Here is a 430,654-nt window from a genome sequence, read left to right as displayed (position 1 = left end):
TAATTGAGCGTTTCCTCTTTTTTTATACCCTGCGCCACACTGTGGAACAGGGTATTATAAGTTAGTGCATATGTTTGTATCACCCAGAAGAAGACGAGATAGACACATGGTGTCTTTGGGCAATAACGCTCAGGGTGGGTCCCTGAGTCGATATAACCATGTCCGTCTGTCCGTTCGTCCGTCCGTCTGTCTGTGAACACATTTTTGTGATCAAAGTCTAGGTCGCAATTTAAGTCCAATCGCCTTCAAATTTGGCACCTGTTCCTTATTTGGGTCAGAATAGAACCCTATTGATTTTGGAAGAAATCGGTTCAGTTTTATATATAGCTCCCATATATATCTTTCGCCTGATATGCACTAATATGGGCCCAGCAGCCAGAGTTTTATACCGATTGGCTTGAAATTTTGTAAAAACATACCACTTAGTCGTATAGTCAAGTGTGCAAAATTTGATTTAAATCGGTTCAGATTTAGATATAGCTCCCATATATATCTTTCGCTCGATATGCACTTATATGGACCCAGAAGCCAGAGTTTTATCCCGATTAGCTTGAAATTTTGCACAAGGAGTACAATTGGTAGTATAGTCAAGTGTGCAAAATTTGATTGAAATCGATTCAGATTTAGATATAGCCCCCATATATATATTTCGCCCGATATGGACTAATATGGTCCTAAAACCCAGAGTTTTGGCCCAATTTGGTTGAAATTTTGCACTAGGATTACAATTAGTAATATAGTCATGTGTGCCAAATTTTATTGAAATCGGTTCAGATTTAGATATAGCTCCCATATATATGTTTTTCTGATTTCGACAAAAATGGTCAAAATACAAACATTTTCCTTGTTAAATCGCCACTGCTTAGTCGAAAAGTTGTAAAAATGACTCTAATTTTCCTAAACTTCTAATACATATATATCGAGCGACAAATCATAAATAAACTTTTACGAAGTTTCCTTAAAACTGCTTCAGATTTAAATGTTTCCCATATTTTTTACTAAAATTGTGTTCCACCCTAGTGCATTAGCCAACTTAAATTTTGAGTCAATAGATTTTGTAAAAGTCTATCAAATTCTGTCCAAATCGAGTGATATTTATATGTATGGGACAAACCTTTATATATAGCACCCAACACATTTGACGGATGTGATATGGTATCGAAAATTTAGATCTACAATGTGGTGCAGGGTATAATATAGTCGGCCCCGCCCGACTTTAGACTTTCCTTACTTGTTTTAAAATACCAAAATTTTACTCACAGAATCCTTGACCGAGCTCGTTCCAATTTTATATCTAAACACCTAATCTATTGGACTAACCTTGGTTTAGTTGTATCCCTATCAAAACAAATGTTGGATCCCTTGTTATGAAATGGCCCCTATGTCTATTTATTTTTTGCCACTTCCATTAGGTTAAGGTGAAGAAGTTTCATTTCACATTGGAATACGTAAAATCAACATCTCATAAATGTATGACAGAGAGGGGGAGAAAAGTCGATGGTAATGACAATGAAGTAGAAAATCCAAAATGAAAATGACAGAGAAATGGTTTTTGTGTGTCTTAAAACCATCGATTATAAAATCTAAAGGAAGATCAACTCATTGCCTGAGGACTAGATTTTCAATCAAAGATGACATTCACGGGCATTTAGTTTATGCTGATGTGATCTCTGAAAGCCAATGTACCATAGAAGGGTAAACTGTCAGTGAATTATTAACCTTTTCGGATAAAACCAACAGCAAAATTGCACATTTGAGCAGTAAATAATCGAGGACTGTCGTGGGAAGAAATTAAAATTAAAAATTGACTGATGCCAGAAATAGGAAATTACCATAGTCATTTCAATTTCTCCGATATGGACACAAATTGGTCCATATCAAGGTCATAATTGTATATAGCCCACATATAAGCGACCCCCATATTTCAATTCTGGCTCCCTACGTACCGTGCAAAAAGTCCATATCGATTCGTAATTATTTGTAGACTTAACTATACATAACTTTTTTGTCTAATATATACCACGTATGGACTAACTCACAATTTAGAAAACGATGTTAAGAAGTTTTAAGATACCACAACCCAAGTAATACGATTGTGGATGGCAGTCTTTCGTAGAAGTTTCTACGCAATCCATGGTGGAGGGTACATAAGATTCGGCCTGGCCGAACTTACGGCCGTATATACACTGTTAGAAAAATATGTTTTTAATATGTTCCGATATAAACAAAATGTGTTTCGGGCACAATTTTTAAACACAATATATTTAAGTGCAAACATGTAATGTTCCTAAACTAACACAAAATGTTTGGGATACATATGTTAATATGTTAGAATATATTATGTTTGGGGCATGAATGTTTCATAAAAATAATATGTGTGAATGTAAACATATATAAATTTACAAATTTCGAGTAAACATATATATGTTGTGATACTTTATTCAAAGAGCGCCAGAGAGAGAGAGAGTTAGTATAGAGAAATAAATAGAGATGGAAACCGGGATGGTTGAATAAAAAGATATCAACATAACACAGCGATAGAATGAAATGAGAGCAATTTCTGTGAAACCGCTTGTATGTTGGTTCGGAAAACTGTTTCATGATAAGGCCATAAATTTTATATGCTTAAGTCTAATTACTATTTAATTTGAATATTAGAATGAGTATTCAGAATAAAGAGAATATACATTCGGAACCAAGAGAATAGACATTTGAAAGAAAAAACAGCATATTTGTATTACAGAAAAAGATGCGAAGAACTCAAAAATTTCGTGGTAGTGAAAATTATGTGAGGGAATGAGCACAATCTTCTTTGGGGAATTCTTCCAAACATATACTATTTTTGGACTCAAAATGCTTCCAAACATATAATACGCTCAGATAAAACAAACATATTAATGTTTCTGCAGTATCCAATAATATATGTGTTTCCTGCAAAATATGTTTGGAACATATGTTAGAGAAGCGATTTTTTTTGAGGGTGTACTTGTTTTTAGGTTAGGTGGCAGCCCGATGTATCAGGCTCAGCTAGACTATTCAGTCCATTGTGATACCATGGTGGTGAACTTCTCTCTTATCATGTTAAGCTCAATGACAAGAGACCGAGTCCGAGCGGCGTTCCACATTGCAGTGAAACCACTTACACTGAGAAAAAGCATGCCCGGTTCCAAAGGTTTTGTCTTTACTTTAAAAATGTTGGTATTGATTCCGAGCCAAAGACGCGGAGAATGCAAGTAAGGATAATTTTAAGACACAATTCCCTTTTAAATTTGGGTTTTGTGTACTTGTTTCCAGGAAGCAAATTTTAATTTTTCGCTTTTTCAGCTTTTTTTCGTCGTATGCTATTAAAGTCCTTTAAAAACGAGTTAAGTTTTCCTAATTAAGTTAAGTTTTCCTAATTAAGTTAAGTTTTCCTAATTAAGACTCGACTTACAGTAGAAATTATGCTATGTTTCAAGTAAAAAACGTCTTTAAAATAAAGTGTTGAAAAACATGTCCTATATTTGAACGATTTTTTGCTTTGTAGTCAAGATGCAAAAAGACAACAAATTTAAAGACAATTTCTTTAACATAATTTTAAAGACTTTTTTCTGAATTATTAAAGTCAAGTTGACATTAGCTTAAACATTTGTATACCCTGCGCCACACTGTGGAACAGGGTATTATAAGTTAGCGCATATGTCTGCAACACCCAGAAGGAGACGAGATAGACACATGGTGTCTTTGGCAAAAATGCTCAGTGTGGGCTCCTGAGTCGATATAGCCATGTCCGTCTGTCCGTGAACACATTTTTATAATCAAAGTCTAGGTCGCAGTTTTAGTCCAATCGACTTCAAATTTGGCACAAGTATGTGTTTTGGCTCAGAATAGAACCGTATTGATTTTGGAAAAAATCGGTTCAGATTTAGATATAGCTCCCACATATATATTTCGCCCGATATGATCTTATATGACCCCAGAAGCCAGAGTTTTACCCTGATTTGCTTAAAACTTTGCACAAGAAGAACAATTACTATTATAGTCAAGTGTACCAAATTTTATTGAAATCGGTTCAGATTTAGATATAGCCCGATATGGACTAATACGGTCCCAGAAGCCAGAGTTTTACCCCAATTTGATTGAAATTTTGCACAAGGAGTAGAATTAGCATTGTAGCTATGCGTGCCAAATTTGGTTGAAATCGGTTCAGATTTAAATATAGCTCCCATATATATGTTTTTCTGATTTCGACAAAAATGGTCAAAATACCAACATTTTCCTTGTAAAATCGCCACTGCTTAGTCGAAAAGTTGTAAAAATTACTCTAATTTTCCTAAACTTCTAATACAGATATATCGAGCGATAAATCATAAATAAACTTTTGCGAAGTTTCCTTAAAATTGCTTCAGATTTAAATGTTTCCCATATTTTTTTACTAACATTGTGTTCCACCCTAGTGCATTAGCCAACTTAAATTTTGAGTCTATAGATTTTGTAGAAGTCTATCAAATTCTGTCCAGATCGAGTGATATTTAAATGTATGTATTTGTGAAAAACCTTTATTGGGAGCCACCGTGGTGCAATGGTTAGCATGCCCGCCTTGCATACACAAGGTCGTGGGTTCGATTCCTGCTTCGACCGAACACCAAAAAGTTTTTCAGCGGTGGATTATCCCACCTCAGTAATACTGGTGACATTTCTGAGGGTTTCAAAGCTTCTCTAAGTGGTTTCACTGCAATGTGGAACGCCGTTCGGACTCGGCTATAAAAAGGAGGTCCCTTGTCATTGAGCTTAACATGGAATCGGGCAGCACTCAGTGATAAGAGAGAAGTTCACCAATGTGGTATCACAATGGACTGAATAGTCTAAGTGAGCCTGATATATCGGGCTGCCACCTAACCTAACCTAACCTTTATATATAGCCCTCAACACATTTGACGGATGTGATATGGTATCGAAAATTTAGATCTACAAAGTGGTGCAGGGTATAATATAGTCGGCCCCGCCCGACTTTAGACTTTCCATACTTGTTTTCTGTCATGTTATGATACCCATTTTTAAGTGAAATCATTTAATTATAAGAACAATACGACTTCATTGAAAAGTGTATCGGCTTTTGGACAAGGAAAAAAACTTTATATTAGACAAATTCGTCTTCTATGCTAATCGAAGTACGAAACTGTTTTATAACAAGCCCATGTTAAATTCATCGCTTCTGCGTCAATTTTGCACCACTTCCGGATCCAAAAAGAACATTTTCATTACTTTTTTGGCGACGCTTTTTTGCTGGGTAAGTCAATGATTGAAAATTCTAAAAATTTTAATTAAAAAACAATTTACGGCCTGGCCGTAAATTCGGCCAGGCCGAAGCTTTTTTTTCTACAGAAATAAAATTTTAACAAAATATTCTATAGAAATAAAATTTTCACAAAATTTTCTATAGAAATAAAAATTTTGACAAAATTTTCTATAGAAAGAAAATTTTGACAAAAATTTCTGCAGAAATAAAATTTTAAAAAAAATTTTCTATAGAAATAAACTTTTGACAAAATTTTCTATAGAAATAAAATCTTGGTAGATTATTTGTGGCTCGAGAGGCAACCATGATTATGAACCGAATAAAATTTGAACAAAATTTTCTATAGAAATAAAATTTTGACAAAATTTTCTATAGAAATAAAATTTTGAAAATGATAAAAATTTTATTATGAACCGAATAAAATTTTAACAAAATTTTCTCTAGAAATAAAATTTTGACAACATTTCCTATAGAAATAAAATGTTTACAAAATTTTCTATAGAAATAAAATTTTGGTAGATTATTTTTGGTTCTAGTGGCAACCATGATTATGAACAGATATGGACCAATTTTTGTGTGATTGGACCAATTTTGGTATGTTTGTTGGCGACCATATACTAACACCACGTTCCTAATTTGAACCGGATCGGATGAATTTTGCTCCGCCAAGAGGCTCCGAAGGTCAAATCTGGAGAACGTTTTATATGGGGGCTATATATAATTATGGACCGATATGGACCAATTCTGGCACGGTTGTTAAAGATCATATACTAACACCATGTTCCAAATTACAACCGGATTGGATGAAATTTGCTTCTCTTGGAGACTTCGCAAGCCAAATCTGGGGATCGGTTTATATGGGGGCTATATATAATTATGAACCGATGTGGACCAATTTTTGCATGGTTGTTAGAAACCATATACCAATATCATGTACCAAATTTCAGGCAGATCGGATGAAATTTTCTTCTCTTTGAGGCTCCGCAAGCCAAATCTGGGGATCGGTTTATATGGGGGCTATATATAATTATGGACCGATGTGGACCAATTTTTGCACGGTTGTTAGAGACCATATACCATACACCGGATCGGATGAAATATGCTTCTCTTAGAGGCTCCACAAGCCAAATCTGGGGATTGGTTTATATGGGGGCTATATATAATTAAGGACCTATATGGACCAATTTTGGTATGGTTGTTAGCGACCATATACTAACACCACGTTCCTAATTTGAACCGGATCGGATGAATTTTGCTCCGCCAAGAGGCTCCGGAGGTCAAATTTGGAGAACGTTTTATATGGGGGCTATATATAATTATGGACCGATATGGACCAATTCTGGCACGGTTGTTAAAGATCATATACTAACACCATGCACCAAATTTCAGCCGGATCGGATGAAATTTGCTTCTCTTTTAGTCTCCGCAAGCCAAATCTGGGGATCGGTTTATATGGGGGCTATATATAATTATGAACCGATGTGGACCAATTTTTGCATGGTTGTTAGAAACCATATACCAATATCATGTACCAAATTTCAGGCAGATCGGATGAAATTTGCTTCTGTTTGAGGCTCCGCAACCCAAATCTGGGGATCGGTTTATATGGGCGCTATATTAATTATGGACCGATGTGGACCAATTTTTGCACGGTTGTTAGAGACCATATACCATATACAGGATCGGATGAAATATGCTTCTCTTAGAGGCTCCACAAGCCAAATCTGGGGATTGGTTTATATGGGGGCTATATATAATTAAGGACCTATATGGACCAATTTTTGCATGGTTATTAGAGACCATATACCAACATCATGTACCAAATTTCAGCCGCATCGGATGAAATTTTCTTCTCTTTGAGGCTCCGCAAGCCAAATCTGGGGATCGGTTTATATGGGGGCTATATATAATTATGGACCGATGTGGACCAATTTTTGCATGGTTGTTAGAGACCATATACCAACACCATGTACCAAATTTCAGCCGGATCGGATGAAATTTGCTTCTCTTTTAATCTCCGCAAGCCAAATCTGGGGATCGGTTTATATGGGGGCTATATATAATTATGGGCCGTTGTGGACCAATTTTTGCATGGTTATTAGAGACCATATACCAACACCATATACCAAATTTCAGCCGGATCGGATGAAATATGGTTCTGTTAGAGACTCCACAAGCCAAGCGTTTTACCTCAAATGAAGATGCAATTACAGTTGTAAACCACTATTTTGAAGACCTTGAGGAAAAGTATTTTAATCAAGGGAAAGAATTGCTAGAAAAGCGTTAGACTAAGTGTATTGAAGTTTCAGGAGATCATGTTGAAAAATAAAAATATTGTTGAAAAACTAACAATTCTCTTTCATTGATAGGCTAAGAAGCTTCCGAACCGCCATCGTACTTCCAAATTGGACAGTACCATCTTGTTTAAATAGGTGCGTCTTATTCTCTTTAGAAGGTGACAAATAATGACAGGATTCATATTGTTATCGATAACATGGTACTTAGTGTTATCGACAACATGGTACCTTGTGTTATCGCTAATATGTTCATATTCATAAAGGAAATGTCGCTTGTCTCGATATCATGCTAACATGCTAACATGAAAAGTGGAAATGTTGAATCTTCAAAAATCACAAGTGTTTTTATTCACGTTTCGCTTGTCGCGCTTTAAGCGATATTCGCCTCGTCTGCATTTAAAGCTCAGAAAAGAAAACGAAAATTTGTATTACAAGACCTTTTGGCAAAAACAAATCCATGGCTGGTCTAACCGCCGTAGGATAAGTGCCTCCAAGTGCCAAAAGGAATAGAAAAACAAAGGCACCATCCAGGCTTGATTAACTTTCTACGGCTATGCGCCGTAGCGAATTTTTTTCATTTTTCATTTCTTGTGCAAAGTGTTGCCTTTGTTATTGTGCCCCCGTGTAATTATCGTACAAATAAGAGTAATGATTGAGTCGCAACGTTGTTGCAGTAACATCGTTACAGTTGTAGCTGTTTTGGGATTCATCGTCATCATCATCACCATCGTCTTCTTATGGAGGTCATGATCTTCATTAGCAGCATCAAAAAGTCATTATGGTAAGATGGCATTTGCCAAAGTTAAAATCGGAAAAAGTCATGCAAAAAAGTAAAACACCAGAATGGCATCCAAGGAAACTTCAGTTAATGATTTTTTGCCAGCATTGTGGCAGAAGCAGTTACAGATTAACCATTACGGGGATGCACCACTGCAACATTGCTCAACGAACTTGAAATTTATTTTCTTCATTTTCCTATTCTTACATTTTATTTTTCGTTTTTGCTTAGTTTTTTCTCCCGTTTTTTTTTCTCATTTTGTTTTGTTTGTTGTTCTTTTTTACCTTGGTTGGGTTTTAAACCATCATAAGCGTTGGCATCCGGAACTCAGTTTTTTGAGTACTGTTGTGTTTATTAGGGTTCGTAGTCTGTAAAAATAATCCTATTATGGAATTTTGCATTTCATCGTAGTATTTTGTGCTAATAATCATAGAACAAACACACTGAAAAAAATATTTACGTGATATCAAAGATTACGCAGCCAAAATTTTAGGATGCGAAATTTGCAAAATATTAAGCACAAATTTATTAAAAATAATAAAATGGTACACCGAAAAAAAGTGAACTGTTTTATACACTGAAAAAAAAAGCATACCCGGTTCCAAAGATTTTGTCTTTATTTTAAAAAATTTGGTATTGATTCCGAGCCAAAGAAGCCGAGAATACAAGTAAGGATACTTTTAAGACACAAGTCTCTTTTAAAATCGGGTTTTGTGTACTTGCTTCTAGGAAGCAAATTTTAATCTTTCGCTTTTTCAGCTTTTTTTCTTCATATGCTATCAAAGTCCTTTAAAAACAAGTTAACGACAACTTTATTTTCCAAATTAAGACTCGACTTCTTGTAGAAATTATGCTGTGTTTCAAGTAAAACACGTTTTTAAAATGAAGTGTTGAAAAACATGTCCTATATTTGAACGATTTTTTGCTTTGTAGTCAAGATGCAAAAAGACAACAATTTTAAAGACAATTTCATTAAATTTAAAGATTTTTTCTAAATTATTAATGTCAAGTTGACCTTAGCCCAAACATTTTTTCTTTCATGTTATGATATCCATTTTTAAATCAAATCACTTAATTATAAGGACAATACGACTTCATTGAAAAGTTTATCGACTTTTGGACAAGGTAAAAAACTTTATATTAGAGAAATGCGTCTTCTATGCTACGCAAAATTTGCATTCGTATTTTAAAGACATGAAATCTTTGACTTCACGACAATATTTTTTCAGTGCAGGAAGAATGAACTACTTCGCACGAAAATTGAACTAAATTTTACACCACATTTTGAGATTTCCACAAAGCGTTGTTAAAACCAGGAGAATTTAATGACCTGTTGTATTTTTAACTGCTGTCCACGAAATTACATCATCTCATAGAAGAAACAACAAGGAAGGAAAGTCTAAAGTCGGGCGGGGCCGACTATATTATACCCTGCACCACTTTGTAGATCTAAATTTTCGATACCATATCACATCCGTCAAATGTGTTGGGGGCTATATATAAAGGTTTGTCCCAAATAAATACATACATTTAAATATCACTTGATATGGACAGAATATGATAGACTTCTACAAAATCTATAGACTCAAAATTTAAGTCGGCTAATGCACTAGGGTGGAACACAATGTTAGTAAAAAACAAGTATATACAGCAGTAAGTTCGACCGCGCCGAATCTTAAATACCCACCACCATGAACCAAATATTAGGGTTTCCTTTGAAATTTCAGGAGGGCTTGAGGACTTGAGGACACTTCCCGAAGGTAAATTTAAAGATATCAGCTATGAGGACTATATCAGATTCTGGATTTATAAGAACCATTTTTGTTTTAGTTTTAGAGGAATCATTAACATCTCTTGTAAGTGTACAAGAAAATTATAAAATAACGTCTTGATTTGAAATCTTAAATCTGTAGAAGTAAAATCGGGAAATTTTACATTGAGTTTCAAGCAATTTTCATCTCACCCTCAAGAAGTGAAGTCGGTCTATATGGAGGCATTACCAAATGGACCGATAAAAACTTAAACCGATACACGTTTTTGTGAGCCTAAGATACCAGAATATTTACAATTTCAGGCAAATCAGATAAAAACCACGGTCTAGAAACCCAAGGAGTTAAATCGGGACATCGTTCTTATGGGGGCTATACTAAAATATGGACCGATACTCACCGTTTTCGGCACACCTCTTTATGACCCGAAAATACCTCTAGATTTCCAATTTCAGGCAAATAGGATAAAAACTTCGGATTCTAAAAGCCCAAGAAGTAAAATCGGGAAATCGGTCTATATGGGGGCTATACCAAAATATGGACCGATACTCACCAGTTTCGGCACACCTCTTTATGGTCCTAAAATACCTCTAGATTTCCAATTTCAGACAAATTGTATAAAAACTACGGTTTCTATAAGCCCAAGAAGTAAAAGCGGGAGATCGGTCTATATGGGGGCTATACCAAAATATGGACCGATACTCACAATTTTTGACACACGTATTTGTGGTCCTACAATACCTCTAGATTTCCACTTTCAGGTAAATTGAATAAAAACTGCGGTTTCTATAAGCCTATAAGATCAGTCTATATGGGGGCTATACCAAAATATGGACCGATACTCACCATTTTTGGCACACCTCTTTATGGTCATAAAATACCTCTAGATTTTAAATTAAACCCCAAATCAGGAGGTCGGTTTATATGGGGACTATATCAAAACCTGGACCGATATAACCCATCTTCCAACTTGACCTGCGTGCAGACAAAAGACGAGTTTGTGCTAAATTTCAGCAGGATTGCTGCATTATTGAAGACTGTAGCGTGATTACAACAGACAGACAGACGGAAATCGTTATATCGTCTTAGAATTTCTCCCTGATCAAGAATATATATACTTTATGTAGTCGGAAATCGATATTTCGATGTGTTACAAACGGAATGACAAACTTATTATACCCCCGTCACCATTCTATGGTGGTGGGTATAATATGGGAAACATTTAAATCTGAAGCAATTTTAAGGAAACTTCGCAAAAGTTTATTTATGATTTATCGCTCGATATATATGTATTATAAGTTTAGTAAAATTAGAGTAATTTTTACAACTTTTCGGCTTTTTTTGACCATTTTTGTAGAAATCAGAAAAACATATATATGGGAGCTATATCTCAATCTGAACCGATGTCAACCAAATTTGGCACGCATAGCTACAATGCTCATTCTACTCCCTGTGCAAAATTTTAACTAAATCGGAGCAAAAAATTGGCTTCAGTGGTCATATGAGCGTAAATCGGGCGAAAGCTATATATGGGAGCTATATCTAAATCTGAACCGATTTCAACCAAATTTGGCACGCATAGCTACAATGCTAATTTTACTCCCTGTGCAAAATTTTAACTAAATCGGAGCAAAAAATTGGCTTCAGTGGTCATATGAGCGTAAATCGGGCGAAAGCTATATATGGGAGCTATATCTAAATCTGAACCAATTTTGTTTGAGTTTTGGAGGAATCTTAAGCATCTTGCCTAAGCTCAAAAGAAAATCTACGGTTTCTAGAGGCCTAGAAAGTCTAATCGGGAGATACTCACCAGAGAACGGCTGCGATCTACCGCAACCGACCAGTGTATTTAGTAAACACCAATATTTGCAATCTTAAAACACCAATTGGTAAAAAAAATTCAACCACCAATATCCAATGCAACCGACGACTTTCGGTGTTTGTTAGTATGAGTGTTGGTCTCTCGAAAACACCGTACTAAAGCAATCACACAAATTGGTTACCCATATCTCAGCATTTTGGTATTCTCTTATTTGGTACTCTCTCAATTCTCTTGAGCTAATGCCAACTGCTGGTAATTGTTGTTGTTGAGTGCAATCACACTTAAGTGCCACACTCGTTTTTTGTTTACCGAGCGTTGTTACGATGTCAATTGGTTTAAGATTGCAAGACATTGCATACGAACATTGTTATATACTAGTGGTGTTTTATTTCTCGCATTTGTATCAATGTAAAAGATCGCATGGTAATTGCCACCGACATTTTTTGGGTAAGATTGCAATACGAAACAAGTACATACGGCCGTAAGTTCGGCCAGGCCGAAGCTTATGTACCCTCCACCATGGATTGCGTAGAAACTTCTACTGAAGACTGTCATCCACAATCGAATTACTTGGGTTGCGGTAACACTTGCCGATGGCAAGGTATCTTAAAACTTCCCAACACAGTAATATATACCACATAGTCCATACGTGGTATATATTAAACTAAAAAAGGCCGATTAAATACGTATATAACTAAGTTTAAAGTTTTTATAGAAATAAAATTTTGACAACATTTCCTATAGAAGTAAAATTTGGAAAAAATTTTCCATAGAAATAAAATTTGGATAAAATTTTCTATAGAAATAAAATTCTGACAAAATTTTCTATAGAAATAACATTTTGACAAAATTTTCTATAGAAATAAAATTTTGACAAAAGGTTCTATAGAAATAAAATTTTGACAAAATTTTCTATAGAAACAACATTTTGACAATGTTTTCTATACAAATAAAATTTTGGTAGATTATTTTTGGCTCGAGTGGCAACCACGATATGAACCAATTTTGGCATGGTTATTAGCGGCCTTATACTAACACCACGTTGCAAATTTCAACCGGATCGGATGAATTTTGCTCCTCTAAGAGGGTCCGGAGGTCAAATCTGGGGAACGGTTTATATGGGGGCTATATATAATTATGGACCGATATGGACCAATTCTTGCGTGTTTGTTGGAGACCACATTCTAACACCACGTTCCAAATTTCAACCGGATCGGATGAATTTTGCTCCTCCAAGAGGCTCCGGAGGACAAATCTGGGGATCGATTTATATGGGGGCTATATACCATCAATACCATCCGACCTACATCAATAACAACTACTTGAACCAAGTTTCAAGTCGATAGCTTGTTTCGTTCGGAAGTTAGCGTGATTTCAACAGACGGACGGACGGACATGCTCAGATCGACTCAGAATTTCACCACGACCCAGAATATATATACTTTATGGGGTCTTACAGCAATATTTCGATGTGTTACAAACGGAATGACAAAGTTAATATACCCCCATCCTATGGTGGAGGGTATAAAAAAGCCACCGGTTGCAGTTCTCTGATACTCACCATTTTTGGCACATCTCTTTGTGGTCCTAAAATACCTCCAGATATCCAAGTTCAGGCAAATTGTTTAGAAACACGGTATTTATAAGCCCAAGGCCCCAAATCAGGAGGTCGGTTTATATGGGGACTATATCAAAACCTGGACCGATATAGCCTATCTTCGAACTCGACCTGCCCGCAGACAAAAGACGAGTTTGTGCGAAAATTCAGCACTATTGCTTCATTATCGAAGACTGTAGCGTGATTACAACAGACAGACAGACATCCAGACAGACGGGCATGGCTATATCGTCTTAGAATTTATCCTTGATCAAGAATATATATACACTATATAGTCGGAAATCTATATTTCGATGTGTTACAAACGGAATGACAAACTTATTATACCCCCGTCACCATTCTATGGTGGTGGGTATAAAAAATTAAGTATACCTGAATATTTCACGATTTAGAAAATGCACTTATTACTTTGTCCATTCATTTTTGACTCTTACTCTGCCTTAATTGGATTAGCTCTTCATTTCACTTGTCTTTTCCAGAAAGTTAAGTTAAATGTATGTCATTAATATGTAATATAGGCTTTATTTTGCTTTTCAATAAATATTTCTTAAATTTACCATGGAACATAAAAAAACTCTACTTATTAATTTGGCCGCATGTGTATAATTATTGACCGATATCTACCAATTTTTGCGTGGTCATTAGTTACACTCAAAACGTGAATTATTACGTTTTAAGAACACCCAGAAAAAAATGCCTTCGAAATTAAAGGAAAAAATGTTTATCAATTTAGTTTAGCTATTTTATTTCCATTAAGTTAAATTTTTGTGTGAAATAATAAAATTTACTTGTTTCAGTAAAAAAATCCTAAACTGAAAGCAGTTAGGAATAGTTCATTAACTAGAATAAGGCTAAGGACTAATACTGTTTTCTTCGCTGGGAATTTACTTAAAGAAGTGGTCACTTTTTTCTGGGTGAAAGATTCCATTAACTAAAATATAAAGATTAACCATAAAGATTAACTAAATTCTAGACTCCCACAAAATAATTCATAATTTCTTAAAATTTGTAAATTTTATCCATAATGAGTCCATCATGAACTTTGCATGGTTCTAAAGACATTTTTGTAATTTTTAACTCCATTTTTTCCCTTCAAACTTCGAAATTTTTGTCAAAAATTATTTACTTACTTATGTGACATTGTCGTAATGTCAACATTTATAATACGGTTTAGTTAAAATTTTCTAAAAACAATCTAAATTTTCTAAAATTAACCAACATTTTTATTCCTGGTGGGTTCAATGTTTTTTGGAAACGCCAAGTTTTTTTCCGAATTTTATTTGACATTTCTCTATTTCAGACTTTCTCAATTTGAACCATGGAGAGATACACAATCCAACAACGTGTTAAATGGTTCCAAGAAATGGCAACAGTGGATGATCAATTTTCGAAGAAAATCATCTTCAGTGATGAGGCACATTTTCACCTCAGTGGATTTGCCAATAAACAGAATTGCCGCATTTGGGCGAATGAGAATCCAAGAGTGATTGTCGAAAAACCAATGCACCCACAAAGAGTGACTGTTTGGTGCGGTTTATGGCCTGGCGGCATCATCGGATCGTATTTTTTCCAAAATGAGGCCGGTCAGGCAGTTACTGTGAATGGTGTTCGCTATCTTGAGATGATAACGAACTTTTTATGGCCCGAATTGGAAGATATGGATGTGGACGATATGTGGTTTCAGCAGGACGGTGTCACTTGCCACACAGCTAACGAAACAATGACTCTTTTGCGCAACAAATTCAATGGCAGTGTTATCTCACGTAATGGCGATGTCAATTGGTGTACGTCGATAAGCCAGCAACAATTCAAGAGCTAAAGGATGAGATAATTCGGCACATTAACGGCATAGAACCTCCATTATGCCTCAGCGTCATTGAAAATTTCGACCATCGGATGAAGGTGTGCCACCGAGGTCGCGGCGCCCATTTGACCGATATTTTGTTCCATACATAATTGAGTAATACCAATATATCATAATAAAAAAAATGTTTTATTCAAAATCAACATCGGCCCTTGAAATTTTAACCACCATCCTCTTAGAAGTGGGCACCAGCGTTACCGTTGTGTTTTGAACACCACTGTATAAGACAAAACTATAGTTATTCATTTTGTTGCATTACACATCGGCCATCCTGTATATCCTCTATTTCAAAAAGCAAAACATTTCTAAAATCTTGTGGGATATGCAATAAGCAAAATAAGAATCCTTCTATTAAGTGGCTGCATAACGCAAACCCTTAATTTCACCTTAACTTGAAATACCTTTATGTTCCTGTTGTGACCTCTCTCTCTCTCTCTCTACAAATGTTTGCTGTAGATAACATAGTTATTGTTGTTGCCACTACCATTACTTCACAGTTAAAAACTCTTACATGGAATAAACAGAGAGAACCGAGCCAAGCAAACAACAATGGAAAAAATATTACCCCAGCAAAGTTTACATAGCAAGCAACATTTGCATTTTTTATTCGTAGCTGATTGAAGAATGTAACAACCGTTGCATTTAGTGGAATAGATAGAGAGTACATATGAAATGTATATAGAATGACCACCACATAACCTTTTCAGCAGCAACCTACCATAAATACCACTATATTTCTAGCCTCCATATGTTTCACTCCTTCTTCCGCTTAGGTTTATGGTAGCCTTTGTTTTCATTTAACAGAATCTATCATTAACAGTCGAAAATCACAGTACAACTACAGCAGAATATCTAATTAATAAAGCACACTAAAGGAGAGCATTCCACAAAAGTAAATAATGAAAGAGAATTTGTTTTATTTGTTTCTTTTTTCACACGGACGATAAATACGGCGAATGAATATAAGCGCGAAATTACAATTAACAAGTAAATACGGCCAAAAGTTCGTCAAGGCTGAATCTTATGTACTGTCTTCCACAATCTACTTACTTGAGTTGTGGCAACAGTTACCGATAGCATGTTAGTCCATATGGAGTCTATGTTAGATAAAAACAAGTAACGTAGAAAGTCAGGCGGGGCCGTCTATATCATACCTTAAACCACCCTTACTGAATTAGTAATCATAAGCATTTGTGGGGTAACATTGTTATAGGTCTGGAAGATAAGCCGCAGTTGTATATTTAAGAAAATTAAGGGGTACATATTTATGGGTGCTTTGTCTCAATCTGACTATGGCTCATACTCAATGTTGCCAGGGAAAATATTCGGTTTACCCTACAAGTACTTTATTATCTTAAAACATGAAAATGCAACGTATATAAGCTAGAAAATAAATTTGTATTACCACCACGGTTGCCACAGTTGGTATAATTCTACCAAAAATAGTATTTTGTTTAACCGATCCCCCGATTTGGCTTGCCGAGCCTCTAAGAGAAGCAAATTTCATCCGATTCTGCTGAAATTTGGTACATGGTGTTGGTATATGGTCTCTAACAACTATGCAAAAATTGATCCACAACGGTCCATAGTTATATATAGCCCCCATATAAACCGATCCCCAGATTTGACCTCCGGAGCCTCGTGGAAGAGCAAAATTTAACCGATTCGGTTGAAATTTGGTACGTGGTGTTAATATATGGCCTCAAACACCCATGCAAAAATTGGTCGCAAATCGGTCCATAATTATATATAGCCCCCATATAAACCGATCCCCCGATTTGATTTGCGGAGCCTCTAAGAGAAGCAAATTTCATCCGATCCGGTGGAAATTTGGTACATGGTGTTAGTATATGGTCTCTAACAACCATGCAAAAATTGGTCCACAACGGTCCATAGTTATATATAGCCCCCATATAAACCGATCCCCCGATTTGACCTCCGGAGCCCCTTGGAAGAGCAAATTCATCCGATTCGGTTGAAATTTGGTACGTGATGTTAGTATATGATATTTAACAACCATGCCAAAAGTGGTCCATATCAGTCCATAATCATATATAGCCCCCATATAAACCGATCCCGAGATTTGGTTTTGGAGCCCCTTGGAGGAGCAAATTGCATCCGAGTCAGTTGAAATTTGATACATTGTGCTAGTATATGGCCGTTAACAACCATGCCTAACTAGGTCCATATTGGTCTATAGTTATATATAGCCCTCAGATAAATAGATCCCCAATCACACAAAAATTGGTCCATATCAAGTTCATAATTGTATATAGCCCACATAAAAGCGACCCCCATATTTTAATTCTGGCTCTCTACGTACCGTGCAAAAGTCCATATCGATTAGTAATTATTTGTAGACTTACCTATACATAACTTTTTTGTCTAATATATACCACGTATGGACTAACTCACAATTTAGAAAACGATTTTAAGAAGTTTAAAGATACCACAACTCAATTAATTCGAAATAAAATTTTGGAAAAATTTACTATAAATAATTTTTTTTTTGAGAAATGTTTCTATAAAAATAAAATTTTGATAATAATTTCTATAGAAATAAGTTTTTGAAAAAAAAAATCCGTATAAATACAATTTTGAGAAAATTTTTTATAGAAATAATATTTTGAAAAAAAATTCTATAGAAATACAATTTTGACAAAATTTTCTATAGAAATAAAACGTTGACAAAATTTTCTACAGGAATAAAGTTTTAACAAATATTTCTATAGAAGTATTTGTTTGGTATATTTGTGGTATTTTGTGGTAATCTTCAAATTTTGTTAGATTTTTTTGGCACGAGTGGTAACTGTTGTTACCACACATTGTTAAAGATCAAGCCTTGCCGGCTTCTACTTTCCTCCTCTAAGCCACCAAAATGTAAAAATTATTACAAATTGTGTTGAGTGAAAATATCCCGACATTGTGGCCCTAAGTCCTACAAGACGCTAAACATTAGAAAAAACCTACTTCTAGCAACACTGGCTGTAGTTGGTATTGCACCAACGGGGTTAGTATGCCACCAATATTGAGCCCATTATTAAAAAAGAGAAAATCGCTCAATTAGTGTGGGTAATAAATCCAAATTTGTAAAAATCGAGCAATATTCTTATGTAAGAGCTACAAGTACGTATAAATACGATCGGCTAGTACATCAAAATTTGAAATTTGAGTAACATTGGTCAATAAATAAAAGTATTATTGCCAAATTTGTGAAAATCGAGCGATGCATATATATGGAAGCTATATATAAATCTGAACCAATTTGCATAATATTTTGCGGGTTTGATTAATACCACAAGAGGTTACCTTGTGCACAATTTGAGTAAGGTCAGTTAAGAAATGAGGCCTCTATGGTCAAACATAAGGTTATTAGGGGCAAATTTTTCAAAATCGGGCGATACATATATGGGAGCTATATCTACATCTGAACCGATTTCGATGAAATTTTGCCCATACCGCTAGTACTATAGAGGACTGGATCTAGCCAACTCTGAGTACTATCGGTTGATAAATAAGGGTTTTATAGCCAAATTTAGAAACATCGGTCGGTACATATATATGGGAGCTATAGCTAAATCCGAACCGATTTCCATGATGTTTTGCACATACAGTTAGTGCTATAGAAGATTACATTTGGCAAACTTTGAGTACTATCGGTTGATAAATAAGGGTTTTTATAGCCAAATTTAGAAAAATCGGGCGGTACATATATATGGCAGCTATAACTAAATCGGAACCGATTTGGATGAAATTTTGCATACTTGAAGGGCGATGGAAAAGATTACCTTTTGCCAAATTTGGTGACGATCCATTTGAAAAAAAGGCACAACGTGACCCCATTTTTCGAAATCGGGCGATACATATATATGGGAGCTATATCTAAATTTGATCCGATTTCTTCCAAATTCAATAGCGTACGTCCTTGTGCCCAAAAGACTCCCTGACTCATCAAAATCGGTTAATAAATGCGACCGGAATCCTGTGAAAAACGGACAGACGGACACCAAGCGCTGAGTCAATCGGTATATATTTTATGAGGTCTAAAACCAATATTTCTGGTAGGCACATTTTTGGCAGATCAAACTTATTATACCCTGACCCCTATGTGGTTTAGGGTATAAAAAAAAGAAAATAAAACGGTCTTATAGATCTAAGTCTTTGTAGTTCATGATCGTTTTATCTATAGATGATTCTATAGATAATTATGAAACGATATGAATCAATTTTCGCATCGTAATTCGAGGGTCGAGTTTCAACATGATCAGGTGAAATTTGTTCATCCATGAAACTTCCGAAGTAAAATATTGGGGGAGGGGGGGGTCAGTTTATATGGGAGCTATATATAATTATGGACGGATATGGACAAATTTGATAACGGTAGCTATTATCATAAGTTCATTTCCCTGTACATTTCCTCTTATTCCGGATACCGGATCTTGCGTATTCCGAGTATTCGTTGAGCATGCCTTTAGGCTAAGGTTAAAGTGGCAGCCCGATTTAGTTTCAGGCTCACTTAGACTATTCAGTCCATTGTGATAATCATTCCTTTGTATTCCAATACGTATCGCGATCGAACCGTATGTTATAGCCTCCGTTGACCTCTGGCAATCTTTGAAAATGTTTATGTTTTGTTATGACACGCATTTCTACCTGTAGTGTATGTGTCATCCACGTCCAGTTCTCTCAACCATATTCCATCCATGAGTGTAACAACTATTTCCTTCTGGTATCTGTTCTGCAGTCCCATTCTCCTATGACCTTTTTACTGCACAAAAAAAAATATCACTACAATTGTTATACCCTCCACCATAGGATGGGGGTATATTAACTTTGTCATTCCGTTTGTAACACATCGAAATATTGCTCTAAGACCCCATAATGTATATATATTCTGGGTCGTGGTGAAATTCTGAGTCGATCTGAGCATGTCCGTCCGTCTGTTGAAATCACGCTTACTTCCGAACGAAACAAGCTATCGACTTGAAACTTGGCACAATTAGTTGCTAGGGATGTAGGTCGGATGGTATTGCAAATGTGCCATATCGGTCCACTTTTACGTATAGCCCCCATATAAACGGACCCCCAAAGTTGGTTGCAGACCCACTAAGAGAAGCAAATTTCATCCGATCCGGCTGAAATTGGGTACATGGTGTAAGTATATGGCCTCTAACAACCATGCAAAAATTGGTCCACATCGGTCCATAATTATACACACAAAAAAAATTTTTTCTGATTCAATCACCAAATTAATTGATCCAATTAATTTTTTAATTGAAATGTCTTTAATCACGAAAATGATAGTATCAATCACAGTTTTAATTGGGCATAGAAAAAATTCTTGATTAAAAAATTAATTGATTTTTTCAGCAAATTTCAATTAATTTTTTAATTGATTCAATTAAAAATTTAATTGATGTTGATTGCAAAACTCAATTAATTTATTAATTAAAAAAGGTAACTATTTTTAATTACTTTCTGAATTGGCTTAGAGTTTTTATTTGGATTAACAAATGATTGTTTGAAATACATTTTTAATTAGTCTTCCGAATTAGATTAAAAAGTTAATTGTATCAATTAATTTTTTAATTACAAATTTTAAAATTTTCAATCATTGCCTTAATTAACTTAATGTTTCTATCATGATTAAAAAGTTAATTGTATCAATTAATTTATTAATTGAAAAAATTTTCAACTTCAATTAAGTTTTTAATTGGAAATATTTTGGTGATATTTTTTTCTGTGTATATAGCCCCCATATAAACCGACCCCCCCTATTTGGCTTGCGGAGCCTCTAAGAGAAGCAAATTTCATCCGATCCGGCTGAAATTTGGTACATGGTGTTAGAATATGGTCTCTAATGACCATGCAAAAATTGGTCCACATCGGTGCATAACATAAATAAATAACATAAAATAACATAAGTGTTAAATATATATAGCCCCCATATAAACCGATCACCAGATTTGACCCCCGGAGCCTCTTGGAAGACCAAAATTTATCTGATTCAGTTGATATTTGCTACGTGATGGGAGCCACCGTGGTGCAATGGTTAGCATATCCGCCTTGCATATCCCAGCAAAAAAAGCGTCGCCAAAAAAGTAATGAAAATGTTCTTTTTGGATCCGGAAGTGGTGCAAAATTGACGCAGAAGCGATGAATTTGACATGGGCTTGTCATAAGACGGAAGTCCTCCATTTCAACAGCCGTTGCACTGAATTTGCATCACTTCTTTAGGAGTGATCCGAATTCAATGTTTTGGATGTAAATTAAAAAATTCTTTGATATTTTGTCAAATAAATAATTTTTATAATTTTTTATAATTTTTAATGGATTCTAACGCTTGTCGGAAACATATGACCTCAAATATTTTCAAAAATTCACAATTTTTTCAGATTGGATTTAGCACTTTTTTCGACAAAATTTAAATGATTTGTACCATTTTATGAATTCTTACTCTGTTTTTAACCCATTTGAAACAAAAAAAGTTAAAATTACCCATTAAAACTATGAAAAAACCAAGTTATAAAAAATTGAATTAAAAGAACTTCCTGGGTAGTTAAAATAAAGAACATCATTGGGAGTGCATCTTCTGGAAGTGCTTTTAAAGGTGTGCCTTTGGAAGAACTTCCAAATTTTTTTGCTGGTAAAATATAACAAAATTTGTTTATTTACATCCAAAACATTGAATTCGTATCACACCTAAAGAAGTGATGCAAATTCAAATTTCGTCCTATGACAAGCCCATGTTAAATTCATTGCTTCTGCGTCAATTTTGCACCAATTCCGGATCCAAAAAGAACATTTTCATTACTTTTTTGGCGACGCTTTTTTTGCTGGGAATCTTTAAAAGTTATGCTCCTTCGAAATTGGTCTAAGGATTTGATAAGCGCGTCGGTGCTAACGTTGCTGAAAACTCCCTCAATGTCAATACATGGTGCTAGCGTATACGTCTCAACAGAGAAAGACCTCTCTTTAGGTAGCATCTATCACCTTATGTAGAGACTTCTCATCGATCGCCATTTTACATATGGCGATTTCGACCAAAATTCCGCTCTTTACTAATGTGTCAACCATGCGCTCCATTTTCTTCCGCAGGAATGACGTTAGACTCTTCAACTAACATTTACGGAATTCGTCCTTCTTATATAAGGAAAAAATTAAAAGAAAAAATAAAAGAAATACACCGGCCATAGTATTTGTAATGGTGCTCAGTACGTGCCGGTGCTCAATATTGAATATTGTGGAGATTATGAATATGACCACATAAGGGATGCAGTGCTTGCGGTAAGAGATAGAACTGAATTAGAGGAGAACGTTGCATAGAACCGTGAGCCTTTTTTGTATTTTCAGGTTGAGGCATTTTTAAGGAAAGATTTTGAAAAATCCCCACAAAAAAAATTAAATTTCTGGAAATTCCGCACCAATTCCCCAGGTCCCCAAATCAAACATTTCAAAACATCCACGTAAATTTATTTCCCAATTTGGGGAGAAATTCCCAGAACTGGCGCCACTGCATAGAAAAATGGTGAAGTGTATATACACTGAAAAAAGATTGACCTAATATGAAAGATTATGTTTCAATGTTTCATTTCATTTTATTGAGTACCTACTCAACAAGATTAAAATCTTATAATTACAGACAGGATTATAAATGTTAAAATATCTCCGACTTAAATTAAATACATATAATAATTAAATTTTGAAAATAAGAAGAAAATAAAAAAATAAAAAGAAAAAAAATAGAAAACTAGTATTAATTTTTAAATAATGTGATGATTGAAATTGTAAATGTTATATTATTGTGAGTCAATATTATATCAATAAGCAAAGGTTTAATATTGGATTTTCTAATTGTGTACTGAAAAAAATATTGTCGTGAGGTCCAAGATGTCATGTCTTTAAAATACGAATGCAAGTTTTGCCTAGTATAAAAGACGCATTTCTCTAATATAAAGTTTTTTTCCTTGTCCAAAAGTCGATAAACTTTTCAATGAAGTCGTATTGTCCTTATAATTAAGTGATTTCACTTAAAAATGGGTATCATATAATATGTTTGGGCTAAGGTCAACTTGACTTTAATATATAAAAATTCTTTAAATTTGTAGAAATTGTCTTTAAATTTGTTGCCTTTTTGCATCTTGACTACAAAGCAAAAAATCGTTCAAATATATGACATGTTTTTCAACACATTATTTTAAAGACGTTTTTACTTGAAACATAGCATAATTTCTACTGGAAGTCGATTCTTAATTTGGAAAATATACTTGTCGTTAACTCGTTTTTAAAGGACTTTTATAGCATCCCAGCAAAAAAATTGGAAGTTGTTCCACAAACACTTCTTTTAAAGCCCATCCCAGAATCCCCCATCGACTTTTTTCAACTTCCGATGCAGTCCTTTTGGACAAGTCCACAAACATTTCTTCTAAAGCGCATCTTGGGATCCCCCAATAATTTTTTTCTACTTCCGATGCAGTCGTTGTGCACAAGTATTAGAAAGTACGCAATCAGGCTATTTTAAGTGCAAATTTTGGACACTTAAATTTTACAAAAAAAAAAAAAAATAAAATTAATAAAAAAAAAAAAATAGAAAATTAATAAAAAAGTAAAGAAATAATAATAAAACCAAGTAAGGAAAGTCTAAAGTCGGGAGGGGCCGACTATATTATACCCTGCACCACTTTGTAGATCTAAATTTTCGATACCATATCACATCCGTCAAATGTGTTGGGTGCTGAATATATAGAGGTTTGTCCCAAATACGTACATTTAGATATCACTCGATCTGGACAGACTCAAAATTTAAGTCGGCTAATGTACTAGGGTGGAACACAATGATAGTAAAGAAATATGGGAAAGATTTAAATATGAAGCAATTTTAAGGAAACTGCACAAACTTTTTTTTTATGATTTATCGCTCGATATATATGTATTAGAAGTAGAGGAAAATTAGAGTAATTTTTACAACTTTTCGACTAAGCAGAGGCGATTTTAAAAGGGAAATGTTCGTATTTCGACCATTTTTGTCGAAATCAGAAAAACGTATATATGGGAGCTATACCTAAATCTGAACCGATTTCAACCAAATTTGGCACGCATAGCAGCAATGCTTATTATACTCCCTGTGCAAAATTTCAACTAAATTGCAGTAAAAAATTGGCCTCTGTGGTCATATGAGTGTAAATCGGGTGAAAGCTATATATGGGAGCTATATCTAAATCTGAACCGATTTCAATCAAATTTGGCACAATTGATTACACTACTAGTTGTACTCCTAGTGCAAAATTTCAATCAAATTGGGCCAAACCTCTGGCTTCTAGGACCATATTAGTCCATATCGGGCGAAAGATATATATGGGAGCTATATCTAAATCTGAACCGATTCCAACCAAATTTGGCACACATGACTACACTACTAATTGTACTTCTAATGCGAAATTTCAACCAAATTGGGCCAAAACTCTGGCTTCTAGGACCATATTAGTCAATATCGGGCGAAAGATATATATGGGAGCTATATCTAAATCTGAACCGATTTCAAAATTTAGCACACTTGACTATACTAGTAATTGTACTCCTCATGCAAAATTTCAAGCAAATCGGGATAAAACTCTGGCTTCTGGATCCATATAAGTGCATATCGGGCGAAAGATATATATGGGAGCTATATCTAAATCTGAACCGATTCCAAAATCAATAGGGTTCTATTCTGACCCAAAACAGGAACATGTGCCAAATTTGAAGTCGATTGGGCTTAAATTGCGACCTAGACTTTGATCACAAAAATGTGTTCACAGACAGACGGACGGGCGGACAGACGGACATGGTTATATCGACTCAGGGAACCACCCCGAGCATTATTGCCAAAGACACCATGTGTCTATCTCGTCTCCTTCTGGGTGTTACAAACATATGCACTAACTTATAATACCCTGTTCCACAGTGTGGCGCAGGGTATAAAAATAAATTTCATTTCCGCTGGGATTTGAACCTGTTCCGTTTGACTTTTTCGCTTCCATAGAAGTTATTTTGCGAAGATTTTGCAAATTATGAGAATATTTAATTTTTTGTTGATTTTTAATGGACAAAATATATTTATACGAAAATATATGACGAAAATAAAAAATAAAAACGATGCATAACATAAAAAAAAAAATATTTTTTTAAAAAATATTTGATAAAAAAAATTGCCGCTGGTGAGATTTGAACCTGCGTTTCTTATTTTTTCGTTCATAGTAATAAAGAACATATCGAGAAGCAATTAGAATGTTATTCCTTGGTGTCGTATTACGATCATACCACAAACATTTGAATAGACCTTTCGTCGCTTTATGTTCAATGGCGTTTGTGGCTGAGTGTGCTAAGGCGTTCTGTTATGGTGCCAACAAACCCAGGTTCAACCCCTGGTCGGAGCGAAAAAGGTTTTCAAATTGTAAAAAATTAGATAATAGGAAAATAATAGTGTAATACAAAATATGGATGAAAAAAAAAGTGAACTTGGTTGAAAAAAATTTTTTTTCGCTTTTTAAATTTCTTCATTCAAATTAACTTCCAACACAACTTCTAAAGCAATGCAAAGGATCCAAAAAGGGAGTACTTCCGTCCTATGACAAGCCCATGTAAAATTCATTGGAGATGATCCAAGTTTGCCCTACTTCCGGATCACAGATTGGGGATCCAAACTACTTTTTTAAAAGCTCTTTTTTTTGCTGGGATATGAAGAAATAAAGCTGAAAAGGCGAAAAACTAAAATTTGCTTCGTAGAAGCAAGTACACAAAACCCAATTTTAAAAGAGAATTTTGTCTTAAAAGTATCCTTACTTGTATTTTCCGCTTCTTTGGCTCGCAATCAATACCAACATTTTTAAAGTAAAGATAAAATCTTTGGAACTGGGCATGTTTTTTTTTTTGTTAGTGTGAAATCAATTTTGAATATTATTTTTGAAAGATGATGCGTTGCTGATGCATTGTAAATCGGGTGGTAGTGTTCCAGAGACGTATGTTATTGTACCAATCTTTATTGGTCATTCGGATACAAGACTTGTCCTTGTGGAGCATGGCTCGGAATCAATACCAAATTGTTAAAGTAAAGACAAAATCTTTGGAACCGGGCATGCTTTTTTTTTTTAGTGTAGACAATTTAATTTTATTCGATCTTTTTTGGTATCAAATAGACAATAATTATTCAAGCTTGATATTTAAAATACAATTTACTTGAAACAAATCAACCCTATAGTTTCAGAGATACAATGAAATATAGCTTTAACAGTTTGGTGTACGGACTATTGTTTGAGATAGTGTATTTCTTCGCATTAAGGCGAAATCTTCCTAAAGTGAAGGAAAAAATATTTTTTAAAGATATAATCTTTCAATCTTTTGAATAATTCAATAATGATAAAAACCAAAGCTCCAAATATAGGCTAAGGCTAATTTAGAGGATTTTGCATCTTTGATTTACAATTTCGGAGAAAATTTCACAAAATTTCCTATTCGTTATCTTTGGTGATGTTGCAGAAGTAACTCAATGGATTTTATTGAAATTCTTGGCAATTTCCACTTGAACTCAAAAATTTCTGCGCCACTATTGATTGAAGTAACGAATCTGAAGTTTGCTTTGGTTGCAGCAATCGTAGTACAAATGTTACTGGTTTGTCTATATGCTCTTCTTTCCTCTTTGGCTTGCAGCAATAGAAACAAAAAAAAAAGGATGATGCTCTGCATCCAATTTCCCTAATGCTTTCAATGGCGAAGTAGTTTTTTTTTATCTCTCTGTAGTTTCGTGTTTCTCTTCGTTTCGTTCAGATTCCTACAACTTTTGCCAAAAAAATGTAGCTCCTCACTGGCTATTCGATTGTCTACAAAGTTTCTGGTATTTTTATTCGTGATACTTGAACTTGTACTTGTTCCTATTGCATTCTTCTTTCTCGATTGCTTGCGTTTTAGGCCAACAATCTCTTCACCATTCTGTACACATCTTGATCTCATTGTAGCCTTTGGTGGTAATTTTACCATGTTGTCGCTATTCCTTTTGCTGCTCCTGCTGATGATGATGCTGTTACGGCTCCTCCAATCACTTTTACAGCAAATGCTAAATTGTTACTAATGCTTGTTGCACATCCGCAGTGTTGCATACAATTATGCATGGTAGAGACATTCTGCTATAGCAAAATCATTGGGGTGATAGACATTTTTATACCCACCACCATAGGATGGGGGTATATTAACTTTGTCATTCCATTTGTAACACATCGAAGTATTGCTCTAAGACCCCATAAATTATATATTCTGGGTCGTGGTGAAATTCTGACTCTATCTGAGCATGTCCGTCCGTCCGTCGTCTGTTGAAATCACGCTAACCTCCGAACGAAACAAGCTATCGACGTGAAACTTGGCACAAGTAGTTGTTATTGATGGAGGTCGGATGGTATTGCAAATGGACCATATCGGTCCACTTTTACGTATAGCCCCCATATAAACGGAATCCTCTAAGAGAAGCAAATTTCATCCGATCCGGCTGAAATTTGGTACGTGGTGTTAGTATATGGTATCTAATGACCATGCAAAAATTTGTCCACATCGGTCCATAATTATATATAGCCCTCATATAAACAGATCCCCCGATTTGGTTTGTAGAGCCGCTAAGAGAAGCAAATTTCATCCGATCCGGCTGAAATTTGGTACATGGTGTTAGTATATGGTCTCCAACAACCGTGCAAAAATTGGTCAACATCGGTCCATAATTATATATAGCCCCCATATAAACCGATCCCCCGATTTGGCTTGCGGAGCCTCTAAGAGAAGCAAATTTCATCCGATCCGGCTGAAATTTGGTACATGGTGTTAGTATATGATCTCTAATGACCATGCAAAAATTTGTCCACATCGATCCATAATTATATATAGCCCCCATATAAACCGATCACCAGATTTGACCTCCGGAGCTTCTTGGAAGGCCAAAATTCATCTGATATGGCCTCACACACTCATGCAAAAATTGGTCGAAATCGGTCCATAATTATATATAAGCCCGATATAAACCGATCCCCAGATTTGACCTCCGGAGCCCCATGGAAAAGAAAAATTCATCCGATTCATTTGAAATTTGGTACGTGATGTAAGTATATGGTATCCAACAACCATGCAGGAATTGGTTCATATCAGTTCATAATTATATATAGCCCCCATATAAACCGATCCCCAGATTTGACCTCCGGTGCCTTTTGGAGAAGCAAAATTCATCCGATCTGGTTGAAATTTGGTACGTGGTAGTAGTATATAATATTTAACAACCATGCCATGTATAGCCCCCATATAAATCGATCCCGAGATTTGGATTTGGTGCCTCTTGGAGGAGCAAATTTCATCCGAGTCAGTTGAAATTTGATACATTGTGCTAGTATATATCCGTTAACAACCATGCCTAACTAGGTCCATATCGGTCTATAGTTATATATAGCCCTCAGATAAATTGATGCCCAATCACACAAAAATTGGTACATGTCAAGTTCATAATTGTATATAGCCCCCATATAAGCGACCCTCATATTTTAATTCTGGCTCTCTACGTACCATGCAAAAGTCCACATCGATTCATAATTGTTTGTAGACTTACCTATACATAACTTTTTTGTCTAATATTTACCACGTATGGACTAACTCACAATTTAGAAAACGATGTTAAGAAGTTTTAAGATACCACAACCCAAGTAATTCGATTGTGGATGACAGCCTTTCGTAGAAGTTTCTACGCAATCCATGGTGGAGGGTACATAAGATTCGGTCTGGCCGAACTTATGGCCGTATATACTTGTTGGTTTTGCTTCTGATAATACCAAAAACCGTGTATGTATTATTTCGTGAGCACGTTCGTAATGCAAGATTGACAACAGATGCCGCAGTTCGGGATATACGCATCGTACGATACTGAACCGATATTCATGTCATATCCTCATTCCATAGCTTACATTTTCAGTACGTATCCTGTGACCATATGGAGTCTATGCTAAAAGACAGATTAAATACCTAAATAAGCTACTTAAGGTGGAAATAAAATTTTGACAAAAGTTTCTACAGAAATAAAATGTTGACAAAAATTTTTATAGAAATAAAATGTTGACAAAATTTTCTATAGAAATAAAATTTTAATTATACAATTATTTTTCGAGCTTTATGGACAGATATAGATTAAGGAACATGGTTAATAGAGCCATTGAAAAGAAAACGCCAGATACCAATCTATACACGCCTGGACTGTACATGTTTCGGTTCGGGCGAATGAACCTTTCCACAGCCTTTAGTATAGATCTGGCTGGGAGAGATAACTCAATTTTGGGCCCTTTATGCTAACTCCTTATGGAGAAAACATTTGGGAAATTTCCTATTACAAATTGAATCATGATGAGCCCGTCGTAAAACTAGGAAAAACACGACTAATGTACGCGTTAGAATTGTTGTTGTATCCTGGAAACCAGTTTCTGTTAATTGGCATATGTTGTAGTTGACTGTAGAAACAATAAGCATTGTTCGACTGTTCACCACTTAGGTGAATTCTAACAAATTAGCTTTCTAAAAATAAATTTCGTGTTGTTGCATTACTATGTAACAAAACGAAATAAAAATAAGATTAAGGGACTTGTAAGTTATATGAAAAGATGATGTACAGTGGGAGAAAAGATGATTCAATTTGTAAGAGGAAATTTCCCAAATGTTTTCTCCATAAGGAGTTAGCATAAAGGGCCCAAAATTGAGTTATCTCTCCCAGCCAGATCTATACTAAAGGCTGTGGAAAGGTTCATTCGCCCGAACCGAAACATGTACAGTCCAGGCGTGTATAGATTGGTATCTGGCGTTTTCTTTTCAATGGCTCTATTAACCATGTTCCTTAATCTATATCTGTCCATAAAGCTCGAAAAATAATTGTATAATTAGATATAATGCATTTGGACGTCAATTGCCTGTTTCATTATCAGGCTAACATGAAATGAAATAAAATTTTGACAAAATTATCTTTAGAAATAAAATTTTGACAACATTTTCTATACAAATAAAATTTTGAAAAAAAAAAATCTACAGAAATAAAATTTTAACAAAATTTTCTATATCAATAAAATTGTGACAAAATTTTCTATATCAATATAATTTTACAAAATTTCTATAGAAAAAAATTTTGAAAAAATTTTCTATAGAAATAAAATTTTGACAAAATGTTCTATGGAAAGAAAATTTTGACAAAGTTTTCTATAGAAATAACATTTTGATAAAAAGCTACTTAAGTTGGAAATAAAATTGTTACAAAAATTTTTATAGAAGTAAAAATTTTTACAATAATTTCTATAGAAATAAAATTTTGACGAAATTATCTAAAGAAATAAAATTTTAACAAAATTTTCTATAGAAATAAAATTTTAACAAAATTTTCTATAGAAATAAAATTTTGACAAAATTTTCGAAAGAAATAAAATTTTGACAAAGTTTTCTATAGAAATAAAATTTTGAAAAGTTTTCTATAGAAATAAAATTTTGACAAAATTATCTATACACCCCGAGAAGGAATATGATCATCTCAAACATGTTTCAAGAGCAAAATGTTATTTTTGGATGGTGACCATGTAACATGTTTGTCGTAAAAATGTTGTTTTCTCGCCAAAGGTAACATGCTTTGCGTACATAATTTCAAAGAAAATAACATTGTTGCAGAGAACATGTTACATAGTCACCATTTAAAAATAACATTTTGCTCTTGAAACATGTTTGTGGTGATCGTATTCCTTCTCTACACGCAGAGAAGAAACATGATTGTCACAATCATATTCGAAGAGCAAAATAATATGATAGGAGCTATTTTTGCGGCGACCATGTAACATTTTCACCTGCAACCATGTTGGCGCAGTGTTATCATCTAAAATGTTATTATATTGATAAAAATAATTTTGTTTGAATCAAAAGACAATGGTCACGATCTAAAATATTATGGTATTCGTCAAAAATGTTTTTCTTCCAGTTAAAAGAACATGGTCACAACCTAAAATGTTTTGATCTTTATGAAAAAAAATTTTTCGTCGTCGAAAAAAGGACGCCAGTTGAGAAAAGAAAACACAAAATTAACTTTATTTATTTGTTTTAATTATTTATAAACTAATTCATTGTTTATTTGTATTTATAATGTCGTGCAAGCAAACATCGCATATTTTTACACACTCTATTTTGGTTCAATTTCAACAATAAGTAATCGTTCCATATTTACTTCGTGCCCATCAAATTTAAAAATACAGGCAACATGTAACTACAAATAAAAATAAATTATACCATAAGCAAAATGCAGAACAAAAACCAGGTAAATTTTTTTCAATTACACTTTCCTTTTTTGTGTTCACATAAAACCACGTGCCTCTTCTGAATAAATAAATTAACACAAAACACATTAATTCCGTATTTTCCGTCCATTACAAGCAACAATCAACACGCGACTGACGCGCAAAATGAAAATCGTGTGTACCTACTCAATGTTTTTATAAAATTATTTTCTCTGCAAAAATTAAATGGTCACGAAAAAATATACATGGTATTTGTGGCCATGTAATGGTTCTAGACATGTCTATACCTAACCTAAAAAAATACTTTTTTCTCTGCAAAAAAGTAAAAAAATTGAATGGTCAGTTACATGATTTTCCCGACCATGTAATGGTCTCAAATTCTATCATTTAAATAATATAACATGTTTGCGGCATTTAAGAACCATTTAAATGCTTATTGCCAACATATATTTGTCTCCGCTCGAAAATTATTTTTATAAAAACAAAATACATGGTTTTCGCGACAATTACATACTCTAGATAAGCATTAAATGTATGCGGCAACCATGCCCAAACATATTTTTTCTGTGCGTGTAGGTGTAGAATTAAAATTTTGACAAAATTTTCTATAGAATTAAAATTTGACAAAATTTTCTATAGAATTAAAATTTTGACAAAATTTTCTATAGAAATAAAATTTTGACAAAATTATGTATACACCCCGAGAAGGAATATGATCATCTCAAACATGTTTCAAGAGCAAAATGTTATTTTTGGACGGTGACCATGTAACATGTTTGTCGTAAAAATGTTGTTTTCTCGCCAAACGTAACTTGCTGTGCGTACATAATTTCAAAGAAAATAATATTGTTGCAGAGAACATGTTACATGGTCACCATTTAAAAATAACATTTTGCTCTTGAAACATTTTTGTGGTGATCGTATTCCTTCTCTATGTGTTGAATTAAAATTTTGACAAAATTTTCTATAGAATTTAAATTTGACAAAATTTTCTATAGAATTAAAATTTTGACAAAATTTTCTATAGAAATAAAATTTTGACGAAATTATCTATAGAAATAAAATTTTAACAAAATTTTCTATAGAAATAACATTTTGACAAAATTTTCTATAGAAATAAAATTTTGACAACAATAACGATTGAAGAGAAGCCAACAATAACAAACAAAACGAATGAAATAACATTTTGATAAAAAGCTACTTAAGTTGGAAATAAAATTGTTACAAAAATTTCTATAGAAGTAAAAATTTTCACAAAATTTTCTATAGAAATAAAATTTTGACAAAATTGTCTATAGAAATAAAATTTTGCCAAAATTTTCTATAGAAATAAAATTTTGACAAAATTTTCTATAGAAATAAAATTTTGACAAAATTTTCTATAGAAATAAAATTTTGGCAAAATTTTCTATAGAAGTCAAATTTTGGCAAAATTTTCTATAGAAATAAAATTTTGAGAAAAATTTTCTATAGAAGAAAAATCTATAGAAAGTAAACTTATTTATTTATTAATTATATTTACACTAAAATTAGAAATAAAATTGTAAGCTTTGACTGCTAGGGTCTTACAGAAATGATATTTTTATAAAATTTCCTATAGAAATCAAATTTTTATAAAATTTCCTAGAGAAATCAAATATTGACAAAATTTTCTATAGAAATAAAATTTTGACACGAGTGGCAACCGTGTTTGCATTACCATTCAATCTACATCAATAGCAACTACTTGTACCATGTTTCAAGTTGATAGCTGAGACCAATATTTTGATGCGTTATAGACGAATAGTGTGGAAATCATATGGATACCGAATATCCTGCACCCAAAAAAAAAATTTACTTTGATCCATAAATGTCGACCTTCCTTTAAGGATTTTGTTATTGATTTTTAGTGTTGGAAAAGAGGCCCAGCAGGGAAGCAGAGCCTGGAAAAAAATTAGCGAATACGTTATAGGCACAGAATTCCTAGAATATAAGAAAGATACGATTGAAAGAAAACGTAAGAGTGTACAATAAACCGAATACTGATGTAGGCGTCGGTCAACTAACATGGATCAGGGCACCCTGAATTCTCTTTTCGACCTAACCTAACCTAAGAAATAAGAGACTTCTACGCAAAAATTTGACTCAAATTTTAAGGACATGAGTATATGTGTTTACGAAAATATTTTATTCAGTGTCTAACTCAGCTGATTACTGATAAAAACAATACTATGAAATTCCGAACGCCAATTTTTCACTTTCATGGATTTGTTGTGAATATAGGTGGGTATTAAGCTCGAGTTTAGCCGCTAAAAACGTAATTTTTTCACGATTACTTTTCTTAAATAATCCATTTTAAGGAATACAAACATTGTGAAAATTTGCTTTGGGCTTTTCCCATCAAGTTATAATAAAATTTGCAATAAATACGTATAATTTCATGCATTTTTCTTACTGATTTAGTTTTCACTTTAGCGATTTTAGCGGCTAAACTCCAACTTAATACTCACCTTATTGGAAAAATAATTGTGGTGAAATTATAATCTGCCAAATTGTTGCACCCTATTACCTTATGTTCGTGTACACATGTTGGGATGTGGTAAATATTTATTGCAATCGCTAATCGCTTCAACAGACCGCCTCTTATTCACGGTTATCCTGTTGGCACTGCCATTGGACTTCACATAAGATTCTTTCCTTTGGTATTAAGAGCGGTAGCATAATTTAAATTTGAGTTCCCCTTTTTATATTTTTGTCGATTTGAAATTTACTTCGAACTGAAAAACCAATCGAAAGAATTATCTATGCTAATGAAATGAACTGACACAGCCATATTGATACAAATCTGTAGTAGAAAATGAGGCCTTAATATCAGATAGCAAGGCCTGATTGCATCATTGTACATAGGGTGTCTAAATAATCGGTGTTTTGAAAAGTCGTTTTTCGGTTTATCCGAAAATCCCAATTTTTAATAACCGGGTTTTGGTTTTTTTATTCATTCTAAATTTGTGAAAATGAGTTTTAAACATTTTCACAAATTTAGAATGAATAAAAAACCAAAACCCGGTTTTTAAAAATTGGGATTTTCGGATAAACCGAAAAACGACTTTTCAAAACACAATTACCATTTCATTTTAATAATATGAATAATATGAAAATAAAAAAAAATAATAATAAGGATAAATTCATGCTATATTTCCAGTGTGATAGAAGAATTTAATGCCATTAACTTGCTCCCTTTGCAAACAATATTTTCGTTTATTTTTTATGGAACATGAGAATGAAAATACTCGCTTACTGATGGCAGATGTCGGACTATAAATGGGACAATTGTCACAACGTTTCTAATAAATTCTGGTTTAGTTGCTCTCAACGAAAGTACTTGGCAAGCAATGCGGAATTTCGTTTGACTAAAATATGACATATGATGAAGCAGATGGAAATTTCTTTGAAATTGATGGTCAAAACACGGTTTTCGCGGTTAACCAAACATGCATATATTTTCACTATCCGCTTTCGGTTTGTGTACACCAAAAAAAATATTACCAAAATATTTCCAATAAAAAGGTTGATTGAAGTTGAAAATGTATTGCACTTAATAAATTGAAATATATAAGTAGCTTTTTAATCAAGTTAATAAAGTCAATGATTGAGAATTTTAAAATTTTTAATTACAAAACCAATTGATACAAATAACTTTTTAATCAAACTTGGAGGACTAAGTCAGTTAAACAAGTGCAAAAGCAAAGTAAAAACACTAAGAGAAAGTAATTGAAAATAGTTTGTAATAAAAACATTATTTGAGGTTTGCAATCAACTCCCATTAAATTTTTAATTGAATCAATTAAAAAATTAATTGAAATTTGCTAATGAAATCAATTGATTATTTAATCAAGTATTTTTTAATGTCCAATTAAAACTGTGATTGATACTATTATTTTCGTGGTTGAAAACATTTCAATTAAAAAAATAATTGGATCAATTAATGTCGTGACCTAACCATCAGGTTAACTACTAACGGTTTTGGACAACTTAATTTTACGTTTATTTAGTTTTCAAAATAGAGCATATTTGTATATTCAAGGCATTTTTGCATTTTAATTTGAGCACCAAAACAAATATATATTTATTACAAGATTTATTTTTTTTTTTGGCTTAAATAAACATTTTTTTTTTATTGGATAACAAAAGCTAATATAGGACTAAACAGTGACACACATCCTAAATTTACCCTTTCGAAATTGTACGAAAAGGTTTGGAATTTATTGAACAATTACATAAGTTCCATTTTTGTACGAGTACTATCCAAAAGTTAAAACAAAACGAGCATCAGATGTTTGCAACTAAATTTTTCTGTTTTGTTTTACACAGAAAAAAAGGTGTCTTGTTAATTTTAGGACCAGTTTAACTTCCACATAGTTCAAAAAATTTACTGTAATATAGTTCATTTTTCGTAACCACTGCGAAAATTAACTTAGCTAAAGGAAAACTTATAAAAATTCAGTAAATGTTTTTTAGTTCACTAACTACGAAATGGGACGGATTTTTCCTTAAATAAATTTCCAATACAATAGTTAATGCATCGTTGATTGTATTATAAAAAGACATAGGCAATATAAAAATCTTACTACGAAATGTGGACAATTTACTAAGAAAATTTTTTGTATGGAAAAAAAATTTTGTAGTAAAAATTAACTTAACCACAGTACCGATTCGTATGGCGGCTTCCTACAGCTTATTTCGGTTTTTACTATAAGTTGGAGTATATTTCCTCACATTGAAAATTTTAGATAAAGTAGAATAAAAAGTAGTTAATTTAATCCTTGACGGGTGTATATAATTTTTTATGGATTCCTCGTAAATTTTGAATATATTTTACCTTATCCTATAGATAGAATACCAACTAATCAATAAACGTGATACTGGAAATTGAAGTGAGAAGAAATTATGAAATTATTGCATCATCTTTTTTGTTTGTTTGTGTTTGTTATTGCGATGATGTTATGGAATGTGTGTTGTTGGTATCTTTTGTGGTGATAGTTGTTTTGTTGCAATAGCGAGATCAGAAAGGGATCATGTGTGTGTGGAGTTGTTTTTCTTTACATATGTGTCCTTTATGACTATTTGTGGCTTTGAGTTTTATTGGTGCATTCAGTTCTGTTGATGCATTTATGAAGCGCACACGTGGTGCGCTTGCGTGCGGTATTTGTGTTTATTAATAAAAATACATTTATTTCGTAACATTTTAGAAACTGATAAGTGAATGGTGTGATGTTAGAGAAAACAAAAACACTTTATATTGATAAAAAATAAATAACTCTAAAATAAATCACATATTAAGAAACTGTATATTTCTATTAATAATTTAAAATTAGTGCGGTTTTAAATTGGTTTACATAAAAATATTCATAATGAGTGGTAATAAAATGATCTATATTTACTCTACATCTGGATCACAGTACAATTTTTTGAGTCTATATTTTTATGTTATAGCGAGTCCTTAAGGTGTGTACTAAGTTCGAGTTTAGGTGCTAAAATCAGAAATAAATCAGTAAGAAAAGTATAAAATTATACGCCTTCGATGCAAATTTAAATATAACTTGATGGAGAATAGCTCGAAACAAGTTTTTTATAAAGTTTATATTCTTTAAATGGATTACACGATTAAGAACAGAAAATCGTTTTTAAGCTGTTTTTTAATTTAATATGATGAATTGTTTTCAAGTTATTCCAATATATATAGCGGAAGTCCCTTAATTTGGAACATAACCGTATATCTCAAAAAGTGGAGCTCTTAAAAAAACAAGTGTAAATTTGGATTCAGCAACCTCAAATTACTAAAAATTTGATATAAATTTTAAATGAACACAAAAACGGTTCAATTTTGTTCCCATGTATTTCTAAAGAAAACTAATCATGAAAAATTGGGATTTTAGCCACTAAACTCGAACTTAATATCCACCTTAAATACTAAATGCTATATTGACAAGTGGAAATTATATCTAATTTTATAATATTTTTATTTCATTTATATTCTGAGAAGGATTTCAAAAATGTCCCATTTGTGCATGGATATGATTCCACTAATGTAGTAATTGGATGATTTTTTTCAATGTGGTAAGTTTTTCGTCCATTTGTAATAAAGCCAAAATTTCTATTTATTAAAAATAATTTTCATTTGCAGGATGACAGCAAATCTAATGGTATTTTTTGGAATCTTCTTACTGTTTAATGCTATCTAAGCTGATATCCCTATTGGCTCTAAGAAAATTCTCTTGTAAGTTAAAGATCAAAATACCATAGAATTTGATAATATTTTTATATTTCATATACCTTTTTAACTTCAGAGGCTTATGACGCAAATCCACACAACAAAAACTAGCGAAATCGGTGAAATTGGACAAAAATGAAATGAAAATAGCAACTTATGGCATATATCTTTCATATGGATAGAAAATGGAAATTGATATTAATTAGTTTCATTCTACTAACATAGAATATTACTCTTTTGAAGAAGCAATTACTAACTACGGAAAAGTAACAACATACAGCGTACAAATAAAAACATTTCTTTTATTGTATATCATAAGCCATAGTTTTATGTAATATAATAATAATTTTTTGAAATAAAATACTGGTAGTTATGAAAAATTGTCTTATATTGTACGAAAAATTTCTTAGTTGTATACAGGCTTGTTGTACCTTTAATTCCTAAATTTATTTACTTCTTTGAAAATTATACTGATAAATAGTTTATTTGAAACCAATTTCTAAATATAGGATTCCCAAAAACTTGTTCATTTTTCCGGATAGCAGGAATATTTTGAATGAGTGTAAGTACATTCTTCCCTCAGCGTAGTAAGAATGAACTAAAATACGATGCAATACATAAACTTATTTATAAGAAAATCATGAACTTATCTAGATGAAAAAAATCTTTGGCGCCAAATCATGGTCATTCTTACTATGGGTTAGTTCATTTTTCGTAAACAATAGTAAACTTTTTTTTCGGTGTAGATCAAAATTTTATTCCTATAGAAAATTTTGTCAAAATTTTATTCCTGTAGAAAATTTTGCCAAAACGTTATTCCTATAGAAAATTTGGTCAAAATTTTATTCCTATAGAAAATTTTGTAAATTTTTTTTCTACACTGAAAAAACAGTGAACCCACAAGAAAGAAAACGTTTGATTAATTCTAGAAAATGTTGAATATTTTTAGAAATTTTTAACTAAACAGTATTACAAGCGCTGGCATCGCGCCGATATCACAAAAATAAGTAAATATTTTTCGACAAATTCAAGAAAATTTATTAGACATAAATAATTTTTTTTTTCACTTTTTAAAGAAAATTTTGTAGTTTGAAGGAAAAAATTGGAGTTCAAAATTGCAAGAATGTCTTTTGTGACATACGAAGTTCATAATGGACGCTTTTGTGGTAAAATTTACAAATTTGAAGAAATAATGAACTATTTTATGACAAATACGAATTTAGTAAATCTCTGTCCTTAACTTGTGTATAATTTTTTCCTGTCTTTTAGTTCATTTAACTAACGTACGCAAAAAATTATTGGAGTAAATGAAACTTTCACCAAATATAATAAGTTCATGAACTAAAATATAGTTAAATTGGCTTTAGTGAAATAGTGAGTTCACTTTTTTTGAGTGTACAGACAATTTTGTCAAAATTTTATTCCTATATAGATTTTATCAATATTTTATTCCTATCGAAAATTTTAACAAAATTTTATTCCTTAGAAAATGTTGTCAAAATTTAATTTCTATATAGAACATTTGTCAAAATTTTATTTCTAAAGGAAATTTTCTCAAAATTTTAGTCCCATAAAATTTTTTGTCAAAATTCTATTTCTATATACAATTTCGAAAAAATTTTATTTCTATAGAAAGTTTTGTCAAATTTTATTTCTTTTGAAAATTTTGTCAAAATTTTATTCCTATAGAGTATTTTGTAATTTTTTTTTTCTATAGACAAATTTCTATTTCTATATACAATTTTGCTAAAATTTTATTCCTATAGACAATTTTGTCACAATTCTATTTCTATAGAAAATTTGTCAAAATTTTATTCCTATAGAAAATTTTGTGAAAATGTTATTCCTATAGAAAATTTTGTCAAAATTTTATTCCAGTAGAAATTGTTGACAAAATGTTATTCCTATATAAAATGTTGTCAAAATTTTATTTCTATATAGAAAATTTTGTCAAAATTTTATTTCTATATAGAAAATTTTGTCAAACTTTTATTCCTATAGAAAATTTTGTATTGTTTTTTTTTCTATATACAATTTTGTCAAAATTTTATTTGTATAGCAAATTTTTTCTGAATTTTATTCCTATCGAAAATTTTGACAAAATTTTACTCCTATAGAAAATGTTGTCAAAATTTCTTTCTATATAGAAAATTTGTCAAAATTTTATTTCTGTACAAAATTTGTCAAAAAATTTTTAGTCCTATAAAATTTTTTGTCAAAATTCTATTTCTAGAAAGTTTTGTCAAATTTTATTTCTATAGATAATTTTGTCACAATTCTATTTCCATTGAAAATTTTGTCAAAATATTATTTATATAGACAATTTTGTCAAAAATTTTATTCATTATTGTTGTTTTTTTATTTCAGCTTAAAATGCATTGACTATACTACAAGTGTAGCTTAAAGTATGCTTGTCAAATTTATGTGGGCAAAGCCCTATAGACAGCAAGATGGTTGGATGACAGCTGTTTCGGAATTTCCACATTCCTCATCAGCATCCTCTACTTGCAAATTTGTTAGGCAGTAGCCGACTATCAAACCTTTTTTCGGAAGGTTCAAGTGTAGTTCACTTTGGGTTGACTGAATTACCCGAATTTATTCGGATAATTGGTTGATAGTTTTGTATGCTGCAAGTAGAGGATGCTGATGAGGAATGTGGTAATTCCGAAACAGCTGTACATCCAACCATCTTGCAGTCTATAGGGCTTTGCCCAAATAAATTTGACAGGCATACTTTTCCTCTGTTGGTTAAGCTACACTTGTAGTTTAGTCAATGCATGGTTTTAAGCTGAGATCAACAACAACAATAATGATTGAAAAGAAACCAACAATAACAAACAAAACGAAAAATTTTATCCCTATAGAAAATATTGACAAAATTTTATTCCTATCGAAAATTTGTTCAACATTTTTTTCTATAGAAAATTTTGTCAACATTTAATTTTTATATAGAAACTTTGTCAAAATTTTATTTCTATACAAAAATTTGTCAGAATTTTTTTTCTATAGAAAATTTTCTCAAAATTTTAGTCCTATAAAAATTTTTGTCAAAATTCTATTTCTATATACAATTTCGACAAAATATATATAGAAAGTTTTGTCTAATTTTATTTTTATAGAAAATTTTGTCACAATTGTATTTCTATAAAAAAATTTTGTAAAAATTTTATTCCTATAGGAAATTTTGTCAAAATTTTATTTCTATAGAAAATTTTGTAAATTTTTTTTCTATAGAAAATTTTGTAAATTTTTTTTCTATAGAAAATTTTGTCAAAATTTTATTCCTATAGAATATTTTGTAATTTTTTTTTCTATAGACAATTTTGTCAAAATTTTATTTCTATAAAAAAATTTTGTCAAAATTTTATTCCTATAGAAAATTTTGTAAAATTGTTTTCTATAGAACATTGTTATTCCTATAGACTATTTTGTAATTTTTTTTCTATAGACAATTTAGTCAACATTTTATTTCTATAAAAAATTTTGTCAAAATTTTATTCATTGTTGTTGTTTTTGATTTCAGCTTAAAACCATGCATTGACTAAACTACAAGTGTAGCTTAACCAACAGGGGAAAAGAATGTTTGTCAAATTTATTTGGGCAAAGCCCTATAGACTGCAAGATGGTTGGATTCCTACAGAAAATTTGGTCAAAATTTTATTCCTATAGAAAATTTTGTACATTTTTTCTCTACACTATTTTTGTCAAAATCTTATTTCTATAGAAAAATTTGTCAAAATTTTATTTCTATAGAAAATTTTGTCAAAATTTTATTTCTATAGAAAATTTTGTCAAAATTTTATTTCTATAGAAAATTTTGTCAAAATTTTATTTTTATAGAAAATTCTGTCAACATTTTATTTCTATAGAAAATTTTGTCAAAATTTTATTTCTATAGAAAATTTTGTCAAAATTTTATTTCTATAGAAAATTTTGTCAAAATTTTATTTTTATATAGAAAATTTTGTCAACATTTTATTTCTATATAGAAAATTTTGCTTTTTTCTATATAGAAAATGTTCTTAAATTTTTTTTTCTATATTCATTCATAATTACAAGTAACTCCAAACTTCCTTTTTCATATCTCCAGCATTTGGAAAACGAGCACCAGTCTCTTGGTGTTATGGTTCGAAATCTTGATCTTATTGCAGCTAGCTGGATTTCCAGCAGAGCATTTTGTTTTAATTATTTTTATTTCTCAAAAAAAATTTCAAAAATGTCTAATTATACAAGGAAAGAGGAAATTTCCCAAATGTTTTCTCCATAAGGAGTTAGCATAAAGGGTCCAAAATTGAGTTATCTCTTCCAGCCAGATCTATACTAAAGGCTGTGGAAAGGTTCATTCGCCCGAACCGAAACATGTACAGTCCAGGCGTGTATAGATTTGTATCTGGCGTTTTCTTTTCAATGGCTCTATTAACCATGTCCCTAATCTATATCTGTCCATAAAGCTCGAAAAATAATTGTATAATTAGATATAATGCATTTGGACGTCAATTGCCTGTTTCGGTATCAGGCTAACATGAAATATAATAAGCAACGATGAGCCCGTCGTAAAACTAGGAAAAACACGACTAATGTACGCGTTAGAATTGTTGTTGTATCCTGGAAACCAGTTTCTGTAAGTTGTCACATGTTGTAAAGGGTGATTCTTTTGAGGTTAGGATTTTCATGCATTAGTATTTGACAGATCACGAGGGATTTCAGACATGGTGTCAAAGAGAAAGATGCTCAGTATGCTTTGACATTTCATCATGAATAGCCGAACGATCTGCCACAACGTCGAATTTTCAGTGAATGGGCCCTAGAAAAGTTGGCAGAAAATCCGCTTTTTTATCGACAAATTTTGTTCAGCGATGAGGCTCATTTCTGGTTGAATGGCTACGTAAATAAGCAAAATTGCCGCATTTGGAGTGAAGAGCAACCAGAAGCCGTTCAAGAACTGCCCATGCATCCCGAAAAATGCACTGTTTGGTGTGGTTTGTACGCTGGTGGAATCATTGGACCGTATTTTTTCAAAGATGCTGTTGGACGCAACGTTACGGTGAATGGCGATCGCTATCGTTCGATGCTAACAAACTTTTTGTTGCCAAAAATGGAAGAACTGAACTTGGTTGACATGTGGTTTCAACAAGATGGCGCTACATGCCACACAGCTCGCGATTCTATGGCCATTTTGAGGGAAAACTTCGGAGAACAATTCATCTCAAGAAATGGACCGGTAAGTTGGCCACCAAGATCATGCGATTTGACGCCTTTAGACTATTTTTTGTGGGGCTACGTCAAGTCTAAAGTCTACAGAAATAAGCCAGCAACTATTCCAGCTTTGGAAGACAACATTTCCGAAGAAATTCGGGCTATTCCGGCCGAAATGCTCGAAAAAGTTGCCCAAAATTGGACTTTCCGAATGGACCACCTAAGACGCAGCCGCGGTCAACATTTAAATGAAATTATCTTCAAAAAGTAAATGTCATGGACCAATCTAACGTTTCAAATAAAGAACCGATGAGATTTTGCAAATTTTATGCGTTTTTTAAAAAAAAAAGTTATCAAGCTCTTAACAAATCGCCCTTTAGTTGACTGTAGAAACAATAAGCATTGTTCGACTGTTCACCACTTAGGTGAATTCTAACAAATTAGCTTTCTAAAAATAAATTTCGTGTTGTTGCATTACTATGTAACAAAACGAAATAGAAATGAGATTAAGGGACTTGTAAGTTATATGAAAAGATGATGTACAGTGGGAGAAAAGATGATTCAATTTGTAAGAGGAAATTTCCCAAATGTTTTCTCCATAAGGAGTTAGCATAAAGGGCCCAAAATTGATTTATCTCTCCCTGCCAGATCTATACTAAAGGCTGTGGAAAGGTTCATTCGCCCGAACCGAAACATGTACAGTCCAGGCGTGTATAGATTTGTATCTGGCGTTTTCTTTTCAAGGCTCTATTAACCATGTTCCTTAATCTATATCTGTCCATAAAGCTCGAAAAATAATTGTATAATTAGATATAATGCATTTGGACGTCAATTGCCTGTTTCGGTATCAGGCTAACATGAAATATAATTTCAAAAATGTATTGGGGACTTTTATGAGGAATTTAAAATTAAATTGGGGATTTTTGAGGACGAAAACATCATAATTTGGGGACAAGAGCCAGAAAAATACTGGCAACACTGGCTAAGTTAGCATAAAACAAACACCATTATGTCTCACCAGTATCCAAAAATATATATGTTGCCTGCATAATCTGTTTGGGACATATGTTAGAAAAGCACTTTTTGTAGCATGTGAATAAGGTATTTTATAAGGCCTGAATTCAAGTATCTTAAACCTTTTCCTCTGTTCCGATGTATTAAGAATCTTATAGACAACATCATATAGGTATAGTCTGTATTAATTTACTAATATGGGGAGTCATTCCATTCCACTATTCCAGTTCATCTTTCTTCACTCTCGATCTGCCATGCTTTTTAGGCAGGAATAATTTATTTCGGTTTTTAACACCGTTGCCCATTGCATTATTCCACAAAGGAAGTAAACGTAACCATCCATACCTACACCGTAGGTTAAAGAACGACCTAAGTTTGAACAAATCCAGGTAAATTAAAAAAGAATTTTCCCACATTATCTTAATGGAAAAAAGTTGAAAGAAACCAACATGCAACCTGCTGCATGTTTGAATTATTCACAACAGGTGGCACAAGCAAAATAAAGTCACTCAAAATAGGTTTACTTGGATCCAGAGATATTGACCTTTAATTAAGGATTTTGGTATTGATTCCCAGCGAAAAACGCGGCTGCTTTAAAGAAAGGACATCTTTTAGGGAGCTATGTAGTTTTAAATCTACACAAAAAAAAAATCTGATTCAATCACGAAATTAATTTATCCAATTAATTTTTTAATTGAAATGTCTTCAATCACAGAAATAAAAAATTGACAGTCAATTAAAAAATTAATTGTCATTCAATTAAAAAATTAATTGATCCAATTAACAAATTAACTGATACTATTAATTTGTGTGTTTGTTTTATATTTCAATTAAAAAAATTGTTGAATCAATTAAATTTTTAATTGAATATTTTTTAAAACTCAATTAAGATTTTAATTGGAAAAATTTTCGTGAAATTTTTTCTGTGTAGGGTCTATAAAATTAAAATTCAACGAAGAAAATTGTTAATTAAAATTTCTTTATTGTGTAATGTGTAAATTACGTGTCCTAAAATTTTGGGTTGCACAATCTTACATATTAATTGGGAGCCACCGTGGTGCAATGGTTAACATGCCCGCCTTGCATACCCAAGATCGTGGGTTCGATTCATGCTTCGACCGGACACCAAAAAGCTTTTCAGCGGTGGATTATCCCACCTCAGTAATGCTGGTGACATCTCTGAGTGTTTCAAGGCTTCTCTAAGTGGGTTCACTGCAATGTGTAACGTCCTTCGGACTTCGCTATAAAAAGGAGGTCCCTTGTCATTGAGCTTAACATGGAATCGGACAGCACTCAGTGATAAGAGAGATGTTCACCAATGTGGTATCACAATGGACTGAATAGTCTAAGTGAGCCTGATACATCAGGCAGCCACCTAACCTAACCTACATATTAATTCAATATTTTTGTTTTTAGCGGTCAGAGGGGTGATTTGAGAAAAATTTGTTTTTTCTTTGCATAAGATCCTGCATTCGGGATTTTTTAACATAAGATCCAAACTCAAAACTAAATATGTGGATCAAGGTTAACATTCACCAAACACAAAATCGCGAATACGCGCTGACAAAAATATTGAACTAATATGAAAGATTATGCAACCTGAATTTTAGGTCACACAATTTACATTATTATGTATACGAGGACAGTTCGGAAACTTCTTAGCCTAGCACAAAAAGCGCGGTATAAACAGAAAAAAGTTAAGTGCTTTGGAAACTTCCATCTCTGTTATGAACACATCTTAAATTTTGTTTCGATCTGGCAACTTTTTCATATAGAAACAGGTGTTAAAAAAAGACGCATCCGCAATTTTTTTCCAATGGGAAAATTAGAAATGCGTGCTGTCATTAAATATTTACATAAAAAAGGTTTATCGGGACAAGAAATTCATAATGATATGGTGAATGTGTTAGATGAAAGTGCTCCTTCATATGCAACAGTAACAAAATTGGGTTGTTGAATTTAAACGTGGTCGTACAAGCTTTGAAGATGAACTACGTAGTGGACGTCCAAAAACAGCAACAACAACAGAAATTGCAACAACAGAGTACTATTGCAACCTATTGGATCAATTAAATGTACAAATTCGAGAAAAACGTCCTGGCTTACAACACAAAAAAAAAAATAATTTTTCATCAAGACAACGCATCAGGGTACAAGAGTGTTTTAACAATGGCTAAAATCAACGAATTAAAGTACGAGTAGCTTGACCCCCCACCTTATTCTCCTGATTTAGCTCCCAGTGGCTTTTACTTGTTCCCAAATCTAAAAACAAATCCTAACTGCACAGAAAAAAAATTCACGAAAATTTTTCCAATTAAAATTTTAATTGAGTTTTAAAAAATATTCAATTAAAAATTTAATTGAATCAACAAATTTTTTAATTGAAACAAAAATCAATCACAAAAATTAATAGTATCAATTAATTTTTTAATTGGTTCAATTAATTTTTTAATTGACCTTCAATTAATTTTTTAATTGATACTATCATTTCTGTGATTGAAGACATTTCAATTAAAAAATTAATTGGATCAATTAATTTCGTGATTGAATCAGAAAAATTTTTTTTTGTGTGTGGCAAGCGTTTTACCTCAAACGAAGATGCAATTACAGTTGTAAACCACTATTTTGAAGACCTTGAGGAAAAGTATTTTAATCAAGGAATAGAATTGCTAGAAAAGCGTTGGACTAAGTGTATTGAAGTTTCGGGAGATTATCTTGAAAAATAAAAATATTTTTGAAAAACTAATTATTCTCTTTCATTGATAGGCTAAGAAGTTTCCGAACCGCCCTCGTATACGTACACCAGAGTTGGGGATTAAACGTATTCCTTGTGCAAAAATGTAAGCAAGTCAGGGCAAAACTCTGGCTTTTTAGGCCATATACGTGCAAATCGGATGAAAGATATATATGGGAGCTATATCTAAATCTGAACCGATTTCAATCAAATTTACCAAGCATTGGTAGAATGTCAATTCTACTCTCTGTGCAAAATTTCACGAAAATCGGTAGTAAACTTTGGCCTCTGTTGCCATATGAGTCTAAATCGGACGAAATATACATATGGGAGCTATATCTAAATCTGAACCGATTTGCAAGTTCTCATAAAATATTCGTATGTACGGAATTTGAAGAACATCGGTTGATAAACCCGCCACTTATGACCAGATCGGGGATAAATATATATGACAGCTATATCTAAATCTGAATCGATTTTCAAAATCAAAAATCAATAGCGATTGTCTTTGTTCCAAAAAACGACCCTATGCCAAATTTGGAACGATCGGACTTAAACTGCGACCTGTACTTTGCGCACAAAAATACATGAACAGACAGACAGACGGACATCGCTAAATCGACTCAGAATTTAATTCTAAAACGATCGGTATACCTTTCCTTCTTGGCGTTACATACAAATGCACAAACTTATTATACCCTGTACCACAGTAGTGGTGAACCACCTGCACGTTGTTGGCGGCGTACCACTCCATGCCCTTTTTACCGTAATGGCAAGATGCCAAATCCGGCCAAAACAGTACGGAACAACCGTGTTTCTTCAGGAAAGGCAGCAGACGTTTATTCAAACACTCGTTCACGTAAATTTCTTGGTTGACAGTCCCGGAAGCTATGAAAATGCTGCTTTTCAAGCCACAGGTACAGATGGCTTGCCAAACCAGATATTTCTTTGTGAACTTTGACAGTTTTATATGCTTGAAAATATCTGCTACCTTTCCCCTTCCTTTTGCCGTATAAAACTCCTGTCCCGGAAGTTGCTTGTAGTCGGCTTTGACGTAGGTTTCGTCGTCCATTACCACGCAGTCGAACTTGGTCAGCATCGTCGTGTACAGCCTCCGGGATCGCGCTTTGGCCGTCGTATTTTGTTTATCATCGCGATTTGGAGTCACTACCTTCTTGTAAGTCGATAGTCCGGCTCGTTTTTTGGCTCGATGCACGGTTGTAGACGATACACCCAGCTTATTGGCGGCATCTCGGAGAGAGAGGTTAGGGTTTCGCTTGAAACTACCGGCAAATCTCTTTGTCGTCTCAGCGGCTTCCGGTTTTCGATTTCACCCCGATCCAGACTTCCTGGCTGTCGACAAACTTTCCCCAAACACTTTCATTACACTTGTAACGGTTGATTTGGCAACTTTTAGCGATTTTGCCAGCTTTGCGTGCGAGTAGCTCGGATTTTCGCGATGCGCTAGCAAAATTTTGATACGCTGCTCTTCTTGCTTGGACGGCATTTTGACAACTGAAGAGTGAATTCCAAAATCAAAATAGGAGTAACATTCTACACACACACACCTTCAAAATGAGGGGTGTTCGGGTTTTTTAAATGCAAAATTGAAAGAAATACGTCAAGTTTATATTGACCAAATTTTGACCGTATCACCCTTTAGAAGAACTTCCAATTTTTTTTTGCTGGGTACGTTTGGCACATTTGGCATTATTTTGAGGACAAACTGTGACCGTGCGACCACAGCGATAGCTCACGCAACCTCACAGCCGTTGTTGCAACTGGCTGTATGGCAAAAATGTCTAAAGACAATAGATGCAGTATGACATTAAGGGAATTTGTTCCTGTCTTACTGCATGCGCCTGAGATACACAAGCACTCCATTCGCAGAACTTTATCTAAACTTGACGGCTGCTGAAGTGCCGGCAACCAGACCACAATACCATATAGCATTATAGATCTAACCCCTGCCGTGTATAGCCAATGTACAATTTTCGATTTTAGTCCACACTTTTTTCCTAACGCCTTGTTGCACGAGCACAAGGCTACACGCAGAGAAGGAACATGATTGCCACAATCATATTCGAAGAGCACAATAATATGATAGGAGCTATTTTTTCGGCGATCATGTAACATTTTCATCTGCAACCATGTTGGCTAAGTGAACATGGTTCTAAGAAAAATAAAATTGTCCTCATCTAAAATGTTATTATATTGATAAAAAGAATTTTGTTTGAATCAAAATACAATGGTCACGATCTAAAATGTTATGGTATTCGTCAAAAATGTTTTTCTTCCAGTTAAAAGAACATGGTCACAACCTAAAATTTGTTGATCTTTATGAAAAACTTTTTTCGTCGTCGAAAAAAGGACGCCACTTGAGAAAAGAAAACACAAACACATATTTTTACACACTCTATTTTGGTTCAATTTCAACAATAAATAATCATTCCATATTTACTTCGTGCTCATCAAATTTAAAAATGCAGGCATCATGTAACTGCAAATAAAAATAAATTATACCATATATCAAAATGCAGAACAAAAACCAGGTAAAACCACGTGCCTCTTCTGAATAAATAAATTAACACAAAACACATAAATTCCAAAAAAAAAATTAAATGGTTACGAAAACAATATACATGGTCTTTAAGGCCATGTAATGGTTCTAGACTTGTCTATACCTAACCTATAAAAATACTTTTTTCTCTGCAAAAAAGTAAAAAAATTGAATGGTCAGTTACATGATTTTCCCGACCATGTAATGGTCTCAAATTCTATCATTTAAATAATAGAACATGTTTGCAGCATTTGAGAACCATTTAAATGCTTATTGCCAACATATATTTTTCTCCGCTCGAAAATTATTTTTACAAAAACAAAATACATGGTTTTCGCGACAATTACATACTCTAGATAAGCATTAAATGTATGCGGCAACCATGTCCAAACATGTTTTTTCTGTGCGTGTACCGTGGCTTTTCTCGAACTTTCTTCAACATTCAACTTAAAATTGAGCTTCCTGTCTTACGCCATGGTATTTTGCACACTCACCAAAGGGAATTTCAATACCCCCTAAGGATATGGGCTTACCGTAGGAATTTTGTGATCTTTGCAGTACATGACTACACCCAGAGAAGGAATATGATCACCACAACCATGTTTCAAGAGCAAAATGTTATTTTTGGATGGTGACCATGTAACATGTTCGTCGCAACCATGTTATTTTCTCGGAAATTATTAATCTGTTTTCGGCGAGCATGTTATGTGTGGCGAGAAAACAACATTTTTGCGAGAAACATGTTACGTGGTCACCCTCCAAAAATAACATTTTGCTCTTGAAACATAGGTGAGGTGATCATATAACATCTCTACGTTTAGTTCTGTCTTTGCAGGATATACCCCTAGACCATTCATCTTCGCCTCTTTTCTCAGTCATCATCCCATCATTTCTGTAAAATATCTCTAATTTTGCATTGGGAATTTTCAAACTGCTGACTGCTAGAGCCACATCATCTTCATCACTTTCATCCTTTCTTATTCTAGGAAAACCAGCAGGTTGTTTATAGCAACATTCCAAAGAAGAGTTGATAGTAGTCCTTCTTAGGCGGTGACTTTGTTCACATACCTTTGTATGTTTGCTTTACCTAGTGTGGCTGAAGTATGCCTCTTCATTAGAAGTTGGTCTAACAGCCTAAGTATACATTCAGAGTTGTCAGTCCATTTAATGTCGATGTCTAGAAAAGCCACAATTGTGTATTCATTGACAGATAGTGAACGTTCAATAATGCTGACTAGTTCATGCAATGCGGTCTCAGTAGACCTGCCCTTCGAGTAAACATGTTATCGTTTGGAGAGCAACCCTAAATCGATGCTAACAGGTTGGCTGATAAGTCCCCGGTCTAAAAAAAGAAAAACCCAATTTTTGTCAAAATTCGTTCTTGTTATTCAACATAGTTCCCTTCAAGAACGATACAACGAATATAACGACCTTCCAATTTTTTGATACCATTTTGGTAGTACTCCTTCGGTTTTGCCTCAAAATAGACATCAGTTACGGCGATTACCTCTTCATTGCAGCCAAATTTTTTCCCTGCGAGCATCCTTTTGAGGTCTGAGAACAAGAAAAAGTCGCTGGGACCAGATCTGGAGAATACGGAGGATGGGGAAGCAATTCGAAGCCCAATTCATGAATTTTTGCCATCGTTCTCAATGACTTGTGGCACGGTGCGTTGTCTTGGTGGAACAACACTTTTTTCTTCTTCATATGGGGCCGATTTGCCGCGATTTTGACCTTCAATAACACCATATAATAGTCATTGTTGCTGGTTTTTCCCTTCTCAAGATAATCGATAAAAATTATTACATGCGCATCCCAAAAAACAGAGGCCATTACTTTGCCAGCGGACTTTTGAGTCTTTCCACGCTTCGGAGACGGTTCACCGGTCGCTGTCCACTCAGCCGACTGTCGATTGGACTCAGGAGTGTAGTGATGGAGCCATGTTTCGTCCATTGTCACATATCGACGGAAAAACTCGGGTGTATTACGAGTTAACAGCTGCAAACACCGCTCAGAATCATCAACACGTTGTTGTTTTTGGTCAAATGTGAGCTCGCGCGGCACCCATTTTACACAGAGCTTCCGCATATCCAAATATTGATGAATGATATGACCAACACGTTCCTTTGATATCTTTAAGGCCCCTGCTATTCCGATCAACTTCATTTTGCGGTCATTAAAATCATTTTGTGGATTTTTTTTTATGTTTTCGTCGGTAACCACCTCTTTCGGGCGTCCACTGCGTTCACCGTCCTCCGTGCTCATTTCACCACGCTTGAATTTTGCATACTAATCAATTATTTTTGATTTCCCTGGGGCAGAGTCCGGAAACTCATTATCAAGCCAAGTTTTTGCTTCCACCGTATTTTTTCCCTTCAGGAAACAGTATTTTATCAAAACACGAAATTCCTTTTTTTTCAATTTTTTTCACAATAACAAAAGTTGCTTCACAATAGACGCTATATCTCACAAAAGACGCTCTATCTCACAAACTAATTGACTTACAGACGTCAAATTTTGACACGAATCATTTGAAGGTTGGTACTAAATAAAAATAATATGCATTTAATACTAGCGACGCCGGGGACTTATCTGCCAACCTGTTATCTTCAAAGTGAGACTGACTTTCTCTAATGTAAAGAAACCCATTTTGGATTTAAAGAAATAATCTTTGAATTAATCGAGTTATTGAATGTTTGTTTTTTTTTGTTGCCTCCTCGATGTAAGTATCGCCTAGTTTTTTGTTATACAACAAACATTTTTTACTTCAAGTATTCGTTGTAATTTGTTTTAGTTTAGCTATACCAAGGTTACTGATTTAGATAAACCGCGTTCCCATAGTATCACCTGTGACATAGCAATATGATTAAACAAACAAAGAAGCACTCCGAAGGTTAACATACAGTAACAGCATCATTAAATAATAGAACATGAAGATTACTTCTTAAATACTCTTCATGAACTAAAATAAGGTAAAGGAGAAAAAAAAAACAACAAACAAACACCATAGGATGCCAGACTTCATTGAGGCAAAAGCTGTGGTGTAAGTTTAAAAACCACACTGTGTTACCAGTACCATGCTGAGTTCCAATAGCTAGATCAACTTAATTGAAAAAGCACGAAAAAACACTCTTAAAATCTGTAGTATCTACATTATAAATGCTCTATACAAAATTTCTCTGTTTTTTTATTATAAATGAATTAAAAAAGTAGCATTAACACAGCAAGTATTGAGCAAATGTAAAGGTGGTAGGAAAATGCATCATATGGACCCAACATATTTAAAGTGACCAACAGCTAATGAGAAATTGGTCTCTATGTAATAATTGTTTTTCTGTAACTGATAATTGTTTTTCTGAAGCTAATTTAAAGCAACTGTTATCACAAAAAAATGGTTGAGATTCAATTCAAATCACAATGATTCACTCCTGAATATGATCACAAAGAATATGATCACCTCAAACATAATGCTATTTTTTCATAGGGAACACGCAACATGCTTGTAACAAAAAATAATTTAAATGAATGGAATATAAATAACATTGTGAGTAGTCTAATCAAACTTCAACCCCATTTCATATATGTTATTTATACACACAAAGCAAAATTTTATTTCTATAGCAATTTTCCTCAAACTTTTATTTCGATATAAAACTTTGTCAAAATTGTATTTCTATACGAAATTTTGTCAAAATTTTATAGAGAAGGAATATGATCACCTCAAACATGTTTTAAGAGCAAAATGTTAGTTTTTGTATGTAACATGTTTGCCACTAAAATCTTATTTTCTCGTCAAATATAACCTGCTTGCCGAAATCGGATACATGATTTCCGAGAAAATAACATGGTTGCGAAAACCGTGTTACATGGTCACCACCCAAAAATAACATTTTGCTCTTAAAGCATGTTTGAGGTGATCATATTCCTTCTCTGGGTGTGGGTGTTTCAACAAGACAACGATTCTAAACACACTTCTCGCTTTATTAAAAATTGGTTCCAAAAAACAATGGCATAACCCTTCTACGAGGGCGGTTCGGAAACTTCTTAGCCTATCAATGAAAGAGAATAGTTAGTTTTTCAAAAATATTTGTATTTTGCAATATAATCTCCTGAATTTTCAATACACTTAGTCCAACGCTTTTCTAGCAATTCTATCCCTTGATTAAAATAGTTTTCCTCAAGGTCTTCAAAATAGTGGTTTACAACTGTAATTGCATCTTCATTTGAGGTAAAACGCTTGCCAGCTAGGATTTGTTTTTAGATTTGGGAACAAGTAAAAGTCACTGGGAGCTAAATCAGGAGAATAAGGTGGGTAGTCAAGCAACTCGTACTTTAATTCGTTGATTTTAGCCATTGTTAAAATACTCTTGTGCGCTGGTGCGTTGTCTTGATGAAAAATTATTTTTGTTTGTGTTGTAAGCCAGGACGCTTTTCTCGAATTTGTACATTTAATTGATCCAAAAGGTTGCACTGAATTTATTTTTTTTACCCTTTTGCAGATAGTCAATCAATAAAATACCTTTGAAGTCCCAAAAAACCGTTGACATAACCTTACCAGCCGATTGAATTGTTTTTGCCTTCTTTGGGGTACTTTCTCCAGCTTCAGTCCATTGTTTGGATTGTTCTTTTGTCTCCGGAGTATAGTGGTGGATTCATGTCTCATCAACAGTTATTTTCATAACTTAAACGATCCAAACAAGCTTGAGAAATGTTCATTCTCATGCGTTTTTGATCGACTGTTAACAAATACGGCACCCATCTTGCAGAAAGCTTTTTCATCTGTAGTTCTTCATGCAAAATTAAATGGACTCGATCATTTGAAATGCCCATGATATTAGCAATTTCACGCACTTTTATTCGTCGATCATTTAATTCCATATCATGCACTTTGGCTACAATTTCTGTTGTTGTTGCTGTTTTTGGACGTCCACTACGTGGTTCATCTTCAATGCTTGTACGACCACGTCTAAATTCAGCAACCCAATTTTTTACTGTTGCATATGAAGGAGCACTTTCACCTAACACATTCACCATATCATTATGAATTTCTTGTCCCGATAAACCTTTTTTATGTAAATAACAGGTTGGCTGATAAGTCCCCGGTCTAACAAAGAAAAACCCATTTTTTGTCAAAATTCGTTTTTGTTATTCAACATAGTTCCCTTCAAGAGCGATACAACGAATATAACGACCTTCCAATTTTTTGATACCATTTTGGTAGTACTCCTTCGGTTTTGCCTCAAAATAGGCCTCAGTTCCGGCGATCACCTCTTCATTGCAGCCAAATTTTTTCCCTGCGAGCATCCTTTTGAGGTCCGAGAACAAGAAAAAGTCGCCGGGGGACCATATCTGGAGAATACGGTGGGTGGGGAAGCAATTCGAAGCCCAATTCATGAATTTTTGCCATCGTTCTCAATAACTTGTGGCACGGTGCGTTGTCTTGGTGGAACAACACTATTTTCTTCTTGATATTGGACCGTTTTGCCGCGATTTCGACCTTCAAACGCTCCAATAACGCCATATAATAGTCACTGTTGATGGTTTTTCCCTTCTCAAGATAATCGATAAAAATTATTCCATGCGCATCCCACAAAACCGAGGCCATTACTTTTCCAGCGGACTTTTGAGTCTTTCCACGCTTCGGAGACGGTTCACCGGTCGCTGTCCACTCAGCCGACTGTCGATTGGACTCAGGAGTGTAGTGATGGAGCCATGTTTCACCCATTGTCACATATCGATGGAAAAACTCGGGTGTATTACGAGTTAACAGCTGTAAACACCGCTCAGAATCATCAACACGTTGTTGTTTTTGGTCAAATGTGAGCTCGCGCGGCACTCATTTTGCACAGAGCTTCCGCATATCCAAATATTGATGAATGGTATGACCAACACGTTCGTTTGATATCGTTAGGGCCGCTGCTATCTCGATCAACTTCATTTTACGGCCATTCAAAATCATTTTGTGGATTTTTTTTATGTTTTCGTCGGTAACCACCTCTTTCGGGTGTCCACTGCGTTCACCGTCCTCCGTGCTCATTTCACCACGCTTGCATTTTGCATACCAATCAATTATTGTTGATTTCCCTGGGGCAGAGTCCGGAAACTCATTATCAAGCCAAGTTTTTGCTTCCACCGTATTTTTTCCCTTCAGAAAACAGTATTTTATCACAACACGAAATTCCTTTTTTTCCATTTTTTCACAATAACAAAAGTTGCTTCACAAAAGAAGCTCTATCTCACAAACTAATTGATTTACAGACGTCAAACCTGAATTTAATGACAGCACGCATTTCTAATTTTTCCATTGTAAAAAAATTGTGGATGCGTCTTTTTTGAACACCTGTTTCTATATGAAGGAGTTGCCAGATCGAAACAAAATTTAACATGTGGTCATAACAGAGATGGAAGTTTCCAAAACACTTAACTTTTTTCTGTTTATATTGCGGTTTTTGTGCTAGGCTAAGAAGTTTCCGAACTGCCATCGTATATTGCCCTACTCAGTCGCCAGACCCTAAACCCATTGAAACCCTTTGGGGAGAGTTAAAACACAGAATTGGGAATGAAATATTTATTTAATAAACAACAACTTAAACAGATAACATGGTATGAAAACTCGGATGAAACCAGTCGGAAGCTTGTAAGCAGTATGTCAAAGCGAGTATAAAATGTTATCAAAATAAAGTTGGATACACTGGTTATTGATAATGTAACAGAATTATGTTCACTTTAAACAAAAAAAAAATTAAGTATACCTGAATATTTCACGATTTAGAAAATTCACTTATCCATTCATTTTTATACCCACCACCATAGAATGGTGACGGGGGTATAATAAGTTTGTCATTCCGTTTGTAACACATCGAAATATCGATTTCCGACTATATAAAGTATATATATTCTTGATCAGGGAGAAATTCTAAGACGATATAACGATGTCCGTCTGTCCGTCTGTCTGTCTGTCTGGCTGTCTGTCTGTTGTAATCACGCTATAGTCTTCAATAATGAAGCAATCGTGCTGAAATTTTGCACAAACTCGTCTTTTGTCTACAGGCAGGTCAAGTTCGAAGATGGGCTATATCGGTCCAGGTGTTGATATAGTCCCCATATAAACCGACCTCCCGATTTGGGGTCTTGGGCTTATAGAAATCGTAGTTTTTATCCAATTTGCCTGAAATTGGAAATCTAGACGTATTGTAGGACCACAAAGACGTGTGCCAAAAATTGTGAGTATCGATCCATATTTTGGTATAGCCCCCATATAGACCGATCTCCCGATTTTACTTCTTGGGCTTATAGAAACTGGAGTTTTTATCCAATTTGCCTGAAATTTGAAATCTAGAGGTATTTTATGACCATAAAGGGGTGTGCCAAAAATGGTGAGTATCGGTCCATGTTTTGGTATAGCCCCCATATAGACCGATCTCCCGATTTTACTTCTTGGGCTTATAGAAACCGCAGTTTTTATCCAATTTGCCTGAAATTTGAAATTTATAGGTATTTGAGGACCATAAAGAGGTGTGCCAAAAATGGTGAGTATCGGTCCATGTTTTGGTATAGCCCCCATATAGACCGATATCCCGATTTTACTTCTTGGGCTTATAGAAACCGCAGTTTTTATTCAATTTATCTAAAATGGAAATCTAGAGGTATTGTAGGACCACAAATACGTGTGCCAAAAATGGTGAGTATCGGTCCATATTTTGGTATAGCCCCCATATAGACCGATCTCCCGATTTTACTTCTTGGGCTTATAGAAACCGCAGTTTTTATCCAATTTATCTGAATTTGGAAATCAAAAGGTACTTTAGAACCGTAAAGAGGTGTGCCAAAAATGGTGAGCATCGGTCCATGTTTTGGTATGGTGCCCATATAAACCGACCTCCCGATTTGGGGTCTTGGGCTTATAGAAACCGTAGTTTGCCTGAAATTGGAAATCTAGATGTATTTTAGGACCATAAAGAGGTGTGCCGAAAACGGTAAGTATCGGTCCATATTTTAGTATAGCGCCCATAAGAACGATTTCCAGATTTAACTCCTTGGGTTTCTAGAAACCGTAGTTTTTATCTGATTTGCCTGAAATTCTAAATATTCTGGTATTTGAGGCTCACAAAAACGTGTATCGGATTAAGTTTTTATCGGTCCATTTGGTAATGCCTCCATATAGACCGATTTCACTTCTTGGGGGTGTAGAAGGCAAACTGATCATGAAAATTGCTTGAAACTCAATGTAAAATTTCCAGATTTTACTTCTACAGATTTAAGATTTCAAATCAAGACGTTATTTTATAATTTTCTTGCACACTTACAAGAGATGTTAATAATTCCTCTAAAACTCAAACAAAAATGGTTCTTATAAATCCAGAATCTGATATAGTCCTCATAGGTGAAATCTTTAAATTTATCTTCCGGAAGTGTCCTCAAGCCCTCCTGAAATTTCAAAGGAAACCCTAATATTTGGTTCATGGTGGTGGGTATTTAGGATTCGGCCCGGCCGAACTTACTGCTGTATATACTTGTTGACTCTTACTTTGCCTTAATTGGATAAGCTTTTCATTTCATTGTCTTTTCCAGAAAAGTATTTACCTTTAAGTTAAATGTATGTCATTAATATGTAATATAGACTTTATTTTGATTTTCAATAAATATATTTTGTAAATTTACCATACATATTAATTTGACCACATGTGTATCTAAACTCCAGACTACTATTCTCTTTGTAAAACATAGATATTTGTCGTTGTACTATACAAAAAAAAAAATAAAATAGTTTATGTATGCTACGCAAAATTTTATTTAGTATGTAGCGCACCCATATCTAGCTTCCATGGCAAAGGTCAAAAGAAGTTAGAAGCACGCTGGAGAGTCGTTACACCAAACTTACCGCTATATAAACTTGTTTTGTTTTTTAACAAATTTAAATAAATCAAAGCAAATTCTCTCCAATTCTCTATTTACGCTAAATCCAATAAATTCGATTAAACTTTTTATTTAATTCAATTAAACTGTTATTTTATGAGATTTATTTATTGATGGTCTTACTTTATTTCAAACCATGTACATGTATATGTACCTACCATCATATTACCTAGTTAACATAGTAAAGAGAGAACAACAACAAATATATGAAAAATTATTTAAAGCGTTCTCTTTTGATCATTGCAACCACAAGCAAGATGAAATAAGAGAGGGAGAGAGTGGGTAAAAGAAAGTTTCTCTTACAGACTGAGTATTACACAAAAGAAAGTAAAGCTATCCAAGTCTAGTCATTTGGTTCGAAACGAACATGCCTGATGAGAGTTAAAGTTGTCTCATAATCTAGTCTTAAACCTGCTAGCTGAATGCTGAATGCCTGTTGGATGGAGGGAGCTACACAATGTCAGCTCAATGAAAAGCCATGAACTTGGCCAAAAGTTGCAAAGGAAATATGTGTGGCGAGGTGATATAGTGGTAGCTAGATTGCTTTGGTTTCTTTGGTTTGCTGCTTGGTTGTTTGACCAAAGCCAGTGTTGTGTGTTCTGAATAAAGAGGTTGGATGAAAAATTTTTAAAAGACGCTGCAAAATCGAAACTCAAAACATTTGTACCACGGCGGTGCTACTATTTACAGGTCTACAACGTTGTACACCAACTAACCACCCTAGAACTACTTCGCATAGAGTTTTTTTTTCGGACTCTGCTCTGCTCTGATCCCCTTACATTAATTAACGAGGCCGTTTGTTCTTTCACTTGAGTGTAGATCAGCAGCAGCTTGTGATTCGTTCTGTTTCGGTTTTGTGGTTTTTTGTTCCTCTTTCTGTTCTGACTGTGACTGTGGAAAACTCTCAAGCGCGTTAACGGTTCGTGAAATTGGCTTAACAACGCAAACTTGAACTTTCTTCGGGCGCCTCAAACTCGCATTTGAAAATTCTCGTTTTGGACGTGAAGTTGTTTTCAACGGCCATACAAAAGCCCAAACAAAAAACCCGAGAAGAAGAAAAAAGAAAATACAACAAAAAAAAAACAAAGTGTGGTGACTAGTGCGAAGGCTTAAAACAAGAAAATTGGTTTATTAACTAGTGCTTCAACTCCAAATAGAAGCAACAGTGCTAACAACAACATCATCATCAGTCTAAAAAGAAAAACAGTTAGCTGACATTCATAACCTAAAGCAGCAGAATATAGAAATTTTAAATTGAAATAAAAAATCGAAAAAAATCTAACCCCCTTCAAAAAAAAAACGAATTTAAAATTCTCTAAAACCCAAAAAAAAAAATTAATATAAAAAATTAAAAAAAAAAATAAAACCATTAAAACAGTGTTGTAAAAATGGGTTATCAAAAATTATTGCAATCATTTCTCCTACTGATAGTATTCAACTCAGCCTTGACCTATGAGCAGAATTATCCTGGTGTAATTGAATTGGTAGGCTATAGTAATCGTAGAGCTCGTAATTACTATCAACCCACGGAGGAGCACTCTGTAGCCTCGGCTGCGGATCCCAAACTACAGGCTGACATTGAAACTGTGAGACAAAATATTGAAAAATACAATAAACTGCTGACCTTGGATACGAAAAATTTACCCGAATCCCAAAAGGATATGCTTGAAAGGATTGTTGAGCGTGTGGCCAGACTGAAGGAAACATTAGACATTAATGAGAAACTACTACAGGCCAATGCTAGCGTAACACAATCCACCGATAAATATTCGACCAGCGATGGGGAAGAGGAAAATTCTACTTTGATACCTAGCGATGTTACCGATGCATTTAATCCCACAAATGATGGACAGAAGACCGATGAGGGGGAGGAGGATGAAGGTAAAACGGAACCCACTTTGGTGTTAGATGAGACTACGCTTTTGCAATTACGAAATTCCATGGATAAATTGGCAGCAGCCCAAATGGCTACGATAACCACTTCGCAAACATCCAAACAATTAAATGAATTTCCTACCACCACTGAGATGAATGCGGCTGAAACCATGACATCCTTGGAGGAAAAAACAGAATCCCTGAACAGTTTACCCACGGAGAGTGAGGAATATGACATTACCACCTTGGAACCATCTACCGATACTACAGATGCTCAAGAGGAATTTGTGGCAGCACGATCGAATAATGTAGGCATTACAGCTGCTGCCGATGATACGGAAACCATGGCCACACTCACTACCACCATAGGTAGTCAAAGGACCTTGACAACTAGTGGTAAAATTAGAACTCGTGCCACAAAAAGGCCAACATCGACTAAAGGTTCCGGATCCAAGCGTAGACCTTCGACATCATCGGCTGCCAATAGCAATAACAAGGGGACCAGCAGCAAGCATAAAATTTCACATTCACCAGCGGCTGTAACAACACAACCCTCCTCCTCGTCAGCATATCCAAAAGTTGGCCACAAACCCATAGCTCAAGCTGCAGTACAACAATCCTATCAACAGCCCGCACCTGTAAAGACTCTGGCATCATTATCCTCGTCCTCATCATCCTCAGCTGCAGCATCATCATCGGATAAATACGCCTCTTCGGCTAGCACACCAGTAGCTGTCCCCTCATCCACTTCATATGCCAGCATTAATCCTGTTAATAATATGGCCTCATTGACCTCTTCAACATCATCATTGCCTGCAGCTACCTATGGATCTTTAGCCTCAAATAATCAGGATCTAGCCTATGATGCTCATGTCAATACATCAGCGATTATCGATAGTTTGAGCAATAATGGCCGTGAGGAATTCTATCAGCAACAGCAGCAAGCCAACCAGCAATTACAGAAACAAGGACTACAGAGTGGCCTAGTTACAAAAGATAAGGTAAGATAGGAGGATTCGATGGAATTTGAAATGAAACCAAAAGAGAATTAAAATAACCTGGATTTTTCACTAATTGTCTTGACTCCACAGAAAAACGCACCACAAAAAAAAAACTCAATTAAAATAATAATTAAATCTTAAAAAAAAACTATTCAAATTTAATTGATTCAGCTGATTTTTTGATTAAAACAAAAATCAATCACAATTATTTTTTATTGATATTGGTAATCATTTCTGTAATTGAAGAAATTTCAATTAAAAATTAATTGGATCAATGAATTTCGTGAGTGAAACCAAAAGGCAAATATGTCTTTTTCTGTGCATTTTTTTTTAACCTTTAATATAAATGTCGCTTAATATTGGATTTGGTCGCTAAAACTCAATTCATTTTTAAATGAGGCAATATATAGAAAAATTTGTCAAAAATTTATTTCTAAAGAAAATTTTCTCAAAATTTTATTTCTATTGAAAATTTTCTCAAACTTTTATTTCTATTGAAAATTTTCTCAAAACTTTATGTCTATAGAAAGTTTTCTCAAAATTTTATAGAAAATTTTGTCAAAATTTTATTACTGTAGAAAATTTTGTCAAAATTTTCTACAGTAATAAAATTTCTATAGAAAATTTTGTCAAAGTTTTATTTCTATAGAAAATTTTTCCAAATGTTGTCAAAATTTTATTTCTATAGAAAACTTTGTCAACATTTTATTTCTATAGAAAATTTTGCCAATTTTTTTTTCTATAGAAAATTTTGTCAAAATTTTATTTCTATAGAAAATTTTGTCAAAATTTAATTTCTATAGAAAATTTTGTCAAAATTTTATTTCTATAGAAAATGTTTTCAAAATTTTATTTCTATAGAAAATTTTGTCAAAGTTTTATTTCTATAGAAAATTTTGTTAAAATTTTATTACGATGGAAAACTTTGTCAACAATTTATTTCTATAGAAAATTTTGCCAACATTTTATTTATATAGAAAATGTTCTCAAAATTTTATTTCTATAGAAAATTTTGTCAAAATTTTATTTCTATAGAAAATTTTGTCAATATTTCATGTCTATAGAAAATTTTGTCAAAGTCTTATTTCTATAGAAAATTTTGTCAAAATTTTATTTCTATAGAAAATTTTGTTAAAATTTTATTTCCATAGAAAATTTTGTTAAAATTTTATTTCTCTAGGAAATTTTATAAAAATTTGATTTGATAAGACCCTAGCAGTCAAAGCATACAATTTTATTTCTAATTTTAGTGTAAATATAATTAATAAATAAATAAGTTTAATTTCTATTGAAAATTTATTTCTTCTTAAATTTAACTTCTATAGGAAATTTGTCCAAATTTCGTTTCTGTAGAAAATTTTGCCAAAATTTTATTTCTATAGAAACTTTTGTCAAAATTTTATTTCTATAGAAACTTTTGTCAAAATTTTATTTCTATAGAAAATTTTGTCAAAATTTTATTTCTATAGAAAATTTTGTCAAAATTTTATTTCTATAGAAAATTTTGTCAAAATTTTATTTCTATAGAAAATTTTGTCAAAATTTTATTTCTATAGAAAATTTTGTCAAAATTTTATTTCTATAGAAAATGTTGGCAAAATTTTATTTCTATAGAAGATTTTGGCAAAATTTTATTTCTATAGAAAATTTTTTCAAAATGTTATTTCTAGAGAAAATTTTCTCAAAATTTCATTTCTATCGAAAATTTTGTCAAAATTGTATTTCTATAGAAATTTTTCTGAAAATTTTATTACTATAGAAAACTTTGTCAACAATTTATTTCTATAGAAAATTTTGCCAACATTTTATTTCTATAGAAAATGTTCTCAAAATTTTATTTCTACAGCCAATTTTGTCAAAAATTTATTTCTATAAAAAATTTTGTCAAAATTCTATTTCTATGGAAAATTTTGTCAAAATTATAGAAAATGTTTTCAAAAATTTATTTCTATCGAAAATTTGTCAAAATTTTATTTCTATGGAAAATTTTGGCAAAATTTTATTTCTATAGAAAATGTTTTCAAAATTTTATTTCTATAGAAAATTTTGTCAAAATTTTATTTTTATAGAAAATTTTGTTAATTTTTTTTTCTATAGAAAATGTTGTCAAAATTTTATTTCTATAGAACATTTTGGCAAAATTTTATTTCTTAGAGAATTTTGGCAAAATTTTATTACTATAGAAAATTTTATTTCTATAGAAAATTTTGCCAAATTTTTATTTCTATAGAAAATTTTGTTAAAATTTTATTTCTATAAAAATTTTGCAAAAATTTTATTTCTATAGACAATTTTCTTAAAATTTTATTTCTATAGAAAGTTTTATTTCTATAGAAAATGTTGCCAAAATTTTATTTCTATAGAAAATTTTGTCAAAGTTTTATTTCTATAGAAAATTGTGCCAAAATTTTATTTCTATAGAAAATGTTTTCAAAATTTTATTTCTATAGAAAATTTTGTCAAAATTTTATTTCTATAGAAAATCTTGTTAAAATTTTATTTCTATAGAAAATTTTGTCAAAATTTTATTTCTATAGAAAACGTTTTCAAAATTTCATTTCTATAGAAAATTTTGTCAAAATTTTGTTTCTATAAAAATTTTGCCAAAATTTTATTTCTATAGAAAATTTTTTCAAAATTGTATTTCTATAGAAAATTTTCTCAAAATTTTATTTCTATAGAAAATTTTGTCAAAATTTTATTTCTATAGAAAATTTTATCAAAATTTTATTTTTATAGAAAATTTTGTCAAAATGTTATTTCTATAGAAAATTTTGTCAAAATGTTATTTCTATAGAAAATTTGGTCAAAATTTTATTTCTATAGAAAATTTTGTCAAAATCTTATTTCTATAGAAAATTTTGTCAAAATTTTATTTCTATAGAAAATTTTGTCAAAATGTTATTTTTATGGAAAATGTTGTCAAAATTTTATTTCTATAGAAAATTTTGTTAAAATTTTATTTCTATAGAAATTTTGTCAAAATTTTATTTCTATAAAAAATTTTGTCAAAATTTTATTTCTATAAAAAATTTTGCCAAAATTTTATTTCTATAGAATTTTTTTTTTAAATTTTAGTTTTATAGAAAATTTTGTCAAAGTTTTATTTCTATAGAAAATTTTATCAAAATTTTATTTCTATAGAAAATGTTGTCAACATTTTATTTCTATAGAAAATTTTCTCAAAGTTTCATTTCTATAGAAAATTTTGTCAAAATTTTATTTGTATAGAAAATTTTGTCAAAATTTTATTTCTATAGAAAATTTTGTCAAAATTTTATTTCTATAGAAAATTTTGTCACAATTTTATTTCTATAGAAAATTTTCTCAAAGTTTTATTTCTATAGAAAATTTTCTCAAAATTTCATTTCTATAGAAAATTTTGTCAAAATTTTATTTCTATAGAAAATTTTGTCAAAATTTTATTTCTATAGAAAATTTTGTCAAAATTTTATTTCTGTAGAAAATTTTGTCAAAATTTTATTTCTATAGAAAATTTTCTCAAAATTTCGTTTGTATAGAAAATTTGGCAAAATGTTATTTCTATAGAAAATGTTGTCAAAATTTTATTTCTATAGAAAATTTTGTCAAAATGTTATTTCTATAGAAAATGTTGTCAAAATTGTATTTCTATTTTCTCAAAATTTTATTTCTATAGAAAATTTTGTCAACATTTTATTTCTATAGAAAATTTTATTTCTATAGAAAATTTTGTCAAAATTTTATTTCTATAGAAAATGTTGCCAACATTTTATTTCTATAGAAAATTTTGTCAAAATTTTATTTCTATAGAAAATGTTGCCAACATTTTATTGTTGTAGAAAATTTTGTCAAAATTCTATTTTTATAGAAAATTTTGTCAAAATTTTATTTCTATAGAAAAATTTGCCAACATTTTATTTCTATAGAAAATTTTATAAAATTTTATTTCTATAGAAGAACAGTAATTTTTTATTTGAAAAATAAAAATTTTGTAACAAAAATTTTGTTTGGTGATAAAGGTTTGAATTTTTCGGAGAAATTAAAATAACTGTAACAAAAGAACAACGTTTACGATATCCGTTTGCCAAACGTGTTTTTTTTTCTGTGCATGCATAATGCACCATGGACCTATATAATAGATCATATGGTTGGATTCTGACTAACTGAAGAAAATTTCATATTTATTATTGAATGATGACATTTTTGATTCTAATGCAACAGCAATAAATCGACCATAAAGAGAATCTGGCAGACGCAGACAGACAGAAAATCAAATTAAACGACATGAGAAAACTCATTTGCCACAGCTAGAGGGCGACATTATGGTTCCGTTGTCATTACTACAATAGGTAAGGCCACCACCACTTTTACCTCCAATGTCATTGGCAAATGGAAGGCAAGCACCACTTATGATGGTTGAATGCTTCAGTGGATGCTACTGTTACTGCTGCTGCTGTTTGTGGGGGTTTCATGCTTGTTTGAATGTGACTTTCGTCTCCTTCATGAAGTCTACGATCCAAATCTGAAGATACAATAACAAAAAATCATAACATACAGAATATTACATGCACATCATCTGAATAAAAATTCTCGTTTGTACTTCCAAATGAACTATAGTCCCTTGAAGAAGAACAGGAACGAAAGATAAGTGGAATAGATCTATTAAAGGAACAGCAACAATTGACTTAGTAGTTATAAATTGCATCAATTGTCATTGGAATAGGATCATTGTTCGATTAATATACACGGAGAGAAACAATAATTGTGGGTGAATGAATAACGCAAAAGATGCAGCTAAACTCAAAACAAAAATTATTTGAATTCAAAGATATTGAGCCATAAGGATTTTGTTAAGCCAAAGACACTGCTTCTTTAAAATAAATAAATTTTTAGGTATATTTGCCTTTAAATCTAGGCTCTATAAATTTTAATTTAGGATACTATCTCATTTATTGACTTTTCGTTCTTTTTTTTGTGATTATCAACAGATATATTCATGTACAAATAAATGTCACTTTAACAATTCAAATTAACATATAAGAGATGCATCAAAGCAAAAAAGGTTTTCTTAATTTCAAAAAATTGTTTATCTTGATTTCAACAATTCAATATTAAAGTTAGTAAAGGGTGATTTTTAAGAGCTATAGGAAAATTAAAAAAAACACACACACATACACAACTAGAACTCAGTAAAAAGCAAGAAATCTTTATTTGCTTCGATAGAACGGTCAATTGAAGATTATTTCAAGCAAGTGATGACCGTGCCCGGCAAACTCTTTCTAAAATATCGGCCGGCATCCCACCAAAAATAATCTACTAAAACTTTAAGAAATTCAATCTACCAAATCAAAAGGAAAAACTTATTTTGAAGCTTTTGAAAAAATGTTTTTTCTTCGAATAAATGAATGATCTCTCGACAATTTGTTGGGTGTATAAATACCCATGTATTGTAAATGTGTCGAAAAGGCTACTTGTTCAAAAAGGGATAACTTACTCATAGAGGACATTGATACTATTAAATAATACGAAAATTAAAATTTTTAAAGATTTTGAATTATTAGAAAATTTTGTCAAAATTTTATTTCTGTAGAAAATTTTCTCAAAATTTTATTTCTATAGAAATTTTTCTCAAAATTTTATTTCTGTAGAAAATTTTCTCAAAATTTTGTTTCTATAGAAACATTTTTATTTCTATAGAAGTTGGAGAGAAATGTTTTGCTAAATTTACTAAAACATCAAAAATACTACCAATCTACCAAACTATAAAAAATCTTTTCTACCATTTTTGGTAGAGTTCTACCAACTGTGGTAATCGTGCTTCCAATGCGTCAATTAAAGCGGGCTTGTCTCTGTACACTGAAAAAAATATTGTCGTGAGGTCAAAGATTTCATGTCTTTAAAATACGAATGCAAATTTTGCTTAGCACGGAAGACGCAATTCTCTACCATAAAGTTTTTTTCCTTGTCCAAAAGTCGATAAACTTTTCAATGAAATCGTATTATCCTTATAATTACCGGGAGCCACCGTGGTGCAATGGTTAGCATGCCCGCCTTGCATAGACAAGGTCGTGGGTTCGATTCCTGCTACGACCGAACACCAAAAAGTTTTTCAGCGGTGGATTATCCCACCTCAGTAATGCTGGTGACATTTCTGAGGGTTTCAAAGCTTCTCTAAGTGGTTTCACTGCAATGTGGAACGCCGTTCGGACTCGGCTATAAAAAGGAGGTCCCTTGTCATTGAGCTTAACATGGAATCGGGCAGCACTCAGTGATAAGAGAGAAGTTCACCACTGTGGTATCACAATGGACTGAATAGTCTAAGTGAGCCTGATACATCGGTCTGCCACATAACCTAACCTAACCTATTATCCATTTGTCACCAAAAAAAATAATATTTTTACTCCAAAATCACAGTTAATTTCCTTTAAATTAAGAACTATTAATTTCTGGCTTCATGTCTTAAATAAAACACATTTTAAGCATTCGTAGTAAAAATTTAATAAATTACTATGCAATATCGAAATCTAATTTTGGAATATATAAAAATTTACATTATGTTAATTTCAAACGGTTGTATTTGGCTCGATGTTTGGAGGAAAGGTATCAACTAAAGTGGTTTGTTTTCTTTAAATAAAGTTTATTTACATCAGCTCATTGTGTGTGCTAAACAATGAGGTCTATAAATAGAACTGCTTGATTGTATCTGTTGCTTGTGCGATAATTGAATCATAATATCAATATGAGCTAAATGGTCCAGTGTGTTTGCTGTCAAACTGTATGAAGATTTTTGAAAAAAAAATTATAAAATTGAATATTTGCAACGCTGTTAATATTACAGAAAACTGTTGAAAAGTAAATCACGTTGAAGGGAGAATGATATGTAGAAAGATGCAATTGACCAAAAAATTTAAAAAAATATATACCTTGAGTTAAAAACTATACAGGTTCATAAGCGAAGGCGTCATCGCTGCGATGATATTGAAGATATTGGGTGAATGAACGGAAATGCGAAACATGCGGTGAAAAAATATTTAAGTGCTATTAAAGATTATGCCAGCTAAATTTTAATTTACAAAATATTAAAGACTAATTTCGTTAAAATAATGAAATTTTAATTAAAACTAATTTTATAATCTTTCCTTCAAGTCGTATGTCTTTAAGACAAATTTTCCTTAAAGTAAAGAAACACATTTTTGATTTAAAGAAATCGTCCTTAAATTCACTGAAATATTGAATTTTTAGATTTAAGATAAAAATGCTTCAAATATAGGCTATGTCTTATTTTGAGGACTTAGTATCTTTGGTTTAAGGTTTTTTTGGAATTAAGAAAATATTTTTATACCCACCACCATAGGATGGGGGGTATATTAACTTTGTCATTCCGTTTGTAACACATCGAAATATTGCTCTAAGACCCCATAAAGTATATATATTCTGGGTCGTGGTGAAATTCTGAGTCGATCTGAGCATGTCCGTCCGTCTGTTGAAATCACGCTAACTTCCGAACGAAACAAGCTATCGACTTGAAACTTAGCACAAGTAGTTGCTATTGATGTAGGTCGGATGGTATTGCAAATGGGCCATATCGGTCCACTTTTACGTATAGTCCCCATATAAACGGACCCCAAAATTTAGCTTGCGAGGCCTCAAAGAGAAGGAAATTTCATCCGATCCGGCTGAAATTTGGTACATGGTGTTAGTATATGGTCTCTAACAACCATGCAAAAATTGGTCAACATCGGTCCATAATTATATATAGCCCCCATATAAACCGATCCCCCGATTTGGCTTGCGAGGCCTCTAAGAGAAGCAAATTTCATCCGATCCGGCTGAAATTTGGTACATGGTGTTAGTATATGGTCTCTAAGAACCATGCGAAAATTGGTCCATATCGGTCCATAATTATATATAGCCCCCATATAAACCGATCACCAGATTTCACCTCCGGAACCTCTTGGAAGACCAAAATTCATCTCATTTAGTTGAAATTTGGTACGTGGTGTTAATATATGGCCTCAAACTCCCATGCAAAAATTGGTCGATATAGGTGCATAATTATATATAGGCCCCATATAAACCGATCCGCAGATTTGACCTCCAGAGCCCCTTGGAAGAGCAAAATTCTTCCCATTCGGTTGGAATTTGGTACGTGATGTTAGTATATGGTATCCAACAACCATGAAGGAATTGGTTCCTATCAGTCCATAATTATATATAGCTCCCATATAAACCGATCCCCAGATTTGACCTCCGGTGCCTTTGGAGAAGCAAAATTCATCCGATCTGCTTGAAATTTGGTACGTGGTGGTATTATATGATATTTACCAACCATGCCAAAAGTGGTCCATATCAGTCCATAATCGTACATAGCCCCATATAAACCGATCCCGAGATTTGGTTTTGGAACCTCTTGGAGGAGCAAATTTCATCCGAGTGAGTTGAAATTTGGTACATTGTGCTAGTATATGGTCGTTAACAACCATGCCTAACTAGGTCCATATCGGTCTATAGTTATATATGGCCCTCACATAAATCGATCCCCAATCACACAAAAATTGGTCCATATCAAGTTCATAATTGTATATAGTCCCCATATAAGCGACCCCCATATTTCAATTCTGGCTCTCTACTTACAAAAAGTCAATATCGATTCGTAATTATTTATAAACTTAACTATACATAACTTTTTTGTCTAATATATACTATGTATGGACTAAATCACAATTTAGAAAACGATGTTAAGAAGTTTTAAGATACCACAACCCAAGTAATTCGATTGTGGATGACAGTCTTTCGTAGAAGTTTCTACGCAATCCATGGTGGTGGGTACATAAGATTCGGCCTGGCCGAACTTGCGGCCGTATATACTTGTTTACTTTAAAGTATCCGTTATAATTTGGATTTTTAAATGGCGAAAATAGAACGAAAATTCGATAAATAAGATCTATATCCTAATTTTAATTTTATTGATCCTAGATTTAAAGCCTGATAGGTCCCTAAAAAATGTATTTATTTGTAAGGACGAATTTCTTTGAAATATAGAAATTCTAGTTTGCTTTAAATTGAAGACAAGGATCTTTGAAATTTGCGTCAGTCCGTTAAAGACGTATGTCTTCAAAGTAAAGCAAATTTCTCTTAGAGTAAAGAAAAACTTTTTAAAGAAATAATCTTTAAATAAGCTGATATATTGAATTTTTGGGTTAAAGATAAAAAAGCTACAAAAATAGGCTTATACTTATTTTGAGGGTTTTGCACCTTTTTTTTTAAATCAAGAAAATATATTTTGTGCTTCAAGTATTTGCTATAATTTGGGATTTTAAATTGAAATTTATTTGTACATTATTACCTCTGCTGATATATCGCAAAGGGACAACGAAAATTAGATAAATGAGAAATAAAAACTGAGAAGATAAAAAAGCTTCAAATTTGAGGGTTTTGCATCTTTTGTTTAAAGTTTGGTTTGGGGTTTTAAATTGAAATTAATTTGCACATTAATACCTCTGCTAAAATATAGCAAAAGGAGAACGAAAATTCAACAAATGAGAACTTTATTCTAATTTTAAGTTTCTAGAGCCATGATTTAAAGGCAAAAAGGCTTTATTTCAAAGAAACTGCATCATTGGCTCGGAATCAATACCAACATCTTTAAGGGAAGGTCAAAATATGTGAATTTAAGTAAACTTTTGTTTGTGAGTGTACCTAACACAAATATTTTACTCCATTATGTTAGCTTTAAGTAACTGTTGCAAATGTCATGCTAGTTCGGGTGGGGGGTGGTGGGTTGGAGGTTTGTGTCCCTCGTCTTGAATATTCGAGTTGTGTGTGCTTTGCTCCCATCTCACCTGTCACAGAATTCAACCGTTTGCTACCTTTTTTTCTGTGTGAATATAGAAAGCCATGCTTTATATCTTTAGCTCAATTCTATGGCATGCAGCCACCTATCCCATGAGCCAACTACTTGACATTCGAGGTGCTCTAATAACTTTGGAATATAAAATGCACACAAATTCGATTTATTGCCATACGAACGAATACTTTTGGTTTACCTGTTTGTCCGTCTCTACGTTAGTCTGTCCAGTTGAGCACACGGCATAGGTACCTCATGCTGTACAACTTGTGATTTGTACCGAAACGAAGTAGCATAAATGGGGGGATTGCTATTTTTGGTTTTTACTTCTAAATCTGTATTAAAGCAAGTTAAAAAGAAATTGTTTGTGGCCTATTCACAGTGCATTGTTACTTTATCCAAACTAAGAGCAGTTCTAAGTGATTGATGATGACATTCGTGAGTTCGATAAACGCTGTCCATTGCGTAGACTATGCCACAGGCCAATTAAAAAAAATATTTAATAAAATTTTGGGAAATTTTTCCATAGGAATAAAATTTTAAATAAATTTCTATAGAAATAAAATTTTACGAAAAAATTTCTATAGAAATAAAATTTTATAAAAAAAATTCTATAGAGATAAAATTTTACAAAAATTTTCTATAGAAATAAATTTTACAAAAATTTTCTATAGAAATAAAATTTTACTAAAAAAATTCTATAGAAATAAAATTTTATAAAAAAATTCTATAGAGATAAAATTTTACAAAAATTTTCTATAGAAATAAAATTTTACAAAAATTTTCTATAGAAATAAAATTTTACAAAATTTTTCTATAGAAATAAAATTTTACAAAAAATTTTCTATAGAAATAAAATTTTGACAAAATTTTCTATAGAAATAAAATTTTGCCAACATTTTCTATAGAAATAAAATTTTGACAAAATTTTCTATAGAAATAAAATTTTGACAAAATTTTCTATAGAAATAAAATTTTGACAAAATTTTCTATAGAAATAAAATTTTACAAAAAATGTCTACAGAAATTAAATTTTGACAAATTTTCTATAGAAATAAAATTTTCTATAGAAATAACATTTTGACAAAATTTTCTATAGAAATAAAATTTTGACAAAATTTTCTATAGAAATAAAATTTTACAAAAAATTTCTACAGAAATAAAATTTTGACAAAAGTTTCTATAGAAATAAAATTTTACAAAAAATTTCTACAGAAATAAAATTTTGACAAAAGTTTCTATAGAAATAAAATTTTAACAAAATTTTCTAAAGAAATTAGATTTTTTTTAAATATTTTTGAGTGTTGTTGACCTATTTTATGTTTATTCTGATTATTAATTTTGTTCGGCTTAGACAAAATCCCAGAATATTAAAACAAATCAATAATCGATTGTTTCTATGACCTCAAGCCGAACAAAATTAATAATCAGAAATGAAATTTTGACAAAATTTTCTATAGAAATAAATTTTTGACAAAATTTTTTATAGATATAAAATTTTGGCAAATTTTTTTTAGAAATAAAATGTTGACAAAATTTTCTATAGAAATACAATTTTGACAACATTCTTTAGAAATAAAATTTTGACAAAATTTTCTATAGAAATAAAATTTTGACTAAATTTTCTATAGAAATAAAATTTTGACTAAATTTTCTATAGAAATACAATTTAAAAAAACAGAGGATGTAAAATCTTTGAAATAAGTTGTAGCCTAAATTTGTATTTTTTTACCTTTAATTTGGAAATAAAATTTGGACAAAATTTTCTATAGAAATAAAATTTTGACAAAATTTTCTATAGAAATTAAATTTTGACAAAATTTTCTATAGAAATAAAATTTTGACAAAAGTTTCTATAGAAATAAAATATTTTCTATAGAAATATAAAAATAAAATTTGGACAAAATTTTCTATAGAAATAAAATTTTGACAAAATTTTCTATCGAAATTAAATTTTGACAAAATTTTCTATAGAAATAAAATTTTGACAAAATTTTCTATAGAAATAAGATTTTGACAAAATTTTCTATAGAACTAACATTTTGACAAAATTTTCTATAGAAATAAAATATTGACAAAATTTTCTATAGAAATAAAATTTTGAGAAAGATTTGTCTAGAAATAACATTTTGAAAAAATTTTCTATAGATAAAATTTTGGCAAAATTTTCTCTAGAAATAACATTTTGAAAAAAATTTCTATAGATAAAATTTTGGCAACTTTTTCTAGAGAAATAAAATTTTGCTAAAAGTTTCTAAAGAAATAATATTTTGACAAAATTTTCTATAGAAATAAAATTTTGACAAATTTTTCTATAGAAATAAAATTTTGACAAAATTTTCTATAGAAATAAAATTTTGACTAAATTTTCTATAGAAATAAAATTTTGACTAAATTTTCTATAGAAATAAAATTTTGACAAAATTTTCTATAGAAATAAGATTTTGACAAAATTTTCTATAGAAATAAGATTTTGACAAAATTTTGTATCGAAATAAAAATGTTGACAAAATTTTCTATAGAAATAAAATTTTGACAAAATTTTCTATAGAAATAAAATTTTGACAAAATTTTCTATGGAAATAAAATTTTGACAAAAATTTCTATAGATAAAATTTTGGCAAAATTTTCTATAGAAATAAAATTTTGGCAAAATTTTCTATAGAAATAAAATTTTGACAAAAATTTCTATAGAAATAAAATTTTGAGAAAATTTTCTATAGAAATAAAATTCGGACAAAATTTTCTATAGAAATGAAATTTTGACAAAATTTTCTGTAGAAATACAATTTTGAAAAAAATTTTTTATAGATAAAAAATTTTGGCAAAATTTTTTTTAGAATATAAATGACAAAGTTTTCTATAGAAATAAAATTTTGATAAAGATTTCTCTAGAACTAACATTTTGAAAAAATTTTCTATAGATAAAATTTTGGCAACGTTTTCTATAGAAATAAAATTTTGTTAAAACTTTCTATAGAAATAATATTTTGACAAAATTTTCTATAGAAATAAAATTTTGACAAATTATTCTATAGAAATAAAATTTTGAAAAAAATTTCTATAGAAATAAAATTTTACAAAAAATTTCTACAGAAATAAAATTTTGGCAAAAGTGTCTATAAAAATCAAATTTTAACAAAATTTTCTATAGAAATGAAATTTTGACAAAACTTTCTATAGAAATAAAACTTTGACAAATTTTCTATAGAAATAAAATTTTGACAAAAAATTTTAGAAAAATCAAATTTTGAGAAAATTTTCTATAGAAATAAAATGTTGACAAAATTTTCTATAGAAATAAATTTTTGGCAAAATTTTCTATAGAAATAAAATTTTTACAAAAATTTCTATAGATAAAATTTTGGCAAAATTTCCTATAGAAATAAAATCTTGACAAAATTTTCTATTGAAATAAAATTTTTTACTAAATTTTCTATAGCAATAAAATTTTGAGAAAATTTTCTATAGAAATAAAATTCGGACAAAATTTTCTATAGATATGAAATTTTGACAAAATTTTCTGTAGAAATACAATTTTGACAAAATTTTTAATAGATATAAAATTTTGGCAAAATTTTTTTAGAAATAAAATGTTGACAAAATTTTTTATAGAAATAAAATTTTGACAAAATTTTCTATAGAAATAAAATTTTGAAAAAATTTTCTATAGAAATAAAATTTTACAAAAAATTTCTACAGAAATAAAATTTGGCAAAATTTTCTATCGAAATAAAATTTTGGCAAAATTTTCTATAGAAATAAAATTTGGACAACATTTTCTATAGAAATAAAATTTTACCAAAATTTTATTTCTATAGAAAATTTTGTCAAAATTTGATTTCTCTAAAATTTTTTGTCAAAATTTTATTTCTATAGAAAATTTTGTCAAAATTTGATTTCTCTAAAAGTTTTGGCAACATTTTATTTCAATAGAAAATTTGTCAAAGTTTTATGTCTATAGAAAGTTTTGTCAAAATTTCATTTCTATAGAAAATTTTGTTGAAATTTTATTAGTGTAGAAATTTTGGCAAAATTTCCTATAGAAATAAAATTTTTCCAAAATTTTCTATAGAAACAAAATTTTGACAAAATTTTTACAAAATTTTCTATAGAAATAAAATTTTGACAAAATTTTCTATAGAAATAAAATTTTGACAAAATTTTCTATAGAAATAAAATTTTGACAAAATTTTCTATAGAAATCATGTTGTACTTAGAGAACTATATTAGTTAAAATTTCCTAAAATAAACCTACATCTTCTTTTATGGTGAGTTCACTTCTTCCTCATTCTGACATTGAAGTTTTACTGCCATTTAGTTCATAAAGTTTTCGAGACATACTCCGAGTAAAGAAAAAATCGTTAGGCTGGCGAAAATTTCTTAGAAAGTGTTAAAAATAAAGTAAAACAAAATAAGGTTTTGCAATAAATATAAGTTAATTTTAGCATCAGTTCTCCAACAGACTTTTTTCTGTGTATATCCAGTCATTTGGAAGCTTGGGTCTCTCTCTGGAATTCGGCACAGGAGCAAAATTTTGTCGTTTTTGTTCTGCTATTACTGTACGTGGAATCACGTTCAGGTTTATTCATTGCGACTATACTCTTTTCTGTGTCTATTATGATTTTTCTTATATTTTTAATTACTTATATACAAAATTGCGTTACACAACGTTGCCGAAATTCACAGAAATTTACTACAAGATGTGAAAATGTCATTGCAATATTTTTATAAACTCAAAAAATAGTTTATTTGGATCTTAAGATTTTGACCTTCCATTAAGGATTTTGGTATTGATTCCGAGCCAAAGGTGCGTTGTTTTAATGAAGAACTTTTTTTTTATTTCTTTAAATCTAGGATGAATACAATCAATATTACGATTCAGAATTTTTATTCTCTTTTCGCGGTTTATTAATAAAGCTATTCACGCACAAAAAAATCCTAATTGTAATGGATATTTCAAAGTGAAAAAATATTTTCTTAATTAAAAAAAAAAAAAAACTTTAAACCAAAGATGCTAAATCCTCAAAATAAGTTTTAGCCTGCATTTGAAGTGTTTTTTCTCTTAAATCTAAATATTCAATATTTTACTTAATTTAAGGACGATTTCGATAAATCAAGAATGGGTTTCTTTACTTTAACGGAAATTTGACTTAGTTCAAAGACATACGACTTTAACGGAGAGACCCAAATTTCCAAAATTTGTGTGCTAAATTTAATAAAAAAAAATTTTTGAAGCAAAGATTATAAACGTTATTTTAATTAAAATTTCATTATTTCAATGAAATTGTCCTTAATATTATGTAAATTGCACATACTCAAATTTAGGTTGCGTAACCTTTAGTATCACATAAATATTTGTTTCAGTGTAGAAAAACTCGAAAGTTCGATAAGTCAACTTTGGCAAAGTTGATAGCTTACTTTTTTAAATTATGACCTTTAATTGTTTTGAAAATTCTTTTTCGTTGCTCCGAAACGAAGTCTCAGAAAAACGAAGTTTTTTTCTTTTATTGGTAAAGCCTTTCATTAAAGGCAGATAAATATGTTTTGTTTACGATACCCGTTGCCACGTTTGTATCCAACGAATTTATGTGTTTTCTATTTTCGGATATTTTAAATTTATAAAATTAATAAAAATATTAGAATTTCTCAAAATTTTAAAGGTGATTTCTCTCATGTGACCAAATTTCAATTCCAAGTGACCCATAAATTTCAAACAAAATTGTTTCCACAACAACAAAATAAAATAGAACCGGCACATTATATCGACCATATAATTATGGGAAATATAAGGAATTTGTGAATAAAAATACTTTGTGTGCTTATTTTGATTTCTTGTCTGCCTCTTTATGGTCAAATGACCATAAATGTCATGCCTTAACCACCAAAGACCACTGGCCGAAAAATTTTCCAATGGGATAATCATCTTTAATTCATAAGAGAAAGATTGTGTTTTTTGTTTTGTTTTGTGATTTCGGAGTTTGGGCAAATCATCAATGACAAGGAGAAAAAAAAAACTTAGCTTCTTGTGAAAATACATGGCGTTGCCTACTAACTGCGAACACTATGAGAGAGAGAGAGAGCGATGGGGATTAGTGTGAAACCAACGACTTCCTAGCAACACATTTATATTTTGGAATTTTTTGTTTTACTACCCAGCAAAAAAAGCGTCGCCAAAAGAGTAATGACAATGTTCTTTTTGGATCCGGAAGTGGTGCAAAATTGACGCAGAAGCGATGAAATTAACATGGGCTTGTCATAGGACGGAAGTCCTCCATTTCAACAGCCGTTGCACTGAATTTTCATCATTTCTTTAGGTGTGATCCGAATTCAATGTTTTGGATGTAAATTAAAAAATTCTGTGATATTTTGTCAAATAAATAATTTTTATAATATTTTATAATTTTTAAGGGATTCTAACGCTTGTCGGAAACGTTTGACATCAACTATTTCCAAAAATTTTTTTCAAATTGGATTTAGCAAAATTTAAATAATCTGTACCATTTTATGAATTCTTACTCTGTTTTCAACCCATTTGAAGCAAAAAATTAAAATTACCCATTAGAAGTATGAAAAAACCAAGTTATAAAAAATTGAATGAAAAGAACTTCCTGGGTAGTTAAAATAAAGAACATCATTGGGAGTGTATCTTCTGGAAGTGTTTTTAATGTTGTGCCTTTGGAAGAACTTAGTACTTGGAAGTCTTGGAAATCATTCGTGAAGGCCTTTTAAATATGGCTTTTAAGGACATTTAAAGCTTTTTCCTTTCTTTCCTTTCTTCCTGAAAACAACAATCATCTTTGATTTAGTGAGATTCAGCTTAAGGACCCATAGAGAACAATACTCCCATAATTTATTTATCATCGCTTGTAGTTTTATTGGCGAATCTGATAAAAGAACAATGTCATCCGCGCATATAAGTAATTTTATATTCTCCTCTCCAATGAACAAACCATCTGGTAGTACAGGTCGTTCAAATAAAGTGAAAAATAGCTGGGGTTAGTAAGCATCCCTGTCTAACCCGCTGGTTGACTACAGAAGGTTCCGAAATTGAAGAATCATCCTAAACCGGACTGTAATTATTCTCGTAAATGGATTGCAATATCGTCTTAGAAGAAGAACCTAGCGTAGACAGATTATAGAAAAGCGAATTTCGCGGAATCATATTGAACGCTGGCAAGAAATCGACCGAAAATGGAGCCAACGAAAATTTTTCATTGATATAACGAAACATCTTCATTAATACAATGAAAATATTCGTTAATAGTATGAAACTATACAATGATTAACAGAAAATTCATTATAATAACCAAAAAAATTCGTTGTATTAACGAATTTGTTTCATTGGCTCACTCTTAATGACACATTTCGTTAATGTAACGAAACTTTTTATACCAATGCACAGTGGGCCAAATGACAGGTTTTTGACGCATTAAATCAACGGAAACACCCAGAGCTCTGAAATTTTGTACATATACCACTGGGGATGAGAATAAAGTACGATTAAAATTTTGGATCGATCCGCCCACTGCCACGCCCACTTTAAAATGAAGGCCTATTTCAACCCAAAGGAAGCGCCTAGAGCTCTGAAATTTTGCCACGCCCACTTTAAAATGAAGGGCGTATTTCAACCCAAAGGAAGCGCTTAGAGCTCTAAATTTTTGTACATGTACCACTGGGGATGAGAATAAAGTATAATCAACATTTCGGACCGATCCGGCCACTGCCACGCCCACTTTCTAGTGTAGGATGTATTTCAACCACATTTATCATACACCAAATCAAATATTTCAATATGTACTAACATTGGAAACTGAAAATCTAGATTAGAACTGATGCTCACTGTTACTCCATCTTGATCACTGCCTTAAAGTGTATATGATTTCAGCAATTTTAGTTTAATTCAATCGCTCATTTTAGCTAAAAGTTTCAAATACCATAATTTCTGCAACACTATGTTGAAATGGGAACATATTCGTTAAAAAATAACATTTTGTTCTTGAAACATGTTTGCAGTGATCATATTACTTCTGTACGTGTCACTACCTTGACACTCTGCTATATGTAAGTCTATATGTAAATATTAGCTTTATGATTAAGCATATTTTTTAACTGAACTTGTATCGACGAATCAGTTGCAGTAAGACACCCAGGACGACATTTTATTTTATATACCTATTATTAATGATATGGTAGATATTGCAGATTTATCTAAATTTCTCATTCGTTACCATTGTTTTGTCCAGATGTTTCTACTAAACAAAGTAACGCTACTTCATTCTATTTCCCTGCACAATTATTTTACTTTTTTCTTGATGGTAGACTTATCACTTTTTAATGTTTTTGCATTATTATTACAGCACTGGGAGTTGTTTTCTATCCAATATTTAACAATTTCTGCGTTTTGATTGTAACACCATAATTATAACAGGGTAGCTTTATTAGCACTTATAAGCAGACAAATTTATGTTTGCAAGACAGACAACATCTCAACCTTTCTAACGCAGTATAAAACTCAACCAATACGTTCCAATATAGTAAGTTCTACTCCAGAAAACATGGGACATACATTATATTTAGCAAAGAAAAAATATGCTTTTTGTCACACATTTTTCTTAAACAACCAAACAATATTTACCATCGCTGTTAATTTTTACTAAAAGTACATACTTTGACTTAAATTTTACATTTTAAATTAAGTTTATAACTTTAAAAACTTTTTTTACCAGCAAAATCTCTAAAGCACCTTGCTAAACTATGAATTCAAGAAAAAAAAAAATCAATAGCAAAGAGTTGCCACTTCGTCGGCCAAACGGGATGCCATATTGTTTTACCATGTTGGATTTGTTTTTCGTAATGTGTTGTCAACTTTTTCGTACCACCAAATATTTAATTTTCACAAGTTCAAAAATTGATTTTATGCGTGAGAGTTCGATCATTTGGCCCAATGTGCAGTGTAGGCGTTCTTCTTATTCTTGCGGTTTAGTTGAATTATGCTTGTGAGATTAAAAATTGTATCTATCGTTGAATGTTATCTATCGTCTAAATCCTGCTTGGAACTCGTTTAGAATTTTATTATGATCTATCCACGTATTTATTCGTTCGAAATATTTTGTACAGTGTATCTAGCAGTGATAAACCTCTGTAATTCAAAATCTTCTGTGAGGCCTTTAGCAATATTTCATTCCTCGTTTTTAGTTTGTGGTTTCCACGACTCAGTTGAATCACCACCACCACTACCTATTATAGATGTTGAATTCATATTTCTCTTTTTGGGATTTAATAACTCAATTTACTTCCTATCTTTTCCCCCTGTTTTAGTGACCACCTTTACCCAACAACAACTGCCTTCAAATATTGTTGGTTGGTTTTGAGGCCACCACGGCTTAGTTTGGCGATTTCTATGTTGATTGTCCAGAATCAAAGATGCAATAGCATTGACTTTGTGAACGTGTTCGCTTGGCCATTGCATTCATCGCCTACGTTTTTATGGCAAATTTGTTACTACTGACCTATAAATTGTAGTCAGTCGAACAGTCAAATAGTCAACGCTTTAAACCACAATACCAGAATGTGGTGGCACAGCACCAACCACTTGGAATTCGATTGACGTTTTGTTTGTTCTCTGGGGTTTGTTCTGTTATTGAAAACTTCTACATAACGGCTTGAGTTCGTATGAGAATTTAGCAGGTTTTAAGTTCCTAGAGTGTTTCGTCTTTTTTTTTCCCTAGTAATATTGAGGCTTCTTGATTTTTTGTGACTTTCCGTTCGCAAGTCAAGATTTTCATATATTTGTTTGTTTGTTTCTCTTCTGCTCAACTTCAATTATTTTTTACTTTTTTTATGTATATGAAAAGCCCAGGATTTTGTATTTCTATGAATTTGTATTGTTAAAAAAAAGGGTTTGCAAAGATGTTTGGTTTGATTAAAATTTTAAAATTAAAACATCACATCCTGCACAAAAATGGCTCTGAGTGCTACCCAATTCGATGTTTAGATCAATGTCACCAACATTACTGAGAGGGAATATTCCACCGTTGAAAAACTTGTTGGTGTTCGGTCGAACCCGCGACCCTATGTATGCCAGACGGGCATGCTAACCATTGCGGTGGCTCCATCTCAAGATGATCGAAACTTTGGAATTTTTTTGTGCAAAACTTTGGAATTTTTTAGTGCCAAAATGCTACGAATTGAGATCCGAAAATTTTGTTTACCATTGTGCTGTAGAAATAATGCGAGGAACCTACTTTTTAAGCCATTCTTGGTTGACGCGTGATGAGTGCAATGGTGGTGAGTCCTGATGGAATGTCAATGATATGCGGCCGATATGTTTTCTGCTTCAAAGCTTCAATACTGCCTTTAGGACATATCCCCGATAATCGGCATTTATTTGGACCCCACGACCGATAAATATAAGCGAGGAGCGATCATCGGCGGCGCTTGAGAATTTTGACGAAATTTTATACAGAAATAAAATTTTGAGAAAATTTTCTATAGAAATAAAATTTTGAGAAAATTTTCTATAGAAATAAAATTTTGAGAAAATTTTCTATAGAAATAAAATTTTGAGAAAATTTTCTATAGAAATAAAATTTTGAGAAAATTTTCTATAGAAATAAAATTTTGAGAAAATTTTCTATAGAAATAAAATTTTGAGAAAATTTTCTATAGAAATAAAATTTTGAGAAATTTTTCTATGGAAATAAAATTTTGAGAAAATTTTCTATAGAAATCAAATTTTGACAAAATTTTCTATAGAAATAAAATGTTGAAAAAATTTTCTATAGCAATAAAATTTTGACAAAATTTTCTATAGAAATAAAGTTTTGACAAAATTTTCTATAGAAATAAAATGTTGACAAAATTTTCTATAGAAATAAAATTTTGAAAAAATTTTCTATAGAAATAAAATTTTGACAAAATTTTCTCCAACCAAAAGGTACCCCGTAAATTTTCTATAGAAATAAAATTTTGCCAATTGTCTATAGAAATAAAATTTTGAAAAAAAATTCTATACAAATAAAATTTTGCCAAATTTTCTAGAGAAATAAAATGTTGACAAAATTTTCTCTAAAATTTTTACAAAATTAAATTTTGAGAAAATTTTCTATAGAAATAAAATTTTGAGAAAATTTTCTATAGAAACAAAATTTTGACAAAATTTTCTATAGAAATAAAATTTTGACAAAATTTTCTCCAACCAAAAGGTGCCTCGTAAATTTTCTATAGAAATTAAATTTATACAAAATTTTCTATAGAAATAAATTTTTGAGAAAATTTTCTATTTTTCTATTTATTTATTTATTTCTTTCGAATAAAAGAACATTTTTTGTATACTAACGACAAACATTTGAACAACAACTTCAACATAAGATTTTTTAATCTGGTAGATTTTTGTTAAACTTTTCATCAAATTTTGGTAGATTATTTTTGGCAGGAGTGGCAACCGTGTTTCTGAGCCAAGGTTTATTGTCTTCTAAATTTTCAGCGTATTGTTGTAAATTTGATCCTGTTCTATTCATCCGATTCTGTGCTATGAGATGATCTGTTAAAGGGTGATATGGTCAAAATTTGGTCAAGGGAAAACGGGTGTAAATCGGTGAAATCGTTTATTTAAAAAATCAAATTAAATTTCTTTTTCAAGTTCAATTAGTATAAAATTCCGGAAAAATATTCAGTTAGGCTTTCGCTTTTCCAAATCCGAATTGCCGGGCCTCACGCTTGACACCTGCCATCAGATTTTGTACAGCCACCTTGTCCACCTTCTTCGCCGCAGAAAGCCAATTTGCCTTGAACTGCTGCTCGTCCTTAGCAGTTTTTTGGTCTTCTTTAGGTTCCGCTTGACAATAGCCCAGTATTTCTCAATTGGGCGGAGCTCTGGCGTGTTGGGAGGGTTCTTGTCCTTGGGAACCACCTGCACTTTGTTGGCGGCGTACCACTCCATGGCCTTTTTACCGTAATGGCATGATACCAAATCCGGCCAAAACAGTACGGAACAACCGTGTTTCTTCAGGAAAGGCAGCAGACGTTTATTCAAACACTCTTTCACGTAAATTTCTTGGTTGACATTCCCGGAAGCTATGAAAATGCTGTTTTTCAAGCCACAGGTACAGATGGCTTGCCAAACCATATATTTCTTTGCGAACTTTGACAGTTTTATGTGCTTGAATATATCTGCTACCTTTCCCCTTCCTTTTGCCGTATAAAACTCCTGTCCCGGAAGCTGCTTGTAGTCGGCTTTGACGTAGGTTTCGTCGTCCATTACCACGCAGTCAAACTTCGTCAGCATCGTCGTGTACAGCCTCCGTGATCGCTCCTTGGCCGTCGTATTTTGTTTATCATCGCGATTTGGAGTCACTACCTTCTTGTAAGTCGATAATCCGGCTCGTTTTTTGGCTCGATGCACGGTTGTAGACGATACACCCAGCTTATTTGCGGCATCTCGGAGAGAGAGGTTAGGGTTTTGCTTGAAACTACCGGCAACTCTCTTTGTCGTCTCAGCGGCTTCCGGTTTTCGATTTCCCCCCGATCCAGACTTCCTGGCTGTCGACAAACGTTCCCCCCAACACTTTAATTACATTTGTAACGGTTGATTTGGCAACTTTTAGCGATTTTGCCAGCTTTGCGTGCGAGTAGCTCGGATTTTCGCGATGCGCGAGCAAAATTTTGATACGCTGCTCTTCTTGCTTGGACGGCATTTTGACAACTGAAGAGTGAATTCCAAAATCAAAATAGGAGCAACATTCCACACACACACACCTTCAAAATAGGGGTGTTCAGGTTTTTTAAATGCAAAATTGAAAGAAATACGTCAAGTTTATGTTGACCAAATTTTGACCGTATCACCCTTTATCACATCCAACTGAAATTCTACGACTAACAGTTTTGAAAAGAAACTATTGTATTTGATAAATGGTGATGTATATTGCATACTTGTTGGAACTTTGGGAATTTTTGTATAATTTTTAGAAAATTTATCATTTATTTTTGGGAATTTTATATTTTTTTGTTTGGTCAATCTTCATTTGGAACATTTTTCATGGAGCCATCAAATATTATGTTAGGTTAGGTTAGATTGTAGAGGATGACATCAATTTTGCGTTGAATTGATGTCCACTTGGACCAATATATGTAGGTCCATTGCCATTCCTCGATGTGATCGTTCCATTTTCTTGCTTGCGAATAGTCGCAGAACTTCCACCTGCTCGTTTTCTTTAAAAGAAATCTTAGAACAACCAACCAGAGGCCCTGATGAATGTAAGTATGTTCCTTAAGCAGATCAGTGAAAGCCTGAAAGAAAAAGGAACCCAGTATCTTGTTTCTTCTAAAGGATAATGCTGGACACTGGTATAGGAAGTGGTACGGTCCTCCATAACTTCCGGGTCCAGGCACCACCTACAGATTCAATTCCACAATTCCTCTCTGTTCATCACAGTTCCTACGTTTCTTGCCGTTCCATATCAACTTGGTTTGCTCGCAACCATCCAAAGAGTCCTAGCGTCTTCGCCATAGTTCATCATATTTGACCTCTATCCTGTAATGATAAGAAGATAGTGGAGGAAAAATGTCCGCCAGGACATTATTCGTTCCACGATCACTCCCTCCTTAGCCAGCACATCCGTTTCCTCATTTCCTATAATCCCACAGTGCCCAGGTACCCAGCACAGAGTTATATTATGCTGTTCAGTGAGAACCTTGAGTTCTCTACGACATCGGCTGACTATCTTAGACCTTAGGTTTACTTGGATCCAAAGATATTGATATTCCCTTAGGTTAGGTTATGTGGCAGCCCGATGTATCAGGCTCACTTAGACTATTCAGTCCATTGTGATACCACAGTGGTGAACTTCTCTCTTATCACTGAGTGCTGCCCGATTCCATGTTAAGCTCAATGACAAGGGACCTCCTTTTTATAGCCGAGTCCGAACGGCGTTCCACATTGCAGTGAAACCACTTAGAGAAGCTTTGAAACCCTCAGAAATGTCACCAGCATTACTGATGTGGGATAATCCACCGCTGAAAAACTTTTTGGTGTTCGGTCGAAGCAGGAATCGAACCCACGACCTTGTGTATGCAAGGCGGGCATGCTAACCATTGCACCACGGTGGCTCCTTATGTCAGCACTGCCTGACTGTCGATGAAGAAGCTGATATCGCTTCTGAATAACGGCCTCATCAACAGCGACTCAGCAGCCTTTGTGATCGCAGAAATCTCAGCCTGAAAAATACTGCAATCACTATCCAGCGTGTAAGATTCCCTTATTCCCAGTTCACTGCAATACATTCCGCAACCCGTTCCTTCCTCCATCTTTGATCCGTCCGTATATATGTTCAGGGTTCCGAAGGGTATCCTCATGTCTTCCCACTCCTCATTATGTTAATAAGTCAAAAAATAAGTCGATCAATTTTCCGTAGTCATTTCAGCACCAAAAGTCTCATTAATGAAGTCCTTCAATCAGATGGTCAATCATTAGTCTTTAGCATATATTCTACAAATGCTTCTTGGTTCGATTCACGTTTAAAAACATCTCACTACATTGTTTTGCGAAATTTCTATAAACACCCTTTTTTACAACCATCAGTCGCCTCACTTGGACATGTCACACGACAATTTCTTTGGAACAGTGTTAACAACAGAAAACGGACAAGAAGCAAAAACCAGCGAAATACCTTCCAATGAAGTTGACTCAAATCGTGCAGCCACAAATGACGAAGATATAAATGATGACCCAAAGCTCGAGTACTGCTTCAATGGGGAGGAGAATACTCAGAAAGTTGTACGTTTTTCAAACATCTAGGCTGACTGTAATCACAAACCATATCTTAAGGCCAATAATAATTGCAGCCTAAAACTTCCATTCAAAACATGCCTAGACACTGATGGAGGCATGCAGCAAAAAACACAAAAAAAAAGAAGTCATGTCTTAAGACTTGGAGAAGGTATTCGCCTCATCTATGAAAAAATTTAAAAAATCCAATAAAAACAAGCCAATGCTGACAGTTGGCAATGTTGAACATTAGCCAAGATGGGAACTAGAGAAAACCATAAAAATCAGGAAAAGGCACCAAAGACCACAGCCATTCAAGTTCTAAAGACCATTCTATTCGCACATCTAATGATGACGATGGCAAGAATCAGCCATCATCATCTTTAGCCATACAAGAATGGCCTATCGTGTCTCTTCAACTGTCCGTCCATCCATTTTATTCTTAGATATACTAGCCAATTTGGATTTAGCAGGTTTAGAATTGATTTTACTCACGTTCATTAGAGGAGACACATCACCTTATGATTTTCAAGTGGGCTAAAATGGAACTTAACCAGCCAGTCGACCAGTCGAGTTGACACAAATACTTAGCACTTACCTGCAAATGAGAAAATAGAAAATAATCAAAATGAATTCAAACGAATGACCAGAAGAAAAGATAATTAAAATGAAAAAGGTATTGAATTGATCGTTAATTAGTCCAAGAAATCAAAGAATAAAGCTGTTAATTTGATGGGTCTTTATTACCTTTAAATCCATGCTGTTGGCAATGACAATATTCAATATAAATCACTCAATTACTCAAGATTTTCTATAGAAATTATATGGGATAAATTTACCTCTTAACCATTAATTATAAGAAATTATATGCCAAAAAAATTTATAGATAATACGATTAAAACAGATCGGGATCTAGAGATCAGGCTGATATACCTAAATAGTGTTTATTGGAGCCAAATTATCTTTTATATTTCGGAATATCAGACATCGTGAGAATACTATCATATCTAGTGTGCGTTTTAATTGGGCCATATTTGCTTAGTGTAGTTGCAACCCTTGCAATTCTTCCATCGGACAGTTGTCATCATAACAACAGTTTTCTCACGCAGTAAGAGCTTACAGGTAGCCAGAGGCATAACAACAGATTCTAGGTCCCCTAGAATATGTTAGTTCCCTGGTATATTCCTGTGGCCAAGCACCCATATTAGGTGAATATTGTACTGTTCAGTAATCTCGTAGAGAGATTTGCGGAAGTCGATGGCCGTTTTCGAGTTAAGGAACACAGGGTCCAAGGATTTCTTTGCAGGTTGACTGTCTGAGTATATTCCCTACGGGAAATTGACCAACAACAGGACCAGTACAGGACTTAGTCCCTGGTGTGTATAGACCAGTCCCTGTTCTGGTCAAAACGTATGAAAGGGACACGTCACTTGAACATGGGTGTGTCATTGGCGGGGTAAATTTACACTTTAAGACACGACTTGGACTCATTCCAAAGGACATGTCCTGGGACAATTTATTAGGATTAGCTCTCAGACATTACAATAATAATATGTTATGTTAAATAATTGTATTTCAGCAAATGTGTAGATCCAATAGGATTTTACAGAGAGTACTCGTATATGTTATGTGTTTAGAAAGAGATACATAGAGAGTAATAATATGGAAGTAAAATAATGGAAGTAACCAATTGGCACCTTAAAAATATATCCACACAAAGAAAATTTCAACAGCCGGTGCACTGAATTTGCATCACTTCTTTAGGTGTGATCCGAATTCAATGTTTTGGATGTAAATTAAAAAATTCTGTGCTATTTTGTCAAATAAATAATTTTTATAATTTTTTATAATTTTTAATGGATTCTAACGGTTGTCTGAAACGTTTGACCTCAAATATTTTCAAAAATTCACAATTTCTTCAAATTGGATTTAGCATTTTTTTTTCCGACAAAATTTTAATAATTTGTACCATTTTGTGAATTCTTAAACTGTTTTTAACCAATTCGAAACAAAAAAAGTTAAAATTACCCATTCAAAATATGAAAAAAGCATGTTATAAAAAATTGAATGAAAAGAACTTCTTGTGTAGTTAAAATAAAGAACATCATTGGGAGTACATCTTCTGGAAGTGCTTTTAAAGTTGTGCCTTTAGGTTAGGTTAGGTTAGGTGGTAGCCCGATGTATCAGGCTCACTAAGACTATTCAAACCATTGTGATACCACATTGGTGAACTTCTCTCTTATCACTGAGTGCTGCCCGATTCCATGTTAAGCTCAATGACAAGTTGTGCCTTTGGAAGAACTTCCAAATTTTTTTGCTGGGTTCCTGTGTAGTTAAAATAAAGAACATCATTGGGAGTACATCTTCTGGAAGTGCTTTTAAAGTTGTGCCTTTGGAAGAACTTCCAAATTTTTTTGCTGGGTAATTATACCCATCACCATAGAATGGTGACGGGGGTATAGGTTAGGTTAGGTGAGGTGGCAGCCCGATGTATCAGGCTCACTTTCATTGTGCTAAAGGGTGATACGGTCAAAATTTGGTCAATATAAACTTGACGTATTTCTGAACACCCCTCATTTTGAAGGTGTGTGTGTGTAAAATGTTGCTCCTATTTTGATTTTGGAATTCACTCTTCAGTTGTCAAAATGCCGTCCAAGCAAGAAGAGCAGCGTATCAAAATTTTGCTCGCGCATCGCGAAAATCCGAGCCACTCGCACGCAAAGCTGGCAAAATCGCTAAAAGTTGCCAAATCAACCGTTACAAATGTAACTAAAGTGTTTGGGGAACGTTTGTCGACAGCGAGGAAGTCTGGATCGGGGGGGAATCGAAAACCGGAAGCCGCTGAGACGACAAAGAGAGTTGCCGGTAGTTTCAAGCGAAACCCTAACCTCTCTCTCCGAGATGCCGCAAATAAGCTGGGTGTATCGTCTACAACCGTGCACCGAGCCAAAAAACGAGCCGGACTATCGACTTACAAAAAGGTAGTGACTCCAAATCGCGATGATAAACAAAATACGACGGCCTAAGCGCGATCCCGGAGGCTGTACACGACGATGCTGACGAAGTTTGACTGCGTGGTAATGGACGACGAAACCTACCGACTACAAGCAGCTTCCGGGACAGGAGTTTTATACGGCAAAAGGAAGGGGAAAGGGGGCAGATATTTTCAAGCACATAAAACTGTCAAAGTTCGCAAAGAAATATCTGGTTTGGCAAGCCATCTGTACCTGTGGCTTGAAAAGCAGCATTTTCATAGCTTCCGGGACTATCAACCAAGAAATTTACGTGAAAGAGTGTTTGAATAAACGTCTGCTGCCTTTCCTGAAGAAACACGGTTGTTCCGTACTGTCTTGGCCGGATTTGGCATCTTGCCATTACGGTAAAAAGGCCATGGAGTGGTACGCCGCCAACAACGTGCAGGTGGTTCCCAAGGACAAGAACCCTCCCAACACGCCAGAGCTCCGTCCAATTGAGAAATACTGGGGTATTGTCAAGCGGAACCTAAAGAAGACCAAAAAACTGCTAAGGACGAGCAGCAGTTCAAGGCAAACTGGCTTTCTGCGGCGAAGAAGGTGGACAAGGTGGCTGTACAAAATCTGATGACAGGTGTCAAGCGTGAGGCCCGGCAATTCGGATTTGGAAAAGCGAAAGCCTAACTGAATATTTTTCCTGAATTTTATACTAATTGAACTTGAAAAAGAAATTTAATTTGATATTTTAAATAAACGATTTCACCGATTTACGCGCGTTTTCCCTTGACCAAATTTTGACCGTATCACCCTTTACCATATTGGTGAACTTCTCTCTTATCACTGAGTGCTGCCCGATTCCATGTTAAGCTCAATGACAAGGGACCTCCTTTTTATAGCCGATTCCGAACGGCGTTCCACATTCCAGTGAAACCACTTAGAGAAGCTTTGAAACCCTCAGAAATGTCACCAGAATTACTGAGGTGGGATAATCCACCGTTGAAAAACTTTTTGGTGTTCGGTCGAAGCAGGAATCGAACCCAAGACCTTGTGTATGCAAGGCGGGCAGTATATATTCTTGATCAGGGATAAATTCAAAGACGATATAACCATGTCCGTCTGTCTGTTGTAATCACGCTACGGTCTTCAATAATGAAGCAATCGTGCTGAAATTTTACACAAACTCGTCTTTTGTCTGCAGGCAGGTCAAGTTCGAAGATGGACTATATCGTTCCAGGTTTTTATATAGTCCCCATATAAACCGACTTCCGATTTGGAGTCTTGGGTAGAGGTGTGCCCGTGAGTAATAGTTTACTCACGCTCACGCACACTCACGACTGAAAAATCATACTCACGCACGATATTTTTTGGTAGGACTCACGCTCACGCACACTCACGAAAATAAAATTTGTACTCACGCACGAAAATGTCGTGACTCACGAAAAATATCGTGACTCACGAAAAATATCGTGACTCACGAATAATTTTATGATTCATTTACCTGACCGAAGTGTCTGAAAACATGAGCATTATTAAAATCGAGAGTGTTATTAAACTCTTAACATTTCAGGTGTCACTAAAATTGTAATTGAATTTAACTCTTAAGCGTTTTATGTTGGTGAGCAGGAATATTTTCGTGAGTGTATCTCGTTACTCACGCACACTCACGAAGATCTTATTTTTGTGACTTACGCTCACGCATGACATTTTGGTTTTTTAATTACGCTCACGCACACTCACGCTGTTGCCATTAGCGGGACTCAAGACTCACGCACGATGCACGAAAATTTTCTTGAGTCACTACAATTTCGTGTCACGTGCACACCTCTAGTCTTGGGCTTATAAAAACCGTAGTTTTTATCCAATTCGACTGAAATTGGAAATCTGGAGTTATTTTAGGACCATAAAGAGGTGTGCCGAACACGGTGAGTATCAGTCCATGTTTTAGTATAGCCCCCATAAGACCGATCTCCCGATTTAACAGGCTGGCTGATAAGTCCCCGGTCTGACACATAGATGGCGTCGCTAGTATTACATTCATATTATTTTTATATAGTACCAACCTTCAAATGATTCGTGACAAAATTTGAAGTCTGTAAGTCATTTAGATTGAGAGATAGAGCGTCTTTTGTGAAGCAACTTTTGTTATTGTGAAAAAATTTAAAAAAAAGGAATTTCGAGTTTTGATAAAATACTTTTTTCTGAAGGGAAAAAATACGGTGGAAGCAAAAACTTGGCTTGATAATGAGTTTCCGGAATCTGCCCCGGGGAAATCAACAATAATTGATTGGTAGGCAAAATTCAAGCCTGGTGAAATGAGCACGGAGGACGGTGAACGCAGTGGACGCCCGAAAGAGGTGGTTACCGACGAAAACATCAAAAAAATCCACAAAATGATTTTGAATGGCCGTAAAATGAAGTTGATCGAGATAGCAGAGGCCTTAACGATATCAAAGGAACGTGTTGGTCATATCATTCATCAATATTTGGATATGCGGAAGCTCTGTGCAAAATGGGTGCCACGCGAGCTCACATTTGACCAAACACAACAACGTGTTGATGATTCTGAGCGGTGTTTACAGCTGTTAACTCGTAATACACCCGAGTTTTTCCGTTGATATGTGACAATGGATGAAACATGGCTCCATCACTACACTTCTGAGTTCAATCGACAGCCGGCTGAGTGGACAGCGACCGGTGAACCGTCTCCGAAGCGTGGAAAGACTCAAAAGTAATGGCAAAGTAATGGCCTCTGTTTTTTGGGATACGCATGGAATAATTTTTATCGATTATCTTGAGAATGGAAAAACCATCAACAGTGACTATTATATGGCATTATTGGAGCGTTTGAAGGTCGAAATCGCGGCAAAACGGCCCCATATGAAGAAGAAAAAAGTGTTGTTCCACCAAGACAGCGCACCGAGCCACAAGTCATTGAGAACGATGGCAAAAATTCATGTATTGGGCTTCGAATTGCTTCCCCACCCACCGTATTCTCCAGATCTGGCCCCCATCGACTTTTTCTTGTTCTCAGACCTCAAAAGGATGCTCACAGGGAAAAAAAATTTGGTTGCAATGAAGAGGTGATCGCCGAAACTGAGGCCTATTTTGAGGCAAAACCGAAGGAGTACTACCAAAATGGTATCAAAAAATTGGAAGGTCGTTATAATCGTTGTATCGCTCTTGAAGGGAACTATGTTGAATAATAAAAACGAATTTTGACAAAAAAAAAATGTGTTTTTCTTTGTTAGACCGGGGACTTATCAGCCAACCTGTTAACTCCTTGGGTTTCTAGAATCCGTAATTTTTATTCGGTTTGCCAGAATTTGTAAATATTTAGTGTTTGTATTTAGTTTTTATCGCTCCATTTGATAAGGCCTCCATATATACACCAATTTCACTTCTTGAGGGTATAGAAGGCGCACTGATCATGAAAAGTGCTTGAAACTAAATGTAAAATTTCGAGAATTTACTTCTCGTAATCATTTAAATTACGCACTTAATTCTACAGATTTTAGATTTCAAATCAAGGCGTTATTTCATCATTATCTTGCGCACTTACAAGAGATGTTAATGATTTCTCTAAAACTCAATCAAAAATGGTTCTTATAAATTTAGAGTCTGATCTAGTTTTCATAGGTAAAATCTTTAAATTTATCTGTGGGAAGTGTACTGGTTTCACTGCTCTGCTTGGAAGAATATCTGTCATCAAACCACCCTGAAATTTACAAAGGAAACTATGATATTTGATTCATGGTGGTGGGTATTTAAGATTCGGCCCGGACGAACTTTCTGCTGTATATACTTGTTTTTTTGCGTTCACTAATAGAAAAAGTTTCGTTATATTAACGAAATGTGTCGTTAAAATTCAGCCATTGAAACACATTCGTTAATACAACGAAATTTTTCGTTAATATAACGAATTTTCTGTTAATCAACGTAACGTTTCGTACTATTAACGATTATGTTCATTGCATTAATGAAAATTTTCCGTTACATCAATGAAAAATTTTCGTTGGCTGACTTTTAAAGGGTGATACGGTCAAAATTTGGTCAAGGGAAAAAGCGTGTAAATCGGTGAAATCGTTTATTTAAAAAATCAAATTAAATTTCTTTTTCAAGTTCAATTAGTATAAAATTCACGAAAAATATTCAGTTAGGCTTTCGCTTTTCCAAATCCGAATTGCCGGGCCTCACGCTTGACACCTGCCATCAGATTTTGTACAGCCACCTTGTCCACCTTCTTCGCCGCAGAAAGCCAGTTTGCCTTGAACTGCTACTCGCCTTAGCAGTTTTTTTGGTCTTCTTTAGGTTCCGCTTGACAATAGCCCAGTATTTCTCAATTGGGCGGAGCTTTGGCGTGTTGGGAGGGTTCTTGTCCTTGGGAACCACCTGCACGTTGTTGGCGGCGTACTACTCCATGGCCTTTTTACCGTAATGGCAAGATGCCAAATCCGGCCAAAACAGTACGGAACAACCGTGTTTCTTCAGGAAAGGCAGCAGACGTTTATTCAAACACTCTTTCACGTAAATTTCTTGGTTGATAGTCCCGGAAGCTATGAAAATGCTGCTTTTCAAGCCACAGGTACAGATGGCTTGCCAAACCAGATATTTCTTTGCGAACTTTGACAGTTTTATGTGCTTGAAAATATCTGCTACCTTTCCCCTTCCTTTTGCCGTATAAATCTCATGTCCCGGAAGCTGCTTGTAGTCGGCTTTGACGTAGGTTTCGTCGTCCATTACCACGCAGTCAAACTTCGTCAGCATCGTCGTGTACAGCCTCCGGGATCGCGCTTTGGCCGTCGTATTTTATTTATCATCGCGATTTGGAGTCACTACCTTCTTGTAAGTCGATAGTCCGGCTCGTTTTTTGGCTCGATGCACGGTTGTAGACGATAGACCTAGCTTATTTGCGGCATCTCGGAGAGAGAGGTTAGGGTTTCGCTTGAAACTACCGGCAACTCTCTTTGTCGTCTCAGCGGCTTCCGGTTTTCGATTTCCCCCCGATCCAGACTTCCTGGCTATCGACAAGCGTTCCCCAAAAATTTTAATTACATTTGTAACGGTTGATTTGGCAACTTTTAGCGATTTTGCCAGCTTTGCGTGCGAGTGGCTCGGATTTTCGCTATGCGCGAGCAAAATTTTGATACGCTGCTCTTCTTGCTTCGACGGCATTTTGACAACTGAAGAGTGAATTCCAAAATCAAAATATGAGCAACATTCTACATGTTTAATGTCGAACGACATTAAACCATGAATTGTTCCAAAGAAAATTGCAAAGTTTCAAATTATAAAATTATTTCCTTAATTTGTTTTGAATTAGTTAAAATCGTCTTATTTTGATTATTTAACATTAATTTGTTATCTATTTCAATGTCTATTGTATTTCTTTTCAATATTTTACATATTCAATTTTTTGATAACAAAAGCACGACCCACCCTAATATACAATTCATACTTCCAATAATCCATATGACATTCAAATCAACGACCTCTTCATTTTTGGCACCTTCTTTTTGCAGTCTCAACTAATCATTTGCCTGCAATCATAGGGTAACGGTATGACCCTTTTGTTGTTGTTGTTTTTCGTTGCATGCTTTGTTTACCACTCCAACGCATAGGAGTGAGAACTAATGCATGCAACAGATCAGTAGTCGTTAAACCATTGCGTCGGTCGCGTACATCAATCGTTAATAGATCAAACAACAAGAAAACAAATAGACATTAACATATTTATATACAAAACGAAATTAACTTACATTTGCAAACCAATGAACTTTTATATTGTGAACAAACGTAAAATAAACTGAAGTGAAATTATAAATAAAACATTTTAAATACAAAACAAACAAACATAAAAGTGTTAATTATTCAAGGCAAAGTGTGGTAAAATCGAACGGACATAATTGACATTTTTAGAGGTCAAAGTCGACCTCAAAACTTTTAGTGAAAAATAGAAAGGTCTGTACCGACCAAAAAATATACCCCCATCAAAACCCCATATAAATTTAGTGGGAATTTACGCCCCCACTAAACACTACACACACACACACCTTCAAAATGAGGGGTGTTCAGGTTTTTTAAATGCAAAATTGAAAGAAATACGTCAAGTTTATATTGACCAAATTTTGACCGTATCACCCTTTAATGAAATTTTCTTTGCGTGTACGTTAGTTAAATTAAAAAAATTATACACAAATGGGAAAAAAATTATACACAAATGAAGTAAAACAGTTTTACTAAATTCGTACTTCTCACAAAATAGTTCATTATTTCTTTAAATTTGTAAATTTTACTACAAATGCGTCCGTCATGAACTTCTTTCAAACAACAAAATTTTCTTGAACACGTGAAAAAATTATTTATGTCTAATAAATTTTCTTGAAGTTGTTGAAAAATATTTACTTAATTTTGTGATATAGGCGTGCTGTTTTTAGCATGCGCTTTTAGTTAAAATTTTCTGAAAATATTCCAAATTTTCTAAAATTAATCAAAAGTTTTTTTTTTGGTTGGTTCACTGTATTTTCAGTGTACATGTATCTTATTCACACTATGTAATTTTACAATGATGTTTGTATGTTTACAAATAAAATAAGCAAATTAATAATTGGAAAAATCAAAAATACCTGTATGGAATTTCCCTTTTTCTTCTACCAACTTCATTTGAAATAAGAAAAAAAAGTTTAAAAAAACATCCCATTGCATAATCTTTACGATTATTTTATGATCGATTTACTGTTGCGTGTGATTAAATTCAAACAAAACATTTACCAAAAATAAAATCTTATTAAAAACACAATCGAATGAATGTGATTCTTCTGCGAATCGATATATTACATACATATAAGATACATTTCTTAATATATTTTCCCTTTGGTGATGCTTCACAATAAAAGATATACATCTGAATGATCATTGAATTGACAAATACGGTTACAGTTGGTGATAGGTCGTTTAATTTATGGATGGATCTACAGTTATTGAACAGTTAGCTTTTGTTGATTTCGTCAACAGAAAATTTCAATAAATTAAAAAATGTCTATTCCGAAAAAAGGGGCAACAAATCACAGATAAAGCATGGTCCAAAAATGTGCATAATTATTTACCATAGATCTCAGTAGAACCAAAATACAAACAAAAAAAAAAAAAAAAACAAAAAATGAAATAGATTTACAAAAATAACTCTGGTTAACTCTTACTTAATATAACAGGTTGGCTGATAAGTCCCCGGTCTAACAAAGAAAAACAAATTTTTTTGTAAAAATTCGTTTTTATTATTCAACATAGTTCCCTTCAAGAGCGATACAACGATTATAACGACCTTCCAATTTTTTGATACCATTTTGGTAGTACTCCTTCGGTTTTGCCTCAAAATAGGTCTCAGTTTCGGCGATCATTGCAGCCAAATTTTTTCCCTGCGAGCATCCTTGTGAAGTCTGAGAACAAGAAAAAGTCGCTGGGGACCAGATCTGGAGAATACGGTGGGTGGGGAAGCAATTCGAAGCCCAATTCATGAATTTTTCCCATCGTTCTCAATGACTTGTGGCACGGTGCGTTGTCTTGGGGGAACAACACTTTTTTCTTCTTCATATGGGGCCGTTTTGCCGCGATTTCGACCTTCAAACGCTCCAATAACGCCATATAATATTCACTGTTGATGGTTGTTCCCTTCTCAAGATAATCGATAAAAATTATTCCATGCGCATCCCAAAAAACAGAGGCCATTACTTTGCCAGCGGACTTTTGAGTCTTTCCACGCTTCGGAGACGGTTCACCGGTCGCTGTCCACTCAGCCGACTGTCGATTGGACTCAGGAGTGTAGTGATGGAGCCATGTTTCATCCATTGTCACATATCGACAGAAAAACTTGGGTGTAGTACGAGTTAACAGCTGCAAACACCGCTCAGAATCATCAACACGTTGTTGTTTTTGGTCAAATGTGAGCTCGCGCGGCACCCATTTTGCACAGAGCTTTCGCATATCCAAATATTGATGAATGATATGAAGTAAAGACAAAATCTTTAGAACCGGGCATGCTTTTTTTCGGTGTATGTAATTTAAATCAATTTTATTTAATTGATTTGAATATTGAATTGAATTGGCATAAACTGTTTTGGAGTGAATTTAAATCAATTTAAATAATTTTGTGTTTTATTTGTTTATTTTTTATTAACACAGTATTTTTTTCATACGTAAATTTGCTTAACGCTTTACCATAAACTTTTAACCAAATCTAACACAAGTTTGTTTTTTTTTTTGCAATTTCATTGCTTTCCTGTCCTTTCTTTATAAATTATTCTTGAAGGAACCATACAAATTAATGTTCTTATCTGCCCTCTAGGGCTTGATAGATAATTTACTAAAGCACCTAGATTTCCCGCCCAACATTTTCATCTACCTAAGGCAATTTTGCAATATTTTTTATTTTTGTGCTCTGTCAGAACTTAAGCTAAGAAGACAGTAAGGCAGGAAAACCTTGTCTCCGCTGTCCTTTAGTTGTGGTTAGAGATGATGAAAAATGCATTCCCATATTATTTTCCCCTACTTATTCTTGGTAAAGATTAAGGTGTGTTTGTTTTTTATCTAGAAATACAATAGCACAAAAACGAAGATGTTTCCTATTTCAAGAGACAATGAAAAATGCAATGAGGACAAACAGTGAAAAATTCCCCCCAAAGGGTATTTCTAGACAAATGACCCAAAAATCAATAGGAAGAAAAAAAATCATAGAAAGTTAAGGAAGACAGCTTCCAATTTATGTGCAATATTTAAAATATTAAATATGTTTTACTACCAGATGTAGTAAAGAAGTATATACGGCCGTACGTTCGGCCAGGCCGAATTTTATGTACCCTCCACCATGAATTGCGTAGAAACTTCAACTAAAGACGGTCATACACAATTGAATTACTTGGGTTGGGGCCGATGGCAAGGCATCTTAAAACTTCTTAACATCATCTTTTAAATTGTGAGTTAGTCCATGCGGGATATATATTAGGCAAAACAAAGGTATATATAGGGAAGACATTATTGCGAACCGATATGAACACTTGTGCGGTAATTATAAAGCCAGAATTGATATATGGGGGGCTATATACAATTATGAACACGATTCTACCAAAAATGACAGATTTTTTACTGTTTGGTAGATTGGTAGAATTATTGATGTTTTGGAAAATTTTGCAAAATAATCCTCTCTAACACAGAGGTGATTCATAAATTTTCTATAGAAATAAAATTTTGACAAAATTTTCTACAGAAATAAAATTCTGAAAAAATTTTCCATCGAAATAAAATTTTGACAAAATTTTCTATAGATATAAATTTTTAACAAAATTTTCTATAGAGATTATGTTTTGACAAAATTTTCTAAAGAAATAAAATGTTGACAAAATTTGCTATAGAAATGAAATGTTGACAAAATTTTCTATAGAAAAAAAATTTTGACAAAATTTTCTATAGAAATATAAAATTATGACAAAATTTTCTATGGCAATAAAATTTTGACAAAATTTTCTATGGCAATATAATTTTGGTAGATTATTTTTGGCTCTTACACAGAAAAAAATTTCACGAAAATTTTTCCAGTTAAAATCTTAATTGAATTTTAAAAAATATTCAATTAAAAATTTAATTGATTTAACAAATTTTTTAATTGAAATAAAAATCAATCACACAAATTAATAGTATCAATTAAATATTTAATTGGATCAATTAATTTTTTAATTGACTGTCAATTAATTTTTTAATTGATACTATCATTTCTGTGATTGAAGACATTTCAATTAAAAAATTAATTGGATCAATTAATTTCGTGATTGAATCAGAAACAACTTTTTTTATGTGTAGAGGATCCGCAAGCCAAATCTGGGGATCGGTTTATATGGGGGCTATATATAATTATGGACCGATGTGGACCAATTTGTGCATGTTTATTAGAGACCATATACCAACACCATGTATACAATTTCATCCAGATCGGATGAAATATGCTTCTCTTAACGGCACCGCAAGCCAAATCTGGGGATCGGTTTATATGGGGGCCATAAGCGTAGGAAGGCCTCTGGGGAGGGGGCTTAGACCCCCCAGAAAAAATTTAGCCCCCCCCCAGAATTTGAAAACCTATTTACGATTTTACATTTTTATAAAAATTAAACAGGTATATACAACCGCACAAAGTTCCGCTAAAGACTTTCATGAACAATCGAATTACTTGGGTTGTGGTAGCAGTTGCCGATGGCAATGTTTGAAGTCTGATATTTATGAAATAGAGCTGTGATTGAACTTATGGCTTAGTTGAATAACTAATAGCCTGTTTCTGTATGTCGAACGAGTTCAATCGATGACTGAAATGCATAGAAACAGCTGTTTGTTTCCATTTTAGTCGATCCACAGAGCTCATTCGACGTACATAAACAGGCTGTAAAGCTCCTTTATTATATTGTTTAGTCTGGTTTAGTCGTCTTAATTAAAAAATAGTAATTGGTATTTAAACTATTCTTTCATAAATTAATATGTTAATAATGCTGCAAAAAAGCGTCGCCAAAAAAGAAGTGAAAATGTTCTTTTTGGGTCCGGAAGTGGTGCAAAATTGACGGAGAAGCGATGAATGTAATAGGAACTCGTCATAGAACAAATGTCCACCGTTTCAACAGCCGTTGCAATAAATTTGCATCACTTCTTACGGTGTGATCCATATTGTTGTGTGATATTTTCCCAAATAAATAATTTTTCGTTTTTAATTTGATTTTTGGTCGAATTTTTGTTAGAATTATATAAATATTTATAAAGACCTCGAGCTTCAAGAAACATTAATTTATAATATTTTTTATATTTTTTTATGATTTTTAATGCATTCTAACGCTTGTTTGAATATTTTCAAAAATTATCGATTTTTCTATAATGGATTTAGCATTTTTGTGGCAAAATTTGAATAATTTTTACCATTTTATTTATTCTTACTCTTTTTTAAACTATTTGAAAAAAGAAAACAAAAATTACGCATTAAAATATGAAAAAACTGAAGTAAAAAACTTCCTGTGCAGTTAATATAATTAACTTCTTTGTGAGGACATTTTTGGAAGTGCTTTTAAAGTTGTGCCTTTAAAACAAATCCCAATTTTTTTGCTGGGAAAAGTGTGGAACTACTTTAAGTTGCTTTATTATATATTATTTTGATGTCTATTTTTGTATTCTTTTTTATGAAATAAAACAATAATTGATCCTATAAGTTCAGTCTATAAATTTTTAGCTAGGGGGGCTATAGCCCCCCGTAGGAAAATTGTCTAGCTACGCTAATGATGGGGGCTATATATAATTATGGGCCGATGTGGACCAATTTTTGCATGGTTGTTAGAGACCATATACCAACACCATGAACTAAATTTTAGCCGGATCGGATGAAATTTGCTTCTCTTAGAGCAATCGCAAGCCAAATTTGGGGGTCCGTTTATATGGGGGCTATACGTAAATGCGGACCGATATGGCCCATTTGCAATACCATCCGACCTACATCAATAACAACTACTTGTGCCAAGTTTCAAGTCGATAGCGTCTTTCGTTCGGAAGTTAGCGTGATTTCAACAGACGGAGGACGGACGGACAAGCTCAGATCGACTCAGAATTTCACCACGACCCATAATATATATACTTTATGGGGTCTTAGAGCAATATTTCGATGTGTTACAAACGGAATGACAAAGTTAATATACCCCCTTCCTATGGTGGAGGGTATAAAAAATTAATTGTATAAATTAATTTTTTTAGTTGGATCAATTATACTCTACTGTCATAATTTGAAATCCCCCACACACATGTGCATATTTATTATATCCACCACCATAGAATGGTGACGGGGGTATAATAAGTTTGTCATTCCGTTTGTAACACATCGAAATATCGATTTCCGACTATATAACGTATATATATTCTTGATCAGGGAGAAATTCTAAGACGATATAACGATGTCCGTCTGTCCGTCTGTCTGTCTGTTGTAACCACGCTACAGTCTTCAATAATGAAGCAATCGTGCTGAAATTTTGCACAAACTCATCTTTTGTCTGCAGGCAGGTCAAGTTCGAAGATGGGCTATATTGGTCCAGGTTTTGATATAGTCCCCACATAAACCGACCTCCCGATTTGGGATCTTGGGCTTATAGAAATCGTAGTTTTTATCCAATTTGTCTGAAATTTGAAATCTAGATGTATTTTATGACCATAAAGAGGTGTGCCAAAAACGGTGAGTATCGGACTATGTTTTGGTATAGCCCCCATATAGACCGATCTCCCGATTTTACATCTTGGGCTTATAGAAACCGCAGTTTTTATTCAATTTACCTGAAATTGGAAATCTAGAGGTATTGTAGGACCACAAATACGTGTGCCAAAAATTGTGAGTATCGGTCCATATTTTGGTATAGCCCCCATATAGACCGATCTCCCGATTTTACTTCTTGGGCTTATAGAAACCGAAATTTTTATTCAATTTACCTGAAATTGGAAATCTAGAGGTATTGTAGGACCACAAATACGTGTGCCAAAAATTGTGAGTATCGGTCCATGTTTTGATATGGTCCCCATATAAAACGACCTCCCGATTTGGGGTCTTGGGCTTATAGAAACCGTAGTTTTTATCCAATTTGTGTGAAATTGGAAATCTAGAGGTATTTTAGGACCACAAATACGTGTGCCAAAAATTGTGAGTATCGGTCCATATTTTGGTATAGCCCCCATATAGACCGATTTCCCGATTTTACTTCGTGGGCTTCTAGAATCCGAAGTTTTTATCCTATTTGCCTGAAATTGGAAATCTAGAGGTATTTTCGGGTCATAAAGAGGTGTGCCGAAAACGGTGAGTATCGGTCCATATTTTAGTATAGCCCCCATAAGTACGATCTCCCGATTTTACTTCTTGTGCTTCTAGAATCCGAAGTTTTTATCCTATTTGCCTGAAATTGGAAATCTAGAGGTATTTTCGGGTCATAAAGAGGTGTGCCGAAAACGGTGAGTATCGGTCCATATTTTAGTATAGCCCCCATAAGTACGATCTCCCGATTTAACTCCTTGGATTTCTAGAAACCGTAGTTTTTATCTGATTTGCCTGAAATTGTAAATATTCTCGTATTTTAGGCTCACAAAAACGTGTATCGGATTAAGTTTTTATCGGTCCATTTGGTAATGTCTCCATATAGACCGACTTCACTTCTTGAGGGTGTAGAAGGCGCACTGATCATGAAAGTTGCTTGAAACTCTATGTAAAATTTCCAGATTTTACTTCTACAGATTTAAGATCAAGACGTTATTTTATAATTTTCTTGCACACTTACAAGAGATGTTAATGATTCCTCTAAAACTCAAACAAAAATAGTTCTTATAAATCCAGAATCTGATATAGTCCTCATAGGTGAAATCTTTAAATTTATCTTCGGGAAGTGTCCTCAAGTCCTCAAGCCCTCCTGAAATTTCAAAGGAAACCCTAATATTTGGTTCATGGTGGTGGGTATTTAAGATTCGGCCCGGCCGAACTTACTGCTGTATATACTTGTTTTTATATTATGGTTGTGATAGATATTTTTTTTTAGAAATTTTGATTTTATTCGATCTTTCTTTTATTAAATAGAAAATAACTATTCAGGTTTGAGATCGTTTTTTAGTTTAATTAATTTAGTTATTTGAATTAATAAATTTCTTTAAGTACCGTTTGTGGTTGCTTGGTTTACGTTCCTTCATAAATCTTCATTCATTTCATATCCAGCCTTAATTGAATGATTCTTTCTTTGCCCAATATTTAGCTCTATTTGTGTACTATAATAATTCTTTTGTCCTCTATTTAAGCAGTTCACGAAAATTGACTCTTCTATATATAATTACCTTTATGTCTAACATATCCGATTTCTCTTTTTCTTTCAGGTACATTTGGATTTTTTTTTATTTATCTCTAATAATTTCAAATATGTCGTGAGTACCCTTTTAATAAACATTTTTTTTTTTTATAAAATTAGCCCAAATAAATATTCAGCATGAGAATCTAAACTTTAAAGAAATTTCTCAGTTTATTTTAAAATTATGGAAGAATTTCTCAGCAAATGAATTCATAATGTATTGTTGGTCTTAATAATTCTATTTGACGTGATTTGGAGAGAGATAACAAATATTTTTATATCTTTACAAATTCATTTAACCCATTAGTTACCCCCATAATCTAACTTCAATTTGTTTATTAAAAGTGGGTACCAAGTTCAAGTTTAGTCGCTAAAATCAAACATAAATCTGCAAACAGTATAAAATCATATCTTTTTTTTGGCAAATTTTATTACATACTTGTTGAGGAATGATCCAAGGCAACAATTGAAAATGTTTATTTCCATTAAAGTAAAGTATTAATGAAGAGTAACCGTGAAAAATTGACTGTTAATACCCACCTTAAGGGTGTGAGGATAAATTCGCGAGTTAAATTTTTTATTTTCGGCCTCAGCTAAGCAAATTATAAATTTTTAGGATGAATTAAAATTAAAAATTTTAAGCTTTCTATTTAAAAACAGTCGAAAATGGAAAAGTGCTATAGTCTACGTTTTGAATTTTTGTCCTGAATAATATCTGGTCAATTCACCTCGAATAGTTTCCCACATATGGGCTAACCAGTATCGAGGCTATATTAGGGATCTATACACTGTTAGAAAAATATGTTTTTCATATGTGCCGATATAAACAAAATGTGTTTCGGGCACAATTTTAAAACACAATATATTTAAGTGCAAACATGTAATGTTCCTAAACTAACATAAAATGTTTGGGACATCTATATTAATATGTTAGAATATATTATGTTTGGGGCATGAATGTTTCATAAAAATCATATGTGTGAATGCAAACATATATAAATTTACAAATTTCGACTAAACATACATATGTTGTGATATTTCATTCCAAGCGACAGAGAGAGAGTGAGAGAGTATAGAGAAAAAATAGAGATGGAAACCGGGAGAGTTGACGAAAGATATCAACATAACACAGCAAAAGAATCAAAATAGAACAATTTCTGTGAAACCACTTGTATGTTGTTTCGGAAAACTGTTTTATGATAAGGCCAAAAATTTGATATGCTTAAGTTTAAATATTCCCTCAAAAAAAATCGCTTCTCTAACATATGTTCCAAACATATTTTGCAGGAAGCACATATATTATTGGATACTGCCGAAACATTAATATGTTTGTTTTATGTGAACTTATTATATGTTTGGAAGCATTTTGAGTGCAAAAATATTATATGCTTGGAAGAATTTTCCCCAAAGAAAATTGTGCTCATTCCCTAACATAATTTTCACTTCCACGAAATTTTTTAGTTCTTGGCACCTTTTTTATACCCTAAACCACATAGTCATGGTCAGGGTATAATAAGTTTGATCTGCCAAAAAATGTGCCTACCAGAAATATTGATTTTAGACCCCATATAATATATACCGATCGACTCCTGAGTCGATCTAGCGCTTTGTGTCTGTCCGTCCGTCTGGCCATGTATTTGTTGTTCACAGGATTCCGGTCGCAATTATTAACCGATTTTGATGAAATTTGGTACAAGGAGTTTTTTGGGCACAAGGACGAACACTATTGAATTTGGAAGAAATCGGATCAAATTTAGATATAGCTCCCATATATATGTATCGCCCGATTTCGACAAATGGGGTCACGTTGCGCTTTTTTACAAACGGATCGTCACCAAATTTGGCAAAAGGTAATATTTTTCATCGCCCTTCAAGTCTGCAAAATTTCATCCAAATCGGTTCAGATTTAGATATAGCTCTCATATATATGTATCGCCCGATTTTCCCAAATTTGGCCACAAAACCTTTATTTATCAACCGATCTTACTCAAAGTTGGCTAAATGTAATCTTCTATAGCACTAACTAGATGTGCAAAAAATCATCGAAATCGGTTCAGATTTAGATATAGCTCCCATATATATGTATAGCCCGATTTTCCCAAATTTGGCCATAAAACCCTATTTTTATCAACCGATCTTACTCAAATTTGGCTAAATGTAGTATTTTACAGCACTAACTATATGTGCAAAAAATCATCGAAATCGGTTCAGATTTAGATATAGCTCCCATATATATGTATAGCCCGATTTTCCCAAATTTGGCCATAGAACCCTTATTTATTAACCGATCTTACTCAAAGTTGGCTAGAACCAGTCCTCTATAGTACTAACTATATGTGCAAAATTTCATCGAAATCGGTTCACATGTAGATATAGCTCCCATATATGTATCGCCCGATTTTGAAAAATTCGCCCCTAGTAACCTTATGTTTGACCATACAGGCCTCATCTCTTAACTGATCTCACTCAAATCTTGCACAAGGTAAAATATATTGCAAATTGGTTCAGAGTTAGATATAGCTTCCATATATATGTATCGCTCGATTTTCCCAAATTTGGCCATAGTAATCTTATTTATTAACCAATGTTACTCAAATTTCAAATTTTGATGTACTAGCCGATCGTACTTGTAGCTCTTACATAAGAATATTGGTCGATTTTTACAAATTTAGATTTATTACCTACACTAATTGAACGATTTTCTCTTTTTTAATAATGGGCTCAATATTAGTGGCATACTAACTCCGTAGGTGCAATATCAACTACAGCCAGTGTTGCTAGAAGTAGGGGAAATTCCCTATATAGGGTTTTACTAATATTTAGCGTCTTGTAGGCACGTTGGACCAAAATGTAGGGACATTTTCACTCAACGCAATTTGTAATAATTTTTACATTTTGAGGAGGAAATTAGAAATTAGAGGAGGAAATTAGAAGCCGGCAAGGCTTGATCTTTAACAACATTTACCACTCGTGCCAAAAAAAATCTAACAATATTTGAAGATTACCACAAATCTACCAAAAAAAATATTTCTATAGAAATTTTTGTCAAAACTTTATTCCTGTAGAAAATTTTGTCAACATTTTATTTCTATAGAAAATTTTTTTCAAAATTATTTCAATAGCAATTTTTTTCAAAATATTATTTCTATAATAATGTTATTTCTATGGAATTGTTTCTCAACATTTTATTTCTATAAAATTTATAGTCAAAATTTTATTTCTATAGAAAAATTTCTGACAACAATTTGTTTATAGAAACTTTTTCCAAAATTTTATTTTTATACAGATTTCACAAAAAAAATTCTATTTTGGGTAGAATTCTACCAACTGTGGCAACAGTGATGGTAATACAAATTTATTTTCTAGGTTATATACGTAGCACTTTCATGTTTTAAGATAATAAAGTATTAAGAACCATTTTTGTTTAGTAAAATTTGTTTAAATTTAACGAAAAATATTGTAGGGAAAATTGTTTGAGAATGTATGGGAAAGTAGGGAACTTTTTTTGTCCTTGTAGGATAAACCGAACATTTTCCCTGGCAAGACTGACTATGAGCTATTGTCAGATTGAGACAAAGCACCCATAAACAAGTACCCCTTAATTTTCTCAAATATGCAACTGCGGTTTATCTCCCAGACCTATATCAATGTTACCCCACAAATGCTTATGATTTTCAAAAAGGGTGGTTTAGGGTATGATATAGTCGGCCCCGCCCGACTTTCTACATTACTTACTTGTCTGTAATACAAATAATGTTGAAGAAATTATTCAATTTTATAAATATTACCTTTCGCCTGGACGGAGAATCGAACCGAGGACCATACAGTTTGTAAGCCAACACACTATCCACTGGGCAACGTAGCTGTTATAGTCACCAGTAGACAATTATCGTTATAAGTTACATTTATATAGCATAGTTTGCGGCGCCCACGAGCCCATGCAAACATAACATTATTTAACAGAAACATACATTTGTTGGCCACGTGGAGCAGTGGTAAGCATGTCTGCCTTGCATGCAACGGGTCGTGGGTTCAATAACTGCTCCGACCGAACAATTTTTTTTTTTAATTTGCAAATTTATATTTATACTACATTAAATTTTTATAATGAAACTTTGAAATGTGGGTTATTACAGATTTACAGTCAGAAACAGTGCTTGATATAAACGAAATGGACTGAGCTTTTGGATAAAATATAACTTTTTCATTGCAAAAATAACAATTTTGTAACAAAAAACTGTTTTTGGTATAAAAGTTTTGAAAGGAATTCAAAAACTCTAACAAAAGAAGAACGTGGAGTAGAGTATAAACATACATAAATAATGTAATGTATGTGTAATACATTTTTCTAGGCGTGAACAGTTTTTTACTACCATTTTAAATGCATTTAAAATTTATCGTCTTTTGTACTTAACTTCATTTTTATACCCTCCACCAAATGATGGCGGTATATTATCTTTGTCATTCCGTTTGTAACACATCGAAATATTGCTCTAAGACCCCATAAAGTATATATATTCTGGGTCGTGGTGAAATTCAAAGTCGATCTGAGCATGTCCGTCCGTCCGTCTGTTGAAATCACGCTAACTTGGGAACGAAACAAGCTATCGACTTGAAACTTGGCACAAGTAGTTTTTATTGATGTAGGTCGGATGGTATTGCAAATGGGCCATATCGGTCCACTTTTACGTATAGCCCCCATATAAACGGACCCCCAAATTTAGCTTGCAGACCCTCTAAGAGAAGCAAATTTCATCCGATCCGGCTGAAATTTGGTACATGGTGTTAGTATATGGTCTCTAACAACTGTGCAAAAATTGGTCCACAGCGGTCTATAATTATATATAGCCCCCATATAAACCGTTCCCCAGATTTGGCTTGCGAAGCCTCTAAGAGAAGCAAATTTCATCCGATCCGGCTGAAATTTGGTACATGGTGTTATTATATGGTCTCTAACAACTGTGCAAAAATTGGTCCACATCGGTCTATAATTATATATAGCCCCCATATAAACCGTTCCCCAGATTTGGCTTGCGAAGCCTCTAAGAGAAGCAAATTTCATCCGATCCGGCTGAAATTTGGTACATGGTGTTATTATATGGTCTCTAACAACTGTGCAAAAATTGGTCCACATCGGTCTATAATTATATATAGCCCCCATATAAACCGTTCCCCAGATTTGGCTTGCGAAGCCTCTAAGAGAAGCAAATTTCATCCGATCCGGCTGAAATTTGGTACATGGTGTTATTATATGGTCTCTAACAATCATGCAAAAATTGGTCCGCATCGGTCCATAATTATATATAGCCCCCATATAAACCGATCCCCCGATTTGCCTTTCGGAGCCTCTAAGAGAAGCAAATTCCATCCGATCTGGCTGAAATTTGGTACGTGGCGTTAGTATATGGTTAACAACTGTGCAAAAATTGGTCCACATCGGTCTATAATTATATATAGCCCCCATATAAACCGTTCCCCAGATTTGGCTTGCGAAGCCTCTAAGAGAAGCAAATTTCATCCGATCCGGCTGAAATTTGGTACATGGTGTTATTATATGGTCTCTAACCACCATGCAAAAATTGGTCCATATCGGTCCATAAATATATGTAGCCCCCATATAAACCGATTCCCAGATTTGACCTCCGTAGCCCCTTCGAAGAGCAAAATTCATCCGATTCGGTTGAAATTTGGTACATGGTGTTAGTATATGGTCTCTAACAACCATGCAAAAATTGGTCCACATCGGTCCATAATTATATATAGCCCTCATATAAACCGATCCCCAGATTTGGCTTGCGGAGCCTCAAAGAGAAGCAAATTTCATCCGATACGGCTGAAATTTGGTACGTGGTATTAGTATATGGTCTCTAAAAACCATGCAAAAATTGGTCCATATCGGTCCATAATTATATATAGCCCCCATATAAACCGATCCCCAGATTTGAACTCCGGAGCCTCTTGGAGAAGCAAAATTCATCCGATCTAGTTGAAATTTTGTACGTGGTGGTAGTATATGGCCGTTAACAACCATGCCTAACTAGGACCATATCGGTCTATAGTTATATATAGCCCTCAGATAAATCGATCCCCAATCACACAAAAATTAGTCCATATCAATAATTGTATATAGCCCCCATATAAGCGACCCCCATATTTCAATTCTGGCTCCCTACGTACCGTGCAAAAGTCCATATCGATTCGTAATTATTTGTAGACTTACCTACACATACCTTTTTTGTCTAATATATACAATGTATGGACTAACTCACGATTTAAGATACCACAACCCAAGTAATTCGATTGTGGATGACAGTCTTTCGTAGAAGTTTCTACGCAATCCTTGGCGGAGGGTACATAAGATTCGGCCTGGCCGAACTCACGGCCGTTTATACTTGTTACCTTTAAGGTCGATATTAAGTTGGCATTATCGGTTTATATGGGGACTATATAAAAACCTGGACCGTTATAGCCCATCTTCGAACTTCACCTGCTTGCAGACAAAAGACGAGTTTGTGCCAAATTTCAGCAGACAGACAGACAGATGGACATGGCTCAATCGTCTTAGAATTTCTCCCTGATCAAGAATATATATACTTTATACAGTCGGAAATCGATATTTCGATGTGTTAGTTAAATCGAAATGATTATTGAATTAAATGGTATTAACTATATTTTAAAATAAACAAGTATATACGGCCGTAAGTTCGGCCAGGCCGAATCTTATGTACCCTCCACCATGGATTGCGTAGAAATTTCTACGAAAGACTGTCATCCACAAATTTCAACTCACTCGGATGAAATTTGCTCCTCCAAGAGGTTCCAAAACCAAATCTCGGGATCGGTTTATATGGGGGCTATAAATGATTATGGAGTGATATGGACCACTTTTGGCATGGTTGTTAAATATCATATACTACCACCACGTACCAAATTTCAACCAGATCGGATGAAATTTGCTTCTCTTAGAGAAATCGCAAGCCAAATTTGGGGGTCCGTTTATATGGGGGCTATACGTAAAAGTGGACCGATATGGCCCATTTGCAATACCATCCGACCTACATCAATAATGAATTCCTATTCAACCGTCGAACGGAACGGACGTGTTTTTTCAATAGCGGATAAACTCATAGTAATAGGTACCTACTACGAATTTCAAGTGTGGTGGGATATTAAGCCACCATGCAGCGAAATTCCAAGTCATCCACTGGGTTGCTAACTTCAGGGCCCAGTGGACGGGTATCGACTGGAGTTATAAATCTGGGCAATGACCAAGAGTTAGGCCCAATTAGTCGACCTGTAGACGGGTCGACAGGTGGCGACACACTGACAAGTCGAACTTTTTCTAAGGTAACGACATCAAAAGGAGGTAATCCCTCACGAAAGAGATTCAAGGAACGCAGAAATGCTTTGTTTATCCTAAAGAAGTTAGGATCAGTCGACCCAAGCACGTTGTCGGCTAAACAAAGCGATTCCTTAAAATGGGCTCAAGGAATTCTTGAGACTGGAAAAAGGGAACGATCGCCGGATGAGCTGCCATCCTCCAAAAGGGATCAAAGATCGTTTGCCTCAGTTGCTAAAGATAGCCTTGTGATGGCTATCATTAATAAAGGAGCATTGGACGGTATGGTTCCAAAGCAAAAATGGGGGGAAATTGAGAATGCTTTGTCTGGCGTCTACTCACAGGTGCTGGAAAAGTTTCCCGGCCCAGATCCTCGACACCAAGAGGCTGGTTGGTATCAAGGACGATTTAAGCTAGTCGCATTTGAGGACCAGAGGTCTATAGAATGTTTTAAAGCTGCTCTGATACTAATTGGTGAAGTTTGGGAAGGAGCTGCTCTAGAGTTAGTCGAGAAGAAAGACATACCGGCTAGACCTAGAGCACATGCCTGGATACCTGCAAACCCTTCTGACCCTGAATCTATTTTAAATAGACTGAAACGATGCAATCCAGATCTTCCAACAGCTGATTGGAAGGTTGGCCGTTTGGATGAAGTGGATGGACCAAGACGGCATGCAGTGTTTATATTGAACACTCAGTCTTTGCCACATCTGGCAAAGTCCCAGGGCCGTGTATGTTATGGCTTTCATTATATCCAAATGAAGGTGTATAAAAACGATCAGCTAAAGGATTCAGAAATGGACAAGCCTCTGTCTGAATCAGAAGTAAGCGGATCCTCTTGCGAAGTCGAGGGAGATACCAAAGTTGAAGACATGGATAGATACCGTATGCGTGAGGAGGCTTCTATTGCCTCAGAACTCACCAAAGTCGAACCTATGGTTATTGCGAGAGTCACCGATATCTCTGAAGAGGACATTCTTGATGACTCGATCGAAGCGGCTGATGTGACGGTTGTTGAAAATCTCGATGGTCCTACGGATCCTCCAGATAAATCTTCATCATTGTAAGGCTGCATGTGCTGCCTTAAAAGTTCTCCTGATGAAAGGGGACATAGATATAGTTCTTATTCAAGAACCATATGTTTACAAAAACAAAATATGTGAATTAAGTACTCCGGGGTTCAAACTATTGCAGTATACTGGTAATGATGTAAATCGAGCCTGTATAATTGCTAAAAACGAGCTCAATTTGTTTCTGCTTCCCTCAATGTGCAATACAGACACTGTCGTTGCAAGTTTAGAAATAGCCAAATGCAAATATTGGGTATCTTCGGTCTACATGGGACATGACAGGGAGATGCCTCCATATGCCGTTAAGACCTTAGTGGAGGAGTCACTGAAAACAAAGGCGAAACTCATTATGGGATGCGATGCGAATGCACATCATAGTATATGGGGAAGTAGTGATACTAATGCAAGGGGAGAGTCGCTAATAGAGTTTATTTTGCGTACTAATCTGGTAGTTTGCAACAAGGGAGATGTCCCAACCTTTGTCACTAAAAACAGGCAAGAGGTTTTGGACATCACCTTGGCCTCGCAAGAACTAAATGAAATGATATCTGAGTGGCAGGTTTTAAGTGAACACAGCTTCTCAGATCATCGCTACATCAGTTTCAAATTTGATGTTCATATCACCAAGATCATATTTCCGCCAAATGTTAGGAAAGCTGACTGGAATAGGTATAGGGAATCGTTCAATATGATGATACCGGAAATAACAGAGACAAATATGAGAAATGTGCAAGATATCGAACACGCAGTGGAGCGGATTACTAAGGCCTTCAACATCTCACTGAAAGCTGCATGCCCTAGAGGAAAGCCAAGGGGGAAACATCGACCACTATGGTGGTCTACGGAATTAAGTAATATGAGGAAATCCTGCAGGAAGCTCTTTAACAAGGCAAAGTCCACCAGAGCCCCTGAGGACTGGGACGCTTACAAGAAGAATCTGAGAGGATACAAGCGAGAACTGAGAAAGGCTCAGCATAACTCTTGGAATGCTTACTGCAGCAGTATTGAGAATACGTCCGAGGCTTCCAGACTACGGAAGGTTCTAGCATCCACCAACTCCGCTCCAGGTTTCATTAAAACATCGGAGGGCAATTGGACAACGTCCAGTAAGGAGACGCTGGAGGTACTATTGGACACACATTTTCCTGGAAATCAGACGGTTGAACCATGTACTGGCGGTGCCACAGTTGCTCAGCGGTCGTTTCCTGTCGAGGAAATTGTATCGGAAACTAGAATAAGATGGGCGCTAAATAGCTTTGGACCATTCAAATCCCCTGGACCTGATGGAATTACTCCGGCGGAGTTACAAGCTGTAACTGACAAAATTATCCCCTGGTTGTCGGTGATATATAAAGGATGTATCAACTTATCATATATCCCAGGAAAGTGGAGGGAAACAAAAGTCGTTTTCATACCTAAAGCGGGAAAAGCCTCTCACTCGAGGGCGAAGGATTTCCGACCAATCAGCTTATCCTCATTCCTACTTAAGACTCTGGAGAGGATGATAGATATTTATCTTAGAACTAGCATCGATTCAAGTTTGTTCTCGAAACGACAGCATGCATACTCGAAGGGCAGGTCTACTGAGACCGCACTACATGAACTAGTCAGCTTTATTGAAAGCTCACTATCTGTCAAAGAATACACAATCGTGGCGTTTCTAGACATCGAAGGGGCGTTCAATAATGTCCATCCGAGCTCGATATTAAATGGACTGACAACTCTGAATGTTGATCCATGTATACTCAGGCTGTTAGACGAACTGCTAATGAAGAGACGTATTTCAGCCACACTAGGACAAGCAAACATACAAAGGTATGTGAACAGAGGCACTCCCCAAGGAGGAGTCCTATCACCTCTTCTTTGGAATGTTGCTATAAATAGCCTTCTGGTTACTCTAGAAAAAGAAAGGATAAAAGTGGTGGCATACGCAGATGATGTGGCTCTGGCAGTCAGGGGAAAATTCCCATCCACAATCAGAGATATTATTCAGAGGGCCCTCCGGATGACTGAGAAATGGGCGAAAGACAATGGTCTTGGGGTAAATCCTGCAAAGACAGAATTAGTCATGTACTGCAACGATCGCAAAACTCCCACGGTTAGGCCTATTTCCTTAGGGGGTATTGAAATTCCCTTTGGTGAATGTGCAAAATACCTTGGCGTTATTTTGGACAGGAAGCTGAACTTTAAGCTTAATATTGAAGAAAGGGCGAGAAAGGCAACTGTAGCTTTGTACTCGTGCAAAAAGGCAATAGGAAAAAAGTGGGGACTGAAACCAAAAATTGTGCATTGGCTATACACGGCAGTGGTTAGACCTATAATGCTATATGGTGTTGTAGTCTGGTGGCCGGCACTTCAGAAACCGACTTGTTTAGATAAAGTTCAGCGTATGGCGTGTTTGTGTATTTCAGGCGCATTCAGCAAGACAGGAACAAATTCCCTTAATGTCGTGCTGCATCTATTGCCTTTAGACATTTTGGCCAAACAGTCAGCTGCAACAACGGTTGTGCGGTTGCGCGAACTATCGCTGTGGTCGGAAAAAGGTTACGGTCACAGTTCTGTCCTCAAAACAATGCCAGATGTGCCTAACGTAGTGGATTACACTTTGGCGAGTCCACTTTTCGACAAAAAGTTTGAGACTCTAATCCCCAACAGTGAGGCGTGGTGCACACAGACCCCGGGGAATAAAGAATATATAGATTTCTACACTGATGGCTCCAAATTGGATGGACAAGTGGGGTTCGGAGTATATTCTAATGATCTGGAACTTCGAATAGCGAAAAGATTACCTAATCACTGTAGTGTTTTTCAGGCTGAAATATTAGCAATAAGAGAGGTGGCGAATTGGCTGAGAAGTAATGTTCCAAAAAATGTGGGCATTAATATATACTCAGACAGTCAACCTGCAATAAAATCCTTGGACTCTGTGTTCCTCAACTCGAAAACGGCCATCGACTGCCGCAAATCTCTCAATGAGATGGCTGAGCAGTACAATATTCACCTAATATGGGTGCCTGGCCATAGGAACATACCGGGGAACTGCGAAGCGGATGAGTTGGCAAGGCTAGGGACTACCTTACATATTCCAGGGGAACTAGAATTTGTTGGTATGCCCCTAGCTACCTGCAAGCTCATGCTGCGTGAGAAGGCTGTTATGATGGCAAATGTTCGATGGGAGAATTGCAAGGGTTGTAACGACACCAAGCAAATATGGCCCCATTTCAACTTAAACCGCACACTAGATATGCTAATGTTCTCGAGACGTCAGATATCACTCCTGATATCTGCTATAACGGGTCGCTGCCTGATAGGCGATTTTGCAAAAACTATTGGCGCGAAGTATAATGACTATTGTATGAGCTGTCATGATGCGGAGGAAAAAGAATCAATTAAACACCTCTTGTGTGAGTGTCCTGCATTTTGTGTAAAGCGCAAGCAACTTTTAGGAGCATATAGCTTCAGATTACTGGCGGATCTGGAAAACGTTAACTTAAGCAGTCTGCTACTGTTTTTGGAACAATCTGGTTGGTTCAACAAAGAAAAATAATCAAGAAGGTTCAGCGGTTAAAACTAGAAGTGCCCATATGTAATAGGTACTTTTAGTTAATGTGGTATCACAATGGACTGAATAGTCTAAGTGAGCCTGAATCTTAATCGGGCTGCCACTTTAACCTAACCTAACCTAACCTACATCAATAACAACTACTTGTGCCAAGTTTCAAGTCGATAGCTTGTTTCGTTCGGAAGTTAGCGTGATTTCAACAGACGGACGGACGGACATGCTCAGATCGACTCAGAATTTCACCACGACCCAGAATATATATACTTTATGGGGTCTTAGAGCAATATTTCGATGTGTTACAAACGGAATGACAAAGTTAATATACCCCCCATCCTATGGTGGCGGGTATAAAAAGTGTGTACAAATTGTTTTAAATTTGTTTTAAAATCAATTTTTGTCAGTCTCATTGTTTCGTGTCCGTTCGTTCTTATATGTAAATTTTATGTAGAGTTTTAGTTGTGTTCCCCCCTGAAGTCTCGAATGGGATTTTTTGTGGTTTATTAGTTAATATATTAAGATTCTAAATTGATCAAAAATCAGCTGCTTTCTTTTGCCCCCCTTAGCCTTTGCAATGCTTCTGACTAATTTTCACTCGAAAATCGATAATTCTGTTTATTTACTTACCCATTAAATCAAAAACGAGCTCCGCCGCTGAACGAAAAAAAAAAGCGCACGATGAACTTTCTTAACAGAGAACACATTTTGATAATAAATTTCAATAATTTGCAAGCGTTGTTCGTTTGTAAGACGATTCATGGTTAAATTATGGACCAAACTGGAGTTGTTTGACAGTGAAACAAAACACAACGAAACGTGCGTCAGCTGCTTACACAAGTGTTGCCAAAAAGATAATAGCTAAAAAACAAACACCCTTTAATTCAGAGTCAATTGGTATATTTATATTTTGCACGCAGAGACGGAATATGATCACCTCAAACATGTTTCAAGAGTAAAATGTTATATTTGGACGGTGAACAGGGAACATTTTTATCGCAATCATGTTCTTTTCTCGGAAAACATATACGTGATTGCCGAAATCAGGCATAATTTTCGAGAATATATCACGGTTGCGACAAACATGTTGCATGTTCCCCGTCCAAAAATAACATTTTGCTCTTAAAACATGTTTGAGGTGATCATGTTCCTTCTCTGGATGTGAGATCTAAAATCAAAATTTCTGGTAGTCATTTTTTTATAAAAACTACAAATTATAGCTTTACAAAGTCACCATCTGCTTTAGTGACTTATAAACAAGCCCATGGTTGAGGGTATAAACAAAAATACTTCAAGGTTTATTATTACATTTTTACTACCAAATTAGCATAAAATTTTTCAAATATGATTTTGCACTACTGACACAATTTCTTCATACATTCTAATCGTACGATAGAAAATATAATGGCTTCGTCTAATAGATAGTAGCCAGAGAATGAATATTGGATGGATAAATCCCATATGCCAATGGAGGAAAAAGTAATAATAAAAATTCTTTTGAAAACAAAAAACAAAAATGTTTCTTTTTCATTTACTATAACCTCACCATGCTGCTCCACCTCTGGTTTTCAATAAATTATTCTCTTCAACAATACCATAAAGCATAGCAGCCAGATAGACAAAGATAGTTAAAACAAACAAAAAAAAACCCTTATAATTATTAATATTTCAGTTGGAACATGTCATTATAGTCTGACTAAGGTTTTCATTTTTCTTTTCTTTCAAAAACCATTTTTTTTTATATGTTCAAGTGAAAGAAGCCGATCCCATTCTATATTGTGGGGTTTATTGTGTCCATACTATTATAACTTATAGTATGTGGTGTTATAACCTGTCCATAGTAGAATGTCTCTATTATTCTTTTGATAACAGTACTGTGTAGAGTTAAATCTAAGGCTTTTGGTGACAACTGATAATGGAAAATTTTAGCAAAATTTTGAGAACTGTAGCACAGAATTCTTCGGTACTTTCAATTAAGTTTTTAATTAGTTCAATTCAAAATGTGATTGATTTTGGTCCCAAACCATAACACCAGTTTACAAAATATTTTTTTTTCATGTACATTTGATGAGATATGACTTTTCTTCTGTATTTTGATCGGCTAAATTCGAAAAAAAAAATTATGGAACAGTTTTTGAGATATCCCGTTAGTTTTTAGTTTTTTGCTCTTTTTTTCACTAAACAAATTATATCTCGAGATAGAAATTTATTGAAGCAAACAATTAATCATTATTAAACCTATATATCATAAACTTTCTTGCAACTTTATAGGAGTTTCTACACTGAAAAAAAGCATGTCCGGTTTCAAAGATTTTGTCTTTATTTTAAAAATTTTGGAATTGATTTCGAGCCAAAGAAGCAGAGAATAACAGGTTGGCTGATAAGTCCCCGGTCTAACAAAGAAATACACATTTTTTTGTCAAAATTCGTTTTTATTATTCAACATAGTTCCCTTCAAGAGCGATACAACGATTATAACGACCTTCCAATTTTTTGATACCATTTTGGTAGTACTCCTTCGGTATTGCATCAAAATAGGCCTCAGTTTCGACGATCACCTCTTCATTGCAGCCAATTTTTTTTTCCCTGCGAGCATCCTTTTGAGGTCTGAGAACAAGAAAAAGTCGCTGGGGGCCAGATCTGGAGAATACGGTGGGTGGGGAACCAATTCATGAAGTTTTGCCATCGTTCTCAATGACTTGTGGCACGGTGCGTTGTCTTGGTGGAACAACACTTTTTTCTTCTTCATATGGGGCCGTTTTGTCGCGATTTCGACCTTCAAACGCTCCAATAACGCCATATAATAGTCACTGTTGATGGTTTTTCCCTTCTCAAGATAATCGATAAAACTTATTTCATGCGCATCCCAAAAAACAGAGGCCACTACTTTGCCAGCGGACTTTTGAGTCTTTCCACGCTTCGGAGACGGTTCACCGGTCGCTGTCCACTCAGCCGACTGTCGATTGGACTCAGGAGTGTAATGATGGAGCCATGTTTCATCCATTGTCACATATCGACGGAAAAACTCGGGTGTATTACGAGTTAACAGCTGCAAACAACACTCAGAATCATCACCACGTTGTTGTTTTTGGTCATATGTGAGCTCGCGCGGCACCCATTTTGCACAGAGCTTTCGCATATCCAAATATTGATGAATGAGATGACCAACACGTTCCTTTGATATCGTTAAGGCCTCTGCTATCTCGATCAACTTCATTTTACGGTCATTCAAAATCATTTTGTGCATTTTTTTGATATTTTCGTTGGTAACAACCTCTTTCGGGCATCGACTGCCTTCACCGTCCTCCGTGCTCATTTCACCACGCTTGAATTTTGCATACCAATCAATTTTTTTGATTTCCCTGGGGCAGAGTCCGGAAACTCATTATCAAGCCAAGTTTTTGCTTCCACCGTATTTTTCCCCTTCAGAAAACAATATTTTATCAAAACACGAAATTCATTTTTTTCCATTTTTTCACAATAACAAAAGACGCTCTATCTCACAAACTAATTGACTTACAGACGTCAAATTTTGACACGAATCATTTGAAGGTTGGTACTATATAAAAATAATATGCATTTAATACTAGCGATGCCATGTATGTGTCAGACCGGGGACTTATCAGCCAACCTGTTACAAGTAAGGATACTTTTAAGACACAATTCTCTTTTAAATTTGTCGTGAGGACCGAACTGTGACCGTACCTTTTTTTCCGACCACAGCGATAGCTCGCGTAACCACACAGCCGTTGTTGCAGCTGACTGTTGGGCCAAAATGTCTAAAGGCAATAGATGCAGCATGACTTTAAGGGAATCTGTTCCTGTCTTACTGAATGCACCTGAGATATACAAGCAAGCCATACGTTGAACTTTATCTAAACTTGTCGGCTGTTGGTGGCCGGCACTACCAGTCTACAACACCATATAGCATTATAGGTCTAACCACTGCCGTGTATAGCCAATGCACAATTTTCGGTTTTAGTCCCCACTTTTTTCTATTGCCTTTTTACACGAGTACAAAGCTACCGTCGCTTTTCTCGCCCTTTCTTTAATATTAAGCCTAAAGTTCTTCTTCTTGTCCAAAAACCGCCAAGGTATTTTTGACACTCACCAAAGGGAATTTCAATACCCCCTAAGGATATGGGCTTAACCGTGGGAGTTTTGCGATCTTTGCAGTACATGACTAGTTATGTGTTTGCAGGATTTACCCCAAGACCATTCTCTTTCGCCCATTTCTCAGTCATCCGGAGGGCTTTCTGTATAATATCTCTGATTGTGGGAATGATGGGTATTTTCCCCTGACTGCTAGAGCTACATCGTCTGCATATGCCACCACTTTTATCCTTTCTTTTTCTAGGGAAACAAGAAGGTTGTTTATAGCAATATTCCAAAGAAGAGGTGATAGAAGTCCTCCTTGGGGAGTGCCTCTATAAAGCACGTAAGTAGCAGTAGGTAAGAAATTAAAAAATCGTTGAAGTTTCAGACACAACATTGTGTGATCAACAGTATCGAAAGCTTTTGAGTGGTCTAACAGGACAAGAAATCTAACATGATTTTCATCAACATTTCTCCCAATTGATTCTGATACTTCAAACAGTGCACTCACACAGCTGTGATCCAGACTGCCTTTCAGATAACAAGTTACTATGAAGAAGATAATCTTATAGTAAAATCTCTTCGAATACTTTGGAAACATAACTCAAAATAGCGTAAAGGGTCGTGACTCTGAATTTCCTTCCGGTATCGGAATAATCTTTGCATGCTGGATAAGTGCTGCAAGTTAGAATTGTGTTGAATAAGTAGTTGAAAAGAGGTACAACTTGAGGGAGTAGTGTTCGTTTAAATCTGGGGTCCATTCCATCCAGTCCAATAGCATTTGACTTAACCATGTAAAAACTCTCATGCTGTTGTTGTTGTAACAGTTTATTGTGATTTCATCCATTTTTATGTTATACGCTCTAGTACATCAGCTTGTGGCCAGATCGAGGAACTCTGCGACTAAGGTGGGGTGCGTCCAGAGTGATCTGGTGGTAAGTCGGGTTGGTTTAGCAGGGCAAGAGAAAAGATGACAAGTGTCGTGTGGCCCTTGCTTGCAAATTGGACATACGTCAGCTACGCTGCTATCAATCACTAATAAGTAGGAATTGAGGCGGCTACACTTGCTTGATCTTAATTGGGCTAAAACTACCCTAGTCTACCGTGGGAGGTCTCTTTCCTCCGGTGCTATGGGCGGTGGACGGACTCCGAGAACAGGATTAACCTTGTAGCTTCTCACCGCTTCAGCTACAGTATCCTCATGAATCCTGTTCAAACCTGCCGGGTACGTTGCTTGATCTAGAGACTCTCTTTTGTAACGCTGGATCTCACGCGATGTATATCAACCCTTACGTTCCTGGGTGGTGGTTGTGTATCCATGAGATGGTGGTTTGAATGATTACTGCGATAACAACCCAGGAGATACTGCTTTGACAACATGTAATTGTCTCTTCGCACAGGGATGATCTTTGTCTACACATAAAGGTGATCCAGGGGTGTGCTGCGGAGACACCCAGTCGCAGTTCTAAGGGCAGCGTTCTGGCAGATCTGTATGTTATTCCACTGCGTGTCACTGGTCTGTGGTGTCCACACTGGAGCTGCATAGTTTACCACTGACCGGCCAATTGCCTTATAAGTAGTTAACAAGGTTTCTTTGTCCGCACCCCAATTACTGCCGACAAGTAACTTCAGGACCTTGTTTCTACCACGGATCTTATTACATATTGCAGTGGCATGGGCAGATGACCAGAAAAGGCTGTCGAATGTTACCCCGATTATCTTGGGGTAGTTCACTGTCGGAATTATTTCGCCATCGACTCTAACATTCAACTGCCTACGCACTTCCGCCGTCCATGTAGTAAACAGTGTGGCTGAGGATTTGGTGGCAGATATCCTCAGATTTCTGGCAGTGAAATAACTGGTAAGATCAGCAATGTAGACGTTTAAACGATCGCATATGTCATCAACAATGGGCCTGGATGCCATGATTGTACAGTCTTCCGCATATGATACAATCTCGACGCCGTCAGGAGGGGGTGGAATGGAGGACAGGTAGAACTTAATCACCCCATCCTGGGGAACTCCCTGTTTAACTCTACTTGGTTTTACCTTTTTGTCCCTGAATTCCACGTACGACTGGCGTCCACACATATGATTAAGAACCCAACGCTTCGTTCCTGCCGGTAGGGACGTATTCTCGATGTCCTCGAATAATATGGCATGGTTGACCGTATCGAATGTTTTCGATAGGTCAAGCGCCACGATGACCGTCCTATGGCACGGCTTAAGTCCCCTATTGATATATGTCGAAATGGCATGTAAGGCTGTCGTCGTACTGTGTACCTTACGGAATCCATGTTGATGGTGGGCAGCTGGAAAATTCTCCACAAGGCTAGGGAGGAGTAGTGCCTCAAGTGTCTTGGCTACTGGCGAGAGAAGGGATATGGGTCTGTACGATTCACCTTTACTCGACTCTTTGCATGGCTTCAGTAGTGGAATCACCCTTCCCAGCTTCCAGACATCGGGTATAATGAGTGATTCCAAGGACAAATTGAGGAGTCTGGTCAGATACTCAACTCCCAGTATTCCCAGGTGCTTCAGCATTAGCATTGAAATTCCGTGGGGGCCCAGCGCCTTGGATGGTTTCGCGCTGTTGATGACATTGGCTGCGGTAAATTATGGTGTGTCATCGTCTCGGAGGCCACGTATGCGTCGAGTGGCTCTCCTTTTCGCTCTATCCTTCTCGGGATGCTCGACAAACTGTCGGTTGAAGTATTTGGCGTATCTCTTCGGACCAGTCACAGTTACGTCGCCAAAGGTGACTGAAATCCCATCATCCCTTGTAGCGGGGTACGAGAGGGCTCTCACTGTTGACCACAATTTACCTGTTCCTGTGCCTAGGTTGCATTGCTTCAGGTGCTCCAACCATGTGTTCCGCTTGTGCTCGTCGACTATAGGGCTGTTTTCTTTTAGCACTGGATACCCTAAGCCGTGAAGGATTAAAGAAAACAGAGTACTCGTTTATCCAGGACATCTCCAAAAATATGCAACACTGTCATCAGCTGTTCAAAAACAATCACAGAAAAGAAGTGAAATCTTGCACTTTTAATGTATGAAATGCTCCAATTAGTAATAAATATTTACTGCTGCGATTATTTATGACACTATACCACTTTGAATTTCATGTTTTTCGCTAAATTAGTCACAATAAAGTGCTATTGTGAATCGATGAAGCGTCACTTTATCAAAACGCAATCTGGCAAGATCGGCGCGACTTGCACTGATGAGATGTTCTGGATAGAACACCAGTGCAACGATGTTCTGGATAGCCCATACAAATGTTGTATCCAGTGCAAAAAAGTTAGGCCTCACTTGGGCAATTCGACCAGCTGGAATGAAGCGAACGGCTGCTGCGTTGATGATGTCCCGGAACGCCCTCTGGGCAACATGAACATGAGAGGGGGACGGGAGCTCACTGAAGCGGCTATCTGTATATTCTCTGAAGCCTTCCCAGTTGGCTTTCTTTTGGTTTATGAACGTCCGGCGTTCAGAGGTTATGAAATCGGAGGGTCGGTTAATGGTGAGAATTATGGGGAGGTGGTCTGAACCCAATGAAATGACGGGTTGCCAGGAAACGTCATTTATCAGACCAGTTCTGGCGAACTGCTGCAATCACCCATAATTCTCTCATGACTCCATCGTGGGTTACGCAGCTGAACTCGAAATCGTTTTTTTTCAGATAAGTTTTCTCTTTCACTGTCATTCGTGTCATAGAAGGATATGTCTTACGGAGGGGCAGGAATATTGCAACACATTTCGTTCAGATCATTTGGATCACCATGATAACTGCCTGATGGCTTAGATTTCCCAACACCAATATCAGTGTATAATTCTCCATTTGCATCTGGAATCTACAGCCGAATTGAAAAACGGATTGCGTACACATTATACTCTTGGAGGTGATCATATTTCTTCTCTGCGTGTATACCTGTAACCCCTATAAAATCGAATTTTATTGACCGTGTATGTGGGTTCGGGTTCATTTGAACTGGAGTTGTTTTGTATTCATTTAAAACTGAATGAATATATCTTCGGTCAGTGATTAACAATCCAGACGATTTTATCTTAGCAGTCATTTTTTATAGCATAACATCATGTATTATGTTAATATTTAACGGTTTAAAGAACATTTCAATTAAGTTCCATTTCAGCAATAACAAAAAGATTGGTTAAAAAATCTTTTATTATAATATTTTTTTTGTACAATATCTCCAGTGATGTTCCCTTCATACTTTAGCGCTACTAAAGAATGCAAAACCGTTCTTATGGCATAGTTTAGTCTTAGTTAGTAGTGGCTACTACTAAGGTTTGAATGGTCGGAGTGAACATAATTGTTTTTTTTTTTTTTGTTCTTTTGAGGCGAAGAACTATGATAATTAATATTCGTTTTTTTTTACTCATCGCAAGCTTTCAACAATTTGTCCGAGATGTCATTTCCATTTTTTACAGAAAAAGAGATTTATTGCTGGAGCCAATTCCTCCACTTGGGTGGTGTGAACAATAAATCGTTTTTTTCCCTGGATTAGCATGCGCGAAAGTGACATTTTGAACTGAAGAGCAAAAAAAGACCAAGTCCGCAAGGAAGGCAAGTTCAACCAGGTGAACCGATGATAATTGCAAAAAACTACAGTTGGCCGAATACATAGTTAAAAAAAATAGAAAAAACAACAGAAAGGTATTAAATTCCAAATGCTTTTGTTCTACAAAGCCATAGTCACAGTACGTCTTCTGGGTCAATGGAATTCAATGGATTCAATTTCTACATTTTTTTGTTTGTCTGCAATAAAAATCTATACCATTGTGAAAATTTTAATTGATTTTCAAATTAAATACATTTCAATTACATTCCATCGTAAATGAAAATTTCCTTGAAAATCATATTTTAAGCAACTTTCCCCATATTAATAATATGTTTGTATTTCACATATATTTCAAAAATATTATGAAGTTCCCAACAAAAACCAAAATTGGAAAAACAACAAAGATGGAAAAAAAATATATTTCTCTTAGTATAAAATCTATTTTTGACACATTTTAAGGGATGGAAAAAAGTTTGAAAACTTATTCCAGATATGTTTCTAACGTTTTATAAATTTTCCAGCAAAAAAATAATGGAAAAAACAACAAAAATGGAACAAAAATATGTCTCTTAATGTAAAATCTGTTGTTGTTGTTTACTTTACTTTTAAACATGTTTAAAGCAATCTTCCCAAGCAGTGTTGCCAGTATTTTTCGGGCTCTTGTCCCCAAAATAAGACGCTTTCATCCCCAAAAATCCCCAATTTAATTTATAATTCCCCAGAAAATTTTTTTTCAAATTTTTATTTCAATTGAAAATGCTGTAAAAATTTTATTTCTATACACCGAAAAAAAAGTGAACTGTTTTATAGGAAGAATGAACTACCACGCACGAAAATTGAACTAAATTGTACTCCACATTTTGAGATTTCCACAAAGCGTTATTAAAACCAGGACATTTTAATGCCCTTGTTGTACTTTTTACCTGCAGTTCTTCATCTCATAGAAGAAAAAATTAACTAAATATAAAGAAGAAAAACATTTGCGTCAAATCATAACCATTTTAACCATATAGTAGTTCATTTTTACTATTTTTGGGAATCGTACGAAAATTTTCATTTGTTTTAGTTCATATTGAAGTTATGTGTAGGGTCATTGAACTTTATACTCACGTTTAGTTCATAAAATTTTTGAGACATACTTAAAAAAAAGTACGATTTCATTAAGCTGTGGAAAATATCGATAAAAATAATAAAATTTAACTACAAGCAAATAATTCCAATAAAAATAAGCTAAATTTAAAGGGTGATACGATCAAAATTTGGTCAAGGGAAAACGCGTGTAAATCAGTGAAATCGTTTATTTAAAAAATCAAATTACATTTCTTTTTATACCCTCCATCATAGGATGGGGGTATATTAACTTTGTCATTCCGTTTGTAACACATCGAAATATTGCTCTAAGACCCCATAAAGTATATATATTCTGGGTCGTGGTGAAATTCTGAGTCGATCTAAGCATGTCCGTCCGTCCGTCCGTCCGTCCGTCTGTTGAAATCACGCTAACTTCCGAACGAAACAAGCTATCGACTTGAAACTTGGCACAAGTAGTTGTTATCGATGTAGGTCGGATGGTATTGAAAATGGGCTATATCGGTCCACTTTTACGTATAGCCCCCATATAAAGCGACCCTCAGATTTGGCTTGTGGAGCCTCTAACAGAAGCATATTTCATCCAATCCGGCTGAAATTTGGTATATGGTGTTGGTATATGGTCTCTAACAACCATGCAAAAATTGGTCTACATCGGTTCGTAATTATATATAGCCCCCATATAAACCGATCCCCAGATTTGGCTTGCGAAGCCTAAAAGTGAAGTAAATTTCATCCGATCCGGCTGAAATTTGGTACATGGTGTTGGTATATGGTCTCTAACAACCATGGAAAAATTGGTCCACATGGGTCCATAATTATATATAGCCCCCTTATAAACCGATCCCCAGATTTGGCTTGCGAAGCCTAAAAGACAAGTAAATTTCTTCCGATCCGGCTGAAATTTGGTACAGGGTGTTGGTATATGGTCTCCAACAACCATGCAAAAATTGGTCCATATCGGTCCTTAATTATATATAGCCCCCATATAAACCGATCCCCAGATTTGGCTTGTGGAGCCTCTAAGAGAAGCATATTTCATCCAATCCGGCTGAAATTTGGTACATGGTGTTGGTATATGGTCTCTAACAATCATGCAAAAATTGGTCCACATCGGTCTATAATTATATATAGCCCCCATATAAACCGATCACCAGATTTGGCGTGCGGAGCCTCAAAGAGAAGCAAATTTCATCCGATCAGGCTGAAATTTGGTACATGGTGTTGGTATATGGTCTCTAACAATCATGGAAAAATTGGTCCACATCGGTCTATAATTATATATAGCCCCCATATAAACCGATCCCCAGATTTGGCTTGCGGAGCCTCAAAGAGAAGCAAATTTCATCCGATCAGGCTGAAATTTGGTACATGATGTTGGTATATGGTCTCTAACAACCATGCAAAATTTGTCCACATCGGTTCATAATTATATATAGCCCCCATATAAACCGATCCCCAGATTTGGCTTGCGAAGTCTCCAAGAGAAGCAAATTTCATCCAATCCGGTTGTAATTTGGAACATGGTGTTAGTATATGATATTTAACAACCGTGCCAGAATTGGTCCATATCGGTCTATAATTATATATAGCCCCCATATAAAACGTTCTCCAGATTTGACCTCCGGAGCCTCTTGGAGGAGCAAAATTCATTCGATCCGGTTCAAATTAGGAACGTGGTGTAAGTATATGGTCACTAACAACCATACCAAAATAGGTCCAATCACACGCAAAATGGTCCATATCGGTTCATAATCATGGTTGCCACTAGAGCCAAAAATAATCTACCAAAATTTTATTTCTATAGAAAATTTTGTCAAAATTTTATTTCTAGAGAAAATTTTGTTAAAATTTTATTCGGTTCATAATAAAATTTTCATCATTGTCAAAATTTTATTTCTATAGAAAATTTTGTCAAAATTTTATTTGTATAGAATTTTTTTTTTTTTCAAATTTTATTCGGTTCATAATCATGGTTGCTACTCAAGCCAAAAATAATCTACCAAGATTTTATTTCTATAGAAAATTTTGTCAAAAGTTTATTTCTATAGAAATTTTTGTCAAAATTTTATTTTTGTAGAAATTTTGTGAACATTTTCTTTCTATAGAAAATTTTGGGAAAATTTTTATTTCTATAGAAAATTTTGTGAAAATTTTATTTCTATAGACAATTTTATTAAAATTTTATTTCTGTAGAAAATTTTGTCAAAATTTTATGTCTACTTTGTCAAACTGAATTATATAGGTATTGGATCGATCTTTTTTGATTTAATATATACCACGTATGGACTTACATACAATTTAGAAGATGGTGTTAGGAGGTTTTAAGATACTTTGCCATCGGCAAGCGTTACCGCAACTTAAGTAATTCGATTGTGGATGGCAGTGTTTAGAAGAAGTTTCTACGCAATCCATGATGGAGGGTACATAAGTTTCGGCCTGGCCGAACTTACGGCCGTATATACTTGTTCAAGTTCAATTAGTATAAAATTCAGGAAAAATATTCAGTTAGGCTGTCGCTTTTCCAAATCCGAATTGCCGGGCCTCACGCTTGACACCTGCCATCAGATTTTGTACAGCCACCTTGTCCACCTTCTTCGCCGCAGAAAGCCAGTTTGTCTTGAACTGCTGCTCGTCCTTGCAGTTTTTTGGTCTTCTTAAGGTTCCGCTTGACAATAGCCCAGTATTTCTCAATTGGGCGGAGCTCTGGCGTGTTGGGAGGGTTCTTGTCCTTGGGAACCACCTGCACGTTGTTGGCGGCGTACCACTCCATGGCCTTTTTACCATAATGGCAAGATGCCAAATCCGGCCAAAACAGTACGGAACAACCGTGTTTCTTCAGAAAAGGCAGCAGACGTTTATTCAAACACTCATTCACGTAAATTTCTTGGTTGACAGTCCCGGAAGCTATGAAAATGCTGCTTTTCAAGCCACAGGTAGAGATGACTTGCCAAACCAGATATTTCTTTGCGAACTTTGACAGTTTTATGTGCTTGAAAATATCTGCTACCTTTCCCCTTCCTTTTGTCGTATAAAACTCCTGTCCCGGAAGCTGCTTGTAGTCGGCTTTGACGTAGGTTTCGTCGTCCATTACCACGCAGTCAAACTTCGTCAGCATCGTCGTGTACAGCTTCCGGGATCGCGCTTTGGCCGTCGTATTTTGTTTATCATCGCGATTTGGAGTCACTACCTTCTTGTAAGTCGATAGTCCGGCTCGTTTTTTGGCTCGATGCACGGTTGTAGCCGATACACCCAGCTTATTTGCGGCATCTCGGAGAGAGAGGTTAGGGTTTCGCTTGAAACTACCGGCAACTCTCTTTGTCGTCTCAGCGGCTTCCGGTTTTCGATTTCCCCCCCGATCCAGACTTCCTGGCTGTCGACAAACGTTCCCCAAACACTTTAATTACATTTGTAACGGTTCATGTGGCAACTTTTAGCGATTTTGCCAGCTTTGCGTGCGAGTAGCTCGGATTTTAGCGATGCGCGAGCAAAATTTTGTAACGCTGCTCTTCTTGCTTGGACGGCATTTTGACAACTGAAGAGTGAATTCCAAAATCAAAATAGGAGCAACATTCTACACACACACACCTTCAAAATGAGGTGTTCAGGTTTTTTAAATGCAAAATTGAAAGAAATACGTCAAGTTTATATTGACCAAATTTTGACCGTATCACCCTTTATATGTCAATATGTTAGAACATATTATGTTTTGGACCTTTATGTCCCAAACATGTTATACTGGTTTATGAACATTATATGTTTAAAAATAATGTGCCAAAAATTTGAGTTCCAAACATATAATTTCTACACCGAAACATATGAAAAAGAGTCTTCTTCGTCAGTGTACAATCGTTCAATATATTTTTTTTTTTTTTTAATTTTTATACCCTGCGCCACAGGAACAGGGTATTATAAGTTAGTGCATATGTTTGCAACACCCAGAATGAGACGAGACAGACACATGGTGTCTTTGGCAATAATGCTCAGGGTGGGTCCCTGAGTCGATCTAGCCATGTCCGTCTGTCCGTCCGTCCGTCTGTCTGTGAACACATTTTTGTGATCAAAGTCTAGGTCGCAGTTTAAGTCCAATCGCTTACAAATTTGTTTTGGGTCAGAATGGAACTCTATTGATTTTGGAAGAAATCGGTTCAGATTTGGATATAGCTCCCATATATATATTTTGCCCGATATGCACTTATAAGGACCCAGAAGCCAGAGTTTTACCCTGATTTGCTTGAAATTTGGCACCAGGAGAACAATAAGTACTATAGTTAGGTGTGCCAAATTTGATTGAAATCGGTTCAGATTGAGATATAGCTCTCATATACATCTTTCGCCCGATATATGGCCCCAGAAGCCAGAGTTTTAGCCCAATTTGGTTGAAATTTTGCACTAGGAGTACAATTAGTAGTGTAGTCAAGTGTGCTAAATTTTATTGAAATCGGTTCAGATTTAGATATAACTCCCATATATATTTTTCCGTCCTATTTTCCGTCATATGACCACAGAGTTCAAAGTTCTAGTCTGATTTACGTGAAATTTTGCACAGGGAGTAGAATTAAAATACTAAGTATGCATGTCAAATTTGGTTGAAATCGGTTCAGATATCTATACAGCTTCCATATATATGATTTTCCGATTTGGACAGAAATGACCAAAATACCCAAATTTTCCTTATAAAATCGCCACTGCTAAGTCGAAAACTTGTAAACGTGACTCAAAATGTCCTTTATTTCTAATACACATCTATCGACCGATAAATCATAAATACACTTTTGCGAAGTTGCCTCAAAATTGGTTGAGATTAAAATGTTTTCCATATTTTTTAACTAACATACTGTACCATCCCAGGGCATTAGCCGACTTAAATTTTAAGTCTATAGATTTAAATGTACAGATTTAAATGTATGTAGTTGGGACAAAAATCTTTATATATAGCACCCAACACATTTGACGGATTTGATATAGTATCGAAAATGTGGATTTACAAAGTGGTGCAGGGTATAATATAGTCGGCGCCGCCCGACTTTAGACTTTCCTTACTTATTTTAATTAAAGCTATGAAATGAGGTTCTGACATGAATATATTTTCTGTAGTGTCTGATGGACATATCATGAACTACGCCATTCTAAATAATAATAATAGGGAAAATTCAATTGAATATCAAAACCAGAGTAAAAATTAAAGTATCTCCCAATCACTGGGGATTTTCTTTCATATAAATTTCCATGATTCAATTCTAATGTTTTTTTGTTAGACCATGAAACAGATATCGCGTTGGATGATCAACAGTTTATTTATACCAATGGTCACAGTGATGATAGAGCACAGTACCATGTTGTTTAAATAACGAAACATAACATTTTAGCCAACCAAAATGCGAGCAAAATACAAGAACCCGGTCTATCCATCCAGCTAGTCATGTCTTCCTCTATTACGATTGTATACGAACATGAAATGGATTTGTAAACTAATTTCAAAACGTGCACTGAATCCATAAACCAAAACAAAATTTTGCCATTACTTGTTTTACATTTTGAAAAACAACAAAACAAAAATTAAACGGTTCCATGAGATTTTGTGGTAGGATGGATGGGTTCCATTCCTCTTTGACAATCATTTTCATGGTAATAACATACATAGCGTTACCACACTAACTCCCTCACGGGCCATGCAATAGAATTAATGTAGGACAGGTACTGGTGTAGTTATTACCGTTTTGCGAGTACTTGTCTGGGAACAATTGAACATTGGCATAAATGGAAATTGGGCTAGTTGACTGAGAAAATGTACAATGCTCAAATACACTGAAATAAAAATATTTCATATTTTTGGCATTTTAAGGATCCGACGAAAGTTGGGTGTTAAACTGCACACAATTTTTTTTTCTGATTCAATCACGAAATTAATTGATCCAATTAATTTTATAATTGAAATGTCTTCAATCATGATAATGATAGTATCAATCACAGCTTTAATTTGACATTAAAAACATACTTAAAAAAAAAAAAACAAGTGAGTAAAGTAGAAAGTCGGGCGGGCCGACTATATCATACCCTAAACCGGTAGGGGTACTGAATTAGTAAACATTGTTTGTGGGGTATGAGTGTTATGTAAGAATATTAAGGGGTACATAGTTATAGGAGTTTTATGACAATCTGAATAGAAATGTCTGATATTGTTGATTGATTCTGAACCTACAGAGTTTGTATGCCACTAATATTGCTTCCATTATTAAAAAAAAGAGGAAATCGCTCAATTAGTTGTGGGTAATAGATCAAAATTTGTGCAAATTGGCCAATATATTTATGTACAAGCTACATGTATGGCTAAATAGATCGTCTAATACATCAAAATTTGAAATTTAAGTAACGTTAGTTAATAAATAAGAGTATTATGGCAAACTTTGGGAAAATCGAGCTATGCATATATGAGTGAGCTATATCAAAATCTCAACCAATTTAGATAACATTTGACAAGTTTAGCACAGACGGTTAACTTGTGCTAAATTTGAGTAAGACCTGATAATAAATGAGGCCTCTATGATCAAAAATATGGTAAATTTTTCAAAATCGTGTAATACATATATGTGGGAGCTATATCTATATCTAAACCGATTTTCATAATATTTGGCAGGTTTGACTGATGCAATAGAAGGTTATCTTGTGCTTAAGATCGGGTAATAAATAAAGCTAATTTGGTAAAAAAAAAAAACAAGTATATACGGCCGTAAGTTCGGCCAGGCCGAATCTTATGTACCCTCCACCATGGATTGCATACACGCAGAGAAGAAACATGATTGTCACAATCATATTTGAAGAGCAAAATAATATGATAGGAGCTATTTTTGCGGCGACCATGTAACATTTTCACCTGCCAGCATGTTGGCTCAGTGAACATGGTTCTAAGAAAAATATAATTGTCCTCATCTAAAATGTTATTATATTGATAAAAAAATTTCGTTTGAATGAAATGACAATGGTCACGATTTAAAATATTATGGCATTCATTGAAAATGTTTTTCTTCTAGTTAAAAGAACATGGTCACAACCTAAATTGTTTTGGTTGTGACCATGAACTTGATATGGACCATTTTTTGTGTGATTGGGGATCGATTTATCTGAGGGCTATATATAACTATAGACCGATATGGACCTAGTTAGGCATGGTTGTTAACGGCCATATACTAGCACAATGTACCAAGTTTCAACTGACTCGGATGAAATTTGCTCCTCCAAGAGGCTCAAAAAACAAATCTCGGGATGGGTTTATATGGGGCTATATATAATTATGGACTGATATGAACAAATTCCTGCATGGTTATTAGAGACCATATACTAACACCATGTACCAAATTTCAACCGAATCGGATGAATTTTGCTCTTCCAAGGGGCTCCGGAGATCAAATCTGGGGATCGGTTTATATGGGGGCTATATATAATTATGGACCGATGTGGACCAATTTTTGCATGGTTATTAGAGACCATATACTAACACCATGTACCAAATTTCAGCCGGATCGTATGAAATTTGCTTCTCTTAGGGGCTCCGCAAGCCAAATCTGGGGATCGGTTTATATGGGGGCTATATATAATTATGGACCGATGTGGACCAATTTTTGCATGGTTGTTAGATATCATATGCTGACACCATGTACCAAATTTTAGCTGAACCGATATGGCCCGTTTGCAATACCATCCGACCTACATCAATAACAACTACTTGTGCTAAGTTTCAAGTCGATAGCTTGTTTCGTTCGGAAGTTAGCGTGATATCAACAGACGGACGGACGGACATGCTCAGATCGACTCAGAATTTCACCACGACCCGGAATATATATACTTTATGGGGTCTTAGAGCAATATTTCGATGTGTTACAAACGGAATGACATAGTTAATATACCCCCATCCTATGGTGGAGGGTATAACAAGTCAACTTTTTTTTTTCAAAAAACTATTTTTTTGATTTTTCTCTTTAATTTTTTACAAAAAATCGACCTTTCCCTTAAAGACAATAAGTCGACTTTGACTTTTTTGACAAAACGTCAATTAGCCAAAATTTTGTATCTCTAATGTACTTAGTTCTAATTTATTTTTAATAAAAATTTTAAGTCACCTTTTCCTGTTGAATGAAATTTTCTTTATTCCAAATATGTTTCAAATATTTTATGAACTTCCCAACAAACAAAATTGGAAAAAATTAAAAACTAACGCTCGATGTTCTATTTTTCGACTATTTTTAAAAAAGAAATATAAAAATTGGATTATTCGGTTAAAAAAAAAAATCAATAGTCGAGAAATTAAATTGATTGGTAAATTTTAACCATAATCTGACTTATGCCATGCATTGACTAAACTTACAAGAGTAGCCTAACCAATAGGGGAGAAGTGTGTTTGTAAAATTCATTTGGACTGGAAAATGGTTGGATGGACGTCCGTTTCGGAATTACCACATTCCTCATCAGCATCCTCTACAGGCAACGAAACTATAAACCAATTATCAGAGTAAATTTGGATAATTCATTAAACCCAAAGTGAATTACACTTGAATTTTTATTTTTTTATATCCTCCACCATAGGATGGGAGTATATTAAATTTGTCATTCCGTTTGTAACACATCGAAATATTGCTCTAAGACCCCATAAAGTATATATATTCTGGGTCGTGGTGAAATTTTGAGTCGATCTGAGCATGTCCGTCCGTCCGTCTGTTGAAATCACGCTAACTTCCGAACGGAACAAGCTATCGACTTGAAACGTGGCAGAAGTAGTTGTTCTTGATGTAGGTCGGATGGTGTTGCAAATGGGCCATATCGGTCCACTTTTACGTATAGCCCACACATAAACGGACCCCCACATTTGGCTTGCGAATCCTCTAAGAGAAGAAAATTTCATCCGATCCGGCTGAAATATGGTACAAGATGTTAGTATATAGTCTCTAACAACTATGAAAAAATTGGTCCACATCGGTCCATACTTATATATAGCCCCCATATAAACCGATCCCCCGATTTGGCTTGCGGAGCCTCTAAGAGAAGAAAATTTCATCCGATCCGGCTGAAAGTTGGTACATGGTGTAAGTATATAGTCTCTAACAACTATGAACAAATTGGTCCACATCGGTCCATACTTATATATAGCCCCCATATAAACCGATCTCCGATTTGGTTTGCGGAGCCTCTAAGAGAAGCAAATTTCATCCGATCCAGCTGATATTTGGTACATGGCGTAGGTATATAGTCTCTAATGACCATGCAAAAATTGGTCGAAATCGGTCCATAATTATATATAACCCCCATATAAACCGATCCGCAGATTTGACCTCCGGTGCCTTTTGGAGAAGCAAAAATCATCCGATCTGGTTGAAATTTGGTACATGGTGGTAGTAAATGCTATTTAACAACCATGCCAAAAGTGGTCCATATCAGTCCATAATCATATATAGCCCCCATATAAACCGATCCCGAGATTTGGTTTTGGAGCCTCTTGGAGGAGCAAATTTCATCCGAGACAGTTGAAATTTGGTATATTGTGCTAGTATATGGCCTTTAACAACCATGTCTAACCAGGTCCATATCGGTCTATAGTTATATATAGCCCTCAGATAAATCGATCCCCAATCACACAAAAATTGGTCCTTATCAAGTTCATCATTGTATATAGCCCCCATATAAGAGACCCACATATTTCAATTCTGGCTCTCTACGTACTGTGTAAAAGTCCATATCGATTCGTAATTATTTGTAGACTTACCTATATATAACTTTTTTGTCTAATATATACCACGTATGGGCTAACTCACAATTTAGAAAACGATTTAAGATACCACAACCCAAATAATTCGATTGTGAATGACAGTCTTTCGTAGAAGTTTCTACGCAATCCATGGTGGAGGGTACATAAGATTCGGCCTGGCCGAACTTACGGCCATATATACTTGTTTTTACAAAAAGTCCTTTAAAATGTCGAATTGGTTAAATTTCGAAAATTTTAAAAGGCAATAAGTAGACTTCGACATTTTTGACAAAACTTTAATTAGTCGAAATTGTGCATCTCTAATTTGAGAAATGTACGCCAACTCTTGGCTGTTATTCGCTTGCATTAGCCTTCGTACAGATATAAGAAAGAAGTTGTCGGACTGAGTTTTCATCTTCAAACTTGATGTATTTCTTCTCGCTGTTACATTTAAAAATTATAGAAATTCTTTTTGAAACAGCTAAACTAAATTAATGGAAATTTAAATTTATATTCCTTCAGTATTAAATTTATTATTATTATAATTTTTTATTTCGTTGTTTTGTTTTGCTGTCTATCGACTTTCTTGTATTTATGGCAATTTGTATATTTAATAGAAAAACATGCCTTGCTATAGAAAAATACATTCTATTGAATTTACTTTCAAAACACTTTCCACAACAACGGAACATGAGAATATCGCTATCTATCCAACATCGAATTTAGAGCATAATTTGTTTTCATTTCTTGACCGGAAATCGTATCAATTATGGCACCACCAACAGAAATATTAGCAAACGAACGGAAAAAATATTCAGCCATTGGAGAGCGAGAGAGAGAAAGAGATGCTGCGCTTGCAGCCAAAGTCGAATGTAATTTCTTGGGGGGTTTTTGCAGGCTTAAGTTTACGACATTTGTTTGTTTATTTAGATTTTCATTTTTATTGTTTTTGTTAAATATTTTGTCCGTTTTTCTACATTGGCATTGGTAATGCTTTCTTTTCTTCATGGCCTCGCTAATTCGACGCCAATGAATGATGACCCACAGACAAATGGTGGAGAAAAGGCTATAAAGAGGGAATATTAAGGAAATCTATAGACCAAGTACATTGGAACCTGAGACAGTGACTATTTTTATGCGATGCACCATGAGACGAGATACAGGGTGTACAGAAAAAATATTAAAAATATATATTTTTTTTTCAATCAAAATTATAGTTAAATTACAAAAAATATATACCCAATTAAAAAATAGTGGATTCAAAATATTTTTTAATATCACTAATATTTTTTTAAATTCAAATATTAATTAAAAGTAAATAATATTCAATTCAAAAAAAATGGTTGTTAAATATCATATACTAACATCACCTACCAAATTTCAACCGAATTGGATGAATTTTGCTCTTCCAAGGGGCTCCGGAGGTCAAATTTAGGGATCGGTTTATATGAGGGCTATATATAATTATGGACCTATTTCGACCACTTTTTGCATGGGTATTTGAGGCCATATATTAACACCATGTACCAAATTTCAACCGAATCGGTTAAATTATGCTCTTCCACGAGGCTCCGGAGGTCAAATCTGGGGATCGGTTTATATGAGGGCTATATATAATTATGGACCGATGTGGACCAATTTTTGCATGGTTGTTAGAGACCATATACCAACACCATGTACCAAATTTCAGCCGGATCGGATGAAATTTGCTTCTCTTAGAAGCTCCGCAAGCCAAATCTGGGGATCAGTTTATATGGGGGCTATATATGATTATGGACCGATGTGGAGCAATTTTTGCATGGTTGTTAGAGACCATATACTAACACGATGTACAAAATTTCAGCCGGATCGGATGAAATTTGCTTCTCTTAGAGGATCGGCAAGCCAAATTTGGGGGTCCGTTTATATGGGGGCTATACGTAAAAGTGGACCGATATGGCCCATTTGCAATATGTGCCAAGTTTCAAGTCGATAGCTTGTTTCGTTCGGAAGTTAGCGTTATTTCAACAGACGGGCTGACGGACGGACGGACGGACATGCTCAGATCGTGAACACATTTTTGTAATCAAAGTGTAGGTCGCAGTTTTAGTCCAATCGACTTCCACTTTGGCACAACTATATGTTTTGGCTCAGAATAGAACCCTATTGATTTTGGAAGAAATCGGTTCAGATTTAGATATAGCTCCCATATATATCTTTCGCCCAATATGGACTAAGATGGCCCCAGAAGCCAGAGTTTTACCCTAATTTGCTTAAAATTTTGCACAAGAATAACAATTAGTACTATAGTCAAGTGTGCCAAATTTTATTGAAATCGGTTCAGATTTAGATATATCTCCCATATATATCTTTCGCCCGATATGGACTAATACGGTCCCAGAAGGCAGAGTTTTACCCCAATTTGGTTGAAATTTTGCACAGGGAGTAGAATTAGCATTGCAGCTATGCGTGCCAAATTTTATTGAAATCGGTTCAGATTTAGATATAGCTCCCATATATATCGTTCGCCCGATTTACACTCATATGACCACAGTGCCCAATCTTTTACTCCGATTTAATTGACATTTTGCACAGGAAGTAGAATTAGCATTGTTGCTATGCGCGCCAAATTTGGTTGAAATCGGTTCAGATTTAGATATAGCTCCCATATATATGTTTTTCTGATTTCGACAAAAATGATCAAAATACCAACATTTTCCTTGTAAAATCGCCACTGCTTAGTCGAAAAGTTGTAAAAATGACTCTAATTTTCCTAAACTTCTAATACATGTATATCGAGCGATAAATCATAAATAAACTTTTTCGAAGTTTCCTTAAAATTGCTTCAGATTTAAATGTTTCCCATAGTATTTTACTAACGTTGTGTTCCCACCTAGTGCATTAGCCGAATTTTGAGTCTATAGATTTTGTAGAAGTCTATCAAATTCTGTCCAGATCGAGTTGTATTTAAATGTATGTATTTGGGACAGACCTTTATATATAGCCCCCAACACATTTGACGGATGTGATATGATATCGAAAATTTAGATCTACAAAGTGATGCAGGGTATAATATAGTCGGCCCCGCCCGACTTTAGACTTTCCTTACTTGTTTTTTACTAACATTGTGTTCCACCCTAGTGCATTAGCCGACTTAAATTTTGAGTCTATAGATTTTGTGGAAGTCTATCAAATTCTGTCCAGATCGAGTTATATTTAAATGTATGTATTTGGGACAGACCTTTATATATAGCCCCCAACACATTTGACGGATGTGATATGATATCGAAAACTTAGATCTACAAAGTGGTGCGGGTATAATATAGTCGGCCCCGCCCAACTTTAGACTTTCCTTACTTGTTTTTTTTTTTTGAAAACTAGCATTTGTTATCACCACTGTACATTGGTTTTGCTTCGATATTTTTAGTCGCTTCAACGAGTCCATATTAAAAGACAAAACAGTATTAAGTAAATTTAATTTTCTGTTTAATGTTAAGATAAACATCTTTTTGTTCAGTTGGTCTACGATGAGCTTTTTATTTCATTTTCTTTGTAGGGCAACACAAAGAAGGGCAGACAAAAGACTTTGCAAGAATTTCAGTTCTTTTTCCCTTAAGGTCTATTTCAGATTTTTCATTTGCCATTGCATTCTCTTCACTACAACCAAACGACCAGACTCAAATAGGTTCCAAACAAAAAATTGTGGTTTTCGATTTTTTGTTTTACATTTTTTTCTTGATGCTCCGGAACAAAAAGAAAATTTTACAGCGAGTTGAATAGGTGTAGGAAAAACTAAAGTAAAATTTGTTTATGTAGGTTTAGCCAAGACCAAAAAAAAAAAAAACAAATTACCGCTGATAGAAAGGAAAAGCGCTCATCTAGCGGTTGAAGTCTAAACAAACAAAAAACAATTTGGAAAGTAATGATAATGAAAAAGTTAACCCCAAAATAAAGCGGAAGATGTAATGGAAAATGGCAATAAATTGTAGCTGTGTAGAGAGGCTAAAAAATTGTAGCCAAAGAGATACGTGATGGGAATTTTGTATTGATCTGCTATTGACTTGTAACTGTATTAAGGGAATTAACAAAAGGCAAGTTGTTAAAACAATATATATATATATATATATATGGCGAATTTATTTGCTCCAAAAAAAAAAAAAACAAGTATAGACGGCCGTAAGTTCGGCCAGGCCGATGCTTATGTACCCTCCACCAATGATGTTCCTTATTTTAAATACACAGGAAGTTATTTTCATTCAATTTTTTATAACATGCTTTTTCATATTTTTAAATGGGTAATTTCAACTTGTTTTGTTTCACATTGGTTAAAAACAGTTTAAGAGTTCATAAAATGGTACAAATTATTTAAATTTTGTCGAAAAAAATTTAAATCCAATCTGAAAAAATTGTGAATTTTTTAAAATATTTGAGGTCGAACGTTTCAGACAACCGTTAGAATCCATTAAAAATTATAAAAAATTATAAAAATTATTTATTTAACAAAATATTACAGCATTTTTAAATTTACATCCAACACATTGAATTCGGATCATACCTAAAGAAGTGAAGCAAATTCAGTGCAACGGCTGAGAAAATGGTGGACATCCACCCTTTGACAAACCCATGTTAAATTCATCGCTTCTGCGCCAATTTTGCACCACTTCCTGATCCAAAAAGCACATTTTCACTACTGTTTTGGCGACGCTTTTGTTGCTGGGTAGTTACTAATTAAGTAACATTTTTATTTAAAAATAAAAAATTCTTAGTGAGATCTTTAGGATTTGCACTATTGAAACAGACTCGTATTTTCAAAAACGGGCTTCTAAAACAAAATTCAGCTTCTAAAACATTACAAATAATAAAGGCATCCAGTTTTAATACCATAAAGGGTGATACGGTCAACATTTGGTCAAGGGAAAACGCGTGTAAATCGATGAAATCGTTTATTTAAAAAATCAAATTAAATTTCTTTTTCAAGTTCAATTAGTATAAAATTCAGGAAAAATATTCAGTTAGGCTTTCGCTTTTCCAAATCCGAATTGCCGGGCCTCACGCTTGACACCTGCCATCAGATTTTGTACAGCCACCTTGTCCACCTTCTTCGCCGCAGAAAGCCAGTTTGCCCTGAACTGCTGCTCGTCCTTAGCAGGTTTTATGGTCTTCTTAAGGTTCCGCTTGACAATAGCCCAGTATTTCTCAATTGGGCGGAGCTCTGGCGTGTTCTTGTCCTTGGGAACCACCTGCACGTTGTTGACGGCGTACCACTCCATGGCCTTTTTACCGTAATGGCAAGATGCCAAATCCGGCCAAAACAGTACGGAACAACCGTGTTTCTTCAGGAAAGGCAGCAGACGTTTATTCAAACACTCTTTCACGTAAATTTCTTGGTTGACAGTCCCGGAAGCTATGAAAATTCTGCTTTTCAAGCCACAGGTAGAGATGACTTGCCAAACCAGATATTTCTTTGCGAACTTTGACAGTTTTATGTGCTTGAAAATATCTGCTACCTTTCCCCTTCCTTTTGTCGTATAAAACTCCTGTCCCGGAAGCTGCTTGTAGTCGGCTTTGACGTAGGTTTCGTCGTCCATTACCACGCAGTCAAACTTCGTCAGCATCGTCGTGTACAGCTTCCGGGATCGCGCTTTGGCCGTCGTATTTTGTTTATCATCGCGATTTGGAGTCACTACCTTCTTGTAAGTCGATAGTCCGGCTCGTTTTTTGGCTCGAAGCACAGTTGTAGACGATACACCCAGCTTATTTGCGGCATCTCGGAGAGAGAGGTTAGGGTTTCGCTTGAAACTACTACTCTTTGTCGTCTCAGCGGCTTCCGGTTTTCGATTTCCCCCCGATCCAGAGTTCGTGGCTGTCGACAAACGTTCCCCAAACACTTTAATTACATATGTAACGGTTGATTTGGCAACTTTTAGCGATTTTGCCAGCTTTGCGTGTGAGTAGCTCGGATTTTCGCGATGCGCGAGCAAAATTTTGATACGCTGCTCTTCTTGCTTGGACGGCATTTTGACAACTGAAGAGTGAATTCCAAAATCAAAATAGGAGCAACATTCTACACACACCTTCAAAATGAGGGGTGTTTTTTTAAATGCAAAATTGAAAGAAATACGTCAAGTTTATATTGACCAAATGTTGACCGTATCACCCTTTAACCCATATAGTGGTTATATTTTAGTAACTTTGATCTATAAAAAAAATTGCCTGCCACCAATATCGACTCAGACTGACCTCCTGATTGTATCTAGCCCTTGGTGCCCGTCCATCGGTCTGATCAAGTATTTTTTGTTCGCAGAATTAAGTATTTATCCTGCAAACCGATCGAGAAAATATTAAATGATTTTGATGAAATTTGATTCAGGGATACATATACATATATGTATCGCCCGGTTACAATATATGAGGTCGTCTTGCACTTCTTTACTAACCAATCCACAGTGGTTCCAAATGACTTTTGAATGGATGAAGATATCAAGGAAATGTGTAATTTTTGTTTTTGCTGATGAATCTATAATTTTTCCATTGGCTGAATATAACTTTATAGAACCTACAAATGCTTAAGTTTACTTATTCAGTAGAGGGGCTTAGTGTATGATATAATCAGCTCCGTCTCTATTTTTTGCTGGCTTTGTAAAGGAATGCTTATCAGTAAAAATTTATGAGCGGAGCTAATATCTTCATTTTCGGGGTAAAAATCGGAAATTTTTTTTGAGCAAAAAATCGTCAAAATACCGATAAATCGGCAAAATTGGCAGCCCTGTTACCATCGTACAATCCTATTAATCTCATTGCTTTAGCTCACAATCAACTCTCTCCTTATCACTCTCGAACTTACTCTCACATACCAGCATAACAAAAGCCAAGAACAAATCACATACACACGCACAAACGTTACATCAAACCAAAAAACAGCTACTTTAAAACAAACACAACAATGTCAATAAAATGCAATTTTCTTCACTAAAACTGTAATATCTAAAGAAAAAAACTTTAATTTGATGCCAAATTTAACCCGTAAAACCCTCGCATACGTCCGCAATATGTCGCTTATTAAGAAGAAGAAGAAGAAATTTCAAGCATGGCGATTGGATCACTTAATTCCATGATTGGTATTTGAAAAAGCATTCTGAAAAGAATTTGGTCTATGTATCAGACAAATATATCATTTTCTGAACATTCTGAATTAATTTTAAATTTTCATACTTTAATTTTCCCGGCTGATATCATCGTCAAGTTGATGTTCTTTGCACAACTCTAGCCTTAATTGCAAGCAAATCTTTTCAATAGCATGGTTTTGAAGATCCTTTCGTTTTTAATTAATGTTCTCTGTCGGATGCAAAACAAAGAAAAGAGAATCAGGTCAGGTTCAGCTGCTACATTTTCTGCAATGGTTGCAAGTGGACAATTTAAATCCCATAAACGATAACCACAAAAGGCTACACCATGCTTCTATATCATATTGCTTTGCATTTAAAATGGCGGGGGAAACGTGCTTGAGTACCTACTTCATAGCTGTTCATGACTGCAGTTGCACAAAATGCTTGTGCTGGGTAATTCTCTGAAGCATGTGCTAAACTTCAGTGTAAACACTTGAGTTGCATTTAACGAGAACATAAAGCTTAACCAAGCAACCCTAATAGAAACAGAAAAATGAGTGATGACAACATAAAAATTAACACAAAAGAGAGAGAGAGAGCAAAAGAGAGGGAGTAAAAAACGACAATTATAAATGGTGCTACAAACGGCGAATTTGGTAGGACTTCCCAAACCGTTTTGCTGCGATTGATCACACCCTCTCATTTCTGAGTGTTTCAAAACTTCACTAAAATATGAACTCGGAGGTCTCTTGCCATTGAGCTCAACATATTAGGGTTGACTTTTATTTGGAGGGATTGAGCAAGCCCTAGTGTTACAACCTGCCAACCAGCGTTACCGTTGGGAATTTTCAAACAGTGGCACAAAAAGTGACAAACGTCAAAAAAGTGGCACAATTATTTTTGAAAAGTTCCACAAAAAGTGGCATATTCTTTTTATTAACTTATACCAAAAAAAAAACTTAAAACTTAAGAATTTTGTATTATTCCATTTTTTGTTATTACGAGGGCGGTTCGGAAACTTCTTAGCCTGCCTATCAATGAAAGAGAATATTAGTTAGTTTTTCAAAAATATTTTTATTTTTCAATATAATCTCGTGAAACTTCAATACACTTAGCCCAACGCTTTTCTAGTAATTATATCCCTTGATTAAAATAATTTTCCTCTAGGTCTTCAAAATAGTGGTTTACAACTGTAATTGCATCTTCATTAGAGGTAAAACGCTTGCCAGCAAGGAATTTTTTTTAGATTTGGGAACAAGTAAAAGTCACTGGGAGCTAAATCGAGAGAATAAGGTGGGTGGTCAAGCAACTCGTACTTTAATCGTTGATTTTAGCCATTGTTGAAACACTCTTGTACGCTGGTGCGTTGTCTTGATGAAAAATTATTTTTTTTTTTGTGTTGTAAGCCAGGGCGTTTTTCTCGAATTTGTACATTTAATTGATCCAAAAGGTATGTATGTCAATTCATAATAAAATTTGACAATTTTAGGGTAAAATTTTAAAATATAAGTTTTCACTGTAGTAGTACCAGTTTCAGGGATGCTTTCTGAAATAATTTCTGATTTAGCTTCATGGCCTATATATATTTTTGTAATTTCTTTAATATAAAAAGAATTTTTATAGTCGATATCTGCTAAATCACTAACTGCAATATAAATCTTTAAAAAACAAGTAAGTAAAGTAGAAAGTCGGGCGGGACTGGCTATATCATACCCTAAACCACCATTACAGAATTAGTAATTATAAGCATTTGTGGGTAAACATATAGGTCTGGGAGATAAACCGCAGTTGCATAGTTAAGAAAATTAAGGGGTACATGTCTATGGGTGCTTTGTGTCAATCTGGCTATAGCTCATAGTCAATGTTGCCAGGGCAAATGTTCGGTTTACCCTACAAGGACAAAAAATGTTCCCTACTTTCCTATACAATCCCAAACAATTTTCCCTACTATATTTTTCGTTAAATTTAAAAAATTTTACAAAACAAAAATGGTTCTAAGTACTTTATTATCTTAAAACATGACTATGCAACGTATTTAACTTAGAATATAAATTTGTATTACCACCACGGTTGCCACAGTTGGTAGAATTCTACCCAAATTAGTAATTTTTTTGTTAAGTCTTTATAAAAATAAAATTTTGGAAAAAGTTCCTATAAACAAATTTTTGTGAGAAATTTTTCTATAGAAATAAAATTTTGAGAAAAAAAATTCCATAGAAATAAAATTTTGAGAAACTTTTTTATAGAAATAATTTTATAGAAACATGAATATGCAACGTATTTAACTTAGAATATAAATTTGTATTACCACCACGGTTGGTTGCCACAGTTGGTAGAATTCTACCCAAATTAGTAATTTTTTTGTTAAGTCTTTATAAAAATAAAATTTTGGAAAAAGTTCCTATAAACAAATTTTTGTGAGAAATTTTTCTATAGAAATAAAATTTTGAGAAAAAAAATTCCATAGAAATAAAATTTTGAGAAACTTTTTTATAGAAATAATATTTTGAAAAAAATTTCTATAGAAATACAGTTGGCAGTAATCAGTAATTTTTTGTTAAGTCTTTATAAAAATAAAATTTTGGAAAAAGTTTCTATAAACAAATTTTTGTGAGAAATTTTTCTATAGAAATAAAATTTTGAGAAAAAAATACCATAGAAATAAAATTTTGAGAAAATTTTTTATAGAAATAATATTTTGAAAAAAAAAATCTATAGAAATACAATTTTGAGAAAATTTTCTATAGAAATAAAATGTTGACAAAATTTTCTACAGGAATAAAGTTTTGACAAAAATTTCTATAGAAATATTTGTTTGGTACATCTGAACCGATTTCGATGAAATTTTGCACATATAGTTAGTACTATAGAGGACTGGATCTAGCCAACTTTTAGTAAAATCGGTTAATAAATAAGGGTTCTATGGCCAAATTTGGGAAAATCGGGCTATACATATATATGGGAGCTATATCTAAATCTGAACCGATTTCGATGATTTTTTGCGCATATAGTTAATGCTATAGAAGACTACATTTAGCCAAATTTGGCTAAGATCGGTTGATAAATAAAGGTTTTGTGGCCAAATTTGGGAAAATCGGACGATACATATATATGAGAGCTATATCTAAATCTGAACCGATTTGGATGAAATTTTGCAGACTTGAAGCGCGATGGAAAAGATTACCTTTTGCCAAATTTGGTGACGATCCGTTTGAAAAAACGCACAACGTGACCCCATTTGTCGAAATCGGGCGATACATATATATGGGAGCTATATCTAAATTTGATCCGATTTCTTCCAAATTCAATAGCTTTCGTCCTTGTGCCCAAAAAACTCCCTGTACCAAATTTCATCAAAATCGGTTAATAATTGCGACCGGAATCCTGTGAACAACAAATACATGGACAGACGGACGGACGGACACCAAGCGCTAGATCGACTCAGGAGGTGATTCTGAGTCGATCGGTATATATTTTATGGGGTCTAACATCAATATTTCTGGTAGGCACATTTTTTGGCCGATCAAACTTATTATACCCTGACCACTATGTGGTTTAGGGTATAAATATGTATGTTATATTTCTAATAGAATAATTGTTGTTAAATATATTTTAGTCTGCCGAACTAGAACAATCAGTCTCCAAGAGTGATTGCAAACTTTTTTAACTGAGGTCTCGTGGAATCCACCATCAGTTATTCTTTGTGGCCGCACTACAAACCTTAAACATTTTCATAATTATCATATCATTGTAGAAACGATATTTAACTCCACAATAAATTTGACATAACCTAAATTGAATCATAGCCGCTCACATATATTAGGAATGAAGGGACAACAGCTGTTTATGATTGGTACAGAATATCCAATTTTCACAACGCATCTATTTATGATGTTAACTTCCCATAAATTTTACACAGGCACAAAATCGTAAAACGTATCACATTTAGTGGCACCGGCCAAAAAAGTGGTAAATGTGCCACTAAAGTGGCACAACGGTAACGCTGCTGCCAACTGACAGCTCTATCGTAAACCTTGAAATTTTTGAGGTCATACACACTCAGAACGTTTTGACATATGAGCACTATATGTGTTGTTTACAGCAACTTGAATAATTAAGCTCGTTCAAAACATGGAATTAAATCGGGAACATTTTCGTGCGATTATTTTTTTTACATTTTTCGACATGGATTAACCCAACAATAGTGCATCGTTGAACTTCAAATTTTGGCTATGAAGCTACGTCAAGGACCAGTGTAAATTCAAACGAGGTCATAGTTCACTCCACGACCAAGATCACATGTCCAAACTGAGTTGTTGTCCGGAAACCATGGTGTGATATTACAAGACCGTTGTCTTGATCTTACAATAGGTCACATTGTCGTGAGATCAATACAACCTTAGGGATTAGTGGGACCATACATATATTCAATATTGCATGAACATTATACCGTTAATAAAAGTTTGTTTATTTTGGATCCCACACAATTTGCAAAATGCTCAAAAAAGGCTCGACTCTATTGATCATACGAAATACTCCAAAAATACGATCGCTGTGCTTCGAAGCAAGTCTATGACATCGCAACATGTGATGAATAGTGGATTTAACATACGGGTATGAGCCCAAAAGTAAACAGCAGTCGACTGTGTGAGTGTTTCAGGATGAATCAAATTCAACAAAAGTTGCTCTCGCACGAAGCACTTCCAAGCAAATGATCGCCAATCAACCAACCGCCTAAGACGGATCACCTTTGCATTTTTGAGAACTCAAAGCATAGAATTGCTATAGTCCTGAAATGGTTCCAATACGTAAAAAAAAATAAAATAAAAGGACGACGACAGCTGACACGCAGAGAAGGAATATGATCACCTCAACCATGTTTCAAGAGCAAAATGTTATTTTTGGATGGTGACCATGTAACATGTTTATGGCAAAAATGTTCTTTTCTCGCCAAAAATAATATGCTTGCCGAAATCAGACACATAACCTCCGAGAAAATAACATGGTTGCGACAAACATGTTACATGATCACCATTCAAAAATAACATTTTGCTCTTGAAACATGGTTGAGGTGATCATATTCCTTCTCTGGGTGGATGAAGCGGTTGATGTGTTCATAATACATGTATTGGAGATACCTCGCTCAAAGTGGTCAACGCATGCAAAAGTGTATAACATAGATCTTAATGGGAAATATGTTGAAAATCAATACAGCAATTTTCGATTATTATACCCTTCACCACTAATGTGGTACAGGGTATAATAAGTTTGTGCATTTGTATGTAACGCCAAGAAATAGTGGTCATACCGATCGGCTTAGAATTAAATTCTGAGTCGATTTAGCGATGTCCGTCTGTCTGTCTGTCCGTCCGTCCGTCTGTCACAAAGTACAGCTCGCAATTTACGTCCGATCGTCCTCAAATTTGGCATAGCGCCGTTTCTTGGGACAGAGACAATCGCTATTGGTTTTGGAAAAAATCGGTTCAGATTTAGATATAGCTGCCATATATATTTATATATATATATTTATATATTGGTCATAGTTAGCGTGTTTATCAACCGATTTTCTTGAAATACCGTACATCCAAATATTTTATGAATCCCGAAAATCTTGCAAAATATCAGCCAAATCGGTTCAGATTTAGATATAGCTCCCATATACATCTTTCGTCCGATTTAGACTCATATGACCACAGAGGCCAAAGTTTACTACCGATCTTCGTGAAATTTTGCTCAGAGGGTAGTATTGACATTCTACCAACGCTTGGTAAATTTGATTGAAATCGTTTCAAATTTAGATATAGCTCCCATATATATCTTTCGTCCGATTTGAACTTATATGGCCACAAAAGCCAGAATTTTGCCGTGATTTGCTTCAGATTTTGCACAAGGGGTACGTTTAATAGTATCGTTAAGTGTGTCAAATTTTGTTAAAATCGGTTCAGATTTAGATATAGCTCACATTTATATCTTTCGCCCGATTTGGACTTATATGGTCTTAAAAGCAAGATTTTTGCTCTGACTTAGATTTTTGCTCTGACTTCTAGAGTTTTTGTAGAAGTACAAAAAATTGTTTCCATTAAAAGTATTTGTATCTGGAAATGCAAACTTTTATATAGCTCCCAGCAAATTTTAAGTAGTTGAGATGGTAACACAAATGTTTGTCTACATATTGGTGAAGGGTATAATATAGTAGGCTCCGCCCGACTTTAGACATTACTTACTTGTTTTTACTAAAATTGTGTTCCACCCTAGTGCATTAGCCAACTTAAATTTTGAGTCTATAAATTTTGTAAAAGTCTATCAAATTCTGTCCAAATCGAGTGATATTTAAATGTATGTATTTGGGACAAACCTTTATATATAGCACCCAACACATTTGACGGATGTGATATGGTATCGAAAATTTAGATCTACAAAGTGGTGCAGGGTATAATATAATTGGCTCCGCCCGACTTTAGACTTTCCTTACTTGTTAATATTTGTTTTTGTGAGACCTCTTAAACTTGGAAACTCTGAAAACCGGACACCTCGCAAACATGAACAGTTGTCTGGCGCCGTTTGATATATTGGCCCATTAAAATTAACTTCTCATACCTGGACACCTTTCAAATGTGGACAAAATTTAGGCGACCGTGGGCGTCCACCTTTCGGAGGTTTCACTGTATAGTATAAAAGGCAACCCATGTAGAATCGGGCAGCATAGTTACACTCAACACACAGAAAAAAATATCACCAAAATATTTCCTATTAAAAAGTTGATTGTAGTTGACAAATTTTTCAAATAATAAATTAATTGATACAATTAACGTTTTTATCAATATAAAAATATTAAGAGAATTAAGTCAAAGATTGATTATTTAAATTTTTAGTCTAAAAAATTAATTGATGCAATTAACTTTTTAATCAAATTGGACACTAAAAATACTTGATCAAACAATTAATTTCAATTAAGTTTTTAATTGATTCAATTAAAAATTTAATTGATGTTGATTGCAAAACTCAATTAATTTTTTAATTAAAAACGTAACTATTTTAAATTGATTTTTAACTGACTTACGGTCATTTTCATGTAGCTCCGTTAGGCTTTAACTGGCAGTTAACAGAAATTAAATTGCAAATATCTTATCTCCGATCAACTCTAACTGAAAAATTTTCAGCAGATAAGCTCCTAACTGGCATATGAAATATATACACAAAATGACAGATATGTTCATAATGCGATTCAAAAGTTCGTTAGCTAACGTAGCACTAACGGAGCTTCATGAAAATGGGGTTTAGTGTTGTTAGTTTCATTAAAAAATTAATGTTTGGAATCAATTTTAAGTTAAACATTAAAAACTTTTCCATCACTTTTTATACCCTCCACCATAGGATGGGGGTATTTTATTATATCTTCCACTTTGTCATTCCGTTTGTAACACATCGAAATATTGCTCTTAGACTCCATAAAGTATATATATCCTGCGTCGTGGTGAAATTCTGAGTCGATCTAAGAATGTCCGTCCGTCCGTCTGTTGAAATCACGCTAACTTCCGAACGAAACAAGCTATCGACGTGATAGCTTGGGACAAGTAGTTGTTATTGATGTACGTCGGATGGTATTGAAAATGGGCCATATCGGACCATTTTTACGTATAGCCCCCATATAAACGGACACTTAGATTTGGCTTGCAGAGCCTCTTGGAGGAGCAAAATTCATCCGATCCGGTTGAAATTTGGTACATGATGTTAGTATATGGTCTCTAATAACCACGCAAAAATTGGTCCATATCGGTCCATAATTATATATAGCCCCCATATAAACCGATCTCCAGATTTGGCTTGCGGAGCCTCTAAGAGAAGCAAATTTCATCCGATCCGGCTGAAATTTAGTACATGGTGTTAGTATATGGTCTCTAATGACCATGCAAAAATTGGTCCAAATCGGTCAATAATTATATATAGACCCCATATAAACCGATCCCCAGATTTGACCTCCGGAGCCTCATGGATGAGCAAAATTCATCCGATTCGGTTGAAAATTTGTACGTGGTGTTAGTATATGATCTCTAACAACCATGCAGGAATTGGTCCACACGATTCATAATTATATGTAGCCCCCATATAAACCGATCCCCAGATTTGACCTCCGGAGCCCCTTGGAAGAGCAAAATTCACGCGATCCGGTTGAAATTTGGTATATTGGGCTAGTACATGGCCGCTAACAACTATGCCAAAATTGGTCCGTATCGGTCTATAGTTATATATAGCCGATCCCCAAAAATAATCTACCAAAATTTTATTTCTATAGAAAATTTTGTCAAAATTTTATTATTATAGAAAATTTTGTCAAAATTTTATTACTATACAAAATTTTGTCAAAATTTTATTTCTATAGAAAATTTTGTCAAAATTGTATTACTATACAAAATTTTGTCAAGATTTTATTTCTGTAGAAAAATGTGTCAAAATTTTATTGCTATAGAAAGTGTTATCAAAATTTTATTTCTATAGAAAATTTTGTCAAAATTTAATTTCTATTAAAAATGTTGTCGAACTGAATTATATACGTATTTAATCGGCCTTTTTTGTTTAATATATACCCCGTATGGACTAACTTACAATTGAGAAGACGGTATTAAGAAGTTTTAAGATACCTTGCCATAAGCAAGTGTTACCGCAACCCAATTAACAGGTTAGCTGATAAGTCCCCGGTCTAACAAAGAAAAACACATTTTATTGTCAAAACTCGTTTTTATTATTCAACATAGTTCCCTTCAAAAGCGATACAACGATTATAACGACCTTCCAATTAGTTGATACCATTTTGGTAGTACTCCTTCGGTTTTGCCTCAAAATAGGCCTCAGTTTCGGCGATCACCTCTTCATTGCAGCCAAATTTTTTCCTTGCGAGCATCCTTTTCAGGTCTGAGAACAAGAAAAAGTCGCTGGGGCCAGATCTGGAGAATACGGTGGGTGGGGAAGCAATTCGAAGCACAATTCATGAATTTTTGCCATCGTTCTCAATGACTTGTGGCACGGTGCGTTGTCTTGGTGGAACAACACTTTTTTCTTCTTCATATGGGGCCGTTAATAGTCAGTGTTGGTGGTTTTTCCCTTCTCAAGATAATCGATAAAAATTATTCCATGCGCATCCCCAAAAACAGAGGCCATTACTTTGCCAGCGGTCATTTGAGTCTTTCCACGCTTCGGAGACGGTTCACCGGTCGCTGTTCACTCAGCCGACTGTCGATTGGACTCAGAAGTGTAGTGATGGAGCCATGTTTCATCCATTGTCACATATCGACGGAAAAACTCGGGTGTATTACGAGTTAACAGCTGCAAACACCGCTCAGAATAATCAACACGTTGTTGTTTTTGGTCAAATGTGAGCTCGCGCGGCACCCATTTTGCACAGAGCTTCCGCATATCCAAATATTGATGAATGATATGACCAACACGTTCCTTTGATATCTTTAAGGCCTCTGTTATCTCGATCAACTTCATTTTACGGCCATTCAAAATCATTTTGAGGATTTTTTTTTATGTTTTCGTCGGTAACCACCTTTTTCGGGCGTCCTCCGTGCTCATTTCACCACGATTGAATTTTGCATACCAATCAATTATTGTTGATTTCCCTGGGGCAGAGTCCGGAAACTCATTATCAAGCCAAGTTTTTGCTTCCACCGTATTTTTTCCCTTCAGAAAACAGTATTTTATCAAAACACGAAATTCCTTATTTTCCATTTTTTTTTTTTCACAATAACAAAAGTTGCTTCACAAAAGACGCTCTATCTCACAAACTAATTGACTTACAGGCGTCAAATTTTGACACGAATCATTTGAAGGTTGGTACTATATAAAAATAATATGCATTTAATACTATCGACGCCACCTATGTGTCAGACCGGGGACTTATCAGCCAACCTGTTACTTCGATTGTGGATGACAGTCTTTAGTACAAGTTTCTATGCAATCCATGGTGGAGGGTACATAAGATTCGGCCTTGCCGAACTTACGGCCGTATATACTTGTTTTTAAGTGATTAAGTTTTTAGAGTTTGATTAAAAAGTTAATTGTATCAAATAATTTTTTTTAATTAAAATTTTTAGAATTTTCAATCATTGACTTAGTTAACTTAATGTTTCTATGACGATTAAAAAGTTCTATGTATCCATTAATTGAAAAAATCTTCAACTTCAATCGACTTTTTAATTGGAAATATTTTGGTGATATTTTTTTTTTTTCTGTGAACCCAAACTAACCTTGCTTAGTTCTACGGGAAAGATATGTAATCAGTTTTATGATATGCCCAGCAAAAAAACTGTCGCCAAAAAAGTAGTGAAAATGTTCTTTTTGGATCCGGAAGTGGTGCAAAATTGGCGCAGAAGCGATGAATTTAACACGGGCTTGTCATAGGACGAATGTCTACCATTTCAAATGCCGTTACACTGAATTTGCAGCACTTCTTAAGGAGTGATCCGAATTCAGTGTTTTGGATGTAAATAAAAAATTTTGCAATAATTTGCCAAATAAATAATTTTTGTAAATTTTTATGATTTTTAAAGCATCAAACGCTTGTCTCAAACGTTTGGCATCAAATATTTTCAAAAATTGGTAATTTTTTAAGAATGGATTTTTAATTTTTTTTTTTATTAATCCTTATTATTAAAACAGAAAAAGTTAAAATTTCCTTTCAAAATTATGAAAAAAGTGAGTTAACAAAATTGAATTAAAAGAGCTTCCTGAGTAGTTAAAATAAAGAACATCTTTGGTAGACCATTTTTGGAAGTGCTTTAAAAGTTGTGCCTTTAGAAGCACTTCCAATTTTTTTTTGCTGGGATGCTTAAAGAAATTGTGAAATTTGCTCAATTAGCTCAATTTATATTTTTTCAGTGTATCTTATCCACCAACCATATACGGAAGCATTCATTTTCCATGTAGCACAATGAAAAATTTCCCCCACTTATTTCGATACAAATTTGTCTTTTCTTTCAACTTTGACTCCATTTAACACCAGAACCAAACGGAACATGCACATATTCACAATTTCTTCCATTATCCATGAACTTTTACTTTATGATGTCTGAAACAAAGCAAACTAAATAAACTACCAACCTTTAGAATCTTTGGATATCTTTGGTAGTTTGTCATCTCATATGACAAAGTTCTCAGTTTATCGAAGGGAATTGGATTTGTTTCTGGATAGAGACACCAATGCGCAAACCTTAAACTACTGCTGCTGCTGCTGCTGCTGTTGTAGTGCTAGGTACCAAGGTGAAAGTTGTAATTGAATGTTAACATGAAACTCTGGTGGGCAAAAACGAAAGGAAAACAAAAACGAATGCATCCTGTTGTGAAAGACATGGATGTTGCAGATCCTCTTCCCAAAAACACCTATCATCATCACCACCGCAAATAGTAACTCGAATGTTATAAACGAGGGAAAATGAAAGAGCTAACGCCTTCTGCTCATGTTAAATGTGGGTGTGCCATTTGGAACTAAGCCAAACAATGTCAAAAAGAAGCAATAACAAAAGAAATATTTTTCGAGGACAGACAAAAATGAAAATCAATAGAAAAAAGAAAAAATAAATAAATACGAATCGAATGAAAATGATATGCGAGAACTAAAAGAAAATGTAGTATTTTTTTTGCAATTAAAACAAAAAAAAAAACTTATAAATTATCTACAAGATAAGTTTATAGCCAGAAATTATTAAAAATTCCACCCATATAATGCTGGCGATTGTACGTAGTGAATGTTTCGTTATTGACAACTGCTATGATTACTATGAAATTGAATGTAACGGAAAATTATTTATGGCAAGCAATAATATATCACTATTGCTATGGGAGCTTATCATGCATGGTAGCTGACACGAAGTGTCATCAAGTTGAACTAGAAATTATAGTTCGTTGATAGTGTTTGGTTTTTATATTGAGGCGTGTTTAAGTAGCCGATAATTAAACAAGTAAGTAAAGTCTAAAGTCGGGCGGAGCCGACTATATTATACCATTCACCACTATGTAGACAAACATTTGTGTTACTATCTCAACTACTTAAAATTTGCTGGAAGCTATATAAAAGTTTGCATTTCCAGATACAAATACTTTTAATGGAAACAATTTTTTGTATTTCTACAAAAACTCTAGAATTAAAATTTAAATCGTCTAACGCCCTGGGATGAAACACATTGTTAGTAAAAAATATGGGAAATATGAAGCGAGAGACATTTTAATGCAATTGTACAAAAGAGATTTATGATTTTCCAGGCGATACATATGTATTCGAGATATAGGACAATTAGAGTAATATTTACAATTTTTTCTACTCAGCAGTGGCGATTTTACAAGGATATTGGTTAGATTTTGCCAAGATATGTGGTCAAGTGTGGGTTGTGATATATTATTTAGTCTACACGGATGAAAAAGACTGTTTTTCATATGTTTGGCTATAAACATTATATGTTTGGAACACAAATTTTTAAACACAATATTTTTGAGTGCAAGCATATAATGTTCATAAACTAGCATAACATGTTTGAGACATATATGTTAATATGTTAGAACATATTATGTTTGGGACATAAAATGTTTGTATAAACATATATGTGTTTAGTAGCTTGGAGCGCTATTTAACAGGGAGCGATATTGAATTAAGTTGGTGGTTGTTGCTTGTTATTACAAAATTAACATTTTATTTTTCCTTGGGCAATTGATCAGCTACTTCTTTGATCCTTACAAACTGTGTGGTCCGCTGTTCGAATCCCCGTCCGGCAAAAGGTAAAATTAAAATAAAAAAAATCATACAATTGAATAATTTCTTCTACAATGTTTGTATTACAGAAAAAGGTGCTAAGAACTAAAAAATCTCGTGGAAGTGAGAAAGATGTGGGGGAATATACAATTGGGCAGAAACAAAATTTTGAGCATTCAGGTCGAAAACCTATGTTGTTAGCACCTATATTACCTGTTTATTTTCATAATTCATTATGATTGTAAATATATAAATAAATAAATAAAATTTTGAGCACAATATTGTTTGGGAGAATTTTTTTAAGCATATAATATTTTTGGGTGCAAAATGCTTCCAAACATATTATATGGTCACATAATAATATATTGTTTTTTGGAAGACAACATTATTGAATTTGGATGCAAAAATACAAAATGTTTGGAACTTAGACTACCCAAACATATATTTTTTATACCAATATGCTTTCAAACATATTATATATTGCAAGAGATCAAACATATAAATGTTTGGGCAATACCCAAAAATGTATATGCTTGAAGCAAAATATGTTTGGGAGTATATGTTACAGAAGCGATTTTTTGTGAGCGTGTAGGCGGGCCACTTGCACTCATCCGTTCTGTGGAAATTTTGGCATTGCAGTGTGTACACGCTCACAAAAAATCGCTTCTGTAACATATACTCCCAAACATATTTTGCTTCAAGCATATATATTTTTGGGTATTGCCCAAACATTTATATGTTTGATCTCTTCCAATATATAATATGTTTGAAAGCATATTGGTCTAAACAATATATGTTTGGGTAGTCTAAGTTCCAAACATTTTGTATTTTTGCATCCAAATTCAATAATGTTGTCTTCCAAAAAACAATATGTTATTATGTGAACATATAATATTTTTGGAAGCATTTTCCCCCAAAAATATTATATGCTTAAAAAAAAATTCTCCCAAACAATATTGTGCTCAAAATTTTATTTATTTATTTATATATTTACAATCATAATGAATTATGAAAATAAACAGGTAATATAGGTGCTAACAACATAGGTTTTCGACCTGAATGCTCAAAATTTTGTTTCTGCCCAATTGTATATTCCCCGAAATCTTTCTCACTTCCACGAGATTTTTTAGTTCTTAGCACCTTTTTCTCTAATACAAACATTGTAGAAGAAATTATTCAATTTTATGATTTTTTTTATTTTAATTTTACCTTTTGCCGGACGGGGATTCGAACAGCGGACCACACAGTTTGTAAGGATCAAAGAAGTAGCTGATCAATTGCCCAAGGAAAAATAAAATGGTAATTTTGTAATAACAAGCAACAACCACCAATTTAATTCAATATCGCTCCCTGTTAAATAGCGCTCCAAGCTACTAAACACATATATGTTTATAGGCTATTTCTAAATTAATATATGTTTGCATCCAAGCATATTATATTTACAAACATTTTATGTCCCAAACATAATATGTTCTAACATATTAACATATATGTCCCAAACATGTTATGCTAGTTTATGAACATTATATGCTTGCACTCAAAAATATTGTGTTTAAAAATTTGTGTTCCAAACATATAATGTTTATAGCCAAACATATGAAAAACAGTCTTTTTCATCCGTGTAGGATACGGCTAAGATATGGGGAAATAATCACAGAATTTTGTGTAAAGTGTGAGAATTTTGGCCATATTTGTATTCTCTAAGGAAACTATCCAGTCAATTGGAGGAAAATCCCATTGAAAATGGGTCTAAAATATGAAACAGTCTACCATATTTCCCCAACTCTGGTGTACGTATATATGGGAGCTATATACAATCTGAACCAATTTTGACTAAATTTGACATGCATAGTTAGAATAATAATTCTGCTATCTATGTGAAATTTCACGTAAATGGGAGTATAACTTTGGCCCACCTGGTCATATGAGTGCAAATAGGATGGGAGATATATATGGGAGCCATATCTAAATATGAACCGATTTCAACCAAATTTGCCACAATTACCTATACTACTAAACGTACTCCTATACTACTAAACGTACTCCTTATGTTTGAAACAAATCACGGCAAAACCCTGGATTTTGAGGCCATATAAGTTCAAATCGGACGAAATATATATATGGGAGCTATATCTAAATCTGAATCGATTTTGACCATATTTGGCACATACAATAGTATCGTTAAAAGTACCGCTTGTGCAAAATTTGAAGTAAGTCAGGGCAAAACTCTGGCTTTTAAGACCATATAAGTCCAAATCGGGCGAAAGATATATATGTGAGCTATATCTAAATCTGAACCGATTTTAACAAAATTTGACACACTTGACAATACTATTAAATGTACCCCTTGTGCACAATTTGAAGCAAATCACGGCAAAACTCTGGCTTTTGTGGCCATATAAGTTCAAATCGGACGAAAGATATATATGGGAGCTATATCTAAATTTGAACCGATTTCAATCAAATTTACCTAGCATTGGTAGAATGTCAATACACGAAGATTGGTAGTAAACTTTGGCCTCTGTGGTCATATGAGTCTAACTCGGACGAAAGATATATATGGGAGCTATATCTAAATCTGAACCGATTTGGCTGATATTTTGCAAGAATTTCGAGATTCATAAAATATTTGGATGTACGGTATTTCAAGAAAATCGGTTGATAAACACGCTAACTATGACCACATCGGGGATAAATATATATGGCAGCTATATCTAAATCTGAACCGATTTTTTCCAAAACCAATAGCGATTGTCTCTGTCCCAAGAAACGGCCCTATGCCAAATTTGAGGACGATCGGACTTAAATTGCGAGCTGTACTTTGTGCACAAAATTACATATACAGACTGACGGACAGACAGACGGACATCGCTAAATCAACTCAGAATTTAATTCTAAGCCGATCGGTATACTAAAAGATGGGTCTATGACCACTATTTCTTGGCGTTACATACAAATGCACAAACTTATTATACCCTTTACCACAGTAGTGGTGAGGGTATAAACACAGTTATTTTCAAAAACGATAATCTACAATTTATTTGCACTTATTTAAAGTGTGGTGGAAAACCACAAGTGGCCATCGTTACATAGACAAAAAATATCACCAAAATATTTCCAATTAAAAGTTAAGTGAAGTTGAAAATTTTTTCAATTAATAAATTGATTGATACAATTAACTTTTTAATCAAGATAGAAACATTAAGTTAATTAAGTCAATGATTGAAAATTTTAAAATTTTTAATTAAAAAATTAATTGATACAATTAACTTTTTAATCGAATTCGGAAGACCAAGTCAGTTAATAAAAGTGATGAACATTTTTTTAATTTTTAATAAAAAATTTATTTAAAACAATCAATTGTCAATCAAACTAACAACACTAACGGTCATATTCATGTAGCTTCGTTAAACTTTTCTCCGATTGACTTTAACTGAAAAAAAAATTAACAGTTAAGTTCTCAACTGGCATTTGGAATATTCTCGTATTGACAAGATGACACCTATGTCCATAGTACGGTATAAAAGTCCGTTAGCTAATGTAGCACTAACGGAGCTACATGAAAATGGGGGCAAGTCAGTTAATTGAAAATAGTTACCTTTGTTAATTAAAATTAATAGAGATTTGCAATCAACATCAAGTAAATAAAAAAAATCATAGAAATTTGCTAATGAAATCCATTAATTTTTTAATCAAGTATTGTTTTATGCCCAATTAAAACTGTGATCGATTCCTGCTTCGACCGAACACCAAAAAGTTTATCAGCGGTGTATTATCCCACCTCAGTAATGCTGGTGACATTTCTGAGTATTTCAAAGCTTCTCTAAGTGGGTTCACTGCATTGTGGAACGTCCTTCGGACTCCGCTATAAAAAGGAGGTACCTTGTCATTGAACTTAACATGGTATCGGGCAGCACTCAGTGATAAGAGAGAAGTTCACCAATGTGGTATCACAATGGACTGAATAGTCTAAGTGAGCCTGATACATCGGGCTGCCACCTAACCTAACCTAAGGGAATACCAATATCTTTGGATCCAAGTAAACATTTTTTTGAATGCATGTATATTCCAATAGGACTCATCACCATCGCACTTAGCACGCGTCAACCATGAAATGGCTTAAAAAGAAGGTTCCTCACTTCATTTCTATTGTACAGTAGTCATCCAAATATCCGGATCTCAATTCGTTGAATTTTTGCCTCTTCGGAACATTTTGGAGAGTAAAAACATACCAAAGTGTCATCATTCATCCAGAAATGGGACAAAATACCACAGAGCCACTTACATGCAGCCATCGTTTGTCTTGGTCTTGTTGAAGGCCATAATTCGTGAATAGCCTATAGCCTGCCCTATTCGAGCAAATCTGAACTAATTCTAAAATTGCATGTTATTTCCGATATTTTTTGAAAAATAAAATAACAACATAAGGAAAATGAAATCGGCCACCCTGTAGATGCTCACACAGGAAACAAAGTAGCTCGTAATTTATGATAAATTTTGAACTTCAATTTAGTTAAGCCTATTTCTACCAAAGCAGTTCAAAAAAAAATTCTTTAAAATACACTGAAAAAATTGTTGTCGCGAGGTCAAAAATACGAATGCAAATGTTGCTTAGCATAAAAGATGCATTTCTCTAATATAAAGTTTTTTTTTCCTTGTCTAAAAGTCGATAAACTTTTCAATGAAGTCGTATTATCCTTATAATTATGTGATTTCACTTAAAAATGGGTGTCATAACATGAAAGAAAAAATGTTGGGGCTAAGGTCAACTTGACTTTAATAATACAGAAAAATTCTTTAAATTTAATGAAATTGTCTTTAAATTTGTTGTATTTTTGCATCTTGACTACAAAGCAAAAAATCGTCCAAATATAGGACATGTTTTTCAACACTTTATTTTAAAGATGTTTTTTTACATGAAAGCAAAGCATAATTTTTACTGGAAGTCGAGCCTTAATTTGGAAAATTAAGCTGTCGTTAACACGTTTTTAAAGGACTTTGATAGCATATGAAGAAAAAAAGCTGAAAAAGCGAAAAATTAAAATTTGCTTCCGAGAAGCAAGTACACAAACCCCAAATTTAAAAGAGACTTGTGTCTTAAAAGTATCCTTACTTGTATTCTCCGCTTCTTTGGCTCGAAATCAATACAAAAATTGTTAAAGTAAAGACAAAATTTTTGGAACCGGGCCTGCTTTTTTTCAGTGTAAATAAAAATTTTGTGAACCATAGTAAAAAAAAACAAGTATATACGGCCGTAAGTTCGGCCAGGCCGAATGTTAAGTACCCTCCTCCATGGATTGCGTAGAAACTTCTACGAAAGGGTTGTGGTATCTTAAATCTTCTTAACATCGTTTTCTAAATTGTGAGTTATTCCATACGTGGTATATATTAGACAAAAAAGTTATGTATAAGTAAGTCTATAGATAATTACGAATCAACATGGAATTTTGCACGGTACATAGAGAGCCAGAATTGAAATATGGGGGTCGCTTATATCGGGGCTATATAGAATTATGAACTTGATATGGACCAATTTTTGTGTGATTGGGGATCGATTTATCTGAGGGCTATATATAACTATAGACCGATATGGACCTCGTTAGGCATGGTTGTTAACGGCCATATACTAGCACAATGTACCAAATTTCAACTGACACGGATGAAATTTGCTCCTCCAAGAGGCTCCAAAACCAAATCTCGGATTGGTTTATTTGGGGGCTATATATGATTATGGACTGATATGGACCACTTTTGGCATGGTTGTTAAATATCATATACTACCACCACGTACCAAAGTTCAACCAGATCGGATGAATTTTGCTTCTCCAAAAGGCACTAGAGGTCAAATCTGGGGATCGGTTTATATGGGGGCCATATATAATTATGGACTGATATGAACCAATTCCTGCATGGTTGTTGGATACCATATTCTAACATCACGTACCAAATTTCAACCGAATCGGATTAATTTTGCTCTTCCAAGGGGCTCCGGAGGTCAAATCGAGGATCGGTTTATATGGGGCCTATATATAATTATTGACCGATTTCGACAAATTTTTGCATAGGTGTTTGAGGCCATATATTAACACTACGTATCAAATTTCAACTTAATCAGATGAAATTTGGTCTTCCAAGAGGCTCCGGAGGTCAAATCTGGTGATCGGTTTATATGGGGGATATATAAAATTATGGACCGATGTGAACCAGTTTTTGCATGATCAGTGAAGACCATATACTAACACCATGCACCAAATTTCAGCCGGATCGGATGAAATTTGCTTTTCCTAGAGGCTTCGCAAGTCAAATCGGGGTTTGTCGGTTTATATGGGGGCTATATATAATTATGGACCGATTTGGACCAATTTTTCCATGATTGTTAGAGACCATATACTACCACGATGTACCAAATTTCAACCGGATCGGATGAAATTTGCTTCTCTTAGAGGCTCCGCAAGCCAAATCGAGGGATCGGTTTATATGGGGGCTATATGTAATTATGGACCGATGTGGACCAATTTTTGCATGGTTGTTAGAGACCATATACTAACACCATGTACCAAATTTCAGCTGGATCGGATGAAATTTGCTTCTCTTAGAGGAATTGAACGCCAAATTTGGGGGTCCGTTTATATGGGGGCTATACGTAAAAGTGGACCGATATGGCCCATTTGCAATACCATCCGACCTACATCAATAACAACTACTTGTGCCAAGTTTCAAGTCGATAACTTCTTTCGTTCGTACCCCCATCCTATGGTGGAGGAAACTTACTGACGGCAAAAGTTTTAAGGGCCAAAATCATGGTAATTTTTACTACACGCAAAGAAAAAAAAACGTTTGGAAAACGTGTACCGAAAACGTTTTTCTTTTGTTAGAGTTTTTTGAATTGCTTCGAAAATTTTAAACTTTTATCACCAAAGAAATTCGTTTGTTACAAAATTTTTATTTTTTCAATAAAAAAAGTTATTTTTGAAACAACAACACAGTCCATTTCGTTTATATCAAACACTGTTCTTTTCTAAATTTAGGTCTTTAATAAGACACATTTTACAGTTCAAAATTTAATATAGTACAATGTAATGTTGAACATTTTTTCAGAATCTTCCGAATATATCTGAAATATATGTAAACAAAAAAACAAAAAAAAACTTTGGTCGAGGCAGGGGTTCGACCCTTGACATGCAAGTCGGACGTAGCAAACACTGCTCCACGGTGCCAAACTAAATGTTTGTTTCTGTTAAATAAACTTTGTTTATTCGGTTCGTGGGCGCCGCAAGCTATGCTATATAAATATAACTTATATGGATAATTATCTATTGATGACCATAACAGGTACATAGCTCAGTGGTTAGTGTGTTGGCTTACAAAGTGCATGGTCCGCGGTTCGATTCTCCGTCCAGGCGAAAGGTAAAAAAAAAATTTAAAAATTTATAAAATCGTATAATTTCTTCTACATTGTTGGTATTACAGGAAAAGGTGTTAAGAACTAAAAAACCTTGTGGATGTGAGAAAGATGTGAGGGAAAATGCAATTAGCAAGAAAACAATGTTTTTTGTTGAGTTAGTCTTTATGAAATTGTTGTTGTTGTTTGAGTTAGTCTTTATGAAATTGTTTTTACATCCTGGAAAAGAATAAACGTTTATCACAAAAAGTATATACTTTTCTTCCAAATACACTTCCTTACAGCGAAAAGCAAATGAGAAACGAACTTTGTTTGTCTAAAATTTCGTTTGGGAGGAAAGAATTATTTTTTTGCGTGTACCATTTAGGAAAAATATGGTTTTGTAAAATTGAACTGACTGGTATGGAAAAATTTTGTAATACGTGTAAGTAAAAATTTTGTGTCAATAGCATGAAAACCTGACCAAATTTTTGTAATTTCAAATTATATTAGAGTACACCACTTTAAGTAAAATTTTTAACTAATTTGAAAGAGAGTCGCGTGAATTGTAAAAAGAGTTAAAAATAATACTTATTACGAGATTTTCATAAAATTTTTGCAATATGAGCTAACGGGCTAGAAGTGCGATTAACTAAATTGAAGTTCAAAATTTGTCATAAATTACAAGATACGAGGGCAGTTAGGAAACTTCTTAGCGTAGCACAAAAAGCGCAGTATAAAAAGAAAAAAGTTAAGTGTTTTGGAAACTTCCATCTCTGTTATGAACACATGTTCAATTTTGTTTTGATCTGGCAACTCCTTCATATACAAACAGGTGTTCAAAAAAGACGAATCCGCAAATTTTTTTATAATGGAAAAATTAGAAAAGCGTGCTGATTGACTATTTGCGAAACCTTTTGCAACCTTTTGGATCAATTAAATGTACAAATTCGAGAAAAACGTCCTGGCTTACAAAACAAAAAAATAATTTTTCATCAAGACAACGCACCAGCGCTTAAGAGTGTTTTAACAATGGCTAAAATCAACGAATTAAAGTACGAGTTGCTTGACCACCCACCTTATTCTCCTGGTTTAGCTCCCAGTGACTTTTACTTGTTCCCAAATCTAAAAAAATTTCTTGCTGGCAAGCGTTTTACCTCAAATGAAGATGCAATTACAGTTGTAACAGGTTGGCTGATAAGTCCCCGGTCTAACAAAGAAAAACAGATTTTTTTTTGTCAAAATTCTTTTTTATTATTTAACATAGTTCCCTTCAAGAGCGATACAACGATTATAACGACCTTCCAATTTTTTGATACCATTCATTCGGTTTTGCTTCAAAATAACCCTCTTCGGCGATCTCCTCTTCATTGCAGTCAAATTTTTTCCCTGCGAGCATCCTTTTCAGGTCTGAGAACAAGAAAAAGTCGCTGGGGGCCAGATCTGGAGAATACGGTGGGTGGGGAAGCAATTCGGAGCCCAATTCATGAATTTTTGCCATCGTTCTCAATGACTTGTGGCACGGTGCGTTGTCTTGGTGGAACAACACTCGTTTCTTCTTCATATGGGACCGTTTTGCCGCGATTTAGACCTTCAAACGCTCCAATAACGCCATATAACAGTCACTGTTGATGGTTTCTCCCTTCTCAAGATAATCGATAAAACTTATTCCATGCGCATCCCAAAAAACAGAGGCCATTACTTTGCCAGCGGACTTTTGGGTCTTTCCACGCTTCGGAGACGGTTCACCGGTCGCTGTCCACTCAGCCAAATGTCGATTGGACTCAGGAGTGTAGTGATGGAGCCATGTTTCATCCATTGTCACATATCGACGGAAAAACTCGGGTGTATTACGAGTTAACAGCTGCAAACACCGCTCAGAATCATCAACACGTTGTTGTTTTTGGTCAAATGTGAGCTCGCGCGGTACCCATTTTGCACAGAGCTTCCGCATATCCAAATATTGATGAATGATATGACCAACACGTTCCTTTGATATCTTTAAGGCCTCTGCTATCTCGATCAACTTCATTTTACGGTCATTCAAAATCATTTTGTGGATTTTTTTGATGTTTTCGTCGGTAACCACCTCTTTCGGGCGTCCACTGCGTTCACCGTCCTCCGTGCTCATCTCACCATGCTTGAATTTTGCATACCAATCAATTATTGCTGCTGGGTCAGAGTCCGTAAAGTCATTATCCAGCCAAGTGTTTGCTTCCACCATATTTTTCCCCTTCAGAAAATAGTATTTTATCAAAACACGAAATTGCTTTTTTTCCATATCAAAAGTTGCTTCACAAAAGACACTCTATCTCACAAACTAATTGACTTACAGACGTCAAATTTTGACAAGAATCATTTGAAGGTTGGTACTATATAAAAATAATATGCATTTAATACTAGCGACGCCATCTATGTGTCAGACCGGGAACTTATCAGCCAACCTGTTAAACCACTATTTTGAAGACCTTGAGGAAAACTATTTGAATAAAGCGATATAATTGCTAGAAAAGCGTTGGACTAAGTGTATTGGAGTTTCAGGAGATTATATTGAAAAATAAAAATATTTTGGAAAAACTAACTATTCTCTTTCCTTGATAGGCTAAGAAGTTTCCGAACCGCCCTCGTACTTTTTTTCAATGCATGAGTTGAAATCGGGAGATCGGAGTTTAAATCGGGACCGATACATACGATATTTGGCACACCTACACTCAACAAAAAAAAACAAGTGAACCCTATATTTCACGATTTTATTCTATTTGAGTTCATGGAATTAACTAACTAGTTACTTTAGTTAGTTAAATTAACTTAAACAGAGGAAAAAATAATACACAAATGATGCGTCAAGATTAACTAAATTCGGGTAATAAAGACATTTTTGCAAATTTTAACTCCAATTTTTTCCATCAAAAATCGAAATTTCCTTTAACAAGTGAACAAAATTATGTAGAATAAATTTTCTTGAATTTGTCGAAAAATATTTACTTAGTTTTGTGAAATCGGCGTGACATCTGCGTTTCTAGTACAGTTTAGTTGAAATTGTACCTCTATCACCATTCCTATGGTGGTGGATATAAAAATGGATTAACAGACTGATATATAGCCGGGCCTGAAATGATTCAGGACTATTTTATGTTAAAATGTAGAGTTCCATCAAACGACAAACTCTATTCTCTACATAAAATACTGGAATATTTTTACATTAATCCATACAACCAAACCAGATTCTTAGTACCCCGCATATTTTATTAATTTATTGTACATATATGTAGAGTATCTATCGTCCCGCTGGTCATTATAAATTCATTTCCTTCATATGTATGGTTTCTTTGTTTTGTTTGATTTGAATGTGACCAGAATTTCTTCCGTCTCATCGCAGTATCCAAAATGCTGATGCTTCTAGGCAGATAATTTTGTATTCACAAAAAAAAAAAAGAAAAGAAAACTTGTAAATGCTGGCTGCAATTTCAATTTTTCAATGCAAGTTTTTCTCATAAATAATATTTTCGTTTGTTTGCTGTTATAGGCCAAATCCTAAGTGGCAAAGAGACAACATTCAAGCGGCTTTAGACCAACAACTCGTCAGTTAGTAATGTTTTCACCATAGAGTTAGGGTTGCCATTGTCCAGATGCCGATGATTTTAAATAATTCCTCTTTGCTGGGAAAACTCTTTATTGTTTAATCGGTACATTTGATTATTCATTAAGGAACCGATTTCGATTACGGATCTTAATTAGATTTGAGGCCAAAATGTAAAACATAAAAGAAATTTCAAAAAAAAAAAAAACAAGTATATACGGCCGTAAGTTCGGCCAGGCCGAAGCTTATGTACCCTCCACCATGGATTGCGTAGAAACTTCTACTGAAGACTGTCATCCACAATCGAATTACTTGGGTTGCGGTAACACTTGCTGATGGCAAGTTATCTTAAAACTTCCTAACACCGTAATATATACAACATAGTCCATACGTGGGATATATTAAACTAAAAAGGCCGATTAAAATTTTGACAAAATAAAATTTTGACATTTTCTTTAGAAGTAAAATTTGGAAAAAATTTTCTATAGACATAAAATTTGGAAAAGAATTTCTATAGACATAAAATTTGGAAAAAAAATTTCTATAGAAATAAAATTTTGACAAAATTTTCTATAGAAATAAAATTTTGACAAAATTTTCTATAGAAATAAAATTTTGACAAAATTTTCTATAGAAATAAAATTTTGACAAAATTTTCTATAGAAATAAAATTTTGACAAAATTTTCTATAGAAATAAAATTTTGACAAAATTTTCTATAGAAATAAAATTTTGACAAAATTTTCTATAGAAATAAAATTTTGACAAAATTTTCTATAGAAATAAAATTTTGACAAAATTTTCTATAGAAATAAAATTTTGACAAAATTTTCTATAGAAATAAAATTTTGACAAAATTTTCTATAGAAATAAAATTTTGTTGTTGTTTTTTTATTTCAGCTTAAAACCATACATTGACTAAACTACAAGAGTAGCTTAACCAACAGAGGAAAAGAATGTTTGTCAAATTTATTTGGGCAAAGCCCTATAGACTGCAAGATGGTTGGATGGACGCACGTTTCGGAATTACCACATTCCTCATCAGCATCCTCTACTTGCAGCAAAACTATCAACCAATTATCAGAATAAATTCAGGCAGTTTATTAAACCCAACAAAAACCACACTTGAACCCTCCGAAAAAAGGTTTTACATTGATAGCCGGCTTATGCCAAATAAATTCGAAACAAACATATCTCTTTTCCTATGCCACTGTCAAATCATCGATTTGAATTCACATGGCTGGGTTTATTTTGAGCGTGCCTCCTCTTCTTTTTCCATTTGTTTTGTTTTGTTATTGTTGGTTTTGTTCTTTAAGCATTGTTGTTGTTTTTTTATTTCAGCTTAAAACCATACATTGACTAAACTACAAGAGTAGCTTAACCAACAGAGGAAAAGAATGTTTGTCAAATTTATTTGGGCAAAGCCCTATAGACTGCAAGATGGTTGGATGGACGCACGTTTCGGAATTACCACATTCCTCATCAGCATCCTCTACTTGCAGCAAAACTATCAACCAATTATCGGAATAAATTCAGGCAGTTTATTAAACCCAACAAAAACCACACTTGAACCCTCCGAAAAAAGGTTTTACATTGATAGCCGGCTTATGCCAAATAAATTCGAAACAAACATATCTTTTTTCCTATGCCACTGTCAAATCGTCGATTTGAATTCACATGGCTGGGTTTATTTTGAGCGTGCCTCCTCTTCTTTTTCCATTTGTTTTGTTTTGTTATTGTTGGTTTTGTTCTTTAAGCATTGTTGTTGTTTTTTTATTTCAGCTTAAAACCATACATTGACTAAACTACAAGAGTAGCTTAACCAACAGAGGAAAAGAATGTTTGTCAAATTTATTTGGGCAAAGCCCTATAGACTGCAAGATGGTTGGATGGACGCACGTTTCGGAATTACCACATTCCTCATCAGCATCCTCTACTTGCAGCAAAACTATCAACCAATTATCAGAATAAATTCAGGCAGTTTATTAAACCCAACAAAAACCACACTTGAACCCTCCGAAAAAAGGTTTTACATTGATAGCCGGCTTATGCCAAATAAATTCGAAACAAACATATCTCTTTTCCTATATAAAATTTTGACAAAATTTTCTATAGAAATAAAATTTTGACAAAACTTTCTATAGAAATAAAATTTTGACAAAATTTGCTATAGAAATAAAATTTTGACAAAATTTTCTATAGAAATAAAATTTTGACAAAATTTTCTACAGAAATAAAATTTTGACAAAATTGTCTATAGAAATAAAATTTTGACAAAATTTTCTATAGAAATAACATTTTGACAATGTTTTCTATAAAACTAAAATTTTAGTTGATTATTTTTGGCTCGAGTGGCAATCATGAATATGAACCGATATGGACCAATTTTTGTGTGTTGGGGATCGGCTATATATAACTATAGACCGATACGGACCAATATTGGCATGGTTATTAGCGGCCTTATACTAACACCACGTTGCAAATTTCAACCGGATCGGATGAATTTTGCTCCTCCAAGAGGCTCCGGAGATCAAATCTGGGGAACGGTTTATATGGGGGCTATATATAATTATGGACCGATATGGACCAATTCTTGCGTGTTTCTTAGAGACCACATTCTAACACAATGTTCCAAATTTCAACTGGATCGGATGAATTGTGCTCCTCCAAGAGGCTCCGGAGGACAAATCTGGGGATCGATTTATATGGGGGCTATATATAATTACGGACCGATATGGACCAATTCTTGCATGGTTGTTAGAGACCATATACTAACACCACGTACCAAATTTCAATGGGATCGGATGACTTTTGCTCCTCTAAGAGGCTCCGGAGGTCAAATCGGGGGATCGGTTTATATGGGGGCTATATATAATTATGGACCGATGTGGACCAATTTTTGCATGGTTGTTAGAGACCATATACTAACACCATGTACCAAATTTCAATGGGATCGGATGACTTTTGCTCCTCTAAGAGGCTCCGGAGGTCAAATCGGGGGATCGGTTTATATGGGTGCTATATATAATTATGGACCGATGTGGACCAATTTTTGCATGACTGTTAGAGACCATATACTAACACCATGTACCAAATTTCAGCCGGATCGGATGAAATTTGCTTCTCTTAGAGGCTCCGCAAGCCAAATCGGGGGATCGGTTTATATGGGGGGCTATATATAATTATGGACCGATGTGGACCAATTTTTTCATGGTTGTTAGAGACCATATACTAACACCATGTACCAAATTTCAGTCCGATCGGTTCTCTTAGAGCAATCGCAAGCCAAATTTGGGGGTCCGTTTATATGGGGGCTATACGTAAAAGTGGACCGATATGGACCAATTTTTGCATGGTTGTTAGAGACCATATACTAACACCATGTACCAAATTTCAGCCGGATCGGATGAAATGTGCTTCTCATAGAGCAATCGCAAGCCAAATTTGGGGGTCCGTTTATATGGGGGCTATACATAAAAGTGGACCGATATGGCCTATTTGCAATACCATCCGACCTACATCAATAACAACTACTTGTGCCAAGTTTCAAGTCAATAGCTTGTTTCGTTCGGAAGTTAGCGTGATTTCAACAGACGGACGGACGGACGGACATGTTCAGATCGACTCAGAATTTCACCACGACCCAGAATATATATACTTTATGGGGTCTTAGAGCAATATTTCGATGTGTTACAAACGGAATGACAAAGTTAATATACCCCCATCCTATGGTGGAGGGTATAAAATGTGGCACAACATGAAAAAAGATGGCATTTAGTTGCACAAAAGGTGGCAAATTTGCCACATAAATAACCCAACGGTAACACTGGGTGCCATGTTTGAGATTAATCAAAATCTCATTCCCAAATGACATCTCTTGTTGCAAATAAGCCGCGTTGGTGGAGCATTCTCATTGTCATAGACCTGGCCATGACCATGGATGGCACTTTTCCCCATTGGTCTTTAGGGGTCAGATGCAATCTCATAAATGTTAAATTTTATGCACACATTGTAAGGCAGACCAAAAACAAAAACCAAACGGGTTACAAATGTAAGCAAAAAAACCGAAGGTTGGAAGGATGGAAATATGAAAATAAAAAACCACAACAGCGCCACTAGTTTCTCAGCAGATAAATGTGCCACCAGTTTCTCGACAGATAAATATGCCATTACTGTTTATGGTCAAAACTTATTTGCCTGTTTGTTTATGCACAATTGTTGGAAAAAGCGAAGATCACTTAACCCCACCTAAAATAGTATAGTAGGCATCATAAACATAAAACAGTGGTGTGCATTTGTGAAATCACAAAATGATACATGGACGAAAAAATGCTGTTTTTCGTAGGTTTCGGTGTAAACATTATATGTTTGCAAATCAAATTTTTAGCACATTATTTTGCAAGTGCAAGCATATAATGTTCATGAACTAGTATCTAGTATATGTTTGTGACACATATGTTAGAACATATAATGTTTGAGACCAGTGTTATGACCTTGTGTCGATTAATATAAAGGGTGATTCTTTTGAGGTTAGGATTTTCATGCATTAGTATTTGACAGATCACGTGGGATTTCAGACATGGTGTCAAAGAGAAAGATGCTCAGTATGCTTTGACATTTCATCATGAATAGACTTACTAACGAGCAACGCTTGCAAATCATTGAATTTTATTACCAAAATCAGTGTTCGGTTCGAAATGTGTTTGTCGACAAATTTTGTTCAGCGATGAGGCTCATTTCTGGTTGAATGGCTACGTAAATAAGCAAAATTGCCGCATTTGGAGTGAAGAGCAACCAGAAGCCGTTCAAGAACTGCCCATGCATCCCGAAAAATGCACTGTTTGGTGTGGTTTGTACGCTGGTGGAATCATTGGACCGTATTTTTTCAAAGATGCTGTTGGACGCAACGTTACGGTGAATGGCGATCGCTATCGTTCGATGCTAACAAACACTGGAACCTCCTCTCCAATCCCATTTCAGATTTCGGTTCCACTACTATTTTCATTAGAGTCTTCCTAGCAATCTAGTCCTCCAATAAGTTGTTGTTCTTTACCCCTTAGTAAAGAACAGTTTAACTTTTAGATTTACCTGCACACAAAACGGGGTTTCTTAATGAACACAAGTGTGCAGGAATTCCAATCAAGGGAGTGAATTCCCTTTCTGCAACCCTGTGCAGATTTTGCCTCCGATCCGTTCGAAAGGTTTATTTTTACCGTTCGAGTCTATGATCATTCGTTTACGTTATTGCAACCAATTCATGCGGTATAGACTCATGGAAGGTAGTGCTGTTTTCCTTCATACCAACAATGCTATAAAATAGAAACTCCCCAGCAAAAAATACTTCAGCAGTAAGAGTTTAGTTGCGCTTTTTGGTATACAATAAAGTAGGCAGTGTCCCCACACTGCATGAATCGATAGCAATAATGTAAACTAGTAATCAAACTAGTTTATGACCATTCGTTTACGTTATTGCAACCGATTCATGCAGTATAGATGCGTGAAAGGTAGTGCTGTTTTCGTTCACGCCAACAATGCTATACTCAAGATTATATATCACTTCTGAGCAATATTTCTATTAAAATGAGCAATTATATTAGCGCTATGTACACCCAGAGAAGGAATATGATCACCTCAAACATGTTTTAAGAGCAAAATGTTATTTTTGGGTGGTGACCATGTAACATGGTTTTCGCAACCATGTTATTTTCTCGAAAATCATGTATCTTATTTCGGCAAGCAGGTTATATTTGGCGAGAAAATAACATTTTAGTGACAAACATGTTACCATACAAAAATAACATTTTGCTCTTGAAACATGTTTGAGGTGATCATATTCCTTCTCTGCGTGTAGAAGCTGCTCTAAATCGGGATATCGCCCACAAAACTCAGCGCTGATTCGATTGTTTTGTAAGCAGTTGGTACTGCCTCTCTCCCTTACAATCCTGCTGAAATAGTGCCCCATTTTTTGCTCATTTGACCGTCAAAAAAAAAATTGTTCACGTTGGATCCCACACAATTTGTCAATCGCTCAAAAAAAGGATCATGTCAAAAGAAATGCTCCAAAAATACGATAGTGGTGCTTCGAAACACGTCTATGGCATTGCGACTGGTAATGAATAGTGGTTTTACGCTTATGAGCCCGAAAGTAAACAGCAGTTACAGTAGGGGAGTTTACAGATAAACCAATCCCAACAAATGTTGCTCGCACGTGACACACTTCCAAGCAAATGATCGCCTGTTTTTTCGCAAAACCATACGTAATAGTACCACTAGAACAATGCAGAACGGTCAATTTTGAGTGGTACACAACTATTGGTTTGCCAGTTGTCTTGGCAGAAATCAAGAAAACCAATTGTCGAAGACGGATCACTCTTCACCATGGCAATGCGAGGTCAAACGTCTACATTTTTGAGCACTCAAAACATCTGCATTGATGGGTCATCCACCTTATAGTCCTGACTTGGCACCGAATGACTTCTATTTATTCCCGTACGTAAAAAATAAAATAAGAGGTCAACGTTTTACGACATATGGAAAAGCGGTTCATGTGTTCCGAATACATATTTTGGAGATACCTCAATTAGAGTGGCAAAAGTGCCCCGACAATTGGCAAAAAAATTTGGAAGTTCTTCTAAAGGCACAACTTTAAAAGCACTTCCAAAAAATGTCCTTTTTTTATAACTCGCTTTTTCATATTTTTTAATGGGTAATTTTGACTTTTTTGTTTCAAATAGATTAAAAACAGAGTAAGAATTAATAAAGTGGAGAAAAAATATATCCAAATTTTGTCGACAAAAATGCTAAATCCATTCTAGAAAAAATGCGAATTTTTGAAAATGTTTGAGGTCAAAGCTTTCAGACAAGCGTTAGAATGCATTTAAAATCATAACAAATTTTAACAAGTATATATGGCCGTAAGTTCGGCCAGGCCGAATCTTATGTACCCTCCACCATGGATTGCGTAGAAACTTCTACGAAAGACTGTCATCCACAATCGAATTACTTGGGTTTTGGTATCTTAAATCGTTTTCTAAATTGTGATTTAGTCCATACGTGGTATATATTAGACAAAAAAGGTATGTGTAGGTAAGTCTACAACAAATTACGAATCGATATGGACTTTTGCATGGTACGTAGGGAGTCAGAATTGATATATGGGGGTCGCTTATATGGGGGCTATATACAATTATGAACTTGATATGGACCAATTTTTGTGCGATCGGGGATCGATTTATTTGGGGGCTATATATAACTATATACCGATATGGACCTAGTTAGGCATGGTTGTTAACGGCCATATACTAGCACAATGTACCAAATTTCAACTGACTCGGATGAAATTTACTCCTCCAAGAGGCTCCAAAACCAAATCTCGGGATCGGTTTATATGGGGGCTATATATGATTATGGACTAATATGGACCACTTTTGGGATGGGTGTTAAATATCATATACTACCACCACGTACCAAATTTCAACCAGATCGGATGAATTTTGCTCTTCCAAGGGGCTCCGGAGGTAAAATCTGGGGATCGGTTTATATAGGGGCTATATATAATTATGGACCGATTTCGACCAATTTTTGCATGGGTGTTTGAGGCCATATATTAACACCACGTACCAAATATCAACCGAATCGGATGAATTTTGCTTTTCCAAGGGGCTATGGAGGTCAAATCTGGGGATCGGTTTATATGGGGGCTATATATAATTATGGACTGATATGAACCAATTCCTGCATGGTTGTTGGATACCATATACTAACATCACGTACCAAATTTCAGACAGATCGGATGAAAGTTGCTTCACTTAGAGCGTCTGCAAGCCAAATTTGGTGGTCCGTTTATATGGGGGCTATACGTAAAAGTGGACCGATATGGTCCATTTGCAATATCATCCGACCTACATCAATAACAACTACTTGTGCCAAGTTTCAAGTCGATAGCTTGACGGACGGACGGACATGCTCAGATCGACTCAGAGTTTCACCACGACCCAGAATATATATATACTTTATGGGGTTTTAGAGCAATATTTCGATGTGTTACAAACGGAATGACAAAGTTAACAAACCCCCCCCCCCCCCCCATCCTATGGTGGAGGTTAGGTTAGGTTAGGTATGGTGGAGGGCATAAAAATCATTTATTTGTCAAAATTCACATCCAAAACACTGAATACGGATCACACCTTAAGAAGTGATGCAAATTCTGTGCAACGGTTGTTGAAATGGTTGACATCCGTCCTATGACATCCGTCCATGTTAAATTCATCGTTTCTAAGCCAATTTTGCACCACTTCCGGATCCCACAAAAAATTATAATTTTTTATGTCTAAGTGAGCCTGAATCTTAATCGGGCTGCCACTTTAACCTAACCTCTGAAACGTTTGACCTCAAATATTTTCCAACATATGCAATTTTGCTTGAATGAATTGAGCCTTTTTTTCGACAAACTTTAAATAATTTAAGACATTTCATTAATTCTTTTTTAACCTATTTTAAATAAAAAAAATTTAAATCACCCAATAAAAATATGAATAAAGCGAGTTATAAAAAATTTAAATAAAAGAACTTTCTGTGTATTTAAAATAAAGAACATCTTTGGGAGGTAATTTTTGGAAGTGGTTTTAAAGTTGTGCCTTTAGAAGAACTTCCAAAATTTTTTTTTGCTGGATCAGTACATATTCTATCCGACCGGCAAAACTGTGAACAAGGCCTATATAGAAGTGTTTGCGCAAAGCTTTTCGTAAAAAGAGTCCGCAAATATGAGCCGACAAAACTTTAGCACCACGATAAAGCATCGACGCAAACCAGGTTGATTCTTCGTGTAGTCTTATCTATATATTTATGGGATATGGGCAACATTTCGACCCGAAAAACATGTCTTAGTCAAGCAGAGTAAAATGTAAACTAGTGCCTGCGTTCATCTTCACACTAAAGCTCCCTTTGCACCATATGTATGCCGTGAAATTAAGTGGAGATTTTTTTTTTAATTTCTGGAAAATTTCCACCAAATTCCCAAGTCTCCAACGCAACAAACGTATGCCGTGAAATTAAGAGGAGCAATTTTTTTATGTGAGGAATCCCTGTTCTTTTTTATAAGTCCGTTTTTAAGAATGTAGAATCTAAACCATTTAGCCCCAATGAAACTTCTGGCTGCTCACCAAACGGAAGTGATCGCTTCGGATAAGATGTTTTTTAAAAAAAAATTATTGTTGAAAGGGGGCCAGAATAAAAGAAGAGTTTAATTAAAATTATAAACAAAGTCTCAGTACTAAGTTTTACTACACTGCACTATCTACGAACACTTTCGCACACAAGTGTATGCAAAACTTATCCAACCATCGCACAATTCAATATATACCATTGCTGCTGCTACTCTGACATATAAATCTTTAAAAACATTTTCTACTGCAACTCCAGCAATCCACCAGAGATTTGCCTTGAAGAAATTCTGAATAGAAACAAGTGGCGGCCAGGACATTGCACAAAACGCCATCAATCAAATTGCGATTTGTATAGAAATTTATGCCAACTAAAATTATGGTTTCCTACTTTTAAAGTTGAACAAAAAAAGCCACAACCCGCAAAATAAATAGAATGAATATAAACTGCCCATTTCATTTCTTGTTTTTTTTTTTTTTTTTTTTTTTTTTTGATATAAGAGAAGCTCATGGGATAACTACTTTGTCCACACACTATATAGAACTTTGAATTAAAAAAAAGAACAAAAGGATGAAGTAAATCTGTTTATTAATCAATGCGAATGAATGAAGATGCATTGGCAATGATGAATATTTGCGAGTGTCATATTGTATTGGATTACGTTAAAATACCGAAGTTGTATATCGATCTTCAGACTAATCGACTTTTTATCGAAAAAAAAGACTAAAAGTCGCAGTTACAATTTGGCAATATTCCAATTCGAATAATCGCGAGAAATTATACACACTTTAAGAAAATGGATTCTGTAGCATACACATACTCCCAAACAGTGTAGCCAGTATTTTCCGGGTTCTTGTCCCCAAAATTTAACGCTTTCATTCCCAAAAATCCCTAATTTAATTCAAAATTCCCTACAAATTCAAAATTCCCTGAAAAAAAGTAAAGGAATAGACTCTGCTGTAGAAAATCCGTAAATAAAAAATTGAAAAATATGCAATTTTTGTTATGCCAGTTTGCGAGTTACAAAAACATGAAGATTTCAAAACACAAAATCAGGAAGCGGATGCTCAAAATATCATCTGATACAAGCCCTTTTCAGAGTTAATTATTGGTATAAGAGTCATCGAATTTTTTTCTTCTGCAAATCATCTTTTAAAAGCTTGAGAAATAACAAGGAAAAAGTGTCTCTTCAAAATTCGCATTCGTTTTTTAAGGACAAGAATTCTTTGGCCTCATGACATTAGTTTTTCAGTGTAGTTTCATTGTTTACAAGCTTACAAAAGCACTTCATCTAATGCATTCAGAAATAAAGTTATTCGATTTCATTAATTTTGAAGAACTTTTAATTAATTTTAATTTATTAAAGCCAAGTTGACCTTAGTCCTGCAAAAAAAAACATTTTTTTCTATGCTACCCGTTTTAAATCGAATCACTTAACTCTAACAACAAAATGACTTCATGGAAAAGTTTATCGACTTTTGGATAAGGATAAAGTTTTTTTATTCGTCTGCAGAAAAATTAGTCTTCTTTCTAGTTCGCATTCATAATTTAAGGATAAACAAGTATATACGGCCGTAAGTACGGCCAGGCCGAATCTTATGAACCCTCCACCATGGATTGCGTAGAAACTTCTATGAATGACTGTCATCCACAATCGAATTACTTGAGTTGTGGTATCTTAAAACTTCTTAACATCGTTTTCTAAATTGTGAGTTAGTCCATACGTGGTATATATCAAAGTTATGTATAGGTCTATAAGTCTACAAATAATTACGCATCGATATGGACCTTTGCACGATACATAGACAGGCAGAATTGAAATATGGGGGTCGCTTATATGGGGGCTATATACAATTATGAACTTGATATGGACCAATTTTTGTATGATTGGGGATCGATTTATCTGAAGGCTATATATAACTATAGACCGATATGGACCTAGTTAGGCATGGTTGTTAACGGCCATATACTAGCATAATGTACCAAATTTCAACCGAATCGGATGAATTTTGCTCTTCCAAGGGGCTCCGGAGGTCAAATCTGGGGATCGGTTTATATGGGAGCTCTATATAATTATGGACTGATATGAACCACTTCCTGCATGGTTGGTGGATACCGTATATTAACATCACGTACAAAATTTCAACCGAATCGGATGAATTTTGCTCTTCCAAGGGGCTCCGGAGGTCAAATCTGGGGATCGGTTTATATGGGAACTCTATATAATTATGGACTGATACGAACCACTTCCTGCATGGTTGGTGGATACCGTATATTAACATCACGTACCAAATTTCAACCGAATCGGATGAATTTTACTCTTCCAAGGGGCTCCGTAGGTCAAATCTGGGGATCGGTTTATATGGGGCCTATATATAATTATGGACCGATTAAGATCAATTTTTGCATGGGTGTTTGAGGTCATATATTAAACCCACGTACCAAATTTCAACTGAATCAGATGAATTTTGGTCTTCGAAGAGGCTGCGGACGTCAAATCTGGTGATCGGTTTATACGGGGGCTATATATAATTATGGACAGATGTGTGCCAATTTTTGCATGGTCATTAGAAACCATATACTAACACCATGTACCAAATTTCAGCCGGATCGGATAAAATTTGCTTCTCTTAGAGGTTCCACAAGCCAAATCGGGGGATCGGTTTATATGGGGGCTATATATAATTATGGACCGATGTGGACCAATTTTTGCATGGTCATTAGAGACCATATACTAACACCATGTACCCAATTTCACCCGGATCGGATAAAATTTGCTTCTCTTAGAGGTTCCACAAGCCAAATCGGGGGATCGGTTTATATGGGGGCTATATATAATTATGGACCGATGTGGACCAATTTTTGCATGGTCATTAGAGACCATATACTAACACCATGTACCCAATTTCACCCGGATCGGGTGAAATTTGCTTCTCTTAGAGGAGCCGCAAGCCAAATTTATTTCTATAGAAAATTTTGTCAAAATTTTATTTCTATAGAAAATTTTGTCAAAATTTTATTTCTATAGAAAATTTTGTCAAAATTTTATTTCTATAGAAAATTTTGTCAAGATTTTATTTCTATAGAAAATTTTGTCAAAATTTCATTTCTATAGAAAATTTTGTCAAAATTTTTTTCTATAGAAAATTTTGTTTTTTTATTTCTAAAGAAAATTTTATCAAAATTTTATTTCTATAGAAAATTTTGTCAAAATTTTATTTCTATAGAAAATTTTGTCAAAATTTTATTTCTATAGAAGATTTTGTCAAAATTTTATTTCTATAGAAGATTTTGTCAAAATTTTATTTCTATAGAAAATTTTGTCAAAATTTTATTTCTATAGAAAATTTTGCCAAAATTTTATTTATATAGAAAATTTTGTCAAAATTTTATTTATATAGAAAATTTTGTCAAAATTTTATTTCTATAGAAAATTTTGTGAAAATTTTATTTCTATAGAAAATTTTGTGAAAATTTTATTTCTATAGAAAATTTTTGCATGGTCATTAGAAACCATATACTAACGCCATGTACCAAATTTCAGCCGGATCGGATAAAATTTGCTTCTCTTAGAGGTTCCACAAGCCAAATCGGGGGATCGGTTTATATGGGGGCTATATATAATTATGGACCGATGTGGACCAATTTTTGCATGGTCATTAGAGACCATATACTAACACCATGTACCAAATTTCAGCAAGATCGGATGAAATTTGTTTCTCTTAGAGGCTCCGCAAGCTAAATCGGGGGATCGGTTTATATGGGGTCTATATATAATTATGGACCGATGTGAACCAATTTTTGCATGGTAGTTAGAGCCCATATACTAACACCATGTACCCAATTTCACCCGGATCGGGTGAAATTTGCTTCTCTTAGAGGAGCCGCAAGCCAAATTTATTTCTATAGAAACTTTTGTCAAAATTTTATTTCTATAGAAAATTTTGTCAAAATTTTATTTCTATAGAAAATTTTGTCAAAATTTAATTTCTATAGAAAATTTTGTCAAAATTTTTTTCTATAGAAAATTTTGTTTCTATAGAAAATTTTCTCAAAATTTTATTTCTAAAGAAAATTTTATCAAAACTTTATTTCTATAGAAAATTTTGTCAATATTTTATTTCTATAGAAATTTTGTCAAAATTTTATTTATATAGAAAATTTTGTCAAAATTTTATTTCTATAGAAAATTTTGTGAAAATTTTATTTCTATAGAAAATTTTGTGAAAATTTTATTTCTATAATAAATTTTGCCAAAATTTTATTTCTATAGAAAATTTTGTCAAAATTTTATTTATATAGAAAATTTTGTCAAAATTTAATTTCTATAGAAAATTTTGTGAAAATTTTATTTCTATAGAAAATTTTGTGAAAATTTTATTTCTATAGAAAATTTTTGCATGGTCATTAGAAACCATATACTAACACCATGTACCAAATTTCAGCCGGATCGGATAAAATTTGCTTCTCTTAGAGGTTCCACAAGCCAAATCGGGGGATCGGTTTATATGGGGGCTATATATAATTATGGACCGATGTGGACCAATTTTTTTATGGTCATTAGAGACCATATACTAACACCATGTACCAAATTTCAGCAAAATCGGATGAAATTTGTTTCTCTTAGAGGCTCCGCAAGCTAAATCGGGCGATCGGTTTATATGGGGTCTATATATAATTTTGGACCGATGTGAACCAATTTTTGCATGGTTGTTAGAGACCATATAGTAACACCATGTACCAAATTTCAGCCGGATCGGATGAAATGTGCTTCTCATAGAGCAATCGCAAGCCAAATTTGGGGGTCCATTTATATGGGGGCTATACGTAAAAGTGGACCGATATGGCCCATTTGCAATACCATCCGACCTACATCAATAACAACTACGTGTGCCAAGTTTCAAGTCGATAGCTTGTTTCGTTCGGAAGTTAGCGTGATTTCAACAGACGGATGGACGGACATGCTCAGATCGACTCAGAATTTCACCACGACCCATAATATATATACTTTATGGGGTCTTAGAGCAATATTTCGATATGTTACAAACGGAATGACAAAGTTAATATACCCCCCTCCTATGGGGGAGGGTATAAACATGGGAGTTCAGTTAACATGATGGTCAAGAAATAAAACTGGGTGTTGTCCCGATATAAACTCTATTCTATATGTATGCGATATATTTTCCAAATCAGTGATGTACGCAGATGAGTCCTTACGAAATAATTTTACAATAGGAAACAGAGTAAATTGTAAAGTAGCTCTTAAGCCCCAAATAAACGCCGTGGAATAAAGAGGAGGAAAGTTTGTTTTTTTATATTTTGGAGATTCTCTGTACTTATTTAAGCATGTAGAAGTCTGCCTAGAAATGGATCAGTACACTTTTCAAATATTTTTTGAACATTTCAATTATTTTGTATGTTTTTTTATACCCAATATTGATAGAATAGAATAACCCTGTAAAGTAATAAAAATAATCGGAGCTTTGGATCCAATTAAACTGTTGTTTTTTGGGGGCATCAATTCTTACTTTAATCACAAAATATCCTTAAACCCTCCATAGAATGGAAAACATTGCCAAAAAACACCATTAATCAAACTTTATTCGATAGATGGTTTATATATTTGCCGCATTCATTATTGTTTAACAAAAATCCCCACTAAATTTCTTTGGAATTGTAGAAAGATCTATCTAGCTTACGGTTGGAGAACAAGAAAAGAAGAACAATAAATTTATTTCAGTTTTTCACCATCCCATACATTGTAAGAAAATATCTACATGGTACACACAAAAAAATAACTGCAAATAAATATTAACAAATTTATTTGTATGTAAAATCTGCTGATGCTCAACAAATTTGTCTACTGAATATGAGACATTTGTTGTTGAAATGTGTTTGTAGATGCTTGACAGAGGAAATAATAGAAATATTCTGAATTTTCAACAAATTGTTTTGTTGCGAAAATAGTTGATTGCTATCGATATGAAAACAAAAACAAAAAATACAAGACTGGTTATGCGCACATCGCTGAGAACTTGTACGTATGTATGCGAAGTATACCGTTAGAACAAAATGAGTAATAGCACATGCACGTGTATGATAGCAAGCAAAGAGCTCATTCATCAGAGAATACAGAATAGCATTTATAAATGTCTGTGAAAAATTTATATTTTTCAATTTTGTAGTTTCTTAAATGTGTTTGTTGTATGAGATAATTAATAAAACCATATTAATATCGGGGTTAGAGTTATTACAATTCTAATTAACTAGAATATATCACTGGGCAAAAAGTTGTCAAAATGCTTGCTAGACCCTGGACTACTAAAATTTAAAATCATGATACATTTACAAAACTGAGTATAGGATTTTCGACACAAAAATGTTACATGTTCCCCGTCCAAAAATAGCATTTTGATCATATTACTTCTCTGTGTGTACTTATCTCCAAAATTGTTCCGGTGCAATAATTCTGTCAATTTCAATTTATTTTTTTGTCAATACACCAATAAATTTGTTACAGTCATTGATAGACTCCAACAAACCACATACAAATTTTTTCGTTCAAATTCAAAAATATTTGTTAAGGATTAAACGTAACGTTCAACAACAAATATTTTGTTCTGTTGGATGCTCAACAAATTACTTACAAATTATGTTATTGAGAACACAAATTATTTGTTGCCTTCTGATGGTAACGATTGCTAACAACTTTTTTGTAATAATGGTTATTAAAAGTACAAATTAGTTTGTTGCAGGAAAATTAACAAATTTTGTTATTGGTTTTCCAACAAAAGTTATTGGTTCTCAAACTTATTTTTATCTGTGTATGGTTGAACTATTTCAATTAATGCCAGAACGGGTTAGTTAAGCCCAAGGTTTCCAAATATCCTTCTCAATGTCTTCACACGATTAACGAACAACTTAATCTTTCATGTATTCTGCACAAAGCTGACAATCGATTTTTCGCTTTTCACACATTTCGGACATTCGGAGATAAATTGAATGAAAGAGAAAGATGAAGATGAAGATGAAGGGTTTCTATACAGAAATAAGAGTATAAACAAAAAAACGGATTTTGTTAAAGTATATAAGATGCGAGCTAATGATGAGTAGTATAACCCAGCAAACATTCTAGATTGTGAAACAGAATACTATATATTTTATTAGAACGAACTTTAATATATTTATTAGAACGAACTTTAATACAAACAAAATTCCCCTATTGGTTTAGAGCAAATATACCTAAATTTATGACAATCGCTGCAACGATTATCCTTAATCTTTATTATTTGCTTTTAAAGAAAATTGAAAGATCCCAGTTAAAAGGAGCTTACAAAAAGTGTTTTGAATCCTTAACTTGAGATCTGAAAGTAGGGTTAATTTGGATCGTCTCCAATGTATTTTACATGGGATTCTCATTGTCATTTTGGATCCTTTGCAATAGTATGACTTGGAAGTTCATTTAAATGAAGGAATTAATAAACAAAACTAAAAACTGCCAATTTTACCTTTAATTTATATAAGGTAAAATTGGTAATCATAATAATTTTATTTCTAAAGAAAATTTTGTCAAAATTTTATTTCTATAGAAAATTTCGTGGAAAGTTTATTTCTGCAGAAAACTTTGTCAAAATTTTATTTCTATAGAAAATTTTGTGAAAATTTTATTTCTATAGAAAATTTTGTCAAAATTTTATTTCTATAGAAAATGTTCTCAAAATTTTATTTCTAAAGAAAATTTTGTCAAGTAGAGGATGCTGCAAGTAGAGGATGCTGCAAGTAGAGGATGCTGCAAGTAGAGGATGCTGCAAGTAGAGGATGCTGCAAGTAGAGGATGCTGATGAGGAATGTGGTAATTCCGAAACAGCTGTACATCCAACCATCTTGTAGTCTATAGGGCTTTGCCCAAATAAATTTGACAAGCATACTTTTCCTCTGTTGGTTAAGCTACACTTGTAGTTTAGTCAATGCATGGCTTTAAGCTGAGATCAAAAACAACAATAATTTTATTTCTATAGAAAATTTTGTCAAAATTTTATTTCTATAGAAAATTTTGTCAAAATTTTATTTCTATAGAAAATTTTGTCAAAATTTTATTTCTATAGAAAATTTTGTCAAAATTTTTATTTCGATAGAAAATTTTGTCAAAATTTTATTTCTATAGAAAATTTTGCCAAATTTTATTTCTATAGAAAATTTTCTCAAAATTTTATTTCTATAGAAAATTTTGTCAAAATTGTATTTCTATAGAAAATTTTGTCAAAATTTTATTTCTATAGAAAATTTTGTCAAAATTTTATTTCTATAGAAAATTTTGTCAAATATTTACTTCTATAGAAAATTTTGTCAAAATTTTTATTTCTATAGAAAATTTTGTCAACATTTTATATCTATAGAAAATTTCGTGGAAATTTTATTTCTATAGAAAATTTTGTCAACATTTTATTTCTATAGAAAATTTTGCCAAAAATTTATTTCTATAGAAAATTTTGTCAAAATTTAATTTCTATAGAAAATTTTGTCAAAATTTTATTTCTATAAAATTTTATTTTTTCAAAATTTTATTTCTATAGAAAATGTTGTCAAAATTTTATTTCAATAAAAAATTTTGTCAAAATTTTATTTCTATATAAAATTTTCTCAAAATTTTATTTCTATAGAAAATTTTGTCAAAATTTTATTTCTATAGAAAATTTTGTCAAAATTTTATTTCTATAGAAAATTTTGTCAAAATTTTATTTCTATAGAAAATTTTGTCAAAATTGTATTTCTATAGAAAACTTTGTCAAAATTTTATTTCTATCGAAAATTTTGTCAAAATTTTATTTCTATAAAATTTTATTTTTTCAAAATTTTATTTCTATAGAAAATGTTAAGCTACACTTGTAGTTTAGTCAATGCATGGCTTTAAGCTGAGATCAAAAACAACAATAATTTTATTTCTATAGAAAATTTTGTCAAAATTGTATTTCTATAGAAAATTTTGTCAAAATTTTATTTCTATAGAAAATTTTGTCAAAATTTTATTTCAATAGAAAATTTTGTCAAAATTTTATTTCTATATAATATTTTCTCAAAATTTTATTTCTATATAAAATTTTCTCAAAATTTTATTTCTATATAAAATTTTCTCAAAATTTTATTTCTATATAAAATTTTCTCAAAATTTTATTTCTATAGAAAATTTTGTCAAAATTTTATTTCTATAGAAAATTTTGTCAAAATTTTATTTCTATAGAAAATTTTGTCAAAATTTTATTTCTATAGAAAATTTTGTCAAAATTTTATTTCTATAGAAAATTTTGTCAAAATTTTATTTCTATAGAAAATTTTGTCAAATATTTACTTCTATAGAAAATTTTGTCAAAATTTTTATTTCTATAGAAAATTTTGTCAAAATTTTATTTCTATAGAAAATTTTGTCAAAATGTTATTTCTATAGAAAATTTTGTCAAAATGTTATTTCTATAGAAAATTTTGTCAAAATTTTATTTCTATAGAAAATTTTGTCAAAATTTTGTTTCTATAGAAAATTTTGTTTCTATAGAAAATTTTCTCAAAATTTTATTTCTAAAGAAAATTTTGTCAAAATTTTATGTCTATAGAAAATTTTGTCAAAATTTTATGTCTATAGAAAATTTTGTCAAAATTTTATTTCTATAGAAAATTTTGTCAAAATTTTATTTATATAGAAAATTTTGTCAAAATTTAATTTCTATAGAAAATTTTGTGAAAATTTTATTTCTATAGAAAATTTGTCAATATTTAATTTCTATAGAAATTTTGTCAAAATTTTATTTCTATAGAAAATTTTGTCAAAATGTTATTTCTATAGAAAATTTTGTCAAAATTTTATTTCTATAGAAAATTTTCGCAAAATTTTATTTCTATAGAAAATTTTCTCAAAATTTTATTGCTATAAAAATATTTCTGTTTATGAATTACCTCTTAGTTGGAGAGGAATATTTAGCAAAATCTACCAAACCATCACAAATTCTACCAATCTCCGGATCGCAATGCGCTAGTTTTTAGCACCTGGAGAATTTTTAGAGAGTTAGGTTAGGTTCAGTCTATAACTGAACTTCTCTCTTATCACTGAGTACTGCCCGATTGTGTGTTAAATTTGATGTTAGTTCAAGACATGTTTGGGGTGTGAATAATACAATTTAGAAAAGAAAATCAAAATATTATCCTAAGGTAAAAAAACACAATAATTAGTTAAGTAATTGTCACAATTAAAAAGTGAATTCAATGTGCCGAAGAAATCAATTAAGTTTTTAAACAATTATATGTTATAAATAATTCTTATTTTATAACTAATCATTTCGTGAAAATAATTGGATCAATTAATTTCGTAACTGAACCATTTTTTCTGTATATGTTTGAAACAGAATATTATGGAGGTTATATATTACAGAAAATGTTTGCTATTCCAAATATTCACTGGGTTATACATCTTCATCTCATTAGTATCACGAATCTTTTCAATATGTTTGTGGTACACACGTGCTTGTATAATGATTGGAATACGTGCATGTAATTTCCAAGATAATCCCCTTGTCCTTGTAGAACATTTGGTGCTGATTTTAATCCTCCAAGTCATAATGATGGGCGAAAAGGCCATCATATTCATCGTCTTTTCTGCCTGTTTAATGACAATGGTGGTCAGTGAGTCTAATCTGATAAAACGAATTTAGCATTTTCATGAGTTTAGTTTGTTCTAGTCGTAGAGGTTTGGTGGTGATACTGACACTGCATTTAATCTTCCCAAGGCATTTGGTATTCAAGTGGATTGTATTTGTTCCGCCCAATAGGAATGGTCATCAAACATATTTGGTCTGTTGCTGGATAAGATGTATTAAGACACAACTAAAACACCAACCACCGCCACCATCATGGACAAGCACGCTGAAGCAAACACTATAGTGTACCTCATCAGTTGGACTAACAGGGCGCGCAGAACAACGTAATCTTGATAAGAAAAAAAATTGTATCCAAGTCTAGAACACCTCATCAATTTACCATAGAACCATCATTCATTGGAAAGGCGGTGGTGAACAACTTTTGTAGATACAATGACCATAAGGATAATACGTTCTCATGACATAGAGAATAGGACTGAGTATTTATATTCAAACAACAAAAGTTTGCTGGGATCCAAAGATTTGGCCTTTCTTTAAGGATTTTGATATTGATGCCGAGCTAAAGGTTCGGCTTCTGCTTCTTCGGCTGAAGTTCTTTTGGACAAGTCTTAGAAAATAAGCTATTTGGCCGTTTAAAGTGAAAACTTAAATTTCCAGAAAATTAAATGTTGCAAAAAAGGATACAAAATTTAAAATAAAATTAATAACTATTTTTATGTTAGCCTGATATCAATGCAGGATGGTTCAATGTCCAAATCATTTTGTAATAATTGTAATAATTTCTAGTTAAAATTAATAACTTCACCCCGCGAGAATTTGAACTTGTGCCAGCTGACTTATTAACCTCCACAATTTTTTGTTGAGTTTAAATGGAAAAAAATAAATTTATACAAAATAAATGTATACACGATAAATTTACACAAGAAGAAATAAATTTATATAAGCAAAAAAAAAACAACACAAAACAAATATTTTTTGATCCCCTCAAACATGTTTCAAAAGCAAAATGTTATTTTTGGATGGTGACCATGTAACATGTTTATCGCAAAAATGTTGTTTTCTCGCCAAACATAACATGTTTTCCGAAAACAGATACATAATTTCCGAGAAAATAACATGGTTGCGATAAATAAGTTACATGGTACCATACAAAAATAATATTTTGCTCTTGAAACATGTTTGAGATGATCATATTCCTTCCCTGGGTGCATATAAAATTCATTGGAGATGAACTAAATTTGCACTACTTCTGGATCCAGAACTACTTTATTGGAAGCTCTTTGTTTGCCAGGTTGCTATTATGAATGTAAGAAATATCACTTTACTTAAATTCAACCTGGCAACACTAGCGAGATTTGCCAGTGCAACGATTTTCTGCATCCAGTACTAGAAGAAACCAGGGCTACTAATCGAATTGTAACACTACGGGATAATGGTGCAAATTGCCATTAACGGATCTATCACAGGACTAGTACCAATGCCCCAGTTTATAGCAATTTTTAAGTTTTCAATTTTTTGTTTGTAATTGCTTACGCAAGTAGTGTCATACAGTGTATATTTACCCTATAAAGAGCAACCCCATGTTAAAGTGACCGATTCCTTCCATACACGGACGAAACAGACTGTTTTTCATTTGTTTGGGTGTAAAAATTACATATTTGGAACTCAACATTTTTAACACAATATTTTTAAGTACAAGCATATAATATTCAGAAACTAGCATAGCATGTTTGGGACATATATGTTAATATGTTAGAACATATTATGTTTGGGATATAAAATGTTTGTAAATATAATATGATTAGATGCAAACATATATTAATTTAGAAATAGCCTATAAACATATATGTGTTTAGAAAGAGAGACCTAAGTAACCAATTGGCGCCTTAAAAATATATTCACACAAAGAAAAATTCATTAAATTTTTGAACAATACAAACAATATTTTGTTTGGACCAATCCTGAAAATATATATGCTTGAAGTAGAATGTGTTTGGGGTATATATGTTACAGAAGCGATTTTTTTAAGGGTGTACGCATTGACCAGAACTGGGACTGGTCCATTCACACAGTACAAAAACAAGCAGGCCATGTTTCAAAGATTACTAATAATTTTGTTTTTCATTATGAGGCCAAGAAGCGGAGAATTGAAGTAAGGATAACGTTGAGACACAATTCTCTTTCGGAATTTCAGTTTTGCGTACTTGATTCTAAGAAATAAATTTTAATTTATTCGTTTTTCAGTTTTGTTTTTTTTTTTCTTCATGAGCTATCAAAGTCCTCTAAGAATGTGTCAACGACAACTTAAATTTCCATATTCAGACCCTGCTTCAAGTAGATATTATGCCTTTGAAATAAAGTATTGAGAAATAGCTCTTATTTTTGGACGCTTGTTTTCTTTATACCCACAAAAAAATATATTTTTATCTTTAATCACGAAATTATTTGATCCAATTAATTTTTAATTGAAATGTCTGTAATGAAAATGTCAAAAAAAAAAAACAAATATATACGGCCGTAAGTTCGGCCAGGCCGAATCTTATGTACCCTCCACCATGGATTGCGTAGAAACTTCTACGAAAGACTGTCATCCAGAAATTTCAACTCACATGGTTGTTAAATATCATATACTACCACCACGTACCAAATTTCAACCAGATCGGGTGAATTTTGCTTCTCCAAAAGGCAACGGAGGTCAAATCTGGGGATCGGTTTATATGGGAGCTATATATTATTATGGACTGATAGGAACCAATTCCTGCATGGTTGTTGGATACCCTATACTAACATCACGTACAAAATTTCAACCGAATGGGAAGAATTTTGCTCTTCCAAGGTGCTCCGGAGGTCAAATCTGGGGATCGGTTTATATGGGGCCCATATATTATTATGGACCTATATCGACCAATTTTTGCATGGGTGTTTGAGGCCATATATTTACATCACGTACCAAATTTCAACTGAATCAGATAAATTTTGGTCTTCCAAGAGGCTCCGGAGGTCAAATCTGGTGATCGGTTTATATGGGGGCTATATATAATTATGGAGCGATATGGGCCAATTTTTGCATGGTTCTTAGAGACCATATACTAACACCATGTACCAAATTTCAGCCGGATCGGATGAAATTTGCTTCTCTTAGAGGCTCCGCAATAATTATGGACCGATGTGAACCAATTTTTGCATGGTTGTTAGAGACCATATACTAACACCATGTACCAAATTTTAGCCGGATCGGATGAAATTTGCTTCTCTTAGAGGCTCCGCAAGCCAAATCGGGAGATCGGTTTATATGGGGGCTATATATAATTATGGACCGATGTGAACCAATTTTTGTATGGTTGTTAGAGACCATATACTAACACCATGTACCATATTTCAGCCGGATCGGATGAAAATTGTTTCTCTTAGAGGCTCTGCAAGCCAAATCGGGTGATCGTTTTATATGGGGGTTATATATAATTTTTGCATGGTTGTTAGAGACCATATAAAGGGTGATTCTTTTGAGGTTAGGACTTTCATGCATTAGTATTTGACAGATCACGTGGGATTTCAGACATGGTGTCAAAGAGAAAGATGCTCAGTATGCTTTGACATTTCATCATGAATAGACTTACTAACGAGCAACGCTTGCAAATCATTGAATTTTATTACCAAAATCAGTGTTCGGTTCGAAATGTGTTTCGCGCTTTACGTCCGATTTATGGTCTACATAATCGACCAAGTGAGCAAACAATTAATGCGATTGTGACCAAGTTTCGCACTCAGTTTACTTTATTGGACATTAAACCAACCACACGAATGCGTACAGTGCGTACAGAAGAGAATATTGCGTCTGTTTCTGAGAGTGTTGCTGAAGACCGTGAAATGTCGATTCGTCGCCGTTCGCAGCAATTGGGTTTGTGTTATTCGACCACATGGAAGATTTTACGCAAAGATCTTGGTGTAAAACCGTATAAAATACAGCTCGTGCAAGAACTGAAGCCGAACGATCTGCCACAACGTCGAATTTTCAGTGAATGGGCCCTAGAAAAGTTGGCAGAAAATCCGCTTTTTTATCGACAAATTTTGTTCAGCGATGAGGCTCATTTCTGGTTGAATGGCTACGTAAATAAGCAAAATTGCCGCATTTGGAGTGAAGAGCAACCAGAAGCCGTTCAAGAACTGCCCATGCATCCCGAAAAATGCACTGTTTGGTGTGGTTTGTACGCTGGTGGAATCATTGGACCGTATTTTTTCAAAGATGCTGTTGGACGCAACGTTACGGTGAATGGCGATCGCTATCGTTCGATGCTAACAAACTTTTTGTTGCCAAAAATGGAAGAACTGAACTTGGTTGACATGTGGTTTCAACAAGATGGCGCTACATGCCACACAGCTCGCGATTCTATGGCCATTTTGAGGGAAAACTTCGGAGAACAATTCATCTCAAGAAATGGACCGGTAAGTTGGCCACCAAGATCATGCGATTTGACGCCTTTAGACTATTTTTTGTGGGGCTACGTCAAGTCTAAAGTCTACAGAAATAAGCCAGCAACTATTCCAGCTTTGGAAGACAACATTTCCGAAGAAATTCGGGCTATTCCGGCCGAAATGCTCGAAAAAGTTGCCCAAAATTGGACTTTCCGAATGGACCACCTAAGACGCAGCCGCGGTCAACATTTAAATGAAATTATCTTCAAAAAGTAAATGTCATGGACCAATCTAACGTTTCAAATAAAGAACCGATGAGATTTTGCAAATTTTATGCGTTTTTAAAAAAAAAAAAGTTATCAAGCTCTTAACAAATCACCCTTTACTTACACCATGTACCAAATTTCAGCCGGATCGGATGAAATTTGCTTTTCTTAGAGGCCTCGCAAGCCAAATTTGGGGGTCCGTTTATATGGGGGCTATACGTAAAAGTGGACCGATATGGCCAATTTGCAATACCATCCGACCTACACGCAAAGAAAAAAAACGTTTGGAAGACGTGTACCGAAAACGTTTTTCTTTTGTTAGAGTTTTTTGAATTGCTTCGAAAATTTTAAACTTTTATCAACAAACAAATTCGTTTGTTACAAAATTGTTACTTTTTCAATAAAAAAAGTTATTTTTGAAACCACAACACAGTCCATTTCGTTTATATGAAACACTGTTCTTTTCTGACTTTAGATCTTTAATACCACACATTTTACAGTTCAAAATTTAATATAGGACAATGTAATGTTCAACATTTTTCGGAATCTTCCGAACATATCTAGAATATATGTAAACAAGTATATACGGCTGTAAGTTCGGCCAGGCCGAAGCTTATGTACCCTCCATCATGGATTGCGTAGAAACTTCATCTAAACACTGCCATCCATAATCGAATTACTTAAGTTGCGGTAACGCTTGCAGATGGCAAGGTATCTTAAAACATCCTAACACCATCTTCTAAATTGTATGTAAGTCCATACGTGGTATATATTAAATCAAAAAAGATCGATCCAATACGTATATAATTCAGTTTGACAAAGTAGACATACAATTTTGACAAAATTTTCTACAGAAATAAAATTTTAACAAAATTTTCTATAGAAATAAAATTTTCTATAGAAATAAAAATTTTGACAAAATTTCTACAGAAATAAAACTTTAACAAAATTTTCTATAGAAATAAACTTTTGAGAAAATTTCCTATAGAAATAAAATTTTGACAATGATGAAAATTTTATTATGAACCGAATAAAATTTTAACAAAATTTTCTCTAGAAATAAAATTTTGACAAAATTTTCTATAGAAATAAAATTTTGACAAAATTTTCTATAGAAATAAAGTTTTGGTAGATTATTTTTGGCTATAGTGGCAACCATGATTATGAACCGATATGGACCAATTTTTGTGTGATTGGACCAATTTTGGTATGGTTGTTAGCGACCATATACTAACACCACGTGCCTAATTTGAACCGGATCGGATGAATTTTGCTCCTCCAAGAGGCTCCGGAGGTCAAATCTGGAGAATATTTTATATGGGGGCTATATATAATTATGGACCGATATGGACCAATTCTGGCATGGTTGTTAAAGATCATATACTAACACCATGTTCCAAATTACAACTGGATTGGATGAGATTTGCTTCTCTTGGAGACTTCGCAAGTCAAATCTGGGGATCGGTTTATATGGGGGCTATATATAATTATGAACCGATGTGACCAATTTTCGCATGGTTGTTAGAGACCATATACGAATATCATGTTCCAAATTTCAGGCGGATCGGATGAAATTTGCTTCTCTTTGAGGCTCCGCAACCCAAATCTGGGGATCGGTTTATATGGGCGCCATATATAATTATGGTCCGATGTGGACCAATTTTTGCACGGTTGTTAGAGACCATATACCAATACCATGTACCAAATTTAAGCCGGATCGGATGCAATTTGCTCCTCTTTGAGGCTCCGCAAGCCAAATCTGGAGATCGGTTTATATGGGGTCTATATATAATTATGGACCGATGTGGACCAATTTTTGCATGGTTGTTAGAGACCATATACCAACACCATGTACCAAATTTCAGCCGGATCGGATGAAATATGCTTCTCTTAGAGGCTCCACAAGCCAAATCTGGGGATCGGTTTATATGGGGGCTATATATAATTATGGACCGATATGGACCAATTTTTGCACGGTTGTAAGAGACCATACACCAACACCATGTACCAAATTTCAGCCGGATCGGATGAAATATGCTTCTCTTTGAGGCTCCGCAAGCCAAATCTGGGGATCGGTTTATATGGGGGCTATATATAATTATGGACCGATGTCGACCAATTTTTGCATGATTGTTAGAGACCATATACTAACACCATGTACCAAATTTCAGCCGAATGGGATGAAATATGCTTATCTTAGAGGCTCCACAAGCCAAATCTGAGGATCGGTTTATATGGGGGCTATATATAATTATGAACCGATATGGACCAATTTTTGCATGGTTGTTAGAGACCATATATCAACACCATGTACCAAATTTCAGCCGGATCGGATGAAATATGCTTCTGTTAGAGGCTCCACAACCCAAATCTGAGGGTCCCTTTATATGGCGGCTATACGTAAAAGTGGACCGATATGGCCCATTTTCAATACCATCCGACCTACATCGATAACAACTACTTGTGCCAAGTTTCAAGTCGATAGCTTGTTTCGTTCGGAAGTTAGCGTGATTTCAACAGACGGACGGACGGACGGACATGCTTAGATCGACTCAGAATTTCACCACGACCCAGAATATATATACTTTATGTGGTCTTAGAGCAATATTTCGATATGTTACAAACGGAATGACAAAGTTAATATACCCCCATCCTATGATGGAGGGTATAAAAAAAAAAAACAAAACAAAAAAAAACTTTGGTCGAAGCAGGGATCGAACCCACGACCCTTGGCATGCAAGTCAGACGTAGCAACCACTGCTCCACGGTGCCAAACTAAATGTTTGTTTCTGTTAAATAAACTTTGTTTATTCGGTTCGTGGGCGCCGAAAGCTATGCTATATAAATATAACTTATATGGATATTTATCTATTGATGACCATAACAGGTACATAGCTCAGTGGTTAGTGTGTTGGCTTACAAAGTGCATGGTCCGCGGTTCGATTCTCCGTCCAGGCGAAAGGTAAAAAAAAATTAACATTTATAAAATCGTACATTGTTGGTATTACAGGAAAAGGTGTTAATAACTAAAAAACCTAGTGTGTGAGGGAAAATGCAATTAGCACGAAAACAATTTTTATTGAGTTAGTCTTTATGAAATTGTTTTTACATCCTGGAAAAAATAAACGTTTATCACAAAAAGTACATACTTTTCTTCCAAATACACTTCCTTACAGCGAAAAGCAAATGAGAAACGAACTTTGTTTGTCTAAAATTTCGTTTGGGAGGAAAGAATTATTTTTTTGCGTGTACATCAATAAAGTACTTGTGCCAAGTTTCAAGTCGATAGCTTGTTTCGTTCGGAAGTTAGCATGATTTCAACAGACGGACGGATTTTTTAATTGAATATTTTTTAAAACTCAATTAAAATTTTAATTGAAAAAAATTTCGTGAGTTGTTTCTGTGTAGTTAAGCTACAAAAGGTCAACAAACTTAGAGACGATTTCATTAATTTAAAAAATTTTTTTCTGAAAAGCCATGTTGACCCAACAGAATTTTCTTTTATGTACCCAGCAAACAAATTTCGATGTTTCTTTATTTTAACCGCACAGGAAGTTAATTTGAGTCAATTTTTTTATAATCCGCTTTTTCCATATTTTTAATGGGAAATTTATATTTATTTGTTTCAAATAGGTTAAAAACATATTAAGAATTAATAAAATGGTACAAATTATTTAAATTTAGCCGAAAAAAAATGTGAAATACTTCCTAGAAAAATTGCGATTTTTCGAAAATATTTGATGACAAACGATTAAAAATCATCAAAAATTTTAAAAATTATTTATTTGTCAAAATATCACAAAAATTCTTAATTCACATCCTAAACACTGAATTCACCTCATGCCTTAAGAAGTGATGCAAATTCAGTGCAGCGGCTGTTGAAATGTTGGACATTCGTCCTATGACAAGCCCATGTTAAATTCATCGCTTCTGCGTCAATTTGGCACCACTTCCGTATCCAGAAAGAACATTTTCACTACTTTTTTGGCGATGCTTTATTTGCTTGGTAAACACCCGAGCAAAAATCTTAATTTGATAAATATAATTAGATATGAGTAGATCGGAAAAATGGTAAGATCTAATCATATCTAATTACTATGGAAGTAGATCTACTCAGATCTCAATATTGGCCTAGATCTAATGTTTTAGATATAATTACATCTATCCCTATATATAGTTTGATTTGATGTTAGATATCGTCATATGTGGAGTTATATATAATTATATCTAATTCTGTCTCATCATATCTGGGTAAATCTACTTAGATCTAAAGAGGCCAATTTTTACATCTAATAATATCTAATTATATCCCCCAATTTTTACACATCATTGAAAACTGTAGCCGCTTTTGGACAATAAATAAAAAAAAAACGTTTATATCAGAGAAATATGTCTTCGATGCTAAGCAAAATTCGCATTCGGATTTTAAGGACATGAAATCGTTGGCTTCATGACAAATTTTTTCAATGTACCAGGGAATAATCCTGTAATGGTCCTGATCCATTTTTTCGTTCATTTCAAACACAAAAATCTTCTTTTTTTCAATCATTTTTTATGACTACTTATATATATAATGTTTCCACATTCTGATCCGTTCCCTTTTATTGGACGATCTACTCCTTTCAAATATTAGACTATATTGGTATATAGCGTTTGCTGAGAATGAGCTTTAAAAAAGCCAACATGTGAAAAAAAAAGAAATTCAGTACAAATTTTCATATTATTGTGGGATGTGGGTATCAAATAAAAATCGAATTATTAACATGGCATTCATTATTAATTGATTGCGAGAATAATAAATAGAAATCCATGGAGATTGTTTTATTGATTCCAATTTCCATCGTTAATAGTTTGGACTAGGAAACAAAGACAATATTTTTCTATGAAAATGAAAAATTGATTCCCTCAAAATTCTCCAAAAATATTTAATTAATGAATATTTTTTTCACCACAAAGTTTTTAATGATGTTCTTTATTGTTTTCAGGTAAAGTTGCAACTAATGTCGGATTATGAAGGTAAATTTTATTTAGTATCGAAATTATATCCAAGGACGTTTGGTTTGAGTTTTAAGAGTTTGTGATAGGAAGAAGATCCATAAATGTAGCTACATTTGCAAGTTACAGAGAATGAAGCTGCCGAGTCGCGCCGCCGAATATATCGACTCATATCGACCCAAAATTAATCAAAAATATTGGTTTAAATCAGAAAAATGTATTAATAATTGTTATATTTTTTTTGCCAAAATCTTTAACTTTCCACCCAAAATGTGTCAGTATCAAGTTGCTATAATAATTTTGCAAAAATTTAGCTCCGAAAATTTTAATGAAATAAATAATAATTGTGATTGCAAGATTGGTTGTACAACTAATCTCATTACCATTCGGATAACTTCAAATCAGAGAATGAAGCCGCCGAGTCGCGCCGCCGATTTCAGTAGCCGCCGGCCATTTTTTTTGCCAGCCAACGCCGCCGCCGAATTTGTCAACCCATCTCGACTCAAATTTTGCCTCCAATTAATTAAAAATATCGGTTTAAAGTGGAAAAATGTATTAATAATTGTCGTATTTTTTTAACCTTTCACCCACAATCAATCAATTTCAAGCTGATATAATAATTTTGCAAAAATTTAGCTCAGAAAATTTGAGCTAATTTGAAATTTGAAAAAATTGAAAATTTCACTGTAAGATTGATCGTACAACTAATCTCATTACCATTCGAATAACTTCAAATTGATTTGATAATGGATAATTGTCCGCCGCCGAATAAACATATTTATATCGGCTTAGCCATCAAGCCACCGCAGCCGGAGGCAAAATTTTAGTGTCAGCCTCCGCTGACAAAACTGGGTCGGCTTCATTCTCTGCTTCAAATTGTTAGAATAGACAAATTTATCGGCTTTGCCGTCAAGCCGACGCCGCTGCCGAAGGCAAAAAATTAGTGTCAGCCGCCGCTGACAAAACTGGGTCGGATTCATTCTCTGGCAAGTTACTGTGAAACTGTCAGTGTTGCATCTCATCCAACTCCATTAAATTATCCGAAAAGTGAAGGCCTCATTAAAAAAATATTGACTTAACCTTCAAATGCCCAAGCACGCCTTTAGGCGGTCTTGATTTAATAAGGAAGCTTTTAGTAAAACATACCTGAAGACAACAAAAATTAGCAAAATAAAAAGACAAGTAAGTAAAGTAGAAAGTCGGGCGGGGCCGACCACCACCATTACAGAATTAGTAATCATAAGCATTTGTGGGGTAACATATAGGTCTGGGAGATAAACCGCAGTTGCATATTTAAGAAAATTAAGGGGTACATGCACCCATAGAGCTTTGTGTAAATCTGACTATAGCTCATAGTCAATGTTGCCAGGGAAAATGTTCGGCTTACCCTACAAGGACAAAAAAAGTTCCCTACTTTCCTATACATTCCCAAACAATTTTCCCTACTATATTTTTCGTTAAATTTAAAAAAATTTACAAAACAAAAATGGTTCTAAGTACTTTATTATCTTAAAACATGAATATGCAACGTATATAACTTAGAATATAATTTTGTATTACCACCACGGTTGCCACAGTTGGTAGAATTTTACCCAAATTAGTAATCTTTTTTGTTAAATCTCTATAAAAATAAAATTGTGGAAAAAGTTTCTATAAACAAATTTTTGTAATTAATTTTTCTATAGAAATAAAATTTTGACAATAAATTCTATATAAATAAAATTTTGAGAAAAAATACCACAGAAATAAAATTTTGAGAAAATTTTTTATAGAAATAATATTTTGAAAAAAGTTTCTATAGAAATACAATTTTGACAAAATGTTCTATAGAAATAAAATGTTGACAAAATTTTCTACAGGAATAAAGTTTACCACACATTGTTAAAGATCAAGCCTTGCCGGCTTCTAATTTCCTCCTCTAGAGCCACCAAAATGTAAAAATTATTACAAATTGTGTTGAGTGAAAACGTCCCTACAAGACGTTAAATATTAGAAAAACCCTACATATAGGGAATTTCCCCTACCTCTAGCAACACTGGCTGTGTTGATATTGCGCCTACAGAGCTAGTATGCCACTAATATTGAGCCCATTATTAAACAAGTATATACGGCCGTAAGTTCGGCCAGGCCGAAGCTTATGTAGCCTCCATCATGGATTGCGTACAAACTTCTTCTAAACACTGCCATCCAGAATCGAATTACTTAAGTTGCGGTAACGCTTGCCGATGGCAAGGTATCTTAAAACCTCCTAACACCATCTTCTAAATTGTATGTAAGTCCATACGTGGTATATATTAAATCAAAAAAGATCGATCCAATACGTATAGAATTCAGTTTGACAAAGTAGACATAAAATTTTGACAAAATTTTGTACAGAAATAAAATTTTAACAAAATTTTCTATAGAAATAAAATTTTCACAAAATTTTCTATAAAAATAAAAATTTTGACAAAATTTTCTATAGAAAGAAAATTTTGACAAAAATTTCTACAGAAATACCATGATTATGAACCGAATAAAATTTGAACAAAATTTTCTTTAGAAATAAAATATTGACAATGATGAACATTTTATTATGAACCGATATAGACCAATTTTTGTGTGATTGGACCAATTTTAGTATGGTTGTTAGCGACCATATACCAACACCACGTTCCTAATTTGAACCGGATCGGATGAATTTTGCTCCTCCAAGAGGCTCCGTAGGTCAAATCTGGAGAATCTTTTATATGGGGGCTATATATAATTATGGACCGATATGGACCAATTCTGGCACGTTTGTTAAAGATCATATACTAACACCATGTTCCAAATTACAACCGGATTGGATGAAATTTGCTTCTCTTGGAGACTTCGCAAGCCAAATCTGGGGATCGGTTTATATGGGGGCTATATATAATTATGGACCGATGTGGACCAATTTTTGCATGGTTGTTAGAGACCATATACCAATATCATGTACCAAATTTCAGGTGGATCGGATGAAATTTGCTTCTCTTTGAGGCTCCGCAACCCAAATCTGGGGATCGGTTTATATGGGCGCTATATATAATTATGGACCGATGTGGACCAATTTTTGCACGGTTTTTAGAGACCATATACCAACACCATGTACCAAATTTCAGCCGGATCGGATGAAATATGCTTCTCTTTGAGGCTGCCCAAGCCAAATCTGGGGATCGGTTTATATGGGGGCTATATATAATTATGGACCGATATGGACCAATTTTTGCATGGTTGTTAGAGACCATATACCAACACCATGTACCAAATTTCAGCCGGATCGGATGAAATTTGCATCTCTTTGAGGCTCCGCAAGCCAAATCTGGGGATCGGTTTATATGGGGACTATATATAATTATGGACCGATGTGGACCAATTTTTGCATGGTTGTTAGAGACCATATACCAACACCATGTACCAAATTTCAGCCGGATCGGATGAAATATGCTTCTGTTAGAGGCTCCACAAGCCAAATCTGAGGGTCCCTTTATATGGGGGCTATACGTAAAAGTGGACCGATATGGCCCATTTTCAATACCATCCGACCTACATCGATAACAACTACTTGTGCCAAGTTTCAAGTCGATAGCTTGTTTCGTTCGGAAGTTAGCGTGATTTCAACAGACGGACGGACGGACGGACATGCTTAGATCGACTCAGAATTTCACCACGACCCAGAATATATATACTTTATGGGGTCTTAGAGCAATATTTCGATGTGTTACAAACGGAATGACAAAGTTAATATACCCCCATCCTATGATGGAGGGTATAAAAAGAGAAAATCGTTAAATTAGTGTGGGTAATAAATACAAATTTGTAAAAATCGAGCAATATTCTTATGTAAGAGCTAAAAGTACGATCGCCTAGTACATCAAAATTTGAAATTTGAGTAACATTGGTTAATAAATAAGAGTACTATGGCAAAATTTGGGAAAATCGAGCGATGCATATATATGGAAGCTATATCTAAATCTGAATCAATTTGCATAATATTTTGCGGGTTTGATTTATACCACAAAAGGTTATCTTGTGCAAGATTTGAGTAAGATCAGTTACGAAATGAGGCCTGTATGGTCAAACATAAGGTTATAAGGGCGAATTTTTCAAAATCGGGCGATACATATATGGGAGCTATATCTAAATTTGAGCCGATTTCGATGAAATTGTGCACATATAGTTAGTACTATAGAGGACTGGATCTAGCCAACTTTTAGTAAGATCGGTTAATAAATAAGGGTTCTATGGCCAAATTTGGCAAAATCGGGCTATACATATATATGGGAGCTATATCTAAATCTGAACCGATTTCGACGATTTTTTGCACATATAGTTAGTGTCATTGAGCTTAACATGGAATCGGGCAGCACTCAGTGATAAGAGAGAAGTTCACCAATGTGGTATCACAATGGACTGAATAGTCTAAGTGAGCCTGATACATCGGGCTGCCACCTAACCTAACCTAACCTAACCTAGTGCTATAGAAGACTACATTTAGCCAAATTTGGGTAAGATCGGTTGCTAAATAAGGGTTTTATGGCACAAATTTAGAAAATTTAGAATCGAACCCACGACCTTGTGTATGCAAGGCGGGCATGCTAACCATTGCACCACGGTGGCTCCCTTTGTGTCGTTAATATTGAAAATTTAATCACCACTGTGTGTGCCGATGGTAATGAGCTGGGCCGCCATAACGGGTGATGGTCGCACCCGCTCGTATTAGTCGACCGTGAAGTCAAAACAAATGACAAATATTATCGTGAAAATATCCTAAAGACAGTATTAAATAGGGTGGCCACATAACCGGTTTTTATGAAAAGACGGATTTCGGTTTATCCAAAAATCACAATTTTTTAAAAACCGGTTTTCGGTTTTTTATTTTGCTCAAAACCGGTTAACCAATTAAAAGCGAGTATAATTGATTTTTATGACAATTAAAAATGTTGATAAACTGGAGCACTAGGATCAGTCCTGTAATGGGCCCCGTTAGTAGCAATTTGCACTAATTTCCCGTAGGGTAGTCATTTGTTTCTCACCTTCAGTACATACACAGAAAAAAAATTCACGAAAATTTTTCCAATTAAAATCTTAATTGAGTTTTAAAAAATATTCAATTAAAAATTTAATTGAATCAACAAATTTTTTAATTGAAATAAAAATCAATCACACAAATTAATAGTATCAATTAATTTTTTAATTGGATCAATTAATTTTTTAATTGACTGTCAATTAATTTTTTAATTGATACTATCATTTCTGTGATTGAAGACATTTCAATTAAAAAATTAATTGGATCAATTAATTTCGTGATTGAATCAGAAAAATTTTTTTTTGTGTGTATCTACAAAAGTTCCACTTTTGGAAGAAATATATGCAAAATAGAAAGAAATTTTGTTGAACTACAGAAAACCGATTAACCAATGGTCAAACCCCGGTTTTCACGGTTAACCGAAAATGCCAATTTTTCATTATCCGATTTCGGTTTGTGTAACTGAATCCGTTTTATAGGTGTCGGTTTTGGACACCCCAGTAAAGGGTGATACGGTCAAAATTTGGTCAATATAAACTTGACGTATTTCTTTCAATTTTGCATTTAAAAAACCTGAACACCCCTCATTTTGAATGTGTGTGTGTGTAGAATGTTGCTCCTATTTTGATTTTGGAATTCACACTTCAGTTGTCAAAATGCCGTCCAAGCAAGAAGAGCAGCGTATCAAAATTTTGCTCGCGCATCGCGAAAATCCGAGCTACTCGCACGCAAAGCTGGCAAAATCGCTAAAAGTTGCCAAATCAACCGTTACAAATGTAATTAAAGTGTTTGGGGAACGTTTGTCGACAGCCAGGAAGTCTGGATAGGAGGGAAATCGAAAACCGGAAGCCGCTGAGACGACAAAGAGAGTTGCCGGTAGTTTCAAGCGAAACCCTAACCTCTCTCTCTCCGAGATACCGCAAATAAGCTGGGTGTATCGTCTACAACCGTGCATCGAGCCAAAAAACGAGCCGGACTATCGACTTACAAGAAGGTAGTGACTCCAAATCGCGATGATAAACAAAATACGACGGCCAAAGCGCGATCCCGGAGGCTGTACACGACGATGCTGACGAAGTTTGACTGCGTGGTAATGGACGACGAAACCTACGTCAAAGCCGACTACAAGCAGCTTCCGGGACAGGAGTTTTATACGGCAAAAGGAAGGGGAAATGTAGCAGATATTTTCAAGCACATAAAACTGTCAAAGTTCGCAAAGAAATATCTGGTTTGGCAAGCCATCTGTACCTGTGGCTTGAAATCTCGGGATCGGTTTATATGGGGCCTATATATGATTATGGACTGATATGTACCACTTTTGGCATGGTTGTTGGATACCATATACTAACATCACGTACCAAATATCAACTGAATCAGATGAATTTTGGTCTTCCAAGAGGCTCCGGAGGTCAAATCTGGTGATCGGTTTATATGGGGGCTATATATAATTATGCACCGATGTGGACCAATTTTCGCATAATTGTTAGAGACCATATACTAACACCACGTACCAAATTTCAGCCGGATCGGATGACATTTTCTTCACTTAGAGGCTACACAAGCCAAATCTGGGGATCGGTTTATATGGGGGCTATATATAATTATGGACCAATGTGGATCAATTTTTGCATGGTCATTACAGACCATATACTAACACCATGTACCAAATTTCAGCTGGATCGGATGAAATTTGCTTCTCTTAGAGGCTCCGCAAGCCAAATCGGGGGATCGGTTTATATGGGGGCTATATATAATTATTCACCGATGTGGACCAATTTTTGCATAGTTGTTAGAGACCATATACTAACACCATGTAGCAAATTTCAGCCGGATCGGATGAAATTTGCTTCTCTTAGAGGCTCCGCAAGCTAAATCTGGGGATCGGTTTATATGGGGGCTATATATAATTATGAACCGATGTGGACCAATTTTTGCATGGTTGTTAAGGATCATATACTAACACCATGTAGCAAATTTCAGCCGGATCGGATGAAATTTGCTTCTCTTAGAGGGTCTGCAAGCCAAATTTGGGGGTCCGTTTATATGGGGGCTATACGTAAAAGTGGACCGATATGGCCCGTTTGTAATACCATCTGACCTACATCAATAACAACTACTTGTGCAAAGTTTCAAGTCGATAGCTTGTTTCGTTCGGAAGTTAGCGTGATTTTAACAGACGGACGGACGGACGTGCTCAGATCGACTCAGAATTTCAACACGGCCCAGAATATATGTACTTTATGGGATTTTAGAGCAATATTTCGATGTGTTACAAACGGAATGACAAAGTTAATATACCCCCACCCCATCCTATGGTGGAGGGTATAAAAATATTTAAGGTCAAACGTTTAAGACAAGCGTTAAATTGCATTAAAAATCATAAAAAATTATAAACATTATTTATTTGCTAAATATCACAAAATTTTTTAATTCAAAAACACTGAATTCGGATAACACCTTAAGAAGTGATGCAAATTCAGTACAATGGCTGTTGACAAGCCCATGTTAAATTCATCGCTTCTGCGACAACTTTGCACCAATTCCGGATCCAAAAAGAACATTTTCGCTACTTGTTTGGCGACGGGGGTTATTATATCCCCATCACCATCCTATAGCGGTGGCTATAGAAATACCAAAGTGTCGATTATGGACCTAAACACCGCAGAGCCACTGTAGAGTGTGATGATTGTAGCGTGTGATGACTTTATCGGCCGTTTTAAGGTCATAATTCGTGTCATAGGTAGCCAATTTGTAACAAATTTAAACTAATTCCAAAATTTTATATTATTTTCGACAAGTTTTGCTTTTGAACAAGAAATAAATTTAAATATATATGTATTGCTTTACTTTGTTGCATGTCATATCTACCACCCTATAAAAATTCAACATAGATATTTTGTTTTAGAAAACATTGTTTTATTTTACTCCCCAACGACTCCATTGAATTAACATCGTACCGTAGTTTCTGTACGAAGACATTAACATGTAATTATGGTGATGATGATGATGATGATGATGATGATGATAATTAAGATTTAAAATGGGGTTTACAACGGTATCCATCACAATCACTATTATGGACCGTGGCAGTGCATCCTAACAAATCAATCAACTACAAAATTGATCCAAATGCTGCTGCTGCACTTGCTGCTGGATTTGGTTGTATGCAGAGTACTGCATTAAGACCCAAATCAAATCGCTACATTATGATTAGATTGAAACATGAGATATTCAGATGAATAATTGATATTAGGAATTTTTGCCTCTAAAAATGGGAGAAAGCCTACATAACATTTTGGAGCCTACTAAACACTGCATGCATGTCGAAGATTGTTAAATAGTCTCAATTCATTAGTCATACACTAGGGTCATCAATCCACAATCAATCATAGTTAAAATTTACAAGATAATTAATAAGAAAATCCCATTAACATACATATATTATAAGGGAAATTAGTATGGATGTTTATTCGAAATGGAGATGATGGTAAATGAAGAAGATCCCTTGATATATGAAGACAACAATTACAGTGGCGTGCAGTCAAAACACATACTTGTGCCTAATTTGAAGTCGATTGGACTAAAACTGCGACCTAGACTTTGGTTACAAAAATGTGTTCACGGACAGACGGACATCGCTATATCGACTCAAGAGCCCACACTGGCCATTTTTGCCAAAGACATCATGTGTTTATCTCGTCTCCTTCTGGGTGTTGCAAACATATGCACTAACTTACACACAAAAATTTTTTTCTCTGATTCAATCACCAAATTAATTGATCCAATTAATTTTTTAATTGAAATGTCTTCAATCACGGAAATGATAGTATCAATCACAGTTTTAATTGGGCATAGAAAAATTCTTGATTAAAAAATTAATTGATTTTTTCAGCAAAATTCAATTAATTTTTTAATTGATTCAATTAAAAATTTAATTGATGTTGATTGCAAAACGCAATTAATTTATTAATTAAAAAAGGTAACTATTTTTAATTACTTAGTTAGATTGGCTTAGAGTTTTTATTTGGATTAACAAATGATTGTTAGAAATACACTTTTTAATTAAAAAAGTAAAAAAAAATCAGCACTTTTTTTAACTGAATTAGTCTTCCGAATTTGATTAAAAAGTTAATTGTATCAATTAATTTTTTAATTAAACATTTTAAAAATTTCAATCATTGACTTAATTAACTTAATGTTTCTATCATGATTAAAAAGTTAATTGTATCAATTAATTTATTAATTGAAAAAATTTTCAACTTCAATTAACTTTCTAATTGGAAATATTTTGGTGATATTTTTTTTCTGTGTATAATACCCTGTTCCACAGCGTAGCGCAGGGTACAAAAATTTTAAATCTTTATAATTCGATTGATTTGACTAATTTTTATAATTGAAACACAAAAAAAATTGTATCAAATAATTTTTTAATTGGATCAATTCATTTTTCAGTTGATGCTATAATTTCGATAATTTTAATTGATACTGCAATTGCTGTGATTGAAGAAATTTTAACTTAAAATTCATTGGGTTAATAAATTTCGTGATTAAAAGCAACTAAAAGTCAATTGAAATTGCATGAGTCACGAAAACGATAGTATCAATCACAGAATTAATCAGAAATATAAAATATATTTGATTAAAACGTTTTTTGACACTTTTAATTAATTTTTTAATTTAAATAAAATAAAACTTAATTTAAATAAACATTTATTTGATTTTGGTCGCAAACCTCAAAATTTTTAATTGAGACTAACAATTATTTGTTGGTTTTTATTTATTTATGATTATTTTAACTTTAGATGAAGAGATAGATGGTTAGATTTGTAATTTGATAAGGCTTTCTTAAAAATTTTCTGTTTCTTTGGAGTCAACATTTAATGCATCATTGAATTGTATGCATATATTTAGATACGAATTATCTCCTAGCAACCATTTCAATTATATTTTTAATTTGAAATATTTTTTTTGGATAATTAATTTATTAATTAGAAGCCTACTCATTTTATTAAAAAATTCTTTAATCAGTAAATTTCTGATTACACTGAAAAAAAATAGTCGTGAGGCCAAAGATTTCAAGTCTTAGATTTCTTCTTAGATCAGAAGACGCATTTCTCTCATAAATTAAATTTTTATTTTTTTAACCCGATTAAAATATTAATTGAAGAGGAGTTTTGGATATTTTTGTTTCTCAAACAGTTTACTTGTTTTTCTATGTGCCATAATTTCGTTTTGGCTTTGAGCCATATAACATTTTCCATGAAGGAAACAACAGTTTTCTAGTTTATTTTATTCTTCGATTCTTGGGCTAGGTAATTAACTTTCAATGTCTTAATGCACCCCGCTATCTTACTGGTTCCACTGTTTCCCCTCATACCTCATTGACATCTCATGATACCAAGAAAATTATCCACATTTTTCCCTTGAGGCAGATGATAGAATATAATATCTTTAATAATTTCCACTTCTTCTGTTATATGACAACCGGAAGTATGCAGTGGTGCATCATTTACCGTTTGATGAAGATATAACTGACGCGAGGAGTCCGTCCTGATATTCGTTCATGCTAGTAAAGATATCGTCCATCCATTCTACAATGGATTTCTCCCTAATGACAATATGATTGTTTTCCGGGGTAATTATTTAATTTATAATATGTTTACAATAATAAGACAATAATTAAATGATGGTCTATAATGACGATAATATGAGAGTGAGATATTCTTTACGATAGATTAGTGACATGAATATTTATTTGAAGGAACAAAACGAGTTTACCAAGATCCAAAGAAAGTGTAAAGCGTAATTTATGATTCTAACCACATGCCATAAATCAAGTAAACATATTCTTTAAAATAAATATAAAATAAAAAAATACACTTAATGTGAAAGTTTATGTTTCTTAAATTTTGATGAAATACTAGCAGAAACCAGCCCGTTTTGCTGTGCTCAACACGATTGCCACTCGTTCCAAAAACAATCAACCCAAAATTTTAAGAAAATTATACCAAATTAAAAAAAAATATTATTTTGAATTTTTTTTTCTCAAAATTTTTGTAGAGCTTTTTCAAAATTTTACTGCTATAGAAAATGTTCTAAAAATTTTATCGCTATAGCAAATTTTGTCAAAATTTTATTTCTTTGGAAAATCTTGCCAACACTTTATTTCTATAGAAAATTTTGTCAAGTTTAATGCCATAAAAAAATTTGTTAAAATTTTATTTCTATAGAAAATTTTGTCAAAAGTTTATTGCCATAAAAATTTTTGTTAAAATTTTAGTGCTTTAAAAATTTTGTCAAAATTTTATTGCTATAGAAAATTTTGTCAAAATTTTATTTCTATAGAAAATTTTGTCAAAATTTTATTTCTATTGAAAATTTTGTCAAAAGTTTATTGCCATAAAAATTTTGTTAAAATTTTATTTCTATAGAAAATTTTGTCAAAAGTTTATTGCCATAAAAAATTTTGTTAAAATTTTACTGCTATAAAAATGTTGTCAAAATTTTATTGCTATAGAAAATTTTGTCAAAATTTTATTTTTATAGAAAATTTTGTCAAAATTTTATTCTATAGAAAATTTTGTCAAAATTTTATTTCTATAGAAAATTTTGTCAAAATTTTATTTCTATAGAAAATTTTGTCAAAATTTTATTTCTATAGAAAATTTTGTCAAAATTTTATTCCTATAGAAAATTTTGTCAAAATTTTATTGCTATAGAAAATTTTGTCAAAATTTTATTGCTATAGAAAATTTTGTCAAAATTTTATTTTTTACGGAAAAGTTTTTCAAAATTTTATTTCTATAGAAAAATTTATTTCTATAGAAACATTTGTCAAAATTTTATTTCTATAGAAAATTTCGTCAAAATTTTATTTCCATAGAAAAGTTTGTCAAAATTTTATTTTTAAAGAAAATTTTGTCAAAATTTTATTTTTATAGAAAATTTTGTCAAAATTTTATTTTTATAGAAAATTTTGTCAAAATTTTATTTGTGTCGAAAATTTTTTCAAAATTTTACTTCTATAGAAAATTTGCTCAAAATTTTATTTCTATTGCAAATTTTGTCAAAAGTTTATTGCCATAAAAAATTTTGTTAAAATTTTATTTCTTTAGAAAATTTTGTCAAAAGTTTATTGCCCTAAAAAATTTTGTCAAAATTTTATTTCTATAGAAAATTTTGTCAATTTTTTTTTATAGAAAATTTTGTCAAAATTTTATTCTATAGAAAATTTTGTCAAAATTTTATTTCTATAGAAAATTTTGTCAAAATTTTATTTCTATAGAAAATTTTGTCAAAATTTTATTTCTATAGAAAATTTTGTCAAAATTTTATTTTTATAGAAAATTTTGTCAAAAGTTTATTGCCATAAACAATTTTGTTAACATTTTATTTCATAGACAATTTTGTCAAAAGTTTATTGCCATAAAAAATTTTCTTATTTTGTCAAAATTTTATTTTTTATAGAAATGTTTTTCAAAATTTTATTTCTATAGAAAATGTAGTCAAAATTTTATTCTATAGAAAATTTTGTCAAAATTTTATTTCTATAGAAAATTTTGTCAAAATTTTATTGCTATAGAAAATTTTGTCAAAATTTTATTTTTTACGGAAAAGTTTTTCAAAATTTTATTTCTATAGAAAATTTCGTCAAAATTTTATTTCCATAGAAAAGTTTGTCAAAATTTTATTTTTAAAGAAAATTTTGTCAAAATTTTATTTTTATAGAAAATTTTGTCAAAATTTTATTTTTATAGAAAATTTTGTCAAAATTTTATTTGTGTCGAAAATTTTTTCAAAATTTTACTTCTATAGAAAATTTGCTCAAAATTTTATTTCTATTGAAAATTTTGTCAAAAGTTTATTGCCATAAAAAATTTTGTTAAAATTTTATTTCTTTAGAAAATTTTGTCAAAAGTTTATTGCCCTAAAAAATTTTGTCAAAATTTTATTTCTATAGAAAATTTTGTCAATTTTTTTTTATAGAAAATTTTGTCAAAATTTTATTCTATAGAAAATTTTGTCAAAATTTTATTTCTATAGAAAATTTTGTCAAAATTTTATTTCTATAGAAAATTTTGTCAAAATTTTGTTTTTATATAGAATTTTGTCAAAATTTTATTTTTATAGAAAATTTTGTTCATTTTTTCATTTTTCAAATTCTTCTTTATTAATTTGATTTTTAAATACAATTCATTTAATGAGATTTTATCACAGTAGATATTACAACAAATGAGACACTGGCTGGCAATATAAGCTATGTTATTTAAGATACATATTATTAAAGGCAAAAACAGGTTAAAGACCTTTATATGAAATTAAACAAAAGTCAAATATTGTTGAAAATTAACATGCATGCAGAAGATTATCTAATTCAATAACCTAAAACAAACATATATTTTCAATTTGATAATTTAATAGTAAAATTAAAAATATTTTAATATACTCGCTCTACACAGGACCTTATCAAACAATAAGGGGAAGTTTCAATTTTGGAAAAATAATTTAAATTTAGCCTTTTGATGAAATCACAAATTTTCTCATATCCAGTTTCATTATGAAGTAATGAAGTAGAGTATCTCCAATTCTTTCCATTGATAATTTTTAAACATTTATTTTGTACAATCTGTAACTTCTCCAAATGGGTCTTTGCAGCTTTGTACCAAACTGGACATGCATATGTTAAAATAGGTCTTATGATACCTTTGAACAGTAGATTCTTATTTTTATGATTCAGCAGAGACTTTCTACACAAAAGCGGCCACAGCGCCCTTAACGATTTTAGCGATTTGTTACGGATCTCTTCTAAGTGTTTCCCATAAGATAATTTTTTATCTAACGTGACCCCCAGATACTTGACACTATCAGCAACCGCAATCGTTTCATCTCCAAACTTAAGCCTTCGATTCGGCTTCCTTTTAGGGGATTTATTATAAGGAAAAATAATCGCCTGCGTTTTACTGGGATTTATTTTAATCTTCCATTTCGAAAAATACCTATTGCAAGACGCCAGTCCTTTTTCCATTTTCTTCAAAAGCGCTTTAGTTACCTTACTAGTAGTAATAAGCGCAGTATCATCTGCATAATAAGCAACTTGCATGTACGATGGAGGAGAGAAATCCGATGTGTATATTGAGTAAAGCAAAGGCGAGAGAACGGAACCTTGTGGCAAACCAGTAGAAAGAACTTTTTCGTCCGAGTTGATGTTGTTGACAGAGACGATAAAAGATCTCCCATCAAGAAAATTAAAATTATTCTATTGAAAATTTTGTCAAAATTTTAATTCTGTATTTTTTTCAAAATTTTATTCCTATAGAAAATTTTGTCAAAAGTTTATTGCCATAAAACATTTTGTTAAAATTTTAGTGCTATAAAAATTTTGTCAAAAGTTTATTGCCATAAAAAATTTTCTTATTTAATTTTTTCTTATTTTGTCAAAATTTTATTTTTTACAGAAAGGTTTTTCAAAATTTTATTTCTATAGAAAATGTAGTCAAAATTTTATTCTATAGAAAATTTTGTCAAAATTTTATTTCTATAGAATATTTTGTCAAAATTTTATTACTATAGAAAATTTTCTCAAAATTTTTATTTCTATAGAAAATTTTGTCAACATTTTATTTCTATAGAAAATTTTGTCAAAATTTTATTTCTATAGAAAATTTTGTCAAAATTTTATTTCTATAGAAAATGTTGTCAAAATTTTTATTTCTATAGAAAATTTTGTCAAAATTTTATTTTTAAAGAAAATTTTGTCAAAATTTTAGTTTTATAGAAAATTTTGTCAAAATTTTATTTTTATAGAAAATTTTATTTCTGTTGAAAATTTTTTCAAAATTTTATTTCTATAGAAAATTTTTTCAAAATTTTATTTCTATAGAAAATGTTGTCAAAATTTTATTTTTAAAGAAAATTTTCTCAAAATTTTATTTTTAAAGAAAATTTTCTCAATATTTTATTTCTATAGAAAATTTTGTCAACATTTTATTTCTATAGAAAATTTTGTCAACATTTTATTTCTATAACCAATTTTGTCAAAATTTTATTTTCATAGAAAATTTTGTCACAAATGTATTTCTATAGGAAATTTTCTCAAAATTTTATTTCTACAGATAATTTTATTTCTATAGAAAATAAAGCACCCTCTATGTTGCCTTTGATGTAAACGTAAGATTTTATTTTAAAAAGTCTGGCAAGAAAGAACTTTCCGTCTAGTGGAAATATCAAAACATTAAATACCGATTTCAATATTTCAATTTTCATAATTTCGTGAAAGGAGGGGGATCCCCTCCGCGACCAGATATCGGAAAATCACGTATCCTATATACATTTCATAACCTCCGCCACGACCCCTATAAATTCCAAGTAAATCGAAGAAGTTTGTAGTTGTCACTATGCCAAAGGGGAGTTTCCCTACCCCAGACAATCATGAATACTAAATTAATTTAATCATCTTATCTAAGGTTTCCTGCAAATTTTGCTCTATTCTTTTAAAAAACGGCCTCCCTTTTTTAAAAGAATAGAGCAAAATTCCCGATAAAAATATCGAAGTATAATGGAAGGAATTTTCAACATATTCTGAAAACCGTTGATCTTTTGTTCAAGTTCCTTAAGAACAAGTTTCAGAGATCCCCCACTCCGGCAAAATATCGATTAAAGGTAGAGATTTTTGTGTGAATATAGGAAAACTTCAAATCGAAAATATCGAATAAAGGTAGAGATTTTTTTGCGTGTGAATTTGGAAAAAACTTCAAATCCTTTGTATTTTGTCCGTGAGGGATTAGGTTGACTTGGTTAACCTAAAATGTTCCCTAAAATGCGTTTTTGATTTTTTTTTTTTGACAAATAGTCTTTTAGTTTTAAAAGAAATCAGTAAGGTGCTGGGGAGCGGGCCGCGTTCGGCTAGTAGTGTATAAATCCTAATTTAAATTCTTAATTAAAATTTTATAGAGTAGAAAGCTTTAGGCAGTTGGGTTACACCCTTGAATATAACTTTATCAATGCCAAAATCCTCAAAAGAGTTGTGGATCTAAGTAAACTTTTTCTGTTCGATTCTATTAATTTTGAGCACAAATAAGAACCCAAAGTTCATTGTTTTCAGAACGTGGGGATAACACTTTTGTACGCTAGATACGCTTTCCAACCATTGCACTACATTTGATTTCCTCGGTTATTGAAGTCGAAATCACCTTTGAATCCGTGTTCTTCTATTCTCAACTAAAAGCCATTTTAAAGGTTCATGTAAAACATTAACTTTTGCGCTGCTTGAAAAGAAAAGTTGTAATTTTCCACTTAATAAATTGCAAAGTAAATGCAGTTTCATTGAAATTTGCAAAATTATTTCCACTTGCTGGAAAACAACATAATAAATGGAAAGTTCAACGCACCAACTTATTTTCTATTTAAAATGGCAGTATAACGCATGAAGTACTTGAAATTAAGGCACTTACATGTAATAAAGACTAATTTAACAAATTTCTGAATAGGCATCAGAATATACGCACAAAAAGGAATCTTAATAAAATATTTTGCTCATACATAAAATGAATATATGCAAATAAGAGTATAGCATTAAAAACAAACAAAATACAGACTAGGACTACTCAGGAAAAAATATCGCCAACATTTTATCTTTTAAAATTATAATCTTCATATTTGATGCGTTGCCTATAAACACAATTAATTGGATCAATTAATTTAGGGAACACTATGAATTATTTTTTCCTGTGTATCTTTCTCATTTCCAAATGATTTATTTAGATTAGGTTGAAAAGAGGATTCGGGTTGTCATGTCGAATGTCGGTTGCCATACACCTAAGCGAGTACAGTTTCATAGTAAAAATTTAACTTACTAATATATAATTATAAATACAAAAAAAAAAGTATATACGGCCGTAAGTTCGGTCAGGCCGAATCTTATGTACCCTCCACCATGGATTGCGTAGAAACTTCTGCGAAAGGCTGTCATCCACAATCGAATTGCTCGGGTTGCGGTAACACTTGCCGATGGCAAGGTATCTTAAAACTTCTTAACATCGTCTTCTAAATTGTATGCTAGTCCATGAGGGGTATATATTACACAAAAAAGGCCGATTAAATACGTATATAATTCAGTTTGACAAAATTTTCTATAGAAATAAAATTTTGAAAAAATTTCATATAGAACAAAAATGTTGGTAGATTATTTTTGGCGATTTGGACCAATTTTTGTATGATTGGCCATCGGCTATATATAACTATAGACCGATATGGACCAATTGTTGCATGGCTGTTAGCGGCCCTATAAAGGGTGATACGGTCAAAATTTGGTCAAGGGAAAACGCGTGTAAATCGGTGAAATCGTTTATTTAAAAAATCAAATTAAATTTCTTTTTCAAGTTCAATTAGTATAAAATTCAGGAAAAATATTCAGTTAGGCTTTCGCTTTTCCAAATCCGAATTGCCGGGCCTCACGCTTGACACCTGCCATTGTCCACCTTCTTCGCCGCAGAAAGCCAGTTTGCCTTGAACTGCTGCTCGTCCTTAGCAGTTTTTTTGGTCTTCTTTAGGTTCCGCTAGACAATAGCCCAGTATTTCTCAATTGGGCGGAGCTCTGGCGTGTTGGGAGGGTTCTTGTCATTGGGAACCACCTGCACGTTGTTGGCGGCGTACCACTCCATGGCCTTTTTACCGTAAAACAGTACGGAACAACCGTGTTTCTTCGGGAAAGGCAGCAGACGTTTATTCAAACACTCTTTCACGTAAATTTCTTGGTTGACAGTCCCGGAAGCTATGAAAATGCTGCTTTTCAAGCCACAGGTACAGATGGCTTGCCAAACCAGATATTTCTTTGCGAACTTTGACAGTTTTATGTGCTTGAAAATATCTGCTACCTTTCCCCTTCCTTTTGCCGTATAAAACTCCTGTCCCGGAAGCTGCTTGTAGTCGGCTTTGACGTAGGTTTCGTCGTCCATTACCACGCAGTCAAACTTCGTCAGCATCGTCGTGTACAGCCTCCGGGATCGCGCTTTGGCCGTCGTATTTTGTTTATCATCGCGATTTGGAGTCACTACCTTCTTGTAAGTCGATAGTCCGGCTCGTTTTTTGGCTCGATGCACGGTTGTAGACGATACACCCATCTTATTTGCGGCATCTCGGAGAGAAAGGTTAGGGTTTCGCTTGAAACTACCGGCAACTCTCTTTGTCGTCTCAGCGACTTCCGGTTTTCGATTTCCCCCCGATCCAGACTTCCTGGCTGTCGACAAACGTTCCCCAAACACTTTAATTACATTTGTAACGGTTGATTTGGCAACTTTTAGCGATTTTGCCAACTTTGCGTGCGAGTAGCTCGGATTTTCGCGATGCGCGAGCAAAATTTTGATACGCTGCTCTTCTTGCTTGGACGGCATTTTGACAACTGTAGAGTGAATTCCAAAATCAAAATAGGAGCAACATTCTACACACACACACCTTCAAAATGAGGGGTGTTTTTTAAAGGCAAAATTGAAAGAAATACGTCAAGTTTATATTGACCAAATTTTGACCTATCAACCTTTACTAGCGCAATGCACCAAATTTCAACCGGATCGGATGTATTTTGCTCCTTCAAGAGGCTCCGGAGGTCAAATCTGGGTATCGATTTTTATGGGGGCTATATATAATTATGGACCGATATGGACCAATTTTTGCATGGTTGTTAGAGACCATAGGAACACCACGTACCAAATTTCAACCGGATCGGATGTATTTTGCTCCTTCAAGAGGCTCCGGAGGTCAAATTTGGGGATCGGTTTATATGGGGGCTATATATAATTATGAATCGCTTTGGACCAATTTTTGCATGGATACTAGAGACCTTATACTAACACCACATACCAAATTTCAACCGGATCGGGTGTATTTTGCTCCTCCAAGAAGCTCCGGAGACCAAATCTGGGGATCGGTTTATATGGGGGCTATATATAATTATGGACCGATATGGACCAATTTTTGCATAGTTATTAGAGACCATACACCACATACCAAATTTCAACCGGATCGGATGAAATTTGCTCCTCCAAGAGGCTCCGCAAGCCAAATCTGGGGGTCGGTTTATATGGGGGCTATACGTAAAAGTGGTCCGATATGGCCCATTTGCAATACCATCCGACCTACATCAATAACAACTACTTGTGCCAAGTTTCAAGTCGATAGTTTGTTTCGTTCGGAAGTTAGCGTGATTTCAACAGACGGACGGACGGACGGACATGCTTAGATCGACTCAGAATTTCACCGCGACCCAGAATGTATATACTTTATGGGGTCTTAGAGCAATATTTCGATGTGTTACAAACGAAATGACAAAGTTAATATATCCCCATCCTATGGTGGAGGGTATAAAAAATTATAAAATCAAATAATTTCTTCTACATTGTTTGTATTACAGAAAAAGAAGCTAAGAAATAAAAAACACATCGTAGAAGTGGGAAAGATATGAGGGAAGATGCAATTAGCCAGAAAAGAAACATTTTTTTGAGTTAGTCTTTATGAAAATGTTTTAACATCCTGTAAAAGAATAAACGTTTATCACAAAAAGTGTATACTTTTCTTCCAAATAAACTTAGTTACTTACAGCTTTGTTACAGCTAAAATTTCGTTTGGGAGGAAAGAATTAATTTTTTGCGTGTATGTCCACCTCAAGTACCCAGCAAAAAAAGCGTCGCCAAAAAAGTAATGAAAATGTTCTTTTTGGATCCGGAAGTGGTGCAAAATTGACGCAGAAGCGATGAATTTAACATGGGCTTGTCATAGGACGGAAGACCTCCATTTCAACAGTCGTTGCACTGAATTTGCATCACTTCTTTAGGTGTGAATCGAATTCAATGTTTTGGATGTAAATAAAAAAATTCTGTGATATTTTGTCAAATAAATAATTTTTATAATTTTTTATAATTTTTAATGGATTCTAACGCTTGTCGGAAACATTTGACCTCAAATATTTTCAATAATTCACAATTTTTCCAGATTGGATTTAGCATTTTTGTCAACAAAATTTAAATGATTTGTACCATTTTATGAATTCTTACTCTGTTTTTAACATATTTGAAACAAAAAAAAAGTTAAAATTATCCATTAAAAGTATTAAAAAACCAAGTTATAAAAAATTGAATTAAAAGAACTTCCTGGGTAGTTAAAATAAAGAACATCATTGGGAGTTCATCTTCTGGAAGTGCTTTTAAAGTTGTGCCTTTGGAAGAACTTCCAAATTTTTTTGCTGGGTATACGTAAGGGATGACCGAATTACGAGTACACTCCTGCACATCACCGGTAGGTTAGGTTAAAGTGGCAGCCTGATTTATTGTCAGGCTCTTTTAGACTATTCAGTCCATTGTGACTGTGACACCTGTTGATTACCGTCTACCACTCTTCTGCACAGTGCCCAACATCTCTTGGCTTCATTAGTCATCTATTTTGTGAATGTGATTTTGATTACCAAATTATATTTACCTGTAAAGTTCATTAGCTATCAATTTCTAAGTAAATACTTCAAACATTAATTTTCTGCTTAATATCCCCCACAAAGAAATTCATTCAAGTTTTCATCGAAACTTTTAAATAGACATCCATTGATATCATAATTCAATCTTTTTGTCTTAGTTTAACATCCTTGACAGTTTGCTTATCAACATTTCTCCCATTCACTTACTATTCCAAGTTTGGTTATGGCAACATCCCAATCATTTCCAAATAAAAGGCATCCATATACAAAATATACACATAAAGAATTACGAAATAGAAGTAATTGTTCCAGTAAGATATTGAATCAATAAAAAAAAAATCAATTGAAATGTGGTGGAAAATTATTTATTTTTATTTTATACGTTTAATTAAATCGGTGATCATTTTCCTAATTGAAGCAATTTTATTCAAAAATGTCAAGTACTTTTTTTTCGGTGTGATTTTTAATTGTACACTCAAACTAATAATTTAACACATTAAGAAATTTCTTTGGTACAGCGCCAAAGACATTTTTATTGTTTGAGAGATGGGATTTTCGTAGAAATTAGAAAGAATACACGCAGAGAAGGAATATGATCATCTCAAACATGTTTCAAGAGCAAAATGTTATTTTTGTATGGTGACCATGTAACATGTTTGTCACTTAAATGTTATTTTCTCGTCAAATATAACCTGCTTGCCGAAATCAGAAACATAATTTACGAGAAAATAACATGGTTGCGAACGCCATGTTACATGGTCACCACCCAAAAATAACATTTTGCTCTTAAAACATGTTTGAGGTGATCATATTCCTTCTCTTGGTGTACATCCTACATGTACGGAATAATTTTATTGAAATATCTTCTTACATGCACGCAAAAAACAATTATTTCCTCCCAAATGAAAATTTATACAACCAAATATCGTTTCCCTTTTGCTTTTCGCTGTAAGAAAGTTTGTTTGGAAGAAAAGTATATACTTTTGTGATAAATGTTGATTTTTTTTACAGGATGTAAAAACAATTTTATAAACACTAACAAAATTGTTTTCTTTTCTTCTTCCCTCACATTTTTCTAACTTCCACGACGTGTTTTTAGTTCGTACCATCTTTTTCTGTAATACAAACAATATAGACGAAATTATTCGATTATACAATTTTTTTTTTAAATTTTACCTTTCGCCTGAACCACAGTGGTTCCAAATCGGTTTTTCTTATACCCTCCACCATAGGATGGGGGTATATTAACTTTGTCATCGCGCTTGTAACACATCGAAATATTGCTCTAAGACCCCATAAAGTAACAGGTTGGCTGATAAATCCCCGGTCTAACAAAGAAAAACAAATTGTTTGTCAAAATTCGTTTTTATTATTCAACATAGTTCCCTTCAAGAGCGATACAACGATTATAACGACCTTCCAATTTTTTCATACCATTTTGGTAGTACTCCTTCGGTTTTGCATTGCAGCCAAATTTTTTTCCCTGCGAGCATCCTTTTGAGGTCTGAGAACAAGAAAAAGTCGCTAGGGGCCAGATCTGGAGAATACGGTGGGTGGGGAAGCAATTCGAAGCCCAATTCATGAATTTTTGCCATCGTTCTCAATGACTTGTGGCACCGTGCGTTGTCTTGGTGGAACAACACTTTTTTCTTCTTCACATGGGGCCGTTTTGCCGCGATTTCGACCTTCAAACGCTCCAATAACGCCATATAATAGTCACTGTTGATGGTTTTTCCCTTCTCAAGATAATCGATAAAAATTATTCCATGCGCATCCCACAAAACAGAGGCCATTACTTTGCCAGCGGACTTTTGAGTCTTTCCACGCTTCGGAAACGGTTCACCGGTCGCTGTCCACTCAGCCGACTGTCGATTGGACTCAGGAGTGTAGTGATGGAGCCATGTTTCATCCATTGTCACATATCGATGGAAAAACTCGGGTGTATTACGAGTTAACAGCTGTTTTTGGTCAAATGTGAGCTCGCGCGGTTCCCATTTTGCACAGAGCTTCCGCATATCCAAATATTGATGAATGATATGACCACCACGTTCCTTTGATATCTTTAAGGCCTCCGCTATCTCGATCAACTTCATTTTACGGTCATTTTGTGGATCTTTTTATGTTTTCGTCGGTAACCACCTCTTTCGGGCGTCCACTGCGTTCACCGTCCTCCGTGCTCATTTCACCATGCTTGAATTTTGCATACCAATCAATTATTGTTGATTTCCATGGGACAGAGTCCGGAAACTCATTATCAAGCCAAGTTTTTGCTTCCACCGTATTTTTCCCTTTCAGAAAACAGTATTTTATCAAAACACGAAATTCCTTTTTTTCCATTTTTTTTTCACAATAACAAAAGTTGCTTCACAAAAGGCGCTCTATCTCACAAACTAATTGACTTACAGACGTCAAATTTTGACACGAATCATTTGAAGGTTGGTAATATATAAAAAGAAGAGGAAGCCCTTGATGACTCAATTGAAGCGGCTGATGTGACGGTGGTTGAAAATTTGGATGGTTCTACGGTTCCTCCAGATAAATCTTCACCATTGTAAGGCCGCTTGTGCTGCCTTAAAAGTTCTCCTGATGAAAGGAGACATAGATATAGTTCTTATTCAAGAACCATACATATATAAGAACAAGATCTGTGAATTAAGCACTCCGGGTTTCAAACTTTTGCATAATACCGGTACCGATATAAATCGAGCATGTATAATTGCTAAAAACGAACTAAACTTGTTTCTGCTTCCTTCATTGAGCAATGCAGACACTGTCGTAGCCAGTCTAGAGATATCCACATGCAGATATTGGGTATCTTCGGTCTACATGGGACATGATAGGGAGATGCCACCCTGTGCCGTTAAGACCTTAGTTGAGGAGTCACTAAAAACAAAGACAAAACTCATTATGGGATGCGATGCAAATGCACATCATAGTATTTGGGGAAGTAGTGATACTAATGCAAGGGGAGAGTCGCTAATAGAGTTTATTTTGCGTACTAACCTGGTAGTTTGCAATAAGGGAGATGCACCAACCTTCGTCACCAGGAACAGACAAGAGGTTTTGGACGTAACGTTGACCTCTCCGGAACTGAATGATAAGATATCTGAGTGGCAAGTTTTGAGGGAACATAGCTTCTCAGATCATCGCTACATCAGTTTCAGATTGGCTGTTCGTACTTCAAAGACCATATTTCCGCCAAATGTTAGGAAAGCTGATTGGAATAGGTATAGGGAATCGTTCAATTCGATGATACCGGAAATGCCGGAGACAAATATGAGCACTGTGCAAGATATCGAACACGCAGTGGAGCGGATTACTAAGGCCTTCAACATTTCACTGAAAGCTGCTTGCCCTAGAAAAAAGCCAAGGGGAAAAAATCGGCCGCCATGGTGGACTACCGAGTTAAGTAATATGAGGAAATCCTGCAGGAAGCTCTTTAACAAAGCAAAGTCCACAAGAGCTCCGGAGGATTGGGACACTTACAAGATGAATCTGAGAGAATATAAACGAGAACTGAGAAGGTCTCAACAAAACTCTTGGGATGATTACTGTAGCAGTATTGAGAATACGTCAGAGGCTTCCAGACTACGGAAGGTACTAGCATCCACTAACACCGCTCCAGGTTTCATTAAAACATCGGAGGGAAATTGGACAACGTCCAGTGAGGAGACGTTGGAGGTACTTTTGGACACACACTTCCCTGGAAATCAGACGGTTGAACCATGTTCCGGCGGTGTAACAGAGGCTCAGCGATCATATCCTATCGAGGAAATTGTGTCGGAATCTAGAATAAAATGGGCTTTAAATAGCTTTGGACCATTCAAATCCCCCGGACCTGATGGAATTACTCCGGCGGAGTTACAGGCAGTGGCTGAAAGAGTTATCCCCTGGTTGACGGTGATATATAAACGATGTGTAAACTTAGCATATATTCCAGAAAAGTGGAGGGAAACAAAAGTCGTCTTCATACCTAAAGCAGGAAAAGCCTCTCACTCGAGTGCGAAGGATTTCCGACCAATCAGCTTATCCTCATTTCTACTTAAGACCCTGGAGAGGATGATAGACATGTATCTTAGAACTAGCGTGGATTCAAGTTTGCTCTCGAAACGACAGCATGCATACTCGAAGGGCAGGTCTACTGAGACCGCATTGCATGAACTAGTCAGCTTTATTGAAAGCTCACTATCTGTCAAAGAATACACAATCGTGGCGTTTCTAAACATCGAAGGGGCGTTCAATAATGTCCATCCGAGCTCGATATTAAATGGACTGACAACTCTGAATGTTGATCCAGGTATACTTAGGCTGTTAGACGAACTTCTAATAAAGAGACGTATTTCAGCCACACTAGGGCAAGCAAACATACAAAGGTATGTGAACAGAGGCACTCCCCAAGGAGGAGTTCTATCACCTCTTCTTTGGAATGTTGCTATAAACAACCTTCTGGTTTCCCTAGAAAAAGAAAGGATAAAAGTGATGGCATACGCAGATGATGTGGCGCTAGCAGTCAGGGGAAAATTCCCATCCACAATCAGAGATATTATACAGAGAGCTCTCCGGATGACTGAGAAATGGGCGAAAGATAATGGTCTTGGTGTAAATCCAGCAAAGACAGAACTAGTCATGTACTGCAAAGATCGTAAAACTCCCACGGTTAGGCCCATTTCCTTAGGGGGTACTGAAATTCCCTTAGGTGAGTGTGCAAAATACCTTGGCGTTATTTTGGACAGGAAGCTGAATTTTAGGCTTAATATTGAAGAGAGGGCGAGAAAAGCCACGGTAGCTTTGTACTCGTGCAAAAAGGCAATAGGGAAAAAGTGGGGACTAAAACCAAAAATTGTGCATTGGCTATACACTGCAGTAGTTAGACCTATAATGCTATATGGTGTTGTAGTCTGGTGGCCGGCACTTCAGAAACCGACTTGTTTAGATAAAGTTCAGCGTATGGCGAGCTTATGTATCTCAGGCGCATTTAGTAAGACAGGAACAGACTCCCTTAATGTCATGCTACATCTATTGCCTTTAGACATTTTGGCCAAACAGTCAGCTGCAACAACGGCTGTGCGGTTGCGCGAGCTATCGCTGTGGTCGGAAAAAATGTACGGTCATAGTTCGGTCCTCAAAATAATACCAGATGTGCCTAACGTAGTGGATTATACCCTGGCAAAACCACTTTTCGACAAAAAGTTTGAAACTCTAATTCCCAACAGTGAGGCGTGGTGTACACAGACCCCGGGGAATAAAAGATATATAGATTTTTATACTGATGGCTCCAAATTGAATGGACAAGTGGGGTTCGGAGTATATTCTAAAGATCTGGAAATTCGAATAGCGAAAAGATTACCTAATCACTGTAGTGTTTTTCAGGCTGAAATATTAGCAATAAGAGAGGTGGCGAATTGGCTGAGAAGTAATGTTCCAACAAATATTGGCATTAATATATACTCAGACAGTCAACCTGCAATAAAATCCTTGGACTCTGTGTTCCTCAACTCGAAAACGGCCATCGACTGCCGCAAATCTCTCAATGAGATGGCTGAGCAGTACAATATTCACCTAATATGGGTGCCTGGCCATAGGAACATACCGGGGAACTGCGAAGCGGATGAGTTGGCAAGGCTAGGGACTACCTTACATATTCCAGGGGAACTGGAATTTGTTGGTATGCCCCTAGCTACCTGCAAGCTCATGCTGCGTGAGAAGGCTGTTAGGATGGCAAATGTTCGATGGGAGAATTGCAAGGGTTGTAACGACACCAAGCAAATATGGCCCCATTTCAACTTAAACCGCACACTAGATATGCTAATTTTCTCGAGACGTCAGATATCACTCCTGATATCTGCTATAACGGGTCGCTGCCTGATAGGCGATTTTGCAAAAACTATTGGCGCGAAGTATAATGACTATTGTATGAGCTGTCATGATGCGGAGGAAAAAGAATCAATTAAACACCTCTTGTGTGAGTGTCCTGCATTTTGTGTAAAGCGCAAGCAACTTTTAGGAGCATATAGCTTCAGATTACTGGCGGATCTGGAAAACGTTAACTTAAGCAGTCTGCTAATGTTTTTGGAACAATCTGGTTGGTTCAACAAAGAAAAATAATCAAGAAGGTTCAGCGGTTAAAACTAGAAGTGCCCATATGTAATAGGTACTTTTAGTTAATGTGGTATCACAATGGACTGCATAGTCTAAGTGAGCCTGAATCTTAATCGGGCTGCCACTTTAACCTAACCTAACCTAATATATAAAAATAATATGCATTTAATACAAGCGACGCCATCTATGTGTCAGACCGGGGACTTATCAGCCAACCTGTTATATATATTCTGGGTCGTGGTGAAATTTTGAGTCGATCTGAGCATTTCCGTACGTCCGTCCGTCTGTTGAAATCACGCTAACTTCCGAACGAAACAAACTATCGACTTGAAACTTGGTACAAGTAGGTGTTATTGATGTAGGTCGGATGGTATTGCAAATGAGCCATATCGGTCCACTTTTACGTATAGCCCCCATATAAACGGACCCCCAAATTTGGCTTGCGGGGACTCTAAGAGAAGCAAATTTCATCCGATCCAGCTGATCTCACATTTTGTCAACATATGATCTCTAATAACCATGCCAAAAATTGGTCCACATCGGTCCATAACAATATATAGGCCCCATATAAACCGATCCCCCGATTTGGCTTCCGGAGCCTCTAAGAGAAGGAAATTTCATCCGATCCGGCTGAAATTTGGTACATGGTGTAAGCATATGGTCTCTAACAACTATGCAAAAATTGGTCCACATCGGTTAATAATTATATATAAACCGATCCAACGATTTGGCTTGCGGAACCTCTAAGAGAAGCAAATTTCATCCGATCCGGCTGAAATTTGGTACATGGTGTTAGTATATGGTCTCTAATGGCCATGCAAAAAATGGCCCACATCGGTCTATAATTATATATAGCCCCCATATAAACCGATCACCAGATTTGACCTCCGGAGCCTCTAAAAAATCTCTCCAAAATCTCTAGAACTAAAATTTAAATCGGCTAACGCTATCCAGTTAATTGGAGGAAACTTCCATTGAAAATGGGTCTAAAATGTGTAACAGTCTACCATATTTCCCCAACTCTGGGGTACGTATATATGGGAGCTATATATAATCTGAACCGATTTTGACAAAATTTGACATGTATAGTTAGAATATTAATTCTGCTATCTATGCGAAATTTCACGTAAATTGGATTATAACTTTGGCCGCCTGGTTATATGAGTGCAAATCGGACGGAATATATATATGGGAGCCATCTTTAAATCTGAACCGATTTCAACCAAATTTGGCACAATTACCGCTACTACTAAACGTACTCCTTGTGAGAAATTTGAAGCAAATCTCGGCAAAACCCTGGATTTGAGGCCATATAAGTTCAAATCGGACGAAAGATATATATGGGAGCTATATCTAAATCTGAATCGATTTTGACCATATTTGGCACATACAATAGTATCGTTAAAAGTACCGCTTGTGCAAAATTTGAAGTAAGTCAGGGCAAAACTCTGGCTTTTGAGACCATATAAATCCAAATCGGGCGAAAGATATATATGTGAGCTATATCTAAATCTGAACCGATTTTAACAAAATTTGACACACTTGACAATACTATTAAATGTGCTTATGACAATATTTTTTTCAGTGTGGTTCCTTGCTAGTTTTGTTTGCCATGTACTTAGGTCATGACATTGTGGATCAAAATTTATAGTTTGATAACTTTTCTTGTAAGATCTAAGATAGCTTGAAGTAAATTTTACGCAAAAGTAAAAATTCCACCTCAATAAAACTTAATTATTATCCCCACAATAAAGTTGTCAGAAGACGCATACAAATGCAGGTTGCCTGATAGAAGAGATATAGTTATGGTTGCTTCATATTTAACAGATTAAGAGGCGATTACATTTTCCACCAAATCAAGAGCATTCTTAAAGATTCCCCCTTCGCTCACTATCTCTCCAACCCACTTATGAAGCCTTTCTACAAAAGAATTCTGAATAATGGCTCTGTTGACGACATGAAAAGTACACAAATTTAATTCCATAATCATAACCATAATCTTATAATTATAAGCTATGGCCACCGAACAATAGCAAAGACCCATGGCATTCATAACACAAGAAGAAACTCACTTTTAATAGTGAAAGTTGATTACTTTCCATATTTTGCTTGTATTTTCAGAAAATGTATTTTTTCTTATTATTCAACAAAAACTATTATGGGAAAAAACTAATAATTAATAACGATTTTTTTTTCTCTCTTATTTTTCAGGTATGAATTCGATTGGAGTGTCTATTATGTTAATCCTATAAGATTATTATGACTTAATGGAGAATTGCGAATGAAATCAAATTAAAAACGTGAAAAATGCAAAGCGAAACTCATGGGAGTTGGAAAATATGCAAATATTATTATAACTGTGGTAAATAAAAAAATATTGAATGCAGAAATCCTCATCCTCAAGATGACGAAAAAAATCATATTGTTTTTTGTGGTTACATTCTCCATAATTAAATATTTGGTGTAGTAATAAGAAATCAATTATTTTGCCAATAGATGGTATTATTTATCGCTATCTTACATTGTACAGCGTGACTGATAATGTAATGCACCAAAGTAAAGCGCGATATATTTTATTTTTCTTTTTGTTTTTTTTTTTTTTAATTTTATTGGTCAAAAGAAAAAAATGTCGGGAATACAATTATCTTTGTTCGAATTGATAGATCGAGGTATTGGTAGTTTTTAGTGCCAACCTAAGTTAGGTTAGGTTTGGTATAGTGGCAGTCCGAAATTTGAGGCTCACTTAGACTAGAGGTGTGCACGTGAGTAATATTTTACTCATGCTCACGCATAATAACGACGGAAAAATCTTATTCACGCACACTCACACACGATATTGTTTGGTAGTACTCACGCTCACGCACACTCACGAAAAGGAAATTTGTACTCACGCACGAAATGTGGTGACTCACAAATAGTTTTATGACTAATTTACCTTAGGGACGTTTTTGAAAACATGAGCATGATTAAAACGGAGAGCGTTATTAAACTCTTAACATCCCAGGTGTCACCAAAACTTGCAAATGAATTCATCTCGTAAGCGTTTAATGTCCGTGGGCGGAATTATTTACGTGAGCGTATTTTTCCGAAATTCGTTACTCACGTACACAAAGAAATTATTTCCGTAACTCACGCTCACGCACGACTTTTGGTTTGTTAATAACGCTCACGCACACTCACGCCGTTGCCATCAGCGTAACTCACGCGTTAGTCACGAAATTTTTCGTGATTCACGACAATTTCGTGTTACGTGCGCACCTTTAACTGAGACCATTTAGTCCACTGTGATACCGCAGAGTTAAAACCAACCTAACTCTCTAATATTCCCCAGGCGCTAAAGTCCAACGCATTGAGATCACGGTTGCCACTCGTACACCAAATAATCTACCTAAGTTTGAAGAAAATTTTACCACCAAATTAACAAATATAAAAAAAAAAATTTTAACTTTGTCTATATAAAATTTTGTCAAAATTTTACTTCCATTGATTTGTATTGCTATAGAAAATGTTGGGAATATTTTATATCTATAGAAAATTTTGTCAAAATTTTATTTCTATAGAAAATTTTGTCAAAATTTTTATTTCTATAGCAAATGTTGTCAAAATTTTTATTTCTATAGAAAATGCTGTCAAAATTTTATTTCTATAGAAAATTTTGTCAAAATTTCTATAGAAAATTTTGTCAACATTTTATTCCTAAAAAAATTATCAAAATTTTATTTCTATAGAAAATTTTGTCAAAATCTTATTTCCATACATTTTTTTCTTCAGAAAATTTTGTCAACATTTTTATTTCTATAGAAAATTTTGTCAAAATTTTTATTTCTATAGAAAATTTTGTCAAAATTTTATTTCTATAGAAAATTTTGTCAAAATTTTATTTCTATAGAAAATTTTATCAAAATTTTACTTCTATAGATTTTTTTTCAAAATTTTACTTTATAGAAATTTTTTTCAAAATTTTACTTCTATAGCAACTATTGTCAAAATTTTATTTCTATAGAAAATTTTATCAAAATTTTATTTCTATAGAAAATTTTGTCAAAATTTTACTTCTATAGAATTTTTTTTTTCAAAATTTTACTTCTATAGAATTTTTTTCAAAATTTTACTTCTATAGCAACTATATATATAAATTTTATTTCTATAGAAAATTTTGTCAAAATTTTCATTTCTATAGAAAATTTTTGACAAAATTTTATTTCTATACAAAATTTTTGACAAAATTTTATTTCTATAGAAAATTTTGTCAAAATTTTATTTCTATAGAAAATTTTGTCAAAATTTTATTTCTATGGAAAATTTTGTCAAAATTTTACTTCTATAGAAAATTTTTGACAAATTTTTATTTCTGTAGAAAATTTTTGACAAAATTTTATTTCTATGGGAAATTTTGTCAGAATTTTACTTCTATAGAAAATTTTGTCAAAATTTTACTTCTATAGAAAATTTTTGACAAATTTGTATTTCTATAGAAATTTTTTGACAAAATTTTATATCTATAGAAAACTTTGTCAAAATTTTATTTCTATAGAAAATTTTGTCAACATTTTATTTCTATCGAAAATGTTTTCAAAATTTTATTTCTATAGATTTTTTTTTTCAAAATTTTATTTCTATAGAAAATGTTGTCAAAATTTTATTTCTATAGAAAATTTTGTCAAAATTTTATTTCTATCGAAAATTTTGTCAAAATATACGAAAGTTTGTCAAAATTTTATTTCTAAAGAAAGTTTTTTGATAAAATTTTATTTCTATAGAAAATTTTGTCAACATTTAATTTCTACAGGAAATTTTTCTCAAAATTTTATTTCTATAGAAAATTTTTCTCAAAATTTTATTTCTATAGAAAATTTTTGACAAAATTTTATTTCTATAGAAAAATTTGTCAAAATTTTATTTCTATAGAAAATTTTGTCAAAATTTTACTTCTATAGAAATTTTTGTCTAAATTTTCTTCTATAGAAACTTTTGTCAACATGTTACTTCTATAGAAAATTTTGTCAAAATATTATTGCTATAGAAAATTTTGCCAAATTTTATTTCTATAAAAAGTTTTGTCGACATTTTAGTGTTTATAGAAAATTTTGTGAAAATGTTATTTCTATAAAAAATTTTGTCAAAATTTTATTTCTATCAAAAATTTTGTTAAAATTTTATTTCTATAGAAAATTTTGTCAAAATTTTATTTCAATAGAAAATTTTGTGAATATGTTATTTCTATAAAAAAAATTTGCCAAAATTTTATTTCTATAGAATTTAGTCAAAATGTTATATCTATAGAAAATTTCATAAATTTTCTCTTCTATAGAAAATTTTGTCAACATTTTATTTCTATAGAAAATATTTTACAAAATTTTATTTCTATACAATTTTTTGTATTTTTTTTTTTTTTTTTTTTTTAATTTTAGTTTTATAGAACATTTTTTAAAAATTTTAGATCTATAGAAATTTTTCTCAAAATATTCTTGCTATAGAAATTTTTTTCAAAATTTTTATTTCTATAAAAAGTTTTGTCGAAATTTTAGTTTTCATAGAAAATTTTGTGAAAATGTTATTTTTATAAAAAATTTTGTCAAAAATTTATTTCTATAGAAAATTTTGTCAAAATTTTATTTCTATAGAAAATTTTTACTTCTATAGCCAACTGCACTCAAATCGATGATTTGACGGTGGCAAAGGGAAAGATATATGTTTGTACGAATTTATTTCGGCATAAGCCGGCTATCATGTACAACTATTTTTCGGAAGGTTCAAGTGTGATTTACTTTTGGGTTTAGTGAACTGCCTGAATTTTTCTGATAATTGGTTGATAGTTTTGCTGCAAGTAGAGGATGCTGATGAGGAATATGGTAATTCTATCCAACCTTCTTGCAGTCTATTGGGCTTTGCCCAAATAAGTTTGACAAACATTATTTTCCTCTGTTGGTTAAGCTACACTTGTAGTTCAGTCAATGCATGGTTTTAAGCTAAAATCAAAAAAAAAAAAAAAAAAACACAACAATGATTAAAGAAAAAAACCAACAATAACAAAAAAAGAATAAATATTTTATTTCTATAGACAATTTTGTCAAAATTTTATTTCTATAGACAATTTTATCAAAATTTTATTTCAATAGATTTTTTTTTCAAAATTTTATTTCTGTAGAAATTTTTCTCAAGATTGTTATTTCTATAGGAAATTTTGTCAAAATTGTATTTCTATAGATTTTTTTTTCAAAAATTTATTTCTATAGAAAATGTTGTCAAAATTTTATTTCTATAGAAAATGTTGTCAAAATTTTATTTCTATGGAAATATTTGTCAAAATTTTATTTCTATGGAAAATTTTGTCACAATTTTATTTCTATAGAAGATTTTGTCAAAATTTTATTTCTATAGAAAATTTCGTCAAAATTTCATTTATATAGAAAATTTTGTCAAAATTTTATTTCTATAGAAAATAGAAAAAAACTAATGTACTCATCATACAATGGAAGTTTTCCACAACAACATGTCAGCAGTTTCAAAGCAAGCGCCAATTGCTCTCATTTGATTCTCTCGCTGTGTTATGTTGATATTGTTAACTCTCTCGGTTTCCATTTCGATTCCTTTCTCAGTACTCTCGCTCTTTTTCGCTCTCTGAATAATATATCGCAACGTAAAGGGTGGTTAAAATTTCAAGTGCCCATGTTGATTTTGAATAAAACACAAACTATTTAGGAAATTATTGTAATTTTATTTTATTATGACATATTGGTATTACTCAATTATGTATGGAACAAAATATCGACCAAATGGGCGCCGCAACCCTTCATCCGATGGTCCAAATTTTCGATGACGCTGAGGCATAATGGAGGTTCTATGCCGTTAATGTGCCGAATTATCTCATCCTTTAGCTCTTGAATTGTTGCTGGCTTATCGACGTATACCTTTTCTTTCAAATAACCCCAAAGAAAAAAGTCCAACGGTGTCAAATCACATGATCTTGGCGGCCAATTGACATCGCCATTACGTGAGATAACACGGCCATTGAATTTGTTGCGCAAAAGAGCCATTGTTTCGTTAGCTGTGTGGCAAGTGGCACCGTCCTGCTGAAACCACATATCGTCCACATCCATATCTTCCAATTCGGGCCATAAAAAGTTCGTTATCATCTCACGATAGCGAACACCATTCACAGTAACTGCCTGACCGGCCTCATTATGAAAAAAAAAATACGGCTCGATGATGCCGCCAGCCCATAAACCGCACCAAACAGTCACTCTTTGTGGGTGCATTGGTTTTTCGACAATCACTCTTGGATTCTCATTCGCCCAAATGGGGCAATTCTGTTTATTGACGAATCCACTGTTGGTTTGTGTATCTCTCCATGGTTCAAATTGAGTAAGTCTGAAATAGAGAAATGTCAAATAAAATTCGGAAAGAAACTTGGCGTTTAGGTGTGGTTCACATTCAACATCGGCCCTTACAATTTAACCACCCTTTTATATATATTTTCTTGAAATTTCTAAATTAATATTTTTTTACATCCAAAAATGTTATTCTAATTAGAAACATTATATTTTTGAATTTAAAAATATTGCCTTGAAAAAAAGCACCCCGTTATACATTTTGTTTACACCGGAACATACGAAAAACATACTTTTCTATTCGTGTATGATCATGACAACCATATTTCTTCTCTGCGTGAGTGCTTTTGGGGCAATGACAATACAAATCTATTTAAACGAAGGTTAACTTCTATCGATCCAAGTGCTACGCTCACTTGTTTGTCACTGTTTTCAGAACAGCTATTTAATTGGCCATGGAGAAATTCTTCCAAGTAGTTTATGTTTCAGTGCTTTAAAATGTGGATGAATGCTTCATTTCATTTCAGAATTATTTACAATGGAAACCTGTTGTTGTATTGGATGGCTTATGAGAATGATGCTTGCATAGTGCCTGTGTTGAATGACGGATTGCAAATCTACTGTTGTTCATGTCATGTCGCACTGTGTCTTTAATTAATACCCCACATTATTTTTTTTATATTTCAGTTTCGCTTTCATTTCTTTGAGTCTTGGTTGATCTACTGTCTTCCCCATTACTGTTGATGATATCCCCATTGAGTTTTGTTTTCTTACTAAATAAAAGTGGAAAAAAATTATTTTTTGTTTAATGGAGAGATAAAAATAGCCACAAGCAGGGACAATGGTGACGGAGCTATATCCATGTAAAAAACCAAAAGTCTTGAGATTCTTTCTAACCATTTCACTTGGTAGAGGTAATTTGCGCTCTCATCCATGTCACACTTTCACATTATTATGGTAATTTTCGTTTGTTTGTTTATTTTTTATACCCACCACCATAGGATGGGGGTATATTAACTTTGTCATTCCGTTTGTAACACATCGAAATATTGCTCTAAGACCCCATAAAGTATATATATTCTGGGTCGTGGTGAAATTCTGAGTCGATCTGAGCATGTCCGTCCGTCCGTCCGTCCGTCCGTCTGTTGAAATCACGCTAACTTCCGAACGAAACAAGCTATCGACTTGAAACTTGGCACAAGTAGTTGTTATTGATGTAGGTCGGATGGTATTGCAAATGGGCCATATCGGTCCACTTTTACGTATAGCCCCCATATAAACGGACCCCAAAATTTGGCTTGCGAGGCCTATAAGAGAAGCAAATTTCATCCGATCCGGCTGAAATTTGGTACATGGTGTTAGTATATGGTCTCTAAAAACCATGCAAAAATTGGTCCACATCGGTCCATAATTATATATAGCCCCCATATAAACCGATCCCCCGATTTGGCTTGCGAGGCCCCTAAGAGAAGCAAATTCCATCCGATCCGGCTGAAATTTGGTACATGGTGTTAGTATATGGTCTCTAACAACCATGCAAAAATTGGTCCACATCGGTCCATAATTATATATAGCCCCCATATAAACCGATCCCCCGATTTTGCTTGCGAGGCCCCTAAGAGAAGCAAATTTCATCCGATCCGGCTGAAATTTTGTACATGGTGTCAGTATATGGTCTCTAAGAACCATGCAAAAATTGGTCCACATCGGTCCATAATTATATATAGCCCCCATATAAACCGATCCCCCGATTTGGCTTGCGAGGCCTCTAAGAGAAGCAAATTTCATCCGATCCGGCTGAAATTTGGTACATGGTGTTGGTATATGGTCTCGAACAACCATGCAAAAATTGGTCCACATCGGTCCATAATTATATATAGCCCCCATATAAACCGATCCCCCGATTTGGCTTGCGAGGCCTCTAAGAGAAGCAAATTTCATCCGATCCGGCTGAAATTTGGTACATGGTGTTGGTATATGGTCTCGAACAACCATGCAAAAATTGGTCCACATCGGTCCATAATTATATATAGCCCCCATATAAACCGATCCCCCGATTTGGCTTGCGAGGCCTCTAAGAGAAGCAAATTTCATCCGATCCGGCTGAAATTTGGTACGTGATGTTAGTATATGGTCTCTAACAACCATGCAAAAATTGGTCCACATCGGTTCATAATTATATATAGCCCCCATATAAACCGATCACCAGATTTGACCTCCGGAACCTCTTGGAAGACCAAAATTCATCTGATTCAGTTGAAATTTGGTACGTGGTGTTAATATATGGCCTCAAACTCCCATGCAAAAATTGGTCAATATCGGTCCATAATTATATATAGGCCCCATATAAACCGATCCCCAGATTTGACCTCCAGAGCCCCTTGGAAGAGCTAAATTCTTCCCATTCGGTTGAAATTTGGTACGTGATGTTAGTATATGGTATCCAACAACCATGCAGGAATAAGAAGTTTTAAGATACCACAACCCAAGTAATTCGATTGTGGATGACAGTCTTTCGTAGAAGTTTCTACGCAATCCATGGTGGTGGGTACATAAGATTCGGCCTGGCCGAACTTGCGGCCGTATATACTTGTTTTTTATTGACTCTATGAAGCTGTTGTGTATGTGTGTGTGTGTTTTATTTGTAACTCCATTTGGGAATTTTCTGTTTTTTTATCTTTGAATGACGTGTAAGTCTTATCTGAGCTATATTTAATTCTTCGTTGTTTTTCTTAATTAGACATGAACTTGCAATTTTCGCTGTGATATTGCTACCACCCAGGCGATTCCCTTTGGGTTTAGAAAATTATTGAATGCCTTAATTACATCATTGATTTTCAATTCAATTCATAAATTCATCTTTATTAGTAGTTCTTTTTAATGATATGTACATATTTTCGAGATTATATATATATATATATATATATATATATATATATATATATATATATATATATATATATATATATATATATATATATATATATATATATATATATATATATATATATATATATATATATATATATATATATATATATATATATATATATATATATATAAAGGGTGATTCTTTTGAGGTTAGGATTTTCATGCATTAGTATTTGACAGATCACGTGGGATTTCAGACATGGTGTCAAAGAGAAAGATGCTCAGTATGCTTTGACATTTCATCATGAATAGACTTACTAACGAGCAACGCTTGCAAATCATTGAATTTTATTACCAAAATCAGTGGCAGAAAATCCGCTTTTTTATCGACAAATTTTGTTCAGCGATGAGGCTCATTTCTGGTTGAATGGCTACGTAAATAAGCAAAATTGCCGCATTTGGAGTGAAGAGCAACCAGAAGCCGTTCAAGAACTGCCCATGCATCCCGAAAAATGCACTGTTTGGTGTGGTTTGTACGCTGGTGGAATCATTGGACCGTATTTTTTCAAAGATGCTGTTGGACGCAACGTTATGGTGAATGGCGATCGCTATCGTTCGATGCTAACAAACTTTTTGTTGCCAAAAATGGAAGAACTGAACTTGGTTGACATGTGGTTTCAACAAGATGGCGCTACATGCCACACAGCTCGCGATTCTATGGCCATTTTGAGGGAAAACTTCGGAGAACAATTCATCTCAAGAAATGGACCGGTAAGTTGGCCACCAAGATCATGCGATTTGACGCCTTTAGACTATTTTTTGTGGGGCTACGTCAAGTCTAAAGTCTACAGAAATAAGCCAGCAACTATTCCAGCTTTGGAAGACAACATTTCCGAAGAAATTCGGGCTATTCCGGCCGAAATGCTCGAAAAAGTTGCCCAAAATTGGACTTTCCGAATGGACCACCTAAGACGCAGCCGCGGTCAACATTTAAATGAAATTATCTTCAAAAAGTAAATGTCATGGACCAATCTAACGTTTCAAATAAAGAACCGATGAGATTTTGCAAATTTTATGCGTTTTTTTTTTTAAAAAGTTATCAAGCTCTTAACAAATCACCCTTTATATATATATATATATATATATATATATATATATATATATATATATATATATATATATATATATATATATATATATATATATATATATATATATATATATATATATATATATATATATATATATATATATATATATATATATATTTTACAGCGAGTGATGGCATTTTTATTTTATGACTAGGTTGTTTTAAAAAAATTTTCAAAGGAAAATAGGGGAAAAACCTTTATTTAAGAATGGAGAGGAAGTCCAAATACAAATTGAAAGTAACAATATATAGCATAAGTTTACAAAAGAGTAAACGAAAATATATAATGCACTTTCTATTTGGTGAATGTTATACAGTAAGATTATGGTGATAATTCTCTACAATCCCTTATCAAGGAATAAGTGGACTGTATGTTCGTATGGTAGTAGTTTTGGCTGATTCGTTTCATGAAATCAGAGATGTTCTCGTATCCATACGTATATGCAAGAGTTCTGTTGGATATCGCCAGCGAAGATTATTGATAATTTTAAGGCATTTGTTTTGAACTACCTGTAATTTTTTGGTGTGTGATTTGGCTGCTTTATACCACAGGGGACATGCAAAAGTTAGCGTAGGTCTAATAATAGACTTAAATATAAGGTTCTTGTTTCTAAAGTTGAGATGTGAACGATAGTTTATTAACGGCCAAAGAGACTTTAATATTTTTGAGCTTTTTTGGTGGTTTCGTCTATATGTTTGCCAAAAGTCAATTTTTTATCCAGATGAATTCCTAAGTATTTCACATCATTACGAATTGGAATTTGATCATCGCCAATCGATATGTCGCGAGCAGGAAGGCGCTTAGGCGACTTATAAAATGGGAATATAATAGCTTGGGTTTTTGAGGGATTAATTTTAATTTTCCATTTTTTAAAGTATTTTCTACAGCTTACTAGACCCTTTTCCATCTTTTTGAGTAAAGCAGATGTAAGTTTACTAGACGAGATCAGTGCTGTGTCATCTGCATAATATGCTACACTTACATGGGTAGGATGTTTAAAATCGGAGGTATACAACGAGTATAACAAGGGGGAAAGAACAGACCCCTGAGGCAATACTGCTGTTATAATTTGTATACTAGAATAGGATCCATTAACATGAACAATATATTTTCTTTCTTCCAAAAAGCTACCACAAGTTTGCATAAATATTTGGGAATGTTTGAGGTCAGCATTTTATAAATTAAACCATTATGCCAAACAGTATCAAAGGCTTTTTCAACATCTAGCAGAATTAGCCCTGTAGAGTGCCGTTTCCGTTTATTTTTGATTATTGTATTAATTATTCTATTAACTTGTTGCGTACAACTGTGTTGCTTCTTAAAACCGAATTGCTCCGTTGCAATTAAGTTGTTATCTTCTATATAATGTCAATATATATATTAATGTCAATATTTGTTGGAACATTATTTCTCAGCCAATTCACCACCTCTCTTATTGCCAATATTTCAGCCTGAAAAACACTACAGTGATTGGATAATCGTTTCGCTATTCAAAGTTCCAGGTCTTTACTCCGAAACCCACTTGCTTATCCAATTTTGAGCCATCAGTGTAGAAATCTATATAACGTTTATTCCCTGGGGTCTGTGTGCACCAAGCCTCACTGTTGGGAATTAGAGTTTCAAACTTTTTGTCGAAAAGTGGTTTCGCCAGAGTTTAATCCACTACACTGAAAAAAAAGCGTGTCCGGTTCCAAAGATTTTGTCTTTACTTTAAAAAATTTGGTATTGATTCCGAGCCAAAGAAGCGGAGAATACAAATAAGGATATTTTTAAGACACAACTCGCTTTTAAATTTGGGTTTTGTGTACTTGCTTCTACGAAGCAAATTTTAATTTTTCACTTTTTCAGCTTTTTTCTTCATCTGCTATCAAAGTCCTTTAAAAACGAGTTAACGACAACTTTATGTTCCACATTAGGACTCGACTTCCAGTAGAAATTATGCTATGTTTGAAGTAAAAAACGTCTTTAAAATAAAGTTTTGAAAAACATGTCCTAAATTTGAACGATTTTTTGCTTTATAGTCAAGACGCAAAAAGGCAACCAATTTAAAGACAATTTCATTAAATTTAAATAATTTTTCTGAATTATTATAGTCAAGTTGACCTTACGCTAAATATTTTTTCTTTCATGTTATGATACCCATTTTTAAGTGAAATCACTTAATTATAAGGACAATACGATTTCATTGAAAAGTTTATCGACTTTTGGACAAGGAAAAAAACTTTATATTAGAGAAATGCGTGTTCTATGCTAAGCAACATTTGCTTTCGTATTTTAAAAACATGCAATTTTTGACCTCACGACAATACTTTTTTCAGTGTACGTTTGGCACATCTGGCATTATTTTGAGGACCGAACTGTGACCGTACATTTTTTCCGACCACAGCTCGCGTAACCACACAGCCGTTGCTGCAGCTGACTGTTTGGCCAAAATGTCTAAAGGCAATAGATGCAGCATGACATTAAGGGAATCTGTTCCTGTCTTACTGAATGCGCCTGAGATATACAAGCAAGCCATACTTTGAAATTTATCTAAATTTGTCGGCTGCTGAAGTGCCGGCCACCAGACTACAACACCATATAGCATTATAGGTCTAACCACTGCCTTGTATAGCTAATGCACAATTTTTTTTAGTTTTAGTCCTCACTTTTTTCCTATTGCCTTTTTGCACGAGTACAAAGCTACCGTTGATTTCCTCGCCCTTTCTTCAATATTAAGCTTAAAGTTCAGCTTCCTGTCCAAAATAACGCCAAGGTATTTTGCACACTCACCAAAGAGAATTTCAATACCCCCTAAGGATATGGGCTTAACCGTGGGAGTTTTGCGATCTTTGCAGTACATGACTAGTTCTGTCTTTACAGGATTTACCTCAAGACCATTGTCTTTCGCCCATTCCTCAGTCATCCGGAGGACTCTCTGTTTAATATCTCTGATTGTGGATAGGAATTTTCCCCTGATCATCTATCATCTGCGTATGTCACCACTTTTATCTTTTCTTTTTCTAGGGAAACCAGAAGGTTGTTATAGCAACATTCCAAAGAATAGGTGATAGAACTTCTCCTAGGAGAGTGCCTCTGTTCACATAACATACCTTTGTATGTTTGCTTGTCCTAGTGTGGCTGAAATACGTTTCTTCATTAGAAGTTCGTCTAAAAGCCTAAGTATACCTAGATCAACATGCAGAGTTGTCAGTCCATTTAATATCGAGCTCGGATGGACATTATTGAACGCCCCTTCGATGTCTAGAAATGCCATGTCTGGCGTATCTAGACATCGTCTGGACTCGCCTATAACAAAGAGGTCCCTTGTCAGCATAGAATCGGGCAGCACTCATAATTGTTCCATGATCCCCGTGACAAAGTTGAAAGATGTTTTGGGGTGATCATATTCCATAGCAAAGCAATTTGGTATTTTCCGATATTCGGAATTGCAAAATTTTCGTTTGGCAACATTTTCTTAACCCTAAAACATAAAAGGTTGGCTGATAAGTCCCCGGTCTAACAAAGAAAAACACATTTTTTTTTTTTTTGTCAAAATTCGTTTTTATTATTCAACATAGTTCCCTTCAAGAGCGATACAACGATTATAACTACCTTCCAATTTTTTGATACCATTTTGGTAGTACTCCTTCGGTTTTGCCTCAAAATAGGCCTCAGTTTCGGCGATCACCTCTTTATTGCAGCCAAATTTTTTCCCTGCGAGCATCCTTTTGAAGTCTGAGAACAAGAAAAAGTCGCTGGGGGCCAGATCTGGAGAATACGGTGGGTGGAGAAGCAATTCGAAGCCCAATTCATGAATTTTTGCCATCGTTCTCAATGACTTGTGGCACGGTGCGTTGTCTTGGTGGAACAACACTTTTTTCTTCTTCATATGGGGCCGTTTTGCCGCGATTTCGACCTTCAAACGCTCCAATAACGCCATATAATAGTCACTGTTGATGGTTTTTCCCTTCTCAAGATAATCGACAAAAATTATTCCATGCGCATCCCAAAAAACAGAGGCCATTGCCAGCGGACTTTTGAGTCTTTCCACGCTTCGGAGACGGTTCACCGGTCGCTGTCCACTCAGCCGGCTGTCGATTGGACTCAGGAATGTAGTGATGGAGCCATGTTTCATCCATTGTCACATATCGACGGAAAAACTCGGGTGTATTACGAGTTACAGCTGCAAACACCGCTCAGAATCATCAACACGTTGTTGTTCTTGGTCAAATGTGAGCTCGCGCGGCACCCATTTTGCACAGAGCTTCCGCATATCCAAATATTGATGAATGATATGACCAACACGTTCCTTTGATATCTTTAAGGCCTCTGCTATCTCGATCAACTTCATTTTACGGTCATTCAAAATTATTTTGTTGATTTTTTTGATGTTTTCGTCGGTAACCACCTCTTTCGGGCGACCACTGCGTTCACCGTCCTCCGTGCTCATTTCACAACGCTTGAATTTTGCATACCAATCAATTATTGTTGATTTCCTTGGGGCAGAGTCCGGAAACTCATTATCAAGCCAAGTTTTTGCTTCCACCGTATTTTTTCCCTTCAGAAAACAGTATTTAATCAAAACACGAAATTCCTTTTTGCTTCACAAAAGACGCTCTATCTCACGTCAAATTTTGACACGAATCCTTTGGTTGGTACTATATAAAAATAATATGCATTTAATACTAGCGACGCCATCTATGAGTCAGACCGGGGACTTATCAGCCAACCTGTTACACATTAAAATTTTTCCAACATAGTTCTGTAGACAAGAAATTTCTTCAAGAGATTTCAAAAAGTTTTCCTATACTAAAGAAATTTTTATAAAAATAAATTTCGGTAGAGACACTTAAAAAATGTACAAATTTTCTGTTTGTAAAGAAAATTTTCAAAATCTATATCCAAGTAAGCATTTTTAGTATGCCTAGATAAGGGTAAAATGACTATTATGAGAGATGTACTAGGCCGATTTTTGAATTTCGACTAATTGAATTTTATTTATTTATTTTTTTTTTGTACATGGAATGAAATCGATATCTGATGTTAGCCATATACGATTAACAGAGATTCAACGAAAAAGTCGAATTACGCAAAAGTCAAAAAGTTACTTTTCAAAACTTTGAAAAAAAAACCGAAAAGTCGACTTAACGAATCCATTACAAATCTATGCTAGTCCCTGCCACTTCTTCCTATAAGACTACGTGAAAAATAAAGTCTGAGCCAATAAACCACAGTCGATTAAAAATATCAAAGATACAATTCGTATGGCCATTGAAAATATTGGACATCCACTTTGCGATTTGGTTGTGAAAAACTTCATGAAAAGAATGAATGAACAGAGTTGGCAAAGTGGAAAATCGACTTTGCTACTAATCGACTTTTTGTCATGAATGTCCAAGTCATAAAATTCTTCAAAGTAGACTAATAGAATTTTTCCGTGTTTTATCGAGCTAAATCGACTAATCCTCTTTTTATAGTTATCGAAATCGAGCAATCAAACTTGAACGAAAAATTGAATTGGAATTGAAAGGGAAATTTGATGTAGCTCCTTCATCAAACTTCACAGATTCATCTTTTAATTTTTTTTTGACTAATCGACTTTTTATAGTGATCAAAATCGATTAATCAAACTTTAACGAAAATATCGAATCTGGATTGAAAGGCGTTTGTAATGTGGCTCATTTTTGAAATGAAAATTCACCTAATCAGTCTAAAGCAGCGTCTTTAAAAGTGGATAAGTATTTTAATAATCTTTTAATTTTAAGTCAATGCGACTACTGCACAGACGAAAAAGACTGTTTTTTATATGTCTAGGTGTAAAAATTATATGTTTGGAACTCAAATTTATAGCACATTATTTTTAAGTGCAAGCATATAATGTTCATCACAACCTAGCATTACATGTTTGCGGCATACCACTGGGGTATCACAATGGACTGAATAGTCTAAGTGAGCCTGATACATCGGGCTGCCTCCTACCCTAACCTAACCTATGTTTGCGACATACCTATATGTTAATATATTGAAACATATTATGTTTGGGACATAACATTTTTTTAAATATAAGATGTGTGAATGCAAACATTTATGAATTTAGAAATTGCCTATAAACATATATGTGTTTAGAAAGAGAAACCGAGAGTGTATGCTGCAAGTAAAACAAGTAAGGAAAGTCTAAAGTCGGGCGAGGCCGACTATATTATACCCTGCCCCACTTTGTAGATCTAAATTTTCGATTCGATATCACATCCGTCAAATGTGTTGGGTGCTATATATAAAGGTTTGTCCCAAATCCATACATTTAAATATCACTCGATTTGGACAGAATTTGATAGACTTTTACAAAATCTATAGACTCAAAATTTAAGTTGGCTAATGTACTAGGGTGGAACACAATTTTAGTAACAAAATATGGGAAACATTTAAATCTGAAGCAATTTTAAGGAAACTTCGCAAAAGTTTATTTATGATTTATCGCTCGATGTATATGTATTAGAAGTTTAGGAAAATTAGAGTCATTTTTACAACTTTTCGACTAAGCAGTGGCGATTTAACAAGGAAAATTTTGGTATTTTGACTATTTTTGTCGAAATCAGAAAACATATATATGGGAGCTATATCTAAATCTGAACCGATTTCAATCAAATTTGGCAAACATGACTATACTACCAATTGTACTCCTTGTGCAAAATTTCAAGCTAATCGGGATAAAACTCTGGCTTCTGGGTCCATATACGTGCATATCGGGCGAAAGATATATATGGAAGCTATATCTAAATCTGAACCGATTTCAATCAAATTTGGCACACATGACTATACTACCAATTGTACTCCTTGTGCAAAATTTCAAGCTAATCGGGATAAAACTCTGGCTTCTGGGTCCATATAAGTGCATATCGGGCGAAAGATATATATGGGAGGTATATCTAAATCTGAACTGATTTCAATCAAATTTTGCACACTTGACTATACTACTAATTGTACTCCTAGTGCAAAATTTCAACCAAATTCGGCCAAAAATCTGGCTTCTGGGGCCATATAAGTCCATATCGGGCGAAAGATATATATGGGAGGTATATCTAAATCTGAACTGATTTCAATCAAATTTTGCACACTTGACTATACGACTAAGTGTTATGTTTGTACAAAATTTCAAGCAAATCGGTATAAAACTCTGGCTGCTGGGTCCATATTAGTGCATATCGGGCGAAAGATATATATGGGAGCTATATCTAAATCTGAACCGATTTCTTCCAAAATCAATAGCGTTCTATTCTGACCCAAATTAGGAACATGTGCCAAATTTGAAGGCGATTGGACTTAAATTGCGACCTAGACTTTGATCACAAAAATGTGTTCACAGACAGACGGACGGACGGATGGACAGACGGACATGGTTATATCGACTCAGGGACCCACCCTGAGCATTATTGCCAAAGACACCATGTGTCTATCTCGTCTCCTTCTGGGTGTTACAAACATATGATCTAACTTATAATACCCTGTTCCACAGTGTGGTGCAGGGTATACAAATTATATGTTTGGAACTCAAATTTATAGCACATTATTTTTAAGTGCAAGCATACCACTGGGGTATCACAATGGACTGAATAGTCTAAGTGAGCCTGATACATCGGGCTGACTCCTAACCTAACCTAACCTATGTTTGCGACATACATATATGTTAATATATGGAAACATATTATGTTTGGGACATAACATTGTTTTAAATATAAGAAATTGCCTATAAACATACATATGTTTAGAAAGAGAAACCGAGAGTGTGTGCTGCAAGTAAAAAAAATGGAATGGAATGGAATGGAAGTAACCAACTGGCGCCTTATAAATATACCCACAAAGAACATTTTTTCTACCAGTGTATGCCTAAGGTGAAACATAATATGTTTGGACAATACAAACAATATTTTGTTTGGACCAATCCTTAAAATATAACAGAATGTGTTTGGGAGTATATGTTACAGAAGCAATTTTGTTTTTTATGTTGACCATAATCGACTTTTAACGAAAAATCTCGATTGAAATTCAATAATCGCAAAAGCGATTATTCGGCTTCTTTGTATTTGGGAAAAGTCAAAAAGTGAGTTTTTAATTTTTAAAAAGTCAAAAAAAATAAACTTTTTCTCAATTTTTGAAAAAAAATCTTAAAGTAGACTTTTTCAAATTTTTGAAAAAATTGAAAAGCCTTCGATTTTGGATTCTCACAATACAATCTCAAATCGACTAATCGAACTTGTATACAAAGTGAAAGGGGAATGTATCTTACATTTCCCTTTTAAACATCAAAAGGCGATTAGTTGGTTTGACTAGATTTAAAAAAAAAAAAACTGAAATGACGATTAGTCGATTCACAACGACTTCGAGACTTCGTCGTATTGTGACAGTTGTATACCTGGTCGATTTTAATCATTATAAAAATCCAAAAATCGGTTAGTCGATTTTGAAGATTACAAAAAGTCGTTTTCGATTTTTTATTTGTTTGACAAAAAGTCGATTTCTGACATTTGTATCCCTATCTCTTATTTGGGACTTAGCTTTGTCGATCATATTATGAGACAATTGTTGGTGGATTGTTCTCTTTTAATTTGTCCACTATGACGTCCATATAGAATGTTGTGGTGTTACTATCAGCTGGCGGTGATGGTGTGGTGCCGCATGCAGCATGCAGCATGGAGAAATGCGGTTGTGGACAATGTGGTTCTTGTTGATGGTATATCTATTGAGCCACGCACTTTGTAGGTTACCATTGTCAACCCACTCAAAAACAGAATGCCATGCTTATATCTTGTGGTGTTGGTGCTGATGATGACGATGGGGAAATTGTAATGCTGACGTTGAAGTAGAGATTATGTAGAACATAAAGACTTACCGATGGACTGTGAGCTATTTAGAAGGTGATTATGATGATGACTATGGACACATGCAACCCCACCACCACCACAACCAAACTAATACTGGGAAAGTAGTTCATCTAAAACCAGTTAATGAAGGCATAAGATGATATAAACCACACTTTATACATTGTTTCTTTAGCAGTACAGGTGATTTCCATAATACACTCAAAGAAAAAAAAAGTGGAGCTTTTCTTGCTCCTAGAGTTAGGAAATTCAACAATAAAATGGGTATCTATACATAAAAGAAATTAAGTAAAACAAGTATGTACGGCCGTAAGTTCGGCCAGGCCGTATTTTATGTACCCTCCACCATGGATTGCGTAGAAACTTCTATGAAAGACTGTCATCCACAATCGAATTACTTGGGTTGTGGTATCTTAAAACTTCTTAACATCGTTTTCTAAATTGTGAGTTAGTCCATACGTGGTATATATCAAAGTTATGTATAGGTAAGTCTACAAATAATTACGAATCGATATGGACTTTTGCACGATACGTAGACAGCCAGAATTTAAATATGGGGGTCGTTTATATGGGGGATATATACAATTATGAACTTGATATGGACCAATTTTTGTGTGATTGAGGATCGATTTATCTGAGGGCTATATATAACTATAGACCGATATGGACCTAGTTAGGCATGGTTGTTAACGGCCATATACTAGCACAATGTACCAAATTTCAACTGACTCGGATGAAATTTGCTCCTCCAAGAGGCTCAAAAACCAAATCTCGGGATCGGTTTATATGGGGGCTATATATGATTATGGATTGATAAGGACCACTTTTGGCATGGTTGTCAAATATCATATACTACCACCACGTACCAAATTTCAACCAGATCGGATGAATTTTGCTTCTCCAAAAGGCACCGGAGGTCAAATCTGGAGATCGGTTTATATGTTAGCTATATATAATTATGGACTGATATGAACCAATTCCTGCATGGTTGTTGGATACCATATACTAACATCACGTACACAATTTCAACCTAATCGGATGAATTTTGCTCTTCCAAGGGGCTCCCGAGGTCAAATCTGGGGATCGGTTTATATGGGGCCTATATATAATTATGGACCGATTAAGACCAATTTTTGCATGGATGTTTGAGGCCATATATTAACACCACGTACCAAATTTCAACTGAATCAGATGAATTTTGGTCTTCCAAGAGGTTCCGGAGTTCAAATCTGGTCGGTTTATATGGGGGCTATATATAATTATGGACGGATGTGGACCAGTTTTTGTATGGTCATTAGACATCATATACTAACACCATGTATCAAATTTCAGCCGGATCGGATAAAATTTGCATCTCTTAGAGGCTCCGCAAGCCAAATTTGGGGGTCCGTTTATATGGGGGCTATATATAATTATGGACCGATATGGACCAATTTTTGCATGGTTGTTAGAGCCTATATACTAACACCATGTACCAAATTTCACGCGGATCGAATGAAATTTGCTCCTTTTAGAGGAGCCGCAAGCCAAATTTGGGGGTCCGTTTATATGGGGGCTATACGTAAAAGTGGACCGATATGGCTCATTTGCAATACCATCCGACCTACATCAATAACAACTACTTGTGCCACGTTTCAAGTCGATTGCTTGTTTCGTTGGGAAGTTAGCGTGATTTCAACAGACGGACGAACGGACGGACATGCTCAGATCGGATGAAATTTGCTCCTTTTAGAGGAGCCGCAAGCCAAATTTGGGGGTCCGCTTATATGGGGGCTATACGTAAAAGTGAACCGATATGGCTCATTTGCAATACCATCCGACCTACATCAATAACAACTACTTGTGCCAAGTTTCAAGTCGATTGCTTGTTTCGTTCGGAAGTTAGCGTGATTTCAACAGACGGACGAACGGACGGACATGCTCAGATCGACTCAGAATTTCACCACGACCCAGAATATATATAGTTTATGAGGTCTTAGAGCAATATTTCGATGTGTTACAAACGGAATGACAAATGGTGGAGGGTATAAAAATTGAAAATCATGTCCTAAAAAATTGAGAAACATTTTCTCAATATTATAGAAATTGTGCTTAAGTTCGATGAGTTTTTACTTGGATCCAAAGTTTTTGACCTTCCCTTAATGATCGTGGTATTGATTCCGAGCCAAGGATGCGGTTTCCTTAATTAAAATAAAATTTAAATTAGTATACCGATGTCATTTATTGAAACTTCATTCTCTTTTTGCGATATATTAATAAAGCTATTCACGGACAAATAAATGCCAGTTTTAAAACCTCAAATTATAACAAATATTTTAAAGTAACAAAAGTTTTCTTAATTCCAAAAGAACTTTAAACCAAAAATATACAGTAGTAAGTTCGGCCGGGCCTTCCGAAAAAAGGTATATGATAGTCGGCTTTTGCCGAAATAAATCTGATTTGAAATTGGCAAAGGAAAAAAGAGAAATGTTTGTACAGATTTATTTCGGCAAAAACCGACTATCATAGACCTTTTTTCGGAAGGTTCAAGTGTGGTTCACTTTGGGTTTGGTGAACTACCAGAATTTGTTCTGATAATTGATTGATAGTTTTGCTACAAGTAGAGGATGCGTCACAGTCTATAGGGCTTTGCCCAAATAAATTTGACAAACATTATTTTCCTCTGTTGGTTAAGCCACTCCAGAGATGGTCTGTATCAAACTTTTTTAGGTTTGCGACTGTCGCAAAGTTGTAAACGTCGTAAACGTCACATACGCGTCGTAAATGTAGAAAAAGTAACAAAAGTCGCCAACTGAAAATACTTTAGTCGCGTCGGCTAGGCAGCGAATTCGATGATATCCAAGACGATGGTAGGTGCGAAGAAGTTTCAATTCTTAGGAATGTTCACAATTTTCGGTTTTAGTCCCCACATTTTCCCTATTGCTTTTTGCACGAGTACAAGGTAACCGTGGATTTCCTCGTCCTTTCTTAGCTTTAAGTTCAGTCTCCTGTCCAATATAACTCCAAGGTATTTTACACACTCACTAACGGGAATTTCGATACCACCTAAGAAAATAGGCTTGACCATGGGAAAACTTTCACAAATTTCTGCAGAAACTCACAGCAAATGCTGTCAAACTAAATTAAAAAATGTTCAGGATTTCTTCTATTCAAAATTTTTTCTACAGTAGGTTTACGACTTTTTCGACATACGTATTATACCGTCGCAAAAGTCACAGTTTGTGACAGGCCAACCCTGAGCCACTCTTGTAGTTTAGTCAACGCAATGGTTTTTAAGCTGAGATCAAAATAACAAAAACAAAATTTATTTCTATAGAAAAGTTTGTCAAAATTTTATTTCTATAGAAAATTTTTATTTCTATAGAAAATTTTGTCAAAATTTTATTCGTTATTTCTAGTTTGCCAAAATGTCAATTCTATAGGCAATTTTGTAAACATTTTATTTCTATATTTCTTTAGAAAAATGTTGAAAGATGAATATTTTGTAAAATCTACCAAAACATCAAGAATTCTACCAATCTACCAAACAGTAAAAAATTTACCTTTTTCCAGCCAAGTCTGACAAAAAAAACTACGATATCTAGGAGCCCAAATCGGGATATCTCTTTATATGGGGGCTATATCAAAACCAGGATCGATATAGCCCATCTTCGAACTTGACAAAAAACGAATCTGTGCCAAATATCAGAAAGATAGCGGCATTATTGAAGTCTGTAGCATGACTAGAACAGACAGACGGGCATGGTTGCCAAATATATTATATTGTTTGGGTCAAAGTGATTCCAAAGATATTATATGTTCATATAATAAGTTTGTTCTTCACATAAAAGGAACATTATAATTGTTTGTAGAGCTTATATGGCTTGAGGTCATATTGTTATAAAAACAAATAAAATCTTGGGCTTTAGAGTGTTTATTGTTTAATCTTTCTAATATTTCGAACACCATCCTTGGAAATTATTATTATTATTATTACTATTTTTTTGACAGGAGATATGACTAGCTCGCCACTGCATTTGAGTTTACATTATATCGTTTCGGCAGTATCTAAAAATGCAGGTGATTCCTTCAAAATATGTTTGAGACATAAGATAGAAAAGCAATTTAGTTTTGAGGGTTTACATATGAAATAGTTTTGATTTGGATATTTTGTTCTTTTGGGGGTTTCCCCCATAAAGCAAAACCTGTACATCGAATGTAGATCAACTCAACATTTTAACGCTTTTGTATTTTCAATAATATTCAATTCAAATTTTATTCAAATTACAATGAAGCAACTGGAAAAAAAACACACACACACAAAATTATAACAATCATTAAAAACAATTTCCTACTCCATGGCATCATTAATGTGGCGACCGTCATTATTGAACGAATAGATAGAAAAGCTTTCTCTTTAAAATGTATTAAATTGTTGCCATCACCACTACATTTCAACCTCATTGTTTGTTTATTATTTCAATCGTTTTAAATGACCAGAATTGGCTTGTGTCCCATATGATACAATATCGGTATCACCGCAAATTTCATTCATTGCCATTGTGGCCAATAATTTACATATTGAACGGGAATTTGATTCGACCTGACTCGTATATAAAGGGGGGAATTGAATTCAATGGCATTACTATGGTCTACTGGGTGAAAATGTGTGATGGAGTAAATTAATCGAGTTTATTGCATCAGCATCAACACATGTCAATTTCTTCACAACAAGGATAAGAAGATTACAATAGTGTTTTTCTTTGAGCAAATAATAAAGCAAGTGCCACCACATGAACTTTAATTGAAAATTAATTAAATTTTCTTCGCAAATGGGCAATATAGTACAAATGTTACCGCAAATTAAGTGTTAACAATTGCCATTTAGATTAATTAAACAGTAGGAATGTAATATCGAAAATCATCTTGAAAAACTAATTGAAGCACGAACTAGATTTAATTGAACCAATTAAGTTCTTAATAAAAAAAAATCTTTGCTAGAATTAAATTAATATTATGGCCATCAACAATTTAATATGAACAGACAAACAAAAGGTGAATTTGATTTGATCACCGTTAAAACGAATGATAAAATTAAGGATAGGCAATATACATAATATTAAGGACAAATTTCTTTCAAATAAAGAATTAAAAGAACTAACTAAAAGAAAGTTCATAATCCTTTCTCTAAGAATTGTTTTCTTTAAAGTATAGAATTCGAATCTTTGAAATTTGCGTTCCTCTGTTAAAATTGTATGTCTTTGGAGTAAAGCAAAAATATTTTTGATTTAAAGTAATAATGTGTAAATTAACTGCAATATCAGCTTTAGATAAAATATAAAGTCTAACACTATAATAATGCAATACTTATTTTGAGAAATTTTCATAACATATAGTGTCTTTTCTACTCCAAGGTAAGACTGAATTTGGAAATGTACGTTGCCATTAACACGTTTTCAAAGTATGATGACACAAAGACAAAATCTTTGGAAATTTAAGATTTTGACAAAATTTTCTATAGAAATAAAATTTTGATAAAATTTTCTATAGAAATAAAATTTTGATAAAATTTTCTATAGAAATAAAATTTTGATAAAATTTTCTATAGGAATAAAATTTTGACAAAAATTTCTATGGAAATAAAATTTTGACAAAATTTTCTATAGAAATAAAATTTTGACAAAATTTTCTATAGAAATAAAATTTTGACAAAATTTTCTATGGAAATAAAATTTTGACAAAATTTTCTATTGAAATAAAATTTTGACAAAATGTTCTATGGAAATAAAATTTTGACAAAATTTTCTATAGAAATAAAATTTTGACAAAATTTTCTATAGAAATAAAATTTTGACAAAATTTTCCATAAAATGGAAATGTATGTTGCCATTAACACGTTTTCAAAGGTCTCTGATGACACAAAGACAAAATCTTTGGAAATTTAAGATTTTGACAAAATTTTCTATAGAAATACAAGTTTGACAAAAGTTTCTATAGAAATAAAATGTTGACAAAATTTTCTATGGAAATAAAATTTTGACAACATTTTCTATAGAAATAAAATGTGGACAAAATTTTCTATGGAAATAAAATTTTGACAAAATTTTCTATAGAAATAAAATTTTGACAAAATTTTCTACAGAAATAAAATTTTGGCAAAATTTTCTATAGAAATAAAATTTTGACAAAATTTTCTATAGAAATAAAATTTTGACAAAATTTTCTATAGAAATAAAATTTTGACAAAATTTTCTATAGAAATAAAATTTTGACAAAATTTTCTTTAGAAATAAAATGTTGATAAAAAGTTTCTATGGAAATAAAATTTTGACAACAATTTCTATAGAAATAAAATTTTGACAAAATTTTCTATAGAAATAAAATGTTGATAAAAATTTTCCATAAAATGGATATGTATGTTGCCATTAACACGTTTTCAAAGGTCTCTGATGACACAAAGACAAAATCTTTGGAAATTTAAGATTTTGACAAAATTTTCTTTAGAAAAAAAATTTTGACAAAATTTTCTACAGAAATAAGATTTTGGCAAAATTTTCTATAGAAATAAAATTTTGACAAAATTTTCTATAGAAATAAAATTTTGACAAAATTTTCTATAGAAATAAAATTTTGACAAAATTTTCTATAGAAATTAAAAATTTGACAAAATTTTCTAAAGAAATTAAATTTTCACAAAATTTTCTATAGAAATAAAATTTTGGCAAAATTTTCTATAGAAATAAAATTTTAACAAAATTTTCTATGGAAATAAAATTTTGATAAAATTTTCTATAGAAATAAAATGTTGACAAAATTTTCTATAGAAATAAAATGTTGATAAAATTTTCCATAAAATGGAAATATATGTTGCCATTAACACGTTTTCAAAGGTCTCTGATGACACAAAGACAAAATCTTTGGAAATTTAAGATTTTGACAAAATTTTCTTTAGAAATATAATTTTGACAAAATTTTCTATAGAAATAAAATTTTGACAAAAGTTTCTATAGAAATAAAATGTTGACAAAATTTTCTATGGAAATAAAATTTTGACAACATTTTCTATAGAAATAAAATGTGGACAAAATTTTCTACAGAAATAAAATTTTGACTAAATTTTCTATAAAAATAAAATTTTGACAAAATTTTCTATAGAAATAAAATGTTGACAAAGTTTTCTATAGAAATAAAATTTTGACAAAATTTTCTATAGAAATCAAATTTTGACAAAATTTTCTATAGAAATAAAATTTTGACAAAATTTTCTATAGAAATAATATTTTGACAAAAGTTTCTATAGAAATAAAATTTTGACAAATTTTTCTATAGAAATAAAATTTTGACAAAATTTTCTATAGAAATACTATTTTGATAACATTTTCTATAGAAATAAAATTTTGACAAAATTCTCTATAGAAAAAAACTTGACAAAATTTTCTATAGAAATAAAATGTTGGCAAAATTTTCTATAGAAATACAATTTTTACAAAATTTTCTATAGAAATAAAATTTTGACAAAATTTTCCATAGAAATAAAATTTTGACAACTATAGAAATAAAATTTTGACAAAATTTTCTATAGAAATAAAATTTTGACAAAATTTTCTATAGAAATAAAATTTTGACAAAATTTTCTATAGAAATAAAATTTTGACAAAATTTTCTATAGAAATAAAATTTTGACAAAATTTTCCATAAAATGGAAATGTATGTTGCCATTAACACGTTTTCAAAGGTCTCTGATGACACAAAGACAAAATCTTTGGAAATTTAAGATTTTGACAAAATTTTCTTTAGAAATATAATTTTGACAAAATTTTCTATAGAAATAAAATTTTGACAAAAGTTTCTATAGAAATAAAATGTTGACAAAAATTTTTTATGGAAATAAAATTTTGACAAAATTTTCTATAGAAATAAAATTTTGATAAAATTTTTTATAGAAATAAAATTTTGACAAAATTTTCTATAGAAATAAAATTTTGACAAAATTTTCCATAAAATGGAAATGTATGTTGCCATTAACACGTTTTCAAAGGTCTCTGATGACACAAAGACAAAATCTTTGGAAATTTAAGATTTTGACAAAATTTTCTTTAGAAATATAATTTTGACAAAATTTTCTATAGAAATAAAATTTTGACAAAATTTTCTATAGAAATAAAATTTTGACAAAATTTTCTATAGAAATTAAAAATTTGACAAAATTTTCTATAGAAATTAAATTTTGACAAAATTTTCTATAGAAATAAAATTTTGATAAAATTTGCTATAGAAATAAAATGTTGACAAAATTTTCTGTAGAAATAAAATGTTGATAAAATTTTCCATAAAATGGAAATGTATGTTGCCATTAACACGTTTTCAAAGGTCCCTGATGACACAAAGACAAAATCTTTGGAAATTTAAGATTTTGACAAAATTTTCTTTAGAAATATAATTTTGACAAAATTTTCTATAGAAATAAAATTTTGACAAAAGTTTCTATAGAAATAAAATGTTGACAAAAATTTTTTATGGAAATAAAATTTTGACAACATTTTTCTATAGAAATAAAATGTTGACAAAATTTTCTATAGAAATAAAATTTTGACAAAATTTTCTATAGAAATAAAATTTTGACAAAATTTTCGATAGAAATAAAATGTTGAGAAAATTTTCTACAGAAATAACATTTTGACAAAATTTTCTATAAAAATAAAATTTTGACAAATTTTTCTATAGAAATAAAATTTTCTGTAGAAATAAAATTTTGACAACATTTTCTATAAGAATAAAATTTTGACAAAATTTTCTATAAGAATAAAATTTTGACAAAATTTTCTATAGAAATACAATTTTGCAAACTTTTCTATAGAAATAAAATTTTGACAAAATTTTCTATAGAAATAAAATTTTGACAAAATTTTCTATAGAATTAAAATTTTGACAAAATTCTCTATAAAAAGGGCTCAGAACCATCGCATGCAGCAGGTCAACCAAGAATAGCTTAAAGACGAATTTAAGTTCGCCTGGGCCGAATTTTAAATACCACCCACTATGAATCAAATAATATAATTGTTTCCTTTTAAAATACTTAACACATATGGGGGCTATACCAAAACATGGACCCATCCACACTATATTCGCTACACATTATTTTCATTTCATTAATCACTAACCATTTATTTAATTTCATTTTCATATTATACATATAGAGCAATAGGTCTAACTCTAAAACATAAAAGATAAATATACATAGGCAATTTTCACAAAATTTTCTATATAGAAATAAATTTTGACAAAATTTTCTATAGAAATAAAATTTTGACAAAATTCTCTACAGAAATAAAATGTTGACAAAATTTTCAATAGAAATGAAATTTTAACAAAATTTACTACATTTTGACAAAATCTTTTATAGAAATAAAATTTTGACAAAATTGTCTATAGAAATAGAATTTTGACAAAATTTCCTATAGAAATAAAATTTTGCTAAAAAAGATTAAACCGCTTTCTAAAAAATCCTTAAATTTATGGAAATTCCCCACCATGTCCCCAAGTCCCCAACTCAGAAATTTCATCTCCATTCACGAAAAAATATCCCCAATTTGGGGAAAAATTCCCAATACTGGCAATACTGCATACAAACTTACTTTATTTTTCATTCAAAAAAAAAAAAAGAAAAAACTAAGCAAATCGAGTATGGAGCAAGGGTAACCCACGTATCAATTTACACATTAGCAACATCGTTAAGTCAAAGTGGTTGGAAGCTCTATACCATTTCCCTGCCACCACAATCATTGTCAATAGATAGCGGTGATGTGCATTTACAGTTACCGCAGCGGATGGTATTCTTCTAAAGAAGCAGCTCCTCCATCAAGCTTAATGTGAACTTTAACCTATGAATGTGGCACAGTCATCATATTAACTCACAAGTAACTCTTCACCAAAAACCAACCAACGAAGAGGAACGTCACTTAAATATGCAATTCGTGATGTTTTCTCCGCGAAAATGTGACATTAGAGAAGTTATTTCAATGTGGTTTTTTTCGTCTCCCACTCATTGGATGCCTGGGGTATTGTTAATGTGAAACACTTTATGGGGAGAAACTACTGAATACAGCATCCATTTCCCTTCAATGAAAAGTGAATGATGCACTTAGTAAGATGGGCCCATCGTCCCACTCTTTGGATCTCTAAGATTTGAAATTAATGATGATTGTGATGCGCTGCTACTGCTGAAAATAATTCGTGTTTAACACACATTTGTCTTCGACACAAGGAAAAATAAAAATTTCATTGTGAAGGGGGGGAGTGTTACACAGCGGCGAATAATTGATAAAAACACACACGAATCAAGATGCCTTGGGAAATATTGAATTAAAACAAATTTAAGGAAATTGATATAATTTGGACTAAATTACAACAAGTACATATATACGATCGAAAGTTGGGCCAGGCCGAATCTTATGTACACTCAAAAAAAATTGTTTACTTTGATCCAAAGGTTTTGACCTTCCCTTAAGGATTTTGGTATTAATTCCGAGCCAAAGATATGGGTTCTTTAAAATAAGGAAATTTTTTTGCGACCTATCGGGCTTTAAATCTAGGATCTATAAAATTAAAATTAGGATACAGATCTAATTTATCCAATTTTCATTATATTTTTCCGGTATATTAATAAAAATATTCAAGTTCTAATTTATCCAATTTGCATTATATTTTTCCGGTATATTAATAAAAATATTCACGTACAAATAAATGCCAGTTAAAAATCCAAATTATGACGGATACTTCGAAGTAATAAATATTTTCTAATATTTTATTCCAAATAAAACTTTAAACCAAAGATGCTAAATCCTCAAAATAAGTCTTAGCCTATATTTGAAGAGTTTTTATTTTAAATCTAAAGTCTCAATATTTCAGTTAATTTAAGGACACTTTCTTTAAATCAAAAAAGTGGTTTTTACTTTAAGGAAAATTAACCTTAGTTCAAAGACATGTGCTGAACCGGAGGGACGCGAATATACAAAATTTGTGTCCTAAATTTAATGAAAAAAAATTGAAGCAAAGATTATAAGCTTTATTTTAATTAAAATTGCATTATTTTAAAGGAATTTGTCCTTAATAAATTTCGCATCCTAAAATTTAAGTTGCGTAATCTTTAGTATCACGCAAAAATATTTTTTTCAGTGTAGAAGTAAATGCGAAAGTTTTAAACAAATAGTCTTTCTTTTTTAACAAAATCTGAAAGGCGCAGCAAAGCGGGCCGAGTTCGGCTGTTCTCTATGAAAATCAAATTTTATTGAAATTACACTGAAAAAAATATTGTCGTGAGGTCAAAGATTTCATATCTTTAAAATACGAATGCAAATTTTGCTTAGCATAGAAGACGCATTTCTCTAGTATAAAGTTTTTTTCCTTGACCAAAAGTCGATAAACTTTTCAATGAAGTCGTATTGTCCTTATAATTAAGTGATTTCACTTAAAAATGGGTATCATAACATGAAAGAAAAAATGTTTGAGCTAAGGTCAACTTGACTTTAATAATTCAGAAAAATTCTTTAAATTTAATGAAATTGTCTTTAAATTTGTTGTCTTTTTGCATCTTGACTACAAAGCAAAAAATCGTTCAAATATAGGACATGGTTTTCAACACTTTATTTTAAAGACGTTTTTTACTTGAAACACAGCATATTTTCTACTGAAAGTCGAGTCTTAATTTGGAAAATAAAGTTGTCGTTATTTCGTTTTTAAAGGACTTTGATAGCATATGAAGAAAAAAAAGCTGAAAAAGCGAAACATTAAAATTTGCTTCCTAGAAGCAAGTACACAAAACCCGAATTTAAAAGAGAATTGTGTCTTAAAAGTATCCTTACTTGTATTCTCCGCTTCTTTGGCTCGGGATCAATACCAAAATTTTTAAAGCAAAGACAAAATATTTGGAACCGGGTATGCTTTTTTTCCGTGTATCTATGGAAGTAAAATATAACTGAAATTTTGTATGGACATTAAATTGCGACATAACTTCAATGTATATAACATTAATCCTAATTGTATATATAGAAAAAAATTATTTTTGTACTCACTCAAACATTTTCCGAAACTAAACAATTTTCAAATTAAATTACCTGAAAAGATAGAAACAGACACAGGAATGCATTAAATAATAGACAAATATCGAGGATTTTCCAAAAAGATTTCAAAGAAAATTTATTTTTTTTTTTGGCAAAAGCTATGCATTTAATAATGAAAAGCAATTTCAGGCAAATGGCTACCACGACCACGTAATAAATTTCTAAAGACATTTTGCATAACCAAAATCGCAAAGTGGCTGACACCTATGTCCTAGCCCATAAGCCACCCCGAACACTTTCACTTTGAGAATGAAAAGGCTTCTCAACAATAACTCTTGGGTTACGGCAATTAGCCTCGGTGGCTAAGGCAACAAGTACAAAATGATTTTTCTATCATTTTTGTAGTAAATTTCAATGCATTGTTGAAGCGTGTATGTTTTCATTTTTATTAAAATCATAGTTTCTATTTGCCAATGCATAGTGGTTCCAAAACTCTTTCCTCTTTTTTTGGAAATAATTCTGCAACATTTGGACGAATGGCCCCTGAAGCCAGACTTTTACTTTGATTTAATTCAATTTTTTGCACAAGTTGTAAAGAGTCGTCAATTTGGTTGAAATCGGTTTCAGATTTAGATATAGCTTCCATATATATCATTCGCCTGACTTATACACAGAAAAAAATTTCACGAAATTTTTTCCAATTAAAGTCTTAATTGAGATTGAAAAAATATTCAATTAAAAATTTAATTCATTCAACAATTTTTTTAATTCAAACAAAAATCAATCGCAAAAATTAAAAGTGGCATTTAATGTTTTAATTGGATCAATTACTTTTTTAATTGACTTTCAATTAATGTTTGAATTGATACTATCATTTCTGTGATCGAAGACATTTCAATTGGATCAATTAATATCGTGATTGATTAAGAAGAAAAAAATTTTTTTTGTGTACTCGCATGGCCAACGGCAACGAAAGTTTCACACCAGAGAACGGCTACGATCTACCCCAACCGACCAGTGTATTTAGTAAACACCAATATTTGCAATATTAAAACACCAATTGGTAAAAATAAAAAAAATTTAACCACCAATATCCAATGCAACCGACGACTGTCGGTGTTTGTTAGCATGAGTGTTGGTCTCTCGAAAACACCGTAGTAAAGCAATCACACAAAATGGTTACCCATATCTCAGCAGTTTGGTATTCTCTTATTTGGTACTCTCACAATTTTCTTAAGCTAATGCCAACTGCTGGTAATTGTTGTTGAGTGCAATCACACTCGTTTTTTGTTTACCGAGAGTTGTTACGATGTCGATTGGTATAAGATTGCCAGACACTGCATACGAACATTGTTATATACTAGTGGTGTTTTTATTCTCGCATTTGTATCAATGTAAAAGATCGCATGGTAATTGGTGTCTTACTGCCACCGACATTTTGCAACCACCGGTTGCAGTTCTCTGCAGTGTTACCGTTGGAAATTTTGAAAAAGTCGCATACTTAAAAAAAGGTCGCACAAAAAAGTAGCATAATGATAAAAAGTCGCATACATTTGTGAAGTATTTTTATTACAAAAAATCTTCTATAAATCAACACAAAAACAATAAAGGAACACTCCCTCTAACATCAAGAGATATTTTAGCAACTTATTGTATCATAAAATCCAGTAAAACGTAAACTTGCAATAAATAAAAAATTGACTTTTTTCTCGTTCCTAAAATTAGCAGAAAGGTACAAAAACGCCATCAAGTGCCAATTTACCATCAGCCAATTAAAAGCATTTAAATCAATTAAAAAAACAAAAATATTTATTTTTATACCCGCCACCATAGGATGAGGGTATATTAACTTTGTCATTCCGTTTGTAACACATCGAAATATTGCTCTAGGACCCCATAAAGTATATATATTCCGGGTCGTGGTGAAATTCTGAGTCGATCTGAGTATGTCCGCCCGTCCGCCCGTCCGTCCGTCTGTTGAACTTGGTACAAGTAGTTGTTATTGATGTAGGTCGGATGGTATTGCAAATGGACCATATCGGTCCACTTTTACGTATAGCCCCCATATAAACGGACCCCCAAATTTGGCTTGCGATTGCTCTAAGAGAAGGAAATTTCATCCGATCCGGCTGAAATTTGGTGCATGGTGTTAGTATATGGTCTCTAACAACCATGCAAAAGTTGGTCCATATCAGTCCATAATTATATATAGCCCCCATATAAACCGATCCCCCGATTTGGCTTGCGAAGCCTCTAAGAGAACCAAATTTCATCCGATCCGGCTGAAATTTGGTACATGGTGTTAGTATATGGTCTTTAACAACCATGCAAAAATTGGTTCATATCGGTCCATAACTACATATAGCCCCCATATAAACCGATCCCCCGATTTGACTTGCGGAGCCTCTAAGAGAACTAAATTTCATCCGATCCGGCTGAAATTTGGTACATGGTGTTGGTATATGTTCTCTAATGACCATGCAAAAATTGGTCCACATCGGCCCATAATTATATATAGCCCCCATATAAACCGATCCCCAGATTTGGCTGGCGGAACCTCTAAGAGAAGCAAATTTCATCCGATCCGGCTGAATTTTGGTACATGGTGTTATATATAGCCCCCATATAAACCGATCCCCAGATTTGACCTTCGGAGCCATTTGGAAGAGCAAAATTCATCCGATTCGGTTGAAATTTGGTACGTGGTGGTAGTATATGATATTTAACAACCATGCCAAAAGTGGCCCATATCAGTCCATAATCATATATAGCCCCCATATAAACCGATCCCGAGATTGGGTTTTGGAGCCACTTGGAGGAGCAAATTTCATCCGAGTCAGTTGAAATTTGGTACATTGTGCTAGTATATGGCCGTTAAAACCATGCCTAACTAGGTCCATATCGGTCTATAGTTATATATAGCCCTCAGATAAATAGATCCCCAATCACACAAAAATTGGTCTATATCAAGTTCATAATTGTAACATATATAGCCCACATATAAGCGACCCCCATATTTCAATTCTGGCTCTCTACGTACCGTGCAAAAGTCCATATCGATTCGTAATTATTTGTAGACTGGCCTATACATACCTTTTTTTCCAATATATACCACGTATGGACTAATTCACAATTTAGAAAACGATGTTAAGAAGTTTTAAGATACCACAACCCAATTAATTCGATTGTGGATGACAGTCTTTCGTAGAAGTTTCTACGCAATCCATGGTGGAGGGTACATAAGATTCGGCCTGGCCGAATTTACGGTCGTATATACTTGTTAACTTTTATCTTAAATCAGTATTTGAAAAAAAAAAATAGATAGAGGATTCCGGTATGCGCTTAAAAGAAATGCTTCTGGAACATCTTTCGATTTTTGTTTGTGCTGAAAAGTAAAATTTAGCATCAGTTTAACAGTGGACGTTTTTTTCTTCTTAGAATTTCATCGTGATCAAGTCTAATAAATGGAATAGCAAACTATAAATGTACCCTCCTTACTATGGTGGAGAGAGTATGAAAATATGATTAAAAACCTTTCAATTCAATCATTGATTGGTATGCATACATAGAGTAACAATTTCAATAGCAATGGCTTTGGAAGCTTAGCTGGAAAATTGAAAATGAAAATTGAGAGGCCATCATCATTGTGCGCCACTGAACCAGTTAGAGTGGCAAAAAAGTAATAAACTGACATAACAATAACTTTTATAAAAATAATGAAAAACAGAAAAATCGAAAATATCAGAGTTCATATTAAAACTCAATCGCCTTTAATATAAGAGGCTGGGAGCGAAATGAAAACATTGAATACACACTGAAAAAATATTTTTGACCTAATATGAAAGATTATGGCACTTAAATTTTAGGGCACGAAGAAAATTTCTTTAAATAAAAGAATTTATAATTAAAAGAAAGTTCATAATGTTTGCTTTAAAAATTTACTTCTTTCAATTTAAATTTAGAACATAAATCGTTGAAACTTGCATCCCTCCGTTTAAGTCATATGTCTTTAAAATAAGGCACATTTTCTCTAAAATGAAGAAAAACATTTTTGATTTAAAGAAATGATCTTTACTTTAGTAACTGAGACATTGGATTAAAGATAAAAAGATTCAATTTTACGCTAACACTTACACGCAAAAAAATAATTCTTTCCTCCCAAACGAAATTTTAGACAAACAAAGTTCGTTTCTCATTTGCTTTTCGCTGTAAGGAAGTGTATTTGGAAGAAAAGTATATACTTTTTGTGATAAACGTTTATTCTTTTCCAGGATTTCATAAAGACAAACTCAAAAAAAAAAACATTGTTTTCTTGCTAATTGCATTTTCCCTCACATCTTTCTCACATCCACGAGGTTTTTTAGTTCTTAACACCTTTTCCTGTAATACCAACAATGTAGAAGAAATTATGCGATTTTATAAATTTTTAAAATTTTTTTACATTTCGCCTGGACGGAGAATCGAACCGCGGACCATGCACTTTGTAAGCCAACACACTAACCACTGAGCTATGTACCTGTTATGGTCATCAATAGATAAATATCCATATAAGTTATATTTATATAGCATAGCTTGCGGCGCCCACGAATCAAATAAACAAAGTTTATTTAACAGAAACAAACATTTAGTTTGGCACCGTGGAGCAGTGGTTGCTACGTCCGACTTGCATGCCAAGGGTCGTGGGTTCGATCCCTGTTTCGACCAAAGTTTTTTTTTGTTTGTTTTGTTTTTTTTTTTTACATATATTCCAGATATGTTCGGAAGATTCCGAAAAAAATTTTATTATTACATTGTAGTATATTAAATTTTGAACTGTAAAATGTGTCTTATTAAAGACTAAAAGTCAGAAAAGAACAGTGTTTGATATACACGAAATGGACTGCGTTGTTGTTTCAAAAATAACTTTTTTTATTGAAAAAATAAAAATTTTGTAACAAACGAATTTTTTTGGTGATAAAAGTTTAAAACTTTCGAAGCAATTCAAAAAACTCTAACAAAAGAAAAACGTTTTCGGTACACGTTTTCCAAACGTTTTTTTTTTTTCTTTGCGTGTACTTTAATGATTTGGTTTAATTTTTTTTAATTAAGAAATTATATTTTATTTTGAAGTATTTGTATTTTTGAAGTAATGTCAACACCTCTATTATTACATCGCAAAAAGAGACTTAAAACACGATAAATGCATCCTAATTTTAATTCTGTAGAGCCTAGATTTAAAGCTAGATAACTCTGACCTTATTTTCTTGAATCAGCATCTTTGGCTCGTAATCAATGCCAACATCCTTAAGGGAAGGTCAAAATCCAAGAAAACTTTTTTTGAGTGCACATTTCTTTTCATCGAAAACTCTCTATTAAGTTTTTCCTTTCATTTGATTGAATTGAGTTTTTTCATTTTGTGATTTTTTTTCTTTTACTTTTCTCTTTCATTACAGAAACCAATAAGTGGGGCAAAGCCAACGAAATATCACTACTATCCCCATAATCAACACATTTATTTGCTACCCGAATGTGCCATACAGCAAGTTTGCAATGCGGTCTATGTACGTCTGAATTACACACAACCCCTGTGTGCTTGTCCATCAAGGTAATAATCCATTTCTCATTTTATTATTGTAGTTTTTGTTTTTCACAACATTTAATTGGACCATTGATTTCAAGCATATTGAAATTCATAGTATATTTGTAACGATAACCAATTTTATTCTTTAAATTATGCATTCATCCAAATGTCAGATATATGTATCATATATATCATCGTACACTGAAAAGAAGTTTGGGTTTGAGTTTTGTGTTCTTTAAACTAGGAAATAAATTTTAATTTATTTATTACACAATGGTTAAAGCTTAAGCCCTAAAATCAAAGAAGGGTGAACCCATTAGCGAGTTATTTTTAACTAATCAGTGTTTATATCGAACTTCGTATGACGCTAAAGAAGCATGTACCCATACACACAAAAAATTTCACGAAAATTTTTCCAATTAAAATTTTAATTGAGTTTTAAAAAATATTCAATTAAAAATTTAATTGATTCAACAATTTTTTTAATTGAAACAAAAATAATAGTATCAATTAATTTTTTAATTGGATCAATTAACTTTTTAATTGACCTTCAATTAATTTTTTAATTGACCTTCAATTAATTTTTTAATTGATAATATCATTTCTGTGATTGAAGACATTTCAATTAAAAATTAATTGGATCAACTAATTTCGTGATTGAATCAGAAAAAAATTTTTTTGTGTGTAGTGAGTTCAACATTTGTTTTAACTTTTGTCAAGTACAAATTTAACTGTTCAGAAGTAAAAAATTAACTAAATAATACATTTTTTAAACAAGTATATACGGCCGTAAGTTCGGCCAGGCCGAATCTTATGTACCCTCCACCATGGATTGCATAGAAACTTGTACTAAAGACTGTCATCCACAATCGAATTACTTGGGTTACGGTAACACTTGACGATGGCAAGGTATCTTAAAACTTTTTAACACCGTCTTCTCAATTGTAAGTTAGTCCCTACGGGGTATATATTAAAATAAAAAGGCCGATAGGTATTATTCAGTTTGACAATATTTTGTATAGAAATAAAATTTTGACAAAATTTTGTATAGAAATAAAATTTTGATAAAATTTTCTATAGAAACAAAATCTTGACAAAATTTTCTATAGAAATAAAATCTTGATAAAATTTTCTATAAAAATAAATTTTGACAAAATTTTCTATAGAAATAAATCTTGACAAAATTTTGTATAGTAAAAGGATCGGATGAATTTTGCTCCTCCAAGAGCTCCGGAGGTCAAATCTGGGGATAGGTTTAAATTGGGGTTATATATAATTAAGACCGGTATGGACCAATTTTCGCATGGTTGTTAGAGACCATATACACAGAAAAAAATTTCACGGAAATTTTTCCAATTAAAATTTTAATTGAGTTTTACAAAATATTCAATTAAAAATTTAATTGATTCAACAAATTTTTTAATTGAAACAAAAATCAATCACAACAATTAATAGTATCAATTAATTTTTTAGTTGGATCAATTAATTTTTTAATTGACCTTCAATTAATTTTTTAATTGATACTATCATTTCTGTGATTGAAGACGTTTCAATTAAAAAATTAATTGGATCAATTAATTTCGTGATTGAACCAGAAAAATTTTTTTTTGTGTGTACTAACACCACATACCAAATTTCAACCGGATCGGTGAATTTTGCTCTTCCAAGGGGCTCCGGAGGTCAAATCTGGGGATCGATTTATATGTGGGCTACACATAATTATAGACCGATATGGACCAATTCCTGCATGGTTGCTAGAGACCATATACTAACACCACATACCAAATTTCAACCGAATCGGATGAATTTTGCTCATCCATGAGGCTCCGGAAGTGAAATGTGGGGACCGCTTTATATGGGGGCTATATATAATTCTGGACTGATGTAGACCAATTTTTGCATGGTTGTTAGAGACCATATACTAACACCATGTACCAAATTTCAACCGGATCGGATTAATTTTGCTCCTCCAAGAGCCTCCGCAAGCCAAATCTGAGCGTCGGTTTATATGGGGGCTATACGTAAAAGTGGACCGATATGGCTCATTTCAATACCATCCGACCTACATCAATAACAACTACTTGTGCCAAGTTTCAAGTCGATAGCTTTTTTCGTTCGGAAGTTAGCGTGATTTCAATAGACAGACGGACGGACATGCTTAGATCGACTCAGAATTTCACCACGACCCAGAATATATATACGTTATGGGGTCTTAGAGCAATATTTCGATGTGTTACAAACGGAATGACAAAGTTAATGTAAAAACAAGTATATACAGCAGTAAGTTCGGCCGGGCCGAATCTTAAATACCCACCACCATGAACCAATTATTAGGGTTTCCTTTGAAATTTCAGGAGGGCTTGAGGACTTGAGGACACTTCCCGAAGATAAATTTAAAGATTTCACCTATGAAGACTATATCAGATTCTTTAGAGGAATCATTAACATCTCTTGTAAGTGTGCAAGAAAATTATAAAATAACGTCTTGATTTGAAATCTTAAATCTGTAGAAGTAAAATCTGGAAATTTTACATTGAGTTTCAAGCAATTTTCATGATCAGTGCGCCTTCTACACCCTCAAGAAGTGAAGTCGGTCTATATGGAGGCATTACCAAATGGACCGATAAAAACTTAATCCGATACACGTTTTTGTGAGCCTAAAATACCAGAATATTTACAATTTCAGGCATATCAGATAAAAACTACGGTTTCTAGAAACCCAAGGAGTTAAATCGGGAGATCGTTCTTATGGGGGCTATACTAAAATATGGACCGATACTCACCATTTTCGGCACACCTCTTTGTGACCCGAAAATACCTCTAGATTTCCAATTTCAGACAAATTGGATAAAAACTACGATTTCTATAAGCCTAAGACCCCAAATCGGGAGATCGGTCTATATGGGGGCTATACCAAAATATGGACCGATACTCACAATTTTTGGCACACGTATTTGTGGTCCTACAATACCTCTATATTTCCAATTTCAGGTAAATTTAATAAAAACTGCGGTTTCTATAAGCCCAAGAAATAAAATCGGGAGATCGGTCTATATGGGGGCTATACCAAAATATAGACCGATACTCACCATTTTTGGCACACCTCTTTATGGTCATAAAATACCTCCAGATTTCAAATTTCAGGCAAATTGGATAAAAACTACGATTTCTATAAGCCCAAGACCCCAAATCGGGAGATCGGTTTATATGGGGACTATATCAAAATCTGGACCGATATAGCCCATCTTCGAACTTGACCTGCCTGCAGACAAAAGACGAGCTTGTGCAAAATTTCAGCACGATTGCTTCATTATTGAAGACTGTAGCGTGATTACAACAGACAGACAGACAGACAGACAGACGGACATCGTTATATCGTCTTAGAATTTCTCCCTGATCAAGAATATATATACTTGATATAGTCGGAAATCGATATTTCGATGTGTTACAAACGGAATGACAAACTTATTATAGCCCCGTCACCATTCTATGGTGGTGGGTATAAAAATATTTGTTAGTAGTTAAATTTTATTATTTTTTGCGAAATTTTCAACAGACCAATGAAATTTTCGTTTTTTTAAGTATGTCTCAAATATTTTATGAACTAAACGTGAGTATAAAGTTCGATGACCGCACGCAAAAAAATAATTCTTTCCTCCCAAACGAAATTTTGGACAAACAAAGTTCGTTTCTCATTTGCTTTTCGCTGTAAGGAAGTGTATTTGGAAGAAAAGTATATACTTTTTGTGATAAACGTTTATTCTTTTCCAGGATGTAAAAGCAATTTCATAAAGACTAACTCAAAAAAATTTATTTTTCTGGCTAATTGCATTTTCCTTCACATCTTTCTCACTTCCACGAAGTTTTTTAGTTCTTAGCACCTTTTTCTGTAACACAAACAATGTAGAAGAAATTCTACGATTTTATAAATTTTTAAAATTTTTTTTTTACCTTTCGCCTGGACGGAGAATCGAACCGCGGACTATGCAATTTGTAAGCCAACACACTAACCACTGAGCTATGCACCTGTTATGGTCATCAATAGATAATTATCCATATAAGTTATATTTATATAGCATAGCTTGCGGCGCCCACGAGCCGATTAAACAAAGTTTATTTAGCAGAAAAATACAGTTAGTTGGGCACCGTGGAGCAGTTGTTGCTACGTCCGACTTGCATGCCAAGGGTCGTGGGTTCGATCCCTGCGACCAAAGTTTTTTTTTTTACATATATTCCAGATATGGTCGGAAGATTCCGAAAAAATGTTCAACATTACATTCCACTATATTAAATTTTTACTATGAACTGTCAAATGTGTCTTATTAAAGACCTAAATTTAGAAAAGAACAATGTTTGATATAAACGAAATGGAATGTGTTGTTGGTTCAAAAATAACCTTTTTTATTAAAAAAAAATTTTAACAAACGAATTTGTTTGGTGATAAAAGTCTATACATTTCGAAGCAATTCAAAAAACTCTAACAAAAGAAAACGTTTTCCAAACGTTTTTTTTTTCTTTGCGTGCGTACGCATAAGTTCAATATGAACTAAAGCAAATGAAAATATTGTCTTTTTGCATCTTGACTACAAAGCAAAAAATCGTTCAACTATAGGACATGTTTTTCAACACTTTATTTTAAATACGTTTTTTATTTGAAACATAGCATAATTTCTCCTGGAAGTCGAGTCTTAATTTTGAAAATAAATTTGTCGTTAACTCGTTTTTAAAGGACTTTGATAGCATATGAAGAAAAAAATCTGAAAAAGCGAAAAATTAAAATTTGCTTCCTAGAAGCAAGTACACAAACCCCAATTTAAAAGAGAATTGTGTCCCAAAAATATCCTTACTTGTATTCTCCGCTTCTTTGGCTCGGAAGCAATACCAAAATTGTTAAAGTAAAGACAAAATCTTTGGAGCCGGGCATGCTTTTTTTTCAATGTACCGTCGTGAACGTATATTAAATTTATTTACAATGTAGCCAATGTGATTCTTATATGTTAATTTAGAATCTAAGGTTGCTCCAAGATATTTTACAGAATTCTCCCATTTAATTTCTCTACTGTCGAACTCAATTTCGGTTTGGGGAATGAAACGATCCTTTCGTTTCCTGGTGAAATATATTGCTTGAGTTTTGTCGCAATTTACCGAAATCTTTCACTTTCTAAAGTATTTTAATAGCTCTGCTAATGCATGCTGCAGATTTGAAATAATATCAGAAGCATATTTGCCTGAACATAATATAACCGTATCGTATGCGAAAATTGACAATACACAGTTTTCTTGTATGGGGATATCTGATGTATAAATATTGTATAAAACTGGGGAAAAGCAAGAACCCTGAGGACATCCAGAACTCTAAAGGTCCTAGAATTTAGAAAACTTTGAAAAATGTATACCGTGAGGGAAGCGCAATTTTATCAACTGATAAATTAGACCATCATGCCACACTTTGAAGCAAAGATTATGAACTTTAGTTTAATTAAAATTTCATTATTTTAAAGATATTCGTTCTAAATATTTTGTAAATTGCACATCCTAAAATTTAGGTTGCGTACTCTTTAATATTACGTAAATATTTTTTCAGTGTAGGAAACATATTTAATTCATTCGTTTTTTCAGTTTTTTCTTCGTGTACTAACAAAGTCCTTTAAAAACGTGTTAACGACAACTTAAATTGCCAAATTCAGGCTCCACTTCCACACTAGAAAATATGTTAAAAATTCAAATTAAAAACGTTTTTAAAATAAAGTATTGAAAAACATTTCCTGTTTTGAAGAATATTATTATTATTAACCCTTTCACTACCGAAATAAACCTAATGTTAAAAACTTTAATTTTTCTTCTGTTTTTACTAGTACTAACAGCATGTCATTTTGAGATCCTACCTTAATTACTTCAAAAGTTATATGAGCTTGTTCTGAAAACTTGATTCTTGAATTGTGACCAAATGGCCTTACGAAAAGAAGCGCTATTTAGCCTATAATATCTTTCAAAGTGTGAGAAAAAATTAAAAAAAGAACCCGAAAAAGTATCAGCATACAGTAGAAAAATACAGTAGAAAAATTGTCTCAAATTTTCATATTTTTCGTTTATTGTTAAAGAAGTTTAGAAAAATGTATTTTAGTGCTCACCAATATGGAAAATATTTATAGCTTATTTAGATTAAACCCTATACTTTAAAATAACATGGAGAAATAAATCGAAATCAAGTGGGAAAATAGAATTGAGTGTTTTTTGCGAATGTCCTTCTAAGTGGACATCGGTAGTGAAAGGGTTAAAGTCAATTTGACCTTCAAACAAAATTTTCCTTCAGGCAAAGATATCCATTTTACAATGGAGTCACTTAACTACAAGGACAAAATGACTTCTTTGAAAAGTTGATGGATTTTAGGACAATGAAAAAAACTTTATATTAGAGAAATTAATCATAAGACTTTAATCTTGTTATACAGGATACGCTTAAATATATAGATCTTTGGCCTCCCTACAATATATATATTTTTTTTTTTTGAGCAGAGAAGTAATTTTTTGAGTGTAGCTTTATTAATATAGACCAAAGGGAAAATTCGGTAATTTGGACTATATTTTAGATATTAAATTTCATAAAACTTGGCATGAAATCAATACTAAAAACAATTAGTGCAGTTCAAAATCTTTGGATCCAAATAAACTTTTTCGTGAATGCATCACAACCAGGCTAATCGAATCAAATGCTACTATGTCATGGACATATAATAAAAATTGGCTTTTGTGGATAAATTGCATTGAATTCTTTGAAAGAAAGTTTGTAAATTATCTTTTAATTGCATTAGCCATATTGCAACAAATTTGTTTACAATAGTTTATTACTATTTTATATATTTGAAATTCTTCTTCTTCTATTTATTGTATATATCAAATTAAAAATTTTTCAATATTATCTTCAAGAAGAGGATTTAAATTGAATATTTTGTTTCAATAGTTGTTTCGCCTGTGGCGAGAATTAAAACTAACAAAGGAGATAAAGCCAACATAGAGAGGTGTAAAATGACAATATTCAATGGCAACATGAGCGTTCAATGTAAACGGAAACCATTTATTCCGCTCAACTAAGACAACTAAGCGTACAACATAAACCTATTCCATTTGAAGATTTGAAGATAAATCCAATTCCAATGCTTTGTTCAAATAACTAAAGCCTCCCCCAATGTACTTCAATGTACAATGATCCTTCAGTGGCTGGTGATAGGGACCATTGGAAAATGTGTTGAGAGGATTTACAAAACCACAGATTTTGTTTTACAGTAAATTGAAAGTCTGATGATGCGTTTGGTCGTGTGTTGATGGTTGGTGGTTGGGTTTGTTTGGTTGGTGGTCATGATGATGAATACGATGGCTTACCGCATATAAACGACAATCAGACGGACGGACGGACGTACGGATGGACAGACAGCCAGTCAGCCGTTAAGATACTCTGAGGCACTCAACATGATGGATGAATGCGATGCAATGGATGAATAGATTTATCCCACCAGCCACTTTTCACAGCCACGAAACGATGGAATCACGTCTCCCCAACATTATGGGTGATTGTGATTTGTTTTCAAACTCCTTTCAAATGTCGTGGTTAAGAGGTTTATGTTATGGACCATTTTATTTACGAATGCTTGATTCCCAGTGAAAAATATTTGTACACACATTCGTAACTGTTGCCATTGGAAACCCACAGGAATTTAATTATATTAATAGAAAATTGAAATTGTTTATGATTTGTTTTATTGTCAAAGTGCGTGCCCAAATGTTTTTCATTGCTTTATAAAGGAAAATCTTAATTTTTCAATACCTTTCACTTGTCTCGTTTTTTTTTTTTTGTTTTCTCATCCTACAGATATCGAGATCCCTGTTCGGCTAGTTTAAATGAAGATGATCAACATACAACCAAATTGGTTGGAGATGGCAAGAAAAAGGTAAGTTTTAGAAAAAAACAGTAAACCACTAAATAATTTTTCTATGTATACATACTATCAGCAAAATATTTCCAATTAAAAAGTTGAGTGAAGCTAAAAACTTTTTCAAAAAAATAATTGATAAAAAAGCATAAAAAACATTAAGTCAATGATTGAATTTTTTTTTTAAATTTTTAATTAAAAAATTAATTAATACAAATAACTTTATAATGATTGAAATTTTTTTTGTAAATTTTTAATTAAAAAATTAATTTATACTATTAACTTTATAATCAAACTCGGAAAACTAAGTCAGTTAAAAAAAATTATGTTTTTTTATTTGTAATAAAAAATGTATTTGAAACAATACATTTTTAATCAAACTGAAAACGCTAAGTCAATTAAGAACACACAAAATTTTTTTGCTGATTCAATCACGATATTAATTGATCCAATTAAATTTTTAATTGAAATGTCTTTAATCACAAATATGATAGTATCATTCACAGTTTTAAAAAATGAATTGATTTCATTAGCAAATTGCAATTAATTTGTTAATTGGTTAAATTAGAAATTTAATTTACATTCATTGCAAAACTCAATTAATTTTTATACCCTCCACCATAGGATGTGGGTATATTAACTTTGTCATTCCGTTTGTAACGACCCCATAACATATATATATTCTGGGTCGTGGTGAAATTCTGAGTCGATCTAAACATGTGCGTCCGTCCTTCCGTCCGTTTGTTGAAATCACGCTAACTTCCAAACGAAACAAACTATCGACTTGAACCTTGGCACACAAGCAGTTGTTATATATGTAGGTCGGATGGTATTGCAAATGGGCCATTCGGGCGACTTTTACGTATAGCCCCCATATAAACCGACGCTCAGATTTGGCCTCCGGAGCTTCATGGATGAGCAAAATTCATCCGATTCAATTGAAATATTGTACGTGGTGTTAGTTTATTGTCTTTAACAACCATGCAGGAATTGGTCCATATCGGTCCATAATTATATATAGCCCCCATATAAACCGATCCCCATATTTGGCTTTCGGAGCCTCTAAGAGAAGCAAATTTCATCCGATCCGGCTGAAACTTGGTACATGGTGTTAGTATATGGTATCTAACAACCATGCAAAAATTGGTCCACATCAGTCCACAATTATATATAGCCTCCATATAAACCGATCCCCAGATTTGGCTTGCGTACCCTCTAAGAGAAGCAAATTTCATCCGATCCGGTTGAAATTTGGTACATGGTGTAAGTATATGGTCTCTAACAACTATGCAAAAATTGGTCCACATCGGTCCATAATTATATATAGCCCCCATATATAAAGCGATCCCCAGATTTGACCTCCAGAGCTCTTGGAGGAGCAAAATTCATCCGATCCGATTGAAATTTTGTACGTGGTGAAATTTGGTATATTGCACTAGGATATGGCCGCTAATAACCATGCCAAAATTGGTCCATATCGGTCTATAGTTATATATAACCTATCCCCAATTTTTAATTTAGAAATTTTATTTCTATAGAAAATAAAAATTAATAGAAATTTTATTTCTATAGAAAATTTTGTAAAAATTTTATTTCTATAGAAAATTTTGTAAAAATTTTATTACTATTCAAAATTTTGTCAAGATTTTATTTCTATAGAAAATTTTGTCAACATTTTATTTCAATAGAAAATTTTTTCAAAATTTTATTCTTATAGAAAATTTTGTCAAAATTTTATTTCTATAGAAAATTTGTAAAAATTTTATTTCTATAGAAAATTTTGTAAAATTTTATTGCTATAGAGAATGTTGTCAAAATTTTATTTCTGTAAAAATTTTTATCAAAATTTTATTTCTATAGAAAATTTTGTCAAAATCTTATTTCTATAGAAAATTTTTTATTCGGCTTTTTTTGTTGTTGTTTAATTATAACTCGTGTGGACTAACTTACAATTAAGAAGTTTTAAGATACCTTGCCATCGGCAAGTGTTACCGCAACTCAAGTAATTCTTTTGTGGATGACAGTCTTTAGTACAAGTTTCTATGCAATCCATGGTGGAGGGTACATAAGATTCGGCCTGGCCGAACTTACGGCCGTATATACTTGTTTTAATTACAAAACGTAACTATTTTCAACTACTTTCTTAACGGACTTTGTGTTTTCATTTTGATTAAAAAATGGTTTTTGTGAAGTAGATTTTTAATTAAAAATTAAAAAAAATCCATTACTTTTTTGACTGACTTAGACTTCCGAGTTTGATTAAAATTATTTCTTTAAATAAAAATTTAAAAATTTTTAATCATTGACTTATTACCTTAAAGTTTCTACTTTGATTAAAAAGTTAATTGACAGTTTTATAGAAAAAAATATTGTTTGAAATACATTTTTAATTAAAAATAAAAAAACATCCATCACTTGTTTTAACTGACTTAAACTTCCGAGTTTGATTACGTAAAAAGTTAAATATATCAATTAATTATATCCTGCGCCACACTGTGGAACAGGGTATTATAAGTTAGTGCATATGTTTGCAACACCCAGAAGGAGACAAGATAGACACATGGTGTCTTTGGCAAAAATGCTCAGGGTGGGTTCCTGAGTCGATATAGCCATGTCCGTCTGTCTGTCTAGGTCGCAGTTTTAGTCCAATCGACTTCAAATTTGGCACAAGTATGTGTTTTGGCTCAGAATAGAACCCTATTGATTTTGGAAAAAGTCGGTTCAGATTTAGATATAGCTCCCATATATATTTCGCCCGATATGGACTTATATGGCCCCAGAAGCCAGAGTTTTACCCTAATTTGCTTAAAATTTTGCACAAGAAGAACAATTAGTACTATAGTCAAGTGTGCCAAATTTTATTGAAATCGGTTCAGATTTAGACATAGCTCCCATATATATCGTTCGCCCGATTTACACTCATATGACCACAGTGGCTAATCTTTTACTCCGATTTAATTGAAATTTTGCACAGGGAGTAGAATTAGCATTGTAGCTATGCGTGCCAAATTTGGTTGAAATCGGTTCAGATTTAGATATAGCTCCCATATATATGTTTTTCTGATTTCGACAAAAATGGTCAAAATACAAACATTTTCCTTGTAAAATCGCCACTGCTTAATCGAAAAATTGTAAAAATGACTCTAATTTTCCTAAACAGCTAATACATATATATCGAGCGATAAATCATAAATAAACTTTTGCGAAGTTTCCTTAAAATTGCTTCAGATTTAAATGTTTCCCATATTTATACCCTGCGCCACACTGTGGAACATTACTAACATTGTGTTCCACCCTAGTGCATTAGCCGACTTAATTTTTGAGTCTATAGATTTTGTAGAAGTCTATCAAATTCTGTCCATATCGAGTGATATTTAAATGTATGTATTTGGGACAAACCTTTATATATAGCCCCCAACACATTTGACGGATGTGATATGGTATCGAAAATTTAGATCTACAAAGTGGTGCAGGGTATAATATAGTCGGCCCGCCCTACTTTAGACTTTCCTTACTTGTTTTTTAAATAAAAATTTAAAAATTTTTAATCATTCTACCTTTATTTATTAATTGAAACATTTTTCAATTTCTATCAAATTTGTAATTACTAATATTTTGGTGATATTTTTTCTGTGAAAGTGATAGTTACTTTTTTAATTAAAAAATTAATTGAGTTTTGCAATCAACATAAATTAAGTTTTTAATTGAATCAATTAGAAAAGTAATTTAAATTTTCTAATGAAATCAATTAATTTATTAAGCAAACATTTTTTGATGCCTAATTAAAACAGTGATTGATATTATCGTTTTCGTGCTGGTAGATATTTCAATTAAAAAATTAATTGGATCAATTAATTTCGTGATTGAAAATTTTCTAAATTTTCTAAAATTTTCGTCTCAGAGATGAAAGAATTATTCTAGTAACTGTTCATTTTATTTTTTACAAAAGTATTTTGATCTATTGCATTCAGAAATAAAGTTATAAAAAGTGATGGAGTTCATGCGTGATAGTGTGATCACTTTATATTGGGCTGGATAACCACAAGGGCTATCGGCAGAGCCACCCAGCATTTAAATGTGAATAACTCTCGCATCGCGTCCAAAAAAAAAAAAAAAACGATAACAAAAATGATATTAAGAGTGAAGGCCAGTTACATGTTTGTCGCGTTCATGTTATTTTCTCAGAAATTATGTATCTGGTTTTTGCAATTTTTGACGAGAAAACAACATTTTTGCAGCAAAAATGTTCCATGTTCCCCGTCAAAAAATAATATTTTTTCTCTTGGAACATATTTGAGGGTACACAGAAAAACAAAAGTCGGTTGTAAAACTGATGCTTAAATGAACTAATAATTATTGCAAAAATTTTATTTTGTTTTAGTTTATTTTTAAAATTTTATAAGAAATTTTCCCCAGCCCAACGATTTTTTCTTTATTCCAAGTATGTCTCAAAAATTTTATGAACTAAATGGCAGTAAGATTTCAATTGCATATAAATTAGTTCAATTCTAACTAAAACAGAAGAAATTTTTCGTACATTTCTTAAAAATAGAAAGAATGAACTACAGCGTTGTTAAAATCGAAATGATCTGGCGCTTAAGATTTTTTCTTTATTTTTAGTTCATTTTTTCTTTTCGAGAAAGATGCATTTCGTATATGGTAATTAAAAATCCAAAAAAGTCGGACATTTTTTGTCAATTTAAAGAATCTCAAAATTAGGAATACAATTTAGTTCAATTTTCGCACGAGATAGTTCATTTTTCCCATAATGTAGTTTACTTTTTTTTCTGTGTATCATATTACTTCTCTGCGTAGATCAGTTCAAAATGTCTCAAAAATTTTATGAACTAAATGGCAGTAAAATCAGTCAGTCCAAGTATGTCTCAAAAATTTTATGAACTAAATGGCAGTAAAATTTCAATTGCAAATAAATTAGTTCAATTCTAACTAAAACAGAAGAAGTTTTTCGTACACTTCACAAAAATAGTAAGAATGAACTACAGCGTTGTTAAAATCGGAATGATCTGGCGCTTAAGAGTTTTTTTTTATTTTTAGTTCATTTTTTCTTTTCGAGAAAGATGCATTTCGTAAATGGTAATTAAAAATCCAAAAAAGTCGGAATATTTTTGTCAATTTAAAGAATCTCAAAATTAGGAATACAATTTAGTTCAATTTTCGCACGAGATAGTTCATTTCTCCCCTAATGTAGTTTACTTTTTTTTCTGTGTATCATATTACTTCTCTGCGTGGATCAGTTCAAAATGTCTCAAAAATTTTATGAACTAAATGGCTGTAAAATTTCAATTGCATATAAATTAGTTTAATTCTATCTAAAACAGAAGAAGTTTTTCGTACACTTCTCCAAAATAGTAAGAATGAACTACAGCGTTGTTAAAATTGGAATGGTCTGGCGCTTAAGATTTTTTCTTTATTTTTAGTTCATTTTTTCTTCTCGAGAAATATGCATTTCGTAAATGGTAATTAAAAATCCAAACAAGTCGGAAAATTTTTGTCAATTTAAAGAATCTCAAAATTAGGAAGACAATTTAGTTCAATTTTCGCACGAGATAGTTCATTTTTCCCATAATGTAGTTTACTTTTTTTTCTGTGTATCATATTACTTCTCTGCGTGGATCAGTTAGGTTAGGTTAGGTTATGTGGCAGCCCGATGTATCAGGCTCACTTAGACTATTCAGTCCATTGTGATACCACAGTGGTGAACTTCTCTCTTATCACTGAGTGCTGCCCGATTCCATGTTAAACTCAATGACAAGGGACCTCCTTTTTATAGCCGAGTCCGAACGGCGTTCCACATTCTAGTGAAACCACTTAGAGAAGCTTTGAAACCCTCAGAAATGTCACCAGCATTACTGAGGTGGGATAATCCACCGCTGAAAAACTTTTTGGTGTTCGGTCGTAGCAGGAATCGAACCCACGACCTTGTGTATGCAAGGCGGGCATGCTAACCATTGCACCACGGTGGATCAGTTCAAAATGTCTCAAAAATTTTATGAACTAAATGGCAGTAAAATCAGTCAGTCCAAGTATGTCTCAAAAATTTTATGAACTAAATGGCAGTAAAATTTCAATTGCATATAATTTAGTTTAATTCTATCTAAAACAGAAGAAGTTTTTCGTACACTTCTCAAAAATAGTAAGAATGAACTACAGCGTTGTTAAAATTGGAATGATCTGGCGCTTAAGAGTTTTTCTTTATTTTTAGTTCATTTTTTCTTTTCGAGAAAGATGCATTTCGTAAATGGTAATTAAAAATCCAAAAAAGTCGGAATATTTTTGTCAATTTAAAGAATCTCAAAATTAGGAATACAATTTAGTTCAATTTTCGCACGAGATAGTTCATTTCTCCGCTAATGTAGTTTACTTTTTTTTCTGTGTATCATATTACTTCTCTGCGTGGATCAGTTCAAAATGTCTCAAAAATTTTATGAACTAAATGGCAGTAAAATCAGTCAGTCCAAGTATGTCTCAAAAATTTTATGAACTAAATGGCAGTAAAATTTCAATTGCAAATAAATTAGTTTAATTCTATCTAAAACAGAAGAAGTTTTTCGTACACTTCTCAAAAATAGTAAGAATGAACTACAGCGTTGTTAAAATTGGAATGATCTGGCGCTTAAGATTTTTTCTTTATTTTTAGTTCATTTTTTCTTTTCGAGAAATATGCATTTCGTAAATGGTAATTAAAAATCCAAACAAGTCGGAAAATTTTTGTCAATTTAAAGAATCTCAAAATTAGAAAGACAATTTAGTTCAATTTTCGCACGAGATAGTTCATTTTTCCCATAATGTAGTTTACTTTTTTTCTGTGGATCAGTTCAAAATGTGCACTTTCGATTGGCCACTAAAACCCAAGCATTGCTGTCACCGACACCGTTGCTCTCCAGTTGTTTTCATCAGATATTGCTAAAGACGATATGGAACACCGGCCAGACAAACTGCACGCGACAACCAAGTATGTCTTACAAAGGAGGTTCCTCACTTCATCTCTAACACACAATAGTGACCAAAATCTCCGGATCTCAAACCGTATTGCGCCTGGCGTATTTTGTAGAGTATACACGGACGAAAAAGACTGTTTTTGATATGTTTCGGTGTATCGAAATCGCTAAAAATCTTTGGAACATGCTTTTTTCCAGTGTGCGAAATTGAACGAAATTTTCTTCACATAAAATCAAAATAGATGATTTTCCATCTTACTTCATAGATATGTCAAAATAAAATAGAACTAAATCGCTTTAGCAGCATTTACTCTAAATGTGGAAACGTCTATCTGATCTCAACAGATGTTCAATTTGTAAGAATTTCTTCCCCCCCAAAACAAGCCACATCAGTGAAAAAGACGTTGCATTAAATTTGAAACTAATATGAACAAGAGTAATCCCATGCTACCTATCCGCCCGTCCGTCCGTCCGTCTGTGCATCTGACCGCCTGCTTTCTTTTACATTGGATTAAGATTGATAGTTTGAAGGAGAAAAAGAAACTATGAAAAGAAAGAAAATCGACAAACAATTCTAAAGGAGCAAGCAATGCAAGGAGTCTGACATGTGGAAACATTAGATCACAGTAGCATCTATAGAATTCATACTGCAAATTGCAATTACATTCTTCCGTTCCTCCTTACTTAATAGTATGATGACCAAAGACCTTAGTAGATGTTAGGAAGTTAAAGACAAAGCTTTAGTTGAGGGTATAAAACTATACTGAGAGACTTCCATGAATGTGGTTGGGTTATAGTTGATATTGGTTCCTTTGTTCCTCGTACGAAAGAATAAGTCAATTATCAAATGAACACTTATTTAGTTCGGTAAGAAGAATAGCATCATTGTAGAGTCATAGCTCTAGCATGATTGCTTTTTCATCCATTAAATTGATATTTGTTGCTGGCTTCAAAGGGAGACCACAGGAAGCATACATGAAAAGATGGATAGATGGATGGATGGAGGGACAGAATGACACGTTTGTTTGGCTAACTTCTGGATATATGGGATACTAAATTCTTGTGGGTTGAGTTCGTACTGTCCGTAAGACAACCAAATGGATAGATGTTGTTCGCCATATACTGAAAAAAAAACTTACCCAGTTCCAAAGATTTTGTCTTAATTTCAAGGATTTTGATACTGATTTCAAGCCAAAGAATTGGGAATTACACTAAGAATATACTGAAAGCAATTAAATATTGACATGAAAGATTATGTAGTAGTAGTAGTAGTAGTAATTCTTTATTTTATCCAAAATTGTTTACAAACTATTTGATTGAATTTAAACAGTGCAATATATGTTTAGTGAGATAGAAAATAAGAATTGTATTGATATAAACCGAAGACTATGACCTATGGTCGTCAGTCAGAAAGATTATGTAAACTATATTCTAGAACACGCAATTTCCACAATATTGAGAACAAATTTAATTAAAATTAAGAGATTTTGATTACAAAAGTTTCTAATCTTTACTTAAAAAATATTTTTCATTAAACTTAGGACACGAATCTTTGAAATTTGCGTCCCCCCGTTAAAGTCTTTGAAGTAAAGCAAATGTTTCGTAGAAAATCATTTTTGATTTAGAGAAAAAAATCTTTAAATTAACAGAGTTATTAAATATTTGGATTAAAAAAAATCAAATATAGACTAATACTTATTTTGAGGATTTTGCATCTTTGGTTTAATTATACCCTTCACCACTACTGTGGTAAAGGGTGTAATAAGTTTGTGCATTTGTATGTAACGCCAAGAAATAGTGGTCATAGACCCATCTTTTAGTATACCGATCGGCTTAGAATTAAATTCTGAGTCGATTTTGTGCACAAAGTACAGCTCGCAATTTAAGTCCGATCGTCCACAAATTTGGCATAGGGCCGTTTCTTGGGACAGAGACAATCGCTATTGGTGTTGGAAAAAATCGGTTCAGATTTAGATATAGCTGCCATATATATTTATCCCCGATGTGGTCATAGTTAGCGTGTTTATCAACCGATTTTCTTGAAATACCGTACATCCAAATATTTTATGAATCCCGAAAATCTTGCAAAATATCAGCCAAATCGGTTCAGATTTAGATATAGCTCCCATATACATCTTTCGTCCGATTTAGACTCATATGACCACAGAGGCCAAAGTTTACTACCGATCTTCGTGAAATTTTGCACAGAGGTTAGACATTCTACCAATGCTTGGTAAATTTGATTGAAATCGGTTCAAATTTAGATATAGCTCCCATATATATCTTTCGTCCGATTTGAACTTATATGGCCACAAAAGCCAGAGTTTTGCCGTGATTTGCTTCAAATTTTGCACAAGGGGTACGTTTAATGGTATCGTTAAGTGTGTCAAATTTTGTTAAAATCGGTTCAGATTTAGATATAGCTCACATATATATCTTTCGCCCGATTTGGACTTATATGGTCTCAAAAGCCAGAGTTTTGCCCTGACTTACTTCAAATTTTGCACAAGCGGTACTTTTAACGATACTATTGTATGTGCCAAATATGGTCAAAATCGATTCAGATTTAGATATAGCTCCCATATATATATTTCGTCCGATTTGAACTTATATGGCCTCAAAATCCAGGGTTTTTTCAAATTTCGCACAAGGAGTACGTTTAGTAGTATAGGTAATTGTAGCAAATTTGGTTGAAATCGGTTCAGATTTAGATATGGCTCCCATATATATCTACCGTCCGATTTGCACTCATATGACCAGGGGGGCCAAAGTTATACTCCCATTTACGTGAAATTTCGCATAGATAGCAGAATTATTATTCTAACTATGTACGTTTAGTAGTATAGGTAATTGTAGCAAATTTGGTTGAAATCGGTTCAGATTTAGATATGGCTCCCATATATATCTACCGTCCGATTTGCACTCATATGACCAGGGGGGCCAAAGTTATACTCCCATTTACGTGAAATTTCGCATAGATAGCAGAATTATTATTCTAACTATGCATGTCAAATTTAGTCAAAATAGGTTCAGATTGTATATAGCTCCCATATATACGTACACCAGAGTTGGGGAAATATGGTAGACTGTTTCATATTTTAGACCCATTTTCAATGGGATTTTCCTCCAATTGACTGGATAGTATCCTCAGAGAATACAAATATGGCCAAAATTCTCACACTTTACACAAAATTCTGTGATGATTTCCCCATATCTTAGCCATATCCTACACACTGCAATGCCAAAATTTCCACAGAACGGATGAGTTTTAAATAAGGCTCCAAGTCGCCCGACTAGACCAAATAATATATCACAACCCACACTTGACCACATATCTTGGCGAGATCTAACCAATATCCTTGTAAAATCGCCACTGCTGAGTAGCAAAAAATTGTAAATATTACTCAAATTGTCCTATATCTCGAATACATATGTATCGCCTGAAAAATCATAAATCTCTCTTGTACAATTGCATTAAAATTTCTCTCGCTTCATATTTCCCATATTTTGAACTAACTTTGTGTTTCATCCCAGGGCGTTAGCCGATTTAAATTTTAGTTCTAGAGTTTTTGTAGAAGTACAAAAAATTGTTTCCATTAAAAGTAGTTGTATCTGGAAATGCAAACTTTTAAAGGGTGATACGGTCAAAATTTGGTCAATATAAACTTGACGTATTTCTTTCAATTTTGCATTTAAAAAACTTGAACACCCCTTTTTTTGAAGGGTATAATATAGTCGGCCCTGCCCGACTTTAGACTTTACTTACTTGTTTTTTTTTTTAATAAAAACAAGTATATACAGTAGTAAGTTCGGCCGGGCCGAATCTTAAATACTCATCACCATGAATCAAATATAATAGTTTCCTTTGAAAATTTCAGGGGGGGTTTGATGACAGATATTCTCCCAAGCAGAGCAGTTCAAATAGTACATTTCCCGAAGATAAATTTAAAGATTTTACCTATGAAGACTAGATCAGATTCTGAATTTATTAGAACCATTTTTGTTTGAGTTTTAGAGGAATCATAAGCATCTCTTGTAAGTGTGCAAGAAAATGATGAAATAACGCCTTGGTTTGAACCTAAAATCTGTAGATTTTCATCCCTATTATTTAAATGATTACGAGAAGTAAAATCTGGAAATTTTGCATTCAGTTTCAAGCAATTTTCATGATCAGTGCGCCTTCTATACCCTCAATGGGAGCCACCGTGGTGCAATGGTTAGCATGCCCGCCTTGCATACACAAGGTCGTGGGTTCGATTCCTGCTTCGACCGAACACCAAAAAGTTTTTCAGCGGTGAATTATCCCACCTCAGTAATGCTGGTGACATTTCTGAGGGTTTCAAAGCTTCTCTAAGTGGTTTCACTGCAATGTGGAACGCCGTTCGGACTCGGCTATAAAAAGGAGGTCCCTTGTCATTGAGCTTAACATGGAATCGGGCAGCACTCAGTGATAAGAGAGAAGTTCACCAATGTGGTATCACAATGGACCGAATAGTCTAAGTGAGCCTGATACATCGGGCTGCCACCTAACCTAACCTAACCTAACTTATACCCTCAATAAGTAAAATCGGACTATATGGAGGCCTTACCAAATGAACCGATAAAACTAAATCATATACACATTGTTATGGGTCTAAAATGCCAGTATATTTTCAATTTGTGGCAAATCGGATAAAAACTACAATTTCTAGAAACCCAATTTCTAGAAACAAAAACTACGGATTCTAGAAACCCAAGAAGTAAAAGCGGGAGATCGGTCTATATGGGGGCTATGTCGAAACATGGTCCGATAATCACCATTTTCGGAACATCTCTTTATTTTCCTACAATACCTCTAGATTTCCAATTTTAGGCAAATTGGGTAAAAACTCTTCTAGAAGCCCAAGAAATAAAATCGGGAGATCGGACACGCCAAGAACCAAAATCGGGAAATCGGTCCATATGGGGGCTGTACCAAAACATGGACCGATAGGCACCATTTTCGGTACACTTTTTGATGGTACTAAATTTTTTTTTGTATAAATGTCCATTTATTAGAAACATACAGTAGAAAAATTGTCTCAAATTTTCGTATTTTTCGTTTATTGTTAAAGAAGTTTTTAAAAATGTATTTTAGTGCTCACCAATATGGAAAATATTTAGAGCTAATTTAGATTAAAGCCTATACTTTAAAATAACATCGAGAAATAAATCGAAACTAAGTGGAAAAATATAATTTGGTGTCTTTTTCGAATGTCCTTCTAAGTGGACATCGGTAGTGAAAGGGTTAACTGAAAGCACAGAAAAAACATGTTTGGACATGTTTACCGCGTCCATTTAATGCATGTAATTGACGCGAAAACCTTTGTGAAAAGGATTTTCTAGCGGAGAAAAATGTATGCTGGCAATAAGTATTTAATGATTCTCAAATGCCGGAAACATGTTCAATTATTTAAATGATAGAATTTGAGACCATTACATGGTTGGGAATATCATGTACCTGTTTTTCCTAAACATTAAATTTTTGGACTTTTTTGCAGGGGAAAAAGTTTGTTTTTATCGGTTACGTAGACATATGTCTAGTACCGTTACATGGCCATAATGACCATGTTCATTTTTTTGTGGCCACTCAATTCTTTTAACTTTTTGCGGTGAAAAGAATCTTATAAAAACTTCGAGCATATGCACAAGATTTTCATTATGCACCCAGAGAAGGAATATGATCACCTCAAACATGTTTTAAGAGCAAAATGTTATTTTTGGGTGGTGACCATGTAACATGGTTTTCGCAACCATGTTATTTTCTCGGAAATCATGTATCTGATCTCGGCAAGCAGGTTATATTTGACGAGAAAATAACATTTTAGTGACAAACATGTTACATGGTCACCATACAAAAATAACATTTTGCTCTTGAAACATGTTTGAGGTGATCATATTCCTTCTCTGCGTGTGGGCGTCAGGCGAGTGTTGTTTGTTGCTTAGAATGGACGGAGAATACGGAATTACTAAGTTTTGTGGACATATGATGTTGGCTGTTCAATGACTTGATGTATACTAACAGGTTGGCTGAAAAGTCCCCTGTCCGACACATAGATGACGTCGCTAGTATTCAATGCATATTATCTTTATATAGTACCAACCTTCAAATGATTCGTGTCAAAATTTGACGTCTGTAAGTCAATTAGTTTGTGAGATAGAGCGTCTTTTGTGAAGCAACTTTTGTTATTGTGAAAAAAATGGAAAACAAGGAATTTCGTGTTTTGATAAAATACTGTTTTCTGAAGGGAAAAATACGGTGGAAGCAAAAACTTGGCTTGATAATGAGTATCCGGACTCTGCCCCAGGGAAATCAACAATAATTGATTGGTATGCAAAATTCAAGCGTGGTGAAATGAGCACGGAGGACGGTGGAACTACGAAATTTTCTATAATGAGTGAAAAAATTAATTATGTGTACAGGTATACCGGTATGAAGTGAGCGTCAACATACAAATGCCTCGATAGCTAAAATTTGTTGTGAACGAGCCCTTATTTTTTGTTTGTTTGTTTGCTATGACATCTGTGAAAATAAAATGATATTTAACAGGTTGGCTGATAAGTCTCCGGTCTAACAAAGAAAAACACATTTTTTTGTCAAAATTCGTTTTTATTATTCAACATAGTTCTCTTCAAGAGCGATACAACGATTTTAACGACCTTCCAATTTTTTGATACCATTTTGGTAGTACTCCTTCGGTTTTGCCTCAAAATAGGCCTCAGTTTCGGCGATCACCTCTTCATTGCAAGTAATTTTTTTCCCTGCGAGCATTCTTTTGAGGTCTGAGAACTAGAAAAAGTTGCTGGGGGCCAGATGTGGAGAATACGGTGGGTGGGGAAGCAATTCGAAGCTCAATTCATAAATTTTCGTTCTCAATGACTTGTGGCACGGTGCGTTGGCTTGGTGGAACAACACTTTTTTCTTCGTTTTTGCCGCAATTTCGACCTTCAAACGCTCCAATAACGCCATATAATAGTCACTATTGATGGTTTTTCCCTTCTCAAGATAATCGATAAAAATTATTCCATGCGCATCCCAAAAAAACAGAGGCCATTACTTTGCCAGCGGACTTTTGAGTCTTTCCACGCTTTGGAGACGGTTCACCGGTCGCTGTTCACTCAGTCGACTGTCGATTGGACTCAGGAGTGTAGTGATGGAGCCATGTTTCATCCATTGTTACATATCGATGGAAAAACTCGGGTGTATTACGAGTTAACAGCTGCAAACACCGCTCAGAATCATCAACACGTTGTTGTTTTTGGGCAAATGTGAGCTCGCGCGGCACCCATTGTGCACAGAGCTTCCGCATATCCAAATATTGATGAATGATATGACCAACACGTTCCTTTGATATCTTTAAGGCCTCTGCTATCTCGATCAACTTAATTTTACGGTCATTCAAAATCATTTGGTAGATTTTTTTGATTTTTTCGTCGGTAACCACCTCTTTCGGGCGTCCACTGCGTTCACCGTCCTCCGTGCTCATTTCACCACGCTTGAATTTTGCATACCAATCAATTATTGTTGATTTCCCTGAGGCAGAGTCCGGAAACTCATTATCAAGCCAAGTTTTTGCTTCCACCGTATTTTTTCCCTTCAGAAAACAGTATTTTATCAAAACACGAAATTCCTTTTTTTCCATTTTTTCACAATAACAAAAGTTGCTTCACAAAAGACGCCCTATCTCACAAACTAATTGACTTACAGACGTCAAATTTTGACAGGAATCATTTGAAGGTTGGTATTATGTAAAAATAATATGCATTTAATACTAGCGACGCCATCTATGTGTCAGACCGGGGACTTATCAGCCAACCTATTAGTTTGTTGGAAAATGCCAATTTTTTACAATGAATTGTTAATTCTGTCCTGTTTTTAGAATAAAATGGGATTTTAAAACTCATTTTCACTAATTTCAATTTTTTCATTGGTTTTGAATAAAATAAACAAGTATATACGGCCGTAAGTTCGGCCAGGCCGAATCTTATGTACCCTCCACCATGGATTGCATAGAAACTTCTACGAAAGACTCACTCGGATGAAATTTGCTCCTCCAAGAGGCTCCAAAACGAAATCTCGGGATCGGTTTATATGGGGGCTATAAATGATTATGGACTGATATGGACCACTTTTGGCATGGTTGTTAAATATCATATACTACCACCATGTACCAAATTTCAACCAGATCGGATGCACCGATCTGATAGGAACCAATTCATGCATGGTTGTTGGATACCATACACTAACATCACGTACCAAATTTCAACCGAATGGGAAGAATTTTGCTCTTCCAAGATGCACCGGAGGTCAAATCTGGGGATCGGTTTATATGGGGCCTATATATAATTATGGACCGATATCGACCAATTTTTGCATGGGTGTTTGAGGCCATATATTAACATCACGTACCAAATTTCAACTGAATCAGATGAATTTTGGTCTTCCAAGAGGCTCCGGAGGTCAAATCTAGTGATCGGTTTATATGGGGGCTATATATAATTATGGACCGATATGGACCAATTTTTGCATGGTCATTAGAGACCATATACTAACATCATGTACCAAATTTCAGCCAGATCGGATGAAATTTGTTTTTCTTAGAGGATCTGCAAGCCAAATCGGGGGATCGGTTTATATGGGGGCTATATATAATTATGGACCAATTTTTGCATGGTTGCTAGAGACTATATACTTACATCATGTACCAAATTTCAGCCGGATCGGATGAAATTTGCTTCTCTTAGAGGCTCCGCAAGCCAAATCGGGGGATCGGTTTATATGGGGGCTATATATAATTATGGACCGATGTGGACCAAATTTTGCATGGTTGTTAGAGACCATATACTAACACCATGTACCAAATTTCAGCCGGATCGGATGAAATTTGCTTCTCTTAGAGGCCTCGCAAGCCAAATTTGGGGGTCCGTTTATATGGGGGCTATACGTAAAAGTGGACCGATATGGCCCATTTGCAATACCATCCGACCTACATCAATAGCAACTACTTGTGCCAAGTTTCAAGTCGATAGCTTGTTTCGTTCGGAAGTTAGCGTGATTTCAATAGACGGACGGACGGACGGACATGCTCAGAACGACTCAGAATTTCACCACGACCCAGAATATATATACTTTATGGGGTCTTAGATCAATATTTCGATGTGTTACAAACGGAATGACAAAGTTAATATACCCCCCATCCTATGGTGGAGGGTATAAAAACCGAAAGCCGACTTTTCAAAAAAAAAACGGTTAATTGGACACCCTAGTACAAACATAAATGTTCCAAACATTATATACTTACCCCTATATTCATAAAAGTTAACGTAGACTTTAAACCTACTATTACCATACAAATTTCTTCCATAAACTGTCAGTAAATTATTATGAATATAGGCGTTAGTCTGTTAAAAACATTTGAAAAAAGAAAAGTTTTTTTTTTCGTCCGGGTGTGTATTATCAACTATTTTTGTAATCGATTTTATTAAATAGTTTATTCGTTTTTTTTCGCAAAAGCAATAAAAATTTTAATTGATTCAGTTAAAATAACAATTGAGTTTTGCTTCAAATATCAAACAATGTCAATTTAATTGTACCAAATTAATTGATTTCTGTGTATGTATTAAAATAAGCAAATATTATTGTAATGGATTTTATCAAACTGTTTTTCTCTGTGCATTCGCTTCGCACTTGGAGGGAATAACATTCGTGTATCTTACCATTCCATAACTATATCATGTCATGACATTCCCATCATCAATTATGTATAGAACTTATTCTTCTACTTTTTCGCAATATGATTTGGGGTCGTTTCAGCTATACTCAAAGGTTAGTCTGCAGTAGGTACTGTCGCATCGACGATGATTTTTTTTTTTTTTATGTTCAAACTAAAAACAAAACATCTTATTCCTTCATACAAAACTTGATCTCAAGTGCAATATAGATAGTAGAAACTATAAAATAACTTACATGTAGAATATATTGCACTTATGGTATGGCAAGTTTAAAAGAAACGTCCATATCTGTGACCAACAGCGTTCACATATATCTTCGCTGCTTTGTCCCTCTGTCATATATCTTTGCGAACTTTAGAATTGAGATGTCAAAGAGAAACGCATGTGGGTTATAGAATCATTTTTTTTAAACCATAATGAAGTTTCAGAAAGATAAGTTCAAAGGGACCAAAGTTGGTAAAGGAAACGACCAACCAGAAGAAGGAAACTCTTCACAAAAAATGTCTATAATTTTTTAATTTACCCATGGTGCGTAGTGGAATAACAAAGACATTCATGTGGTTATTAGCAACGATTTAGTTTACTACATTTTAGGAATGTGTTAATGGTCCTTAACCGCAAAATAGATGTACACTTGAAAAAAGTTAACCTTCCCTTAATGAAATGTTGATCTTTTTAGGAATTTGCTGCTTATTTTGCACAAAAGCGACAAATTGTTAAAAAAAAAAACAAAAAAAAATATTTTACAAATCAGGACAACAAGGGACATTTTTATAAAATTATAAAATCTAATATATACTTCTAAATCGTTGGTATTACAAAAGAAAACGACAAAAAAAAACTATATAAAACATGTGGAAATGAGGAATATGTGGGGGATTTACAAGCAAAGACAAAAACGTATGCAAAACGGGTTATTTTCTTGCAATTTTTTGAATTATTTCAAACAATTCAAACCTTTATCAACAAAAAAATTTCTTTGTTACCCATTTTTTATTTTTGCAATGAAAACAATACATTCTATTTCAAAATCATAGTCCATTTCGTTTATATCAAGCGTTGTTCTTCGCTCTAAAAAAAAAAAAACAGTGAAAAATTATGTCTAAACTGTATTACAGACACAGATGTCGTGCCAATTTCACAAAAAGAAGTAAATATTTTTCGACAAATTAAAGAGAATTTATTATTTATCTAACCCTTATATTATGTTGGGGTCATTTGATGACCCGCATCGTATTTTTCATCAGCGCATTTCTCACTGTTGGAATATAAATAAAAGTTCTTACTAGTCAGTTCATAAATTGTTGACATGTACTGAATTCTTGCTGAATAAAGGGTGATACGGTCAAAATTTGGTCAATATAAACTTGACATATTTCTTTCAATTTTGCATTTAAAAAACCTGAACACCCCTCATTTTGAAGGTGTGTGTGTGTGTAGAATGTTGCTCCTATTTTGATTTTGGAATTCACTCTTCAGTTGTCAAAATGCCGTCCAAGCAAGAAGAGCAGCGTATCAAAATTTTGCCCGCGCATTACGAAAATCCGAGCTACTCGCACGCAAAGCTGGCAAAATCGCTAAAAGTTGCCATATCAACCGTTACAAATGTAATTAAAGTGTTTGGGGAACGTTTGTCGATAGCCAGGAAGTCTGGATCGGGGGGAAATCGAAAACCGGAAGCCGCTGAGACGACAAAGAGAGTTGCCGGTAGTTTCAAGCCTCTCTCTCCGAGATGCCGCAAATAAGCTGGGTGTATCGTCTACAACCGTGCATCGAGCCAAAAAACGAGACGGACTATCGACTTACAAGAAGGTAGTGACTCCAAATCGCGGTGATAAACAAAATACGACGGCCAAAGCGCGATCCAGGAGGCTGTACACGACGATGCTGACGAAGTTTGACTGCGTGGTAATGGACGACGAAACCTACGTCAAAGCCGACTACAAGCAGCTTCTGGGACAGGAGTTTTATACGGCAAAAGGAAGGGGAAAGGTAGCAGATATTTTCTAGCACATAAAACTGTCAAAGTTCGCAAAGAAATATCTGGTTTGGCAAGCCATCTGTACCTGTGGCTTGAAAAGCAGCATTTTCATAGCTTCCGGGACTGTCAACCAAGAAATTTACGTGAAAGAGTATTTGAATAAACGTCTGCTGCCTTTCCTGAAGAAACACGGTTGTTCCGTACTGTTTTGGCCGGATTTGGCATCTTGCCATTACGGTAAAAAGCCATGGAGTGGTACGCCGCCAACAACGTGCAGGTGGTTCCCAAGGACAAGAACCCTCCCAACACGCCAGAGCTCTGCCCAATTGAGAAATACTGGGCTATTGTCAAGCGGAACCTAAAGAAGACCAAAAAAACTGCTAAGGACGAGCAGCAGTTCAAGGCAAACTGGCTTTCTGCGGCGAAGAAGGTGGACAAGGTGGCTGTACAATATCTGATGGCAGGTGTCAAGCGTGAGGCCCGGCAATTCGGATTTGGCAAAGCGAAATCCTAACTGAATATTTTTCCTGAATTTTATACTAATTGAACTTGAAAAAGAAATTTAATTTGATTTTTTAAATAAACGATTTCACCGATTTACACGCGTTTTCCCTTGACCAAATTTTGACCGTATCACCCTTTACACATACCTATTTTGTCTAATATATACCACGTATGGACTTACTCACAATTTAGAAAACGATTTAAGATACCACAACCCACTTTTTGCGTGTATATTTTGGTATCCAATATAGAGGTCCCTTATTTCATAACCCAAGTCCAATGCTTATGCTCTTTCATATAGGATTCAAGAAACCTTTTGGGTTTTGCCATCGCCAATTTACAAGACAAATTGCTTTATTTCAACACCAATCTGTGTATAACTTTATTTTCGTAGAACTAAATAATCATTTATGTAAGCGTTTCCATAACATTGACCCAAGGTCCATGACATAACAACAATTGTTCCATAGTGGGATGATGAAACTGAATCCAATTTTACCTCATTTAACTACCGTTACATTACAGTCTAATGCCATCACAGAGAGTTGAGAAAAAAAAGGCAACAACAATCGCCACATATAGGAAATCATTTGGACTTGTCGGAAGAATTCGTTTAGCCTCCCATCAAAATGTTTTCAAACTGTACTATCCAATGCCAATATGCTTTGGCATTAATTACATGGCTAAAAGCCATAATAGACACATAAATAAGACAAACTACTGTAGAAAGAGTCAGCAAGAATAAATACAGCACTTTTGCCAAAACAAGGACGGAAAGACTGATGGACGGAAAGCTAGCATTATCTGAGGCCAAATAGTTTTGGACGAGTGTAGACAGATAGGTTAGCATTGAGCATTAAACATGTTCTGGGGCAGACATGACCGGCCAACAACTGGAATACATGTCTCGAAGGAGCATAAAGTGTAAACTCACAGAAAAAAGACGCCAATTTGTTAAGCTATTAATGACAATTCATAGTCTACCGTTTGTCAAAAGGCAAATCTATTTCAAGACAAGTAAATACAGCCAATAGTTCAGTCTGGTCGTATCCTATGTATCCTCCTCCAGTGTAGCCAGTATTGGCGATTTTTTTTCGGGGATGGGGTTTCAAGATACTTGGGAGCCACCGTGGTGCAATGGTTAGCATGCCCGCCTTGCATACACAAGGTCGTGGGTTCGATTCCTGCTACGACCGAACACCAAAAAGTTTTTCAGCGGTGGATTATCCCACCTCAGTAATGCTGGTGACATTTCGGAGGGTTTCAAAGCTTCTCTAAGTGGTTTCACTGCAATGTGGAACGCCGTTCGGACTCGGCTATAAAAAGGAGGTCCCTTGTCATTGAGCTTAACATGGAATCGGGCAGCACTCAGTGATAAGAGAGAAGTTCACCACTGCGGTATCACAATGGACTGAATAGTCTAAGTGAGCCTGATACATCGGGCTGCCACATAACCTAACCTAACCTTTTGGCCAAAAATCGTCAATATATTTTTTTTATTCGTGAAAACTATTAAAAACAAGTAAGAAAAGTCTAAAGTCGGGCGGGGCCGACTATATTATACCCTGCACCACTTTGTAGATATAAATTTTCGATACCATATCACATCCGTCAAATATGTTGGGGGCTATATAAAGGGTGATTCTTTTGAGGTTAGGATTTTCATGCATTAGTATTTGACAGATCACGTGGGATTTCAGACATGGTGTCAAAGAGAAAGATGTTCAGTATGCTTTGACATTTCATCATGAATAGACTTACTAACGAGCAACGCTTGCAAATCATTGAATTTTATTACCAAAATCAGTGTTCGGTTCGAAATGTGTTTCGCGCTTAACGTCCGATTTATGGTCTATATAATCGACCAAGTGAGCAAACAATTAATGCGATTGTGACCAAGTTTCGCACTCAGTTTACTTTATTGGACATTAAACCAACCACACGAATGCGTACAGTGCGTACAGAAGAGAATATTGCGTCTGTTTCTGAGAGTGTTGCTGAAGACCGTGAAATGTCGATTCGTCGCCGTTCGCAGCAATTGGGTTTGTGTTATTCGACCACATGGAAGATTTTACGCAAAGATCTTGGTGTAAAACCGTATAAAATACAGCTCGTGCAAGAACTGAAGCCGAACGATCTGCCACAACGTCGAATTTTTAGTGAATGGGCCCTAGAAAAGTTGGCAGAAAATCCGCTTTTTTATCGACAAATTTTGTTCAGCGATGAGGCTCATTTCTGGTTGAATGGCTACGTAAATAAGCAAAATTGCCGCATTTGGAGTGAAGAGCAACCAGAAGCCGTTCAAGAACTGCCCATGCATCCCGAAAAATGCACTGTTTGGTGTGGTTTGTACGCTGGTGGAATCATTGGACCGTATTTTTTCAAAGATGCTGTTGGACGCAACGTTACGGTGAATGGCGATCGCTATCGTTCGATGCTAACAAACTTTTTGTTGCCAAAAATGGAAGAACTGAACTTGGTTGACATGTGGTTTCAACAAGATGGCGCTACATGCCACACAGCTCGCGATTCTATGGCCATTTTGAGGGAAAACTTCGGAGAACAATTCATCTCAAGAAATGGACCGGTAAGTTGGCCACCAAGATCATGCGATTTGACGCCTTTAGACTATTTTTTGTGGGGCTACGTCAAGTCTAAAGTCTACAGAAATAAGCCAGCAACTATTCCAGCTTTGGAAGACAACATTTCCGAAGAAATTCGGGCTATTCCGGCCGAAATGCTCGAAAAAGTTGCCCAAAATTGGACTTTCCGAATGGACCACCTAAGACGCAGCCGCGGTCAACATTTAAATGAAATTATCTTCAAAAAGTAAATGTCATGGACCAATCTAACGTTTCAAATAAAGAACCGATGAGATTTTGCAAATTTTATGCGTTTTTTTTTAAAAAAAAGTTATCAAGCTCTTAACAAATCACCCTTTATATATGGGAGCTATATATAGGGATCTATTGTGAGTCAAAACACATACTTGTGCCAAATGTGAAGTCGATTGGAGTAAAACTGCGACATAGACTTTGATTACAAAAATGTGTCCACGGACAGACGGACATCGCTATATCGACTCAAGAACCCACCCTGAGCATTTTTGCCAAAGACACCATGTGTCTATCTCGTCTCCTTCTGAGTGTTGCAACATATGCACTAACTTATAATACCCTGTTCCAAAGTGTGACGCAGGGTATAAAAACGCTAAATTAATTATTCGGAATAGGCTATAAGTAATTCCCACCTAATTGGCTTGCTGAAAATCTCCAATATTTTAGGTAAATATCCTTATAAGGCATTTAATTATCTCAAATAGGTAATTAAACACATACGCATAATTACCTTAAATGGGTATATAAGCGATGCTTTAAAAAAACAAATAAATTTATTCAAAATAATTCATATCAGAAAGTAACAAGACAGATCAGTTCTATACAAATAGTTATACAGAACCCTGGGAATTAACTTTTAAGCATTTGGTATTTGTTAGAGTATTCTTTAATTTTAGTCTGCCTCATATTTGAGTCTTGGGATCTTGAACTTGGTATTCAAATTTCTCAATTCTTCTATGTTCGGATTTTTACTACTAGCAAACCGTGTAGAGCTAGAGTTTCTTCGAAATTCAATCCATTGTGATACCACAGTGGTGAACTTCGCTCTTGTCATTGAATTCTGTATATATCTTGATCGTTTTTCATAATGTCGGCTACACGCAAAAAAATAATTCTTTCCTCCCAAACGAAATTTTAGACAAACAAAGTTCGTTTCTAATTTGCTTTTCGCTGTAAGGAAGTTTATTTGGAAGAAAAGTATATACTGTTTGTGATAAACGTTTATTCTTTTCCAGGATGTAAAAACAATTTCATGAAGACTAATCCTGCAAAAAACTGTGGAAGTTCTTCCAAAGGCACAACTTTAAAAGCACACGCAGAGAAGGAATATGATCTCCTCAAACATGTTTTAAGAGCAAAATGTTATTTTTGTATGGTGACCATGTAACATGTTTATCACTAAAATGTTATTTTCTCGTCAGATATAACCTGCTTGCCGAAATAAGATACATGACATCCGAGAAAATAACATGGTTGCGAAAACCATGTTACATGGTCACCACCCAAAAATAACATTTTGCTCTTAAAACATGATTGAGGTGATCATATTCCTTCTCTGGGTGCACTTCCAGAAGATGTACTCCCAATGATGTTTTTTATTTTAACTACACAGGAAGTTCTTTTCATTCAATTTTTATACCCTTCATCACTACTGTGGTACAGGGTATAATAAGTTTGTGCATTTGTATGTAATGCCAAGAAGGAAACGCCTGAGACCCATCGTTTAGTATACCGATCGTCTTAGAATTAAATTCTGAGTCGATTTAGCGATGTCCGTCTGTCTGTCTGTCCGTCCGTCTGTCTGTATATGTAATTTTATGTGCAAAGTATAGCTCGCAGTTTAAGTCCGATCGTCCTCAAATTTGGCATAGCGTCGTTTTTTGGAACAACGCCAATCGCTATTGATTTTGGAAAAAATCGGTTCAGATTTAGATATAGCTGTCATATATATTTATCCCCGATCTGGTCATAATTGGCGTTTTTATCAACCGATTTTCTTCAAATTCCGTACATCCGCATTTTCTATGAGTCTCGAAAAACTTGCAAAATATCAGCCAAATCGGTTCAGATTTAGATATAGCTCCCATATATATCTTTCGTCCGATTTAAACTCATATGGCAACAGAGGCCAAAGTTTACTACCGATTTTCGTGAAATTTTGCACAGAGAGTAGAATTGACATTCTACCAATGCTTGGTTAATTTGATTGAAATCGGTTCAGATTTAGATATAGCTCCCATATATATCTTTCGTCCGATTTGCACTTATATGGCCTCAAAAGCCAGAGTTTTGCTCTGACTTGCTTCAAATTTTGGACATGGAGTACGTTTAATAGTATCGGTAAGCGTACCAAATTTGGTTGAAATCTGTTCAGATTTAGATATATCTTTCGCCCGATTTACACTCATATGACTACGGGGGCCAAAGTTATACTCCCATTTACGTGAAATTCTGCAGAGATTGCAGAATTATTTTCAAACTATGCATGTCAAACTTAGTCAAAATCGGTTCAGGTTATATATAGCTCCCATATATACGTACACCAGAGTTGAGGAAATATGGTAGACTGTTTCATATTTTAGACCCATTTTCAAATGGAATTTTCCTCCAATTGACTGGATACACAGAAATTTCACGAACAATTTTCCAATTAAAATTTTAATTGAGTTTTAAAAAATATTCAATTAAAAATTTAATTGAATCAACAAATTTTTTAATCGAAACAAAAATCAATCACGAAAATTAATAGTATCAATTAATTTTTTATTGTTAATTTTTTGGTACGACCTTCTTATTCTTTATTTTTGGTTATTTTTAGATCTGTTCTAAAATGGGCTTTCAAGGTCTCTCAATATGCAAATAAAAAGACTTTATTTCATATTTACATCCGACGTTTCGTTGGTGATTTCCAACTTCTTCTGGGATGAATTTTTTATTGAAATATTTAGTCTTTTGTCATATTTTTTAAAATTGATTTTAAATTGTAAAAAGTAACGGCACAGGAACACCACGACATTAAACAAATATTTAAAATAATTTCAAAAATAATTACAAAACTAAATTAAAATATCACAGATGTTTTTCCTTATGACTACGATCATAGAAGATTGGACGTAAACTTTTTAATTGAATCAATTAATTTTTTAATTGACCTTCAATTAATTTTTTAATTGATACTATCATTTCTGTGATTGAAGACATTTCATTTAACAATTAATTGGATCAATTAATTTCGTGTTTGAATCAGAATTTTTTTTTGTGTGTAGTTTCTACAGAGAATATATTTGGTTCAGATTTAGATAAAGCCTCCATATATTCGTTTTTCCGGTTTATACAAATATTGCCAAAATTCCCACACTTTACACAAAATTCTGTGATGATTTCCCCATATCTTAGTCATATTCAACACACTGTAATGCCAAGATTTCCACAGAACGGTTGAGTTTTAAATAAGGCTCCAAGTCGCCCGACTTGACCAAATAGTATATCACAACCCACACTTGACCACATATCATGGCGAGATCTAACCAATATCCTTGTTTTTTTTACTAACATTGTGTTTCATCCCAGAGCGTTAGCCGATTTAAATTTTAATTCTAGAGTTTTTGTAGAAGTACAAAAAATTGTCTCCATTAAAAGTATTTGTATCTGGAAATGCAAACTTTATATAGCTCCCAGCAAATTTGAAGTAGTTGAGATGGTAACACAAATGTTTGTCTACATAGTGGTGAAGGGTATAATATAGTCGGCTCCGCCCGACTTTAGGCTTTACTTACTTGTTTTTTCATGGATTTGAGTAAACATTTAATGAGTCAATAAATATTAAACTAATTATAATTGGAAATATTATTTTATTTAATTAATGTTTGTGGATAACTAATATTTTAATTAAAAGCTTAAAAATTTACAATCCTATTCTTAACTGACTTTATTTCTTTAAAGTAAATAATGTCAATTAAGTTTTTAATTTTCGATTTCAATCAGCTTTTTATTTAGAAATATTTTGGTTATATTTTTGTTTGTGTATGACCAATATTTTGATTTGTTACATAAAGAATGACAATATTAGTATAAGCTCCATTATAGGGTGGAGGATAATAAAAAAGGAGCGTTTTACGGACTATTTGCTCGCATTTACCAAGACGACCAGCATAATGTAAAGCCTAACAAAGTGAATTAAATCAGCCAAATGGGCCCCAAGTAAAATTCCCCCAAACCATTGAAAATCAAAAGAGGTAAAATGGGTAGCAATACAGTGCGATGTATGGAACTAAAACTCCATGAGAGTTTTCAAATTGAATGGCAATGAATGAATAGACATATAGCCTACGATAGTTGATGGTTTCTAAGTCAGACATCCTTTTGGCTTGCCAACTAATGACCGAATAGATGGAAGACAGATGAAGAAATGAATGGATATGTTAGAATCTGGTTGTGGATTAAATGCTTTTGGCAATGATTGTGGTTAGCAACTACAATAGCAACAATCACAACCAAACCAAATCCCAAATGATGAAGTTTAGTAGTTTTAGCCAAACAAACTAAATGGGCTCCTGGCAGCCAGCCTATACGCTTTAGCTTGCCTACTTGCTGCTATGGGCCACTGACAACAACCACTCTAAAGCTTAGGCCATGTTGGTGGCTAAAATCGTGATTAGCGGGATTTTTAATGACATTTAAGCCTTCAACTTTGGAAATGCGTCACAGAATCTCATCACCAAACATAAACTGGCTATGGGATAGATGAAATCCAAGCGATCATTATCAAAACGTGATCATACACAAAGCCAACTGCAATGCGGAGATAAAGCTGAGTGGCCATAAGCATTTCCAATGGCAACTATTTCAGCACAGTGTTATAGAAGGGTTCTATAATCCTTGAATGAATCCAAAGATTTTGACCATTCCTTAAGGATGTTGGTACTTTTTGGCACTAAATTATTAGATTTAGAATTTTGTTCCGCATTTTGTCATATTGCGCAACGTTTTTATCTATATATTCCCTAGGGGGCGGGCTCCGGAATACAATTTATTGGTGGGATTGATCACGGTTTTTTTTAGGTTAAGGAAGAAGATAAAGCCCTCGTAATATACAATGGTTCCGGGCAAACACAAAAATTTTCTTTCAGCTGTGGTTTATTTCTCTTCAACTGGTGTCACTCATAGCATTAATATGGATGACACCAACCGTACTGCCGTCAAGGGAACAAAATTTGCTATAGAAATAAAATTTTCTATAGAAATAAAATGTTGACAACATTTCCATAGAAATAAAATTTTGACAAAATTTTCTATAGAAATAAAATTTTGACAAAATTTTCTATAGAAATAAAATTTTGACAAAATTTTCTATAGAAATAAAATTTTGACAAAATTTTCTATAGAAATAAAATGTTGACAAAATTTTCTATAGAAATAAAATGTTGACAAAATTTTCTATAGAAATAAAATTTTGACAAAATTTTCTATAGAAATAAAATTTTGACAAAATTTTCTATAGAAATAAAATTTTGACAAAATTTTCTATAGAAATAAAATTTTGACAAAATTTTCTATAGAAATACAATTTTGACAAAATTCTTTAGAAATAAAATTTTGACAAAATTTTCTATAGAAATAAAATGTTGACAAAATTTTCTATAGAAATAAAATTTTGACAAAATTTTCTATAGAAATAAAATTTTCTATAGAAATAAAATTTTGACAAAATTTTCTATAGAATTAAAATTTTGACAAAATTTTCTATAGAAATAAAATTTTGACAAAATTTTCTATAGAAATAAAATTTTGACAAAATTTTCTATAGAAATAAAATTTTGACAAAATTTTCTATAAAAACTAAAATTTCGACAAATCTTTTTATAGAAATAAAATTTTGACAAAATTTTCTATAGAAATAAAATTTTGACAAAATTTTCTATAGAAATAAAATTTTGACAAAATTTTCTATAGAAATAAAATTTTGACAAAATTTTCTAAAGAAATAAAATTTTGACAAAATTTTCTATAGAAATAAAATTTTGACAAAATTTTCTATAGAAATAAAATTTTGACAAAATTTTCTATAGAAATAAAATTTTGACAAAATTTTCTATAAAAACTAAAATTTCGACAAATCTTTTTATAGAAATAAAATTTTGACAAAATTTTCTATAGAACTAACATTTTGACAAAATTCTATAGAAATAAAATGTTGACAAAATTTTCTATAGAAATAAAATTTTGACAAAATTTTCTATAGAAATAAAATTTTGACAAAATTTCCTATAGAAATAAAATTTTGACAAAATTTTCTATAGAAATAAAATTTTGACAAAATTTTCTATAGAAATAAAATGTTGACAAAATTTTCTATAGAAATAAAATTTTGACAAAATTTTCTATAGAAATAAAAATTTGATAAAATTTTCTATAGAAATAAAATGTTGACAAAATTTTCTATAGAAATAAAATTTTGACAAAATTTTCTATAAAAACTAAAATTTCGACAAATCTTTTTATAGAAATAAAATGTTGACAAAATTTTCTATAGAAATAAAATTTTGACAAAATTCTTTAGAAATAAAATTTTGACAAAATTTTCTATAGAAATACAATTTTGACAAAATTTTCTATAGAAATACAATTTTGACAAAATTCTATAGAAATAAAATGTTGACAAAATTTTCTATAGAAATAAAATTTTGACAAAATTTTCTATAGAAATAAAATTTTGACAAAATTTTCTATAGAAATAAAATTTTGACAAAATTTTCTATAGAAATAAAATTTTGACAAAATTTTCTATAGAAATAAAATTTTGACAAAATTTTCTATAGAAATAAAATGTTGACAAAATTTTCTATAGAAATAAAATTTTGACAAAATTTTCTATAGAAATAAAATTTTGACAAAATTTTCTATAGAAATAAAATTTTGACAACATTTTCTATAGAAATAAAATTTTGACAAAATTTTCTATAGAAATAAAATTTTGACAAAATTTTCTATAGAAATAAAATTTTGACAAAATTTTCTATAGAAATAAAATTTTGACAAATCTTTTTATTCTTAGATTTAGGATTTTGTTCCACATTTTGTCATATTGCGCAACGTTTTTATCTATATATTCCCTAGGGGCGGGCTCCGGAATACAATTTATTGGTGGGATTCATCACGGTTTTTTTAGGTTAAGGAAGAAGATAAAGCCCTCGTAACATACAATGGTTCCGGGCAAACACAAAAATTTTCTTTCAGCTGTGGTTTATTTCTCTTCAAATGGTGTCACTCATAGCATTAATATGGGTGACACCAACCGTACTGCCGTCAAGGGAACAAAATTTGCTATAGAAATAAAATTTTCTATAGAAATAAAATGTTGACAACATTTCCATAGAAATAAAATTTTGACAAAATTTTTATAGAAATAAAATTTTGACAACATTTTCTATAGAAAAAAAATTTTGACAAAATTTTCTATAGAACTAACATTTTGACAAAATTCTATAGAAATAAAATGTTGACAAAATTTTCTATAGAAATAAAATTTTGACAAAATTTTCTATAGAAATAAAATTTTGACAAAATTTCCTATAGAAATAAAATTTTGACAAAATTTTCTATAGAAATAAAATTTTGACAAAATTTTCTATAGAAATAAAATGTTGACAAAATTTTCTATAGAAATAAAATTTTGACAAAATTTTCTATAGAAATAAAATTTTGACAAAATTTTCTATAGAAATAAAATTTTGACAAAATTGTCTATAGAAATAAAATTTTGACAAAATTTTCTATAGAAATAAAATTTTCACAAAATTTTCTATAGAAATAAAATTTTGACAAAATTTTCTATAGAAAAAAATTTTTGACAAAATTTTCTATAGAAATACAATTTTGACAAAATTTTCTATAGAAATAAAATTTTGACAAAATTTTCTATAGAAATAAAATTTTGACAAAATTTTCTATATAAATAAAATTTTGACAAAATTCTTTAGAAATAAAATTTTGACAAAATTTTCTATAGAAATACAATTTTGACAAAATTTTCTATAGAAATACAATTTTGACAAAATTCTTTAGAAATAAAATTTTGACAAAATTTTCTATAGAAATAAAATGTTGACAAAATTTTCTATAGAAATAAAATGTTGACAAAATTTTCTATAGAAATAAAATTTTGACAAAATTTTCTATAGAAATAAAAATTTGATAAAATTTTCTATAGAAATAAAATGTTGACAAAATTTTCTATAGAAATAAAATTTTGACAAAATTTTCTATAAAAACTAAAATTTCGACAAATCTTTTTATAGAAATAAAATGTTGACAAAATTTTCTATAGAAATAAAATTTTGACAAAATTTTCTATAGAAATAAAAATTTGATAAAATTTTCTATAGAAATAAAATGTTGACAAAATTTTCTATAGAAATAAAATTTTGACAAAATTTTCTATAAAAACTAAAATTTCGACAAATCTTTTTATAGAAATAAAATTTTGACAAAATTTTCTATAGAAATAAAATTTTGACAAAATTTTCTATAGAAATAAAATTTTGACAAAATTTTCTATAGAAATAAAATTTTGACAAAATTTTCTATAGAAATAAAATTTTGACAAAATTTTCTATAGAAATAAAATTTTGACAAAATTTTCTATAGAAATAAAATTTTTACAAAATTCTTTAGAAATAAAATTTTGACAAAATTTTCTATAGAAATAAAATTTTGACAAAATTTACTATAGAAATAAAATTTTGACAAAATTCTTTAGAAATAAAATTTTGACAAAATTTTCTATAGAAATAAAATGTTGACAAAACTTTATATAGAAATAAAATTTTGTGATTGCAACCCGCAAGCTGGCATGACAAAAAATTTACATTTTTTCAATAATTATTTTAAAAAAAACTAGTCGAGAATTTAAGGAATTTTAATTTAAATTTGGGATTTAAGAGCCAGAAAACTACTGGAAACACTATTCATATTTCATTTTTTACCTTAAACACATGTGCATTCGTAACTAAAAAACAAATCTAAAAAACATAGTGCTGTGATAGGTATTGCGATAATTGTTAAATCTCTCAGATAAGCTTCTTAACCCGATCACAGTCGGGACGTAAGCCCAAGTCAAGCCAACTCAATGAAACGACAGGCAACAGAAGCTGTCATGTTAATTTCACTTTTGTCCCCGAATGTACAGACGAATGACATGACATTCATCTTATCTCAATGTTCGTTTGTCCGTTTGTTATTTTTATTTTCTAAACTTAAATTACTTTGTATGGTTGTGTGTTTTGTGAGTGACATGTCTGAAAAATATTAAATTTCCACATTTTTTGTCTTATTTTTGTCATCATTGCAGGCTATAACACTGGCTAAAACGTGTGAGGCTACCACAGAAATGCGCGAATGTCGTTCACCCAAAGACTGGTCGTTGTTGGCATTGCAGAATACACGTACAGGCAAATCGCATTATTTGGTCATATGCAGATGTCCGGATCATTTTAAAATGGGTAAGTATTCCAAAGGCATTTATATGCGTTGCATGTGCTAAGTGGAAAACATATGAAAATGAAAATGCCTACGTAGATTCCAGGTTTATATTACGCCACTGGAAGTGATTTAATTTAATCGGTGTTCAAGTGATTAGCATGCAAAGGCGATACTTTGTCAAATGAGTGAAACATATATGGCTGGATTATGTTCGGCGTCAAGTTGTAGCAAATCATTGAGTACATGAGGAATTAGACTGGGCCGAATTAGCGATTGAAATCGTAATCAAAACTCGACCTTCCGATTTTAAAAACATAACTTTTTAAAAATTTTAAGTTATTTTCATTAAATTTTTTTATAACATGCTTTTTTCATGTTTCTAATGGGTAATTTTAATTATTTTTTGTTTAAATTTTGTCGAAAGAAATACTAAATCCAATCTGAAAAAATTGTGCATTTTTAGAAATATTTGAGGTCAAACGTTTCAGACAAGCGTTACAATCCATTAAAAATTATAAAAATTATTAATTTGACAAAATATCACAGATTTTTTTAATTTACATCCAAAACATTGAATTCGGATCATACCTAAAGAAGTGATGCAAACTCAGTGCACCGTCTGTTGAAATGGAGGACTTCCGTCCTGTGACAAGCTCATGTTACATTCATCGCTCCTGCGTCAATTTTGCCCCACTTGCGGATCCAAAAAGAACATTTTCATTACTTTTTTGGCGACGTTTTTTTTTTTTTGCTGGGCGTATGTATGTACATACGGATCCTTTTTAAAATATAGTTTTTGTCAAACACACTGAAAAAAACGCATGATCGGTTCCAAAGATTTTGTCTTTACACTAATGATTTTGGTATTGATTCCGAGCCAATGAAGCGGAAATTGCTAAAAATGTTTACAATAAAAATGCATCAAGCACAAAAAATGTGAAAATTTTAAAAAATTTGGTTTTTCAAAATTTTTCTATTTGATGATAATGATAATTATTTTTGCAAATATTTTTTTCACAGAAATTTTCAGAAAATACAAATATCGATATTATAAAAAAGAAAAGAGCCTGCCTAATTGCAAAGATTTTATCATTTATGATTTTGGTCAGGGCTGTGGAGCCGGAGTCGTAGTCGGAGTCTTGGAGTCGGAGTCTGAAGATTTTGCTGGAGTCGGAGTCGTAAAAATTTTGCTCGACTCCGACTCCGGCTAAACCAAATTTTTTAAAACACTTCACATTTTTGTAACTAATCAAGTTTTTACGCAAATTAGTTTCCATTGCGTTATTCATTCGATCAATGTACAGCATGATTGTAAATGAAAATCAACTTGCAATTACGGCTATCTTTTGATGTTTCCTAGAATGTTAGACTAGCAGATGGGCTGGATCGATCCATTTTAATACCCGAAATTATTTTTTTTTTTAATTTTATTTTAAGGCCATATACATATGTGGAATATTGACAGAAAATTTTTTCAAATTTGTTTTTTATAGAAAATTTTGTCAAAATGTTATTTCTATAAAAAGTTTTGTCAAAATTTTATTTCTATAGCAAATTTTGTCAAAATTTTATTTCTATAAAAAATTTATTCAAAATTTGATTACTATAGAAATATTTTTTTCTATAGAAAATTTAGTCAAAATTTTATTTCTATAGAAAATTGATTCAAAATTTTGCAAAAGTTTGTTTGTTACACAATTTTTTTTTAAATTTTATTTCTTTTGATATTTTATTTCTATAAAAATTTAAGTCAAAATTTTATTTCTATAGAAAATTTTGCCAAAATTTTATAGTAATAGATTTTTTATTAGAAAATTTGGTCAAAATTTTATTTCTATAGAAACTTTTGCCAAAATTTTATAGTAATAAATTTTTGTATTAGAAAATTTTGTCAAAATTTAATTTCTATAGAAAATTTAGTCAAAAGTTTGTTTCCGTAGAATATTTTGCAGAATTTTATTTAATACACAACAATTTTTCTAAAATTGTATTTTTATTGATAATTTAAAAAAAAATTATTTCTATAAGAAAAAATTGTCAAATTTTATTTCTATAGCAAATTTTCTCAATTTTTTTTCTTACTGATGCTCACTGATACACACTCCTATAAAAAATGTATTCAAAATTTTATTACTATAGAAATATTTTGTTCTATATAAAATTTAATCAAAATTTTGTTTCTATAGAATATTTTGCAAAATTTTATTATATATAGAAATATATATAGAAAATTTTGCAAAATGTTGTTTGCTACTCAATTTTTTTTTTAATTGTATTTCTATTGATAATTTTTCAAACTTTTATTTCTATAAAAAATTTTGCCAAATTTTATTTTTATAAAAATTTTATTCAAAATTTTATTTCTATATATTTGGTCAAAATTTGATTTCTATAGAAAATTTTGCCAAAATTTTATTTCTATAGAAAATTTAGTCAAAATTTTGTTGCTGTAGAAAATTTTTCAAAATTTTATTTCTATATAAAATTTTGCAAAATTTTATTTACTAGACAAAATTTTTTCGAAAATTGTATTCAGTGAGCATACAATTTTGGAAAAATTGCTGCTAAGTCGAAAACTTGTAGAAATGACTCAAATTTTCAATTTTTTCAATGAATGAATCATAAATGCATTTTTGCAAAATTGTCTAAACAATTATAAATATTTCCCAAATATTGCCCGAGTTTTGTAGAAGTCTGATTTGAGATTTTATCAAAATGTAGATCTAAATACAAGGTTGTGCAGAGTATATTATAATCGGCCCGCCCGACTTTAGACTTTCCTTGCATTTTTATTTTTCGTTAAATTTGTGTTATAAGAGGTAACACAATTTTAACGTTAGATTTAAATTTTAAGTACATAGATTTTGTAGAAGTATATACAATTTTGTCTAAATCGATTCAGATTCAAATTCATGCATATGGATATATAAACCTTTATATAGCTCGCAACAAATTTAAAGGATTTGAGATAGTATCAATAATTTTGGTCCACAAATACATATACTGTTGGTATCTTCTCATATTATGATGGGTATTTATAGCATTATTTTCTTTATTAAACATTGCCCTAAATTTGAAATATAGAGTTTAATTGGCATCTAATGTGAAATTAAGACCTTTTTTTGCACACATAAATAAATACAATACTTTATATCGATCCACTTACGGTACCCCCACAATAGAACTACAAATTAGTGGTATTAAAATGAGATTTAGTTATATTACCCGGAGTCGGACTCGAGCTAATGAAAAATGCTGGAGTCGGAGTCGAAGTCAAGCAAAATTGGCTCGACTCCACAGCCCTGATATTGGTATTGATTTTAAGCCAAAGAAGCTGAGAATTGTAGCAAGGATACATTTATGACACAGTTCTCTTTTAAATTTAGGGTTTGCGTACTTGATTCTAGGAAAACAATTTTAATTAATTAGTTTTTCAGTTTTTTTTTCTAAAAAAAAATCGTCGTTAAAATTGTATCGAAACACAACTCCTATTTTTGAAAGCTTTTTTTTTTGTGAAGACGATTTCATTAATTTTAAAGAATTTTTTAGAATCATTTAAGACAAGTTGACCTCAATCCAACAAAATTTTCTTTCATATAAAGATATCCATTTTTAAGTCAAATGACTTAACTCTAAGGAGAAATCCACTTCATTGAGAAGTTTATCGACTTTTCGACAAGGAAAACAACTTTATGTCAGAGAAATGCGACTTCTATGATAAGCAAAATTTGCATTCGTATTTTAAGGATGCGAAATCTTTGGCCTCACGATAATATTTTTTTCATTGCACTGAAACAAAACATGCCGGATTTCAAAGATTTTCTCTTCACACTAATGATTTTGGTATTGATTCCGAAAAAAGCAGCGGAGAATTGAAGTAATGATAACTTTAAGCGTAATTCACTTTAAAATTTTAGTTTTGCGTACATGATTCTAGGACACACATTTTAATTTTTTAAGTCGAATCACTTTATTATAGAGACAAAACAACTTTATTGAAAAGTTTATCAACTTTTGGACAAGGAAAAAAGCTTTATATCAGAGAAATGCGTAGAAGCATAGAAGGTGCTAAGCAAAAATGGCATTCGTATTTTAAGGACAAAAAATCTTTGCCCTTTCAATATTTTTTTCAGTATGACAGCTGAAGATCCAGTGACATTTAATGTTTACAAAATCATTTTAATATGTTGCATTCTTCTGGCTATCGTTAGAGACGTTCAAAAAATGGAAGAAAAAACGGTAGGAACATCAGATATGATCCGAAAAGTGAAGACCAGATTTAATCGAAAACCACGCCGAGGTGGTAGGAAACTTTCTCATGAATTGAACATATCCCGAGAACGGAAGCAACACATACTGAAAACTGAGTTGACCAATGTATAAATAAAAGTTAGACTGCATTGACAAAAACTACATTGAACTAATATGAAAGATAATGCAACCTAAATTTTAGGATATGCAATTTCTTTAAATTAATGAAATTGTATTTAAAATAACGTTTAGATTATAAACCCGCAAAAATTTTTTTTTCAATAAATTTAGGGCACGTATCTTAAAAAAAATCGTCTCTGTGTTAAAGTCGTATGCCTTTTATATAAAGCGAATTTTCCTTAAAGAAAAACATTTTTGATTTAAAGTAATCGTCATTCACTCATTCATATTATACTTCCAAAAGTGTAACGGGTGATAAACAAAACTCAGCACACATCATCCAAGAATGGCTTAAAAAGGAGGTTCCTCGCTTCGTTTCTAAAGCACAATGGGAACCAAATCCATGGATCTTTTGCGTGTGGGACATATTAGGGTTGGCATTACAAAGAGACCAAAGTGTCGATAATATCAAGACGTCCTTCACCGAGAATGGGACAATATACCACAGAGTATTTTCGTGAAGCGTGTGATGACTTTGTCGCCCGTTTGAAGGCCGAATTCGTGCCAAAGGTAGCCAATTCGAACAAATCTATACTGATTGTATAATTTCTAAAATCTGATGTTATTTGTGTCATTTTATACTTTTGAACAAAAAAAATGAAAAAAAATATATAGCGCTTCGTTTCATTACATATGAGGATTAAAAAATTTCGACTTTGCCATTGATCCCAACCAAAAATTCGGGTCTGTAAAATGAAGACATTCTTTAGAAAGCTATATAGTTTTCAATCTAAGATACAGATCTCATATATAAAATTTTTCATTCTTTTTTTGCGATATACAAATAATAGTCTGCCTTAAAATCCAAATAACAATATAACAAATAAAGATAAAGTAAAAACAGTTTTCTTAATTTCGAAAAAATTAAACCGAGGATGCAAAATCTTTGAAATAAGTTGTAGCCTAAATTTGTAATTTTTACCTTTAATTTGGAAATAAAATTTTGACAAAATTTTCTATAGAAATAAAATTTTGACAAGATTTTCTATATAAATTAAATTTTGACAAAATTTTCTATAGAAATAAAATTTTGACAAAATTATCTACAGAAATAAAATTTCGACAACATTTTCTATAGAAATAACATTTTGACAAAATTTTCTATAGAAATAAAATGTTGACAAATTTTTTTATAGAAATAAAATTTTGACAAAATTTTCTATAGAAATAAAATTTTGACAAAATTTTCTATAGAAATAAAATTTTGACAAAATTTTCTATAGAAATAAAATGTTGACAAAATTTTCTATAGAAATAAAATTTTGACAAATTATTCTATAGAACTAAAATTTTGACAAAATTTTCTATAGAAATAAAATTTTGACAAAATTTTCTATAGAAATAAAATTTTGACAAAATTTTTTATAGAAATAAAATTTTGACAAAATTTTCTATAGAAATAAAATTTTGACAACATTTTCTATAGAAATAAAATTTTTTATAGAAATAAAATTTTGACAAAATTTTCTATAGAAATAAAATTTTAAGTTGTAGCCTAAATTTGTATTTTTTACCTTTAATTTGGAAATAAAATTTTGACCAAATTTTCTATGGAAATAAAATTTTGACAAAATTTTCTATAGAAATAAAATTTTGACAAAATTTTCTATAGAAATAAAATTTTGACAAAATTTTCTATAGAAATAAAATTTTGACAAAATTTTCTATAGAAATAAAATGTTGACAAATTTTTCTATAGAAATAAATTTTTGACAAATTTTTTTATAGAAATAAAATTTTGACAAAATTTTCTATAGAAATAAAATTTTGACAAAATTTTCTATAGAAATAAAATTGTTGTCGTTTTTTTATTTCAGCTTAAAACCATACATTGACTAAACTACAAGAGTAGCTTAACCAACAGAGGAAAAAAAAAATAAAATTTTGACAAAATTTTCTATAGAAATAAAATTTTGACAAAATTGTTTATAGAAATAAAATTTTGACAAAATTTTCTATAGCAATAAAATTTTGACAAAATTTTCTATAGAAATAAAATTTTGACAAAATTTTCTATAGAAATAAAATTTTGACAAAATTTTCTATAGAAATAAATTTTTGACAAAATTTTTTATAGAAATAAAATTTTAAGTTGTAACCTAAATTTGTATTTTTTACCTTTAATTTGGAAATAAAATTTTGACAAATTTTCTATAGAAGTTAAATTTTGACAAAATTTTCTATAGAAATTAAATTTTGACAAAATTTTCTATAGAAATAAAATTTTTACAAAATTTTCTATAGAAATAAAATGTTGACAAAATTTTCTATAGAAATAAAATTTTGACAAAAATTTTCTATGGAAATAAAATGTTGACAAAATTTTCTATATAAATAAAAGGTGCACAACATTTTCTATATAAATAAAATTTTCACAAAATTTTCTATAGAAATAAAATTTTCACAAAATTTTCAATAGAAATAAAATGTTGACAAAGTTTTCTATAGAAATAAAATTTTCTATAGAAATAAAATTTTTATAAAATTTTCTATAGAAATAAAATTTTCACAAAATTTTCTATATAAATAAAATTTTGACAAAATTTTCTATAGAAATCAAATTTTCACTAAATTTTCTATAGAAATAAAATTTTTACAAAATTTTCTGTAGAAATAAAATTTTCTATATAAATAAAATTTTCGCAAAATTTTCTATATAAATAAAATTTTCACAAAATTCTCTATAGAAATAAAATATTTACAAAATTTTCTATAGAAATAAAATATTGCAAAAAAAATTGTTTGGTAGTTTGTTCTCCAAATTTTAGTAGATTATTTTTTATTAATTACACTAGTTTACAAAATAATTTTTTTTTCATGTACATTTGATGAGATGTGACTTTTCTTATGTATTTTGATCTGCTGAATTCGAAAAAAATTAAAAAAAAATGTTTATGGAACAGCTTTTGAGATATTCCGTTATTATTAGCTTTTCTCTCTTTTTTCACTAAACAAATTATATCTCGAGTTAGAAATGTCCGATTGTATCGTACTAAAATGAAAGATATTGAGATGACGAAAAATCGTGTATATTTGGATCTGTTTAACTTAAGTAATTCAAAAAATATCAATGCAAAAAGGCAAATTTTCAAAAAAAAAAATCATGTCTTACAGTGACCCTTTTCAGCCGGAAAAGTACCTCTTAACCCTCTAATGCCCGAATTTTTTTGCCAGCGGATTAAATATTCAATGTTAACGACACAAAAAGAAGAAAACTACACAAGAAAAAATTATAAAAAAATGTTCGAATTTAGCAGATCAAAATATATAAGAAAAGTCACCTCACATCAAATGTACATTTTCAGTTTAAACTAGTGTTATTAGTTCAAATTTCCGATGAAACAGTTTTCATTCTTTCTGGGTATATATTCCGACGAGATATTATTATTAACATAATAGTCATAATCGATCTCATAATTGGAAGAGAGTGCAAGATAATTTGCTTCAAAATAGGCCTAAGTTTAGGCGATCGCCATTACATTAAAAAAATTAACTTCGAAAATCAATTTTTACGATAATTTAATGAAAATCCAATTTTTCTTTTTCCAGAGGGTCCTATGGCTCATGATCAACCTACCTATGCAAGTGTGCCCGGTATTCGAGTTTTTGGCATGATGTGTGTGAAACCTGGTTATTCGGTGCGCAAGCCCTCTGCACAACCACCAAAGCGTTATCAATTGCAAAAACCTTTCTACAGGCCTTCATCCCAGACCACATATGGCCAACAATCGAATAGCAATTTGGGATCGACAAGTTCCCAACAATATGGGGGATCGAAAGACAACTACGGTAGACCATCATATGGAGGCATTTCATCCACCTCATCGGCATCACAATCCTCCTTAGCTGGATTCAATTCAGCTACAAGTAGCAATTATCACGGCTCCGATTCATTTGGATCACAATCTAATTACCAATATCTAAATCGTCCTGAGAGTATAGGCAGCACTTCAGGTTTCAACAACAACAAACAAAATTATAGACCAGAACCAGTATCCATAAATAATTTCCCTGGAGGCAGCTATGGACGAAACAATGAAAGGGATGGCACTGATAACATTGAAGCAGCCACAGAAATCGACAATAAACTATTGATTAATACTTCGACTCAGGCAAGTGAAGAAGCCAAAACAACATTGAGTGAAGAAACGACAAATGTAACGGAAGAATTGAAACGTGAAAAGCGATCCCTACATGAGAACACAGTCGATGGAGATGGTGACGGTGATATGCCGGAATTCCCTTGGGATCGTGTTATAGAATTTGAAAAAACTTTGGTGTGGGATTAAAATGGGTTATCTTAGACATTTTACATATATGGTCTAGATACAGGGGTGTAGGTAGTATTTAAATAGAATTTTCATTTTCCAAACTTTTAAAAGATAAATAGAAAAGCTATTTGTGTATTTACTAAATTAAAAAAGAAAAAACTAAAAGATACTGTGACTGAAACATAAAGAACTTCAAATGAACGAAATAATAATTATTGATATTAAAAATATATATAATATTCAAAAAAAAAATATATATACTCCAATGTTGTTAACCTTCTCAGTATCTCTGAAGGAAAACCGTACTCACACAAACATATTCTTGAAAAAAAAAATATAATTTGCAAGTTATAGAAAAATTTTTAATTACACAAATGAACATTACATTTAAGATAAATTTTCCAGATAAATATGAGCTTTCGATAATCTGTTTTTATCTATGGTAGAAGTCGATTAGCGATTAGATTTTAGAAATAGAATTATAATTAAAATGAGTTTTTAAATTCACCAAAATAGTTTTGTCGAATTGTAGGGTCATACAATTTTTGTAGCAAAGGTCGATTAGTCAAACGACCATAGGCAGATGTCTCTATGAGCGTGGACATTTTATTTGACTCTCCAATTTTTTTTTCTTAACAAAGTAATGCTTAAATATCACAATGTTAACCTTTGGATTATAAAATAATAATGAACTAATTTGAAATAGTACTTTCAACTCTCAATCTGTGGAAAATGAAAGTGTAATGATTCAAGCTGTAATAAATATTTTTCTATAAATTACATACAATATTCTACACAAACACACAGACTTAGTTTTAAGTTATTTTTTAAGGCTATTTGTATTTTTTGTTTTATAAAAGCAAAAAATGTATTACGATTATTTATTCAATCATGAATTAATTAAATAATTTGCTTTTCTACTACTATTACAAGAGTAATACTCTCTGTAGATTTCACTTGATGAAATACAAGAAAGTAAAATTATTTCATTAATTCGTTTCATTTGTGTGCATTTATCTAAATTTAAAACAAAACAATAACGATTTAACTTAAACAAAGTAACAATAAATTATATTTAATAATCTAGTTCTTAAAATTTAATTAGCTATTTATTATTACGATAATAATTACAATTACTATTTAAAAAAAAAATATATATATCCATATTCAAATGGTATACATGCATATAATTCCATTTGGTTATATAAACTATGTAGAGAACCTATTCATCACTTGAGAAAAGTAAACAATTTAAATTATTAAAATTATTATTATTTTTTTAATATTCATAGGCGGCATTTATTAGGTAATATCATAAATTCTATTGACCTTTAATATGGCTTAAATGGGTAACGAAATTTCCCTTAGAAAAATTATAAACCTACATTCTTATCTTGAATTAAGATTTATACTAAATAATTTACATGATTTTTTTAATAAAAACTGAACGAAATTGACACCATGCTGTTTTATTTTATCTATGTGTGACATGAAGTATTCACTTGGAAATTATATAGTGGTCGTAAAGAAAAGTGCGATCACTTTTCATTACAGATTTTTCCATTTCACTTTAAAACCCAATAATCGAATAACTCTAGTTATAACGAACAGTTTCCAACGAATTTTTTTAAATTTTCCACACAGCATTTTTTTCTGATTCTATCATGTTTGCGTTGAAACGAAACCCCTAAAAAAATCCCCAAATGAATTTCTGCCGACAGTGTGGCATCGATAACAGGTTGGCTGATAAGTCTCCGGTCTAACAAAGAAAAACACATTTTTTTGTCAAAACTCGTTTTTATTATTCACCATAGTTCCCTTCAAGAGCGATACAACGATTATAACGACCTTCCAATTTTTTGATACCATTTTGGTAGTACTCCTTCGGTTTTGCCTCAAAATAGGCCTCAGTTTCGGCGATCACCTCTTCATTGCAGCCAAATTTTTTCCCTGCGAGCATCCTTTTGAGGTCTGAGAACAAGAAAAAGTCGCTGGGGCCAGATCTGGAGAATACGGTGGGTGGGGAAGCAATTCGAAGCCCAATTCATGAATTTTTGCCATCGTTCTCAATGACTTGTTGCACGATGCGTTGTCTTGGTGGAACAACACTTTTTTCTTCTTCATATGGGGCCGTTTTGCGCGATTTCGACCTTCAAACGCTCCAATAACGCCATATAATAGTCACTGTTGATGGTTTTTCCCTTCTCAAGATAATCGATAAAAATTATTCCATGCGCATCCCAAAAAACAGAGGCCATTACTTGCCAGCGGACTTTTGAGTCTTTCCACGCTTCGGAGACGGTTCACCGGTCGCTGCCCACTCAACCGACTGTCGATTGGACTCAGAAGTGTAGTGATGGAGCCATGTTTCATCCATTGTCACATATCGACGGAAAAACTCGGGTGTATTACGAGTTAACAGCTGCAAACATCGCTCAGAATCATCAACACGTTGTTGTTTTTGGTCAAATGTGAGCTCGCGCGGCACCCATTTTGCACAGAGCTTCCGCATATCCAAATATTGATGAATGATATGACCAACACGTTCCTTTGATATCTTTAATGCCTCTGCTATCTCGATCAACTTCATTTTACAGTCATTCAAAATCAATTTGTGGATTTTTTGATAATTTCGTCGGTAACCACCTCTATCGGTCCACTGCGTTCACCGTCCTCCGTGCTCATTTCACCACGCTTGAATTTTGTATACAAATCAATTATTGTTGATTTCCCTGGGGCAGAGTCCGGAAACTCATTATCAAGCCAAGTTTTTGCTTCCACCGTATTTTTTCCCTTCAGAAGACAGTATTTTATCAAAACACGAAATTCCTTTTTTTCCATTTTTTTTTTCACAATAACAAAAGTTGCTTCACAAAAGACGCTCTATCTCACAAACTAATTGACTTACAGACGTCAAATTTTGACACGAATCATTTGAAGGTTGGTACTATATACAAATAATATGCATTTAATACTAGAGACGCCATCTATGTGTCAGACCGGGGACTTATCAGCCAACCTGTTATTAGCAATTTCACGCACTTTTATTCGTCGATCATTGAATACCATATCATGCACTTTGGTTACAATTTCTGTTGTTGTTGCTGTTTTTGGACGTCCACTACGTGGTTTAAATTCAGCAACCCAATTTTTTACTGTTGCATGTGAAGGAGCACTTTCACCTAACACATTCACCGTATCATTATGAATTTCTTGTCCCTATTAACCCTTTTTTATGTAAAAATTTAATGACAGCACGGATTTCTAATTTTTCCATTGTAAAAAAAATTGCGGATGCGTCGTTTTTGAACACCTGTTTCTATATGAAGGAGTTGCCAGATCGAAACCAAATTTAACATGTGTTGATAACAGAGATGGAAATTTCCAAAACACTTAACTTTTTTCTGTTTATACCATCGTAACGGAGCTTCATGGAAATTGGGGTAAGTCAGTCAAGAAAGTAATTGAAAATAGTTAATTGAATCAATTAAAAATTAATTGAAATTTGCTAATGAAATCATTTAATTTTTGATCAAGTTTTTTTATGTTCAATTAAAACTGTGATTGATATTATCATTTTCGTGATTGACGACATTTCAATTAAAAAATTATTAATTGGATCAATTAATTTCGTGATTGAATGAGATTGTTTGGTTTTTGTATAAAAGAAAGAGTGCCGAGCTTTTAATGACTGCTAGACAGCCTTAGGTTAATACGTTCTACGAGCTTCCAACACCAGCATATGCTTTTGTATTAAATTAAAAAATATATATCTTTCTCTCAGGACAATAAGTAGTAGCCAAGCTCAGAAGTAATATAAAATTGCATTTGAAAACCATTTCTTAGTAAACAATAAACAAAACACAGAAACCAGCTTACCTAATACTTCAGCATTTACCACAATACTACAGCTGTACATTGGGCTTACTAAACGTTGTGGTTGATTCTGGAACGCTTGTCGGCAAACCTCTTTTGAGGCAGTTAAAACTTGACCTGTAATACAAAGACATTTGAATTCCATAAAAATACATATAACTAATATAAAGTTCGCTTACCGGAAAATGGTCCATATGCTTTAGAATTTAGATCTTCGCTAGTATCAACTGACCATTCGAGAACCATAAAACAAACTCCTTGCATTGGTTCTTCGCAAAGAGGACCAGCTGAGGTGGTCAATTGAAAACCGTTTACGAAAGAGCTGTTGTAATCACGGCGAACATCGTCAATTTTCGAGTCCTCGAATTCTTGAGTATTTTTGGACAACTCATACCACATGGCAGGATGTTGATAATCCGTCAGATTAAGTAAAATATTAGGACCACAATGTCGGGGACCCAAAGACCAAATGCGATCAACTAACTGATCTGTTGATAAGTCAGTCATCCCTTTAGTATCGAATTCTTTCAAAGATGTCTTGAGTTGAGACTTGATTTGTTGCTGTAGCTGTCTAAATTTATCCGAAATATTGAATGATTTTGCCGAAACGTTTACCGATAATTCCTTGAAGAATGTTTGATACTTCTCCAATGTATCGACAACAGTTTGGGGTAAAGGCAAAGCAATTACACGAATATTAGATAATTTATTCAATGTCTGCATGGTGGCTATCTTCTTCGTTATATCTTTGTTTTCGGAGGTCTTTACAATGGCCTCATTCACCATATCCACAGTGGCCTCGGGTACTATAGTTTCACGGAATGATACTATAGGTTTTGAAACATTTACCTTAATTTTGGCATAGTTCTCTTCTAAATCATGAACACATTTTTCCACATGAACTTCTCCAAGGGTGGCTATGACATGTTCCCCCGTAGGTTCTACAGAAACTTGAACACAGGCATCAGCTTGATTGAGCAACTTCAGTCCTTTAATAAGCTTTCGTGTATCCAAAGGATTCACAGGTTCAATGGCTACACGGAAAATTGGTGTTGCCATAATACTCATTTCACTAAACGAAGTACTATACATGGTACTGCTCAAGGTACCCGATTTTACAATATCTTTTTCTAAGCCTCCAATGCCAACAATATTACCAGCTGGAACTTCGTCGAGAGCCAGTAATTCACCGCCCATAAAGAGATACAACTCACCAATTGTTACTTCACTTATGTGAGGTGATGATAACGAAATTAATCTGGAAGGTTAAGAAATTGTGTGTATTTGGTTACTTTTGTATAGTAGTAGAGAAATATTTTGAAATAAATATTTTTTGGTCATATGGGTAGAACTTAATATTTTGAAATTATATCCCTGATCTTCAATTCCGTCTTAGTGTTTGTTTTATACATGTTATTAACTTTCATCAAAAAAAAAAAATAAAATTCTGCTACCCAGCAAAAACTCTCATTACCCGGTAATCTTGTAGGTAATCCTAATCAAAAAGAAAAAAAAACACTTATAAATTGGAATCGCTTCGGATTACATTTAAATACGCATGTCCTACGATGAAAGCAATTCCCTTTGAATTTGAATTTATTGAATTTTCGAGGCTCGCATACAACAAGATATTAATAATCTTATAATTACAGTATGTGAGTCTAGTTGATTGCTAGTTAACAAGATGATAGTAAACAAGGAATTTAAAAAATAATAATAGAAACAAGTATATAAAGCAGTAAATTCGGCCGGGCCGAATTTTAAATACCCACCACCATGAATCAAGTATAATAGTTTACTATGAAAACTCTTCGTCGTAGTGGGTTACTTGATAATATATATAATTGTAGGAGGTTTGATGACAAATCTTCTCCCAAACGAGCCAGCTCCCGAAGACAAACTTTAAAGATTCTACCTATGAAGACCAGATAAGATTCTGGATTTGTTAGAACCAATTTTGTTTGAGTTTTAGAGAAAATATATACATATCGTGTATATGTTGAAATTACGCTTTGATCTTAAATCTGTAGATTTTTCCGCATTTATTTAAATACGATGAGTAAAATCTGGAACTTTTACTTTCAGTTTGAAGCAACTTTCATGATCAGTGCGCCTGCTATACCCTGAAAGAAGTGTTTTCTTTTTTGAGAAACGTAATTTTAGACAAGCAAAGTTTTCTTTTGACACAAATTTTAGAGACAATCGTTGAATAAACGAAAACACTTTATAAGAAAAAGAAATTTCGTTTGTCTAAAATTTTATTATAGATTACTAATTTCCAGCAAATCGGATAAAAACTACGGATTCTAGAAGCCCAAGAAATAAAACCGGGAGATCGGTGTATATGGGGGCTATACCAAAATATGGACTGATAGGCACCATTTGCTACTCACATATTTGTGATCTTAAAATACCTCCAGATTTTCAATTTCAAACAAATCGGCCAGAAAATATAGTCTCTAGACGCCCAAGAAGTAAAAATCGAGAGATCAGTCTATATGGGGGTTATACCAAAAAATGGACCGATATACCTCAATTTCGGCACTTTTATTTGTGGTCTAAAAATACTTCTAGATTTCGAATTTCAGGCAAATCATATAATAAATACAGTTTATGGTAGCTTTCAGGCAAAGCGGATGGTAAATATAGTTTCTAGAAGCCCAAGAAGCAAAAAGGGAGATCGGTCTATATGGGGGCTATACCAAAAAATGGACCGATGGGCACCATTTTCGGCACACCTTTTTATGGTCCCAAAAGAACTCTAGATTTTCAATTTCAGGAAAATCGCATAGTAAATATAGTTTCTAGAAGCCCAAGAAGCAAAATCGGGAAATCAGTCTCTATGGGGGCTATATCAAAACATGGACCTATGAACACCATTTTCGACACACATTTTTATGATCCTCAAATACCTCTAGATTTCCAATTTCAGGCAAATCGGATGGTAAATATAGTTTCTAGAAGCCCTAAAAGCAAAATCGGGATATCGGTCTATATGGACCGATGGCACACCTTTTTATGGTTCTCAAATACCTCTATAATTCCAATTTCAGGCACATTGGATAAAAACTACGGTTTTTGTAGGCCCAAGACTCCAAATCGGGAGGTTGGTTTATATGGGGGCTATATCAAAACACGGACCACAATACCTCTAGATTTCCAATTTCAGACAAATCGGATGGTAAATATAGTTTCTAGACGCCCAAGAAGCAAAATCGGGAGATCGGTCTATATGGGGGCTATATCAAAACATGGACCGATATGGACCATTTCCGACACACCTCTTTATAGTCCCACAATACCTCTAGATTTCCAATTTCAGGCAAATCGGATAGAAAATACTGTTTCTAGACGCCTAAGAAGCAAAATCGGGAAATCGGTCTATATGGGGCCTATACTAAAACATGGACCGATACGGACCATTTTCCACACACTTTTTTATGGTCCCAAAATACCTCTAGATTTCCAATTTCAGACAAATCTGATAAAAACGACGGTTTTTATAGGCCCAAGACCCCAAATCGGGAGGTCGGTATATATGGGGACTATATCAAAACTTGGACCGATATAGCCCATCTTCGAACTTGACCTGCCTGCAAACAAAAAACTAATCTGTGCCAAATTTCGGGACGATAGCGCCACTATTGAAGGCTGTAGCGTGATTACAACAGACAGACAGACGGACAGACGGACATGCTTATATCGTCTTAGAATTTCTCCCTGATCAAGAATATATATACTTTATATAGTCGGAAATCGATATTTCGCTGTGTTACAAACGGAATGACAAACTTATTATACCCCCGTCACCATTTTATGGTGGTGGGTAGAAAAATAAATGAGTATTTAATTAAAATAATAAATAATTAATTAAAACAAAATTTATGGACAAAAACCAAAAAAGTAAATAAATGAAAAAAATAATAAAAACAAAATTTTAAAGGTAAAAATAAATGTTATAAAAGTTAAATTTAAAAACTCAGTGAAGACAATAGAAAGCTACGATGAGTTTGAAAAATAATTAAAAATGGATTTCTTGAAGGTATTAGCGTCGCCAATGAATTGGTTTGATGTAAAATAACCACTTATTGACTCTCGTAACCAAATCTCGAAAATGACTTCACTCGCCGATTACATTGGATCAAAATATGGCAAGTAATGCTGTAAGATGAACAATACTTGAGTAGGAATGAATATTGTAGAAATATAAAATCAAAAAAATTATATAATTGTCTTTAATGAGATGTTCAAAATGAAATTGGATTAAATTTTTTATTTATTTATTACAAGATTTACAATCATAATAAATTATGAAAATAAATATAAAACAAGTATATATGGCCGTAAGTTCGGCCAGGCCAAAGCCTCTGTACCCTCCACCATCGATTGCGTAGAAACTTCTTCTAAACACTGCCATCAACTATCGAATTACTTGAGTTGCGGTAACGCTTTCCGATGGCAATGTATCTTAAAACCTCCTAACACCGTCTTCTAACTTGTAAGTAAGTCCATACGTGGTATATATTAAATAAAAAAAGTCCGATTAAATACGTATATAATTCAGTTTGACAAAATTTTCTATAGAAAAAAAAATTTTTTGACAACATTTTCTATAGAAATAAAATGTTAACAAAATTTTCTATAGAAACAAAATTTTCACAAAATTTTCACAAAATTTTCACAAAATTTTCACAAAATTTTCTATAGAAATAAAATTTTGATAAAATTTTCTATAGAAATATAGTTTTGACAAAATTTTCTATTTCTATTTTTGTGTGATTGGAGATCGGCTATATATAACAATAGACCGATATGGACCAATTTTGGTATGGTTGTTAGCGGCCATATACTAACACCACGTTCCAAATTTGAACCGGACCGGATGAATTTTGCTCCTCCAAAAGGCTCCGGAGGTCAAATCTCGAGAACGGTTTATATGGGCCTATATATAATTATGGACCGATATGGACCACGGTAGTTAGAGACCATATAATAACACCATGTTCCAAATTTCAACCGGATCGGATGAAATTTACTTCTCTTAGAGGCTCCGCAACCCAAATCTGGGGATCGGTTTATATGGGGGCTATATATAATTGTGAACCGATGTGGACCAATTTTTGCATGGATGTTAGAGACCAATACTAACACCACGTTGCAAATTTGAACCGGATCGGATGGAGAACAGTTTACATGGGGGCTATATATAGTTATGGACCGATATGGACCAATTCTGGCACTGTTGTTAGATACCATATACTAAAACCACGGATGTTCTCTCATCTCTCAGTGTCTGTCGAACAACCTCTTTTTTCCTTGTTGTATTTAAAATATACCTATTGCAATCTTAGAAATGTCTTACTTTATAGAAGTTTCAAATATTGATCTGGTTGGTTCAACAAAAGTAAATAATAGAGAAGGTTCAGTGGTTAAGTCTAAAAGTGCCCATATGTAATAGGTACTTTTAGTTAAATGTGGTATCACAATGGACTGAATAGTCTAAGTGAGCCTGAAACTTAATCGGGCTGCCACTTTAACCTAACCTAACCTAAATATTGATTTTTGTCTAAAGAATGTTTATTTCGACTTATTATTTTTAATATACGGTCTATATATTCTGTATTATTTTTAATATACGGTCTGTATCGCGTAATTACAACTAATCTCATTGAAGTCTTATTTTTATTTTTCATAAAATTAAACGTAAAATTTGTTCACTCGTTAGTTTTTTCGAATACTCAATGTTACGAATTTGGACGGTCGTTAAATTGGATTTTCGCTTAATAGTTTATTCGTTAAACAGAACTTCGATTAAACGAGAAAAAAAATGGAACAAATCTACTTTAGTACAAGTTGTTAAAAAAAACAATTATTTTTTTTTTGAGTGTAGGAGAAGGGATTTCAAATCGAAAATGTAAAGTAAAAAATTTGGCGGAAAAGCCTAGTTTTTGAGATATCGACATCTGAAAATCTGTATTTTCCTTTATATTTTTGTTAATTCTGACAGCAATTTTTTATGAAATGAATAAAATTCCGTTTTTTGCGTATTTGGTAAAAATAGTACATTTTAAGCAGAAAATATTAAGTAAAAATTTTGTCGGAAGAGCGTTTTTTTCGAGATACCGACCCTTAAAGTGGGTATAGGTGGACGGCCTTCGGCCAGGGTTTGAGACTTTCTTCTATGGACAGGGTCGAAAGTGGGCTAACGCGAACCCAAAGAGAATAGGTAGCCGGCCTTCGGCAGGGGTTTGAAACTTTCTCCTATGGACAGAGTCCAAAGTGGGCTAACGCGAACCCAGGACCTCACCGGGTCCATGTAAATCTAACTATATTACTTTTAGGATGATTATGTGCGATGGATACTAAATCCAATATACGTGACAATGAAAACTTTAGGGGTCCGTAACTGCGAAAATAGGTGTTTCCGACAAAAAGTGATATATTACATTTTGTGTTTAGAATCGAAAAGTCTACACGGTGGCCAAAAATTGGAACAATCGGACCACTTGGACTAAAGTAGATTTAAGCCAAAGAAAGACAGAAGCAATTTTTTGATTATTTTATAAAATTACTATTTATATATATATATATATATATATATATATATATATATATATATATATATATATATATATATATATATATATATATATATATATATATATATATATATATATATATATATATATATATATATATATATATATATATATATATATATATATATATATATATATATATATATATATATATATATGGTTTTTTTTTAATAGTTCGAGTCTAAAATCGTCCAGTTTTAATTTCGTTTTCGAAACTAGTTATCGTTGACTAAAAATAGACTTAAAAACAAAACATTAGGTTAGGTTAAGGTTAGGTTAAAGTGGCAGCCCGATTAAGATTCAGGCTCACTTAGACTATTCAGTCCATTGTGATACCACATTAACTAAAAGTACCTATTACATATGGTCACTTCTAGTTTTAACCGTTGAACCTTCTCGATTATTTTATTCTTTTGAACCAACCAGATTGTTCCAAAAACATTAGCAGACTGCTTAGTTAACGTTTTCCAGGTCCGCCAGTAATCTGAACCTATATGCCCCTAAAATTTGCTTACGCCTTACACAAAATGCAGGACACTCACACAAGAGGTGTTTTATTGATTCCTTTTCCTCCGCATCATGACAGCTTATACAATAGTCATTATACTTCGCACCAATAGTTTTTGCAAAATCGCCTATCAGGCAGCGACCCGTTATAGCAGATATCAGGAGTGAAATCTGGCGTCTCGAGAACACTAGCATATCTAGTGTGCGGTTTAAGTTTAAATGTTTAAATGGGGCCATATTTGCTTGGTGTCGTTACAACCCTTACAATTCTCCCATCGAACATTTGCCATCATGACAGCCTTCTCACTTAGTAAGAGCTTGCAGGTAGCCAGAGGCACACCTACAGATACTAGTTCCCCTGGAATATGTAAGGTAGTTCCTAGCCTTGCTAACTCATCTGCTTCGCAGTTCCCCGGTATGTTCCTGTGGCCAGGCACCCATATTATGTGAATATTGTGCTGCTCAGCCATCTCATTGAGAGATTTGCGGCAGTCGATGGCCGTTTTCGAGTTGAGGAACACAAAGTCCAAGGATTTTATTGCAGGTTGACTGTCCGAGTATATATTAATGCCAATATTGCGTGGAGCATTACTTCTCAGCCAATTCACCAATTCTCTTATTGCTAATATTTCAGCCTGAAAAACACTACACTGATCAGGTAATCTTTTCGCTATTCGAAATATTAGACTCCTACCCACTGCAATACACCAGGAAATTAAGCCTTAGCACCATTATCTGCTAATACGCTTTGCAGACTATAAGTTATTCCGGACAGAATGTCGGTGTTTGTAAAGATTCTTACAGTGTGTCGGATCTATACGACTTGTCGAAGATGACTAAATAATCGGTAAATGTGGTATCGATCCCATAAACATGCAGCAGTATCGATTATGCCTTCGGACTTAACTTATAATGTGCATAATGCTTAAAAAAACTCCTTTGAATGGAACAGAAAATTATAAGTTGTCGTACCTCGTTTAGTAGTTTTACAAAGCCCGAGTATTTGGTATAAACCCGAGTATTTGGTATAGATCAAATAAGTCGAATATATTGAAAACCCAAACAAATTTAGGAATATTTGTCTACATGGCTCAAACCCAATTTTTCTCATTGAACCGCTTTTCCATCTATTTTCTATATATGAAAACATTTCTCTCAAGGAGCACTGTCTCATATATACCCCAACACAACGTTTCAGAGGACTTTTGAATAATACCAATTGCCTAAATCCTGTCGGGTATTGTATGGCTTTATTTGGTTGTGTTCGTTATTCATCTGTAGGTGGCGCTGTTGCCGAATATTATATTATATACTATCTCCCTGTTCCGTTTGTTTGTAGTTTGAATTATATGAAGAGAAGAAAAATAAGCATTTCGTCAATTTCATAAACCAGAATGGGAAGATAATCGCAATATTGACCAAGTTTTATCTTGTAGAAGAGTATTTAGAGAAATGTGCATCAATATATTTTACTGCTATATTTTTCGGAAAAATTTTTATGACAATGTCGGTAGTAATCGATCATTGGCGAATACTACATGGATTCTTCAGAAACTACTTCAGTTTCCAAGTTTTTTTAACGATATTTGAGTCATTGCAAGTCTACTTACTCTTCATTTCTGGGATCATGTTTTGGGGCGAGATTATACAATTTCATGCCCTTTCTTATTGTTCCACTAAATATACGGGCAAAGGCCACAAATACGAAATCAATTTTCTCTTCCTCCAGCTTTTCTTCGGCCGCTTTGCATGCATCTTCTTTTTGCTGGGCCTCTTCTTCTGCTATTTGCTTTTCTTTCATTGACATTTGCTGAACTCCAGTTGTTAGATTTTCAACACCCTCCGACAACTGGGTAGAAGCCATTTGTTTTCGTTCTTCGATACGTTTACGAACCTCATCGCGTCGAGCCTGCAACTCTTGATCAGTTAATCGTTTCGGTTTGTTTTGTGGTAAACTTTGTACATGAACGGGAGTCATTTTCGAAACAAAGACAATGACGTTTTCCGAATTTGCTTGACATCGTTTGAAATCTTCTTTTAATGCCAACGATTGTGATGGATAGGAACATAGATCCACATTTTCAGGATAGAGCAAGCGTTGAGCACGTTCATCAGTAATGGTATTGGGTGCGGGAACATGCTTCACAACCATTTCTAAAATACACCGATCTATGGGCAGCCATTGGCCAAGCACAGTTTTAATTTGAGCTTTCACATCAGCTACACGTAGATCACGGGCTTGTAATTTAATACCTAGTTTTTCGGCAATAACTGAAAAAAATCAAACTTTATTATTTTTCATACTAAAGATCCAAATGTGTTTCATACCAGGTATCTTATCTTTATCCTTTCTCACAGCTATTGTATCGTATAAACTCCAAATATTATCCAATATAAATTGTACGAACATTGGCTTCTTGGCTTTTTCTTGGGCCCCAGGTAAGGCACATTTCTTCTTTGCATTGTAATAGTAATCACCCCATAGCACTTGTTCCAAATTTTCTGCTGTCATTTCCAAGCGTCCCGCATAGGTTGTAGCGAAATCTTTAATTCCAAAGGCCCAGCCATCATAGGCTGAACAAAAAACAACATTTCCCGAGGACGGATTAAAATACAAATTTGAGTCATCACTATCTTCCAAGGCAGACTCGTAGTTATCTTTTTGAGTTATGTCCTCTTTTGCCAGGACATCTGATGCAAATATACTACCGAGAACAGCATTGACTTGTTCCAAAACTTGTAGTATATGGAAGTACGCATCAAGCGGTGTCATTTGTTTCTCCATTATCAAGCGGTCTATTTTGTTAAGCACCAAAACCGGTTTCAATTTTTCAATATAGACTTGCTGCAGACATGCTCTGGTTTGAGGACATACACCCTCTACAACATCCACAACGACTATGGCGCCATCACACAACCGCACCGCTGTTGACACTTCACTTGAGAAGTCTACATGGCCAGGGGAATCTATTAGATTTATTAGGAAATCTCTGGGCAGATTTTCTGCTACACTTTGATAGTATAATGATATACTGCTGCTTTTCATGGTAATGCCACGCTCCTGTTCATCCTGACGATTGTCCATATACCGTAGTTTGCCAGCCATACGTTGCGAAATGATACCATTACTGGCCACAAGGGAATCCGCCAAAGTTGTCTTTCCATGATCAACATGGGCGAGAATACAAATATTACGAACGAGTTCAATATTCTTCTGGAGTTTTACCAAATGCGAGGGATCGACGATAGGCATTTTAGGCGATTAAAACAACGATAAAACAAACACGAGAAAATAAAAAAAATTAACAGAAAATAAAAGCTGCCGCGAACTTTTGTTGTTGTAAGTTAATTGAGAGGACCCCACGTGTGATTGTTTTGTTTACAACCAGTTGTGAAATTCGCAACCATTCACAATAAAACATAAACAAAATGTGGGAACAGTTATTTTTCTTATTGGTCAACAGCTGTAATCATGGTGAATTAACATAAAGATGAGCATTTTTTCCGTTGTCCAGTTTTCCGGAGGAAGATTTTAAAGATGAGCATTTTTCAAAATGCAACAGAATACCAATTTGAGGGTGAGTCCCACCTCAACATAAACTCAACTCTCCTTATAAAGTATTCACCTTCAAAGCATCGAATCTAAGACATGTTTAAAGAGGTATTTTCCCTGCCAACATTTTAATTTAATAATAGACCGCAATAAATTGAATAAAATTTTTCGCATTAACAAGTGTAAAAACAGCATATTATAAAAGTTTCTATACAATTTTCAGGCTTCATACACCAACAAACGCAAATACTTCCCTGTAGGAATGTCTCGAACTCACTCAAAATCAAACTAACTTTTTAATAACTAATTTGAGGCGACTTTAAGCTAACTCATTATTTATGCAGTCTTGAGTCAATTGAATTTTTCCCAAACTCACTTTTTCTCGATCAGCAATGAGTTACCTTTTTACTCACTCTTAGCTGATTCATATTTAAGTGAAGTAAAGTCATGGAAACAATTAAAATAAACAAACAAAAAATATGTATTGGCTTCTATAACTGTCAATTTGGATTTGGCTTTTTATATTTGTTTCAATTTAGCTTCTATTTTCAGAGAACTTTTGTAATTTTTTGTCACGGTTAGCGGTAAGTAGCATAGAAATTCATAATTCAAACGCAATTTAATAATTAAACGTTCCTTATTTCCACTAGAACCAATCATTATCAGTGAAGGAATAAATGGAAACTTCGAATAAAAGTGTTAAATGACTGTTTGAGGACGAAGATATTTGGAAATACACTAAAGCCTTTTGGACCTCCCTGACGAATGCCACTTCCATTCAGTGTGCGTCATTACAAAAGTAGGTACAACTCCCTCTGAGTTAAACGAGAAAATTAACACAACACTCAAACTCAAGACAAGATGAACTCAACTAATATTATCCGAATTTTTACTTACGTTATAATTTATTTATTGTAAAATAATTTAAAAAAATCTGAATTGTTATTGTTTTTTAATTAATTCAAAATAAAATGAATCAAAAATAATAAAACAAAACAAAATATTTTATTATCCACAAAGAGCTCACCATAAACTAATCAGTTAAGAGCTAACTCATAGTATGCTCATATATTAGTATAACATATAAATAAATAAAAATGAAAAAAAAAATATCAGCCTAAAGCTAACTCACTTTGAGCTAACTTATGCAGGTTTGATTGAGGACTGACTCGCTCCAATGACAACACGTGTTAAAACTGAATAGGATTTTACATGGGAAATGAGTTAGGATTTGAGTCACCTGTGACTCAGTTATGACTAATTTATTTACTTAAAGTCACCTCAATTTCCTACAGGGTTTTTCTGGCAAGCGAGTTTTTTTATTGTATCAAGCACATAAAATTCTAGAACGACTCAACGGCGTTTCTAAGTCGATCTGTATTTATATCTAAGGCTTATGGAGGAAATCTCTGGTAGGTATATATTGAATTAGTTTTTGTAGTTTGACCACATAATAAACATTTACCATTGGTATATAAAAATACCCCTATAAAAATAGACAAACATTATTTCATCCCTCTGTAAATTGATCTCACATATAGGTCACAAACCATTGTTGTTACCAATTAATCTTTTTTTATATTTATTTTCATAATTTATTATGATTGTAAATCTTGTAATAAATAAATAAATTCTCGACATAATCTGCGCTTTTCATTTAATATTGGAATTTGGTAAGTATATCTAACAATTTGTTAGGGTAATAATAAATAACATGGAGGGCGGTTGCACCAACAAACTAAACAATATGAGATTGCAACAACCAATGCAAAGTTGGTCCAACATACTACCATGCAGTTACAGTTGCCAAATGTTAGTTGTGCTGACAGATATCATTGATAGTTGATGGGACCACCCGCTTTCGGTTGGCAAGTAATTCGATTGAGGCAACGAATTTGTTTTCTGGGTGTGAAATAATCAAAATTATAAATGAAAACAAACCTATTCCCATAATGTCTTGCCGAATTTTAGAGGAAGAAGAAAACGCTCATCAATTGATTTAATTTATCTGCTTTATATTGTATAGCATTAATAATTTAATCACGAAAATTTCAACTCGAAAAGCTAACATAACCCAATAAACACAGGATGAGCGTTTTTCAAATGCAACACCTCTTCAGTTTGAGGGTAAATATCATTTTCAACATAAATTCAACTTGACTTGAAAAAGCTCATCTTCAATTCATCTTCAAATTGTTTGCGAATTACAACCAATTTGGCAAAATGTTGACGAAAACTTTGAAAATGTGTTGAAGATAATTGGAGAAAACTTTGACAAAACACTACCCTGAAATGCAACGAAAAAACCACATGGTTTTCAATACTACTTTGGACAACAAAGTTCGTGGAAGAAATACAAAAATGTGGAAATTTTTTAATAATCAATTGAAATTGCTTATAATAATTGGTAAGTAAAACTAAAACACGAAATGAAAACTTTAAGGAAGTCACTAAACTCAAATCTCTTTGCAGACAACTAAAATATTTGGATGCTGCATTCTTGGAAACATTAAGAGGTTGACCAATGAAAAATGATGGTGGCTTATCGAAAAGAGAAAGTTTCCATAAATCAAAGTACAATGAATTAAACTTGGTATTTATGCTTTTCCATATCAACTACTGGGTGATAATTCGCATCACGCCTATAGTTTAATTTACATCGCATCATCGGTTTAATTTGATATTTTGTGAATTGAAATTGCTGGAAATTTATTCTAACTCTCTAGTCACCAAGTTCCTTGCTAATTTCCTGAATTTTAATGAGTTTTACAACAATTTTGTGACACCAACGTTCTTGAGGAATTTTGTGGTTTTCAATACATTTTGTGCCACGAAGTACGTGGTCAGTTATTTTTATTGACATAAAACTGAAATTAATCCAAAACGGTAATTATAATTGGTAAGTCAAAATAAAAAGTGAAATGAAAACGTAATGGAAATCACAAAACTCGATTGTTTTGCAGAAAACTAAAATCATTGGATGTTATATTCTTGGAAGATGTTGACCGGTGAAAAAATGATGAAGGAAACAACAAAGAAAAGATTCCAGAAAACTTGCAAAGTGCAACCAATTAAAACAAAGTGCAACAGTTCCTAAATCAAGAACTTCTGGATGAAAATGTGCATAACATAAATTTACATTCCGTCATCAGTTTGATATTTTGTGAATTCCTCTTGATGGAATCTATTCTAACACGCAGGCCAGCAAGTTCCTCGATAGTTATTATTTGAAATTGTCAGCATATTAATTAATAATTAATTAATTAATAGTTATGTGACACCAACATTATGGGGGAAATTATACATGAAGAATGTTTAAGTTATTTAAAGTTGTATTGATAGTTTTAGTTATTAATACCTTTAATAAGATAATTATGTTTTGATTGGTATTATAACATATTATTATTTTTTTATATTGTTAATGTTATTTTTAATATTATTATATTTTTAACGAAAAAAATTAATAAAATGTACAAAATCACTAGAAATTTAGTGTTGACTTTCAGTAAGAACTGGGATTGACTTTCATGCAAATTGTGGTTAGAAAATATTCGCAGCAATATTAGTTTTTAATTTGTCTCACATTGAAAACTGTTTGAGAAATTATTGAGTACCAATGCATTTCAATTTGAGGATTACAATTGAGAGATTATTGCTATTGTGTTGAATTTTACTGTTGAGGGTAATGTCTGTTTTTTGTTGAGAACGCGATTTTCTCAACAATTTCTCAACTTGAATATTACCCTAATCCTTTGAAAAAATGTTTGAAAAATTATTGCATTTTAGTATTTTTCAAACGTTTGTGTTTATTGGGAATACTTACCTTTACACCCTTTAGCCTTGATTTGAATCATGGCAACCACAGTGGAACAGCTGATAATCTGACCATTTTGAATTACCGGCTAAACTGTTCTCAATCATCTATCGCGTTCAGATGTTATTGTTTTTAGTTGTCAGGCTAGTAACCATTCCGTGGGAACGATGTATTCAATAAAAAATATATCTCGAGCACAATTTATTGTGCACATTGCATTTAAAAGGTTTGCCTCTACCCAAGTGAGAGTACGTTTTGCCCCAAGTCCCACTGGTATGTTTCGGAGGCAGCTTGAAAACGAGTACCTGGAATTAAATTACTCGATTTTACAGGCCATTTACATTTAGGAGGATTGCGTACGGCATTGTATAACTACTTGTATGCAAGACACAACAATGGGAAATTTTTGCTTAGAATTGAGGATACAGATCAGACACGTCTTGTACCAGGAGCTATGGAAAGTCTTATTGAAGATTTGCGCTGGTCTGGTATAGAGATCGATGAAGGTCCGGGCTCCAAAACTGATGGATCATTTGGACCATATATACAAAGTCAACGGACTAAATTATATTTGTAAGAAGAATATTTCCCGTGCAATCAAGTCTTAATTTTTGATCTATATAATTAGGGATCATGTTGAAACTTTATTGAAAAACGGCTCAGCCTATCGTTGCTTTTGTACGGAAAGAAGATTGGATTTACTCCGGAAAGAAGCTCTGCGTACAAGACAAGTTCCAAAATACGATAATAAATGTCGTCATCTCTCTGCCAAACAAATTGAGGAACTTATGACAAAGTCTACTCCATTCTGCATACGGTTTAAGCTACGGGATTATGACGAGCCACTGAAAGATTTAATTTATGGACCAGTTCACCATAATGTAAGCCAGAATGAAGGAGATCCCGTTATTGTGAAATCGGATCAATTTCCAACATATCATTTTGCCAATGTGATAGACGATCATTTGATGGGAATTAGCCATGTATTCCGGGGAGTGGAATGGCAAATATCAACCACAAAACATTTACTACTATACAGGTGTGATGATAGGGAAATTCTAAACTTGAATATTAACTCTAAAGAATTTCCATCTGTATTTTAGAGCATTTGGTTGGAAACCTCCCAAGTATGGACACTTACCTCTGTTAGTAAATGCTGATGGAACAAAATTAAGCAAACGCCAAGGGGATATTGGTATAAAGAATTTCAGGTATGTTTTTGATCTCCAACAATGTAATTCAAATCATACATGAGGTACATTTGTACTATATTATACATTTTAGTCGATGTTGTGTCAACTCCGTTTTTTGGGAAAATTTACTTTATAATTTTCCACTTTTATCAAAATCAAAATTTCGAAAACTTTTGCCGCCATTTGAAAATCGAATTCTGACAACCACCACGACAGTTCACACTTCTAATTATACAAATATAAAAAAACGATCCCAAGTTTGAAAAATCTTTTCTACCTTTCTTGGAAAAACGTATTTTCTTTAATTTTATTTTTTTTTTTTTGTTTTTTGTTTAATTCCGACTTTGCAATTACTAACAATCATCTTCGGCAGTTGGCCAAAAATTATTTTTTGCTTTTGTTCTTATATAAGATCAGTTGTAATATTTTTGTAGAATTGGGTCCATATATAAACTTTCAATTTGGATTAGGCAAGAAAGTATAAATTAAATTCAAAATCATATACATACATTGTTATGTGATGCCCGGATTGTTAAACCAACTTTATTTGATATTTTTGCTTTTAAAACTTTTTATTAATGTTATCCTTTACGATGACACTTTCTTTCAGAGACAAAGGTTATTTTCCAAATGCACTCCTTAATTATGTTGTATCTGCTGGTGGTGGATTCCCTCATGAGCAGTTTGCCAAGCCGAAGGTCTATACCTTAGATGAATTGGCAACAATGGTAATTAACAAGTTCATTACATATGCTATAAAATGTCTATGAAAGTAAATGCTCTCGGTTTCGAAATTTTCAGTTCACTATCGAAAAAGTTAATTCGCATCCAAGTCGTCTTAATCCAGATCTTCTAGATGAATTCAATCGATTGCACATAACTGAATTACTTGGGCACGAGAAGAGCGCCAATGATTTGGTAGAAATGGTACAAAATTTAATCAAAACAACTTATCCCAAAGAGTAAGTTTTCAAAAAGGCCCTTTGTATTATTAATTCTCTATGAAACAAATACATATTTCTTTTCAAAATTTCAGATCTAATTTAGATCTTAATGCAGCACATATATTAAATATACTGAATTGGGCATCAAAACGTTTAACATTTATTAAAGATTTAACAACACCAAAACTAAGTTTTCTGTGGGTTAAACCTAGTAGTTTCAAACTTGATGCAATTAGTAAAGGTAAACTTTGAAAACATGGTGCAGAGATAAATCTTATTTTTTTTACTATACGTGTATTTCACAGACCATATAGACACACTACTTAACGTGTTATCAAAAGAAAATTTTGAAAAAGACAGTCTGAACACGGCCCTGAAAAGTTACTGCCAGGAAAATAATATAAAATTCCCCATTCTCATGAAGTGCTTACGATCAGCTTTAAGTGGCTTAAAGGTAAGTTTAATACACTACATTATCATCAATAAACGAACTCAAGAACCCCTAACGAAAAAAAAGAAACCAACTAATGGATATGAATATTTTTCTTACATTTTCTTGTGATCGCAATACGTCGTACTTATTTAGAAAAAATATTTGGTCACATCAGTGAAGTTTTGTGTTGTATTATCTAGCAAACATATATTTTATAAAATTATTTTGTTTGTTATTTTCAGGAAGGTCCGGGTGTAGCCGAAATGATGGAGATTTTGGGTAAAAACGTTTCTCTACAGAGGCTTTCCGATGTCATTGAGCGGCAAGATGTTGACGACACGATACAGGAGGGCAATAGTTTAACATAAATTTGACATTGTGGTTATGTACTAAAGTTGTTATATAAATGCTTCTATTTAAAATAATTTTTCAATTTGTTTTAAGTTATTTGATCGACGAGCATAATAGGCCTTTGTATGATATTGAATGAATAAATAAATAAAAATAAATATTTTACCGTTTATCAGTTAATTGAAATAATGTCATTTTACATAAAACGCTCTTTAAAAGATGTTCAAACAGCCTATGGTCAATTCATAAATCAACTTCTACTCGATCTACATATTCCATTTGGAAACATTCCTATTCCACGCCAACTCTGATGACTCATGAGTATTATAAGTCGTAAGTAACGTTTCAAAAAAAAAATTAGAGTAAAAGTAAATAAAATCAAAAACGTCTTCGTTAACGAAAATTCTGTTTCTAATATCCCATTTGTATCATATAGTCAATTCGTAGCCGGTAGTCCAGAAAAAAGAACATAAGCACCTGGCATATTTTCTAAGTCGTACCTATAAATTGCTTGGGTTCAGCGTTACCTTAGAGAATTTCTATAAAGTGGTATACAAAGTGACACGTGCAATAAAAGTTGGTACACTAATTTTAGAGTTTAGGTTAGGTTAGGTGGCAGCCCGATGTATCAGGCTCACTTGGACTATTCAGTCCATTGTGATACCACATTGGTGAATTTCTCTCTTATCACTGAGTGCTTCCCGATTCCATGTTAAGCTCAAATGACAAGGGACCTCCTTTTTATAGCCGAGTCCGAAAGGCGTTCCACATTGCAGTGAAACCACTTAGAGAAGCTTTGAACCCCTCAGAAATGTCACCAGCATTACTGAGGTGGGATAATCCACCGCTGAAAAATTTTTTGGTATTCGGTCGAAGCCACGACCTTGTGTATGTAAGGCGGGCATGCTAACCATTGCACCACGGTGGCTCCCTTAAATTTTAGGGTTTAACTTGTTAAATGAATTTTGCAAGTTTATTCTATGAGATTATAAAGACACGTTTTTTTTCAAATTAGATCTAAATAAACCCAACAATCAAAATTGTCCGCTTGATGAGGATATTGTTCGAGAAGTAAACGTGCGCATTAGTTGGATTACATCCTTATATTTAAAGGGATCCGGGATCAAAATATACGAAAACTATGGTACTGAAGAAGGAATTATTTAACAAGTAGTAGAATGAATTAATTAAAAAAGTAGCAAAGGTGGAACAAATATTTAAAACGGCCATTTTCATTTAGCTCCGCCCAAAAAGAGTGGCAAAATTTGTCACTAAAGTGGCATAACGGTAACAGTGCAAAAACTTAAAGCATTATCATTTTACCTTCTCCAATATACTACAATTATAATAATCGCCAATTTTGTTTAATTTCCCATTTTAATCTATGTATTTTATAACTACAATTATGTATATTTTCCTTTTTTATGAAACAAATTTAATAATCGGACGATGATATTTAGGTCACCAATTCAAACTCTATATATATCTATACTTCCTTTGCGGCAGTAGTTTTATTTACTTTTCGGTTAGCATAGGCCATATAACATTTTAGCATACAAGTAAATGAGTAAAAAAATAAATTAAATAAATTAAATGCCTTTGTCAAAAACAATATAGCTTATTTAATGCAACAATTAGCCAATTTGCTAGTTAATTTTTCTCCTTCGGGTGTAAGTAAGAAGTTATCTTTCCATACGGCCACACCCTCACTGTTCGTCTTAAGATCCACAGATAATTTTTCCCAAACTTTCTTCTTTGGATTCAGTTGTTCATCCGGTTGACCACTGTAGCCTTCAAATGCAAGACGACTACCTGGTACGGCAGAAGCTGGAACTATAATGGGTTCAACGACCGTATGATCCTCGCTAAAATACCAGAAAATGTTAATATTATTTCATAATGTCATACCATGAAAAGTATCTGAACTTACTTCGAAGTACACAGAACCATTCCTTCTGAAAGAATGCCACGCATTTTGGATGGTTTGAGGTTACATAAAACGGCCACTAATCGTTGATCGAGCTCTTCGATAGTCACAAATTTAACCAGACCACTAATTATAGTACGTGGTTGGGCTTCAGCCAAATCGATTTTTAAGACATACAGTGTATCGGCATCAGGATGACGTTGAACCTCAACAACCTTTCCCACACGAATGTCCAAACGATGTGGCCCATCTTCTTCGGGAGCAGCTGCATTAGCAGCAACGGCACCTTTTGTTTTAGCAGGTGGGGGATAAGCGGCGGCACAAAGCTTTCTGATTAAGAGAAAGGAAAGACAAATATAAGTCAAAGATTTCGCAAGCATCTGTGTGATGAGCTTATTTATTTGATGAGAACATGAATGTAATCCGCTCTAATTTATTTGATTTGAGGTATGTGGTAAATACTTCAAAAAATCGATTTTTCCACTCTTGAACATAAAATCAAATTCGGGCTGTCGACTTTTCCCAATTTAAAAAATTCAATTTTTCTGATTTTTTAGATTTTGGAAAAATTATTTTATAATTGAAAAGTCGATTTTTCACATTTGTGCTATGAGAACAAAAAATTAGTAGGTATATAACAAGGTCATATTAATTTTAGATTTTTATAGCATTAATATGAAGTTAGTGCTATAATAATAGGATATTGTGGGCGAGATTTGCGTCCAACTTGCTGTGAGAAATGTAAATGTAAAGGATAAATAACAAGATGTGATTAGGAAATGAGAAATGATTAGGAAAATGAACATAAGGGCTATTTACTCTATGTAATACCATCATTTTAAGTCATAGAAACAGATATATAATTTTTCAAAACAAGATCGTTCTTTCCATTTTTTCCATTTTGCGTCAAAAGTCGATTTTTTGATCAACTTGACTAATCGACTAGTGAATTTTGCGAACACAATAAAGTTTTTTGGACTTTGTTTGGCTTTCAAAAATTTGAAATTTTCAAAAAGTCATGATTTAGTTTTTTAATTGTGGAAAAGTATTTTTTATAGTCGAAAAGTCGATTTTTCACATCATAGTATTTTAAGAACAAAAATTAGAAGGTAATAGTTTTTCTTTGATTTTTGTCGAACTTTTTTTGTAGGAATAATAAATGAATGATTTTTCAAGCTCGAGTAGGTATTAATAAGACCACATACATTTCAGATTTATTCTTAACGCATTCGAAAAGTCGATTAGTGGATATTGCAAGCACAATAATTCGATATTGACAAATGTCTTAATTCAACTAGTTGAACTTTGGGGTAACAAAAAGAATTTTGTTACCCGAAACATCTTGGGGTAACAAAAGTAAGATAAAAAAACTAGATTATTGTCTTTTCTTGACCAAATCTTGCTATGACTTTATCTTAATTCCCCTCATAATCGAAATTTTGTTACGCTTTTAACTCTATATTCAATTACGAATTGTATATTGTACTTACTGCAATTCAGGTTTTTCGAATTCCTTACGAATGGGTTCCAGCAACTTATTGATATATTTTTCCACAGCTGCCTTAAGATCTCCAGGATGAAGTTTACTTTCAGCAAAATATTGCTCCAAATCGACATAGTTGTTAAATGTCATGTCGCCACCATTCTCTTCAGCCCTATTAATTTCAAAACCTTCGCCCTCCTTGAACAGTGAGAACAAAACATGTTTCACAAAAGACAATAGACCATTATCGGCTACATTGCCTGGTTCACAGAAAGCTTTCTTCAGCTTCTTTTTTACATTTGCCGGAGAATCAAGTAGATCGATTTTGGAGTCTTGTTCCGATGAAGACATTTTACCACCAGCCAAACCGGGCACCATAGGATTCATAAAATGTATACGTTTTTCATAGCCTAATTGAGGTAAATATTTTTCTGAGAAGGTAAAGATTTTCCTTTGATCCACGCCACCAAACTGGGCATCAACTTTAAGATATTCTTCGTCCAAAGCCTGTAGACCGGGATAGAGGAGGCCGGATAACAGTGGATATTCCACTTGTTTGACGACCTCAGCTCCAGCTTTCTTGGCATCATGCTGTGTGACCACCGACGAGAGTTTGTAAACATCTAGAGTGTATTCTCTCGACAACTGATACTCCGTACCCTTAACAAACTTTAATTTATCCAATGGAACACCAATGGATGATAACATTGCTTTGATTACTGCCTCATAGTATTGTGTACGCAATTGTAGCAAGGACCATGGTGCTTTCATGTTATCCAAATAAGCATGCAGGTCGGCAAAAAGAATTGTGACCTAGAAAACCCGCAACAAAATTTAATTGCCACGAATACACAAATTCTATTACACATCTCTGGAACACTTACTTCGCATCCAGCCTTTAGGAAATCAGCAATCTTTGACATAGGTACAAAATAAGCCACATGCGGTTGACCTGTAGTGGCCGTGCCCCAGTAAATTTTCAAATCCCTTTCCTTTAGGATAGCATTTAGTTTATCTTCACCCAAGACTTCTTGAAGATTGCGGGTTATCAACGATTTCTTCTGCTCAAGTGATAGGTCACTCATTTTTATTGTTGCTGGAATTAATAAAAACAAAAAGACTGCAGAACCCCGGCCTACAAATTTCCGAAAACGTGGACAGAGTGATGTGAAAGGAATGACTAAAATAATGCAGTCCCCCAGATGTGTTGTGCGATTTCCTCAAACGTACCAAGTGTGTCTGTTAAAAGTACCAACACCATCAGCTGATCGTATGTTATTTGAAGGTACTACCTAATCTGATGCGTATTATGACAAAAAAGGCATTGTCACATGATAAGGTGAATGTTCGCAGGGGGAACGGTATCCCGGGAATTTGCTATTTTTCGCTCCCGCTTTCCCGGGAATGAAGTGCGGGAACTCCCGGCAAATTCTCTTTGCAATATTTTATATATAATAGAGGGTTTTATATGGCAAATGACTGTTGAAATCTAGTTTTTTTTTTATAGCAACTAATTTAATTTATATCTATGTTAAATATCACAAATTGATTAATAATTTCATATTTATGTTAAAACTATTTCCACGTTGCTCAACAAGAATGTCTTTAGATTAATCTTAAAAGTTGATAAACATTGATCACTTTTTAAATGAGGTGGTAAAAGGTTATACTCGGTAGGTCCCGCAAAACTAAAGCGCAGCTTAGTCAATTCTAGTCTACATCGAACTGCAGCTAGGTCCATCGACTGCCTAGTTAAAGTTGATATTTGAAGTGTAATGCGAATGACTATGGTACCTAGTAGTAGTAGTTGCCTTGTGAGACATACATAGTCGAGAGTTCTAGCTCAATTATAACGGTCTCCCAATTGTTAAATTGAAGATCAAACTTTTTAATTTATGACTGTCATATTTCTGTAAACCGACATTCCGATAGACGGGTAGACTGAGTAAACCTTTATAAACAACGGGACATTTTACTTTATGCTTATTTTCATAATGATTGCAAGGATGTTTTTATGAAATATGATGTACAGTTCTTCTAATGTACAGTTTCTTGTTCCTCTAGAGAGATACTAGATTTTAAATGTTTTCATTTATAACTTTGATTATTTCAGGAAAAGTAATCGCGAAAATAAAGTGATTTTCAAATCGAAAACCGAACCCACCTATACTCAAAACAGGCTTCTTTCCGTATGGGATTTCGCTGCAGAAAATGAAAACTATTATTTTCTTATGAAATCATGACCAAATCTGGATGGAAAAAACAATGCGTATCAATTAAGCTAAATTATCTATTTTAATACAGCAACGCGAAAAGCGAACATTGTACCGCCCTTTAAAGCTGGGTAAAGGCCGGTACTATGTTCATTCTTGAGAAAAATTTTTATAGAAACCATTATTTCGCACATAGAAAGCGGTGTTTATTTAGGTAACTAGGAGCGCTATTTTACAGGGAGCGATATTGAATTAAGTTGGTGGTTGCTGTTTGTTATTACAAAATTAACATTTTATTTTCATTGGGCGATTGATCTGCTGCTCCTATGATCCTTTGCATAGTTTCGGAACAAAAATATAATCCGTGTTTGTGTTATAAACCCACAAAAATAGTTTTACTAAATAAATTATTTCTTAATTCACATTGCAAATGGCGCCATGCTATAAACGTCAGTTTTTCAACTCGAAAAAAACAAAGTACCACAAATGGAAAAATTTCGCTAGTTTTTCGCATTTTTTAATTTTGTATGGAGTTTCAACGCGAAAACCGAACAGAGTACCGGCCTTAAAATGTTCAGTTTTCCACCAAATCTTTTAAAGAAGAAGTGTAAAAGCACATGATGCCAATTGGACTTTTATAACTCTCTTTCTGCACAAATACAAAACCTAAGCAACGCAATTCAGTTCAAAACAGCTCTTTTTAAGCATTGTTTAAACGCCGAATAACACAATTTATTTTCTTATTTTATTTTTTCGCTATGTTTCCATTACATTTTATTATGTTCAATTTTTTTATCGCAATTTTTATTTTTAAATTATTTTCGTTTTAATTTTTATTATGCTTTTCTTTTTATATATATATGTTATTAATCCTTATTTCGTTTTATGATAAGGTGAGTATTAAGTTCGATTTTAAGGTGAGTACTATGTTCGGTTTTTTCACCAAAACACTAAGTTAAAACTACAAATATATTTATGAAGACGATTATATTTTGATCGAGTATTGCCAAATAATGGATGGAAAAGATCCAAGGAATTGATTGCAAATAATTTTATATTTCTAAATTAGTTAATTAAAAAAAGTAACCGTGAAAACAAGCTGGTTTTCAGCTTGAAAACTGAACATAGTACTCAGCTTTAGCCGCTAAAATCGCTAAAGTGAAAACTATATCAGTAAGAAAAATGCATGAAATTATCCATATTTGTTGCAAATTTTATTATAACTTGATGGGGAAAAGCCCAAACCAAATGTTGATAAAGTTTGTATTCCTTAAAATGGATTATTAAAGAAAAGTAATCGTGAAAAAATTACAATTTTAAGGTGGGTATTAAGTTCGAGTTTAGCCGCTAAAATCGTCATTTTTTCACGATTACTTTTCTTTAATAATCCATTTTAAGGAACACAAACTTTGTGAAAATTTGCTTTGGGCTTTTCCCCATCAAGTTATAATAAAATTTGCAACAAATATGTATAATTTCATGCATTTTTCTTACTGATTTAGTTTTCACTTTAGCGATTTTAGCGGCTAAACTCGAACTTAATACCCACCTATATCCTAAATATTTTGTTTAATCATCTTGAATCACACACCCAAAGAAATTTGTTAGTAGGGACAGCAGAAAAGTCTGCTAAAACAGCAGAAAGTCTGCTGAAAAAGGGACAGCAGTCACTGTTTGCTAAAATAGCAAACATTTCCTGCTATTTTTGAAGCTCGATTACACTAAAACATGTTTTATTTTTGCTAAAACAAATAAAAATGTCAACTTAGGAGCTATCCTAACATAATTAAAATAATATTTTATGAATATCTATAGTATTTGACCAAAAATCTGAATATTTATCGAATTGAGGCATAACAGCAAACAAAATATTTGTTGATCGTATTTAGGAGTTTGTAAGCATATTACACTGCAAAAATATACCAAACACTACTTTTGGTTCTTAAATATGGTTTGGGGAAAAATGTATAACCTAAAAATTTTATAAATTGTTGTTCATTTGACCCTGAAGTACAAAAATATAACAGCAGACATCAACTGTATTTATGCGATTGCAATCTTTTGTAGGTGAAACTATACAAATAAATAAACTTGAAACTATCTCCAAAATAATCTTGTCAAAACTTGAATGGTTCTATCCCATTGATTGCGTAACATTTTTTGTATTTAATTCATCCAAAAAAAGTATACGTGAAAATAGGCTGGTTTTCAGTGCGAAAACCGAACATAGTACCCACCTTAAAGTATTGAATATCATTTTTAACGATGATCTAAAATTTTTTATTTTCTTATACAAAATGTTTAACAATCGCCAGGAATTAACCAAGAGGATGTATATTAGCTAGCAGTTTAGACACTGCCCTGTGACCCTACATATCAACTTTTACACGTGTTTAGGTAGTGAATTTAACATGAACATGGAAGATGAGAAGCCTCAGGTTAGGTTAGAGGCGTTCCACATTGCAGTGAAGCTTTGAAACACTCAGAAATGTCACCAGCATTACTGAGGTTGGATAATCCACCGCTGAAAACGTTTTGGTCTTTGGTCGAAACTGGGTTTGAACCCACGACCCTGTGTATGCAAGGCGGGCATGCTAACCCAAGATGAGAAGCCTTGGCGCCTTTGGGTCACAAATGCGAGTTTTTAGTCCACAAATTGAACTAAGAAGAATTTAGTAAAAGAAACTACTTCTACTAATAATAATAATAATATGAGTTAAAATAAATTTTAAATATTTTACCGATTACCTTCATACAAATCTAAAGAATTTTTCTGCATCATGGACCATTGAAATGTCGATCATCAATTCAGTTTTATATGAGTAAAGGAGTATCCATCAAAATGCGTAAAAATTAATAATATGAGTTAGAATAAATTTTAAATATTTTACCGATTACCTTCAACAAATCTTCTTAGAATTTACCTTTTTACCTCATTTTTTCCTTCTGGTAACAACGAAATACAAATCTAACGAATTTTTCTGCATCATGGACCATTGAAATGTCGATCCTCAATTCAGTTTTATATGAGTAAAGGAGTATCCATCAAAATGCGTAAAAATTAAAGAAGAGCAATAAGCATTTTAACCATTTCAAAACGTTTTTTGTATAAATTTATAATTAATATTATTGTTGTTAATTGTAATTAATAAAAATAAAAGCAAGCCAATGCTAAATACCAAATTGTAATAACCCTAAAGGAACAACGGCATTAACAATATGAATGAGTCCAAATATAAAATGGGATGATGTGATTGCATTATGTATATGATGTTGACCACTTTAACATTTTTACAGCAAAATAATGTCACCTCATGTATTACAGTATCAACTTGATGATCACCAAATTGTGGGACATTACTGAGAATTTTAGGTGAATTTTTGAAAATGCTTATTCACACTACTTCTCACAAAATTATTCAATTTCGCTTTCTGCTTCGTTGTTGAAATAAGTGAAAGAACGAAAACATTTAACAAAACTTGTTAAATTTTGCAACATATGACGTCGATAGATGAATGAGCCAAGAACATATATATTCCATTTTTTATTCGATATTTGGCGAAACTGTCAAATTTAAGAATGTTCTGGGTTCCTAATATTTCTCTGCATTATAGTGGTGAGTGAAGAAAACTTTAATAATAACTTGCAAAGTTTTTTCAGTCACTACCCAATAAACACAGGATGAGCGTTTTTCAAATGCAACACCTCTTCAGTTTGAGGGTAAATATCATTTTCAACATAAATTCAACTTGACTTGAAAAAGCTCATCTTCAATTCATCTTCAAATTGTTTGCGAATTACAACCAATTTGGCAAAATGTTGACGAAAACTTTGAAAATGTGTTGAAGATAATTGGAGAAAACTTTGACAAAACACTACCCTGAAATGCAACGAAAAAACCACATGGTTTTCAATACTACTTTGGACAACAAAGTTCGTGGAAGAAATACAAAAATGTGGAAATTTTTTAATAATCAATTGAAATTGCTTATAATAATTGGTAAGTAAAACTAAAACACGAAATGAAAACTTTAAGGAAGTCACTAAACTCAAATCTCTTTGCAGACAACTAAAATATTTGGATGCTGCATTCTTGGAAACATTAAGAGGTTGACCAATGAAAAATGATGGTGGCTTATCGAAAAGAGAAAGTTTCCATAAATCAAAGTACAATGAATTAAACTTGGTATTTATGCTTTTCCATATCAACTACTGGGTGATAATTCGCATCACGCCTATAGTTTAATTTACATCGCATCATCGGTTTAATTTGATATTTTGTGAATTGAAATTGCTGGAAATTTATTCTAACTCTCTAGTCACCAAGTTCCTTGCTAATTTCCTGAATTTTAATGAGTTTTACAACAATTTTGTGACACCAACGTTCTTGAGGAATTTTGTGGTTTTCAATACATTTTGTGCCACGAAGTACGTGGTCAGTTATTTTTATTGACATAAAACTGAAATTAATCCAAAACGGTAATTATAATTGGTAAGTCAAAATAAAAAGTGAAATGAAAACGTAATGGAAATCACAAAACTCGATTGTTTTGCAGAAAACTAAAATCATTGGATGTTATATTCTTGGAAGATGTTGACCGGTGAAAAAATGATGAAGGAAACAACAAAGAAAAGATTCCAGAAAACTTGCAAAGTGCAACCAATTAAAACAAAGTGCAACAGTTCCTAAATCAAGAACTTCTGGATGAAAATGTGCATAACATAAATTTACATTCCGTCATCAGTTTGATATTTTGTGAATTCCTCTTGATGGAATCTATTCTAACACGCAGGCCAGCAAGTTCCTCGATAGTTATTATTTGAAATTGTCAGCATATTAATTAATAATTAATTAATTAATAGTTATGTGACACCAACATTATGGGGGAAATTATACATGAAGAATGTTTAAGTTATTTAAAGTTGTATTGATAGTTTTAGTTATTAATACCTTTAATAAGATAATTATGTTTTGATTGGTATTATAACATATTATTATTTTTTTATATTGTTAATGTTATTTTTAATATTATTATATTTTTAACGAAAAAAATTAATAAAATGTACAAAATCACTAGAAATTTAGTGTTGACTTTCAGTAAGAACTGGGATTGACTTTCATGCAAATTGTGGTTAGAAAATATTCGCAGCAATATTAGTTTTTAATTTGTCTCACATTGAAAACTGTTTGAGAAATTATTGAGTACCAATGCATTTCAATTTGAGGATTACAATTGAGAGATTATTGCTATTGTGTTGAATTTTACTGTTGAGGGTAATGTCTGTTTTTTGTTGAGAACGCGATTTTCTCAACAATTTCTCAACTTGAATATTACCCTAATCCTTTGAAAAAATGTTTGAAAAATTATTGCATTTTAGTATTTTTCAAACGTTTGTGTTTATTGGGTATATACGAAGTAGTATCAACATCATTTTTAAGGCTTTCGTGTTTGATGCTGTCCATTTCAAAATGATCATTCCCCTCCAAGCTGTAATGAAATATTATAAAAAAAAAGTTTGCTTAATTTAATGCCCACAATAAAGAAAAAATTGAATAAAGAAATGTTCCGTTTTCTAGAATAAGGATGTTTTTTGGTTTTATTATCAGCTTATATTACGTTAACACATTAGTGGACAAACTTATATACGAATCCAACGGGGACAATTGCAGGGAAATTAATGGAATAAATACAAGTTAAAGTATAAATATATTGTTCATTTTTCTTCGATCTCGATGTGTTAGATTTACCACTGGTCCGCTAAAGTTATACTAGTGGTATCATTACTAAATTGTTTGTACATTTTATTAAAGAAAACATAAACGAAGACATCCAGGCATTTTCCCAGTCGCAATAAAATTATTTTTTTTTAACGAATCCCCTCGGTTGAGTTGATGATATATTTGACCTGATTGTTCGTTTATTCAGTTGGAAACTAATACATTGCGATTTTCCGCTTTGTTTTCATCTGATTTTGGTGCTTCGCTTGCCAATTGTTCACCTCTTATTCTAATATTGTGTTCCTCTTTAAATTTGTTTATCTGTTGGCCTTTTTTGGTCAAATCTTCTGTAACCAATTTAATAGTTTTCTCTATGAAGTCTTTGTTTTCAATTAATTGAGGTAAAACTTCCTTCACAGTGCGCTCGCATAGTACTCCTCCAATGAGACGGAAACATTTGCGATCAGGGTCTACAGTTTTTAGAGTGTCTATCACAGTTCTGAAAAGGAAAGTGGTCCAGGATCGATAACAATTGAGGTTATGTTTACATTTCGAAAGGAATCTTACTTGTGCTCTTTAATGTCCATTTCCAGTGTATTCAAATTGTTTACCAGGTTTCTTTGCTCGTTACGCAGCTGTTGAAACTCAGCCACAACTTTCTCGTTCATTTTAGATTCCTTGACTTGTTCGGCACTCATTGTATTTGCCAATTTTATTAACAGATGTATAGAAGGAAAACAATAATTTTTCTGTCTGAGGTAAATGAATCAATTGTCAATCGGGGATGATTAAGTGGGTTGGTGGGTACTTCAAAACGTACCAAAAGAGTTGTAAAAGCATGGTACATGACAATGTTACTATAGGTATGAAGTAATAAATGCGCTCCTATAAGAGGTCCGATATTTGAGCTTGAACTATCTTTGAATTCATAGGATGTTCTCATAAGGCATGAAATCTCAATATATACATCCAATTTCTTATATCTAAGATGCTTAAAACAGCTGAATTTATAAACGGCAATCAGCTGTGGCATTTCTGTCGAACGAAATCGTTCGTTTTCCGTTACAACTAAAATTTCTTTACAAATCTCAAGTGTAGATACGGACACAACCCTGCCAGCAGTTCAAAGTTCCATTTCATCCTCATCGCTACCATAGACTTGTAAGTGACACTGTAACAACCGTCAACTGTGATGGGGGAAGCGTATGAAAAAGTATGAAATTTACATGAAAGTATTTTGCCATCACTATTGTTACAAGAGCGATTTTATATTTTGTGAAACATCAAGCGCAACTAGCTTCTTATAATTTATTTAAATAAAATCGATAATGAAACAAAGTTATTTCGCTTAAAACATAGTTATTTCGCTTAAAATTATAAAAGGTATATTGGTGAACAATTTTTAACTTTCCAAATGGAATAGTCTTATTTTGCCCGCGTTGCTCGCATTTTCAATGCATTGCCTATTTCTCTCAAGATATTTAATTGTTCCTCAACTACATTTCGTAAAAGACAACGTCCCTGCCAACATTTTTTGAATTTGGGGGCGCTTCTGAGAAACTCCACTACGTCAAAAACCGTCGTATACGATATCCAAAACTCCTCGGAAAAGCACCATCACTATTGAGAAGTTGTACCACGCCAAGTTACTACAAAAAAGTATCGCATGAGTGCAATTATTAGGTGCCCTTCTGGATACATTTAGAAGGACGCCAATAAGAGCCCCTTCAAACAATCAGACAAAGTGCATTTTAAGATAGTTGTAAAAGAATCATTGTGGTCAAGTAAAACACGATTGTTTAGATGTTTATTAATTTTATGAAACATTTATAAATTCTCATAAATATAACATTTATACGGCTATCACATCACATTTAACACATATTTATGCATTAATAAGAGATTGATGTTGAGTTACAAGTTGGAAGTTAAATGTTGTAGCGTCTATCAGCCAGTACTTTTATTCCCAATGGAGGCAGCGTGTCTGGAAAAATATTTGAAAAACTATCACTTTATTCCATTTGGAAAGTCAAAAATTGTTCACCAATTTACTTTTCACAATTTTAAGCGTAATAACTATGTTTTCAGCACTTTATTTTCGTTTTCATTGAAAAAAATTATAATAAGCCAGTTGCGCTTGGTGTTTCACAAAATATAAAATGGCTCTTCCCAATAAACACAGAATGAGCGTTTTTCAAATGCAACAACTTTTCAGTTTGATGATAAATATAATTTTCAACATAAATTCAACTTGACTTGAAATAACTCATCTTCAATACATCTTCAAATTGTTTGTGAATTACTTCCAATTTGCCAAAATGTTGACGAAATCTTTGAAAAGGTGTTGAAGATAATATGAGAAAACTTTGACAAAACACTACCCTAAAATGCAACGAAAAAACCATGTGGTTTTCAATACTTATTTGTGCAACGAAGTTCGTGGTCAATTGCAAGAAATAAAAAAAATGGAAAATTTTAGACAAATAACCAAAGAGTTTATAAAAATAGGTAAGTGAAAATAAAAAATAAAATAAAACTTTAAGGAAGTCACTAAATGCATATCTCTTTGCAGAAAACTAAAATTATGGATTCTACGTTCTTGAAAACATTAAAAAGCTGACCGATGAAAAAATGGTGGACAATTAAGTGGAACTGCTTCAAATAGTTTATAATAATTGGTACGTCAATATGAAAAATTAAATCAACACTTTAGAGAAGTCACTAAATTTAAATCTCTCTAAAATCTGTGGAAGCTACATTCTTGCAAACATTAAGAAGCTGACCAATGAAAAATGAGTGGCTTATCGACAAGAAAACGTTTCCAGAAACATTACAAGTGCAACCAATTAAAATTGGTAAAAACAACAAATTGTTGAAATCAACAACTTCTGGATGAAAATGTGCATCACATCGTCAGTTTAATTCATATGCTATTATCCCTGCCAGCATTTCAAAGTTCCATTTCAACCTCATCGTTACCACAGACTCGTAAATGTCACTTCAACCATCATGAAAAGGTACATCAAAAAGTACATGCAAGTAATTTGCCATCCCTACTGTTAAAAAAGCCTTTTTTGTGAAACGCCAAGCGCAACCAGCTTGTTATATTTTAATTAAATAAAAACGAAAATAAAGTTCTGAAAACATAGATTATACGCTTAAAAATGTGAAAGGTATATTGGTGAACAATTTGGTGATTTTCCAAATGGAATAAAGTGATTGTTTTTCAGATATTTTACAGACACGCTGCCTCCATGGAATAAAAACACTGGTTGATAGACGCAGCAACATGTAACTCGCTACTTGTAAATCAACATCATCATTAATGCCAAAAATTATGTTAAATGTAATGTGATAGTGGTATAAATGTTATATTTTTAAGAATTTGTAAATGTTTAATCAAATTAATAAATATCTAAACAAACGTGTTTTACTCGACCACAATGATTCTTTTACAGCTATCTTAAAATGCACTTTTTCTGATTGTTTGGAGGGTCCCTTATTGGCGTCGTTCTAAATTGATCTATAAAGGCACCTAATAATTGCACTCATGCGAAACATTTTTGTAGTAACTTGGCGTGGTACAACTTCTCAATAGTGACGGCGCTTTTCCGACGAGTTTTTGATGTCGTATATGCATAAGCGTAGGAAGGCCTCTGGGTAGGGGGCTTAGACCCCCCCAGAAAAATTTTAGCCCCCCCAGAATTTGAAACTCTATTTATGATTTTCCATTTTTCAATAAATGTCAATAGTTTTTTTTTTTAATGTTTATGAAAATTAAACAAGTTTATACAATCGCACAAAGTTCCGCTAAAGACTTTCATGAACAATCGAATTACTTGGGTTGTGGTAGCAGTTGCCGATGGCAATGTTTGAAGTCAGATATTTATGAAATAAAACTGTGGTTGAACTTATTATTGATTTAGTTTAGTCAATTTAATTAAAAAATAGTAATTGATATTAAAACTATTCTTTCATAAATGAATATCTTAATGATGCTGTAAAAAAGCGTTGCCAAAAAAGTAGTGAAAATGTTCTTTTGGGGTCTAGAAGTGGTGCAAAATTGGCGGAGAAGCAATGAATGTAATATGAGCTTGTCATAGGACAAATGTCCACCGTTTCAACAGCCGTTGCAATGAATTTGCATCACTTCTTAAGGTGAGATCCGAATTCAGTGTTTTGAATGTGAATTAAAAAATTTTTGATATCGATTTTTCTATAATGGATTTAGAAGTTTTGTGGCAAAATTTGAATAATTTGTACCAATTTATTTATTCTTACTCTTTTTTTAAACTATTTGAAAAAAAAACAAAAAATTACACATTAAAATATGAAAAAAATCAATTAAAAAAACTTCCTGTGTAGTTAAAATAATTGAGGACATTTTTGGAAGTACTTTTAAAGTTGTGCCTTTAGAACAACGCACAATTTTGCTGGGAAAAGTGTGGAACTACTTTTAGTTGCTTTATTATAAATTAATTGACGAGTTATTTTGATGTCTAATTTTTTATTCAATTTTATGAAGTAAAACATTAATTGAACCTATAAGTTCAGTCTATAAATTTTTAGCTAGGGGGGCTATAGCCCCCCCTAGGAAAATTGTCTAGCTACGCTAATGCGTATATGATTGTTTTCGACGTAGTGGGGATTCTCAAAAGAGTCCCCAAATTCAAAAAATGTTGGCAGGGTATCAGTTTAAAATGGATGTTTTGTGAATTCCTTCTGCTGAAAATCAATTCTAACACGCGGTCCAGTACGTTCCTAATTTCAAATTGCCCGCATGTTAATAAATTTTAATGCTGTTTATGACACCAAAAGGAAGGAAATCGAATTATCAATGCAAAAGTGTTTACTAATAATGTTTAAGATATTTAAAGTTTTGTTTTTTGTTTTTTTTTTTTTTTACTTATTTGTTGATATGTTTAATAATCAATTGGTATTGTAGTGTATTATGTAGTGTAGTGTATTATTATATATTTTATTTTGATGAAAATGAATAAATTATACAAAATTCATAGAATTTTGGCTTTGACTTTCAATTTGAAGTGGGGATACCATTCATACAAATTTAGGTTGAAAAGTATTTGCAACGATGTTAATTTTGAATTTGACTCGCATCGAAAATTGTTTGGCAAATTATTGAGTAGCGATGCATTTCAATTTGAGGATAACACTTGAGATATTATTGCTAATGTGTTGAATTTCACTGTTGAGGGTAACGTCTGTTTTTTGTTGAGAACGCGATTTTCTCAACAATTTCTCAACTTGAATATTACCCTAATCCTTTGAAAAAATGTTTGAAAAATTGTTGAAATTTAGCATTTTTCAAACGTTTGTGTTTATTGGGTTGTAACAATAGTGATGGCAAAATACTTTCATGCGAATAGTGAGGGCAAAATAATATCACAGTTGTCGATTGTTGCAGTGTCACTTACGAGTCTGTGGTAGCGATGAGGATGAAATGGAACATTGAAATGCTGGCAGGGTAGTCTGTAAAGCGCATTACAGTGTGTCGAATCGATACGACAATTCGTTGATGACAAAATAATCGGTAAATTTGTTATCGATCCCATAAACATGCAGCACTGTCGATTATGCCTTTTTTCTGGTTGTCCAGTTATTCGAAATGAGGATTATTTGGCCACCGAAGTACTACGCCAACGCTAATCGATTATGCCTTCGGACTTAACTTATAGTGTGGCCAATATTTGTGATATGTTCGACACGAGCACGGCGTTCAAATTTTCTGTCGCCGTTGCAACAAAGTGCCCGGAACTGATGTATTGATGTTATTGTTATTATTTTTCACGACTTCTTCTTCAATTAGGTGGTGGAATCGATTGAACAGAGTTTTAGCCTGATATCAAACGTCTGATTAAACGACATAAAATAATAGTCCGCCAGCTATATCTAAACAATGGGAGCTGTTCTAGGATTATGTTCTGCGGCACAGGTAAGAAATCTATGTTTTCTTATATGTGCGTCATAACAAAGAAATAATGGAAGAAAAATCAATATGTTAGCACATACACATCTGTATATATGATATTCATTGCAAAACAAATATTATAATTGAATTATACCTATAGAAAAAAGATTAACATGAGTTAGTAAAATTGGATTCTTCTTTTCTTTCAGTGTGCTCTGTGTTGCACAGGGACAGCAGCATCTATGTGTTGCAGTGCTTGTCCTTCTTGCAAGAACTCTACATCTTCGCGTTTTATGTATGCATTTATGTTACTTGTTGGTACCATATTGGGAGCAATAGCTCTCTCGCCAGGCTTACAGGGAACTTTAAAGAAACTACCATTTTGCATTAATTCCACTTCGTCTGCTAGTTCGAAAGCAATTGATGTCTTTTCAGGAGGTTCATTACAATTGGATTGTGAATATGCTCTAGGTTATATGGCTGTTTATCGTATATGTTTCGGACTGGCTTGTTTCTTTACACTAATGGCTTTAATTATGATTGGAGTAAAGACATCTCGGGACCCTCGATCTCACATACAAAATGAATTTTGGGGCCTCAAATTTTTGATATGTTTAGGTGCCACAATTGGAGCTATATTCATTCCAGATGGATCATTTGGTCCGGCAATGATGTGGGTTGGTCTCATAGGTGGGCTAGCGTTCATTTTAGTTCAATTGATAATTATAGTGGATTTCGCACATTCCTTAGCAGAAAATTGGATTGGTAAGTAAATGGTTTTTGTGCCCACAAAATATAGTCCATTTCATCACAATGATGTCGGTTTAATGAATATGTGTTATTCAAAATAAATTACAAAGCATTAACTAGAAAGACTAGTTCGCGAAAAGGATTTACGACAAACTCATGAGAAATTTCTTCCTTCACAGTTGTAGAAGAGCGAAACAAAATGTCATATAAGATAATCGAGAAAAAATGACGGAGTTGCTAATAAGCTGATTTTAAAGATACAAGGATGACCTCTCAAATTTTAAATATGAAACAGATAAACGTTATTTTAAGGGGAAAACTTATTGGAAACTTATTATATTCGATTTTGTTATTATTTACTTGCAATTTTATTATCTCCTAGTCAAACACGAACTTAGTACCGAAAATTTAATTTAAACACACAACTTTAGATCTTATCCAAGATATATTTAGGAAGGTAGCTGTTAAGCTATCTGGTGATTACAATTTTTTTCATTTGAGCAGATCTTTGATTGTCGGTATTTGCTTAATGTCATAAGCGAAGCTAAAGAGGTTTTATGGGTTTGTCATCTCCCCCTATCAAATACCATGCAATATTTCTTCAAACTATGATTATATATCATTGAATTAAATATTCTGGTTTCTTCCCATCTACAAGAATTTATTTTTTTTTTCTCTTTTTGAGGTATCTTCACAGGGAGCACACATTGTAGCTTTTACCCCTTACGAAAATTGTGACGAATAAAAATTCAAAATAACATTATTTTATACCAAACAGAAATTTTCAATTTGCTTTAAATTTATGACAGAAAAGTATCGAAATAAATTATCCTCGTAATTGATGGTAAGAACTACTTCAATTATTCTTGCGAACCGTAAGACATTTCCAGATTCCCTCTTTCCAGATTCCCTCTATTTTAAATTTATAACAAGTGGGAAATTTGAATGAAATTTGGCGACTGACATTTTTGTTTTTGCAATACTAAAACTACCTTACTAAATCTGCTTTGTATCTTATCATACTATTATAATATTCTTGGCAACGAAATGGTTGATAGGCTGGTTAAAGGTTAAATAGTAAATATATGTTCATAATTGACTCACGTATATTTATTTGTGAATCTTCCTCGTATGTCTTGATAAACATATGTCATAACTTTGCAATATAATCATTTTTGTTACAATGTATATTTTGTGAAGAGCTTTGAGAGTGAAACAAATATATTAAAAATAGTAAAACTATAAGTATTACAATTAGAATATTGTAGCACTTTTTATCAAATATACTATGCACACAGAAAAAATATCATGAAAATAAAAAATATTCAATCAAAAATATGACTGGTTTAACATATTGTTTAATTGTTGTATCAATTAATTTTTTTAATTGGATCAATTAATTTTTTAATTGACTTGGTGGTTGATACTATCATTTCTGTGATTGAAGACATTTCAATTAAAAATTAATTGGATTAATTAATTTCGTGATTGAAGACAACAATTATTTTTTTTGTGTACAGGGAAACTCCTTAGACTTGGAAAATTTGAAAACCGTGAGACGTTTACTATAATTTCTGATAAGTGGAACCTCCCAAATGTGGACACAATTTAGGTCTAGGTATATTGGGTAGTCGAAAAAGTTTTTTTCATATTTTGCCAATAGATGTCGTTGGAGTCGTCAATATCCAGAGCTACTCTTTAGTGTTATAAATGTGAATATAATAATTCGAAAACGTTACAGCTGTTAATATCTTTATTTTTTTATAACATTCCGCTCAATCCATCAATGAAATTTGTAAAACATACGGATACATTATCGTTGTTATTGTGCTAATTTCTTATAGCATATGCCAAGGAAATGGCTTTGAGTCAATAGAAGCAAATTTTGGTACCACTTTAATAAGATCTGTGAGTTTTTGCTGAAACGAGTTGAAATTAAACCTTTTCTGAAGCAACTGGTATTAAGACGAAAAGTGAATCAAACACGACAATAATGTACAAAAAAAAATCATTGTGTAAAGGGGTCAATAAATGAACGAAAAAACCAGAATTGATGCTTCATCATTGATGACTCGGCAAAAACTGGCAGAAATTGGCAGGGAAGTTCTGATGCATTAACCTTTTAGCCTTGACCATCGGACTATAATTTGTTTCTGTGTTACCTTGATGTAGTAAGGCTGACTTCAAGAGAAACCTGTGAAAAATTATTGACGCAGGTTTCCGCCGAGAAGTCGCAAATATTTTACACTTATGGAGATAGGTTTCTACCGACAAAATGGCAAAAAGTGGTCGTTCAAATTCCTAATTATTTGTTTCGTTATAAATACAAGAACTTGAGTTGAAGTTTGATTAGAAATACGAAAACAAATATTTTCTACTAACCAATGTTTGTTCATAATTTCAAATATTTTATGTAATACTCGTACTGGAAATGAGAAAATCGTAGTAGCATATTTAGAGGAGTTTGGTTAAGGGATATATAATTTAAAAATCGATTTTCGACTTTTTTGTCAAAATCGACAATCTTCAAAATTTACTAATAGACTTTTGAATTTTTTGAAAAAAGTGAATTTGATATTGATGTGTTTCAAAATCGAAACTGAAATCGAAATTTAAAAATCGATTTTTCGAATTTTTGAAATCTTCAAAATCTACTAATAGATTTTTGAATTTTTGTGAAAATCGAGCCAAATTGACTTTTGAAAATTCACCATGAATCCACCATAAATTATTTATAGAAAACGATCTAAATATAAATATTTCGATGTACATTTGGAATGGAGAAAGGTAAATAAAAAGTATAAAGTTTTGAAATATCAAAAAATTTATATGTCGGAAGTCAGTCGCAGTTGAAAAAGTTGAAATACGACTTTTTTTAAATTTTTAGAAAAAAAAAATCGAAAAGTCGAAAGACAACATTTTTAAATTTTGAAGAAAAAAAAACGATAATTAGACTTTCTAATTCTCATTCCAATCCCTAGTAGGGTCGCCTTCCTTTAATCGATTTTCCATTGATTTTATGTATTACTATTTCTTTAAGCAATACTATCCTTGTATTTTTAGAGAATGCCGAAAACAACCGAGGCTACTATTATGCATTGGTATTTGTAACCCTACTAAGTTATGGTCTCTCAATAGCAGGAATTTCTCTTCTTTATGTCTATTTTACTCATGTAAGCTGTTATTTCTAATTCTTCATAAATATATATATAAAGAAAAACATTTTCAGAGTGATGGATGTGGCCTCAATAAATTTTTCATATCGATCAATATGATTTTATGCATTATGGTTAGCATTTTATCGGTTTTACCAGCTGTACAAGAAAGGCTTCCTCAATCGGGTTTACTACAAAGCTCATTGGTGACATTGTATACAATTTATTTGACTTGGTCTGCAGTGGCGAATAACCCAGGTAATAAATATTCCTATTATTTAACTTCAAAATATTTAGTAATAATGCATGATAACATACTTCTTAAATATAGGCACAAGCGTTGTTGTTGGTCAAATAGAAACAAATAAAAAAACCGTTGTGGCCATAACAACCGTTTGCAAATGTATTATTTAATTATTATTTATTACAATTTAAAAACTATAAGAAACATTAAAGCCTCAGCTACTTTTTGTGTTTTCTTGTAAAAATTATAGAAAAGATATGCAATCCCGGAATGTTTGGTATTATTGAAGGCAATACTAGTGTCCCTAGCACAGTGACTCCTCCACCACATTCAAAAGTAACCTTTGACACTACAAATATTATTGGTTTAATTGTTTGGATGCTTTGCATTCTATACAATTGTATTAGTTCAGCTGTTGAGGTTTCGAAAATCAACAATGATGGTGAGAAAAGAGGTAAGTGAACTTAAATTTTACATTTTTGAGATATTCACCAATCATTCTAGCGATCGTAATAAGAATCGACTTTTATTTTTTTTAATGTCGGTGATTCAATTTAAAAAAAAAATGCCTTTGGAGAGACATTTTAGTTTTTTTTTCTTAATTTTTAAATGCAGTAGAATTCTACGAAACAAATTATTTAATTTAAAATCAACATTCTTTTTCGAATTTTTTAATGTGTTTTGAGAATAATTCGATTAGTTGAAAGTCGACTCTTTGATCCTTAGGTCATTTCAGTTATAAATTTACATTACTAACAAAACTTCACAATTTTCATCCCTTCAACATTTAATATTCGTTCGTGTACATAGTCTGTGATAGCTAGTAAAACTCAAAAGTGGGAACTCTATTGAAGTTTATGAATTAATAAATCATATAAAATAATATTCGATATGGGTGTGCAATTCTAAACCCAAATTCTAAAGGACCTTAAGAAAATGAGCCATAATTATGAATAATTAAAGAGTTGTGTTCCAGAGTAGGTCTTAATATTAGATTATGAGTTCTTAACAAAGTAGTGTCGAACCTAATCCTTTGTATTGTCTATGGATTGCTAACAAGAAATTCTTCTGAAGTCAATAACTCAAAAATGTTTTAACTGTATTGTTGTAACAAGTTCCGCTTCGTCTTCAATATAACTGGCCTTTTCAACACGATTTATATTAACTAAAAGATGATGTTCACGCTCACTCACATTCACGGGGATAATTCGCATAACTCACGAAAATTATCGGGATTCACGACAAATCTCATGACTCGCTGCAACTACATATGAGTAAAGAACACCCAATAAACACAAACGTTTGAAAAATACTAAAATTCAATAATTTTTCAAAAATTTTTCAAAGGATTAGGGTAATATTCAAGTTGAGAAAATCGCGTTCTCAACAAAAAGCAGACATTACCCTCAACAGTAAAATTCAACATAATAGCAATAATTTCTCCTCAAATTGAAATGCATCGCTACTCAATAATTTCTCAAACAGTTTTCAGTAAATTAACATTGTTGCGAATACTTTCTAACCACAATTTGTATGATAGTCAATCCCAGTTCTAACTGAAAGTCAATACTAAATTTCTAGGGATTTTGTAAATTTTATTAATTTTTTGCGTTAAAAAATATAATAATATTAAAGATAACATTAATAATATATAAAAATAATAATAGTATAATACCAATCAAAACATAATTATTAAATGTATTAATAAATAAAACTATCAATACAACTTTAAATATCTTAAACATTTTTTCATGTATAACTCGATTTCCTCCATAATGTTAGGTTAGGTTTGGTCCGATCGCGGAACTTGCTGGCCTGCTTGTTAGATAAGATTCCAGCAAGAGGAATTCACAAAATATCAAACTGATGACGGGATGTAAATTGATGTAATGCACATTTTCATCCAGAAGTTCTTGATATAGGAATTGTTGCACTTTGTTTTAATTGGTTGCACTTTGCAAGTTTTCTGGAAACTTCTTTGTTGTTTCCTTAATCAGTTATTCATCGGCCAACATCGTTCAAGAGTATAGCATCCAATGATTTTAGTTTTCTGCAAAACAATCGAGTTTTGTGATTTCATTTCACTTTTTATTTTGACTTACCAATTATGGTTAACTTTTTGGATTAATTTCAGTCAAAAATATTTCATATTTTTGTACTTCTTCCAACTGACCACGTACTCCGTGGCACAAAATGTATTGAAAACCATAAAATTCGATTTCCTCACGAACGTTGGTGTCATAAAATTGTGACACCAATTTTCAATGAACTTGATGGCAATTCACAAAATAACAAATTAAACCATTGATGCGATGTAAATTAAACTATCGAGGTGATGCGAATTATTATCCAGTAGTTGTTGGTATGGAAAAGCATATATACCAAGTTTAATTGATTGCACTTTGATTTATGGAAACTTTCTCTTTTCGATAAGTCACTATCATTTTTCATCGGTCAGCCTCTTAATGATCCCAAGAATGCAGCATCCAAATATTTTACTTGTCTGCAAAGATATTTGAGTTTAGTGACATCCTTAAAGTTTTCGTTTCGTGTTTTATTTTTACTTATCAATTATTATAAAATATTTTGAGTAATTTCAGTTGATTATCAAAAAATGTCCACATTATTTTATTTCTTCCACGAACTTCGTTGTCCAAAGTAGTTTTACAAACCATCCCAATAAACACAAACGTTTGAAAAATGCTAAATTTCAACAATTTTTCAAACATTTTTTCAAAGGATTAGGGTAATATTCAAGTTGAGAAATTGTTGAGAAAATCGCGTTCTCAACAAAAAACAGACATTACCCTCAACAGTGAAATTCAACACATTAGCAATAATATTTCAAGTGTTATCCTCAAAATGCATCGCTACTCAATAATTTGTCCAACAATTTTCGATGCGAGTCAAATTCAAAATTAACATCGTTGCAAATACTTTTCAACATAAATTTGTATGAATGATATCCCCACTTCAAATTGAAAGTCAAAGCCAAAATTCTATGAATTTTGTATAATTTATTCATTTTTATCAAAATAAAATATAGGTGTGTTCCTTTACTTTACTCGTAGTAAAAAGTAGTAAAAGAGAGAAATATTGAAAATCCTCTCAGATTTCTATATTTATTAAATGTACAGGAACGAAAATATAGTAAAAATTGTAAAAATGTCAAATAAAAAACAAAAGAAGCATTGTGATTTGAATAAATATTTTCAAAACATGTAGGTAAATTAAATACTTTTATATCGACTGTTTTTTACAAATGGCAGATTTTTTGCAGGAAACTTTGAAATCCTTATTACGATAGAAAGAAGCTATGGTTTTTACTTTGTTATAAAAAGTACTCCTTTTGCAAAATTTTTAATCAAAGTAAAACTCTGGCTTCTGGGCCATAAAGTAGAGTAATAGCGCATATTATCAGTATCTTTTAAGGTGGGGGTTTTCATTCCGTTTGTAACACATACAAATAACGAATTCTGACTATAGAAAGTATATATAGCCTTGATCAGGGAGAAATTATAAGTCGATGTCTCTCTGTCTGGCTATCTGTTGTAATCAGGCTACTTCCTTCAATAATGAACCTATAGTGCTGAAATTTTAACAGACACGTTTTTCTTCTACATGCAGGTCAATTTTGAAGATGGGACTACTTCGGCCTAAGTTTCGATTTTGCTTCCATATGAACCGACCCCCGAATTGGGGTCTTCATGACATAGACATTAAAACTTTTATCCGATTTGCATGAAATTCAAACCTCTACGTTTTGAATTTCATGCAAATCGGTCCATTTTGGTCCATTAAAGGGTGTGCCGAATTTGGTGTGAGTCGGTCAATGTTTTGGTACTTTTTTTGAAACAAGTGGTATTGGTTCGGCATTGTTTTGAAATTCCAAATTGTGGAGTCTACACGTTAAATCTAAAGCACAAACGTGCACAAAATTTTCCTCCAGAATACGTAGAATTTTATAAGGAATGTAGTCCCTCTAGACTCAAAATACAGACCCCACTTTGTTAAAATTTTGCAAAAAAAATAAACTGTAAGGCCCTATCTCGCAAATATTAGATATATTCGCACACATACACAATCTTTTTATGGTAGTTTATAAGTTCTATTCAGCAAAGCAAAAATCATGAAAATCGGTGCATAATTGCGCGTTTGCCAAGTAACACTAAATTGCATACATCCGAGGTGTCCAACTTCCAACGTCTATAGACCAGCCCGTGAATCCACTAGGGACCTACAAACCTCTAAATATAGAGAAAAACATTTCAGCTTTGGCACAAAGAAAAAATTATGATGATATCTTAATCCATTAAAAAGTTACAGATTTATTTCCAAAAAAAAGCGATTTGGAGCTACTTTAGTTTGGAAAATTTGAAAACAAATAATTATTTTTGTCATGACATATCTACAACTTTTACTCGAAAGAATTTGTCGAGTAACTTGTAGTAAAAAAATTTTAAAAGAGACATGCATTTTGACATTGTTCTCTTAAAATTGTTTACTACTTTTACTATTTTTTGGGGTTGAGGAACGGTTTCTAGTAAAAACTAGTAAAAGTAGTAACTAGTAGTACGTAAAGGAACACAACTTATATAATAATACACTACACTACATAATACACTACAATACCAATTGATAAATAATAATCTTATTAAACATATCAACAAATAAGAAAAAAAAAAACAAACAACAAAACTTTAAATATCTTAAACATTATTAGTAAACACTTTTGCATTGATAATTCGATTTCCTTCCTTTTGGTGTCATAAAACAACATTAAAATTTATTAACATGCGGGCAATTTGAAATTAGGAACGTACTGGACCGCGTGTTAGAATTGATTTCCAGCAGAAGGAATTCACAAAATATCCCACGGCGGCGGGTTCTACGCACCGGATTGACCCGATGGATACCAGCCATCGGCCAGCGGCTGCCACCTCAGTGTACGTGTTGTCTCGTCCGTTTTTTCGTGTTGGAGAAGGTGCATCCCGGGGAGCCTTCTCCGCCTGCTTTTGGTCCGAGCCGGGATAGAGGAAAACCCCGGACCATGGTACTGTGCCGTCTGCCGAAATCGAATTCACCATCGCTCGGTTTCGGTGAGGTGTAACCGGTGCATGGAATGGGTGCACTTCCGGAACTGCTCCGGCCTAACATCGCTGCGGGATGCTGTGCCAATGACAGCAGCAGTGGGTCATCTGATTATGTGACCCCACCGACTTCTCCCGCACAACAATATTCTCCGCCGCAGCATCTTACACCGAATATTGTTGTACCAGTTCCGGAGAGTGCATCATTTTTGCAATTTAATTGCAACGGGCTCCGTGGTAAGATTAGTGAGATCGTAGACTTTATGAATCGGAAAAGGATAAGGGTCGCGGCGATCCAGGAAACAAAGCTGAATCCCACCTGCAGCCTACGACATTGTGATGGGTACAATGTCCTACGGAAGGATCGCACAAGAAATGGAGGTGGTGGCCTGGCTTTCATATTACACCGTTCCGTGCAGTATAGACCTATCACGCTTGTGCTAGACACTAATGACCCGTACATGGAATGTATGGGGGTAGCAGTTAAGTGTGGGGCTGCCGAGATAGAGCTATACAATGTGTACATACCGTCGGTTGGTAGCTGTGCTCCTGGTTATAGCCCAAACATTGAGTGGTTGTTGAGCGGGCATAACCGATTGGTTCTAGGAGATTTTAATGCCCACCATGAACTCTGGCATTCTCTCCTGGGTAATGACCAGAGGGGCATAGCTTTGGCAGAGCAGATAGACGACTCCACATTTTGCACGGTGAACGAAGAGGCCCCCACGAGAATTATGGGTGACTGCAGCAGTTCGCCAGATTTATCGTTAGCATCGCCTGGTCTGATAAATGACGTCTCCTGGCAACCCGTCATTTCATTGGGTTTGGACCACCTCCCCATAATTCTCACCATCAACCGACCCTCCGATTTCATAACCTCTGAACGCCGGACGTTTATTAATCAAAAGAAAGCCAACTGGGAAGGCTTCAGAGAATACACCGATCGCCGCTTCAGTGAGCTCCCGTCCCCCTCACATGTTCATGTTGCCCAGAGGGAGTTCCGGGACATCATCAACGCAGCAGCCGCTCGCTTCATACCCGCTGGTCGAATTGCCCAGGTGAGGCCCAACTTCCCAGCCGAAGCGGCGGGACTCGCAGACGAGCGTGATGAACGCCCTGCTGATCCTAGAATCAGAGAACTAAATCTAGAGATTAGTAAGATAGTCGACGAGCACAAGCGGAACACTTGGTTAGAGCACCTGAAGCAATGTAACTTAGGAACAGGAACTGGTAAATTATGGTCAACAGTTAGAGCCCTCTCGAACCCCTCCACAAGGGATGATGGGATTTCAGTTACATTTGGCGACGTGACTGTGACTGATCCGAAGAGGTGCGCCAAATACTTCAACCGACAGTTTGTCGAGCATCCCGAGAGTGATAGAGCGAAAAGGAGAGCCACCCGTCGTGTACGTGGTCTCCGAGCCGATGACACACCACAATTTACTGCAGCCGAAGTTACCAATGTCATCAACAGCGCGAAACCATCTAAGGCGCTGGGCCCTGATGGAATTTCAATGCTAATGCTGAAGCATCTGGGAATACTGGGAGTTGAGTACCTGACCAGACTCCTCAATTTGTCTTTGGAATCACACATTATACCCGATGTCTGGAAAATGGGAAGGGTGATTCCACTACTGAAACCGGGCAAAGATTCGAGCAAAGGTGAATCGTACAGACCGATATCCCTTCTTTCGCCAGTAGCCAAGACACTTGAGGCATTACTCCTCCCCAGCCTTGTGGAGAATTTTCCAGCTGCCCACCATCAACATGGATTCCGTAAGGTACATAGTACGACAACAGCCTTACATGCCATTTCGACACATATTAATAAGGGACTTAACCAGCCCAGGCCGTGTCACAGGACGGTCCTCGTGGCGCTTGACCTATCGAAAGCATTCGATACGGTCAACCATGCCACATTATTTGAGGACATCGAGAATACGTCCCTACCGGCAGGAGCGAAGCGTTGGGTACTGAATTATATGTGTGGACGCCAGTCGTTCGTGGAATTCAGGGACAGAAAGTCAAGACCGCGTAGAGTTAAACAGGGAGTTCCCCAAGGTGGGGTGATATCTCCGGCACTGTTTAACCTCTACATGTCCTCGATTCCACCCCCTCCTGACGGCGTCGAGATTGTATCATATGCGGATGACTGTACAATCTTGGCATCTGGGCCCAATGTTGATGACATTTGCGATCGGTTGAACGTCTACATAGCTAATCTTACCAGTTATTTCACTGCGAGAAACTTGAGGATATCCCCCACCAAATCCTCAGCCACACTATTTACTACATGGACGGCAGAAGTGCGCAGGCAGTTGAATATCAGAGTCGATGGAGTAATAATTCCGACCACAAATTACCCCAAGATTCTTGGGGTCACATTCGACAGCCTTTTTAGGTCATCTGCCCATGCCACTGCAATTTGTAATAAGCTCCGTGGTAGAAACAAGGTCCTCAAGTCACTAGCCGGCAGTACTTGGGGTGCGGACAAAGAAACCTTGCTAAATACTTATAAGGCAATTGGCCGGTCAGTGGTAAACTATGCAGCGCCAGTGTGGACACCGCAGACCAGTGATACGCAGTGGAATAACATACAAACCTGCCAGAACGCTGCTCTTAGAACTGCGACTGGGTGTCTCCGCAGCACACCCCTGGATCACCTTTATGTGGAGACAAAGATCATCCCTGTGCGAAGACACAACTACATGTTGTCAAAGCAGTATCTCCTGGGTTGTTATCGCAGTAATCATCCAAACCACCATCTTATGGATACACAACCACCACCCAGGAACGTAAGGGTTGATATACATAATCTAGAGCGCGAGATCCAGCGCTATAAAAGAGAGCCTCTAGATCAAGCAGCGTACCAGGCAGGTTTGAACAGGATTCATGAGGATACTGTAGCTGAAGCGGTGAGAAGCTACAAGGTTAATCCTGTTCTTGGAGTCCGACCACCGCCCATAGCACCGGAGGAAAGAGACCTCCCACGGCAGACTAGGGTAGTTTTGGCCCAATTAAGATCAGGCAAGTGCAGCCGCCTCAATTCCTACTTATCGGTGATTGATAGCAGCGTAGCTGACGTTTGTCCAATTTGCAACCAAGGGCCACACGACACGCGTCATCTTTTCTCTTGTCCAGCCAAACCAACCCGACTTACCACCAGATCACTCTGGACACACCCCATCTTAGTCGCAGAGTTCCTTGATCTGCCAACAAGCTGATGTACCAAGCGTATAACATGAAATGGATGAGATCACAATAAACTGTTACAACAACAACAACAACAATAAAATATCCATTTTAAACTGATAATAGCATACGAATTAAACTGACGATGTGATGCACATTTTCATCCAGAAGTTGTTGATTTCAACAATTTGTTGTTTTTAACAATTTTAATTGGTTGCACTTGTAATGTTTCTGGAAACTTTTTCTTGTCGATAAGCCACTCATTTTTCATTGGTCAGCTTCTTATTGTTTGCAAGAATGTAGCATCCAAAGATTTTAGTTTTCTGCAAAGAGATTTAAATTTAGTGACTTCTTTAAAGTGTTGATTTAATTTTTCATATTGACGTACCAACTATTATAAACTATTTGAAGCAGTTCCAGTTAATTGTCCACCATTTTTCATTGGTCAGCTTTTTAATGTTTTCAAGAACGTACACGGTTGAAAAAGACTGTTTTTCATATGTTTGGCTATAAACATTATATGTTTGGAACACAAATTTTTAAACACAATATTTTTGAGTGCAAGCATATAATGTTCATAAACTAGCATAACATGTTTGGGACATATATGTTAATATGTTAGAACATATTATGTTTGGGACATAAAATGTTTGTAAATATAATATGCTTGAATGCAAACATATATTAATTTAGAAATAGCCTATAAACATATATGTGTTTAGTAGCTTGGAGCGCTATTTAACAGGGAGCGATATTGAATTAAGTTGGTGGTTGTTGCTTGTTATTACAAAATTAACATTTTATTTTTCCTTGGGCAATTGATCAGCTACTTCTTTGATCCTTACAAACTGTGTGGTCCGCTGTTCGAATCCCCGTCCGGCAAAAGGTAAAATTAAAATAAAATAAAAAATCATAAAATTGAATAATTTCTTCTACAATGTTTGTATTACAGAAAAAGGTGCTAAGAACTAAAAAATCTCGTGGAAGTGAGAAAGATGTGGGGGAATATACAATTAGGCAGAAACAAAATTTTGAGCATTCAGGTCGAAAACCTATGTTGTTAGCACCTATATTACTTGTTTATTTTCATAATTCATTATGATTGTAAATATATAAATAAATAAATAAAATTTTGAGCACAATATTGTTTGGGAGATTTTTTTTAAGCATATAATATTTTTGGGTGCAAAATGCTTCCAAACATATTATATGTTCACATAATAACATATTGTTTTTTGGAAGACAACATTATTGAATTTGGATGCAAAAATACAAAATGTTTGGAACTTAGCCTGCCCAAACATATATTGTTTAGACCAATATGCTTTCAAACATATTATATATTGGAAGAGATCAAACATATAAATGTTTGGGCAATACCCAAAAATGTATATGCTTGAAGCAAAATATGTTTGGGAGTATATGTTACAGAGGCGATTTTTTGTGTGGGTGTAGAATCCATAATTTTAGTTTTCTGCAAAGAGATATACATTTAGTGACTTCCTTAAAATTTCATTTTTTATTTTCACTTACCTATTTTTATAAACTATTTGTTTATTTGTCTAAAATTTTCCATTTTTTTAATTTCTTGCAATTGACCACGAACTTCGTTGCAAAAATAATGATTGAAAACCACATGGTTTTTTCGTTGCATTTTAGGGTAGTGTTTTGTCAAAGTTTTCTCATATTATCTTCAACAACTTTTCAAAGATTTCGTCAACATTTTGGCAAATTGGAAGTAATTCGCAAACAATTTGAAGATGTATTGAAGATGAGCTATTTCAAGTCAAGTTGAATTTATGTTGAAAATTATATTTACCCTCAAACTGAAAAGTTGTTGCATTTGAAAAACGCTCATCCTGTGTTTATTGGGCATGTGGTTTATTCGTTGCATTTCAGGGTAGTGTTTTGTGAATGTTTTCTCCAATTATCTTCAACACATTTTCAAAGTTTTCGTCAACATTTTGGCAAATTGGATGTAATTCGCAAACAATTTGAAGATGTATTGAAGATGAGCTGTTTCAAGTCAAGTTGAATTTATGTTGAAAATGATATTTACCCTCAAACTGAAAAGGAGTTGCATTTGAAAAGCGCTCATCCTGTGTTCATTGGGCATTTTCATAACTCACGACGAACCACTTGTAAAATAGCAAATTAAAATATGGTTCTCCAGCGAACCATCAAACAATGGCCGCATGATTTAAACGTTAACGAGAATATGTCCGTGAGCATGAATTTAATCGTGAACGTCATTATGTGTGTTTTTATCGAAGAAATTTTACTCACGTACATTTACGAACACAATTTGATTTTCATTCACGGTAACGCACGAAATTTTTGTTCCATTAACGACTCAAGTGATCCGTGCGTGAATCACGCGTGTCACGCGCACATCTTTAGTACCCTGTCAACATTTTTTGAGAATCCCCACCACGTCGAAAACAGAGCCCCTTTTAAACTATTAGAAAAAGTGCATTTTAAGATAAGGTGGGATGGTGGGATGTGTCCAGAGTGATCTGGTGGTGAGTCGAGTAGGTATATCTGGGCAAGAGAAAAGATGACTACGCTGCTATTAATCACTAATAGATAGGAATTGAGCCGGCTGTATTTGCCTGCTCTGCCGTGGGAGGTCTATTTCCTACGGTACTATGGGCGTTGGTCGGACTCTGAAAACAGGATTTACCTTATAGCTTCTCACCGCTTCAGCTATAGTATCCTCTTCAGGCCTTCCTGGTACGCGGCTTGATCTAGTATATCAATATGGTGCTTTGGATGATTACTGCGTTAACAACCAACATCCAGTAGCAGATCTAAGGGCAACGTTCCAGCAGGTCTGTATTTTATTGTCTGTGGTGTTCATACTGGAGCTGCATAGATTACCACTGATCGGCCAATTGCCTTAACAAGCTGACCGGCCAAGTTAACAAGCTTTCTTTGTCCGCACTCCAAATGCTGCGGGCAAGTGACTTGAGGACCTTGTTTCTACCTGAAAAGACTGTTGAATGTGACCCCGAGAATCTTGGGGTAATAGTTTTGCCATCGACACTAATATTCAACTGCCTCCATGTAGTGAATAGTGTGGCTGAGTATTTGGTGGTAGATATCGTCAGGTTTTTCGCAGTGAAATAACTGGTAAGATTAGCGAGGTAGACGTTTAATCGATCGCAGATGTCATCAACATAGGGCCCGGATGCCGTGATTGTACAGTCGTCTGCGTATGATACAATCTCGACGCCATCGGGAGGGGAAGGAATAGAGGATAGGTAGAGGTTAAACAGTGCCAGAGATATCACCCCATCCTGGGGAACTCCCTGTTTCACTCTACGGGGATTTGATTTCCTATCCCTAAATTCCACGTACGACTGGCGCCCGAACAGATAATTAGTAACCCAACGCTTAGTTCCTGTCGGTAAGGACGTGCTATCGATGTCCTCGAAAAGTTTGGATGGTTGACTGTATCGAATGCCTTCGATAGGTCAAGCGCCACGATGACCGTCCTGTGACACGGCTTGGGCTGATTGAGTCCCCTATTTATATATGCTGAAATGGCATGTAAAGCCGTGGTCGCACTATGTACTTTGCGTAATCCATGTTGATGGTTAGAAGCTGGAAAATTCTCCACAAGGCTTGGGAGGAGTAGTGCCTCAATTGTCTTGGCTACTGGCGAGAGAAGGCAAATCGGTCTGTACGATTCACCCTTGCTCCAGTCTGTGCCTAGTTTCAGTAGTGGAATAACACATCGAAATATTGCTCTAAGACCACATAAAGTATATATATTGTGGATCGTGGTGAAATTCTGCGTCGATCTAAGCACGTCCGTCCGTCCGTCTGTTGAAATCACGCTAACTTCCGAACGAAACAAGCTATCGACTTGAAACTTGGCACAAGTAGTTGTTATTGATGTAGGTCGGATGGTATTGCAAATGGGCCATATCGGCCCCATATAAACGGACCGCCAAATTTGGCTTGCGAGGCCTCTAAGAGAAGCAAATTTCATCCGATCCGGCTGAAATTTGGTACATGGTGTTGGTATATGGTCTCTAACAACCATGCAAAAATTGGTCCACATCGGTCCATAATTATATAGCCCCCATCATTAGCGTAGCTAGACAATTTCCCTAGGGGGGGGGCTATAGCCCCCCAAGCATAAAATTAATAGACTGAAGTTATAGGTTCAATTAATGTTTTGGTTTATAAAAATAGATAAAACAGACCTCAACATAACTAGACAATTAATTTATAAAAAATCAACTAAAAGTAGTTCCACACTTTTTCCCAACAAAAAATTTGAGTGTTGTTCTAAAGACAACTTTAAAAGCACTTCCAAAAATGTTCTCATAAAGGAGTTAATTATTTTAACTACGCAGGAAGTTGTTTTAATTCAATTTTTATAACTCGTTATTTTCGTATTTTTGATGGGTATTTTTTTTATTGTTTAAAAAAGAGTAAGAGTTTATAAAATGATAAAAAATTTTCAAATTTTAACGCAAAAATGCTAAATCCATTCTAGAAAATTTTTATATTTTAATAATTTATGAAAATCTTCGAGGTCAAATGTTTCAGACAAGTGTTATAATGCATTAAAAATCATACAAACTTATAAAAAAAATTTATTCGAGAAAATATCACAACATTTTTATTCACCTCATAATAAAGAAACTAACTTAAAAATTACAAGACAATATTAAGAAATAAAATTACATATTGGCATCGGCAACTGGTACCACAATGCAAAGTCGTAAATAGGTTTTCAGATTCTGGGGGGGCTAGAATTTTTCTGGGGGGTCTAAGCCCCCTCCCCAGAGGCCTTCCTACGCTTATGGCCCCCATATAAACCGATCCTCAGATTTGGCTTGCGGAGCCTCTAAGAGAATCATATTTCATCCGATCCGGCTGAAATTTGGTACATGGTGTTGGTATATGGTCTCTAACAACCATGCAAAAATTGGTCCACATCGGTCTATAGTTATATATATATAGCCGATCCCCAATCACACAAAATTGGTCCATATCGGTTCATAATCATGGTTGCCACTCGAGCCAAAAATAATTTACCAAAATTTTATTTCTATAGAAAATTTTGTTAAAATTTTATTTTTATAGAAAATTTTGTTAAAATTTCATTTCTATAGAAAATTTTGTCAAAACTTCATTTCTATAGAAAATTTTGTCAAAACTTTATTTCTATAGAAAATTTTGTCAAAAAATTATTTCTATAGAAAATTTTGTCAAAATTTTATTTGTATAGAAAATTTTCCCAAATTTTATTTCTATAGAAAATTTTGTGAAATTATATTACGTTAATCGGCCGTTTTTAATTTAATATATACCACGTATGGACTTACTTATAATTTAGTAGATGGTTTTAAGAGGTTTTAAGATACCTTGCCAACGGCAAGCGTTACCGCAACCCATGGATGGCAGCATCGGCCTGGCCGAACTTACGGCCCTATATACTTGTTTTTTTTTTTCAATCGTATTTCGTGCAATAAGCAAATGGTTTTACTTAATAAAATGTGCAAAAAATATAAAAAAACATATTAAAGTTTCAGAATCTATTTTTTATTTGTGTTAAAAATCTTCTAATTTTGCATACAATTTCTGTACATTTGCCACACACAGAAAAAATGTTCGTGTACATTTTTGTAGTCCAGAACACCTCTTAAGTGTGACACCTCACGAAAGAGACCCGATGATGTATCCTTCGCGATGCTTTTACAAATAAGTACTAATGCGAGTTGTAGATAATTTTCTCCGTATCATTAATCTCTGTTTTCATTTCATTCATGTTTGATGAAATACATTAATTAAACAATTCAAAAAATTCTTTACATAGTTACTAACAATTGTTTAATTTTTTTTATCATTTTATGTAAATAATTGCTTTTTTGGTTATATGGCGATATACACGACTACTTGACACTACTATCTACCTACACCAATTTACTAAAAATATGAAATGATGTATATTAATTTATGTATGGCTCAATGCTAACAATAATAGTTTTAACAGAAGTTTTATCAGATGCAGAGACCGGCGGCAGTAGTAAGGACAATGCAGATAATGAATCTGAAGGAGTCACATATTCATGGTCCATGTTTCATATTGTTTTTGTCTGCGCTTCCCTTTATGTTATGATGACATTGACAAATTGGTATAAGTAAGTAGATGTAAAATCTTATTTTTTACGTATTAAAATTAAATATTGATCATTTAAATTATTTCAGGCCAAATTCGGATATTGAATTCTTTAATGCAAACGCAGCATCAATGTGGATAAAAATAATTTCAAGTTGGATGGGTATATTTATATATGGTTGGAGTTTGGTAGCTCCAGCCATATTAACCAATCGTGAATTTAATTGATTTCTTTACCTATCGAACTTATAGATGAAGTCAAATTCCATTTCTTAACTCCAACGAGTATTATATTGATATAAAGTAACGTATAAAAACTAAAGAAATGAAAAGGAAAAACATACTTAAAGTATCATTGTTTCACTTGCTCGCAATAGAAGAGCTTTAAAAACATAAATATATATATAATCCCCTAATATTATAATTAATCCCTGGAAATGCACTCTTTCCGTGAATACTTTTGTGGGTCATTTATGTATTGGCAATACAGTGATAAGAATTTTATCGAAATTGAAAGGCCACTTAAATGATATATATAATAAATCTCATTAATATTAAATGTCGCTAAGAATATTTAAATCAATGTTTTTTAATACTTATGTAGAATATCAGACGTAAATAAATATTTGATGTTTAAATTATATTAGAACATGCTTACCAATTTCATATTCGGTGTTGTAGATCGATCGACGGCGAGTTTTTAAAAGGAATCTAAAAGTACGCTACTCGACTTTTTAAATTTTGGGAAAATCTACTTTTGACTTTTGCGATTATTAATTTTATGAGTAAAAGTCTACAGATTGAAAAGAATAAGACATAAATCTTCAGCCTAAAAAATATATTCACCCTATATGATGATCACATAAAGCGCTAAAGTGTTGTAGGATGAATGATCTAAAGGGTGATACGTTCAAAATTTGGTCAAGGGAAAACGCGTGTAAATCGGTGAAATCGTTTATTTAAAAAATCAAATTAAATTTCTTTTTCAAGTTCAATTAGTATAAAATTCAGGAAAAATATTCAGTTAGGCTTTCGCTTTTCCAAATCCGAATTTCCGGGCCTCACACTTGACACCTGCCATCAGATTTTGTACAGCCACCTTGTCCACCTTCTTCGCCGCAGAAAGTCAGTTTGCCTTGAACTGCTGCTCGTCCTTAGCGGAGCTCTGGCGTGTTGGGAGGGTTCTTGTCCTTGGGAACCACTTGCACGTTGTTGGCGGCGTACCACTCCATGGCCTTTTTACCGTAATGGCAAGATGCCAAACCCGGCCAAAACAGTACGGAACAACCGTGTTTTTTCAGGAAAGGCAGCAGACGTTTATTCAAACACTCTTTCACGTAAATTTCTTGGTTGACAGTCCCGGAAGCTATGAAAATGCTGCTTTTCAAGCCACAGGTACAGATGGCTTGCCAAACCAGATATTTCTTTGCGAACTTTGACAGTTTTATGTGCTTGAAAATATCTGCTACCTTTCCCCTTCCTTTTGCCGTATAAAACTCCTGTCCCGGAAGCTGCTTGTAGTCGGCTTTGACGTAGGTTTCGTCGTCCATTACCACGCAGTCAAACTTCGTCAGCATCGTCGTGTACAGCCTCCGGGATCGCGCTTAGGCCGTCGTATTTTGTTTATCATCGCGATTTGGAGTCACTACCTTCTTGTAAGTCGATAGTCCGGCTCGTTTTTTGGCTCGATGCACGGATGTAAACGATACACCCAGCTTATTTGCGGCATCTCGGAGAGAGAGGTTAGGGTATCGCTTGAAACTACCGGCAACTCTCTTTGTCGTCTCAGCGGCTTCCGGTTTTCGATTTCCCCCCGATCCAGGCTTCCTGGCTGTCGACAAACGTTCCCCAAACACTTTAATTACATTTGTAACGGTTGATTTGGCAACTTTTAGCGATTTTGCCAGCTTTGCGTGCGAGTAGCTCGGATTTTCGCGATGCGCGAGCAAAATTTTGATACTCTGCTCTTCTTGCTTGGACGGCATTTTGACAACTGAAGAGTGAATTCCAAAATCAAAATAGGAGCAACATTCTACACACACACACCTTCAAAATGAGGGGTGTTCAGGTTTTTTAAATGCAAAATTGAAAGAAATACGTCAAGTTTATATTGACCAAATTTTGACCGTATCACCCTTTAATCGTTTCCAATCGGACGGAAACGTCGTCCTGGTGATACCATTCAACGTCACCATGTTAAGCAAACTGTGTAGCATGGTGGTGGAAGCTAGAGATGTGCGAGTGACTGAAATTTCACTCACACTCACGCACATTCACGAAGCAAAATGTTTATTCACGCACGCTCACGCCCAATACGTGTGGTAGCCAATCCCACTCACGCACATTCACGAAATGAAAACCAGTACTTACGCACGAACTACTTTTAAAGACTCACGCACGATTCACGACAATTCACGTGATTCACGATAACATCACGAGACCCACGACATTTTCAAACGGAAATGAGCAAAGCTAACAAAAGTCAAAAATAGAATATAGTTCGGGAGCTAAATTAATTTCAGTTAACATACGAGTATGAATTAAATCTTAATTTTTTTCGTGAGTGTGATTTTGCAGAAATTTTATTCACGCACGTTCACGAACCGATTTTATTTCTCACGCACGCTCACACACGACATATTTATTTTAGTCCCATTCACGCACATTCACGAGAGTTGCTTTGGATTTTGTTCACGACTCACGTGATTTGAATGAATTTCGTGTCACGAGCACACCTCTAGTGGAAGCAGCATGGTTTGGGGCTGCTTCACTTGGTGGCACATTGGGCCGTAGCAGAAAATTGATGGTATAATTAAGAAGTAAGACAACCTCGCCATTTTGCAGACTCATATTCCCGAGTTTGTTGACAAGAGTGCCTATCCTGAAGATGCAGTCGTATTTCAACAGGATGGTGACCCGAAGCATGGTGCAAAAATAGTGAAAAAATGGCTTAGTGAGCAAAAATTTCAAGTGATGAATTGGCCACCGCAAAGCCCCGACCTCAACCCAATTGAGAATTTATGGTCAATCGTAGGAAGACGGCTGGGGTTGTACAAATCAACTCCATCAAAATTAAAAGACCTGTGGGAACGAGTACAGCTTGAGTGGCAGCATATACCATATGAAATAATACAGGAATTTGGTTGAAAGCATGCCAAAACGTATATATATGGTATTAAAACATAAAGGGTTATGTATCAAGTACTAGAAAATATTCCAACTGACACCGGTATAGAAAAGTGCAAAACTGAGTACATGCGAGTTTTTTTTGTTATGCTTATTAATCTCTCTGAATTCTTTACTTTTTGTTTTGAGTTTTTTGTTGTTTTATTTAGAATTGAAGAAGGAATAAAGGAAAGTAAAATTATTTTGAGTTTCTTTATTACTGCTTATTTTATTCGTTTAGAAATGAAAAAAAAAAATGAATTATGTACTCATTTCTGCACGCCATGGTATGTGAAATGCCATAAACTCACAGGTAGTATAGAGAAAAAAAATCATAATAAAAATCTCTTAAATCCAATTCTGGGTAATTCATATCTACTAGCCGTGAGTAATTAATACGAAAACAACAATTTTCGACTTCCATGTGCAGTGTATATCTCCCTACATATGGCTTTTATGAGTTATAAAAAAAACCATTCGTAGGTACGGGTGGATAATTTTTCAGTTGAAGCATATCGACTTTTTTTCGACCAAAAGTAGATTTTCGACTTTTGTACAGTCTATAATGAGTATAAGAAAAAAAAAATATTTTTTTATATGCATTTTTTTCTTATAGGGAATAATTGTTTATAAGATAACAGTTTCTTATAAGCATACGTATGGACATTCGAAAATTCTTATAGGAAAATATCATAAAAATTCGATCTAAACAATGAACATTTAATAACTTTATTAGGTAAATTTCAAACGTAACATACAACTCAATGGTGAGTCCAAAAAATGTGCGTTAACAGAAATTTGCGTGAGTAATATATTGCTTACTCGCCCACCTCTAGTTGCGAGATCTCGACGTATGAATATGGGCATATATGTATGTGCATATTGTTTTCTTTATAGTTTATTTATGGAAATATTTCCATACTTTATGATTAAAAATGCATGTTACATTTTTTTGTACTTAGCAATTATAAATCAAAATTATAAAAAAACAAGTAAGTAAAGTCTAAAGTCGGGCGGAGCCGACTATATTATACCCTTCACCAGTATGTAGACAACTACTTCAAATTTGCTGGGAGCTATATAAAGGTTTGCATTTCCAGATACAAATACTTTTAATGGAGACAATTTTTGTGCTTTTACAAAAACTCTAGAATTGCAATTTAAATCGGCTAACGCCCTGGGATGAAACACATTGTTAGTAAAATATATGGGAAATATGAAGCGAAAGAAATTTTAATGCAATTTATGCATTTATGATTTATCAGGTGATACATATGTATTCGAGATATAGGACAATTTTAGTAATATGTACAATTTTTGCTACGATTGTGGCGATTTTACAAGGATATTGGTTAGATCCCGCCAAGATATATGGTCAAGTGTGATTGTGATATATTATTTGGTCAAGTCGGGCGACTTGGAGCCTTATTTAAAAATCAACCGTTCTGTGGTCAAGTCGGGCGACTTGTAGCCTTATTTAAAACTCAACCGTTCTGTCGAAATTCTGGCATTACAGTGTTTAGGATATGACTAAGATATGGGGAAATCATCGCAGAATTTTGTGTCAAGTGTGGGAATTTTGGCCATATTTGTATAAACCGGAAAAAACGAATATATGGAGGCTTTATCTAAATCTGAACCAAATCAAACTTGACACACTTAAATATCATATTAAATATATTCTCTGTGGAAACTATCCAGTCAATTGGAGGAAAATCTCATTGAAAATGGGTCTAAAATATGAAACAGTCTACCATATTTCCCCAACCTGGTGTACGTATATATGGGAGCTATATATAATCTGAACCGATTGTGACTAAATTTGACATGCATAGTTAGAATAATAATTCTGCAATCTCTGAAAAATTTCACATAAATGGAGTATAACAATAGCCTCCGTGATCATATGAGTGCAAATCGGGCGAAAGATATATATGGGAGCTATATCTAAATCTGAACCGATTTCAACCAAATTTGGCACACTTACCGATACTATTGAACGTACTCCTTGTGACAAATGTGAAACAATTCAGGGCAAAACTCTGGCCTTTGAGGCCATATAAGTCCAAATCGGACGAAAGATATATATGGAAGCTATATCTAAATCTGAACCGATTTCAAACAAATTTGGCACATTTACGATACTATTAAACGTACTTCTTGTGCAAAATTTCAAGCAAGTCGGGGCAAAACTCTAGCTTTTGTGGCCATATAAGTCCAAATCGGACGAAAGATATATATGGAAGCTATATCTAAATCTGAACCGATTTTAACCAAATTTGGCACACATAACGACACCGTTAAACGTACCTCTCGTGCAAAATTTGAAGCAAGTCAGGGCAAAACTCTAGCTTTTGAGGCCATATAAGTGCAAATCGGACGAAAGCTATATATGTGAGCTATATCTAAATCTGAAACGATTCCAATCAAATTTAGCAAGCATTGGTAGAATGTCAATTCTACTCTCTGTGCAAAATTTCACGAAAATCGGTAGTAAACTTTGGCCTCTGTTGCCATATGAGTCTAAATCGAACGAAAGATATAACGAAAGATATGGGAGCTATATCTAAATCTGAACCGATTTGGCTGATATTTTGCAAGTTTTTCGAGACTCATAAAATATTCGGATGTACGAAATTTGAAGAACATCGGTTAATAAACACGCCAATTATGACCAGATCGGAGATAAATATATATGACAGCTATATGTAAATCTGAACCGATTTTTTCCAAAATCAATAGCGATTGTCTTTGTTCCAGAAAACGACCCTATGACAAATTTGAGGACGATCGGACTTAAACTGCGACCTGTACTTTGCGCACAAAAATACATGAACAGACAGACGGACGGACAGACAGACAGACGGACATCGCTAAATCCACCCAGAATTTAATTCTAAAACGATCGGTATACTAAACGATGGGTCTCCGATTTTTCCTTCTTGGCGTTACATACAAATGCACAAACTTATTATACCCTGTACCACAGTAGTGGTGAAGGGTATAAAAATATTACGAACTGCTGTTTTTAGCGAGTATGTCATAAAATGTATTCTTATCACAAATCGAATGCGAGATACTGCAAACGACTATCCTGTATCAAAGCCAAAATCCCTCCTAAGCAAAAACATAAACTGCATGTTGTCGCAAAACTTTCGCATTAAAAAATCCATCTTGGAGATAGGCACAAACTTCCCGCCTTGCATGCAAAGGGTCATGGGTTCAATACAAGTTCCGACCAAACATCAAAAAGTTTATCAGCAATGGTGATATTTTTGAGTTCTCGTTCGGACTCCTCGATAAAAAGCATGTCCCTTGGCATTGAGCTAAACATGGAATCAGTCAACACAGTCAATGACAAGAGAGTAGTTCACCACTCGCAATGGACTGAATAGTCTAAGTGATCCTGAAATATAGGGCTGCCACTATACGTAACTTAACCTAGGCACAACCTCCCAGAAAATTCAGGAACCCATTACAAAGGGGAGATGAGACAGCATATTAGACAGATATGAACATGATTCAGGGTCATGCTGTACTGGCAGCGGAGAACAACTGCAAGTTTAATGCTGTTCTTGGGGTCCTATAACTGAAGGAGTCAACTTAATTTGTTGTTGTAACATTTTGGGGAAACAGTAGTGATAGACCTTAAGGGAGTCTGTTTTTCATCACTGCTTACGTTATCAAGAATTTGGAAAATGGAGATTGGCTGAATTTCAAAACTAATCTCCATGAGATGCGCTACCCTATATTTTTTGATCTTTTCTAAAGTAATGCTTAATTTCCAAATCTTGGTTAATTAAACAAAGAGCAATGTTACTTTATTGTAATGTTATTTATTTATTAATTAATACAGCAGTTATAGTAAATATAAGTTGAGTATGGGAGAAAAATGCAGCTTTAGCAACTGGTGCCATCAGCTAAATAATTTTGATTGACGGATTTAAATTAAATTTTAATTGTAATATTAAATCATAATTATATGTAATGATTAAGTGATACAAAACATGCGCTGCATTTAAAAATATTGTGTATCTTATTATGTAAAAATAAAATATGAAGAATATCAGAGAATGTGCTGACAATAACCCATTTGCAAGCCCAGCTGATGACTCATTTATTCCAAAAAGATTAACACACTTATCTCTGTATAGAAATCAGTAAGGTATACTTAAACTGGAAACAGGCAAAGGGTCGGCAATTACTAGCAGCGTCTGTATCATATTTGTGGGTTCATTCTTTCTTAATAGTTCTTCAATATTATCAAAATGGATGAATGGAACATAACATGTATATTTATGCTGCTGCTATTGCGGCAATGGCTTCCGAAGCAAAATGTTTAACATCGACATCGGTGTCAGCGTTAAGTTTTTCCAATGTTGGTTTAACTTGAGAATCAATAACACTGCTATCAAGGAAAGGTGATATTTTTTGAAGAGTTTTCGCAACGTTAAAGCGAACATTTGAAACAGGATCTGAAGCCAATAGCAGCACAGTCGGCAATAGGAGTTTTGTTGTTATGTCAGTTCCACACACTTCAGCCAACATGTTCAAACAAAATAGACAAGTCATTCTATGAAGATAATTTTTGTTGCGAGACATAACCAATATCATTGGAATTATGGCTTGTTCAGCCCACTGAGCTCCAAATTGCTCAACCAACTTTTTCATGTTCAATGTGGCTGCTTCTCTTATAGCATATACGTGATCATTTAACCATCCCATACATAGGCCTCGTAATTTTTGATCAAAGAATTCTTGTCCCAATTGACCAGCAAGAGCAGGCATATACTCAATGATAGCGAGCCTTACACGCCATTTCGAATCCTCTGCTAATTCGACAATAGCTGGCAGCAACGATTGCGAAAGTTGTTGAATGCCAATAACGTCATTGACGCAATCCAAATTTGATATTATATTCAATCGTACTTCAGGGCACTCGTCCTTAAGCTGTATAAGGAAAAGCGGAAGAAGATGCTCGACAGTATTGTAAGCCCCTAGCATGGGACTTAAGCCCATTATAACTGATGCCAGTGCCGATTTTACGTGAGGATTAGGATCTGATACCAAATCACGGACATATGGCAGAATTGATGTCATTATTATTTGCACCTGATTTGCTTTGTCGAGATTTAGACAAAAGTCCTTAACTTTGGTGGCAACAGCAGCTCTAACTTCGGCTTCTGCATCCTTCAGCAAATATTGAAAAGCGGGTACCAAATCCACCCTAGTTATTTCCGGTCCTACCGCCTTTTGTAGATCAACAAATTTCTCCGCTACCATATAACGGACGCGCCAAGAAGAGTCGCTGGCACATTGCCTCAATGTTGGTAACACCAGATGTTCCACATCTTCCTGGGGCAACAGCTGGGCAATGCTAACACAGGCCTCAACTGCCAGGAGCCGAACGGAGTCTTGATCGTCCTGGGCAAGTTGAACAAAATTGGGAATAAGATCCGACTTTAGATATTCCACTTCGACTACTTTAGCGAATTCTCCAAGTTTACTGGCTGCTGCACGACGCACCATAGGAGTTTCGTCCTGGCACAATTTTCGAAAATTGGCTCGTAATTCAGCCTTAACTGATTGGGAAACTCTTGGATAACAAACGGAAAATAGTCCACAAGCCGATGTACGTGAAGTGAACCAATCACCAGACACCAAACGTTGTAAAGTGGGTACAACGTGAATTTCAAGGTCTTGTGCGCTGTGCTCCGCGGCTACAACTCGAAGAGACTCAACAGCTTTATCGCGAACTACCGTTTCTTCTACAGTTGCCAAACTTTCCAACGGTGGTATCAAATACATGGCATATTCCGGCCCACCTACCAAGCTAGTGAAGTTCCCAAGTTGGTCAGCTAAAGCAAGGAGAACTTCGTCTTCATCATAAATAGTTTCGGTCAAAAAAGGGATCAACTCGGATCGGGTACGCTCTTCGCCAAGTGCAAGGGCTATGGTGGAAAGCTTTTTGATTGAGTTCAATCGAAGCTGTACATCTTCATTTTTCAGTTCGTCAATTAGAACTGCAATTGGGTATAACGAGTCATCCACAGTTTTATCACTGGCTGCCATTTTTCAAAACTTCGTTTACAATCTAATTCGAATTCGTAATTTGTTAAATTCTTCAATAGGGAATCTTTTGTTTATGGTTAAAAGAACAATTTTCGACGTTCCTTAGCAATTAATATTCTTTGAAAATGTAGCTCTACAAATTTGCAATAATTTTCACAAGTTTTTAACAGAGATGAAAATCGATTTTTCAACCATACTAGCGAGAAAAAAATGTACTTTTGGGGCTGAAATTGTACCAATTACCAAAACTGTTTATCTAAGCAAGTAAGCACAACCACGCCGTATAACAATGGGCGAACATTGATGGCTTTTCATTCTTCTGGGCGTTTTTATACCCTGCTCCACACTGTGGAACAGGGTATTATAATTATAACAATAAATAAAACTCGCATCCTACCATATTATTCAAAATTTTTAGACAGTATTTTTGGAGTGAGGAATTCAATTAGAAGCAATTTTAAAGAAAATTTCGAAGAGTTTATGATTATTGGGATTTTGCAAACCGGAACAATAAGCAAAACTGCTTTTTAATTATTGAAAATCAAAACGTTCACATCTACTTTTCATTACCAATTTAATATAAGGAAAACCATGTATTGATGTTGTGGATAATTTCCTTACAATCCTAATGAGTTCTGGGCAGAAAAGGTATATTTTAGTTGTGATTTTCATCTGCGAAATACAAACTTAGTATCAGATATTAGATTTAAAATTTTTCATTTCAATATAATTTTGTGTCAGTTTTTTTAAGGTAAATTGTCACGTAGCAATGCAACAACAATGTTTAGTTGTAAGCTTAAAACATTTGGAATATCAGTTTCTGCCAAGGAATTTTTTTAAGTATTGGCCTAACGACAGTCGCTATGGTTGTGTTTACATATTAGAGATGAGCGTAACGTTGTACAATGTGTTTCGCAAGTAACCCAAGTGATTATGTACATGAGTACCAGTTACTTTCGGTTTTCTTTTTCTCCTTGTTCGTCGTTTCTGTTTCTCTCGATCACAACAAAAATACTATAGCAATTTCAAAAATAGAACGACTGATAGAACAGTACTGTTGCTATTCCTCTCTAGCGCACATATTTCGGCCATTAATGTGCATCATTTTCCCATTCTTCCAATAAGAAGTATTCTTTTTGCGTTTTAATATTTGGGCTGGTACTCAATGAAAGACTTCAAATAAAATTAAAATTAGCGTTGGCGTAATAATTTAGTGACCAACTTATCCTCTAATGTCTAGTAACATTTTATCCGCCCTGTTTAGTGACAGTACCATTTTTTAGGTGCCATTGTAAAAATAATGTAGTACACTCAAAAGGAAACGTTAGTACTAATAGCAAAAAAGTTGTTTCAGCAGGTTTTGTCTGTTCATTTTATATATGATAGTAAACCCTGCCAACATTTTTTGAATTTCAAGGCATTTCTGAGAATCCCCACCACGTCGAAAACAGTCGTATACGATATCCAAAACTCGTACCTTCACTATTGAGAGGTTATACCACGCCGACCCTGCCAGCATTTCAAAGTTCCATTTCATCCTCATCGCTACCACAGACTCGTAAATGTCACCACAACCATCGCGAACTGTGATGGGGGAAGCATATCAAAAAGTACAAAATGTACATGAAAGTATTTTGCCATCACTACTGTTAGAAGAGCCATTTTATTTTTTGTGAAACGCCAAGCGCAATCAGCTTGTTATATTTTATTTAAATAAAAACGAAAATAAAGTTCTGAAAACATAGATCCCTGCCAACATTTTTTGAATTTGGGGGCGCTTCAGAGAATCCCCACTACGTCGAAAACAATCATATACGACATCAAAAACTCGTCGGAAAAGCGCCGTCACTATTGAGAAGTTGTACCACGCCAAGTTACTACGAAAAAGTTTCTCATCAGTGCAATTATTAGGTGCCTATTTAGGTCAATTTCGAAGGACGCCAATAAGAACCCCTGCAAACTATCAGAAAAAGTGCATTTTAAGGTAATTGGAGAAGAATCATTGTGGTTAAGGCCGGTATGCACCTCTAGCGAAAAATTTCATTCCCATAAGAAATGCATTGCTATTTATGCTAACGAAATTTTCGGTAGCGTTCAATTTCGTAAGCTGGTACGCACCTCTAATGAAAATAACAGGGTTGTCAAAAGCATATTTTGGCAGCAAACATTTAATTTATTACAATCATTGTGTGCGTAAAAGTTTTAAAAGGTCTGTAAATAATAAACAATTTATTTGAGGAATATTTGGAACATATATTCACAATTTTTAAAAGCGATTAGCTGGTTTAAAATTTATGTACACAGCCCTGTTTTTTTGTTGAAGACTTAAATAAATTTTTGCTACCGAAAATTTCGCTAGAGGTGCATACCGGCCTTTAAGTAAAACACGATTGTGTAGATGTTTATTGATTTGATTAAACATTTATAATTTCTTATAAATATAACATTTTTCGGTTTATCTCATCACATTTAACATAATTTTTTGCATTAATAAAAGAATGATGTTGAGTTTTAAGTAGCAAGTTACATATTGCAGCGTCTATCAGCCAGTTTGTTTATTTTCGATGGAGACAGCGTGCCTGGAAAATAATTTGAAAAACGATCACTTTATTCTATTTGGAAAGTCGAAAATTGTTCACCATATACCTTTCACAATTTTAAGCGTAATATCTATGTTTTCAGAACTTTATTTTCGTTTTTATTTAAATAAAATATAACAAGCTGGTTGCGCTTGGCGTTTTACAAACAATAAAATGGCTCTTCTAACAGTAGTGATGGCAAAATACTTTCATGTACATTTTGTACTTTTTGATATGCTTCCCCATCACAGTTCGCGATGGTTGTGGTGACATTTACGAGTCTGTGGTAGCGATGAGGATGAAATGGAACTTTGAAATGCTAGCAGGGATATTACGCTTAAAATTGTGAAAGGTATATGATGAGCAATTTTCGACTTTCCAAATAGAATAAAGTGATCGTTTTTCAAATATTTTTCCAGGCACGCTGTCTCCATCGAAAATAAACAAACTGGCTGATAGACGCTGCAATATATAACTTGCTACTTAAAACTCAACATCATTCTTTTATTAATGCAAAAAATTATGTTAAATGTGATGAGATAAACCGAAAAATGTTATATTTATAAGAAATTATAAATGTTTAATCAAATCAATAAACATCTACACAATCGTGTTTTACTTGACCACAATGATTCTTCTACAATTACTTTAAAATGCACTTTTTCTGATAGTTTGCAGGGGTTCTTATTGGCGTCCTTCGAAATTGATCTAAATAGGCATCTAATAATTGCACTGATGAGAAACTTTTTCGTAGTAACTTGGCGTGGTACAACTTCTCAATAGTGACGGCGCTTTTCCGACGAGTTTTTGATGTCGTATATGATTGTTTTCGACGTAGTGGGGATTCTCAGAAGCGCCCCCAAATTTAAAAAATGTTGGCAGGGAAGTTACTACAAAAACAAGGCATGAGTGCAATTATTATGTGTCTTTGTAGATACATTTGGAACAACGCCAATAAGAGCCCCTTCATACTGTTAGACAAAGTGTATTTTAGGATAGTTATAACAGAATCATTGTGGTCAAGTAAAATACATGTAAACAAGTTTATTAATTTGAATAAAAATTTATAAATTCGAGGTATAACATTTATACGAATAAAAACCCATTGAACTTTGTCTTAACAAAGGGATTATGTTGATTTATAAGTTGCAATTTTGCTATATTCGCCTGATGCTCCAGCGTCTATCAGTTTTTATTTTTGATGGAGGCAGCGAGTCTGGAAAATATTTGGAAAACTCCCACTTTATTTCATTTGGAAAGTCGAAAATTGTTCACCAATATACCTTTCACAATTTTAAGCGAAATAACTATGTTTTCGGCACTTTATTTTCGTTTTTATTTAAATAATTTATAATAAGCTAGTTGCGCCTGGTGTTTCCCAAAATATAAAATGACTCTTGTTACAATAGTGATGGTAGAATACTTTCATGTACATTTCGTACTTTTTGATACGTTTCCCCATCACAGTTGGCGATTGTTGTAGTGTCACATACGAGTCAGTGGTAGCGATGAGGATGAAATGGAACTTTGAAATGCTGGCAGGGTTGCGCTTGGCGTTTCACAAAATATAAAATGGCTCTTCTAACAATAGTGATGGCAAAATAGTTTCATATACATTTTGTACCTTTTGATATGCTTCCCCCAGCACAGTTGGTGATTGTTGTAGTGACATTTACGAGTCTGTGGTAATGATGAGAATAAAATGGAACTTTGAAATGCAGACAGGGTTTATGCTTTTTAAGTATATTGCCTAGCAACGCATATATATTACTCATCTACATTAAAATTGTAATTCATTCCAAAACGACATCATTTTTTGCTTTTTTATGACGTTTTGAGAACACTAAAAAATTCGAATCGTTTGTTCGCACACACTACCTGCTTGTTTTATTATGGGTTACAAATATTCCTTTGTTATATCATGTGAACGTCTCTTGAACATGTCACAAATGTACACTATGCGATTTGATTTAAGTACTTGATAGTATATAAGAAATTAACGGCGGCCTTCCTTCGTTTGGACATCGACTGACTTCAGACTTTATTTAACAACAAGGCGTCAATTTTTGTTTGACCGCCTTTTGCAGGATCGAATTTTTTTATTTGATAGTATTTGTTTTGTTTACTTACATGTATTATGTATGTGTATCTATTTTATATGTATTAGTAAAATGAGTATTTTCTCAGAGTATTTTATTTCAAATTGCCTGCATATTAATGAACAATTTTAAATGGCTTAAATATAAATATCAAATTAAAAATATCTGGAAGTGGAACTGTTTGGAAATTATTTGAAATTATATTATTTGGTAAGTTAAAATGGAATGAAAAGTTAAAGAAGTCTCTAAACGCATATTTATTTGCAGAAAACTAATATCTTTGGATGACACATTTTTGGAAGCATTCAGAAGCTGATCGATGAAAAAATATGGTGGCTCATCGACAAGTGAAATTTTCCACAAATCTTTCAAAGTGCAACCAATGGATGGATAATCTATCCTTTTCCATATCTACTAACTACACCTAGAAAACAAATTCGTTGCCTCAACCGAATTATTTGCCAGCTGTTTTGGGATAATTATTTTATTATTATTCAGCATTCAGCTGTTTTGGGAATCCTAGTCGAACGAAAGCATTCGTTTCGGATATGAGAAATTGGTTGTTATTTATATGGTTTGTTGGTGCAACCTCCCACGATGTTATTTATTGTTACCCTGACCAATTGTTAGATATACTTACCAAATTCCAATATTAAATGAAAAGGGCAGATTATATTGAGATTATATAGGGTGATTTGTTAAGAGCTTGATAACTTTTTTTTAAAAAAAAACGCATAAAATTTGCAAAATCTCATCGGTTCTTTATTTGAAACGTTAGATTGGTCCATGACATTTACTTTTTGAAGATAATTTCATTTAAATGTTGACCGCGGCTGCGTCTTAGGTGGTCCATTCGGAAAGTCCAATTTTGGGCAACTTTTTCGAGCATTTCGGCCGGAATAGCCCGAATTTCTTCGGAAATGTTGTCTTCCAAAGCTGGAATAGTTGCTGGCTTATTTCTGTAGACTTTAGACTTGACGTAGCCCCACAAAAAATAGTCTAAAGGCGTCAAATCGCATGATCTTGGTGGCCAACTTACCGGTCCATTTCTTGAGATCAATTGTTCTCCGAAGTTTTCCCTCAAAATGGCCATAGAATCGCGAGCTGTGTGGCATGTAGCGCCATCTTGTTGAAACCACATGTCAACCAAGTTCAGTTCTTCCATTTTTGGCAACAAAAAGTTTGTTAGCATCGAACGATAGCGATCGCCATTCACCGTAACGTTGCGTCCAACAGCATCTTTGAAAAAATACGGTCCAATGATTCCACCAGCGTACAAACCACACCAAACAGTGCATTTTTCGGGATGCATGGGCAGTTCTTGAACGGCTTCTGGTTGCTCTTCACTCCAAATGCGGCAATTTTGCTTATTTACGTAGCCATTCAACCAGAAATGAGCCTCATCGCTGAACAAAATTTGTCGATAAAAAAGCGGATTTTCTGCCAACTTTTCTAGGGCCCATTCACTGAAAATTCGACGTTGTGGCAGATCGTTCGTCTATTCATGATGAAATGTCAAAGCATACTGAGCATCTTTCTCTTTGACACCATGTCTGAAATCCCACGTGATCTGTCAAATACTAATGCATGAAAATCCTAACCTCAAAAGAATCACCCTTTATAATTCAATTTTCATATATTATGCATGTACGTACATATTACAGTTTTTATAAATATAAAATTATAATTCATAGACTTATACTTACCAGAAATGTCCTCCTTAAGTCTCTAGATATAAATACAGATCTCTGAAGTAGTTCTAGAATTTTATGTGCTTAATACAATAAAAGTATTTGTGTTGGTTGGTGTATGAAGCCTGCAAACTTTATGGAAACTTTTGTAATATTCCTTTTTATAAATCGGTGCGATACTTACCTTAAGCCAAATTCTATTCTATGGGATAAACTATTCAATATATTGCGGACTATTATTAAGTACATTTAGTGACGCTGTTCCCCGTTTTGCAAATTATGTAGCGTCATATCATCTAACATGTCGATGTTGATATTAATAGTTATTTGTTTGCAACAACTGCCTTAAGCGCGTCCCATAATTTGACTAAGATTCTATTAGTTTACTCAACTTTTGGTTGTACCAACCATTTGTTGATTCCCATGCTGGTGGTTAGCTCAACAATTTTATACGACATAAAACCAAATTTATCGGCATTGGTTATCGTAACCAATTGAATGGTTATGGGAATTTCTATTTGATCCTGTGAACTTTTTTATGGTCGTGTTGAATATATAATGGGTAAAATAATAAAAACATTGTTCTTGTAGCAAAAAATAACTGCCTGTTCATGAAACTCAAAATCGTCCCGCGACGAATCGTTCGTCTAGAGTGAAACTAAAATAACTTTATATATATTTGCTACAAATCCTCCAACTTTGCCATGGACTCATCTTTTATGATTTACTATCGACCACCGAAACAATTGTGATTCAACAGACTCTAGTTCTCGAGATATCAACGAGTGATTTTTGACGTTTCGTTCGTCTCGAGGCGAACGAAAATTCCAGTAAGTTCTGTAATGATCGAATATTATAAATATTCCCTAATTGTTTGAAAAACAGATGAATTTTAGCATTTTTCAAACGTTTGTGTTTATTGGGATTGTATTGTAGATATTGAGTACTCATTTAACTGTAACGAGTACTTGCAATCAAATACTCGTTACTTTCCCAACACTACTTCAGACTTTATTTAACAACAACGCAACTCGGTACGAATTATTTGTTAAAAATAAATTTATCTTAGACAAAAGAAAAACAACAGAGTAGAAATCCACTCTAACAACAAAAATACAATACATATATAACATACAAATGAAAAGTAAAGTAACTTATGAAAGGTATGAGGTTTTTTGGTGACTTACAATTTGAACATTGGCAACGAAATCAAAGAAAAGGAAAATATTAGTATATTATCAAAATTTTTTGTGTTTAAAAGATATAGAAATTGCATTGCATTACTTATCATACATCTAATGTGATATCCCTTAATCTTTTTACCTTTGCTCATCAATTGTGGACAACAAATTTATTCGATAAAAAACAATTAAAACATAAATTGATGGTCTGTGTATTGTATATATACTTCGTTGTTGTGGGGTTTGGGTTGTCTGAAACAAATTTGCCAAACAACAACAAAAAATAAAACGATATAAAAACAACAACAAACAAAACTAATCTTGCTATGACGTTTACATTTGGCAACTGCTGCTGCGAACTACCAATACCCGTAATCCCCCGCTGCTGATGCCCGTTAAACTTCTCCGTTGCTGCGATGCTGTTGCATTTCTCACTGTGCCATTGTTGGAGGTGATTAAATTGCCTTTCTGGACAATAAATACAACTATTACAATACGTTTTTCCACGTATCGGTGGTCACCATTTAAAGAAGGTCGAAGTGTTTTTAAAAATTAATAAACGAATATATGCAAATTTGAACGAAAATCTTGCTAACTGGTCGATAGCCTCAATCCCACGAATAATAAATTCTTCTGATTGCCTTCGAAAAGAGGAGTGTGCATTTGCACACAGCCTTGGTTTTCAATACGTTAACTAGGTTCAGAGTCGTGAGAGGGAGTGTCTTTCATTGTTTTAAGCTGTGGTGGATATGAATCCTCGTAGTTCCTCAGCGAAATGGGGAGAACTGCCATCTTTGGTGTTGGGCGAGATTTACAAGTATTTGGAGCCACATGACCGTCTTAGCGCTAGCCAAAGCTGCAAACATTGGCGTCAAATAATTTTTCAAAAAAGGTAAGCTTTGCACGTCCTATTAGGAAACGACTTGTTATTTTGTATATGAACATGGTTTGAAATTTTGGTAGAAAAGATTGTTCTGAGCTAAACTCCTCCTCCATAGAAATTGATATAAATTAGTAAAACGGGATAAATACTGCAATACTACCTTTGTTTAAAATTTTACTTTTCCATGACTCCCTATTTGGTCAATTTATGGCAATTTTCATCTCTTCCCGTTTGGCTAATTTCTATGGAAGATTATATAGCAAATTTTGTTGTATTCCTTTGTAACTCGTTTTTTATAGGTGGGTCAAACGCATAAATGTTCTGATCTACTAATTCGCAAAACGAAAAATTTTCCTCAGCCCTTCCGAACAATAACGATATTCAGCACGAAATTATCTAATACCGTTCATTAAGAATTTAATTTGAAGACATTTCTTGGTAAAAAATGAAAAGGTTCAAAAGTTAATGACAGTTAAAAATTTTGCATTTTGCGAATTCGTAAACCAGAGCATGGGAGGGTTGATTATTCTATATACGTGTTTGCTAAAGACAACATTTAACAAGTATATACAGCAGTAAGTTCGGCCGGGCCGAATATTAAGTAACCACCAGGCAAATTGGATTAAAACTACGGTTTCTAGAAACTCGAGAAGTAAAATCGGGATATCGTTCTATATGGCACTTATACCAAAACATGGAGCTATACTCACCATTTGCGGCACACTTCAAAAAGTAAAATCGGGAGATCGGTGTATATGGGGGCTATACCAAAACATGGGCCGATACTCACCATTTTCGGCAAATCTTTTGAAGGTCCTAAAATACCTATAGGTTTCCAATTTTCAATTTCAATTAAGACCTCTTGGACCATACATTGATATCCTTCAAATAAAGTACAGCAAAACTAAAGATTAATTAACAAATATGCAAATTGGATAAAAATTACGGTGTCTGTAAACACAAGACCCCAAATCGGGAGGTCGGTTTATATGGGACTATATCAAAACCTGGACCGATATAGCCCATCTTCGAAACTGACATGCCTGCAAACCAAAAACGAAATTTCCTGAATGTGACTATTTTATTCGTAATTATATGTGAGTGTAAACATGAACATTTCATATCTAATTTTCAGCAATCAAGAATATTAATGAGCGAAAATCTATGTAAAAATAATAATTCATAGACGCTTTTCAAAAAGTGTCATAAAATAACTAATGAGTGCGTATATGAAGACTAATATGTTATGAATACACATCACTTTTGAACAGCACTGTACTGCCAGATATGTAATATACATATGTACGTGTTATATTGGGAAAACACTTTCTTTGTTTTACGCTATTTTTCTAAATATACACATTTCAAGGCTATTTTTGTTTTTTTTCACATGTTTTATTTTGTTACAATTATTCGCCAATTAATACTTGTTTATACATTCGTATTGATTGAGCTGCTGCGTGACAAAACCATTAAACCATTATTGGGTCCTAATGCTGCGTGACAAAACCATTATTGGGTCCTCTATGTCTCCAGCAGATTCTTAAGAAATCTCAAGTTTCAAACAAGTCTATCGTTTTATTGTGGGTACTATCAGTCATGTTCTTATTATCGAGTCTATTCTAAATCTGATAGAATAATAAAATCCATTATAATTATTTTCGGTACTCATTTTCTGTTCTTAAATTAGAGTGGTTTTGGCTCTCATTTTCGTGAATTTTGTTAGCTGTTCAAAAAACTTTTTCTTCATAAGATTTAGTAAAAATGCTGTCTAGATTTTTATTATTTATTTGGTGTTAAAGAAACGCAAGTTTCAAGAGTTTCGTTTTAGGAGACGTTGTGTTAGGAGTTCTTCAGAATGTTCAAAATTATGCTTAAATGTACACAGTTTTATTTTCTTATATCTCTTTAACATGGACGCTTTCCAGTAAGTACTGCAAGAGGCATTTCCTCGCACTCTGAGATATTTGGCCATCGGGTCGTTTCAAGGTGTAATTGCCAATGACCTCAATATAAGCTTTGGAAAAATTGAACTATTTGTAATTTCTTATATGTATGTTTGTTGCAGCTAAACTAAAACTTGATTTGGCGAAATTAGCAGACAAAATTTGCTATTTCAGCAAACAATTACTGCTTTCTCTTTTCATCAAGCGTTTTGTTGCTTAAGTAGTTTTTGCATTTATACCGAATGGGATAATTTGAGATAAATTTAGACTCTGAAATAGGTTAGGTTAGGTTATGTTAGGTTAGGTATAGTAGCAGCTCGATATTTCAGGCTCACTTAGACTATTCAGTCTATATATATATATTTGTCAGTCTCGCTGAAAATTGTACGTCTCCGGGTTGTCTTTGGTCTGTCTCTCCTCCTTGATCCTTGGGGATTCCATTCGAGAGTCTCGCGACATATTTCATCATATGCCTTTCGAAGGGTGCGCCCAAAACCAATTATACTTTCTCCTTTTAATTTGTATGCTTATATTATCTTGATCGGCTATTTTGAGAAGTTCGTCGTTGGAGATATTGCGTGGCCACCAAATTTCAATGACAAAAGGGACCTCCTTTTTATAGCCGAGTCCGAACGGCGTTCCACATTGCAGTGAAAACACTTAGAGAAGCTTTGAAACCCTCAGAAATGTCACCAGCATTACTGATGTGTGATAATCCACAGCTGAAAAACTTTTTGGTGTTTTAGTCGAAACTGGGCTTGAAGCTACGACACTGTGAATGCAAGGCGGGAATGCTAACCATCAGAGAACGGCTGCGGTCAACCGCAACCGACCAGTGTATTTAGTTAACACCAACATTTGCAATCTTAAAACACCAATTGGTAAAAAAAAAATGCAACCACCAATATCCAATGCAACCGACGACTGTCGGTGTTTGTTAGTATGAATGTTGGTCTCTCGAAAACACCGTAGTAAAGCAATCACACAAATTGGTTACCCATATCTCAGCAGTTTGGTATTCTCTTATTTGGTACTCTCTCAATTCTCTTGAGCTAATGCCAACTGCTAGTAATTGTTGTTGTTGAGTGCAATCACACTTAAGTGCCAAACTTGTTTTTTGTTTACTGAGCATTGTTACGATGTCGATTGGTTTAAGATTGCAAGACACTGCATACGAACATTGTTATTTACTATTGGTGTTTTTATTCTCGCATTTGTATCAATGTAAAAGGTCGCATGGTAATTGGTGTCTTACTCACTGCCACCGACATTTTGTGGGTAAGATTGCAATACGAAAAAAGCAACCGGTTGCAGTTCTCTGCTAACCATTGCACCACGGTGGCTCACGTGAAGTAAAACCAAAATAATTTTACGACAGCCCCTGGAGGTTTTTATTTCAAGCAAATTACAGTCAACAAATGAAATAATAACGTTTAAAATGTGATATCTATTTAGTTTTTAATGTTAACATTATTTTAATTCTTCAATGAACCATTCATACATTTTTGCAATAATTTAAATAATAATTCATTTCCATTTTTTCGTAATTAATCTAATAAGAAAATTGTATTTATTTCCAGATTTTTCGTTAACTTTAAATTTAAACTTAATGTCGACAACGATCGTCAGTGTAAATTTTACCGCCATACTCTCCATAATCTGACGAGCGAGCTTACTATAGTTTTTGATTTCATGAATGTTTTCCATATTGAAAAAATACGTCGCATTTTATACAGGTAATCTAAAGAGAAATACTAATTTGTATATATACAAATTACTAAATTTTGTATTTTGTTTGTACCAAAATCAAAAAAATAAAAGAATTGGACGTTGTGATAATTTGCAAGGGTTACGTTTTCAAACGAACAATGTTGGATTAATGCCACCGGGTGATATTAGCGAAGAAGGTCTAGTCGATATAGAACAGTAAGTGATTTTGAAAATTATTACACTAATTTTTAATGATACATTTTACATCCCTCCTTTTTTAATTAGACTTTTTGTAGAACCGTTGAAAGTATTTTTAAATCGCAAGAAAACGTCATGTTATATTTTGGATTTGGGTGCAATTGAAGCTTTAACATACTATGGTTTAGACTTCCTTAAATCTTTGAGCCGGCCTCAAGAGCTAAAAGAACTAACATTGGCCTCCATCAAATATGATCCTAGTCACTATCCTATGTTTGCAATGGAAAATAGCCTTTTACAAAAATGTACATCATTACAAGTGCTATCGCTCGATTACGATACTCTTAACGAAGAGCTATTGCATGTGTTGAAAATTTTGCCTCTCAAGAAATTTTTAATTTGTGTACATGGTTTGGATCGCCATCATTCGGGTATATCTGAAAGAGCATGGGCCGAGTTCTCCGCCAATTTTACTAATATTGAACTTATAGTGTCCCTTGTGTATGCATTTGAAGCAGTTGAAGTTCTTCAAATGCGTATACTACGTCAGAATATGCCCATAACACACTTGAGAGTTCTGTTTTGTGATTACGTAAGCAGTTATTATTGTTAAAAGCATACAATATAATATAATTAATATGAACTCATTTCAGATGAATGTTGAAGCACTGGAATGGATATCGCTTAATAACAGCGCCACATTAAAGAGCATACAATGGATAGATTCAGTAAGTTAATTTTAAACACATATATATGTTGTAAAAAAAAAGTACTATATTGACAATTTCCAAATGAAAATATTTTACTGCTTCGTTTTTAATTTTCGCTGACTATGTATCGTGTTACATTGGTTAGTATGGTTAGATGGATTTTTATTTATAATATTTGTGTAGGGCCAGGCCGAATCATATGTACCCTCATTCATTGCGTACTAAGTCCTCCTATAAACCGTCATCCACAGTCGAATCTAAATAGGAAGTTAGTCCATATGGAGTCTATATTAGATAAGATGATTGCAAAGTAAATGTCTATATAAACCACTTTAGGTTATTTATCGGTTTATATGGATGCAATATTTATTTATGGGCCTATATTGATCATTTGAATTCAAAACTGAGAATGGGTTTATATGGGGGCTATAGATAATTACAGATCGATATAAACCAACTTTTACACGATAGTTAGAGAGCATGTACTGATAAATTTTAATTGGATTGGATGGATTCTCAGAATCACTCTGGAGATCGGTTTATATGGGGGCTCGTTAAATGGCGTCGCTTTTGTACGCCATACTCATACGTTATGTGTGTGAAGATAAATTCGAATTTGAAATTTGCAGCAAAAACTTAGCCGAGACACAAACCAGCACCAAAAATATTTTTCAAATTCGAATTTGGATTTTTAGTATTTGGCTTATAATTTAAAAACTAAGCCGAGTGCGATATAGGGTCATTGGAAAGGACTTGAGCTCAGCTTTCATTATCACAAAAGTCTTCATTAGAAAAGTATTTGTAAAAAGCGCAAATTTGAAAATGCTTTTTCAACAAATTTTTACAACGGAGCCAATGAAAGTCTTCCTTATAAAAGTATTTGTGAAAAGCGCAAATTGGAAAATAAAATTTTCAACAAATTTTTCCAACGGGCCCACTGTGCCAAAACTAAGCCGCGTGCGGTATAGAGACTAGGCTCATTGGAAAGGGCTTGAGCTGAGCTTTCATATCCACAAAAGTCTTCATTAGAAAAGTATTTGTGAAAAGCGCAAATTTGAAAATGCTTTTCCAACAAATTTTTACAACGGAGCCCACTGTGCCAAAACTAAGCCGCGTGCGATATAGAGACTAGGCTCATTGGAAAGGGCTTGAGCTCAGCTTTCAGACCCACAATAGTCTTCACCATATAGATGTAATTAAATTTTAAAGTTTTATTTAAAGGATAAACAATTTCTCAATATTGTCAATATTCTTTTTTGTATGCACACAAAAATATTTTTTTTTCTGATTCAATCACTAAATTAATTGATACATTTAATTATTTAATTGAAATTTCTTAAATCACGAAAATGACATTAAAAAAATTAATTGATGTCAAGAGCAAATTTGAATTAATTTTTTAAATGACTAAATTAAAAATTTAATTGATGTTGATTGCAAAACTCAATTAATTTTTTCATTAAAAGTTAATTGTATCAATTAGTTTTTTACTTAAAAATTTTAAGATTATTAATTAATTTAATGTTTCCATCTTGATTAGAAAGTTAATTGCATCAATTAATTTATTAATTGGAAAATTTTTCAACTTCTATCAACTTTTTCAAAGGAAATGTGTTGAAGACATTTTTTCTGCGTAGGACTCACACTTTGGGAACAGCTGATATTTATCAATAAACTTTTATGTTCACTGCGTTTGAATGTGAAAAACAAGATTTTGTTGATTCGCGGTTCCGAATCATTTTGTCCGCAAATTTAATTAATTCAATTTAATCCAATTGATTCCATTAAAAATGTAATTGATTACGATAGCAAAACACTATTTTTTCACTGAAGCAATTTTATTTTTATTGAAATTGCTTACATAAAGAAGTAGATAGCATCAATCACAAATTACAAAAATACTTATTTCGGAATTTACAATCAATTGTAGTGTTGATTCAATTAATTTTTAAATTATGCCAATAAACTGTTTATTGTATCATTACTCATTTATAATTAATTAAACTACAAATAAATAATAGTGTCGATTAATTTTTTAATTGGTTCAATTAATTTCGTGATAAAAAAGTAAACAAAATTTTTTGTGCAAAACCCTAAAAATTAATTAAAAACTCATAGTAGACGATACACAGAAAAAATACTACCAACGTATTTCCAATTAAACTTTTAACTGATCAATCACGATAGTATTAATCATAGAAGTAATTAGAAATAAAAAATATTCTTGGTTAAAAAAGCAATTGTTTTCTTCGGCACTTTCACTTAATTTTTAATTGCTTCAATTAAAAATTTGATTGATTTTGGTAGAAAATTAAATTTTTTATTAGAGACAATCAATTGTATAATTTTCTATTATTTATTTATTTATAATTATTTTACCAGTCGAAGAAATATTTTTTTTTGCAATTGTTTAAGAACTTATATTTTTTATATTTATTATTATATAATTATATAATAATTATTTAATGAACTGCCAATTGAATTAAAAAATGAAAATAACATACTTTTCTTAAAAAAGCGCTCATTTTGTATGTAAAAGAAAATGCTGAACCTGCTTCGTAATGTCAAATTACCAAATTAAATAAACAAAATAATATCAAATTTAATTTAATAATTTAACGAAGTATTGTTTAAAATTAGGCATGTTACTCTAAACAAATAAATTTGATTTATTTATTTTCAATATGATATTTCTTTTTAAATTTGATTTTCATATTTGCGCTCTTCCCAAATACTTTTCTAATGAAGACTTTCGTGGGTATGAAAGCTGAGCTCAAGCCCTTTCCAATGAGCCTAGTCTCTATACCGCACGCGGCTTAGTTTCGGCACAGTGGGCTCCGTTGTAAAAATTTGTTGAAAAAGCATTTTCAAATTTGCGCTTTTCACAAATACTTTTCTAATGAAGACTTTCGTGGGTATGAAAGCTGATCTCAAGCCCTTTCCAATGAGCCTAGTCTCTATATCGCACGCGGCTTAGTTTTGGCACAGTGGGCCCGTTGTTAAAATTTGTTGAAAATTTTGTTTTCAAATTTTCGCTTTTCACAAATACTTTTCTAATGAAGACTTTTGTGATTATGAAAGCTGAGCTCAAGCCCTTTCCAATGAGCCTACTCTCTATATCGCACGCGGCTTAGTTTTTAAATAATAAGCCAAATACTAAAAATGAAATTGAAATCCTAAATTCGAATTTGAAAAATATTTTTGGTGCTGGTTTGTGTCTCGGCTAAGTTGTTGATGCAAATTTCAAATTCGAATTTATCTTCACACACATTCATACGTTCACGTTATCCACGACACATTCACAAGACTCACGACATGTTTAAAAAATAAATGAAAACATTAACGTGTAGACTTATTATTCACGAATTCAATTATAAGCTTACGCTCACACACGACATATTTGTGTTAGATCCATTCACGAACATTCATCGAAAAAAATATCTCGAAATTTTTTCCAATTAAAATCTCAATTGAATTTTAAAAAAATACTCAATTAAAAGTTTAATTGATTCAACAATTTTTTTAATTGAAACAAAAAATAATCAAGAAAATTTATTGTATCAATTAATTTTTTAATTTGAATAATTAAATTTTTGACTTTGACTTTTTTGTCTTCAATCAATCAATCCAATTAATTTTTAATTGAAATGTCTTCAATCACAGAAATGATTGTATCAATCACCAATATAAAAAAATGCCCTGTTTCTGTATATCGAACGAAAACCAATTCGAAAGAAAGGCAGTCACTCGAATTCTATTTTTGTATGAGAATACATTGATTAGAATTTTAAAATTTTGGCCTGAGAATTCATTCAAATGTTAACAATGTTTTTAATTTTTTCTTGACACATATTGTATATGTTTGTTTATTACTCGACAACAAAATATGAAGTGACTTGCCTTTCGAAATAGAGGAATACGAAAGAAAGCTTTCGTTCGATATACAGGAACAGGCCATACATAATTGATCCAATTAAAAAGTTAATTGATACCATGATACAATTATTTATAAGGTACCATCTCTAGAACAAAAATAGCAACAAAAACATAAAAGCAGCTCATCATAACGTCAAACTAAATGTCAGTAAAAAGTAAATAAAAAAATACAAAAATGTTTGTTTTGATTTTGTGTTACTCATGACAAATATTTCTTATTGGTATGGAAATACATTGATGCCCACTGTTTGGGGCATCTATTCGCCCAGTAACGCTGTTGTTGAACTAACTCCCTCCAATTTTGATTCGCTTGTGGTTCAAAATGATGCCATTTGGGTTGTTGAATTCTATGCAAACTGGTGTGGCCATTGTCAGAGTCTAGCCTCAGAATACAAAAAAATTGGCCAAAGCTTTGAGGGGTCATCAAAGTAGGAACTGTGGATGCACAAATATTTGGGTTGTCAATATGGTATTCGTGGTTGCTCTACAATCAAGATATTTGGTGCTAATAAACGCTCGCCCATGGCAAAAGCTATCGTACGGCAAAAGCTATTGCGGAGCCGGCTTTGGCCGAAGCTAAGAAAAAAGTTCAAGCGGCTTTTGGAGGTGGCAGCAGTGGTATCTCCTTTGGTGGAGATAGTGGCAAAGATGACGTCATTGTATTGACAGACGATAACTTTGATTATTGGGTTTGCAATGTGAAGACGATTGGTTGGTTGCATTTTTAGCCCCTTGGTGCAAAAATTTGGCCCCTGGATGGGTTAGAGCAGCTACAGAACTAAAGGGTAAAGTTAAACTGGGTGCCTTAGATGCTACGGTACATCAAAGCAAGACTGCTAATTATGGTGTAAGATGCTATCCGACAATTAAATACTTCCTCGCTGGCAAGAAGAGCTCATCCGATGCCCAAGAGTACGATGGTGGACGCACATCCTCTGACATTGTCACATGGGCATTAGACAAACATGTGGCAAATGTACCCGCCCCAGAATTGGTAGAGATTATCGATGAATCCTCATTTTATGTGAAGGAAATCCATTGTGCGTTATCTCTGTTTTACCTCATATAATTGACTGTGATGCAAAACCATTAGCGTAGCTAGACAATTTTCCTAGGGGGGGCTATAGCCCCCCTAGCTAAAGATTTATATTTCATTTATTTATATTTCAATTAATGTTTTATTTCATAAAAATGAATAAAAAAATAGACATCAAAATAACTCGAAAATTAATTTATAATAAAGCAAGTAAAAGCAGTTCCACACATTTCCCAGCAAAAAATTTGGAAGTTCTTCCAAAGACACAACTTTAAAAGCACTTCCAGAAGATGTACTCCCAACGATGTTCTTTATTTTAACTACTCAGGAAGTTCTTTAAATTCAATTTTTATAACTTGGTTTTTTCATACTTTTAATGGGAAATTTTAACTTTTTTGTTTCAAATACCTTAAAAACGAAGTAAGAATTCATAAAATGGTACAAATTGAATTTTGTCGAAAAAAATTCTAAATCCAATCTGAAAAACTTGTGAATTTTTGAAAATATTTGAGGTCAAACGTTTCCGACAAGCATTAGAATCCATAAAAAATTATAAAAATTATTTATTTGACAAAATATAACAGAATTTTTTAATTTACATTCAAAACATTGAATTCGGATCACACCTAAAGAAGTGATGCAAATTCAGTGCAACGGCTGTTGAAATAGAGGACTTCCGTCCTATGACAAGCCCATGTCAAATTCATCGCTTCTTCGCCAATTTTGCACCACTTCCGGATCCAAAAAGATCATTTTCATTACTTTTTTGGCGACGATTTTTTGGCAGGGCTTGTTTATTTAAAAAAAATGGAAAATCGTAAATAGGTTTTCAAATTCTGGGGGGGCTTAAATTTTTCTGGGTGGGTCTAAGCCCCCTCCCCAGAGGCCTTCCTACGCTTATGTGCAAAACACCTCAAATATAATTCAAATTTTAGACGTTAATTACAACAACATAATGTAAAAATGTCAACAATATTTTTTGACATTTTGATAAGCCGTTCAAAGTCACCTGAATAAATAAGGCTGCTTCATAAATAATAGTATCATGATTGATACAATTAATTTTTGTGATTGAGCATTTTTTTTTTTAATTCAATTAAGATTTTAATTGAAATTTTTTTTGAGATATGTTTTTCTGTAAATGTTGGTGAATGGTTGTAACACAAATATGTCGTGTGTGCGCGTAAACTTATAATAAAATCGTTGGTTCCCGAATAAAAAGCCTACACGTTAATGTTTTCATTTATGGTTTAAACCTTGAGTCTCGTGAATTTACAAAAGCGGCGCCGTTTAACCGGCCGCCATATAAACCGATCCCTTGAAGTGATTTTTGAGACTATTCAATTAAGATTTTAATAGGAAACAGTTTTGATATATTTTTTCTGAGCAATTGATACCCACAACCATCTTTAATACAGAACTTGGTCAGAGTGGCAGCGAATGTCATTATGCATTCATCAGTATAAATTCGGAAGTCTGTTTTGTGTTTAGAGAACATAATTAAAAATTAAATAAATTTAAAAATATTTCGTTCGATTTAGTGTTTGCAACAACGATATAATTTTATGAGAATTTTGTGCTATATAAAAAGAGAAACCAGTAATGTCTTATGTCTTTGCTTTCCTACCATAGGCCTGAATTTACAAAAGCGGTGCCGTTTAACCGGCCACCATATAAACCGATCCCTAGAAGTGACTTTTGAGACTATTCAATTAGCCCTCTATCACTCATGAACTCGAATTTGTATAATTTTTTGTATTGGAGATGATAACAAAAAAGTAAAATACACGTATTTTTTAATTTTAATTTATTTTTATTATTTGAAGAGAAACTCCCACAAATTGGGTGTGTTGCCAAACATTATTTGCCACCAAAAACAAAAAAAAAACGTAAAAATTGTTCAAAAAGAACATTCTACAATAAAGCTCAAGCACCTACCTCTCCAATTTATCAAGATTAGACACAAAACACAAGCACAACAATTTTTTATTATTTTTTGAAGTCGCAGCAAACCGGCACTTTTTCGTAAATACCAATAGTCAATAAAGAAATGTCAATTTCCAGCAAGTAGTGCCACCTAATTGTTCTATTTTTACAAGTTTATTAGCTCAGTATGTAAACCACGGGATACAATGCGTGATTGAGCTAAAGAAGTTACTTCTATTAATTTTGAGGCATTCGAACGGAACAGTCTACACCATGATACAGAGGGTTAAGATTTCAATAGGAAAAATTTTGATATATTTTTTCTGTGCAACTTACACCCACAACAATTTTTAATACACAACTTGGTCAGAAGGGCTGCGAGTATCATTATACCTTCATTAGCTTGGGTTCGGAAGTCTGTTTAAAAATTAAAAAAAAAATTTAAAATGTTTCGTTCGATTTAGTGTTTGCAACAACGATATACTTTTATGAGAATTTTGTGCTATATAAAAAGAGAAACCAGTAATGTCTTTGCTTTGCTACCATAGGCCTACAAACATTCCGATAATAATACAATGGATTTACTTTTACGCACTGGCCAAGATCCTCTTGTAATGATGTCATGGCGTTGCAAAAACTTAGAGGAAATTGTCGTACATGGTTATGTTTTGGATCCACATAACATAGTTGGTATTTCACGTTTACGTGGACGTACCTTAAAACGTTTAGAGGTGTCAATGATTGATAACACCCCTAATGAGGCGAGCATGGATTCATTTATTGAGGTATTCATATTACACAACAATTAAAACAAAATTTATGATAGATGCATTATGTCATGTATTTATTTTCATTCACAGGAAATCAATACTTTATTAGGCCAAAAGTGGACACCTCTCAATCTCAACAATATGCATCCAGCCCTTGGTTATATGCCAGTCGCTGATGATGTACGTGATGAATATGTCTTCGATCTCATAAGACGTGATATTTCTAATTAAAAAACGTAAAAGAATAAAACAAAAAACACAAGTGATGCAGTTAAACAATAGTAACCATTGACACACAAAAGGAATTATACACAAAGAAATTATTAGTTCTTTAGAAAAACTAATCTCCTTTACAACACTGCATATTTTATATTAGTAAATTAAAGGAAATCCCATTAGCAATAACAAGACGGCGTCATTCTACCACCATCAATAATCATAAGAAGCAACAACAAACAAAAAATGTGAACGTCGTTTGGTATAATTTTATTTGATTACACTTTATAACGTCAGCGTGAGCCCGATCAACTAAGAACAATTTCTGAAGAAAACCGTCTGAAATACAATTGTACGAAGTAGATATAAACAAAAATGGGTAAATATTGTTGCAACATGCTTTAAAAAATTCGCATGACAGTGATATATTTTTAAAATATTTCTTTATTATATATTTTATTATTATTATTATTGTTTTTTATTTTAACTCTATAAATGTTATTTTTAAATCCAAAAAGGAAAATGTTAACGTCATTTATATTATTTTTATTGAAACAGCAAAATTGACTAACTGAAAATCCAATGTCTCATCATTTGATGTATAATGTTCTAATTGAACATGTTATGGAAAAGTCTTATACATATGTACATTTTCAATATACGTTTCTCTAGAAAATTGTAATACAAAAGATAGTAACATCCATTTTTTTCGAATTGCTGGATGAAATATAAGTCCAGCAAACATTTATTGATTCTTTTATCGTTTATATTTAAGTCAGCAATTCAAGATACATGAAGAAGAAATATTAAAACAGCCAAATGAGTCATCTACCAATGCATTAGTCATCTATACCGTATGAGTTACTGCTTGCTTTCCTCAAGTAAATGTGATTGTTTAAATTAGTCAAATACTGGCTTTGATTTTGAATTTCAATATACAGCGCACTAATTTCGATTCCTTTGTAGGAAACATGATTAGCTTTCCAACATTGTACAATATACATACATATTTCTACCCAAGAGGTTAATAATATGTCCGTATCCTGGAATAAATCCTGGAACCCCGCTAAAAATTTGTCTACCAAAAGTCAAGTTTTTTTATTTAAATATAAAAACGTATATTAATAGAATTATATGGAGATTAATTTTACCTCTGTAGGACTAGAAAAAATAATTAACCAATTGAAATTCCATTACGTTCCTTTAACGAAACTTAATTCATAGTTTTTATGGCAAAGTTTCTTAAAGTTTCGTACTCTCTATGAAAATATTGATAATATCATCATTGAATAAAAACTTTTGAATGACTTTCAGGTTGATTGCTTCCCTTTTTATATTTAGCCCTCTAATGCCCCAATTTTGTTGCCAGCTAATTAAATTTTCAATGTTAACGACACAAAATCAAGAAAACTAACAAGAAAAATTTATACGGTAAAATTCAGTATATGCAGCAAAGCCTCTTGAACAGTTTAAACTAAGTTTTCTTTTTATTTTACCCATTTTTGTTGTCTTAAAGTGCGTTTTACTAAAAGCTTCCTTATTAAATGAAGCCCGCCTAAATTCGGGATTGGAGGGTTAATAGAAAAAAAATTTAATAGATACATTTTTATATCGCATAGGGAAATTTTAGAATTTCTACGAAAAAATTTCACAACTTCTATAAAGAAATTGTATTGCAGAATATTTATTAAAATATTCATAAATTCACAAGAACATCTTTACAAAAACCATCAAAGGTAGAATAATTTATTTTGTATATTCGAATAAAGTTCTTCATAAAACAGAGGAATATCAATGAATAGTTAACGAAGAATGTTTCATGAAAATATCGAAGAGAATTCTTTCGGTGCTTGGTAGACAAATTAATTTTAGCACAAACTCTTACTTTTTTTAATATAAAAATGTCTGCAGCATCTCAATTTTATAAACTGGATGTTTAATTATTTTAACGGTCATTTGCCCTGATGGTACAAATATGTATGTGAGATTGATTAATCTGTTGCCGAATTATTACGCTAAGATTTCAATATATTTTTTTATTTTTAACCAAAAAAATTGATAATAAATAAGAAAAACAAAAAAAAAAAAACAAAGAAAACAAAATTAAATGATATTAAAATTAATATCATATCAAAATAGTCAAATGATAAGGAAATTTTCAACATCTGAGCAAGTACATTTGATATGAATGAAAATCGGACTTGCACACTACATCAAAGTGATAATTGTAAAATAGAATTGACAAATGTTGACATTTTCAAAGGGGAGTTATATAGCAGTTATCATAAGCTTATGATGACACAACATCTGCCGCCATTTTTGGGATCATTCCTTTAACAAATCAATAATACAATATAGAGAATATGTTTTTATCTTTTTGCAATTTTAAAATGGAACACATATATAAGACATAAATATCCATTTTTAATAGCAATAATAACACTTTTAGATAATAGAAATGTATTTAACAAAAGCAAAATGAAAATTCCTATCCCTTCCCTGAATAATATAAACACAAAAAACATCAAATGTTGTTTTGTAAGAACCCACATATAAACAACATGCGAATATTAAAACAAAAAACTGTATTACGAAAAAAGACTTAAGCACTTCACGAATTGTGGCGTACAACGGCGAAATTGTGAAACCTGCTATAAAATTTAACAAATCAACCAACAAAATAAATGCAACAAAAATAACATTTGTATTAAGCATTCAAGAACTAATTACAAGCAAGAAGCAACAAAACATCAAACTGTGATTAAAAATGATAGCCATCTTATATAGAAAACAAAAAAAAAACTAAAATATAACACCTAAAGAGGTAGAAAGGTCAGCTACAAAAAAAGAGCAATAAATGAATAAAACATCTTGTTAACATTATTTGCATAAGACCAATTACTGACACAACACAAACACAATTACTATGTTAAAGAACTATTGAAATGTAAGCTCTTAATCCTTACGTCCTCTCGTTGTTAATAGATCTTTCGTAATTATTTTCTATTATTTAAATTCAACTAACAAATTGAATGCTTCTTTATTATTAGAATAAATATAATTGTGAATAGCATATTTTTTTGTTAAAGGATAAACTAACTTTTTTTTTTTTGGTTTACCAAATAAAATATTTTTTTCTGTGAATTTTTCTTTTTGAAAATGTTATTATAAAATAACTTACTTGTGCAATCTATCTTACAATCCATCTTTTGAAAACTAAAGAAAAACGAAAATTCAAAACATTCAAGTCACAGAAATGTATGAGTAATCTTAAAATTTACTTCTAATAAGCTATAGAGAAATGTTACAACTTTTGGTTTTAGCTCAAATAAATGCCATTATTATCCATTAATCAAACCTATTTAGAAAATAAGCTCAAAACAAATGTATCCTTGTTATGTTACAACAACATTGTGATTCGTGCAAAAAGGCATTACACATTTTTTTAAATTTTTTTTTGGATATGTATTCATATACACTAAACAAACTGAAACAATTATACCTACATACATATATAGAAAAGGAATCACCATCTCGGATAAGTATATATACCCATGGAACCAAAAACGAAACACACACACGCGAACTAACCATCAAGATTTTTTTTTTAGAGATGGATAAATTAAAGATCGTCATTAAAATCTTTGTATTTTTATATATAAGCCATCAAAACGAAATACAATTATAAGTATGTGCGCGCGTTGTGTTAATGTGATATTTATGTAAAGCAAAAATCCCCCATAGAATGAAACGATGAAAGAAATATGCAATACGTTTTATAAGTACACATATAGCAAAAGGAGAGTATTGCCAATTTTGTTTAAAATTAATAACCTCCATACTGTGCACAGAAACAAATTTCACGAATTTTTTTCCAATTAAAATTTTAATTGAGTTTTATAAAAAATATTCAATTTAAAATTTAATTGATTCAACTAATTTTTTAATTGAAACAAAAATCAATCACAAAAATTAATAGTATCAATTAATTTTTTAATTGATACTATCATTTCTGTGATTGAAGACATTTCAATTAAAAAAAAAAATATTTGCACCAATTAATTTCGTGATTGAATCAGAAAACAATTTTTTGTGAGTGCAGGAAGAATTTGTTTTTGTGAGCGAAATCTACATCTGAATATTAAATATAACTGCATATTGTTTCCAAATAAATAGCAAAATATGCATTTCCAAAACATTTTTGACATGTTTTATGAATGTATTTCTAGCGAAAAGAGTATGAACTGGAGGGAAACATTAAAGAATGTAATACATTTTGCAAAAATTGACATTGTTATTTTGTCGTCTTTTTCAAAAACAGCTTTTCGATTGTTAATATTTTGGAAAATTCGCCTGTTCGTGGTATTAAAACCTAACATCAGAAGTCCATTGGTCCATTTTTCCCGATTGGTCCCTTCGGGTTGATGTTGAAACCATAAGATCTCGAATTGGCCCTATTTCGAAAAATATTTTGAAAAAACTCTATTCAATTTTAGAAATTTTAAGTATATTTGTTATCTTTATAGCGTGATTACTGAATTCGAATATGATTCGTCCTAATTATACCCTGCGCCACACTGTGAAACAGGGTATTATAAGTTAGTGCATATGTTTGCAACACCCAGAAAGAGACGAGATAGACACATGGTGTCTTTGGCAAAAATGCCCAGGGTGGGCTCCTGAGTTGATATAGCCATGTCCATCTGTCCGTGAACACATTTTTGTAATCAAAGTCTAGGTCGCAGTTTTAGTCCAATCGACTTTAAATTTGGCACAAGTATGTGTTTTGGCTCAGAATAGAACCATATTGATTTTGGAAGAAATCGGTTCAGATTTAGATATAGCTCGCATATATAGCTTTCGCCCGATTTACACTCATATGACCACAGAGGCCAATTTTTTGCTCCGATTTAGTTCAAATTTTGCACAGGGAGCAGGTGGCTAATCACGGCAGTCGATATCGAATTCATAATCGTATCGAAAAAATTGCCGATACGATTAAAAGTTTGGATCACGGCATTCGATCGAAATTTGATGCAATTTCTCTAGCATTGCCAACAGCAAAAAACGAAGCAGAACAAAATGAAATGACAAAATTTTATCTCTTTTTTTATCTTATCTCTTTTTACATTCCTCCGAATATAAAATAATTTGGCGACAAATAAGGAAAGGACACATTGTTATTGGTGTAAGTACATGGGTCTGAAATGGTGTGCACTGTTAGAAAGTCACCTTTTTGCAGGCTCAATGGACGATTTCGGCTGACGAATTCGCAAAATTTTCCTCAACCTCTATTTTCCGAACCATAAAGACATATAATATGAAATTTATACACACTGTTCTTATGGACAAGGAATTTATTTGGAAGAAGATGGAATTGTTCAGATGTTATTGACAATCCAAAATTTTGCGTTTTGCAATTCGTAAACCAGAACAGTGGGTATAATTTTTGGTGGCATGTCAACGTCAATTCTACCGCTTTACAATTGTCTGCCGTCTTAAAACTTTTGGCCAGTGGAAGCCTTCATCATTCACTATTCTTACAAGGTGGTCCAGAAGCGTTATGTTGTCACGGAATGGTACGGTAATTGGTTGATCACAATCTCTTGGATATCGATCTAGCATGTGCACCTTTTATATGATTCTTTGCCAAGCTAGGATGCTCGCTCCCGAACTCGACTATGACCAATTTTTGTTTAACTATTATTGGAGTTACATTAGTCCTAAATATTTAAAATATGTTCATTATACGTAAATTTACTACAAATTACCAACAAGTCGAACTTAAACTAATATATTTACTATTCCTATATGGCGAAAACATGTAAAAAACAAGTAAAAAATGTTTTACGATTGCAATTTACCAATCGAAAAAATTGTCGATCAAAAAAACTCGATATCGACTCCCGTGATCCGAAAAATTTAGATTTCGATCAAAAGTTCTCGATATCGAATGCCGTGATTAGCCCCCAGAACTAGCATTGTAGCTATGCGTGCCAAATTTGGTTGAAATCGGTTCAGATTTAGATATATCTCCCATATATAGTTTTCGCCCGATTTACACTCATATGACCACAGGGCCAATTTTGAACTCCGATTTAGTTGAAATTTTGCACAGGGAGCAGAATTAGCATTGTAGCTATGTGTGCCAAATTTGGTTGAAATCGGTTCAGATTTAGATATATCTCCCATATATATGTTTTTCAGATTTCGACAAAAATGGTCAAAATACCAACATTTTCCTGCTTAGTCGAAAAGTTGTAAAAATGACTCTAATTTTCCTATACTTCTTATACATATATATCGAGCGATAAATCATAAATAAACTTTTGCGAAGTTTCCTTAAAATTGCTTCAGATTTAAATGTTTCCCATATTTTTTTTACTAACATTGTGTTCCACCCTAGTGCATTAGCCGACTTAAATTATGAGTCTATAGATTTTGTAGAAGTCTATCAACACATTTGACGGATGTGATATGGTATCAAAAATTTAGATCTATAAAGTGGTGCAGGGTATAATATAGTCGGCCCCGCCCGACTTTAGACTTTCCTTACTTGTTTTTATAGTAAAAATATAAATTGATCAGTTTTTATCAAAGACAATAGGATGAAGAAGATGTGAAATTTGCAGCGTTTGGTTAGACACATTAAAAACAAACAAAAAATTAAAAAGAAATTATGAGCAGGAATTATCTTGGCATAAGAGGGAAAATGTAATTATTTATTGTTCAAAAGGTAACATTGTTTTCATCTAAAAAAATAGAGTTTTTCCTCAAATAGTTATTTAAAAAAATGCTTACATGTATGAATCTAGCGCCATAAATCCAAAATTTAGTATGATACAACCCAATTTCCTCATTTTATTTTCTCTATTGTCTTTGGTTGTTATTGAAAAGTCAAGCAAACTAAACGATGTTGTGACTACACCCAAAGAAATTTGTTGGTGGACACAGTTGTCACACTCTTATTAGATACCAACATTATCTTACATTATAAAACAATTTTTAAATACTACGAATATTTTACACTTCTTTAATTGAGGTTTTTTAATTTAACTACAATTTTAATTGAAATAAAATGTCGAATTGGATAAATCGATTTCTGAATCTATAAACGATTAAAAACAAGAGTTTTCTGTTTATCGATTAATACTAGAAGCTAAGGTCGTCTAATCGATTTCCAACTGCAAAATAAAAAGGGAAAGTTTCCAAATATGAAAACAACGAAAAGTCGACTCTTACAAAATTGTGATTACATTCGAAAATAGGAAGTGATAGTTTAACTACAATATGGCAATACTCTATTTCCTTTTACATTATAGCAAACAAAAATACTATTTCAACAACAAAAGAACTATAGTAGCAATCAATATCTCTCAACGTTATTTGTTGTACAATATAGGGAATCTATGTATATTTTTTAACAACACCAACAAAAGCAACAAGATATATTACTAAAAAAAACAACAACAAAAATAACAACATTGTACCTGAACAGCTAGAGTATTTCTTTCATAGCAAAATAAAATGAAAATATAAAATAACAACAAAGGCAAACAAAGTATAGCCTCAGAAGAAAACTTCCTAAATTTTGAGCTAAAATATAAATATTTAAAAAGAAGCTATGTTGTACTTTAGGAAAAATTACCAGAAAAAGCAACAAACAACTGAAATGCAACTAAGATAGGGAATCAACAACAAACATATAATAAGAACTAATATGGCAAAACAACAATTTTAAAACGCTACGACCAAGATTCAATCTAAAAAAAAAAAACAAACGGAATAACAAAATTTTCAATACAATGTAAGACTGAAAATGCACAACAACAGACAAACCAACTAAAAACGTTTACCAATCCAACCATTAAACGAAATAAGCTAGGCTTATAAAATAACACATATAAATACGCAAATAACGTTGCCAGACATAAAATAATGGTATAATGAAATGTTGTGCAAAATGTAGGGGGCAGCAATTGGAACAAAAAAAATCTAAAAAAATAAAAACTGTTTAAACATCACAAAACCAACATAAGGATTTCTATATTGGTTACTTATAATTCTACATAATCTAAATTATCATATACACATCATACAATTACTTCAGATTAATCTTAAAAGGTTTTAATAATTTCAATTAAACGAAGATTATTACTAATTTGACCGAAAATTATTACATATTTCATCTGATGTAAATATATTTTAGTCATTATTGTTTTATTCTTATTTTTATGTTATCGAGATTTTTTCATTGAGATTTTTTAATAATAGCATATAATAAAGTTTGATGTGGACCTATTCGAATCTTTATAATCATATATCATCAGCCATCTGCGAGTAATTGTATTGATCCGGCATATCGTAATCATAAATCCAAGAAAAAAAAACATTTAATTTAATTTTCAATTAAATGTGGTTTCGCATTTTTTGTGGCCCGCTGCTCCAATTCGTTTATATTATAAGCAACCTAGTCAAAGTATCATAAAACGTGAGCCCTAATTATAGAAATAAAATCGGTCGGAATTCTATTATAACCTAATGTTATAGCTCTAGAAATTTCTGTGGACGAGACGCCTTTGTATCTCAGATTTTGATGTGATTGGCGTTAAATGCCAAAGTATTCTGTTTTACACAGCGCATACCTGTTTCAACCACGGTTGCCACAGTTGGTAGAATTCTACCAAAAGTCGTAGATTTTTTTCTGTTTGGTAGATTGATAAAATTCTTGATGTTTTGGTAGGTTTTGCAAAATATTCCAATTAAGAGTTACTTCAATTTTCTATAAAAATTAATTTTTGAGAAAATTTAATAGAAAAGTTTTGCCAAAATATTCTATAGAAAGAAAGTTTTGGCAAAATTTTCAATAGAGATAGAATTTTGCCATAATTTTCAATAGAAATAGAATTTTTCAAAAATTTTCAATAGAAATAGAATTTTGCAAAAATTTTCAATAGAAATAAAATTGTGCAAAAAATTTGTATAGAAATAAAATTTTGACAAATTATTCTATAGCCATAAAATATTAACAAAATTATTTATAAATTAAATATAAAACATATCGTTTGAATAAAAAAAATTAATACTTACCACAAATTTGTTCAACAACTTCGAAATAAGTTTTTTTTTTTAATTTGTTTGATATTTGGTGATTTTTTTTTCAAATTTTGGTAGATTATTTTTGGCACGAGTGGCAACTGTGGTTTCAATCCATCCCTAATCATACAATCGAGCTGAACTCATTTTTCTATTAAATATTCCCGGAGATTTTTAATAGAAATTTATTTAATTTTATGACTACGATCCAAGTTCAAACACGATTTCTAATTCTCTCCAAATTTCTTTTGGTAAATTTAATAGAAAAGTTTTAGAGGACTTTGCTATATATTTTCAATGCAATCAAAATACTTTCTGCGAACATATATAACACTTCTTTTTGGATATGTGATAATGGTAAGCCCAAACTTGTTTCCATCCCAACGAATCATTTATTAAGCAATTAAAAACTAAAATTCCGTAAAATGAATATCATAATTTTAATTGTCATGAACCAATCTGAAATCCAGAATATCATATATGTTTTGTTTTCAAATGAAAATCTACACCAGAAATGATCAGAATATTAAACAATAATTATTTTTAGTACTCCGAATGTCATTTATTATATTCATTCCATAGAAAAATAAAAAAAAAACTGCAGTTTTACTTAAAACTAGAATTATTTTTGAATAAACAAGAAAAAAACGCATGTTAATATTTTTTTATTATTATTATTAAATTCAATAATGTAATTTTCAATTTTATTTTAAGAAAAACAAAAATACGAAACGAAGCAAACAATTTTTACGTTGTAAACCTCCAACAAAAAATGAGGGCTTACATTTGATCACAAAAAGCAAATATATAAATTCTCAAAAACGTGGAAAATTTAAACAAGTGTATTAACAAATTGAAAAATACTAACAATAACAAAGTACTTGAGTTGAGATAATATAAAGGGTTATGGTTGTTCGCAATATTAATAGGGATATCGATTTTATGAATATTTCAAAACAAATTAATTCAATTTTAAACATTTTAAACATGTTTTTTTTAAACATGTTTCAAGAGCACTACGGGAAACATGTAACATGCTTGTTGCAACCATGTTATGTTCTCGAAAATTATGTATCTCACCTCGGCAAGCATGTTACGTTTGATGATAAAAGAATATTTTTGCGACAAAAATGTTACATGTTTTCTGTGAAAAAGTAACATGGTGAACTTGAAACATGTTTGGGGTAATCGTATTCCTTCTCTGGGTGTATATAGTCTAAATTAAATTACTTTATTTTTGTGTGAAATATTTCAGTAATTTTATTATAAATTTATTTGTTTATTCAGTCATCAATACAAAGGAAGACCTAATATCCATTTATTGTAGTAAAAAACTTATTAATCTATTATTTTTTGTTTACTTTTTTTTTATTTTATGAATTTAATCCCGATACTTTTGGCTTAAATAGTTTTTGATATTCATTTTACACTAAATTGGATACAAATTCTATCAACATTCCTGTGGTAAACATTAAAAACAATAGAAGCGGAACAGAGGCTAATGAGTTTAAAGACGGAAATTGGTACATACTTGTTCCACAAATTAAACTAAGAATAAGATTAATGGTATAGAAAAATTGCGTAAATGTTTCTTTTCCATAAAAAACTCTCATTGCCAAATAATCTTGGAGGTAACTTGGTTCAAAATTGGTATGCAATTACTACTAAACGGAAATCTTGTTTATTTTCGCATGGGCATGTCCTACGCAGATTTTTTCTCTTCTATTTTATTTTTTTGATAGACATTTGAGCCATCGTCGTGCAATGGTTAGCATGCCCGCCTTGCATACACAAGATCGTGGGTTCGATTCCTGCTTCGACCGAAGACCAAAAAGTTTTTCAGTGGTGGATTATCCCACCTCAGTAATGCTGGTGACATTTCTGAGGGTTTCAAAGCTTCTCTAAGTGGTTTCACAGCAATGTGGAACGCCGTTCGGACTCGGCTAGAAAAAGGAGGTCCCTTGTCATTGAGCTTAACATGGAATCGGGCAGCACTCAGTGATAAGAGAGAAGTTCACCAATGTGGTATCACAATGGACTTAATAGTCTAAGTGAGCCTGATACATCGGGCTGCCACCTAACCTAACCCAACCTAACCTAGACATTTGATTGTAACCAATGTCCAATCAATTATAAGAAAATGTCGTGAAAACCCAGGAAAAAAGCTCATAGTAAATAATAATCAGTTCTTGTTTAGACAGAGTCCCATTCATATATGTAATTGATATTCCTTTTGTTTTGAACATGAAAAAAGACATTTTTGTTTTTCTCCGAAAAAAAAAATGAAAAAAAATAAATTTTCTAAAATTTTTTAAAAATAAAAAACAATCGTTCAAAGACAATAGAGAAGGGAAAGTGGGAAATTAGCCGCTGAGACTAGTTTTGTTCTACGAAATAAACTAACAGTAAGAAGAACTTAGAGACAGGAAATTACTTAGAAATTTAATTTTTTATTTGTGAGTTTTTCATTAAAAAAATAAATTGGAATTGGCGAATATGTATGTATGGACCTAGAGCTTAAATGAAGCATCTGATCTCTATTGTCTTTGCTTCAAATACATATTCACCCTTATTCCTGAAGTCGCCCTCGCCGTCGCTTTTTGTCGCTTTTCGTCAGTCGCCATTAATTGGTATTCCGTTCGTCGATATATTCTGCTATCTAAGAAAATCGGTATTCCTGGTGTCGCTTTTTGTCGCCAACATCGTCGCTTTTTGTCGCCATTAAAGTTACCAGCGACGAGTTTAGTGTTTAGTTTTTGAAGAAGTTTTTTAGACTTTATTAATCGAGCAATTGAAAAATAAATGGAAAAAATGGAAATTGGTAAGAGGTAAAGTGACTAATCTTCAACAATTACAAAAAAAAAATGGGAAAAATCAGTTTATATAGCAATTATGGTCATCACATTCAAATCATAGAAAAGAACACTGTACAATTAAAGTAAACGTGTTGATTTTCAATTCCATTTATTTTTGATAGAAATCCTTCAAGTCCAATGTGTTTTATTTAGCAGCAAACATAAGTAACAATGGTTCGAACTTTGAATGATCCTTGGACACATAATGTCAACGTCGTTCCAATTGTATATGCCGGATGTTGTTATTGCCCTAATGTAGATATCTAAATCATTTCATTTTAAACGCAAACAATTAAAATTCAGTTTTGCACATCAGCTGATTGTTTTTTTTCACGATGATACTTGTGCCATTGATCTCAGCGTCGTCGCCATTTTTGTAGTTTTGGAAGCTTTAACTGTCCTCGAATATATATCCACATTTTTTCCGCGTCAAATTAAATATTTTTTCTTGATTTTCCGACTTAGAATTGAGTCAGAAATAAAAATATTTTAAACCGAAAAAATTAAAATTCTTTTTTGCACATCAGCTGATTGTTTTCTAGTGATATCGGCCTTTTATTACCGAGTATTGTAATTGGTACAAAAAGTAATCGTCGTCGTCGCCGTCGCCACTTCGCAGGAATACCAAATGAATGACGAGACGACTTAAAAGCGACAGACGACAAAAAGCGACGGCGAGAGCGAGGGCGACTTCAGGAATAAGGGTGATTTATTTGTCAATAAACTACTATTTTGAAAATTTTAATTTTGTTTGCCTAAAGAGTAGTTTCGGAGAAACAAACACAAAACTGTTGTGTTCATATACACTAAGACTTTTAGGGATATGATACTGCATTTCTCTAAATCACTTCCCTAAAAAATGAACAATCAAAGAATATCTGATCAAGTACTTTGAAAACTCAAATACACTTGTGTATTGTAAAAGTATGCAATCAATATTTTTTCTACAAAAACAAAGAGTAAAACGTCTATCTATAACTATTTTCTAAAACAAAAAAAAAACAAAATGTTAAGAACAGCAAGTAAAAGAAGATAAAGAAGAATTAAACAACACCTAAGAATACAAATGAGGACTTCTCTTTTGAAATACAATCTCAATAATGAGAGTCCCTAAAAGATCTGTGATATTAAATTACAACAAGAACAACAACCATGTTAATATAACTGTGAAACATCAATCACAAAAATTAAAACAAATTGTTGCTATATAGATACATATATATAATATATATATACATAATACATATTTAAAGAACAACAAACAAACATCTCATATATATATGGCAAAAAAAAAACTGTACCAATACAACTAAATGTATGTATATGTATTTTCAAAAGAACAAACAAATCTTAAAATTGTATAAAACAATATTAACATCCAAACATTGTCATCCATACTAATAGCAGGGAAATATAAAAGCAAATAAACAAAATGGGAAAAAGCTAATTGCATAATTTTAGGGATAAAATAAAAGTTTTTGTTTTTGTGACAAATGACTAGCTAATTAACTAGCACTTATATAAGCATAAGCATGTATGAATTAATGATTGTATGAGTAGTTATGTATTTCAATATAAACGATTTCATGCACATTTATTGAAACAAAAATCATTACGGCGTTGTCATGCTATTTGGCCCCACACGCCCCATTTTGGACAGATAATCTTTATGTTGCTCTGTGTGCTCTTTTTTTGCATATGTGAGAAATTTTCCATAGCTTCTAGTGAGTGAGCTTCGAGATAGCGAGAGCTTATCTTGATTCATATCCATTTTTGTTACAACTTTCCACCGATTTGGGGTCCATATCCATGTGGGTGGCATGTGGCAGGTATGTAGTTTAGATATAAAAGCCGATATTTAGTGTTCTATAACAAATTTTAAAGCAAGAAATTTTGCTGATTTGATCACCTCCTTCAATTTTCTTTATTTAACCCTTATATTATGTTGGGGTCATTTTATGACTCACATCGTATTTTTCATCAGCGCATTTCTTAGTTGGAATATAAATAAAAGTTCTTACTATTCAGTGTATAAATTGTTCACATGTAACTGAATTGTTGCTGAGTAGTAACAACTTTTAATTATATTCCAACAGGAAGAAATGCGTTGATGAAAAATACTATATGGGTCATAAACTGAACCCAACATAATATAAGGGTTAAAATGTGTTATTCAATCGTGAAAAATATTATTTTTCCTTGAAACCGCGACCTTAGCAGATAAATTACTAGCCCAATTCTGAATAACAACTCCCTGTGCATTTTTCCCTATTTCCCCTGTTCCCCTATTCTAAACAAAATCTCCCCGGGGAATTTTTTCTCGTTTCCCTTATTCCGAACCAACTTCCAAAATGGGAAATTTTTTCCTTGGGGAAAAATTGGTATTATAAATGACAACAAAAAGGGAAAAATTATGACACTTTTTGGGAATAATTCCCCCAAAATAATCAAGGGAGTTGTAACCAGAGATGGTCTGTATCAAACTTTTTAAGGTTTGCGACTGTCGCAACGTTGTAAACGTCGGAGCCACCGTGGTTAGCATGCCCGCCTTGCATACACAAGGTCGTGGGTTCGATTCCTGCTACGACCGAACACCAAAAAGTTTTTCAGCGGTGGATTATCCCACCTCAGTAATGCTGGTGACATTTCTGAGGGTTTCAAAACTTCTCTAAGTGGTTTCACTGGAATGTGGAACGCCGTTCGGACTCGGCTATAAAAAGGAGGTCCCTTGTCATTGAGCTTAACATCGAATCGGGCAGCACTCAGTGATAAGAGAGACGTTCACCAATGTGGTATCACAATGGACTCAATAGTCTAAGTGAGCCTAATACATCGGGCTGCCACATAACCTAACCTAACCTAAACGTCGTAAACGTCACATACGCGTCGTAAATGTAGAAAAAGTAGCAAACGTCGCAAACTGCAAATACTTCAGACCCTTCAGGTAAGCAGCGAATGATATCAAAGATGATGATATATGCGAAGAAGTTTCAATTCTCAGGAATGTTCATAAAATTATTAACGAGTTAAAAAAACTTGATAATATAGTTTTTCTCAAGTTTCAATTGGAAACTCGAAGCCAAAATTAACATACTACAAACTACTCGATGATGCAGTAAACATGGCGGTCGGTACTCGCTCATAGTTAACCTTTCACAAATTACTGCAGAAACTGGAAGGAAGGAAAACTTATTAAGTCTTACATAAGTGAATTGCTGTTTAGGAAGAATTTTATAAAATCACTTTTTGGAGCCAATTTCCATACTAATTAAAAATTTTCAAAATTGTAGCTAGTCATTCATAGATACAGCTAAAGCTTGGATGGACATTATGGACCACGAAAACCAAAAATACTTTTGAAGTTGTGAATGAGAGATGTAAATGCATACCTTTTATCGGGGAGCTTAACCGAATTAAATTAAAAAATATTCACAATGTCTTTAATTCCAAAATAGGTTTTCTACACTAGGTTTAAAACTTTTGCGACATACGTATTATACGGTCGTAAAGGTATGTCGCAAATGTCACAGTTTGCGACAGGCCAACTAAAATGCATCATTTCTCTATAATTACAGGTAAAAAACCACAAATTAAAAGCAAAAAAATAAAAGAGATGATGGGATGCATCCAATTACTGAATCCTCATGGTCACATATCTGTACATATTTTAAAAATTCTTTTATTTAAAAAAAAAAGGTTTTATATTTAAATTATAGTACCCCTTCCCGTTTTAATATAGATGCGTGTTCCTTAAAGGGGCTATAATGCGGACATGTATCCCGCTACAAAAACTAATGAAATTTTCATTTTTTCTTCTTCCGTTTTGATGAAATATGTCCACTTCGGGCATAGGTGTTCTTTAAATATATTTACGACTTCTTTAAGAACTTTGTTCAGGGTCACAGATATGTCTCGATCATTTCTTACGCTCCTTTTTGGTAGCCAAATTCGGCAAAGAAGCTAGCACTTAATCTTACTGGTGGGGATAATCCAAATGACTTGCATTGAGGTGCAATGTGGACTGCTAACACGTCCAACAGGTATTTAAAGGCAGGCTTAGTTACCCTATAATATTGTATCACAATGGACTGAATAGTCTAAGTGAGACTGAATCAAATCTAGCTGCCACTTTAACCCTATAATAAAGGGTGGTTAAAATTTCAAGGGCCGATGTTGATTTTTAATAAAACACAAACTATTTAGGATATTATTGTAATTTTATTTTATTATGATATATTGGCATTACTCAATTATGTATGGAACAAAATATCGGCCAAATGGGCGCCGCGACCTCGGTGGCACACCTTCATCCGATGGTCCAAATTTTCGATGACGCTGAGGCATAATGGAGGTTCTATGCCGTTAATGTGTCGAATTATCTCATCCTTTAGCTCTTGAATTGTTGCTTGCTTATCGACGTACACCTTTTCTTTCAAATAACCCCAAAGAAAAAAGTCCAACGGTGTCAAATCATATAATCTTGGCGGCCAATTGACATCGCCATTACGTGAGATAACACGGCCATTGAATTTGTTGCGCAAAAGAGCCATTGTTTCATTAGCTGTGTGCACGCAGAGGAAAAACATTTTTGGACATGTTCACAGCAATTCTTAAATGCTCATTGAGAGTATTAAATAATTGCAAAGAGCATTTGTTTTATTATCGTAAAAAAACAATTCTGTCCGAGAAAAAAATATCGTTGCAGCAAGCACGTAAATGGTCACCAAGTCTGGCAAAAATGTTCCGATCATTTAAATGATAGAATTTTAATGGCGAAACAAAATGTACATGGTCACCTAAGACCATTTCATGGTTGTCCAGCTCATTTAATAATTATATCAATATTTACCTGTTCGCCGTAATAATTTAAAATTTTGACATTTTTGCGAAAAAAATGTGGGAAACTTACATGGTCACCAAAGACCATTACATGTTTTTTGTTACCATTTAATGATGACATTAATCATTTAAATTTTCGTCGTAAGCATGCAAATCTGCTGATTTTTTACGACAAAAAGAGTTTTTTTAATTCTATGAATACATAATTCAATTTCGAAATTACGTCAGTCATCTTCTTGATATCGATGCTATCGGTTGTTAAAACAAAATTGCACGAAAAATCATATTTGTGTCGTATTAGTTTCAAAGAAATAATGTACAATAGTTTGGCCATTAAAGTGCATTACGAATAAATGTTTTCGATATATTAATTTGGGATCATGGAAACATGTGCATTGACAAAAATTGATTTTCTTTTGGGATACAGACGTGTGGCCAGTTTTTTACTCAAGCTGATAAAATATTAGCGAAACGCTTCCTGCCAGTCCTTAATTTAAAATACATAATAATTTGGCTTTTATCTGAAACCGATGGTAATTTATAGGCGAGTCTAAGGGAGTGTCACACAGTTTTAGAGAAGTTTTTGTAATGCAGTATTTCTATCTGAGAAATATTTAACTAGGTGCAAACTGGCCAAACATTCTTTATGAGCTGGAGTAATCCAAATTGGAACGCGTTAAGAGTTTGGTTTTTGTTTCGTATAGATCGCAATTTTACCCAATCGATTGTAAGGTTCTCCACAATTTGAATTTGATTAAATGCCCGTCGTTGTCTCTTAACATTTTTATTTATATACCATCGTTTATGACATCATTTATATTTAAACAAATTTCGCACAATAGATATCACTTCTGCTCACATAGTGATTGGTACCATTTATATATTATTTTGAAAGGCTGGTGTTTCCTCAATTTCTTGCCACGATCACATGTCCGGCAATATTCCTGTTTGTAATGCTTGGGTAGAAGAGATGAATTTGGATACGGCATTCTATTTTATGTTTTGTAAACTTCTCAATATTCTTATATTTGGGCACAAAAATGACAAAACAAGCTATATTATGGCTCAAAACTTCAAAACAAAACAAAACATCAAATAATAACTAGAATGAAGTTCATGACTGTCATTATTGTTTACTTCTTTTAATGGCTGACGTTAGCTCTGTTCGCACAATTTTCCAGTACAAACTTGCAAGCAAACAGTGTGTCAACTTTCGAAAAGCTTTTAGTACGCAAAAAGTATATATTCTTATTTCCCCTTTCTGTTAAAGAAAAAAGGAATTGATGCTGAAAGACATACCATTGTTATTATTAGTTTTGATTTCAACGAACTTATATGGACCTTTTAACAAAACTTACCAAAAAGATATAATTGTAGTCCATCTTTGGAGTTTTAAGTTTATAAAAAAAATCTGTACTAATTTTGTGCTAGGATCGCGGTTTAGAACAGTTATGATCCATGTTCGCGTGAAATAAATGCGACATCATTGTTTGTGAAAAAAAGGTATTAGAATGTTCGGTTTTCGTTTCAAACCTCTAAATTAAATGTGCAAAAATATACATCATGATAATTATATTTATATAAAATCTTACAAAACATGAATGGAAAAGTTTCAACGTATGGATTTCGTAACATTTCGTCATTTGAAACTATTGATTTCCAAAACGTCACTGTGAAAATAATCTGGGTTTCCATGCGGAAACTGGGCTGTACCCACCTTAAGGGATAAATCAATAGAATCAGCTCAATTGCTTTTGTTTCTTTGAAATTAAACAAAATAAACATTAAAATAAACATTTCCCCCGATAAGGTCAATACTATGTTTGCTTTTCGAGTTGAAATTTTCGCGGTTACTTCACTAAAACAGTTCATTATAAAGGTAAATACTATGTTCGCTTTTCGCGTTGACATTTTCGCGGTTACTTCATTAAAACAGTTCAATATAAAGCAGATAGATTAACTCAATTGATTTGCCGTTTCTTGTTCCTCTTGATTTCGGCAAGACTTTACACGAATATTTCTCTTTTCGTTTATAATTCTGATTATTTCAGGAAAAGTAATCGTGAAAATAAAGAGGGTTTCAACTCGAAAACCGAACATACAAATGTTGTGTTTATAGGTGGGTACTATAAACATAAAATTTTTAGCGATATATACTCAAAAACAAAATGGTAAATTTGACGAAATTGACTCAGAAACTGTAACTACAAAAAACTAGCATTTTAAATAATGATTTTGATGCGAAAAATGGGCATACCCAATAAAACTAACTGAAAATGTTGGAACATACCTAATATGAAAGCTCGTTTTATTTTCGGCTATTCGTATAAATCAATTTGTTGGTTGGTGTAAGGCACACTTAAAGCTTAAAACGATTTTCAATTGGTAGTACATCAAGTTTGATTTATAACGTTTGGTTGTGGTGTTTTTTGTGTTTTTCAATTTGTGCGTTTAAAAATGAAAGGTTTTAAGATAATTAAAACCTTATTTGAAGAAAAGAAGGAAGCACTTTGTTTGTGCTTCGATGGGGAAGACAATTATAATATATTTATAAATGAAGGTAAGTAACAAATGCAATAAACATAAGTGAAAAACGAAACAAAAAATTGAACCGGTAAAAATAGCTGTATGTACACATTCTATTCTACGTTGACCAATTTCGCGTTTAGCTAAATAAAGCGAATTTGTGTCCACTCAAACAAAAAGTGATGAAATTATTATGATGTGAGAAAGTTTCCTTTACTTTATTAATTTTTTGCGTACGTTAGTTAAAATAACTAAAAAGGGGAAAATATAACCAAATGAATCATAACGACTTACTAAATTCATGTCTCCACACAAAATAATTCAGAAGTTCTTAAATAATGTAAGTTTTACAAAAAAAAATATCTTTTTTGCAATTTTGAGCTCCAATTTTTTCCTTCGAACTAAGAAATTGTCTTAAACAAGTGATACAAATTAATTATGTCTAATAACTTTTATGTTTATTTACAGCAAAGAAAATATATAATATGCCGAGCGACGTTTCCATTGACATCTTTTCAAACGATTTCAGAATAAATCCGGGTATATTCTCCCATGCGGTGGAACAATATATCGGATCTCCCGACTTTTTCTTGGTTTTAAAATTATCTGGTAAGTACATAATAACATAATTAATTTTTCCCCCAAATGTGAAACAAGAGGAAGATTTAAGTAATTATGCTTATGAAAGCTCCAAATTTTTTAATAGATGTTGCTAGTGAGCCTTTAGTATTAGACGATTGTGAACTTGATGTGGTATCCAATGAAGAAATTTACTTAAGTTCATGCTCACCATCAAGTGGATGTCATCAAAACCAACACCCATTATGTTCGTCGCATAGTGACGCAATTCGTTCTGTGTCTATAGGTGGAGCAGAGTTTTCAAATTTTACAGAAAGCAACACATTTTTTGCAGGAGTCGAAAATGTCCCATTGCTGCCGACTGTTCAAGTAATTGTTGAATTCTTTTATATTGACGCTTAACTTAGTATTTACTTCGATTTAGTAATATATTCTAATTGAGTAGAGAAAGTAGAATCTTAATTAATCATGGAGTGCAAATTTGAACATTCAATACAGCATTCACATTACAAACCCAAAATCCACTTTAACTAGATTTCAACTGTCGTTTGCTTTACAAAAATTGATTTCAAATCTCGAAAACTGTGGATTTTGAGAATGTTGTGTCGAGCCTATACGAATCTATCTACTTGTAAATATTTTAACTAATTGGGTTTTTATTTATAATTAATTTGCTTTACTTTCTTAAAAAAGGAAATTAAGAAGATTAGGAATATTCAGCTTTTAATGCAATTGAAAGTGTTGGAAAATAAGGAAAGGACTCAAATTGCAAAAACAATTGTAGGTTATATCCTGCATAATAATTCCAGCCGGCTGTAAGATTTCCTAAAAACATTTATATATATATAGTTAAACAGAAATTTTTGTTTCAGATTACATAGAGAGGATTTTTTACAATTATCCCAATTCATTGTTGAAATATTTCCCTCTGAAATAAAAGAAAGCTATTACGTTCCATTTCAAAAAGGCCACCTAGCAAAGGGCAAATTATACGATGCTTACAACAATATGAGGACAAAGTTAAGTGCTGCCGGCATTATTAAGAGGCGCATTCACACAAGGACTCCCAAAGAAAGTAAGTGTTTAAATTTATGAGTTTTACCTTGCTTACGAATGTTTGTTTTGTAAATATTAACTGCTCAGAAAAACAGGAATCGTTTAGCTTTTTTGTAAGCTTCAGAGAAAAAATATATTTAAAAAGTATCCTGAAAATGAAAAGCAGTTGATATTTTCCAAAATCAAGTTTTATGATATAATATAGTTATAGTAAGAAAATAAACCCAATAATCAAGGATATACATATTTATCAATAACATAGATATTGCTGTGTTCTTAACAAATCGATAGTCGCCCATGAACAGGGATATATTTAGAAAATTGTTGTTATAAATACATTTGTATAATATATTGACTGATTGGAATTTTTAAAAATGATTTTTTTTATTTTAAGAACCTGTTACCTCTACTAAAAGTGATGGAATTGATGTCGATGATCTTCGTATTCTCCAAATACAAAATTCACAATGGGCAAAAGTTTTGGAAATATGGAAAAAGTCACATTTAGTACGACAAAACGAATTGAAAAACACGAATATGTCCACATATGATTATATGGAGAAATACAAAGTTCTTTGCAACGAAAGGAGCTATGATTTGGTAAGAGATCATTCATTACATTTCTACAGATAAGAAGATTTTCCATATGTTAAGAGACAAAGTTCGGCTTTATATTGCTATCAAACAATTTTTTTAAATTTGAAAGAAAGCAAAAAATGGTGAAAATGATATTTCAAAGAGTTCTCACGTATTACAATTACAGATTGAAATAGACTTCAAAAGATTATATCCGCAGTCAAAGGGAGTTAATGATTGGAGGATTTACTACCCCAAAATAATTTCCAAAGCAACAAAAGTAAGGGAGCACAGCATTCAAAAAATTTTAACTATCATAAACAAAACATTAGACGAAGGTAGGTTAATATAAATTAATGACAAAAATTATCTATTAAAAAGTTTTTCACCCATTTTTATGTCACTGCAGAAACAAAATACGCCCTTGCCCTCATGGTTGTACCTTATCTTTTGCCAACAGCACGACATAACTCCAAATTAGAAGTTCAAGAATCGTTTATCATCTATAGTGAAGTATGTTATATGTATGAATCTCTGTTATATAATCAATGTTATTTGATACATAATTATTCAGTGGCTCTAATTTTCGTTTTTTGTTAACAGAATATATTGCAAGCAGATGACGAAACCAGAAATAACCATAAACGTAGGAAATTGGAAACCCAACCGTTAATACACTTCGTTGGAGATACTACAAACGCAATATCCCTCTGCTACGTTGATTTGGCTGGAATAAGATTGAAATTTAAGGACCCTTTGAAAGCATTTGAAGTGTGTTTCCAGAGTTTCATGGCTATGAATATAAAATATCCTACAGAATGTACCCACGTGTGGACATTTTTCCAAAAACTTATTTTTGAAGTCGACACAATTTGGGATTTAACATTACCATCCGTGAGTACACTCATTAATGAACTGAAGTCATAAGAATGTTTAAGTATTAATGGCATATTAGTATTAATATATATTAAACAGTTACGAATGTATCGTAATTTTAGTTTAAGATATTTTGAATATACAATTTAGAATATAGTTTCAAACACCAACTTGGAAAATAATTGAATGTATTGATTACACAGAAAAAAATTAATTTGCCTTTAATCATTAAATTAAATTATCGAATTAAATTTTGGTAGAAATCGCTTCAATCAGGGATATGCAAATATCAACCTTATTAATTAATTTTGGAAACAATAATAGTTAAATTTTCCAATTCCATGAAGAGTTTAATTAAACAATATTCGTGACATCTTTTTCTGTGTAGTTAAAATGGAAGAAATTAAATGTGTTTTTTGTAACGACACTTTTCAATATATTTTAAGCTTTATAAGTCACATTAAGAAGAAACATCGAAACATATCATCACTGACATGCCCATATTACACTTGTGACCGAAAATATAATCGGTTAGACTCGTACAAATATCATTTAAAAAAACATTTCAAATTATCAGAAAATGTGAAAGAAATCAATGAATCTGTCGATTTGTCATATGAGTTAACTGAGAACGATTTTACGCCGAATAGTTTCCATACAAACGATATAGATGAGCCCTTAGTTAATAATGATTTGTCTCCATCATATTTAAACTTAAAATTTGATTTAATTAGACAGATTGTCAAATCCTACTGTAATGATTCCATTCCTCGCAACAAAACCCTCGAAATCATTAGAAATGTAGCGAATGCTTTCAGGAATTATTTGTTGGTGCTGAAAAGCATGTTAGTCGATGCTAACGTCTGTTCCGAAATTTTAACTTTTATAAATACATTATGTGACAACAGTGTTATAGATTCGGAATATAAACTTATTAATGAATTTAAGAAAAGTAAATACTTTGTTGAAGTTCAATTTATTACATTACATAAAGAATTGCAAGAATGTATAATGTTTGCTGGACAAACAGTTTTAAAAAATATTGAATATTCCATTGCAATATTGCCACTTCATGAAATGTTTTCGATTTTATTTCAAAAAACACAATTCCTAGCAGAATCAATTGCATATTTAAACACACTTGCCTATAATAATTCGGAAATAGTTTGTAACTATATGCAAAGCCCTGCTTGGAGAGAAAAGGAAGAAAAATGCTCGGAGCCGGGTACCCTATTAATGCCCCTATTTATATATTTCGATGAATTTGAACCAGACAATGCTCTAGGTTCCCATGCGGGTATGCAGAAACTCGCTGGAGTATACATAAAACTTCCTGGGATACCAGAATACTTGCAGTCGAAGCTTTCTCATATATTTGTATCAATGTTGTTATTTGCAGAAGATAGAAAAAAATTTGGAAATACTGCCGTATTCCAAAATTTTATTACAGAACTTAACAAGTTACAAGCTAATGGAATTGAAATAAAGACCCCAATTACGTTCAACGGAGAGAATATAACAAATGTAAAAATTATTCCTGCGATAGTTTTAGGGGACAATCTTGGGCTTAATGCTATTCTCGGGTTTTCAGAAAGTTTTTCCAGCAATTATTATTGTCGTTTATGCAAAGAGCACAGGGATGATATTAAATTAGCTTCAAATGAAAATGTTTATATGCTAAGAAACCCAGAAAATTATGAGCAAGATTTACAAGACAAGGATTTTAAAAGCTCGGGTATAAAGGAGAATTCTGTTTGGAATGATTTAAATAATTTCCATGTAACTCAAAATCATTGTGTGGATGTTATGCATGATTTACTCGAAGGTGTTTGCCATTACGTTTTAATTTTTATTTTGAAAAGATTTATTGAGTACCATAAATTTTTTTCTCTGCAGCAATTAAATTATAGAATGTTAACATTTGATTTCGGTCCCATTAACAGTAGAAATAAACCTCCGATTTTAAATAGTGACTTCCATAAAAAAAATAAACTTAAATTATCTGCTTCAGAGACTCTAGTGTTTTTGAAAAGTTTTAATTTAATGCTGGGAGATCTGATTTTAGAATGTGATGAATGGGACTTATATTTACTTTTGAGACAAATTGTTGTTATTGCTTGTGAAAGTGAATCTATTCAAAAAGGTATTCCAGAACATTTTCATCAATTGGTGTGTGAGCATAATTCCTTATATATGAAACTTACTCAAACAACCTTAAAACCGAAATTTCATAACCTTTTCCATTATGCGACAATCATGAGAAAAGTTGGTCCATTAAAACACATTTCGTCAATGAGATTTGAGTCGGTACACAAAACGTTAAAAAATATATGCAATAGCTCTAATAATAAGGTTAATATTTTAAAAACAATTTTCACCAAATACCAAATCAAACTGTTTGACCTTTTTGTGAATTATGCCGACGTTTTAGATAAAAAAATAGAAATTGGAAAAACAAGGGAAGTAAAATGTAATGAACTGGAAAAATTTGGAATCTATTCGGAATTTGCATTAACCACTGTTTCTCAGTTACAATATAAACACATGTTTTTTAAACCAGGAATGGTAGTACATATTGGAGAATATGAAGATAATATACCTTTATTTGGCTTAATTCACTGTATTTGCTCAGTTGATGATATGTTTTCATTGTGTGTTCAGAGATTACTAAATCATGGATTCGATAGTCATTACCATGCGTTTCGTATTGATGTTGAAGAAATATTTTATTCTATTAGTATTAAAGATTTAGAATCAACACTTAAGAGCTACATAACTATAACAAAAGAAAATGTTATGTACATAAATACTTAAGCCATAAATACAATAAGACAATACAATATGTAAATAAAACAATAATTTAAAATACAATTTACAAGCAATTATTAATGTCAATGGCAATATTCTTTTATTTAATAAAACACTATTTTCCACCATATCGTAATCATTTTTAATATGGGAAAACACTTTTCTGCCAACTCATAACATTTTAAGCTGTGACCATGTTATATTAATTTGGAAAAAATAAAACATTTTTTTCAAAATCATAACATTTTAGATGATGACCATGTTCTATTACTCAAGAAAATATTTTTGTGTTCAAGAGCATAACATTTTAGACTGTGACCATGGTTTTATAAATCAGAAAAAACTATTTTCGTTGAAATTATACCATTTTAGATGGTGACCATGTTTTTTTAAAAGGTAAAAAAACTCTGTTTTTTGAAATCATAACATTTTGGGTGACGACAATTTTATTTTTATTTTTACTATGTTCACTGAGAAAACATGATTGCAATAAAAATGTTAAATGCTCCCCGCAAAAATGTGTCCAACCATACTATTTTGCTCTTCAAATATGATCAGGGCAAACATGTTCCTTCTCTGCGTGTGGCAAGTGGCACCGTCCTGCTGAAACCACATATCGTCCACATCCATATCTTCCAATTCGGGCCATAAAAAGTTCGTTCGATAGCGAACACCATTCACAGTAACTGCCTGACCGGCCTCATTTTGGAAAAAATACGGCCCGTTGATGCCGCTAGCCCATAAACCGCACCAAACAGTCACTCTTTGTGGGTGCATTGGTTTTTCGACAATTACTCTTGGATTCTCATTCGCCCAAATACGGCAATTCTGTTTATTGACGAATCCACTGAGGTGAAAATGTGCCTCATCACTGAAGATGATTTTCTTCGAAAATTGATCATCCACTGGTGCCATTTCTTGGAACCATTTAACACGTTGTTGGATTGTGTATCTCTTCATGGTTCAAATTGAGTAAGTCTGAAATAGAGAAATGTCAAATAAAATTCTGGAAAAAAAACTTGGCGTTTAGGTGTGGTTCACATTCAACATCGGCCCTTACAATTTAACCACCCTTTATTTGTGAAATCTTTAAAAGCAAAGCATCCTAGTAACTAAGTAACAACCTCTTCATGTACAAGTATGTAATTACAAAGATTCAGGCAACTCAAGTGAGTTAATGACATGGCGAAGCTTTCTTCTTTCTATTCTTTGGACATTGTTACGTTCCTCAGTTACTATCAGAAACAGTGCAACAAACTTTTTTTTACGTTTTTCGCGTTTAACTCATAATTTGTATTAAAATAAAACCGCTGACTTCGAATACTCTAAATTATTTGTCCCTTGTTATTCCCTTCCCCACCATACTGTTTAGAATAGGAGAATTTTATTCCGGGGGAAAATGAATTCCCAGGAAATATTCAGAATTGGGCGAATTGTAATTATTCTTAATATTATCCGGTTGTCTATTTTAATTTGAAAATACATGCAGTATGTAAACAAAGGGAATTACTCTTTAGTTAATTTTTATACCCTGCGCCACACTGTGGAACAGCGTATTATAAGTTAGTGCATATGTTTGTAACACCCAGAAGGAGACGAGATAGACACATGGTGTCTTTGGCAATAATGCTCAGGGTGGGTCCCTGAGTCGATATAACCATGTCCGTCGGTCCGTCCGTCCGTCTGTCTGTGAACACATTTTTGTGATCAAAGTCTAGGTCGCAATTTAAGTCCAATCGCCTTCAAATTTGGCACATGTTCCTAACTTGGGTCAGAATAGAACCCTATTGATTTTGGAAGAAATCGGTTCAGATTTAGATATATCTCCCATATATATCTTTCGCCCGATATGAACTAAAATATAGACCCAGCAGCCAGAGTTTTATACCGATTTGCTTGAAATTTTGTACAAATATAACACTTAGTCGTATAGTCAATTGTGCAAAATTTGATTGAAATCGGTTCAGATTTAGATATAGCTCCCATATATATTTTTGCCCGATGTGGACTTATATGGCCCCAGAAGCCAGATTTTTGGCCGAAATTGGTTAAAATGTTGCACTAGGAGTACAATTAGTAGTATAGTCAAGTGTGCAAAATTTGATTGAAATCGGTTCAGATTTAGATATAGCACCCATATATATCTTTCGCCCGATATGGACTAATATGGTCCTAAAAGCCAGAGTTTTGGCCCAATTTGGTTGAAATTTTGCACAGGGAGTAGATTTAGCATTGTAGCTATGCGTGCCAAAGTTGGTTGAAATCGATTCAGATTTAGATATAGCTCCCATATATATCTTTCGCCCGATATGGACTAATATGGCCCTAGAAGCCAGAGTTTTGGCCCAATTTGTTTGAAATTTTGCACAGGGAGTAGATTTAGCATTGTAGCTATGTGTGCAAAATTTGATTGAAATCGGTTCAGATTTATATATAGCTCACATATATAGCTTTCGCCCGATTTACACTCATATGACCACAGAGGCCAATTTTTTACTCCGATTTAGTTGAAATTTTGCACAGAGAGTAGAATTAGCATTGTAGCTATGCGTACCCAATTTGGTTGAAATGGGTTCAGATTTAGATATAGCTCCCATATATATGTTTTTCTGATTTCGACAAAAATGGTCAAAATACCAACATTTTCCTTGTAAAATCGTCACTGCTGAGTCGAAAAGTTGTAAAAATGACTCTAATTTTCCTAAACTTCTAATACATATATATCGAGCGATAAATTATAAATAAACTTTTGCGAAGTTTCCTTAAAATTGCTTCAGATTTAAATGTTTCCCATATTTTTTACTAACATTGTGTTCCACCCTAGTGCATTAGCAGACTTAAATTTTGAGTCTATAGATTTTGTATACGTCTATCAAATTCTGTCCAGATCGAATGATAAATGTATTTATTTGGGACAAACCTTTATATATAGCCCCCAACACATTTGACGGATGTGATATGGTATCGAAAATTTAGATCTACAAAGTGGTGCAGGGTATAATATAGTCGGCCCCGCCCGACTTTAGACTTTCATTACTTGTTAAATGTTCATATTATTACACTGAATTATTAATTTTTGTTTTTACAATAATAAAAATGTTTCAAACTCATTCCCATAGATTTTTAAATTATACGGTTTTAACCGGCTAATAAGAAAACCAGTTTTCAAAAAATTAGGAATTTCTGATAAACCGAAAACCGGTTATTTGAACACACTAAATATAACCTTTTATCATAGTGTTACAAATCCATATGCAAACTTTTGGTTTACTATATCCAACCATCCTATCCGAGTTCGAAAAATATATAAATAAAAATGATCAAATATTATTCTTTGATTGCAATTCAATATTCGAAAGTTCTCGATCAATCAAAACTCAAAATCGACTACGAACAATTTGGATTACGATTTAAAAATGTCGATATATGGCTCTTATTGCGATACCACATAATCGACACCATAACATTTATTGATATTGTTTAAATATATTTATTTTTTGGCATTGAAAAAGTCCCATTTTTATAGTAAACACTATATAGTTGACAAATACGCTAATTCACTTAGAATCTATTATCTAATATTTCAATTTCTGTCATACATACGTACATAGATTTTGTTTTAATACTGTGCATAATATAGTTAATATTTGAAAAAGTAACAACAAATACCAAAATCAAACAATCACAAGTAACAACTATGAAATGCCTATCCAAATAATCAGTCGTTATATATAAGAAAAGTACACAAGAACAACACAGAAAATAAAAACAAGAAGCAAAATGCAAATGAAGTGTTTAAGAATCAAACCAACAAATAAACGAAGAAAATTGTTTAAAAAAAAAAAAAAACATACAACAAATGCAAATTATTCTTTTAGCAAATATTTACTTACTATTCGTATTCTATACTCCGTACAGATATTTAAATATAAATAAATAATTACTCGTAAAATGCTTATTATTATTAAAATGATAATTAGAATTATTAATAAAATCAAATCACAATTCTTAATGAAACCCAACAAGACAACCATGATGTAAAATAAGGTGACATCGCTGAAACAGCTCTCTACAATTTGTTGATAAGAATGTTCTACAAATGTTGAGACATATTATTATTGTAACATTAAGAAAATTTAACCAAACTTATTGTATTCATGCTATACAATAGATATGGTTAAAAAATCTGCATATTTTTTTAATAAATGTCAACTTTATAAATTTTGAAAACTTTCAGTCAAACCGGATATTCAAAATACTGACATTTGGAGAACAAACAAATTGTTTCTGTTACGGTAACTCGACCTTGTTATATTTCATCATGAGCACAACCACGTGACAAATATAATGTCTTCTTCTGTCCAACAAACATACATAGAGAAACTTATAAAAACTATAACATTCAAAATGATTAAAATAGTACGTGTACGCAGAAAAATGAAATTGATTAATAAATAATTAAATTATTATTAAATAACTATGCCATATATCAATATAATCTTAAGGAAAATCTATCAAAAAACAAATAAGAAAATAATTGAATACTGCATGTATGTATGTATGTCTTTTTTAATAGACATCATATTATTAATAAATTTATTAATTTTCCTATAATTTGCTTAATAACAATTATCTAGATATCAATTATTTGCCTTATTACATTTGTTTTTATTTTTTTTTATTGGTAACTTAAAACAATTAGAATATGAACAAATTAAACACAAAAAATTAATAAATGTTACTAATTATAATAATAAAAACAAAACAAAAAAATACAAAACAATGTAATCATTAATATTATTATAAATTTTCAATAATATCATGAATTGTAGTAAAAGGATATTGGAAACGAACGAAAGTTCTTGAAAATTGTAAATTAAAAAAAAAATACTTCTTAATAAATTGGCCAACAATCAATATATTTGTTTTATTTATCTATATCCAAAATTTAGTGACATGATAGCTGTCAAAACATGCTATTGGTTTACTCGCCTATGTTCCAATTTCTCCTCAAATAGTTTTCACTTGTCGCATTCACGTGAAACAAGAAAATCTGGTTTTCAGAAGAAAAATTTTAACATCAATATAGTATAATAATTGAAATGAGTACACGCAAAGAAAAAAAAACGTTTGGAAAGCGTGTACCGAAAACGTTTTTCTTTTGTTAGAGTTTTTTGAATTGCTTCGACAATTTTAAACTTTTATCACCAAAAAAATTCGTTTTTTACAAAATTTTTATTTTTTCAATAAAAAAAGTTATTTTTGAAACAACAACACAGTCCATTTCGTTTATATCAAACACTGTTCTTTTCTGACTTTAGGTCTTTAATAAGCCACATTTTACAGTTCAAAATTTAATATAGTACAATGTAATGTTGAACATTTTTTCGGAATCTTCCGAACATATCTGGAATATATGTAAAAAAAAAAAACTTTGGTCGAAGCAGGGATCGAACCCACGACCCTTGGCATGCAAGTCGAACGTAGCAACCACTGCTCCACGGTGCCAAACTAACTGTTTGTTTCTGTTAAATAAACTTTGTTTATTCGGTTCGTGCACTGTTAGAAAAATATGTTTTTCATATGTTCCGATTTAAACAAAATGTGTTTCGGGCACGATTTTAAACCACAATATATTTAAGTGCAAACATGTAATGTTCCTAAACTAACACTAAATGTTTGGGACATCTATGTTAATATGTTAGAATATATTATGTTTGGGGTATGAATGTTTCATAAAAATCATATGTGTGAATACAAACATATATAAATTTACAAATTTCGACTAAACATACATATGTTGTGATATTTTATTTAAAGTGACCGAGAGAGTATAGAGAAAGAAATAGAGATGGAAACCGGGAGAGTTGACGAAAGATATCAATATAACACAGCAAAAGAGTCAAAAGAGAACAATTTCTGTGAAACCGCTTGTATGTTGTTTCGGAAAACTGTTTTATGATAAGGCCAAAAATTTGATATGTTTAAGTCTAAATATTATTTAATTTGAATAAAGAGAATATACATTCTGAACCAAGAGAATAGACATTTGAAAAACAAACAGCTTATGTTTTCGCCTTGAGAGCAGCATTTTATGTATGTGTGGACATGTGTTTTGTTTATCATTTTGGCATTATGGGCACAATTTTTTTCTTGGTTCGTTAAAAGAAATCAGGGGTCTTCATAAAAATAACGAAAGGGCACTATACTCTTTTTAGAGTATAGTGCCCTTTAGTGACAGTAAAATGAAATAAGGAGGAAAGGAGTGAAAAATTACACAGTAAAATGTAAAAAAACAAACTTTAGTTCTTCTTTATTAAAAAGTAGTCCACGAGGAGTTGACGGACACCATCAAATATAAAAGCGGGCATTAAGTTCGAGTTTTACAGCTAAAACAATTTAAAAAGTTTATTTTCTTTAAAATGAATTATTAAAGAAAAATAAAAGGAATTTTAGAGCGATGGTGTTAAATGCTAGTAAAAAACTGTTCACTCCTAAATAAATTTATGTTTATATTATAAAATTATGTATGTATGTTTATACTCGACTCCACGTTCTTCTTTTGTTAGTTTTTGAATTCTTTCCAAATTTTAAAGTTTTGTACAAAAACAGTTTTTTATTACAAGATTGTTATTTTTGCAATAAAAAATAATATTTTATCCAAAAATCAGTCAATTTCGTTTATATCAAGCACTGTTACTGACTATAAATCTTTAATAACGCATATTTCGAAGTTTCATTTAAAAAAAAAAATAATATAGTATAAATATAAATGTGTAAATTAAAAAAAAAAAAAAAAACAAAAAAACAAAAAAAATGTTCGGTCGGAGCAGGGATTGAACCCACGACCCTTTGCATGCAAGGCAGACATGCTAACCACTGCTCCACGTGGCAAACAAATGTATGTTTCTGTTAAATAATGTTATGTTTGCATGGGCTCGTGGGCGCTGCAAACTATGCTATATAAATGTAACTTAAAACGATAATTATCTACTGGTGACTATAACAGCTACGTAGCCCAATGGATAGTGTGTTGGCTTACAAACTGTATGGTCCTCGGTTCGATTCTCCGTGCAGGCGAAAGGTAAAATTTAAAAAATTTATAAAAGTGAATAATTTCTTCAACATTATTTGTATTACAGAAAAAGGTGCCAATAACTAAAAAATTTCGTGGAAGTGAAAATTACGAGTATGTTAGGGAATGAGCACAATCGTGTTTGGGAAAAATTCTTCCAAGCATATAATATTTTTGGCTCAAAATGCTTCCAAACATATAATATGTTCACATAAAACAAACATATTAATGTTTCGGCAGTATGCAATAATATATGTGCTTCCTGCAAAATATGTTTGGAACATATGTTAAAGAAGCGATTTTTTTTGAGGGTGTGGGTGCCGCAAGCTATGCTATATAAATATAACTTATATGGATAACTATCTATTGATGACCATAACAGGTACATAGCTCAGTGGTTAGAGTGTTGGCTTACAAAGTGCATGGTCCGCGGTTCGATTCTCCGTCCAGGCGAAAGGTAAAAAAAATTAAATTTATAAAATCGTAAAATTTCTTCTACATTGTTGCTATTACAGGAAAAGGTGTTAAGAACTAAAAACCTCGTGGATGTGAGAAAGATGTGACGGAAAATGCAATTAGCAAAAAAACAATGTTTTTTTTTTTGAGTTAGTCTTTATGACATTGTTTTTACATCCTGGAAAAGACTATACGTTTATCACAAAAATAATATACTTTTCTTCCAAATACACTTTCTTACAGCGAAAAGCAAATGAGAAACGAACTTTGTTTGTCTAAAATTTCGTTTGGGAGGAAAGAATTATTTTTTGCGTGTAGATCGTCCAAAAAAGGGAACTGATGAGGATGTGGAAATATGAAAACCATTGTGGACAACATTTTTAAATTTTCACACACCATAAAAAACTGCCCAGCAAAAAAAGCGTCGCCAAAAATGTAATGAAAATGTTCTTTTTGCATCCGGAAGTGGTGCAAAATTGACGCAGAGGCGATGAATTTAACATGGGCTTGTCATAGGACGGAAGTCCTCCTTTCAACAGCCGTTGCACTGAATTTGCATCACTTCTTTAGGTGTTATCCGAATTCAATGTTTTGGATGTAAATTAAAATATTCTGTGATATTTTGTCAAATAAATAATTTTTATAATTTTTAATGGATTTTAACGCTTGTCGGAAACGTTTGACCGTATATACTTGTTCATAATTGAGCTCTTGCACATTTTGGAATTTCATTGCTCATTCATTATACCCTGCGCCACACTGTGGAACAGGGTATTATAAGTTAGTGCATATGTTTGCAACACCCATTTTTTTGGTGTCTTTGGCAAAAATGCTCAGGGTGCGATATAGCGATGTCCGTCTGTCCGTGAACACATTTTTGTAATCAAAGTCTAGGTCGCAGTTTTAGACCAATCGACTTCAAATTTGGCAAAAGTATGTGTTTTGGCTCAGAATAGATCCCTATTGATTTTGGAAGAAATCGGTTCAGATTTAGATATAGCTCCCATATATATATTTCGCCCGATATGGACTTATATGGCCCCAGAAGCCAGAGTTTTACCCCAATTTGGTTGAAATTTTACACAGGGAGTAGAATTAGCATTGTAGCTATGCGTGCCAAATTTGGTTGAAATCGGTTCAGATTTAGATATAGCTCCCATATATAGCTTTCGCCCGATTTACACTCATATGACCACAGAGCCCAATTTTTTGCTCCGATTTAGTTGAAATTTTGCACAGGGAGTAGAAATAGCATTGTAGCTATGCGTGCCAAATTTGGTTTAAATCGGTTCAGATTTAGATATAGCTCCCATATATATGTTTTTCTGATTTCGACAAAAATGGTCAAAATACCAACATTTTCCTTGTAAAATCGCCACTGCTTAGTCGAAAAGTTGTAAAAATGACTCTAATTTTCCTATACTTCTAATACATATATATCGAGCGATAAATCATAAATAAACTTTTGCGAAGTTTCCTTAAATTTGCTTCACATTTAAATGCTTCCCATATTTTTTTTACTAACATTGTGTTCCACCCTAGTGCATTGCCGCCTTAAATTTTGAGTCTATAGATTTTGTAGAAATCTATCAAATTCTGTCCAGATCGAGTGATATATGTATTTGGGACAAACCTTTATATATAGCCCCCAACACATTTGACGGATGTGATATGGTATCGAAAATTTAGATCTACAAAGTGGTGCAGGGTATAATATAGTCGGCCCCGCCCGACTTTAGACTTTCCTTACTTGTTTTTAATGGATTTTAACGCTTGTCGGAAACGTTTGACCGTATATACTTGTTCATAATTGAGCTCTTGCACATTTTGGAACTTCAATGCTCATTCATTATACCCTGCGCCACACTGTGGAACAGGGTATTATAAGTTAGTGCATATGTTTGCAACACCCAGAAGGAGACGAGATAGACACATGGTGTCTTTGGCAAAAATGCTCAGGGTGCGATATAGCGATGTCCGTCTGTCCGTGAACACATTTTTGTAATCAAAGTCTAGGTCGCAGTTTTAGACCAATCGACTTCAAATTTGGCACAAGTATGTGTTTTGGCTCAGAATAGATCCCTATTGATTTTGGAAAAAATCGGTTCAGATTTAGATATAGCTCCCATATATATATTTCGCCCGATATGGACTTATATGGCCCCAGAAGCCAGAGTTTTACCCTAATTTGCTTAAAATTTTGCACAAAAAGAACAATTAGTACTATAGTCAAGTGTGCCAAATTTTATTGAAAGCGGTTCAGATTTAGATATAGCTCCCATATATATCTTTCGCCCGATATGGACTAATACGGTCCCAGAAGCCAGAGTTTTACCCCAATTTGGTTGAAATTTTGCACTAGGAGTACAATTAGTAGTGTAGTCAAGTGTGCCAAATTTTATTGAAATCGGTTCAGATTTTGATATAGCTCCCATATATATCTTTCGCCGAATTTACACTCATATGACCACAGTGGCCAATCTTTTACTCCGATTTAATTGAAATTTAGCACAGGGAGTAGAATTAGCATTGTAGCTATGCGTGCCAAATTTTATTGAAATCGGTTCAGATTTAGATATAGCTCCCATATATATCGTTCGCCCGATTTACACTCATATGACCACAGTGGCCAATCTTTTACTCCGATTTAATTGAAATTTTGCACAGGGAGTAGAATTAGCATTGTAGCTATGCGTGCCAAATTTGGTTGAAATCGGTTCTGATTTAGATATATCTCCCATATATAGCTTTTTACTAACATTGTGTTCCACCCTAGTGCATTAGCCGACTTAAATTTTGAGGCTATAGATTTTGTAGAAGTCTATAAAATTCTGTCCAGATCGAGTGATATTTAAATGTATGTATTTAGGACAAACCTTTATATATAGCACCCAACACATTTGACGGATGTGATATGGTATCGAAAATTTAGATCTACAAAGTGGTGCAGGGTATAATATAGTCGGCCCCGCCCGACTTTAGACTTTCCTTGTTTCAATTCTCATTATACCCTAAACCACATACCCTGCCAGCATTTCAAAGATCCATTTCATCCTCATCGCTACCACAGACTCGTAAGTGACACTGCAACAATCGCCAACTGTGATAGTATTTTGTCATCACTATTCGCATGAAAGTATTTTGCCATCACTATTGTTACAAAGGGCATTTTATATTTTGTGAAACACCAAGCACAACTAGTTTCTTATAATTTATTTAAATAAAAACGATAATGAAGTGCTGAAAACATAGTTATTTCGTTTAAAATTGTGAAAAGTATATTGGTGAACAATTTTTGACTTTCCAAATGGAATAAAGTGATCGTTTTTCAAATATTTTTCCAGACACGCTGCCTCCATTGGGAATAAAAGCAATGGCTGATAGACGCTACAACATGTAACTTGCAACTTGTAACTCAACATCAATATTTTATTAATGCACAAAAATATGTTAAATGTGATGTGATAGTCGTATAAATGTTATATTTATGAGAATTTACAAATGTTTAATAAAAATAATAAACATCTAAACAATCGTGTTTTACTTGACCACAATGATTCTTTTACAACTATCTTAAAATGCACTTTGTCTGGTTGTTTGAAGGGGCTCTTATTGGCGTCTTTCTAAATGTATCCAGAAGGGCACCTAATAATTGCACTCATGCGATACTTTTTTGTAGTAACTTGGCGTGGTACAACTTCTCAATAGTGACGGCGCTTTTCCGAGGAGTTTTGGATATCGTATACGACGGTTTTTGACGTAGTGGAGTTTCTCAGAAGCGCCCCCAAATTCAAAAAATGTTGGCAGGGTAGTGGTTAGGGTATAATAGTTTGATCTGCCAAAAAATGTGCCTACCAGAAATATTGATTTTATACCCCATAAAATATATAACTATCGACTCA

At 33.2% G+C, this 430,654-nt stretch overlaps 9 protein-coding genes, 7 long non-coding RNA genes and 1 pseudogene across 22 annotated transcripts; 13 read left to right on the top strand and 4 right to left on the bottom strand.

The window, feature by feature from the left end:
* Positions 1-36,927: 36,927 nt before the first annotated feature.
* Positions 36,928-38,369, top strand: LOC142234923 (uncharacterized). The gene is made up of 4 exons (XR_012721746.1): positions 36,928-37,136; positions 37,762-37,835; positions 37,903-37,995; positions 38,066-38,369. It is a non-coding gene; the product is annotated as an uncharacterized LOC142234923 (long non-coding RNA).
* Positions 38,370-59,061: 20,692 nt separating this feature from the next.
* dsx-c73A (doublesex cognate 73A) lies at positions 59,062-308,090 on the top strand. Its single transcript, XM_075306111.1, has 5 exons — positions 59,062-61,285; positions 258,731-258,882; positions 266,726-266,804; positions 297,948-298,098; positions 306,059-308,090. The coding sequence occupies exons 1-5, from the start codon at positions 59,798-59,800 to the stop codon at positions 306,796-306,798; spliced, it is 2,610 nt and encodes an 869-aa protein (XP_075162226.1). The 5' UTR covers positions 59,062-59,797; the 3' UTR covers positions 306,799-308,090.
* Positions 308,091-310,585: 2,495 nt separating this feature from the next.
* On the bottom strand, positions 310,586-321,162 carry LOC142235715 (elongation factor-like GTPase 1). The gene is made up of 4 exons (XM_075306975.1): positions 320,091-321,162; positions 319,373-320,033; positions 310,836-311,914; positions 310,586-310,773 (listed from the first exon to the last, which is right to left on the bottom strand). The coding sequence occupies exons 1-4, from the start codon at positions 321,013-321,015 to the stop codon at positions 310,586-310,588; spliced, it is 2,853 nt and encodes a 950-aa protein (XP_075163090.1). The 5' UTR covers positions 321,016-321,162.
* Positions 321,163-321,265: 103 nt separating this feature from the next.
* Positions 321,266-322,316, top strand: LOC142234239 (uncharacterized). The gene is made up of 3 exons (XR_012721595.1): positions 321,266-321,423; positions 321,539-321,899; positions 321,966-322,316. It is a non-coding gene; the product is annotated as an uncharacterized LOC142234239 (long non-coding RNA).
* Positions 322,317-323,386: 1,070 nt separating this feature from the next.
* On the top strand, positions 323,387-324,755 carry LOC142234274 (uncharacterized). The gene is made up of 3 exons (XR_012721603.1): positions 323,387-323,722; positions 323,788-324,214; positions 324,279-324,755. It is a non-coding gene; the product is annotated as an uncharacterized LOC142234274 (long non-coding RNA).
* Positions 324,756-325,245: 490 nt separating this feature from the next.
* GluRS-m (putative glutamate--tRNA ligase, mitochondrial) lies at positions 325,246-328,210 on the top strand. Its single transcript, XM_075306436.1, has 9 exons — positions 325,246-325,402; positions 325,462-325,702; positions 325,758-326,168; positions 326,233-326,340; positions 326,933-327,050; positions 327,124-327,284; positions 327,359-327,507; positions 327,572-327,720; positions 327,942-328,210. Exons 1-9 carry the CDS (start codon positions 325,297-325,299, stop codon positions 328,065-328,067), a joined length of 1,569 nt encoding a protein of 522 aa, XP_075162551.1. The 5' UTR covers positions 325,246-325,296; the 3' UTR covers positions 328,068-328,210.
* A 1,323-nt stretch (positions 328,211-329,533) lies between these two features.
* Positions 329,534-332,677, bottom strand: TyrRS (Tyrosyl-tRNA synthetase). Its single transcript, XM_075304590.1, has 4 exons — positions 332,345-332,677; positions 331,468-332,273; positions 329,981-330,307; positions 329,534-329,915 (listed from the first exon to the last, which is right to left on the bottom strand). The coding sequence occupies exons 1-4, from the start codon at positions 332,543-332,545 to the stop codon at positions 329,669-329,671; spliced, it is 1,581 nt and encodes a 526-aa protein (XP_075160705.1). The 5' UTR covers positions 332,546-332,677; the 3' UTR covers positions 329,534-329,668.
* Positions 332,678-337,339: 4,662 nt separating this feature from the next.
* Positions 337,340-338,706, top strand: LOC142234147 (uncharacterized). The gene is made up of 3 exons (XR_012721574.1): positions 337,340-337,674; positions 337,740-338,166; positions 338,231-338,706. It is a non-coding gene; the product is annotated as an uncharacterized LOC142234147 (long non-coding RNA).
* A 533-nt stretch (positions 338,707-339,239) lies between these two features.
* On the bottom strand, positions 339,240-340,173 carry Pfdn2 (prefoldin 2). The gene is made up of 2 exons (XM_075305740.1): positions 339,961-340,173; positions 339,240-339,892 (listed from the first exon to the last, which is right to left on the bottom strand). Exons 1-2 carry the CDS (start codon positions 340,089-340,091, stop codon positions 339,598-339,600), a joined length of 426 nt encoding a protein of 141 aa, XP_075161855.1. The 5' UTR covers positions 340,092-340,173; the 3' UTR covers positions 339,240-339,597.
* Positions 340,174-342,362: 2,189 nt separating this feature from the next.
* LOC142232731 (uncharacterized) lies at positions 342,363-342,817 on the top strand. The gene is made up of 2 exons (XR_012721184.1): positions 342,363-342,566; positions 342,624-342,817. It is a non-coding gene; the product is annotated as an uncharacterized LOC142232731 (long non-coding RNA).
* Positions 342,818-345,185: 2,368 nt separating this feature from the next.
* Serinc (serine incorporator TMS1) lies at positions 345,186-364,535 on the top strand. Of its 3 annotated transcripts, none has more exons than XM_075304119.1 (7): positions 345,186-345,346; positions 345,532-346,087; positions 349,136-349,245; positions 349,302-349,485; positions 349,722-349,925; positions 363,779-363,914; positions 363,982-364,535. In XM_075304119.1, the coding sequence occupies exons 1-7, from the start codon at positions 345,311-345,313 to the stop codon at positions 364,118-364,120; spliced, it is 1,365 nt and encodes a 454-aa protein (XP_075160234.1). In that variant the 5' UTR covers positions 345,186-345,310; the 3' UTR covers positions 364,121-364,535. The 3 variants fall into 3 exon arrangements, with proteins under 3 accessions (XP_075160234.1, XP_075160233.1, XP_075160232.1); XM_075304118.1 differs by having other exon boundaries at positions 363,767-363,914; XM_075304117.1 differs by having other exon boundaries at positions 363,758-363,914.
* Positions 346,097-347,408, top strand: LOC142233267 (uncharacterized). The gene is made up of 2 exons (XR_012721373.1): positions 346,097-346,916; positions 346,978-347,408. It is a non-coding gene; the product is annotated as an uncharacterized LOC142233267 (long non-coding RNA).
* Positions 364,536-370,873: 6,338 nt separating the features above from the next.
* On the bottom strand, positions 370,874-373,309 carry Pp2A-29B (Protein phosphatase PP2A regulatory subunit A). The gene has a single exon (XM_075303490.1). It carries the CDS (start codon positions 373,127-373,129, stop codon positions 371,354-371,356), a length of 1,776 nt encoding a protein of 591 aa, XP_075159605.1. The 5' UTR covers positions 373,130-373,309; the 3' UTR covers positions 370,874-371,353.
* Positions 373,310-377,741: 4,432 nt separating this feature from the next.
* On the top strand, positions 377,742-378,556 carry LOC142234044 (uncharacterized). The gene is made up of 2 exons (XR_012721547.1): positions 377,742-378,017; positions 378,075-378,556. It is a non-coding gene; the product is annotated as an uncharacterized LOC142234044 (long non-coding RNA).
* Positions 378,557-380,505: 1,949 nt separating this feature from the next.
* Positions 380,506-396,049, top strand: LOC142237010 (F-box only protein 33). Of its 3 annotated transcripts, none has more exons than XM_075308322.1 (8): positions 380,506-380,661; positions 381,210-381,571; positions 385,089-385,244; positions 385,330-385,434; positions 385,504-386,008; positions 386,070-386,144; positions 393,573-393,809; positions 393,885-396,049. In XM_075308322.1, exons 2-8 carry the CDS (start codon positions 381,429-381,431, stop codon positions 394,023-394,025), a joined length of 1,362 nt encoding a protein of 453 aa, XP_075164437.1. In that variant the 5' UTR covers positions 380,506-380,661; positions 381,210-381,428; the 3' UTR covers positions 394,026-396,049. The 3 variants fall into 3 exon arrangements, with proteins under 3 accessions (XP_075164437.1, XP_075164439.1, XP_075164438.1); XM_075308323.1 differs by having other exon boundaries at positions 380,511-380,661; positions 381,131-381,571; XM_075308324.1 differs by lacking the exon at positions 381,210-381,571 and having other exon boundaries at positions 380,509-380,661.
* Positions 390,217-391,309, top strand: LOC142237011 (protein disulfide-isomerase A6 homolog; annotated as a pseudogene).
* Positions 396,050-413,168: 17,119 nt separating the features above from the next.
* On the top strand, positions 413,169-416,664 carry LOC142236063 (uncharacterized). 3 transcript variants are annotated; one of them, XM_075307322.1, is made up of 9 exons: positions 413,169-413,360; positions 413,795-413,935; positions 414,015-414,274; positions 414,599-414,720; positions 414,778-414,980; positions 415,356-415,561; positions 415,725-415,875; positions 415,947-416,050; positions 416,141-416,664. In XM_075307322.1, the coding sequence occupies exons 1-9, from the start codon at positions 413,258-413,260 to the stop codon at positions 416,462-416,464; spliced, it is 1,614 nt and encodes a 537-aa protein (XP_075163437.1). In that variant the 5' UTR covers positions 413,169-413,257; the 3' UTR covers positions 416,465-416,664. The 3 variants fall into 3 exon arrangements, with proteins under 3 accessions (XP_075163437.1, XP_075163438.1, XP_075163440.1); XM_075307323.1 differs by having other exon boundaries at positions 413,170-413,360; positions 414,033-414,274; XM_075307325.1 differs by lacking the exon at positions 413,169-413,360 and adding an exon at positions 413,485-413,666.
* Positions 416,665-430,654: the final 13,990 nt, after the last annotated feature.

The sequence above is a fragment of the Haematobia irritans genome, chromosome 4 (genome assembly GCF_050003625.1).
Source record: "Haematobia irritans isolate KBUSLIRL chromosome 4, ASM5000362v1, whole genome shotgun sequence".
Classification (NCBI taxonomy): Eukaryota; Metazoa; Arthropoda; class Insecta; order Diptera; family Muscidae; genus Haematobia; species Haematobia irritans.
This window is presented reverse-complemented; position numbering and strand designations above follow the sequence as displayed.

Excerpts from the sequence above, each read along its gene's own strand:
- dsx-c73A (XM_075306111.1), top strand. The coding sequence starts at position 59,798 with ATGGGTTATCAAAAATTATTGCAATCATTTCTCCTACTGATAGTATTC. Across the intron at positions 258,883-266,725 it reads CTGTGTGCTTGTCCATCAAG|ATATCGAGATCCCTGTTCGG; the intron begins GTAATAATCCAT and ends CTCATCCTACAG. Across the intron at positions 266,805-297,947 it reads TTGGAGATGGCAAGAAAAAG|GCTATAACACTGGCTAAAAC; the intron begins GTAAGTTTTAGA and ends TCATCATTGCAG.
- LOC142235715 (XM_075306975.1), bottom strand. The coding sequence starts at position 321,015 with ATGCCTATCGTCGATCCCTCGCATTTGGTAAAACTCCAGAAGAATATT. Across the intron at positions 320,034-320,090 it reads GGATAAAGATAAGATACCTG|TTATTGCCGAAAAACTAGGT; the intron begins GTATGAAACACA and ends GATTTTTTTCAG. Across the intron at positions 311,915-319,372 it reads CATGATCCCAGAAATGAAGA|ATTAATTTCGTTATCATCAC; the intron begins GTAAGTAGACTT and ends TTAACCTTCCAG.
- GluRS-m (XM_075306436.1), top strand. The coding sequence starts at position 325,297 with ATGTATTCAATAAAAAATATATCTCGAGCACAATTTATTGTGCACATT. Across the intron at positions 327,051-327,123 it reads TAGATGAATTGGCAACAATG|TTCACTATCGAAAAAGTTAA; the intron begins GTAATTAACAAG and ends CGAAATTTTCAG. Across the intron at positions 327,285-327,358 it reads AAAACAACTTATCCCAAAGA|ATCTAATTTAGATCTTAATG; the intron begins GTAAGTTTTCAA and ends TCAAAATTTCAG.
- TyrRS (XM_075304590.1), bottom strand. The coding sequence starts at position 332,545 with ATGAGTGACCTATCACTTGAGCAGAAGAAATCGTTGATAACCCGCAAT. Across the intron at positions 330,308-331,467 it reads TTCGAAAAACCTGAATTGCA|AAAGCTTTGTGCCGCCGCTT; the intron begins GTAAGTACAATA and ends TCTCTTAATCAG. Across the intron at positions 329,916-329,980 it reads ATGGTTCTGTGTACTTCGAA|CGAGGATCATACGGTCGTTG; the intron begins GTAAGTTCAGAT and ends CTGGTATTTTAG.
- Pfdn2 (XM_075305740.1), bottom strand. The coding sequence starts at position 340,091 with ATGAGTGCCGAACAAGTCAAGGAATCTAAAATGAACGAGAAAGTTGTG. Across the intron at positions 339,893-339,960 it reads ATGGACATTAAAGAGCACAA|AACTGTGATAGACACTCTAA; the intron begins GTAAGATTCCTT and ends TTTCCTTTTCAG.
- Serinc (XM_075304117.1), top strand. The coding sequence starts at position 345,311 with ATGGGAGCTGTTCTAGGATTATGTTCTGCGGCACAG. Across the intron at positions 345,347-345,531 it reads GATTATGTTCTGCGGCACAG|TGTGCTCTGTGTTGCACAGG; the intron begins GTAAGAAATCTA and ends CTTTTCTTTCAG. Across the intron at positions 363,915-363,981 it reads ACATTGACAAATTGGTATAA|GCCAAATTCGGATATTGAAT; the intron begins GTAAGTAGATGT and ends AAATTATTTCAG.
- Pp2A-29B (XM_075303490.1), bottom strand. The coding sequence starts at position 373,129 with ATGGCAGCCAGTGATAAAACTGTGGATGACTCGTTATACCCAATTGCA.
- LOC142237010 (XM_075308322.1), top strand. The coding sequence starts at position 381,429 with ATGAATCCTCGTAGTTCCTCAGCGAAATGGGGAGAACTGCCATCTTTG. Across the intron at positions 385,435-385,503 it reads GGTCTAGTCGATATAGAACA|ACTTTTTGTAGAACCGTTGA; the intron begins GTAAGTGATTTT and ends TTTTTTAATTAG. Across the intron at positions 386,009-386,069 it reads GAGTTCTGTTTTGTGATTAC|ATGAATGTTGAAGCACTGGA; the intron begins GTAAGCAGTTAT and ends AACTCATTTCAG.
- LOC142236063 (XM_075307322.1), top strand. The coding sequence starts at position 413,258 with ATGAAAGGTTTTAAGATAATTAAAACCTTATTTGAAGAAAAGAAGGAA. Across the intron at positions 413,361-413,794 it reads TAATATATTTATAAATGAAG|CAAAGAAAATATATAATATG; the intron begins GTAAGTAACAAA and ends GTTTATTTACAG. Across the intron at positions 415,876-415,946 it reads AAACAAAACATTAGACGAAG|AAACAAAATACGCCCTTGCC; the intron begins GTAGGTTAATAT and ends ATGTCACTGCAG.